We start from the raw sequence: 576,716 nt of genomic DNA on the forward strand, positions 1-576,716 counted from the left end.
GCTTTTCAGTATCACATGGATAGAATCCCATTCCACTGTACTATAATTTCAAATCAAAGAAAATCCTGAAGTGTTTACTGAATGTTCTACTTGAAAAAGGAACAGGACTTGATGTTGACAAGTGAACACTGATTCTGTTGTCCATCTGAGGCTGTGTGCTGATGTAGATCATGGATGTGTGAATGACATGCTCTGCCCACTGACATTTGAAGGGTAATGACTCAGAACGTTAATTTGACATCAGTAATGATTATTTGAATACAAGTTATTCTTGCTTAAATACACAGCTCCTTATGCTTCAATTAAAGCTGATCTGAATCTTAACTGGTTGTTAAAGTATTCTTGATATGCTGTGGAAGGATACGTGGCTTTGCCTTCTTAGTGTTGAAGCTGTCAGTAAGGCATCAGGGTTGCACAGACAGTGTTTTTTGTTTAGAAGAAAAACACTTAATGGAGTTGTGTCAGGGAATTTAGTGTAAACTGACTTTTCTGTACTGATGGGTGATGCTGTTTGAATGTTTCCCTTCTAAAACAAGGGCTCAGTCACCATTCCTTGCATGAACGTGGCTCTCACAGATCCCAAATTCTCAGTAGCTGTCTTTCCCAGCTGCTGACATGGGAGGGAGGAGGAGGAGGAAGGGGAAAGATGGTGAGAAAAGGTGGTACAGCCCAGTGTGCCTGGTGCAGTAGCAGCAGTGCCAAGGCAGATTGTCAAACACATTTAAGATCACAAGAGCTTTACACAGATAATGCAGCAGTACCCTGAGGGTTGTGACCATTCAGACACAAACTTGCTTTATCTGCTTGCTTAAAATAATGTGGCTTTAAAATTACAAAAGTAGAAACCACATAACCTCTTTGGTTCCTCAGAAAATAGGTGCATATTAGATAACCAAGAGAGAACACTGGAGGTGACTAAACAAAGGAGCAAATTGCATTAAGCATCTGAATTTGTAGACTTTTGCTTAATGTAGACCTCTTAGCTTGGCATTCTGTTGTGTGTCTATATTGACCTTTTTGTTTGTATAACTGAAGTAGTTTCAGATACGCAGAGCTGCTTGTTGAACGTCTTCCCATGCTTGACAGCTTCTGGAACAGAGATGGATGAGAGTTGAATAAGAACTGTAGGTCTACCACATGAAACACTGGATAATGCTCACATTTCCTGGATTGAAACTGACTTACTAGAGCCAACTCTGTAGAAGTATAAATATCACAGGGGATGATGAAAAGCTGCTGTCCTCCATTTGAGTAGCTAGTTCTTTGACCTTAATAAATGGGGAATTATTACTGGGCTGCTGTTCCATGAAAAATGCTCTTCATGGGTTTTTTGTTCCTTTCAATGGGGCAGATCTTTTTCACTCCACAAATTGTTTCCTTTAATGCTTCGTTGTCAAGTGTGGTGGGAAAGACCAATTGGTACAATTTATTGCTTGTTCCAAATCTTCCAACTCAGGTACTGACTGGGGGGAAAATCACCCTCTTAGTTTTTAAAAGGACTATTTAGTTTTGCAATAGACCTTTGTAGCACCATTTCTACTTGAGTTTTACTTGCACCTGAAAGCACAAGGAGTCTACACAAATACACCTTGGACTCATCTGCTTCGAGCTGCTGTTCCATCCTACAGCTGCTGTACCAGATCCCTGTTGTACAGTCAAAGGCTGGAAACGTTTATACCTTCCTCCTTACTTTAGTAAATTGCAAAGCTTGTGTTCTGTACAGAATAAATCTGTTCTGTATATTTGCAAATGTTCAGGGAAAGCTGAGGTGAAATATTTTCTGAACTCTTGCTATCTCAGTGTGAATTGGGGCTTCTGTCATTTACAGGTACATGCTGTGGTTTTGTAGGAGGAGTTTGTGACATCTAGAAACGTGGCTGATTTCAGACTTAAGAAAAATAAAATGTGAATGTTTCTAGGATACTATTCCTAGGTGAATCTTGCCTCCTACTTGGGTTTATGTACTCTATGGAACAAGGGTACGAAGGTCCAGAAACATCTCTCTAATCACTTATAATGGACATTTTCATAAGGGAACTAATGGATATAAACTTGCAGTATGCATATAACAAGACCTTGTTCCAGAAATGTAACAGCTGCTCATGTGTATTGCTGATACATTTTGAAATGGTCAATACCCGAGGTCAGAGGATGAACAGATACTGCTGAGTATATGCTGCATTTTGAAGACTTAAGGCCAATACACAAGGTGATGCTGTGTTCACGTTGACTTCCAAAACAGTTCCTTGCAGCACCTTTTTGTTCTGTGGGTTTTTATGGAAGAACACAGAAACTGTCCTACAAGATGTATGCATAGAAATTTGCCAAGGTATGTGACATAATGCTTTGAATTCATGTTCCAAGGTCACAGTATCTAGTGCCAAGTGTCTGATAAGCTGCATGACTGAGAAATTGATATTTCCTTGAAATGCTTCTACAGCAGTCTTACTGAAATGTATTTCTGGAGTCTCTCTTGTCTGTGACTTGTGAGTAGAGGAAGACAAATTGCAAGATACTTGTTAGAGGGATCCAGGTAAGTCTGAGTTTACTGAGGCTGTAGAAATGGGCATTCCTTCATAATTATTTTCACTGTAGGAAGTGCATATGGATGCTAGAATTGTGAGTTCTGATTCAGTTATTGTTAGGGCCGTGCATTGCTCGTTTTCCATACCCCGTTTTGCTGTGTTTCTCTCTTTAATTATGTTTCTAGTCAACGGAGCTGTACTTGGTTTTCATGCACCAGGAGACAAGTCTATTGTATTTGTATCTGGTTCTTAGCAGAAACACACTGACCTCAGGTATCATTTTTAATATTCCCCTGTATTGCAAAAATCTTTGATTTCTGTTGTCTATACCTGTTTTAGTATTTACAAGTGGGTGTTGAAAGCATGTGTTAAGTATCTTTTTTTTTTTTTTTTTTTTTTTACCTTCAGGTTCATACCAGACTGAGCATTGCACAAAAGCTGCGTTTTCTTTACTGCACCCCCCAGTCAGTCCAACCTATGTGTAGTCCAGAAGGGCTTAGAATGCTTGTAAGATTCTGTTGATGATTTCTTATTTCATTTCTAGCTGAATATATGAATATTTTACTCAGGATGTGTATTGCTGTGAAATTACTCATTGAAAACCATATTTCTTCACCTCAAGACTTAATTGATGGTACTGCTTTGTTTTCTGAAAGCTGGGTTTAAGTCCTGTAGGTTAAAAAAAATGACATTTGCCTTTGAAATTTAAAGGCAGTATAAAAAGAAAATACAATTCTTTATTCTTTATAGAACAAAGTTGAAGAAAAAAAGTAACACTGGTTTAGCAGTTAGGTTATTATCAAACTTAAAATGCACGTTTAACACTAATCTAAAGAAATGTTTTCTTCCCTGTCAGATGGAAAGAGCATAGAACTGTAAAAAAATCACAATCACACTTAAAATTTCAAGTTTTGAAATACTTGGTCTTGGGTTTTTTTTCTGGGTGCAATTTATGAAGAGATATAGGTGTAAGTAATGTGAGGTAGGAGCACTACTGGAGTTACTCAGCCTGTAATTCAGTTTCTGCATGTTTAAGTTTGCTGCCAGAGTTTTGCAGTCTGCATTTTGGCACACATAAAGCTGCTGGAGTTGGAGGTACTGAGGAATGTTCCACAAGATCAGGGATAAAAGTTGACCCTGTGAACCTCCTTATACTAGAAAGTATTACAAAGGAGTGAGTCAGAGCTTTCTGTGAGTTCAAAGTGAGGAGCGCTGCACAAATTCCCCTGATTTATTTAGGCAAGCCTGAAATAGAATATGGTTTTCTACAAGAATTCTCTTCAAGGCTGTTTTATGCTGTGTGTACCTTGCAGGAAGGTTGTGTTTAGATTTGCTCTGTTTGTATCTTATTAAAAGATTAAAACCTTGTTTTATTATCTGCTCTTTCACTCTGGTATCTGTGAATCTTCAGTAACTGCATTTAGCTAGGACTTACAAACCTTGGTTTGAAACTAAAATTGGCTTGTTGGTTTAAGGTTAATTTAACTCAAAAGTGATTCTTGGCTTTGAACTGTGAAAAACCACCCCAGATCTTAACAGCATCCAGTCCCGTTGCTTCCTGTGAAAGGACCAAGGTTAACCACACTGTGGTGTGTTCTAGCAGCCGGTCACTCATTGCTTTGTAGCTAAACTGAAAATACTGGTGCTAAAGCTTTTAGGCAAAAACCCCGTAAATCTGAGTCCCTGCAGGTTCATGATACTCTGTGTTGCAGCACTGGCTGATTTGGAAGGAAAAGCTTTGAAGCTGTGTTTGCCAGCCCACCATGAACATTGAGATGTTAAGAAGAACATTGATGAAGTTTGAAACCTGCTTTTTTTGAACCTGTGATAGTCTGAACAGTCTATGATTTTTGTTGAAAATGCCTCATTTTTCTGGCCAGAATTTAGTTTGCAGTGCAGTATCTAGTCTTATTTTCTGCTCTTAATAACCTTTTTAAGTCTAAAACCAGATTTTAAAGGGCTGGGATTTTTTGTAGAGAAACCAGAGTTTCTTACTTTGAAGACCTACTCTCCTCATTGTTAACATTTCTGATTTTAAGTTCTTAGACTCATGTAAATAAGTTCCACCTCTACTGAAATCAGTTGCGTTATGTTGGTGTAAATGAAATCAGGTTTAAATCATGAGTTGGAGTTCTCATAGTCTGTTGATTAATTTTCAGTCTTCCAACTGCAATTTGGCGTTGAGCTGTGCATTTTACGAATTTTCTGTGGTGTTATTCATAGCTCAGCATGTTCCAGAATAGATTTTTGCAATGGCAACAGCTAAGCACAACTCCTTCCATTTCTTTTCAAATCCAGTTATTTAAATTTAAGTAAAATTACTCTTCAGAATACAAGTCAAATTTTAAAATAGTATCTTTGTCTGAAATCACATTATCAAGCGTGTGTCTGCCTTTTTGGGTGTCTTGCACATTCTCTTTCCCCCTACACACTCTCACACCTGTTCCTGCCAGTGCGAAATTTGCTGAACTTTATCCAAATTGTCAAAGCTGCCCTCGTTTGGGATGGTGAGCAGTCCAGGGCTTGCTGCCATGCCGTGTGCTAACAAGTCATGGATGTGCAGAATGGAGCAGGAGATGGGAGGCTCACGAAAGATTTCATGGTCACTTTTAAGAGCACTTGACTATTTGAACATAGATTTCAGTTTTACGGTACCCAGTTCTTTTGGTGTGAGTGCAGTGACGTGGTAAGTACTCACAGTACATCATCCTCTCTATATTGCCAAGCCTGCAGCCAGAGGTTATGAAACACATGGGTTCATTTTTAAAGGAAATTTTACTGTGTGAAATTAAGGACAAGCTGGTAAAAAAGTGATGCAAGGTCTAAAAATCAATGTAAAAATGTCGAGATATGGCATATGGACACTGGCACAGTTTGAATTAAGTCGTAATTGCTATATATTTGCTATATATGGGTATTGCAGCTTATTTGTGGAAAAAGATGAAAAAAACACCAGCAAATGAACCATGCCTGAAAATCTCCACTGAATTCACCTGGAAGGAAGATTTTCTGAAGTTGTTTTGTCTGATGGAGCACTGGGTCTTGACCATGAGAGCAGAACACACAGAGCATCGTTGGGAACATGGCACTGACAGGGCAGGCACTGGTGTGTCCACCTGGGATTCTGCCTCTGCAGGAGTATTTTCAAGGAAAAGGGGCAGAAACAAATCTTGGAAACATTTGTATCAAGGGGGGTAACGGAACCGAAAATATCTTGGCTTCGAGAGGTCAATTTGTGGCAGATCTGTAGGTTGGGTTTCCTGTTACATGAATGTACAAGAAGCTGGGCTCCGGGGCATTTGTTGGAGATACCAGCGCAGGCACCATGAGTACAATCTGACCTCCAAACATTCTCACAGTTCTTATGTACTCCCTCATCCCCAAATCCTTGACATTAAGCCTTAAAACTAATCAGTAACCCATTGTCACTACCCTGTCTCGAAGATGATGTAGTTGTCCTAGGAGTATGAGTTCCTAAGACTTAAAATAGAAACTTTGGGCTTTGTGACCTGATTCTGAAAGAAAAATAAAATCTGGTGATGTCTGTACTGCTTCAGTGTTAATGTTCTGCCTGGAATACCTGGCAGTAGTGGATATGATTAAAAAAAGCTTTGGGAGTGCATGTCCAAGCTGTGTTCTCCCACCCTGCCCCTGCTCCTTTCACATGTGCTCTCCACGTGCTTTACCTCTCCCAGCTGTGCCACCTGGGCCCTGCTGCTGCCGGGGTGTTACCCCCTGCTCTTCTGATGCTTGCACGGCATTTCCAGTTGAGTTCCAAATGTTGTGCCTGTCTCACGCATCTGCCTGGAAATGTCACGTGCAGCTGCTGAGCAGTTCCCTCAGCAAAGCAGCAAACTTTTATATTTTTTAATCCACCCCAAAAGCCAAGAAATCTTTACCAGCTAACACAGCTTTTGGCCACAGTGCCGAAGGCAGAGGTCCAGGGGGTGCAGGCCAAATCCCTTCAGCTGGAAGGTATTGTGCTGTTGTTTATTTTGGAAGCACAGATGCGATTGATTCTTGTGTTCAGTCTTCTGGTGTCACCAGTTCCCAGGAATGAGATCTTGGCCTTGCGCGTGTAAGTGGAAAATATCCATAATTTTCAGTGAGATGGGGAGCCCATCCAAGTTCCTTCTGCGAATGGAGCTTCTCAGCAATGTGTTACTGTGCATTCAGGATGGGATTGGGCTGAGGTGGAAATAAAACAACTGTTGACTTGTCTGCTAGCAGTGGTTTCTGTGACTTTTTGTGTATTGGTGATATTTCCAGTGGGATTTAAGCGCTCCCATTGCCTCCCACTACCGTTTTGCTGAGGTAATTGTCCGATGGCTTGCAGCTTTGTCAGAGTTACACAAACTTCTCACATGCTGGGTTTTTGAACAAATATATTGGTAAAAACATTATTTCTGAAAGTGAAAGTACCTTTGTTGAAATTGTAATCATGCTTTTCTGATCAGAGATAATTGTCCTTCGAAATGTTGGAAGAGCAAAGGAGTCACCCCAACACAAAAAGCTTGGCGTGTCTGTTTTGTTAAGACAGGACGCAATCTCATGAAGGTGATCGTCTTGGGGAAGTGTTTTTGCTTCTTGCACCTGCTCAAAGGTGGCTAAAGCAAAGACAGGAGGGTGGCTGGTGGCTAATGCCGGGTGGGGATAGCTGCTGTCCCGTGTCCAAGAGCGCGATGACAGGAGCAGACTGAGGAGCAGGACGCTTGAGCTGGGAAGAGTCAGAAGAGGGATGGATGAGAAGGGTCTGGGCTCGCGGAGAGAACAGGGCTGTGAAAGCGGGGACGGCGTGGCTCAGGCTGAGGAAGGGAAGGGTGCGAGGGGGTGAAGCCCCGCCAGTGCCACGTTGCATGGGAGGTCCCTGCGCCCCAGGGTCGCGTGGGCTCTGCGCTCCCCGGGCGCGGCGGGGCCGGGCAGGTGCGGGGCTGGCGCTGCTCCCCCGGCGGGGCGGGGCGGGGCGGGGCAGCGCGGCCGCCCTCGGGCTCGGCAGCGGGGCCGAGCGGCGCCCGGGATGTTCAACCGGGCCGTGAGCCGGCTCAGCAGGAAGCGGCCGCCCTCAGGTAACGGGGACGGGGGCGGCGAGCCCCGGGCGAGCCCGCGGCTGCCCCCGCCGGGGAAGCGCCGGGCCGGGCTGCGCTGCGCTCCGGGCCGGGCTGCGCTGCGCTCCGGGCCGGGCTGCGCTGCGCTCCGGGCCGGGCTGCGCTGCGCTCCGGGCCGGGCTGCGCTGCCCGCGGCCCCGCCGGGGAAACCGCGGAGCTCACGGCGGTCCCTGGGCCCCGCCGGCGCTCGGGGCCGGGGCCGGGGCTGCTCGGGGCCCCTCCGGCCCGCAGCGAGTCCGCGGGGCCGCGGGGGATGCGGCTCTGGGAGCGCCGGGGAAGGAGCGCGGCGCTTCCCGCTGAGCGCGGAAGAGGGAACTGGGTCCTGCTCGGGCTTGTGCCTCGGCAGCCAAGTTTCAGTCGGAGCTGCTGCTGTTACCAGCGGCGAGGCAAAAGCCCAGGACATCAGAGCGTGGTTGTTCGAACTCCAAATTGACTTTGAGGAGTTTGCTTTTGGAGGGAGCCTTTTAAGCTGGAATGGGGGTTTCCAAGGAGTAATGATGTAGGACATCACGGTTCTCTCTGTAGACAGGCGGTGTGGCGTGGCTGTGTGTTTTCTATCCCCGATGCTGCCAGTCTGTCGGTTCCAACGGGGTGATGTCTGATATCTGTCACTGCTGAGACATTTGGTGCAACAGTTGCAATCTCCAAATCCTAGAAAATAACACTGTGTTTTATGATGTGCAGGGAGAAGTTGCAGTCTTTCTAAGAAAAGCCAGATGAGATCTTTGTCTAGAGTTGTTTGGGTTTTCTGGGGGTTTTTTTTGGGTTGGAGATTTTTGCGGGGGGGAAGGCGGGAAGGGGGTGTTTTAAAGGATATATGTCTGGTGAACGCTTCCAGAGATGCTACAAAAGAGGAACGTCCCTTCAGTTTCCTTCCTTATAGTTAAAAGTGGAATCCAGTAGCCATCTGTTGCTAGAGACGGTGGAAAGAGGATGTTGAACCTCATGCTCTGAACAACCAATGAGTGTGAAGGACAGCTCTGCTGTAGCAAAAAGGTCTAAAATTCAGCTGCAACTAGGAAAAAATTTGTGTGAGGATTCATCCGCTGATGCTTGGATACATGGAAAGTAAGGGAATTTTCCCTTTCCAGCTGCTTGCTTATGAAGTTTCCCACTGCTTCATACCTTGGATTTATTAATTCCAGACTGGTGATTGTTGCTGGGTAGGCATTCTGGTGACTGTAGGACAAGACAAGGTATTCAGAGTGCTTTTAAAGTAATAATAAAGGCTCATGGCTCGCAGCTTTATGATCTAGGTGGATAAGGGGAGGTGTGATCAGAAGTTCCTCAAAAAGAAATGGAAGCCGCTTTTCTTGTTGTACATTAATGCTTAGCTACAGAATAAGGAATATGCTGTTTGCATGGTGCTTTTGTCATTGTGAGTGTTTGTGGGGCAGTTGTTGTTTTACAAGGGCTGTGCAGAAGGTGTGTGTGGGAAGGGGACGGGCAGAACAGGCGTTTAGGAAGGGATGTGTTCAGCGGGATTCTGCAAAGGGCGTGAGTCTGTGCTGCTTGATATGGTGCCACAAAGGCCACGGTATCAACAGCTGGAGAGTGGCAGCAGCTTGGGAAGCCGTTGTAATGTGCAGTGCTTCTGGAAGGCAGAGTGAGCAGCATGTCTAACTCAATTAGCTGTGTCTGAATCACTCAGTTTGATGGGTTCCCACAGGTTTTTGTTCTTCGTGCTTGTCAAAAACAAGGGCAAGGACTGTGAGTTCTGACCTGCAAAGTTGTATATATTGATGGTATCGACACTTCCTGGGATTTCAGTCCACGTTCCTGTTTGGGGGATGCAAATATTTGGCATTTTTGATAGCACTCTTCAGCTGATAATTACAGCGTTATTAGTGCTGCACTTACCGTTCTGCCGCGCACAAAGAGCCTTTATCCGCAGCCTGCTGCTGCAGTGCTATTGTGTGGTGGGAAAGCAGCTTCTGCGAGGTTTACCTCTAAAATAATGCTCCAGATAATGCAACTGCCTGTTTGCTGGCTTAGCATGGAGTGCTCTGAAGAGTGGTGCAGTTAAAAGAAGCACTTAATCATTTGCTGCGTTGGTAGGAGCAGCTGGCTGCTCTCTGCACATTGTGCGAGCGGCTGCGTCTCTGAAGCAGATTTCCAACTCAGTGGAAAGTTTGCTTCAGCAGCAACTCTTACAACTGTGCTCTGCTGTGCGTGCCTTGCTGCCTTTCTCTGCCTCTCGGTTCCTAACCCGTGTAAAAGATGGCAAGCCCTGCTCTGAAATTTAATTAGTGTATTATAATGTAATAAATGTACTGTAGTGTAAGAAATGTAGTTAGCTCGTTTATCATCTGATGCATATTCTGGGTGTTAACTCTTACAGAAATACTAGTGGGAGAACTGCCATTTTGTAATGCCCTTTTTGATGCACAAAATTATCTCCCGTTTTTCAGTAACAGCAAATGTCTGCCTTCCTCATTTAAATGATCATACAAATGTATGTACATTTTGGTTGTTGTTAAACAATGGTATCAGGCTTGTTGTTTCCAAGGGTATATTACCTAACTTTGTCAGTAGATGATTTTAACAGGAAAAAGTTAGCTTTTTACAAATATCAGGGAGAAATAGGTGTCAGGAGGATCATTCATGTAACTACACTTACTTCTATATTGCCTCCTCAAATAAATTGTTTCAGACTCATTAATTTGCACTTCACTGAAAGTATCATTTTTAAGGTAATTTAGTAATAGAGATGGATTTGGGAATCAGCTTCTGGAGTCATTTCTGGGGAAAACCTCTTTCCTGTCTTTTAAACTCTTTTAAAAATTCTGGAAATCACATATCAAATCTGCTATGTGAAACCAGTATGTGGAGTGGGAAGTTATGATCCTGACTGGGGGGATATCGGGTCACTTTTGTGTTAGAATAAATGTTGGAGATGGCATTTTTAATGGAATATAATAAAAATGCCCAGCAGTTTTAATACCCTCATAACATTTCAGAGTGTTTCCTACTGTCACGTGCATCCTATTTATGTTTGTGCTGAGGGGGAATGTTGATGTTTCATGGTGGTTGCAGAGCAACACGGGACATGGGGATTAATGGTGCTCAGCCTGGTGTCCCCAGCCTTGGGGTGGGCAGTGCTGGGAGCTGTAGCCTGGGCTGAGCTGGGATTGCACCTTTGGAGCACCTGAGACATCCCACAGCCCCTGCCCTGGGGACATCCCGGCTTGAATAAGTGGGGCATGGGGTAAATGGAAGGACTGCAGTGGGCAGACAACCTTTGTCTCTGTACCACAGTATTTTTGGGGTTGTGGGGAGCTGGTTAAGTGAGGAAACAAACCGTGTAACTCTGTCCTGTACGAGGCTCAACAGAATGGACGCTAGGAAGAAGTTGCGTAGGTCCTCCCTTCAAAACCAAATTTTGTTTGAAAAGGGGAGCAGGGTCGTAGGAGAGAGCAGGGTTTGGAGGCTGGCAGGGAGGAGTGGAGTGAGAACATAAATGGAGGGGTAGATTTGGGCTGTGCTGGGTAGGCTAGAAGGGAGAGGAAGCCAGGGGAAACGATGATCAGGGAGGATAGAGAATGGCCAGCAGTAAAATGGGAGATCAGTCAAAGCAGCAGAAGAGAAGCAGATTGAGGTATCCTGGGTTTGTGGAAGGAGTTATTCCGGCCTTTGCTCACGGGAATTTTTTTTTAGGTTCTCAAGGGCCTGGGTCTGCATTGGCTCATTGAAACACATGCTTTTCAAAGTAATCAGTAATGTCCACTTCAGATTTGGCTGGAAAAGAAACACTGGAAATCAAATGTTCCCCCCTTGTGTTGTGTGCTAAATCCTGTATTCAGTGAGGGAATGGCCTGGTTCTGCAGGCCACGAGCAGCTGCACCCACAGAGCTGCCATTCCCCTCCAAGGCGAGCGGGATCGTGACAACGCATTCCAGCTCCTCAGGGGTTTTGGTGTTCTGCTGCAATATACTTGGCCATTCCCACTCAAATCTCATGGATTTTGCTGAGATTAGATGCCCAAATACTTTGAGTCAGGTTTCTAAAATAAATTTTTTCACGTGCCAATCAAGAACCACATCCTTTTGCACAAAGAGGGGCAAACTGAGGCGGTGTTAACTCGCTGTGCTCATGTCGCATGTGAAGGCTGCAGCTGTGGTTTGGAGACAATCCTTGGGGTCTGGCTGCTGAGCTTTAAGCTAGCAGAGTGTTTTTCATACAAAACCCCCTCTCCTATCAAGGCAGCAGAGATGTTCATTCATTTAGAACAGTTGGTAAAACAAACAGACTCCACAGGTCCCTACCAACCAAAGCTCAGGAGGCTTTGCTGTCATGCCAATATTCTGTAGGGCTTTAACCTTTGCATTATTTCCAGTTACCACCTGGAAAGAACATCTGGTAGTGTGTATTTGTATGTATAATATATATAGTATTTCTGCATAGGTTGTTTTTTGAGATACTTAAGTGAGGATTAGTTTCATGGTGAAAGAAGAGTTTTTGAAAGCAGAGCTTAAGCAGAAGTTAGTCAGATCCAGATTTCCAGTAAGATGGTAGGGAGAAATTGAGGAGTTATAAATAGAAGCTCTGCTGGTTACAGTAAGAGTTCTGTGCATCTCTCCAGTGCGTAGTGACCTGAAGTGCAGCTCTTATCCTTCTGACTTCACTCCTCTCTTCCCAGGGCATTTTGTGTGAGGAGGCTGAGCACTTTACGTCTGTGTTAGAGTTTTTCAGATGAGCAATAGCATTCCTGGAATTTTTCCAAGTAATAGGTTTTCTGAAGGGTAGCCAGCAAACAGGGCTTTTTTTGCCATCACCAGCCTCAAATGAAATGCACTTGTCCCTGGGATAGAGAAAATAGAAATTGTATTCCATCTTTCCTATCTGTGAGAAGGCCGGCTGGGAGGTCAGATGTGGGCACAGTCCAGTACACCTTATAAAAGGAGAATTTCAGTGGACTTGGAAACAAACATCACCCTCTTGCCCAAAACCAGGTTGACTGAGCTGGAGTGAGGCTCTTCTGCTGGGTGTCTTTCCTCCCATTAGACTGGGTTAACATCTTGGGCTGGTTCTCCTGCTGAACAAACCATTATTTTTCTTTCTCTCTCTGCTTTTACCCAACCTCCAGCCTCCAGTGATGATTCTTTTCTTAAAAATAAATTTCACATGTGTGACTGACCAGGAAGGAGTTGCTTTAGAGCACCCAGTGTTGTTGACGATGCCAGAACAAAATATGGACTGTGGTCGTTGTGTTCCCCAGGCAGAAGGTGCTTGAACTGCTATAAAACAGTGTCAGTGCCTCCTTACATGCTCCTGAATTGTATGGCTGTAAGGAATTTTTCCCTCCTTCCAGGCAAAGCAGGTTTCAAGTGTCTGTATGTGTGTGTCTTTATTTTCAGTTTTATGGTGTTTCCTTTAAAGAGAGCAGCTGAAATCAAGGGTGCAGGGGGAAATGGGGGAGACATCCGTGTGAGTGATATTTGTAATTTCTAAAGAAGATGCTGGTGTTTTCAACTTTTTTTTTCCCCCCAGAGATAAATGACATCGAGGGCCACCCAAGCAGCAGCCACCAAACCTTGAAAGGCACCTCGAAATGGGCCACGTCCCTGGAGAGCCTCCTCGAAGACCCGGAAGGAGTGAAACGGTTTAGGGTCGCTATATCAAATATGGATATTTCCGTAAAACAAAGTCAGGTTTTGAAGCAGAATGAGCCTCAGCACGAAGGGTGCAGCTGTGCCAGTGCTGTGAACAGAGGCACACATCCCTCTAGATGTGTGCCCTGAGCAGAGCTGGAGCTGTGCCGCTGGCTGAGCTGCTGAGGCAGCACCTTCTGCCCCCTGCCACTGCAGCCTGTGCTCCAAAGGCACGTGCAAGACTTTTGGCTGCATCTTTCTAACGGGATCTATCTGCTCTTGCAAGGATTAACAAGTTCCTGTTGGATAAACTGCAGTCCCTGAGCCACTGATCCCTCCTGCCAAGCATTATTTATCACTGAGATCCTGGGCTCTCGATTCTCACACGTTGTCCTTAAGCAATGAGTTACCAGGAGCAATCTGATGACTCTGTGGCTCTTGCTCTGTGTTTAGCAGCTCTACTGAAAATATTCCCTTTCAGTTTACTACAAAGTGTGGGCTGGTGCAGCTCAAAATGGCTTGAAGTTTAATTAGGTGAGGGTGGTGAGTTGGTGTTTGAAGGCCTTCTTGCCATTTAGGATGTAAGAATGGGAACTGCCTACTTGAAAGTGCTTTTGCCATACCATACTGATAAAATGCACTGGGATAAAATGGTTTCCTACCAGACTGGTTTGGGAAATGAGGTAAACAAGAATTACAAAACACTGATTTTGAATTCTTAAAAAAAAAAAAAGGAAAAGTAATCTTGGTGCTATTTAACTCCTGGCATTACTTAGTCTCTGTTTTCTAACACTTGAAAGAGAAAACTGATGATCTCAGAGCTATAAAAGTTTCAGTCATTATATTTCATAAATAAATTTAATGTACATTTTTCCCCTTTTAAAGCATGCCTCACTTTTGGAGGAATGTGCTGTGTTTAAACAGCACAGAGAACACAGCTACATCTTCTGCTTCAGTCTGCTGAAGTGGATTTATTGCCACTGATGATCACATTTAGAAACACTTTCATTTGTAGAGATTTTACTCATTACAAAAGTCAGAAAGGTACTACATGAGAATCCCAAGTGATCTGTGACTCTCATTAAAATAGTTCATTTTACTCACCTGGTAATGAATTAATATATTTTTTGGATTTCCCTTTGAGCAGTGGCTGTAAAAGTGCTCGAGCTATTTAAGGGAGACTGAGGAGATCATTCCTGTGAGTTACTGCTATGGTCTGAGATGAGATGTAGCTCATCATCCTCCTGGAATGTGCTTTCAAAGTGCAGAATATCAGAGTGTTCACTATCAGCTGTGCAGATGCACAGATGCAGTGGTTCTGTTGCACTGGGCTGGGTAAACTCACGGTTAAGTTAATTGTAGGCAGCTCCTAGTTCTAATAGCTGTAGTAGGAAGAGGGAAAACCAACTGAGAAATTGCATCCTAACATTTGTGTGTTTGTTTTTTGCTTTCCTAGGAATTTTTAAAGAAAGAATTTAGTGAAGAAAATGTTTTGTTCTGGTTAGCATGTGAAGAATTTAAGAAAACACAGGGAAAAAAGCAGGTATGTTTCCTAAATAAATTCTGCTTGTCAACAAAGTTTACTTAGCAGAGCTGGAGCTAAAACATCTCTGTTGCATAATGTGCTTTGTGTGAATGCAGATAAATATATTTGAAGAAATTGCACTAAAATCATCCTGGTGGAATTGTTTGGAAACAAAGCCAGTTCTACTTCAAATCAAAACAAACTGCTGAAATTGTCAAGTTTCCCATGTTTTGAAAACTGAACTTTTTGCAGTTTCTAGGGAGTAGCAAAACTTTTGTTAATTCAGTGATGTTGCATCATCTTGTTTGCAAATATAAAGATATTTCATTCAGAGCTTTTTTTAGAGCATAGCAGCTAATACATGGAAATTTACACCACTGTGATGTCTCAGTGGAACATAAAAATAACAAATGGCACAAACAAAAATATTTTACAGCACCAAAAGAAAATATTTTGCCTTATGAAATTACAAGTTACAAAACAGAAGGGGTCTGTTTAAACTTTTTTGCTTAAATATTTATCCAAATTGATGTATACCTGCAGAGCCTTTTCATTTTGATGACAGCTCTCTCTTTCTAGTAGGAAATATTCTACTGGAAAATTTTTCAACCATCCACCTCCTGTAAGGTTTTTTTGTTTGTTTGTTTTTTCCACTACTTAGATCTTGTTTTACATTTAGATCCACCAGGAACAAAGGATCTACTTTCACATTTAGACTTTGAAGCCCACAGAGCCAGGCCTAAACTACTTGTTTCTGAAAAAGGTTTTGTGTGGGTTTTTTTTTGTTTGTTTCATTGTTTTCTTGAGAAAATTTAAATTTATCTGCTCTTTAAGAGAAAGATTCTGTGAGCATGAAATTAAGTAGTTTCAAAACTCCAAGTGAGCATCGCTGTCCTTGAGAGTCAGACTCCTAAAGCTTTTTTTTTTTTAAATCCCCCTTTTATGTTTTTTACCTTAGTGCACCTCTTGTTGCCATGGCACATTTTAGCATCATGAAGAGGTGAGAGTGGGAAAATGCCCCTTAAACCTCTTCCAAGTGGGATTATATGTGCTTGGAGGAACATCAGAAATGCCAAGGAATAGGAATCGGGTGGGAGAGCTGGGCTAGGAGAGGTGTTATGAAGTGCAGGTGTAAGAGGGCTGTGTCCACACTGCAGGATTCCTCTCAGTCAAATATTGTCAGCTGAAACAGTTTCCCAGCACATTTTCAACAACAGCAATTTCCCTGCTTTTCCAAACTATGTATTTTGGGGAGGGGAGTCTACTTTTTGTAAATATCCTGTGTTTTGCACTGAAAAAAACATTCCCCTCAAAACAGTGTGCTGGATTTAGTTGTATTTTTTTGGTATTGATAAATCCATAAAAATACAACAATACTATTTTTTGCAAGAAGAGGGAAATGTTCAATTTGACTGTGAACTCTGTAGCATTTAGTAGTTTCAGCTTTGTGTATTCAGCTGCTTCCCTCCCTCATTAAGGTCCACGAATGCAGAAAGTCTTGAGGAAAGCACAACCAGTCAGTCGACTTTTCTGTGAAGTCCCACGCCTTCAGTGGGATAATAATCATATTTTCCCTTGCTAAATGATTTCCATATTTTTAGCTGATTTAGGATTGCTAATTTAGGATGCCAGTACAGAAAGTGGTGATGTGCAGGGATAGGAGCTTAGTGAATCCTTCAATGAATTGCCAAATGAATGGACAGAGGCTTAACTAGGTTCTATTTAGGTTAATTATTCAGTACCAGTCATTCCACAGCTTGGTCATCTTGGAGTCTGGTGCTGCCCAAATTATTATAACTTGCTGAATAAATGTGCTTTAGAATGACACAGACTTACAGTAAGTTTTTGTAGCTACTGCTTATGGGTGGCTTTGTTTAGATAATTTACAAAGCTAGGAAAAGCACTAAAAATAGAAATCTTTCCAGTGTTTATGGTAACGTGAAGCGTGGATTTTTCTTCTGAAAGTGACTCTTGCAGAAATCCCTTTGCATCTCTCTCTATTGTGAGCACAGTATTCTAAAAACAGTCTTTTACTTGTTTTGTAGTTTGCTTCTCCTTAAAACTGGTTTCCCACACAGATTAACTCATAGACCCAGAGACTCTTGGTCAGATGAAGCTGGTATCAATTTAACCCAGATTGGAGCGAGTCCAGAGATGCTGCAAGGGCTGAAGCAGCTCTGCTCTGGAGCCAGGCTGGGAGAGCTGGGGGTGTTCAGCCTGGGGAAGAGAAAGCTCCAGAGAGACCTTCCAGGGCCTAAAGGGGCTCCAAGAGAGCTGGAGAGGGACTTTGGACATGAGATGGAGGGACAGGACAAGGGGGAATGGCTTCAAACTGACATTGGGCAAGTTTAGATTAGGTATAAAGAAGAAATTCTTTACTGTGAGGATGGTGACACACTGGAACAGGTTTCCCAGAGAGGTGGGAACCAAGGTTCCATCCTTGGAAACATTCAAAGCTAGGCTGGATGGGACTCTGAGCAATCTGATCTAGTCAAAGTTGTCCCCTGTCCCTGCAGGGGGTTGGAAGTAGCTGACATTTAAAGTAATTTCAAACCCAAACCATTCCATGATTCTATGAATGGGATTCTTTTCCCCCGATTTTTAAAGGATGAGATAAACTTTTGATTACTTGATGTGAGAGTGCTGGCATGGGGCTCTGCTTGGTCAGTTTAAACTTGCCCAAAGGTCAGCACATGAGCAGTGGGTTAAGTACCCATTGTGCCAGGGATATTTATTGTTATCCTTCCTGTGTCAGCCTGGGGCAGTGTTTGGTTTTGCACAGGCTGCTGTTCCATTAGGGTGGGGATGATTCATGTGAGCAGGGGAGATTTTTGGCAGCTGCAGAGCGAGGCAGCAGGCAGACTGCATTGCTGGTCTGGCCAGGTTTTAGATGAACTGGGTTCAGCTCATCTTCTTGCAGCAGGAAGGCACAGACTTTTCCCCTCAGCTCAAGACACATCTCTGTAGTTTAGAAACAACAACAACAAAAAGGATAATCCTTTAAAATTGAATTTAAAATAGAAATTTAACATTTAGTGAAGATTGAGAAAGCAATTAGGTCAAGCCCACTCGTAGCAGTGAGCTCTGCTGCCACCCATGTGGCCCTTGTGTTAGGGCACATATTTAATTATTGAAATGGGAGTGGTGGGGATAAGGGAATAAAATTTAACTTTAAATATTTTGTTGGGGTTTGTCATGTGTTGTTGCATTTGTGACTGTTAATGAAATAAACAACATGTTCCCAGGGTTTAAATGTTTTTCCTCTTGAAGCTGAGCTTCAAAAATAAATTACAGATTGTAATAAATGCTTACGGGAAATATTTTCAGCTACTGCTAAAACCCACCAGAATATCCATGTTGGGAGTTTTGTAGTGAATGATTCCAGGACAAAGTCCTGTGCATTCAGGAGTTTCTTCTGTTGCTGCCCATGTGGAATGTAGCAAGGGTTTAGCAGGGCTGGGTAATGCTGCACAGCTGCTGGCTGCTGGGAGCCTGGTCTGGTGAGCATCTGGGGCTCCCATTCACCTCATTTGGGAACCACACATGCTTGGGAGCTGAGTTTGACCTTAGGAAAGGAAGTGGGAAAGAATCTTGTATCCACTTGAAACAGCGAGGGGGGTTGCTGCAGACAGAACTTCGTGCTCCTAATGGGAATCTGGCACGGATACTGGGGCGAGCACACAGATGGAGCTGAGGACTGCCAGAAATCCTTTAATAACCACCTGCAAACAAGATCCCAGTTTAGGAGCTCTTTTAGTTCCAGAGCAGAGTCCCCTGTGCTGAGGCTTTAGTTTCAGGCAGATGCAGAGCAGAGAATGCCACTGACTGAACAGGGACAATCTCTGCCTCCTCCACCTGAACCTGGCTCTGCCTGAGTGACACTTGGGGGGTGTATGAGCACACTGGCAGCTTTGACTGTTCTTTCTTTTTAAAGCAAATTATAAGCTGTAGTTAATCAGCTGCTGTACCACTGAAGCACAGACATGGCAGAGCAGTTCTATTTGCAGCAGAATCTGTAACGTTCAGCTGTGCATTTCCATATTTCCCCACTGCTATAAAGCCAGGTCCCCTGTGTCTCTCCAATGGCCTCCTCTCCCTAGCACAGCTCTTTCACTTCCTTTCTTTGTTATTCTTCCTCACAAAATCCAAAGAGCCTCCCTCTTTCACCAGCCTCCCACACAGTCCTGTTGTTCCCCTCCATGCTCTTTAAAGTTCCTCACAGTTACTTCCAGTTTTATGTTTCCTCTCAAGCCTCCCTCTGCTCTTTTTCTGCAGTGCCCAGCTTGCTCCTGTGGCCTTGGACAAGCAGCACCTTGTGCTGGGGCTGGTGAGGAGCTACTCCTGCCTTGACTAGCCAGCAGCAAAGGACACCCTGGCAGTTCAAGTAGAGCAGAAAACTTTTGAGCATATACTGCGGCTTTTCCCTTGGTGCATGTGCTGCTTTTCCTCTCCCTTTCTTTTCTCCTGCTGATTTTCCATTGACTCAGCAGGAGGGTAATTTTTTTTCTCAGTCCTTTGCCCCTCTCTCAAGTATGGTTGAAACCATACAGGAGGTTCTAAAGTTGTTTAGGTGGGACTAGCAATACAATTGCTCATGCAATAATAGCTGAAGGCCCCTTCCCTGTGCCTGCCTTAGGACATTAACTTTGCCACTTGTAGCAGTCTGATCTCTTGGATTAATTGCTCATTTAGAACAGAAGGGGCTGACCCAGTCCTCCCTGAGTTGTGAAACAAGTTGGAAATTGTTAAAAACAGTTCATTGTGGCCTAATGCACCTGACACATAATGTTCTACCCCCCGGATGAATGAGTTTTAAATAGGAATACTAGAGAATAGGTATCCCCTTCAGCAGTGAGTCAACTCTTTAGGCCCCCTGAATGCTCAAACACATGCAGCTTTTCTTCTAATTATCCCGAAGTGTAAATGTACCTCAGCTGTAAAACATAGAAGTAATTCTGAGACTCCTTCATGGGCTGGGTTTAAATGCTTCCTCCTTCAAGCCCCATCAAAGGCGCAGCCCTTTAGCTGATGCTGGTCTGGAGCTGTGATTGCTCATTAGAGGTACCCAGGGCTCAGGATGAGCCAGAGTAGCTGCTGCTGGGTTGCTTTCAGATTGCAGAATTCAGATTGCAGCAGCGGGGCTTGGATCTTGCCTGGCTTGTGTCTCTTCCTCCTCTCTGGCTTCCTCTTATCCAACTGTCTGGTTAAGGGGGTCTTTCACTGAATTTCAGGGGATTGTGGCCCCTCACTGCTTTGAAGCTTAAGGATGCTGGTGGGGTCAAGATGTTATCACTGTTACTGGTTTGACAAGGGAAGAGCTCTGAAATCAGGGCAAATACCAACGAACAGCTTTATGCAGGTCACACCCTTATTTATCAGTTCTCAGAGGCTATTGAGAGTCTTATCTTTACCAGTTAGCCAAGTAGCTGGTGTTTTCTTTAATCGTGTAGTTGGTGTTGTAGGTGAGCTGCTCTGAGGTCATGGTTAAGACAAAGTGTGTGGTGTGACAAGGTTGCCTGACAGTGGTGTGAGTTAGACACTAACTTCACTTCGTTTTCCCTTGTAGTAAGCTCCCAGGTTTTTTTCCTCTGTGTTTCTTGCCCATACTGATGATCTGTTAAGAAAAAGAGTCTTCTCAGAAGTGAACACAAGGTCTAGCTGATGATGCTGAGCAGTCTCACACTGGCTACTGAGATTCAGACATCACAACCTGCTGAACACTGGCAGCTTTTGCTAATATTGGTGTAGGCTTTGGCCTGTAGAAGTGTTTCTCTTCCAGTACAAATGAATATACACAGGTAGGCTAATCTATGTGTATTTGTTACTTTTTTTGAAATTCAGAATATATTTTGGGTTTAGGACGTGAACCTCAAGAAGTGACCTACAGAAGTCTCCAACAAAACGTTACCCAATCAGAGACTACTTCCACAGGAAATAATTCTTTTAATAAATTCCATTTTAAATAATTCTTTTAAATAAATGTCCTTTTGCAGATGCAGGAAAAAGCTAAAGAAATTTACATGACTTTCCTGTCCAGTAAAGCTTCCTCCCAAGTCAATGTTGAAGGGCAGTCCCGTTTGAGTGAGACCATCCTGGAGACACCTCACCCTCTCATGTTTCAGAAGCTCCAGGACCAGGTAAAGTTATTTACTTCAATAACACAGTTTTGTCTGGTTATAATGAGCTTTGCTTTCTAGCCACGGCATGGATTGAACAGGTAAGCACAGAACTGGGTTGATTCCATGTTGGGATATTAATGCAGCTGCTCTGAGGTATTCCAGGTTCTTGGCCCCATCTCACTACGACCAATTAATTAAGAGATTCATTACAATCATCCTAATTCCAACTCAGGGCTTTCCTGGAAAACTGGATGGAGTTTTCTCCTGGGTTCCTGTGTGGGTGGCTTGAGAATCGCCCTGACTAACTCGGTGCCTTCATTTTCCTGTGTATTCACTTGTTCTGAGTCATTGCTGATGTTTGTTTTGTAGTTGCCACTGGTTTCCTTGAGAGCTTAAGATTCTTTATTTTACTTTGCTTTGGTATTTATATTGATATGAATATAACACAATTTTTTGAAAACCCTCCTCTTCTGTAACATGCAAGACTTAGAGGAGTTGGTCTCTGCTTTGCCTTTTCCTGAGGAACTTGGGAGGTCTGGTAGAAATTAGAAATTTTGCAGGCATGTCTTTGGGTGGTAAATTTTCTTGATATTCAGCTGATTTCAAAGCATAAGTTATGAAGTGAGTCATTCTTATCTGCAGCTTTCCAGCACTTGCAGTACTATTTTTAATTCCTGTACCATCCTCAGGACTACCTGTATTTTCCATTTGGCTCTTTCCTTTTGTGGAGAAACAGCACAGCAATTTAAACAGTGTTTTCAGCCCGTTTCAATCAGGTATTTGAATACATTGGTTGGGCACTGGCTGGGTCAGTTGGAGGGGTCTGAGGGGCAAAGGCTCTGCTGTTTTTCAGGCAGATTCCAAGACATTAGCAGTGGAAATACCTGAAATCAAATTTCCATGTGAAGAAACAGAGTTTTTCATGGGAAAACTTCTGACTTGGGGGAAGGGAGAGAAATGTTCTGGTAGAGCTCAGCACTGCAGTTCAGGGTGAGTAACTGTAAGAGTGAAGCTGGAGAGAATACTGGAGTTAAAATATTTGCTATTTCACAAATGACATGCACGTGGAGAGCCAAGGATTAGTAATACCTGAACTGGAAACATACTGGACTAGTGGTAGAGGAATCCCACTAGTGTGGGAAGAAATTCTGTGAGCTTTTAAAAACAAATGCAGAGCATTTGTGGGTCATTGCAAGATTCCAGTGCTTGAAGCTACTGTTTATTGCTGTTAGATAATGGCTCAGAAGAGTTATGGTCTTCTCTGGTTTTCAATCCTTATAAAGTTATGAAGAGTGGCGTAATTTGCTCTCTGAAGAGCAGTGTTAACCACTGCTGGCACGGTGGGTCTGGAGTAGAAAAAGGCAGAGCTGGAAAGACACACTGCTCTACAGCAGTGCTGGTAACAACAGCTTCAGGTCTCCAGAGAGCTGCTGATTTAACTGGGGATCTGGTGGGGTGTGGGCTGGGGCCATGGGGTGGCCTTAACTGCCCCCAAGCCATTTGTTTGTGCTGAATGGAGTGGTGTTAGAGTAGTTCATACTTCGTGTGCTTCAAAATACTTGTGGGGTAAATGTTCCTGCTCCACAAAGGCAGTGAGAGGAGGCAGGGAGGGAGGGGGAAAGAGGGTTCTGCTTTGGCACGTGGTGACTCTGCTCTCTCTATATTTGGCTGACCAGACTGCAGAAGATCTTGGTCTTCAATGCTCTTTCTCTCTGGGAGATGCTTTAAGTGATACCAGGAGCAAGAGGGGTCTAAGTTCTTCACAAAGATGTGACGTTTTAACAGGGAACATCTTCCTTACAATTTTTTTCCCCTGAGTTGGTTGGATGAATTTAATTATGTTATAGTTAGCCAGTGCTGGGAGGTAAAATTTGACTTTTCTTAACTCAGGAAGAGTTAAGATCCTGAAGATCAGAGTCTATACAGAGTGGGTATTTGGGGATTTTTTTTTTTTCATATTCCAAAATGTATCTTAAAAAATAATATTTCCACAGTTTTGGACATGAATTTAAATATTTAAATATGTAAAGAAATAGTGATTAGTAAAATCCACCATGTAATTTACTTGTAAGGGAGCTACTTTAGCAAATGCACAGACAAGAACAGTCAAGTTTTGGGTGTTTGCCTGTATTTTTCCCGGTTCCTCGAGGATGTGAAATGAAAAAGCAGTTTGAGATTGGTTTGTTTTTTTTTTTTTTTTTTTTTTCCTCCTGCCAAACAGGTAATGGTTGTAGTATCAGTTAGAAGTGAGGCCTGTAAAGGTAAAGATGAGTTATCCACACATGGAGTAGCCACATCTGCAGGTCAGAATCCAGAAATTTGTCTTGGAAATTCAGTTACTCTGAGTATCATAAAAAATGATAAGTCCTGAAACATGACTCAGAAAGGCTCCACCAGTGAAATAATAGGCTGAGGGTGATGCTGGCTTTGGTTTTGCCTCAATTATAGTTTTGAAGTTTACTTTTTTTCCTGTCCCCTCTGTTTCAAGACCAAGCAAAATATAGTCCTGACCTTGACACCTGAACAGATTCCAGGCTCCTCTCCCAGCCCCTTTGTTTTCAGAAAACTCCAAAAAGAGTTGTAGCTTTTTTTTTTTGTCCACAGTGGGTATAAATAGAAGAGCAGCAGTTATGCTGAGGGATGAGCCTGAACTCAAGCCCTGGGAGAGAAAAGCTGTGCTTGGGGCTGACTTCATGTTTCCATGCTGGCTGTGAGAAGCTCTTGGCCTAGTGAAAAGTGTATTTACACAAATTTAATCCACCAGCAATTTAAACCCACGTTTTAACTGGCAAAATACATCTGTACCAGGTTAGCTCTTTGTGGCAGGTTCCTGCAATTTGCCTGAGACCAGTCTTGCCATTTGGTCCAAAAAGAATGGGAAGATTGGCATAGCTTTAAGAAACATTGGCTAAACCAGATGTTTCAGTATTTGTGTAAATTATTTAGAGGCTTTCCTTAGTTATCCAGTGCTCTGCTTGAGTTACTCTGCAATGTTCAGGAGTCACTGCAGTCAGAAAGGTGCATAAAAGGTGCCTCTGTTTCTTCAAAGCTCTGCTTTGTCCCTCTGAATGCCTTCCAGACATTCAGAGAGATGTTCAGAGGGACAAACACGGGAGGATCTGATCATCCCACTCAGTGACCCTGGCCTGGGACCTTTCACCTTCAGTATTAGGTGTGCAAAGCTGGCTACTGTGAAAACTATAATCTGATTTTTAAACTAATGTGGACGTTACTGCCAGGCAGTGACCATGGGACCTACAGCATTGTTTGCTACATGCAGCCCCTGTGGAGAGCTGGAAGTGTATTTTTTCCTTAATGCCCTGCTCTGTAGTAATGCTCTAGTACAAACAGAAGGAAAGTGCATTAGAATTAATGTGTCCTTCTCATTTAAAATCTCATTTTACTTAGGTAGTTTGCTTTGTGTTCTTTTCCCCCCTCTTCCCAGATATTCAATCTCATGAAGTATGACAGCTACAGCCGCTTCCTGAAGTCAGACATATTCCTAAACCATAAGAAGAGCGAGGAGCAAGAGGAGAACTCACCTGAGGCTCAGACTGCAGCTAAAAGAGCATCAAGAATTTACAACACATGAGACACAATGGGTCTCTTCAGGAGAGGCAATACAATAAGGAAATTACACTCAGGAACAGTCTAGGTTTATAGCAGTTGCATTTAGGGCTTGGAAAGCTCAAAACCTTTTTAGGAGATACTTACCTTCTTAATTGCTTGAATGATTAATTGTTTTTGCATGATAACTATTAACCAAGCACCCATGGAAGGACTGTTTCCCAGCTAAGAGGCTGAGGTATTCCTCCATAGCATGAGTTGCCTTTCATATTTCATGAGTTAAAATGCTTTCAATTCTTGTATTTTCTTTTGTGAGGCATCTTGGTGATGCAAAATGGGAGACTGCGTGGTTGGGTTTTTATTTTTGCCTTGTAATTTTTATTTGGGACTAGCTTTTACATCCTGATCTGCTGGGAGAAGCTGTTGAGGAGTACATTTCACATTAGTTTGTGGGTGAGTCATTCATAGCAAATTTAATCATAAAGGGACAGCATCTTTCAGGGTTAAGCTCTTTAGAATCCAATCCCTTCCTGTGTGACTTTGTTCTTTCAGGGTGATATCTGTTTTGCTTTGCCTTTATTGCTGAATCAAAACACTTCCCTAGTCATGATTTTCATTTTTGTATCTCCTAAATTTCCCCCCAATTTTTTTTTTTTTTTTTTTTTTTTTTTGCAGTAGACAATCGCCTTCTTCAGAGGATGGGATAACCTCTGTTCCCTTGGGAACAAAAGCTCTAAAAGAGACAGGATCTCTGAAGAACTCCTAACTGCCATTAGGAAATGTGATAGTAAATATCCCTCTCAGGGCACACTGATTCCAGCAAAGCTTGGCTGGGGCATGTCCCTCATATCAGTGTGACATCAGATGCTGCTATCAGAAAGCATCTGGTCTCTCCCAGGTCTTCTGAACAATCCCTCTCTGTTCAGCAGCAGTGCTTTGGCAAAGGACCAGCAAACCAAATCTGGTTTTGTTTTACTCCATTTTTTCTGCTCAAATCACCCTGCCGAGTTTTGTTTGCCCCACAGAAGTATTTCAGGGTTTCCTAATTGTGATTTTGGAGAGCTGCAGTGGAACAGGGAGTTGGCTTTGGGGTTCAGCCACTCTCACATCAAGCTTGAGAGCAAGGGGAGTTTATTTCTGCCCTGCGCAATCCAAGGTTGGTAGAGGAAGATGCTCCCAATGAGCATTCCATGTTGTCCTGGGAATGTGTCAGCACTGCAAAGCACATTTTAGCATACAGTTTTTCATGTGTTCATTATACTTTTTGATTAATTCACTGCAGTGTTACTAAATTGCAGTTTAAGCTGGGAAAGTGTATTAGCTACTTGCTCTATTTACAAGCTTTGCAGCTGTAGTCTGGCTGTTTCCCACTCTCTCATTATTTACTCTTTCATATTTTGCACTGCTTGTCTTGAACTTTTGTTTATGTGCTGGCTAATCTAAATGCACAGTTAGCTTTTGAACATTTTGTACTTATTTTTTTTTGTCAGAAAGGCCAGATATGTTTCATACATTGCTGTCACTATCAATGTTTAAAATCTAAGTCTAGTTTGTCATTTTTGAGAATGCAAACTCACTTGGTAGACTTGATCATTTCTTTTAACTCTGAGCCACTCTTGCAGGTATTGTGTGAAGAAAATTGTTTCCATGGGCTTTTCCCTAGTTAGATGTAAAAGTGGGGATGGAAGTTCTGATTCTTCCCCTAGAGCTACATGCCCTGCTCATTTTTAGGAAATCAAAGAAGAGGTCAGTGCCTCCATATGCATGATGTAAGGTGTAGTTCTTATGCACTGAGTTAATGTTCTTTTTATGCTCTCGAAAGATTTAATGGTGAAGTCATATTACTTCAGGCACTTTCAGTGGTATTTGACCTCCTGCTTAAGCTGTATTTCAATGTTTTACTGAATGAGAGTGAACTAAACATGTGCATGAATTTTTTTTTTCTTTTTCTGATGGGGCCTAGGAAATGGGACCATCCAGTTCTGGACTTGCCAACTCTTTGTAATCTCAGGATTACCTCTTTTGAAAATCCACTGTAATAACAAACTCTTCATGCCTGCCACAGCAGAGGGCAGAACTTCTGATAGCATTGAAGCCCTTGAGAGTGGGCAGCTTAACCAGTTTAGGACTTGGGATTTGTTTTTTTCCCAGTGTTTGCTGCATTAGTCTTAGTGATATTAAAAAATTCAGCATGGGGACATTCATGGGAAAAATGCAGAATGAGCTCTTACCACATTCATCACATGGATGCGCAGTAGATTCATTTTTAATCATATTGATTTTAAAAATGCATTAGCAAGGGAGAAAAGAGTCTTTGACTATCATGTTTTAAAATGGTAATAATAGAAGATAAAACCAGGAGCTGTATGAACAAAGGTAGGGTGTTGAAGAGAGAAAATAAGTTTGTAGCTGCTTATGAACACTTTCCTTGGCAATATGTTCCCTATCAGGTACTGCCTTTGCTTGCTAAGAGCAAACACCCTACATGAGTAGACACAAAGGTGCTTTACACGACCACAAGGCAAAAGTTACTCAAAAGGAAATGTATTTTTTAGCAGCATCTCTGTGCCTATGATGTTTATTTCAATACCTGTTATGTTTCTAATCTAATGTAACTTGATCCACAAAATCCTTAATCTTTGAGTTGCTCTTTTACCTCAGAGGTAAAAAGTTGATTGGACCATTGTCTTTGTGCTGTCTGGGTTGGTTTGAGGGGTTTTTTTTTAGAACACCAACAAGTAGACTTCAATGTGCAGAAAGCAAAGATGTTTTTCCTATTCATCAGATTATTGGTATTTTTCAGTAAAAGGGCAATCAGATTAAAACCATGCAAGTAGATGCCTGTAATTGCAATTTGTGTATATGTAGGGAAAGTTGGTGTTATTACAAACTTCTGGAAGTAGGTGACACTTGCTCCACGTGGCACAGAACAAATCACACAGACAGATAAAGAACTGTTTCCCTAGAAATAAATCCTGCATTCCAGGAACAACTGTAAACATTGCATCCAACCTCAGGCTGTAAGTGGGTGCTCAAAGTTGCTTTATGTAGAGATTAAAGATAGGATCTACTCCTCTTCATAGAACTTACACAGAAGTGATGAGCACACAAAACAAGCAAGAGAAGTTTCATGCCTGTTTGCATGCCTTAAACTCTACCCTATTTTGTGTTTCTCAGCTAAAAAATAAAAATATTCTACAAATACACCAAATCTGTGTGCTGACAGCTCTTTTATGAACACAGTTTGGGTTGAGATTGTTTCATGTCCCATAGTTAACCCATTTCTGCTCTCAGTCCTTGCTAACACAGTTCACAGTCTGTCCTAGGATGTTGGGTTTTGCCTTGGAAGAAGGGATGGCACAGTGGGGCTCACTTCTGACCGGGCTGTGGTCTGAACGAATTGCAGAAATTCACTTGAACAGGGGAAGATGCCTCTTGTACCTGCTCCATCTCCCATTTCTTTTGTTCCTGTTGCATTTCTTTCACTGCACTTGCCAGGCCATTGGTGTGGAGAAGGAGGGTTTGAAAAATCAGTGGGAGGGAGAGAAAAAGATTTTAATGTTTGTGTTTGGATAACAGTTTGTAATGTGCTGGTTTTTTTACTGAAGATTCAGACATTTTAAGTGGGTAGCACCTGCATCTGGGCTAAAAACTAATTAGGTCTGTGGTGCAGAGAGGTCCCATACCATTCTGTGACTAGTTCAAAGCTGAAAAGTGGTATATTCTCCCTTTTATAAATTGCTTATAACTCTTTTCATCCTAAAACAGGGCAGCAAGCCTTACACAGTCACCCAGTTTTGCCAAATGTCTGCCCCTGACAAACCAGAAGCACTGTTTACATGACAGTGATCCTTTCCTTGTGCCAGAGGCAGTTCCTCTTGTTTTGTATCCAACACGGCTCATGTCCCAGGGCTTTTGGCAAAGCCACAGTTCAAAGCGAGCTGTGGGGCATCCTTTATCCCGAGGATCTGTGTGACTTTGCTGTGCTGCCATACAAGTGCTCAGCAGCTGCAGCCGGAATTCTGATCGCTCCAGTTCGGCAGCTTGGCTGTAATTAAGTGAAAGATGCTTCTCATCATCAGGGCTATTATATCCTGACTGATCAGTGTGCAAATCCATCGCAGCCAGGGGTTAAAAAGCGCCCCATTCCAAGGGGTTTGGGATGGCAGGGGAAGAAAGAGTGGCATGTGGCTCCTCGCGGGAGGAATGGGATGATCGCCAAATTTAGCAGCACCCTCTCCTGGCTCTCGGCTGAATAACGCGTAGGGATTTGGGGCTTGGAGTAAGAGTCCAAGCAGCGAAAGGTCGCAGCTGCTGGTTCCTCAGATGCAACGCACTTGGCGACCTTTCTGTCAGCAAGAAATGCTGAAATGCTGAGGCGGCTCTGTTTGTCAGTAAAGGCAGCTGATGTCGCTCTGATCAAAACTTGGGGGGATCCCCGGGCAGAAGAAAGCTGAAGTGGCTTTGAAGCTGGCATTACAGAGCAGATAACGCTCTGAGCTCCTGCTGCAGGAAAGGGCCAGCAGCTGTCCCTTCCCCCGCTGCTGTTCCTGCCTTGTGCCCATCTGAATCACCCGAAGACAGGACATTTCCCAAGTGCCCAGCATGCTGAATGCTGCAGCCTGGGGACTGGGTGCTCTTACCCGTGTTCCTGCCACGCTGTCCTATTGCTCCAGCCTTTCCAGAGGTCGTGTGCCCAAAATTCAGCCCAGTGCCTGCCTGCGCCCCCGTGTTACTCTTGGGCTCTTGTTTCACTTTGCACAGAACTCTGCAAGCCAGCAGGAAAGGCTGGCTGAGAAAAGCAGGGCTGTAGGTCAGGACTGGGAAGGGGGGTTATCCACTGCTCCGTGCCTTGGGCGAGCACCAAATCTGCTGTCAGTGGGATGTCCTGACACGGGGGCTTTTTCTTTTGTTTGCCATATAAATTTCAAGCAGAATCTGTCGGTTTGTGCCCTTACTGGAGCATGGCAGCCCCTCAGTGCACATTTTCCCCAAGGAATCCCAGGGGGGATCGTGGTGGTCAGTGGGTCTTGGACAGGGTGATGTGCCAGGCTGCACTTCAGCTGGCAGGAGCTGAGCTCGAGCTGTATCAGCGTTAACAAATGTGGTTTTCATCAGGTCTATCTCAGCTGGTGAACCACTTGATTAGATAGATTTCAAGTGTTTTCCCATGTCGTGACTAAGACAAGGTAGGAACTTGAAATATTTGAACAAGTGATGCTAACTCTCACTGAAACTCTCCCAGAGTTACCAAAAAATACATTGACTTGGAGGTAAATTGAAACCTTTCAGGTTCTTTTTCAAGCTGCAGTCCAGAGGAACAGCTGAACATATTTTTTTCTTAGTTCCTCTTCTGTGTTTTCTGCATTTATGATTTCATAATTTTTCCACGGTTTGAATACTAGGTTTAGACATTTTTTATGCATCTGCACTACACCCAACCTAAACCTGTCCTTTTTGCATTCCTGAAGTGCCACAGAGATGGATCTGACAGCAGAGAGCATAGAGGAGAAGCTCATGCCCCTCTTAGTCTGCAAAGAGATACCAAACAATATGAAACTCCAAAACATGAAGGACAAAAGGCAACCCTGCTACAGATTTCACTGAGACTGAGAACCCTGGTACACGGTGAGACCTCAGGGGCAGAGTTTTGGTGCAAGTCATTCCCTGAATGAATGGGAAACCCATCTCTCTTGCTTTTCTTGCAGTGTTCAATCAGCCACTGTTAAAAGCTGTTCTCAACATCCTGACCAGGCTGCTTGGAAAATCCCCAGGCCTGGGGAAGACCGGTGGGATTAAAATTACAATCTACCACATAATGAAGATGATTTGGCTCATAGAACTCTGCCTCTGACTGCTGCTCACTCCACATCTTGGACACCATTTCTCGTTAAGGAAGTATGAAATTACCAGGGGTTTTTTAGAGCAAATCTTTTATCCTGAAGCCAGGAGGGCATGAGCTGTGTGTTTCATCCTTTCATTCCTTTTCCCCACCCACTTCCTTTTCTACTGTAGAGAAATAAGTGAGCTCTTTGTGATCTCTGCTTTCAGGAGGTTTCATCACCCAAGCTGCTCCATGGATTATCAGTGACTTCCCAGCTAACAGATGGCTGGAAGTGACAGCAGTGCTGCAAGGAATTAAGGAAATTATTTCCATCTCGGGATTGGTCTCATTCACTCTGTTATGCAGCTTTTAAGCATTTTCCATCCACTCAGACCAATATTTGTGTATCATTTACAGAATGCGAACAAAATCTCTCTCTGAAGCAAAATTTCCAACCTCAAGGCGACTTGTTGTTTTTGGAGTCATCATCAGGCCTTGGGCAAAGGCTTGAGGGAAATCCTATCCTCTGTAGTTGGGCCAATAGCACTGTAAACTTCAAGATGATCTGTCTTTTTCTGAGCTCAAGATTAGGCAACGAACCAGCCTCTCACTGAGCCAGTAGCAGCAGTCAGAAAAACTACTGAGTATGGCAATTTTTTGGGGGTAATTGTTTGTGTTTGTTATTTTGACTCTTTGCTCTGGTTGGCTAAAAATTCCCTTTCATGTGCAAGTGTGGAATATTCTTCTGTGAGAGGAGAGCTGCCAAAACCTGAATCAGTCTTTTTTTCTTCTTCTTTCATTTTTGCCCCATGCTTCAGAGGAGAGGCTACAAGTTAGGAAAAGAGAACTGAGAGGTGCTGAGCCTTTTCAGGGCTCAGCATTTTCAAACAGGGATGCCCAAGGATGTGACTGACCCTCAGAGGGGTGGGAGTAGATGGAAAGGGAAAGCTGCAGGGCTGGAAGCTGCCAAAGGTAGACTCTGATCAAGATTACAGGGCTAAGGGTCAGCTGTCCTTGTGTACATAACTGATGTCCCAACAGAGCTCTGATACTGCATAGAAAAAGAAGGGGGAAAATCAGTTCGTATACCAAAAGGTCTTCATGGTGTGCTAAATAAAATTGTGAAAGACATTGTAGTGACCATAATGACATAGACAAAGAAAAAGTCTGCATTCAGCCGAGTTCTAGTTTTGGTCCTGTGTGAAATGACTGACAGGACCGAGACTGGGAGAGCAAGGGAGCTGTAGCTATACCCTGAAAACCATTATTTACCTCACTGTTGTTCCTGAATTTGCCTCTGAGTGAGTTCAGCTGGGAACTAAGATCTCCAGAATCATGATATGGGTATGTCCTGACAACTTTAATTTTATTTATGTGGCAGCAATCTTCTATCAAGCAGCATTTTGCCTCAAGACACATCTTGCCTCACAAGGACGGGAGATTTATGAGCATCTGGACTACAGCAGAACGAAGCACCCACTTCCCAGAGGATGTGCAGACATCACACCCACCCTCTCTTTGCTCTTTGTGGTCTCCACCCTGCTCTTTCACCCTTCTATTTTGCACAGGCCTAACCCACAACAGGATTATTGCTTTCCCCCCCTCCCCCCTTCATATTCTCCTTTAAAGCTTATAAATACAGTGGGCAGGGGTGTTTGTACCTCTGGACCACAAACCCTCCTAAACACCTTATAAAAACCACCAATTTTCAACAGGGGAAAAAAGACAGTGACAGGAAAGAGAAGTAATTGTTGCTGAGCTGAAGGAAGGAAAATCACAGCCCACAGCACGGTGAGCATCACTGTTTTCCATGTGACCTGTTCCATGATTTTTTTTTTTTCCCCTAACACTGGGATGTATTACACAGTTCTGGTGCACCTCTGTGTTAAAAATAAAAAGAAGGGTTTTCTTGGGGGTATTTTTTGGTTTTATTTTTTGCCAGCGAGCTAAGGTTTCTCTTTGCTGCTGTTGCAGCTGTGCTGATATAGATGGAGCTGTGGCAGAAGCACATCTGGCTGTACCTTGCACTGAATCCTTTCTGGGAGCCTGGAGATGCCACAGGTTGGCACTGCCCCGGCTCATTTGGCTAGGGAGGATTTGCAAACACGTGTTCCACCAAGGCTGCAACCCCATTTTTTATTTCTACAGATAACAGCACTAATTTGAATGTGATTTAATCAGGTGACAGCTTTTGCATTTGCTGCAGGTTCATTGAATTAACACCATTAATAGATTTGCTTTTTGGGGACCTGTCTCAGGTGCCTGTTTGAACTGACAGAAGCCAGAGATACAACCTCTACCATTACATTAATGCTGGCATTTTCAGAGGCACAAACAGCACCTAAAATTGCAGCTGGAGCCAGAGGTAGCATTTTGTTAAATGTCCTCCTCACCCTGCTGCAGGATGGAGCTCTGGTGTCCTCTGCACAGGGTGGACACGGACCTGGTGGTGTGGGGCCAGAGGAGGCTGAGAAGATGGTCAGGGGCTGGATCATCTCTGCTGTGAGGAAAGGCTGGGAGAATTGGGGGTGTTAGTCCAGAAGAGGGGACTCCAGGGGGACCTTAGAGCCTCTTTCAGCACCTAAAGGGGCTCCAGGAGAGCTGGAGAGGGATGGAGGGACAGGACACGGGCAAATGGCTTCCCACTGCCAGAGGGCAGGGACAGATGGAATATTGGGATGGAATTCTTCCCTGCGAGGGTGGGGAGGCTCCGCTGCCGGTGAGCTCCGTGCGAGGGGGACACGGCAGAGCCGGGACCCCCAAATCCCCCTGGCAACCTCAGAACCCCCAAATCCCCCTGGCAGCCCCGGGACCCCAAAATCCCCCTGGCAACCCCAGAACCCCCAAAACCCCCTGGCAGCCCTGGGACCCCCAAATCCCCATGGCAACCCCAGAACTCCCAAATCCCCCTGGCAGCCCCGGGACCCCCAAATCCCCATGGCAACCCCAGAACTCCCAAATTCCCCTGGCAGCCCCGGGACCCCCAAATCCCCATGGCAACCCCAGAACTCCCAAATTCCCCTGGCAGCCCCGGGACCCCCAAATCCCCATGGCAACCCCAGAACTCCCAAATTCCCCTGGCAGCCCCGGGACCCCCGGCCCGTACGGCCCCGAAGCACCGGCAGAGGGCGCGCTGGGGCCGCGCGGAGTGGCGGCCGTTTTTGGGGCGTTATTTGAGGTTTGGGGGTGTCTGTGCGTTATTTGGGGATTAGGGGTGTCTGTGTTTTATTTAGGGTTTGGGGGTGTCTGTGCGTTATTTTGGGATTAGGGGTGTCTGTGTTTTATTTAGGGTTTAGGGGCGTCTGTGTGTTATTTGGGGATTAGGGATGTCTGTGTATTATTTGGGATTTAGGGACCCTATGTTTTATTTGGAGTTTAGGGACATCTTCCACTATCCCAGGTTGCTCCAAACACCGTGCAGCCTGGCCTTGGACACTTCCAGGGATGAGGCAGCCACAGCTTCCCTGGGCAACCTGTGCCAAGAGCCTCATGACTCTCAGGGAAAGGAGACAAAACCCATTCCTTGCTTCCCCAGCAGGAAGCAGTTGTGGTGGCACAGACCCAGACCGCCAAGGGGGCAGTCCCTGGGAAAATTACCTGGAGTTTCTAATCGTGCTCATGTCCCTCATTTTTTGGTAGCACTGAGACATTTTTTGGTAGCACTGAGAAGAGCTGATCTCATGGATGGGCCATGGGATGAAGGTAGATGAGGCACTTTTGGCTTCTGGACTAACCACATTGGCTTCATGCGTCTGAAACACCAGGCAATGTCAGCGCTGCGATTAAATGTTTCCCTTTAGTTTCCAGAATTAAGAGGGATGAGGCTGCTTTTTTACCTTACAGAGCCCTTTTCTTGGAGATGTGCAATGTTGTAATAGTGCCACAAAACTGCCACGGGGCTCAACAGGTCCAGCTGGATTTGTTCCTGACACAGCCCAGCTGCAAGCAGAGGCGAGGACACCCCATGCTCAGCACTGCTCTCCCAGAGGGAGCAGCGCGTTCCCTGCGCTTTCAGCCACCCCGCCAGGAAGCTCAAAAACCTGCACTCAAAAACAGGAAAAGAAAGCAAGAAACAAAAGCCCCGAGAGCCGTGCTCTCGGCAAACTTCACAACTTAACAGCTGCTTTGTTCTGTGACACGAAGGGTCACACCTGCCCCATCCGCTGCTCAGGGGGGAAGTTTGCATGGAAGGACAGCGAAGTGTAAATCAGAGTGTTCATCACAAACACGCACAGCATTGCTCCCAAGTCAGCTTCACACGTACTGAGAAATGTGGGTCCCCTCCTTCTGTAGCTCTGCCCTTTCCCTCCCAGGAGTGCAGCAGTTGCATTTTTTAATTCTTTTTCTATCTCTTCTTGAGCATCCACTTCCAATATTTTTCTTCCTGCACTCCGAGCATTTAATCCCTTTCCTGTACTCCAATCTACAAATGATTTAAAAGAGAATCAGAAGCAGTGAGTGACCCTAGTCAGTGAGTGTTTGCTTCACGTTTCAAGCTGGTGATTACAACTAAAATCTCACTATCTGGGCCACGAGCCTCTGGTGAAAATCCAATAGTAAACATGCCACGTGAGGCAAGCATTTGACATCTGCAAACGGGTGCCATCTGTTTCCTCCTTTAAGAGTATTACCCGTCTAAGAAAGGAAGAGACGCATGAAACTTGGTCTGAGGTCAAAAGAGTGTGAGTGAGATCAGGGGGTTTTGATTGCAAAGTAAAGTGGGGGATAGATTCACCCCTACCCACACACACACAGCTCTTCTTGGCAAGTGGAGGTGAGATAATTCCAAGTGATACGAAGTCACACCTTAAAGTTTGGGGGAACTCGGGATGCAGAGGCAATGCTATAGCCCAGACTTCTTCTTAGGGCCACACCAAGGCCTCCTCTAAATGAGGAACCGAGTAACATCAGAAGACAAAATTTTGACTCAGCTTTTTGCAATTCTACTTCTGCTCCCACCCCCAACTCCTGGAACAGGGACCAGGGCCCTGTTCTGTGCCAGGAACAGCTCATTGCTTCTCTTTTCATGACACACTTTGCTCCCGTGGTCAGCAGCAATGGAGTTGGTGCCTTCACTCTCATCTTTTCCACTTCTGGGCATTGTTTCAGACACCTGGGTTGTCAGAGGAACTTCAGCTCTCCTTGGCTCCCCTGCAACCCTGCGTGACTCTGGCTTATCAGGGATTTGGGACTGACTTCTCTGTCTCTGTTCTTAGGTGTTACAAGCCAGCACTTATCCCAGTTTCACAGAAACTCCTCATGGTTTAAAAGATTTATGTCACATTTGGTCCAGGATGGCTGGCTGGAGGAAAGCACCTACCTGCTTTGTAGGCACTAAGGCAGGTCAGAGAGGATTTCCTGAGCTCTGGGTGTTGTAGCAGGACTGTTGCTGGTCCCCTGGCAGACTCTGGACTGTTTCTAGTTCAGGACAGCGTGCTGGAGCAGTGGCATCCCTTCAACAGCACTGAGGAAGAGATTTACTGTGCGTTTCACTTTGCTCTTGTTTCCTTATGCTCTCAGTCTTACAGGCGAGCATCCTTCTGGGTTTTGATGCAGGTTGGGCACATCCTGAGCTCCTGATCTGACACGAGGAGTGTGACTGTCCCCTAAAATATCAAAAAAATTCTTTAAAAAATAATCTAAATGTTGGTAGATAAGGTGGATAGCTACTGAAGCCTACACACTTCTGAAAGTCATGTTTCTTTTCGCGGGAGGATCAAAGGATAATGCAAAGCTGTGTATTAAACAGGATGGAGAGTTTTGCTGAAGAGGGAACTGCCTTGGCCCCAGTGTACGCAGTAATGACACGGCACAAGAAGGAACAGGAGGTCATAAAAGAGCAAACTCCATGAACTCCAGTTTCAGACGGCGGGAGTAGAATCAGAACCTGCCATTAAAGCAGGAACGTGGGACTGTTTTTTCCCAGCTCCATGGAAGTCACCCATTGTGTGCAGCGCTCGCACATTCATTAAGCACAACGCGCAATTACAAGCGAAAAGCTGCTGGTGTCTCACTTGAACCAGGGAAATGCTTTCAGGGGAGAACAGGGTTTTGATAATGACAGGTTTTAGGCTGCAGGTTTAAATGGAAAGAGGGAACTCTTTACGTGTGGCCAGCCGTGGCAGCGGCAGCTATGTCACACAGCTCTCATCTGTCTGAGCCGGGCGACAAGTGTGGGCAGCACCACGAGTACCTTGGTCTGTGAAACAATACAGCTCTCTCTCGCCAGTGAAATGAGTTGGGCTCCTGCTGTTGCTGTTTTCTCTCCCCCTTGGCAGGGTAAGGCACTTCTGCAATGCAGATTGCTCTGTCTCTACACGCCCGAAGGCATTTAGACCTGGAGGCAGTGACCTGGTCTGAAGACCCACAGACAAAACCCACCTCCTGCTTGTCCACAGGGATTTCCCGATCCGGGTTTGCTGGAACATATCTCCAAAACAACTGTGGCTCAGGGAGTGTCTGAAAAATCTTTGAAGGATGAGTAATAAAAAAAATTAATACTTTTTTTTTTCTGCCAAATGGGACAAGGAAAGCCTTTTAGGGGAAAATTCTTTGCCAGGAAATCTTTTTAGTGCTTTTTGAAATTTTTTTCTCAGGTACTCCTAGCAAGGCCACATTGTGTTTCTATATGAAGGCACCATTATGTATACAACAGCACTGCAAACAATCAGGGCTGCAGCAGGGATGACTCACAGCTCCATTACTTTGTGAGCATCGTGACATCTCTACATGCAAATTGTTACTGTCAGCCCCGTATCTGAATTTGTGTGTGGCTCATACAGAGCTGTGGGCACAGACCCTGACCCCTGAGGGCTGGTGGGGGTGTAGCTGCAGTAGCCACTCACACCGAGTTTTGTTCTCTGCCTGAGAATTGTTTTAACCCTCAAATGAAAAAATACCAGAGCTGATAAGGAAAGGAGTGTTGCACCTTTGCAGCTGGATAGAGAAGGGCTGGGTGGAAGTGTTTCTCTGGGCTCCCATCTCGCTCCTCTCTCACTCCTGACCTGCTGGTCCAGCAGCCAGGGGGGTGTTGCTGCTGAGGGTCCTGCCCTGAGCCATCTGCCAGGCAGCCTAGAGCCCTGACCTGCATCCAGCTGATGGTCTCATGGATCACAACCAAAGCTCTTTAGTGCACAGTCAGGGCTCTGAATACGTGCATGCAAATGTTTATGGTTGCCCTGGATTGAGAGGGATCTGTAGTTCATCCAGGACACCCGCAAACATTTGCATGAATGTATTCAGAGTGGGCAAACATTTATGAATACCTCGAGTAAGCTAGAAGCCCTGGAGGGCGAGGGGATTGCAAATCCCCTCTGTATTCCTTCCACAAGTACAGTGAGCACAGTGATGGCTCCACAGCGTGCGATGGAGAAGAGTCAATTCATCCCTCAGGGCCAAAGCTCTGCATGCAAACTGGCCCCAGTGGGGCAGGGAACAGAGGTGCTGCCCTCCCAGTGACAGGAGGTGTCCCCTGTCCCTGGGTACAGTAAGGAGCCCTGTGCTGCCATGATATGCTCATGATATGCCAACTGTTGCAACTACACACGTTCATCTGTTTCCAGCAGATGATACCACCAATGTATCTCCAAACCAAAACTCTGAAGCTGCTTCCCTGGCTGCCCTTTCTCTGAGCTACGTGGGTTGTAAGCTGTTCAGGGCAGCTATGGCTTTTGCTGGGAACATTTGCTCATCTTTGGCTGAAAGAAGTCCTGCTGTTTTCATGGTCTCTTGCCAAACTTGCACTGGTGCTGGGCTGCTCGAAGGCAGAGCATCCCTCTCCTGACACAAACAATGAAGCAGTTTGGACCTCCTCAGATCTCCAGGGCTGTAGCCCATCTCCAACCACACCGAGGAAGACAAGTGGCATAGGACTTCTTGGGAGGAATTTTTTATTGCAGCTTCCTACACTGTCTTTCCTGAACTGTTGGTTCACTGTGTTGACTTAATTCACCTTTCGCCCCGCTGAGCTAAAGCCCTGAGTGTTTTGGTGTCAGGGATCCCTGGTCAGTCACAAGGGCAGTGATCTGCCTGCTCCAAATAGGCTGAGTGACGACTCCTGCGTGTGGTTGTTGATCTTCTCTAATTGCTGCCACGTCAGCAGCCACATCAGGCTGTCTGAGATGACGGTGGGAGACTCTGTAATCCCTGCAAATTCCCCCCTCACCTGAGCCCTTTGCGTTCTTGGTTCAGATTTGCTGGCCTTCTGCGAGGAGCTCTCAGAGGATAAAAGCAGCATTAATGGTTTGAGGGTTTCAGACCTCAGCAAAGGCATCCCCTGCCTGTGATACTGCTGGGAGCTGTTTGTGCTGTGTCTGCTGGCACCGGGCACTGCAGGTTGTCGAGGGATTCCCTGGTACCAGATTATGCATTAGAGGAAAACTGGGAGAGAGAGTTATTCTGGAATACACACTGCTTCCGAACTCCTCTGGATCCTGCTGACATGGAGAGGCCTGCCTCAATGCTGTGCCTGAGAACTTGCTACATAAAACACTTCAAGCCACTTGGTGTTGCTGAAAATCCACCTGAGCTGGGGCAATCCCCTCTCTCCAGGAGCGGCCTTTGCTGTTCTAGGACGGTGAAACGAGAGTGGTCAAACACTGTCAGCAAGTGTGCCTTGCCCATCATCCCAGAATATCCAGGCTTCCAGGATGTAAAGGTTTGTGTGCCAGAACTCTCTTTGCAATATATGGTGACTGCTACCTATTCTTCTGCAGGATGAATAATTCCCTTATGCTCTGGAAAGCTGATGTTTGATATGATAATAAAGTCTGAGCTGTGATTGGGTATAGAAAAACTTATCTTGAAAGACTTTTATTCTGCTACATTTTAAAGCTGATTATTATTTTTAGGTTGATTTTGTTTTTTAAACCATTTTTAAAAGTTTGAGTTAGGAAGAGTGCTTCAGTCAGGTTTTAGTGTTCTTCAATTACCTAACTTATTCCAAAAGTACAACCACTGTAGGCAAGGACATCAGATTTGCTGGGTCCCTTCCAGAATGAAGTGTGATGGAATAGTGGGAGATCAAAAACTTGATTGCTTTTCAGTTTACATGGCATGTCCAACCCACTACTACTCATTTGAGCTCAATGTTTTTCATTCATTACGAGCAGGCAGCGTGCCAGGGGCTGATGATGGAGTGCCCTACTGAGACACTGCCAGGCTCTCAAACCAGATTTGTGGCTGGACCCTGAGCAAGTATCTAGACTTAATTAGAGATTGTCAAAAACTGCATGAGTGATGGCTTTTTTTTTTATACCAAAGGCATTGTCAGGCATAATAAACGATTGCAAAATGTTCCACGACCCCGCTGTGGCTGTCATCTACAAACAGTATAGTCTTTCTTTTTATTGATTAGAAACAGTAATATAATATAAACCAGTTCTTCTCTCAAGCCAAACTGCTAAGGTTTTCAGAGAAAAAGCCATGGTCTGCCTTAACTTGCTGTACAGAAACCAGCCATTGCTCCTGGTAGCTGAGACAGGCCAGGGTGTCTTGGAATACCTGTGAGAAAGGTGCAAATGGCAGAGCAGGGACTTTGAAAATCCAGGGGACATTAAACTCCGGAAAGGCAACCTTTTACATGGTGAGTTTCTACCAAAATTTTATCTCCCAGTCAATAAAAGGACTCACAGCATGGATGTTCCCCCAAAATCAACCTAAAGACACCCAAGTGTATCAATGGGGGCTGGACCGGGTCTTCCTTTACTATTTAAATAACTTGAGTATTAATTTGGCTGGCTAGAAAGGAGAGAGGCATCCTGTAATGGGAAAGGAGGAGAAAAAATTATGTATAACAATAATAATAATAATAATAATCTTCATCGTTTTAAGATGTAGAAATATATTGTATGTGAAAATTGCAATTCTTGTAAAAATACACTACAGTTCAGCAGTTACCTGGGATTAAAGAAAGAGGGGAAAAAAGAATCTCTTAGAAGTGGGATCAAGTTTTGCCTTGGGAAATAGCAGCTACAAGCTAATGGAATTTGAAAAGGATAAACCTAAAGTTCTATTAAGACAGACAAGTGAGAAATTATTTCAAAAAGTTAAGATTTTCACAGAGGCAACACAAAATTGTGGCAGTACGTCACAGTCAGCTGGAGGTAAAAGTGCTCAGCATTAACCTCAACCCAATGGACTTCTGTTCCAGAGAGGGATTGTTTGGTCTTCAGGGAATTTGGATTAAGAATCTCAAACACTGTCTAACAGCTGTTTACTGTATGGAACCTTAATCCTTAGATCCTTTTTCTATTTAAGCCAGCATACTTTAATTCAGATTTCCTTCTTCCTTCTGCCCCCAATCCTGCCTCTCCCTCCCCCTCTATTTAAAACAGTTACCAAGAAATTATTTGGGAAATCCAGCCTCCAACCAAATTTTCCAGGATCTGGAAAGAGGGAAGAGCTCATCACCACAACTCAATAATCTCCCAAGGAGAGCCTCGTTAGTCCATTGCCTGGGGAGCTCCTCAGGAGGCTGCTTGAAAGGCCACCAGACCACCAGCCCTGGCTTCCAGGACAAACCTTTGCAGGAATACTTCAACGAGAGGCTGATGGAGCTGGGGAACTACGAAAGCAAGAGGTCCAAAAGGAAAACAAAGGCAGATAAGAACCAGCCCCTGCTCCTGGCCCAGAGAGGGTTTCAGCGCAGGAGCAGCTGCAGCGCTCTGCTGGTGCTGGGCCATGGCACGGAGGGTGAGGAGTCCTGCAGCTCAGCAAACCAGCACAGCAAGGGAGTGATGGAGTGTCAGGATCAAAAGGAAACCCAGAACGTCCTAAAGCTCAACATGGGTGACTTCTTGGATCTTCTGACAATGCACATCACTGCTCCTCTAGAAGCATTTGTACAAAAGAAGTGATACTGGAGCTGGTTACAGATTTTTGTGCAGTCCTAGAACCCAGGAAGGGTTGTTCCTGTTCAGCACCATTCTGATTCTAGCTCATGTGTATCAGTCCCCTCTGATGCAGAAAGGTGCTTGTTATGGGATTGTTCTTGATTAACATTGCATATATTTGTTTTCAATTATCTCCTGCAAAGAATCAGCACTATTGAGCCATAGGTGCAGCTTATAGCAGTGTTCTAAATATGTGCATGTATTACTAGAATGCTTAAGTTGCCTTCAAAAAACGTGGTTAGTGTCAGAGGAGCAGCTTGTTTCCTGCTGTGCAGTTTGTGTTAGTTAATCTGAAGAAAGAATGTTGTATTCTGCCTCGTTATTTCGCTTGTTTTAAACCTCTTGCTTTTATCATGTCACTGTGGCCCAACTCGTTGATGTTCTTACTGTGACTTGTTGCTGACACAGAAATAGTTGATGAGAAATTACTGATTTTCACTCATTGCCACACGTAATCACCAGGTGGATCACTGCAAGGGTTTGATGCATGAAGAAGCAAACACAGACATAAGATCTACTTTTAAATATGATCAGCTATTATGGTTTCATTTGCAGACTCAAAAACCTTTGACTCAAAAACCACTGCAAGAGCAAAGAGGAAAAAATGCAAGATTTAAGTTAGAATGATGGAATTAAGTATGAAAGAAGGCTCCTTCCCTCTTTCCTACCGTAAATCCAAGAACCACATAGTGAATTCCTAATGTAATCTGAACTTCAAATTGTTTATTGTATTTTAATGTTTATCGTGGTCATGTAAGTATAAAATGTCAGCTGCAGCTGGATCTTTTTACTATGGGAAATGTCAGTGTTTAATTCCACAGTGAATATCAGACCCAAAATGAGGCAATGATTTTAAGCTTCCAGAAAGATCTATTACTGCCTGTGGTATCATCAGCAATAAATTCCTCATTACAGTTGTGGTTTGAATTGATGTTTCTCTCTTTGCTTTCAGACTTATTTTAATGTGAGTTAACAAGTAAGCCATGCCCCTGGCTACACATAATCCCTTCCAGTGCTGACTGGAATCCCTTCCATCACTTTTCCCTCCTTGTTCCTCTCATCTCTTCAGCCCTAGTGAAACCTGCCTCAACGTGTGCCTTGTCCCTTCTGCAGGTCATATTTTCCTTCTTCCCAACACCTATTTACACAAATATTTCTTCTGCTTTGCCTCCTCAGCTCTTGGGCCTCATATTTGTGTCTTTCAGACTCTGAAGATATGTGGAAATGGGAGGGCAGATTAAGGAACTTCTCACATCCCTCTGCCAGCTCCCTCAGGAAACAACCAGGAGTTTCCCCCCCCAAAAAAAGGGAAGGGAAACATATAAGACTCATTCCACAACCTTTTCCCCATCCTGGAATCAAGATAATCTAAGGGAACTGAGACGGGATACTGAGAGCTCTCAGTCCTTTGTGTGTGGGAGAAAGCACTAAATACTTAGGCCAAATGAATTTTTCAGAATTCCCAGTTGCCTTCCTGCTGCAAATGGAGGGAGCAGCCAATTAGGTGAGATTTTCCCTGCAGGAAAAATAAAAAAGATAGAGATATATATATATATATATATTTTTTTTTTTTTTTTTTTTTTAAGATTTAAAAGAAAGTCTGAAACCCATAATACATTAGCAGATGCCATTGAAGGGATGCATCTGGTTTTCATTTTGAGTTTGCCAGAGGTTAGTTTCTCCTCTAGGAGTGAATGCATAATAGTAACATGGTATTATGTGAGGGCATAATAATAACAGTGCATGAGGGGAAAGGAACAGTATTAATGGGACACAGGCAACCTTAATTCTTTCATTTCTTAAAACATGTGGCTTTGCACACTTGAATGTGTCCTTTTGAAGTTTGGCTTTGCAAGTCATTTCCGATCTACAAGCTTTTCAGAAAAGGCAAACTGCCTGCCTTTTTGCTCCTGATATTTTAATGTCTGTCACACTGCAACAACTGCAGATTAGCAGGTCTGGAGCATCCTGAGCCTCTCTGCAGACCTCTGCCATTTAACAGAGGTATTTGGAGACGTGCACTATTAGGGTGTGGCTGACATTTGCTGACAGCGAAGGACAACAAAGTTTCCTTAAGAAAAGAATTAGCAGCAATAAATTAAAGATAAACGCAGAAAACCAGGTATTTTCTTCACTGAAAGAGTGGTCAGGCATTGGAACAGGTTGCCTAGGGAGGGTGGTGGAATCATCATCCTTGGAAGTGTTCCAGGAATGACTTAATGCTATGGTTTAGTGGACAAGGTGGTGTTTGGTCAAAGGCTGGACCTGATGATCTTGGAAGTCTTTTCCAGCCTTCTATGGTTCTGTGATTTACTCAAGCATCTGTAAATGGGCTATTCAAGCTGTTCAGCCTCTGGGCAGTTCCTCTTCTCCACTCAAGACAATTCAGAGCACCAGTTTTTAACAGGCCGCATTTTATTTTTTACTTTTACTAAATACCAAATGTGAAACAGAATTTCAAAACCCCAAAAACTAGAGTCTGACTTGGCAGAAACTTGTAGTGTTTCCTCCCCCAGAAGAACCCCATCGACCTGAAATTGCACAGTCAGGCCCATTTATGGTATTTTTCATCTGTAAAGCACCCTGAGGAATTAAAAAAAGTTGACATGCTTTTTAAATTGGATTTCCTTCAAAACAGTGTCACGACTTTCCTCTGAGAAGCTGCACATCCCATGTCAGAGATAGTGGAAAAGTCTAAGAAGATTAGATCTCCCAAGGGGCAACATTATCTAGATGTTGCTGCATAGAAAAGACATGAAGTTACAGAGAGAAAAAAAAAAACCCACCAAGAGCTGTTAAGAGAAGAAATAAAATTTCATCTCACAGCCTCTCAGATTGTTAAAACCTTGTGAAAAAATGGCTTGGGTTTGTTTGGAAAGTGTTAATATGCATGACCTGAATTTATATAGTCTATTACTTTAGGTTTTACTGAGTTTAGCTGTTGGATGTAGCTGCTGCTTTCATGCAGATAATCTGTTTTCTCAGTGTTCTTTCATGAAACTTGATGCAGACACTGCTTGCCATTAGGAGTCTCATAAAAATATTCTTTATGCCTCTTTGAAAAATTCTTCTTTCTCCTCTTAAAGAAAAAGCAGTGCATCATCACTCTCCTGCTGGTGATTTTGCAGCCACTCTTTATCTCTGTGTTAGATCTTTCGGTATGGAACACTGAACAGCACCCTTGGTTAGCTGTTGTTTTCGTTCTGTAAATATATTCTCTCTGTCTGACTGGAGCTTAGGCAAAGTCCTCTGTAGGGCCTCATAAATCAGGCAGTGCTCACTTCACTTAAAAGCACAGTCCAAGCCTTCTGAAGCCCGTGTCCCTGCTGTGATTTTGTCACCCTCTCCCTGACCTTACCTCTGAGGCTGCAAAAATTGTGTTGGCTGATGGTGCAGAGGGAGGCTGGGGAGGTGAGGGCGGGAGGCAGGGGAGGGCGGTCTCAGGGGAAACACAACCTGCTTTCAGATGAGAACCTGAACCTGCACAAAGTGAGGTACAACCTCAGGCTGGTTTTTGGTTCCCTCAGCCTCTGTGAAGATGTGGTGGGACAGAAAATACAAAACACATGAAGCCACAAAAGCATCCAGGAAGAGATGGGCTGCACCCCACTCTCACTGTAACCCTCTTCAGTATCCCAAGGACCTGAGGAATCTCTAATTTCGTGCCTCATTAAAACAAAACATATAGTTTTCATTTATTTAAATTAAGGAATTTATTAAAAAAAAAAAAAAGCCAAAAAACCCAATCAAAACAGTGGTTTGATCTAAATACAGCAGCACTGTGACATTACTAGGACATTATGTACGAAGAATCCAAGCAGCCATAGAACACAGAAGCCTTTATCTTCAGTAACAATCTCAAAATGAAACTAGCTTCATCGAACAATGTTAAAGATCTCCCTGGAAAGAGAAACAAAACCAAAAAGACCCTCCCCACCCCTAACCCTTTGGATATTAGAATGATTTTTTTTTTGTACAATACCAACAGCCACTAGCTCTTCTAATTGAGAACACTTGCTTTAATTTATTACAAAAATGATCTGTTGACTTAGTTATGAAAGACAACTTTTAACATTGCTTTAGAAGTGTCTGTTCCTCTTATAGACTACAGTATTAGAAGTGCTTAAAAACATTTACTCCTGGATATGCTCTTGAAATTCAATCAGAAGGATATTCTGTGTGTGTTTATATACCAAATATGATTTTTAGTTTTTAAAGCAGGTGAAAAGACTAACCCTAATATGAAATTGCAATTTTACAATTTAATTATTAGTCAGATATGGGCAACCACATGATAGTTCATGAAATCTTTAGGTCTATCTACATTGCTCAGAAACACAAAATAAAGTTTTTACAGCTTTCAGCTTCAAAAGGCTAAAATGTTCAGTCTTTTAGAAGAGTGTCCAGTGTTTAAAAGAAATGCAATTAAGGGAGACCGCATTCAATACACATGAAACAACTCGTTTGAGCTTGCTAATTAACATATCTAACAGCTGCATGTGGGGTGATGAGAAAGGAAAACACATTTGCCATCCAGCCACTATCTGAGATGTTTCTTCTCCCGGAGTGAATCTTCTCCACAGGACCACTCCAGAAAACCTGGAGTTCCCCTTCAGAGCCCACTGACCCCAGGCATGTTGTCTCTTTTGTTTCCAGACCCAGTCTGCCACAGATCCATCTCTGAGACTTCACACAGCACCTCACTCAGTTGGTACCTAGGGAATCCTTTGCAGGCTTGGCCAAAAATTTTGAACCAATGAATGTTATTTTGTTCCCTTCCTCATAATTATTTATCTGCAATCTAAAAACAGAGGAAGTGTTTTCATGTGAATGCCACAATTACTGGCCAGCTCTTCAGCAAGAAATGAATACTTAAACATTTGCACTGTCACCTCTTTGTCTGCTGGAGATGTCTTACAGAAGTGCAGCACGTTCTGTTTCAGCATCTCCAAGGAACTAAGACAAAGCAATAACAAAACCGGTCCTAATTTAGGAGAGTCATCTCACTAGTCATGTAAATAAGAGCAGCTATACTAAGCCTATTTCATTTAAATAATAATACAAAGAGTTGATATTGATCTGGTTTATGCACAGACTCCAAAGTGCTTCCCATTGACAGACAGAGAGCATCCCTCCATGTTTGAGAATGGGAAAACAAAATTGCACAGAGGTTTGCCCAGGGCAGTGAAGAAAAACAGTCAGAATAGGAATACAAACCATCACTCCTGGCTCCAGTAACACAAACCAAGGAGAATACCTATGTGCCAGCAGTAATATTCATGAATAGGCAGCAATCTGTTTATAATTGTTTCTTTCATAAAGCCCATTTGTCAGTACACCAGCTTAGCTGATCCAACTGCAGCAGATTGTATTTGCATTATCACAGAGACATTTGGGGGAGGTCAGCATATCATACTGTAGCATATTGTTGGCTTTCACCTTCTTTGATGAAATTTTTTACTTTCCCTAAAAGAAATAATTTACAAATTCTTGGAACCAATTTCTTTATCTTTTCAGTTTTTGCATTTAAGGAGAGACCATTACTACCAGCCAGCACTCTGGTATTATTTAGCATAAAACAAAGTGTGTCCTGCCCAGCACACAAAAGAGAAGAGTTGTTTTAAACTGATGCAGACTTTCTCTTAACTTTATCATGAAGGTGTTAGTAATTATTCTCTGTACTCTAAATCATTAGTAGTATTTTAAGTTAAATAGACAACTCTGGAATCTCCTGTTTTCCATGGAGCCACTGAACAGACTGATTCTTCCAAAATTCACTGCCAAATGTACCTCCCTGCAGCCTGAGACAGACTGGGACCATCCTTGGGCAGGAGAGCCTTTAAGTATGGACTTCTACAGCTCCTGCAGGCTTCCACGTGACGGAGGACAGTCCACATGCCAAGAGACAGAAAGGATGTTCTTCCAAAGAAAAATCCAATCTTTCCAAAGATTGTATGGGAAATGCCTGACGAATGATCTCCTCTGCACTGAGTGACTTGAGTGAGTATTACAGATATGAACTGAACAAAATAATGATCACAACTAATTGTGGAGCAGAGGTGAAAACTCCCATATCTTTTCCACAATGGAGCCAGTTCCTGTTCCATGGATGTTGGTGAGCAGCAGCAGCTGTGCTGTAGGGATGTGCATTTATTGCTCTTTCAAAAAAGCCTCGGCAGGGAGCTCCTGACTAAGGCTGGGACACACAGACCTGGGTGATGCTGTCCAGGCAGGCTGGGGGGATTCCTAATTGCTTCATCCAACTGTTCCCTCTGACCCTCAGAGCGACAATGTTGTGTTTGAGCCATGTGTCACACCCTCTGTGCAACATGGCTTTGTGTGTGCAGTTCTCAGGTCACTGAAGACACTCTGACCAACACACGATGACCCAAGGAAGAGCGTGCAGCAGTGTGGTACCAGCTGCCACTGCCCCCTTGCTGAAGATTTAGCCAAGTGGGACTTACACACAGTCCTCCAGAGCTCACAGCTTGGGTGTCTTCCCCATCCTGCCCAGGGTTTTACCACTATTGCAGGTCAGTTTCCTGTTGGTTTTTTTAAGTTTGAGGCATCGCCACTGAAAAAGATCCAATGGATTTGAAACGTGAGCAAAGAACTCAGGCTGGATTCCAAGGTCTGGGTGAATGACCTAAAGAATCAGTGTCTTTACTGGGTCAGCCAAGTTTGATTCCTACTGCTGATGGCACTCTCAGCCATAGTTTCTGGGGTGACTGCAAATTGAGGTGGTATCAAGCTGTTTTTATGGAGAGCTGTTATGTCCCTGAACTGGCAGGAACGAGGAGTCCCTAATCAGCAGGGCCAGGTGAACGCTGCGATATTGAATCCTGCAGCTCCCTAACACTCAGTTTGATCTCCAGTACCTGTTTAGTTTGATTATCTTCACACCTTTCCGAGCTTCACAAGCAGGTTTTTGTTCAGAAACAACATCTGAGTCACGGCCATTCTTGTGAAAAATCTCTTTTTAGATAATCCAGGTCAAGAGTGCACACCTAAGAGTTTGTTATTTTTTTCCTTCATTGTTCCTTTGTTTAAAAAAAGCCTCTCACTCAACAGTGGGAAAAGTGAACTTTGAGACACTGTAGAAAATGAATAGCAAACACCTGACTCATGAAAGTCTGCAACTAATTAGTGTTCATCAGATTACACAACAAAGATTTAAAAATAAAAGACACGCTTGCATAATTCAGGATCAGATTGCAAAAGATTTCTGATTCTTAAAAAGAGCTAAGTTTGCTCACCTGTCTATTGAAAACAAGCAACCAGATCTGAGCATATACATTTTTTTGGAAAGAATTTGGATGGTAACTGAAAGGGAGATAGAGAAAATAAATCAGTCTGGAAAGCTATTACAGAACTACTCCTTTCTACTCCTTTGTTATGTGCAAATCCATCTCAAAATTCACCTGGAATCAAAATACTAAAAATCTCATTGCACATGCTCTCCAAGGTTGTATGATGAAGCTGTAAGTTTTTTTCAGAGTTCCCAGTGGTTTTTGACTCCACAAAGCCAATGGCCAAATGCCTGTGGAAGCCTGGCTGTGCAGGGCACTGCCTTAACAAGGCTTCAGACCCAAATTCTGGGCGCAAGTTGCACCTGGTCACACAATGGAAATGTGAGGACTGTGCTCCTACTCCAGCTTTGAGTGCAAAGTAAGCTGAAAAAATTAAAAAAAAAAAATCCCAACACAAATAAGAAGCAATAAAAAAGAAATCTTTCAGGTTTTGTTGTTGTAGGCAAAATGTGACGAGAAGATCCCTAGGAATGTTCATTAGCACTTCTGATGGATTTTAAATCTTCCAGGGCTGGGTGCTGAAAGGTTCTGCTGCCCTGGCATGGTAACACTGTTTGCAGTTTGTCAGACAGGACAGAGACGCTCAAGGGATGTGGCACGAGATCTCCCTCAACTGGTGTTGTTTTCTGTCTCTCCCTGTCCTCTCTCACTGCTCCAAGGAGGTGGGATACAGAGGACTCCATCCCAGACTTGATGCTTTCAGGTGCATCCTTCTTCCAGGCCATCTCGAGGATTCAGGATATCCAAGCCTAGCATAATGTCCTCCAGGCATCCAGAGGGAATGAATGCTCCCATCCTTCCAGGGCTTTGCACTGTCCCTAAGTGCCCAGTGCCAGAGTCCTAGAGCTGCTGAGCGAGGACTGGCCTGGCTGAAAGGAGAGCAGGACTACAAACTCATTCACTGCTGTTGCTAAAACCTCATCCACCATTAGCTAAGGCTGGTGGCATCTGAAAGGTGCAAGGCCAGCTGCAATCAGTATTTGCAATTTGTTCACCACCTTTCAGTAAGGGGTTTGCTGTTATTTCTCAATACTGGGAGATGGTGAAGAATGAAAATTTTAGTCTTCACATGCCAAATTAGCAACATCTCTAAAATCTTGCATCTTCTATACAATCTGCAATGCCACCATCTAACATGGGAGACTGGCTGAAGCCTCATGTCCTTTCCCTGACTTTTCTCTGTAAGCTGCTCTATGCAAGTCCATGTTCTGTCTCTCTCTCATGACTTCAAGCTGCTTTACTGTGTCACTCCTGCGTGTTTCTCACTCAGGGATTTGCCACTACTAACCTCCATCTTTTTACCCCCCAGCACTGGCCACACAGAACACACACCCGGCAGTCCAATGAATTTGGGCTATTAAGACTCCCACTGGAACGTCGCTTCCTTGGACCCTGGGATAGCTGCACTACTGTTTAACAGGATTTTTGATGCACCAGGGTGGCCTTCAGACGTTCCTGATGACCCAAAGGTGTAAAATCATCAGTACAGTCCAACCAACATTGTAAAGAGCACAGGGATCCAACACGCTTTACAGAACACTTTGGGCTCTACAGATCCTGCCTGCAGTTGGGGGCACAAAGGCTTTCCAATTCCTGTGGGAGGGAAGTAACCATATTTTTGATCTGGTGTTCTGAACAATAATAGTGAAATACTTGAGAAGAGCACGATTTTGATGCCTGAGGTACTGCTACTGATCCTGCCTGATCCTGTTTATCCTAGTGCAGACAGAGTTTTTGTCAATGGCTAAAGGATCCTGGACAAAGAATGATGGAGCTGGAAGTGGGAGTTATTATTTCATACTGGCATTTTATTCAGTTGAGGATCTAATTGAGGGCATGTGTCAGGGGGCATTTGCATGACACATGGAAGTATTTTAAGTGCAGCCACAGCCTGTAGGTTCTGCTACTGCCCAAAAGCAGCTCAGATCCCACTCTAAACCTCCACAGCTCAGCTCTACAAAGCTGTCACAAATCTCATGGTTGGCACAAACCAGACTGCTGAACTTCTCTCCTGCTACCTCTCTGATATGGGCAGCTGTGGAAAGGCCTTGGGCTTTTGACTGCAGCATGGAGAACACTGAGTTTTGCTCTCATTTCAGCAGGTGCAGGTTTGAAGTCCTAGAAAAATAAATGGACATTTGCTTTCCTGGCCACCTCTCCCTCAGCTTTGTTCTATGTGTCGTTAGAAACAGCATAAAAACCAGTGAAGGAAAAGAGCTTAAAACAGGGCTCCCTTTCTAACTAAAAAGCCTTTGATGGAATAACAACATAAGTAAGTGCAAATCTCAGCTGTGCTGGTCCCAAGTCATCACAAACCTTCAGCATAGCAAGTAGCATTCTTGAATGCATCAAAATGTTGTCTTTTAGCATTTAATGCGAGACATTACAAACTAATGCAGAGGAGAAATGTATGCAGTGTTGCTGTAAACCAAATATACAGATGTAAAATAATTAAGAATAAACTGTTCCATAAAAATGCATGTCAATAAACCCCCATCTGATAAAGTGATTTATGAAGAATTTTCTAGAATTACTAAAAAGAATGATTTCTCATTTGAGGCTCTGGAAGTCTTGAGTCACATTTTGTTTCTTTTAAAAAAATGTCTTAAAACACATGGCTTTACAGCTGCTGCTTGGAAAATATACACCTCCAAAGTCTGACTTTCATTTAAATACAAATGTACAAAATGTAAACTGAGACAATAGAGAAATTTACAAAACTTTTCTTTAAAAATAATAAAGACAAAATTCAGTTCTAGTATGATGCTATTTAAATACGTGCAAGTAGTCATGTTCATTGAATTTCTATTGCAATGTTCTAAAGAGACAAATTTGATTCACACAGTCTTGAGTGCCACCTCCAAAAACAGACCTGAGTGGAAATTTCTTCTTAAAATGTGAGGCTCCACTGGAAGGAATGGATAGAAAATCTCCATTTTGGGAGATCCATATTTTCATTTTTCACTCAACGGTGGAGGTTCTCTCATCCACAGAAGCTCCAGAGATTATAGTGGAAGGATGCAACGTTGTTTCATAGGACTGAGTTGGAACTAGCTGCTTCCAGTGGAGTTTGAACTTACGTGATTTGAATTTATGTGGTGATTTAAACTGGCCTTTGAATTTGGAGAACTCTTTGAATTGTTCTGATGCTGTAGGAAGAGGAAGACAATGACAATTAGATTTCCAAAATACACCATGGTTTTTTTTTTTAATCCAACATTGTTCATTTTATGGTACTGACTGGACTGCAAGATTTTTTTTTAAGATCTTCAGATGCAAAATATTCTTCATTTTCTTACCTGAAGTCTCTCTAGGTCAGCAGAACCATGGCAGTTCTTGAGGAATGAAGCAAAGAAGACTCACTCAAGCTCCAGGAGCCAAATCAATTCATTGCAAAATGTCAGTATCTGCTAAATCTGACTAATACAGAGGATACCTGCCAATGCTCAGGCACACTTTTAGCCCTACAGAAATAGACCAGTCTAAGAATGTTATTGACATTTGCAAGTGGTGCCACGGTGCCTTGTGAAAGCTGCACATCCCATTTTATCTGGGCTGCTCTCTTCTCTAATGGCTTGGTTTCCTGCCATGACTTTCTCCTTCAAAATGTGCATTTTCTTTTTTTTTTAAACACATAAATCTAGGATTTCCACAACGAACTTCTCAAAACCATAGAACAGTTTCAAAAGGCATTTCAGCATACCACTGAAAAATAGGTCGGGCAAGAAGTTTTCAACTGCTGGAAATAAAAACTCATGAGCAACACTGGAACTGCTGGTGGCAAAAAAAAACATCACACAAGGTAGATGAAAAACCTGGGATATGCAGGTAACTGTGAGAGCCAGCCCTCTCTAAGATGCACTGCCTTTCTTCTAACAAAAATACCACCAGAATAGGGCTGTGAAACCAGGCATCTACAGGAGTTTCTTGGTCTTAGTCATAAAAGATCTCACCTGTCGCTTAAATATTCTCTGTAGCAATCCTTTCTTGGGTGGCTCTGGGGGGTAGCTTTTGTTTAGGTCTGGTGAAATAGTACCATTTGGTCCAAATACATTCAGCTCCTTGAAGCACTCTGTTTCTATCATCTAGTGGAACACAGTGAGAGAGGAAAAAAGGAATTATTCATCTGCACTAAATAAATTCCTGTAGTGCTAGGTTGTTCAAAGTCAGCAGTGTGTGAGGAGAGTTAACAGTTGGATTCCTGCTGGTCTCTGTAGAGGGCAAACAGAGTGTATGAAAAACAGAGGCTGAGTCTGCTCTGCGTGTTTGCACATCAGACTTGTCAGAAGCTGCCCCACAAAACTTTCTGTTCTTTACCATTGTGGAGAATATCAGGCAAAGACAGGCACACCTACAAAATCCCAGTTATTAGCACCCCTCTGCCCAAGCAGATCTGCTGTTTGATGCAGAGTTGGATTCTGAAATCCACTGTTGGCTGTGTTTTGATATCAAACAGAAATAAAGACCCAGATATGGAAATGCTGGAGGAGTTCAGGGTCCAGAGTTAACTGCTGCAGCTGGGACTCACTGCAGACAGTGGGTGAGAGCAGGGTCACCAGTGGAGAATCCTTCTGTTGGGATTTCCAACTGTACCACAGCAGGTCCTGAGAGCTGTCGAAACACCTCTGCAGAAACCCAGGAGGAGGAAGTACAGTAGGATCCTTGCCAACTTACACAAATACACAGAGCCAACAGATACAGTCACCTGAACCTGACATCTGTGGTACATTACAGATCTTGAAAGAGGCCATTTGTAACTCATGAAAGCATTAGAGTCTGGCAAGTTATCCAGTAGCTATATATTACTGGAAACATAGAGCTCCTCTTAAACCATCTGTGTTATGGGGTTTATTGCAGTAATTTTGCTATGATACATCCTTACCTCATTTTGCCATGGAATAGACACTGATCCTGTGGAAAACTTGGAATAGAAATCGTCATCTGTTTGGTCCAGGTTAACTCCTTTCACGGTGGAGAACTGCTCGATGTCTAACACATCCTTGCAGTACACTGCTCTGGGCTATGTTAGTAGAAAAAAAAGGAGAAATGACAAGAGGAAAAATATTTCTGAGTCGGACCATGTGCTTTCATTCACAGACTCAGTCAAGTGAGAATGTCTAACAAGTGTGTGTCTGCATCCTCCTTCTCCAAACTTGCTCTGCCTGCATGTTTATCATCAAAGGCTGACTTCACTTTAAGCACATTAAGCTTCCTATTCTGAAGTCCTTAAAACATCAGTCAAAGTGGGTTTTAGTCATCCCTGGACCATCTGGTTAAGAGGTGAGAGGAAAAGGACAGAAAGAGCCAGAAAAGAAAAATGGAACCCTTCAGTAGTCTTTTCATTTAGAGAGGGGACAACAGAAAACCAGAATGTCGACAAGTGGCACACTGGAGAGAGCTCTGGAAAGAGGCCTCAGATAGAAGTGCCCTCCTGCCCAGATAGCTGTGGAGTTTGCTGCTTAAAAGTTTAGAGGAATGTATCCTAATTTCTAAAGAAAACAGAGGAGGCTTGGCATTTTTCCCGTTGTTTTTATTAATAGCTCAGCTGCTGGAAGCTGCCCAGAATTACCTCTATTAACTCTTTTAACTTGGCTGCATTTCTTCAAAGAAACAGTCAAATGGCTTTCCCTTTTGGAACTACTTAATTTTCTGAGATGACAGAGACAAAACTCTTTGCAGTGACACAACTTTCAGCTCATATTCCGGCAGTCAGCCCCAGGGAAGCAGAAAGAGCCATCACTGGCTCCCTGTCACAGGCAGTGTGTGTGCCCAGAGACTTCCCATCAATGGCACAACCACCTTTTGATGTGCAGAGATAATTGAGGGGTGGCTTGTGGGACCAGCCTGACCTGCTGAACCCCAGCACATGTCGAATCCTACTGTCTCTACATGGTACCAGGACTGCACAGCCCAGGGTCCAACTGTGCAGTATTTTGTCTAGTTCTGAGCACTGTGACCAAACAAATCGAGCTGACTCCTGACAGAAATCCTGCTTGCTGAAGGCTGTATCCCTCTCCATTCCTGACAGCTGCAATCCACAACATTTTTATGGAGATGCAGTAACGTAGAAGAGGATGGAGGGACATGGTTTGGGTAACAACCTCTGCCATTGTCTATATAGCTTTGGGTGATTCAGCTGACTTCAGTAAAGACTGGGAAATCTATGGATGAAGTGCCAAATAAATTAAATTAGGGGAGCTCTTGAGTTCCCAATAAATAGCCATAAAAATTTATGTGCCTTTGCTTTTGAAAATTCGTCTCTAAGAGGTGCCTTCTAGGCCTTACGTGCCACAGTTTTTACACACTCTGGCAGATCCCAAATTTGAGCCCAGAATTTTATAATTTTCTACACCAGAAAGAAATAGTAGCTTGTCTCTTATTTCTTCCCACTAAAGCAGGTCGTAACACCACGGGCTAATTGGCAGGAATAACTAGGCCACACAGTAAAATGTAAAGCAAAACCAGAGCAACTAAAGTAAACTTTTGTAGCATTCAAACCACTTTGGTTTGGTGGAGCTTGCAGCAATGGGAATGGGAGCTGCCAAGATGTTACTTTCCTTAATATGTTAAAATGGCAGTGTTTACTTAGAACCATATGGGGACTTTAAGGATAGAAGCTCCAGCCAGAAGGAGAGCCCTGCAGGAGGGAAATAATCAGATAGCTCTGCACACTGGGCTAGAAACTGAGACCACAAAAGGGTGGAAAAAGTTTTGTTGTTGCCAATGCAACAAAGACTTTCAGTATGTGTGAGCCCAGTGTGTAAATCTGAGTATGGACTCAGTGTTGGGTTCCGTGCCCCATGAACACAAAAAAGCTCCAAATGCTCTCTCAGGTCCAAGTCACCTTCTCTGCTTAAGGTGACACTTGATAGCTGAGCCTGGCTCAGACTCTCTGTAACAAACTACTGCTCCCATGATGATCCATAGAGCTCTGGACTTTGTAACTCTGGTTTCACCTCTGTAAGCCTGTATGCACACATATGGCCTTCACTGCTGATTGTTCCAAGCACTACCTGGTCCTGAGAACACTGATTTTCACAGTAGTACCGTGGATAAGGGAATACAAAGGTTCCCAGTGCCTCCAGAGTCATACAGGCAGACTGTGGTAAAAGGAGTAGGAATCAATCAAGCCCCAGATTACCAGCCTGGATGGAGTTCCACCCACCCTGCATCCACATGCCCACAGAGCCCTCTCTCCTCTTCCTCCTAGCCTCCCCACTCCAGCCCTGCCAGTTATCACACCTTCCTAGGGTAGCTACCCATGCAGGGAGCAATGACAGCCCTGAGAGAGAGGAGCTATTTTAGAAACAAACCTCTTGAAAGAGGCCACTGGGGGCTCTTGCTGTCGTACTTACATCAGGCACAAAGGGAGGATCCAGCATTCCTGCTTCTAACCGCTTGAAATTCATGCTCTTGAAAAAGGGGTGTCTCTTCACTTCTGCTGCACCTTCCCCTTGACATCCCAGCCGCTGCTTCACGTCTTTGGTGAGGAGCTGAAATGTGCCGAGAGGAATGGTGAGAGTGTCGGAAAAGCAAGAGCTCCACAAGGATATTTTTATCTCCACTTGTTTTTGCATGTGCCCAGAGGGAAGTACAGAGGGGAGCTGCAACTGCTGTTACTTAAAAGCTGAAGTTAAATGGATTAGGACTGCACTGTTTTACATGCTGGTGAAATCCTCTGAAAATCACCTGCTGTAAAGTATTTACAGTCATAATAGAGACCATTTCTTTTGCCTACTTTCAGTGAACACTTTCAACAGGAGGTCTGACATAACCTAGTATAAAGATATACTATACCTTTAATATATATAAAGATGCACATTCATAAGTTCCATGTGCTTTGTCTCAGTTCTTTTGTTTTTGTTTGTTACACTGGTGAGAATAGTTCTCCCTCAGAAGAACAGGTGCTTAGGAAAAACCAAAAATACAAAAAATGTATTTCCTTCACCCACTGCACTACATTCTAGGGCATCGCACGACACATTGAATCTCGTGGGCTTATCTCTGCTGAGCTCAAGGGGTGTTCCATCCACAGAGCCAGTGCCCAGTAACTATCCTCAGTTCTGCCTTGCTTGCTTTCAGAGAAGGGCATTGCACAACCTCTACCTGCTGCAGCAAGTCCTGCCTGTTTCCTGGGTACCAATGGACACCAACTGAACTCAGCATCTTTGGTCTATCAGATAAGCAACTCAATGAACAGAAACACCGTGATATTTATAGGGGAGACTCTATGGCACCTTCCGGTGCAAGAGAGCTGGAGAGGGGCCTTGGATAAGGGCATGCCACAACGTGGACAAGGGGGAATGGCTTTAAACCGGAGGAGGGCAGGTTTAGATCGGATATTAGGAAGAAATTCTTCCCTGTGAGGGTGATGAGGTCCTGGCACAGGTTGCCCAGAGAAGCTGTGGCTGCCCCATCCCTGGAGGTGCCCATCTCCAGCCTTGGACAGGGCTTGGAGCAACCCGGTCCGGTGGACCAGGCCCATGGCAGAGGGTTAGACTGGATGGTGCTTAAGATCCCTTCAACACAAACCTTCCTGCGGTTCCATCAGCGCTCCTGAGCCGCTCGGGCGGTGCCGCCGGGAGGCAGCAGAGGAAAGGGCAGCGCGGCGGGGCCGGGCGGCGATCGCTGCTCTGGGAAGGGGCCGGGAGCGGCCCCGGGGGCTTTTCCCGGGGCACAGGGGACGGGAAAGCTCCCGTCGCTCCTCCGCCTCTGTCCCCGGCTTTGCTGCCCCGCACTCGGGCCGAGAAGCAGCCACTGCCGGGCTGTGCACGGGAATGGCACCGAAAGCATCAGCGAAGCCCCCGGGGGGCTCGGCACCAGGCGGGGCAGGGGCTGGGCTGGGTTCTCTGAGCCCGGGCAGGCACCGAGCCCGCGGGAGCACCCCCGGGACCATCCCAGCTGCGGATGACAGGATGCAAACACCTTTGGGAAGGCTGGGGAGGAGTCCTGCGCTCCCGGGCGCAGCCCTGCAGGAGCAGGACCGGGAGCCAGGCACGCTCCCCGCTGGGGCAAGGCTGCCTGGAGATGCCGCTTGTGGGCTCAGCTCAGGGCTTGTGTGCCCAGCTCAGGGCTTGTGTGCCCCAGCAGCTTCTGCCTGGGCTGCTGCCTCAGCCACATCGTCTCACCGAGGGGGAACTCGAGAATAATTGTTTGTTGCTAATGTCACGTTGTGATCTTTCCTCTGGTGCCTGGCTAGAGCTGAGGTTTCTCGTCCTTATCAGGGGTTTACAGTGTCACAGATCTTCAGGCTTCTCTGAATGCTCTGCTGCCACTGGGCATTGCTACCAAGGGGGCATTTGTGATTTTCTTATCTGACTTCCAACAGCCACCTCAGTTCTGCTTCTGTGTTGCTGGGGGCCTCATTTCCAGCCTGAGAATGGCAAATGGCTTTGGCAATCCGTGTGCCCCACGTGTGCAGAGACCACTCTCCAACCGGTCCTGAGCAAGCTGCAGTGGCAGCAGCCAAGCCAGAAATGGTGGTGAAGGGTTTTGTGGACAGAAGAGTTTTCTGCTCAGGTCTTTCTGCCTCAGCAGCAGCAGCAGCAGCAATAGCAGGAGACTGAACAGTCAGACGAACGACTTTAAAGCCACTGGTGCTGGCTACAATAGCAACTTTCAGCTTCCAAATAGCAACATCCCTTTCTTCCCCACAGTTTCCTCTGCCTCTGATGCTGTCTAGGTGGTGACATCTGGGCTGACAGATCACCACAAGTGGCTGATCCATAAATGTAAAAACACTTGAGGAAACATCCCTATGCCTTGCCATTCTCCGAGCACACAGATTCACATGATACTGTACCACATCCATCTGGCTCACTGCAAAAGATCTTTCTCAGAGCACTTTTCTCAACTTTGCTTTCCCTGGCTAGAAGAAAGAGGGATACTTTGCTTTCAAATAATTGCATTAGACTTTGAGTTCTCATGGTCCTCAGACTAGGATTTTTGTTGTGAGGGGTTTTTGGGTTTTATTAGTCCCAACATTTATATGCTCTAGCCTGTGTGAAGAAGGTCACTTTGGAATTCCCAGGCAGAATTGGGCTTGCTCTAGTCTGGTTGGGCAAGGAAATCAAAAGTTCTTTTAATATTTTATTCTCATGTCAATAGGACTTTTCTGACAGTTGGAAAGAAGAATCTGAAGGCAGAAAGGCCATTTTTAGTACCCATGGCTCTGATATGCTTTTGGAAATGATACCTTGGACTTTTCAGGAACAGCTGAGGAGCAAGTGGTGGTAGGAAGGGACAGATTTGGACTTGCCTAGAGAAGATACAGGAGACCTCTGCAGCCTCTGCTCTCAAGTCAGCTCTGAAGGGACGAAAAAGGGGGTTACTTCCCATCTCTGCAATGTGGATTCTGGACTAGCTGGGGAGACCAAGCTGATCTGTGAATTTACCCTTGTCAGGCTGTCAGATGTTTGGAGTGGTCAGAGAAGAGGGTAAAAGGCTGCCTGGGGATTCCTGGGCTCCTCCATGACAAACAAAGGAGTATTCAGTAACTTCAGATGCAAGAAGGAAGTTTCTGGAGCATGAATGCAGTTGGTTGTGGGTGGCTGGCCACTGCTGGCTGAAAGACACAAAAGGGAATGGGCCACTGGGAATAGGCTGGGACTGAAAGACCATAGAAAGGAGAGGATTCTCCTGCAAAACCCCGCTGCAGGGGAGCAGCTGCCAGTCTCTTGAGAGTCCCAGGAGAGTCACAATGGAGAAAAATGTAATAAATGAATGGAATTTGAAAAGCTGTAGATGCAGCCAGCTCTAGAGACGGCAACAGGTGAAACCAGACATTCTTCCTGGCTTCTGTTGTGGGTATCAAGACATAGCATGGACTAGAATATTTTCCAGAAGAGAAAATCCTTCCTTTCTCCTAGGAATAATGAGTCTTTTACCCTTTCCTGCAGCCCCAGAAGCTTTCTGCAATAGTAAACCCGTGCAAGAGCCTGAAATATGCATCCCATTTGGGAATCTGACATGGAAAAGAAAATGGAGGTAACAACAGTATGTTTTGAGTCATCTCTACCCTTTTGTTTAATTCAGCTTCAAAGGGTTTATTTAATATGAATAGAGAGCAGAACATCAGGCTGATGACAAGCCCTCCTGGGACAGCAGTGCAAGGGACCCCATGGAACATAATTTAAATGTAATTCTACAGTAGAGCCTGCAGATAAGTCACAGAGTTTCAAATCTGGAGATGGCCTGGGCCACCCAATCATGCATGAAGTTGATGCCAAACAGCAGAGCTTTGTGTTCTGGTAACGATGGCTCCAGATGACACCGGCCAGTTAGGGTTTAGTCTACAGAGTTCATGGGCAGAGCACGACTAGAACAGGACTTTCAAAGAGAGTCTTGGTTAGCAGCAGTGAAGTTACATCAAGAACTTGATATAAAGAGCTCTCTGATACTTTCATGTCACTCATTTGATCCCCCCTAGGGATTCAAACTGTGCAGTGTCTGAGACTTTTTTCCATTACTTTGTTTTGCTTCCTTTACTAAAAGAAACAACTGTTGTGAGGATTGCTAAAAAAAGCCCAAAGTCCCCAAAGTGCTACTTTATCTTCGTGTGATCCCAGTTCATATCCAGATCATACCATGTAATAAATAATTCCAAGTCCTAAGATGTTAGTCCTAAAATTATAGGAGTAAGGGAAACAAAAACTTGTTGGTCATGAAAGGAGACAAGGGGAATGCTAAAACCATTTCCATTGACCCAGCTGATCAAGCAGTTTAAGGAATCACCTAGATAAAGTTCAGCCCTGACACTGAAGTAAACATATTATTTGAAGCAATTTTTAGAGAGTAGAAAAGCAATACTATGGTCAATTACTAAATGAGAGAAGAGATGAAAGAGCAGTTATCCTTGGGCACTGATAAACTGATAAACTCATAATGTTGATTTCCACAGGATGAAAGCAGAAAGGAGGGATGGCAGCAGCAGGAGTAGCTGTATGATGACAGAATTCCTGATGGTGAGTGAGGAACAGGAAGAAACTGCTTTTAAGGAAAACAGAACCCATTATCTTTTAGTTGGTTGGGGATGCACTTTGAAAAGGGAATGGAGATGAGAAACATGGAACAGCTGAAGCTGGAAACCACATTTAGACATTGTCTAGTCCAATCCCCCTGCTCAAAGCAGCAGATTGTTCCAGACCTTGTCCAGCTGGGCTTCGTGTATCTCGAAGTGTGGAGACTATACAGCCTTTCTAGGTAACCTGTTTCACTATTTGGCTACCTTCACCACGGAAAAAATGTTTCCCAGTGTTCAGAGGGAACTGAACACTCCTGTGTCTCAGTTTGTTTCCGTTGCTTCCTGTCCTGTTACAGGACACCAAACCAAGAGTTTGGCTCTGTCTTCTTTTCACCCTCTCATCAGAGATCCCTTGGGTAGAGTAAAATGGGAGCTTCAGGGATGAAAGGCATCAGGGAAGACAAATTTGTGGGAAATTCAGACAAGCAGGGCACTGACAGAGTGACAGAGCAGCACAGCAGTGTGGGCCCATCTAACACTGCTGACTTGAATGCACTTCAAGTCACATCTTTGGATGCATGACTGCACTTGTCAGGGCAAACACACATGTACATCAATGAAGGACAGGGCACAGCAACAACAAACACAGAGCATTTCCTAGAAAGACTGGATATTTTTCAGAGAAAAAACACACCAGGAGCAGCTATGTTATATGGGAACTATGGGTTGGGGAGCTTCCCAGAAAGCCAGCTGCCCCTGTTCCTAATTATTTGTTATTCATCTCCATTTCAGTCCAAAAGGAGGTCTGATTTATGGGAAATTACTTACAAAATGAAACATGGAAATATGGGATGGCTGATGATTAATGGGAGCTATGATATGCGCCTGCAAAAATGCAAAAGGGCACAAACATCCAGGAGGGGAAGGCTGACGTGGGGTGACACTAGAGGGTTTGCATATGAGTAAATGAATAAAGACAATGTCTTTCCTGGTGGTGATGCTATTAGCTCATGGAGTAAGCTCTGAAGAGAAGAAGTTTGGGCAACATGGTGGGGAACATTTCCTCACTCCTGCTCTGAAGAGTCCACTATGGGAAAGCCTTTTGTGTTGGATCTTGGTGAAGGCTCAGGTTTCATTTATGTATTGCAACGTTTTGCTTCATTTTGCAGAGATGATGGGTACTTTATTACTCTTTTGGTTCCTTGTTAAGATGCTGATGGCAAGCAACAAAAGTTATGGCTTTCAATATAAAAAGCAAAAAGAATTGAAGAAAATATGTTTGAATAATGGATTTTTTATAAAACATCACTTGATAAAATAAACTACTTTTGGATGGGAAACCACAAATGTCATCCCACTCAGCATCAGGACTAAGACTCTTCCTGTCTTAAGATATTAATGCTCAGAAAGGAAAAGGTTATCTTTGGATCCATTAATAGTTTGCACAAACCACCTCAATAAACATGCCACGTGGTTGGATAGGGGAAGCAGCAGTGATCAAGTTTTCAGGAATAATTTATATATAGTCCATGCTTCCCTGAGGCAAGAGAATTAACTAGATGATCTGCTGAGGTCCCGACTCCCTGAAACCATAGTCTCCACGGCTGGAAGATGAAAATGACCACTACAGTGTGATGACTGTCTGCTCCCCTGGGAGTGTGGTAGGTCAACTACAGTGCTATCCCATCAATGCTGCATTCAGCTCTTCTCAGCTTTAAGCTCTCATGGTTATTTTCAAGGTATATATTCTTTCTGTTATGCAAGGGACATAAAGAGTAACAAGAAGGGCTTCTACAGGTATGTCAGCCAGAAAAGGGGGCTCGGACTAGGTGATCTTTAAAGGTCCTTTTCAACCCAAACTATTCTGATTCTGTGCCTCAAGCAGCAAGATATAATTTTTGCCTCACATCTCCATTTCAGATTAACAGCAGGACCCACACAAATTCTCTGCCACTCCAGCAGATGCTGCTCCCCACCTGGTGGGAGCTGAGATGCTACCTGAGGAGAGAAGGCAGCCTGTTGGGGCACATGGGACAGTCTGTGAGAGCCCCAACAGGCTGCCCCAGATCCTCCCATGTTGGCTTCACTGGGGGCTCTGCATCACCAATTAAGGGCAGCAAATGGTTGGGAGCATCTATCAACAGTGATGTCAGTTAATTACCACCCCGAGGATTCGGGAATGACTTGGTCCACTGTGAGTTAATGACTTCCAGGCATGATACTTGGCAGTGCTACCATTAATATTTTGCAAGGAGACTTCAGTGTCTCTTCACGCAGCCAGCCAACAAGAGTGCTGTGGATCTGCTCTTTGCTTGCCTGTTGCACAAGACATTGGTGAAACTCTCTCTACCTATTTGTTGACTTTTCCTCCCCTTCGTTCTCCCTCTACCAGCAAACACAGATATGTCATTGTGTCTGAAGGAGACTTCACCCGTTAGCAAACAACATCCAGAAAAAGGCCACATCCTTTTCCAAATTACAATTCAGCCTTCTAAAGATGGATGTCAACAAGACATTGATGAATTCAGACACAGCTTTGAGATTTCTCAGAGGGATTGAGGATTTCCATTGTCAGACATGGCTATTGTCCTATGAAAATGACTACCAGCTGAAAGAGTGAGAAAACATTTTAAAGAACGGCTCAACAGTATTAAGAAAAGCTGGATACCCTGGCACCCCAGGGGAAAAGCTGCTAAGAAAGTTAGTGAGATGGGCTGGGACAACATTTGAGTGTCACAATAATTTCATTGCATAATCTTTGTCCTGCTTACCCCCAGCTCTCACCAAAGACAATGGAAGCGTGGGGTTTGCAGTTCCTTGCAGGAGACAATCAGATTCTTGCATCATCAAGTCCTTTTTATTTTTTTCTACAAGGTTATAAAAGACAGAAATGCATTCTTGACTGCAAACTAACATTCAAAGTCTCATGAGAATAGATACCGCTCCCTTGGCCATAAAACCTTGGAAAGGGCTCAGGATGACCATGATGAATCTCATGGAGAAGCAAGCCCAAATAAACACAGTTTGAATGAATAGAGAATGCAGTCATCCCATCCACAGATGAGCTTGGTTAGTCCTTGTTTCTGCAGCCCCTCTATGGTACCCTGTTACTGCTCAGACTGTGTCAGTCACAGCTCCCACACTGGGCCTTCCAGCCCCTTACCATTTTACAGATGGACTTGGCCTCCTCGGAGAACTTATGGGAGTACACCTCTTCTGTCTCCAGCACTCTTCTGTCCACTTCTTCCCTCTTCACTTTCTCTTTCCTTCCACGGAATGGTGATTGCCCAGCAATCATTTCATAAATGAGACAGCCTAGCCCCCAGTAGTCAGGGCTCAGTGTGTATCTCTGGTTGTTCAACACCTCTGGAGCTGTGGAGGAGAGTGAGATGCCTTGTGGAAATGCTTGGTGTCTACACAGGCAAAACACTTAAATGCCCAGAAGTTTCATTTTGGTGACTGAATACACATGCACAGAGAATGGTGGGTAAGATACAAAAATACCTCCTGATTTCAGTTGATGGCATTACAGGAAATGCAGCATGCTACATGCCATGGTGTTCTCTCTACATGCTACATGCCTTGTGCATGCTCTCTTCTGACTTCTCTACCAACTCAGTCCAATTAAAAAAAAAAAAAAGCACAGAAAGAAGTTGGATCTAAATATTAAGCAGAGACCTAATCTTAAGAGTTCCTCCAGATTTCTCCATTTAGGGAAGAAATTAAATGCAACACATCCTGTAAACAGCCGTGACATTTCTTCAAAAGCAAATTCTGTCTCTTTGGTCACTTTATAGCTTTTCTTTTTCCCCTTTAAAGAAACCCCAATCCATTAATTTTGTGTTGCAACCCCACACAATGCTTTTGGGAAGATAGTCACTGTCTTGCAGGCACCCTCACCTCCATGCATGGGTACAAACACACATCCGCACGTGCTCACAAGCACAGAGCCTTAGTGTGCACGCAAACTTACACTGAGATAACAAAATTTAGACATGACAACTGATTTGCTTGCTTTCATTAAAGTCTCCATATGGTGTAACAGTGGCTCACATCAGCTAGTTTCTATTCAGTCAAATAAGCATAAGCAATTTTTACTCCAAGAAATATGCCCACCCAGAGAATGCATGAAAATAATTACATTGAATTTTGAAAACAGATCTAGCTAAATAAGGGAGTGATTTTTTTTTTTAAACCCATGTACAAATCTCTACTTGTCTTTTGTGCAGCCTCCCCTGCACAGAGAGGAAAACTCAAGATGACCCTAGTCAAGATGACCAAAGGTGCAGATTTACCCATTTTATCATAACCATACAAATACATTCTAACTCTTACACAAAGCAGCAACTAGAAAGAAACCTTTATTTTGGCACATAACCCTCCTAAGATAAATCTACACTAAAATCACTAGAATCCCAGTTGTCTCCCCTTTCAACTTTCTTTGCTGATTTAAGGTTAGATAGACCAGCCTCACTGAGAGCTGTAGAGGTCCATCCTTTCACCCTCTTCTGATTTCCACTATCAGGATTTCTGTGGGAGTTGCTGCATGGAACTGGCCACAGCTGAGTGTGAATGTTTTTTATTCTTTTTCTTAAGCTTACTTGGCAGAAATATCTCTAAAACTCAAGTAATCTCACCAAATTTTTTAAAAGATGAGCTGTGGAAGACTTACCCATATACCCTACTGTTCCTACTCTTCCACGGATTGATTCACCCTCGGGGATTTTAACAGCTAGACCCAAATCAGATATTCTAATATGGCCTGGAAGGTAAAAAGAAACAAAACAACACAAAGCAGATATAAAACCTGACCCAAATTAGTCCAAAACCCACAACTGTGGTCATTGCTAAAATACTCCTGCAATTTACTGCTCGGGCATTTTAAGAAAAGAGTGTTCTGAATGACTGAATTGGAGCCGTTTCATTGATATGGAAAAGAGGAATCATTAAGGGCACTACAACGCAGTGAAATAAATGTTAACAGTGAGGCTGTGGACTGGAGTGGATTGTATTAGGTATTTTAAAACCAATGAAAAAAGGCAGAGAGAAGCATGCTGTGGGGAAGTATCTTGAACTGATCACAGAGGATGGATGGGCTGACACAATTCCGTAACTCTGTGATGGCTGAAGAGGCTACATCTGGTCTGCAAGGCAGCACGAGATTTGATTATTGCTGCCTTCAGCAATGAATGGGTACCTGGGTTTGCATAAAACCCGACTTGGCTCAGCAGAGGATGAAAGTACTTTCAAAACCAGAGAGGGAAGCACAGATTTAGAAATCAGAACTCCTTTTGTGTTGCATCAGCCGTGCAACAAGGATGGAAAAACAACAACGAAAGGCAGAGAGCCCCAGCAACGCCGAGCTCTCGAGAACAGCCCCTGCTGAGGGCACGGCTGCTTCCTTCCATCTGTGCAGCGAGCTCCAGCAGCTCTCTCACCCCAAGACAGGAATATTAGTGTATGCTGAGCCTCTTAATCACTTCAGAGCATTATTTGTCTTTGTGCAATATATATTCTAAAACTAACTTAATCTACTTTCCTGTGAAAGCATCTCTGTAAACCTCCGAGACTTACCATAATCATCCAGCAGGATATTTTCTGGCTTCAGATCTCTGAAAATGAAAGATAGCAGTTATGGGTATGAAGCTGGTTTTGATAACACAACCCTACAACTGTGTGAGTGCATTTATTACTCGTAATAAACCAGTTGAGTGTCAACTCAAACAGCAAGGAACTCCTGAAACCAATACAACCTTTTACAACTCACTTCACAGATAGACTGAAGCCATATGTCTTTTTCTAAACTGGAGTTACAATTTTTCACTAAGCCAAGCTTTTAGTTCCTAATCTACCCTATAATGGACTCATCCATCTAGTCCTGTAAGCCCTGTAAACGAACCCCTATAGTCCTGTATGTTGCTAGATCTCTGTAGCATTTTTTGTTATAAAATCTTACCTAAAAAAAAAAGACTTTAGGTTTTAAAATACTTTATTTACATGTGAAAATGGAAATAATGACCTGTTGGGCTCAAATTTTCTATGTCTGGCATCTGACTCAGACCAAGTATGTGAATGTGTGCCCATGCACTCGCATACATGTGCAATAATTTTGTTAAGTTTGGGAAATGTGGGGGAGAGGGGGGAATGTTGGGCCCAGATTAAGATTCTTCTTGCAAACGTTTGTGAAACTCTAGTGCTTGTGTGGTTTGGAGCAATGCCATGAAAATCGGCAAGGTGGTCAATCTGATGTCAAGGATGTGCCTTTTACTGTTCCTGAAAAAAAAAAAAAGAAGAAAAAGTCCCAAATCTGAGAGAGGTATAAACTTCTGAAGCAAATAATCTCAATTTTCATATATTTAGCAGAGCCTTGGCAGATCCTTCTTCTGAAAGGTTTGTCTGCACAAAACCTGCTCCACCAGCTGCTGCTTTGAGGTGCTGCCCAGGCCAGCCACTCTGTCCCCTCCTTGACCAAGGCTGTTTTCCAAACCTTTCCAAAGCCCAGCAGCACAACTTTGCAGCTGCTGCTATTCTTGGGCTGCTGTTGAGGTGGGAGCCTGAAGGGCTCCTTCCCATCCTGCTCGTGCAGAGTGGGAATGAAGCCAGCTTGGGAGACAGGAACAGAGGTGTCAGAGGGGATATAGGGACGTGCTGGGCAGGGAGTGTCCCAGAAGGGCCATGCCCCAGGACTGGGCTGTGCTGGCTCAGGAGCCTGAATGAGGCACCAGTGGCTGGGTGAGGCAGGGAAAACAGGATTGCTTCAGCTCACCACATGATGCCCTGGCTTTTATCTTAAGACAGTGTTCAGCCTGGTGCAAATCCAAGCAGTGCTTGGCCTCTTCTTTTTGTAAGGCCTCCTTGCATCTGTGAACCAGCTTGGTGATGTTGACTTCCCAGCAAGAGGAACTGCTGTGCACAGAGCAAAGAGAGGGCGTGGACAACAGAAACTCTTTCACCAGGGAACAGGGCAGAGCACAGAGCCTGGGCAGGAGCCCACGCCACCTCTCAAGCTGTACCATTCCAGCATCATGAATTTTCCTGTGAATGGAGAGGGGTATTTTATAGTTTTAACAATGCCAAGATTGGAACTTTGAAACTTGCCCTGTTTATATTTATTATTTCAAGCAAGAACACAGAGCACTGTGAGTAATCGCCTCTTCTTGCTTGCTTCAGACCTTCCTGACCTCCGAGACAAACCTCACTCAGTGCCCAGTGGTACCAAGCCTACTTTTCAAATAAACAATGCTGAAATACGTGAAGGGCAGCTGAATGCTGAGGAGAAGCTGTGATTTTGTTTAACATACCACTGTGGGCTTTCCCTGCCTATCAGCAGAAGGTTTCCAATGCTGGACCAGCATGGTCACAGGCATCTCCTATTTATTTTTATAAATAAATTTTAAAAATAAAAATATATTCCAAATCCTGTAAGAACTATTTCCTTGAAGAACTCCTTGAAGCCTTCATCAGTTACTTCATCATCAGTAACTCAGCAGTTATTAGTCCCACCTAAAACTGTAACTGGGGGCCAATAACAAGAATCTTGTGTGCAATTTGGGAAATGTTGTCTTTGAATGAGGAAAAGTTCATGAGGACTCTGAGAACACCAGTTCAGTCCTTACAGTCTTCTGCAATTTAGGGCAATTAGAGGAAGCCTTCCTCCCCTCCTAGACATAAGCTGTCGTTCCTGTTTTCAGATTTCTGGTTCCTCAGGATCAAGGCTGGCTTCCTGTGCAAGGCCAGCACTTCCAAGGGTTCATGACTGAAATGTCCAGGAGGAATAAAACTGCCTGGTGGACATAAGGCTACTTCCCAAAGGCCCAGCTTCCTATTTGTAAAGCAGCCTTGCCCAAACATACTGAAACATAAACTGCTGGCACTGTGCCCATGCTCAAAAGGCAATTGTTTGGCTGTGCAGGACAGCCTAAACAACTCAATTAATCACTGTGGACAAGGCTTTACCATGTATTTGCGCAATGCCTGGGACAATGTGGACTTGATGCTGACTGGAGCTTCCAGGCATGGCTATAGAATAAATTTAAAAACATTACATATATAAAAAATATACAAATAACCAAATATAAACAAAAAAATGTTACATTATATACGTTTTTATATATATATATATATACACACATTTATATGTATTTCATATCTATAAAATAGGAAACAAACATATAAATACATATTATAAATAATAGAATAGAAATATATATATATATACACATATAAATAATTTGAGGAGAACCAGCAGCTTTTTACACTTGCTTTCCATGAACAACCAACCCGTTGACCTTTACTAACATGATGCCGTTGAGAAATGTAACAGGAGTGCCATGTTTGACAAGGGAATTCTGAATGAGATAAATCTGACTCTGAGCCTGGTTGTTCTCCCGGGTCACGTCTGCAGCGTGCGTCAGCAGCGGCCCAGGAGATGGGGATGCATTTTCCAACGCTGTGATTTACTCAGGAGCATTTTGTTTATAGAAAATGAAATTAAGTCTGAGGAATAAGTGTTTTGTGATGAATTATTCGCCTTGAGAAAGCGGTAGCATTTAGCTGCTATATTTTATTGACCTATATAGCACTTCTCACGGGTCCCACAACACGCTGTGCTATTACAAATGAGGGGTCTCTGCAGATGCTCCTGAAATACTGCTAGAAAATGTCACCTACAAGGATCTAGTATCATTCATCACCAAAATGAATGTGCCATCTGAGGTGTAAAGTAGCAGTTCTTTTAAGAGTAGCATGAAAACTACTGCTTAAGGAAGTAGGTGCCATTTCTCTCAGAGCCACACACTAGTTTAGGTGGCCAGATCTGATTTGTTCTGTTAGAAAATGGCATTAGCATGGCATTTTACCAGCCATGTTACGAATGTACCAGTCTTTTATTTTCTTTCAATAAAATGTGATTGTGAAACACTGTATTACCTCCTAAAACGTTTTTAAATGTGGTAGGCAGTTTTTTAAAGGAAAAGGAAGCCAGACACTTCACTCATGATTTGATTTTTCAATTGACATTAAACACTTAGTACCATTTTGCTCCTTGGGGAAAGAAAAAACCTCTTCCTTGGGCGAGCACCAGCTAAATCAGCATGTTATCTGTCTGCCCTCTGTGTGCCAGCTAGCAAGATCTAAGGCAACCAAGTGGCAGTTTGTTAGAGATCTCCTCCAAGGAACAACAATATTGCAATTTCTATGCATACAAGCATACGCATCATACATATTACACACAGGCACACCAAATGATTTAAAGCATGGCTTGGCTTTTAAAAATAGCATCTTATTGTCTATTAATCATTGTCCTTGGAAGTTCTTTCATCAATTCACAGGCCCTCTTCGGCTGTGAATGCCAGCAACGATGATTTCACAAGCTGGGATGATGAAGACAAACATTAACTGTTGTTTACAACTACAGTGGCTGTTGATTAAAGAAAAAAAATCCTCGAGGAGTCACAAGAACTCTGTCTGCAATCTGCCTGCTTATCCAGCCTGCCCTGGAAAAGTGCTTGTATAGAGCTGTAAGCCAAACTGGAATCTGAGAACTTGGGATCTGCCCTCCTGGAAGCGGCAGCGGCGGCGCTGGGCAGTGCTGTGCCCGCTGGCTGCACCCATGGATGGTGGGATGCTGCCAGCAGGATGCCTCTGTTGTGAGGCTGGGAATGGGCCCCCTTCCATGGCTGGCATGCCAGGATCACCATGATCCCATCTAGCTAATCACACTAGTATAAATCCATGCCCTGTGTCTCAGACACCCTCTTGGGATTGCACTCCCTCTGCAACAGAAGTTGTGCTGCATCTGATGTGCTACAGCCCCTCATGCAATATAATCTAACTAATTAAAATAGAGGCTTGGATGGAATGATGTCCATTTCATCCCAACTAGGAACTAGATTCCTTAATGAAATCCCTTTAAAGGAACTTCCATCACTTTCTTATGTTGCCCAGTGCATGCTGAGGAAGGGTTTGGGGAGCTTTGCACTTGTTCTGTACCATTTAGACAGGATGTATTTAAGGAAGCAACTGCTTCCTTCCATGATTACTGTATCATGCTGTATTTATACAGGGCTCTGCGAAATTTCAGCCAAAGCACTCAGGCATCTCAGATGTACAGCACCACAGTGAGAAGAGAGGATGGAGACAATTCTTTCCTACCCAGAAAAGACATCCTAAGACTCCAGAGAGTGCTTACCTGTACACAGTATTTTCTCTGTGTAGGTCTTCCAAGCCACAAAGAATCTCTGCTGCATAAAACAAAGCTCTTTCCTCCTCGAAGCCTGGGTTTCCCATGTTGTAGATATGAAACTTCAGGTCACCTCCGTTCATTATGGTCAGAACTAAACACAGTGCGTCCTTTGTTTCATAGGCATAGGCTAAATTGACCTAGAAGAACATTTGTAGCACAGTCGTGACATTTCAGATGGCTGCTAAGAAGGAAGTGCTAGCTTTGCATTAAAGATTTTCTCTAGAAAATGAAAAAATTACATTGACTGAATTTGGTCAATGGGCTTCCTTACAATGGCAAACATGCATTAAAAAAGTACAGAAAAATCAGATGTTAGGATTTTACAGATTGATTTGTGGAATCCAGCCTATTTATCACCAGAAGCCCTCAAGGCTCAGATGGCTTCAGAGACTGGACAAACATACTAATACCAGGCATATTTTCCCATATATGAGAAATCTTAGTAATCAAGGGAATCTACACCTCCTGCTGCACCATTTTGCATCTCAGTGAGTTCCCTGGAAGGCTCAGATATCCCAGCCTGGGCTGATCAAATGGACCACCACAGAGACATGAAGGTCATCATCATCCCTGAGAGGCTCTGGTGGGTGCCCAACGAAAAATCAGGCTGGCCAGAATCTACTCATCACTTTTAAATATGTTCTATCCTCTTGGCTTCTGCCAGAGGTAAGTAAACATCTTGCATCTGTTGTATACACAGAAATAAGTATAAAGAATATGACACATGCTGAGATAACACCTCTCTCTTTTTATTATTTTTTTTAATCTAAGGCAAGTTTTAAAGGAGGCACAAGAGCTGGTGTGACTCAGGAGAGCCCTGCATCAGGGAGACCAGCTCCACTTCACTGCTTAGATGCTTCTACAAGCCAGTCTCATCTGATCTATTTGGGTTGAATCTCCTTCAGTCTCCTCCAAGCACCTCTCTCCCAGACCCTGGGAATTCAGGTAATCACGCTGGATAAGAATAGCTCAGCCTGGTGCAGCTGTGATGCAAGCCAAGGCTGCAAAACACATCGTGTTCCCATGGCAGGCACAGGCCCCTTGACTGCTGCATTTCTCATGGACCAGAGACTAAAATGAAACTCGGCAATGGTACATGGAGCAGGGCTAAGGTGCACAGCAAAGGCATTCAGCTTCCAGCACCTTTCCAGGAGCAGGAGATGGAGGAGACACTGGATTCAAACCAGAACAGCGCTCAGCAGGCGAGCAGGGAGCCGAGTGCCACGGAGCTCAATACTCACTACAAACTGACTATTGACTTTTTCTAAAATCTGCTTCTCATTGAGTGCCATGGATTCGCCTTTCCTCTTCTTTATCCTCTTCTTCTCTAATCTCTTGCAGGCGTACATCTTCCCCGTGGCTCGCACTTGGCAGGCGCAGACCTGCGAATTGAGCAGAACAATTGCCGGGTAATTCGAAGCAAACGCTGTGTCTGGGCTGCACTTTACTCCTCACCATCTCCTCTGATTTAGTCCTTTTAAGGCGAGAGACGGCGGCTTAGCGAGCCAGGCCTAGGGGGGGGCAGCTGGGGGACTGACTACTGTTTCCAAACCTGCTGTGGAATATTGGTTTAATTATTTCACTTTCCTCCGCCTGCTTCCTCTCCCACCTCCCTTTGTCTGGGCAGATTGTAATCTCTCAGTCTGCACCTCCTCTGCCTCTGCTGCCACCTCCAGACACCAGGAAAATACACATAAGGGTGTGACCCTAATTCCACTGTGAATGCAACAGATGAACACAAAGTAACTCTCAAAAGTGTCCTTTTGAGATTACAGCGTCATGAGGGGTTAAGTAGAACTGTCAGCAATTAATGAAACATCACAGGCTCCTGTACCTGCAGCGCCTAACAAGTAAGAAACACTCTGAACAGAAAGTTTCAGAATTACTCACCTCCCCAAAGCCGCCTTTCCCCAGTACCCTGTACTGCCGAAATGTGTTTTTCGTTACTGGTTGCCTGGAGGAAAATAAAATAAATAAATAACCCCCCCCACCACCACACTATGTTTAATTCACTCTCTGTGATTTATTTATTTCAGAGCATACTTTTGAAAAGCAAAATAGATAAATATTACATAATCCCATTATTTCAAGGTAATCGTATTATATAATATAATATATAATGATGTAATTACATTACTTCAATACTATGTATGGCTTGAACTTTTCAATTCCAACATATTAAGCTGTAATAAAATACAACACATTAGTGAGTCATCAGTATAATTTCTACTAGCATGTTACGACCAAGGAGGGTTCTGAATCTCCATTATACAGCCTTGGCCTCTGTTAAGCAAAGAGGAAGCTTGAGATCTTCCAGTAAGATATTAATACCCATGACATATATAGGATGGGCTAACACATTGCTTTGCTTGGCCTGCAAGATGAGAAAAAGTGATCCGAAATTCAATCCACCAGAAAATACTTCTGGCGTCTTAAACAAAACATGGAACTTATAGGAGTCAAAGGCAGAAACAATGCTGGGAGCAGGAGAGGTGGATTTATGTGTCATTTGCAGGCTGGGAGAGCGGGAAGACAAGGTCCAAGCCAGTCCATTCCCTCTGGGCTACTTGCTTCCTGGGGGAACATCACGGGCAAGAAGGCCGTGATGGCAAGAGCCAAATTAAGGTTAAATAAGTCTGTCCCTGAGGACAGAGTGCTCCACAAAAATCACTTGACATGATCCCTATACAATCTCCCAGGCTTCCCACAAAATCTGCTCTTCCAGAATGGCTCCAACTCTAGAGCCAGCTTTTACTTTGCTACTGTAAAAGTTTTATAACATGACAGAAGAAGAATTCTAGGTTCAGCGAGATCCCATTTTGTATCCACCACTCCATCACCAAGGTTTTACAAGGATCCTAGCAGTGGATACGAATATTCCTGTCATCCTTGTTCCCCTCTGGCAGGCAGCCAGCCAGCAGAGGGAGCACAGTAACGTGGCTGTTCCCACCACAGGGATGATGAGGTTGATGACAATGAGGAATAAATGCCAAAATGAATCCTTTCATTAATGCCCATTATTGAAGAATAGTATGCAGAAAGTCAAAACTAGAAGAGGAGAAGATGTTATTTTCAGTTTTCCATGAGGCTGCTGCAAATGCTTTTGGGGTTAAAAGCAACAATTAGTCGTGATAACTACATGTTCAGCAATGTCCCTGGAATAAATGGACTGTGTCACCGCTCGTCTGGAGCCAGCAGGCTGTCAGGAGGTGTTGATCACTCCATGCTACTAACATCCCTTTGCTAATCCTAAAAACAATTCTCCCAGCTTCTTAAACCAGGCATATCCAATAGCTTGTCACACATGTTGGGGGAATGGAAAAAAAAAATCCTCAAAGCGTTTCAGAAAATTCCTTATCCCGAATGTGAAAATAGATAGGAAATAGCCTGGCTAGGGATGAATCACCCAATGTTTTTTTAATTGAAATGGAAGAGTAAATGCTGGGCTCAAGAAAGATGGCATGTGGAGCATGTCTTGGCAAGAAATGGCTCTTCCCTCTGCCCACCCCTCTTGAGCAGCAGCTTTGTAGCTTTCCAGGGAGAGGAACTGGCAGCTCCTTTGATCTGGAGGCGTCCTGCTGACACTCACCGCTCATGGATCCGGCCCTAACTCATCCGCCGTAATTAATTCCATTTGTGGAAAATGGGGCTTCTCTCAGCTCAAGGTCACTGTCACCCAGCAGTGACCGTCTGCTACAGCACTCCCTGACAAGGGAAATGCACAAGCCCCTTTCCTTGCAAATTAATACACACTAAGGCTGCCTGCTTATTGAATGTGCTCAGGAATGTCCAGCCAATAAATACAGTGAGAGGACCTATCCGCCACATTTTTCTCTGTTTAGAGTGATTTAATAACAGTGACAACTGGTCCAGACAAAATGTCACCACGTTCAGAGGGTAGCTAAACAGAAAGACAGATGAAGTTGCTGAATGCACATTAATCATACCTAATATGTTTAATGTACCTAAGACCATTAAATGGTCGAACACTGGAGCTGTAGAAGCAAACATTATCTCAACTGTCAGAATTCGAGCATATTCTACAGACTTTTTCATGGAAAGTAAAAATAAACCTTTTTATTTATTTTTATTTAAAAAAAAATCTTGTGACACTTACCTTTCCAACCACTTCCACTGGAGAAACCTGTCGAAGTACATGCTGTTTAGGTACTCTTGGAATGGCTCCCCACTGAGGTGGTCAAGGACAGATCTATCTCAGATGAAAAGGATATATAAGCATTTTATAATCCTGAACTTGGAGCAAAAGAGAAACAAAACAAGAGGAGAAAAATCCAGACATCTTGTATGGTAGGATTATGTTACTTTTACTTTATTTTGTACTTTATTTTACTCACTGTTTCAATCTAGAAACGAAGTGATGTGCTTGATGCATTTCATAACAGGAGGCCTCATACAAGCTGAATACTGGTGATGCTTGCTGAAAATTCATAGGGCAACTCCCACTGGCTTTAATGGACTTTTACAGAGGCTGTTAGCCACCAGACACCGAATGTCTTTGCTTCTATGTGTAAACTGAAACAACACCCTCAGGAACTGAGCTCCCAAACTTTGAGGGACATTTACATCTGGATAGAAAATTTCTGGCTGAAGCCCATTTCTGTCAAAGAGGGACGATCAGAGGCATCATTTTGAGTAAAAAGATCCATTTCAATTCCTGCTGTAGAGAAGCATTAGTACTTGTGACTAAAGTCAACGGGGATCTCCTAACAGCTATGTGCTTCATAGGAAAAAACAGAGGAAAGAAAAGTCTGAACAGGAATGTGGATTTGCTTCTGGATTGAGAAAAGAATTTTGGGGCTCATGCAGTGGATGTACTGTTTTGCATAATGGAAGGAATAAAGGAATAAAAAGGTCAGTCTGCAAATGTGAGAACAAAGTCTGTTGCTCGTGACAGGCAGCAAAGAGTCAGAGAGCATCAGGCACCCCGTCAGAAAGGCCAGAGGTTTGGAACTAAGAAAACATGGGCTGAGCTGGGTGTTGCCTAAAATGAAGGTGGTTGTGTTGTTTAACAACTGCTGGTGTTGGTTCCTGCCTTGCTTACTGGGGCTCCTGCATCCACCTCTACTGGCAGCCCTGGCAGGACAGAAGCTGGGTTTGGATGAAAAATGCTCAAAGAAATGAGCATCTCTGTCTGGGTGTATACAGATACATCTGTGTCAGTGTCTAAGGGCACACAGACACATTTCCAGATCTTGCTGGAAGGAGGAAATCCTCTCTGAACAACTACTCTTGTTTGGGAATGGATAGTCTATGCCTTACCCTGGGGCAGTTCTCTGAGCAAACAAGTCACCATGAGTAATGTGTCTCCTCAGTTTAGTTCCTCCCTGTTCATGAGCTAGTATTTTCGGAATTTCTCAGCTGTTGCAATATTTTATTTTTTTTTTAATTCTTGCACCATCAATTTGGAGAAGGCAGGTGCACATGTTCAGTATGCACAAGTCAAATTGTTGCTGTCTTCATTAGCTTTGACTGGACATAGATCATAACAGTTTCCCCTCATGGATTAAAGATTACAAAATAAAATAAAAAGTAAGTCTTAATCTGCCTTAACAAATGTCCAAATTCAGGTGAACTTGGAGGAGGGCAGGAGCAGACAGTCAAAATACTAAGCGTAGAAGCAGAAGTTGTTATACACACTCTTTTTTTGCAGACTGATTTTTATCTGTGAAGATGTGAATGAAACTCATCCCATCCCTGCTCCTACAGGACAGCAGGGCTCATATTTGTATGTATGCCTCCCTTTTCTGGTCTGACTGTGAGACCTTCCAAAATTAACATCATTCACTACCAGTAAATACCAACAGCAAGTTTTTAAAACTTCCTTTTGACCTCATTTTAGTCCGTGTGAAATGATCAGCATATTTATTAACAAGGTCCCAAACCTGGCTCATTCCTGTGCTTCAGCTGGGATGAAGGAAGGAGCCTGCATTAAGTGGTGTCCAATGCTCGCCCCTTTCCATTCAGTTAATTAAAAGCTGCACGTATTTTAAAAGAACAATAGCTGCCTTTCAGCAGTTGTTTGCTTTTTAGCTCCCCTCTTTGGCAACAACAAAGTGCATTTTAGAGGGAACTGTCAGCTTTCAAACCGATTGGAGAACTGGAAACAGGCACCGGGGGCTTTGTGTTGAGCACAGCTCTGCCTTTGTCGCTGGGACTGGCACCCACAAGTGGTGCGAGCTACAGAGCATCTCTACAGGACACCAGGCCAATGCAAGGAGACTGCCTGTGCTATAAGGGAAGGCCAGAAATAACCCACAGCTCCTACCAACGCAGAGAATAACTGAAACCAGAAAAGGTCAATGAAATGAGTCAAAACAATGAATGACAGCGGAGCAAATTTTACAAGTCCCCATTACATCACCCAGGGAAAACAAACCGCGCTCAGCCAGAAACCACATGGGCCCGCGTGCGATGATCCCTCCTTTTCATATTTTTATTGGTTTATGATCTACTGGCGTGGACGCGCTCGGGGCAGGGTTTGCAAATGCAGATTGCATACCTGGAGCTTTAGCACATAATGGCACAAATCGCTGCAGAAACTGATAAGCCTTTTCCCAGACAAAGGGTGAAATAATGCACGTTCATTTGAACGCCACAGACAGACAGAAAGCATTAAAAAAGCCCCGTTCTCCTGGTGAAGATTTTCTGGAAAAGCCATGCGGAGCAAGTTTGCACATTCCTCTGTCTAAATGGACTGTATAGCCACTTAATTTTTATTCACTTTGAAACAGAGATGTTTTCTTTGGATACATTATCTTTGTAGCTCTTTTCACACAGCATGAAAGCCACGGCTGGTTTACTTGGCTAGAACACTCTGTCAAATACCTGAAACAGTAAGTGCCTGTGTGTAGTGTATATAATGGCATGGAAATATTTATTATATTTTGTTCAGATGAAATGACTTCACCGCTTGTCAGCTCTGCCTCTAGGATTGCGAGCAGGAGCCAAAGATACCTGCCTCAGGTTCAGACTGAAATGTCTCTGTCTGACACATTCCTTACAAGCTGCTGGCTGCAACCCTGTGATGTTCGGGTGTCGTGTTATACTTACTTTGTACAGGGAGAGAACAGCTCTTTGCAGGGGCTGTTTTCGAGCTTCTCCTCTGTCTGTCGGATAAGTTCTCGACTGACTTCGGGCACATAGGCTGGAGACTGGGGAGAAAAGAGAGGGGCACATTAACTCTGTGACGAGGTGCAGATTCTCCCCTCTTAACATGTGAGAGGCACATTCATTATTTATGCCCCGAGCTGCTGCCATTCAATTCCAGCGGTTGTGTAAAAGCAAAGGAGCTTTACGTCAAAGAGCAGTAAAATAGGATACCGTGGCAACTCGCTCCACATTCCACTCTATCCTCACATTGCTTTTCTGCCTTCTCCTGTACCTTCACCTCCTTGCCCAGCCTCATGAATATGCAGGACCCACTCCTTGCCAATTCTTTGAACTGCTCCCTTGCATCCCATGAAAAATGTGCTGGCCTGGACTGTGTACAGGCCATTCTATTAAACAAAAGAGAATTTGCCCAGTGTTTTCACTTCATGGGTGATTCATTGTGCAGTCTGAAAAATCCATCTTTCTTTTTTTTTTTTTTTTGTTAACCAGCAAAGCAAAACAAGAGCAGAGCATTGGTACTTACTGATACAGATCTACATCTAACATAATACAAAACATAAAAAGATGTTCACAAAAGTATCTGGACACCTTAGTTCATCCTTAGAATGACAAAAATAATTCAGCAGCTTCAAAATAATAATTTCAAAAAGGAACTTTGCCAAGCAAGCATATAAACTCTTTTCATCCTCTCCTCCCTTTGGAGAGAATGTATATTCAGCCCTTCAAAAAGCCCTTACCAAAGAGAGGTCTCTTGCAATATGCCTTGATGGTTAACCAGTTTAGGACTTTTGGGACTAATTACCTAAAAAGACAGTTTTTTAGGCAGTCACATTTTTACACATCGCCTGTATACTGTAATTATATTACAAAGTGTATATTTGTGTGTGTGTGCACCTATTTATAGGCATTTCTCCCAAGTACATGAAAGTCCCTTTATATAACCAATTGGATTTGGGTATTTTCAATAAACCCAGCCATAGATGATAAAATCCTCTTTCCTTGCAGAAGCTTTAATGCTCAGTAACGTCCCCCATCCATGCCCACAACCACCAGATGTGCTGAGTGGGTGGGTCACAGAGCATCATCCCTCATTCCTGGCCAGATGTTCTCATTAACTCACCCCTAGTTAGAGATGTCTTGGCAAGCACTGAAATGCATTGCAGGCAGAGTTCAAAAACACTGGGAATGAGGACAGAGGAAGGGGCAGAGGTGGAGCCAGAGAAAATCTCCAGCATGTTGAAAGCTGAATTAAGTCTTTTATCTTTTCCTTCCCACTGCTGAAATGTGAATATGATCCTGGTTGTGACATGAAAAAGTAAGTTTGTTCCACTTGAATGTTTTTAAATAGGAACATGGTTTACAGAACTGTCTGTGCATGCTGTGTTATGCACTCTCACTGCTCAGCCTTGACAGACAATCTGCAAAAGGTGCTACGGATACCTCTGACCTTGCTGAAATGTTTCCTCATTTCCTCAATATATTCCCCTATTTCCTCGTCAAAATATATCTAGGGGACACCCACTTTTAATCACAGGCAGAGTAGATTACTAATAATTAAGAATTCTTGTCTCATGGTTTCTTGAGAGGTAGGTAAGCCCCTCATGTTATCATCTAAAAGATAGAGAGACTGAGACAAAGCCAGATTTTCTCAGCCTGCTTGACCACTGAGGTAAATATACATGCCCACAATGAAATTAAGTCCCCGTTTTAGTTCAAGAAAGTAAATAGAGGCAAGAGGGAAGCAATGAAAGAACTAGGAAAAAACCCCAAAAGTCCTATTTTCCAGTCCTACAGCACTGAAACTACTGGGGGAAAAGACAGGGAAACAGATTAAAACAAAGGCTTTAAAGGAATATTCAGATAGGAACAAAAGCCTAATGATTAGCAGTATTTCAGTTGATTTTGGCTAGAAACCAGATGAATGAATACCTGTACAATTTAGGTACTCAGTGGATACACATTTGCACACAAATGCTCACTGGTAGCCCAGAGCTGGTACGTGGCTGTATGAATCCACTGGTCTGAGCCCCAGTCCAAGATGATCATCTCTCTGACTTACATGGTACAGAAACACCCATGAACTCCACAGTCTTGGTACTGCTGTGGACCAGGAGTGTCTTCTGATGTGAATGGAGCAGCACTTCTGCAAAATCCATACCGGGGCCTCTAACTGAAGTTACTATTGATTACATCTGGAACTTGTACATTTAGAGGTCAAAACTAGAATCCAAAAGCTAAGTACTAAACTGCATAATTAGTCATTTAGACTAGTGACCTGATTCTTACTCATGCCAGGCAACTCCCATTTCCCACTGGAAATTAATTTCCCAGTGGAAGGTAAGCTGCCTTGAGGTTAGTGTTGAGGATCATGCCTATGACACACTACTAGAGTGCTAGTTCCATCAAACTTTGTCTGAGATCAAAGGACATTTAAAAAAAAAATTATAAGCATCAGCTAACTCTTATTCACAAAGAGGAAATTAAATTCTTGTAGTGAAAGGGGGGTAGAATGAGCAAAATAAATGGTAAGACAATGCGGGAAGTATTTAAAAATGACACGGACTGTGATTCCTCTTTCCAAGTTTGTGGGAGAGACAGTCACCACTTGGGTTTTCAAAACCACTCATTGCTGACCTCTGAGTCTTTAGTTCCTCTGAACAAACTGGGAGCAAGGTAACAATATCAAGGTAGGCAAAGACATGAACATACTGAAATCCTGTGCATGGACTGAAGCCTTACAAAGCAGTGCAAACACTTCCCTAGACCACTCCATTTTCCATTACAAGAGCTGTTTTTTTTTTCCACAGGCTGGTAATTTCCAAAGCTTCTGTAGGCCCAGCAAAGCATTTCGCGTAGTTCTACAGCCCCTCACAGAGTTCAGGGCACCATGTGCCTGGGAGAAACAAACCCAACCCTTTCCAACTCTGCCTACAGTTCTAGGGAGCCTTTGTATGATCCTTCCTGAGATTTTCCTTGAGACTTCACAGTTCCCACTGCTCCCATTAAATAGCCACGGCTGCCATTTTCCGTGTGTGAATACAAGGCATACCCACAGCCTTCAGAAGTTCAAACAAAGCCAGAAACAATTACAAACCAAAACCCAACCCACCAATCTACTTTTGCTCCCCTGGAGAACAATTAGGTAGCACAGGTTATGCGTGCAGGGAAGCATTTGGATCCCAAGAGTGAAAGCTTCCAAAGGTAACACTTTGGCCATTTACAGATGAAAAAGTTGCTTCTTCCCTGGAGGGGTGCAGAAGATTTCTGCAGCCACAATGAAATGGTTATTAACACCATTCTCCTGCTGCATTATGGGCAATGCCTGTAAAAGCAAATTTGGCTTTTACAAGGGAACAGAGACACCTTTTCCAACATATTAAATGTCCTGTGGCAGCTAGGAGAGCCATACACCATGATTAAGACCATTACATCTGAGCTTGTGACAAAGAATATTCTGCTAACTCTTCAGAAACACCTGCAGAAACCAGTTACACCTTCTTGCATTCAAAACAAAACTCTGAGGAGTTATAACAAGTATAGTCCCATATTTCCCCTAATGGCTATTCTGTTTCCTGAAGGCAAAGAAAGTCATTGTTGATCTCGTGTACGATAATGTAAATCAGAAATTATGCCAGGCAAATCAACTGATTAACACTAGGGTAAAGCTGATGGAACTGAAACCAGATTCATGGCAACACAAGATGTGCTTAAATTGATCCTACAACAAAATTTTCTCTCATCACATTATCCTTTTTGACCAGACATTTTAATAATAGTCCAAAAGTCCACACTACTTTTACCAGGTTTTAACCAAAATCTCCTACCTCCCATACCTTCTCCTTTATGGCCAGAAACTGAAAACCTTTGTACAAATATTTTGCTGGCAAAGAAATATCTCAGTTTTATGATACTCTCCCATTTAATTTTTAAGAAAAGAATGCCACTAGGAATAGTGTTAGTGGTTATTTGAGAAACAAGAAATGGATATTCAGTTACTTCTGAGTGCCATTAGCCCGCCCTGAGAAAGATCTCCACTTCTAAATTTTATTTTTTCTGTATTTATAAGACAAAAGAGTTCCTCTCAGCTGCTCTTCCCTTTCTGTAAATGGCATGAGAACAGCTGATATGTCTCACACATGCTCAGGGTTAGTTGTGTTCATGCCTACAAAAAGTCTGGATGCCAGCAGAGTCCTGTCCAGCAGCAGTGCCTGGTGCTGCCCATGTCCTGGCACCCCAGTGAAGTACTGAAAAGTAGAAAAAAAAAAAAAATCTGATTCAGATCAGACGAAAGCTTCCAGGCTGTGTGACTCCCCATTATCTGTTACTTTGAATGTCATGCTCCATAGCTACACTTCAAAACGTGGCCTCTCCTTTTCTGACAGCTCTCTAACTTTTGCTACAGGCTATTTCACTCAGACCTCCAAGACCCAGCCCTTGCTGAGTTCACTGAACAGGACAGCCAGCAAATAAACCTTCTCCTAAAGTCACCTCTGTGTGTTTGCCATGGGACTCACAACATCTCTCAGACAGTGTTTCCCCTGTGACTGTGTGGGGGACATCCGACCTTCTGTTGATCTATCAGCAAATCAAATTCTTTATCAAACAAGCTGAAGTGCTGGCAGTACCAGGGGAGGCATTCAGAAGACCTTCTCTTTTACTTTTTAATGAAAATCTGTTATTTGTTCTACCTTTTCTCATGAGAGAACTTCCAAATGTTTACAGTGCATGACCTCGGTCAAGGTGTGGTGCACTACAGGTGTTGCCTCCAAGCCTGTGGAGGTGAAAGCAGGCAGCCAGCAAGCAGAGATTGGCACTTTCAAGGAGCAGAAGCATTTTTCTGGCAGCCCAGAAGCTGGGGTTCACAATTCTGGAATGGGGGTGAGGTGAGAAGCAGGTGTCCCCAGGTATTCCTCAGAACTGCACAGAGCCCAGAGCAGATGCACACACAACACGAACCTGCACGGGCCGAGCTGGTTCATTGTGTTTAACGCTGCTGTTTCCACAGGAAAAGTGCCCAAGTGACCAAGTGGACTGAGAGGGATGTGTTGAGACTCCAGCTAAAGACATATCCAGCTGGGGTCACGACCATTTGAGAAACCTATAGAGCACCAAGTGCCTGGAGAGTTAAGAAACATGCCTAGGAAAAAGAGCCCAGAGGAAAGCACCGAGGAACTAGATCCGTTTAGTCTGGAAAAGCAAGGGTGAAACTTGATAAAGGTCTTATAATATAGAAATGTTTTTAATAAAGAGGGCAGGGATCAATTATTCTGCTCTGCACTGGGGGAATGATGTGAAGAAATCTACTTAATTGGATATGAAGGCTTCTTATTCTAATTTTTCACACAGGGAAGCAGAAGAACAGGCCTATGAATATTGTGGAATCTGTTCTCAGAGGTCTGAAAGACCTCCAAGGGCACTCAGACATCTGTTGATCATCTAAGTGTATTTGATCTCTGTTCAATGCAAGAGGCTCTTGAGCCCTTTCCCAGTCCTTTGTACCAATGATTTTGCAAAACACTGGGCTTCATAAAACACAGGCACATGGCATGGCCCTGAGAACAGATGAGGAAGGGAGTTTGTACACTGAGTGCTCACCAAAGGAAACCTGTAGCTCTGAGTAAAGGAATAAGAATCCTCTTTGCAAATGAACAGTCCCGCTTCAAAGACTTGTCTCAATCATCACTGTGTCCCAAAAAAATAAATGACATGGATTGCAGAACCCTGAACTTCAGACCAGAAAAAGGGAGAGCATTGAGTTTGGCCAGACTGACTTTGCAAGAAACAGAGCAGGTCCATAGTTCAGAGGTAATTCTTCATCCTTACACAGTGACTTCCACCTAAGGACCTCAAAATATTAAAGCTTCATTGCAGGATTAAATCTTTACGAGCTAGGTGGCAATCTCACAGTATTTTACAGAACAGTGAGCAGAAGGTTAAGAGATGTGTTTTGCAGAAGATCTGATCATCACCTGTGACTGAAATCAAAGAAGTCTCACTGAGCTAAACAAAAGCAAGATATGCTCAGATTCCTCAAATCAGTCTAATTGTAGCTTGCAATTAGTGAATAAAGAATAGAAACCTAGAAGTACAGGCTTTCATTTCATACCAGCTCCTGCCAGTGAATGTGAGTCATCAGGGTGCCTTAAAGCATGTTCATCACTACAGAAACTATATGAACCAGAAAGATGCCACACTCTTTAGATTGAATAGACCTCATGCAAACTTCTGTCACAAACACAATTGCTTTCCTGGCAAGTTTCAGGCATGCAGCTGATACTGAAACATAATGAGTTATTTTAAAAGTCACTTGCGTAAAATAAATAACGTGCAGCATATGTTATGTTTCAGGTTATGAAAACATTCCACAACAAACTAGCTTAAAACAATTAAAAACGTTTCAGTCAATGGACAAAAGTTCAAGCTGTAACTTTTCTTGAGCTGTCTCTGCTTCCAAGCATTTGTCTTCATGATATGTGTATTTTCAGATGTTGACAGCAATGTTCCACATATAATCTGTTTGAAAATCTCCACACAGATTTGCTACTAGTAGAGACCTCAAAACGATGACAGAAACAGGCTAAAATGAACTTTTTGTGTGAGATGATGCATGATGGGACGAGAAGAGTTCATACACAAAAACCTGGAAATTCTGGCTTTATCCAGCAGTCCAAGCTACAGCTGGGGAAGTTCCAACCATGCAGCCAGGGACTGACTGACGGAAAGTGTGAAGGCACTGACAGGGAGAATCCAAAATCCTTGAGGTTGGGAAAGACCTTTAAGATCACTGAGTCCTATCATGAAATTCAGAGGAGAGCAGCGGATGAGGAGATGGAATGTCTGGGCTGTATTTTGATTTTGGGAAATCAAAGTTGGGCATTCCCTTGGTGAGGGAAAGGATCCCAGCACCGTCACAGCACACGCAGTCTCCTAACGCCCTTTGGTGCTACGCACAAAAATGTTGGAACATTCTTTTGCCTTTCCCTATGTCTGATCTTATCTGTTCAGTTTTAGCTGTAAGTGTAGTAAACAGCCAATTCTACATCAGGAGCAGCTTTAACTAATCAACTTCTGCATTTTCTTTTTTACTATTTATTTTCCCTGCCACAGTCATTTGGGTCTGTATGAGGCGAACCAGTGAAGCAAAAGGCTTCATAATTCCAGGATATTTGCTTTGAGATGACAGATGTAGGAATTGGCAGTGAGGTGGATGGGGAGTATGGAAGGCCCCGTGTTATTAGTAGCAATTTATCTAATGCAACAGTGTGCAGACATGACACCTAAGGATGGGGGCCCGTAGTGCCAGGCCCTACAGACACGTCATGAGAGCCAGAGCTTCCAAAGCAAACCAATCTCATCAGCCCTGGAGTGGGAGCAGGGGCCAAAGATATGAAATACCTCATCCAAGATTACAGAGAGGGTCAACGGCAGAGAAAATATTGAGCCTGATCCTCTTCCCTGACCAAATGGCATTTTCACTACTGAGGGCAGGATCACTCGCTGCTATCTGAGGGAAGCAAATCAGCAGCGCCTGTCAGCTGTGGGGTTTGTTTCGTAGCTGCAAGCTGAGCTGGAGTCATGACAAATCTGTTTTCCTTCATACGCTACTAAGCTATCAAAACACATGTTGACACACAGAAAAATACAATGACTGGAGACAACAGAGCCCTCAGCAAGCAGCTGGGCATGCTCTTGCCTGGAGGGGTTGTACCAATGCTAAACAAAGGGCCATGCTACCACCTCAGTTCTTGCAGTAGATCTAATGTAGCTTCAGGCTCTCTCACTTGCCCTGGACTCCTTGCCTCAGCAAGCCCAGCAGCAGAAAAAGGACAAGTTTCCTCCCTGGGTTTCCAGCATTCTTCCTCTTTGGTGCTGGGATACAACCTGTAGTCCAGAACTATGCCCTTCCTTGGAAAAACACCAGCCTCTGAGGTTTCCTTTCTGACAAGTGCATAGGAAGTATATGAATTATTTTTTGGCTCTCCTGTTAGTCACCAACAGGGCCTGCTATCTGGCTATACCTTGTTTTTCCTCTTGTCAGTAGACATTTTTGTAGCTACTCCTTTCTAGAAACTCCATTTCGGCTCCCAATTGTGGCAAACAAGCAACTGCCATGCGCATGGTGTGAGTCAACGTCTTTCCTACATAAAGCTCTTCAGTCCAAAGTGTGGTTTCCTTGGAATGTTGACTTACTTGATTCAGAGAAATTTGGGGGCATAACCACAACATGAGTTTTGGAGCAACAAAGGAAGAGAAAAGGCTGCCTAGGCTCAAGAAGGAGAAAATTCTTCCTGGCTCCTATAGGTGACCAGAGCTTAAACAGCCAAAGCCTCATAGAAAGTAATTTTGAAATAACAAATTGTCCCATGAGACAAAATTTAGTTGCTTCATCATCTTCTTTTGCAAGTCCAGTGAATCAGCTGCAGACTTTATACTCTTCAATTAAACAGAAACACTCGCCGCAATTCCAACCAGCTATGGGGTTTTTGGTACAGCTTATTTTAAGGATCTAAACTGGTCAAAAGATATGCTTTTGACTTCAATTAGTGAGAAATTTGGCCTCACAAGAAGTGGTTGGCAGGGTATTTTTCTGGATCTTCAAACCCTAGTCCTTTCCTACCCATACTTTTTAAATAATTCTTTAGAAGCATGCTCATAGAGGTTTCTTCACCAAAGAAACACATTTTTCCTCCTTTCTGCAGACAATAGGTTTATTGGTGGAGGGGTGCTCATAAACCAGCCAGCTGAAATTGTTTTAAATAAACTCGCTTTAAAGCAGGGGAAGGGAAAGTTTTGGTTTACTTGTTGTTGCTCTTTTTCTGCCTTAAAAGAATTTTGCACCCATGTTAAAGGATGAAAAGAGATTAAACAACCTGTACCTGTCAGCAGGATGAGGGGGGCAGCTTAAGGAACAGAGTAGAAGAGAAGGTGGATATCAAGCAGGATATTCTATCCACCCCACAGTGAGGCTGCTCAAAATCCTTTGGAGTGTCACAGAACCACTTTTGTAAGCAACCCAAGGGATCCATGGCTACAGAGCATTGCTACAAGCAGCCAGATGTTTGATAAAGCTTTTTGGGAAAAGAATGGTATTTCCACTATTACTAGCAGCAAACATGACAGGACAATTCTGAAAGCTTCTCTTCTCAAGAAGTTTTTTTCTCTTGTCACATGTGCTTAATAGGTTTGGATAACATCCAGTGTCCAGCCTTTTATCAGGACCTTCCTACCTTTCAACATTCTCCTGCAGTGATGGATGGCCTAAACATTAGCAAGCAACCTTATGTTGCAATAGTCATAGCTTGGCTTCCTCTGGTAAACCAAATGTCATTTGTTCCATAAAAAAAAAATAAAAATTCCTAAACATATAAACATTCATTTACAACCTCAACGTTACTGAATGGCTTTCTTGCAGGAAAACAAACAGATCCCTGCTTGAATTCACTCCTGAGACACAAGGCTGTAAACAGGAGTAACCCTTCCCTTGCAAGCTGAAGCCTGATCCCCACTGAGCTCCACTCCATGGCTGCTTTGCCATCATTTTCCAGGGGGATTCTATGGAATTTGCCTTCATCTTTTTCCATTAGCAGGTCAAAATCCTGAGGAAACACTTGAATGAAGAAATGAAAATCCAAAAGAGAGTCCAGGAAGGTCTTGGAAAGAATTAGGAAACGAATTAAACAACCATCAGGCAGAAACCAGTGGCCCACTCACAAAAAGACTGGAAACACCCAGGAAGGCAAACAAAATCACTGCTAGCACTGCTGGAAACAGGGCATTCCCATATCACCTGGATCACACGATCCATTAGCAGTCATATGGGAGCAGCCATCTGCAAAGAACAGGAAGGGAAGACATTTATTGTAGGGAATGACACACTGTTTGCAGTGGCATATTCCGCTCTTCCTCACTTTGGCTAGTTGGACAAACATCAGTGCAAGATAATAAACTTCCTGTATGCTTGATTTTGGACTCAGGTCAGAGTCTGACTTGGTTAAAAAATAATAAATTAGCATACTAGCTGAGGCTTGGCAAGCAGGTTAAGTGACTTTTTAAAGTGTTGTTGCATTATTGGGAAAAAATATTAAACACGAATAGCTTGAAGTGTCACATATCCATAACTTAAATATGCTGTTTATTTCTAAATCAATTTGTAAAAAAAAGACTTTTAAAATAAATCTCACTTTTTACACTTACCTAGCAATATTTCAAGGAAATGAAATATATTTTTTTTTCTGTGAAATTTAAAACCTTCCTTACGGTAATCCTGTGATTCCTGGTTCCAAGTTAAAATAGCACAATCTAACTTTATCAGTTTACTGATTCTTCTAGTTGCATCATCCCAGCCAAAGGTGTCAGCCTCAGGCATCTCATCTGAATTTGCCCTGGCCCACTCTTGTGAGGCTACTCAGATGCTGAAGTCTCCAGATGTTTTTCCAGAATCCTAATTTCCTATTACAAGGCAATCAGGTGAGAAATAAGGTATGATTAATTTCCATTATCACCATGTGCCTCTTCATTCTCTTCTTTGTTGGGATTAAGCATAGGTTTGCCTGTTACTGCTTCTGAGTTTAGCACAAGGAATCCTGAGCTCAGGGAGACATTAGCTGACCCATTATGCTTTTAGCTTCAGAAATCCAAAACTGAACCAATCAGCAGAGTTGCAGCAAGTGGGGGGATGGAAGGGCTGTGGAGGTCAGGTCTTGAAAGGACTCCTGAACTATTGAGAAATTGTGCAGAGAAGCCTGTGTGGATATGCCATGCAAGGTAATTTAATGTATTCTGCATTACACCTAGCAAGGAATTCACCTCATCAATCTTTAAACATCTAAAAGCTGAGACACTCAGAGTCTCCCCGGGCTCCCCGTAGCCAGTGGGAAGAAAGAGTCGTCTCATCTCTCCAATCCAGATGCCTCCAAGGCTGAGTGCTGGGAATGCAAGAGGCTGGACTCACCGGAGGTCTATTTTAATGTCATTCTGTGCAAACACACAAAAGCCATCTCCTGCAGATTTCTGGAAGTTTTGCAAGTCAGTGTTCCAGACAGCTGGAAAAGGCTGATTCCTTTTTTCCCATGTGGGCAAAATTTTCAGGCAGAAGAAGCTGTTTCTGGGAAAGCTGAATGGACCTGAAAGCTTTTTAGAATTAACTTCCCTGGCCACTGGATAATCCATACAAACCGAATGTAAGTCATGAGGGGCATGCAGAGAGGATAGGGAAAAGATGACCCTTGAAACAGAGAGGAGGACACTATAATTAGCATATTCATTAGCCAAGGGCAGGCAAGTACAGCCCTCCCGTTGCCAGATAACCCAGAGCAGATCTGCTCTTTGTTTGCAGAGTCCTCTCGAATGGCCTGGCTGTTCTCCGGGAGGAGCTGGAGCAGGCTGGGGGGCCTGCCCTGCCTCACAGACAGATGTAAGCCAGGTTTACATGTGTGGCTGACATCCATTAGTGGAAACAAGTTTCCATTTTCTAAAGGGTCAAGTCAGAGTAATTCCAGCAAACACAGGGAAGCCAGAAGGCTTTTGCCCAATGACCACGGCATCCCAATGCTTTTCCTGACCACAAATGACAAACAGTTACGAGGCATGTACACTGGGGAGTGTAACCTCTCCAGAGCAGGGAAGGACAAGCAGAGCTTCAAGAGCACTGATTAGCACAAAACCAGTGGATGACTCCAGCCCAGACCTTCTACCAGTGTGAGCAAATGCATTGCAAATGCAGCCCTCCCTAAGTCTAAAGGACAGGACACAGGACCACCCAAGGACCTAATGTGGGACAGCAGCATCAGGACAGGGCAGGCTCCATGTTGTTTCCATAGACTCTCCTGCAGTCTGGCATCACTGCAAGAGACAGAAGCCCTCAGTAAGTGTTTAGTTAACTAACATTTGCACTATAAACAGTGGGTAAAGCATGAGGAAATAGGACTCGAGCAAACCGTGAGAAAAAAGCCTTTTTGCCTGAGACCACAGCAAAGGGACTCCTAATCAAGGCAACACTGTGATTTTTCAGCTTCCCTACCACACTACATTACGGCCCGGCCCCAGTGACAGACAAATGCTTATCAAAATAAATTCTGACTAGAAAGCATTAATTTGAGTAACACGGTTGCCGTTCTGCCTCTCAGATATTTTCCCAGAACTGAACTTTGGAAAGATGAGCTTTTTCAGAACGCCCACTGAGAAGGTACTTTCCTGGACTCAGACAGTGATCAGCAGAGATATTGATTGTGCTGTCTCTGCAACAACAACAGGAGTTATACATTGATTTCTCTGGAGACTGGATTATGTATCGATTAAGCGAGCTGCAAAGCAGAGCCCTAAGTAATGCTATCATGTCTGGCTAAAATGGTACTCGTAGAGTAGTGAAGTCAATAGAAAGGGGAGATGAGAAATCCATTGAGGCAAAGGGCAAAGTCCCAGGGTAATTAATTAAATAGCAAAATTCTCCTGGCTCAAGTGATGCCAGGATTTCTACTTAAGCATTTAGCATCCTGAAAAGTCTCCTAATAGGAACCCAAAGGACGCAGTGAATAAGGCTTTGAGCAAGTAAATAATTCTAGCCCATCCCGAGTCCATGTAATACCCTGTGGACAGACAAGCACCTCATTCATTGCTTACTTCAATTGGGTCATTAATGAAATGGTTTAGAAAAATCTGAAAATTAGCTGTAGAGATAAGTCTTGTACCAAGTCTTAAGGGGCCATCCACTGCAGCCAGCGAAAACTGGCTGATACTGTGTTGGCCTTTTATCAGCAAGATAATAAGCTTACAGTGGGACAGTGATGACTTGCTGGATATAAGTGATACAAGCTGAATTTGTAGGAGAAAGATAACAATGTAGAAAACAGTCCCTGAAGGCTCACCTTTCAAAACACAGAGCCTCTGTCTCGCATTAAACTCTGCAGATTGCTTTACAGAAGCTTAATGTTTCTATCTTCTACTGCTTCCATAGAGCGGCATTCAGCTTTTGTTTTGGCCATCCCAAAAACTAATTATAACATGTTCCCCAGGAGGCATGTAGTAAAACTAAACACTTAGAGAAAGAGGTCTCAGGACTTGAATCCAATTCTTGGTGTGGTGTGACCTGCAGGATTCAGCCAGAATCATCAAGAAGTGATAGATGAAACTTCCCTTCTGGGAGATGGAAGGGCTTCACTGATCAGCAAAGATGACTCACTCAGAAGCACAAGTGCTGAAGTTTGCATTTATTTTGGTGGTGAAAATAGGAAGGAGGGAAGAAGTCTCAAGGAGAAAGGCCAAGATCCTTGTTTTCAGGATCAAAGCAATGGCCAAAAGGAAACTACTTTGATGGTGCACAGAGCTGGAAGAGGTGTCCGTGAGCAGGAGCCTGACTCAGCTGCATGGCCTGCCCCAGCAGAAGGGCTCATGTGTCATTTTAATTCCATCTAACCCATCTTACTTCTGTTTTCTTCTCCATAAACAACTGATTTGAGAGAAGGGCACATTTTAGCCAGTAGACAAGTGGAAGGTCAGGCATTGCTGATCAGCCAGAGCCCCTTTCAAGGGATTTTTCCCTCCCTTCCTTATCCTATAATTGTTCATAAAAACAAAGACATCGTTTTGTTTACCAAAATCCCCACTGCTAGCCTTAGACTGGAGTAAGGAGTTTACTGCTGTGCCCAGCTAACCTCTTGCAGCAAAGAGAGTGCAAACATGGCCTTTATTCTGTGCATTTCCTGGAGGAAAGGAGACTGGACAGGAATTCAGATAAGAAAATTAATGCTGTTGCCGTTCTTCATACTCTGTGAAGTATTTTAATGGGGATAACAATACACATTAGACATCCTGTTCAGTAACATTTTTAGTACCCAGCTGAGTCCAAATATAAACTATAATGGCATATGGAGACTGTCTTAAGAGCCATTTCAAATCAATTTAGTTTTATATAGCGTCTCTCAAGGTGATTTACAGTGAAAAAGCAAATAGTGGGATAGTGATTTAGTAGAGTAAGGCATGGCAGCTGTCAGGCAGGAAGGCAAAAATGCTGCATGGAGACGTAAAACTCCAATTGAAAAGCAGTACAAAGGTAAATATATCTCTTTCCTCTTCCAGTACAAGAAGCAGTCAGGTAATGAAGCCAGGTTGGGTTCCATTTAACTCAACAGTTCAAGGGAGCCATTTACAGACTGAACTGGACCTAAAACTGAACCTTTTCCACTCGACTGCTGAGATTAGGAAAAAAACAGGGAAGAAATATTTGTGACCAATTCATTTTAGCAGTTTTTACCATCATATTTCACAACCTCAGAAATTTCAGACTTCCTGTGGGTTGGACTTCTGCCCTAGGGGCTTATGAAGTCAAGCAGGCAGCTTTAACTGCCTTTTTCATGGAAATTGTTAAAGCCTTTTTTAAAGAAGCAAGATTCTAGTTAAGAAACCTGGACCTGGCTGGTGTGACAACCATTGTGCTACTCCTGTGCAGGGAGAAGGAATAATTCTTCAGAGAATGTTTCCCTCAGCTACAGGACACCTCTCCTGTGGGTTTTTGCCCTCCTGCTCACCCCTCAAGTGAAGCTGCTACAGAAGCCATGAAAACACTCGTATTTTGGCATTCTTAGTGTGAAGATCACATGTGCTCCTTACATTTCCTTCCCACCAAACAGTTCAGAATGGGCTGCTGGATGTGGCTGTTTCAGTGAACTTGAGGCAAGAGAGAGGGAATACTAATGTCTTCCTAGGACCTGAGTACACAGAAACCTGGAACAGCTCAGTGTGGAAGGGACCTTTGAAGACCATCTGGTCCGGCCTTTCATGGGAAAGGGAGCCTAGATGAGATGATCTAGGGCCCAACAGCATCTTGAAAACCTCCAGTGATGAGGATTCCATCACATCCTTAGGGAGGCTGTTCCTAGGTATCCCTTCTTTGAGAGGCCTTAACCACTCATGTTCCCCTCCAGGTGCCGGTGTTTGTCTGTATTTGTCACTGCTGTTGCCTGTAGGTCAGGGAGACGGTGGAAGCCTGAGCTGCTTGTCCACCAGGCCAAAGGTTTCAATTCCCCAACAAGCACATAGGGGCAGTTCAGGATGGCAAAGCTGTGGAGAGCCTGAATTGTGATCACTTGCAAAAGCACCTCCCTGCTCTACCATCCTGTCGAGTGCTGGGTTTGTTTAGTGGCCTCGGGGCGGATGCTGAGCGCTCTCACAGGAGCTCTCCCAGCGGGAATTCGCTGCTCCCACACGTGGAGCCCGGCACCTGCACGGTGGCACCGTCTCACAGGCAGTGGCTGCGTGAGTCACACGGGGCTGGGAGTCCTGCTGTGAGGTCTGTTCATCTGGGAAAGTGCCTTCTCTTCCTTTCTGCTGTGCAAGAAGTGTATGTTTTATTGAATAAAGTGCATGTTCCCTATGCAAATGAACGCCCTTTGGAATGGTGATATACCGACACGCTGTATGTTAAATATGTATGCCCTTTAAAAACCTAAGCAAGAACTAAAAATCATTTATAAATATTAAAGAGCACAAAGTCTACTTTTTGTTTTCACTGTGCTTCTGATCCTGCACTCTGGGAAAAATACTCCTCACATTATAAGACTGAATTATCTGTCCAAGAACTAAACCTATAATTTTATTCTATCAGTCAAGCTGTATGTCACACTATTTTTGTATCAAGACAATCAGGTTCTTTGAATCACAGACACACACCTACTTAAAAGAAGCTTTCAGCTGAAAGCAGAAGACTCCAGAATCAGCAGCAATTTGTACCTTTCAAGGGACTGATAATTAAATGGAGAAATGCAGATTCCAATGAAAAGAAAGTTTCTTTGCAGGCCAGGATGGTGTTCCATTAGGACATTTGGGTCCAGATTCATCCGTTTGGACTGCAGACATCTAACCTGGCTTTGAATCATTGACTTCTGATGGCTTTTATTGTGTCCTTTGGAGATACTTATTTCTCTTTCTTGACAAGAAAGGACAGTAGGGCCATCTGCTCTCCTAATCTGACTAGTTTGGTTAGGTATCTGAAATGAAATCGAATCAATCCAGGCCTTGCTCTATTTTTTTAAGTATTTGTTGTATGGGACACCTATTAGAAAATCCAGTATTTGACCCATTGTTACAGCACAGTCAGCCTCACCTCTAGGAAGTATTTTCTGCTACACAGGGTTTCCACATCCCTCTGGGAAGAAGCAGAAGCTCCTCATTAAGGAAAAAAAGTGCAGCAAGACCAATGCAGACATTAAACCACCAGCACCAGGGAGTCAGGTTTAGATTACAAGTGAAGGAGAGCATCTCTGTGTTTCACAGGATCACAAAACGGGTGATCTTGGAAGGGACCACTGGAGGTCATCCAGTTTCCTTCTGCTCAGAGTTGTTAAGTTAACTTGCAAATACCAGAAAAGTCTCAGGACAGACTGTAAATATGCTGTGCCAGTTTTACATTCTGAGAAACCAGGTACACAGGTCAAATAAGAAGCATGAGGCACAGCAGAGAATGGAAACTCCAGCTCTGGAGTCCCAGTATTTTTCCTTCCTGTAACACCACCATTCTTTGTTGATGAAGAAGCAGTGGTTTTCAGCTTGGTCTTCACTGCACATTCACTAAATTATTCCATGTGCTTCTGGCTGCACTATGGATGGCAGGAGAGCCAATGGACAGCAGTGAAGGGCTTTTGGAAACCTGCAGCAAAACTGGTTGAAGTGAAGCAATGCTATCCTTCCCTCACTTTACTAGCTCTGCTATCAGCAAAATGCCTTTTTGCATTTCCAGATGGGAACTGGAGCAGTGGGAAATATTCTCCCTCAGTGTTGGTCGCTTGTTCTTCTGTTGACAGGAATTTTAAGACAAAAGGTCATTTTGGTGGATTTAAAAAGCAATGGAACTTCATGCCCCTAATGAATGGGCAGCAGGAACTCATACTGGCAGTGCTCAATGGCTGCACATGAAACAAGCCAGGCTCAGTAAATGAAACCAGATCCCAAAATGCAGCCTGAGATAACTGAAAGTATGCATCAAAGTTTATTGTAGGAAAATGACTGACTGGAAAAAGAGTGGTCTGCTCTGCCCCTGCACCTCCAAAACATATTGTACCATTTAAACCCTCCAGAAAGACATCTGCCAAAAATGTGATTAATTCTCCTGAAGGTCAAATGTATTTCTCTTGTAAAACAGTTGAAGCAGCAATTGTACGTCTTTGATTACTCTTAGGAAAGCAACCTAGGAAAAATCCTAGGATTGCTCTTGTGTTTGAAGTTGGATGTTTACTGCTTACTGGCAGTGACTTCGGTAGCAAAGGTGAAATGTGGTCAGGAAATGATTGGAACCCCCCCAAAAGGGTTAGTCCCAGAGCAGCCTGTCCCAAATTCCAGGAGCACATCCATGTCTCTGTTTGGAGTGCCACCCTGTGGACACGGAGGCTCCCATGAGCTCCTCTCCTTCCCACAGCCCCGAGAGGCAACTCTCAGGACCCACCGTGGTGGACACAAGCACGGGTGACAGCACCTCTGAGCTCCAAACCCCACTGTCCCCTCAGTCCTGAGCGTCCCTGCTCACCCTGGGGAAAACGGTGCTGGTGGAGGAGTGGGGATTTGTGTACCAAAATGCAGTGTCTGTTATGAAAGGCCATTCTTGCCTGTGCTTTCTGCACAACAGAATATGAAATGGCACCACCACTTCTGAGCTGCATAGGAAATAATTGGGGCATCTGTTGGTAACAGCTGAGGTCTCTTGCATTACACCCCCAATACATAGCTTTGCACACTGAGAAGAGACCAGAGAAGCCCTCTCCTCACTCACAGATGAATTAAGCCTCTGGTAAGTCAAGTTCATCCTTAGAAGTCAATTTCTGGATTGCATTATAATTTTTTTTCTGTCTGTGTAAGACTTGCAGGTTTATTCACTGGAGAGTGCCACCATAAATTTTAGGAGTCTGGCTTACAAAGCCTGTAACAACCTTGTTTAGCAAAGGTGTGCCTTGCAGAATTCCTTCAGTAATGCCACTTTGGCTGCTCCTTACCTCTGGGGTGAGGTATTTCATCACGATTTCCTTTCCTTTCTCTCCCAGCTTTTCATCTGGAGCAATTTCATATTCTGCCTGGAACAGACATATAAACAATAAAAGTCAATATTTGCATTCATATTTCACCATTATAACTTCATTTTGGATGTGGCCTTAACAGAACACTCTGTATGAAAAATCCAAAGGACAAATATCATTTTCTGGTGGAAGTAAAACCTGTACACACAATCTCATTAAAAACCATCCACTATATTTTGACCAGACCCTAGTGATGCATCTTCTGGGGCTTTGTCTCTTAATTAACACCAATACAATTTAATTAAATTATATTTTACAACCTTGCCAAGCCAGCTTTCAGAAAGCATTCAGTGACAAGAGACGTCAGCTTCATTTGGTTTTGCTCAAAAGGAAGGTGGACACAGAAGGTAAAATCATTTCTCTGAATAGTAGAGAAAGTGAATGTTTGTTAACTCCTGCCACAGTGGTATTTCAAGTACCAGGTGAAAATATGTATATATTCTTCAATATGTTGTCTTTTTTTGTTTAATGTGTCTTTTCTATGTATTTATGCCTTGACCTTGGTCTAACAATACCTGTGCAAAGCAGAGAGACCTGCCCATCACTTTTAGTGATCCTTGGCTCAGTCCCTCCAGAAGGCTGATTTCTCAGGCAGATTTCTTAGGCCCAAGAAGAGACAAGACAGACTATTTAAAGGAACAGACACTATAAGCAAAATTCTCTTTGGCTTCCCTAGTGCATTAAAAAAGGGAGCACCCCATCCTCACACACAAAGTCTACCTACATTTTAAAATTCTGACTGTGCTAGGTATTGAAGCATTACTGACTTTTGATGAGCTTCAGGAAAATGTTTATATTAGAAACAAAAGCAGCATTACATGTGTACCACGAAGATATTAATCACTTCAGTTCAAGTTTTGGATCCATGGCAGGCATTCGAGGGAAACACATGCTGCAGGGGACCCCAGTGGCTAAATGACAACAAGTTCCTAGACACATTACTGCTTGGCACTGCCTGGGATATGAAGCTTTAGCCTTCGGATCAAAATATTTTCCAGAAAAAAAAAAAAAAAGAAGACAGCCTAACAGCTTTCATGACTGTATTAAAGAAAAGATCCCAGAAAATCCTGCCAAACCAATTAAATAACCCGGTCCAATACAAGCTGTCTGTGATGATAAATGAGGAGGAAGCTAAAAAAAAAAGAAGAGAAGGTAAATCAGACTGAACTGGCAAACACTTGGAAGAACAAATTTCAGAACTACTGCCCACTGGAAGATGTATGTACTGCTCCAGGCTGGATGCAATAAATCTGCAGGCTGGCTGTAATGGATACCCCTGCTAAGCAAGCCTAGGAATGACATGGAAACCACAATGTAGTAATAATGCTATTCCCCTTCTATCTGGCCAGTGCTCATTTAGCTATTGCAGCTCAAGTCTGAAGCTGCATATTTACACACAGGCATAGCAGGTTGCTCGAACAATCTGGAGTTATGATCTGATTTGGTTTGGGAAATGATAATGGCACAAATAAAAGTGATGGAAAAAAACACCAAAAACTAAAATCCACAAGTGCAGTACTTCTTTTTGAGTGAACATTTCGGGGATGAAACTGATTATGTTCTCATAAAACTTAATACAAGGGTTTAGAAAAATCTTTTATCCAATTTCCCGTCCTTTGAGATGGTATCTGAGTATGGGTCATTTCAGCTCTTAAAGTACAGGAACTCTGAAATGCTTACAGCATCTTAGCAGCCTTTTTCTCCATGATTTCTCTCTCCTTCATTTGCTTTCAAACTCTGATAATACATTGGCTCCCTAGCAAATAAAACCTGATTACAAGCCATCATCTGCTATTTGAAGTGCACCAGGGAACTGTCAAAAAATTTGATGTCCTTTTTGCCACAAATAACCTATAACATTTACATCTCATTGGAACTGTACAACAGGACAGACCACAAGACAAAAATTCAGCAAGAACTGGATGTCTTGAAACCCAATTCCTGATGGGATCCAACATATGCAGAGCTAAGTGCACACCTATACAGATACAGAGTATCTCATTCTGTCTCAAGATAGACAGCAAAGAATAAAAGGAAAGTTTAATTATACTTGCATTTGACATTCCCAGGAAATGTGACATGGTGGTGGCGAAGGTGGGAAGTGACAGACAAGTGAGGATGTGAGAAGGAACCATAAGCTCCAACTGTGCACAGTGTTGCTTTCACTGTGGATCTGCACTAGAAGCCTGTTCCATTTTGTTCCTAAGTTCATTATTATTTCTCCCTTCAGTGCCATTTTTGAGCTATTCAGCAACAGACCCTGGTACATTTTCAGCTGTGACCTGTTATTACAGGAGATAGACAGGGATGTCCCCATGCTCCCTCTGCCACCTGCCTGGGAAGCCATCAAGGTCCTCAACTCCTGGTCTTGTGCTTAAATCACAAGGTATCTCCCCTTCTTTCTCAATACTCAAAAGCATGGCTACATTAGGGACGCAAATCCCTAATTTCTAGAAATAACATCGCTACTTAAAATCCATGTGGAACAAAATATTTTCCATTATTCCTTTGATGAATCCAGGCATGTGTTTCAAGGCTCCTGCTCCGAAGTCTAATAGCTTCTCCATGCCCTAGTTAGGTCAGACAGGGCCCTATTCATAGCCCATAAATGAGGGGAGGATTTACGATCACCCTGACTCCATGGGACAAGCTGCAGGGAAGGCTCTTTCTGTGGGCAGGCACAGATCTTTCAGTCCAAATGGCAAGAGGATGTGGGCTGGCCACTGCTTGCTGCTAACTTTTCTTCTGGCTGCTGTTTTGGAGGTAGTATTACTTTGGTGGCTCCTTCTTCCACAGAAGGACTCCTGGCTGGATGGAGGAATGGGGGTGCCAAGCATCCTTCCCTTTGGAGCAGCTGCCCTCAGGATGGGCTGAGAGAGATCAGATGGAAAAAATGCTCTTCAGCTGGGAAAGGGAGCAACACCTAGCCTGTGACTGGCTGTGGGATGGGGCCACAGGCTCAGGGACAGCTCAGGTTTGGGGGCTGGAGGCTGCCTGTGATGGATGGAGAACTACCAGGGCAATGACACAGAGACCCCACAGCGGGCTCACATTAATTCTGACACACCAATTTATCTAGTATTTGATTTACATCTTAAATATTATTTGAGCTCCTGAAACTGCATGTCTTAAAAATATGTGCAAATGGAAAAACACATCCAAAGAGATCTCTCTGCAGATCTGGGAGGATGCTCTCCCACAGCAGGTAGCTGATGGTTGCCTGTGGCAGCGCGGCATGGCCACAGGAATCATCATCCCTTGTACCCACCAGGAGATGGAGATGGGAACAGACACTCCCACCAGAGCAGTTTGGGCTTCTTGGTAAAAGTCAGGAACAGTGGAATCACCTTTTGAGCATCTGCAGGAGGTTATTGGCATTTCAGTCCCAATTTTACACCTCCACTTTCTCAGCTCCATCCTCTGTTATCCCCAGAATCTCTCTCTGCTCACTCCTTTCTCAGACTCCAGGCTCTGCCCTGTTATTGCTCTGTCCTCAGTGGCTGTCCTTGCACTTGCCTCTGCTGGAGATTTAAAATCTGTGACTGAAAATTGGAAGGCAAACCCCAAACAGCTGGGATTCATAATAACTCGCATTTCTAAATGAAAAGTGAACTTGAAACCACATTTTTCATACTTACAGGCAGGGCAAAAAGAGTCCTTTTGACTGTTTAAAAACACATTTTGAGTTAATGAGTTTGTTGATATCAACAAACTGGCATTTCTGATGGAAAAAGCCTGAACAGCTTTAAGACACACATACACAGATGGTTTATATACCACGAAAGGGACTTAACCAAACGAAATCTCCCTAACAGCAAGACAGGGTTTTCACAAATGGCATTAAATGGATGCTCACTCATCCTTTCACCCCAGATAAGTGCAATGTCTAGTGAGGCGTTCAGCTGAAAAGTCCACCCGAGGAGATTGTGCCTCTCACCCTGGCCCCTGAGCCCAGATATCACAAGCAGAAAGAGGCAAAAGAGGCAACAAGGCTATTTTCCACCAGAGGGTGTATTTTTGTGGGACTTCAGTGCAAAAAAAACCTAATATTGTTCACATTAGAGAGAAAATAATGACCAAAATTGTCCACATTCTCCTCCAGTCAACCTAAATCTGGGTCTGAAGTCTTCATTATAATGGCAAATAAAATCACAGGAGAGGAGAAGGAAATGTCAGGAGCTGGCACCCTGGGAATGTGCTGTTGAGAAGGGGAGAGGAGCAAGAGGTCCCTGCTGAACTGAATTGCCACCTTCTTGTGCTGGAGGCACTGGCTGTGGAGAAGGAAACACCTCTTGCTAGCACCTTCCCTGCTCACTGATCTGCCTTTCAGCACAGGAAACACAGCTCGTCACACTTCATTTTAATGGCTGTCTTTCAACAGCTCCGAAGTTGAACGATGTCGCTAAAATATTTGTAAGCAGAGCAAAGTGTGCTTCAGGGCTGTGCATGATTCCTTGGGTAAGGGCTTCTAGAGGAGCTGATTTAATCATAAACCATCTCCATCTAACCATAATAGTTTATGTTCACATAGTTCCTCCATCTCAATGGCTACATCAGGGTTTGGTGAGCTGTTCAAGGGAGATCTCTGTGGTTCCATGCACCCAGATAAGCACGCGATGCCTTCAGAGCCACATGGGTGCTGGGTGGGTATTTTATCTCGGCAATCAGCACCTCTGTCATGAGTTTGTCTGCACAATATCCGCAGCAAGAGATGGCTGTCTGTCCTTACAGCCCTTTGTGCCAGCTGGGAGAAGGGGTTGCTGTTGCTCCATTTCCCAGACAGACAGACAGACACACTGACAAGCACTCACTGGTCCCACAGCAGCAGTGGGAACCAAACAGCCACAGCTCCAGCAGTGCTGTGATGCAAAGCTCTGCATCTCTTTGTTCCCATTGCTGTTATCATATAATGTTGGGGCCTACTGCTTACAAACCACATGCCATGTTAGTCTGGCCTACAACTGATTGTGACTAATTACCCAAAGACTGCTCTCAGAAAACATGTAAAGACTTTATGCCTCTGAGCAATTTCATCTCAACTACTGGTTGAAATTGGCCAAGGTATTCACAGGTTTCAGAGGGAGCTGACAGCTACACACCTACATGCATGCAGAATTTAGTGATACAAATCCTTTTCCTTCAGAAAGCAGCTTAACAACTGTTTAACAGACAAAAATCCCCAAATCCTGCCATAATCAGATTTGCAGAAGACTACATCAGACCAGGTTAGTTATTTCACACAACAGCTGACATAAATGTCCAGTCAAGAGGGGATTTTTTAGTCTCTTTACATATTCTGGTCTGCAAGGTCTGGATGATTCTACCAGCCTTTGGAAGCAAAGGTGTGAGAGAGCTTAGTCTCTCACAAGGATGTTGGTAGGTCGTTTAATGTCTGACTCAGCTTCTGGTTTTCACCCAGAAGCCCCCATTGCTTCTTTCCTTGCAGACAGTGGAGTGTGTGAGTTAAAAAACTGTATAAAAAATTGGGAGGCATCAAAGACTGGCTCCTGCCAGTGACTTTGTGACCTGGTAAAGGCACTTAGATGGGCTCTGAAAAAGAGAGGTGGTCCTCCCTTTCATTGTGCAAAAAGCTCTGTGAGTCTCTCATGAACTAAATATTATCCCCTTTTATCTTTTCCCTTTATTTGACATTACACAAAAGCTAATTTTTGCATCTCATGTTAGAAAAATAACTAAGACAAAAGAAAATGAAGGCTCTTGGCTTTTCCTGCTTGTTACAGCAGGTGGTCTCGAAAAGGTTTCACATTCCTGGTGGTCTCAGACTGGGGCTGTAAAATCAGACTCCTGGTCTCATTATAGGGCTTTTTTTGCCTAACATAGGGCTTGGCTTGAATCCCACTACTCACTAAACAGAGTGTGACCCCGCTGGGCAAATTTCAGTAGCAATCATCCAATTTAATGGCTATAGGCTGTGTTGCTTGACCTTAATATTGCCTAAACCAGGGATTTTCAAGGGCTGGGAGCAAGTTTATACAGAATTTGAAATCAATAAACAAAGGAGACTGCTGTTAATTAGCGTTAAAAAGAAGAGAGAAAGATAAGGATTCAAACCTCCACCCAGCCAGGCATTTTGTTTATCAAATCCTCATAGTGCCAGTCTGAGCCTAACTGGGAACAGACCACTGGCCCAGTAAAGGTACACAGGGCAGCTCCAGTCTGCAAAAGCAACTTGGGGTGGGTGCAAAGCACACCTTTGCAAAAGGATTTGGGAATATCAGTTCGGGACTGCTCGGAGACAGACCTTTAAAACAAACCCAGTGCCAACACAAGCTTTTGCAGGAGGAGTGCAGCCTGTGTTGCATGGATGAGAGGAGGACACCGAGTCCCAGTGCTTGTCACGGCTGCACAGGGCTTGGGAGGATGAAATGACACAGTGCCCTCAATTCCCAGAGCCGGAGGCGGGCCGGGCAGCCGGCGTGACGGAGAGGCTCTGGCAGCACTGCAGCCAAGGCTGTCACACAGTGCCCTGGGGCCAGTGGCACTGGGGGAAACAGATGTTTTCCTTGTGCCCAGATGTTGTTCCCACTGTCAGTGGCATGCCCTGAGTGCATGCAGGGCTTGCACAGTGGGGGCTTCTCCTCCACAGCCCCTGGGCACTGCTGGAACCAGCCTGCAGCTGCGGGGCAGCAAGAGAATGGAACAGAGCCCCGCTAATCCCCTCCAAACTGAGCATGGCTCTGCCACTTCTGTCTGAATTTAAAACCACTTCCAAGCAGTCTTTTGTGGCTGTATTCCAAAGGATTTCTGCAGGTGCCATTGCCCATCTTGGGGCTGCAGGTGGCACAGCTGATGTGGCATTTCTGCGGGGATGCCTCCCCCCAGATGGGTGTGTGGTGTTTCATCAGTGGCATCTGCAAAGGTGTGAGAGAGCTTAGTCTCTCACAAGGATGTTGGTAGGTTGTTACTAGATTGTCTCACTAGACAATACTGGTTCAGTGCAGGACAAACACATTCAGGGTACACAATGTGTCCTGCTGCCTGCTGGCCTTGAGCACAGCTGCACAGAGTGTTTGCCACGTGTTTTGTGTTCCTTGATGGCTACACATTTCACCAGAGAAAATCCCAAGCCGTGCTGGGAGCAACAGGTGGAAGTCATGACCAGATTCATGATTCAAATAGGACTTTGTCCAACACTTTCTGTGATGCTGTAGATTTGCTGTAGTTACTGCAGGAGTAACACAAACCTTAAGAGACCACATGTCCTCTCCAGACTGTTACTTTTACAGCTTCAGTGCAATCCTCACATTTCCCTGTACTTCAGAATAGCTTCACCATGGTGCAAACAAAGCAATTTTATTCCTGTTGGTATGCATTGTTTTGCTTCTGACTGTCAGTGTTAGCCAGGGAGCGGGACCCCACGGGCACTCACAAGGGACAAGTTCACCTTCCTCTCTGGTACCATTTCACCTTTTGGCTGATCAATACCCTCCACTTCCAAAGGTTCCCAGCACAAAAAGTCACTGAGAGACTTTTCCACTGTGAACAGCTGGCAGTACACATGGCCAAGTGCTGCCAGACTGGGAAATGGTGTCAGGTCCCCCAGGGCTTGGGGGTGATGCTCAGTGGCTGGGTTAAATGATGGCTCACTGGGGTGGAAAATGGAGCAGATTTGTTTCTCAGTGACCTCAATCAAGTTATTTCTGTACCTTGTGCCTCTGTTCTCCTATTTGAAAAAATAGGGTGATTATCAGGATATCCTTTGTAAATCATCCTGAGCTATAGGGATGAAAAGGCTTGGTAAGAGATCCTGGGGTTATTACACTCCCCATCCTCTCTTGTCAGTCCGTTCTCAACTTTCCCCTTCCTCCCAGCGCCTCCCAGCACTGCAGGCTTACACCCCCATCAGAAGACATTATTCACAGTAGCTCAAGTGCTTGGGTGTCGACATGAAGGGAGGCCACAGCAGCACTGTGGGGGGTGACTGTCCTACCCCTCTCTGGTGGCTCACATCCCCCAAGGCTGGCACCAGCCCCGTGTGTCCCTGTACCGCCAGCAGTGCCGGGCTGCTGCTGGGGCCAGCCCTCTCCACTGCCTGCTCCAGCACTTTAGACACAAAATCCCATGAAATAGTGATTTCTTGGGGTCAGAGGAGTCTCCTCTGTCAGGGGAACACTGCAAAGCACCCCAAAATACCACAAGAATTGACTTACCACCGAGTCGAGGAACCTAATGCAGCACTCGAGCTCGGGCCGAGTTTCACAGAACTGCCGAAAGAGAAGCCTTCCGATGGGCTGCTTTTCACATATGCTGCAGTAATCTCTCTCTGGAGACAATAAAGAGAAGAAGAGAAGCATGAAAATGAGAAGAGGTCTGCCTTCTGGGTTGCTCATGAGTTTAAAGCATTGCAAGTGAGTGCAGGACTACTACCCCAGAACAAAACAAACTCCTTCTCCCTGCCACCACGTTTCAGGTATCCAAATACAAATATAATTAATGGCTTTAAGACTCAATTAAGAGAGGCTGAATTTTGTAGGGCTGATGTTGGTAAAGGTCAAGCAAAAGCCACTCAGCTATTATGAAAAAATAATTTCATTTTTTTCTGTGGTGGAAATGTATGCAAAGGTACAGCTCGGGCTGGTGGCATTGGTGGGAATGTGGGGAGCAAATTACAAGTCCTTGAAATATGAGTCATGCATTAAAGGGTAGAAAAAGCTGGAATTTGTGGAGACTTTCCTGGATGCTTCCTAGATATGCACTGAAGTGCCCCATATCTCTGGAAGTGCTTAGCCCGCTTTCTATTAAACAATTATAATAAACTATGCATTTTCAAAGGTTTCAAAATTTCTGCTATTTAATTGCTGAGCATTAAGGAATGGATGGAGCAGATGGCATCTGGCTCATTTCAGTTTCACACAGCACTCCTTACAGAACTGTATTTCTCCTCAAAAGCCATGTTTAAATGCCATTCCCCTGTGCTGGTGCATCCAGAACCATCACTCACAGCAAAGCAAAAGGTTCTTTGCCCACCACAAGGACTATCAGCAGGAGAATATGGATGAAGGGCAGGTGTCATTAACTGGCATTGCACCAGCACAAATGCCAAGGGCTTTGGATATTTTTCTGGTGAGAGCAGAAAATCCCCCAGCCTGCTTGGAGCAGCAATACTTGCTTGAGACACGTTATTCCTCTACAAGTACACACATGTCAAACAACATACTGTGTTTCCTTAGGCATTCTTCTCACCACCCTCCTCGCTGCCATATGGCACTTGCTGTTATTATGGAAACAACCAGCTTCTAAACACATAACACAGCACTGCAAACAGACATACGAAACCCACACAAGTTGCTAGTGCCTTGGTTACTTCTCTCTTGGGCCTGGAGTTGCTCCTGCAATGTCTTTGAGTCCCCCTTTGCTCTGGCCCCGTCACGTCCTTCAGCTCCTCCTACTCCATGGATGCAGGCACACATCTGTGATGGAGCTCACCTTTGCCATGAAGGCACCCAGCTCATCTCAGCTTGTGCCCTGGGGACCATGTTCTGCAAAACCTGGACTTCACAGAATCATCATAGAATCACAGGATGGTTTGGGTTGGAAGGGATCCTAAAGATCACCTAGTCACACACCCCCTGCCATGGGCAGAGGCACTGTCCACTATCCCAGGGTGCTCCAAGCCTCATCCAACCTGGTCTTGAACACTTTCAGGGATGAGGAATACACAGCTTCTCTGGGAAACCTGTGCCAGGGCCTCACCAACCTGTGGGTACATTTGTCCTGAAAAGAAAATGCTCTATGAGGTGTTGGACTGCTGCCCTGTAGCTGGGTGACATGGGTGACAGTGGGCAGGAGCACCCAAGGCTGCCTTTTATAAGGGGAAGGAGGGAGCCTGCCCAGTGCTGCACCTGGCTCTACTGCAGGAACTGATTCCTGAAGCACTTCCAGGGTGGTCACTGGAGACACAGGTTGGAGATAGCTGAAATGTGCTTTTAATTCAGTGTGGTCCTGTGTTGGGGTCCCTCCCCCGCCGTGTAGCCCTGGGAGAGGGGCCCTGAGGGCACAGACACGGGGTTTCCCTGCCCCTGCTCAGCCTCGTTCCCATTGGTTGGTTTGTGTTCCCTGCGCGGGCAGAAGGACCCTTGGGCCCGTGACTGGAACAGTTCCTCAGCAGAGCTCCGGCCATGCGGCTGGAGAAATAAACATCTCTGAAACAGCTATCAAGAATCTGTCTGTCCATATATATTTCCTTTCCACGGGACTCCTGGTTTGATATATGCGTGTTGCAGTATCCCCACTGCAACATAATGGTGGGGAATTGTGAGCGGAACGATCCCCGATCCCTAAGCGACTGATTTGTGTGAGTAAACCCTGGAAACTTTGGATTCCTCTTCTTGGTTTTGCTTTGCTATTCCATATCTAAACTATGGAGGAACCGTGGGAAGACTCTTGGCTCTCAGAGCCGCATATGGACATTTATCTTAAACTTAAAATGATTCTTGAACAACCATTTGTAAATTTTAGCTTGATTCAAGCTCAAAAAGAACTGAAACACTTCCTGGCATGGTTGTTTAAGAACTTTTTCTATGTTTCTTGGGATTTAATTCTTACCAAGGGCTTTTGGAAAACCGTTTGGACACAGTTAATACTGGAGTCAAAATATATGCCGATGGAAGAATATTTTCGTGAATATTATTTAGTTACCGAGACTGTTGAGCAATGTCAGCTGTGTCCTGGTGAAGGGAATCCTGGCGCAGGGACCGTGCGGCCCAGGCCACGTGCGCCGAGCGCTCTGCGAGCAGCAGCGAGGCAGTTCCCGCGCGCGGGCGGAGCCACGCGAGCCGCAGTGTCGGTGGCGGAGCGAGGCGCGGCGGGACCCGGCGGTGCCCGAATGGCCCCGTGCAGCACGTGGTGGAGCGAGCCCCGGGAACGCCCGGCCGAGAGGGGCGGCGCGCGGGCGGCGGCAGGCGGCGGTGGCGGTGGAACGGAGCCGCGCCCAGCCGACACGCGCGCTGGAGCAGGGCGCGGGGGGGTCATCGCTCGGGGGCCCGGCCGAGACGTGGGTGCAGCGCCCGACAGCGGCAGCGAAGCTGCGACCAGAGGAGGCGACACACGGAGAACTGAGCGGCACGGCCCGGCCCGGCCCGCACAGCCCCGAACGCGACCCCGGGAAGAGCGCGCAGGCACCAGCAGCCCCGACAATTCCAACACGGGAGCGACCGAAAGAGACAGCAAAGACGCAGCGAGACAGAAAACAGCAGCCACTCGGAAAAAGGAAAAGATCATAGCAACTAAGACCTTAGGGATAGTAAAATGGTATAATGTTAAGCAAAATTATGGTTTTATAACAAGGTGTGACAACCAGCAAGACATATTCGTGCATAGAACTGCTATTAAAAAGAATAACCCTGAAAAATGGATCCCAAGCTTGGGAGATGGAGAGGTGGTGGAATTTAATATTGTACTAGGGAGAAAAGGGTTACAAGCATCGCAGGTCACTGGGCCTGATGGTGTTCCTGTAAAAGGCAGTATATATGCAAAAAATCGTAGTCATGTTAGACAGTATCTCCATTGTAAGTCCCCCCTACAGTTTCCCTTTCCTAATCCCACCTTTCCCTTTTACCCTATGTCCTATTACCCCCAGTGTATTCCCAATCCGTTTTTTCATCCATGGTTTTCCTCACAAAACCATGCTTTTGCCAATTGTTTCCCCAAAAATCCCTTTCCAATGCCAAGTGGGGGATGAAAAGGGGGAGGGAAGAAGTTAAACCCTCTCCTGCCTCAGTTTCCCCACAAAGCATGCTCAGAGTTCTGTCTCCCTTCTGTCAGCCCTAAGATGTTCCAGAGAATCTGTTTGGACATTTAAAGACTCAGGAGGGTGGCTTGTTTTGTTTTGAAACTGTTCTTGTTATGTTTATCCAGTTGTTTTCATTCTCCTTTTATTAAAATAAAACGGGTGAGGTGTTGGGGTCCCTCCCCTGCCGTGTAGCCCTGGGAGAGGGGCCCTGAGGGCACAGACACGGGGCTTCCCTGCCCCTGCTCAGCCTCGTTCCCATTGGTTGGTTTGTGTTCCCTGCGCGGGCAGAAGGACCCTTGGTCCCGTGACTGGAACAGTTCCTGGGCAGAGCTCCGGCCATGCGGCTGGAGAAATAAACATCTCTGAAACATCTAGCAAGAATCTGTCTGTCCATATATATTTTCTTTCCACGGGACTCCTGGTTTGATATATGCGTGTTGCAGTATCCCCACTGCAACAAATGTCCTGCTTGGGTCTGGTCTTCTGAAGCAGTTGGGAACCATGTACCAGCATCATTTTTTGCTGGCATTGCCATTCCATTGTGGATCAGGGTATCACTCAATCTATCGAGAAGACTGCAATGTTTTGATACTCTCTCACAAGTAAAACTGGATCAAAATCACTGTGTAAATCCTAACTTGACCTCCAGTCTAATTATCAGCAGCCTTCCCCCGGCACTGGTTTGTTTGCCTGAGCTGAAGCCTTCAGCACGGAACATCACGGCACTGATACATGTGGTGGGAAAACCAGCAGGATCACTGGGACACGGAGCAGCCTTGGGGTGTCCCTGTGGGGGGTACCAGCTTGTGCTGCTTGACCAAGTGGCATTTTTAGGGAGTAATTGCTGAAGGGATGTGCAGACACGTACAGCGCTAAGGGAAGTGAAGGAGTCAGGAGAGTGGATCAAAACAGCCACTCACAACATCTCAGAGGCTGGCATGAAGCCAGAGGCTCAGCAGCTCAGGTGAGCTCTCCTGGGAAGTGTGAAGGTTTAACTACATCTACCTGATGCTGTTTTCTGCTGCCTTGACTAACTCACTCTTGTGAGGGTATGCATAAAATGTACACCCCAAATACCAGCAGCACACAGCCTGCCTGGTGGCAGGACTCAATCCCCAAAGAAGCCCAGACCCACAGCAAGCTTCCCCATACCAAACCAGCACTGCAAAAAATGAGACTGTCTGCATTCATAACAGAGTAAAACAGAACGGAACAAACACAATAATCAGCTGGTTTGGCCCATATTTTCTCTTGTACAGCACTATTTGATGCACAGTGACAATGCTGGCTGTACAAAATGCAGTTTGTTTAACTTTACCATAAAGTTGTTATGATGTGGTGACACCCAAGGTAGCAGAGGATGATCTTCTACTCAAAGGGCCAGTGATACCAGCTAAATTCGTGTGCAAATTGCACATCCATACCTGTACTTCATAGCACAGCAGGGAAAGAAAACAAGCAGCTAAACACCATGACATATGTGGATAAGCACAACATAAAAAAGAGATAAGCACAGGCTTCCTCCTGCTCTACAGAACTTGGCCAACACGTGAGAAGGGTGACCCATTCGTAAGGAGGAAAAAGGAAATACCACAAATGAAATACCACTCTGAAAACACAACAGGCAGAGCAGTGCCCTGGAGCCACCCACTGCTCTGTCATGTGCATTTAACTGCTGGATGTACCAACATGGACAATAAGTACATGATGAAAATGCTTTCGTTCTTTGTAGGTGACACAAACTATTTTCTTAGGCCCTGATCTCGCCGTTGGCCTCACTAAGTCAGCTAAAGGAGTCTGCACTCAACCAATTCCTGGGATGCATGGGCCCGGAATGGACTAAGAAAGAAAAACACGTCTCTCAGCTAAAGCTGAAAAAGGAGTGGATGGTTTTATTACAGCAAGGAAGGCAGAAGTGTTTTAACAGAGTGCTGCACCCCAGAGACGCGGCTGGAGCACCCCGAGCCGTGCTGAGGAGCTGCTGCAGGAGGGAAGGGACGGCGAGGCAGGCGGGGACTGCAGCCAGGGGCTCTCCTGGGCTGGGGCTGAGCCTTGTGTCGCTCTCGCTCTGCCTGCCAGTAAAAATATCCATCCAGTTTCAAAAGTTTAAAAAATAGAAGGAATGATTTCCTGAGGAAATGGAAATGTTAAACACTTGGAAGTGAAACCATATGCTTATGATGATGAAGTGTAACTAAAACAGCTCTAAGAGTGATATCTTTGGTAGTCAAACCCTCCTGCCTCAGCGCCATCCTGTTTAACACCTGCAAAGTCACCCAAAATGGGGGTGAAAAGCTGGGTGGGTCAAAGTCCTGGGAAAGCAGACACCTCTCACTGACGCCAAACTCTTTATTTAGAAAATATCTCTGGCAAACAATGCAAGTGAATTCTCCGTCTTCCTAACAGAGCAACAACACAGATTAATATAGAAAAGGTATTATAGAAAATGCCATAATTAACATTCATAAGATAAATAAAGATAAATTATGTTTATTCATAATTTGACTGACTCATTTTTCCCTTTACTTCATAGCTTATGTATTGAAATACTAATTTCAAGAGCACCCAGCACAAGGAACAAACCAAAATAGTTGCACCTGCACATGTAATGCTGTCACCATTCAAAGTCTATGGACAAATTTGTTCCCTAACAGATATTCTGGTAAGGTTCTGAAAAATATCTGAGCCCATGCCTAAGAAAAAGAGTCCTATTAACAAAATTTCATACCAGTCAAAACATACCATCGATGAAGTGAAAAACTGAGCACAAGGTAATAGAGTTGCTGATGTTGAAATCCCCAACTTTCAATTAAAAGGGGGGAAAATCTAATATTTTAATTAGATAAAAACCTCCCTGTACCTTGTGAAGATTTTTGTCTTAATTTCTCACTTAAATACCTTGCATTTTTTTGGCTGGCTAAAATATCACCTTAGCCATGTTGGAGAGAAAATGCAGAGACCAGATCCCCCCTCCTCTGTCACATTTGCAATATACCTGTGGGTTTTGATGGGTTAGTGCTGAAATACAAAACTGGGTGATAACCCTTGATATTCAGTGTAACATGCAGGTGTCTCAGTGAGACTGCTATAAAAGTTGCACTTCTGCAACTTGTTCTGAAGAGCTGCAAATCCAACCCCTGCTATCAGCTGATGAGGCTTCTTCCTGTAGATGTCTGTGGGGAGGGATAAGCTCAGTTTAAATCTCACTTTTCAAGTCTACAAAAGCCAGGAACATCCTTTCAGCTTTTTGGCCATTTATTGGTGTGGCCAAGGATTGTATTTATGTACTATCTATTAAGTACATAATACAGTGTTTTATTTTCCAGCATACGGAATCCCAAGAGCAGATTTTCCAAAGAAATGCATGGAGAATTGCCAAGAAGACATGCACCACGCTGCTGCATGGGAACATTTGGACTTGACCTCTGGATCCCTGCTATCCTTGGCATTAAATCAGATGAAAACTGAGTAAGATCCAAATGCAAAGTAATTATGCTGCCATAAAAAGCCCACACGAAACAACAATAACAACAGAACCCCACAAACAAACAAACAAACCAACACCTGGAACCCCCGAAGAGGATGCAGGAAGACTTAATTGTTCATTTCCTGCTCATGCTCAATGATCCAAGATTAGAATTCATCTTCCCTTCCTTATTTTTTTTCTCTAAGGTGACCCAAAAGCATTCAGATGTTCCAAGTCTATCACTTGTCTGCTGCTCTCTTCCTCTCACGTGCTTTGTTCCAGAACAACAAAAAGCACCCCAAATTAAAGGAAGAAAGCATTTGAATGCCTCAGTCTCTACACTCCAGCTGGGCAATAGGAGCAGCATTGGAGCCCACGGGAGTAGCAGTCAGCTCCTAAGACTGTTGGCACACCAAAAGTAAAACTTTGTTTTTCCAAAGGGCTGGGGCCTGTCAAAGTGATGCCCAACATCCCTGAGATCAATGGAAATTTCAGCTAGAGAGGTCCCAAAATTGCACACCTCCCTCCTCAATCAAACTTAGAGAGATGTTGCTAAAAGAAATCCTACTCAGCGCAGCCCAAATCTAAAACAACTTCTGTTTTTTTCACCCGTCTTTGCTTTCTTCATTTAAGTTTCCTTACAGAGACACACAATGAAAAGGAGGACAAAGGCAGGAACTAAGAGCAAGATTAAAAAATATGCAGCACAACTGAACTAAAGAGACTTTCACAGCCCATCATACACTGTGCACTTGCAGCAATTTCCTCCTTTTTGTCAAAAAAAAGACCAAAGCCTTTAAGGTCTACAGAATTATTTGTGTCCATTCAGAGTACTAATGGAAAACAAATTGCATCTTTAAGCACTGAATAACCCCATTTAGAGCTATATTAATATAAATACATTTTTCATTTAAAACCAGCAAGTCTAACACTGGTGCTTATAAAGATGTCTTATAATTTACTGCTGCTCTTCTCCAGCCAAAAGTGGAATTACCACTGTCTATGTATAAACTTAATAAACAGCACACACTAAACTGCCTAGTCTTTCAGGCTGATGAAAGTTGCTTCTTATCAAAGGACCCTTTGTGGATGCTTTAAAAGGATTTAAATTGCTTTGATTGCATTATTAACAGTGTCTGTGTTGCTCTTGTATTTCAGAATAATCTGGAAAGCTGGAACATCAGCTCTCACATTCTACAAATGATGGTTTTCCATCTCTAATAAAAATGCTTCAATACAAAAGATAATCCTTCTGTTCAAAAGCAAAACCCCAAGATGGGCCATGTTAACACATCTGAAGACCCTCTTATCACCTTCTTATTCTTACTCTTATTTTTCAATGGTCTTTAGTCCTGGAGATGTCATGGCCAGTCAGGACTTTGTGAACTTTGCTGGGAACCCAGGTACTTGCAGTGCAAAACATATCAGGTTGTTCTCTTTGAGAAGCTGAAAATAGGGGACCATTTCAGATGAAGAAACAGGGATATTGCTGTTTAAATTGCAGAGCCTGACCAAAAAACTACAGTAATGTAGACAGGGATCTCCATGGTGCCTGCTCGGGAATGTTGCAGGAATGGGAGGAAGCAAGAGCAGAGAAGTTCCTTGTCCTTCTTGTCTGTTATTTTCTGGGGTTTGGGGTTTGTTTGGTTGGGGGGTTTTTTGGTTGTTTGGGGGGTGAGGGGGGCTGTTTTACAATGGAAACCTGTGATTAAGATGCTGAGGACTCTCCATTCACCCTGTCTCCAGCAATGCATTTAAAAAGTGAGGCAAGCCAGATGGTTAGAGAGCACAAGACAGGAATAAAAATGTCACATTTCAGTTCATTCAAAAATTCCTATAAACTGTGGCAGTAAGTTATGTTATAAAAGCCTAATACAAGCATCCAGGCTCCTGTGGGAATTCAGTTACCAGCACAACTAATATTCTGTGCCCTGCAGACCTCAGTGGCATGCTGTATTTATAAAACAGGGCTACTGGCACTGCCTCCCTCCGAGCAGCGTGGCCAGAAGAAGTCCATTAAAGTGTGGGAGCCCCAGTGCTGCTGATGGCCCTGTGGCTCCTGGCTGTTTTTTGGCTTGCAACGCAAACTCCCGGAGCGGAAATTTAGTCCAGGAGAGCACAGCAGAGTCTTTTTATACATTAACCACTATACTGCTCCAGAACTTCACCTGGCACTTCACAGAGATTAAAAACGACGACGCAGCCTCTGTCTTGGAGAGTGTTTATCTTGGCAGGTCTGGAGCTGTGCAGGTGCTGGACAGGAATTCTGAAGCCAAGGGCTGTGATGAAGTTCTCTTGCTGGTGGCAAAAGCACACTCTCTCTAACCATAAATATTTCATCTGCTTTCTTTATTTTTTAATAAAATATGGAAATATGTACGACTTATGACGAGATAATGGCTTGATAGATTCCTTATTCTAAACAGCAGCTCATCCCAGTCTGCAGTTCAAACCAGTCCTTCATTGCTGAGGAAAGCTCTAGACCTAACATATGAAGTACTGGGGGAGAACACATTTTTTGGCCTTGGTTTATTTTTTTTTCCATTTGAATTTAGGATTTTCTACAAAAGACTTGGAGACCCTCATCTATGCTGTTACAGCAAGCGTTGTTCTGGCACTGACTATCTAAGTTTAATTAATTAAAAATAGGAATGCAATCAAGCTTACTTGAGACAATGGAATTACCCCAAACTGCTTTTAAGTCCTGCCAACTTAATTTTCTTTGCTTTTCAGCTGTCTTTTTTAAAATAAACAAAATTTAATCTCCTTATCATCGAACATCTAATGTAAGTATTCAGATGCAGACAGTGTTTGCTTTGTATATCTTCCCTTATTTCCACTCTTTTCATGGTATTAGGCTACAGGGATAAACTCCACACATCACAGCAGCATTACACTGGAGATGGAAACAGTCCAGTTGGACTGATATGGAAAATATGCTTGGAGAATACTGGAACAAACTCACAGTTAAATACCCTTCAGTGATACATATGGATCTTCTCATTTGTTTTTTGAAGGCAGCTGTATTGAAGCTTTTGCTCATGGAATTCTATTTGAAAGTCAAATCCTACAAGCAGTTGCATAAACATGTTTGCATGAGTACTTGAACCAGAACGCGTTTGTGGCTTTGTTGATTTTGGACAAAGATTTTGACAGGAGGGATAACAACCCACCCACCCTTTTTGTAGCAGCAGCAGGAGGAGGATCAAACAAGATCCTGTGAGCTCAATATAATCACTGCACAGGAAAACATGAGTGGGGTCCAGAACCTGGGGAGGGACCCTCAGCTCTCACAGGGGAGACATTTGGTCATCCAGCTTTGTGCCAGGACCACAGTCAGATGGCAAAGAGAAAATGCTCTGCCCTGAGACCAGGCTGTTTGCCAGTGGAAGACAAAATCTCATCCTGACAAAATCTGAGCTACTCTGCTGAGTTATTCCAGCCCTCCCCCAACACTTCTGGTATCTTCTAAAAGTTACTTGCTCAGGCAACTGCATCCCTTCCGTATCGGTCACTGACCAAGCCCCATGTCCAAAAGCAGAAACTGCGGGGTCAAGGTTCAGCTGAAGATGGAGCTTGCCATTAAGAGGCTTGAGCCTCTCAGTCAGAGAAGCAAAAATACTGTTGTATGAAATATGGGGTGTGGGGAAAGACAACAAATAATTGCTGCCAGTAATGAAGACATTCATTAAACCTGCTGAAATCACAGTATCACAGAATATTCTGAGTTGGAAGGAACCCAACCATTGAGTTCAGCTCTCAAGTGAATGGACCATATGGGGATTGAACCCCCAGCCTTGGTGTTATCAGCACCATGCGCTGACCAACTCAGACAGAAAGATTCCCATCAATTCCAGTGGCTCTTTGATCAAGCCCACCTTAGTTTTCCCACCTCTGTCAAGCACAGTTTACACAAATAAACCACTCACTCTGTCTCTCAGTTCCACAGTCAACACCAGCATGACAGCGGAAGTGCGTGCACCAGGATTAATCGCCAGGAAATCTGGATTGCGAATGTGCAGGGGGAATATTTTAAAGTTTTTTTTTTTAAACTTAAATTATTAGGTACCATGTTCTTAAACACATCCTTTCTTTTACATTTGGCTGCCAGTTAAAATAACAGTGCATAGAAAGGGAACAAAAAGCAAAAAAGAGCAGGGAGACAGACGGACTGGCTGACTGACAGATGGGCAGGTGTGCTACACTTCTAGTCAAAAAACTACCATTACTAGTAGTAAGCTGCTTTCCATTCCCATAAATTACACTTGAAAAGCACATGGCCCTGGATCAATGCCTTTGGTGAGGTTTCCCAAGCACAGTGTTTGAACAGTTGCCTCTGTGGCCAGTCACAAAGGTATTCAGGGCATGGTGGGCTTCCAAACTACTTCACACTGATCACAAAAGATGCCCCACCACCATTTCCCACACTTTCATGTGGTACTTGTGCAGCCCCAGGGGAAGGGCTGCCCACACCATAACCCTGACCACCACCCTGGCTAGAAAAGGAGTTTGCCTTTATCTTCTTAAATGACTTTCAACAATGTCTCTGTGGCCAGGCCAGAGGACTGGAAAAAAAATCCCTCAAAGAAATATGAAAACTCACCTCAGAAACGCCCTGGGAAATTTGGGGAACAAACATTTAGTTGTTCTCATTTTGTTCTGCCTCAGATGGGAATGACAGAACTGGATGATTTGTTCTCAAAGACCGTAGCTACTGAGATTTTTTTTTATTTGGGACTTTTACGTCCAGTCTGAAAGTTTTTAACTGAAATACCAAACTTATTTTATGTCTAGCGCTGTTATTTAGACTCCTGCCTGGTGACATTCTGGGTAACACATGCTGAAAGAAAATTTCAGTAGAAGTTGCAATTTGAATGTTTAATGTTATGAAATCTACAGAACTGTTGCTGTTGTACATAGCACAAAATAAACATCTCGATTCCAGGAAACTAATGGAGACATCTTGTGAATCACTTTCTTAAGACGAAAAGACTTCTGCAAAACTACTCTTTGATTTCTAAACCAGCCCAGGTAGACAGAAAAGCAGCTTTCCTTTTTCAAGACTAAACTTCCACCAGGTCAGTAAGCAGCAGAGTGCACAGAGCCACCAGCACAGTCACTCTGTGAGCGCATATTTAGGCAGCACACGTTACTGACAGGCACATAATAAAGCCATTCACAGGGATTACTTACTCTGCATGCTGTTCAATAGTCACTGCAAGTCCTAAGCATCCCAGCCATTTTATTAGTGAATCCTTTAACAGAATAGCAGATGCTATTACTTGTTATTACTTCATTGCTAAATTTTCTTAGGTATTTTTCTTTCTCCTGATGTTTTGAAACCCCAAGCTTCAAGTACAACAAAACTCCACACTGGTGAAACTCCACTTATTTTAGATGTGTTTGTCAATCCCAGCCTTTAACAAAAATTGCACAATAAGCTCTACCACCAACATAAGCAATCAGAGACAATAATATACTGAAAAACATAATCAATCCTCAACAACTTTAAGGGGTACCACTGACCTGTGACAACACTGCTAAATTACCGCTTAATTGGATCTTTTGCTCAACTACAAGTGGCTTATTTGTAATAATACAGACACATGGTATTATATTGACAGGCTGATTTGACTGCCTGCTGAGTGACAGCCCCCTCTGAGTGGGCGTGAAGGAGCTGATCTGCTGAGTAAAATTGATATGTGGAGTGGCAAAGAGATTTTAAAGTCATTTAGAAACTCCAAATGCACTGAAAGTAACTTGTGCAAGAGGGGGATTGTCAGTAGCAAGTATTTTTTTCTCCTTTTTGACAGAAGTCTGCAGTACCAAGGATCCCTTCATACAAAATTACTGGGATGGATGCAGAGGGTGTGGCAGCTTGTGTCCAGACACAAAAAATCATGAACAGTCTTACTTAGGTCTACAAAAACAACAACAACAAAAGGGCAATTTTAGAGAGAACTTCCACTTCATTCCTATGAAAACTGGGTTGTCATAGGGAAAATATGTGAAAACTTTTGCAGTTTTAGAAGTTATTCTAGTATTTGAATTTTTTCAGTTTATCTCTTTTCTTTTCCTGCTCATTTCTTGGTTTATTTTCACACTGTGATACGAAAAACATCTTACCCTTATGAAGTGTTTTTCCCCTATTTTGTTTCCTAAATTTCAACATACAGCCACAAATATCCAGCAACACAAAATAATGGTGTTCAGATCTGCAGAACAAGAAGCCCAGACTATCAGCTCCAAAGTTGCTGAAATAATTTCAGTGAACAGAAGGCAAAATTAACAGGAACTTGAAGTAGGGTTGCCTGTCTCATAAGCAGTGATAGGGCATTTAGATACTGAAAACATATTTAGACAGTTCTCACTTGGAAGAGGATTCTTCTACATGTTGGATCTGAAGAAATAAATGAGTAACTGAGATCCTAATGCTTGCCTGAAGCCCTCTCCAGCACCCTTCCAGCCAGGTGCTGACCCACTAAGACATTTCTTTGCTCAAATATATCACCTGGATACACTGAAATCTAATCTGGTTATCGCATAAACTTTAATACCAGACTGCCACACGGCAACGAGTAACTCTGGTGTGGTAAAGCAGCCTCACAATTACATGAGAAACCATTCCCTAGTTATTCTGTCAAGAACATACGAGGAGGTGAGGTGGATGAGGCCAGAAATAAGAACAGTGCAACAGCTCACGCTGCCTTTTCTCGGTTGGGTGACACCACCTTCCCTCTGTGTGAAGCACCCGCTCTGAGGCCATAAATGTGAAGGGATGCTCAGACATGGGGAGAAGGATCACTTATGGGGCAGCCACTTAGATTTGGGTTGCCCCTTCAATTCTACCAAGCAGAGTAGCCTCTTGTGCTTGTACTTTCATGCTGAGCTCCAGAATGGGTAGGGCAGATGCTGTATATGGCTTTTTGGGGCACAGATATTTGGAGCAAGCTGTGGCTTCACCAGCAATATTCTGTGTCCATGTGCATGGATAGACAGCTCCTGTCACCTCATCAGTCAGTGCAACAGTTGCTGGGAGTTCTCAAAATACAGAATTCAAGATTGCTGTGTGTAATTATCACTTTAGAGATGGGTAGCTTCTCCTGTGAGAGTGAGATATGGGAACACTAAGCACAGTGCGCAAGGCTGGAAGAGAACCATCAGCTAAGGGTTAACAGCTCCATTCCCAGGACTGAGGCGCACTGTCTTCTGGGTCCTCAGCCCAGGAACTCTACAGAAGACAGGGATTTCCTCTTCAGCAGACACATAAAATGTACTTCTCTGAAAGGAAAAGGGGGAAAGGGATGGAAACGAAGAGCCACATGGCTGATCTGAAAGGAAAGCATGCTTGCAACGACACTCAAACATTAGAGACATTGTTTGAGTGCCGTTCATCCTTGCAAAAATATTATCCTCGTCTCGATGCCAAGGTCGGTGAAAGTATGGGCTACTTGCCATGGAAGTGCTGGGTATTTAGGCTGGACCTGTCATGGGGCTTATTTACTCTCTGCACCCAACGTTTCAGACACACTCAAGTGTAGTGTTCATGTCTTGGCAGGAACTTCTCATTCATGCATTTTCTCCTGGTCCCCTTTGAGGAGTCTTCCTCCTCCGACATTGCAGTGGTTGAAATTTCATTGCTTGCTGAGAAAACCAACACTGATTAATTTCATCCTACTTGCATGGAAGAGGTAAAGTATGCAGGTCTCCAGCCAGGGACAAGGAAATCCCTGCTGCTTACATGCCACATTGAATAAGCAGCCCATGGTTGAGGCCATTGGACTTCCAACAGTCTTCATTCCACCCGCAGGAAAGAAGCAATTATCCGTAGCAGCATGGGGAGCAAACAGGAAGTAATGCAACACATTCACTTTTGATTACTGAATATTTTTTTTTTTAAGACATAATATTCCACAAGGAAGAATTCAGCTGCAGTGTTACGTCGACGCACCCCAAATTATTAAAGGAACGTGATTGAGGTTGCAAAGCTAAGCCTCAAAACCTAGGAAAAACCTAAATTAAAGTTGTTGGTGCAGCCTGAATGCCACTGCTCACTGTGTGTGCATTCTGGTACAGTCTTTAATTACATCACTGCAAACTGCTTTTCCCACAGGGCCTTTGCCTCATTCAGCGCACAGGACGGACAGTGCTTAATAATGAGCAGCTATTCAGTGTTTGGTCCTCTCCTTTGGTTCAGTGTGTGGCCCTGGACTGTATTTACTGCACACCAGTCAGGCCTGCTCTGAAGACACAGTGATTCATTTCCCCATGGACCTTTCTGTGACATTCTCCAATGCAGCCTTTGAATACCTCAAGTGTATTCATGGATCCATTTGCACCCCACCTCTGGGGGACAGAGAGCCAGTTTTGCAGATGGGGAACTAAAACATATGAAGATTAAGGTAAAAAGTACCCACTGACTGGTGCTACTTGATTTTCTGTGTATTTAACTTTATATGCTGTTCTCTGTGTCCAAAGCCAATCTTCCATTTGCTTCAGTTGGACATGTTGGTAATCGAGACTCAAAAATCTTAAGGCAACTACTCAGAAAATGGAAAAAGCACAATTAGAGGCCAACTGTGAAAAACTAATTTTAAGTGACTTGCCTGTCATCACAGAAGATCTATCCCTGTTCAGTTCCTTAGTATGCTATTCAATTGCTTTGGCTCCGAGACCATTTCCTTTGATGCTGCAAATCCCCATTTAAATTTATCACATACCTTTTTACCTCATGCAATAAATGAGTCAGCCATTCTAGGCTCCTTTATTAGAAAACCCAGTTCCACCCCCAGACTAACTCAGGCTATTGAACCGACTGCATTAGGGCTCCTGGGGAAGACAATTAATTATTTGACATATACTGAAAGATGAATTTAAGCTGCATAGGCAGCCTTAATTCAAAATCTATTTTAGGTGCTCATTGTTTTAACACATATTTTTGCATGCTTAATTTCCTAAGCTTTTAAGGAACTGAAAAACTGAAGAAAAAAAACAAACTCCTGTGGACCAATGGAGAAAGTCTTCTTTGGAAGAGCTTACACAAAAGGCTGGGGACTTTCGACTTGGCAACTTGAAGAATGTTCTTTCAACACAGCTTTTCTTGAGCTCTTTCCTACGCTTTCTTTGAAACAGAAACTCCATCACGCTGCCACTCATAGTGATACCCATACCAGCAGCGCTGACACAGGGGTGTCAGTGTTATCTGCTGGTGCTGTAGGGAGCTGGGAAAGAAGCTGTAAATTGTGTTAGCTGATCATCCTCGGTTCTACGGACTCTGCGGACTGTGATTCCCCTATTTTTTCTTTCACCTTCTCTTCCCAATTTTTGCCATCTTCTCCAGCAGTACTGCTCCTCCACTCTACTTCCTCTAAGATGAGCAAATTTCCTCCACTTCTACAGTCAATTTCAATCTCTCTAGACTGTGGGTCCCAAATCCATCTAATCCCAGCACTTGTGTCCCATGCTTACAGTGTGCAGCAGTAGAAGTGGGATATGGATTTATTGCACACTGGCAACTCTGCAACAGCTCTCCAAGTGGACACCCTTTGGGAGACACCTGCAAGACTCTGAGTCTCAGTTTGAAGTGGCTGCTTTCTTCCACTGGACAGAAAAGCATGGAGAGATCCTCAAGATGGGGTCCTTCCCTGAAATGTACCCTAAATGGCCTCTTCCATTTTTGACTGAGAGGATGAACAGGCAGATGAGTTGCAGCAAAATACTGTTAAACTTTCTCAACTCCCTCAGCAATGTGCAATGAAACTAACATCCTCTGAAACTGCAACAGATTTCAAACTTAGCCTGGATATTTAAGGAATAGCTACTTCTTTGTCTTTCTGATCAATCTTGGCTTCCACCTTCAGACTGTTAGTGTTAATAAAAAAAAATTAAAAAGAAAAAAAAAGAAGAAAAATTGTAGCACAGAAAACATCCATCATGGAAAATTTCAGTCTACGTAACTCTGGCAAGATCTTAATCTTATAATGTGCAATATTGGACAAATTCAATAATGGATGGTGCTACCCAGCCCACCAGTAACAGCATCCTTTACTCAGAAGGTTTGGCTCTGGGAGAAGTGTTGTTATTATTTATCATGTGTTACAGGGCCAGTTCTGTCCTGCCTGCTGGTGTTTGGGGACCTTGACTCGGGAGCCTCACTGGATGCTGACTGGAAAACTCTCAGAGGATGCTATCTTTGAGGGTCATATGGGAACCAAAACACAAGCAGCTTCTTTTTCCAGAGTTTCGGCCTAAATAGATAAACATAAAACAGCAGAAGATGAGGAAAAATAAGAGTGACTGCATAAGACTCATGCAATGTTTTGTACAATTTTATGATTTGTAATAACTAATTAAGCATCTCTATCAGCTTATCAAGGATTAATATTACCTTACTTTCCTTGAATTCCAGTCAGTTCTTACATTATACATATTCCACATGAGTGCTCTCTTCTTCCAATACTTCTGGCACAAATCTGAGCCTCCCTGGTAAGGACTCATAAGGTTATGAATGTCTGGACAGCCTGAGTAATGAAAGGCCATTTGGGGCCGAACCATTGACCACAGCTTTAACTTGCCAGGAAGCATAAGACATAAAATGTAAATTAGGTACTAATAACCCATTTTTCTTCTAAATCCTTGGTACAGATGCGCAGCATGAAGTACAGATTATGTTTTGAGAGAGATTTTGGAATAATTTGCAGTTAAAAATATTGCATGGGACCTTGTGTTGTGGCCTCAGAAGAGACTGAATTGTGAGTTGTTACTGCTGCCCTCGAACCCACTTCAGTCAATGGAAAGTTTCATTGGCACCTGGATTTGTTGCTTTGGGTAGCTGCCTAGCTACCAGCAAAACCCATCACATAATACTGTCATCAGGGAAAGAGGAATGTGCAGTCCAGTAAGCAAGACATGCATGGAAAAGTACATTTCTCCCAGCATGTTTTGCAATCTCCATGCTATTCCCTCCCCATCTTCCTTTCCACTGATCTCATCTGTGGAGATGAAGTCAAGAAGAAAACCTAGGAAGTAGCACTTGCAGGGCAAGATCATTTTACTGTCTGGGCATGACCAGCATCATCCCTAACACAGCTTTGACCCTCTGGATGGGGCCAACCCCATGTGAAAAAACAGATGTACAGCTGCAGTGTTCCTCAGTCAAGGGATCTGAAGGCAGCTTGAGGTTGGTTGGGCATGTTTAGTTCCCATGTGAATTTGCCATTAGAGCTGTGGTCTTGGATTCTGCCAGCAACGGTGTGCATGAAACTGTCGGGAAATGGCGCTACATGTTATGCAAGTCACAGCACAACATTTCTGTCGGGCTGCTTTCAGAACATTTACAAAGACATGTTCTTCATGTGTGAATTCCAGCCTCCAGCTGCTTCATGGAAGAAGGCTGGAGCCACCATCCCCCCCTCAGAAACTATTGTTCTTGCCCTGTTCATTGCAACCCAGGTATGAGGAAATGACCAGCTTTTCTCTTTTTTATCTCAGCTCAGGAGTATCTAAAAATATAACCTGTGGAACTCGCTTCTTGAATTAATTATGCTTCAGGTAAAAAGAAAATAAATGTACTTGGCCTTAATGAGATCTACAACTGATTCTCCATCTCATGGCACAAATCCTTTTTAGGCAAAACCTGGATTCTTGCTATGTTTCAACGGGTCAGTACACCTGACATGGCTGAGTCAAACCACTGCTCTGCAGCTCAACAATTTCTACCATTCTTTGCACCTAGAAAAGAAGATAATGAAATCAATACTTTAAAAAAATAAATAAATACCTGGGTTTTGGCATGCAAAGAGGGGAAACCTGTGGCTATGCCTCTGATACAAGACTTAAAGAGGAGTAGATCTCTATTGTATCTCTGCAGAACTGCCTTGCTGGAATAGATACCTTCTCCCAAAGAAGCAATGCATGGGAAAGCAAAGTCATATCTCCTCATTCACTCTTAATAATTTGTAGCATTATTACTAATAAAGATTATTTTACTGTGCTAATGGGTAATCATGGCACAGGACCAAGAATATATGGAGTGGAGCATGGTGCTAGGCACTGAATAAACACAGAAAAACAGGGCAGTCCTACCCTGATGAGTGGAAAGGTTTAGAGAATGTGAATAAATACTCATTGCTTTTGGATGCCTGTCAAAGACACCTTCCAAGTCTTCTCAGGTTCGACCACTACTATTGATGTAGCAAAAGAGAACCATGACTTAAACAGGGAAAGCAAGAGACTCCTAAAAACACATGTTCTGGCAAAACAGAAACAGACTAAACAAGCCTCTTGAAAAAATATGCATTTGAGAAACTACCCTGATTTAAAAGATCTGGCTTTTTATCCTTCCCCCACTGAGTGGACCTGTGGTACAGCAGCACACTGGAGATATATCATGTGATAACTCAGGGACACTAACGCTGTAGGAAAAGCAATGATAGTGCAAGAGCAAGAAAATAAACCTTGAGATTACAAAGTAAAAAACAAGAAAAAGAATCCACAAGGTCTGGTCTAGTGCACACTATCATTATTGATGTGAATCATGACTTTGTGATTCTCAGAGGAGGGTTGATGGGCCTCTCCATAAATCAGGTCTTAAGGGTATATACATTACTAGCAAAGGACAAGCACCACAGTTTGCTTTCACTTAATGATCCAGCAATGGCATTTAATTGAGCAGAATATAAACACCCAGGCTGGAATTTGGCCAGGACACTACATTTAACATCCTACTCTAAATAAGAAACGCCATATAGGCTGCTGTTTCCAAGCAGAGCAGAGACAAGCTAAAGTAAAAGATCTCTTCTGATAATCCCTCTCACAACAAACTTCACAGACCAGAATTTACAGTCCTGGGCAACATCAAGAGTTGAGTCGACCCTGGCTGCAAGTGCCAAATGTGGTGGAGCACTTCGAGAACATTTGCTGTGGATGAGATCAAGTGCCTTTTGTCTTGGAGTGTCCCAGCTAAGTCCCCTGGGGGAAAAACCAACCAACCATCTGCATGAGGTCTCTCTTCCACCCTGTGCTGTTGGCCAGGTTCCCTTGAGTGATCATCATGCTCTCAAATGAACTCACTCATAAATGTGACGACAGTCTCCCCATTTTTTGGATGTTGGGCTTTAAGTGAAAGGAAATCAGGGTGTTTGGAAAGTATTCACCTTATCTTCAGCCAAGGACCAGGAGAATTTTCTTTCTTCATTTTTTAGGAGTGGCCAAACCACTTTTGAATCACACAGTCAACATGGTGAGCATGGCTGACTTGCCTTACTTTCCCCAGAATCAATCCACACTGTTCAATGACAACAGCTTGTGCAAATACTGGCAGGAAGTCAGCAAAAATGTGACAGAAAGAAGATGCAAAATTTCTAGCACAATTAAGAAAACTGGTTTTGGTTACTCTCATCAGTTGAGACTGATTAGATCAGTAAGAGTGGCCAGACCTGGCTCTAGTGTGGAATAATTTGCTTGAGTCTCTCACAAATGATATTTCCACTGAACAGACCCAAGACAATGCTCCCTTTGCCTTAGGTGTCTGTGTTGATCAGTCTGATTTCATCCATCCTGTCACCTGGTGCTGCCCTTGGCACAGCCTCACTGAAAAGTACTGTAGTACATTACTCAGATAATTCCCCTCTTCATCCATCATTGTGAAAAGTTTTACAAATGTTGCAAAATACTCCAGGAATTCACACGAAGTCCCTGGATTTCAGTGGGAACTGTTGTACTGTGGAGTTCTCCAAATCAGATAATTCATATAATTGAAATGGTCTGCTTCTTTTTTTTTCCCAATTCAGCATTCTTGTGAGACAACATTTTAATTTATCTTCCTAAGTTTTTTATCAGATTTTCCTGTATTCTTCACTCCAACCTTCCCATAATTCTCTGATTAAATAACTGAAAACACCTGGAACAGACCATGTCTTTCAGCATGTACTCAGAGGAGCCCAATGACTTTGAAAAGCTCAGTAAGCAAGGCTAGAGCTTTAAAATTTCCATGTAGGTATTCACATTTCAGCTGGAATATATTTGGGTTCGTAAAAAAAATATAAAAAAATACGGAAGGTAAGAAATCACTGATTAACAAACTGTTACTGCCCACAGTTAGGGCAGAGACCACCTTTTACTTGTGTCTGGGATCAGATCATATCTCACAGCTCTACATCAGTCCAGCTATACGGCATTGACTTCATTTCTGGATCCCACAAGTCTCACTGTCCATGAGTAGCTGGCAGCTGAGTCCTGGGTAAGAGCAGAGGTTTCAAAGAGCTACAGTAGGTCATTAATAATAAGAATAAATGCTTGAGACAATGCCTTAAAACAACCTTTCTCTAAAATTAATAGGGGCATAAATTTCGCTTGCCGCAAATTAGAGACTAGGAGGTCCGAGCACGATCCATTTTCTAAGCATTCTATTTTAAAGTAGCATAGATCAACACCATGAAATGACAGTGCATGCACACTTCGAAATAACAAATGCCTGCCAGGCTACGCCAGCTGCAACCGGCACCAGCATGAAACACCCTGGCACGTTCCTCTGCAGGTTGGGGGAAGCCTTCCAGAAACATCAGCTGCTCCTGCTACTTCTTCACAAGGCCATGCTGCCACTCTTTTCAGGCTGCTCCCATGCCCACTGCATTAACCACATGCAACGACACTTGGACATCACAGGCTGCTGGGCAAGGGCCCTGGGCAAAGAGCTTTTGGGAACTCAGTCAAGAGATCATGAGAACTTCCACCAGTCCAAAACCAGAACGTCTGTTGTGGTGCTGGTTTTGCATTTGATCTTGCCTTTTGATGATGGGTTTTTATGGTGGTGTTAATGTTCTCCTACTCATTTCATGCTGCCTGGGAGATTAATTTTTATATTCACTTTCCCTTGCCCTGAATTAGAGCAGATCTTTTACCATGGCCATGTTCTCAGACTCTTTAACCCCGATCTGTTTGATTCCAGGGCTGAATACAACCCAGAGTCCACATTCCTTGTGCTGACTGATAACTTCTTCCAGGCCACAGATAACTATTTGCCCACAGCAGTTCTCTCAGATAGGTCAGCTATATTTATTACAGGACACTGACCACATGGCCGTCCCCTTCTTCAGCAACAGAAGCTGCAGAGCAATGCCAAGCTCCGATTCTCTGACCCCAAGGACTTATTTCCATGGGAGATCCGCACCATTCCTAGCTTTATTTCACATGCAGAGCTCTGACAGGACATCACATCTGGATAGCACTGGATACAGTCTAGGGCACCTGAGTGACAGGCCAATCCAACAGCATTCAGAGAGATAACTGGAGCTTTTAAGCCTGAGGTGGGGAATAAAACTGATTTACTTAAACACCCTGAAAAAGTCAGCATTTATGAGAAGCCAGATTGAAGGAGGCTGTTCTGTCACTCAGGTTCAGGGCTGGGTTGGATTTGCCAAGTGCTTTTCTCCTTATGGCTGATGAGAAAACTGTGGGCTTGACATTTGACTACGGGCCTCTCTGCAGTGACTCCTGCCTCTGCCAGCCTCCGGCGTGCCGTCTCCCCTTTCAGATGCGTGAGAGCAGCAGGATGCTTTGCAATGGATTTTTCCTGCCAGGTGCCCTGCTCGGCTGTGCACTGCACAGGGTTCCCATGGCTGTCATTAGCTGGGAGCTGAGCTCCAGCTCAAGTGGAAAACACCACACCATAACAGCCTAAATATCAGACATCTGCTGTCCCCGTGCCCCGGGCCATGCCACTGCAGTCGCTTGGAGAGCTCGGGATCAGCTTGGCAGTGTGGGCTGGAGCTCTGCAAACACTCCTGGTGCAAGGGCTGCCTCCTCTGGAATGCACTGCCCCACTTCAGCTCTAACAGCCTGGACTTCATAACCCTCCCCCAGGTCATCCTGTAGGGTCCATCTGCTTTCCCAGGCTCTGAAGGGGGAGGAGAAATTTGGGGAATTGTAAGGCTGCTGTAGAAAAGGCTTAGTTGTAATGCAGCAGGAAGAGCTTGTGCCTAGACACATTGGCTCAGTGGGTAGAAATTGCAGTGATATTGAGTAAATCTGCCCAGAAAGCAGAATGGGGAACTGTTACTGAGCTGAAGAAGCAAACACTTATTGACTTACCGGGACAGAAAATAAAGGATTTTTACAACCTGGTAAGTAAAACTGTTCTGATTAAGGCTTAAAGTCTATAAATGGAAGAAAACTAGCAGGAAACATAAAACTTACGGTGCTAAGAGGAGGGAGGGATGGGGAAGTCTGTTACGGGATTGTTCCAAGAGCCTACTTAAAATATTCAATGCTGATCCCTCTGCCTTCTAGCTCCTTAAAAGAAATCACCTCTTACATCATGCCATTCAAAATGAATTATGCTTTCAATTTTCCTTGTTTCCTGCTATATTCATATTAAACCATTACATTGTACGCATGAGAGAATCCAGCAAAAGCAACTCATCTTGCTGCATGCTAGGAATGGTTTTCTTCAGATGGCTTTAATGCTGAAGACAAAGGTCAGCAATTTACCCCAAACAAAGCACTGGAATTTAATCTTTCCTCTGCTTGGGAGCAGCATGATTCCACAGCCTTCACGGTGTTCTTCAAATACATTCCTACTGGAAAGCAGGGCTTTAAAAAACCTTTTATAAAGCTGGGTTTTTTTTTCCCTGAGAGACTTGAAGCCATGAATACTGTATTAGGGAGCTGCCAAATTATCTGCAGAGGACCTCTACCACTTTACCTCTTCCAGAGATTCTTGTTTAATTAACGCATTCCACAAGCTGCAGGACTCCTCACAGCTGAAGATTTCTTCTGATCCATGCTGGAGGATGAGGGCATGGACAGTTCACATCAAATCCTGCAGCCCCCTGACCAGCTTTGCCTTGCATGCCAACTGCACAGCCTGGAAAGGCATCCCAGAGCAATGCATGAAACCAGCAAACTGCACTCTGGAATTGGGAAGGAAGGGGAAGACAGCTGGAAATGTGCATTATTTAAAATGCTGTAGGATGAGAAACAGATGCTGGCATGGCATTTGTGGAGTTGAAAGTCACCCAGCTCATGCTGCCAGTTGGCAAGCCAGCCTGGTATCAAACCCACAGCTATGCAGAACCCACCACCACAACTGGCACCCAGGCTGGCAGAGCCGGCCAAGGGCGAGCAATCCTGGTCACTGGAATATTCCCTCTCTTGCCATTGTACCCTCACCCTGCACCAGAGCACAGAGAGGGAAGTCAGACTGCACCTGCCTGGGAGGTACACACGACATCTCCCTCTCAAGGGCTATCTATGCATTACCTGTCACCAGGACTTAAATTTGCTTCAATGAAGGGTAAAAAAGGCAGGAAGAAAAGCAAAGGGGTGTGTTTGCTGTCTAATTTGTCTTGATGACCCACATCTCACAGGCAGAGCCTCCAGCTGAACTTCCAGTGCCTTCTCTCTCTGAGGCAGTCAAAGGAAAGGCTTTCTGATCCCTTCCCAATGCATGCTGTAAGTGGGTGAGTTGGCAGCAAGATGAGATTCCCTTCCTTATTGCTGCCTACCAAAAAGGGAAACCCTGGAAAACTGCCAGATCTGAGGACTTGTTAGGGAAATACGAGTTTGTTGATGGGAGGCAAAAAACAGATGAGGCAGAATTCCACATAATTCTGCCAGCTAAAGCATTGTTTTGACTTGCCTCAGTAGAAGGAAGCTATCAGCTAATTTACACGAAGCATAAAGGCTTTTGGGGAGATGTGATTTAGCATCATCAGCCTCCAGCAATGAGTGAGACAGAAGGCTAAAATCATAGAATCATAGAATAGTTTGGGTTGGAAGGGATCTTTAAAGGTCATCTAGTCCAACCCCCTGCAGTGAACACTGGGGTTTAGGAAAAAACTATAATCTGTCCTTGGGGATGCAGAAGGACAAGTTTTCTCATAGGATACGAACAAAGAGAAAATAAAGGAATATCCCACCTATGCTGTGAGTCACAGTGAGCACTAATAGAGCACTCCATAGATTTCAGAGTCTATAGGTGCTTTACCAGGAATTGGTTGTGGGTGATGGTTACTTTCCACGTACTTCAAGGGTGCTATTGAGAGAAAATCCTACCCCTTTTTTTGAACAGGGATGGCAGGTCTCCATCAGAGCTCCTTTAGGATTTGGAACAGAGGCCAGTGAGTGCCAGAAAACTTGCGAAAACCACATGGCTACAGGGTGGATCCATGTCTTCCCTGTCTCTGTGCTGGCCCTGTTGTAATCCCAGTCTGTGCTAGTGCACAGAGCCCTTTGCAGAGCACAGTGGGAGTAACCACAACCTTGTGTGACCTTTGCGTTGGCAGCTCCTCTGCCAAGTTTGAAACTTTGCATTGCCTCCTTTCACTCCTTAAGATCTCACCTAAACAAGCTGATTTTTAACTCACAAGAAAGGCCCCCGGCCCCTGAGGAGACTTTGAAATAGATTCTAAAAAAGCCGTGAGTCCCAGTCATAGGACTTGGGGCTGACCATGGCAAAGAACAGGGAGAAAAGGCTGTAATTCTCCCTCGCAGCTCTGACCACTGATTCATAGTCACACTGGCATAGACAATACTGACATAGACAGTATTTTTAGAAGTTGGTTGGGCTTTTTTTTTCCACAAAAGATAATGAGGTTATGGCGCCCCATGGACACCCACAGTCTCCTCGGCAGGGATGAAAGCAGCCTTAGAAGGAAAGAGTTTCTACCTTAGAGGAAGAAAGTCTCCATGGAGCTAAGGACAATCATGAGGTCCACTCCCAGCACTGGGGCTGCTTAACAGCTGCTCTTTTCATACTGGCTCTTCTCCTCCCACAAGCAGAACAAGCCTTGGGAATACTCCCACTAATGATACAAAGAGGATGTATCTTTCTTTACCTACATCTTTTCCCCCCAGCTCACCCACTCGCCTGTCCTCCATTCCCCATCCTCCTCAGGCACAGACTTGGGCACACAGAGGCCTCCAGGAGCTAACAGTGCTGTTGTTCCCACCCCAAGGACAGGTTTGTTCCCTCCCATGAGGGGCCCAGCCTGTCACCAGCACAGAGGTCTTTCCCAAAGACTTCCCACCTAGTTACTCATGGTCAGGCTTAGCAGGTTCAGCTGAAGAGATCTGAAAAGGAAATCTGAAAAGGATCTTGCTTGAAGCGGCACGGCTGCCAGTTGGCTTTGGCTGCTGGAGAGCCGATCAGCATAAACATGTCATACTTTGCTACATTAAATCAAATATTCCCTGGTATTCAGTAAGCTCCCCACCACACTTTTTTCTCCTTTGCATTATAGAGTCAGTATTGGACCTTTGAGGGGGTCCCTACTTCCCTTTTGGACCTCTCCTGAAGCTCAGTGTGCTGAAGTCACTGCTCATGAAACAAACTATACCCACTACAAATGGTCAAATGTGACGAACCTGGTGGTGCTCAAGTGCTGAACGCTGTTTGTTTGGACTGATCAGAATAGTTCTGAAGTGACTTACACCAAATTCTTCCTGTGCTTCATGTTTCTCCATAAGCCATGTTTACAAATGCCAAAAATATTTTGAACCAGGAGTTATGAAAGCCTGAAAGCACTTACTTATAGAGAGCTGTTTCAACATTGCAAATACTTGTATGTAGTTGAGCCAGGTCCTGTTGCTCATGAGAACAGCCTTCACCAATCTGTCAACACTGACCTAACTCGTCCAAGAGAGAGCTCAGAAAATCAGTGTGACGTGGAGAGACCTTCAAAGTGCCACTGTACAAACAGAAAGCTGGTGCAGGGCTGGAGGATGGTGAAATCTGGCAGGTACAAAGAAGTTTGTAACCATCTGCACAGATTACATTTTTGTGTGTCATTTAATACCACAGAGACTTCCCATCTTTTGAAATTAATCAATAATTGTTCTGGAAAGGTAAAACCCTTCACACTTTTCTTAATATAATAAATTGAATTGTAAGTTAAATGTCTTGGTCCATAACATATTTTTTAAGGATTATAGGAGTTCAGACTATTTGTTGAACCATTTTTGCACTGGCTTTACCCATGCCAGGACAACAGGGAGTTCTTAAACAAAATCAAGTATCAGTCTACCATCCTGCCCAAACTTGGGAGATATTTTCAAAGTTTGCATTATACTATCGTGCTCTATGATTTTGTTTCCCTTCCCCACATTGGACTTTCACTCATCCTTTCCATTAGTCCAGCTAAGAGACAGTAGTAGGGCAGAGAATATTTTATTTTACTTGTCTTAGAATTCCCTGGCATTAGTTTAGCATGGTAAAAATGTGATTAAGAAGTAAATAACACTGCTGGCACAACGAGGAGCTCTGTTCACAAATGGCCTCATAGCTCCTGCTTTGATCCTGCCGAGTGTGGCTTCTATTTTAATAGCAATATTTAGGAGAATTCATGGCCATGTCCTGATTTCTGACCTACAGAGTACAGAGAAATATTTCAAATTATCACCTCCAAGTGTTTTCAAAGCAGCACAGAGTGATCACCTGAAAAATAAATGGAATCTCTCAGCAACTTCAGGGATTTAGCCAAACCACTGAAAAATGAGGCTTGTAACATTCCACATGTGAATTCCCTCATGCTGTCTTGAAATCAGAATTAAAAGATAGGTGTGGGATTATCTTAAAAACACTCAACCTCTCTTTTCCTTGAAAGCCAGAAACCATGAGCACAAGGACAACAACGGGCCATATTTCCACTAGGGCACTTTCCCTGGAGCATGACTGTTCCCAGAAAAACCTAAAACAAAGCCCAGCCACAATCCCAGAGGCCTTTGTAGCAACCAGCAGAAGCCAAGTCAAAATAACACCTCCTCTACCAGCTACTCCAAACGAGTTCCTTTCCTCAAGAAGCATTAACTTTGTGTAATCCCATCCCTCCCTAAAAGTCTGAGGGTGTCCCCAAAGGTGAGGATTTCAGGCTGTTCACAGCATCCCTATAAAGTAGGTCTGGTAGATCTTTTCTCCCCCCTTCTCCCCGCTGCAGTTCCCCCCTTCCACTTTAAGAGGGCTCCTGTACAGTTTAATTTAAGGGAAACTTTCTCACTGACTCCAGCACAGCAGAGCAGAGCCAACCAAGCTTTGTCCTGCCACCACCTTCCCATCACTACCAGGAGCAAAGCTACAAGAGAGTCTGGCAGGGAGAAGAGCAAGGTTTTACCATAAATGTAGCCCTAGCTCTTATTCCCCATACCCAGCAAATGCTGAATTGGTTTTAAAATAAATTTCCTTAACAAGTAAGTACTACTATTTAACAGGACCCGTGAGCACTTCTATAGCATTTTACAAATCACTGCTTAAGTATTAATTAGACTTAATGACTCATATTACCTAATGAGATAATGAAAAACCCTGCAGCTCACAATACCTACTTCTATTTTCAGCAAAAGATGAAATGGATCTTGTAAAAGGATATATTCTCTTCTAATTCCCTTCCTGCATATCCCTGTAAAAACGTTGGAAAGTAATTCAAAGTGTGCAAGTCGTGGCAATTTTTTCCTTCTCAATTTGCAAAGGCTAATGCAGTCTTTGCCACAAAACACAAATACAGACATGTAGTGATAATATTTGTTCCTTAGGAGGCTTTCTATTGAAGGATGACTGGTGTGGGCTCACTTTTTGTTAAGGAAACGTGGATTTGCTGTCCGATCTTTATGGAGAATAGCAACGTCTTTCTTGCCTTCTTTCTGGGTTGCCCCTGCCAAGGTAATACTTAATGGATTAAGTCTTGTGAAATAAATTCTGTAAATAGAACGTGGACTGAGATCATTTCAACTCATTTCCCCTGCGTCCCCTTCCCGTCCTGGAAGCTGTCAAGCACAAGCAGCCTGGAAGCAGCCTGTTCTCCCAGTGTTAGTCTTGAGTCTCACTAGATGCATAAAACAGCTTGTTTTTCACATACTTTCTGTGATGGCATTAAAAGAAAATTGCAAGGAAAAGAAAAAAAAAAAACCAACCCTTCTCAATTCCACCCATAGCTATAAACTGGATACAGCTAATCTTGCAAGGGCACCAAACATTGCTCTGTTTGTCCACATTTGAGCACTAGAAACCTATGTTTATGATGGAATTACAGTTGAATTTGAAGGATTTTAAAGAAAGGAACTGAACCAACTGCGGGTTTGTAAACAAACAATACGGTTTTGACGTCAGCCATATCATTTCATGTGCTGGAACTGTTTCTATCATGTGGCCAGTTCCTGCCCCTGAAGAGTATCTAATTTAATTTAGATGTATTCACGATACAGGACAGGACGTCAAGTCCAAAAAACTACAGGGTAACTCTGCAGGAAGGTCTGTGCTGGAAAGATTGCATAAGCTGTACTTCGAAGGAGCAACAGAGACCTTTTGGCTTGAGGAAGAGAGGGGAAAGTTGTGTCCACTGCAGAAGAAGGAAAAAAGAAAGTGAGGGGAAGTGAAGTGCATAGTGTCAAGGGGAAGGACTTTCTTTCTCCTTTAGAAATGAATCAGTTTGAGGTATTTTTCTGCATTAATGCAATCCAAAAAAATCTGCATAACTTTTTCCAGAGCAATAAATCCTATCCACAGCTTTCAGCAGTCCTTCCAACTTTGTTTTCAGTTCTTCTTGGGTTCCTCTCTCTGCTCTTTCTGTACTGGCCTTGCAGACAACCACCATAGAAGATAATTCATCCCAGGAGATTTTCTGTTAGGTACCACTCCAGCATCCATGGCATCACCCACAACAAGCCCTCAGGTCCCGGTGACCCCGGGGGTGATGCAGAGCTCCTGCAGCAGCCCCACTCCCTCCCCTGAGCACCTGGGCTGCAAACAAACACCCAGGTGAGGGGCTGGCACTTGGGTGATGGGAGACAACAGCAAGGCATGCCTTCTCTGCTGCTGATAGTGACTGAAATGTGTCTTATGTTGCAGGTATCTAAGGGCACCAACGTGGGATAACTGCTTTTCATACAGGGCATGATTCTGACTGCTAAAAAAAAAAACCCCAACCTGGCATCAATTGATTTTAAAGGGACGCCCTGTGTGGTTAAAAAATCGTTTTGGAACCTACATGTTTACCAGCTTGGGCCTTAAATGATACGAATTTCTCTAGAAATATATCCCAATTAATAGTATAACAATGATACAGTACATTGTCATATTTATTTATTTAAATATTTTTACTAGACAGCATTTTCTACTCTACCAATTCCAGTTCCCCAGGTTTCCAGAAAACCCAGTTCCTTCCAGAAGTGGTGTAGAGCTCTCTGCTGGGTACTCAGCTCTGGCTGTACACACACACTCCCAACCAGCATCTTCCCAACACGGCTACCCTGATCCCTACACATCTGGAAGGAAAAGAGGAGTTAGTTCCCCTTGCGGTTGTTTCATGCCATGGAATCCCGACTGCTTGTTGAAAAACTATTTCCAATGAAAATGTAAGGGCTTTTTCCAAGGAAAGCGAATGCTTTCTACCAAAAAAATATTTCTCAAAAACTTAAGCTCTGGTTTTAGCCAAAAACATGAGACCAGCCTTAGGTGTAGGATTCAGACCAATACTACAAGACAATCACAGAAGTTATAACCAGCTGAGCTTGGTTATTTACAGTGGAAGGCAAGCTGCAATTCCTTCCTTTGATCTATTTGTTGGCTTCAGGATTACATTTCCCAACCATGCTTTTTAATCACTGTAAACACCAGAGGTGAAGAATTTGGTGGAGAGAAAATTGTCTGCTTCTTTGTGTTTTTGATCAGGCCAGGCTTTGATGCCTTCTCTTTCCCAGTTCCAGTGCCTGAGCTTCATATACGACACCACCACATGATCTCAGGCTCTGGGATCTGCACATGGAGTGTATTTCCTTGCCTCCGTCTCCATCCCCTGAGGGGATACAGCCCCAGGGGTGATGCCATTCCCAGTGAAGAGGGGCACGGTGCCGCACAGTTATCCCACAATGGACACTGACAGGCCATGTTGTCAGTCTCTCAGGGACAGCATCCCTCCTGAGCAAGCCTGGAAACTCACACTTCGCTTTTGCAAGACCCCTCACCCATGAGTTTCTCTCTGCAGTGCTGGAAAACCTCTGGAGTCAAGAAACCCGAGAAACAATCACTGGTGGGAATTCATGAAAGATGTGCCAGCACTGTGCAGCAGGGCAGGGATGTCCAAGCTACCTCTGAATGAGATAGCAGGGGTACAGCAGGAGGCTCTCTGCCACAGGATGGAGCTCAGTGCAGGCTGCAAAGCATTTCTAGGAAGATCCACAAATACTCAAGTGTCTGAATCCCATTGCACAGCCTGCACCACCAGTTGTGCCTCCAGGCAGATAAACTGCAAAGTGACTGAAAAAAAATCATGTAGGTGAAGGCCTTGATCATGTCTGAAAAAGTGCAATACCCAAGTGACTGAGTGGAGGAGAAAAGAGCCAGCTTTTGTAAAAAGTGAGCATGTGAACTCTGTGGCTTCAATTTTGTCCCACTTACTCTGTTCACCAACTCCACAAAGTGTTTCTCACACAGAAGCGTAATTTTAACAACACTGAAAAGAATGTGCCAGGATTGGAAGCTCAAGCTGCTTTTACCCTGGGTAAATGGGATGCAAATGCCATGTAAGAGGTTAAATGGCACAGGAAGGATTATTTTTATTTCTAAACCAAGAATGGCCAAATTGGTACTAACAGTGTTGATCTTTCTGACTGTGAAATCTCACAGAATAAAAATATTAAGAAGAGAAATCCTCGGAGTTCTCTTCTACCTGAGCATCATGCACAACCAGAAACTGCTTTACCACAGGAGTTAAAAGTTTTCTGCAATAATGCAACAAATCACTCTATGCAACAAACACAGACACATTCTGTGGCAGCTTCCCCACAAGGTTCAATCTATGGGGGGAAAAAAAAATCTTGATTTATTATATAGCATTTGGACAGTTGCAAATGAAAATTTGCCAAAGATCAGAATAATCAACTCTTTCACCCAGGCAGTTTTTTTATGCAAGAAAAAAGCACAGAATGGGTCTGAGCAAAATAAATAAAAATTCCACACTTTTAACCAACAGAACCTTTTGCGTCATTCAGAAATATTTGCAGACATCCAGAATCTTTTATCATCACAGACACTCTGGCCTTTAAAATTACAACTTTTTCTTTACTGATTTTTGTTTACTGATGGCCTTTAAACTGGTGGATATCTCTAACTTGTGGCATCTCTTCATGTCGAGTCAAATGCAGGAACTTTCAAAGCTGCTCCTTGCTATTTTTTTCTCTTCCCTTGAAACATCTCTCTTTTGCTAAGCTGTCATCTGTTTTAAAGATAGCAGAACCCCATCTACAGCAGCATCCATCACATGAGTCATGGTAACTATGCCTCAAACATCAGTTTTTATCGATTGACTGGGCCTCTGGTGCCAATATGGAAATCTTCCAACCTGGAAAGGGCCGGCTGTTTTAATACAATTAAATACAGCCAGGAAGAGGGCTGCAAATGGAAACATGCATTAGCCATTCATAGCATACAAGCCTCTCTCAGAGCCCAGCAAAGTGCAGCATCCCTGCTTCCCTTGCTTATTTAATTAGCACACAATGAAGGCCACTGAATTTCCCTGCAAAAGGTGTTGCGTACTTTGGACAAAAAAGAAAGGAGAAAAGAAGTTGCTTTTAAGTCCAGTCCAACAAAATAGCTCCTTGGCTAAATGGCACTTTTAATAAAGATGTTTCCAGAGTTTGTTTATTTATCAAAAAGCAGTGTTTCTCTCGGGTGTTTTGAATTTTATTTCTGTGCACAAGAAGGAGGGGAAAAAAGGGCTTTACTAAGCAAGTCTTTCAGTGAGACACCAGATGATGGATAGTCAAACACAGAGTCTCCTGTAAACACAGAGGTAACCAAAAGGTATGAACTGACTCATAATTGTGTCAACACAGGTCGCAGCCCCTTGGTTTATTTCAGCCTTCCTGTTTTTCACAGATTTCTTTTCACACTACACTATTTTTTTTAAGACACAGACTCTTTTCAGTACATCTTAGCGGGGTGCAAAAGCACACACGTTTTTACACCAAAATGTGGGCATCTATACACACATGTAGGCTGTGCTGCCACAATTACAACAGCAGCATTTTCCATCCATAGCTTATGGCTGCATTAAACTAAGCTGTGCAGTCCAGGACTGCTCTAAATCAAAAAGTCCATCCCATTCCTGCCTCCAGCCTTTCCCCAGAGGCTGTTGAGAAGCATCCAGAAAAGAGGAATACAACAAAACCTCAACAGCCTAGTGCTCCAGTTCATCCAACCCTCTAAGACTCGCAGCGATTTTTTTTTTAACCAAAGTGGCAAGACTCTGTCTGATGGAAAATGCTGGGAGGAGGACAGGCAGCAGAGAGGTCTGTGATGAGCAGAACCTGCCTGTAGTTGTCTTGCTCTCTAAACAAATTGAATTATGCTGTAGCCTTTTCCTTGTATAAAGTTTAGAACCATGGTTTGGGTTGGAAGGTTGGAAAGGCCATCCAGTTCCAATCCCCCTGCCATGGGCAGGGACCTTCCACTAAAAGCCCCATCCAACCTGGCCTTGGAGGAAAAAGCCTTCCTGGGCTCTCTATTTCATTACTAGCACTGACTAGAAGGTTAAGAAATTGTTAGGGGAGGGATTGATGTGCAGACACTGCAAGACATTGAATCACCTGCAAGTCCCAGAGCAGCTGAAGGGCCAAGAAAGATGTTTCAGTACATTCCCTGTACCTGTGGAGACACTTGTTCTCTGAAATCCTGAGATCCTTTTAAAGGACTTGCAGAAAATAACAAATGAAGAAGGGTTAAAGCCAGGGAAGTTGTTGTGCCTCAGCAGAGGCAGTAAAAGAAGCAATTTAAGGCCAGACTGCAGTGATCAGTACTTGTTCCTGGGTGTCCATGGAGCACAGAGCCCAGTGCAAGGGATCTGCAGTGGATCTATCCTGAGCACCTTGGATCAACCATACACACGAAAACAACTTAATGCTACAGACCCACCCATCCAAGATGTGTCAGACACCCTGTATGAGCAAGGAGACGTTTGGACAACTGTTTGTCTGGGATGTTTCAACTTCAGGTATTTACTGAAAATGGTAGAGCCAGCAAGGACAGGAGACCTTACTCAGGCTGAGCAGTGCCTCATTCCTTGTGTAATCACTTCCAGCTCAGTGGGAAAGCGACAAAAATCAGAGTCACAGAACCAGAATTTGGACCTTACTTCCCACTGTGGAAAAGGCAGTTGCTAAAATTCCCAGTTAACAGGTAATCACTGTACTGACTGAAACCAAATCCACCCAGAGATCCCACAATGGCCCTTGCCTGGTTACATCACCAAATCATTCACCAAAAAAAAAGAGAAACAAATTACATTAGGATGAAGCTCACACACACACACACACACACACACACACACAAAAGCCAGAAATAGCATTTCAGAAGCAGAAATAATTGGCAGAAAATTTTTTAAGACTACTCATTTTAGGATAGCACACCTTTGTAAAGAGAGAGCATTTAATCTGGAGCCATTTTCCCCTTAAGAAACCAAGGCTGACAGAACAATGGGGAGAATTCCCTTCAGAAATTACAATATATTAAGTCAGATTTGCTTCCAGCAGGTTCTGTACCTTCAGAAATTGGTCAGGCTTTGTATGTTTGTCAACTGGGAAAAACCTATGCTCTGTTCTCCTGCCTTCCCTCTTTTCTTTACCACCTTTTAGCTCTACAACAGAAGGTGAGAGAAGAAAATTTTACTGAAGGAGACCATGAAAAGAGTTTCAAAACATTCCACATATTTTCTCTGCATAAACATGCTGTGGATTTCTAATGTAAATAGTGCCAGGGCACTGTCACTCAGACCTCAGGAGTTCACCCCAGTTAGACAAATTATGCTGCCTGTTATCTCAGTTGTTACAGATTCTTGCCTTTCATTCATTCCTTGCCAGTGGCTGGATTTTATGTGTAGAAGAGAAGAGGAGCCTCAAATGCTGAAGTTAACCTCTTGTGGTGAAACCAGTAATCCTGGGCTTTCCAGTGAAGAATGCAGAAGGAGATAGCTGCTAGCCCTGTCTGCCAAGGCAGCAGTCAAAAGAATGCTGAAATTTGGCACATATGAGCAGGAGAAATGCAGTGCTACAGAAATTTTACATGTCCTGTAAAAAACCTGTGTTAAAGCAGTGTTGTGGCTGTGAAAAGAGGATGTTGCTGCTGAGCAAACCTGCCTGGCAGAAGCAGTGGCTGCTGCTTCACACATCATCTCCAGACTATAATTAATGCTAACCTTCAACTACAGTCAGCAAGTCTCATTTCCTCCCAGATAAGGTGATACTTATTAGAAGGGAATACAGGATGTGATGAGGGGATTCATTTCTGAACATGTTTTTACAGCCAGGACCAGTGTGGCTGGTGAGACTGAGTGAAAGCCCCTGTCCTACATGCCAGGTATTGCCCAGATGTGAAACCCCTTTGGGTCCTGGAGCCTGTGTATGGAAAACAAAGGGCCTGGATGCTGCCAGCCCCAAGCCCTGCCTTGCAAGTGCATCATTCCAGTCTCTCCTTCCTGGTCCACAGCCCCTTTTAGGAACAGAAAACGCTGAGTTTCCCTGGCAGCACCATGGGAGGAATGTGCATTGCATGCCCACCTGTAAACTGATTCCCTGTAATGATGAGTGCCTTTAAGGCCATTCTAATGAGCCAGTTCTGATGGAATGTTTTATTTGTGCAATACTTCCAAAGAAGGGAAAAGCTCTTACCTATTGTTCTTCGGAGATCTTCACACTGGCTAATGTGAGGGAATTTCAGGATTTCCTTCCACTTTTTGCTTTTGCCTTTGCGTTTCCCTCCACCCCCTGCAGAGAGAGAAATACCAGGATTAGATTGCTTTGGGGGCATAGTACCACAGTTCCACCTAGAGTTTACCTGCCCAGTCACAGTTCTTATGGATACCATTAATAATTAAAGCTGATATATTGTGGGTGATGCACAGGTAGATCCGTGGAAGTGCTCAATGAAAGCCTGGATGGGGCCCTGAGAAACCTGGTCTAGCAAAAGATATCCCTGCCCATGGCAGGGGGGCTGCAACTAGATGACCTTTAAGGTCCCTTCCAAGCCAAACCATTTTATGACTACATGATACCGATCAAATCTGAGCTTGTTTGGGCTTAGAACAGACCAAGGAGGTGGCATCTGGCAGAAGATCAGCTCACTAAAAGTCGGGAGTCCAGGCTTGTGGTCCACCAGGTCCAGTTTAGATGACAGCATCGCCTCTGCCCCAACCAAGAGTCATTTCACACAAACCAAACAATCTCGTAAAATTAGAGCTCACACCTTTTCAACACAGATATCCACCCCCATTCTGGTTTTGGGACAAGCCCTGATTCTATCCTAAAGGAAGTGCTGAAAACTAAAGATCAAAATCCAGTTCCTGCCATTCCCTCCCACCCCTCGCATTAGGGATCCTGCCGACGCGGCACTACTGCTGCTGTTACACACTCTGGTCACTGCTGCTTCCACAGGAGAACTGTGGGAGAAAAAGAACAGCTTCATGAGGAAAAAATCTCTTATTGGTTCTTTCTTCTGTTCTGCTTGGAGAGGCTGCGCAGTCAGCGGAGGAGGAGTATCCCCCTGGACATGACAACCCACATGCAGACCGGGATTCTCCGAGTCGCTGTATTTATTGCAATTCAGTCTCTGCACACAAAATCTGATTCACTTGAGTCTATTTTACATGCACTGGCACGCTGAGTGACTAATTCAGAGCTGAGTTAATTCTGTAGAGGGGTTGGTAGAGTCACAGTTGCAGACTGAGAGTGTGTTGGGTCCTTCACGACAGCGCAGGCTAAATTAGGAGAGCACTGACTCAAAAGGTAGCAGACCACCAGAGAGAAAACAGGAGCCTCAGAAAAAAATTACAAGTATTACTCTCTGTGGGGCATTTCTGATCACACGGTGTCACCTTTGGCACAGGAGTGCTTCTTTAGCATCTCATCTTTTATTCCTTTGCTTTTGGTGGCCAATGGTTTTTCCATCACAGAGTCTTGAATTATTTTAAACTTCTTATTGACAGGAACTGATTGTATTTTTACAGTATGCAATGTAGAGCAGAGATATCTGCACTGGCCATACATGTTTGGACTATCAGGAGTACAGCCCTGCTATCCTTTCCAGGAATTAGACTGCAGGAAAGCATGGAGAGCTGTGACTGCCTCCCCACCACACAGTATTTTGCAACACAGACGTACCCCTTATGTCTGTAATGAGTTCTGCTTCAACCTCTTGTCTTCAGTGCATCCCAACCACTGCTGCTGAAGTCATTTCCTTTCCCATCCCTCTGCCCATAGCATCAGAGAGCCTGTCTTGCTCTCTTGGTCTTGCATGCTGAGGGCCTTAAGTAGGCTGCAAGGTGCTGGGAAGCATTTTGTGGGCTGGTGAGAGCACTGTGATCATCTGTTCACCAACTCCTGAGCACATCTGTTCACAGATGGCTCTGCTCTGGCTGCTAGTGGCCACAGAAGTTGGGTTCAGCAGCCCTAAGGGTCTTCACTGGCTTTTATGTCCCCAAAAGCCCAGTCCTGCAATCCTGCACAGTGGCTCCTGCATGCCAGGCTGCCACCTCCACTTGGTCCTCTTTTCCTTCTCTTCCAGGGGCATTTTCCTTCAATGCTCCTGCCCTTATGCCTCATCACACTGTACTACACTTCTCTCCCTGCACCCTCCCTTCGCATACTCCTCTGGGAAAGTGATCCTTCCAACCAGGAATTCCTGCTTCCTTCTCTCTTCCAATCATTCTCTACAGCTGCATTTTCTTCTCTGAACCATTTCTTCCCTGAACTTTTCTTCTCTGTGTGTTTTCCCTCACACTCATTTATCTTAGAATCACAGAATCCTACAATATGCTGAGCTGGAAAGGACCCATCAAGATCATCCAGGAGTCCAGCTCCTGGCCCTGCACAGGACACCCCAAGAAACACACCTGTGCTGGAGAGTGCTGTCCAAATGCTTTTTGAACTCAGACACATTTGGTGCTGTGACCCCTTCCCTTGGGAGGCTGTTCCAGTGCTCAACCACCCTCTGGGTGAAAAACCTTTTCCTGATACCCAACATAAACCTCCATGTGCCCCTCATTTCTGGCTGCTGCCACTGCAGAGACCCACTCTGTGCTTACCAAGGGTCAGACAGAGGTACTGCTTAGGGCAGGCAGGAGCTCTCTGCTCAAGGGATGTGCAGCTGCCTGGGCAGCAGTGCCTGCTCCAACAGTATTTCCAAACACTTCTGAACAGAGGCTGCAGCAGGGATAAGCCAGATGAAACCATCCTTTAGGATGCATCTGCTCAACACTGGTACATCTTCACCCACTGAAGGTCTACCCTCTAGGCACAAGCACTAGTGATTCCAGAGCACACCTGCTTCTCCAGCCATCTTTACAGAAGTCCTGCCAAAAAGGCTGCATCTTCAGCAGCGTCAAGCAGTGCAGAATGTTGCAAAATAGCCCTTTGCGGTAAGTGACAGCTCTGAGATTTGTGCAGAGGTGATATGATTCTGCTAAGCTAGGCCAGAACATTTTTAAAATCCATTCAGTGTAAAATATATATTGATGTATTTACATTGGATGATGTATTTCTGACATTAAATTTCCATCAAAACTGGGGAAGGGCTCTGCGGCCCCCCGTTAAAGCCGTGATCAATACAGCCAGCATGTTCTCTCCTCTTTTGTGGCTATCCTCCAAAAATAAGCAGCCTTGTCTGATGAATCATTTGCTCTTAGCTGAGCGTGAAGTAGCGTTACTGCTTTGCTTGTGACGTCTTTATGTTAAAGATTCTGATCAAGTGCTTTAATCGACCTGACCTTTCCACTCTCAGCTTTTCTTGTGGAGCCAGCAGTGTTTGCTGGCTCCAAACGTTAATTCTGGGGGGGTTTGAAGGACATAATGCAGTGAGACAGCTGAGGCAGAGTAAATTGTCTAGCGGAGCTAAAAGCTAAAAGGGGAGGTTTCTCTGAATAGGTCATGGTGCAGGTTGCACAGGGAAGCTTTTCACACGTTGCTGTGATTGCTGCCTTTGCACCGTCTACTCCGTGCAGGAGGATTTGCATTCTTCAAGGCAGCTTCTCAGGGCAGGACTTGACAGGTGTGCCAGGTTTTAAATGTAAATTCCATCCTGTGGTGTCGGAGGGTCTGACTGCTTTAAAATTTTGCTTTGCTGCTGACGACAAAAGGTGAGCTGCCAGAACAGCATGAAGCTCAGCCCCGCTTCCTTGTGTGCACTCAGCAACTCAGCATTTGCAAACTGAGGGTTGGAGCTAATTCTCTAACACGTCAACCAGTCCTGCAGGAAACAAAAGGCATTTGCTCTACATCTTACCTACTGAAAAATACATGGCATTTATCACATCATCTTGTGATGCCACATGGCAAATCTAGCTCTGATCTCTGCCTGCAAGGAGAGAGACATAACCAGAGGTGCACATGTAAAACATCTGCCAGCAGGAGCTACCCTTAGCCTAAAGTGCCCACCTTTTTTTCCCTTCCATTATTCAGCATATAGTTACTCTCCTAACATCAAGAGGAGACAAGAAAATATTACTAAGCCAGTGAGATATTAAGTGGCTTGTCCAAAATTACATGAGAAATCAGAGGACAGAGCTGAAGATGAAGCTGAAGAAGCCAAGGCTTTGAGCCTGTTAATTCTGCTAAAGACAGCATCAAGCCATGCTCCTGCTCAGATGAGTGAAGATTATTCACAACACAGAGTAAAACATATTGCTGGATGAATTTATTCCAGCACCATGCCTGTAGCATATTCCATTTGTGCCTCATGCCACTGTGCAAGGTGGATTTTAAGGATGGATAAGCTGGCTTCCTACTGCTGCTCTGTTCTTGCCCAAGTCGATAAGCCAGCAGTACACCCCATGCTGCCAGGCCTGGCTAATCCAAGACAGCCAAATATTCCATTCAGCTGTATTAACTGCAATCTGGTTAATCCACAGATCACTGGAGGATGATTACAGCTTCTATCTTCCATTTCACAACAGTACCTGGGTTATCACCCAAGGCCTTCCCAACAACAGCACAGAGCTCTGTACCCTCAGAATGCAAGGCCTTGATTATACAGTGAAAGCAGTGAAACAAACTCCAAAAATATTAGAAGTCAAAAAAAACATGGTTAGTGTCCTATTTCCACTCAAAAGATGTTTACGTTTCTTCTCCTCTTCCTCTTGCCACCCCTTCTTTACTCTGCCCCATGGAGGTGTTTGAAGCTCTGTGTTATATATGGAATTGCCATATTAGAGTAAGGTCTGGCCAGTACGGGATGGACTGCAGACAGCTTCAGAGGAAGATCTTGGAAAGCTGTTTCTGAAGTATTTGGAAAACATTAAATTTGTTCCAAATTCTGTTAATTGGATATGGCTACCAAAACATGGAGGTGTATTGCTTCCAAGCAATTTCTTTTTCTTTTTTAGCATCTATGCAACTTAGATGCAGGCTGTTCTTATGATCCTGGCAAACGCCCTGAACTGTTGAATGCCCTCATGTCTCATGTGGGTGTGAATACCAACGGTTAACTGTGTATTTGTGAAGGAAAAGAATACTAATTTTAATCTTGTTCTCCTAGAGTGCCTCATCCTAATGAGACAGCATGAACAAAACTTACCAGCCCATCATTTTCCCCTAGGATTTTTCATGTCTAATACATCCAGCCTCTAAGGCAAACAGTTTCACCCTTATTAGACCTGATTCATGTAAAAGTTCTCCCAGGTTCACTATTCTTCTTTCATATTAGTCCCACCTACACTCAGCTGCACTAGCAAATAAAACTGGCTTGTTTTCAGAGAATGAAAGATGCTGCTTGCTCTCCACCCTTCATCCTGCCCTTCTTCTCTGGGAAAGCAGAAAAAAACCCCCAGTTTCATTCCTTAAAGATCTTAGATGATACTCCTGATTAATCTGTGCTTAAAACAAGCACTTACAAGACCATTAGGAACCTCTATGAATCCCTTCTGTCAGCCCAATGAAAATGCAAAGAGCATGAGGGCTGGATTCCCAAAAGCCGGTGGGTGTCCACCATCGACTGGGGTGCAGTGCTTCTGCAGACCGGTCTCCAGAGGCTCTCTTTTATCAGATACAATAAAAAGTCCACTGCAAGCCCTCAGAAGAGAATCACGTTACACAGCTCCTCTTATCGACGCTAATCTGTCCTTATCTCCCGCAGCCTTTTCTGATGAGCGCGGCTCCGAAGAGTCACAGACCATGGTAAGGGTTTTGTGCCCATCTCCCCTGCTGTCACAGAACGTTTGCTCATAATGGTGCTACAAATACCTAAGCCTGACAATCACTGTGCAAAACACCTCACTGCCTTTTGGAAATGAAGAGCAGATGTATTTCATGTTTAAGCCTCCAGAACCACACTGATGGGAATTTCACAAGCACAAGCTTCTCCCCAGCAGAGCCAGGTTGGCTTTGCAATCTGGTTACCAGAGGGCAAAATATTTTGTATGCAACTGGCATCTGAAGTCCTATTAATGGTGGCTTACAGAAGTCAGTGTTGATAAACACTTACTGCAGGAATATCTACCTATGATTCAAAGAAGAGGTCAGGTAGTACTGTAAATACTGATGAGAGGCTGAAACATGACTTTAACAACACGTTTTTTATGTTAATAATAATGTTAATAATATGCTTTAGTAACATCCACTGCCCTGAAGGGATAGACAAAGCTAAGGGATTAGTCTTTGAAGAGTGATCCTCAGGGCTTAACTATCATATGTCAAGGCCACTTTGTTACTACCCTAGGAATATCAAGGCATCTTTACACAAGCTACCTTTATGCCTGGTCAGAGCACATTGAAAGGACTTAACTAAACTTAGAAAACAGGCCTTTAATTTCCTCTGTTAGTCTCAAGCAGGCATCCCAATTTGTGGCATTGTCCATACAACTCTGCCTACATCCTCCACTGGATATTTTTAATGCATATTTGAGATTATTTGAACAAGTTTTCTTTGGGTTATGTGGGTCAGTTCACATATACTGCTTTTACATTTCACTGCTATGCTAACCGGTCACAAATTTCCCTGGATGCAGTTTAATTTCCCCCTATATAAACACCTATACTTTGTCTATTATGATGTCTCCCTCTTTTATACCTTGTATTTAACTGCATTGTGTTTATCTGCAGCTGATAAATGAGCAAAAAGAGATTGTTGGCTTTCATGCCACAAACAAAAATAATCCAAAAGATACGAAGTCTACTGCAGATTTACAATCTATTAAAAAACAAACAAACAGTAAATCTTACAAAAATAAAGCCAGCTATAATCTAAAACAGTAAAATTAAGAAGAGCCTGAAATTTTAATTTCCTATTCTTGACCTCAAAGTAAACAAGGCTACTGGCACAAACCCAGGCAGTTTTGCTGGGTTTAGAATGCACTGCCATGTACTGGGTGGTTCAACATGTCTGGGGGGCTGTCTGGGGGGTTTTGAGGTATTTTCTCCATCAATAGTGTGGATAACAGAAAAAAAATTGTAACACTTCAGTATCAATGATCACTATGGGAGACCAAGCTTTTGAAAAGAGCTGTTCAGACTCAAGGTTATCACCCTGCTGAAAATATTAAATCTCTCAGTGAACCTTTTTTCCTCCAAACTGGAGTTGAGACCATATTTCGAAGTTCTACAAAATTCTGATTTAAAGACATTAAACCATCTCACTGTGATAACAGTTGAGTCATCTCAGTTCTCTAATGTCAAAACATTATCATAGAACATATCAAATAGAGTACTAAGATATTATATCACTGGAACAAAATGGGTATGGCAAATTGACATTCTTTACTTCATTAAAATGATGTTTCTATATTGTCAATAAGAAGGTAGAAAAAGCAAATCATCTTTTCTTTTGAACAGACACTTTCCTGCAAACCTTTAATTTTTGACAAAACGTCATTCTCCGAAAGGAAGATTCTTTTGTCAGAAATGTTCTTAACTGTCACATGCTTTGAAGAATTAAACAAGGAACGTGGTCTCCCCATAGCTGGATGTTTGAGTGACTCTGAATTCCCGCATTTCTTACCAACTCCTTTGAGTTAACTTGCACTGCTGTGAGTTACACTGACTGTAAGAGTGCTTCCCATTCTTCCAAAGGAAGAATGCAAATCCCTGCTCCAGAAATCCTGCTTGAATAGGGCTTGATAACATCTTTCCAGGAAGGAACTCCTCTTTAAGCAATGGCTTTTAAACTTATGACCTGTTCTATATATTTATTACCCTGTTTAGCAACAAGCATGCAAGCTACCAACCAATGCCTCCAAACCCAAACCTGCAAATGCAACTTGGGGTGGTCCTGTGCATGGTTAGGATGATGATCTTTGTGGGTTCCTTCTAATTCAGGATATTCTATGAGTCTATGAACCCATCACCCACACACAGACCATGTACTGCCCACACAGACTGCCCAGAAGGATGTGTAGTGCTCCTGGATAGAGCTGTGTGCCTCAAACAGCCCAAATGTTCTTAGGGCTGGCCCCTAAACCCAAAATACCTTACAGGGACTCCAGGGTCCTAGTTAAGACACTGAGATAAATGACTAGAAATCTAAAAAGCTCTGCTGATTTGCTGATCCATAAGGTGCAGTTCTGATGTTTAGCAACACGAGACAGGCAGAAGGACTGCAGGGAAACCTGGCCCTGGTACAGACAACTACATGGGGCTCAGCTCTCCTGAAAAATACGATGCCAGTTCCAGAGGGAGAACATGCAAAAACCCAGCCCTGAGCAGGAAACGATGTGGGTTCTGTCTGTCCCTGTCAAAGAGCTGTGTGGGCTTTTTCTCCTGTAAATAGTTCTGCAGTATCTAAAAAAATAACTTAGCCTCTGTGTTCCTGACATTTGAGTCTTACAAGGAGTATTTCTGAACTGTGGGGAGGAGATCCAGCTGGAGGGGAGGTGAGAATTCAAGTGTTCCTATCAGCAGTCTGTAGCCAAGCTCTGAGAATTATGTTCTATTCTGGTTTTTTACCCTCACCTAAATAAACTCACCAACAAGACTAAAGAAAAGATTTTTGGTAAACGTCATGAAAAATTAATGGCTTGAGACAGGCTCTTTTATTAGGCCTGGCTGACTTATTAGTTCCACCAAATTGGTAGAATTGGTAAAGCTTTGAGATGTTCTGACAAGAACCCAGAAATCCATGTTAAAAATGGTGAAGATTAGGCTGGGAACCTCCTTAGTATATGTGTATGGGCTATACTGCCAGAGCTGTTTTAGGGGAACTTCCCTTTTGTGACACTTCAGTCCTTTTGCTTCCAGAGTCAGCCAGGAAAAACAGGACAGCATCATGACATCTCAGACTGGGTCACTTTCTGTTTGGGATGAGGACCAGACACATCTTTCTTCCCCATAAAAGCAGGTAAGTACCATCTTCCTTGCTCTCTGTGGTCAAATAACACACCAGTTTCTCAGACACATGCATAAAGCATAAATTAAACCCTAGATAGATGAGGAGCCTTCAAACGTGCCATAGGGACAATGTGGAGAGGGGGTGAAACCCCCCTGAGATGCCTGGCTACAATAAGCACTTGCCAGTTGCAGTGACCACCTGGCAGAGGGGAAAAGGTGTGGGCACAGACATTGATTTGGAGGAAGGAGATTCTTTGTGGATACCAGGGAAAAGGCGTAAGGGGGTGCACAGGACTGATGCAAAAGGAAATGGCCGGCTTTAGGGGAGACTTCCCCCTTACTTAGCTACAAAGCCTGTCTTCGGCCCCATCTTCTCCAGCAACAAGGTACCTACAGCTGCTCTCTGTGGATCTTGCTGGCACAGCCTGCTAGATCATCCCTGAAACCACAGAAAACATCCTCTTTAAAAATCATTGACAGCCCAAGACGTGATGGTAACAGTAGTGCATGCGTCAGCTTTTGGGATCATTATTGTAAAAGGTTACAGAAGGGATTTGGGTTAATGGAGGTAATCTGTGATTATCTGATGCAACAGATTGCTCTGCCAGTGACTCATTCGTTCTGCCACAATATACTGTGGGCTGCAGCTGCAAATAGCGAGCAGGATGGAGCTGGCTCCCAAGCTAAGACTGTCCCTGCTGTTTGGAGAAACCCCTGAAAGAGGGGGTGCCAAGCCATTGCAGGTGTGTGACAGCCTGGCACAGCTTTCCTGAGGGGAGTGGGCTGTAGAAGTGTACTACAGTCACTCATTCATGGGTGTTACTATAGCTACCAGTTGAAGGACTCAACACAAAAAGCAGAACTAAAAAAAAAAAAATAAAAAATTAGAAGGTAGAAGACAAAAAACAAGGAAACTTGTAGAGCAAAGGCAGAGGGTTCCTCTGATTAGCTAATGAAGTGCTTCAAAAGCACTGACTGAAAAATGAGGCTTGAAGGTTGCATGGTGTAAGCGTCAGATGATGCAAGCAGCTGGCCCAGCTCGGCTGCCTCTCCCACCCACCCACCCACCCGGCCGTCTTAATAAACACAAAACAGAGCTCTGTGCCAGGGATGGATTAACTATTTCCTCATCCTTCACACAGTCCTGCACTTCCACTGGCTCTCACTGCAGCCCTGGGGCCAGAATTAAAACATGGTATTGATTTGGGCCATCAGCCCCCCGAGAGCAGTGTGGCAGCAATGATCCTACCACCAGGGACTCCAGAAGGGAGCAAAAGCTACGCACTGTCATAGCCTGGAAGATGAAGGAAGAAGAATAAACAGCACCAAGCAGCAATCCCACACCACCCATACCTCCAGTGGAAAGCCCCTGCCTCTGGTCTGGATGTCCAAGGTAGCCCAAAGCACCAAAAGCAGCTGCAGCCAGGGATGGGCACTTCTAATATGTACATAAATCTAAATAAATGTATGATTCCCACTCACATGCCTTCCTGACAGCCAGCTGTTCCCTTTGCTTGCTGTTATCGTCACTCAGAGATTAATGCCACTGCCTGGGACAGCTTATTAGCAATTTTTATTACAAAGCATATACATTTGGCTGGTGGTGGGCAAGAGCTAAGCCTTTGAGTAAATAAAATACTAGGACAGCTCGCAGGGAATGACAGAGAACAGATATCTGCGGGGTCTTTACCCTGGCTCTGAAAGCCAATAATGGCAGGAGGTCAGAGATCAGTGGCTTAATTGTCCAGTGAATTAATGGTGACGAACGTCTGTTTCCCCTCTTGTTAAAACTGACACCAGATATTTCAGAGAAAGCAGAAGGACACTCGGCTACAAAGGAATGTTTTGATGGCTGAGGCTGAGATTGTTGCCAGCCCCAGCCTGTCAGAGCAGTGCAGGTCAAACGAAGTTACTGTAGGAAACTGCTGCTAACTCCAGCACAAACCAGAACCTTCTGGGCTCAGTGGAGCAGACACAGATTACCCTGCTCACTTTGGAAAGAAAGATCGTTTGCTTGCATTTAATAAAAAAATTCAGATCTAGATCTTTGAATATACAAGCATTAAAAAAAAAAAAAAATTGGAGGAGTGTGAATTGCACCATAAAAATCAGCCTGTGCTTGTTTCCTCTCATTTTGAAGAAAAATAGACAGCAACAGGAAAAAAAAAATACACCAGAATGTATTACAAAAAGCAAAAAATTCTCTACATTTTCCCCCTCCAAAAATGTCCCTCTTTCATTGTCCTGCACAACCCTGGTTAAACAATGCATCTCTTAGTGGAAATTGTCATCATGGGAGGAGTAAGGAAACTGGGAAGTACAAGGGGACCACTTTCACCCAGTTAGTGACATTTTCTGAAGCTGGCTAATACTCCTCTATTGAAACAACTTCCACAGGGAAGAATGAGGTCTACTTATTTATTTTCTCCCCGTTGCTCAATCTCATTTCAATTCAGGTTTTCATGTGTAGCTGTAGGAACAAGGATGAAAGCCTCCCTTTGTTTTAAGGTGGTTATGTTAGTTTTGAGCTGTTGTGATAGAGACTGTAGGGCACATCTTTCCCCTTCATCTCAATATCCGTGAACCCCTCTGGTGTTTAATTTAAGCTTCATAAACAAGGAACAAGCACTTTCTGAATATTAAAAAACACAGTGTCAACCTACCAGTCAGTTTTTGAGAACTGTAACGTGACTTCTTAGGGTAAATCAGTCCCCTAATTATGGGACATGCTGATACCTTTAATTAACAGTGGTAACATGTAGCACTGTTAACAATGATGTGTAACACTGAATTAGGCGACTGAAGTCTAAGTATTCTTTCAGCAGTGTTTTCTGCAGAGGTCATGACGACCACGGAACAGCCACGCTGGTTTTCAAGTCAATCTCTGTGCTCAGTCTCTGGCTGAGCTAATTATAATGGTGCCTTTAGCATCGCTGTCTTTAAGTGTCTGCCAGCATGTCCCTAACAAACCACCAGGTCCACGTTTTTCTAGCCCAGACAGAAGTCTCTGATTATCAGGTTAGAGTTAATTCATCTCCAATGCCAGGCTTCCATCCCGCATGATTCCAGCTTGCTGAACTTCAATTGCCAATGGAGAAGTTCATGACAAGACATCACTGAACAGTATATTTGTCTGCTCCTTGCTTCTGCCCCGAATCAGTACCCAGGGCAGGAAGGCTGCTGGGTCCTCAAAGGCTAAAAAGACTTAACATGGTCCTCAAGGGCTAAGGGAGGCATGTGGCTCAGCACTTCCAGTGTGAGGATGGTCTGACCATCACGGGGGGACTGGACAGACAACTGTCCCTGCAGGGCCCATGGCCCATGTCCTACCCACTGAGCAAAACTAATAGAAGGGCTTTTGAAGCAAAGGCCTGTGAGCTGCAGCTTTGGGAAGGGCAGTGGTCAGGGTGCAGCCCACACAATCTGTAGCAGTGCTGGAGGTACAGGGCAAAGCACTGCAATGCCAGGGGCATCACTGGGTATAAAGTCAGTGGCATGGAGTGTGATTCTGATAAACGAGGTCTGCGTACTGCTTGTGTGGCACTTGGAGTCACTCTAGAGCTGAACAGATCTACAAGGAAATCACAATCTCTGCAGCAAGAAACATTTTCTGTTCAGGTGTTTTATGAAATCCATTTTTCAGGCTTGCTATTATCATTCCTTGTCAGGTGTCAGGACAGAAAAAAGAAATTCAGCTATTGCTTTAGATAGTATTCTGATTTTCATACTCATGAGAGGAAAAACCCCAAGCAACTACTCAGAAAATCCAAGCCTCCTTATCTCATCCGACTGCCCCAGTGATGCAACACGCTCCGCACTGTGCTGAGCAACACGGCAGCAAACACTGATCTTCGTGTCTGAGCATCTAAGCCCAAGTGGCACATATGCTATTTTAGCACCTCCTGGGACCATTCTGGGAGATAATGTAATTAATATTATCTTGGTGACGGCTATTTACCACATCCCACTGGGAAACTGCAATCTGTGCTCATGGAATTTGAATCCAATTAATACCCACTTCCTACCAGTTTCAGGTGTCTCCTAATTTAAAGATACATTTACAGACAAAACAGGTCAGTAACTCTTCCCAGTGAGCGAAACAGCATCTTAATTACTCGTGTTTAATAGGAAACAAATGACTGAGCACTGATAAAGTTCACCATTATGCTTTTGAGGAAAAGAAAAGTGCCTACAGAACAATCTGATAACAGGAGAATTTGCTTCCTGTGTAACTCGATATTAATAAACCCTCTCAGTAAGGGGGCAAAAAGGAAATAATTTCAGCTGGCTGAAGTTAACGTTCCAAAATAACATTAAAATGATAACACAAACAGGACCCCAGCTGAAAACAGTGCTTATGGGAAAGACATGCATAAACAAGAGGAGGCAGGGAGGCCGGGGCTCCGGCAGCTCCTTGGCACAGGCTCTCTGTGTGCCTGTGGATATTCCTGCACCTCACACAGCACAGACCCACCCTCGGCCTCTCAACAGGGGACACAGGGTGTCAGGGTAGCAGGTGGAAGCAGGATTGTCCTGGCTGCGCTTTCCACCTTTGATGGAATGACTGGATTTAACAACCTCCCTCTGTCTCCAGCAAACATTCAAGTGCCTCCATAGGCATGAAGACACAGGATTTTTTTCCAAGGTAAAGGCTAGACTTTCAGTCTTACTAGGATCTCCAGTTATTTTCTATGCTTTTCTATAGTTAATCCTCTTGAAATGCAGGAGTGATTTCCCTAAAGCCTGGCTAGTGTCTCAAGAGCAGAACCAGCTCTCAACCACAACAGCCTCAAGTCCAGCACCTACAACTCCAGCTGATTTTATCCGGAACTGCAAATGCCAGCAAGTCCCTTCAACAAGTCCCTTGAGAGTGGGAGAGGTAAGGACCCTAACTGAGGAGTCCCCTCTGCGCCAAATTATAAGTGCAGAGTATTTCTGGAGTAAGTGCTGTTTTCCAAGGCTTGCTGGTATGGAAGTTTTTCATGGGAGTATAATGTGGGAGATGTGGAAGAGTGCTTACAGTGATAGTAAAAATAAAAATAAATAATTAGTAGTTTATACCTAAAAAGGAAATGTTCTAAATTATTAAAAAAGAAATGTTTGTCTCCCAGAAACAGAGAAACAAAGATTGGGGGGGGGGGGGGGGGGGGGGGGTGGATGGGACCAGAAGGTGCATCTATTCTGTTTCACATTTTCCACGTTAGTAGATGACAAAGCTGTTTGTGATTTGCTGCCTTGGCTTCAGAAATCAAGTAAAATATTTCTGAGTTGCTTTTAAAACATATTAATAAAAATAATAAAACCAACACAACCCTTGGCTTTTCAGCAGTGCCCTCTACTTAAAGACATAAAAGCATTTTGCAAACAAAAATAGCAAAAGCTTTTCCAGCTTAAAGATTAATTTTGTCCTCACATAAATTAGCATGACTTTTACAGTGCTGTTGAGACACTCCACATGTGCAACTGGGAAAAGAAATTATCACAGGCAGTTTAAATGCCCAGTTTTAATTAGGAAAAAAAGCCAAACCAAAACCAGACCCATTCTTCTTGAGAAGTTTTCCAGTTGATATTGTCAGAGGACGTAAGAAAACTAGGGCTGCTAGATGCTAGCAGGAAAAGCATTCTTAAATTTGTTTTAAGCTGCTCAGCTCTCAAGAGAGAACACACACAAGTGTGGATCCCCTCCACCAACTCCAAATGGCTGGTCACTTGTCCAGGGGGTTGCACATCATCTTCCTACTGCTGAGAGAACAAGCAGCTGGAGAGAGCAGCAACATCTGCTGAGAAAAGCCTGACACTTGTCCTTTACTAGACACCTGAGGATCCAATGGCACCAATGTTTAATTACTTCCACTGCTTGCAGGACAACTTAACATTTGCTTTTCTGCAGTGCCTGGAGGCCAAGAAATTCAGGACCTCTTTGTACAAGGCAACACATGAACACAGATCCCATCCCCAAAGAGTTTCCAGCTCAGTACAGCAGCCAAAAGCACTCCTCGTGACATCCTGAACCCATTGCCGGGGTTGCTGCCTTTGCCTTCAGCAAGGGTTAGGATTTCATCCCCTGTGGCTTCAGGGGGTCACAGTTTTCCCACTCATCAACACAACTGCTATCTGAGGAAGGCCCATGTTTCAAAATGGGGTGGTATTACTGAAAAAACATTAAAAGTTGCCAGGAACAATCAAGGACTGTAAATGCACTGTTGTCCAGAGCTGACTGCATTTCAAACAGACTCAATAAAAACATGGCGAGGGAAAGAACAATGAAAAATTAAGAGCAAGTCAGACCAGGTCTTTTCCCTCACTTTCACCCTGACATCTCTTGTCTTTCTGTCTTCTGCCCATCTCTAGCATTTCCAGCATTAACTACTTATTTTATTCTCCAGTTTTGTCCTCTTTTCACCTCTTGTTGACTACCAGCCTCTGACAACACCTTCTGTCTCTGACCTGTTGCACACTGAACTGCCACGCCTCCACATCCTTCCTACTCCTGAAAGCAACCCTAGGAATAGGGGCTTGGAGACTCTTGTTCTTCTCTTCCCTCCTTTCAGGGAAATGCCTCTAGGAATGGACTGCAACAGGCATGCATAAAACACAAGGGATTTTCCATTTGAAATCACTGGCCACAGGCCTGTTCATCTGCTTCAAGAGCTGACACATAAAGACAACTGAATAGAAGGAATTTATGGCAATTTGCTCACACACACCAAAAAAAAAGCCAAGAATAGGACTTTGGTCTTGCCCTGAAATACAAGAAAGATACAACAGCAGATGTCTTTCATCTATATGACCTTTTCCACTAAGACAAAAGAAAAACAGGATATTAAATCACAGTTTAAGATTTTTATGACTCTTGGCAAGCATTTATTTATTATGGGTTTGTTTGTTTTGGGACTTTGTTTTTAGGCAAAGTGTTATTTTTTGTAGTTTTTGTGGAACTCCAACTGAAATACCATAAAAACGTCTGAGACAAATTTCTTTTGGGTGATTTGCACATTTTCAAAGTCACAGGCTGCCTCCCCTTCCAACTCACATTGCTCAAACCAGTGTGTTTAAACCAGAACAACCATATGACACAAAGACTGCAATTATTTTTTTCATGAAGTCATGGGAAACCTTGATGGTATGTGCCATCATCATGTGAGGGGGACAGCAAATCCTTTAACCAGCAGATCTAGTTCAGGAAACATGCTCAAAAGCTGTACCATGTCCAACGAAAATCCCTCAGTGACTACAGAGGAGAACACATGGTGACAGCAGGACACAGCACAAGGAATGTGGGAGAAAGCACAGATTAATTGCAGTTGTCTTCTTAATTTGCTTACACCCTTGGCTGGAGAGGAGCTCTCCCTACCATGCTCAGCTTACCTTACAGATGACTAAGCAGATGGGAGGATAGGGACGGTACCAGGAAAGACAATCCAGGGGAAAGGACATTAACCTCAGACCCAGGAAGGATTAGTTTTAAGTCCTTCTTCTAGCACAGATTTCTCACATTATTTTAGGCAAAGAGTTAGGCTGTGTAAACACCTTGTGAAAGGAAGGGCTCTGTGATCACAGATGGACTCAGAGATGGCAGATACAGCTCTGCTCACCCAGTCCCTCTGCCAGGGACTATTACCCTAGGAGAACAGCAGGTTTAATGGGCTGTGCTCCTAATTCACAGCTGCTGAAATTCCCATTATCCCAACGGGCTCTGATCCATGCCTGCAGGTTCATCCCACCTAAAGCTCCACAGCACCTCAACTCTGAGCCCTTCATCTTGCCCTCAATCAGTTTCCAGCACATAACATGAACCAAGAGCATTTCCTAAGCCTCCCTTTGATATTAATGGGTGTAAATACATTAAAGCCTGAGAAACCCTAAAGCCAGATAGAAATTTTCAGTGAAACATTTTTCCCTCAGAAAACACCGATCAGCCAAAAGTAAATGTTTCACAGATGTGTCGCTTCTGATAACACTTTATTTTTAAATTAAGGAAATTTAAAAGGTCTCTAGTAAGATTAAAATAGTGTTTCAACTTCTGATTCCAAACTATTTTTACCCCTTTTAAAATACTACATTATATCATAAGGAATAAAATAAAGTTGTTGTTACCATTCATTCCCAAATAAAACATATAGGCTGAGTTCAAACTTTTTTTTTTCCTCAGATTTATCTTTCACAGCACATTAGAAATGTTTGTATTCCCTTTGTCTTAGAATAGAAATGTTTTCTTGAAATTTGGGAAGGAAAACAAACAAACAAGCAAAAGCCCAAAACAGGACAACAGCAAAACCTTTGGCCCTCAAAACCTCCCCAAGGCCCTCAGCTCTTGCAGTCGTGAGGGCAGGTAAGGACAGGCTGGAACTCTGTGTGTTCTTTCTGAGTGACTAAAACACAACATGGGCCAAATGCAACCACATGATACTTCCAAAACGAGAACACATATGGCTGAGCATTTCTGAAAAGTCAAAATCTGCTCACACCGAAATCAATGGGCGTTTTACTCTTGACTTCTTGGAAGCAGGGTTAAGTCAACACCGGGTAAGACGGGAAAATCCCAATCAGAGATCAAGCACAGCGTTCCCCCTAAAGATTATTCATAAAGTGTGTGCAGACGTCACGAGAAAACAGAAGGTGCTACAGTGCTGTTATTTTTAAGCTGAGGGTGAGAAAATAGGCAGTGAAGCGTAGATCAGAACTTCGTACGTTGCTTTGTCACCAGTCTTGTTAAGGAGCTTGGGGAATTTATTTTAAGGAGAAAAAATTCATAGTTATTTCTGCTTCTTCCATTCAGAATCGACTTAATTTTACATGAAGTTTTACGGGTTTTTTGAATACTTCTGTATTTTCTGAAGGTATTTCTTTTTGAATGCTGTTTTTCTGTGACCCACCCCATTTTTAGAACCACTAAAAATGTCCAAGAATATTTCTTTAAACTACCTAGAAGACATCAGAAGTTATATTCAGAATTTAAATCAGGCCCTAGCTGCCTGCAAAGCTTTTGCAGAATTGTGTCTTCCTTCTTTTGCAAAGAGCAATCAATCTGGAGAAGCCAAGGCAGACACTGAAGTGGATCATAGGGAGCATCTGTGCATAAAAGAGGGAGACCAGTTCTAATCATCAGCATTGCAGGACTGTAATGCTTGAACCCAGCCATGAGCAATTATCAGTGTGAGAGCATAATTTATTCCTTGTAGTCAGACACAAGATGGATATCCCATTGGGCACCAGTTAGATTGTTATACTCATTTTAGGAAGCTTAGCAATACCACTTATCATGTATGAAACAGCACTAATGGCAGGCAGCCTGAGCCATCAGAGGAGTTTAATAAAGGGCTTCACTAAGTTAGTACTGCTCTCATCATGCAGGGGGGCAAAAGGGGCATGTAAAAGCAAGTAGAGCAGCTTCTTGGACTTCCATACTGAAATTTTCCTATGCTTGAAATCTCTCAACCAACATACACACCCTCATGCAGGCAAACCTTTAGAATATGCTATTTAATTCACCACAAGAAAGGAAATATAAGAGAAGTATAGGATTGCAACACCAGGACCTTAGATTCCTATCTAATGTAACTGACGGCACACAGGAGTAGCCGTGTCTCCAGTATGATTAATAACACTCACAAACCACCTGTGTGATAATTAACAAGGAAAAAACCCAGAAACTTCTCTCTGTATCTCACACTGAAGGATTACAGCCCCCATTTCAATAAATGCACTGGCACTTCACAGTCTGTAAGCAACAGAGCCTGATCCAACAGCTGGGACCTTCCCTTGCCATCCACTCGGGATGACGTTCCCCAGGAGCCATCCCTTCCTTCCCCGTAGCTGCTTTTCCCATCCCAGCACTGCCCAGCCTCAGCCACCCGGTTTATGAAGCTGGACAAAAGCAGCCACTCAGTGTGGCTTGGCCGAGGTGTAAAATATATCAGACAGGAATTTGGGTTTGCTCAGCTCGGCAGTCCCAGGCGCAACTGCGACACCCGCAATTAGGGCTTGCGGAGAACACACATCGTTACAGCTGCACCCTTGGGCATTCACCAAAAGAGAGATTTGCTTTTCTAATTGGCTCAATATTTTGAGAAGGTAAATGGTGAATAATAACAGCCTCGGCAGGAACACGAGACGGGATGAAAGCAACACAAACTCCCCGTTTACGCTCCCAGATTCATGGCCTGAGCCACATGTTGATTGACTTCGAGCCTTGGGAGGAAACTGACCTGCAGAAGACATCCCTCCTCCCTCCCAGGATCACGGGGAGCGCCCAGAGACACCTCTCCTGGCTTTGGTCACCTCAGCTGGCTTTTGGCCTCGGCGAACTATGCTGTATTTCTGTGCAGCTACAAACCTCATTTGCAGAGTGATAAGCTCCCCGCAGAGTTAGGAACTCACTTCCCTTATTGCAGAGAAGAAATAAACAGTTCTTTGAGGGGAATGGCAGTGTTTAATTTGCATGGGCTGGATACTATTCCAAAGTTTAAGCTAGGTAAAATGTTAATTTCTGCAAAGCACTTCCTCAACAAAAGCAGCTTTATAAATGGAATTTGATAATAACAATAAATCTAATATTTTGTCCAGAGATTCTTAAATCCACATGCTCAGTCCTCTCAAATACAAGGAAAAAAATCAAAATAGCAACATCCATCACGAGGTTAACTACAACTGGTCACACTTAACCTCTGATGATTTAACCATGAGGAGTACCTTTTGCTCATAAAAGCTGCAGCAAATGTTATGCAATCTATAAATATCACTGAGGCCACCAGTGGCTGAGCTGTGGAGTTTAACCTCTGGGTTGCTGATTTAAATGTGCTGGGCTATGAGCACAGCGTGCTGCAGCCACTGACTGCTGCCCAGGCTGACAGATGTCCCTTCCCAGAGCTGGAGAGAGGGATGAATAAATGAAAATCCTCCACACCATTCATGGCTGCCAAACTGCACATTTTTAAACGCAGCCGAGAGTCGCATCCTTCCACCACCTGCTGATACAGCTCCAAATGCTTCTCCTGCATTCTGTCTACCTTCTTATTTTTCTATGCATGCCATTGTTTCAAGCCTTTTTTGCTTTTGTGCAAAAGCCTAGAGCCTTCTCGCCTCAATGCCAGGGACATAATTCTCCTGTTTGCAGGGCGGAGCGTGACCTCAGTCTTCTGCTCTCCCCGAAAGAGCGAATCTTCCATTGACGTCAAGGGCTCTGCACACAGAGGGAGGGAGATAAGCATAGTGGAGGCAGGATCTGCTTCGTGAATGAGAATTTTGCTGTAGGAATTTACAAGCCTCTCGCAGTCTCTTCTCTTGATTAAAGCCGGCGGGATTATTTCACAAATTCAGCTGCTGAGCCCTGGCTATCAGAAATCTGCCTCACACAGGGCTCTCTGCTGTTAACCCATCCCAGCTGCTGGGGCACGCCAAAAGCCATGATCTGAAAAAAGTACGTCGGACACAGAAAGGGTCGTGTCAGAGGGGAGCTGCTGACGCCTCTCTGTATGGCATCTCACACCTGTGAGCTCTGAGGAGCTCTTAGAAAACCTGCGTCCTGCTTGTGGTGCAGATTTTAAGCAACATGGACTTGTGAGTTAAATTAGGGGGGGGTTATAGCCAGCCTTATGCATTTCTTTCCTGAGGGAAAAGATGGGGCTGTCCATGCTCTCTGTGAGTCAGTAGCCAGGGCAGGTGGGGCAGCATGGGCAGAGCAGGCACACTGGGAAGGCTCCCTGGGAGCAGGGCTGCACCAGCTGAGAGCCCCTGCCAGTCAGCCTGGCCACAACGCCACCCCAGCGTGGCACTGCTGTTCACATGTCTGCAGCAAACCTGGACTCTAGGGTCAGGGACTTTTGGATCATGCTCTGCTCCATGTGGAGATGTGCCCGGGGTCAGCAACGGACCGACAGCCTCGTCTGCCACCACCTCCCCCTCTGCAGTGGAGCTTCCCAGCTTCACATGGCTCCCGGGTCCTCTGGGACACCAGAACTGGGAAGCAACCTTGAGTTGGCCCATTTAGACACATCCCAGCACCCTCAGAAACACCCCCAGAGAGGACAGCACTCTGCACGAACACCAGGCTTTTGAGCAAAGCTGCTTATTGCAAAAACCATTACAACAACACAAACCAACAGCACAATCTGATTACACCACGGTGTACATTTAACCAGGATTATCTGATCCTACATTTGTGTGCAAGCTTTCCCCTGCTCTCACGAACAAGGCTGTTTCACATGTAACTTTATGCTGGTTTTCAGTGTATTGGTTGGTTATGCTTTACCTTCCTTTACCATGTGCCACCTTTGCAACACCTTTGCAGGTGTTGCAGCCGTAAAGTGGTAATGGCTGCGCATCAAGAGCAAGTTTTGGTCAACAGCAAGAGAAAACAGAGGTTTGAAAAGATGCATCCATAATAGCTAAATGCCAGCTTTCTGCAGCAAAATCTGAAGGGAAAGGAATGCTGTTAGTATGTCAGCAATACAGCCAGTGATCTTCATGGCTGCACTGGTGGAACATTGTAATAGGGACTTCTGTACACGAGCTCTGGGTAGGACACCTGAAGAAAGTGATGCCCCTCTGCACAGATGGCGTATCACATTACAGAATTTAAGAAATATTATTGATGGTACACTTAAAGCCTGAGTGAATCCTCTGTGTGACCTCTCAGGCTTTCTGATCTTACACCCCAGCACAGCTCACCCTGCCCATGCTGTCAAAGGCTGGAAGGACTGGGGAGGGGAGCTGGTTATGGGCTTATGGGTGAATAATATTCCACAAGGCAAAAAAAAAAACCAACAAAAACTCCTTGTTTAAACAAAAGGTAAACAATGTGAATGAAACATGAATGGACAGAAAATTATGAATTTCCTTACCGGCTCAGCCTACTTCAGGGTCAAAGCTCATTCACAAATGTTTTGGCATCACAAAGGAAGAACAAGATACCAAATTACAGCAAAGACCCTCCTCCTTTCCTGTTTTCCTGCAGCCTCAACAGAGCAGTGCAGGTATGTTAGAACAAAATAGGAAATGATCAGCTTTGATATACATAAGACAATGCCGATGTGGTTTGCAGATAACTCACACACGCAGCTGCAAGTTACTGGTTAAGGTTTCCCAGCCTCAATCACAGCATTCGGTCATTGTTTCTGCTTGATACTTCACACAGCAATGTTTGAAAATGCCTACTGAAGTGTTTAATATGAAGCTGGGGAAGAGACAAAGGATAGATCATACCCTGACGTACAAGATCTCATTTTCTTTTTCTTACTCTTCCTACGCAAAACCACAAACTTTATAACCGTGTGATAGCACCAGGGTTTTTCAAAGGCTTCCTACAAGAAATGGGACTCCGCCAAAAAGCTGCAGCAGTGAGTTCCCCTCATGCCCATTTTTTCCCCATTATGCCCCTGACTGCCCTAACGCCCAATTTTTTTTTTTCAGTCACTAGGTATCATTCCAGCATACTAGAATATAATTAGAAGTCCCAAAACAACAATGAAAAAATATGCTAAAGCTTCAGTATGATTTTCCACAGTATTTTTTCTATTCTCTAGTTATCTCTTTTTCTAAAAAAGAGGGCACATGTGAACTTTCAAAATATTCCGATCAATTAAATTAAGGCATTTCCTCCAGTTCTCCTTCTTTTTGCTCTCCCCTTAGGATTTCAAATAAATTGCTGGTTGTTTAAATGCCAGGGGAAATCAAGAATTAAAATACAGAGCCATTCAAAACATCCTCAAGACCGTAGTCTGACACTGTGGTTTCTGCCAGCGACCACACTTTCATCTTATTGAGATGCCCTTGAAAAAAACTCCTGCTGTCGGAAGCAAAACCTGTGCCCAATTCATGGAATACATGAATGCAGTATAAACCCTCACAGGCCAAGAAATTCCAGAGACACCACACGGATTAGCTGTGATAACATCTTTTCCCATAATATTGAACGGCAACAGAAATAAAAGACAAATGTTTTTAACATTTAAAAACCTGCGGCCAGCCCCTGAAGCAGGGCAGTGTGTGTGTGCCACTGCACGGGAAGAAGCTGCCCAAAAGCTGGCTTGTCTCAGAGTGGAAAAACCTACCTGATGTATGGAGATCTCAGGAGGGCACAGAGCCTTCACAGCAGCACAGCATCGTGGCTTTGACACTTGCCCTTCCTGCACCCCAGCCACCAGACCTGTGCTTCAGGCACACCTTGGCACAGCAGCCCTTGGGACGCTTAGTTCCTCAGGAAGGGATCAGCACAAAGCAGATCCAGGAAGGCGAGGCTTTGAATCCATGTTGTAATCACCTCCACATTTTCTTTCTGCTTTAAAAACCCCTCAGTCACAGGTGAGACCCTGTTTCCCAAGAACACGGCAGAGGCAGATGGTGACAGCTGGAGGGTCAGGATGTCAAAGGGGTTCCTCGTTGATTTAAAGAAATCTCTTAAGTCACTTGATTGGTTACACTTTTTGTATTCCAACTGCAACTCTTGGCAGGGTTTCCCTCAGCTTCTCTGCTGACATGTTGGCCATGAGATGTGCCCGCTGAAGGAGGAGTGAAGGCCATGTCTGAACAGCCACTACGCAAAAGATAAAGCTTCAGAGGGAAGAGCTGCCCCCCAGCCCTGGTCAGGGACTAGCAGGTACTGATCATGAAAACCCTCTCTGTGAATCACATGAGTTTCTCAAGCCTCCAAGAGCCAGATGTTGAAATTCAGACTCATTCTCTCCTGTTGCCATAAACCAAAGCACTGTGCAACCAAGAAATAAGTGCCTCAGGAAACAGGACTTAAAGCACTTCAGGATGGGCCTGTGTACAGAATCAAGTATGCCTTTATTGGGTACTTCCAAGGATTCTCTTAACACACCTTGAGTAGGACACCCCGAGAAGCACAACCCTTCAAATGCTACCAAGAAGCTGGGATGCAGACACTGAGATGGCCTCCAAAGCAGCAGCATGTCTGGGAGTGTGATGGTCAGAAGGAGAAAATAATATATTTGAGGTGGTGACTTGTCTAGCAAGCACAGCTCAAAGCTGATGGTCAATCACTTGCCCCTTGCCCAAGAGCTTGTGTTCCAGATGGCACTGCCCCTTCCACATCCTTCCTGGGCTTGCTCCAGTGGCAATTCCTGAGGGACCAGTGCAGAGGTGTACATCCAAAAACCCTCAGCTGAGATACCCTAGTCACACCAGAATGCTGCTCGTAGAATCTCTATGTGAAACCCAGCAGGGCAACATAACTGCACTCCTGTGACTGTCCTGTTCATCCTTTATTAGCCAGTATCTTGTGTCCTGTAGAGAGTTCTTGGTATCCTGCAGGCAGGATGTAGGTCAGCGAAGTGAGGGAGCTTCCAGGCCCTCATAACCTGTCCCTGGCTGACATTCTCCTGGATGCCCTGACACAAACCCAAGGAGGGCTATTTTGAGAACTTTTGTGGTCTTATTTGTTATTGAACGTGGAGATGACACTATGCACCATATCCATCTCTGGTGCTGCTCCTGCCTCGGCCAAGTGATGGTCAGAGTGGATTCATCCCCAGCCTGTCCTCTGAGACCTGGCACCACACACAGACAAGAGAGAAGCTGGAAGCTCTGTGGGGCTCCAGCCACACATTATGTTAAGCAGTGGTGTACCATCCCCTCCCAGAAGCTCTCAGTAGTTTTCCACACTCTGTTGATCTCCATACCACACTCACTGCAGCCAGATACAAGGGAGACTTCCCACAGCAAGCTCAAAGAGCCCAGTGAAGAACTTAAGACAGTTTTGCCCTGCAGCCCAGATAAAACAGGAGGGAGAAGAAGCGACTGGCACAGGCACTGCTGGACAGCAGCGAGTTCAGACAGACATGTGATGGGCCCCAGCCATGAAAGACTGGGAAGGAGAGCTGTGTTTCTAGCCCCAGGTGTGAGCTCCTTCCCCAGAAAACAGATTTCACAGTCCTCAGTGGTTTTTTGGCAGCCTGTGCTGAGGCCTGCTCTCAAGAACGGCAAGGTGCCTTCTCAGGAGCTGGCTCCAGGCCTTTTCCTGGCCAGGCATGCCAAGACTGCTCCTCTCAGACAGCTCCTCATCCACAGCACAGCATGGCAATGGCCCTTCCTCCACACACGTGCAACAAACACGTGTCACCCCAAGGTAGGAGATGCGTCTTCAGACCTCCCAGGCAATACGTGGTTTTCAAATATGGAACCTAAAAAAACAACTCCTCAACAGCCCTCTTGGGCAAGGAACATCACTTCTGCCAGTCTGGTAAGCCTAAGGAACAGAGCAGTGCTCCCACATGTAAAGTTCAAGTGTGACAAGCTGCTCCTGGTGCCCCAGCTCCCTCCAGTTCTATTTCCATCCCTGGGACTGAGGGGAAAACAAGAGCCAGCTCAACCTCTGCTGATGGATTCAGCACTCCAAGGAGATAGCTTCTCCTCATTTTGCTGTATGGCATCAGGAACAGGACCCAGACAAAGGCTGGGTGCCTCCAACACCTGCCGAGATCCCAGCATCACATTCCTGCACAGAAGGCACATGTTTTAGGAGAGCCCTCACACCACAACAAACACAAAGTCATGGGAAAGGGCAACGAGCACTCCTCACACCTCACATGTGGAATAGTCACTGTGTGTGGTGGCTCTGGCACTTTGAAGTTCAAACCTCGGTGACAAGGAGGGGATGTGGGATCCCTGCCTACAGAGGCACTTTGAAAATGTTGCCCAAAGCCTCAAAGTTTATTCTCAAGAGGACTGGATGAATCAGGGCCATCAGTGCTGACACACAACATCTTCACCAGTATAAAGCCAGCTCAGAATGGCAAACCACCATTTTATCACTGAGTCTCCTGCTATTGCCTAAAGTGTAATTTAGAAAACCCTGGTGCCAACTTCAGCATTCATAACAGTCTCATTTGATGGCCAAAGATGTTATTTTGAAATAAACAGAAGACATCTTGAAGAATTCTACACAAAAAGCACCTTAAACAGGCTTTAAGAATAGGATCACGTATTGGAAGGGGTTAGATGGTACTTGTGCTCCTGCTCTGTCACTCTTGGTCCTGCCCTGGTCCCACCAGGAGCCCACTCATGAAGTAGAATGGTGGGGGTGAGGTTTTACCATTAAGCACCTAGTGAAGATTTACAAAGAATGCCTGAAATAAAGAGAAAATTCACACTCACCAACTGATAAAGCACTAAAAAGCAATAAAAGCATCACCACTGTGATGCAGCAGTGGTAGGAATTAAGGGTGGCTGAAGAAAAAGAAAACATCTAAAAGGCAGGGAACAGTGCTAGGGGAAGGAGACAGATCCTCTACAAAGACAGTGGCAGGCAAATCAGAGAAAGAACACAGAGGCGGATGTTAGAAAAATATAATGTTCCTGTGGGTGTATCACTTATCAGCCATTCTTGCACATAAAACACATTTTTTTAACATTTAGAAAAGAAAAAGAATGACTGATCTGTAATTAGCAGAAATAAAGGCCTGGCCCAGATCCTAGGATAGAGTAACATTATTGCAAAAGTGAATTTTGCTGAAATATTGGTATTAGACAGGGCAGGGCTGCTGCATGAAGAGGGCAAATCCAGAATAATTGGAACAGTCTGCCCACTAAGAGCCACCCAGCTGGGGACCCCATTTAATAAGCTATTTAAATCCTATTTAACAATCCATTTAACAACAATATGACCCCACTGAAGGGAAATCCCGGGGGAACAATTTTGCATATTTGATACAGGCACCTCTTGCACATCCTGCTGCCAAAGTTTCCCTCTACCTCCTCCTTGCTGGGGCTCACTAAGGAAAGAAATCCCATGGCACAGCTGCATGGTTTGGAGTTTAAATGCAAACTGCCTTGACAATCTCTCGTGTCCTCCTCTCTCAGCAGCACAAACCCACACTTCCATAGGCAGAAGATGTCTAATTTTATAGTTCCTCTGCCTCTCTCAGCAGCCTGCAGCCTCACAGGCTTGTTCGTTTTGATGGTCACCAGCTTATGTCAAGCCATGAAAGTGTCTTCCCTACCACCAATCCTGCCCAAATCCCCCCTAACACTCACAGCTCTGGAAAACAGCATCACTGGAGCAGCACCCTGTCCACAGCATGTCTTTAGTAACTAAGGTGAAGTTCCAACTTCACCTCTGCTACATGGCCTGCAACCTCCTCCTCCTGTCTCAGTCACCTGTTTTCCTCCCCAACCTGTGCCAGCTGATGGAAAGCCAGGAATGAGGGCAAAGCTACCACCCCCTTGAGTGGGTTGATTCTTCAAAGCAGCTAGAACAACAAAGGGCAGCAATTTGTCAGGAAAATATCAGCTGTCAAGAAAAGCAAATGCAAATAATTTCTCTGCTGACTGTTCTTTTCACGACTGCCACACAATTGTCTTGTTGATTCCCACAGCTGGATGCTGTAGCTTTCTCCTTGGCATATGTAATTGAAAGTGATGCTAGAACAACTTGAGTAAATTGAAATTGATTTCATCAACTGTGTATGTGCGTGTCAATGACATACGTCTTTTTTCCTCCCCTCCCATTGTCCACTAGCATGTTCTCCAGCCCAGCAGCTGTTGACATTTTGTTTAATGGCACATTTTCCCACTGGGAAATGATGCTTCCATTAAACTCAAGTGTTCCATGAGAAGATACACAATTTGTCAACATTTTCACTAAAAATGGTAATTCAGACTTGACTGGTCTGGAATACTACCATTTGATAAGGTCAAAATGCATCATCTTAGCTTCAGGATTTAGATTTCTACATTATTATAGAATGATATAACTCAACACCAGCTGATACAAGTGGAAAGCGAAATATTTCGGTCTCAGTGAAGTATTTCACTGAAATACTAATACGTGAGAGAGGAGAAACCTTTTCTAAAAGGAAATTGCACATGGGAGATTTCACAGCTTTCTGTACTTGTCCTAACTGGAATCTCATTTGCTTCAACACTGCCCATGGAGTAAGATTTCCATGTTCCAGGCAGCCGACAGCAGCCTGCAGACCTGAGTGTGGGATTACCAGCCAGGGACGTTTGCAGAATGGACTGATGAAGAAAATTTCTCTCTTGTTGCCCTCACAAACAAACATAAATCTTCATTGCCTCAAGGCTAAAGAAGAACTGACAGACTCTTATCAGTGGTTCTGGGCTTTGCTGCAGCCAACTCTCCTGGTGTCTGCTCTCATCCTTCTTTTGCCTCCTAATCCATCTCCTCCTCCATCCCTCCCTAGAAGCATCTCTGTAGCTGTGGGGTTCTCAAATGGCAGTGTCCAGAGTCTAATTACCTGGGAAGTCCTCCCAGAAATTTGTCAGGTATGAAGATTTTCCTTACAACTGACGTTTTACAGGTAATAGCTGTATTTAAAACAGCAAGTAAACAAAACACCAATTTCTTTGGTGCATCTGAGCAAACAATTGAAGTGTAACCTAGATCAAAATTTTTTAATTACGGTATTAAAAAAAGGCATTATCAACTAAATACAGCAACTGGAGAAATTACGCATGAATATACAAATTACCTGACAAAACCTTTCTGTGAAGGCTTCAGTAATTTTCAGAGATAAACCTTGAACCAGCCGCCTCTTTTATCTGCAGTTTTATTTGTCGATAAATATCCAATGCTCTCTGCCTTATTTTGAGGAATATTTTTAATGCAGTCATCATTTAAAAGCACTTCTGGTAGATGAAATGCATTAAATGTACCTGAGGTTCTCTTCCTGCATTACAGGACATTTTAAAGCCTTAAGTACAAGAATTTTTATTTCCTTTTAACATTCAACATAGTAAGTGAACAAAATTCACTGTGGACCTCAATGTCTGGCAGTGCATAATGTAGCAAAAGTCCAAAAACCAAACATAAAATCAAACATCAACATTTTATGGCCATCTAGGACAAGACTTGAGCCAAGCAAAGACCTCAGGGAATTTTAAGAAGCTGCACTGATGTTGTTCCATAGATGACAGCAGGAGTTTCACTCTTCTGCTCAGCTGGAAGCATGGGAGAAGTGGAGGACAGGGAATATCCACTGTCCAAGGTTTGTTTGAGCACTTTGCTCTGGCACTTCAGATTGCCCTGGAGGGGAGCATCAGGCTGCCTGCCCTCAGTGAGGAGGCCTGCTCTGAATTGTGTACTGAGGCCAAAGGGAACCCTTCACTTGCTCTGGAAGGAGACTGGCTCCTACCTGACCTGTGCTCTCAGAGAATCCCAGTGCTGTGGCCAGTGCCATCTGCCCTATCCTGCTACCTAAGGGGATGCAGATAGTCTTCCCAAGCTCCGATGTAGGAGATGCCATCTCCACCTCTCACCCACGACTGTAATCATCTCCACTACCAACACAAGGCTCATTAGAGAATTACGAAGGTGACCAATTCATTCGTGTTCCAAAACGAGCTGGCTCTGCAGTCACTCTCTGTGCCTGAAGAAGGCCCTGAGCAGATCCCCACCTGCCAGCAGCATGGAAACCCAGCACCGATGGAGGAGAACCACTTCTTGCCTCTTAGCCTGTGCCACTTTCTGCTTAGCTGTGGGAGATTTGGTGGGAAAGCGAGAACAGCCAGAGTCTGACACAGGCAGCAGCCACAGGCAGCAAGGACGGATGGATCCCCATTCCCAGTACATGTTTTGCATGGCTCTGCGTGTTCCCACAGCACTGGCCGAGCTCCCTCTCCTCCTGTGCTGCCTGCCCTTGTGAAAACTAGCCCTTAGGGTGGGGAATATTTAACCCATCTGGTATGAAAGCACAAGCAGATTGCCTAGCTCACACCCACCAGCAGAACAAACCGGGGTTTATTCTGATCACTCTAAGCAGAGAAACTAACACATCATCCAGATCTCACTTGGGGAAAAGGAGCCTCAGGAGACTTGGTTTGCCTTAGCACAGAGACTTCCCTAGCGTGGTCCCAGGGCCTCCTTGGAAGCCACTCAAGGCTCTTTTGTTTTCACACTCCCCCCCCTGCACCCGAGCAGCCGTCACACACGTAATTATCCCAGCCTGAGACCCAACATGTGCATTCACGTCCAAGGGTCCTGAGGGCAGCCAAGGCCAGCCTGAAGGGCATGTGAATAATTTAGGTGGGATGTGTGTGACACTAAACTGTGGACCTTTATCATCTCTAAACCGTAATCCAACAGCCCAAGCCTTCTTTTGAAAGGTGATGCACATGATTAATTATTTTGTTACATTTAAAATCTTGTTTTATCAGTAAAGAGGAAGCACACTATAGATATAAATGTATGTGGATATATTCATATGTATACAAAAGACCAAGTATTTATTGCTAGAATAAGTGAAGTCTTAAGACCCTAATCAGTATTAGTCAAGATTTGTTTTTTCAATTTTATTTTACTCACAGAAAAAGAATGAATTAATATTCCTGCTCAGCATAGTGTGAACTGCTATATACAGATTTCATTTCTTTGCTGGTGCTATCCTCTCCCTTTCCCTGTCTCTGGATCCCAAGGCCACAGGTTTTATTCTGACATTTGGGGGTGTTTCAGTGAATTCCCATCACCCACATCCCTCTCCCAGCAGGAATATAGTGTTCATGTTGATTTTTTCTTCTTCCTTGCATTCAGATCCCCTTGAGGTCATTTTTATATGTTTGTTGACATGCTTTTACACCTTTGCTCTTTCTTCACTGGCCTGCAGCTCCACATTACATCTGCGTTTGCCATGTATTATGGCTTTTATATGTGCTAGATACCATTTCTTTGTTTCCCATAAAAGCAGTTCTGAACATTCCCAGCTCTACCTTTAAACTTACCACAGGGGACCTGTTTTCATGGGGTTGGGCTGCTGTGGACTTGAAATACATAGGAAAGGATCCCAGGTCAATCACCCTGATTTTTGGAAACCTGTGTCTTCCTTAGGCGTGTTTCTATACGCAACTATTGCACATATCAGAAACTTCAAACATGTTTGTTCAAGCTGGTCTTTTACAGCTTGACCACAGCCTCGCTCTTTACAAGAGGAAGCGAAGCTTTAGGAGGTGGCAATTAGCTCTGCAGCCCCCAGACACACGTGGGTTTGTTAATTTTGTGGGAGCAATCCAGGATCTGCAAGTGCCTGTAGCCTGTTTCGGGGGGATGCAATTCAATCCCCTGTTTGGGGGGTAGGGAGTAAGAAATTCTGGTCTAAAACAAGAATGGTAAGGAGTGCTTTGGGACTTGAAGAGAGGACAGTGCCACACCTTGCTCTGCCATGGTTTCAAGCCTAAAAAAAATTAGGTAAAAAAAGATACTTACAATGCCTCTGTTCCTCCTCTGTGCAAACAAAGCATGTCCATATGCACATAAAGCACATATGGATCCCATCCCTCTCTTCTACCTGTTCTTTTTTTGTTGTCTCAGACTTCAAACTATTTGCCCATAAACAGTTTATTCCTGTGTTGCCACAGCAGAAGGATGGCAAGGTTCCAGTCTTGTTTGGGTCTTGGAGCAACAACTCTGATGAAGACATTACACAAAAAAAACCCAAAAAAACCCTCCGTAATTTACTACCACAGCATTTATGTAAACACACATGAGAGATCTGGAGGAGACTTGGGCAGAGCCTGTGGTACTCCTGTCACTGGAAACCAGGAATACCCCGACTATGGGTTGTTTCTCCAGAAAAGAACATGTGTGTGATTGTCATGCTGCCCTGTAGAGTTATTTGCTCCTTTTCCATCTCTGCAGTAGGATGTGCATTTCCCACCATACAGAGACGGAAAAAAACCTCAGTGACTTTCTTTTCCTGCTCTGACTGCCAGGCGACTGTCAAATCAAGGGATTAAGATACATCTTCCTCAAAATCCAGTCAATCTCATCTGGCTTTGCACACAGTTATTTGTAATTACTTTTCTTTTCCCCTAAAGCCAACATAATTTTCCCCTGGACTTAAGAGTCAGTTGTACTTTTTAATGTAGAAAGTAAATGCTTTTTAACATACAGTTCATTCTGCTCTTAAAAGTAATTAATTTTTATCATTGAAGAGAGGAAATTACTTCATATCAGAGCAATACCATAACAAAAAGGACTACAGCACTGAGGCAAAGATCCTGAGCAACAACTAAAACAGGAGTTGATTTTTTTCAGTCAATTTTAATATTTAGCATCTTGAGGCAGCAGTGGGTATGCACATTTTAAGAGGTGTGTTAAACTGAACGGGACTTAAATATCTGGCTGTAAGTGGCACGTGCATGAAGCAGAATATCCTGAGCACTCTCTGTCTCCCAGGGAAGAGAAATGACTTTTTAGCCATCTTTCCAGTAAAGCCATCCCAGCCTGGCCCACACACGTGACTTTCTATCAGTGCAGTGAGTATGTGACAGCTGAAATGCAGAGATATTGATGGGTAATTTCGTGAGTGCTCCTGCCAACAGATGCCTCTGCGATGTACCTGAGGGAGTGCTGAGCAATGCTGTGACACCCCCTCCATTTACTGGGATGAAAAAGCACTCAGGACCTCTCAGGACCTGTGCTCACTGACAAAGAGTGAAACGTCCTTTCCAGTGTGCTGGGAGGAGGAATAATAAAAGGCCAAAGCCACACCTGAAACAGAGTGAGGTTCAGAGAACAGCTGTAAGACTGTGCAGTTAAAAGTCATCATTAGCAGACAAGTCCTTGGCATTCACCAGCTCTGACTCCCTCTGACTGGAGACAGTGTTGTCACTTACTCGTGACTCATTACCTAATGGGGAAAAATAAATAACATCGGAATCCCCAAACACCTATTTTCAGCCCTCTGATTAAACTGAGCATGTGGAAGAAGAAATATCTCCTCTCTTGAAATATAACAACAAAGGAATGAAATGCTCAAATATCTAATACAGATTTTTAAAAAAAAAAGGGAAAGCTGAACATTAAAGAGGTCCAGCTGGCCCTGTCCCAAGCATGGGACATATCCAAGCATATCCAGACTAGCATGAAGATCTGTATCTGCAAGCAGAGGATTATTTTTTCTACAGCTTTCCTAAAAAAACCAAAAACACTCCTGGATGGAAAGGAAACTGTAAGTGCTACTGATGTTATTGTGCCTGTGGGGATGGAGGGGGAAAATATCAACAGAGAGCAAAACTGAGGGTCTGAACACACCAGTTTGTAGAAGGGGTGTCCACCCCAGTGACTGCACTGTAGTTCTGCCACAAAGGAACAGACAACACCTCACAAGGCAGCTAATGCTGATGTGGGAAATGGCAGATCTCTTCCTACACAAACACCCCAGTTTTGGGGGACACAAGGAGGAGAGGTGTTGGGAAGATGTAGGGTAAGTTTCTTCATAGACTTGGCAAATGGAGATTATTCAAGCAACATTTGGATTCTGATTCTGAGCACTGCATCTCAGCACTAACCTAAATGAAAGGCACCCAAGCCTTTAAATTCACCTATTGCTGGACACAACATTGCCTCCAGGTCTTTTAAGAAAGGTACTACCACAAAGCAGGGAAATGGAAAACACTTAAAAAAAAAAAAAAGTAATAATAAAAAGTCTGCAGATGTTCTAAATTACTCATTCCCAACACCCACAACCCTCCCCACTCAATCTGTGGGCACCATAATTTTCATCCTACTGCTCCCCTCGGGTTATGCAACGTTCCGCGTATTTACTTTCGCTGAAGTCTGGTGGCAATAGAATTAACCCTGGCCCAGACAACCTTTACATAACGTGGGGCTGGTGGTGGCCAAGCCACTCACACCCAGCAGCTAAACCACAGCAGAGCCACAGCAGAGCCACGCCGTGCCCGTCCCTCGAGCCGCCGCTGCACAGAGGCGGTGCCGCTACAAAACGCTGTGCTCCTCCACCCTCACATTCTCATTTTCCAGTGCTAACGCACAAGAAAGCACAAATAAGCATTTAAAAACTGTCAGTGCAGCCTCGCTGCAAAACTTGAGTATTTTACTCCCACTCCTTTTTTTTTTTAATAATATTGAAATGTCCCTACCAGCCACAGCTGGAAGGGTGAGTTCATGAAGCACCAAACCCTCATCCAGTGCAGCAACAGAAACCAGGCAAGCGGCTCAAAAAACAGGAGTTGGGAATTTTGCTTCCAGTCTGAAGAAAGAATAGGAGCCTGGATTGCCAGGCAGCTTTGTGTAAGGGAGCTCTGGATACCGAGTCCTGGGCAGAGACGCAGGGACATGGAAAAGCAGTGATGAACCTCGGTTCTTAAAATGTACAGATGCATAAAGCACTTCTGTAGGTACAGCCTGGATCCCACTGGCAATGCTGGCCACAGAATAAACATGACAACGAGGACGTGACATTACACACAAGCAGACATTTCTACTGTCATAAAGCAGTATCAGAGAGCAGCATGCTGGGCTCAATCAGGACATACCACAAAGTACATACACACACCATGCACTCCCTGGGTACAGTACAGCCTGCACCTCAAACAGGCAGCATTCAGCTGAAAGGAGGGTTTCGAGGGGCTGCAGGTAATGAGAGAGGAGTTTAAGGGGACAGATGCTAATCTGGGTCCCTGAATAGCTGTAAGTGACGAGATACCCCCTTGGATGCCAGTGGGGATCAGCTGGAGAACACAGGGATGGGAACACAGCCTCATGTGAAGGATCAGGATAGGTCCCTGGAAAAGCATCCCATGACCATCGACAGAGTGAGTGGAGCAGCAGAGGAGCTGGTGGCTGGGAAGGTGAGATGGCAGGAAGGGGACTCCTGCAAGCAAGGTGAGTCAACAGCTTTAAAATGCCAAGCCCTCCATTACAGGAGTAGCAAGCAGGGAGGATTTACTGCAGCTGGCATTTTCTAGAGGAAAATAATTTACCTTAGCCTTTTAATGTATGATAAATGCATACAGATCTTGCTAGGAAAAAAAACCACCCCAAAATGACATGAAATATCACGGTATTATCTTTAGGAGAAGATTAGTTGAGTAAGCCTTCGCTGTTTTGCTCAGGCTGCAAGGTCTGGATGATGCATTAGGAAGCACACTTTTACAATAATTTTCTCCTCAGGCATGACATATAAATGTATGTCTAGAATGTATACCTATGGATGTCTACCACGCTCACATTATCAACACAATGTACCAAACTCCATGTTCAGCTTATTTTTCCTTTTTTTCTTTTTTATTTCAGTGCTGATAATGTCAAGAAGTTGGAGCACTTGGATTCAGCATTACAAGAAGCACTAACCACGCTCTTCTTGAGCTGATCCGGCTTCCTCCTGACAGCCCTCTGAAGTTAATACAAATACAAACCTCACAAACACTGAAATAAAGAATATGGAGAGGCTCCTAAGCCCCAGATTGAGCTATGGAACCCCTCCACACTCAGGAATGTTTTGTGCTCCTTCCAGTTACCCAGGCCAGGTCTTCAGCTGCTGCAAATAAGCAGCAGTGGGGCTGCTGTGCCCGAGCTCCCGTTCCCCATCCTCTCCAAGGAACAGGCACAGAGCCAGGCCCCGCTGCGGGTCAGCTCCAACCCACAGGCCGCCAGCTGCAGCCCCGCGGTCTCTGCCAGCCACGAAGCATCCACAAGACTCTCTGCTCAGCAGAGGGAAGAGGAACCACGAGCAGACCCAGCAGGAGAAAGGAGAATCAACTCTCCATTCATTTCTTTGCTGTGCCAGCCTCGCACGTCCCTGAGGTGTGCAAGCACAGACCACCTCCCCATCGGGCAGATCCAGTCGCTGAGCTCCTCAGATTTAAACACCAGCTTCCAAGGGAGGTCCCCTTAATCTTTGTTTATAAAGGGAGTAAACAGAAAGGTTAAGAGAAATGCCTGTGATCTGACTTTTCGGGAAGGCAGAAGTGAGTTGCTGAGAGGAGCGCTGAAAATGCTCGTGCTCTTCCCGAAAATAGTCAGGAAAATCAGACTGTCATCTGTCAAGTAACAAACCAGTGTCAAAACAAAAAATTTCAGCCCAGGATCCTCAAGTCCTTCTCTAGAGATCTGGTAGCATTCAAAGCTTTCCCTAAGCATTGCACATAATCCAAGGATTTCTCTGTAACATTCGAAGTTTGGCACGCAGTGGAGTTTGTGTATCAAAGATTCAATAGCACACAAGTCTCCAAAGGGAAGGCATTAGATGGACACAGGGAAAGCATCAGATAAACAATTAAGATGTTTAGCTTCAGATGTCAGACCAATTTCAAATTAAAACCATATCACCAGTATATTTTCCAAGCATGGCATATAAAAGTGCACATCTATCTGCGCAGCATCAAAAAAAGGCTTGAAGCCTATAAACATCAAGGCTACCATTGTGTTAATTCTTCCTCTCACTACAGAGACGAAAACATAGGCAAAAATCAAGGAGAAAATAATATTAGAAGTCTATGAAAATAATCCACAAATATGAAAGGATTTGGGGGGGAAAAAAACTGTAGAGAAACCTGACTTGCATTTGCAAAGTCTTAAGAAACACTTCAAACAACAGAGATCAAACTCTTTCAAAAGAAAGTAAGGCTTCTGACTCTAAAAGAGTTTTAATCCTAGGCATGTCTGGTTTCATTTCATTCAGAGTTTGTGCCAAGCCACAAAATTTGGGTCTGACCATGTCCCGAAGTTTAGAGCATTTAGAATCCAAAGATTTTGGTTTGGACCCACCACTAAAGCCATTACTGTATGGGTCAAATATCTTATTATAATGATAGTAAACAGCAAGGGAAAGCTCTCAGGCCAGCCAGGGCTCCCTCTGCCAGCTAATCACTGAAAATGTTCGCAACACTGGAATGAGGGATGATGTTGTGGATACCAGAACTGGCCACAAATACTGCAGCACTCATACAGCAGATCAGGGGAGTAGTCTCTCCACCCTAGGTTATGCAAATTCAAAGGCTGGAGCAAAAATGCCTATTAACTATTGTTATTGAGGTGTCACAAAGAACCTTCAAGCTATCTTTGTGCTTAAACCTGCTCCTGACCCTGTCACTTTCGGCCACCTGCTTTCAGAAGTTTCCATTCATAATCTATGCAGATGAAGGCATCTTCCATTCATCTCCCGCTGCCTTACCAATACGGAGTGGAAGGGAGCAAAGATCATGCACAATTGAACTGAATTTGAATTAAACTGCTCCTGGGTGAAGGGAATAACTATCAAATGTGGAATGGCCTGTTTCCTGCAAGGACATAAAGAGGAGAAACAGCTACGAGCAGGGATTGCTAGAAAAAGCATAAGAGAGATAGACAAAGCGGAAGAATGTATCACAGCAACAACCACATAGAGAAGTAAATACATTTTATTCCTCTGTAGAATAAAGCAAGCCTATGAAGATCTTAAAGTACTTCTTAAATGACTGATGATGCATTCACCCTGGTGAGAAACTGGGTTCACTGTCATTTATCAACAGAAACAGTGGCCAAGGTGACAAGAGGCTTTGCTACAGGCTCAGCAGGACACTGATGGAGTTTGGGAAAGAAACAGAAGCAAGCCTGTCCCCAGCCCCTTCCCTACACACCAATATTACTGCCCTAGATGAGACCTCACCATAACAAAAGTAAACCCAGAACTGCCTCTTGTCTGAAAACTTCTCATTAATAAGCACAAACTGTGACTTGTACAGCCTAATCACTCGGCATTAAATTTCATTTCTGTGCATTAGCAGGAGTGCAGTTTTTAAACTTTGCTTTAACTTGGGAAGCTCCCCCTGCAATAAGCTGATTCAGTGGAGGGTCTCTGCCCTCATGCAAGCAAAGAGCTTGACCTGGCAAGTACAAACGAGTACCAGGCTTTGTGTGCAGGAACAAGTTGTTATGGTTCATTTTAAAACCCTGAAGGAGGCACAGGATGTCTAAGGAAAACATACTGTAGGGCTGAATGAATGGGACATCAATTTCCTTGACAGAGATGTCCTGCCTGGCTGCTTTGCTCTTCTTGTATTTTTGATACACAGTTTGGTGCCTTCATTCTCTGATAGTGGGACCTCTGCCAGGTGTTGCTACAGGCATTCATAGTGAATGGCTTCAAGTGTGAAATCAACCCAGTTTTCTCTCTGTAAAGAGTAGGGAACTCTCTTTGTGATCCAAATAAACCTTGAAGAAGGCTTCAAGCCAACTTCGTCACTGTTTGCTCTTACGTAACTGGACTAGGAACACTCAGTACCCAGAGGTAACAACAATTCTCCTATACACCTAAAAAACTACATTTACTTTGAACTTATCAGCAGCAAAAGCCTGTCATCTTTGGACATCATCCACTAGAACTGCCCAAGACAACTTATCTGTTATTTTTGGGTGCCAACAACAATGGACTTGGCATTGTCTGCATTTATCAAAACGGATTTGTAACCCAAGATGCAGATAATAAAAAACAATTCCTTGCCTCATGGGTCCAAATATTTTTCTTCTGAACTGACGTTTTATATTATATTCACACATGAAATTCATGGCTTTAGGAATTCAATGCCATTTGTTCTTCAGGGCACAGATGAGCACAGCTGAAACCTGTCCACAGGGATCAGCTTCCACCTCTGCTTATGGTTAGAGCAAAGAATGCAGAAGGCACAGTCCCTCTTGTCTCCACACTGATGTTCTCTCAGAGGGCACCAAAAGCTAAATAGCTGTTTCACCCTCGGCACCAGAATCCCAACCAGGTGGCAGCAGGAGCACCTGAAGATTTCCAGCTCAAGCACTGAGGGACTTAGGTCCTGCAGGAGCAGATCCTGCCAGGGTCAGCCCCAGCCCAGATAGTGCTGAGGGACTCCCAGAGCCAAAACCTCGCCAGTGCCCACCACAGTCATCCTGACCACTACAGCCTTAGCCTAAGTCCTGCCTGGCATTCACTGCTAAAAAATACAGGAGATCACTGCTAAAAAACACAGGAGAAAAAGGATTCCCAGCCATGTTGCGGAGCTATCACTGAAGAGTTCTTTCCCCAGAGAAGCAGAGGAGCAGAGGAGGCTCTGACACCCAGACAGAGGAAAGTGGGCAGAAATGGGCTCAGGCACCTCAGGCTTCCTGATTTAAGCATCTGACTTTGGGGTCTTTGGAAACACACATAGCAAACAAGATTTCCCATCAGGGAGTTCTGGTCCAGGACCAGCAGTGTGGGGTGGGTGCCTGCAGACCATGCTCCAAAGCACCTCACAGGATGCCTGGCAGAGCCTGTGGCAGACTGAACGCCCTGCAGAGAAGCAGCCCTGATTTCAGACAACAGCGAGCAGTTGTGTTTGCCAGGTACTGCGATTGCTCTTAAATTGCTGGTTTGTTTCTCATCCTTAGTGGCTTACAACGATCTGATGGGCATCCACAAGCAGCTGCCAGCCTGAGCCAGCACAGGCACTGCAGGGAGACCCCCAAGCCCAGGCTGCTTCTGGGCAAGCTGTGCAGCCAGGCTCTGCTGCTGGAGCTGCTAACAAACTCCTAACTGCTCCAAGCAGGCACAGAGGGAGGACTGTAACACGTACTCACCGCCGGGTTACGCACACCCAGCCCAAACTGCTGGGTGACAGTCAAGCACAAGTCCCAGAATGTTTAACCTGCATAAAGGGCTTTAAGTTTAAAATGAAATGAAATAAAAACAGCATTTAACTGCGCGTACAGCTTGCTACCACCTCTGGTGGCCAAGCCAAAAGTATTAGGTAGAGTTAACTTTGGCTGACACCGCAGCATTTACTGTTTAATTTCCTGATACTTAAAAAATAATTTTTTAAAAATATCTGTATCTTGAATATATCTGTGTTGGTGGGAACAGCTTCTCATTTTCTTTAACAACAGCTGTGTTTTTGAGTTCACATTTCACAGATTTTTCTCCTCCTAAACTCAACTCCATTCAGCAGCACCCACAGCATCTTGGCACAGGCCTCCCTCCCTTGGACAAATATGTCACCAGACATTTCTGGCAGACTGTCCTCTTACAGATAACCAGCATGCCAAGCTAAGAATAGGATTAGCTGCTTCTCTAGCTACTTTGTCCAGGTGCCTGCAGAAGATCACTTGGTGTGGCTGTTCAGCTTCTCAGAGGGGTAATGCAGGACTGGGCTGTATCTCCAGCAAATTATTAGGAAGCCTGTGGAAGCATGTGTGGGTGTTTGGGTCAAACACATCAAAAATCAGTGCTAAGCATCAGATTTCAGCTGTCCAGTGATCCCTGGCGAGCAACAAAAAAAGCCTTTCCCAAATATTTTATTATGGGACAGTCAAAGCATTACACCTTCCCCAGTCATCTGGCTCTAGTTACTGTCACTAGAAAAAAATCCAGATTTCAGAGACCAGTAGTACAGTCCAAGATGTGACTCTGGTTTAGGCAAAATTGCCTACAATTCTTAAGTGCCTAATATAATATACAAACAGTCCAAATTATGTATGTTATTAAAAAGTAAAAGAACTCAAGCAAACAAGTCTAGCCTTTACTGGAGAGCCAGATGTAGTGCAGGTGTGCTCAAAGGATTGCTGAGCAGTATTTACCATAAAATAGTTACAAGAGGTCCTAAAGCTTTCTGGCCTTTTGTAGCATTCTGCAAGACATCACTTCTTTTTTTTTAAATTGTGAATGTATCAAGTGGCAGAAGATAAAAGATAATAAACCCTGAAGAGACTCCTGTGGAGAAATAAAGAAAGAGGGGTTTTGTATGGGAATTGAGTGTTATAAATGGCACAAAACAAGGCAAATGGTTATGTTCATGTCAGACTGTACCATGAGGCAAACATGGGGTGATGGCACTGGCAGAAGAGCTTGTGGACCTCAAGATAAAGATGTAAGAACCAGAGTTTATCACCGCAAGGCCAGCTGAGAGTCCCAAGAAATGCCGCAGCAAAGGGAGAGGAATCACAGCCAGGAAGAAACTGTTGGCATCTCCTGCACAAATTCTGAGCGGTTTCAGCCATTAGTGCAAAGGACTAATTCTCTGCAACTGTCACTCAGCTGACTGCATGTTCCTGTGTCTGTACGTAACAACAACATGTGTCATACAAAGACAGGATGGAAATGCAGCTATTCAGTGATTACCCATTTTGATCCTTTTCTGTAACTTCACTTCCTCTGGCTGCTCAGCCTCTTTGCCACTGCGCAGTGGCGAAACTGGAGAAAATAACTCCAGTTAAAACATCCACTTTGTCAAGTGGAGGCTTCCTCCCTCTGTGTGCGTGCGAGGACGTAGTTCCCCTCCCATTGTGTCCCGGGGACACCGATTGTCCCCCCGAACAGTGCCTGGCCACTCTCTGATTAGGCTCAGCCACCTTATCAGCCTGCCAAGCACGCACAATTCAGATCTCATCACCAGCCTACGTCCTCTTCTTATCCCCGCTCCAGCATTTCCCTGATGTTTTTTCTTACGTGACCGCCCGCTGCACTTGAGGGCCGCAGTTTTGGTGGGGACAGGAGCCCTGTGAGGAGGGAAAACAAAGTGAGAGCTCCGTGCAGCCTGGCCCAGGTCCTGGCCAGATAAGGCTCCCCGAGCCATGGGGGGATCAACGCACCCACGACTGCCCCTGCGGTGCCACAATCTGCTGTGGCCAGTGAGGCTCCCCTGGCTGCTGCTGGGCTGCTCATGGACTCACGATAAAGATGTGGCAACAGCTGTTTCCACACACACAAAGGAGCCAAGGGCCGTGATAAGAGACTGAAACTCTCCTCACCAAAAGGGAGGTGCAGGCAGAAAAGCTTGAGGGGGCACCACTTCAGATGGCCAAACACACACAGTTAAATAACTCTTTTCAGCAGGTAGGAGCAAGGGATAGAAAAGTGACCTTTCCCATTAAGAGTTACATATTTGTTTTGTTTCCCTACAAGCCGATTTTTCTGGCATCGTGACATGTAAAACATTTTGAACTTTCTAAGGAAACTGTTATTAAAGTACTGAACATTACTGCGAGGGTGCGTTTGAAAAACAGAACAATTAGGCATTTCAAAGTTTATCTAACTTAGTCACTGGTACCTTTCAAATCTGTCACCACGAAACACAAACAGTTGGGGGGGGGAGTTAAATTATTCCTGTATATGCCACCTCTGCCTATGGGAAGAAGAAACCCCTCGAAAATTTATCTTTGTCTATAAGCTATCCTCCACCTTCCTGCTGCACTTTACTAGTGCACATACTGCTAAAGGAAGGTTTTCTGAGACAAAGGTGGGAGGGTTTAAGCCTCAAGAGCCCTTAGGGACTGACTGAGAGCAGCTCTGTGGAGCTGAGGGTCCAACAGCCCCAGCTTTGCACACAGAGCCACAGGGCTGGCAAAGTGAGAGCAGAACCTGAGTCTCCTGGGGAATTATGTGATGTTATGGTCTTTACTTTCGTTTTGAGTCACCATTCCAGCTCAGCTTCTACCAAGCTCCCCAGAAAAATTTTGCAGAGCCACTGCCAGTGTTTAAGGCTCTCCAAAAATTCAGGCAGACAGAAGAGAAAATTCCATGCAACGTGCAGAAAGTCTGAATGAGGGGTTTCTGCTAGATAACAGGAAAGTTGGGGCTGAACTTGGGCTAGCACCTCCCTAACCAATTGCATGAACTTTTCAGAGGCATTCAAAGAGAAGGTTTAAGGTGTTCAGAGGAGGTTTTCTATTGATGTCAAGGGACTGCCTGAACAGAAAAGTAATTGTTAAAAAAGCACAGATTTTGAAAGGAAATGTGTTTCACTAAAGAAGAAAACTATCTACTTCTGAGGTGCTCTATGAGAACAGTAACAGGGAATTCATTAGCTTGTTTCTACTGGGAGGGTTGTCTATGTAAGTGAATCCAACCTGTCTTATCTGAAGCCAGATCACCTTTTCCCCTTTTAAAATAAAATGCAGAAGATCTCTTTGAATTTTATTCAAAGTCCTGAAGAGCACAGAGTACCACAGTGCAGACCCTGCTATTCCTGGAACATGAGGCATCTCTGACCAGAAATGTTAGGGAGGCCTAGAAATAAATGCCATGACTTCATTACATTGCTGCTGAGCTTCTCAAAACAATAATCTTGAGAGGAGCTGTAGGTGAAGAAAGGACAGAGGACATGATGGCATTTTGCTCAGAGAAGCAGGAGAGGACAGACCAGACGTGACAGCCAGTGGCTGAGACCTGGTGTACAGCCAGGTCTGCAAGTGGGGCTATTTTAGCTTGAGAAAGAACAAGGTGCAGGGGCAACAGCATGGTGTGAACAGCACTGCTCAGAGCTGCCAAGCCTCTTGCTCAACACTGCTTTTAGGAACTGAGGCAGAAAGTTAAAATGGGGGCAGATAACAGCAAAAGAAGCTGGGACCTGGCTGTTGTTCTAGGGGTGAATGTCATTAAACACGGCTGGAGGCTCCATGGCTGTCGGGAGGAGGAGGAGCTTTGATTCTGGAAGAAGGGGTCATTGCTGGAAGCAGCAAATAATGTGGCTACAGAAATCCAGAAAAAGGATCCCATCTCCCAACAGGTCTAAGCAAACACATAAAGCAAAAAAAAGAAACCCCAAGAAACCCAGGAAGACTTCGTACCATGTATGGAACCACAGAGGGCTTTAGAGCCTAACACTCAAAGTGGGAACCCAAATAACTAGGATTTCCAAAGAATCCCATTGCTTTCATTCCCTTTCAATGCTAAGTCTTTTCCATACAGGAAAAGGATCTATTTATGTTTCATTAGTGCCAGTTTTGTGTACACCAATAGACTGTGTGTATATAGGAGAGAGGGGAGTGCGCTATGCAGCTGTGAGCTTTCTTGGCTAATTACTTGTTTTCTCTTTCCCAGCAAAATAAATACAACAACACAATTCAACAAGGCATACCAGCACATCTATTAAGGCTGTGCATTTTCCATCAGATTCCACTGCTATTTGTCTTAGGCTGAGGAACCCAGTCTATGGTACCATTCATAAACAGGGGCTGCACAAACACATTTCCTAAACCAAATAAAGTAATACCCTGACGTGACATGGAGCAATGTAAGGCAGTGATGCCAAAATTCCAGTTACACTGATTTGAAGTATTTGAGAAAGAATTGCCTCTGCAGCATCAGCAGCATCAAAACATCTTGCCCTAAGCCTGGGAGCCTGTTACTTACATATACATGCCATCCCCCAAGTTGAAAGGTTTTATAGGACACCACAGACTGAGCTGGGTTACTCACTTTTTGAAAAAAAAATACTTTATTTCAGCATCAGTTTTGGTAATGAGAAATGTTCCATGTTCTGAGAATGCTTTTGGAATTCGAAACTCCTAAAATGCATTAAAACTGTGATTTTAAAACAGAAACATTGCAACACTTAATACCCTCAAGCTTAACAATACCCTGGGCAGCAGCTGAATTACGAAGTTTTACAAGATGAAACAAAAGAAAGTTTTCATAAATGATTTGCAAACACCAGCCTTCTAAATCACAGTCTGTAGCATGGTGTACTTGCACTAAGTAATAACAGATATTTCAGGTCCCAGGCTGCCAACTGGCAAAACCTACAGGTGTTCATATACTTTGGAAACAGGTCCCAGACTAGACCTTGAAGCAGAATGACTTGGGGATGATTGCCTAATGATACAAAGATTTAAGAAGAATTTTTGAAATTCTTACAGGTTTTGCTTCTAAGTCACCTTTCAGAGGTAGACCCTGAAGCCAGATGTGTTCTACTTTGAAGCAAGTGAACTATTCACATGTATACATTTCCCCACACACAAGGGTTTAGGGAATAAAGTCATATTCCAAGGTGAAAATCAAGTATCTTTAATAACCTGTCCATACACCAGTTATTTTTCTTTGCAGGAAAGAACATTGTCTCAAAGTGTTTAAGTTATAAATCAGAAAACAGAAATGAAAATATTTTCCATATGCTTAATTTTACAGTGTAATTATTCATTAACAAAGTCTACAGCTACATGTTGTTACACTTAGGGGAGTTCAAACTACTCTTACTATTTAAAATATGTTATTCAGTTTGCTGCTAACTGCAGACATTTATTAGCTCCATATTTCACTGGCAGCAATTATTGCTGGGAGCTATTCACTCACAGCCTCTGCAGATCACAGGGAGGCACCTGTGTGAATGTAAAGCTTAGCCAAGCCCTAACTCTGCTGAACTGCCTGAAAACCTTCACTCCTACTGAAAAGAGCAGGTTGCAAATAAAACTTGCTATCACCATTATTTTTTTGATGCATGCTGGTATTTGACACCGCCTCAGGGAAGCAGTGAGACACAAGTGGCACCAAGCTGCAGATGATTTAGCCAGAGGGAGCCCCACTCACTGCTCGGAGCACTGGCGCAATCCACCTGACACTGCTGAACCTTCCCGACAGGGAACACGTGGAGTCTTGAGTTTTATCATTTGGGAACAAAGGCCCCAGGATTTTCTCTTCCTTCTTTCTACTCCTTCCCCTGAGAAGCTGTGGGTTCCCACATAACAGTTATTTCTTCAGTGCTTTCCAGAGCAGTTCTTCAGTTTTTGTTGTCAACAACCGTGTTGACGCAAACCAAGATTTGAATCCCACTGCTGTCAGATGGGGTGGGCAGCACGTTCTGTCTCAATTCCCTTGTGAGTTCAATAGCTAGCCACAGTATAGCAGAGCTCTTGTTTTCCACTGTATTTTATTGCACTTGTACTTTGGAAAACCTCAGATCTTAATCTGCTTGGTTAAGTTGTTTGGAGGAAACCAGCAGCCCTACAACTGACACACTTTTGCTCCTCACGGCAGCTATGGCAAAATGCTTTCCCAGCCACAGAACTATTTGCAATTTCAAATTCTTAGTTTCAAGAATTTGAAGCTGCATGAGAGGACACCTTTCTCCACTGGTTATAGCCAAGAGGTAAAATAACATGAATTAACCTCACGGGCTGCAAATGGCTGCTACAGTGGGGAAGCTGAGATTTGTGAGTGCCTTGATCAACAGTCTCCAGGGTCCTCCTCCTTCTGCCTTCTCTGTGCTCTGTAGGACCACAGGCAAGGGCCTGCTCCTCACCCTGCACTTTGCCCATCTGGGCCCATGGATTAGTTAAGCTTTATGCTGCTCAGAGAAGAGGCTGCCTCATCTTTCCTTGTGCTTGCCAGTACTGAGCAGCACTGAAGGATTCTGCATCTGCAGTGCTACTATCATCAGAGGTAAACACTGAATATTTTTAAAGTTCATAAGGAGGACAGGAAACACTAATGGTCACTTCTGTGAAATTACTGAGCCGTCGACATAGCCTCTAGCAGCCAACTCTGTGAGGAAAGGTTAAGTGCCAACATAAGGCTTTCCATACCTCTAAGCTTTTAACTGTTGCTGAATTCAATATATGAGAGCTTATTGTAAGCTTATAAGGTATGTGCATACTCCCTTTCACGTGTCAGCACAGAGCTGCCCAAAACTGAGAAAGCAAACCAGGATTTTCTAAGGCTTTCAGAAAACTTCCAAGAATTTCATTAAGCCATTCCTATAAAGAAAAATTACAAATTTTGGTGGTCCAATATGGATACTTAAGAAAATGTGAGTTATGCTTGGTTTCAGTGTCTCAAAAAGAACATGATATGCAGTCATCTACAAAAAATGTCATAAAGAACCAGAAAGAATTCACCTGGTTTAACTAATTTTGAGAAGAACAACCAACCTGGGCAAAGTCCTGAGGTTTTCAACCAGCCAAAGTCTACAGTGACTTCAAAGGGAAAGTTCCCTAGGTGTCAGCTGTAGGAATGTTCCTTGATCTGCCTGGACGTCAGTGTGGCATTAATCATGACTCCTCTATAAGATAATTAATGATGACATGCATTTTTTAAAATTTGCTTACATGGCACAGCTAATTGAGGAACCAGGCTGAAAAATTAGTCCTAACAATTAAACAGGGGATCATTTCTGAACAATTAGTGTAAGTTCCTGTAGAATACACTGATCCATGTATTACAAATTACTACAAAACAAATAAAATATGCTGATTTATACACAGAAAATAAAAACCACATGCTGCTCCACAGCAGAAGGGAATGTCATTGCATACTCTGTTTTCCATGTAACAGAGACACCTGCATTAATATTCCTTTATTAGATCCTTACGTTCAGCTGCTTTACAGAACACAGGTCAGTTGCAGAAGAGATTTTGACCACGAAAGATGAAACAACGTTGACTCAGATGCACAACGTTAACTGGGGGTAGAGACCATGCTCCTGATCTCCAGCCTCATCTATCACAACTTAAAAGGCAGAAAAAAACCCATCTTCTATGCCAGTGCTGGGATACACAACTGTGAATGGTGCTTGGTGGCCTGCTCCACTCCAGTTTCAGTCTCCTGAGTCCTTTCCTCTTTCCAGCTGCAGGATTTACTCACATTTAGAAAAATTGCTCACTTTCTAACTGGTCCCAGACCCCTCTTAAGCAGCTGTGAGTCCCTGATATGTCTCCTAGGCCTGGAAGTTTCTTGCTCCCAGGTGCTGGATGAAGAGGCCATACCCTGAGCCCTCTCACTTGGCCCCATCCCAGGCTGGCAAGGAGGGGTCATGAGCCCCATGGCACTGCACAGCTGGGATGCAGCAGAGGGAAAGTAATTCCCACCACTCAAAAGGCCAGCTACAGCATCCTCTAAGGGGGCTTTATTCAAGAAGTACTATGATGTCTTCATGAAAAACGTGTACAGCAAGACCACAGGCAGACACAAACAGCCACAGACAGGAACATTTATAAATGACAGCCTGGTCACATCTCATCACTTCTCACTACATTGTAGTGGTTGGTATGTGAGTTACCCTGGCCAGAAAAGGAGCTGCTTGTCAAATAACACTCCTTCACTGCTAAAAACAAGGTGGAGTCAGAGCACAAATTACCCTGAGGTCTGTGCCAGTTGTTACAGATCAACATGAAAGCCCAAGCATTTGATTATGTTTTAAATATCCAGATACCAGTCTCGCCATCTGGACTGATTCTTCATATAGGCAGGTTACTGCATGGAGATGAATTAATGGATTGTGGTTTTTAGTCTGAAAATAGAGGTTTAGGACTCTGCAAGAATGGTAAAAACAGTAAATTGCAAAGGCGAGGAGAAAATCTTAAAAAACCCTATGAAATTCACAGAGTTCAGTAAATTGTATTTGTGATCTCTGTGCTCACCCCACTGACATAAAGTGATTACTGATATTCCTGCATAAGCAGTAAGCTGAGCCTTTGGCTTACTTCTCAAAAGTTAAAGGAACTGGCACCCAAATATGCTTTCTTGTGCTTTTTAGCTTAGAAGAAAAAAAAAAAAGGCACTCATGGCCAGTGGGGTCAATGGAAAATGATGGTGACTTTGCCATGTTCCATTAAATAAAAAATTAATACCATTGATCTTGAATTGTGCCTTTCACTCCTGCCCGAATTTTGAGGCTCCCTTCTTTTGAAAGAAAACAAATATACACTTCATGTAGAAGATCAAGACGGTGGCATAAGACAGGAGCTGTTGGAAAGATCAACACAAAGCTGTGTCAAGCTAAAGAAAGCTTCTCTCTCATACTGAAAAGAATGAATAAAAATTTAAAGACCTGAGGTTGTGGAAGAAAAGGGGGAAGAGATTCCTCTTCCCTCAAATCAAACGTGAACTACAGCATCAAACTAAGCATTAAGCAGAATCAAAAATGGGGGGGCGAGGGGGGTGGAACTTAGTGCCTCACACCAAGGAGTACTTTTTAGATTGCTAAATCCTGAAGTAAGTAGGTAGAAAAGTAGGGGCATGTCAGTTGTGGCTCCTTCTGTATTGTTCTTAGTGTCTGCAGCAAGTGTATCAAGCAGGATTTGTGGTGTAGGTGATGGCTTAAGAGGGAAGAGATTAATATTTTATACAGTAGAAGTATCATGAAGCTGTTCCAAAGTGTGGACAAAGCATGCAAACAAAAATGCAACTGTGGCTACTTTCAAAATCTACTTAAAAATCTATTTAAGAGCTGAATTTGTACCCACTGAGTAGTGTCAGGAAATGCAGTGGCATTATTCTCAGACTAAGACAAAGAGTATAAGATTCTAGTTGTAAAATTAATAGCTGTGTTTACAAGGTCTTTAAGATGCTGCCTATTTTTACCCAGTGAATTATTGCCCTTCTTTACAAAGTATATTTCATTAAACTTAGCAATGCACTCAAATCTCAGTGGAGTTGCTCTGCTTACATACCAAATCTGACGTTCTAAGTCTAAACTATTTGTCACAGTACTCAACTTCAATAAAATCTGTATTTATTGGAAGATACCGTTTCCTCACATTCTCTTAAAGCAAAACAACTGATTCCTGTCAAGCTATTTCTCTCCCTCTTCCCCCTCCCTAGAGGAAAACAGTAAGATTTATAAAAAGCAAAATTCACTCCTGTGCAAAACTTTGCAATCCTAAAACTTAGCTTTATCCTCCAGCTGAACATCATCTACTAAGATCAAATGAAACTTCATCTGCAGTGAGATATTAGAGGAGTTAATACATCACTTGTTTGTGTTTTTTTAAACACAGTCATGGATTTGCAATCAGTCCAGATGAAAAGGTAACAGTAGTAATAGTGCATATCTATGTTAGCAAAGCATCTGCAAATCTCATCACCTTTTTAATGAAACAAGCAAAACCTCCTTAAAAAACAGTCTTCCCACAATTATCCGCTGGAATTAGGCATCAGGCCCTCTAACTAACTTATACAAAATGGGGTTTTTTTTTTACACAAGAAGGCAAGAGCGAGGAATGTGAAGCATTTACTTTCACTGATGAGCAACTGCTCAAATTGCCTCTGTCAACAAATTGTTCACCTTTTGGGACAATTCACGTCTGAAACTTATTACCTGCTTCAGTGTTTATCCAATGGCATCTTCAGCTGGCACCTGCACTGGCAGATTCACACAGGCAACATTTCTACATTCCCCCTTTCAAGATGTGATGCTGCAACCCAAGATCCGAGCGATAACCAGAGCACAGAGATGAACAAAGGGCAGAGATCAAAGCTTTGCTGTCTGCCCTCCTTGGTATCTGGCCCTAGAAACATGCCAGACTTCCAGCATTTACCTCTTCCCTGCACAGAATGCACATTTTAACAGAGTTTAATACCCAGTATTTAATTCCCTGTTTTAATTTCTTCTCAGCTCATTGTATCTAAAACCTGAAATATATTTTCTTTGAAAATCACTAAGTATTTTTTAAAATTTAGGCCAGGGACTCTGAACAAAAGCCTGCTCTGTCCTCACCTTGTAAAATATTTCTGGGCTTTTAAACAAGCTTCATGCTTTCACACAGCTGGTAAACGTTTGCTTAAAAATATATTCCAACAATCCCTTTGAAAAAGATTTGTATCATATAGACCTGAGCTTCATCTTGGAAGCATCATTTACACAGCACACCCCTGAGTTTTAAAAAGCTGCCTTCTACTTACTTCACTCTTTGCAATTACCAGTTTGTTTATATCAACCACCACACGAAGGTCTCGGAGAGGTCACTCAATAAATAATAAATTTCCCTATCTGCTTTCCCAACTATGCTCACGGAGCCAGAGTTTACTTCCTTCACTTGCCTCCATGAACAATCCCAGTGTCGTGGTATTATTGAAGCCATAAGCTGCTACTAAGCAAGGATAAATTATTAGCAACCTGAAATGCTGCCAAGGTTAAACATTAACTTGTTGTGCAGTCAGATTACAGCACTACTTTTAGGCAAGCTCTGTGCAGTGCAGGCTCCTACCTGTGCCACATCCACAGCCCTTCGCGGCCTCTGGTATTTATGATACACAGAAAGAGAGATGTGTTCCCCATGAGAGCTGAAGGCAAACAGCATCCCAAAAAAGGAAAACAATATGCTGAATCCATCAAAGATTGTTACTTCATAGACTTTTCACAGCCAAATAAACATTCTGCAGCTGGAGGTCTGCATGAGCCAGAATAACAAATGTCCCGAGACCTGCTACAGATTTTGGATTAGGCTGTCTGATGAAAGAGGTTGATCCTGTGCATGCATGCATGGACAGAGGCAAGTATTTAGTGTACAGGTCCTGAAGAATAATTACCTGAAAGCAACTTTCTTTTCTTTCTTTCTTTTTTCTTTTGTTTTTTTTGGTTCCCAGGATTGGCAGGGTTTGGGGACGGGGGAAGATTTGGGTTGGGTTTATTTCTCAGTGTGTTGTGGCCAGTGGCCCACTGGCAGGTATCACATTCCTCTGGGGCATTTGGAGTGACCACCGACCTTACAACAGGCTCAGAAATTTGATGGGTACATTTTACAGTGCCCACTTTAAGAGTGTTCACCTGGGACCTTGCTCCTCAGCCCTTGGTGCAACCCTGAATTCTTTGCCAATCTTCAGTTGTCTCAGGAATGGCTCCTTCGAACACTGCCATCAGCTGGCAAATTCCTACATTTCTCGTTCCCTTTTCCTCCCTACCTCTGGAAGAAGTTGGCTGTACTCACAGCTGCCTGGGCAGGTGGATTTTGACACTTTTGAACAGTGATTTTCTTGACAGTCACCTTCCCCAACTATTCTTAAGAAACTAAACTGTCTCTGGAGAGGGGGCCCTGCTGTGAGTCAGTAGCAGTTGACAAGATGGAAAATCAGGGATTAGAATTTGACAGTAGAGCAGGGCTGCTCACAGGGTGCCACAGAGACCTGCAACAGGACTTGGGCTATTCAGTGTATCTATAAATGGTCTGGAAAAGAGATAAAAAACAAGCTGGCATCTGCTGCCAAGATTAATTTCTTCAGGACAGTTGTAACAAAAACAGTCTGCAAAGAGTTGCAGGAGTATTTTGCAGTTCTAAATCACTTAAAAATTAGGAAGAAAAAAAAAAAGCTATATTCTGTGTCAGACAGCACAGTATTGCACATGAAGGAAAACAACTCTTGCTATATCCACCAAAAAATGGGCTCCAAATTAAACATTGCAGCTCGGGAGACAAATGTCTGAGGTCACCAGCAATAGGCCTAGTAATGAATACTTGTGGCAGTGGGGAAAAAACACAAAAATCCATCAAGTTAAAATGGTGACAAGAAGAAAGTATGATGTGGTCAGCATTACTGTGTCACTGCCCACAGTGCACACCAGTGTCAGGTAGTTTTGGTCACCCAATTCAAAAAGGACACAGAATTAGAAGATGCAAAGGGACAGAGATGACAGACTTGGACCTTCTGTCTGGAGATATAGTATTTATTAGAGGACATGATAAAAGGTTATAAAATCTAATAGGAATTGCAAAAGAAATGAAATCAACACGTTAAAAAAACAAAAAAACAAACCAACACAGCAAAAACCCAGAAATACTTGATTGATTTGTGAATAATTCCCTTTTTTCCCCCTCCAAGGCACTTCCACGTCTTCACAATGACTGCTTTCTGAGGCTGCCAAAACATAAGTCATACATTGACCAAGTCCCTCATGAAGGACACATGTGGGGAAGCTTGCATGCTTTTGTTACAGGATGGAACCCATTGCCACAGAAAGCTGCTCAGGCCAAAAGCAGAAATGTGATCCAAAAACTGGATTAAATACATTTACAAAGGATAGATCCCTCTATTAAGTTCCACAGGGTAAAGCCACCTTCTGCTCAGGACGTCCCTCGAGGTGGGAGGCTGAAAAGATCAGCCTGAGGAAGGATTGTGCTATCCATGCCTTTCCACAGGCACCTGCTGCTCTTCAGTGCCCATCAATGACATGTGACAAGGAGATTTACTTCAAATGTTTTTCTCTTCTATCACCAGCTCTCCAAACCAGACCGCTAAAGTTTTGTGGTTTTCTTTTCATTCCTGAGCCATTCCTGTCTCTCATCCAGCAAAAAGTGAAAGAAGAGGTGCACTAAACACACAAGGCTTCCAGGACAGGTGTATGGTAACCCTGAGAGAACCTTGCATCATATGTAAATCATCTGGATAGTTCTTCCTGAAACTCTGCTGCTGCTGAAATAAACAAAGCACAAACTTTCCCAGATGTGTGCTTCATGAGGAATTCCCAGTCAACGTATGATTTATAATTTGGCATCCTCAGAAAACACAAAACCATGATTCAAAGATGGAATGTAGATGTGGAATTGCTAAGGAGGGAGATAGAAAGGGTTTATTCATAGATTAGTCCAAACTCCTGTATTTGTAAGCTTTTTCACAGCTTCCAAATGCTGCACTGGCAACTATCCTTCCTCTCATAGGAAGACTAAGAATGAGTGTCCAGATTCCCTTAATTTTCCATAACTGATAGCCAAGTAAAATTTCCTCTGCAAAACTTGGAGGGTGAGCAGCTGCATTTTTGTGCAACAAAAGAAGAAAAGTAGGTTGTTCCACTGATTTCTGCTGAAGAAAGGTTTGCCCTGCAAGTACTAAGATCATCCCTACAAAAAGCAACCCTATTGATTTCCACAGTGCTTGTCACTAGAACCTCTTCTCCTTCATAGAGAGCCAGAACACTGGGAAAATAAAGAAACCAAGTCTGTAAAAACCAAAGCTGAAGAAGATGGAAGAGAGAACACTGGCTGAAAAAGATTACCAATATAAACTTCATTCCCAGGAAGAAACAAAATCTAACCTAAGAGGGAAGAGGAAGATGCAATCAGCAGAAAGCTAAGGACAAGCACTAAACAACACCAGTATGAATGAATCTGTATCTATATATATTCATCTTCCACAGATATTTTGGCAACCTTGGGTAAATGATGATTTAGCCTGGCATCCATTCTTTCCAACTCATCTGCTTGTTAAAGGTGTCAGTTCCCTTGCACTGCCTACAGGAATATTTTGACAGAAGTGTCACAGAGGACTCACTGGTGCTGTTTTCACTTGGCATCATTGACATCTTCCCTTTGTTTCTGAATCTCCTCTTCTTCCACCTGCATTTCTCTCCTTTTTTAACCTTTTCTTTTTTTCCCCACAAGATGAGATCCTCCATCAGTGCCTTCTGCAGATGCAGCCAAGTGAACACCGTTGTAACGTTACAGAATTTCTCCATTCTCCTGGCAGGTAGGCCCTTTCCTGAGACACACAAGATAAAATTGAGGGAGCACTCTGAAGCAGGCAGAGTCTAAAGCTTTCACTGTAAATAAAGACTTCCTATAGAGCCATGAAGGTCTCCCATAACAGATGCATGGAGAGGAAAAAAAGAACAGTTTCAGTAATTTTAGACAGGAGCCTTGTCACACAGACTAAACACTGACCAAAGAGCAACCAAGGATAATAGGACAGTGTAAATACATAAAGCCTTACATGTGGCCAGGAAACTGACATTTAATCCAAACTAATTAAATGTGTTTTAAACAGTACATCAAAGACTTCTCGAATTCAAAGGTGGTGTCAGAAACAGAAGACAGGGAAAATAAACTAGACAGAGAAGTGGGAAGAACAAAATATGGGAATTTCGGTCTAGAAAAGTTTAGACTAGTCCAACAGGGAGAGGAAATAAAATCATCCAAATTTATTCACTGGGAGAATGATGCTAGGAAAAAGGGATGGGTTCAGGAGCAGTGGGAACTAGCAAACAGCATCCAAGAACTCGTCGTTCTCCACATCCACACAAGGTAAAGATTGGCTCATTAAGTAGTGAAGCAAGAGAGGAATTGTATGAAAAATATGGTAACTTCTAGAACTTGCAACATAACCTCAGCCTAGCAGGAAAAGCCAAGCTCACAGTGAAATCATGCATTCAATGGGACCCAAGAGAATACTCAACCAAGGCAAAAATAGCTGCTCCAGCTTATTAACTGCCTCGCCAGCATCCTGGGGACAACAGGGAGCTCCACCAGCAACCTCAGAAGGCAAAACTGCTCAGAAATACCCTGATGAAATACCCACTGTGGTCCTGCCCCTTCCCCAGGGTCCATCCCCACCACAGCAGCTGCTTTGGCTGGTTTTGAGGTGGGGTAGGGTGAGGAGCAGGTTCAGCCTCCCTGCATGGCCAATCTGTCCCTCGGCACAAGGAACCCACGGCTGGGAGGGAACTCCAACTGAGGACTGAATGCACAGAATTCTGAGCTGGGCCATCCATCCAAGCTGACAGGCTGGAAGGAGGAAAGAACAAAACCTGTTAAACTTGGCAAGACCTTAACTGGTGAGGAACAGAAAGTACCTGGAAAAATGGAAACTGTACAAACGGGATTACATGAGTAAAGGAGATGGGAGTAAGGGAAATTCAACCAGAAAAAAAAAACCAAAAAAACAAACCAACAAGATTTCTTGGGCTAATTAAAAAAAAATCTAGAGAGACAGACCCATAAAAGGAGTCATTTTTATACCAAAATGTTCCATACCTTAAAAAGTACATGGCAGATCAGGGACAAGATGTTGTAGCAGGCCTACTCCAATGGCTTCCAGTAGTTTCCCTTTAGCTCTATCCATGTGGTTTTACTGCCTGGAACAGCTCTGCTGCAGTGAGAACTGGCTGATCCCTGAGCACAAACAAGCTGCATTTCCAACCAGCAAGCAGTGCCCCTGTGAAGTCCATGGGACTACTCATGCATAGCAAACACATCCCTAGGTGTTGGAAATGATGGATATAGAAATTTTTCAGCCTTGGCTGCACCACCAAAAAGTTAGCTGTGAATAACTATTCTCATCCTGGAGCACAGACAACAGGCCTTCCTTCACTGTTTGCATTATTTGCTTCCAGGTCTGGATTGAAGCTTGAGTACCTGTAATTCTGCTCCTTTCAGCCTGCCCTTCTTCCCTGAATAACTGCTTCTGACAGTTTCTTACCTATATCTGAAAGGACATTATATGAGCTAGAAGCAGCTGAGCCAGCAGAACAGCCTCATCCATCTTCCTCCTCACCTGTGTTTTGTTCCATCCTTTCATTTTGAACAGGCAACTCTGTGCATTTTTTTTAATTAAGTAATATACCATCATCTTTGCAATATTTTCCTTAGATTGTTTACTTTAATTTTGGTTTCCCTGCTTAATCTTTTTCACAAAGCCGTATGCATTTTTAAATCTTCCAAGGAAAATAATTACAAAGATAATCCAGCTGAGTGTAATCAAACTGCAGGGTTCTTTATTTTCCTGGCCTTTTAATTTAATTTCACATCCTGTGGTCTTAAAGAAATATTAGGATTATATCATCTTGTTATTGTTTAGATTACATGCCAGTAAAAATAAGGGGCAACCGATTCTCTTCTTCCCCACTGCCACACAGAAAACTCATACAGCACACAGAATATTTTCAAAATAAAGATCCAGGGCAAGATCTCAGATGAGCATGAGTTAGATCCCTAACTCCCATTTTTCTGTCCAGAACCTGTGTTTATTTGGTTGGATTTGACTAATATTACACAAGCACAGTAACTGCTTTGATCAAACAATCTGCTTTTAAACTTTTTCAGTGCAACAATATGGATCCAGATGTGATACTGTAGCTTTCCCTGGATCAATACAAACCAGAAGTCATTCACAGAGTAACACTGGCAGAAAACCAGTGTGGGAGAAGAATCAGTCAACCAAACAACAAAACCACAACTTCTGTCTCTACCCATGCAGGTACCATGAGGTTTGTGGGGATCAGAACACATCTGCAGTAAGTCTGACAACAAAACTGGGGCTTCAGACCCTTCACTGCAAGCATCAAAGTCCTCAGCACACAGGTCTTCATCCTCTGAGCTGGGAAGAGATCATTAGCAGCTCTCAGCTAGCACAACAGTACCTGGATAGGGAGCTCATTTTCCAAGAAGTCAGACAGGATGCAAGTGTGGGGTCTTTGTTGTGTTTTTTTTTTCCAGGAGTGACACATTGTGCTGTCCACAGGTATACAAGACAAAGGAAGCAATATGAGCCACCAAACAGGTGCAACATACCCCCGGGCCCTAAAACCAGCGAAGTCAGAGCTGCTGAATTCCTCTTAAGCTGTTTCTCCTTCAAAATGGGACAGCACAGGCCCATCCAAAACTCACTGGGGACAAAGGCATGGACAGCTAGGGCTCATCTTGGGGCACAATTGTGTTTGAGACTTTAATTCTGGAGCTGTTTATCACAAAGACACGTGGCTTAGTCTGGTCCACGTGCTGCTGCTCTGGCAACACTCAGCAGAGCATCACTAAAACCACCTCTTTCCAGTAATTTTGACTAAGTTCTCAGAGTATTCTTAACTAACAAAAAAAAAAAAAAGTCATAAAGTTATGTCAATGTCTTGTATAAGTACTGAAATTTCCTTTCCGAGTGGATAATTTCAGCAACACTAAGTTAAAGCCTTCTCAGAACAAGAACATACTGATAACAGAGACAGGCAGTCTCTTCCTAGATTTATTATTTTGCACTTGAGGAAAGCAATCCCATGAGATTAATGGAGCAGATGTAAGTAGTTCTACTTAAACTTCCACAGTTAACATTTGTACTAAAAGTTTTACTACATAATAGGTTCTCTGTGTTAATAACTTGGCTCAGTACTAAATATTTTTTAGATGCCTACAAACCCAACAAGGCAGATACCAATCAGGCCATAACAGCTCCACACAACAACACAGGAAGGAGCATGGCCCTGTCTCCAGTGAAAAAGATTGGATGGAAGAGCTCTTGATTTCTCCAGCATTGCCACATCCCAAGCTCTGCTGCCCATGACTGCAGACTGAGGTGACTGGCCACAGGGAGAACCCCAGAGTGCCCACCAAGGGCACAGCTACAGCTCTACCTTGCTCTCCATCAGCCCTGCTATGCAAAAATATAAAAAAAGGACACAGGAAAGGTATTTCGAGCCAGTTCTACACACACACATTTGCCCTAAGCCAGGTGTGGCTACAGAGCTAGTTCCTGTCTCTAAAAAGAAATTGTGAAGTGATTCAGACTTATACATTCTTTTCACAAAGGCCTGAAAAAATCCTGTTTCTGAATTACCTTAGTTAAAATATAATGAAATAGTCTTGACTCTTCTGGATAATTTTTTTCCCCAGAAAGAAATAGTCCCAGGCTTCAAAAGGAATCTAATTTTTTTAAACTACTGCTTAAAAGCACCCTGTTGCATCTGAAGCGATGCCTGATTCCATTCTTGAAATACTTTTTTTGAAAGCTATTACAATGGTGAGCTTCTCTTGAACTCTAGAAAGAAAAGTAAACTGAGACACCACATGGAAGCTTCCTCTGCTTACAGAGCCAGCATTTTCCATACAAAGTATTTTGGGTTTATGTCAAGGGATGGAGGACAGGGTCTTAGATTCTGCATTCAATGCACTGGTTAATGAAGTTGCAATAACCATATTCTCCATGGAGTTTTGGCTGCCACTATAGCCACCTTCTTTCCTTCAAAATATGCTTTTCATTGTTCTACTGCCCTTTTTCCAACTGCTCTGCAGCCAAGTTCTTGGAAAGCAGTCACGCTTCATGTTTAGGATTTATTGCTAGTCTTTTGCCAATAAGGACACACACAAATCTCTCCTGTGATCATCCTGCAAAAAGCAAGCTAAAAATACAGCAATTTATGAACAGGCACATTTTGCATGTTATATGGCATCAGTGTGCACTCATCAAAAAATTCTGAGAGTATATAAAAGGTCACCCTTTTGTCTAGGCCAAAAGAAGGCTCTGCTTGGGTGCCATAAATAAGCTTATTTTAGAATTCCAGTCTACCTAAAAAGGGAAAAAAGCATTTGCATTGTGTTTCAGTGGTTTGCATTGCGTTTGCAGTGTGTTTCAGTGGTTTCAGTTGAAGGTTTAGGTTTTTTTTCCTTTTATATGGTAAACTTTGCACTTTAGAGACTCTGGGTTTGACAAAAAAACATAGTTCATCTTACAAAGTGGTTGCTTTAAAACTAATTACTAAATTATACATCACAGTTGTCATTAAAACTTCAAAGTGGTGAGAATTGTCTGTATGTTTGTACAAATTTGTAGAGGATTTTGCAATTTCAGAGTCAAGTTGTATTTGTGTTTTGAAATGTGTTTCAGGTTGTCTGAGGAAGCTCATGCCCACAGAAGCAGCAGGAAACATCATGGAAGGTTGATCTTACAGCTAGGAAGGAATGGCTCATGAGAAAGAGTACTCAGGTAATCACCATGCCTTGGTCATGCTTTCCTAACCATACTGTTTACTGTTCATACAAACACTGCAGTTTAATCATCAATCTCTTTGAAAAACTTGTCTTTTATCAGCTTATTGTTTTTGACAGGCAAGAGCAGATTCAAGACTGTGGATATGATTAAAGCTTCCGTGGATTAGGGCTGATAAAGTTCCTCTGAGACTCAGTTCTTGGTCTCTCCTGGCTCCTTGCTTCTGATGATGCCCTGTGGTCAAACAGCCACAAATTGGGAAAGTGAACTGGGACTCACTGCCCAACTTGGACTTGCTGCTGACAGCGTGGTGGATCTCCAGTACTCATGGCTGGGTGATTCTGTGGCTCAGACACCATTGCTGAGGCTCAGGAACAAGAAGGCTGATGAAAAGAAAGGTCAATGAAATGGCTTTAAACTGGCAGAGGGTTAGATTAGATATCAGGAAGGAATTCTTCCCTGTGAGGGTGGTGAGGTCCTGGCACAGCTTGTCCAGAGAAGCTGTGGCTGCCCCATCCCTGGAAGAGCTCAAGGCCAGGTTGGATGGGGTTTGGAGCAACCTGGGATAATGGAAGGTGTCCCTGCCCCATGGCAGGGGGTACAATGGGATGGGCTTTAAGGTCCTCTCCAACCCAAACCATTCTGTGATTCCATGAAGATCCAGATAAATGTTTTACCACCATTCAATGTGGGGTTCTTACTCAACCCAAAATGACTGCAATTGTTACTGTTTTGATTTTCTTTTTATGACTCTCATCTTTCTTGTCTTCCCTTCTGATCTTATTCTTCTCCCCAGGCAATACTAGATAGTTCCCAAATACCTATTTGGTTTCTATAATTAAACCAGATGTATTTTCTATTCAGTCTGAAAAGGGATTAGTGATTTGTGAAATGGGACTTTGCACTCAAGAAATGAGAAATTATAGTTGAGGAAACAGAATAAATTTGCTCCTAATAAATAATGAATGGACTTTCAAATGCAGTAAATCTCCATTCTTACATGTTCAGACTGGCAGACTTCTGAGTATAACAAGTACCTTATGTGTAATTTTGTGTCAAAACCTTCATATTCTGCAAAAATATTAAAATTTCCTGAAATTTATTCTCTGCTTGAAATTATTCACTGAAATGCATTTTTGTATGTGAACCACATTTACTCTTTTTGTTGCTCTAATAAGATTACTCATGTATCACATGGCATCAGTTAATTCTGGGTGTGCTTCTCATTGTGATCATAAGGATTTAAGTGCAAGTATTTGTGTAGCAGTTATAAAACTTGCCCCCTGGTATTTCAGCTCAAAAGCTCACTTTACATCAGGGGTGAAGGAACTTAGACAAGGGACCACAGGAAAAAAAAAATCTACCAAGGCCAGAGCAAAAGAGTTGCAAAATTTAAATCAATATTTGCTATAAAACATTTGTGGTGGCCACTCAGCCCTACTTCTGACTCCCTCGAATGTCCTCACTGCTGGATTTCACACTGCAGCTCTACCTAAACCTCTCTTTGAAATTCTCTTTGCTACTGAGAGTAGGTTTGTGTTCCCCTTGCAAATCTGACAAAACTTCTGCCTTTACTAACATTTGCAGAGTGGATCCCATCATTTTTCTTCTCCTAACATTAAGAACCCCATTGCAGGCACCAAGCAGCATGTGACTGAGCTAATACAGCTTTAATTTTGACTTCACAAGTGGAAACACACAGGCACGTACTTGGCTTAGGCTACGTGTCCACCCAGCTAAATCTATTGATGGAGTCTGCAGGACCTGGAACAAACTTAATTTTAGATACCAGAATCCTCAATATATTAACTTGCTTTTACTCTTGGTCTTCCATAGGCTGTCTGTCTTCTTCATCTGCAACGAAAGCCACCTACATTACTCACTGCAAATTTTAAAACAACTTTACTCACAGCAGCTTGCAATGATAACTAAAGTGTGGCAACCTATCTAATACAACAATAATACTTGTGGCTCTGATGTCAGGTACATCATTTGCCCTTGGTTCTTCATTTAAAAAAAATTCACATCCTCTCAAAAAAAAAAAAAAAAAAAAAAAAAAAAAAAAAAAAGGCTTTAAAAATAAATTAGCACCAGGCCTCCAAAAAATGTTGTTGGAGGTTCATACATGGTTTAAAGAATAGTTGGTATGGAGTTTGAAGGAAACCTTGATAAATTTCTGCCATTTGGATTATAGCTGACAGCTTCTTTAATATAACTCTAACACAATAAAGCAACATGACTGTAACCATCTTCCTGAGAATGGTAGAAAAGGACCAGAAAACTGAGCGGCAGATTTGAAATTATTTGCAAAGTATCAGCTCTCTGTAAACAACACACAATAACTGTAATTAATACCAGTCCTTTAAAGTACTCTTAAAGTCTACTGAAATCTAAACCGGCATTGTATAACTGGTAGCAACAACTGCATCCTAAACAACATTAACAATGACAACTGAAAATAAAAGATCTCCATCAGAAGTCAAAACGTTATAATTCACTGATCTGCTGAATGGGATAACACCTTTGCCCTTGTTATTTGTAGAGCTTTTTTGAGAGGATCTCAGGACTTTACTCTTTAGCTAAGCCTCAAAAGTTCAACAGCCTGTGAGTTATATAAACACTATTTTACAATTTGAGTTATTTTCCCAGCGAAAGGATCGCTCCACGGAAGGACTATTTGAATGATCTCCCTTACAAAATGAACGCTGCTTTACTCGTACTTCCACAGCTTCAGAGTGACCGAAGCTGAAGCCCACCCAAGCGGTGATCAGCCTCGCTCGCAGGCAGCTCCAGCGCTTCGGAAGACAGCGGAAAACAGGCTGCAGGTTGTACCGCACCTAAAACCGCCTGGTCCAGCAAGTGTTTTCAGGGAAGAAACTCTGAGCAAGGGCTTGGAAAAATGCCTTATTTTAAGCAGTAAGCAAGTAAATAAACAAAAACATAAAAATGAGTTGGGGCAGACAGAAGGCGATCGCGTCTTGGCAGCGATGCCGCAACCGTAAGACGTGTTGCTTATGCGTGGCGCTCCCGCTCCAGCCGGAGGGATGCTCCCGGGCGGACGGGGCTCGGCGGGGAGCCCCGAGCCCCCGGCCCCGCCGTGCCCAGCGCCCGGCCCCGCGCTCCGCAACCGCGGGAGGATTTCCGCCCGCGCGGAGAGAGGAAACCGCGTCCGCTCCCGACGGGGGGAAAGAAAGCCCCGGGAGCCCGATCCGCCGGTGGTTGTTCGGCTCTGCCAGTGCGCGGGGTCGGGACGGGGATGTTGCCGGGAGCCCCCCGCCGCAGCCGGCAGCCGAGCGTGTTTGCAGGCGCCCCGCGCCGAGCAGCGGCGGCTCCGCGCCGGCGGCTCCGGCATCGTCCGGAGCATCCCCGCTGCCCGAGCGCGGCGGCGGCCGCGGGGGACAGCCCCCGCTCGGAGACCCCCGCGCCACTGGGCTGAACCCCCAGCCCCTCTGTCCGGCTCCGGCTGGGGACAAACACGCTCTCAACAATGGGCATGTTTGCAGCAACATGATCTCACCTAATAACGCCGAATAAGGCAATGACTGTACGGGGAAGCGATACGATCCTGCCGGTCTCACCACACGGCGCGGAAAGCTATTTGCAGATTTGCTAAGCCCTTTTGAATGAATGCATCTGCAGCTGACCTTTAACAATAGACGCTGAAATAGCACAATCTGTGGGACCAGATTTGAGGGGGGGAGGCGGGAAGAGGGAAGGAAGAGATGGGTGAATATTGTAATCTCTGCAATCTCATTTACTTCCTTTCCCAAACCCCCGCGCACAGGGAAAAACAGAGGTATTTTCCTTTTCACCGGGGCTGTGTCTCAAACAAGCCGTTTCCAACGCCGGCACAGCCACATGGCACCCCGACAGCCGCCGCCGGCGGGACCGGCGCGCATCCCCACCGGTGCCCGCCCGCATCCCGCGGGCATCGCTCCGCGGAGGGGCGACTGCGACAAGGATGCTCCAGCCCCCTCTCCCCTCCCGCCGCTCTCTCACCTTCCCTGGCTTTCAGCAAAACGGTGTTGGCAACGATGTTTTCCAGCTCCATTGACGAGCTCGGGCAGCGCAGGCAGCGGCACTGCAGCAGGACGTCACTCCGAGGTGCGGAGTCTCCGGGCGACCACCCGCCTCCTGCCCCTAGCGCGTTGTCCCCCCGCGCATCATCCCCGCTCCCCCGCGCTCCCCGGGCGGAGGCGGCGCTCCCCGCACTGCCTGCCCCGCCGCGCCCCGCTACTCCATCCTCCGCCCCGCCGGCTCCCCCGGTGGTTTGAGGGCTCGGGCGCTCCTGCCTCCCTCCCCCGGGGGTGTGGCACCGCGGAGCGGCCCCGCAGCCCCGCGCAGGCGCCGGCCCCGCCGGGCTGGGCACGCCGGGACGTGTAGTCCTGGAGTGGCCTCCCCGCACCTGGCGCCGGCTCCACAGCCGCGCAGGGTCCCCAGGGAGGGGCGGTCACTGCCCGCCTCGGGGAGGGGGAGAACACGGGCAGGGGCACGGGCAGGGGCCGGCCAGAGCGTCCCGGGCGGCGGGGGTGGGTGTTCGGTGCCGGCGATGCGCGGGGCTCCCGCGGTCCCGGCCCCGGCACAGCCCTGGTGCCGCGCTCCACCCCGCGGCGGCGGCCCGGGGCTCGCCTTGTCCTGCCCGCCGTGCCCAGGGCTCCCCCGCCCCGCTCTTCGTGCTCGTCACCGCCCCGCAGGTGCCCACACCCGTGGGAAGGGGTCGCCGGTAACCGGCAGACTTCTTCCTCCCCCTCTCAGCCCTTCTCCTCGGGCCGGAGCTTCTCGCCTTTCTCGGGATCTCAAAAGCCCCCTACGGAAGAAGCTGAGGGAATCCCATCTCTTCTGCCACACTATTGTTTTCACCCTTGTAAGGAGCTGTGTGAGGCATCGGCCACTTGCGGAAAGTTTGTGAATTTTAAGCGCTAGATTACAACATAAACTCTCTCCTGTCTACATAGGACAGATGCTCATGTCAGCATGATTCTGATTTTCCTAGCAACGGGGTAGATCGATTCAGCAGGTCAAGCAATGAAAGAGGAATAAAAACGACCCATTACTCCCACTGACACTCTTCCCCCATCTGTATTTGCATTGATTAAATCCACACGAAGCAAATCAAATTAACATGCACCTTCTTGTAAGTGGAGCATAGACACTACTTTTTTCTTCTTTTTTTTATTGTACCAATTTATTTCTTTGCACAGCCACACAGAAATGACTTGCAATAGCAGAGCTTGCAGACTGCCTAGAACACATTTTCTGAGCATAGGAAATAGATGAGAAATGCATTTAATGAATAATACCTTGGGGGTAAAATTGCTACAATAAATGCCTTTTGTACCTGATTAAGTGTCGAAGGTTTGACCTTTGAAAGTTATTGTGCATAGCAGGTGGCACTGCTATGTACAATCTTCCACAGCCTCTCTCCTGTAGCTTCAGAAAGACATTCAGAGCCGTTCCATGTTGTGGTTACTTTCTTTGTAATACAAGTTCTATACAGCAGCAGTTGTGTCTGTAAGTACCGGAAGATTTTTCTCTGATTAAATAATTCTTGAGGGAGAAATTGCTTCCTGGAAACCAGAGCCTTAGCACAGAGACGAGGCTCCTAAGGAGCATCTGCCCTGCTTGTTGTTTGAACTCTTCTGTGCAAGCACTGATGTAAACAGAGCAGATTATGCTCAGTTCTAAGTGCATTTCACATCCCTGCCCAGCCTCCCACTAATGATCATCATAAGGACAATGCAAACATCACAACATGGCTGATGGTGGAAGACAGAACTTTTATTATACGGAATGTTTTTAATGCTACAAGCAACTCCTCTCTCCAAAGAACAAATGAAGGCATGGGTCTAAGTGTCCATTTTGTAAAGCACCACTCACTGCAGCAGCAGTGGGATTACTGCTGTCTGCTGCACCTCAGGATGAGGCTGTCCAGTGGAGAGGGATTTACCTTCATGGGAGACTCCACAGGGAGCACTGACTGTGTTTGGTGAGTTATTTTTATGGAGGTGCCTGAATGAAGAGGGCAAATCTTGAAGAGCTCAAGTATCAGTTGCACTGGAAATCAGCATGTGCACCAAACAGCTCTTCTGCTCCTCTTTTATCTAATATCTATATGTACCTCTAGATATGTGGAGGTATCCACAGTGTTGCCCTGTGGGACAAAAGTATGACTCCAGCATGCTGATGTTGTCCTGTATACTTTCAAATATTTAATTCTTGAAAGGGCAAACATATTTATCAAAAGAGTTACGACAGATCTGTCTGGAGTTTGGAAATCCCATGGAGCTACCTAGTGTTCATGTGCGGCGCAGCTCCGGCGTGCTCCACGATCCTGGCAACCAGAGGCACACTTACCCAGCTCCCACAGGAGCAGGGACAGCCAAGCAGCAGCGTGTGCTGCTGCCACAGGGGTTATTCCAGCTCAGCTGCACGGCTTTGCATTGAAGTGGACCAGAGGCAGCCACGTAACTTAAATGTGGCTGAGCGCAGGGAGTGGAGCTCTGCTACCAGGCTGCTGAGGGTCTGCAATAATATGTGTGTCTTAGTTACACATCTACATGGAGAGCAGCAATTTTGACTCCAGGGTTATTGGGAAGAGCAATGGAGAGGGTTTTTTTCATTATTCTTACGTTAACTAACAAAACCCCCTTTGTTTCTAATAAATCTAACTCACTGTGGTGCACTAGGACACGGAAGGAGATGTGTTCACTAGCACTCACCAGTGCTACTTGGAAAAACAAAATCAAATTGATTAGTCCTCACTGCATCTCTCTTTCCTACAGCATTTTTAAGCCTGATTATACCCTTGATGTATGACACAGGCCTGAGATGGATGGTCCCTTTCATGGATGGGGCTTCCCATGTGTAGCCAGAGCAAGTACCACTGCACAGGAAGTCCATCACTTGGCTGTTGCAAAACCCACTGCAGCATTTGGACTCTTACCTCATGACTGCCTCACAGCTGTCAGTATCTTAATTCTCCTGTCACCTGGAACAACTGGTTCACAAAACCAACAACAAAAAAAAAATTAGGAAGAGGTAGATTTATTTATATCCATTTTCTCTTGTGGTGACACAGTCCTTTAATTTCAAGCTATGTCCACACCTGATTTTATGGAACAGTCAGGTTCTCTGTGAATGAGGGAGAAGGAATCAGGAGACCTGTAAATCTGTTCCACTGCTTATCTGACTCTATTCACTCTTGTAAAATGGTGCTGAAATACGTGGACTCAAAGACAGGGTGGTAGGGAAGGAATGCAGGGAAGGAACACAGGCCTCTTTTGCTGGCCTAAAGATCCTGATTCAACCCTTGCTTTGAGAAAAAGGAAAATTTAGTCTGAATCATATGCAGAAGCAGCCAATATTGGAAGGAAAAACAAAAGGACAGGCTACCAGCAAAACATTCATATTCTGAAAAATGTGCTTTCAAAGGTGCTTAATGTGTTAATCGTTCTGCTTTAAGATTTCCATCTGAAGTCATTCAAGAGAGACTCCTAAAAACCTAAAAGTGCTGAACATCAGGGTAAAGCAGGGCTGGCAGCCATCTTTCCTTTATAGGAAAAGTGAGGTTTGTAAATGAAACGCCAACACCAAGCGAGACCCAAATGCATCAGTGTAATAGGAACAGGGAAGCAGCAAGGCACAGTGTGATATTCTGAGCCACTCAAGGATGAGTCATCAGCAGGGTGGGCTCGCACAGCTCCAGCCAGAAACACAGCGGCAACACACCCAGTTTTATCCTGCCACCAGAGAAAAACCGCTTGGCCTCAGCACGGCCGCCTCGAAATGGCAGGGTAAGACCCCTGGCGAACCAGATGTCAGAAAGGCTTTTGCCTATACTTATCAATTGGAAACACACCCCAAGAGCAGCTATCTCCTAAATCCATGTTATAACACTCAATTAACGCAGTAAAGCCCGTTCATGATTAGCTCTAAGCTGGTTGTGCTTGGAATTGCTTCTGAAACTTATTACTACAAATGGGCAAATTCTTTCTCCTCCTGCTGAGCTTGGGTATCAGCAGGTGGGAGCACACAGGCCTGTGAGAGCATTTGCAGGCAGCTGGAATATTTTCCAGCGGCCCTGTGTGCAAGGACAGAGGCTGCCATCTACCAACAGTCACGGGGTGATGCATCGTGTTGCCTAAGCCAAACTTTTTGCTTTGGTTTAAATAAAAATGTTTATGCCTCTGTTGTTTTTTTTCCACTTCCCAGCCTCTTTTTCACTTACCTGTTTCCTCAAGGTAGAGGACAAATGATTGTTACAGTATTTGAGCACATGGAATAAAGTAACCTTGTAGAAGATGAGCAGATTTTCTTTTTAAGCAAGCAGCCATAGGTATCCCATACTCTGCACAGAATTTGCCACTCAGTGATCCACAGCAGCAGTTCTGATGTGCAATTTCCTTATCCCTTTCGTCAAGTTTAGAGAGAAACAGCTACTTTTCCCCTAAAATTTTGTTGTGTGAATGACGATCTTTCAAAGAGCTCTCTAAAATCTAACACTTACAAAACAATAATGGAAATGTCACACAAGCATTATCTAGTATTTTTTATCAACCAATGTTGTAGTTTTTCACCAGAATGACATAGTTAATTATTCCCAGACAGGAAAAGAGAGGCACAAAATGGGAGCAGTCAGATAAGTATCCTAACCAAAAAGAACATTCACATCTCCCATTATCTATTCAAGTGCCTTATGGACTACTCTGCACCTTGTATACCAACTTCTGCTTAAAGCCTGCAGAAACCCCTGGAGAGTCTTTCACCAACTTCACATCTCAATTTGAATCAGGCTTAAAGAGAGCAAAGGAGACAACAAAAAACTTTGGAAAAAGATGTGCATGTGGTATCACTCGATAGATTGATTTTGATCACTCAGTAGATTGAGCTTTGGGTGTCAATAAGAACCAGGTTTAGCAGCTGCTCTAACCTGTGCAAGAGCCAGAGCTGAGGAAAAAGGAACTTTTATCAAGTGCTCTTTGGTAGTGACAAGGTCCATCTTCAGATTGCAGGGATGCTCAGTAAAAAGCAAAATGGAAAATACCCCCTGCTAAATGGCAGTAGTTCAAGCATTTGCACAGAGGTCTGAGCTGAATTACGCTGCCTCCTAACAAAGCATGAGCAATATTTCCCCACCTGCAAGCCAAGAGTTTAAACAAAGAGTTTTAAACAAATACAACTTTCCGGGGAGGGGGGAAGGACATCGGTTTAGAATACATCAACTTAGAAGTTGTGAATAATCATCTGTGGATGAGACAGCCATCCTCAGGAAATCCGAGCAACAGCCCTTTTCTGGCTGCCACAATGCAGCTCCCACAGCTGAGGGAAAGGAGCTCGGCCTCCCCTGGGCACAGAGTTTGCTGCCCAGTCCCAGGGCACTCGTCTGGGCGAGCTCGTCTCTGTGTCCAAGGGCATGTGCCAGGTTTCAGACACGAATGCACTCATGCCATCCTGCACTGCTCTGAAAGGAATCAGCCCAGGTAATGGGTGATGGTTTGCTGCTCTCCACCTACAGCCACTGCTCCACAGGTGTCCCAGGCTCACCCTCACTGCACACTGCTCCGCTGGCAGCAGGCACAAAGACCTTCTACACCTCTACCCTGGTCACAATCTCCACAATCACTCCTTCCCTCTCCAAATCCAAGGCTGCAGACTAGGGCACAGCTCACCCACACTCTACCTGACATACTTTCTAATGTACAAATAGTTTACTGGCTTCCGCTTTCATATTTTGAGGGATTTTTAAGCAAAAGTGCCCCAAAATTCTAGGCAACATGCAAATAATCTGAGTAGCTCTGCCAGACAACACCTGTCGCTCAGCCAGTGACTTTCCCAGCAGAGTCCCCCTCCAGCTGGCACTTTCCAGCAGCCCTGATTTATCAGCAAGACTCAAAACTGAACTTCTCTCTCACACACCTTCAGGTGTTCCTTAATGAAGCGCTAATGAGAAGCAAGGGGTTGGTAAAGTTCCGTAACTCAGCTCCTGGTAGTTCCCTGACCCCATGCTGTGCTTGTGCACTCAGAGCTTGTTAGCAGATGTTGAGCCTGAAGGGAACAGCCTCTAAATCCAAAGCACCAGTGATGCCTATTTGAATTAAAGGAAATCAGTGCATGCAGGAAGCAGTTACACTACTATGCAGGTGCACCCCATACTGGGGTATCTGTGTCTTGTACTGTCCACATTTTCTTCCCCCTCACCTCACCCTGACTGTAAGAACATCTCATCTCTCATACCCTTTTGCAGAACACCTCCATCTTCATCATCCCCTTTTGAGCACCTCCATCTTCATCACAAGCCCACGCAGTTATCTCTGTGCATGTATGAGTAGATAACATTATTCTGGCTGCTCTACTGGGAGCTACTTTTTTTTTTTGAGAAGATTATCAGAGCCACATTTCCAGCTGTCATTGTCTACACCTGGATTAATAAATTCAGGAGTGTCCCAGAAAGGTGCCAGTGACTGAAACTGGCCATGATGTTAAATGCCCGGGAAGGTCTCAGCACACTTTTGGACAACATCAACTAAAGCTGCCCCAAACAGTTCCTGGGCATACTAGAGAGTTAATACGAGCTACTTATCAACCCTGACAGGCAGGTTGAACACAGCCCTCCCTCTTTTGAAGGCTCAGAGGGTTCACTGTTACCGAGGTGATTGGACCATGCAGACGGATCAGTAGCAGAAATAAGTTCAGAAGTACGGATTTAGCATTTATTAAGTTCATCCTAGGGGTAGCTGACATTGCTCTGGCTGCCTTTGGCTTTGGCCCCAGATGCTGATGGCTGAGCTTATCCTGCTAGCAGAGCCAGACTTTTCTCTAGTTCACAAGGTCCACCCTTTCTAAAATGTTGTGGATATTAATAAATATACGAAACCAGAAATTACTAAAACCCAGAAGAGAAACTGGGTTCAACTTGGTTTAACTGTTTAGATGAAGGAACAGAAAGAAAGAAGCTAGGAGCTCTGAAGATAGTGAAGGGCCTTGAGGGGAAGCCGTATGAAGAGTGGCTGAGGGCACTTGGTCTGTTCAGCCTGGAAGAGACTGAGAGGAGACCTCATCACAGTTTACAACTTCCTCATGAGGAGAAGAGGAGGAGCGGACACTGATCTCTGCCCTGTGGTGACCGGTTACAGGACCCAGGGGAATGGCCTGAAGTTGAGTCAGGGGAGGTTTAGGTTGGATATTAGAAAAACCACCAGGTTTTAAAAAAACCAGAGGGTGGTTGGGTGCTGGAATGGGTTTCCCAGGGAAGTGGGCACAGCACCAAGCCTGACAGAGTTCAAGAAGTGTTTGGACAGCTCTCTCAGGCACACGCTGTTACTCTTGGGGTGTCCTGTGCAGGGCCAGGAGCTGGACTTTGATGACCCTTGTGGATCCCTTCCAACTTAGAATATTCTGTGATTGTGTAACTATAATCCGAGTGAGTTCAATAAAGTCAGAGCCAATTGCAGGCGTGTATCTGGAAGGTTTCTGAGCACAAGCTGGGCTGTATCAGCACACAGCAAAGGCCACCCAGCCCTGCGCGGCCGGGGCCGGCGGGCTCAGCCCGGGCACAGCGCCGGGGACATGGCACTGGTGAGGCCACACCTTGAGTGCTGTGTCCAGTTCTGGGCCCCTCAGTTCTGGAAGGACACTGAGGTGCTGGAGCAGGTCCAGAGAAGGGCAATAGAACTGAGGAAGGGTCTGGAGCACAAGTCCTATTAGGGACGGCTGAGGGAGCTGGGGTGTTTATCCTGGAGGAGGCTCAGGGAGGACCTTATCACTCTCCACAACTCCCTGACAGAACGGGTGGGATCGGGCTCTGCTCCCAGGTAAGAAATGACAAGACAAAAGGACATGGCCTCAAGCTGCGCCAGGGGAGGCTTAGGCTGGACATTAGGAAGAACTGCTTCACGGGAAAAGGTGATTAGACATTGGAAACGGCTGCCAGGGAGGTGCTGGAGTCACCGTCCCTGGAGGTGCTCAAGGAAAGACTCGATGCCCATGGTCTGGTTGACCCGGTGGTGGTCGGCCACAGGTTGGAGTCGATGGTCCCAGAAGCCTTTCCCAACCCCATCGATTCCGTGATTTCGTGCCTGTGCGTCCCTCACCGCCCCTCCCCGGTTCCCGCCCCCGGCGCTCCGCCCGCTCCGCCCGCCGCTCGACATGGCCGCCGCTCTGGGGAGGCTGCTGCGCGCCGCGGTGAGTGAGGGCCCGCCCGCGGCCCTGCCCGGCCCGGCCCCGCGCCGCCCTGACCCTCCCTGTCCCCGCAGGTGCCCGTGGCTGCCGCCGCCGGGAGGAGAGGGACGGCACGGCCCCCGTTCTGCGCCCGCCGTCCCTTCAGCCTCGGTAAGTGCGGGAGGGCGGGCGGGGGACGCGCCCCGGGAGCGTCCCCGGGCCCGGCCCGCAGCTCTGCTTTTTCCCCTCCGCAGGCGCCTCGCGGTTCGCCGCGGCGGTGACCCAGCACGCCCCGTCCTTCAAGGGAACGGCCGTGGTTAACGGAGAGTTCAAGGAGCTGAGCCTGGATGATTTCAAGGGGAAATACCTGGTTCTTTTCTTCTACCCACTGGACTTGTGAGTGCGGGTTTCTCCCCTTCCCGACGGGCCTCCTGCCTTGCTGAAGGTCATCACAAGCGCTGCAGGTCGTTCCTGGTTTTGCCCGATTTGGGCCGGTCTTGCAAGGCAGATGTGCCTGTTTCTAGAGCGTGAGTGATAAGATTGGGGGCACGTGGCCATTGTGTGTTAAAGCAGTGGATGTCTGGAGAGCATCTTCTAACTGCAGGGGCTGCATCAGGAGCTGGCTGTTGTTCCTGTTACAGTCAGATCCCAGGGGTGAGGGCATTGCCTTGCAGTTAGGGGCTGCCTTGGAGACTGTCCTTGAAGCAGCAGGGCCAGCAGAACTGCAGCTACACAGCTTCAAGGAAAAACATGACAAGATGGGGGTCAGTCTGTCCAGAAGACTTGAATTGCCAAGAGCATCCTGGTGCATTTGGGCACATGGAGACGGGCTTAACCTGCAGTCCTTTCTACTATAGTTTCCAAAAACTCTGTCCCTAGCAGGAACAGTTTCTCCATGCTTGTAAAGAATCTGCCTAGAACTGACAGATGGTAACTGGTGTGCCATCTGAGTGGCTATGACTGTTTGTTTGAGACTAAAACTAATCATGAGCAGGAAATGGCTAAAATTATCAGTCTAAAGAAAATGCTCTTCTGCATTAGTGCCTAGAAACAGACATGAGAGTCTTCTCAAGAGAAGATGGCAGAATTGTTACAGCCTGATCTCTCTTCCCACCAGCACCTTTGTCTGCCCCACGGAAATTGTGGCTTTCAGTAACAAAGCAAATGAATTCCGTGACGTGAACTGTGAGGTGGTGGCAGTTTCAGTGGACTCTCATTTTAGTCATCTGGCCTGGATAAATACACCACGAAAGGTATGAATCAAGTATTTGTTGGGGGGCTTTCTCTGTTGGTTTGGTTTCTTTTCACAAGAGCTCCAGAGAAGAGGAGTTGAATAAACAATTGTGCCAATGCTGATTTTTAAAAGATTTCCTAAAGTGGTATGTGATCAACTTCTACATTTGATGACATAATTCTGACCTCTGTCTTTTGTTTCCTTTCTCTTTTTCTTAATTATTTGGTTTGGGTTTTTAACTTGTTTTGCTGTGATGATAGTCTTGTTGATTACATTGTATCCTTGAGCATTTATCTCAAAAGACAAATGCTCAGTTTACATGTCACTCTCCCAAAGTGCCTGTGACAGCTGATAATGAACAAAAACTATCACAGAAAAGGAGCAGCAGCTGTGTGGTCGTTGCTGTTAACAAATAGCCAACAGTGGTGGCTTCAGGATGGAAGCAAAAGAACCACCAGTTTATTGGAGCACTTGTATCATTAACTCTTACTTGCTGAAGGGGTTCCGCTCTTGCAGTACAAATGCAGGTTTTTGGCTTTCTTTAGGGGAAGAAAGAGATAAAGACAGCCTTTTACTGGAGAGGAGCTTCTTTCAGATGTGTATAAAAATACATGCTTTAGATGATATAAAACATCTGTCTAGTTTAGGTAGTTTCAGAGACCCACAAGTGTCCCAGGAAGGGGCAGAAGCACCTGTGCCGTCAGTCCCGGCCTGTGTGGACAGCAGTTTGCAGTAGTCCTGCAGGCTGGATGCCTTCTGGCACCACTGGAACATGCAGGAGAGGGAGGAGAGTCTGCTGGATTTAATACACCTTGGCCGAGCCTGTCAAGAGTATTTCTTTTCTGCATGCTTTGTTCAAAGCTCAGCAGCGTGACGGTGGCCTGACTTCACAGGTGTTCAGGGTATGTCAGTCATGCACATAATATTTTACAGATGCACAGACTATTCTGAGTTGGAAGGGACCCACAAGGATCATCGAGTCCAACTCAAAACACCCTGCAAAGGGTGCAAAGAATTCCATGGTGGCACAGGCAGGAAACTGACACCCAGAGAAGCTGAAACCTTGGTTCCTCTGACATCTGTGCTCAAAGCTCTGTAGGGAACTCTGTTGCAGACAAGTGTTTGCAGGATCAGGGTCTGAGTGGCTGAGATTATACAGTAATTCACTGATGATGCCAGGAATAGCAAAGCTAACAAACTCCAGCCTTGTTTCAAGGTTAGAGAGCTTATCTCTCTTGCAGTCTCAGTATGTGGCAAAACTGAAAAAAATCTTGTTTGACTCTTCAAATAATGTTTAAATTGATTTCTGGGAGGCAAAACCAAAAAAAGTGCACTGAATAGAGCAGCAGAACTTTGACATAGTGAGTGTGCTGGTAGGAGCATTGCTTTTGAGATTGTAGAATTTTTAAGGTTGGAAAAGACCTCTAAGACCATGAAGTCCAACTCACCACCACCACCATGTTCACCACTGTGTCCTCAAGTGCCACATCCACGTGTTTTTTCCCATGCCCTGGGAAGCCTGTTCCAATGCCTGACAATCCTTTCTGTGAAGATTTTCTCCTGCCATCTGATGTAAACCTCCCCATGTGCAATTTGAGGCCATTTCCTCTTGTCGTGTCCCTTGTTACCTGGGAGAAAAGGTTCACCCCCACCTGGATACACCCACTTTTAGGCAGTTACAGAGAGTGATAAGGTCACCCCTGAGCCTCCTTTTCTCCAGGCCTAATGCCCTCAGCTCCCTCAGTTGTTCCTCATTAGACATGTGCTCCAAAGTTTCTTTGTTCACAGGTTTGTTTCCCTTCCCTCCCCCTTCCCTCCCCCTCATGTTCATCCTAAAATATGCAGTACTGCATCATGTTCATCACTTAAATATGCAGTAGAAATTTTTCTATTCAAAGCTCCTCAATAGGGTACAAAGGAAGTTTTTCTGGAAATTTATGGCTGTTGCCATTGGTAGCCTTTTACCACCAAAATAAGCAATTTTAAAATGCTCAGTGCAAAAGAAGTTTTCACTTTCCAAAGAAACAAAATGTCCCTGACTACTTTAAAACAAACAAAGAAAGCAAACCCAAGCAACACCACACACACTTGGTTCCTTTCATGGAGCAGAATGGCATGAATGGTTGTGTTTTGTTGTTACTGTACCCCCAAGAGCATGGAATCCAGCAGCCCAGGAAGGAGGATCCTATGAAGCATTTTGTAACCAAGTGGAACCTTACTCTGTTCTCTAGAGCGGCGGTTTGGGCAAAATGAATATTCCAGTTCTGTCAGACCTCACAAAACAGATCTCCCGTGATTATGGGGTGCTGCTGGAAGGACCTGGCATAGCACTGAGGTAAGGCTCGGCTGCTGGTAGCTCTGGTGTGATGTGACCCAACCCAGTCTAACCAACATAAGCCACACTGTCCCCTCCTGCAGGGAACTGGCATCGAGTGAGGACTCTGAGATGTCACTTCTGCTGCAGGATGGCTGGATCCCACCCTAGGAAAAGGACACCTGGCCATTATGGCTGGGAATGGCTCCAGGCCTCTCTGACAAAGTGTGCAGGGAAAAGCCAGCCCTTCTGCTCTGAGAGAGGGGGAGAGCTCCATGTCACTAAGGAAAAAGAGCAGCATAGAAGGGCAATTTCTGATATTTTTTTCCATAGTAGTCCCTGAGAAACAGTGGATTGGAGAGGAGTCTCCTGGAGACCTTCAGTTCCTGATCTCTTTGCATCAGGAACTTTTGTCTTGTTTACTGACAGATTAAGTTAATTAGTATGGTAAGATTGTGACTTTGGTTTTCACAAATATTTGTAGGCAACAGGATTTAATTTAGTAGCATAATGCACGAGCAGCTCTTCACTCAGTACCTACAGGATTGATCAAAAAGACATGGGCAGGATGCCAGCTTTCAATTTTGAAGTACAGGTGGACCTTTGAGTTCTCCCTTTGCTCTGCCTCCATTGAAGTGTCTCCATGTGTACTTCGTAATTTCACAGTACTATAGCAGTTGATCACTTTGCTAGCAAACAAGATACCAAATGCTGTAGTTCTGCTCCTAACTGATAAATGCCTAGGACTAACTACCTTGCTGAAATTGTGCATCCAGTTTCTTTGGCCTTGAAATGTGATTTGCCTTCCCTAAACTCCTGCTCCATTCCAGAGGTCTGTTCATCATTGATCCAAACGGGATCATCAAGCACCTGAGCGTCAATGACCTGCCCGTGGGGCGCAGCGTGGAGGAGACGCTGCGCCTGGTGAAGGCTTTCCAGTTCGTGGAGACACACGGAGAGGTGTGCCCGGCTAACTGGACTCCAGACTCCCCAACGGTGAGTGCCTGCTGAATGCTAAATAGAATCCTCCGAAATAGAATCCTAACCCTGTTTGTGCGTGTCTGAAGGGCTGGGATCCACTCGAATGTGAGCGGCTTGACTGAATCCCTGCCGGTTGTCTAAACACGAAGCTTTTATTGGCTGGACCAATTTGGTCTGTCTGATACTTAATGTTGGATTTCTGTGAAGAAAGTTCACTGGTTTCCTGTTAGGATATGCAAATTGTGTTTAGAACTCCAAATTTGACATGTAGTCTCCATTATCTGATTTCAGGTTTTTTTACTTATTTAATACATTGTAATTTAACAGGAAAAATGTGTTATATACTTGAAATTTTCAAGTAGGAGTTGTACATGATCTAGACTTTTGTCTTTCAACCAAGTGCAGAAACAGAAATAGATTACTGTTTTCATAAAGTATGCATGGATTTTCTTGGATAAAGTGTCAAATCTGTCATTTTTTTATCTTACCTGTACCAAGTAATAACTAAACTTTCTTTTCTTGACAGATCAAACCAAGCCCAGAAGGTTCCAAAGAATATTTTGAAAAAGTGCATAAATAAACACTCAGATATGTGGACAGAACCCTTAGTTACCATACACTGAAGACATTAGGAAAACAGCTGTGATTGTAAAAATTTATAATAAAAATAAAAGCTCTCGTCTTCTCATGTTTGAGGAGAAATTAAATGCTAAAATATTTACTGACTCCCTTGTCTTGCTTTAAAAAGGGTAAAACTAAGGCTTTCCCCCTATCTTCTGCAGCTTCAGTTTCATGGATTTCTGTGACCATTAATCATCTTCCTGAATGTGATGAGTACACAAGTTACAGTTGCCTTCCACTGGCTTTTCCCTCTTTCCTTAACTAGTTTAGGACCAGAAAATGTCCTGCGTTTCCTTTTCTCACACAACATTAAAATCTGTTAAAAGTTTGAAACAATACAAGGATAGAATTTTGATACATGGTTTGTTTTTAATGAACTTTGCAGAAGAAGAGATGAATGTAACAAGTAAAAATAATTTAAAAATCATTGGTTTTGTGTGTAAATGCACTAAAACATGAAATGAATGTAAATATGTGCCATTAAAAAAAAACAGGTGCAGCTACTCAGGAGCACTGACAAGCATGAACTTTAATTCTGTCTGGGAGATGGTAAAACGTGAACCCCTGTAGTGCACTTACTGGAGCTTTAGGGCGAGTTTACTGTCACTTGAATTTGCTTGATTCTTGTGCTGCTTGAAACTGATGTAGCATCTCGATAGCTATAATAAAATAATCTTAACATGGACTAGCAGCTGGTGTGGTGCTTTGCTTTTGTTTCACTTTCCCCCGAGTCCTGTTTCTCCGTTTTGAGGAAGTTGGATGTGTTGCGTTGCCTCGGGAGCTCCGTCCTGCGCCTTTGTTCACAGCAGTTCACAGCTGCCACGGCCCGTGGTGAGCAGCCCATGGACACCAACCCATACTGGAGGGCTGCACAGATCAATACAACACTCGGGGGTTCTGTTTTTCATCTTCTGTCCCTTTGAGCAGAGAAGCACAAGGGAACCGCCTTGGCAACGTGGTTGGTGTGTCCTAGGTTAGCTCTAGAACGGGGAGCAATGCTCCCAGGTAACAAATGATAAAAAAATGAGACTGATGTGCCGCCGTGCCTGCTGATGCTCCAGGTTCCAGTACTTGCAAGTCTTTTCAGTCCCACTGTTTGGCTGTTTTGTGAAATGTAACCATAGAATTTTTCCAATAAACCTGAACTTTGCCACACCTCGGGTGGCCGGTTTGTGCCTGCGGGGCCCCGACCCCCTGACCTTCACCTGGCCTGGTCTTCTCCTCCCTCCCCCATCCCGCGGAGGACCCGGGGGTTTCTCCGCAGCCTCCTCGCTCTGCCTTCCCGGGGGAAGCCGCTGGAAAGGGAAAAGGCCATGGGGCCTCTCCCCACCGCGATGCGCTGCCGGCAGCGCGGGCCGTGGCGCGGCGGCTCCGCGCCCGGGCGGAGCGTGCGGCAGCCGGACCGGGCCCGCCGGCGCCTTCCGGTGCCGCGGCTCCATGGACGCCAACCTGCGCTTCTGGAGGGCGGAGGGGCAGGTCGGGAGTGGGGATGGACGGGAGGGGATGTGGGGACGGAGCGTGGTTAGGGCAGGTCCGCAATAACGCCTCGTCTCTATTAAATGTGTCTTCCTCAGTCTTTCTTCCAGAGGTTTCTCCTCTGGGCGGACGCGTTGGATCCGCTGCTGCTCCTGAAGTCTTCCGTGAGTAGCGCGCAGGGAGGGTCGAGATGAGCGAGAGACCTCAGGGATTGTGGCTTTGCCGGGCTGTGAAATGGGGAAAATGAAATATATGAGAAATGTAGCAGTGAATGTAATGTTCTGGTGCCTAAAGGGGCTGCAAGAGAGCTGGACAAGGGCACGGAGTGATAGGACAAGGGGGAACGGCTTTAAACTGACGGAGGACAGTATTAGATTGGATATTAGGATGAAATTCTTCCCTGGGAGGGTGGGCAGGCCCTGGCACAGGGTGCCCAGAGCAGCTGGGGCTGCCCCTGGATCCCTGGCAGTGCCCAAGGCCAGGCTGGACACTGGGGCTTGGAGCAGCCTGGGACAGTGGAAGGTGTCCCTGCCCATGGCAGGGGATGGCACTGGATGAGCTTTAAGGTCCCTTCCAACCCGAGCTTAGCATTCCACAGTTCTACGATAAACAGAAATACACGTGTATGCACTTCTGTATGGGATCACATCAACCAAGGGACATTTCTAGGCACAACCATCTCAGGAGTCCTGCTCAGCCCATGGCTGCTGTGCCAGCAGTTGAATTATCCCAATAATTTAAAAGTTTCTATGATTGTCAGTTGTGTCTAGGTGTGTTCTTGCTTTCACTGGTCAGGTGAGGAACAGGTGCATCACTAGTTTCTAGGTTTGTATTTAGAGTGTTTTATAACTTACATATTGCACTCAGAATATTGAAATCTGAGGGTTTTTTGTTTGTTTTTTTTTCTCAAATGCAGAATGAAATAAAAAGCACCAGGTTATTAATACAAACCAATGAGAAGACCCTAAGTGAGCCCATACAGAATAATCAGGTATTTTTGACTGCAGTTAAAATCTTAACATAAGTGTTTAGCCATACTTAATTGTTGTTTTATGTTTTAAAATACCTACTAGTTTTAACTTTTTTAGATTAACCTTCTGTTCTGCCCTAGTGTGTGCTTTGGTGCTGTTACACAGCCCATGGGATGTGAGTGCTTTATATTCAACAGGGAGTATATGGAGAGAAATTTTATGGGAAAATATAATTTAAGGGATATATAAATATATATACTTTGTATAAAGGGAAGTTATTAGAAAAAGACATAAAATAAATTTAAAAGGAGTATTTTTCCCAGTCTCTTCTGAAATTTAATTACTGACCTAATTTTCCAACTGTTGTAGACCAAACAAGCCTTCGTGCTAAGTCTGGTAAGTTTACAAAATATTTAGAATTTTTTTTCCTTATTCAAGTATGGCAAAGATGTTCTAATTTGCTTTTTTTTTTCTTCTTTTTATTTAAGTCCAGTGTACATCCTGATACAGACAAGATAATTCCTGTTTTGTTCAGACCTCCAGGTAGGTTCCTGTAAATGAAATTCTGTGTGTGTGACTGAAGCATCAAGGGGGAATAGCTCATGGGAAATAGCTGCTGTGATAGCACAGTGACACTCTTCTCCATGTAGAAAAGCAGGTAGACTGTTCTGTTAGTTGCATTGTTATATGTGTTGAAGATTTATTTATTTATTCCTATGGTCCTGTTGAGGGATTTTTCCTAAGGATAATCTGCTCATCTAGATGGAAACACTGATCAGTTTCTGTTTCTTGTCACTGCAGAATAAGTTCCCAAATTCCTCCACATTTAATTGTCTACTATAATTTAAGTTTTTCCCTTGATGGCTGTGGCTGCTGGATGAATTTACTTTCTGGTGACAGACAGAGCATGCATGGGGTGTTGTTTAGGGAGCCAAGGCAGCACAGGTTGTTCATCAGACATAACCATACTGAGCCTATTTACTGATTATCTCCTGTGACCACTCACAACTGTGGCAGCTTCTGTTACTGCCTCACTTTTCGAATAGAGAGCTGGACTTGTGTTCAGTTATTTGGTTTCCAAGCAGCCCTGGTGAGTGGAGTTCAGGAGGGCTCTTTTTGGCTGTGAACTGTGAGCAGGGATTGTGGCTTCTTGAGTGAGGAGTGAGAGACAAAGCTTAGGGTTGAAGTTAATGGTGATGCTGGGGTTTGTGGGCAGTGTTTTTTACTTGGAGATGGAACCAGAGGGGGAAGTTAGGGGAATTTTCTAATTCATCCATCTACACTCACAGACGTTATTTTTACTGAAATAAAGTTTTCTTTCTTTATAGCTTTCATGCCCATAACTCTTCCCTTGGTGAGTAATCATAACAGATGCCAGTGTGCAGCCAGCAAGGCTTACATTTTCCATGGCCAGGGGATGGAGGGAGGGAATAGAAGTTTTGGGGCTTTATTGTAGCTTCAGTACAAGCTGTTTGAAAGATATCTGTTTCATGGGAAGTGCTGAGTAACCTGGAAATTGAGCCCTTAAAGAACCTCCCTGGAAGTCCAAAGCTGTTAGCTACCCTTCTCCAGCAGCATTCCAAGAGATTGTTCATGTGTGAAGGACAGCTTTCTGATGCAAGGTGAACTTGCTCAGCAGTTCTGAGAGCAAGGCCTCAAAAATCAACCTCAAAAATCTGGAACTGCAGTGGGAAGGAGTTGGAGCCTTGTGTTCTGTTTCAGACCCAGAATATCAGTTTTTTCTTATGTAGATAATTGGTGCATTGGCAAGTAGGAAATGGTGTTGTCAATAAATTACCAAAGATATAAAAATAAACTCTCGTTACTGTGCTCAAAAATTGCACCATTTCATTTCATGAAATTTGTAACTAATTATGTGCACGTTTATTCATTTAGATTCTTTGGGTTTGGCCTATGAGTGTACATCCTGAGATATGTCATTCCATACAGACATTACAGAATGAACTTACATGGCACTGCTAGAAACTATAATGAAAGCCTTGATGGCTGTTAAATTCATTAAGAGCACTAATAGAATTAATAGAAATACTTCTTCTTTATATTTACACTTTAATGTGCTCTCATAGATGTGGTTAGAGTCAGTGCTGGCATTAATAATAAAGATGGTTGATCAATGAAAATTAAATCAATTACTGATCCTTCTGTGAAGCTTTGGAGATTCTTAGCCTTCGTCTTATTTGATATTTTGTATTCTTATCTTGATTGACTCCGTTTTTTGAAAGTGTTACACACCTTGAGCTTGGGAGGTCAGGCCTCAAGAAAAGCTGTGGTTTATTAAAGCTGAAGTTCTTATTCACTGTCTGAATTTGAGAAGGAGCTGGGAATTAACTCCTAAAATCCTCGATCTTAGATCAGTTAGATCTAGTTTTCCTATCCCCAGCAAAACCAATCTCACCCTTTCTCAATCATTTCTTTAATTAGCCTTTTGCTACCTTAGTTATTTTATTTGCATCTATTTAAGCTTCATGGCACAAATGCATTTTTCTTTTGGGTAAGAAAGCATCTTGCTGCAATATTCTTGCACAGGTTTTGCCACCATGTGTCTGTGTGCTTTCTATTGAATAGAAAAATGAGCATGTCAGCTCTGTAACAAGAGAATGTGCTAGCCTAGAACCAAGGCTGGTGGCTTTGGGCACTGACTGGAGCCTTTGACACTGCTGCCAGTGGAACCTCAGCAGTTCTCCTGGTGCTCCTGCACCAAAAACTTCTACACTCTTCAAACCTCATTTCCTTGTGCATTTTTCCTCTTAGGTCATCATTTCATCTGTTCAGCGTGAGGCAAAGCCTTCGTTTTTTTGGCAGGTAATTGCTTCTTTCTTTCTGCTTTCACAGGTCTTCTAGTCTCCATCCTGAATTCATGTTTTCTTACAATCTCTTGTTTCTGCAGTTCGTGTTTCACACATACACCACAGCATTCACCCTGATAAATGGAAATGGCACCCCAAAGGCTGAAGTATGTGTTGATTTTTATTTCTGTAATCATCTGAATTGTACAATACCATTTTGAACTTCATTTACAGGTGTTTTATGATGTACTTATGCAGTGTGGTTTTTCTGTCCTCCTTAGGAATACTCACTTCAACGAAAGCAGCTCTTTCTTGGCTTGGGAGCTGTTTCCTATTCAGCCTGTGTTGGTGTAAGTATTTGCTCAATGATTGCCTTCCTGACAAGCTCTCCTGAGAAGGAGTAGGAACTGAGGTAACCACAGTGCCAGATACCCTTCAGGACTCTGCTCTGGTGCTCCACTCTGATGTCTTGCCACAGAACTGTTCAGAATAAGAATTCTTTCTGATCCTTTGTCAGCCATTATCTTGCTTGGCTTCCTCTGATGCTGCCTTTTGTGTCATTTTCTTTATTATTTTGCAAGCTTAGAAAACAGGTAGTGAGAGGAACTGGCCAGTGTTTACAAACACAGAGTGAGCCACTGGGGTGTTGTAGTTGATTTTTGATGTGGTGCCGTGGAGGAGATCTAACTCCAAACAAGTGGTGAAATCTGCAGGCATCAGTGCTGGACAGTGTTTGCCCAAATCCCAGGAACAGCATAGCCATGAAAATACTGCACTGGATGCAGGGAAATTAGCCTTCCAGGAGGGAGCTGACACTGTGTCCTCTGCTGGAATAGGAATTTGTGATTTCTGGAGTTTGCTACATCAGGATGAGCTCAGGTATCCTCATGACACTCATCACAAGTGTAAATGGCTCTGTAATGCCTCTCCTCACTCTCCACATGAAGCAGTGATTTTCATAAGCTGCTGGCAGAAAAATGTGATTGTCCCTGCTTCTGTTAGAGGGACTTTCACCTCTACCCATTGAGCAAAACAGCTGGCCAGGATTGCTCAGGGCTTACAGAGGTCTGGGGAGGCAGCCATGCCCATGGGTCACTGTGGGAGTGCTTCCCTTTGCCCTCCAAGGGAGACTCTAAGGGCCAGGTGGTGTCCTGGCCATTTATTCCTAAATGAAACATCCTGCAAGTGTTATTATGGGAATGTAGAATTGGGCTAAAACTGCAAGGAATCAGGAAAAATACAGAAGTAAACCAGACATCCTGTTTGGGGGAGAGAGTAGTGTGTGACACAGTGCAGTTGGATGAATGTCCAAGGACTATTAGAGGTAATTCTTTTCTTTTTTCTGTCTTTGTATTCACACTGCTGCTGTCCTCTACGTAATAATGTTGAATGCTTTTTTTATCATAATGTTTTCTCTTCTTATCTAAAAGAATGATTACAGCACCTTCATTAACTAGACAAGGTGTATATTTTGTTGGAATGTTAAACCAAGGCATTTGTTTGTTTTCATAGATGGTAACCATGTACTAAGTCACAGATTTATTTTCCTAACCTGTTACACTGAAATGCTGCACATTTTTTCAATGAAAGGTGCCTGTTTCCTCTCCATGCCTTAGGCTTTCCCTCTTATCTCCGTGAATCGTTACATGTTGAAGAGCCCATTAATGCAATTTGTTGTCAGAAAACTGCTACCTGCTCCTCTGTTTGGTGAGTAGAAACAAACTGTGCATCATGCAGCTGGTCTGAGGGCCATTTGCCTGCCTGACTGTAGAGTTTTCTTGCTCTTGCACAGGTGTGGTCTCACTGTTTCTTCTCTGGCTGCCTTTGCTGGCCCTCTCCTTTCTGTGGGAGACATCTCTCACTGTGCAGTGACCGCAACCTCATTGGATTCTTGCTGGTTTTAGTCTCAGAGCTGCAGAGCACTCTTGTGACCTTTGTACACATACCTGAAAGCACCAGGACACATGAGGAGGGCAGTAGCAGTGGCACTGACATGACCTGGTGTGGCACATCCGTGACACCAGAGTGCGACATCGCTCTGGGAGTGCAGGAAGTGAGCCGTGTTCCAGCAGGATATTATTAATCTTGCAAGGAAAGTGGGACTCAGTTCATTACCACAACAGCTCTACTGCCGTGGTGAAGTTGCACCAGGACATGTTTAAGTATTTAATGTCATTAATTGTGTTTCTGTTGCCATTATAGAAATTTAGGCCTTTCTTAAGGGAAAATTGATAAAATTAAAACACGTCATCTCCTTTGTTTCAAGTTATGTGAGATGCCTACTCAGATCTTTCTGAGGACGTACATTAGAGGTTTCTGACTTGTTTCCTTTGAAGCAGGTGTTAAATGTGCTTCCATTTTCTTAAGTGTAGAGAGAAGCCTGAGGATAATTGACTAATGCTAGTCCAGCATTTGCAAAGTGTCCTTTGGTACACGGATGTCTTTATTGAACAGCCCTACCAAAAACTAATAAAAAGAGAAATCTATTTTTTCAGGCAAGGTCAGTTTGCCAGTCTATGCCCTTCCTTTCAATGCAGGGATGCAGTCTTTACTGAAACCCTATTCCCTTCAGGGTCTTGTCTTCTGTGCTGAGCAGGGCAAAACCTAACCACAACAAAAATCCCTCTACTTTCTCTTAAGAACAAAGTTCTCATGGTTTGAGCTGGATGGAAATGATTTTATAGCTCTGAAACTGTAATGACAAAGCACCTTTTAGGACTGAAGCCTTACAGTCTCAATCCAGCTTCTGAAATAAAGATTCACATCCCAAGCAGATTTTTATGGGGCAGTCTCTTTTGAAGCTGTCACGTTATTCAGTTGTGAACTGTTGAACTGGAAATGTAAAATGCACATCATGATGAATGTTACTATTGAGACAGTCTTTTTGGATTTAATAAGCAAAATCCCCTTTAACCCTGCAGGTTTGACGAGTGCATTTACTGTGGCAATGGTGAGAAGCCCAGAATTTGATAATGGGATAGAAGTGATGGACAGGAATGGCAAGGTTGTAGGAGTGTCTAAGAAGGCTGGTGAGAAGGTAGGTGAGGGGGTGGAGAACTCTTTGATGTGACTTTCATTCCCTGCTAAGAGCAGAATGTGATGCTGAGGGTAGATAGGGTTAGATACATGGAATAAGGAATCCCACATCAGGTGCTGAATCTTTGGGCAGGCTTGGATTAGGTTTCTGGAACCAAGTTCCACAACCCTTGTGTCTTCAAGGGGTGGCTGCCTCCCCAGACCAATGTAGTGAGTACCAGAGACACTTGCACAGGCATTTCTGCTTTCCCATGTCACCTCCAGAAGGAGGTAAGACTCTTGGGTCTTCTGATGAGACACCTCAGAGAAAAGCCCTGTATTGTGGAAACAAGTGGATGAGCATAAGGATTTGGGGACAGCTGGAGAGAGAACTTCTGATTTAACACAGGCTAGTTAGGATGCCCAGAAGGTATAACCAATTGTATGAAGTTCAGCACAACTTCAAAAAAGCAAGTCTCAGCATTATTATCATGGCAGGAAAACCCATCAGTGGTTTCACCTCCCTTTTAAGGAATTTCTCACTAATAAACAGAGTATTTGTCTCTTAGTTTCCATTTAAGAAAGAATTTCTCTAATAGATGTTTTTATCCCTCATTAACCTGTTGCTTTAAACTCCAGAGTGCTCGACAGAAAAGCACTCAGGGAAGCAGGCAGTGTTTGAAGCTGCCCAGAGCACTGCTTTGACACCACTTGTTTGCTCTCTCCCTGAAGGCTGTTATGGAAACGGCATTGTCCAGAGCAGTCTTGTTTGGGACAACGTTCCTCCTGCCAGAAGTGCTCATGTACTGTGTGCAGAGGTGAGAGGCACTGCAAAGGGCTGGGGCTGCCTGGTCAGTGGTGCTCTGGTTTTCAGTCTGGCTGTTACCATTTGCCATTTGTTGGTTTGCAGTATTGCTTGCCTTGGTAGCAGGGATGATGTGGGAAGTTGCTGTTCTGCTGCTGTGATTCTTTTAGATCATTAAGTGGATCTGGTTATGTCTGAACCCATGCTTCGAGGGTCTGCAGGAGTGAGGTTTTCCTCTCTGCTCCCATGCAGGAACCATGTTTGTTCTCTCCTGACAAGCTGTTTTCCAGCACCTACCTACCTCTGGTTCCCTAACCTTGAGTTCCAATGTCTGTATCAAGGTTGTTCACAGCACTTAGCTTAGGTTTGTATTTTTAAAAGAGGTAATGTGGCACTTGAATTTGCAACTGAAGCTAGATCTCAACTTCCAAATTTTCCATGTATTGTAAACCATGTTCTTGCTTTTGCAACATTTTAAACCCCTGTATCATAGGAAGAATACATTGTATGCTTTATGAGAGGATTCTTAGCCCGCCCTGAGCTTTTGATCATGATCTTTGTCATGTAAATAGTACAGGTAGGGATCATCTCTGTCAGTTAATTTGGTATTGCCTAAATTGATTCCCTATCAGCTTAATGGACTCCTGTTACCAGAAGACAAATGCAGATGTAAAATAAAATTTTAAATATATATGTCAAGTAATAAATTTTTGCACAAGGCAAAGCAGGACTGTCCACAGGAACTAAATGTGTAAGGAAAGAGGGTAATGCAAGAAAAATCTTCATCAAAGAACTGAGACACTTTAAAGCACTAATGTACTTTCTCTCCTTTTGTCACTTGGATCTTGCTGGTTGTTTTCTTAATCTTGGCTGTCTGGGCTTGGAAAATGCTGCAGGCAAGCACAAAATAAAGGGAAAGCACGGGGAGTTAAGAGTAAGAACATAAGAAATGGAGTAAGGAAACATCTTTAGGAACCATAAACCTAGATTATGACTAATTTCAGTGTAATTTCAACCAGTAAAATAATAGCTAATGCTCTTTGTGTCACTGTCAGGTTATTTTTCAATATACTGACACACTTTTTTCAATGTCTTGGACAGAGCAAGATTTGTTAAAAATCCTCGTGCTTTGGGTCCAGTGAGAATGTTTGTGGTTACGTCAGTCCTAGCAGGGATGCTGCCAGTCTCATTTAGTATGTTCCCGCAGTGTGGGGAGGTAAGTCCTTTCACAGGAATTGATTTAGGATTATTGTGACATTAAATCAGCCTTTCAGAACTATGGCCAGCAGTCTGAAGGCCATGTATAAAAAAATCAACAGGATTAACGTGGTGCATCTAAAATGGGGCAGCAGCAGAGAGGCTGCTTGTGAAGGCCCATGTACCAGGCAGAGGCTCACAGGACTGAGTTGCATTGTGTGTTATTTATATTTACACTTTTCAATGTAGATTTATCAGACATTCACAACAGAAGCAAGCAAGGTCAGAACTAATCTTTAAGTGCTCTTTCAGCACTGTGGTCAGTCCTGCAGGAGAAAGGCAAGATGTAGATGAGAATTTTTTCTTTCACACAAAGTCAGCATGGGCTCACTGGAGAGATAAACCTGCTCACATGGGACATCTCTTCACTGTGCCTTGCTGAACTGGGAAGTGTCATCTGTTTCCTGGGAAAGAAGGCTTTCCTGGCAGGTTTTAAATGGAGGATGTAGCCCCTGAACCTTGGGCTTTGGAGAAGGCCAGATGAGAGGAGCCTTTCTGCATTTGTTTCCTCTCCCTTATCAGCACTCTGTGAATATTCTTAGCAAATCACAGACTGGGCTCTTGCAATTTTCAGTGGTTTCTTTTATTTGCCTAAACTTTCTGACATTTTAATTTTGGGGTTTTTTTTGATTTCTTGATCTCTTACGACAACAAATCAAACTGAACATAAATGAGGGGACTTTTGAGGAATTATGTACTGAGAGTAGGGCTGGTTTGTTCCCTTTCCTTCTCAATGGCTCACTCAGCCCACAGCAGAAGTTCTCCTGGGTGTCACCCAAATATATTTACAGCTGGATTTGGTGATCTTAAAGGTCTTTTCACACTTAAATGATTCTGTCATTCTATAGTGAATGGAGATAATGTCACTATTCTTAAATAATAAATATTGCTTCCCATATGTGTGCACATGTAGAAAATGTTGGAGGAGCAAAAAAACAAAGCCCCAAAACAACAAAAAATCCCTCAAATCCCCAAATAAACAAAGAGCTCTAAGTCCCAAATACTGAATGCAGTACTTGAATTTGTGCAAAGTGCAGTGCAGTAACAAGGACTTAACATTCACTTACCAGGCTGTGGTGGTGCTGATTCCCTTTTTTCCTACGTTGCAGATAAAGCGAGCAGATCTTGAACCGGAAATTTTGTCATCTACAGAAGAAACAGAGTTCTTCTACAACAGGGGAATTTAGAGCCTGGAATTTATATATAAACATGTGATCCAAGTGAACTCTGAATGCACCACTGGCATTTGTGACTGAATTGTGATTCCGTGGTGGCAAACATGCCAGATCTGGTGTACGATGGTGTGGCCTGTCAAGAGGCAGAACTTGGCAACGTGGCTTTGCCAGCCCCAGCCTGGAGCAGATAAACACACCCCACCTGATGCTGAAAAGTACAGAAAAGCACTGTAACACAGCCTTTGCCACAACCTGTGTTCTCTGCTTCCTCGGGTGATTGATTTCTTAATTAAACGACTGTTGAGTACGTAAGTTTTGTTCTGCTGCTGCAACTTCTGACACACTGCTTTCTAGGAACCCAGCTGGTGAAGGCTTTGACATCAGTACTCCTATGGGTAAAGTCCAGCTGGTTCTTCTCAGAACACTTTGTGTATTTCAGTGATCTGAAAACGCCCATTTTGAGGATGAGATGTGAGTGAGGCAGCCCCTGAAGCAATATTAGACAAAGCACCCCTGATGGCAATAGAATATTGGTTTAATTTAGTTTTTTAAAAAGTGTTCAGGAAATTAGTGTCAAACTTAACTACCAGTTGATTCCTGGCTTTCTGAAAATCCTTGAAGGAGTTGTGAGGCCTGATGCCCCTTGAGCTTTAGAACCTGTTTTTTACACTGAAGCCATGAGGAGATCCCGTGTCTTTCTGACCTTGTGATGGACAATGAGGAATTCCCACTTTTGCAGGTTGGCAGTATTTATCCATGGTAAGAAAGCTCTTTTGATATGTGGCATCATTTTGGTATGTTCGTCAGTGAGGTGATACATTTTGCTGACCCTATGAAATTATTCAGGGACCCTCAGCTGTCAGTGAAGAGCTGCAGAAAGAGCTTAGAGGAGACCCTGTGATTATGACAACATCTTCAGTGATTTTTTGGAGCCATCTCACCTACAGCCCCTGCCTATAGTTTCGTGAAGTGCTGCTAAGGCTGTGTGACAAGGACAGAAATGCATTAAATAACGTAAAATTATTTATGTGAAAGTGATTATCCTAAATGCAGCCTCCAAAGCCTGCCATAATTTAACTTCCTTGGGGCACAATACACAGGTCACTGCTCTCCTATTGCTGAAGGATTAGCTTTCGTTTTGCAGTGTGAGGAAACCAATGGTTTCCCAATCCATCATACAGGAAGAGAGCAGCATAGAGCAAAGTAAGGAAAATAGCAGGCCTGGGCTCTTGCAGGAAGAGATTCCTGCTGTGCTTTTGGCACTGAACAAAAGCAGGAAGTTTGGGGGTTGAGTTTAATTTCTTGCTTGAGTTCTGCCTTTTTTGAGCTTTCCTCTAACAACTTACTGGAGGGAAAGGTCAGATGAGGGAAGAGGAGAGAGGAGCAGCAGCACATATTAAGGACCTAGAACTAGAGGGGAACATGCTGTAAGGCTGTTCCAGGATTACCATATGGATACTGTCTGTAAGCTGGCAGAGTTTGCACTGCTCCACTGGAGGACTATAGTGAATGTTTAAAGGTAAAGGATTGTTTACACCTACCGAACTCTGCAGGCCCACTGAGCCTCTGTGGGTGATGGTCTTCAGTACATGGTAAAATCTCATCAGGGTCAACAAGATAATTGTATTGTGTCAGACCAAAAGGTCTGCTGAGCCAAACATCATCTGCTCATGGCAAGAGGTTAGAACTAGATGGTCTTTAGGGTCACTTCCAACCCAAGCCATTCCATGATTCTACCACAGGGTCAGGTGGAATAGGCTTAAGCCTCAGCCTGCCTCTCTGAGTCAAGTGTTTGTCTCCTTCCAAACCTTTAATAGCAGAGGCACAGATAACATCCTACAGTTAAATCATCTAAACCCATGTTTCTCTATTAATCCTATTTCAGTCACATACCAAAGGCAAATGCAGAAGGGGTCTGATTCCACTCTCAGTAAACATGAACTGGCACTACAGTGAAGACCTGCACTCCCCACTCCTTTTTAAAACATAATTTAAGAATGGCTAAAGTAAATGCTAGTTACATGAACCACAGTGGGAACAAGGAAAAAAACCCAAAACCTAAGAGTAGACCAAGGCCAACAAATAGAAGAGAATATATTGGTGAACTTTGGATCATCATGGTAACTAGACAAGCTATAAATTCACTGGCACCACACTTGGATGTTTTAAGCAAACTGATGTCATTACAACTCCATGAGTAAGGCTTCTGGAATAGGTCTGGTAATAGTATCTGTTATTACAGCTGCCCCTTCTCAAACTCCACCAGCTTCTTACTGAATACGTGAGTTGAAATTTGCCATATTAAAGTCAGCTCCCTCAGGATTATTAAATACCCCTTTCCCCCATTCTCATAAATGCTTCTATTGCCCTAACCAGAATTTTCCAGAAGAGGAAGGCAGGCACCTGCCATTTAAATTGTCAGCCTAGCTGACTCAGCTGCTTCCCAAATCGGGGCAGGGAAAATGCGTTGCTGAAAAGGCTCTGGCATCCTCAGCCTTGAACTAGTCCCTGAGATGAGAACTGCCAGGACCAGACACCTGACAGGCCAGAGGTACAAGTCAGGGAACAAGACTGGCACAAGCAGCAAAGCATCATGGTTGAGGGATCTGGGAAGAGTCAGCAACTACAGGAAATCTTCCCCTTTCTAATGTGGAATACATTAACAACATACCAGCCCAAGGCAGGTCTGTCTCCTGCCTTAGCTAGCCCTTGTGTTAAGAGACTGCATTAGTGGTGGAACCAGTTTAAGTTGTGGTGAATGACAACAGATGGAAGCTTTCAGCTTCAAGGAAAACAGAAGTCTTAGTACAGCACAAGATGCTGTGCCTCACCCACTCAGCTTGTCATCTTGACATGTAGGAAAATCCAGTGAGGCTTTCAGGCCCCTTTAATGTAGCTTAAAAAAAAAAATCAGCCACTCCCATGTTAAGAAATACTGAGATCAAAGCCTTTCTCAGCTGGAGCTGTGTCCCTGCTTTACCCCCAGGCCTGTAACACATCCATGCTGCTTTTCCCTTTTCCCCACATGCCGGGGGTGGAGGAAGGAAGGATGGAGGCACTGCACTGCACTGCAGCTCCTTCCCACTCAGACAGCAAACACCATGTGCTGCACTGTCACTCAGGAATGAGCTGTTGCCCAGTCTTTGGAGTCTCCTCCTGAGTCCCACATCACGCAGCAGCTCCAAGGAATGACTTCACCTGACCAGAGATGCTCTGACTCAGACTTCAGCCAGACAGCTGCCTAGGGAAGGGTGTAAAGCACTATGAGGCAGCTGGGAACTCCCTACACTGAGCTTTACAGCTTGTTTTTAATCTAGAAATCGAGCTGCTTCAATTAGCAAACCCCCAGTAGCCATTTCAGGAGCAGTCAGAGGCTAAAAGCAGAAGCAGCCAGGACGTTTAAGATGGACTCTGTCAGATGTCCTGTGTCAAGTTTTTCCAGGTTACAAATCATTACACTGCTCTCCATTGAACATTATCCCCCTCACATATTTGCCTGCAGGGGAAACAAGGCAGCTCATACCAGGAACTAAAACCACAAGGATGAAAGCAGTAAAGCAAGTAACCCAATTTAGTCAGCAAAATCTCAACTGCAGGGACTGAGTGTTGATCCTGCTCCCCTTTACAGGCCTCTGCCCTGCTCACTCTTTACCTTCCAATTTCTGCAAATGTAGTGGAGATGTTATGGCACTGGAACCATTCACCATTTTGTATTTCTCCAAGAACAGAAAGGCAGTAAGATGAAAGGTATCAATAAAAATTCCCTTTTAAACAGTCTTTGCTTCTAGGAGGAACAAAGGATGTCATCTGACTGCAAAAGAGCAACTGCACCCACAGTCTGCTTGTGTGCATCCTGGGGAAAGGGAAGCAAGAAATAAGTAGAGAAATCTTTTCCTGTTCTGACCTTGCAGATTTTTCTGGTTTATTTTAAACCTTTTTGAGAAGAAACAGTGTCAAAAGTCATTAGGAAAATGCAAGAACATTAAGACAATCCTTTGAATGCACTGAAGCTGAGGGAGGCCAATAAATCTTGTACAGTGCTGATGATAAAATCAGCAATGACAGAAGTGTCTGAACATTTCCAACCTAAATACCAAACCATAGCTCAATCCAAGTATTGCAAAACTAAGAGCTAAGGCCTGTGACTCTATGGTCACAACTATTCAAGAATAAATTTACATAAATTAAAGGCTAGACTGTTCAGGAATTTTTTAATAGGCAAAACCATGCTATGAGTCCAGCTCCTTAAGTGCAAAATTGTATTTCATCTGTGTTGCACAAACATCAGGAGATCTAATACAACACTGAGATCTTCAACTGGAACATTTCCAAAACAGAAATCAAAACAGGCATTCAAGGTTTAGTTTGCACTTGAGCTTCTCTGCTTTGTGTGGTTGTCTCTAGATACGCCTTAAGGCAGTTTGTTAGTAAGAAACGATGGGAATTTCTTCTCAGTTGCACTGTGGTGCTAAGACAGCTCGCTGAAGCAGATTCAGGTTTCCCTTGGTGAAAGAATTCCATTTCAGTGGACTTTAAAGTAGGTCCTGAATAGAATTTTCAGCATAGTTTTGCAGTTCTTCTATTGTGACTGTTTTATAGGTCCCAAAACAGAAGCAGCAATATTAAAGAACCATTAACAAAAACCATTAATGGGCAAAAGGGGAAAAAAAGCTGTAGAGCACTTACAGGTAAACAAAGGCAGTTGCAATATTTTTCTCAGAAGTTTAAATAAAATTACATGCTACTGTGCTCAGAATTTAAACTTCAGACTAAGTGTTTAAAGTAGAATTTTACACCCCTGAAAATAGGAGATTGTTCTGAAGCACTTTCATTTCCTGACTGTAATAACCACCCATTTTATACAACAGATGCCACATTCCTTAATCACATTCTAAAACAGATTTCCTTAAGGTATCATACATAGCAAAAGGACAACTCTTTTTCCAATATTGCCTGCACATAGTTATTGATGAGCTCTACCAGTTTTAGAATAGCAAACATCCAATTATTTAACCATATAAATATTGGTTACTAAAGTTTTAATCATAAGTATAAAATCTCTATGTAAAACCACATGCTACAGCCTGTCTGTACAAAGGCCAGGAAAAAGGTTATTTTTTTCTTATAACAAAGTGCTACTGCAGAATTGACTGATTTGTTGTAGACATTTCTGAACAAATACAGATTGTTTGGCTCAGAGCATTTCCCTATAAAGACTCTAAATTTTTCTCAGAAGATTGTAAAGCAGTTAGTTTCAGGCTGTTCAGTAAAAAAGGAAACAAAAAAGAAAAAAAATCTCTTGACTTATGGCTGTGCAACCAAACAAGTAGGCAAATCTTAATTTTCTCTAAACTCTTTCCCAGTTTTCACTATGACTTCAAAAGTTTCCATCTAGATTTCGTTTACACAGAGCACCATCAGACAGTACCTGTGTTACAGCCCCAGTCATTCAAGAAGCTGATGCTCTACCTGTGCTACCTGGCCATTCGAGCATTCCTCAAAAGCCCATAAGGCTTTGACTCATCTTTCTCTCCTGTGGATCAGGAATGAAGGGCCAGGTCTCTTCTCAGCTGAGAACCCCAACAACTTCCTAAATGACTCCAGCAGTATGGCAGCACTTGTCCATGACCCCCCTAGGAAGCCCCACTTCAAGCACAGTAATTGTGTATCTTATCTCTCCATCAAAGGCATGGGACGGAGTGAAAGGGGGAAAACCTCTAAGGCAGGAGTCCAAAAGAGGTGCTCACCTCACACCTGAGCTTCAAAATATCCCTTCCTTTTCATACTAAGGCTACCACATCAGATATTCCCAGACATCCTTTATTCACACCTACACTTTCAAGTAGAAAGAGAGAACTTGTCCATTTATCTGGGATTTCCAGGTTATCAGGCAGTCCAGAGCAAGAGTAGCATCTGACAGGCTGATATCCCTGGAAGCCCAGAAGGAGCACTCAGACCAGCTGCATGTTCAGGGTACCCCTGTGCAGAGATCAGCACATCCCAGCTGTGCTGGTTTCACAGCACATGTGCTGCAGCCCTGTTCCAGGCCCCAGGCAGGCAAGTCAGAGCTGCCCAGCTTCTGGAATGTACACGACAAACAACCCTGATGTCTGCCACAGCCTGGACACACTGGCCTGTGCTGCTTGGATATCCACTCTGTGGTGTGAAATACAGGAGCCACAGATATATAGTTAGAGTTGGGGAGAGATAATGACACCAGGAATGTTCCCAAATATGTCTCCGTATGTTCCCAGTCAAGCTCCAATATTCTGCATTTTATCATGGTAACTATGACATTCACTCATACCTTTAGTTTTTCAGATAAAATACCAGGTATACCTATCTGGATGGCAGAGACAGCTTTTCTGAATTGATCCATAACACTGTAGTGCATCACAATCAGATTTTGAGCATTTGCTCAGCAGCTGCTAAATGAAAAAGGAAGTTTTCTGTGGCTGGTGGAAATCGCTTTTGTTTCAGGGCCTCGGCGTTAAGGGTTGGCTTTTCATTGCCATCAGAAACTTCAGTAAGTGAGGCTAAAGTAGCCAAGATTTCTTTTGTCTTCAGAGAAATGTCCTTAAGGAGCAGAAAAACAAGCAACCATGAATATAGTATTAGATATTATAATGTTTTCACATACATTGATAAGAAACAATCAATACAGAACAAAACAGGAAATAATGATTAAAAAATAGCTCATTAAAATAAAGACCAAATCTGCTTTAAGGCAAACTTGCAACAGTTCTTCAGCCTGCTCTTGTGCCATACTAGATAAAGGGACCACAGCCACTCCTCTCCTAGCCTTACTGAGCTCTGTGACTAATTCACTCACTTGTGAAATGTCCAATATTAGATAGGGGAAGAAGTGAAAAAATGCCATCATCATAAAAATCAGGTTTTATAGCTAAGAAGCCATATTTAGCAGGACCTTTTCAAGGTATTGCCAATACTATTGGCACAGCATTGAGCAAAATCCATGCCTTGTGGAATAAAGCTGAGAAACCAGTCTTTATAATCAATAGAATTTCCGAACTTCCTTCAGCAATGTAGTTACCCAAGAGATAATGTAAACTAAGTAAGTTATCCGTAAAAACCTGCATGATGAATAAAATGCTCATTTGTAATAAGGCAGAGAGTAGAAGAGACTGGCTGATTCTCAGGACACTCTTCCTCCTACTCGCTCCTTCTGCCAAGATTTAGCAATAGAAGATAATTAGATTTAAAAATAAAATATTAACCTTAATGACTTGGCTGTCTGATTTATCTGGATCTTCTGCCGACTGAACAATTAGTTGTCCAATTTCTTTGTGAAGTTTTCCCATTGTCATTGCCTCTGTGTAAGAAAAAGAACCAAATACCACACATAAAATCACCTTTTTTGTGATACCTAGAAATGCATACGAATAACACACCAAACTGAGGAATCTCTTCATGACTGCCATTTGAAATCTGTTGGTAAAAGCAATAACCTTGTATCAACAGCCAGTACCTCTGAAGTGGCCCTAAGCAGATGATAAGGAACATAGAAGCTTTTCTTTCAAGTAGTCCCCAGTCTTCAAGTATTTAGTGCCCTGTTTTTCCAAAGACTCATCTCTCCATTCAGCTGAAAGTCTCTTCCACGTCTAACATGGATGTTACAAAAATCTCCACTGTGCATTCATTGGAAGACAAAGCACATCTTTCCAAATTCCAACTTTACCCAGTCTTCCAGGGTGGCAATAAAATTAAGACAGGAGATTACATACTGACTTTTCAAAACCTGGATGGAAGAAGGATCAAGATTGTTTGACCTACAACAAGGCTGAGCAATTACTGTCAACTCTGGAATAAACTGCCTCTAAATCCAAAATATAAACAGTGACCAACCTTTTACTACAGGGGAAACAGTAATCTCACTGTCTGCCAAATTCACGTACACATCATAGAGGTCTGATCTACTGCTCACTTCAGAGTCTGTAAATCCAGCGATGTAACCTAGAGCACAGAATTCAGCAAGATTAGGATCTTCATAAATAAAACAAAAAACCACAGTCCTACAGTCTGTTCTAAGAGTATTTGACACAATACTCATTGGACCCAGGAGGTTGCTCTCTTGATATTATCATTCAAAAAGTGTTCAGGAGATGCTTCATTTCCAAGGAGCTGAAATAATCAACTTCTAAAATTGCCTTCCACATGGATGAACTGCTAACACTACATCAAAATCACCAAGTTATCAATCTGAAATTTTAAACTCTTCCTACCTTCCTACTAAAATTACTCATTTGCAGCTTTCTCATTACAAAAATCTCTACCCTGGAGCCTCTTGTCACGAAGTCAGTATTAGACTGGAACAGAGGAATAAACCCAACAGATTTTCTTATTTATAGCATGTCAGATGAGCAAACTTGGAGCAGTTTTTCTCCATTGAAGATGCTTAGTGAGCTGTAGAAATGTTGAAGATGAGTAGTCTCCGTGCTCATGTTCTATATAAAGAAGCCTCTTAATGGCCACATGATGTGTCATAGTAACCTCTGCATAAAGCAAGGGCCTCTTCCTGGATCATGCATTAAGCACTATGCACACACAGCAGTGTGTCACACAGACCAAACTCCTACAGGTAAAGTCTACCTGTGCTTAGGAGCCACAGACTTCACTGACATCAAATAGAAGTCTGGGACTTCAGAGTTAGGAACTCAAAAAAAAAGATTGTTACTATTGATGTGCAGAAGTTGGGAAACAATGGACCTTATCAAAGTGAGCTGGTTCTGTACAACAGGAAGACTTTCAATCCCTCCAATCAAAGCATCAAAAAAGTCTCAAGGCTGCTTTGCATCTGTGATTAGGGACAGACTGATGTGGATCCACCCAAAGCCACCAGATGAACTAATTATCTTCCCACAAAGTTGTTCAGTTGATTTGCCCTTTCCAAAGCAAATTATGTTTAACTTTGATCAACAGCATTAATAGCAAAATAACCTTTTTTTCCCTCCAAAGTGCAAGACCTTGCAGCAACAGAAACTGAAATTAAATTTTAATTTTTTATTAATAAATTATCACTACCTGTGCAGGCTTTTAAGGCTTCCAGTTCCTCCTCATTTAGATGCACATATGAATGAAGAATTGACCAGTCTTGTCGATGCCACACTAAAGCAGGCAAAGTCCTAAGGGAGATTAGAGTGCAACTTGAGACATGGTAGAACTTTACTTACACTAACTAAAGCTTCACAGTAAAAATTGCATGCCATGAAAAAGAACAATTATGACTAGGTCTCATTTCGGGTATATATATGTATGTGTGAACTACAGAGATTTCAATTTATCAGTGCAAGCAGAATTTATCATTCATTCTACCATTAAATTTCTCTGAGTTGAGCAACATACAGCTAAAGAATTAAGAGGGATTTAGCAGAATTTCAATAAATAGGTTTAAGATAGATTTCTTTTTTTCCCTAAAATACGGGCTTTTCTCTCAATGAAGGTTCAAAATTTGTTGGGCTTCTGGGGGTGGGTGGGTGGGAAGGAAGAAATTGATGAAGTACCTGGTAAATTCCTGGATAGCTTCTATTCTAGGATGGTACACTACAATTCTCTTCTTTAACATCAGTGCTGTATATAAAATAACTGTTTCCATTTCAAACTGAGACACTATATCTAGAAAAGACGGGAAATAGTTTTATAGAAGATATATAGGCTAATATTACGATGTTTTTGAAGAAGCTTAATAATAATAGCACAGGTAAGAGTGTTAGCAGTGTTTACTTGAAGCATACATGAAAACAAGATTGTATTTTATGCTGTAAGAAAGGAATCAGAACAGAGACTCTGGCAGTGATTAACCTTTGATGGAGCCAGCAAGGTAAGCCTTCCGAGCATCGAAGTCCTTGCTGAGGAAGGATCCATTTTCTTCACTTTGGCAGATGCCCTTTGTAAGGACTGCAATGTAACTCTCCATCATTTTAACTGGACTTCCATGCTTCAAGTAGATTCTGTGTGAAAAGGGGAGAGTCTGGTATTTTAACTGCAATCGGTGCACCAATGTATATATGAAAAATAAAAAATTAAAAATCTTGCCAATAATATTGCTATCATAAATAGCAATATTATTGGCAAGAATTTTTATTTTGGACACCTGATTGAGGTTTTAAATACTAAACTAGAAGTCTTCCAATGCACACAAACACGTCTGTCTTTTAGAATATAAAATAACCCTGTATTCCTCTTTCAGCTTTCTATTTTATGAACGAACCAACATGGACTAAGATAGAAACACACCCCAAAGGTGTAGGCAGGTGTCCAGACAAAGGATTCTTTGCAGACTTGGAAGGTGTCTGCTTTATGAAAAAGCAACTACCACAGTAACTCCTGTTATTACATGCAGACTATGACTAGGTAGTTTTTAATTATTCATCCAAGTATCATTTGCCATTCTTCTGTACTCTGTTAAATGATGAAAGAAAGATATGTCCTTGACACTTATTACGAACCCAAAATGACACAGAAGAACCACACACCAAGAGAACTCATGCACTGTCAGCTGTCTTCCAGGAAGCAGAGAGACACTGTAACCTATTTTACAGGTTAGGATATTTCAGGAATAGCACTGAAGCTGTCAACTACACATTTTCCATGTTAGCTATAGCACAAAGCTACATCACATTTGAAACTCAATTATTATCATGCTTGGAAGAATCCACCCAGGATTTGAAATGAAGTATTAGTTGGTAAGTCAGCAACAACATGATCTACAGTGAATCTGAGTATTTCATGTATCACCAAAAAAGAACAAATCTCAGTTTTTCAGTACCCTGCAGAACTGGCAAGCCTCAAGGCATTCCCAAGTCTACATTATATATAGTAAGTCCCAAGAGCACAACAACCTCACAATTGCATCCAATTAACTGCAAAATCTCAAGGAATACTCTTGGTATCAAGAACTGGGACCAAACTAATTTGGAAACTGAAGGAAAAGCAAAATAACAAGCAGAGAGAGCATTAGAATGAGAACATGAAGGGAAGTGAGTAAACAGGACAAGGAAATTAGAAGAGGTCTTTTGGTTGGAAGAGGGCTCTCACTTCCCTAGAGGAAAAGCAAAAAGATCCCTGGGTGCTGTGCTTAGCTCAAAGGAGCTGCAAGCAGCATCTAGAAAGATCTTGTGGAGGGATGCAAGTCATTCACCATACACATGGTGACCTTTAAGTCCAGCACTGACATCTTCCCAAACATTTACACTTTTTAAACATGTATTCTCAGAGAAAATGAGTGTGAGGGTGGTGGTGTGTGTCTGGAGAAGACACACATTAAAACCCAACACACATCTGACATTCACCCAACACTTACTGCATGAACTCATGACAAGCTCAAATCAAGGATTTTTATCATCTGATTCTGTTTGGAGGACTGAGTTTCCAGCAGGTTGTTTGAACAAACACAGCACAATGAATTTAACCTTTTGCTTTGGCAAGATCTAAGCAAGCATGCACACGGCAGTACCTCAGGCCAGCTGTTATACAGACCTACAGAGGATCCTGGTGAAGGCTGCGTATTTCTCTGGGTTGAAGTCTTTGGCTGTCAGGACAATGGAGAAGTGGGTCACCTGCACATGACACAGGCACAGAAACACACAGAGCTCAGTTAATGACCCCACATGAACAGTCTTGGTCACTTTACTGTCAAGGCTCCAAGTTCCTAAGTGCAGCAATGGCCTGGATAGCAGATTTCTGATGTAACTCAGCTCCCGTACAGGCTATCTTTTGCTTAACCTACACTACAAGAGTTGCTTTCCTCTAATCTCATGAGGTTATTAAAAAACAGAAAGGTATTTTTCTTCCCTGTAGCAGGGAGGAAACTTCCAGAATTTGTTGCCAAAGAAGCTGTGGAGGCAGACAGCATCAACACATTTAGAAGGAGACTGGAAAAAAATACACAGATAGCAGGCCCACAAACAGAACTACTCTAACTTCCTCAATCAAATGATTGTGGGCTGGGAGAGTACAAGACTGAAGGTCTGCAGACAATGACCAGGCTCACGTGTCCTCCTGAAATAGCATCTCCCACTGTAACTGTTGGAGGCAGACACTTTAATTTTATTTTACTTTATTTCATAGGAAATGTAAACTTGGAGTGAGGAAAGGCAAGCAACATTCTGCTGTGGGCGTGCAAAATTTCCACATTATCTTTCTACTTAACAACATTGCATAAAACACGAAAATTGAACAGACTTAACGAACAGTTTAATAATTTTCATAACAAGGAAAAGATAGAAGATACAACTATATTTGCTGTCTTTCAGTAATCAACGCAGTGGAAAAGAAAGTACCTACATAACTCGATCCTTTGGGAAAAAAAGGCATCAAGTTCTATTGGAACAAGATTCTGGACACTATGAAACAAACTTTGTAGAGAGAAAAAAATGCTGAACTTGAAATGCAAATTAACTAGAAATAGCAGCATGAAATAGCATTTGTATATTAACATGAGGAATCTAAATTGGGTAATGAATATCTCAATCATTCTGCAATTCCATGTCTTGGTGCCAAATGAAAAGTAGACTGGTTGGACACCTGGACAGAGCTGCATCTGTGAGCACACAAGACCCTGAATCCCTTCTCTTCCTCACATTTCCCTCCACGGGAAAACACTGCTTAACCCACAGAGGAAGCTTTACAAAAGTCCTCCCTGCATTTTCCTGAAAAACTCCACCAAGTCCTACCTTTTTCAAGGCTGGAGAATCTTGAACTTCTACTGTTGTGATGTAGAACCAAGACCTTTTATACTGGCCAAATACAAACGTATGAAGCAGTTTGTTTTCATCTGTAAGGCAGCACTTTCTCAGCAACAGAGTCCTCAGGTCAGCTGTTACGGATGGATAACACCAAACCCACAAAGCATCTCCGTTGGTGTCTTTTTCTATGGTGGAAAGATGTTCACTGTGAGAATGCCAAACAGCAGCAAGGAAGTAAATTGATGGGTTAATCAGGTTTGTTTCCTGGAATCAGATTAAAATTCCACCTTACCCTGACCCTAGACATCCAGTTCTGCCACTACGGTTTAAGCCTTAAGGCACGAATTCTGATACGGTTTTTATTTTTTAAATATTAATAAATCTCCATTCTTGACCTGCTTCACGAGGTGAAAGAAGCACCAAGTTTGAATGCACATTCAACATGAGCACGGTATGGAGGAAAAAGCACCCAGACTAGCTTATTTATGATTTTCCCTATTTCTGATTTCGCAACACAAACCTCGGAAGCCGCGAATTTCAGACACTTCGGCCGAGTTGTGCACGGCTCAGCTCTGCAGCAGGCAAAGCCGGCACCCCCAGCACCGCCCGGGCCCGCGGCCTCAGCGCAGCGGGCCCCGGTACCGCCCCGGGCCGCGGCACCGCCCCCGCCCCGGCCCGGCTCCCCGGGCCCTCACCGATCAGCCCCACGGCCCGCAGCAGCTGCGCCTCCGGCTCTGCCATCTTCGCTCCGCCGCCTTCCGCCCGCCCGGGCCCGCTCCACCCTCACGGCCCCGCTCCGCCCGCCCGCCCGGGCCCGCCTCCCCGCCATTTACTGAGCGCTTCTCGCTCGCCCGCCCGCTCCCGGCGGCTTCCTGCTCTGGGACCCGCCCGCCTGCTTTCTGGCGGTAATGGGGGAAAAAAGGGTCTGGGAAAAATAGAAGTCTTTTTTGTTGTCTGCGTCACAGAATCCAAGGATGGTTCAAGTTGGAAGGGGCCACGGAGCTGAGCCGGTGCCACCGCCCTGCCCAAGCGGGTCCCCAGAGCCCTGCACTCAGCAGTGTGTCCACACGGCTTTTGGACATCTCCAGTGGGCGACACTCCACACTCTCCGTGGGCGGTCTGTCCCAATGCGTGGTCACTGCACAATACAAGTTCTTCCTTGTATTCAGGTGGAATTCCCCGTGTTCCAGTTCCTCCCCATTGCCTCTTGTATTGCTGGGCACCACCGAGCAGAGCCTGGTCCATCCTCTGACACCTCCCTTCAGGCACTGACGGACATGGATGAGACCCCTGCTTAGTTGTCTCTTCTCCAGGCTGAACAGGCCCAGCTCCCTCAGCCTTTCCCCAAGTGAGGAGCTCCAGTGCCGTCATCATCTCCGCAGCCCTCTGCTACCTCGCTTTGTAAGTCACGGGGCACGGTTCATGTGAAATGTTACACAAAAGGAGGTGGCCCTGCTGGCAACCACCTCCTGGAGTCACGGCCAGGAGTTGTACCCCTGAGCAACCCAAAACACAGACATCCCTGTGCTTCTACACAGGCTGGCTTGTGCCCAAGTGGGGACTGAGTGTGAGGAACACTCACGGAAGCAGAACAACTATTCCTGAGTAACTCCATGCATCAGGAAGCTTATTAAGAATGTAAAGAGCTTATTTGCAAGTCTGAATGATCAGTGGTACCTGAACATTGGACTCCATGATCTTAAGGGTCTTTTCCAACCTAAATGATTCTAGGAATACCATGACACTGATTAGAAGAAACTTCCAAAATAACTGGGATAACCAGAGAAGCATCAGAAACTGCTGAAGAAAACGTGCAGTTCTGGGAGAGGCCAGGCCTGTCCCTGCCTGGCTAGGGAACACACCAAAGGGCAGCCTGCCATGTGATTTTCAGGAAGTCATGAAACACACACATTTAATATATTCAACTGCCACCTAAGTAGAGACATGATGAGACAGACTATAAAAGCTGCTCCTGACACAAAATCGTCTTGATCCCAGCCTGGAGGGCTTTCAGGAACTTCAGAGAGATCCAAAAACACGGAGTGGGCTGCCCAATAGCAAATCCTGCTCTAACCCAGCAATAAATACCGGGCAGCACACCTGCAGTGCCCATCAGAGCACAGCTGTCCCCCTGAGAAGGCTGCAAGGACTTAGGACAGGCACTGGCCCCAACCACTTGGGGACAGCTGCCACCCAGACCTCAGGTAGCTGACTTTTAAATTAATTCTATGAACACAAGAAAAGGACTTGTTCGGCACTATAAATACTTTAGTGATGACTCTGCTTCATGCAGACCATACTAAAATACAGGTCTGTCATGGTTTAGGAATGGAATTCCCCAGTTTAGTGTCCCCAGTGAAACACCCCAGACCACACACCGCTCGCTCACGTCCCCCCCATCTCCTCCTGAGATAGGATGGAGAGTTGGAGATACAAAAAGGTAAAGATCACGCGTTGGGCTAAGAACAATTTACTAGAAGCAGCAATGGAGTAAGAAAACGAACAGTAAGAACAGTGCTAATAACAAGAGTGGGCGAGACAGGCGAATGATTCACTCGGGGCCCGGCGCCACCCGACCGCCCCCCGGCAAACCCCCCTGTACCCCGGTATGGTCTAAGGCTCACTCAGACAAAGGGCTTTGTGGAGCTCGCCCCGCGATCGCCTCCCGATCCCGATCCCCCTCACGGCCCCGATCTCCCCACGACCTTAGCTCAGGATCCCTTCAGGGTCCCGATCCCACTCCCGCTCCCGCTTCTTCCACGATTCCCCCACGGTCCCCTCCCGGTCCCGGTCCCGATCCCGATCCCGATCCCGATCCCGATCCCGATCCCCTCCCGGTCCCGCCTGGCGGCTCGCGCGCGCCCCGGGCGGAGCTTCCGCTTCCGCCGCCGCCGTCACGGCGCGCGCGGGCCCCTTTCCCTCCCCTTCCCTTCCCGCTCCCTCCCTTTCCGGCCGCGCGCGCCGCCTGGCTGGAGCTCGGAGCCGCCGCCGCCCCGTGAGGAGCCGCCGCCGCCGCCATCATGCCGGTGTACTTCCAGCGGCCCGAGAACGCCCTGAAGCGGGCGAACGGTCAGTGCGGGCCGCGCCCACACACACACACAGCGCTGGGTCGCCTCCCGCGCCGCTCCCCGGCTCCCGGCCGCGCCCGCCCCGGGACCCCTCGGCCGGGCCGGCCCGGGAGAGCCCACCCGGAATTCCGCGGCGGTGAACGGAGGCCGCCCGGGAGCGCCCGCCCGGGAGGGAGCGGGCGGCGCGGCGCCGGCGCGGGGAAAGGGCCGGGCCGGGCCGGCGTGGCCGCGCCGCATGGCGGAGGCGAGGGAGGCCCGGCGGGCGTGAGGAGCGGGCCCGGCCCCGCCTCCCGCTCCCCTGGGCCCCACGGCCGCCTCCGGGCGAAGGGGGAGCCGCCGTGGCCGGCTCTGGCACGGCCTCATCCCGCGCGTCTGAGCCCGCTGGCGGGCAGGGGCGACCGGGGCTGGGCGTGAGCGGGTCGGGCCGCGCTGCCCTGTCGGGGTGATCTCAAACCCGGGCTGATCCCGCGCCCTTGTGTCCCCTGTGGGCTTTGTATGTTGTATGCCGTCCTTCCCGTGACTCTGGTAAGAACGCAAATGGTAAAACTTCGCTGCTGCACAGGCTGATAACACTGGTTTGCTTCTGGTAGACCAACCAAGGGAGACAATCCAGCGCTGTAGCCGTCGCTTGCTGACTGCCACATAAAAGCTGGCCTGGTTATATTTATCAGCTGGCTCGTTTCGGGCCAAACATATGGCTTTGACGCTTCTGTTTTTTATAGTATCCTATTTTAAGCCCTTAGCAAGACCATTTAGACCCTTCATTGTCACAGGGTTGATCTCAAGATGACACTTACAGACATCCACAACTTACATATGATGTATGGGTCTTCAAATGACAGCAGAAGAGGCTGTGTGGTCTGGGGACTGTGCATTATTCAAGTACTTAGTATATTAATAAGAAAATGTGAAAGTACTGCACGTCCTTAAGACTTTTAATCAAAAATTCATTGTAAAAGTCTTTCCCACAAAGATAAAAAGATGAAAGATGAAATCAGCTTCAGTCAGCATTCAGGGGTGAAGATGTGTTGCATCAGTCCTTTCACTGGAGAAGATGCACATACCATAATATATAAACTTTAATTATACTTAAGAATTCTTGGGTAGAGTAAGTGGTACCTGGTGTGCAAGTTGCACTTCTGGAATATTGACCTTAAACTGCTCATTATTATTATTGATGCTTTCCTGGTATTTAAATTCACGTTTCTTATACTGCTGCAAGTCTACTAAATTATGTGAAGTGAAGGAGTCGAGTTGAACTGAAGGAGGTGTTCTCCAGACAGATGCTGGAAATCCTGAATTTCAGTGGACTGAATGGAAAACAGGACAAGCAGTGTCAAGTCTTACAAACTGCAGGGGCTCAGTCTTACCACAGCCAAGCATAATAAAGGGTGGAAAGTTGTACCTAAGGCAGATTGTGTGTTGCAGGAAGCAGTTTAATGTTAAACTGACATTTCAAATGGGACCACTCAGTGCAGTTTCCAGAGTTTCAGTGTGTGTGTTTTATATTTAAGGCTCAAGTGAGCATTAGAAGCACTATATGCTTCATATTCTCAGTGACTTCAACATACAGAGGTGATGTTTGGAAATAGGAAGAGCTTGAAGGATTTTAAGTATATACAGATATATAAGAAAAGCTGTTTTTTCTTTGTAACTGATAAATGTAGGTCAAGGCCAACCCTCAGCTGTTGTTAATATTTGGCATTGCTTTGTACTGGGGATGTAATGCAACTTTAAGGAGTGTTTTATTGTTGCAGATACTGAACTTGCTCAGTATTAGAGATACTATAAAGCACATGGCATCTTCGTCACCTCTTGTAATGACATGTTTTCTCAGATTGAAAACTGAGCTTAATTCAGGATTTTGGGCTAGCAGTAGGTGAGCTGTTGATGTGTTCATCTGTTCTTGGCCACTCAGCTTCAGTTGCTACTCTGGATACCTGTTAGCATTTTAAGTAGTATGAAAGAAAAAAGACCAATAGAAGGTAACTCTTACAGCTATTTATGGGCTCAGCTTTACAGTTTGTATGTTACAGGTCTGAGTTTCCATAACTTAAAGAGTTCCTGCTGCAAAGCATGGTGTTGTGTGCTGTATTTCATTATTCAGGTTCATTTTGTGCTTTTACTGAAGTGTCTCTTAAATGAGCCTTAATTATTTGAATTACTTGTAAGAACCTGCTTGGCCAGAGTTAATTAAAAGTTTCAAAACAATATGAATTAATTTTGTGCTTTGTCCAGTTGGTTATCGACCACTGAGAGCTGTGGTTGGAATGCCCTGGCATTGTTGCAGGATTAAACTTGCCTTTCAAGTTAATTTTCATAAATAAAATGTAAAGCTAAGCAGTAATTGTCTCAAAAGCAGCTCTGAGATAGAACAGGAGTGTAAATTATGGGATGGAGGGTGGCTTTCTTAAAATTCCCTTGGTGAATAAGAAAGTGCTGCTGGATACTGTCACACTGTAACCTTGATTATCTTCAGTTGTATCAGGGTGCTTTCTCTAGAAAGGAGCTAACTCATCTTCTGCCAGCTCATTATTTACATAAACTGAGTCCTGATTATGAGCTGTTGTGGTCCTTAAATTAAAACCACTCTGCTGCTTTCAGTCTACATCTTTTGCCATGTTTAACTTCAAGATTCCAAAACTTGGAAGCTCTGTCTGATGTCTGATCCCCTTGAGCAGGCCCCTACTCTAGTAGTTTTTGCCATTATTTCTTTAGGAATGGACTGCTTTCCAAAGTACTTGATGGGAAGTACTAGCTACCCCTCAGCCTTTAAGAATAGGCATGTTTCCCACTAGCTGTACTTGACCTATCTTATCTATTAAACCTGTTTGCTTCCCATTCTGTGTGTTCATTTTTCCTGCTGTTCTGCAGTGCAGAGTACATTCAGAGCAGGGTCTGTGTGTATGTGGGTCGCTGCTTCAGTGGTTGCTCATGGGTGGTTTGCTGTGTTTTGTGTGAAGCAGAATGTGCGGGGTATCAGAGGTGGGAGTTTCTGTGATCCTGAGAGCTCCTGTTAATAACAGCAGCTGCTTAGGGATGAATAAATGGGGCACTGGTTTCAGCAGCAAGGCTGATTTAAAAAGTGCCCAACCCTTCAGCTGAACTGCAGCAGCTTTTGATATAACTTCTGTAAACTGAAGTGCTAAACTACTCAGAAGTTAAAAAAACCAACAAAGGAACAACTTTGCTGAGTGAAGTTTTTTTCCTTCCTCCCTGTCTCACCTGAGAGCAGGACTTTCTCTTTCAGTGACATTCATTGTATTTTTTGCACCTTATTAAATGCCCTTGGTAGGTGCTGTACCCACCAGCCTCCTGGTAGGTATTCCTTGTCCTTGATGGAACCAGCTTTAAAACTGGATGTGTCCATTTTATTCACATGTATGAAGTGCTCAGTCACGCCTGGATGGATGGAGGGACATCTCTGCTATCCTGAAATTCCCATGTAAATTTGCTGGTCAGCATTTGTTTACCAGTTACGTCACTGAATGACTGGCACTGAGTTGCCAACGTTTTTGATACGGCCAGCTAAATCAAACCATCAGTGCACTTTGGGTAGAGTTGATTAAATTCTGGATATTTCCTGTATTAAGCATAACACATGCATCTTCTGGTGTGCAAGTCTTTTGCTAACTGGGATTTTACTTTCAGAATTTCTTGAGGTTGGGAAAAAGCAGCCTGCCCTTGATGTTCTCTATGATGTTATGAAAAGTAAGAAACACCGAACATGGCAGAAAATCCACGAGCCAATTATGCTGAAGTACCTGGAACTCTGCGTGGATCTCCGCAAGAGTCACCTGGCAAAAGAAGGATTGTACCAGTACAAGAATATTTGCCAGCAGGTATGGCTTTGGATTTTTTATTGTATTTATTTATAGCAAGCATGGTATCTGTCAGCTGATATAATCTAAAAGTAACTGATTTGTCGTGAATTAGGATTAATTTGCCTTCTAGATGTTCTTGGGTTTATAGCATTTACATTTTGAATGTTTATTGCCTATTGTGGGTGGAAACATCTTCACCTTTTTTTGCCTTTGCTGTAGGTTAACATCAAATCTTTGGAGGATGTTGTTCGAGCCTATTTAAAATTAGCTGAAGAAAAAACAGAAGCAGCTAAGGAAGAATCCCAGCAGATGGTACTGGACATAGAAGACTTGGATAACATTCAGACTCCAGAAAGGTGTGCAGCCTGTCTTTAAAATGTAGCAATTTACAGAAAGTATCCTTAATTTTATTCACAGTGTTGAGATATAAATGTGGTAGACTTAAAATGTAATACTAGTGGTGTTCTAGAGGTTTTAAAGGAAGGGAAAAAAGCAGGAATTTTACTTTGAACAAAATCTCAAGTCTGAGTAAAGAAAAGTAAAGAAAGCAAGCAGTAAAGAATACAAAATGTATGTGCAGTGGGGGTGGTTCTGGGAGTTGGGTCACCGCTTTCCAGTGTCTGCTTGGATTTGCATCTGTAGTGGTATTGGAGAGTTTATTGTGGTAAGCTCCTCATTAATGGTTCATGTAGAAATGCTGTTAATTATATTAGGCCAATGTAATTCCTGTATGGGATAACCTCCATTTCTTCTGACCACACTGTGCATATACAAAGAAAAGGAAATGTTACTTTATACTTGCTTGGTTAACTGATGAGATAATAGAAGAAAGGGCATGAAAAGTACGTTCAAGAGAGAATTAATAGGATGGGTAATGAGAACGTAGAATGATGATAGAAATGATAGAAAATGGAAGAAATTACTGAAGTAGAGGATATTTGTGTTGTGTAGGAATAGAGCTGTAGTAGTCAAATAATACTTAAAAGGATGTGGAATAGAAGGCTCTGTATTTACATGTTAACAGCAAAACTCTCTAGTAGAAGTTGGTTGCAAAAAAGAAAAGGTGACAGATGTGTCTTCAATAGGGGGACACTGCTATTCATGCTATTTCCAGTGCCAGAAATTGTTACAGAGGAATCCACTAATAGTTAAACAGTGAAGATGACTGACCTCTCTTTTCCTTTTTCTCCTTTCTATAACAGAGGACTAGAGAATGGATCTTTTCAGTCACACTTCTCATCTAAACAAGCAGAGTTCTTTAATGTTTTTTAGGTCCTGTTTTCTAGACTCCTCATACTTTTTTGCTGGATTCACTTCGTGATGTGTTGGAGAAGGCACTGGTGACATGTTGTGTTTAATAGTGTATGTAGTACCCAAGGAAGCAAATCAGAACTGGAAATGGTGTAGAAGAAAAGAGTTACAAGAGTTGAGACTTTAGATTAGAAACAGTTCAGAAATAGTTTTAAAAGTTAAGGCTTAGGGAAGATGGTTCTCTGTGAGTTTAACACATTGAGTGGATTGTTCAGCAGAAAGGGATCTTGTGGGACACAGCACTGAATTGGTCTCAGTATCTTGGGAATGCTTCCCCCAGTCTTATATTTCTGTGATGAGGGAATGAAGTTCTAAATGAAAGATTATCTTATCTTACCTCTGACATGTTTAAGCATCTTTTTCATGTCAGAATTTGTAAAGGATTTGAAATGTTAATGTGAGTAGTCTGGTTTCTGATGTGTGCAGATCGTAACACAGCGCTTGTGTCATATGTCGGCACAAAGTGAACTCTGGCAGCAGTGCTGGTGACTAAAAGGGAAGTGTCAGCAAGTACTAAAGTGTCTGCATTGGCAGTGATACTTGACTAGCAGAGGTACAGGACACAGCTCCCTGCTAGGAAACGGAAGGTGAAAATCCTGGAGTTAGTTTCCTTTGGCTTACTTGTGAAGGATACAAGTTTCTGATGTCTTACATCTGGAGCTTGAACATGTCAGTCGTATGTGCAGTGGCCAAAGTTTGAAACTTAAAAGTTTGAAATAATTATCTACATCCTTTAAGGGAAAAGGGAGCTGAGGGACTGCTTTGAACATAAGCAATAGACTACTCAGCAGCAAGTAGCTGTTCAGATTTGTCCAGTCTCATCTTAGAACCTGGTAAGAAAAATGGATGAGAATTGTAGGGAATAAACCACTTCTCTTTTTTCTTTTTCCTTACCCCTCTGCCCTGACTAAAGTGTTCTTTTGAGTGCTGTAAGTGGAGAAGACACTCAGGATCGTACTGACCGCCTGCTTTTGACACCCTGGGTTAAATTTCTATGGGAATCCTATAGACAGTGTTTGGATCTTCTCCGAAATAATTCTCGAGTAGAACGCCTGTACCATGACATTGCACAGCAAGGTAGGTCCAAAAGATGGAAACTTGAACTATAAAGATGTGGTGTGTGTCCCCCGTTAAGGGGAAGGGAATATCCAAGATCTGTAGATGCTTGTGGTCGAAAGGAACAACAAGAATCAGAGGGTTCTCAAAAGTTTACAAAGTTTTAGTAGTAAATGACGCATTTGGCATGGAAATTGGTATGTTAGTCCCTGACCTCCCAGCCTAAGCACATGGCAGTGGGTTTTGGATAAAGGAATAGGGTGGAAGAGGAGAGGGTTGAATTAAAGAGAGGGTTAGAGAGAAAGAATGGGAGGGAAAAGGAGAGAAATCACCAGTCCTCACTCCAGTGTTGATCCAGCTGATGGGGTGTCCAGAGTCCTGGGGTGCACATGCATCTGGGCTTCGTGGGGGGACCTTTTTATAGATAAGTTTCTCACTTGTTATGCAAATCAGTTCTCATGCTCAGTCTGTTCTTGACCTTTCTGGAAGTGGGTTGGAGGGCTTCAAAGGTTTTGGGTGGTCTTGATCCCCCCTCTACAGTCCGTCCCCTCTTCTCGACCTGTTTCCTGCACTTGTGCTGTGTTGTGCATATCTCCAGAAGCCAGAACAAGGATTGGTTTTTGAGAGGAACTGTGGGATTAGTGATGGGGTTCTTGTCTGTGTCATTTCCAGTCATTTGAAGGCTTCATTTGACTTTACCATATTTAAATGAAGTGAGAATTTTTTTCCCACATTTTACAAAGCCAAAACCTGAATTCATGCCATTCATAGGATTTTGTTTGCTCTTAGTTCAAATTAAAAGCTGGAATCACTGCATAAATTAGAACATTTTTAAAGAGACTTAAAGTATTCCCTTTGCTCTTTAAGCTTAATTATGTAGAAACATCTTCATCTTTTGGGGTCAAGATGAAAATGCTCTGCATTGTCACTTATTATGTGTGACAGATTGTATCATGTTTGAGATGTCTTTTGACTGCAAATGAAGCTTCTTTAAGTGTACTGATTTACATATTTGAATCCCATTTAGAACTACCATGAAGTCACCATTAGTGAACACTTTGAATTTACATTATTCATTTTTGCAGCTTTCAAGTTCTGCCTGCAGTACACGCGGAAAGCGGAGTTCCGCAAGCTCTGCGATAACCTGCGGATGCACCTGGGGCAGATCCAGCGGCACCACAACCAAAGCACAGCCATCAACCTCAACAATCCTGACAGCCAGTCCATGCACCTGGAGACCAGGCTGGTGCAGCTGGACAGTGCTATCAGCATGGAGCTGTGGCAGGTATGCAGCAGGGCTCCCCATCACACTTGGTCTGCAGCCTTTCTGCTCCATGCAGTTCATGTTTCATGGTACATGCACCAAGATGAGGAAAGGATAAGAGCTAAAGAATAAAGTTTTAATATCTAGAATATTGAATGCTTAGTCTGGTGTTTCTGCACAGCATTTCAAACCAAGCTTTGCTGGTAGAACTTTCGTTATTTTTTTGTTTGTTTTTTCTTTTTTCTCCTCTTGGTTTGTAGCTTGAAAATCCAGATGAAACAAGTTTTTCAGAAATACCAGATTCTAAGCAGATAGTTAATGGAGTATGTCCAAATAATTTATTAGGAAAGAAGTATTTATTTTCATGTAGCTGACAAAACTGAGGATCACAGCTTTCATAGGTATTAAATACTTTATAGTCTTATAACCTTTAATGAATTCATATTTTTCCTTTTTTAGGGTGTTGCAAAAAACTTCCTAACAGTAGTGTATTTGGTTGTTTTGGTTTTTTTTAGGAAGCTTTCAAAGCAGTGGAAGATATTCATGGACTGTTTGCACTGTCTAAGAAACCACCCAAACCACAGCTGATGGCAAATTACTATCACAAAGTTTCAACTGTCTTCTGGAAATCAGGAAATGCTCTTTTTCATGCATCCACCCTTCACCGTCTTTATCACTTATCAAGAGAAATGCGAAAGAATCTCACACAAGAGGAGATGCAGAGGTGGGGAAAGATACTTGCTGTGATCTTAGAATCTATTTTTAACCCCCTAGGTTCAAAAATAAACTAAATTGTACCCCAAAAGAAGCAGATGACTTGTATGGCTATGAGCAGCTCTTCCTAAATTGGCCGGTAATAATTGCTTCAAAAGAAATCTAGAGCAAGGAGGATGTTTTACAAAGCTACAGTGTAAGTATTGTGAACACTAGCATCACCTTAGTTTAAGCTTCCTTCTCTTTACTGACTGAGAAGATGAGCAAGTCAGTAAATATCTGGGGTTTTGTTTCCTTTTTCTCTTCTGAGTGGTGGTATTTTCTTCACAAGACTTCACAGTTTCCTCTCATGGTGCAGTTGGTGTCTCCTCTGTTATTTCTGGTGTTTTTACACAGCTTTGCATCATGGATGCTCCTTGTTCCTCTTTTGAATTGGCACATTTATGAACAGGAATTAGTAAGTGTTCTCTAGCAGTTCATCTCTTGTGCTTCTGCTCTGTCACCAGGATGTCCACTCGAGTCCTTTTGGCCACCCTGTCCATTCCCATAACTCCAGAGAGAACTGACATTGCTCGTCTCCTGGATATGGATGGAATCATCGTGGAGAAACAGCGGCGCCTGGCCACGCTGCTGGGGCTGCAGGCCCCCCCTACCCGGGCCAGCCTCATCAATGACATGGTAGGTACTGGGGCTCAGGTGAGCAGCTTCCTAACACTCAGTCCTGTTCTAGAGCACTGTGTTTAGCTGTGGGACAGCAATTTTAAAGCTAAAGCGGCTGTATGGTTAATTGGGACTTAATTGCAGATTCACAAGGACTGTTTGGAAATGGCAGTGGCAGTGGATGCTCGTGTGCACTAAAGAGCCAAATTCAATATTGTCTTTATGTCACCCAAGCAACAAATACTGATTCGAAACCCTGAGGTGTCTGAAACATGTGATCTAGAACTTTGGGGTTTTTTGGGGGTAATTAACTGAACCAAGTGCTTATTTTTCTGTTTTAAATGTGTTTTGGATAAGGACAGGTCAGATGTCAAATGTTGGAAAATATCGATCTAAGTGATCATGAAAACTTCATGTGTTAAATTTGAAGGGATATTAGATTTATCTATCCTCAGACCTCCCATGATGCTCATAAACAAATTAGATATTAAGTAATGGGTAGTTTCAGAGAATGTTTGAATTTCTTGGAGTCATTTGCACTCATATCTGAAACTTAGGTTCAAAGCTCATTTAACAATTTGAATTAATTCTTCTTGCAGCACCTCTCCAGTTTGCCTCCAACCCACAATTTAAGGCTTCAGAAATTTAATCATGAACAGAGAGATGTGTGGTTTTAGATTGGATGTGGGCCTACATTTGTATAGTAAGCCTTGTGTCTTAGAAATGGCTGAGGATGGTACTCTAGTCTGTTTACCTTGTTTATGTTGTCTACTTTTCCAATTTTAAGTACATTTAATTGGTGTAGTGTAGAGTTACTGTCACTGCAGTTAAGAATGTAATGAAAAATATGTAGTCTCCTGTATTAAAAAGCACATCTGTTGCCTGTTTAACTTGTTGAATATGAAATTCTTAAAGCATAACTATTGATTAATATTGTATTTATGTTGAGATCTTTGGGTTTTTTGTTGACTGTAGGTCAGGTTCAACGTAGTGCAATATGTTGTCCCAGAAGTGAAAGAACTTTACAATTGGCTTGAAGTAGACTTTCACCCGCTCAAGTTGAGTGCCCGTGTCAGCAAGGTAAGTTTTTTCTGGCTCTGTGTGTATTGGTCTTGACTAATAGTCTGTTATTTGAATATTGATTTGTGGTAAATATCAACTAGCTTTTTCTATTGCCAGATTTTTCAGTAGTAGCCTTGATTTGGTGAAGTTCCATTACCATGACATGTACATGACATCTGATATAGTAAGCCAGGTTATTGAAATAGAAGGAAAATTCACTCGGGTCTTTTGGGTGCTATTCAGAGGGCTCCATAAAGGTGCAGAGTTTTGGGAATGTATCAGAAGGTTTTGTTGGTGGAGATGATACTGAGTTAATTTGTGTAAAGGTGCAAAATGAGAAGACTTTGTGCACACGTGGGCATATGCTGGCAAGTGGGTTGTGTGCTAAGTGGAAAGATAAACCAATGACTGGTTTTACTATTAAAAGGTAGAGTGTTTGGAGGTAGAATAATGTGAGAGCTGTTGATTAGGTAGTGTAAATTCTGCAGCTGCTGAAGCACATCATGTTCTTTTTCTTTGATAGTGGGAACAAAGATATTTGAGGTGCTAAAAAGAACTTGAAGGTAAATTAGCAGTGTGGTAAATGTTGCCAGTACTGTCAGTCGCCTTCATACAAAAACTGTCAGCTCTGCTTTGTAACTGTAAGTGTTCTGATCAAAGGATGCACTTCAGTAAAACAGGGCAGTATCTGGACAGCAGTGCTCTTGTTTCAAGAGCTATAAACAGAAATGTTACTTTAATGGTGAAGTTTGTACAGGTCAATGCAGATAGAGTAACTTTTCAGACTTTTGATAGGTTCTGAACTGGGTGAAGGACCAAGCTGAAAAGGAACCTGAATTGCAGCTGTACATTCCTCACCTGCAAAACAACACCATCCTTCGCCTTCTGCAGCAGGTATGAGTAAAGAAAATGTATGTTCCTAAGTATACATAAGTTTGAGTATGCTTTGGAGGAAGATTAAGTTGGAAACTTTAGTGCTGAAAGAGTTTTTCTTTCCATCAAATAGAAGACTGTTTTTGAAATACGTTTTTCTAGTATATAACCCATATCTTCAGTTTTGTGCATCATTTAAGTACAGCTGTAGTATCTATACTTGATAGTGGGGTACAGTAGTTAGTCTCTTCTCTAGATTTTCTTCATTACTTACCAAGTTTCTTAAAACTTCTCTTTGGAGTAAGGTCTTGGGTATTTTGCTTTGGGTTTTGGTTTTAATGTAATTTTATTATAAAATGCACATTTCATTGACCTGCTTTCGTTACCAATGATGAGCAGTGTTATTTCTGGTGTGCTAAAGAAATAGTTGAAGGCTAATTAGCAGCATAGCTGGATGTAGTTACTGCTGCCAGTCTCCTTCATACAAAGCAGCTATTCAGGAACAGGGTTTAATCTAAATACAGTACAGAAATAAAATCCTGCAAGAGTATTTACAATTACATTAATATGTATACATTCATTTGTTGACAATTTAGCAAGTTAACTTTAAGGCTTGTACAACAACTTCTATTGCTGATTTCTTTTCATCGAGGAAGAGTACCTAATGTTCCTGTTCCCATTCAGGTGGCCCAGATTTATCAAAGCATTGAGTTTGCTCGTCTGTGTACCTTGGTTCCTTTTGTGGATGCTTTCCAGCTGGAGCGCTGTATTGTGGATGCAGCCAGGCATTGTGACTTACAAGTGAGTGCTGTAGGAAGACTTGTGTGAAATGATGTCTGGGTTCACATGTATTGCAGATGGAAAGGAACTGGTTGCCAATGTGGAGGAAGAGGCAAGAGTGATCTGTCTTTCAGTGCTCATTTCATTGAATCTTTGAAAGTTCAGCCTCTTCCCTTGATTTTGTTGTTGTTTGGGTTTGGTTTTTTCCTAAACCATAGAAATAAACCTTCATTCAAAGTGTTGTTTTTCTCCTACTGATTTGGCATTTCTCATAGAATGGGAGCATGGCAAAATTTTTTTCAAGTAATTTCTGCTTGGAGCTTCTGTTGACTCATGGTGGTCATAGGCAGAGCAACAGAGAAATTGTTCAATAAACAGTACAGTCCTTTTTCTTCTTTTTTTTCTATTTTTGCAAAGGTTCGCCTTGATCACACGACCCGGACACTGAGTTTTGGTTCAGATTTGAATTACTGTACTAGAGAGGATGCTCCACTGGGCCCTCAGCTGCAGAGCATGCCTTCTGAGCAGATCAGAAACCAGCTGACTGCCATGTCCTCAGCTCTGGCTAAGGCTCTTGCAGTCATTAAGCCTCCTCACTTAATGGTAAGTCATTTAAAGTTTTATGAAAATGTTGACAAGGCTTATATTTTAATGAATGTGTTTTCTCAGATTAGATGTACATTTTACTTTCTTTTTTTTTCAGCTTAGTGGTAGTCAGGTTTTTGTGCTTGTAAAGAAGTCATTCTTAAAAGCACTCAGCTAGTTAGTGTATGGTCATAACTAAAATCATGGCAAAATATACACAAGAGGCCTGAATTTAAAGTTTCCGGTCTTGAAAATATCAGGCTTAGGATATAGCAAATAATAACTCTATACATGAGCCTACAGAACTAGGATTTGTTTAAAATTTTGCGTGTGTCTTTAAAAATCCAAGAGCCTGCTTCATTTATTCTTCCTGGAGAAACTGCTGTTGTGAAAAACCTGGAATGTAGCTTTATAGAACAAAACATCCCACAGCTCAAAAACTGACCTGTCTTTGTCACTTCCTTTCCTCCTCCCTGGGGCTTTTGGCTTCAAGGTCAGACTCACATTTCAGGTTTTCCAGAGTTCTGTAGCAGCAAGGTATAAATCAGTCTCAGATTTCCAGCATGCTTTGGTTGTGGCAAGTTAAACCTTCACTTCTTACTAGAGCAGTGGTAAATTTTCATTTCTTTTATGTTTATGAAAGATTTCGTAGCAAACATATCACATATTTTTTCCATATGGGAAAAAAGGCTGATGGCAAGATGTCCATGTTAGATTCTTTTTACATGTTGAAATACTAAGTAATATTCTTCAGATAGAAAAGCAAAAAATAGAACTCTATCATGACACCTAATGCTCACTTCCTTGTGTTGAACACGTATTGGTTGTTTTATAGTGTTTAAGATAAAAATATTTCTATGTAGATTTTCCCTTCAAAAAAAATTTGATTAGTGAATTGTATTAGATTGTCATTTTGAAAGAAAAAATATGCTTTAACTGTACATTCATGGATAGAAATGGCAATTAGTCTTGCACTTGACATGTTAGTACAGTTAGTAGCTGAACAAGACATAAATCCTTCTCATCTAACTCAGTAGTGGTCATTGCACTTGTAAAATTGGAGAACAGTATCAAGGTTAATATTAATCTGTGTGGTTAGAAAAGCTACAGAACAAGCTGATACCCTTTTTTCCTTCACTATTCAGGTGAAAACTTTCCGCTTTTGTCAGGTGTTTAAAAGCTTTTAATTTGTCACATTCGTTATAATTCACAAAATCATTAAATTTGTCTAAAGCTTTTTACTTTCGTGTTTCCGGTACCTCTATTTATCTTTAAATGTGTGCATATCTGCAGCAAAGTGTGGATGTTTCAGTGTTTTTATTGAATGCCCTAGAAGTGAGAGGTTACTAAAAATATCCCTGAGGGTGCTCACATTTCAGGAGCAGCATGGCTGGGGGAGTGTGGGGAGTTGATTGGGCTGCAGTGTTCGGCTGGACTCATGGAAATGGGCAGCTCCCTGAGCTGGCACAGTGACACCTCCTCAAGTGTACAGCATGAATGTCCATAAAGAACTGTGGGGGTGCTCTGGGGGGTGGGAAGGCTGCTTAAAGAACAGTCTGTGTTCTGATGTGTAGAAGCCTAGTGCTTTTTATAAGGTAATGAAAATGGTTTTAAAGACAATGTTTGAATTGTTGACTTACTTTTTTTATCATCTCACACACAGATAGTGCTTTGTGTCAATTAGGGTACTTTTCACTTTTATTAGTGTATTTGGAAAATAACAAAGCTTTAAAAGAACAAAACAGCTTTGGTGAAATACAGTACATGTGGTGATGCGCTTGCAAACAAATACAGAGAAAAACAACCCACACACCCATTGCAGTTAAAGATTTCAATATCAGTAACATCTGGGTGAGCAGTATTTTTGGACAGAAAAATGTCAAACTGTCGTACCCAAGCCATGTTGCAGAATGCTGTCTTTTACAGTCAACTTTCTCCATGTGCACGTGATTCTAGGCAGTTGGTGCTACCTCGGGTGCCACTTGGATGAGCGATTAGATTTGCCATCACAGTTGTAATTCCGCTCAGTTGGCAAGTTTGCAGAATAGAATTAACTTTGCGTTTTCCTTGAAAAGCGTTTGCTTTGCTTTCTTCCTTTTTAAAGAGGGGCTGTTTACATCGTCTTATTCTTAATTTAAATCCAGCAAGAGAAGGAAGAACAACATCAGCTGGCAGTCACTGCCTTCCTGAAAAATTCCAGGAAGGAGCATCAGCGTATCCTTGCACGCCGTCAAACCATAGAGGAGAGAAAGGAGCGCCTGGAAAGTCTGAACATCCAGCGTGAAAAGGAAGAGCTGGAGCAACGGGAAGCAGAACTGCAAAAAGTCCGGAAAGCTGAGGAAGAGAGGCTGCGCCAGGAGGCAAAGGAGAGGGAGAAGGAGCGCATCCTGCAGGAGCATGAGCAGATCAAAAAGAAAACTGTTCGGGAGCGCTTGGAGCAGATTAAGAAGACTGAACTGGGAGCCAAAGCATTTAAAGATATTGATATTGAGGTAGGTGATTTATTGTTGCAGTGGGAAGTTATTTTGTTATGCTTTCAGTGTTACATTGCTGGGCTACCTGAATTTCGTGGGTTTGTCCTGCAATTGGTCTTACAAACAGTCTCTTAGAAATGAGACTGTGTAAGTAAACTTCAGTTCTGGGTTTGGATGGGACCTTTTTGGTCTGGGGGAGTAAAGACTACCTTTTGTGGGACTTTCTTCTCCCTTTTGTATTGATAACTTTACTTGGTTGTAGGATCTTGAGGAATTGGATCCTGACTTTATTATGGCTAAACAAGTGGAACAGCTGGAAAAAGAAAAGAAGGAACTGCAGGAACGACTGAAGAATCAGGAGAAAAAGGTACAAAGCAGGAAGGGTACAAATGTCAATACAGTTTTTTAGTGAATGTGATCTCCTGTGTTGATATGTATATGTGCATACACACACATATATATATATAATGTTGGAAGTGTTATTGTTTGATACTAAGGAAAGGTAAATGTGTTATATACCAGTTGGGTCTCCGGTTTCGGTGCAAAAATCGTTCTAAATAATGGAGTTGATTTGAAAAAGGACCCTTAAGCTGGATGTGAACTGAGTCGTAGTTGGGAAGACTTGTAATTAAAAAATTTTCAGAATAGGTTAAATGTTTAGATGTGAGACCATTACAGAGATGCTAAATTAATTGTGTTAGTCCTCACTGAAACAGAGGAAGCTCCACTGCTAGAGCCCTCCTAGATGGCAGAAAAGGATCTGTCTGAAACATGGGTAGCTATAAAAGTGTGAGAAATGTGACATAAATAGAAACACATGACCTGGGCAAGGTGAAACTCACCCAGGACTTCCTGCCGTATTCAGGAATGAAACAGGGGTTTTATGGTACAGTTGGTGACTTGGGTCACTTAAAACTCATTTGAAGAAAAATGGCAAGTAGAAAGTCGCAAGTTAGTTAAAAGGATTCCAGTGAGAATCTTTGACACTGCGGGCCTGTAAAGCTGTTGCTTATACTGGACAGAGGAGCAGAAAATACATTAAACAATAGAATTAGTAGTCACCTGAGTGAATATGATCTACCTGGAAAAGTCAGTGCAGCTTCTATAAAAGGAATGTTAGCAAGGGCTTCCTCTTGGAGTTCTCTGAAGCTGTCAAAGCAACCATATTTGTAAGGCTGATCTGATGGATGTAACTAAGTTGGAATTCCAAAAAAGCTTTTTACAAAGTTCTTCACAAAAAACCCCAACTTAGTAGCGTGACAAAAGAAGGCCTTTGAATTATGTTCTGGTTAGATAGATTTAAAAACTTTATATAGGGAAGGCAGGGAAAAGAATCTCCCAGTCTTTGGCTTTGCATATTAAATGATGGGCTCCAAACTTAACATTCTTTGCCAGCAGTGAGAACTTGGTTCTTCTGCATTTTGAGCGCTGTCTGCAGCTCTGGTTTTTTATGTCTAAAAGGATGCAGCTGAGCTGGAAGTTTGACAGGAGGCCAACAAGAATTGTCAGTGATGCGGATTGGCTTCTGTGGGAGAAATGTCTTTGTAAAATTGTACCCCTCTGTCTGACAGATTTCTAGAGAGAGGATGTGGTACCAGTCTGTAAGAGTGTACCTGTTGTAAGAGCTGATGGTGGGAGCAGTTGTTCTTGCACTGCCTGCAACGGGTAGTGGAGTGAGAAGCATCAAATGAAGCCAGCAGGAGCTGTGTTCAGAACTGTTCGTAGGTAGAAGTTGGATCTTCATGCTGTGAGCCACAGACATGCAGGAGTTCTTCCCAAAGTACATTGTTGTATATGAAAAGCTTTGAGTTCAGAAGGACAAGAGAGAAAATCCACTGATGTTTAAAATATAAAAATACTTCCAACACAGAAAATGCTGGGAGCTGAAAATGGGTGATGCTGAAGAGTATTGTGATGTGCCTGTCTCTATTCCTGCATCTGTGCCTGGGAGTGCACTTAGTTGCCAGTGGTAGAGGCAGGTTCTTGGTTGGGTTGACCTTTGATGGTCCAGTGTGGTTGTTATATATATTGCAGGATTCTCCAGAAAGCAGGGGTTTATGTGCATTATGTCATTCTAAAAGATGTGTTATCTTTACTCAGATTGACTATTTTGAAAGAGCAAAACGCTTGGAAGAAATTCCTCTGATAAAGACTGCCTATGAGGAGCAAAGAGTGCATGATATGGAGCTATGGGAGCAACAGGAAGAAGAAAGGGTAAGAATTTTTTGTTCAGTTGATAAAGTGCATTAGCAATGCATGAAAAATAGTGTGTTTTGCACTGTTTGGTTTTTTTTCCCCATCTCTTTTCAAAAAAAAAAGGAAGATTGAAATGTTAGCTTTGTGATTTCATTGTTCTAGTGGACAGCAATTTCTTCTGTCTTTGCTCTGAAAGAGGAAGAGAGAATTCCTCTTTCTAGTGGCTGGGGTAGATTGAATCCAAAGGTATAGTGAAGTTATACTTTTATATTTTCTGTTTTCAGATCACCACCCTGCAGCTGGAGCGTGAGAAAGCCCTTGAGCACAAGAGCAGACTCTCCAGGATGTTGGAGGATAGAGATTTATTTGAAGCCAGGCTCAAAGCATCACGGCGAACAGTTTATGAGGTACATGAGACAAGGCATTGTTAACAAGTACAGCCCTAAAGTGAGGAACTAAAACTGAGACCCAGGGATTCTTCATTAAACTGGAAACAAACTAGTATTTAAAATGGTTCAGAAGTGTGGAATTGCTTATTTTCTGCTTTGAGTTTTAAATTAAATTTCTTGCACCCATTCCTAGTGTATTATCACTTTAAATTTTTGACAATTTCTGGACTAGCTTATATGAAAAATAAAGGAGGGGTAAATTGTTGATTTCAATACTCTTGGTACGGGATCACTGGGTGTCATAGGCAGGCAGCTGTGTCTGCAGAAGTACTTGAACTTACTGTGGTGATGGAGTAAATACTGACAATCATACTGAGGCTGAAAAATAGGTGGAAATACTTGTCTCTTTTTTATTATCATTATGTTTGAATCTGGGAATTATTTTGACAGTTCAAGTATTTGTTTGTTCGAGCTGTGTTTTGTGTTTCCAAAATTTAAAAATGAATCAGACCACAAGGTCAGGGAAAGAACTGTGCCTTTGTTTCTTGCTGTACATTTTAAAATTTTTCATTTCCTGAGACTGTTTATAGCTTTGACTGTTTGGCTATGTTGCAGTAAAAACTGGCTTTACCAAAAAAAAAAGGCAGAAGAGGTGTTATGTTAATATAAATTAGTAACTGCATATGATTCTTTGCAATAATAGGGATAATTTTGGGTAATGTATTTTAAGTACAGATAAATTATTAGTTAAGCAATCCCTTTTCCAAAAAAGCAGATACAAGGCTAATATTGTGCATGATGATTTAATTGTCTTTCTTCTGAATTGGAGGGTATTGTCTAACACAAAATTAATTGCAGAAGAGATGGAAATGGTGAACAGGTCGTTTTTCAGTGGAGCAAAATTAATATGTTGCACTTGTTTCGAGTTTCTGTATAGCTTTAACAATTTGTGTAACTGCTCAGCTCATAGACATTACAGCTGTGGTGTTCTGAGCTGTCTTGTTGGTATTTCAGGATAAACTCAAGCAGTTCCAGGAGCGGTTGGCAGAGGAGAGGCGGAACCGTCTGGAGGAGCGCAAGAAGCAGCGCAAAGAGGAGAGACGCATCACTTACTACAGGGAGAAGGAGGAAGAGGAGCAAAGGCTACGGGAGGAGCAGCTGCTCAAAGGTGAGATTGAGAATGTGACTCTTTTATCCTTTGCATCCTCGAGCCATTCCATTTGTGTAACACAGCTAATGTCTGGTTTCCCTGCTTCATGAGTTTGGAGGAAGTCTTTTCAACTTCCAGTTGTCGCACCTTCCTTGCTTACCTGTGCAGCATAGACAGGAAGGTAAGGCTTTGTAGCGCCTAGACATGGGTGAAGAAGGAGATGAAGTAAGGGAGGCTAATGAAAAATTGAGTCTTAGATTTTAGCCTTTAGTTTTGAGTTCTGGCCACTTGTTTGTGCGCATCTTAAAGAGAAGAGAAAGGGAACGGTGGTGTCAGATCAAGAACTCCGGAATTGTAAACGACTCACACACCTTTCTTTGTGAATTACTTTGTGTGGTAGCCCATATAGCCCGTTTCAGGGCTTTAGAAGAGAAGAGGTGGTTGGCATCCTGTAGGAGGAATTTCTGCCCTATTTGTCAATTGGAGGATGAAGATTTTATGTATGAGAGTTCATAATAATGCAGTATTTAAAAAACAAACAAAAACTGAAGCAGTCATGAATATCGAAATTTCTGACACTGTTAGCTGATTTTTTTGTTTGGCCTTTCCTAAGGAAGGGACCCTCTACCATGTTTGAGGTAGTTATGGTGTGTACATTGAATTAACATACAGGTATTGGACCTTTTTCTTTCTTGCTAACTGTTCAAGATGTCTCATTAATGGATGTATCAGGGTTCCTTTTCTTACTGCTTTTGATTTAGGAGACTTCCAGAAAACAGGATCTGTGGTTAGCTAAACACATCATATGAAATGCTTGTATTTTTTTGTGTTTATTTTTTATAGAGTCAAAGGGGAGAGATTGTATTGTGTAACCCTTCTGTGGATACAGCAAAGCAATGGAATTTGTGTTGGTAATAAGTTCTCTGTGTGTTTCCAACTGTGCAGAGCGTGAGGAGAAAGAGCGCATCGAGCGCGAGAAACGCGAGCAGGAGCAGCGAGAGTACCAGGAGCGAGTCAAGAAACTGGAGGAGCTGGAGAAGAAAAAACGTCAAAGAGAAATGGAGATAGAGGAAAGAGAGCGCCGTCGAGAAGAAGAAAGGAGAGGTCTGGATGACCCATTTTCAAGGAAGGTGGGTAATACCTGCAGGTTTGTTTCTTTCTGACTGCTCTTTCTTCTGTAGATTTGAAAGAAGGTGTTAGCACTGCAAAATCATAGGTTTATTTATTTTTTGTGAAGTCGTAGTGTGAGTGGCTAATTTAATAGTTAAATTACTGTCACTTAGTTTCAGCTCACTCTCAGGATCTGGAATCTCTAGTTTAGCAATAGAGTAAAGTAAAGAAACTACTAAGATCTCCAAGCTGTTTAAAAACTAAATTAATAAAGACTGAAATGAATATTGGACAAAATTTTCTTTAACATAGAAAGAAAACTATTGGAAGCAAGTGCAGTGACTCATGCAAAAGTCAGGAATTCAAGTAGATATTCAAGGAAAATCCCCCCCAGATTAAACATAAAAGTGCAGTTTTATATTTTATAAGAAATACGCAATAACATAAAACCAAGAGGTGTGTGCAACTTTCTGTTAACAAATATAACTTGGATTGAGAGAATTCGTTATTTCAGTCCAATAGGAAACAAAACAAAAGTTACTTGGAAATGTTTAATTGTTTAAAAGAATGTAAGTACCATAACTCCCACTTTTTCAGAACTGCCATTCAAGAGAACTACTTTTAAATTTCATCCCCTCCAGCTTTTCTCTTTGTTTAATACATATTTCATTGAGTAACGCCATGAAGATAAGTTACCAGCTTGTATAAATTGTTTTGATAGTCTGTCAGGTAAGGTAATCATGATGGGTATTTTTCACATAAGAGGTCTCCTATCTGTGGGCACTTGATTATGTGGAAAAGCTGGCTCGGGTTCTGAGAGAGATACCTGCACCACCCCAGAAATTCCATTTGCAGTTTTGGGGTTCTTTTCTCACCGTTGTTATTTGGGGTCATTTCAAAAGCATTTAAGGAGACAGAGCAGTGGATGTGCAAGATCTTGGTTAACCCATATCGGCAAATAAAAACACTTTTCAAAGAGGGGTTTAAAACTGGAATACCCTTCTTATGAAGAGGTTGTGCGATTATGTGAATCAGGTGTTTTAGATGGTTTAGCTAACTAGTTTCTTGTGGTGGAATTAAGGCATAAAAATTTGCTTAAATGGTTTGTCTGTCAATGGAGAGAGACATTTTAACTTCATTTTAAAAGAATGCAGATTGATTATTGCTTTGCCCTGCAACCGTTGTGAATCACTAATACCTCACCTCTTCTGGGTATTGAGAACAAAACTGTCCTTGCCACAGAGAGCTTTCAGTGTATTCAGTTACATTTCCTGAGGAGATCAGAAAGCACAAAAGCAAGTAATTCCTTAAGTTCGTTCCTGTTCTCATAAAATCCCAGGAAAAGTGAAACTGTTAGAACATCTCCGTTGTGTCAACAGGTAGTGGCTATGGCTGACTGTAGCTGTTGTTCAATTGTTCATACACTTGTTCATAATCTTTTTAGTGTATTTGCATATATCCTGCCCTACTGGTAAAGTATGTGGCACAGGGGGAACCGTATTATTGTTTCAACTCTTCCAGAAACAATAAAGTCAGTTAAAACCACGCTTTAGTTACTCAAACTCCTGATAGTTTAGTGTTCTACAGTGGGACAAGTGAGTTTTTAATGGCATAACATGCTCAAAAGTAAATTATATGTTGAATATCTTCATTTTAAAGTATTCAGAGAGAATGTTCCTAATTTCTTTTGACACGCAGGAATCTCGTTGGGGTGACAGGGAGTCTGAAAGCTCCTGGAGAAGAGGTGGTGAGCCGGAATCTGAGTGGCGTCGAGCACCAGTGGAGAGGTAATCAGGGGTTACTTAGCCCCAGTTATATTGGGATCAAAGTATGGAGACTCCCATTTTGTTGCTGCTGCTAAAGCTGCCCTGAGTAATTATCTTGTGCCTTTACATCTCTGAAAATTACCTTCTATTAAAAAGTTGCTTTGTAAGAATCTCGGAATGAGAGAGAGGTTTTATCTTGGAACCATGCTCAGATAACATTCCTGTTTTATTTGGCTTAGATATGTGAAGGCAAGCAGACACCTTCTGTGTGTGATAAACAACTTGCTTACTTGGATTCCTTTTTAAATTAACAATTTCTCTCCCACTCAAACATTGGTGTCAGTGCTATAAATACAGAATGGGGAAGGATGACAAGCAAATGCAGGTTTCCTGGATGATGAAATTCTGAGATTTTCCATCTAGAAAACTGACAGTAACTATGCAAGTCCCAGAGTGAATCACAGAGCAGAAAACATGCCATATATTAAACTAAGTTCTGAAGAACTGTGTTGAACAGGGAGGAATAGATTTCTGAAGGAAGAATATTCTGAAGCTACTTTGGATTTAAAAATAAAAATAAATTCACACTTGTTTACATCTATTTTGGATATGTTTATTAATAATGAACAGTGTTTATACAATTGTAGAAAACAAGATTTTTAACATTTGTCCATTTTTTTGCTCCACATCAGGATGAGCTGTAGCTAAAAATATTTCGGGTGGTGCACATCTAGTTGTTCTTAAAAGCCTGTGCTGATGGAGATAACACTGCTGGTTCCAATTGGCAGTATGTTTTATTGCTTAATTAGCCTTGCAGGTATATAGATTTTTATAAGTGTCTAAGCCTAATTTCCAGTAAGCAATTTAAATCCATTACTGCTCACTCTGACTCCAGTGGAAGCAAATTAATTGACTCTTTCTCTCTGTAGTAATTTCTTACAATGTTTTAGAAGGGTGTGATCTCTTGATAAACAAAATGGAATTCCATCTTTCCTTAAAAGCTGTGTTGCCATTCCTGGTAGTGATCCACTTTTCTCGTGAACTGCAGAATCTAACAAGTGGATGAAACTCCTGGGTGAAGCCTTTCACTACTCACATATTGCCTAAGTTGTGGCTGCCCCATCCCTGGAAGTGTTCCAGGCCAGGTTGGATGGGTCTTGGAGCAACCTGGGATAATGGATGTGTCCCTGCCTGTGGCAGGGGGTGGAATGAGATGATCTTCAAGGTCTCTTCCAACCCAAACCATTCTGTGATTTTGTGAAGTGTTTAATGCACTTATTTGTATGCATCAATGGATTTTTTTTTTCCACACAGAGTGATACAGCTTGTCTTACTCATTTCTCATTCAGCTTTTCTAGAAATGGATTAGAGTAGTGGTAGTTTAAAAGTAATAGTTTAAATAGATTTAAAAATCCTAAGACCCTGAAATGGTATCTGAATGAATTAAATACTTGTTCATCTGATAAACATTATAACCAATCTTCCACATGTCTTTTATGGCAAAATAATCAGATTTTTCAAAGGGGAAGATTATCCAATTTGACTCTAAATGGAAATTAACAATCTCCATGGCTTGGTTTTTACCTCACAGATCAATGATAATTGCATTCTCCCTTATTCTTCCAAACCCAGGAAATGCACTGCTCACAATTCCTCAAAATTCTTGAGACTCTGAGTTGTCACAAACTGTTATCTCTTTGTTCTCACCTCTTCAAGTCCTACATCTGTTGTTTTGTAGCAAGTCATTGCTGGGTTTTGTTTACATTTTAGTAGCATAGTGGATCTCTAAACCTTGGGGTGTTCTTTTTGTTATGTTTTGGGGTTTTTTTTAATCCATGAGACTCAACCCCAGTGCAGCTTCTCTTCTTGTGCCAGGAAGCAGGTACCAATACATTTCTGTGATGTTCTATTCCTTGTTTCTTTTTTATTATTGCTGAGGAAGGTTAATTTCCTGAAATAAAGAAATTAATCTGATGACAAAAACAGGGTTTATGGTCTAAATGTATGTGTAAAATCCTGTAGACAGTAGACTAAATGGTGTGTAAGGGTGGCATGTGCTTGGAGAAGGGGCATACTTAACTGATGGTTGTGGCATTATTTAATACTGATTCTTTCAGACTTCACTGAAGTTTGTCACCTGGTGTAGAAGCCAACCCTCTTCTCTGTTGTGTTGCAGCAGATAACCAACAGGGGACTGTCCAAACTGTAATTTTGAAGGAGATGATGAACTGCTTAGTCTTTACTGAAGCTGTAGGGACAGTGACCTACTGCTTTCCCATAGCAATGAAGGGCATTAGAAGGTGTGTTTTGAAACTGCATACTGTGTTTGGAACCACTCGCCAAGTGGGCGCAGTCAGAAATGGCTTTGAGGGGTTTGATACTGTTGATGTAAAGCTTTCCTGGATGTCACCTTCCACTTCTCACTCGTTCCCTGTGGTTTTATAGAGACTGGCGTCGAGGAGATCCCAGAGATGATGAAAGACCTTTCCGACGAGGGGACGATCTGCCTCGGCGAGGGGATGATCTGCCCCGGCGTGGTCCTGCAGATGAAAAGGAGCGTCCTCTGGAATCAGCAGAGGACAGGCCACCTCGACGGGAAGGGGATGAGGACAGGCCTCCAAGGCGAGAAGGGGAAGAGGACAGGCCCCCCAGACGTGGATTGGATGAGGACAGGCCGCCCCGGCGTGGTTTGGATGATGACAGAGGGAGCTGGCGAGCTGCAGATGACGACAGGCCTCCCAGACGTGCCCTGGATGACGACAGGCCCCCCAGACGTGCCCTGGATGACGACAGGCCTCCCAGACGTGCCCTGGATGACGACAGGCCCCCCAGACGTGCCCTGGATGACGACAGGCCTCCCAGACGTGCCCTGGATGACGACAGGCCTCCCAGACGTGCCCTGGATGACGACAGACCACCCAGACGTGCCCTGGATGATGACAGGCCCCCCCGGCGCGGCTTGGACGATGACAGAGGCAGCTGGCGCGCGGCAGATGACGACAGAGGGCCCCGGCGTGGGCTGGATGATGACCGGCCACCCCGCCGGGTTCTGGATGAGGACAGGCCCCCCAGGCGTGGGCTGGATGACGACAGGGGCAGCTGGCGGGCTGCAGATGACGACAGGGGGCCTCGGCGCGGGCTGGATGATGACAGAGGGCCTCGGCGTGGGCTGGATGACGACAGGATGGCCCGGCGGGATGACGACAGGGGACCCTGGCGGAATGCGGACGATGACAGGCTCTCCAGAAGAGATGATGACAGAGGCCCGTGGCGTGGGGGTGAAGACTCAAGGCCAGGTCCTTGGAGACCCTTTGGTAAACCAGGTAAAATACAGTAATATAATAACCTTCCCTCCAAAGTGTGTTAACCTCGTAGATAATGGATGTAATGTACTTGATGCCAGAGATGGGAGAATGAGCTCTGAAAACATCTAGATTAATTTGGCTAATGTGGACACTCCTCTACTTAGTATAATTAAACCTTTTAATTTGGTTAAATTACAAAACAATTGCTTGTCTGGAAGATACCTAAAGGTCACACACTAACACCGGTCACTTCCCTGTGTGCCAAACCAAAATATACGAGTTGAATGCTCTGCTGCGAGAGAAACATTCTCGCTAGATTAGCACACCTTGGACTCTTTCCCTACCTCTTCTATGTGTCTGAAGTTAATCTCTTTCTAAAGGAGGATTTTGATACCTCATTCAAGTGGGTCTGGTTTTGATAAGCCCTTTCTATGTGTACAGAGATAATGTTATTAACATTCCGTTTTTGTTTTTAACTCTTCCTGAAAGTCCAGCTTAGAGCAGAGTTTGGATTAGATGACCTGAGGTCTCTTAAAAACTGAATTATACTATTCTTGTATTCTTTATTTCTATTCTTAAGTGTCATTGATGGTGTCTAGAGCTGTTTCTGATTCTTTTCAGAACTGTTGATGACGTTTAAATGTTAGATATGATTTTGATTTCCTGGCTCTTTACACTTACGTATTGGCAGGCACCACACCAACTTTCATAGACACTAATTCTGTAATCCAAACCTTTAGAAAACTTACCATAAATATCAAAACTTGCACTCCAGTTTTCCTATTTAAAGCCAAAGCAGGCTGCATAAGAAAGAACTCCCATTCATAAATAACTGAGCAGTATTTCAGGGTGCACTGTGTTAAGGGGATGGTAACAACACTCATATGTTAAAGTAGTGCTTTAAAAAGCAGTAACTTCTTTAAAAATCTGCTTGCTTAAAATCTCCTCACTTGTAGATTTTCACAAAGGAATCTGCTGTGTAAGCTACACCCTTTGCTTCTTCTTGCACTTGTTTTGCACCAGACCCTTGTGGCTTCTGGCTGAAAACTGCTGGGTGCAACCAGCTCTGCTGGACTGTTCCTGGCAGCCCTGACAGGAGCTGTGCATTGCTGGCTTTACGTTTAGCAGCTTGCACAGTGTCTTCTCTGTGGTTCCCACTCAATGTGCAAACTTCTTACAGACATCTTGAGCTGGATCCTCGGGTCAAAACTTGAAGAACCAGTTTCTGTGACAGAAGCAAAGGGTTCTTTGTCCACAAGAGGGATAAGAGGTCAGTCACAAATTCCTTTGACTCCTCGTTTCTTTCTTCCAGGGGGGTGGAGAGAACGAGAGAAGGCTCGTGAGGACAGCTGGGGCCCTCCCCGAGACTCCAGACCTTCAGGAGACCGTGAATGGGATCGAGACAAAGATCGGGATGAAAATGAGAAGGAGCGGGAATTTGACAGGGAGAGAGATTTTGATCGAGATGATCGTTTCAGGCGTCCCAGGTCTGACTTCTCTGTTTAAGTACTTCCAGAATGTTTCTGCAAAAAAAAAAAAAAAAAAGGGCCCTGCTGATACAGAAATAATGTGGAATTGCTGAGTGAAAGGAGCAAGGGTTGGTTCGTGTGAAACTAAGCACTTTAGGGCAGCAAATGGATTAAGGGCATTTTTGGGCCTTTTTGGTTTGTTATTTTTAGGATGATGTTATCTGTTTCTCTGTATAGGAGGAATTTCAAAATGCTTAAAATGCTTTTAAATTTTTATTTTTATCCTGTTATCAAGAGAATTCCATATTAGGCACCAGAAAAACAAAACCAGTTTTGGAAGTATGTTAAATAGACACCCACTGGGTCTGTAAATATCTGTGTTGTGATATATTACTGCTCCTTTCCATAGCAAAGGTAAAAACCTTAACATTTAGTTTTATGTTTTGCATGGCCAAAGGGATGACGGCGGTTGGAGGAGAGGGCCAGCTGAGGAAACTTCCAGCTGGAGGGATTCAAGTCGTCGTGAGGAGTGGGACAGAGGTGGTCGTGACATGAGAGACCGACGTGGCGATGACAGGGAGCCGCCCCTCAGGAGAGGGCCACCCCTCCGATCCGAGCGGGAAGAGCGTAGGTTCATTTCAGTGTCCCTAAAGTCCTCCATCCAGCATAGAGCCTCCCTCTTCCTGACAGTGCTGGGAGGGGGTCACATGGGAATAGGTTATATTTTCAGCTATTTAAACTGCCTTTCCATAAACAAAATAATAAAAAGCACCTTTGGCGTAATTGAGAATTCTTTAGCGAGTCTTAACTATTCGTAGTTGTGTTCTTTTCCATCTTAGTAGCATTTCACATCTACAGCAGGAGGATAACATTTCAAGTATGCACTTCTCATAGGATTATGTTCTGGGTGTATGAAGTCTTTGTGTTTAGATTATCAGGACAGACATCCCAGAAAAGTAATTTCTGGCCTTTCCTTAAAACCATTAAAATGTGAGGGAAATACTTCTGAATGAGGCCTTATGGGTTTCACACTATTAATGGTATTAATTTTGACGAATAACCTGTTTTGATTACAGACCTGTGTTAATTTTGTATATTTATTAATCCTTTGCTATGTTCTAAAAATACAGTAACAGGAAATCCATTTAGGCTGGAGGGACCACCACATCTTCCAATTCTGGTTTCTTACGTTCAGAATCTCATTTTATCTCTTCCCCAAATGTGGGTGTTCCTGCACTTGGGAGCAGCCTGGAACAGAACATGGGATCATATGAGGGACTGCTGCTGACAGAAAAGCAGAATGTTCTCAGTGTGGAGATTTTTTTTTAATATATCAAGATGTTTTGGTATTTGACTTCTTGGCATCTGCCACAGCTTTGTTCACACAGAGGTGGGATGGAACTCTTAACATTCTTTTTGGTGGAATTGAACTGTTTTTCCTACAGTAAAGGGTGGTAGATGCTGTTACCAGTGGAGTCATGTAATTCAGTACCATTTTACCTCTGATTCCAGTAGAGTGAAGAGCAATTTCCTAACAGCAAACACCTAAACATTTTCCACAAGTGTTCCTAAGTAAGGATTTTTCTGTTTTCAGAGTTCAGTCATTTCTAAGGGGACACTTTTGTGTTTTAATTCTGCTAATAATGGTATATATTTTTGACAATGACAGCATCCTAAAACTGTGTACATCAGTAGAACATTCTTACTGCAGTTAATGCATTTTAAAGATGACACTGGGCTTGCTCACCACAATCCCAAATCTGAGAAGAGGTTTGAGTAGTTTTGCTGTTCTTCCCTATAAAATCAAAACGTGTGTTTGGCTGTTGTCATCGTATTCCCTGTTGGCAGGGCTGAGGATCAGTAACTCCCACTGCCAGGGTTGGGGCTGTTTGTTTGAACTCTTGCAGGCTGCTGGTGGAGCACGACTGAGTTGTTTTTATTTCTTCCTGTGCCGTAGCGAGCTCGTGGCGACGCGCTGACGACAGGAGGGAAGAGCGCGGGGAGGAACGGGAACCGGTGCGGCGGTCAGCCCCTGCTCCTGCTGCTCCTCCAGCTTCTGCTCCCCCAGCAGCATCCAAAGAGCGGGAAAGGGATGGGGAGAAGGAGAAAGGATCCTGGAAAACAGAGAAGGAGCGTGAGCCCGTACGCCGCACTAAAAACGAGACAGATGAGGAAGGGTGGACCACTGTACGACGTTAAGTGGGAATCGCAGAGTTTAACCAATGTTTTAGCTTTGATTTGATCGAATCCACAGATTATATTTGTGCTTATAAACATTCTGAATTGGAATTCTTTAACCAATGTTTTGAGGTAACATGAAAGCATGAATTACTTACTCATATAGATTGATCATGCACAAAACTCACAGCAGAAGGTTGGAAATTGAATGCCAGTTTCTGAAATTTCAAATGATGCTTATTTCATGGGTCATTTGTTGCTAAAATAAAAAGAAGCAAGCGCAACAGCTGTCTTCAGTACAGCTTCTCTCTTGCACCAAAACAGGCTGCCCTTTTTATTTTTAGTCTTTCTTAGTTTGGAATGGGGTATTATTGTCACAGGACATGAATTTGAAAACGCCTCTGTTCACACAGTGGAATTATTGAAAAAGCAGAGCTAAAAGAATTTGCATAATTAGCCAAAAAAATAGAAAAGCCCTCTTTTACATAGGTATCTTGGAGGGCAAGTGGTTTCTGAGATACTTTATCACTATCTAAATTCAGTAAGTTATTTAAATTTGAATTGAATACAATAAACATTGTGAATTAGCTACACTGGGATATTTTCTGTAGATTTACTTGAATCCATAATGCCTCTGAGGCCACTTTGCAGTCATTGTTCCAGTAATGTACACACTGCTGCAGTGTTCAAATCAAACTTGCAGCTTTTACAATTTCAGTGTTTTGGTAAGCATATGGCTATGTACTTTCTGTTGCCAATATCATAACTGCTTTTTCCATTACTGGATAATTCATGCCTTTCAAGGATTTATAAATATTGTCATATTTAAAATGTGTGGTTTTGGAGAAATTGTTCTATTTCCCCCTCCAATTCTTTGTCTTCAGGGTCAATTCTTTCCCTTTCCAAAAAAGTGATCTGTAGTAATGGCTGTGTTGACTTCAAAGCTGGGGTGCAGTAACAACGAGGAATAATCTGGTCACACTGAAGCCAACACAGAACTTGCTGCTGTGTGTTTCTTCAATGATAAATAAACAACTTAAGGAATTAGCTGCTGCAGTGTCTTGACTTTTTAGTGAGTCCTGCACCATGTGTTCATGAAGAACAGCTGTTGAACAACCCTTTTCTGTTCTCAGACCTATTCTGTACCAGCTGAAGGAGAAAGTGAGAACACCTGGGATAGTTTCTCCCTGAGAAACCTGGTGTGTGAACAGAAGTAATACTCCTCTTGTCCTTTTCCTGCCCTCTTCTGGGTTATCCAGGGCTAGTAGTTTTCTTGGGAAAAACTTGTTCTCAGAGCCATCTTCTGAGGGCTTGATTTTTGTGTCTTTGGATCCTTTCATTTCATTGCTGGTTGAGTCACAGGACTCCTTCAGAGCAATAGTATTTTCCAAGCATTAAAAAAAAATACTGTGTTTTTTGTTGTTTATACAGTCCCATAAAGTCTGGAACTAGAGAACATCCAGTAACAGTGCTGACTGGATCTGGAGTAGTGGGTGCTGCTGTTCTTCAGCCACCTCCTGCTGTCTTTGCATTCTGTGGCTCAGATCAGTGCTGTCAAAAGGGACCCAGGAGCTCGCTTCACTGCTGGCTGTGAAATTCCTGTGTCACTTAGAACCATGTTTCTCCGGTGTGATTTTGAAGACCTCCAAGACTGTGGACTGCACAACTATTCTGGGAAGCCTCTTCCAGTGTTTGACTGGCTCCAGATTGGAAAACAGTCACAGAATGGTTTGGGTTGAAGGGGACCTCAAAGGTCATCCAGTCCAAACATCAAGTGCAATGAGCAGGGACATCTTCAACTCGATCACGTTGCTCAGAGCTTGAATGTTTCCAGGCCTGGGGCATCCACTCTTTCCGTGGACAACCTCTGCCAGTGTTTTCTACCCTCACTGTTAGAAAACCTCTTAAATCTAAATCAACCATCCTTCAGTTTAAAACCAACATCTGACTGGTTTTAAAAAAAACAAAATTGCCAGAAAATCTGTTCCCATGCTTTTTACAGGCCCCGTTCCAAGGATTGCAAGGCGACAATTAGGGCTCTGTGACACCTTCTGTTCTCCAGGCTGAATAACCCCAGGTTCTCAGCCTTTCCTTAATGGGAGGTGCTTTAGCTCTCTGGTCATTTTTGTGGTTCTCAGAAAGTTTAAGCCTCTCTTGGCTTCTACCCTGTGTCTCTCTGCTCTCTCTGCACTACTGTGGAAAGCTGGAATTTTCCAGGTAGCTTCCTAGTAGAAAATGGCTGGCTGCTGTGAGGTCTCCCCCAAACCCCTTCCTCCTTTCAGGCTGAACAAGCCCTGTCCCCCTCAGCCTTTTTTCCCAGGCATGTGCTCCAGCCCCTGAATACTGTGTTGGCCCTCTGCTGAACTCAATCAGCTTTGGCAATGTCCTTGTATGGGGGGAATGGAACCCCAAACAGCATACAAGAAAGATGAGATGAGCTGAAGGGGATACTCTTCCCTTCTACAGGCTGGGGATTCAGGCCCAAACAGTTCAGTGTCCAGCTCAAACAGCCTGGGATCTGCTGGCTCGTGCTCACCTTTTCCCCTGCCAGGGCCCAGAGGCATTTGAGCCCCCAGTGTGTCACTGCAAGGGCTCCTTCTTTGGCTGGGCAGCCCCTGCCCTGCTCCCTGTTGAATTCACCAGGCTCCTGTCCATCCCTCTGGCCAGCAGCCCTGTCCCAGGGGTGTGGGCTGGAACTCCCACTTCAGTGTCAGCCCGTGGCTGCCTCCAAGGCCTGGAGGATGGCTCCAGCCCAGCCCATTGACCAAGGTGCTGAGCCTGGACATCCAGCCAGTTTTTCTGCCCCCTTTGTTATGTGGGCTGTAGCATCCTGAGCTGGGTGCAAGAATATTGTGTGAGACAGTGTTGAAAGCCTTGTTAAAGTTAAGGGGAAGAACATCCAGTGCTCCTTCCCTTGTCCACAAAGATACTTTATTATAGAAGGCAGGTGAGCCAGGCATGGTTTACCCTCAGTAATTCCATTCTGGCTGTTCCCAGTTGTCTTCTGTATGTCCCCAAAAACGCATTCTGAAAGGACTTCCTCTGATTTTCCCAGGGACTGGGATAATCACGTGGCCTGTGCTTCCTCAGATGGTCCTTCCAGCCTTCCTCAAAGATGGGCACAACATTTGTCCTTCTCCAGCCTTTGCAATATGTAAATAGTGATTATACCTTCAGTTCCATAGTTTTAATTGTATCCATACAAAGACACTTTCACACAGGGATGAATGTTAGTGATCCCTGCACCGGCTACAGCTCTGCTTCCCAATCTGGGTTATTAATTTCCTTTATTTGAGATCACGATAATGTTGTCATTCTAAGGACTGGGCAGCTTGAGAAGAGGCTGGGGAGATGTGAGCTTTGCAGACATGCCAGTGTGTTTATTTCATTGCTTGATCAGTTTAGACACAATACTGACAGTGATCAAAAACCTCTACTGACCAAATCAAACAGCTCAAACCTCCGCCTCCTGCCATCATTAAACATGAGCACAAAATTTGGTTGCCTGAAAATGTTGATGAAGCCAAATGAGTTCTGTGTCAATCTTTGCCTTGTTTGAGTCATGTTCAGTTAAACAGCTAAAATTTTCAGTGAACCTTAGAAGAATACAAGCTGTCACAGGCTGTATTTAGAAGGCAGACCGAAAGGCTGCTGCTGTTTGAATGGATGCAGATGTTGCTGGATTAAAACAAATCTCCAGCAAGGCAGTGTCAGGTATGAAAAGTGCTGCTCCTTCCAGGAGCAGCCCAGGGACTGACCCAGCCCATGGGCAGGAGTGACGACCATCAGGGTTCTCAGCAGAAGGAGGGCATAATTGGCATTTTAAACTTTATAAGTGCTTTACTTATAAAAACTGATATAATTTTTTTTACAAAATCATTATTTATAAGAACTGTCAGGGTGCAGTGGTGTCACTCCTGACTGGGCACAGCCACAACTGCAGCCCAGGACATGTCATAATCTTGGTGGCCTCAATGAGGCCATGAGGAGGGCCAGGAGGATGTTAGGGTGGGCTGGTAGGCAGCCAGGAGATATCTCAGACAGCAAGGGTATGGAAGGCTTGTCTTGCTGTAAATGAAATGTATCTTTGTTGTTTCACTGTCCTTGGGCTGCCGTCATTGGCAGGAACTGCTGCATGTAAGCAAGTTTTCCTCCTGTACCTAAAGGGCACGGCTGGATGGTGTCAGCCTACAAAGGGCAGGCATTAGGTCAGTGAAATGCAAGATCCAAAATTTACCTGTTCTTCGGGCACTAGAGCCCATCCTGGGGTTTACTGCAGCATTGCAAGAAGCAGGCACACAAGTGGCATAACAAAACCACCCAATTCTTCCTTTCTTGCCATGGCAGGACCAGCTTGAACTGAAATGCTCTACACTTTGCCTGGTCCTCCTCTTAAATAAAAGTAATGCATTTAACTACAAACTATTCCACTGCATTTTGCTTATCAAAACCTCCCTTGCTGCACTTTAAGCTCTGTTAGCCCTTTCTCTCTTGGGCAGGAGGACAATCTACCGGCTTTGCTAAACCTTGTTCCATTTTTAGTATATCATTTGTTTTGTCCAGGCAACAGGCATTTTAGAATTACCTTCCTCCCCATGCAACTCTTAGCAACTCATCTCCAGCAAAAATTAATCTATATATCTGGTGGGTCAAACTGGCACTGTAAAAGAAAAAAAAAGACATTTTATAGCCATTGTGGTTTGGTCCTAGGCAGCTACCTGAGGCACTGGTCAGCAGACTGAGAGCAACCTGCCCAAATAAAATTTCCACTAAAGATGGGGACAGACTTACCTGACTTCAGCTGAACCAAGTTATCTATACATTTGAAAGTAGTTTCTAATTAGAAGTAGCTTGCTTTTTACCAAGACTAGTACCAGCAGAGGATGATTATCCAGTATTGTGTTCACTCCTCTTGCCAGAATATCACTATAGAAAAGATTCTATCACTTACATGCACAGGAATATTTCCCTGTAATGAAGCAGTTCTCTGAAGATACAGTATTTGGTTTAAACAGGTGACCATAATATTTTGATTTGCCAATACCCGTAGAAGAGTGAAAATAGTACCTCACTTTTCATAGACCTCTTCTGTGGAGCATAATGCAGCTCTAACCTGGGCTGCTTTCAGATTAAGCTTTTTGCTGTTCCTAGAATTTAAATTACCAATGCAAATGGTTCCCAGTATTTAAAGAGTCAAAGTAGCAATACAAACACTATCTATTGCAATAACCTTTTCAGAGTGACCAAGAACAAGCATGTTTCTGCTCACTCAGTGCCACAAGGAGCGTGCTGGTGTGCCAGAAATCACAGAAGCTTACTTTAAAAACCCAATCAAAATATCCTTAAAGGTTTGGTCTTTGTTAACAGACTCACACTTGTAAGTCTTTAAAGGGCAAATTGTCCTGTTGAATGATTACATAAAGTAACTGAAGAGCCTTGCTGTCAGGCTGTCTTTTGCTGAATCTCGTCATCCTTCTGCAATAGTCTGAGGTCTGTTGGTTTTTTTTTTTTTGCCTCCCCCACCCCCAATTGGTCTCGAAGCTGTTACTCTTCCACTTTACCTGTTAAGCCTTTGATGAGATGCCTAATGCTGGGGAGCAGCGACGACAGGCAGCTCTTGGCCTTTCCAGAGCAAGGCTGCAAGTAGAGAGAACAGAACCAGGAGCAACAGGCAGCAGCACAGGCCGTGGATACAAGTTTTCCTCTGACACAGGCTCTGCAGAAGGCCAGTGCCGTCCAAGACACAGGATCTGCTGTTATCCTGAGTGATTTCCAGGCATTGCAATAGGGCTGGTACTGCACAGCAACTTAATGTAAAGACCGGAGAGGTGGGGCAGGGACATGGCAAACACTTCCAATCCAGCCCGGCCAGTTAACCCTCAGAAAACACCCGAGACAGATTTTCTTTGATCTTTCTTGCTTTTGTGTCCAGTAACAGTCAACTGCATTAAAATGTATATAAGGATCTTCAAACTTCCCACAAGGAGGTAACAAAAGTACAGAAGAAAACTCTTCCCACAGCATCACACTTGAGCTTGATTCTAATGTGTGGTGGACACAGATTTAACCTATGTGGACCAGGAATCACAAAACCAAACACATCTAACTTCTAACAGCTTAGAAGAGCCCGTGGTGCACTCCCCACAGAGCAAGAGACAAAATGTAATGTATTTAGCACAAGGAGAGGGAGGCTGGCACAAGGGTAGCTGCAGCCACTGTGTTATTTAATGCAAGCCCCACTGCATTTGGTAATTAGACCTGACACCATCTTTGAAGCCATCTGATGGAGATTTAAGGGAACACTTCCACACAAAATCAGTTTCTCCCTCCTAATTGCTGTGGCTGCGAGTCAATAGCAGCAATGAATAATGAACCCTGGATCCTCATCCCCAGCCCATCCCAGACATGTTTTGACTCCATTCTTGACTGTCCTGCTCTCCTGACCCCATCTCCCACCCTGCTGAGCAGCTGTTCAAAAGGAAACCACACAAGTGTGGATTACACACAGCAGCATGACCCTCTGCACCGAAAACTCCAGCACCCATCTTTCTGCTCCAGAGGGCTCTTAAACCACAAACTGCTGCTGCTCCTTGTCCTACCTCTGGGTCACACACACACACACAAAAAGGCAATTTATCTTCTCTTGGGGATTAGAAGTGATATAGCCCTGGCTGATACTCAGTACCCAGGAACTGCCATCACCCAGTGTGGTCCAGGACTCCAGCCTAATCCTTATGCTTTGTACAGTCAGTGTAGTGTTAAGAATATTTGTTAACCACATCGATAGATCTCTTTTACTTGCAAAGAGTTAAAGCCACATTCTCTGAACTCTTGAAAATACACAACCTCCCTTTCTTCCATTCTCCTATGGTCACAGCTTTCTGCTTTGTTCAGGTCTCTTTCTTTTCATGTCCAGGTCTCACTCTCCACCACAAACACAGCTGCACTAAAGCTTGCTCTCTTGTCATTCTTACTGCCTTTTTGTCAGCAGAAAGGGCTCCGTTTGCACCCTGGCCCAGAATCATCACGTTTTCATACACACACTTGGGTGTTTTCTCCTCTCAGACCTTCCCTAAAGCTGAGTATTCGACACGGGGACCTGCGAGACCAGCGCCATCGGTACCCACGAGAGGAACGGTGACGGCGGGGCACCGCACCAGCTCGGATGCTGCGATTTCGGGAAGCAGGTGTTAATTTCCGAAGGCAAGTTTGATCGCGATTTGCTTACCGGTTTTAAAACCGGCAAAGGAAATCGCTCGGATGTTTGCTTTAAGAGCTGAAAGGCGGAGGGTTGTACTCTAATTAAATACCCTGCTATTAACTGGCAATTAAGAACAGCTCTCGCGCCCGATGTCCCGCCGGCACGGAGCGCTCGGGACGGGCAGAGCCGGGGCTGGCGGGCGGCAGAGGGCGGCGCTGCCCCGCCGCGGGCACCCGGGGACCCCCGCCACCTCCCCGGCCGTGGGTTTAACCCTCGGACTCCCCCCCTCCGCGGACATCCACCCAGTCAGATCTCGCCGTCTCCGTAAAAATCACATATAGATATATTTTTTTCTTACAATAAACAAACACAGCGCATCTCCGCCGCGCAGTCCCCGGGCCCGGCGCCGGGCTCCGCGCGGTCCAGCGCGCAGCGGCCGCCCCGGGGCCGGGGCAGTGTCAGCGGGGCAGGGAGCGGGGCCGCCCCAGGGCACGGGGCGAGACCCGGGGGTCCCGGCCGCTAGCGGCCCTTCCTGCCCAGGGCGGTCCGGGCGTGCCGGAGCTGCCGGGCCGCCGGCACTTTGGAGAGGGGGCAGTACTTGATGGTGTGGGCATTGTCGCCGCTGGCGCCGCAGAGAGGGCAGGTGTAGCGCCGCAGCACCGGGCACAGGACGCGGCCGTCGGGTCCCTTGAGGATGTGCGTGGTGTAGAGGGCCACCGCCTCCTTGTTGTTCCGGCAGAAGACGCAGACCTGCAGCTCGGGCTTGAGCAGGCGGGAGGCGGCCCGCGGGTGCGCCGGCAGCCGCCCCGCCACCACCACGCCGCCCCAGGCGTGGGCAGAACCCTCCCGGCCCGAGTGCTCCCCCGAGCAGTCGAACACCACGGCGGCGGGGCCGCCGCGCCCGGGGAAGGGGCTGAAGTCGGCGAAGCGCTCCTCCAGCAGCCCCTCGCCGTGGTGATGGTGATGCCCGCACAGGTCCAGGTCGTGCAAGTCCAGCGCGCCCTCGAAGTACGGCCCCGCCGCCTCTTCCTCCTCCTCCTCTTCTTCCTCCTCCTCCTCGGCCGGCGGCACGGCGGCCGCTACCACCACCGAGGGAGGCTCGGCGCCGAAGCCCTTGCCGGGCCGCACGGCCTTGGTGATGAGCGTGGCCAGCCCCAAGTAGTCGTTCCAGGAGTTGAAGACGTTCCCGCAGGCGCTGTGGCTCCGGCCGCCGTAGCGGGCGCCCGGCAGGCACTCCACGGGCGGGAGGTGCCGGTGCTGCTCCAGCTTGGTGCCCGGGAATGCCTCCATGGGAGCGGCCCCTCCCTCGAGCGCGGTGCGGGGCAGCGCCGGGCGCACCGTCCGCTCCCGGAGCCGCTCCCGCCGCCCGCTCCCGCCGCCGCCTGTGAGAGCGCGCGGCCGCGCGGAGCCCCTCAAATAGGGGGCGGGGGCGCGGCTGCCGCGCTCCCATTGGCTGATGGCCAGAGCCTCCTCGCGCTCATTGGCTGAGCAGCGCAGGGGGGCGTGGCTCGGCCGCGGTCGGGGCGCGCTCCTGTCCGGCAGGTGCGGCGGCCTGGGGTCGGGATCGGGATCGGGAGCGGAATTGGAATTGGGAGCGGGAGCGGAATTGGAATTGGAATTGGGAGCGGGATCGGGACCAGGATCAGGATCAGGACCGGGATCAACGTCGGGATCGGAGCCGCAGGACGACCCGGAGCGGCCCGTGTGAGCCGGACCCGACAAGGCACGGGCCCGCCGGGGAGGAGCGGTGCCGCTCCGAGCGTGCCGGCACTGGCAGGGAGGGGTCTCCGCCTGCAGCAGAGCGATGCGGGGACAGAACAAGTTCAGTGCTGTACGAGTGGGAAGAGGTTGGAGCCTTGTAAACTCGTGGAGGGCAGCAGGTGCCTTCCCTTTGGTGCTAGTAAGTTGTGTGGGGCAGAGGTGATTTCTTCTTTGGACCCCTCTTAGTAAGTGGGGTTTAATTAGTTAAATTAGAGGTGGTTTTTCTGGGGTCTCAGGTGAGGTACGTGCCCTCACTGGAGTGGAGGTACATGCGCTCACCGGAGTGCTGCTCAGGTATGGGGGACCAGTCTGGAATATTCAACCCTAAAAAGGGATGGGCCTGAGTGTGCTGTGCCTGTGAGTGCTCTGTCTGCAGCGGGTGGATGCAGAGGCACCCTGGGCAGCAGGACAGGCAGCAGTGTCCCGCAGCACCCACCTGTTGAGCCTGGTGAACCCAGGTTTTGGTGGCCCAGCTCTCACCCCTCTGGCCAGTCCTCGCAGAGCAGCTGCTGTGCTGCAGGACAAGGGACTGTGGTGGGGAGATGCAAGTCCCCTTTGCTGCCCCTAATGGTTCCCATTCCATCAGGCCACCCAGAAACCATATCCTCCTTTGGGAAACATCACGTGTGCTTTTCCGTTTGAGCAAGAGGAGTTGACAATGCAAAGATCCTATTAATTTCCAGCCCCTGGTGAGAGCTGCTGGGCTGAGCAGGGTGGGTGGAGTTTTGTCAGAAGTAAATCTGTCTCCCCTGTGCACGGCCCTGATTTGTCAGTCTAACAGATGTTCCTCTGGCGGGTAAAGCAGCTTTCCAATGTGTTTTGTTTGCATCTGAAATCGGCAGGTTTCATAAGCTCAGCTATCAGGAATACTTCCCAAGGGGCTGCCTTCCGGCGCTGCGAGGCTGGATACGCCTCCCCAGCCGCATGAAGTGCCTGGGAAGTGGTTGTATCAAGGACCAAGCAACAATCAGGATGGCTGCAGGGAGCAGAGCTGGCTGGAAGCAGTGTTTCAGAGCATGAATTCTCTGGTTGGAAAATGGGACTCATTTCAGTACTGAAAACATTTGCAGAGGAAGCCCTGTTCCAGAGCGTGCTCATGTGGGACACGGTTCTGCACCGGGTGACCACAGGGACATTTCACAGTTACGGGGTGTCAGGCTCAGCCCAGAGCTCATCTCCGAGCTACAGTTATGTGACAGACCTTTGCTCTCCTCAGTGGTGTTTCAGGGCCTGATTTGCACTGCAGCCAGCAGCGAATGGCAGAGGTAACAGATGGGTGACAGGGCACAGGGTGATCAGTCAGAGTGGCTGAGCATCACTTCCTGGAGCAATTGTTGTATCTCATCTTCTGTAGACGTTTTAAGAGGCAGAGTGAATAATTTCATATCACATGTAGCAGTGTAAGTAGCTACAGGCAGAGAGGAAAAGGGTCCCGTTCCCCTCACTGCCAATGCAGGGAGTGATGAAGAACATGGAGCAGCATAAAAAATATCCTCACTAGGAAAATATTGTGAAGGATAGACCCCTGTCACCAGCACCACGGTAACAGCACCCTCTATTTGACCAACAGCTCAGCAGAGCTCATGTGCCTCATGTTTGAGGTATGTTGCAGAAGTTATTTCATTGCTTTCTTTGTCCAGACTTTTGCCATGAACCCTCATGTTCCAGGTGTTGAGCACTCAACAGCTCCACTCAGGCATTAGGTCCCTGCAGAGCTGTCAGGCGTTGTCAGACTTGCACCAACCTCGTGCCAGCTGATTGGGGTCACCCAGTCACAGTGCTGGTGCAAGAGCAGGGAATCCCACTGTTGATAATTGGAACAAATGAATGTCTTGGGGAAACTCTTCATCAGTTTCAAGCAGTAAACAAAATATGTGGTCAAGAAGAGCTAATGAACAAGTAGCTGCTTCTAGGAAGGATTGGTGTTTTGATGTGCTTTGAAATGTTCTTCATTTGAAACACTGAGAACTGCATGAAAAACTACTGCTTTGTCCTCAGCTGGAAGTTGGGATTATTTCTGACTATGCCAAACTCCCCTTTAGGCAGTCCTTGTCAGGACTTGGGCAGTGTGAGACCACAGCTGTCTTGGTGGTGTCTCATGTGAGCTCTTGTGGCAAGGCTCCACAGCAACCCTGGCAAACTATCATCTGGAGCAGAAGTGACAAATAGCTGTTGGCACTGTGAATTCAACACCACGGGCCAAACTCTGCCCAGCCAAGGGGAAAGTTTTCTGCTCCCTTGGAGCAGCGAGAAACCATGTCAGAAATTCAAGCTGATCTGAGCACAGGAAGCCATCAGATCTGCTAGGGTCTGAGAAATCTGCTTGGGGGGACTGGTGTGGGAGTTCCCACTGGCCACAGGAATTTGTAAAGCCCGAGATTGCTCCTGGGAATACACACAGACACATACATATATCTATATGTGTATGAAATCTATGGACACGCCAACTGCAGGTGAGTGAGGCCTTTGTTTGGGTTTGGAGGAAAGATTGTCTTTCTTCATATTACAGCAAAAATGATCTAACAAGCGACTTAACAAGAATGATAGAAGGATTAAGCACAGAGGGGTTTGAGTGCATGCAGGACAGCTGTCAAGTTTAGAGAGGAGATTAGCAGTTCATTTGAGAGATACATTAGGAAGGGGCTTACTCTGGGGGGCTGTGAGCTCCCCTGAGGCTGGGGAGGATTTACTGTCTGTAAGTGTTGATGTATTGTGCACGTTATGAAGCTTGCCATCCCAGCAGCTTTGATATGTTCCAGCTTTTCTTTAAAACCCCTGTGGATTTTAAAGTGGCTTTCATTTAACGTGGGAGATGTTGACAAGCTCCCCCAGGAGGCTGGCAAGTTCTCGGAAGGGTCTTTTAAAATATTAGCTTCACCACCACTTCTAGAAGATTTTTTCCCCCCCTCTGGAATATCAAGGAGTGGTTTGTTTCTGACAGCACTAAAAATACATTAGGTGTCTGCTGACACAGGGAAGATATGCCCTGTGCTGCTTGGACTCCTGGGCTAGCATTCAGGAATCCTATCTAAAGCTTTTGGCTTAACAGATGATGCTCGTGTTTGGAAAGCTGAAGTTTATAGCACAGAGCAATCCTGCCTGGAAGATTGGAAGCAGCTGGTGGGACTGGCAGGGGTGAGTTAGGTTTCAGTGGAGGATACAAACACAAGCCATGGAAGCAGCTTGGGGTCTGCTCAGAGGCTCCAGCACTGATGTTCAATGTGCCTGTGGGAGAAGTGTTTTCTCTGGTGTTTCCCTTCTCAAAAGGGACGGGTGCATGAGGGCTTGTGCTGGTGGGGGGTTCTGGGGAGGAAGCCTCTGCTCTGTGTCAGTGGTGTGAGGAAGGTGGGGGATCCCAGGCATGGTGTCTCCCAGACTCCAGGAAAAGGAGGGCCTGAGCTGGCGTGGCAGTGTTGGTAAGAAGGATAAAGAAATTATCCTAGCCCCTTTTTATGGCAGAAAACTCCCTGGGAGGAAGTTTAGGGATGTAAAAGCCGGCTGTGAAACATGTCTTTGGTTTTGGGAATCTTTCTTTGGAGGTGTGCTTTTGCTTTTGTTGTGTGGAAGCAGCTGATCCTTCAAGGAGGTAGAAATGTGACTGCAAAGGAGGCAGTGGTGATTTCACCTTCTCCTGATCTGTGCTGAGCCAAGTGGGCTATTCCAGCATTAACCAAACACATCAGGTGTTTCTTTTACAGGATATCAAGCTTCTCCAGGGTGTAGAGCACAACTTTCACCGCGCTGGGGGCAGGAGTGACTGTCCAGATCAGTCATTTTAGAGTTACATGACAGTCGTCAGGCAACTGCAGCAAATGTTTACCCAGGCAAGCAGAGCTGGTGGGGGACATGGTGCATTTTTAGCTGTCTCTCAACTTGATTCAGCCTTTGAAAATGCATACAGCTGTAGCCAGCTCTGTAAGAGCTGCTGCTCCGCCTGGTTGCATGTAGACAACCGGAAAGAGCTGAGAGCAGGAAATAAAAGGTGCTTCCAAGAGTACATCATTGTCATCAAGTAAGTAATGTGCACATCACAGCAGAAAGTTATATGGGCAACCTAAACGTGGCTCTGCTTGACTGTTGGGTGCTTGAATTTCCAGGAAAATGCCATCATTTTCCCTGTTTTATCTCTAGCAATGGCACCTTGAACCAAGAGCAATTGAAGCTGAGCATTCAGCAGAGCCTGGACTGCCATGTGACAGCATCAGCCTGGCTGTGGCTGGAGCAGTAGCGGGGTGTGTGGGGGCTGGAGGGGACAGCTGAGCCCTCTCTGGGGCTGACAGCAAAGAGGAGGAGAAGAAACTCCATGCTGTGGGGGCTGACAGTGCAGAGAGAAGAGAAACTGAGCCTCCTCTCCCCCCAAAAAAGTTTGCCAGCTGAAGGAGACAAAGTGCTTCCTGGACACTGACTTTTTTAAATCTTCAGAGCACTGCTGAATGTGATGGAAATAGTAGCTGAAAAAAAAGAAAAAATCCATTACAAGACTATTTTTGCAATCAAAAATGTATCTAATCTAATTATCGTGGCTGATAAGCAGTAGACACTATCGCCTCTTCCATCATCTCTTGCAAATGCATGGAATTTAAAGGAGAATGCAAAGGTCATAGACAACCAGCCAGGGTTTTGACTTGCCCATCCAAACTACTGCAGGACACAAAAAAAGCCGAGAGCCAAATGTTTATCAGCAGAACCATATTTTTCCTGAGGATATACTAGCTCATGGAGAGAGATGTCAAAGTGGCACAGAAATTCATATATACTGTTTATGAGACAATCACACAATTTTATGAAAACTGAAAGCTAGGTTTGGTTCTTTTTTTGTTGAAGAACAGTTTGTGTTTATGAATTTTATTAATATGTCAGGGAAATGTAATAAGTGCTATAAGCGCTTCAGTTCCTAAATGTCAGATAAGATTTCCCTCAGCAAATCAGACTCAATTTGAAACAGAGAACCAGGTTCTTCTGAAAAGATCCTGTGAGCCTCAAATGGCACAGGAAGTGTGTTAATTTTACAATTTTGTAGTGAATTGAATTAAATCTATATTACTGAACTTTATTATTATTGAATATCTCTGGATATCCCTGGAAGTGTCCAAGGTCAGGCTGCATGAGGCTCTCACCAACACGGTCTAGTGCAAGGTGTCCCTGCCTGTGGCAGGAGGGTTGGAGTGAGATTTTAAGTCCCTTCCAACCCAAACCGTTCTGTGATCTCAAGTATTTGGGGAGCAGGAGCTCTCTGGTCTGGGCTGAGCTGCTCAGCTGCAGCCAATGGTCTGTACCTGCTGACACTACCCTGTCACCTGGCCTGTGCACTTGGAAATGCTGAGGTTAAAATCCCAGGCTGCTGGACTCCTCTGCAGCCAGGGGTTCATATTTGGAGCTCATCGTGGCTGGCAGGTTGTTATCATGTGCCTCGGTCAGAGTCTGCCCCAGCAGCTGTGTCAGGTTTGTGCCTCTTGGGGGTATTTTGGATTCACACATCGAATTTTGGAATGTCAGTTGGCTTTGCCTGCAGGTAATGCTGTTTCACACTTTCCTTTAACTCCAGGGTAATAATAAATGAAACCCCAGTTCAGCAAACACTAAGTATGTGCTTACCATTGCAGGACTTGCCACAGTACCTGCAGTTTTTCTCAAAGCTGGCAGTTTTTGTTAGATTTCAGGAGATCCCAGAGCTCTTAAAGCACAGGAAGTTGTCCTGGTGTTTCGCAGTGCAGATTTAAGTCCTGTTTAATATCAGTGATGCAACTCCTCCTTACTTAAAGGGGGCGGCCAAGAGTTTGCACTGATTACATCTGCTGCCCCTGCTTTCTTGTCTCCTGTGCAGGGTCATGGAAGTGGAAGGGCAAATCAATGTGTTTGGCAAAAATCAGAGGTTTTCTGGTTTGGACAAGTCTCTGGATTCATTGAAAAGAGTATTTCAAATAAAATTTTGGCTAGACAGTCTACATTCCTTTATGTATTCCTCCTCTCCAAAAATCACTGCTCCAGGATATCTTTGAGAGCTCAGTGCTTGCATGAAGATTTATTGCTTTTAGTTTCTGAATCAGTTCTGAACTGAATTAGCAAATGCTAGTGCATATTTCTAATAGCAACAAGAATTCCAGCAGAATTTCTGAGGTCTGTCTGGCTGATTAAATCCAGCAAAGTCTCCTGCTAAGCTCCTTGGCAGAGCCAGCCATATCAAGGACTTTTAGACAATCACAAATTCAGTTCTGAAGATTTTTTTGTTGTGTGAAATTTTACCAAGCAGAAGATATATATATATATTAGTTGCAATGATCCATATAAATGCACATGCAAGACAGTAGATAAGTTCCTGATATATTAATTTCACATGGTGAGGATAATAGTATTTCTCCTGACAACTTGAATAAATTTGTAAAGATTTCCTAGTGAGAAGCAGTAATTGCATTTTTTGTCAATCTCATAAGTACAATTTAGCTGAAAGAGAAAAGCATTCCAAAAATCAGGCTTGCACTTAGAAATTGCTTGTGAAAATTTACACTCATTTTCTGTTTTGTTATTTGGTAAAAAGAGTAACCAGAGGGTTCTTCATTGTTCTGCCTTCTTGGTGGTGCTGACTTTCTTAATCTGAAATGAAGTTGTCTGTGTTGGGAAGAGCAGTGATGGCCAAGGAAATAAAAAACTGAAGAATAATGAAGTCAAACACCAGGAACTAATTTTGTATCAGTTGAAGTGTTTTGCATTTCTGATACATTCTGGGATCTGTTGTCTTCTCAGAAGTCACAGCCTGGCTGCCCATGGGCATGACTGAGATTGGGTGCTCCTGGTGTGTGTCAGTGCATTGCAACTTTGGCGTTTCACATCCTCAAGGATTCTGTGTTAAGTTTCTAAGTTCTTGCACTCCTGTTTTCTCACAGATCCTATTCAGAGTCTGACCCTGAGAGCACAACTTCATTTGTGTTTTCAGTAAGAACTATTTTTTCCTCAAACCTTTGGGTGCTTTTGAATTACTTTTTTTTTTTTCTTGGAGGGATAAAGCACTAATTATACATGAAAATTGTACCTCAAAGATCCATCTTAATAATATAATTGTAGTAGCAAAGCAACTGGTCTGATTATGTGCATCATTGCACTTTTCAGCCATTAACCAGCTTTTCCTGGTTAATGAAGTTAGTAAAACCTAGAATGTGCTTTGCTGGAATATATCCAGTGCAATCTCATTATCACCTACAAGCCTCTATAATTGGGGTGATAATGTGCAAAACATTATATGGCTGACAAATGCAATGGGATTAAAAGAGGGCCAAGTTCTGCTCTCAGGCGCACATGACAGAGCTTGGGGTTTTGGTGTGTGTTTGTGGAAGGCCTGCAGCCCCATGTGGAGTTTGAGGGGGTGGCGTTTCGAGCAGGAAGAGGTGCACTTGGAAGGAGTCCAGTGGCAAAAACTAATGAGACCTGCAGCCTCTCAGGAAAGGGAGAAAGAATTGGTGCTGTCCAGTCAGGAGGAGACTTTAGTGATGAATGAAAATGGTCTTAAAGGCCTTCAAAAAAGGGAACAATCTGTTCTCCGTGATCCTGTTGGACAGGACACAGAGGAGTGGGTTTACAGCACGGTGAGGGCAGCAGACATTGGGAATTGGGGAAATGCAGGATGGATAACTAAGGACAGGTTAGAGTTGCTTGGACCAGGGCGTGTCAAAGGATTGTCTGCTGTTGGTGGGCTCCAGGAGGAGGGCAGTGAGGAGGTGGATGGTGTGCTGGCTCCTGGCTTCAGGCAGAGAGGAGGGAGCACCAGTGTGACTACGGTGGTATTTTATGGTTCAGGGCACATGCAGGTGAGAGGGTCCTGGCAGAGAGATGAGAGATCTACTTGGTGATCTACAAACACAGAGCAGATAGATCTGCCAGGAGGATCTGTGATCAGAATTATGCTCTCAGCTGTTACACACTTGGAATTACTTTCAGGACTGCTGGTGGAAGGGAGAGAATGCTATGAATGTGAAAAAAGGGAAGCATTACTGTTTGCTCCCTTGGATAATACAGGTCACGAGGCTGGTTCTGTTTGTGCTTGTTTGAATTTCAACATGTCTTTTCAGGAAAAAAACATTCAAATGTTATTAAAAAAATCCCTGTAATGAAGAGTCATCCTGTCTGCTTCAGCTCTGGCTTTGGTAATAAATTCATTATTTACACTGGTAAACATGTGCCTCATATTTCCAGTCAGAACTTGCCTGTTTTCAGTGTCAAGGTTTTCCTGTGCTAATTGAGGACCCTGATCTTAACATTTAATTCTCCCTGTGAACACTGGTATTCTTTAACCAAGTTATGCCTTAAACTCCTCTCTTCGTAAGCTAAACAGTTCAAGCTCCTGCAGCTGTAAATGTTATTTTTCCATCCTTCATATTTCTTTCTGAACTCTCTGCAACTTGTCTGCTTCCTTTATGAATTGTGGGCTCTAAATTTAACATGGTCCTCCAGTGGGAATTGCGCCAGTAATACCAGGAGCACAGAAGATTTGCATCCTTTGCTACAGTACTACCCTCAGACATTGTGTACAACTGAAGAGGAGCATAAAAATAGGTTCAGACCAAGGTTCATGTAGCTCAGTGTTTTGTTTCTGACACTAGGCTCTAGTGGGTGGCTTCTGAAGGGTGGTATTTCCCTGCACAGCCTCCCCTTATCTTTTAAAAATAAAGATACAATCTGAAATTCCATGCAAAGCCTTTGGAATTCTTATGTCTTTGGTGTCCAAATGGCCTGTTAAGCCTGTAGCTCCCCAGCATTTGTGTCATGAGCTGCCCTAGGAGTTAAACTGCAAACCAGAAGATTTGTGACTTTGCTATGAGTCTGGGAAAGGATATTTTTAAATCACAGCAGGGCCCTGGGAAGGACAGTGCGTCCCTGCTCCATGGGGACCGCGCTCGGCAGCAGACTGGCTCACCCGCGGCCTGTGCCAGGGCTGGCACCCCAAAAAGGATCAGGAGCAAACACTGGGCTCTGCCAGGCACTGCCAAAGCTCTGCCAGCAGATCCAGGGAAGGAGCTAATGCAATGTCCTCGCACTGGGGAGCCCTGCCTCCCTGTCTGTAAGCTCAGCTGAGGAACCACCATGGTCCCCCCACCTGTTTGAGCATCTCTGACTCCCAGAACAAAGCCCTGCCTCCTGCACGTTCCCCATGGAGCTGGGGAATTTGATCCTACCCTACTGAGGTGCCTGGGACTCCCTTGCCTCCCCTCAGCCAACTCCTTGGCAGCGAAAAATCCTCTCCCTCAATTGCTCCTCTGCCATGCTGTGTCATTTGCAGCTTTATTAGAAGATGATTTCATGTTTTCTTCCAGGAAGGATGTTACATAGCTGAGAGTAGATCACCATGGAGCTTCTTGGAAACTCACGGGTGATGATTCCTTGTTTACAGCCACGCTTGGAGCTTTGTCAGCCAGTTTCCAGGTTATGCCCTGTGCACCAGGTTGGTTCTGTGCTGTTGTTGTGGCTCCTCAGTCAGTGCAGTCTGTAAGGGTGGGTGTCGTGCAGCACTTTGTGGCATCAGTGTCAGGACATGTAAACACACTTCACCATCTGTCAGTGAACAGACACCAAGCCAGCTCACACAATGTGCTCGCTGTGGACACAGGCACAGAATGGTTTGGGTGGGAAGGGACCTTAAGGCTCATTCCCCATTCCACCCCCCTGCCATGGGCAGGGACACCTTCCACTACCCCAGGTTGCTCCAAGCCCCGTCCAACCTGGCCTTCGACACTTCAAGTTTAGGCACTGTCGTCTTACTACAGCCCTTGGGCTGCTGGAGAAATTTAAAAGTGAGTATTTTGATCCATTCTAGTAGCAGACTAACTAAAGTAAGGTATAATTCAGTGTCATGGAATTTTGTTTATGAAACTTTCACAGAAAAAGCAAGGTTTCCAAAGACAGAGCCAGCTCTAGGGGGAGAAATGGATATGTTTGCATTTCAAACCATTGCTGGCATGCAGCCAGCCACTTGCTAGTGGTGGACAAGACTGGTGATGAGGAAATTTTACTGCTGGGGAAGGAGATCAGAAAAGGCATTGCTTTAAGGATCTGAAAGTAAAAGCAGAGGTGAAGACATTGAGAATGTAGAGATGAGACACTGAGAAAAACTAATTTTGAAATATTTAAATCCCATTTTCTAAACAGGCAGAACAATTGATGTTGTAGGCTACTTAGAAGATGTAAAGGTACATGCACAAATGTAAATGCAGATTTCCAGTATGACCCTGGATCCTGATTCCTTAAAAAGACAAGTTCATTATATCCTGAGTCCACTGAAATTAATGAGAAGACTCCTGCTAGTTTTATCCTTATTTATTCATTTTTTATAATGATTTTTTGGAGATAATTGAGACACAAAGACCGATAGTGACAACACATTCCACTTTTGTTACTTGGGCAAAAAGAGCAGCTGACAAAAGCAAAAATACCTGTTCATAAGTATGTTCAATTGTGAGAAGGTTCCTCTACCATCAAATTTCTGGAGGGTTCATCTTTGCTTTTCTCAGCAGTTTTGTCCTGGTACTGAGTTATTCTAGCTTTCTGGATGAATATGAGTGCTCTTCCCTTTTGAAATAAGTAGAATACAAATAAACACCATTGTGTCCTAAACTAATGGACAACTTTTTTCTAAGTTTAATGCCCAGATGTTGTAAAAATTGAAAGTGCATGGTACAGAAGAGCAACTGATTTTGGAACTGATTTTATATCAGGTTAAAAAATAGCAATGATAATAAACAATGAAGAGTGCTGTGATTTGGTTGGATTTTTCTCTAAATTTATGATGCTTCTGAGAGCCTAGATATGAATTAACTTGTGTATTGGAGGCAAAATGTACCCTTTGAAAAGTGTACTCGTAAGCTTTTACTGAAATGGAAGTGTTTCAAATACATGAAATTCATCAGTATTTGAACAAGGTTTTAAAACCTTATGGTTAGTTCAAAATGCTTCTTAGTGCTGTTTCAGCAACTGTAGCCATCAGAGCTATAAAACTTGAGTGTCTTGGCCTTGTTGTAATAAAACATCTAAATCCTCTCATTTTACCATTTCTGCTTTCTTTTTCCCAGAAATCGTGTGAAATTTTAAAAATGTCACTATTTTATTTTGACATGTGCCAGGCTTCACCCATCTCTAGATACGTTTTGCTGCTGCTCGTGAAAACCTCACAACATAAATTCACCCCTGCAGAATCCAGATGGTTTCATTTAAAACTGTTATTTTGGTCGTGGCCATGGCTGTGGTGTGGAGAAATGCTGCTGCAATGACAGTGCCTGCAAAAGTGGGAACAGGAACGAGAGAGGGCTTCATTCATCTGCAAATGGAGGGAGAGGTGAAATCATTCCCATAACAGGGTTACTTCTTATTAATGGAGTTTTTAAAATTGCCAGAATTCCTTCTCTTTAAGGCAGCAGACAGAGCTGCTGTATTGTTGTTCATCACATCACAAAACATCACAATGCTGGAATCCCAAGATGTTCAATGTCCTTTGAAACAGAGTGGTGTATGAGGGTCAAAGTTACTATGAGTAGAAACAAATAGAAATAAAGTTAATTGTTAAATTTTGGGATTTACACAAATGCGATCATGGCATCTTTGACTTACCATGGATCAATTTTGGCAGTGACACCATGCTAATACTTTAAAATGTAAATCCATAACTGTATAATCCATGCAGGACTGTCTAGGTGGTGGTGCTGGTTGTCCTTGTGTTTCTTACTGGCTCACTCCATCCCCCTTTTCTCCCCATTTCCTCTCAGATTTGCATCAGGCAAAACACAACCACACTTTCTGCATTTCAAGGTTTTTTAAACAGGACAGAGATGTTTAAATCTAAATGTTTGGATCTGCTCCTGGAAACACTGTATGGTATGGCAAACAGCCCTCAGATCTTTGGGGCTTTATTAAATGCTGCCTGAAATGCTGTCTAAGGGCAGGCTTTATACCTCTTTCTTGCTGGATGCAGGCAGCTGCATCTACTTGAAGGAGTTTGTTTTCTGAAATATTCCTCATAATGAGAAGAAAGATCGTGGGTTGGATTTTTAAGATGCTTCAATACAGCATTTTTCTGTAGCACTGATTTTTATGTCTTTGCAAAACAGCTGACATGTTTTCTCATGGAGGCTTCTGTTGTTTTCCTCCAGTGTTTGCTAGCATGTGAGGAAGAGATCAGACACATTTTTATCCCTTTGTAAAGAGGAGACTTCCATGGAAACCATGCTGGATACTCCAGGGAAGCCCATCAACTAGTTTAAGGTCAGACATCAGCCTGTGTTTAGGGAAAAGGAGCAGTGAGCCTGGGAGCAGGGTTGGGAGGTCTGGCTGCCCCTCCAGCCACGCTGCTCCCATCAGCCCAGGGCAGGTGCCCCTCTCCCCTGTCCAGTGATGACCATCCCATAGCATCCTGTTGTTATTCAAGCCATTTTTCTGCTACCATGACTTGGTTGTTAAGTTCCTGTAGACACAGAGAGCAAACACAGAGGCTGCCCGCATTGGCAGTGAGTTGAGCATGGTTTGAAGCACGTTGGCAGCTCTGGCTGTGATTGTGGCAGTGGCCAAGCTCTTCCCATGGCTCTTAGTGATGGAAAGCCCTGGGTTTTTTATGTAACCATAATATTTTTGTTCTGCGGCTGCAAAAAAAAAAAAAAGCTGGGCTAATCCCAGGACAGTGGGAGTCCTGAAGTGATTTAGAAAAAAAAGGAAAAAAAGAGGGTCTGTGAAATATGAAAATCTGGGCTGGCTTTTACTTGCTCTGTGGAAAACCAGGAGATAATGTGTATAAACAGCGAGGAAAGAGTTGTAGCAATAAGCCAGAAAAACCCACCAGTGTGAAGCAATTTAAAGCAGATAGGACTATATTTCTGAATCAGAATGATGGGAGAACAGCAAAAACTTTTGCACAGAAATTACTCGTGGTACTCTCTGACATCAGCTGTGGAACTGTGTGAACTGGACAGAGCTGACTTTACCTTGGTTTCACTGAAAAGCACAGTCTGCACACGGGCTGGGGCTGCAGCTCCTCAGGCCAGCTCCAGTGTTATTATTTTCTAGTTAGTCACTCACTTTCTCTTCCTGTTTCTTCGTGACTTTCTCCTGAAACAGCAAATAGAAAATGTTATTTCGCTGCTTCTTTCAGAAGCAAATTAGGGAAAGGTGATGCAGCCTGTTGGGAGTGTCCAGGAGACTGAGTGGTGCCTGACACTCCTCATTACTGGGGCTGAAGGGGTTTGGCACTGCCTCCACCTGCCAGGCTCCAAGGAAATCCCTGTTGCTGCAGGGATGACCTTCAGCCCTTGGGCAATGCAGCACCTTTAGGTCTAGCTGCAATAGCTGTTGGCATAAGTATGCAAATACTGAATTAAAAATGGGAAAAAGACACTTTTCCTGCCGTGTTGGTTCCCGAGTACCTCACTCTCTTTGATTTATTTCCTCCTTAATGTTAGAGGTGGGGGAAGAGGTGGCTCAGGAACAAGATGCCCTCTGCCCTTCTGCAGGAGAAGCCACAGCCCAGCCAGCAGTGTGGTACCTGGAGGTGGGAGTGAGGGCAAACCTGTCCCTTGGTGCCCTGCATGGGCACGAAATGCTTATTGACACCCAGCCATGTAACAGCTGCTCTGCTTGCTGGCTTCTCCTTCCTGATGTTTTCCAAGCAGGCTGCTGTTGTGGGTAGGATGGCAGGGAGGAGGGAAGCAGTGAAGCCGCGTTTGCTGCAGGTGCTGCTCAGAGATCCAAAAGACCACTGTGATCCAGCCATTCCACGCAGGCTTTCAAAGCCAACACTGCAGGGCTTGCTCCAATTTTAGTCTTTACATTTTACAAGCATTGCTCTGACATTCATCCTGCTAATACCTGAACCTGCCGCATCCTCCTGTGAGACAGGGCATTTTTATCTCGTTATTATGGTGGGGTACTCCTAAGGTAGAACATGGTTATAGAATTTGTTCGTAATCACCTGCTAGGGCTGTGAAAGAGCCAAGAATAGGTTTGTTTCCCCATAGTGGGCCTTAATCACAGAAAAAAAAATCCTTCCTCTCCAGTGAAGCAGGTCACGTCGGGGAGCTGCTTTTGCGCCCATGTGCATTAGTCCTGCAGTTCATAGACCTCCCTCATTAAAGAGTCACATGCTGCAGCCTGAATGCCAGGCCAATCTTCCAGCCGTGTGTTTTCAGGCTGGAAAGGCGAATGCTGGCATGGAAAAACTCAGCTCTCATTAGGCACTGTCTGAAGTCAGCTAATCTCGTTTGAGCGCACATAGGAGCAGCGATCCTGTAAACACAGGGGCTTGGTGCCGGGGTTTGCCGAGGGATACGGCCACATCAGAGGCTGTCCTGGCTCTGCTGGATCCAGCAGCATCCTCCCACTGGCTGGGAAACTATTTCAGCAAAGCCAAGAGAGAGCTGAAACTGCCGGGCACAGATACTGACAGCAAGTAAATAACAATGCCCTTTGGAAACAGCGAATGAATAAAATGCATGTGACCTTTGGTGTCCTCAGGGAGCTTTGGGGTTCCCAGGTGGCAGGAGTTCAAGTGTCACTGCCAGAGCTGGGGGGGCCTGTGGTAAGTGATGAGCTGGTCTTGAAATATTTGTTCTCATGTTACAAACACCTTTCGTTAGCAAGTGAACAATGTCTGCTTTCCCTCTCCCGTCACCTTTGCTGGCGCATCTTCCCGGTGTGCCTCGCTTTCTTCTGACTCCCTTTTCAAGGCCAGCTGTGGGGACCTGCTTTGTCTCTGCTTTGGGAATTGTGCCCACATTTGTGTCTGTTTCTGTGTGTGCACTTCTTCAGGTCTTTCCTCTGGGTTTGTCAGCAGCACTGAGCAGAGCAGACCCTCTCCCTGCTCTGGAGCGAGCGGTGATGGCACCTGTGCCTCTGGAGAGCAGCTGCAAGGAGCTGTGAACTGTCCCCATCAGCCCAGGAGGTCTTTGCAGCCCTGGGGCTCACCTGTGGATACAGGATACATTGTGGAGGGCCAGAATCATCTCAGGTCTCATCTCTTCCCTCCACGACATGGCAGCAATAGCTGTGATGGTGCCAGTGTAAACAGGGGTTCCTCTACAGCCCGACTCAGGCCTCGCTGAGTGAGGGATGTTTTCTAACTGTTTCTAGTGATCATTCATTGCTTCCCAGCACGTGTGAGCTGCTGTTGGTCACTCTCTGATTGTTTTGTAGCACAACATCAACAGATGCAGCTGGAGGGTCCTGCCTGGAGCGTGTACAGGGTGTGGTAGGACTGGCATGTCACTGGGTCTGATTACATTTGGGGTGTAGAGGGAAATAACTCAAATGTGAAAGGGACTTGTCTTAAAATGAGCATTTTGCTAAATGGATTTTCTCCTCTGATTCATTGCTCCAGTACAGGCTTTCAGCCTCCCCAGAGCAGCTTCTCGTTCACTCATTTTTGCTCTATTAATAAACACACACAAGCACTTAAATGGAATAATGTACCTCGTAGAAAGGGGAAAAAAAGCAAGAACAACTTGCTGTTCCCATGGGAGAAAAAAAAACCTACACAGGGAAAAACAGTGCCATTCCAGTGGATTTTTGTTTACTGAAATGTATTTGATTCTTAGGCTTAGCTCTTGAGGCTGTGTGGAGCAAGGGCAGTTTATACACTCCTCTTTTTTAAGGTACACAACATCATTTCCCCCCAGATCGTTCCTTTTCTCTCTCTTTATACGTTGTTGGGTTCCATATCTGAGTCTAAGCTAGTAGTAATTTTGTGAGGCTTTGTTTGAGCTGAGGTTAAATCAGTATTAAACAGAGAAGCTTGCTCAGGATTGGAGTCCCACAATAGTCACTGTGAACAGTGTGAGACAAAACAATGTTGGGAGCAGGTCATAGTCTGGAGTGAAAGAACAGGCTATGTGACATTACTAAAAACCTCATTTCTGAAAACTTTGTTCTTTTAGCTGAGGTTCCCTCTCCTTGACTGACTCAAATGTGTGTAGTCAAATCACATTTAGATGTGTCTGGGAGTCAGGTCCCCTTTTCTCTCCTCCCCGGGTTTCTCCTTGCACACTGTAAACCTGAGATTCTTCTTCCACACTGGAATAAATCTCACAGCACCTCTGAAATTCCCTTACCCTGGGGAGTCCTGTCAGGAGGTTTTCACCTGGGCAGACAACAGGTCTCAAGAGACCAATCTCCTGAGCTCATGAGTAGAGGTTGTATTTTACACTAATATTGAATTATGGTAATGATGCCACTTTTGAGAAGTTTTCCTGTTGTTCTTTATTTCCAGGTGTGTTTCTGTGTGTGTAGGACAGAGGGACAGCTCCTTCCAGGAGTGGCACTGAAGTCTCTGCTGCCTTGCCAGGCTGCTCTGAAGCGTGGAGAGTACCTGTGGTTTATCTTCTCCCCCCTTGGAGAGTCCAAGCTGTGCTTCACCCTCATTGTTGGGGAGTTTCTTGTGCCAGCAAAGAGCACATCCCTTCTCTTCCTCCCCTGCAACACCAGGGCAGCCTGCAGCTTCTCCACCTTGCCCTGTCCTCTCCTGCTGCCTTCCCAGAAGGCGTGCAGGAGGCTTTGTCAGGGTAAGGGGGCACCTTTGGCACTGCTGGGAGAAGCAGTCTGGCTGCCTCCAGGCTCCCTTTGCAAGGGGGAAAGCAGAGGATCTTGAAATGAGTCCGGTGTATTAATAAGCCAGGCTGTCCTACATAGCGGGAGTGAAAGTGGGACAGTCAGCACACTGCTAATTTTACACAGGCCCAAGGGGATTTCTTTTCCAGGGAGCGTGTTATCATTATTTTGTGTCCTAAAAGGCCTAAAATTAGGGCTTGTAAGAAGCAAGCCATGGCTAGAGGCTTCATCCCAGGCAGCCCAGGCCTGGGGAGAGCTGGGTCTCCTCATTCACGTGCCCTGTTGCAGGTACTCCTCAGCCTGACAAAAAAGAGAATTGGAAACAGAGGTGCAGAGAGCTCTGGCTACAAGTGCCTTTCTGCAGCCCCCACCCCTGACCTGTGCCTCTCCCAGTCTGGCAGCGAGGGAGGTCCACTCTGCTCCAGCCTGCAGGGCATCCGTGCTGCAGCAGGGCTCGGCTGCTTCTCTGCTGCAGAGTGGGAGCTGTGGCCAGTGTTAAATGAGGGATGTGCTTTTGAGCATGAACACTTCCAGTCAGTCAATTACAGAGAACGTTTGCAGCTTCCCTTTAAATCCCAGCACTGCCTCTGTGCACCCTCTTCCACGGACAGACTTGGATGCCATCTGGGATGGGAGAGGGGAACATGCTGGTGGATCCTCAGCCCTGCCAGGGCTCCTGGCTCACCCATCACGCTGCTGGGCAGCAGCCAGGGGAGCCCTGGGGTGTCTAACACCCTGAACACGTGGCCTTGGACAGGTTTGGGATTTGAGTTGTGTTTCCCACCCTCAGTTATGTCCCCCTAACACCTGGGCTGAAGGGCCCCATCCTGCAAGGGGCTGAGCCAACCCAAGCAATGCAGTGTTCAGTCAATGGGTTTGTTCACATGCTTAAAGTTAAACACTTCGTTAAGTGCTTTTGCTTAATTAGGCCAGACCGTGCCGTTCCTTGTGGGATTGAGTGTGAAATGAGGCACACTAGATTAGAACCAATATTTTCAAGCATAAAGCTAAAAATGAAGACTTAGCCCCCAGTTCTGCAAATAATTAAGCACATGGGTAATTACTGATTTCATTCCATTCATCAGTTGTGTTGATTTCAGAAGGGCCATGAGATGCTCGTGGTTACTCAAGTGTGTGAGTGAATGCAAGGTTGGGCCCCCAGGTTAAAAGATCTCAGGGACTGGGGAAATGGATGTTTGTAGAGCATCTGGCACATGGGGTCTGCGATGCCTGCACGTGTCCCTGGGTAGTACCATAAGAATAATAATGCCACATTTAAGTACTAATGATTTTTAAAGATGCTGAGCACTGGCCTTACCCATGGAAATGTGGCTTGAGCTTTCTGTGGCAAGTAAACGTCATCATTAATGGGGCAAATGAAACAGCATTTGATAACTGCACAAGGAAATCTGTAGCCTTGTGTCCACCTGGGCTATTATTTCGCCCAGGGAGGCTTTGGACTCCCCATCCGTGGAGGTGTTGAAGACCAGGCTCTCAGTAACCTGATCTAGCAGAAGGTTCCCTACCCATGGAAGTGGGATTGAAACTACATGGTCTTTAAGATCCCTTCCAGCCCGTACCATTCTGTGATTCTCAGATGATTTTCCAAAATATGAATGCTAAAATAACTTTTCCTTAGTGCAGCCCCTAACCCAGAAGGAAAAAAGTGAAATCCAGGGTGAAGTAGAGCTTGACTCAAGAAGTCAGCAAGAAAGACTTCAGCTGATATTCTTTTGTCTCTTTGCTTTTCCCCAGGCATGATTTGTTTTGTTTTAATTCTTTTTAAAACCAGGCACAGCTCTTATCTGTGTGGAAACACTAAATTCTTGGTATCTTTTTGTTCCCCTGCAGATGATTTGACAGCGATGTTTACAGAACTCACGATTTAGGGAAAAAAAAACCAAAAACGAGAAGGGAGGAAAGAATAGAAGCGAACTGAACTGAGCTGACCCAAGAGAGGCTCCTGCCACTCCACGAAGCAGCTGTTAATGATGCCTTTGATAAGGTGCCATGCTGAGGGGGCCCTTACATGATTTTTTCTCTGCATCCAGACTGCCGAGGCTCTGAGCTGATTGTGGGTGCCCTCGGGGGGGTGACGGTGCCGTGCTCTCAAACAGAGCCACCACGAAGCACCTTGTGTCACAAACAAGGCTCATTAGCATAGCTCAGCAATTAAAGCCCTGCTCAGTCTGCTGTCCTGAGATAAAGAACTCCCAATTTATGGCCCGGTTGACTTTCTCTGGAGATGAATTGGCTGACAGCTTGGAGCGGTGACGTTTTGTCTCCTGAGTACAGCTGTTCGCAAGGGTGATCTTTCAGAATGTGACTTTTCCACAGCCCAGCCAAGGGTATTAGCACGAACTAATTACAGGGAGAAGCCAGGGGCGATGGTTTTCTAGGAGAGGGAACATCACAGGTCTCAAACAGCTGGGTAGTGCCAGTGCTTTTCTCTCCTGGAAAACAAGGGCCTTGCTGGAGGAGAGCTCCCCATCTGGCAAGCTCTTCTAATTCGTATAATAAATGCAAATGATATTTATCTTATTTATTTTTTACTAGACTTTAATGAAATTTAGAGAGGACTGGGCACATGTGGCGGGACGCAGGGCTTCTCCTCGGAGTGGGCACGTGGTAATATTTGATCAGCGATACTGCGTTACAGGAGCTGTCTCCAGGTTAGTTTGTTTTCAATTTTATGAACATTACTTTTAGGAAAGAAGTTTTCTTCTGCTTAGGTCTCAGTCCAGTGGGTTTTTTGCTGTTTGATTTTGGTTCTTACGGGTTGAGCTTATTTAAAACAGCAGCATAGCAGGAGGTCACCCCATACAGAGCTGGTCAGCAATGCATGGGGACAGACAGTGCAGGGATGCGATCTGTGCAGGAGAGGGGCCAACAAGGTGTCTCTGACTTCTGCCACTTTGGAGAATGAGCTCTTTGTGCAGTGAGTGTCTGTGTAAACCTTCTTTTTTTCTTATTAAAAAAACTTTTCAGTGAGTACGTGGATCCCCGCAGAGCTAATTTAAGTCCATTAACAACAGACTCACTTTTCTTAATTACCCTTTGTAGAATCATCTCAGGATTCCCCCGGGCTCTTGGTCTGCAGGTTGAAAAGTGTCTGTACATTGAAGGATAAGATGTCTGATGATGGTGGTGGGGAATACAGAGCACAATTTCTGAATTAAAGATGACCTACTGGTGTTTGTTTTGTCGTGATCCCTCTGATTTACCCCAGCTTGTAACTCTAGGGAACACTGTTCTGAGTGAGAGCCAGTGGTGCACCACGGCCCAGGTGGCCACAAGTTCTGTGTTTGCTGCAGACAACGCTGGTTTTGAGTCTGGGCCGAGCAAGGAGCCAGCCCAGGCACTGACTGGTGAGGGATGAGAACGTAAGGCTCGGATCTCTGCTTGCGGCCACATAAACAGCAGCAGGAGGCCTGGTGTGTCTGGGGCTGGAAGATCAGCTTGTGTTGACTCTTTTGGAGCCAACAAAAGTGCTGGTTAATCTGCATGTGGCTACTTTGAAATGTCACTGCTTTTCTGACAGTGGTGACTCAAGGATTTCTTTGGATGAATGGTGGTGGGGAGGGAATAAGCTGTGTACATTGATGGTTAACTACATGGTGTATTTCTTCACAAACATGTGGGGTGTTTTGGCTTTTTTCACAGCTTGTGGCTTCCTGCCACAGATGCTGGTAAGTGTCTGAGGAGCTCTCAGCTCCATATTCATGCACATGTTCAGGTGTATCCGTATGGAGCAGAGACATGGCCAGTGTGAACTCCAAGGATCAGAACTGCCATCTCTCTCTGCTGCTGTGTGGAAACAGACCTTGGATTCTGTGATTCCAGGACTGCTGCTTCCTGCTGCAGAGGAGGTATTGCCTGGCAGGAGTGTTTCAGGAATTAACAAAAAGCAAAATTGAGACCAGCAGAGCAAGCAGTCTCGGCAAACTGTCGAAGGTACATTTTTCTTCATTATTTTCTCACTGAACCATGATGATATCTGATGGAGCATTATGGATGGCGAGAAGGAAAGAAGTGTAAGCAAAGCTTTAAAACTAACCACTGCTCTGGCTAATGAGGCAAAAAGGAAATTCTGGCTGTAGCAGCAGCTAAATCCAACAAGAGAGAATTGGACCTAAGCTGGAGTGAGGGAATGGAGCTTGAATAAAGACCCTTACCGGATCAAACAAAAAACTTTCACTTTACAGCTTCTCCTTGTCTTCTTATCTAGAAAACGAAAATTCACATGGGCATACAACTCACACTCAATCGCTGCATGGGTGGCTTGCACATTCAGCTGTGGTGATGGTGGCTGCTATAATTTGTTGTAGTTTTGATCCTAGGACCTTTCTAATCTTTGGAAGATGAGGAAGACGAGGAATTGGTGTCTTACTGCACATCTGGTAAGAGCTGGAGACAGGCTAGTGATCCCTGACACCAGATAGAAATACACAACTTTTCACTCAAACCAGTTTGGTGAAGGGATGTTTTGACCTTTTTAGTGTGATTGTGAAACCACAAAATGGTAAATGAAAGCTAAGGTGCTCTGCCCCTGGGGCCACAGTTTCTTGATTGCATTTTGGACAGATATGGTCACATTTTCTTATAACTGTCCCAGACTTCTCTGTTGGAGAGGATTGCATTTAGTGCTCTGCTGCAGAGTGCAGAATATCAGGGATCCTGTGGTGTGAGCTGGGTGCACTCAGCACCATTTGCAGGAGTGCCTGGAGATGTGTACAACTTGAAAATTCTCCAAGTTCTTCTCCAGTGTCTTAGAAATCACATGGATTCCCAGGGTGTTGAGTCTCTAGTTGAAAGCAAGGGGCTGGAGATGCTCCGGTGCTTGGTGGGCGGTGAGGTTGCAGTGCTTGGTTGGGGACTGGTTATAAGTGCAGTAAAATGCAATATATTATGCTCTATCATGGTTTCTCTTACCAGAAAACAAAGAGAGACTCCTATGTGACTGTTATCACACACTGATGAGCATTTAATGCTGGTCATCAGTGGATAAGAAGAAAAGGAGCACTCACACCACCATTGATCATATCAGGTGAAACTCAGGAGTGAATCAAGAGTTTGGATCGTGCACTGCTGAGTTTCTGGGTCTCCCTGTTGGCTGCTGCTGTGGCACTGCAGGGAGGGGGCTGTGCTGCCAGCCTGGAATTCTTCCAGGTAACCAAATCCATTGCTAAATAGGGCAGAGTGGTTTGCACAGGCTCAGGCATAAGCTGGACAAAGTCCTGTAGGAGTTGACACTGTGCAAGCGACCCAAGGCCCCTCACGGCAGCTCCATGCTCCCTGACTTGGGAATTCCACACCGGAATGTGGCTGCAGAGGTAAACACCAGCTGGGTGTCATGTGAGAGGGAGGGAGATTAGTGGAACTTGACAGCTCCTGGATGCAACCAGCAGTCTTGAATTTCATATTCCTTTAGAATTGGGAGATCAAAGAACTGTGATTTGGGAACAGCCGGCAGCCTGTCACGGTGCATTAGGAGGGAACAGCAACCCTGTGTCCAGGTGAAAATCGCTTTTGTGTGATTTGGTATGTGGCTTTAGGATGGGAATCCCAAAATGCCCAAGGATTAGGTGCACAAGACAGAAGTCCTTTGTGAGTTTGGCTAAGTGCTCTGCTGCCTGGTGGAATTTGCCACCCTGGGTTGCATTCTCCAAAACAGAGAATGACAAGAGAGGCCCTCATGGGGCCAGATGGGGATGGCTAAGGGGCTGCTGAGCTGGAGTTGGCACCTCTGGCTCAGGGGCAGGTGCTCAGCTTGGGATCACCTCTGCTTTGAGCTGACAGCTGTGAGCTGTCTGGTGGAGCTGGGGAGGACAGGGCTGGCCTGACACCACTGCTGGGAAGAGGAGGAAGTGGCACACAGCCACCAGTGAGCCTCTGGGCACACAGCAGCTGTGTCAGTGCTGTCCTCACCTCACATTGCTCCACGTATGGAACAGGCTTCAGGGCAGGATGAATACACAACTCTTGTACACATCTATGCCAGGATTTCTTTCCGAAAGTACCTGCAGGCTTCTTTTCCATGCATTTATGCAGGGTCCTTTTGAATCTGTATCCATTCTTGGTGTTCACATCCGTACGATTATAAGTGGTGACAGTGTGTTGAAATCTTTCAGAGGGACCAGCCCTGAATGCCAGACTTTCTGTGGGATTTCTGTGCTTAAGTTAGCTCTTACAGGATGCTCAAAAGTGCTTAGTATAAAGCCTGAGCTCTTCTTTTATTAGAGCTGCAGGTGCTGAAATGGCCATTTAACAGGAGTAAAAATAACTTAAGTGAAAGATGCCCTTTTATTAAGCCATCACTGTATCTTAGGAAAAGTGTTCTTATTCTATAAATAGGTGTCACTTTGCCCTAGGAACAGCCTGGTATTTTATTAACATTGTCTCTTCACTAGAACTTACCACCTATTCTGTAGAGCTAAAATGGGAAAAGCTCTTAACTTTTATAGCCTATCTCAGTTCCTTGCTTCCAAGTGCCTGTAAAACCATTGCATTTGGTTTAAGATCCAGTTATGAATTTATTTTTTTTTAATGGACACCTTTTGGTTTTGTTTTGACTTTTTCCCTCCTATTGATTTGCAGTGCTACAGAAAATAACAGCTGAATTACATTTGGCTTCTCCTGCTTCCTTTCTCTTTGAGATGAGGTTACAACGACCTCATCTACCTAAATCAATAATGGGACCCAAATCTAATAAAGATTTAGCAGGGCCTGTAAAATAGCATGTAGCCCAGATGGAAAGGGAGGCCCTAATGTCCAAGCCACTCATTAGCTATTTATCAACCATTAATGATGAGAATAGGAGTGGTGTGTGGGGAGAAGGACACAAAAGCAAGACAGCAGAGAACCTTCCTGAATATGAGGAGGAGACAAAGACTATAAAACACATGTGCAGGCTGCAGCCTGACACTGGCTGGGGACAGGGAAGTACCTAAAATATGGAATTTCAGTGGGAGTTTTCTTGCAGAATCCCAGATTTTTTATACAAAAAACCCTGGAGTTGCTGTACAAGAGAACATAACAAAGAGCTGGAATACATTTGGCTTCCCCTGAGCTGACCCTGCATCCCTTTGCAGATGTGAAAGCACAAAAAGCTGGATTCCCTGGAACTGAATATTATAACCTTTTTGCTTTTTTTTCAGTAAAAGAAAAATCATCTGTGTGATAGTGGGCCAATCTCTTAATCAGTGGCAGTGTTAGGAAAAATCCACAATTTCCCTGTTTTTTGCTTTAATTCCAAGACTTTTCTTTCAGCTGAAGGGAATGAACATGTTTTGAAATGAAATGAATTCATGAAATGAGTGGCCATCAAAGTTTTTTTTCACCAAATTGTCTGAGTGCAGAGAAAGGCAGGCAGTGAGTGCAAATAGAGAAATATAATTTTTCATCACTGTTTTTTTTTGTGGTGAAACATTTTTATATGGGTTTGAAGCTTTCACACTTTTCTTGGGGGAGAGGTGTTGATATTTGTTGGAGATGGGAAATATTTTTTCAAGAGCTGGAGCAGTAGCACAAAAAGGAATTTGGCATCTCTGGAGTTTGTGGTATGCACAAATACAATCATGTTCCATGAAACAATATTTCAGATTCCAGCAATGCAGACCATAGTAGCAATTTCAAAGAAAACAGGAAATAGAAGTAATTAGTCAGGCAGGAGGAAGAATCCCAAACATGGCTAGGATACCAAGTGCTTTATAAAGCAGTAGCCAAAGCCCTGTGTTTTAATCTTCTCTGGATATTCCTTCAAGCTTGCTCTGCAGGTGGAAAGCCAAAATCAGTTACAGTAAATTTGAATTCTTTTTGGTGAAAGCTGACTTCAAATTTATCTGTTAAATAGCTGCAATGAATCTTTTCCTCTTCTGTAGAAGTAACTGTTCCTTGCTGCACATATCTCACCTGGCCATGGTGCACAGCCAGGTGCTCTGTCACAGGGTGGGTGTGGGAAGTCAAGTCCTTCCCCCCTTCCAACCACATCTCCCATGGCTCCAGCTCTGCTGTGAGCAGGAGAAGGATCTCAGCAGTGCTCCTTGCAGGCCTGGTCCTTGCTGGGAATGGAGGCAGCTGTGCAGCATTTTTCAGGATGGACTGAGGAATCCACTGCATCCTTTGCCAGCTTGCTCTTACTGTTTAAAATCTGTGCTGTATTTTCTATTTGAAGTTGTCTGGCTTTAGCTTCCAGCCCTGGGCTCTTGTTAAGCCTTTCCCTGCTAGATTAAAGAGCTGTTTATGACTGGTATTTTCTCTCCGTGGAGGTACTTAATACCCTGTAATCAAGTCACCCTTGGTCTTCTCTTTGATAAGCTCAATAAATCCTGCCCATCAAATTTCTCACTGGAAGCAGTTCCTCCTCCCCAGCCTTTAAATCGTTTTGCTGGCAGTTTTCTTCTTCTTCTAAATTTTGCAGTTTCTTGTGAGACAGTAGAGATCCAAGGGCTGCCTTTGGTGTTTCTGCCTGAATCCCACCATGGTTAATGGAGAAACACAGCTGCAGCCCCCAGCAGTGCCAGGGGAACACAAATGCTGGGCTGTGTGACTGCAGCTGCAGAGGTGCTTCCAGAGGCACTTTGTTCCCATGTAGACTTGCAGGGCTGTTGGCATCTCTGCATTCATTGTCCCTTGCTCTATAAATGGAATAAATAAATTTTTATTAATGAGCTCAGTTTACCAGACAAGTCATTAAACTGTATGATTTCCTCCTGGGAAAGCCATGGATTGTCCATAGCTGCGAGGACCACTTTTGCAGAGCTGTGGAAATAGCATTTTCTGAGGAGAGACTTAGGACTGTGGCTGGCTCTGGTTTGGCAAAGAAAGGTTTTGCACATGGAAGGAAAAGCTTGGCAGACATCCCATGACACATCAGCCTTTCCTCTGTGTTGGTTAAACTGTCCTGAGGTTTTACAGCCAGAGGTTCTCCAGGAGATGCTGGATGAGGAAGGACCCCACAGGGTGTTCTGCAAGTTCTGTTGTTTTATCATTGTGAAACACATCCTGTTTTTTGACTCAGTGCAACTGCTGGTTCTGCTGGTGGCTGCTCTGCACCTCTCAGGGTTTGCATGCCTCACAAACAGGTTTTGGATAGAGTGTATTCATTTCCTTCTGCAAATATGCTCATGAATGCATGGTAAGTTTTCTTTGTCTGTCTTTCTCCATCAGGACTGCAAAGGTTTGGGTTTGTTGGTTTGTTTCCCCCCCTGGAGCAGTAAATCAACAGGCTGTAATTAAAGATGTTAAGAAGCTCCCTCATTTTCCAGTCCAAAGTTTAATTTACTGAAGCACCTCTAACTATCTGGCAGCCAAATCACACAGTTTGTATTTTTCTTCTCCTTTGCAGAACAGGACAGAAGACCAGAGATGCCACATTCAGAGACTCTCAGTGCTGCTGAGTGTATCTATCAGCCAAAGACACCTGTGGCTGTTCACCTTCCCTCTTTCAGAGGAAGGTCTTTTTCACAGCACTGCTCTAGACCTGTATTTTTCCATTCACTGGTTGCTACCGTTGTTCTCCTTTTGTTTCCAAAAAGAAAAAAAGAAAAAAACCAGATGGCTTTAGTGCTGTTTACCCCAGGAAACATTTTGAGCATTCAGTAATAAAACTGGGAGGAAATCCTTCACTTCCTTTATGCCTCCTAGCAAGTAACCACATCAATATGAAGTGAGGATGTTTTTGGGTACTAACCCAATGTCACCGATCAAAACACAGCCATAAATGCTTTCAAGATGCAGTCTTGAATCAGGATGGTGGATGAGGAAAAGCCACTTCTGTTTTGGAAAGGAATTCTTTCCTTCTGCAACCACTTTCTAAATTGCACTGACATTTAGCAATTAACATACAAAAGCTTTTGCATCCGCAGGATCATTTTTCATGTCAATAAACACATTCCTTCGCTTTTTGGTGCAATGTTTAATAATTCTCATTTCCTATAGGGGAAGAGAGCCCTTGTATTTTATTTGTATTACACAAATTACATGGAAGAAACAAAGCCATATCTGATCATAATTATTAAATTAAGAACATCTGCATAAATCCCTTTTTTCCCCCCCCAATCTAGTTTGCTGTTGGTAAACAGTATGTTATCTAGGTTTAGCAAAGCATTTGGTTTCTAGCCAGATTTTTGCTTTCCCCTTGTCCTTTTTGAAGTTCTCTTGGCAGGCAGGATCTGCTTCTCCTAAGCTATCTGTCATCACACAAAGTGGATTCCAGCTTCAGACAACAAACGAGTTGCTATTCTGGATTCATGGGCTGAACTGTCATTAAGTCACTGCCTCTCTGCTCTGGGGTTTTAGGATTTGTCTCTGTTCCAGCCCGAAGCTCTGCTCTAAGAGCTACTTTGGGGGCTCTGTGGTGCTCCCTGTCTGGTGGGTCCCTGGGCTGGGTGCTGAGGAGACAGCTTGGTGTGTGGGACTGATAAAATAGGAAAAGGACTGTCTGGTCTCCATGGGAGCCCCTCAGATTTCCAAGTTGGAGTGACACGATGGCAGTTAGGATTGATGAGAGAAGAATAAATGAAGAATAAATTTATTTCCCCCCTGCCCCTGCCTGGAAGTGGGGGTGTGTGTTGACAGAAATGATCTAACACCTCCTACAGAACAGGAGATATTAGAAACACCTGAAATATCCATGAAATATTTGTGCCTGGGTCCTTGGCTTGCTCTTGAAGAGCTGTGGGGCTTGTGCTCTGTCCCTATAAGCACGAGCAGCCTGTGGTGGCACAGTGCAAGTCAAGCAGTGAATGTTGGTGTCTGCTGAACTGCTTAGCTGGAACCTGCAGAGGTACAGAGAGCATGGATGGGAGCCTCCAGTTACCTTTATTTCCTGTCAGGTGGCTTTCTTGGGATGGGGTTGTGGGTTTGGGTGGATGAATATAAAGGCTGGGGCCATGTCAGGCTGCTGTTAGTTAGAGTTTCTGGGTGGTTGCTTGTAAGAGCTTTGGTGGGTGTGTGGGAGAGGCTATGGACTGCTTTCCCATTCCCAGTGCCACCTATTTTGGGACAACCTGATTTCACTCCCCTGCAACCACCTTCTGCTGCTCCTCTAATTTCTTGGGGAAGTCCTTCCCCTCCCCAGCTCTGCTGTTGGTTATTCATTTTCAGTATTATTTCTTCCTTTACAAGGGAGAGAATTCAACAGCAATTCCAATCCTGAGCAACCGAGGTTTTTGTAAGGAATGAAAAGGACACTTGGTGCTTTTGAAAGTAGCATTGATGACCATCTCATAAATAGTAGCACTTTTCTCTTCTGCTCCAGGAAACCCTGTCAGATCCCAGCCTGAAAATCTTTTCCTCTAAAAGCTTGTTATTTAGTTGCTGGCATACTTTTCCTAACTGGAGATGCAGCAGGCTCCAAAAAAGATGGTGGCAGCCTGGAGAAGTTACCCTGCTGAGATGTGCACATCCCAGTGAGATGTGCTCTCACTGCTCTGCCCTGGAGCCGGCTGCCCGGTCTGTGTGTCCTCAGTGCTGCAGCAGCAGCAGTTCCTGGCTCTGCCTGCTCTGCAGCGCCTGCTGTTGGGATGATGGGCTGGGCTGCCTTGTGGCCCCTGGCTCAGCCGGGGCTGGGGTCTGTCACTTGTCCCTTCCCTGCCCCATGACATGGAACTCTGCCTTGGTGCATGGGGGAGATGAAGCAACTTAGACATGAGTGAAACTGGGCAGATGATGGAGCTGAATCTCTCTGGGGCACACCACCTCCAGCCTTGCAGGTGTTGCTGCAGGTGTCAGGTTGCGTCTCCATGGTGTCTGGATTTGGGGCTGGCCCAGCTGGGCACCACCAGCACAACCAGCTGGTGGACAGTACAGTTCCCCAGGGTGCAGTCTGCTCAGAGACCAGCCTTGCAGGCTGCCCCAGCACGTCCTGACTGCCTGGTGACTGTGACACACGGAGGCATTGGCACCGTGAGGTACCTGACAAATCCTGCAGAGGAAGGATTTAAGAAGTGTGAGTGAAAGGAGAGGTCCTGCATTTGTGGTGTCTGGTCCAGCTGCCTTTAGAGACAGAAGGCTCACATTGATTTAAATGGAATCTGGATTGACCTCTAGTAAATGAGATTTTCATTTGCAAAATTGAAGCCTTTGTTTACTTGCTGGATTGGAGCCTGACTGTTGGTGGGGTCCCAGAGACAGAGAGCCAGGCACTTAACTTGAAAATGACTTTACTGCAATAATGTCATTATGTTTTATTGACCAAGCATTTCCACAAGTGGTGAAAGGGGATTATTGGGAGATTGGGATGAATGTGCATTATGTCACTTTTGAATCATACCCTGTTTGCAGGGAAGATGTGAGCCCTGACTGAGTGACCCACCGGGCAGAGGGGGTTTGTGTGTAGGAGCCGTGCATGGGAGCTGGGGGCTGCCTGGATGAAAGGTGCTGGTGGAAAACTACAAAGCCATATCAGAGGAAATGCCTTCAATGTCTCTAAATCAAGATGTATGGGTTTTTATTTTTGTATGTGTTATGTATCTCTGAGCTCTTTTTGGTCAACTGATAGTCATTAGACAGAGCTGCATTGCTTCACAATTTACTCATTGCAGGGCTGTGACTTAACTGCTAACAGATTAATATTTTTCCTCATATGTAACTTATAATTTTTTGGATGTGCACCCAGCTCCTGCCATGGATTAAAGTTCCAGAGAGGTGTGCCACCGTTCTCCAGGCACTGACTGCCTTCAAATGGCTGTTGAGCACAGCCAGATGCAAAGTGTTAGCACAGTTGCTTGCAAAGGCCTTTTCTCTTGCACCCACACTCAGCTAGGAAATGAAATACAAGATCACCAGGACATCAATAAAACATTCTGTCAGCGAGACGTTTAAGTTACCTGGAAGCTGAATTCCATTTACAGGAATGGCAGCAGAGTACACTGCATTTTTCCCCCTTAAGAATCAGTTTCTCTGATTGATTGCATTTGTGTTTCATTGTGTGTTTCCATCACAATTCTGTGATTCTGTGTTAGTGAATCTTGTTTCCATTTGTGGTATTTTTAAAAGGCTTATGAAAGTGAATGGGACTAAACTGGGAGCTTTAGGAGAATGGTTTTCAAGCAGAAACAGTAAGACTGGAAAAGATTTCCTGTGTTTGTTAATACTCATCTGAGCTTGGGTCTTTAGATCCTCATACTCTGCATTGGAAGCTATTCTAAAATTTATTGCTCATAAGGGAATCTTCTGGCATATATGTCTAAATATTCCGAAGTATTTCTCATCAAAACCACCTCAGTGACTTTTCCCACATTTTTATGGCTTTGATTGTGCTGAATATGCCCAGCTTCAGTGATTCTTATACACAGGAATTCTTGGTAGGATCATCATGAGATATATGCCCCAATCCTCCAAGACTAGTGACATGACCACTGTGAGGATCTAAGGGTGAGCTCAGGGCCAGTCCAGACAGCTATAGAGGAATAGCCTTGTAGTAAGTAATGCTGGGCTTTCCATTTCAACAAAATTTCTCATTCAGTGCCAGAAGTGGTTCTCTTGGATGTTGCATTGTCATCTAAATTTGTAGTTGGTGAAGCAGAGGAACAGACCTCACACTAATTCTCCTGGGGAGAAGAATATGACAGAAAATCAAGTTTCTTTTATTCAGGTATTTAGAATATAGATTAAATGTCATGCTTTAAATAATGCAAGTAGAGCTGAGGGTTAGTAAGATGACTGTTTTTCTCCTCTCAGGTCATGATTAATAAATAGCATTGTGTTCCTGTTTCTTCTGCACTAAATCTCCTCCTCAGGACTGTAGTGATGCTCTCCCTGTGGTCACAGGAGCTGTTCCCAGGCAGACAGGCAGTGGAGGGCCCTGTGCCTGCTCAGCCCGTGTTTCCTGCCCGGGTCTTGTCCATCTTTTGGTCTGTTGTGGCCACAGGGCTTGGAAAAAGGCACAGTTTTTGTTTGGGTCACAAGGGCACCCATGGCTAAACAGTTTGTGCAGCCTAATCCATGTTTGTGGCATGAAGTCACACATCTCCCCAAGTGATATTTTATCTAATCCATTTCTGGCTTTAAGCAGATTATAAATTTCTTTCACTGAGCTTCTGTTTTCACAGAAATAAAGGAAGAGTTGTAGATGAGTTTGCTGCTAAGATTTGTGTGTGTGTGTATGTACTGAGGATTTATTTATTAGATTTCCAACCATAAACAGTTTAATGTTTTTGAATTACTGCTCAGTCTCATTTAGTCTGGTTGTGACCTTGAGCCATACATTTCCAGGGCTCTTGCTAATGGACCTTTTAAATGATGACGATGACATACACCAGGCTCTTTGATAGGGGAACCACTGCTATACTGCATATTATTTTAATGTTATTCTACAAAATAACCATTATAATATCATTATTATTTTTTAACTCCAGTTTTATTTTGTCACACCAACATTACAACAATCTACATCTGAAATATTTCCTCATTTGTGCAAAGCACATTTCTCTGCCAGGGGTAATGAAATGACCAAGCAGTGACCCTCATTTTTATGTTTCTCCTACTGTGAAGAGGAATTGAAGATGAAATGTAGAAGCTAATAGCTGTGCAGCCCCAGTGAATCTAGCAAATCTAAAGAGCCCAGCCACGGGATACATTTAAATATTAAAGCGGTTTTTATGTGCTCTAAACCATATTTGATGCTGCTCTCAGTATGCTTTAATCTGGCTAAATGGTTGTTGTGTTATGTGTCCTAGCTGTAAAACTGTCGAGCTCTTTTGTGGTCAGGATACTTCTCCCCACTGCATTTTAGATTTGACATCGATAAACATAAAGGAACATTCTCCAAATGCATCCTGAACAAGTTAATCCTGCATGGAGCAGGGTGCTTAGAAACCATTCACATTTATTTAATGCTTCCTTCCTGATGTGCACTGCAACAATTGCTTGTAGGGAAGGGAAGGTGCTGGTTTTTCAAGGCTGAAAAAAAAGGAACTTGACACAGTTCAGTCCTACAGGGAGAGTGACACCTGGCAAGGTTCAGGTCTGAGACAGGAAAACCTTGACTAGTGACTTTTTCTTGACTGCTGACTTGTATAGAAACAATGACAATTATCTTAATTTTCTCTGTCTTAATTGCCTCTGTCCACTCTGGCTGGTCCTTCTTTGGAAAGGAAAATGCTTGCTGGAAGTTGGCTGCTCCAGCTGATGGAGCATCTCCAGGTAGAAGTGTTGGGCTAGAAGAAGTTTTTTGCATGTGTCAAGGCTGTGACTGAATTTTCTGCTGTTCTGTGTCTCTTGTGGGGATTAGTCAAGTCTTACAAAGGTGCTGAGGAATTTTTCCTGGTTTTGCAGTCTTCCTAACTGAGCTCAGGTTGTATTCTTATCCCGAGGGGCAGTAAAAATTTCTTGCCTGCTTTTTACCTGAATCATATCCATGAGATGCGTACGTATCCTTTTGCCATTGTTTTGTCTCCCAAATGTGATTGAAATAAGGTAGTGACCTCAAAAGTGGAAAGGATCCATATAAAACCTTATTATTCCATATTTCCTTAGAAAATGAGGTTAAGCATGGAGAATTCTGGGCTTTTTCCTTCTAATTATTCCAAAGAGAAACCACCACCATTTCACCTCCTCTTCCTTCTACCCCTGAAGAAAAGAAATCCAACCCTCAGTGCAGAGTGGCTGAAGTAGTAACAAGAAGAGCATCTAGTAACCCCTGGGAACAGAGTTTCTGAATTATCCTGGAATCTCGAAATTACTTTAGCAATCTCCTTTAAATCCCAAGTGGGCAGTGATCCATATTGTAAACCCTTCACATGTAAGTTGACAAAATTAGCAAATTCTGCTTCTGAGACCATCTTGTGACTTGTGCTGGAAGTGTTTCCTACAGGGGAGCTGTGGTCTGTCCGGGTCTGGGTGGAGGTGAATGAATCAGGCCTGGGGGAAAGCTGATACTGTCCAGCTTACCCTGGGCCAGCACGATGTTGATTAAAGAAAGTCTAGTTTATCCGCGGTCAAAGGAAATGTTTCCCTGTTTATGTTCCAGAAATAAAGCAGACCATTGCACAGAATCCCAGTGCAGGTCTTTTCTGGACTCTGAGTTGCTTCTGGTCAAACCTATTTTCCTTAAATAAAGTGATTTTCCGATGCCTGTAACTGACCTTCCTATCGCCAAGTCGAGTGATCTTTGTCAGTCTGACTCTTTTATGATCTTGCTAATGAACTTTCCATTTTATGCTTCTTGACTGATTAGCAATGCCAGAGATTTAACCAAGCAGAGATAATTCATTAGTCTGAGCCACAGCTCTGAGGGCATGGTGTCAGACCCTCCCTTCCTGTTCCCTGCACTCCAGTACTTTGCTCTGAGATCTCCTCCATTTGTTTTTGAGGGAAAAGGCAGAAGCCTTCTCCTGCTACTCATTCCTTAAGTATTGGTCATTCTTGACTCATTCACAGTGAAATTCACAGGATTGTTTTGGAAACTCTTAAGCTGCCATTTATTTTTAAAATCCGTGCTAAGGTTCATGCAGATCAGTGAAAACAGAAAAAACCATGCATAGATTCCAACTTGTAGTGTATAAAAATAAGTGATTATTTGCAGTTTGTGGGTGCAGCTGTTTATTTACGCTCTGATCCCTTTTCCTTTGATGTTGTTTTAAATTGCTGCCCTTGAAATTCAGAAATGAAATTTTTAATCTGTTTCTGAGTAAGTGTTGAAGTCAGTGTACTGTAAAGCAGGATAGAGATTTCTGTGAGAATGACTATGAATGACTCAAGCATGTTGGTTTGATCTTGAACTTCTTGTCTGCTGGTTGCAGGGGGTTCCTAGAGCTGATTTCTGGGATTGGGAAGTAGATACTCAGTGGATCAATCCCTGTGCATGGTGCTGCCATACCTGCACTGTGTTAGTGGGCTGTCCAGGCCGACCATCTCTTGGCCACATTCTTCAGCAGGTTGTATCAATTCCATGTCAGAAACCTGGTTCTGCCAAATAGGGAGGCTGGTGAGCAGGGAGCAGCTGGAATGGTGGGGATTCACCTGACAGAAGGATAAGACTCCCTCCCTTCAGTGGCAGAGTGGGTTCCTAGGGAAACCTAAGAAAATCTTGTTTCTTCCTGGAACCAGAAGCAGACTTGTACCAACTCTACCAGAAAGGCTGGAATCAGAGCCAGTGAAACCTTGCAGGGAGTAAGGATAGATATGGGCATGGGAGTCCTCCGTGTCAGAATCTGCAACAACAGCCAGGTGAGATTATTTGGCTGAAAAGTCTCTAAGATTTGGCTGCTCTAGCACATTTCTTTAGACTTTTTTCATTAGCTTTTGCCCAATTTCATAATCACTGCAAATGGGGTAGATTCACCAGATTCACTCAAGCTGTAGCAGATTGTGCCAGTGATGTTTTTAAAGTTATTTCCTCATAAGCAGTGGGTGCAAACCTGCACTCCTGTGTACCCACAACTACCAGAAAAAACAGTAATCATTAATCTGTCAGTGACATGATCATTGCAGTGAAAGAAAAGACTTGGCAGGTTCTGCACAGGATGCCATTTATTTATTGGCTCCATGAAAATCATATGTTTTGCAGTGTGGAGACTACAACCATTGTCTCTTGATGCTGGGTTTGGTTCCTGTGTAAATCATGCAGGTGCCAGCAGGACATGCCAGACAGAGCACGTTGGGATCTCTCTGTGATTATCTCCCCACTGCCTAACATGTGCCCTTCTCACTTCTACTGCTGTTGCTACAGAGGGTAGGCAGGGTCTAATTAAAGACAAGGAGGGATGGATCTGCATATGTTGTTTGTGTTTGGGGACTGTCTGGCTCGGAGGTGTAATAATTGGCTACAGGGCCTTTCACCTCTATGGCACAGCTTTGAATGTAGATCAGCTTAGTGACTTTTAATGCCATTACCATGTGACAGCTGTCTTACGTGTGAAATTAGCTGGTTGTTCGAGTGCTCTTCCTACAGGAAGCCAATATCAATAATTACCACATCAAATGGTGCTATCAGCACTCCTTAAAAATATAGATAATTTTAAGTTTTATGAACTTGCTTCAAGTTTACATGCTGGTGTGTGTTGTAACAGCACTGAAAAAATGATAAATCCACTTAACTCTGTAGTTAAATCTACATATAAGAGAAATACATGCTGTAGGTAAGATATAGCAGTAGCATCTAACTGGAGGATTCCAAGATCTCTCTGCATTTGTGGTGCCATTATAATATAGGGCATGTAAGTTTGTAATGCATTTAAAATTAGACTGTGTGACTCTCCTCTAAATGGGGACTCACAGTGAAAAAGCAGCATCAAACAGAAAAGGTCAAGGTAGCTTAAAGAAAAGTCCTTCTTGATAAATGACTCCCATTTCCATGGTGGGAGCTGTAAGGAGAGATATGTCTTTTTAGGCTAGTTGATACAGCTGAATGAAACAGATAAGCTTTGGACACATGGCATCCTGTTTTTAATGTGCCAGCCTTAGACTAAGGCAGCAGCTCGGCTCTTGTTAAAAACTTTTGCACTTTGCCAGCTGCAACTGGTTTGCCTGAAGAGGAATGGTCCACGTCCTCCTGACTGATTCCAGCCCTGCTGGTGGCTGTGGGCTGAGCTGTAGGTGCTTACAGGAGAAAGTTTAGCCACTTGAAGAAAAAGTGACCTCATGAGAACCATTCCACACCAGGGAAGCATGCTGAGGTTGAAGGTTGACCTCAAGTTTTTGTCCTCTGCTGCCTTTTGGAGTTCTGTTTTCCATGGCAACCCTACCAGCAGCAATAATGCAGCTGTGAACCCTTGCCTCATTCCCCCTCCTTCCCACCTGAGCGGGAAGCTAATGATGCAGCTGGGAATGTTGACTAAATGCATTTGTGCTGGAGAGCAATGGCTCATGAAAATTAAAACCTTCTGTGGAAAAAGTGTTTTTTAATTTTAAAAAGAGCTTTTTATTGCATAATCCTCCTGGAGCACAAAGAAAAACAGCTCCAACAGAAGAACCCAAGGTTTTGCAGGTCTCTGGTGGGGTGGAAAACCTGAGCCTGTGTTACTGCTGTTCTTTGCTTGATATGATACCAGATTTGTGCAAAGAACAACAGATCCAACAGAAAAGGTTTGCTGAGAAAGACAGGGTCTCGCCCTGCTTTGAGGAGTGAAAAGGAACACCTGACATCTTGACAATTTTCCTAAAATGGAATTCTTTTCTCTGAGCAGGTCCTTTTCTAGGTGATGAAGAGAAATTTCTCAGCATGACTGTTCCTTGCTTATGATCTCTAGATTTTCTGCTTGGTTGATTCTGTAGGTTTGCATGCAATCCCTTCCTCCTCAGAATCATGTAATACCTATATGCTTATACATTATTATGGTAACTTGTTCTCCTTGGAGAGAAAATTACTAAACTCTCCATAGTTCTGCAGTCCCCCATAATAAATGTAGCTCCTCCTATTAGGTAATGAAGCCATTATTCACTAGCAAATTAAACATGCAAGTCTGTGAAGGCCTTTTGTAAACTGATAAGGCGTTATCTGTTAGGGAAGAGAGCCTCCAGGTTATCACAAAACAGGATAATTTACGTGCCGTGAAGGATGTTCCTGAGATCCTGCAAAGACAGAGTAATAGAGGATACCTTGCTTTACAGTGACATGAAGGATGGCTGCTCAGGCCCAGCTTCTTGGGGGTCTTTGGAGAGTGTTTTTGGAATAGGTTAGAGACACATCTGTCACAAGCGCCAGAGTTCATGTCCCTTTCTGGATGACTTCCTAAAGCCCTCTCCAGACTGCTCTTCTGTGATAGATTCATACCCAGGCAAGCACAGGAATGGATTTCTACCAAAGGAAGTGGAAATGTTGCCTAACACAGGATTACACAGCGATACAACAGGTTGGGACTACTTGGTGAGCCCTTTGTACCTCCTGCTGCTGCCATCCCTGTCCTGGGGTGCACCTGAGCCTTTTATCCTTTGAAAAACTGTTGACAGAGCCCCAAAGGAGAGACATGCAGGATGTGTAGTAGGCTGAGAAATGCTGAGCTGTAGTATTGACTTCAAAAAGTCCAGTTTTACAGGTGAAGTACTTGATGGGAGGAGTCAGAACTAGAGGGGTGTTGGTCATTTAGCAACAAGGAGCGGGAGCAGCGTTTTGTGCATGGGAAAATTAAGTGACAGGAATGGGAAGAAGAAACCCAGGGACATGTGTCACTGACACAGACACACGGTGTCTCAGTGGGGTGGAGATCTCTTTCATTACTGTATCACACAAACAGCAGCCTGTCCTGCTCCAGATGTGTTTTATACCTTCCTCACAGACCTCTTTCTGTGTGAAAAGCAATTCCCCCACAAATGGCCCTTCATTAGCTGTGGGGTCATGTCAGAAACAATCATCAGTGTATTGCTGATGTGGCCAACGCATCCTGTGAACTCCCTGACCCCAGCAGTCAGCAGGATTTCTTTATGTGAGCACTAATATGAAAAGCATTAGCATTAATAAGAGAGCTCTCGACCTAGTTGGTGTAAGGGGTCAGCAGAAGTTTACAGACACCTTTGCCTAACATTCCTATCATGCCTGGCAGTTTGACTCTCATCTTGTTTTTCTGCAGGCTCTGAATAATGATATAATTCTCAAATCCTTCTACAATCCATCAATATAGCAGGAATCCAGCACAACTGGGAGCTACCCTAGCTGCACGGCATCACCCAGTTGAGGATTGGTCTGCCTGCTCACATTCATTCATTTATGGTGTTGTGTCAACTCATTACCCTGCTGGAAAACAAGAAAGAGGGTGCAGCGGTTAAAGATTTGAAGAATTTTATTTTTTTTGAGAAACTTTACCCTCACGCTTCTCTTGACCTGGCTAAGAATCTCCTCCACAGATGGGACAGCAGTTCCCCAGCACCCCTTGATCCAACACACTCATCTCAGAGGATGCCGTGATAGATGCTGGAGGTCTTGAACAGTCTGTACCCATTACAAGAGTATTTGAAAAAAGTGCCACCAGTGGTGGAAGCAGAAGCTGTTGTGAAGGGTAGAAGCCTTTCTTATGATTATCTTTTTCTTTAAAATTAGAAGTCTCTTTTAAAAAATACAACTATATATATCAACCTGATTTTTACTTAAAAAAAATCTTGTTTGCACTTGGATCAAAGAACATAGAGGTAGAGAGTACAGCATTCTGATTGGTCTGTAGAGCAATAGCATACATTAACTACAGAACTTGAATTGCATGATGTTTTATTTTGGAGCCCCAGAAACATTTGGGTGCCATCTGAGAGCCATCACTATTCCCTGTGCTCACAAATGGGGGTCTTAGATACCCATGGCTGGGAGCTAAAGGTTAGGTGGCTCTTCAGGTATCTCTCAGCTTCCTGTGCTGGTGAGAGGACTGGAAATCTTTCTAAGTGAATGGCAAACCCGTGTCAGCTGCAGAATGAGCTACCTGTGTCTATATAATGATGTGGGTAAATGTAGTCTGGAGTCTTGCATCTGTTTGGGTCTCCTGATTATGGTCTTTACAGCAGCAACTGAGCATATTATGCTTCATTTCTGCTGCTTGCCTTATTCCAGCTCCAGCTTCGATTTGCAGCCTTGTGAAGCAGCTGTGAGTGGAAGAGCTCTCTGTAACTGTTTTGTCAGCCTTACAGAAGTGGTGGGATGAGTATAGGTAGGAACAATGGCTGTGGCAGTCCCAAGACAATAGTATCTTTTTGTTTCCAGCCTGGAGTGCTCTCCTAGCTGTCTGGCATCTTGCAGAGCTGGCTATGCTTCAGAGGAAAAAAAAAAAAGTGGATGCTTGGCTGAGCTATGGGGCTAAAAGTTCATTGCAAAACAAACGGTATTTCAGCTGTCTGACTTTTTGTAGGAGATGTTTACCTACTGCAGGAAGGTGATTGTAGCAGCCAGCACGAATTTTCTGTGTTCTTAACAGCATGCTTTACGTTGATGGCAAAATTTAATTAGGCTTGTTGGTTATTTTTTGTCTTGCCCAATTGAACTGTTTATTCACTTTGCTAGGGCAGCCTTATCCCAGCTTTGTTGAAGACATGGGACAATAGAGAGGGATGGTGATTCCTGATCACACATCAGCCCCGTGGTGGGGTTGACAGTGTCTGTGTCTGCTGTCCAGACTCTTCTGTATGATGAGTATGGGACTGACAAATTCACCTTCATCATCTCCGATTCTGCACCTGCATCCAGCCTGCAGCAGCTGCAGCCCTTCCAGGATCACAGAATAGGCTGGAAAGGCTCAGCAACAGAGGATCCAAGGTGGGAATGCAGAAACAGACATGACTTTGGCTCTTTGGTCCTTATTGCCCACAGCGCCATCAGATCCCACCTTAGAGAGACAGAAGAGGCTGTCTGGAGGGAGGTGTGGGATATTTCATGCTCCATTTTGGGTAAACACTAGCTTCTGTGGGAGTTGCTTTATTTCTGGATTTGTTATGCTTGGTTTGTCTTGCTGGTTTTAAATATTTGTGCAAGCGACTAGAGCTATGCAAACTGTGCCTGAAGGAACTGTGAAACAGAGAAGAATTAACTGGAGGTACCAAAACTGGTCAGTATCCTAACTAAAAATATTACTAGAGAAATTGAAGAAATATGCCAGAACAAGGAAGTATTTCCTTTCTTTTGACCCGTGGAAGCAAATGTCCAGGGAACATACTTGTCTGACAGAGAGGCTAATGATGAGAGCTTTACAATGCCTTTAAAAGTAGTAATTTATTTGTGTTTAGACATAGCAGTAGGTAGGGAGGCTGCCTGTAAAGTTACTGTTCAGACATGTTGGCTCCTGCTGCCAATTTTTTTGAATATTTACCTTGATTTTTATTTTTTTTAATATTTATGGTAACCTTTGAATGGCTGTGCAGAGATGGTCAATATGGCCTCTGTCCCATAACCTGCAAGGTGAGCAGCACCACAAATGCTCTTTGCCATCACTTGAGACAGTGAAGTTTAAATTTCACTGGACAAGTTTGGGCAGTGTTGAAGGGTTTAAAAATCCCTAAGCATGGGACACATCACCTTCCCAAACACACAGTTTGCTATCTGGTGTATCAAATGACGGGATTACATTTACAAGTGCAATAATTCCGTGTGGAAGCAAGTGGATGCCTTTCAAATTAATTGATTCCTTCCTGTCAGCTGCTGTAGTGGAAGACAATGCTTGTTAAGAAAAATGTAAAGCTGCCAAAGGGAAAACACTGAAAACCAGAGATATCTTGATATGCAGAGAATAGCAGTGATGGTGAATGGCTGCGCAGACCACAAGTACACTGGGGGCTGCCTGGACTAAAAAAAAAGTCCTTTATTATTGCTGCTGCCTTAACTGCTGCTTAAAAACAACTCAGCTGACAGGATTAATAGCATAAATCCATTAGAGTGAGAGAGAAATGAGGGAATAGGTTTCCTCTAATGGCATTGCTCTGTAGACAAGCACCTGAAAATCATTTTTAGCTTGTTTGCTGAATAGGGAGGATGAAGAGACCACCTTGATGTGATGCTAATAAGATCTAGTTGCTTAATATCATCCTCTGGAAGAAAAAGGGGTGGTAGCTGAGTGCCTGTGACTCTTCAGTGTTCGTGACCAGGCTTGAATAATCCAACACTTTCTACCACACAATGGAGAGCTACTTTCATAATTTTCCTCTGTATTTGTCACTCCCTAGAAAAATAGCAAATGCTACTTTTAATTCTTTTCTTTAAATGCAGAAAATAAAGCAATAATAACTTGGCATTACTTTTGGATACTGTAGAGATGCAAGTTTCTCTGCCTCATTCTCAATTCATTAACCTCTCAGTTCTACCATCTATAACTGTATTTTGATATTAATTAGGGTTTTGTTTGCTTGGCTGTCTCCAGGCTGTTCACTGATTATGCTGAATACGAGTGAGTTGAAATATCATTCAGCAAATAGAAATGTGTCCTATTGTTTCATGAAAGTTTAAAGGAAATAAGAGTATTCTGCAGAGGGAAGGAGAGATTTAACAGCCTGCTGTCCCCTTGCAGCAGCATGTGACTCTTTCAGCTCCAGTGAGAACCTCAATTCATGCACCAAACGCCCCAAAGAATTCACATTTTGTAAACTGCTGCAGACATTTCTGTGAGCAACAACAAATCGTAGCTGGCAAAATCAAAGCCTGCCAAAACTTGCTGAATATGAGGGCAAGATGTTTTCCATCTCTGCTCTTGCAGAGCAGAATGTCTCCTGCAGCTTCTGTCTCTATGGATGAGGTGGGATTTATTCACTAACATACATGTAAATTTCCCTTGTAGGAAAACATGCAGGTTTTGGAAGACAGCACCTGACAGAAAGGACTGTGTCTTTTGGCTCTCACTTCCAAACAAATTTGTAAGCATGAGAAAAAAATGCCTTAAGGAGGTTTAAAAATAGTCCTCATAGCTGGAATTTTTGTATCATATTTCTACATAAGCTTATCCACTTTTACTCCCCTGTTAAAAACTGCAATGGGAGAGAAATAGCAGAAGGAGCAAGTGTTATCTGATAACTATTTAATGTGATAGCATTACTAATCAACAGAATTTGAAAATGGTGCCTGGGAAAAATCCTGATTCTTAAAACTTCATGTTCTGGCAAACAGTTTGCTAGAGATTAGCACTGTAGTTATGATTAAAGTACGATCTGCGTTATTCCACAATTTTTCCTTTCACATAGCGCATTATGCTAATCACACTGTATCCCATTTTTCAATAAAAGGTCAACAGTGCACTGTTTGTGCAGAATGTGCAATTTAAACTTCATGTCTGTCATTAGAGATAATCTAGGTTTGCTGTATCAAGTGAGGTTGTCATAGAAACTAGACCTGAGATCTCTGTTTACAGCCTTTGGAGAATAAACACTTTGCATTTATTTCACTGAAAAATAGGCGAACAATTAAATAAGGTTTGAAAACAAAACTGTAATGGCCCAGAGAGAGATGTCATTCATCAAAAATCAATATATGTTATGCAGCTGGTAAACTCCAAGCATTGAAGCAGTTGACTGACAGCAATAGGGAAATATTTCCCAGGGGGTGGAGGGTAAGGGAGTAACTGATAGTGTATCCTAACGCCTGGAGCAGAATTAATTTAAATTTGCTAATAAATTTTGTTCCAGGAATTACAACATTAAAGAATATTTGTTTAAATTTTTGCCTTATGTCAGGTAAGGCTTTTTGTGTGGACTATTTGGACATTTTTAATAGCACTGGGAAATATTTATTTTTTATTTTTCTGTAACATTCTGTGTCTTCCTATTGTAGCTGAACTTTCTGTTGTGGATTATAACGAGGTTTGCGGGCACCCTAAAAATATCTCTGGTGTCTGCAGCTTCATTAGTGAGCAAAAGGGTTACAGCTTCCAGCTGAACACAGAGGTTTTAGCTCGCTCTTTCTGTGACGTGTTATTAACTTGGAGAGCTCACCTTTGTCAGGCAAGGGTATTTAGTAATGTTTCAGGAAAGGATTCGAGAACTCCGTTGACAAAGACGGCTTCTGTGGTTATTGCACAGTAAAATCACCAGGACTATCAATCTTTTTTTCCTCAGGGCATAATCATATTACCAGCTGGGTGTTTATGTAGGGCTTTCGTCAATGGCATTGCATTACTCTGCTGACGCGGTGAATTATGTGGATTGTGTGTCTTGTGAAGCATCTGAATGCTGCCTGATGTCACAGGACAGGGTCTCTTACTGGTATGAATGCACTGTTTGTCCACCACACCCTCACACAAAAAGGTGCACCCGAAAACAGGTGGGCTGTTGCCAGCTCTTGAGGAGAAAGTGAAACACCAAATTTAACCAGATCTTGAAATGAAACAGAAACAAGCAGAACTCACAGCTAAGGCGAGCTGAATGAAAAGCTTTTGATATTTTGCTTCTGTGTCAAAGTAAGGATTTTTCTCCCAGCAGACAGGGCAACTGAGTTTTTCCAAGTGGGAGTTATCCATGCTCTGCTTTCCAGGGTGTAAAACAAGATGGCAAAGCCCGATGTTTTCTGCTGGTGGAAGCTGTGCACAGCTCTGTTTGCTGTAATGCATTTCTCTTCATTTCTTCTAGCAATTAATGTGATCTGTTAGTCCCATGGGTTGTCCCTGATATCTCATTTTCTAAGGAAATGCTCTGCTAAGGGCTGCCTGCATTGTGTTATGCCACTGGTGAGTTCGGTCTTTCAGGTCTATACAGAGCCCCATGTTCAAACCCTAAAAGAGGAGCTGCAATACTACAGGCTGGTAATCTTGTATTTGTAAGCCTGCAGGTCCTTGGTTCTTCATCAGTGCTCAAACCAATACAAGGTAGTCCAGTAAATGCAGTTTCTGTACCTTTCTAGAGCAGAAAATCTTCCCATGCCTGATGTGTTTGCTCAGCACCTCACACTTCCCTTCTAATTATCTGCTCTATTTGTATTTCTTGACCTCACGTGCATCAGTAACGCGGTAGGTCTGTGAATCAAGTCCTGGCTTGTTGAACTGCCATTCAGACAATTCTTAGGCTACAATATAAAGCGATACAGTATCAGCAGGAAGACAGACCTTGAAAAGGTCTTTCTGTTATGCCTGTGGTAATGCTGAGACTCACTGCCCTGCCTTTGGGTGACTGGCACTGCATTGGTTGAAACACTGAGAAAATCATTACCCATAATAAGTTGTTTATCCTGGTCTTAAGCTTCCCTCAGAGCTATTCGTGCCCCAGTGCTGCATTAGCACTGGGCCCCAAGTCTACAGACATCTTCAAACAGAGAAGCTAAAGCAACGCTGGGGCTCACAGGCAACATCTACACTTGACTGAACAGCCTCAAAGGCCTGGGAAAGCCCTGGGGCCATCTGCCAGTGTGTCTGCAGGCCTGGAGCTCAGGCCATGGCAGGGATCAGTGTGCCTGGATTTGGGAGGGATGGGGTCTGCCTGCCCTTCTGTGTGTGTCAGGTTTGCACAGGCTCTGCTTGTAGCTCTTTAATTTCGGCACATCACAAAACTTGGGTTGGTGGGTACCTCACATATCTGAGCTGGCAAACCTTTGTCTGAAAGGAATTGCGTTGCAGATCCGAAGGAATTACCCTTTGTTTCAGCCTGGCTTCATCCCACAGCTGATTTTCTCCCCTGTTCCCTCCAGGAAGAACACCCCATCTCTGGTTTTGGTCCTGGTTTAATTGGCCCCATTTCCCTGTGCCCGCGAGTGTAACCATGCTGGAAGGTAGGGAGGGAAATAGTGCTGGGATGTACCCTGTGGGACACTGGACTGTGAATGGTTGAGGACTCCATCACCCATTTGTGGGTGCTCTGCTGAGGCCGGGTTTGCACCTCTGAGGGGCAGGAGGTGAAGTTTTGGGTGTGTGGTGGTGATGCCCGTAAGACAGAGGGGGTGAGCACCCACCCCTGGTGGCTACAAGCTGGGCTTTGAGCTGGATAAGAAGCTTTTTATCATGCCAGTTGTCCTCCCCTACAGCTCCCTGGGGAAGGTCACATTCACACCTAGGCCTGGGGGTGTTCGTCCCTTCTGATGGGGCAGAACTGGATCAGCTGTGGTGTCATGTCTTGGAAGGGCTCATAAACTATCAAAGACCCTCGAAGCACCCCCAGATTAATTTCTGGGGCTTTCCACCAGAGGACTGAAAGCTCCCACTTCCCGCAGTGGAAGTACCTGGGTGTTTCCACCTGAATCTGTTCATGATGTGACATTATCCTTCTGGCTGGAGAGACAACTGACAAGTGAGAAGGAGCATTCTCATATTACTAGATTTCTCTTTTAATCTGTATGGCAAAAATATGTTTAATTTAAAAATGCTTGGTTTGGCAGGTAATTGAAAGTTGTTCTGTCCAAAGCCTTACTAAGTAGGACTCACTTTTTGATCTATGCTATTCTAGGTTTTCTGACTAGGAAGGAATCTCTGCCTTTTGTAAGAGATGGAGTGAATAATGGAGTGTACCATGAACAATCTTCTATTTAGAGAGGGAATTATTTCCCTGCAAGTGTCTTTTCATTTGTTTTTTTGGTTTTTTGTGCATATCTAGTCAGGTTCTCCAAGTAAATTATTTGCCTTGTAATTCTCTGCATTGATGAGTTCCTTCACACTCAGCATGGATTTTTCCATTTCCAGTTTCATGCGACTTCTCACTTTGATCCTTGAATTGCTCCTCTCTAGTCCCTTGTATTTATAGGCTATGGCCACCTCTTTCATTCTCCAGTTTGCAAGCTCCACACATCCCATTCTCCATGATCCTTTCATGGGAAATAGCTGCCATGGTTCTATGGGAGGGAAGAGAGTGGAAAGAGCAGTGATGCTCAGGTTATACTGGTTTTATTACGTGATGAAGCCAGTGTCTCCTTTTAGGAGGCAGTTTTCCCCGTGCTTGGCTTGTGCTGGGCTGAAGTGTGCAAAGTGAATCGTAGACGTAGACATACATTTTGTTGATGTGGCAGTTAAGAGGTCGGAGGCAGTTTGGGCAGTTATCAGTGCTTTTATTTTTAAATTTCAAGAAAGCTTCTTCTCTCAGAATAGATGAAAGACTGTATTCTAATTCCTTCCTTTGCACATTTCCTGAGGCTTTTGGAATGAGCTCTGCTTGAGGCACTTTATGGCCTTACCCATTAGGTGGGAACATTTTGGTGTGGAGGCTGATGTCCCAAACCTTGCACAGGGACCCCAAAGGGCAGCCTGAACCTCAGCCCTGTGTGAGCAGTGCCAGATGTCAAGATTAGCCCTGCTGCTGCTGCTTCAGATCATGGACAGACAGGGAAAGATTGGTGGGGAAATTGGATCAACATTTCTTGAAAGCTCTTGTTGAAAACATAGTGCAACTTTTGTGATGGACAGAGTCCATCCCCAGGCTCCTGGGCTGTGAGAATCAAGGCTGTCGCTGTGGTGGCCAGATAACAAAGCTTAATTACCCTCAGTGCTCAAACCTTTCCAGAAGGCTGTGATGCCTACAAAGATGGGATGATTATAATGGATCTTCTGCGAGGTTAATCTATAGAGATCATGTGTTTGCACGTGGTGATGAGTGATTTGTCACATTCACTGTGCCTGTTTCACCGTGACCTTCTCTCCCTTTGTTCGGCCTTGACCCTTACAGTGTGTGCTGGGGAGGGACAGCTTCCTCCAAGCCACCTGGTACCTGCTCCTGCCTCCACCCTAGGTGCTACAGGAATAATTAAAAAAACCCCCTCAGTGCCTACTGACTGAGTATTATATAAATTCCCTCTGTTCTGGGCTTTTAATTCAATTGCTCCTAAGTATTTAAAAAAAAAAAGTTTGCATCCTGTTTTACAATATTTTTGTGAAGGAACCCGCTGCACATGGCACATGCTGAAGATGATTTTGAAGTGATCTGAAACAGAAAGTAAAAGGGCAGTTGCAGATTATGACTAGAATTTACTGGGAAAATTTAGTTCAGATTTTTTTTTTTTAAGAGGATGTCTCTACAAATTCAGTTTTGGAAGGGCTGGGATATAATGTTACAGTTTACTGCTGCCTGCCTCACACTCAACGGTTTTAGTTTTAATTCATGATTGTCTCTGTATCTTTATTTTCAGCTTTAAATAAATAAAGAAATAATCCATGGGGAGAGTTTCAATCTGTCAATAGTGTTATTTTCCAAGATGAAATAATTCAGAAAGACAGTCAGTGCTTGGCAAAACTGGCATCTATGAACTAGGCAGACAAGAGAGAGCTCATATGTGACTCCAGAGCTCAGCAGTTAAATGGTTTTGTCTCCAGCTTTGGCCAGCAGATTTTGTGCAGCCACTGCAGGGAGAAAGCAGTGGGGGAGGAGAGGGCAGAGGCTGGTGCTAATGTTTTTAATTTCTCATTTACTATCAGGCAGCACCATATGGAGCAGAACGGAGCATATAGAGGAAAGAGGGGTAGATGCCATTTTTATTACTTGAGCTCCTTGTCAGAAGACAAGGAAAGTGAATTCTCTGCAGGTGGCTTGAGCCTTGCCAGAAAAGTGGTTTTTTATGATTGCTGATGCTGGTGAGGACATTTTATTTAAGCAGTTGAGTGGGCTTTGGGTCTTTTTTTTTTTTCTTCATCAGATGAGTAGGATTGACTTATGCCTCCCTAATATTTTCATAATGTCGGTGCATTATTTTCTTGCTGCATTCAGAAGCATGTTAGGCACTTGTCACAATCAAATATTATTTATTTGGAGACTCGGTAGGATGCCCAGGCATCTGAATGCCTCTAAAAGAAACACCGCTGCTTTGAGTGATTGTGCAGTGGCACTTCTCCTCCCAGCTGTGCCTCGCAATCTCCGGCTGCCAGCAGACCTGTGGTGAGCAGAGACTTTTCCCTGCTCTACTGCTTCTCCTCTGACATCTCTTCCTCCCTCAGGTTGCATCATTTTTTTTCCACAGAACGCTCAAAGCCAAAAGCTTTGCCCTTGGTCGAAAGCTTTGAAATGGCATGGGGGAGAGGGAGAAGAACTGGCCAGAAAAGCCCTCGATGATCTTGTGTTGTAACTTGTGTGCAGAGAGTCCTTGAGAACTTGTGGGGGCTCTGAGCTCCCCTGTAGCACTGAGAAGGCACTAAAGATGTGGGTAGGAGTAAAGGCTTGGGAAAAACTTTTTAATACAGCATCCCTTTGGAGCTGTGCCATCCTGAACATAAAGCTGTGCCTGGTCTGTGAGAACCAGGCTGCTCCTCAGCAGGGAGGCCCCAGGCAGAAAGCCCCTCTAGTCCCTGAGCACTGAGACCAAAAACTGTGTGTGTTTGTGTGCTTGTTTAGACACGCAGTGCTCATCCAGCTCTCCAGTGTCTCTGCTAGCAGGGTGCCTCTTGAGCCCCAGGGAGCAGAGAAATCCATTGGCACGGCTACACCAGCTCTCCTCCAGCCTCACGCACCCTTGGCTCAGAGTGCAGCAGATTTAAATGATTTAAAAAGCATTATTTGCCAGCTTCGCCCTTTAACAGGGATTAGTGTATCTTCTATCTCTTCCTTGTGCTGAGGTCATTGCTTCATAGCTGCAAGGCTACAACCTCATGACTCCATCTCCTAATTGTGTTTTAGGACTGCTTTCCTTATCCATAATGGATTTGCAGTGCAGCCAGAAATCAAAAGCGATGCTTATAAAAGTATTGGGTTGAGGGTAGCACAAAGACCCTCTCAATCCTCTCTCATGAGTCTCACTCACAGCTCCACTGAAAAAAGATATGCATGCACATGTCAAAAATGTCCTCAATGTGATTTTGTACTGAGAAAGGATGTCCAACTACTGATCTTCCTTTAGAAGTTTTTCCTTCTGTAATTCACTCTCAAAAGCCTCACTGTGTTTTCCCAAAGGCAAAGAGACATTTAAAGCAGGTCATTGTGTGCTGGGGTCTTGGCTATCCTGTGTGTTCAGGTTCTTCAAGCAGCAGCAGCAATTTGAAAAAGCCTTTTAGTGAGGAGGGTGGGTAAGTGCTGTGATCAGTCTCAAGCTTCTGCTCCTGCCATGCAGCCTCTGTAAACCTAAAAAAAAATGCTGATAATCCTCAGTGAGACATAGTGGAGGAGTGTTTGGTGCTTCTCACAGGTATGGGCTGGGGGAAATTAGTACCAAAAACATCTAAGAAAAGCCTGGTGTGGGTACAAAGCCCATCCTGGCTGGTCTTGCAAGACTTTGGACAAGACACAGTCCTCCTCCTGCATTGTGTGATTGGGACTCTCTCCAGCAGAGCCTGGCACCAGCCTTGGTCATGGCATCTGGGACTTTCCTGACTCCTTGCACTGCATTATTAACTGCTGGTTCAGGGAGGACACACAAGGGCCCATGTTTTGCAGCCCTGGTCACTGTCCCAAAGTGGACAAGGGTTTTTATGCAGTAACACACAGAAAACTGCTGTCAATCTACATAAGTGCATATTTCTTACCTCTCCCTGGTGGCTGTCTCTTCCTGTTTATGCATTACATCCTGGAGCAGGTATTAAAAAACTTGTTTTCCTTGGTGGAGACAAGCACCTACAGGGAAAGTCATCTCCTGATCAAAGCCAGAGAATCATATTCAGGGTTTCTGACTTGGCCTTCCCTTTGAGTTGACTATTCAGTACCTTATTTTTTTTAATGCTCCTGCTGCAGAACAGTCTCATTGCCTGAGTTAGAGCAGTGCAGCAACTCTTGGTGCTTCACAAGGACACGCTCAGGTAACACACACCAGGGTACCTGATCTGCCTGTTTGTGAGGGTGAGGAGTCCTGGGCTGAATCACTGAACTTTTGCCAATGCAAATTTGTTAAATCTTCTGGGAAGTGTTTAGCATGCATGCTCCAACTCTCAAACTTCCAAATTTGTGCAGAAGAAAGGCTTGCTTGGACTCATTGCTAATCTGCAAGAGGTGCTTGCTTGCCTTGTCCAGCTGGCAGCCTTCCCGGGTGCTGCATCCAAGTCCCCAGGCAGCAGTCTCACATCACATCACCCCAGGGGAAGGACCTGTGCTGTGCACAGTGCTCACAAGAGCAAGAGAGGAGATTGGAAAGAAGCATTCAAGGAACCCAAGAGAAAGGAGGTAGGTGACCTTGAATTGAAAGGGTCTTTAACCTATTTCTTTTCTGAACCTTGCTGGATCAAGACTAGCTGAAAATGATTTTCTTCTGCTGGTTGCTCAATGGCCTGCGTGAAGTGTCATTGACAGATTTGGCTGTGATGTTGCCAAGCCTTCAGACTCCCTGTGAGTAACACAATCCTGGCCCCTGCTGTGTAGAGCCTCCCTTACTGTAACGTGAGGCATTGCTTACTTTCCATGATATTTTGGGGGAGGAAGGCAGTTTTCTACCCCACACAATGACTCACAGCTGAGAGAAACACAAAGCCACAAGCCCACGCACTAAGTTTAGTCTGTTGTTTAGCTTGCTGTGTGCGTCTCATGAGACCACTTTCATGCAAGTTGTGTTCACATCCGTCCTTCATTAAGAGAGCAGTGGGGGTTTGCGTAGTGGAGGGTTATTTCAGACGGTATTAGGAGTGGGCTGCAGGAGCTAGAATCATCATACCTAGCTATAGGTGCTCAGAAGAGGTGGGTCTCAGCTTCTTGTCCTCAGAGGAAAGAGGCATTTGTGCTTTGAATTCCTGGAATTGTTCAAGGCCAGGTTGGATGAGTCTCTGAGCAACACCGTGGGGTGGAAGCTGTCCCTGTCCATGGTAGGGGTTTGGGAATAGATCTTTGAGGTCCCTTCCAACCCAAATCATTCTAACTTCTGTGATACAGTGATTTCAGAGAGTGACTCTATTGGTACTTCCAAGTGGGTTTGGGCAAAGTGTTGTCTCCCCTGCTCTTGCTGGCCCAATATTTGGGGATTGGCTCTTCAGGCCCAGCTGGAATCTCTCAGCCTTTTGCATTCTTGAGACCCAAGCTCAGTTCCTGCAGGTGATTCATATGAGCTTGTTGCTACATCTCACTAGTGCTTCGATCCCAGTCTGCTCCAGTAATTGGGAGCAGGGGGTTGTTTGGGGTGACTTCTGTAGTTGACCAGCTCACTTAGGAAACACTTCTCCAGAACTGATCCTAGCATAGAAAGTTGGATAATTCTGTGCTTCAGGCTTTCAATTTGCTGGTGAGTTTTCAATGTATTTTACAAAGAGAGTATAAAGGACTGTGGCAGCACTGGATGGGGTGCACACAGAGCATCCCATCATGGCAGCAGGGAATGGGAAGCCCTGAGTCAGCCCCTGGATCCAATCAGGACCGATCCACAGGGAAGCTGGGTTATTGAGAAAGGAATCTGGATATTGTGCCAGTGCTGTTTTAGTGCAGTGCTTTCCATATTTAATGTGGCTAAATGAGGGTGACTCTTTAGGAGTGTCTCTGCAGGAAAGATGCTTCCTGTGTGCCTAGAAATTGCCTTGCTCTGCTTGGGTAAGGTCTGAACAGGTAATTTAAAAAAAAAATGTATTTTTTGAGGCAGCAGGTGCTTTCTACAAGGTATGAAGATTTCACTTGGAAATGGGGCACATCTTGGACATTGCCAAGGAGCTCTGTAGTATTCAAGGCTGTCTCTCCAGTCTGAGCCTTGACTGGTTCAGTTATGTCTAGAAATTCCCGTTCAGTGGGTGTTTAATATAAAGTGAATTTGCATCTCATTTCCAATTCTTTTCCTGGTGCTACTGTCTGTCATATTCTCCTGAGACATTTACCTGACCTCTAAATTCATCCGGAGCCTTTTTTCAGAGGTGAGACCTTGCTGTATTTCACTAGGCATCAAGCAGGGCAGCACTCTTCCAGAATTTATTGCAGCTGTGATTTCATCAAAGGTTTTATTCCATGATGTGAAAATCCTGCTTTTGTGCTCCTGTCCCAGGAGCACAGTTTGGGCTTTGCTTTTTCTCTGCACTTGGGGTTTCAAACTATCAGTGGAGGTAAAACCTGTGCAGGTGGCAAAACCCACCAAAGCAGCAGAGAGAGGAACAGGTAATGAGGGGGGGAAAGAACGTTTGCTTTGTCAAGTCTTGAAAAATCTTGAGTGCCAGAAGATGTGGCTGAGGTTTTGAAAAGTCCTGAAGAACAGGCAGTGAAGCCCAGCCCTGCTGAGCATCTCAGTGAAGCCCTTCGTTACCACCTCCTCACTGTCATCTTCCTCCTCGTCCTCTGCCCGAGGCAGCTGACATGAAGAAAGTTGAAGGGGCAGCGTTTTTCCACAGATGCTGCTGCTCTGACTGCTTAATTTAGCAGCCACTTCGGCAATTTCTCAGTGCCCAAAGCTGTTGAAAGGATCCTCAGTGTGGTGAGGGGAAAAAACAAACAAGTCAAAGGCTTCATTAGGGAACGAGTCCATCAGCCACGGCTGGGGGTGGGAGATGAAGCCCTTTGCTTTGCTGGGGCTCTGTTGCAACTTCTCCTGTCTTGTATCCTTTGCATTGGCCTCACCTTGGAGTTGCTGCTGGTGACCCTGGTGTAGCTGCCACACAAGCATAAATTGGATGAGAGCTAATTAACTGTCAAAACCCAGGGCAAAAGACAATAAACCCCTGCTTCACCTCCTGGTGGGTTTCAGTCTTTTCTCTTTGATGTGACAGCTTGTCCTCCATTCCCTTTGCAAACAACTCACCATTGCAGGGGAAATGCAATACAGCAAGGCAATCACTTATCACCAGTGACAGCAAATAAACATGAAAAATGGTCTTTGAAATACTAAAGGACAATGATCAGAAAGGTTTCTTCTTTCATCCTAAATCATGATGTTTAGCACTCAGCTGTAGTATTATAAGTTATTTATAAATGTCTTGGCTTGTTAGGAAATATGTGTTTATATATAAAGATAAATAATGTTTTTAATCAGATGATAGATGTGCATGTTGTGCATGGGGAGGGGGGAGTGTGGAGAAACCAAGGCAGAATTGGTGTAATATCCTCATCCTAATGGGGAGGCACCTAACCAAGCAAAATACTGCAAAGTGACATTTTCTCCTAGGCATGAGTAACACAGACATGTTTGTATTGAAGGAAAGCTTATTAAAATTCCTGATGGAACAATTTTCTGTCAGAAAATGAAATTTCATCAAAATCAGAATGTTTTACTGAGAGGTGTCAATCGCGCAGATATTTGCAGCCGAGGAATGTTTTTGTTTTGCTTTGGAAAGGTAAAATCCTTGTTTCTGTGTTTGTTTGGATTCTTCACACAAAATGTTGATATACTTTAGCAGGATTTAATTTGTTACATTGCTTTGATGTTCTCAAAACAAAATTTTAAAATGTATCAATATGGATGCGTTCAAAATTGGATTTTTTTTGGATTCATGAGAAATTTTAATTTTTTTTTTTTGGTTCTGATTCAATGGAAAAACATGCCAGAATGTCAGTTTCTCATATGACACAAGTTCTGTTTTTCACTCGATTCCAATTATAGCATTTGGATTTTAAAATTCAAAGAAGCAGAGAAAAACAGGAGGCAGGAACAAGATGTGTCAAACTCACCTTTTGTTCCCCTCCTCCCTCAGACACATGAATCAGCTTTGGCAAACTCAGCGTTTTCCAATGTTGTTATTGGAATTGGATTATTGGTGTATTATTATTTCCATGCTATTGTAGGCACATTCCTAGCTGGGCCTTGTGGGGATGAACTTTTTTCTGGGAAAGCTCAGTCCCTACACCTGAACGTGGGATGCAACCTCCTCTTCCCACTGAAGGGGAGGTTTTGCATGTTTTTTTTGCATGTTTATTTGTGGATTCTCATTTCTGCTGCTTGTGAGGGATTTTTGTCACTTTGCTGATTGAGTGTTTGGAAGGAATGGAAGCTGCTGTTCTCTGCAGGCTCTGGGGCATCCTGCTGCCTTGGGGGCCTGAGCTATGGAGTTTCAGGGTCTTCTGTACAGTGAGAGCTGCTAACAACAGCTCGAGAGCTGTGGAGGCAGCAGGAGGCAGCTGTACCCAAAATGAACAATCCCACCCCTCAACAGCAGCTGCTGTGCTAGAAGCTTTTATTTAGAAACAACTCCCAAGTCTTCCCCGGACTGTTTCACAGTGTGAGCATGATTCTGTGTGATTTGTTTTCTTTGCAAAGGAGTTGTAACACACTTTGGAGAAGCCTGTGAACAGTTATAGGTGCATCTATTCAATGGTTTGTTTATCTTGCTCTGAGGCGTAATACCTTTGGAAGAGTAGTTACCTTTTGTAAACACACAGGGAAAACAGGAATGCAGAAAGAGCCAGGTTGGAAAAAAAGATTGCAGTATTGCCTCAGCACCCCCTTACTGCTGCACACACTTTTGGATTATTTCAGGTGTTTCGAGGTTAATGCAGCCTAGCTCAGGAAGTCTTCCAAGGAGGAGAGGAAGCCATGCTGGAAATGAGACTTCTGGAAAACAAGAACATGGATTTACTTTATATAGGATGTTTTTGGTGTTGAAAATAAATTCTGTGTGGCAAAGGCATTCTCTGCTTAATTACATGATTTTGACAGGTTTTATTCCAAGAAGAAAATGTCACCATTTGTCACAAGCCAGCCTGAATAGGACCTTGTTTATACATTCCCTTTCCACACTACTTTGAATCACACCATAGTAAATTTGGAGCAGCTCTATTGAGGTCACTGGAAAGTCACTTTGGTTTTATATAGGTGGAATTAAAAAGAGTTTTGGCCTGTTGCACTTGAAGTTGTGGCTAATCTAAGACTTATTATAGAAAGTCTTTGGCCATCTTGCCATCATTCAACTCATTGCAGTGTCCTTCCCCACGTCATAAAAGGTTCTGATTTGCTTTTAATTCCAGGGTTTGTTTTGCTTTTGAGGGAAGGAAGACTGTGGTGAAAGAAGAAGGTGGAAACTGTGACCTTCACATGTGATTTTGTTTGGCTTCTGTGTGGTTTTCAGATGGATGGGGAAAATGAACTTGGATTGCAAATGGTTCTCAGTGTGATAAACTGGCTTTCTGGGAACCCCTTCTGAAATGAGCCCTCCAACCTGGAATAGCTTCTTGTGGAAGTTGGGGAAACCATCCTGCACAGCAAAAAGCTCTGCAAATTTTGCACTCTTGTGAGGAACAGGCTCCTTGTGGTGCTGTGAGAAGCTTGGGAAGTGATGGACGGAGGTGTGAGGGTTGATGGGTTGTGCAGCTGCCTGATAAGCCTTGCAGGCTGAAATCCTGCTTTAGGGGGCTGCAGTTGTTAGAAATCAGCCTTGTCCAGGTTTTATTGGCTCTGTTGGCTCCTTCAGGGTGACTTTTGGTAGCACACAGCTATTAAATGCAGAGTGGCTCTGACTCCCAAAAAGAGAAGGCACGGTAACAGTCTGTGAGGGCAAAGTCATGCCTTGGCAAAAGATTCCTTTAGCTGAATTGGAGTTAAGTTCTTCCCTGAGGGCAAATACTTGATTTTATTTATGACTCCTGAGTTAGAAGAAAGCTTTCATTTTAGAAAGGTTTCAGAATTATTTCCCTTCTCTCTCCCACTTGTTATTTTTAACTAGCTGTGGCACTGACTATCGTTTCACATGATAAAAACACTCTGCTATAGAAATCAGAAAAGAAATGAACCTTTTAACAAACTAAACTTGTCTTCCTATTTCTTGGTTTCCAAATCAGGTTGCTGTGTAAATGCTTATACCTTGGGCCCTTTAAAATTCCCATCACTCCAGTATTTCCCTCCACTCAGACTCTATGTTAAGACTCAAGCCTTTTAAAACACATTTGTTTTCCGAAGATAACCACAGACATTTTTGTGCCCAAAACCTTTATGTTCCAACACTGCTTACAACTTCAATAATGGGATAACCCTTCAAAGTGGGGTGACCCATTTAACCTTTTCTAGCCCTGCTGAAATGCAGAAATTTGAAATCTGCCCCTTCCTTCCCCTGGCAGCTCCCATTTCCCCACTGACCCTGCTGTTGTTTCCTACTGAGTGCAAATAAGTGGGATATCCATGTCCTTGGTTGGTATCTATCCCACATTGTGCAGTGAGAGCCATGTCTGTACTTAGAAATGTGAGGAGAAAGCTTAAAAGGGGCATAACATAGATTAGGGCAGCTAGAGAAATCTTGTTTTACATTCTTCCCTCCCCCCTCACCAGCATCAGAAATCTGAGAAGCCCAAGGGAGTGAGCAGCCAGGCGGGTTTTGCATCCTCAGGACGCTGGTTTGTGCTCAGCTTTGCCAGATTCCTTCAAATGGCTGCACCAGCCTCAGCCTGCTTTGTCCATCTGCCATGGGTGGCCAGAATCCAGGAGCACTGGGTCCTTGTGTTTGATAAAGTTCAGCCTGCTCGGCCTCCCTTGGGACTCCTCCTGTTTCCAGAGCTGATGGGATCGAGGCAGGGCTGGGCTGGAGGGGGCTGATGGTCCAGCACGTGGTGTGCAGAGGTCACTGAGCTGATGGATACAGCAGGGGCCAGAGGTTTGGGGTCTGCTCTGCACACTGACACACCTGTAATAGAGCAACAGACCCCTCTGATGGTCCCAAGGCTTCCCCAAGGACCTCTGTGTAAGACTCTTCTCATGCCTTGGGACATGGCTCTTTTTGTCTCTATTCAAGCTCATCTCTGAACCAGCCTTTGTGGCTCTCTAAGGTTTAGCTTTCTGCACCGTTTATTTGTTGTCTGTTCCCACTTAAATTGCCAGTCTTGATGCCATATGGCTCACTTAATAGATAAATAAGCCAGTATATGCGGTGTAAATATTTTTTTACAAGTTAGATTGCAAATAAGGAAGTTATTTCATGAGAATAAATTCAGTTTTCAAAGTGAGATTAACAACAAAACCAAAAAAGGCTATTTCAGTACTGCTCCAGAGGACTTCACCCTGAAGATTTTGAATGCCTGATGCATCCTTCCTTTTTTTTTTTTTTTTTTTAAATAACCTGACTAGATTTTTAATTACTCTTTAACCTGCCCTTTGGTAAAACTCACTAAGATCTATTGGCATGTTATAAATAGCAACAAAAGACCCGTGCCTTTTTTTTTTTTTTTTTCTAAGAAGTGCATGTAGTATAAGAATAAGAAATGTCAGGTGTAAGATTATGTGACATAAATGGTGTAATGGAAAATATTAGGCAACTCTCAGTGCATTTACTGCTGTTCAACCCAATACCCTGAGTTTAAAGCTTAGCAAAGCTGCAAAGGCTAAAACAACAACAACCCCTCTCTCCCATGAACGTGCTCTGGGAGCATCTTACAGCTTATTAAATTATTGCAGATACTATAAAAGGCTGTATCTCAGAGCTCATCTCTCAGATGTGCTCTCCTGTTGTGTACATTGAGCCGCGTATGGGAGGGAGAGGAGAGTCCTGATATTTACTGCCCTTAGAACACTTTGAGGATAACACAGCCCCATCCATTTCTTGAACTCTGCCTTTTTTCACAGACTGCTTTAACCTGATCCTGTAAACAGGGGTGAGAACAGAGGTGTTTAGAACAGAGATGCCGAGAAGTCAGTGGGGAATGAAAAATCTAAGGAGGGGGTTGATGGGTTACAAACTCATCCTCTTTGCAGAAATCTGGAGTAAGTTTGCTTGTTCAGAATGCAAGTCAGGTGTATGAACATATTTGAATGTTGTTTTAAAAACAAGGGTTTAATGCTATGCCATCTTCCAGAGCTCAGTGTTACATGTGTCTTTCGGGATTTTTTTGGTTTGTTTTGTTTAAGCAAATAATTCCAGCTATTCATGGCTAAGCAGGACTCCAAGCTGATCTCAGTATCACTGGGTGGGCAGAGATGGTGAGTAGTGGGGACTGTGGCAGTGCCTCCCAGCAAACTGAGATCCCAGGGCTTCCCCCTGCAAAACAGCACTGCCTTTCAGAGAGGGAAGATGTGGCAAGTGATACCTGGACCAACCAAAGAGGAGATCAAAGCTGAAACATGATGTAGCCTTAGGTGACTTGTTATCATCTCACAGCATGTAGGTTGTGCTTGGAAAAGTTCTAGCCCTTATCTAATGGAATAAATTGTTCCTGGCACTAAGTATTAATGGCCTTGGGAGTGAGAGGACTACTGAAGCCCAGAGATATGAGGAGCATCAGCTGAGAGTCTGACTCTTGTGCATTTTGGAATTTAGGCTTCTAGTTCAACTATTGTCCTCTGAAGATAAACCGTCAGGCTGAGTCAGGCAGGGAATATTTCAAGGGGGAAGCGGCTGAAACAGAAGAGCTGCCAGTGATTTTATCTAATCTTCCTTTGAGAAGCCAGATTATGGCTGCCAGGTCTGCTACAAAAACCCGGTTGGAGTTTGCTCTTGGAAGAAACAGTAAGTCTGAGGGAGATGCAGCCATGTGCTGCTGTGATGGACTACTGAGGCATAGGTCTGTTTTGTTTGAACGGGATATCCAGCTGTTTCAGGCTTCTTGGGATTTAGCCACGCAGGATTTTGCCACGGAGTGTGAGCAGAGCAGGCTGTGAAGTGAGGATTTTGGCAGGTGGCCGGGGCTGTGTTTGCAGCTGAGTTTCTGACCTGGTACTGCCTTTGCCCTGTCTGGTGTAGGGGAGGCTGAAATTAGTGTGGGTTGTATCATCTTTTGTTCCTTCTCCTGGGCACACACAGGCTCCAAGCACTGCTGATACAAGGGTTTTGAAAGCAAATGTCCCAGAGGCTGTGGGAGCTGGCAGGGAGCCGGCTGCCCTGTGGGCTGGAGAGTTGGGACTACCCAGCACAGCTCTGTCCCTGCACCAGCTGGGAATGTGCACTCCTGACACTGAATTCCTGGCCTCGGTTCAGTCACAGAATCAGGGTGTGGTGGTGGGGAGGAAGAGTCCACTTCTCCTTGAGCTGTTGGTCTCCAGGGAGAGTGGTGTTCCCAGGAGGATCCCTGTCACCTGGCAGCAAGGAGAGCCAGGATGTGTCCTGACAGAAATCCCAACATTGTGCTTCTTCCATGCTGGCTGCCTCTTCTCTTCCTGTAGCCTGGAGTGTCACTGGAGCTCCCACTGTGGTGTTTGCAACTCAAAGTGTCTCAGGGTTGGATAAAAAGTGTAAAGAAATGAACACTTTTGTGCCCTGTGTCATATGTGCTCGGAATGATCTGCTGGCAGAAATTTAATTTGGTTTCCAGTAATTTGAGGTTATGGATAGGATTACATCTCCCAGTCAGAGAGACACATTAATCAAGAAATAGGCCTCTTAATCCTCCTTTCAATTTTAATGAAACACTATAAAAATGCCTTTCACCAGGGGATGTCAAGTATCAGTTGTGCTTTGATTAACATGCTTTTGTGACAGGTTTACTGTTGTACCATGTACCAAGTTATTCAGCAACCTAATTTAAGCTGTCTGTCAAGAGAAAACAAGTACAAAGAGAGCATTATTTTCTCATTGGACTTGCAATAACAGACTTCTGTATCTACAAACTTTTTTTTGAAATGCTGGTTATTCCACACCCGTTGTGACATTTTTAACCTTCAGAATAAATGGGTAAAGGCTGGACGTGACACACATCACACTGTCCCCTGAATGGCAATTAGGAAGGAGATAAGAAATCGGAAATGTTTTTGCAGCTGATGTAAGTTAAGCACTTGCCTTTCTCATAGCAAAGAGGAGTTTGGATCAACTCTTCTGGAGTATAATGGGTGTAAGTCTGGAGCAACTGAGAGGAGCTCTGGGCCCTGAATCTCTAATCCTCTCTTCTTCTTTCCTGTCCCGCTTCTGAAGTCAAAACACATTTTCAATGGAGGCTTTGTGGTTTGAGTTGCATTTGGCTTCTTATCTGCTCAGTTTTTTCTAATGTGGCTTGGTTATATTAGATATGAACTTCCTTGTGGCTGGAAGCCAACACCTGGAATAGACAGACTATTCTCTCTCTCCCAGTTGCAGAAACCTGACATGGGGACGCCAAGCCTTTTCACAGGAGTTGGTTTATTTTTAGAGAGGGATGTTTTTGTTCTTGCCTCTTTAAAAATTGACCTCTTGAAACAGAATGTCTCCAGACCATCTGAACATAGAATGTAGCTGGAGACTGGAGTCTTCCATGCAAATGCAGCCTCTTCCAGCTAATATGGCACACAAGTCCACAAGCTGCACTCACCAAGCTGACACCTACCAAATTTTAACATCTCAGTTAACAGAGAGAAGTTTTCTGTGTGAGTGAGTGCAGTTGCACTCTTAAGCCATAGAACACGGACTAAAGGCTTCACTGTCCCCTCTCTTGTGTGTCAGCTGCTCTGTGGACAGAAGAAATTAATTACAAGATGGTCTTTCAATTTGAAACATTATAAATGAACTCTCAGTCTAATTCTGATGACTAATTGCTGCCAGGAGGCTGTGGCACCACATGCCTTGCTTGGCTTCCTGGAGGGAAGGGCTGGTGGAGTTGCAGCATCTGGAAGTGAGGGAGTCAGCGGGCTGGCAGGTGTGGCAGAGGTGGCAGTCCTTTCTGAACTGGCCTGGTTTTCACTGCTGACCAGCCAGCAAGGGTTTTGAAGGAAGAAAGGCTGTGGCGTGTTCTTGCCTTGTCAGGTTCCTCATGGCACCAAGACCTGACCCAACCGCTAACTCCTTCTGCTACTCTGCCAGGGTGCTCTATACATGTGGTGACCTGGGAGTGTGCTCAGGAGCCATTTGTAACATCTTAATGACCATATTAACACCTCTAATTGTAAATGACAGGGCAATTAGTCTCAGCATAGCAGTTTGAACAATTATGTTTGGCCTACTAAAGTGACAGAATATTCATTAATGCAATAAGAAAAAAAAAAGCTCTTCTCAGGATTTGCTCCTCTCTGAGGAGAGTAGCCTGGATGTTTGTCTGCTTTAAGCCTCTTTAAAAAATGCAAGTTTGTTTGCAATTCTTGCCAAAAATTCTCAGCTGTCAAACCTGTTTATTCCATGAAACACACTGAGGACAAGTGTGTGTCTATTCTGCCTCTGACTTGATTCACAAGGAAGAAGTTTAAGAGAGAGAAAAGTGCCTCAATCTCTATTTTCCACAAGGGCAAAGAGTCTTGGGGCCTTTTAGCTGAATCCCAAGCGATGGTGATGGAATCTGCTGAGAGAACCAGGGTGCACGTGTTTAGGGTCAGAAACTGTGATGGAGGTTGTGCCAGGTCTGAAAGCTTCTCAGTGTTTATGCTGCTTTGCACTTGAGGTCTCATCTAAAAACAGAGCTGTTTGTCTGGAGGAGACTGCATTTCAGCAGAGCCAGTCCTGGGTTTGAAGGCCTTGCTGCCTTCAACAAGACAGCCAAAACCTGAGGCAGCAGAGAATATGAGGGGACTTGGACTGATGATGTGCTACATTTCTGATTCTCTCCATTAGATTTCACTGCTATTAGGCAAGTAAAAGCGCATGTGGTTTGATTTTGGCCATGAGACTGTTTTTCCCTGCAATGAACCTGCAAAATAGTGGATCAGTCACTTCAGTCACTTGCAAGAATTCTGTTTAAAACCCTGAAAATGGTTACTTTAGCACACTGGTTTGGTTACCTGCTCGCTTTCTGTCTCTTTCCTGGCTGACCTGGAACAAGCAGTAATTTTCAAGGAGTGTTTCACCTGATATTACCATCACAGATCTGAGGGATCCTTGGACTGGGGCTTTGTTCAAGACATTGCTGTGGGATTTTGGGTGAAGGGCAGCCCTAAAGGCAGACTAATTTTCCCAACAACCTTTGTGAGGTATTGCTCTCAAAGAACATGCATGATGAAGCTGGGAATTCTTTAAACAAACTTTGTTTAATGTCTTAACCGATGAGCATCTTGGTCCCTTGCATAAGGTGGCACTGGTTTGGGTTTTTTTATTGGTTTTTCTTTTTGATAGATCCATCTGAAATCTGACTGGTGAGGTTGTCATTGTTTCAAAAATAGCTTTACTCCTAAGTGAAAGCTGTCGTTGCAGATGTGTTTTAGTTCAGTGGAAACATCAGGGCTGTGTTTGGGACTGCAGGATCATGACATCTTTTTAAGCACAGTAGGAGACAGATGGGTGAGCTGCCAGCTTGATGCAAGAACAATAAGAACAAATGAGCTTTTTAAAAATAGAACAATTGCATTTGGAAAGAGGATTGGAGGGGGGTGAAGCTGAGAGGGAAATAATTCTCTCATGATTCTATCCTGGTTTTTATATTAAACAAAACATGTTGCAACATTGTCTTCGTTAGCAATGAAGTGACAAACTGGAGCACTTCCAAATTGGCTGGCTCCAAACTACTTTCATATTGACCTGAAATGTCAGCTGCTATTATGTTCTGCTGACCACTGATTGCTTCCAGAGTAGCGTTTTCTCCTGTGAAATGAAAGAAGTTCCATCTCAGTGATCTCAGTGTCTCCTGGTGTTTGTGAAGTACGATAGTCATGGGAAATGATAGTGCCTTTATTTCAAACCACTTCTCAGTTTGAATGAAATGAATTGTTAATATTGAAGTTATTTACACAGTGAGAGCGAGTTTTGTGCAAGAATGTCTTGCTCATCTAAAAGATCCTTCATTTCACCTTCTTGGAGTCAGAAAACCAAGGTGATAAGTGCCTGTAATTTGTTTCCCTCCCTTCACACACAGGTACACAGAGTTGGGCTTGTACATAGCAATGCTGATATCCTGCTCTGCAGGTAAACCTTTAAATTTTCCTGTGGAACTATGTAAAAAAACACAAATATGGAGAAATGGTACTTTTGGTAGCAGTAGTTGAAGTTCTGTGATCAGGTATCACATGATACAATGGAAACTGTGCTTTGTTTTATTTTTTTCATCCCATTTACAAGACAGGAGAGCGTTCAGATAATTTTTATTTCACATAATGCTGGCTTAAAATTATATTGAAACATCATAAAGACCTCTTGGTCTTTAATTCCCAGGGAAATGAACTATGTGATCTGCAAGGTCTTTTCAATATTTCTCTTTAAAAACCTGTGTAATATCACTTATTCACATTCCTACACTCTACTTTTCGGTAGTTACCACTTGAAAAAGTGATATCTTCCAAGTAGAAGTGCAGGAAACAGATGGGTTTTTGGGGTTTTTTTTTTCGGAAAAGATGAACAGGTCTGTTATCTGCTAAAGTCCAGAATGAAATACACTGGACATATAACCCTACTGGATCTATTCTTGTAAAGCAACAGCAAGTAAAAAACCTGTAAAATGCAAGAAAACTACATGCATCCATGTCAACCTTTGGGCTTTCCCAATATCTCAGTGGTAGGGTGGATAGAGTCCTCAGAGATGGCCTTTGGCCATGTCCAGTATCTATTCCTGTATCATTTTCCTTCTTCTTGTTAAGGTCCTACTCTATACTTGTATTTACCTCGTTTGTGAAAGAACTAGAAACAACCAATTTTCTAAGAGGAAGAAGAGGAGCATAAAGGAGAATGGACATGACTTCATAAGAGGTTTGTGTGTCAAGAATATGTGATTTTGGCTACTATTTTGCACAGTGAAATCTCTGACAGTTTTGTCCATTTAGACCCATTCTCTCTTTCTCTATCAGATTAAAATTAAGCTAAAATTAAGCTCAACTTGGGGAAGAACCAAGAGCTTTTATGAGGATATTGTTTTCTGTTTTTATTTTTCAGAGAGCTGTCTCCATTCTCTCTGATCAGTTACTAAGAAGAAAATAAAATCTGCAACATTTCTATCCATTCCTAGTGGAATGCTGAAGTATCCCAAATAAAGTAAATACAACTTCTTGCTGAAGCAGTAGATGTAGAGTTGAGTGTTGGCAGGACCAGAAAAAAGTGTTTCATAGTGCTGTGCTTGATATTTCTGAACACTGAGTGGAGTTCAGGTAATTAAAAGAGGAAATCCATAATGTGAAACACAAAAGCAAACAATTACCTGTGTGGAGAACAAAAACAATTACTCCACCACAAGGAGGTTTCATCAGAAGCACAGACATTGACAGGATCTTGTGACAGGGACACCCAAACAACAGCTCAGGACGTTTTACTTGCATACAACGAGTTATGGGACTTGATTAATGGCAGGTTCAGATTGCCCTCTTCAGGGCTGGGGATCAATCTGTACAACATCCCATGAGGAAGTTCTTCCTAATGAAAACAAACTGTCCCTAGTACAAGCCAGGCAACCTCCCTGGTCTTGTGGGGAGTCTGGGAGCTTGCTCTGTGCTTGCAAAGTGAAAGGTTTGGGTTGGGAATTGTTTGCAACGTTACCTTGGGGGCCTGCTGTGATACCAGCCACAGCCCTCATCTTCAAGCTGTTTGGGATAGTCAGGGAAAAGGGAGATTTTTTTCTTCATTTTTTCACTTAATTTTTCCGTGACAGTGGGATGAAGGTGCACCTTTGTTTGTGCTCATACTGGTCTGGGATTAGAAACAGTGTTTGAGAGGTTTTATGTTTTTGTTGTTTTTTTAATTTCAAATTGCTTTAAATGAACAAAATGGGTGCAGAGCTTCTTGTCACTTGCCAAGCTAAGATGGCAGAGAAGGCTTGGATATTTTTCACCCCTCTGCTGAGAAGAAATCTGGTTCAGGGAGCTGCTGCTTTTATTATTGCAAAAATGCATGGAGAGAGCAAACAGAAAGGCACTGGGGACTGGGTCTGGGAGATGCTGTGCTCCTGCAGGGGAAGGGATCGCGGAGGAGTAGCTGCAGCACAGCTGAGAACAATGGTGAGGTGAGTTGCTTCCTGAGATGAAGGGGCTTCTGATGAATGAAGCCATGACTAACTGCTGGTCTTTGGAGAAGGAGATTGGAGCTTCCAAAGCATCCCAGAATAGCTTTGTTTAGAAAACTTGCAAATAATTGAAATATTAGCAGCGCGATTGAGTCATAGGGAGATGAAACAGTTTTACAGCTGCTGCGATGATTCCTGTGAATCTGCAGGGGTTGTCCATTGGGAATTTCATCCCTAACAGTAGAAATAGCAGCTCTTATTATGAGTCAGGGCTCATGCTTAGCAGAAGGCAATTAGGGCATTGCTAGGTTCAGTAAATGTGAGTCAGTGCAGCAGCAGGAGTAGACCACAGGAGTAGACCTCCTTTGCTGGAGCCCACCCCGTTTTTCTCCAGTCTGGTCCCTTACAAGCTCTTTCCTTTTCAAGCAGACTGAAGTCCTCCAGAGAACTCCAAAACAAATGGCTGTCCTGAAGCTCCTTTCAGTGGGTAGCTGCCCAGCTGCCTTTACTGACGCTCTCTGAAATGTCTGCCCAGCAAACCAGGCGTGAAGGGCACCGGAGGAGCGATCCTTATCTTCTGGGAACAACGGAGCTCTGCACAGCAAGGCAAGGCTTTGGAGATGGATTTCTGCTCCCTCCTTGGTTCAGGATACTGGCCCCTGGGAATACAGGTGAACAGATTCCCCAGGGCGGGTCTGTCCCATCCTGGGTTTTACCACAATTTACAGAGCTAGAAGGAATTTTGTTGGATCCCCTTGTTAAAACATTAGCTGCGCTTCACTGAAAAGTCTAATGCTTTAAATTCTGCTGCAATGGCCTCCCAACCCCTGCAACTGTAGGGTGGAAAATTCTGGCCACATAAAGGATCTGTGAAAAGAAACATCTCTTTTTGTATGATACCCTGTTAGCCTTAATAACAGTTTTCTCCCTGTAAGTGCAGTAAAGTATGGAAATATTGCTGTGCTACATGGTACAATTTTCTGACTGTGATTTTCTCTGATAAAAGCCTTCAGAGAGTGCATTTTTCTTCCCACTTATCTGCCATCAAAAGGCAGCAAATACATGAAAAATTCAGCTGTCACTCTAAACAAAATATACAATTACTCTGGGTTGATGTTTTAGGCAGAAATAATTTCCATAGAAAAAACCCCTGCAGCTATTTTCTAAATGCTGTGGTGTTTGTTTCTGGCTCTTTGCATTACTCATGTATCACCTGTTTTGGACATTTGAATGCAAAGATGAGATATCACAAGTTAAAACTTAGAACTTGCCAAATTAAATATTTGCTGGGCTGAGCCCTCAGTTCATTACTTGACTGCTGTTTTGCACCAGAGAATGAAAAATCTTTTCTAACATGCCAAAGGTGGTTATTTTTAGGAAGCTGACGAAGAGGGCAGATGTTATTCAAGTGGTTGGATAAGAAAAGGAGATAGTACATGTTAAGCCTTCTGGAACAACCAGGTAGATGAAAGAAAGTGGAAATGTTCCTGAAATATGCTGATTTGTTTGAACAAATCTAAGCAGAAAATAAGAGATGGAAATTTGACACTTCATCTTTCACAACTTGAAATGTTAAATTAAGGCTGCTTATGTCTCATATTGCTCGGAATAAATTACTTTTTAGGGCATCTCTGAGCTTTGAAAGCACCCAAAACCCAAAACAATGTTCCTGTGGTTCAGTTTCACTTGCTTAGTTTTTTTTGGCACACAGCTTATACTAGAGATCAAGAACCTTCTTGTAACAGTATTTAAAAGCTGAGATGGAAATTTTTCTTATCTTGTTTCTAGGGCTGAACCTAAAAATAATAGTAAAAATCAACTTATCTTGGCAAAACAAACAAAACTTTTTCTTTTTGACTCAAACTGAAAGATCATTGGAACAGGCTATCCAGGGAAGCGGTGGAATCACCATCCCAGCAAGTGTTCAAAAAATATGTGGATGTGGCCCTTTGAGGATATGGTTTAGAGGTGAACATGGTGGTTCTGGGTAAACTGGACTCAATGATTTTAGAGGTCATTTCCAACCTTAATGATTCTATGATCTCTTTTCTTTTGGAAGTCACTTAGCCTTTATTCCTCTGTCACCCCAGCTTAAAAAAATTATACTTCATCTGTGTCATTCTGAAATGCCAACTCAAAACAGCTTAAAACTTCTGAAAATATTTTAGCACTTCTAAACTAGAAGCATTGAGTTTGGAAGAGAAATCTCCCCTCCTGCTTAAGGCAGAAATACCCAAACCCTTTGAAAACATGAAGAAAAAACTATTCTGATACTTTTAGTATCACAGAATCATTTAGGTTGGAAGGGACCTCTGGAGATGACCCATTCCATCCTCCGTGCTCAAGCAGGGTCAGCTGAAGCAGGCTGCCCACGTCCAGTTGGGTTTTGATGTTTCCACAAATCGAGATGTCTTCTCGTTTTCTCCTGAAACTTGAATGTTAATGCATTAATAGTTTTTGTCTCTTCCCAAATTCCATCTCTGCAAGTTTAGAACTATTCAAATAGAATACAAAACCCCCCTCCCATCTCACCTTTTTTTTTCTGGGAGACATTTCCCAGAAAATACTGCCATTTGCTCCAGTCTGGGTTTTGTTATTGTTGGTTACACATGTGTCGTTCTCTGGAGAGCACTGCAGCATCTTCCAGGTTCATACAAGGAAGTCTGGTTCACTCTCCTTGTGGAAATTTTCATATTATAGTCAAACTTGGCTTTTGTTCAGAGGGTCTCTGCAGTGGGTACTCAAATGTGCTGGTGAGGTCATGTCACCAGCTAAAGGCCCTGCAATGAAAAATAGTCCAGAATGCAGATACATGGCCCTCAGTTAAATTATGTTAATGCAGTTTGGGAAAATAAGTATTTAGCATTTCATGCTGTGTGAAGATATCATTCCGTAGTGGCAGAAAAAGTCATTGACCTTCTCATGCAAGCAGCTTTGCTGGTTATTGTGACCTGAGCCAGCCCTTCTCCCCAAGTTGCCATGGGTCTGTTGTGCCAGACTCTCCCTGCTGGAAGGTTCATGGGTTTTAGTTCGTGTCACACTCAGGTCTAAGCTGGAGAACCTCATCAGTGTTTCCTGGTCGAGTCACCAATGTCTATTCCTAGGGACAGACCATTTGCCTACCTCTCCCCTCAGGATGTTGGAGCTAATTCCAGGCTTAAAGAAGTGCAGTGCATAGCAGGACTCAGCCCACAGAAGCAGGATTTTAAGCAGAAAAATAGGACAAGCCTCTTGGTGAGGCTTAGTTAAGTCAGCTACTCTGCTGTTCATATTTATCTAGCAGTGGTGCTCAGCTCTACAATTAAAATAATCTAACACACTTGCATAAAGGTCAGGCAGCAGATGCTGCCACTAGACCTGACAGATTCACTGATAAGCTTCACTGCAAGGCAAAGCACTTCAGAAGAAAATGAAGTATCAACTTTTAGTATTTCCAACCACACATGTACATTCACAAATATGTGTCTTAGGAGAGAGCTTATTCTTAATTTTCAAGTAGGAATATGCACTACTAAGGGTCAAACTTTTGAAAACCATGCCACACTCAATAAATAAAATGGATATTTCAAATAAGATATGTGACATATCTGATGAACAATTCTTTAACTACAGTCAAGTGTTTGTGTAGTTAATGGCAAATGTGTTCTGAAGAATGAATGGATGTTTCATTAATATACAGAACATCTTTGCATAGTAATAATGGAAGAAAAATCAAATTATTCCAGAGTCTGACTAGGCATTGAGTGGAGTTATATGAGAATGTAAATTGGGAAGACAAAGGGCCATGTCGCTGTATTCTCCCAATCTTTAATAGGTAATGAATTGTTTAGAAAATTTAGCTAAGGGAAAGCTTTTGAGTAGGAGCCTGACAGTCCGTCAGGGTATTCTTAGAGGTTATCTCTGCAAGGCAGGTGGATGAGGAAAGAGACAAGCTTAACCCTGGAAAAATAATTATGATATATTATTAGCAACTAATGGCAGTCTAATGGAGTCTTTTCAGCAAAGACACCACTGGCTCAAATTTCTCTTTGTCATCTGCATAAAAAAGCAAGTCTTAATGAAACCTGTATTCTGGTAATTTCTCAAACTCGGTGAAATTAGCAGAAATTAGCAGTGAAATCAGCAGGAAACTTTCTGCACTGGAAACTTCTCATGGCTCAGCAAACTTCCACACTACTGTTAATGGGAACACCCCACCAGGGCAGCAAGGTTCAACACTGAAATCAGCATTAGAAATCTGTTCAGACCACATGATCTGTTAGATCGAGAGTGTACCTGGGCTTTTGCCTTTCTTACCTAAATTTTTCCTTTCTGACTTTTTTTTTTACATTAAACAAACTGGCATGACCTTATGGTGGTTTACATATCAGAACCTGTGGATCATTTTTATGCCTTCAAAAGGCATAAAAAGTGCCAGTAATAATTGTGTCTCTACAGGTTTTGTGAAAATGGACAGCTGGATTGAGGCTAGAGACCCTACACATAGCCCCATAAAAGCAACAGGGGGAAGCAAAAAAATTAAAATCACTGTAAAAATGGAATTTGAGAGACTGAGAGACTTTAATCAGCAAACAAAACACTGGATGCATGAAGTCTCACTCCACAGTCCATTGCCTAAAAAGACTTGGGTAATGTTTGGAGAAGGGAAAAAGGAGAAGGAGAAGAGGACAAGGATGACATTAGCAAAAAGCAGGGCACATTACATAGTCAATAAGTAATTGCTGCAATTGGAGCTCATCATCTGCTTAGCACTTAATGTCTTGGCCTTTTCAGAGTGAATTTTATTAATACTAATGTCTGAAGAAAACAGTGCAGTCATTATCTCTGTTGATTCTTGTGATGCTCAAAAGTGAAGCTCATCTCCCCTTGCTTTTGATTACTTGACTCTACCAAATTCTTCATGCTGCCAAGGGCTCTCAGACACTTAAAACGTGCCCCCAGGGTCTCTGAGGAGAAGGAGTGTGAGCACTGCTCCCCTACAAACACGTACCAACTCCTCCCAGTCACATTCTTTTCCCTCAGATGTTTGGAAATGGAACAAAAAAAGCCAGAAGTCATCACTTTCCCAGGGGTCGAGGTGGGACCAACCAGCCTGTAGCTTTCTCCAGCAGACCTCTCAGAGGTGATGCTGAAATGCCTCATTGGAGAAGGATGGTTTTTGTTCATACCCTGTTCTTTAGAAACCAGAGCGTGAATTTCTTGTATGAATTCTGTCGATCTCTTGCTTTTATTTCTCTTCTGTTTCCTTCCATCAGTTTCCCCAGTTAAGAGTAACTATCTGAGGTGCTCAAGGCCCTTGCAGCAAGAGCAGAAATGTTTGCAGTCCTTCAGAAAGATGTTTTCTGTGGATTTTCTCTGAAATTGCTGGTCAAAAATAATTTGTGTGCTCTAAAAGTGAGGGTAAAGCACAGGCCTTGGAATGAAAGTGTTGCAAGGACCTTATTCTGTGTCTTTCTCAAGCACTGATTTCTTGAGGAAGGGAGATCATCAACAAGAGAACAAAACAAACTTTCACATGCTGGGGTGGGCCCATTAGAGGAATGCAGGCTCATTAGTCCTGCTAAACATGATACTGCGTGTGAAGTCAAAAAAGCAGAGTGAGGTCTGGAAAACTTGGCAGGAAATCAGCCAAGATCCATTATATTCTCTTTCACATGGCTGAGTAGTGGTGGCACTAATTGATGGCTGGGCCCTCATTCTGCTGACTAACATGGGGCCATTTTAATTTCACCTGATTATGTTGCCCTGCTGTAAGAAGTCTGACAAAAACAAGGTTTGTGGAGACTCCTACCAATGAATCTTTGGCTGCCCAAAATCTCTCTTGGCAGCTAGAAGGTTTCTTTTAATAAGTGTACTGACCCATTTTTCATTTCTAAACATCCCAGATAAATTTGCTACAGTACTGCTGCATTTCAGTTAAAGCTGACCAGGTTTCTGTAGCTTATCAATCTGTATTTACTATGTTTGTGAAATTTAATATTAAAATCTTAAAATCTTAAAATGGAAGCATTAAAAAGGTTGCAATTCCTACCGACCCCCACAAAAAAATGACTTGAGCAAGACTGGCCACCTGAAGGTTGCCAAAGAGTGGGAGTAGATGAAATAAGTGCTGCTGTAGGAAAAGACCATACAATAGTGGAATTGTTTTGGGATAACTTTTTGTCACACACTGGGATAAGAACTGTGATTCTTTGCTGCTTTTATCAACATTATTTGTAATTTCCTCTTATATTTCCCCTGCTCTTTCTTTGCAGTTCCCTGAGCAGACCCACTCAGCTGTATAATAAGGAGATGAGCTTTACCTCCTTTTATCACTGCAAATCTAAAGTGACTCTGCAGAAGTCAAACTGATGTTGGCTAGGGGAGAAATGGTCCCAGTAAAAAGCTTTCTAAAGAGAAAAATTCCCTCTCCATTTGTGGAACAAATTAACTACTAGAGGCATCCAGTTGGATGCTCCTTTCTGGGGCCAATGACCAGAGAGATTTAAAAGTCCATTACGCTAATGCCTAATTCCTTCTTTGCACAGAGGAAACGTCCTTGCAGGCTGGGCTGTGGCAAGGTCCTGAGTTTTCATCAGGGGAGGGATTTACATCAGTGAGGAAACATTTGGTGATTACGACTACCAACTGTGTTAATCATCGGCTTGAATTAAGAATCACTGAGGAGCTGCTTTGGGAGCTGTGTGGCTGTGAGAGGGAAAAAAGCCAGAACTGAGCAAACTCAGTGCGCCAGTGAGGGATCATCCTTTCCCTCTGTTGACTGCTGACACATTGCACAGAAATGGGGCTCTGTCAGAACAGGACGGGCCCTTTTACGAGGCAAAATCTGCCCTTTTGCTTCTTTTAGGGCACCACAGAGTGGAGGCTGCTTTGTTGGAGGAGGGGTGTCAGTGTGTGGTGCCACAGGGATCTTGCTGCTGGATGGCTGCTCCAAACAGGGCAAAGCTGAGTCCTGCATTGTGTTTCCCAAATGGCTTCTCCATGGCCAAAAGAAGCTGGGTGTGGAGGCCCATCCTTCTGGGGACCAGCACCCAGTGCCCTGCCTAGGGATTCCTGGGAAGCCGGAGCAGCCTTCTAGTCCCTTGAGCCATCTAGTGGCGCCTTCCTTGCCGATTGAGCAGAACATCTCACTGAAAAAACAAAACCAGCATCTCATTAATGTGAAAACAGTGATTAGTTCCAGAAGCAGGCCAACCACAATGAAAGCGTCAGTGCTTTTAGTGGGTTACCAAAGCAACAGAAGTTCTGGCCTGGAAATGGCAGACAAGATAAAGAGGTGAGTGCCAACATAGGATGCTCAAGGCTAAGAAGATTGGTCTGGTGTGATCTGTTCTGTGCTTTTGTCTTGATGTTTGCAGCCCTTTATGGATCCTCACCGAACGAGGCTGGGATTTAAAAAGCAAAGCTGAACTTTCCGACCTGAAACCTCAAATCCTTTTCTGATGGTTTTTGTAACTAGAAAGCGGAAATAGAGTCTTCAGTAATTCAAAAGAGATTTAATGATCAAAGCTGCAATTAAAGGCGTGGTGAGTCATCTTACAGTCGTCCATGTGCTAAAACGCACAGGCTGTGCAAGAGATCATGTTGTCATGGCTGGTTTTACTCAAAACGAGGATATAGGAGCTGCTATTACTTCCAGCTTCAGAAACAATCTGAGTTCTGCTGACCTGTGTTTATAGAGCAGAAGAAAAGGCAACAGTCTTGACTCCCCCATTTGTGTATTTATTTAGTAGTTCTGTCTGCAGCATCTGAATTCATTATGGTGCATTACTACTTTTCACCTTCTTTCAGAGTGTCTGCTCTCAGTAGGAACTTTGATTTTTTTTTTCATTTACACTAACAAATTACCCACCAAAACAAATACAGAAGAGCTGATCTTCAGAGTACTATGGGGCTTTTTTTCTTTCTGCAGCATGCATTAACAATGAAATATTTAACTGAACTTTTCACAGCATGTGCATTTTTTCAAATTAAAATTGCAAAAGACAAGGAAATGAAGATAAAAATATCCAACCAAGCTGTTTCTCAGAAACCCTCACAAGTAATCTAGTATTTCCCTTTAAATCCTGTTGTTTTATTCTGCTCAATACAAAACATAGTGCTAAAGACAATTTGGTTTTAGTAAAGGAGAAACTTCTTCCTAAAAACATTTAGCCAGTCACACGAAAGCAACTAAAGGGAAGTGGGAGAATTGGTAACTCTCTACTGGAAAAATGTAATAAAAATTTTGACAATCTGCTACAAGTCTTGCTTTCCCTGTTCCTCAGTTCCCTTCCTAGTGGTATTTCATGTTTTATTTTCAATTTCTCATAATGGTTGCAGTATTCAAACTCTAACCCACTAGAATGTGATTGCTTACTTTACAAAAATCATTGCTGGAGCTCTGCTCCTACAGGTTTATTTGTGAAACAAGCTTTTTTATCTTGCCATTTTTGACATCAAGTGCCTCCAGTCAGTGACAGATAGATATAAATAAATGCCGGCTTTTACAAGAATCCCAAAAGGAACATCTAATGTAAAATATAATGCAATCAAATAAATTGGTGCTTTCTTTCCCAGCTTTATCTGAAAAGAGACCTGCTCTGTAAGCTGCAAGACAAATCAGGTTATCAGATCTAACAAATCTTGCAAACAAGCAAATTCAAATATCTTATCATGGATCAAATCCATTGTGGTCACTTCATTCAGTTGACATAACACACCGATAGAAAATTCTCTTAAACCCTTACATTACTTTAAAAATGCAATTGTTTAGCAAATGAGAAGTAGAATTGCTATCTCTGTTTTCAGTGCATGAGAATGGCCTTTATCTACTGCAGTCAATTGTTGCCACTGTTTAGTGGGGAAATAGAAGAAAGCTCTGTTAAGAAAACATGGATCTTGAACTAAAGGATTTTATGGACTTTTTCTAAAGGTGGCTCAGGGTAGGACAAACATTTGATGTCTAAATTTGGAGGGAGAAGCAATCCATCTGAGAATTGGGCAGTGGTTTTATCATAGCTCAGCCTTGCCTTGCAACGGGGGAACATTAGCAGAACTGGTGAGAACTTCTCCAGAACTTGGATATGGATTTCCAGAGAGTTTTGACAAAATCTGTGAAAATCCTGATGCAGTCTGAGATGGTTTGTACCTGCCCATGGGTTCAAAGAGCTGCAATTGCTCTGCTGTGTTAGAACAATGTGTTGGTCTTGATATTAAGAGCCCGGGCAAAACCCTCTTGAGGGAAGAGCTAGACTGTGCAATTATGAAACTCCTACAGGAATTCCCACCAGTCAGTCACTGGTTGGCTGATGGTCTGTGCTAACACTGCTTTTATATCTTATAGATCCTTTGTCCTCATCAGTGACATGGTGAAATTCTTATTATCCAGGCCAACAGGGAATCTTGTGAGGAGGAATGACAGGGAACCTCCGTATCTTGTAGCAATGAATCCCACAAGCTCATAATGTAATTGGTAAATGAAAAAAAAAAAATTGTTGCATGAATTTGAAACTTTCCTCTTTTGCCCTTTCTAATTTCATTGTGCACCCCCTACTTTTCTCCAACAGAAGAGAAAGTTATAACAATTGCCTGATGTTAAAGGAGTTGATGAGGGAATATGAGAATCCACCCTGTGTGCCTTTATTTTTTCATGAATCTCTGTTCTGTTCCACCATTCTGGTCCCTTCTCTAAATTTAGCCACCTCAGACATTCCAAAATCTTGTCATATATTTACTGTGGTAACTGTCTTGGCCACTCATCCATGCAAGTGGGGATGGCTTTGCTACCAGATGTAATCATGAGTGGATAACTTTAATCTTGATGAGAAATAAAAGCTTGACATTGAGGAGGAGGATTTTTCAAGGCTCAGGCACTGAAAGCAGTGACAAAATTTGGCTCCATTGTACTTACTTTTTATGTGTGTTCAAAAGAGGAAAAATACTTGCATTTTAATATCAATCCAGCAATCTAAGCTGAGAAGGAAGTAATTATACATGAAAGAAATACAGTCTTTTGTAATAATACTTTTAAAGTATCAGTTTCATTCTATCATAATATTTTTATGATTAGATTTACCTTCTAATATTTTAATAACTTTGGTATGAAGTAAGGAAGTCCTTTGTATCTTATCTCAAAAGCCTGTCTAGGATGTCGCACTTAATGAGGTTTATTATTCAATATGTCCACATCTGCATCTTTAATAATGCCTAACATTTAATCTTCATTGCACCACTTGAATCAAAAGATCTAAAATTAAACCTACTGCAGCTTAATCTAATAATAAACACGCATGACATTTTGTGCAAAATGTGTGCCTGATCAGCACGGTGCACTCTTACAATTGTATCAGATGGAGAAAAACAGTTTAATCAGCCAAAGGTAGATGGTGACATTTAACTCCCGCCGATCCATCTACTTTGGGAAGCTTGAAGATCCTGCCTCTGGAAGAAAGGGCTGGTTGCAAGATCACTACCAAATTTAGGTCAAAATTCCACTAGTTAGAACAGCATTTTCACATACCCTTAACTAGTGCTGTGATCTTCAGACCCTCTAACTCCAGACAGGTAATTTTGGTACCTTCATGTGACTCTGTATGGAGTCAGTGGTAAGGTGCTCCTATTTTCCCTCATAATTAACTGGAGGGTGTAAGATCCAGAGGCACCTGGATGTTGTCTGGCTTGTCACTCCTGCAGTGCAAGTGCAATTCTCAAATGGGAAGGGGAATCTCTCTGGATCACAGGAATAGACTTTCAGCCACAGCCATGACATTTGGTGGAGTTTGGTAGCCACAGCAGTAGGGTTGTGCTCTTCCACTAAAGAATGAGGGACTGCATATTGAGATGTAGATGTTTTTTTGTGCCCAGAAGGAGCTTTGGATGAGATCTCCTTGAATTAATGGGGCTTTGCCTAAGCAGCCAGCGCAAAGAGGCCAATTGCTGCAGAGCTTTTTGTGGGCTCAGGGCTTTGCATGGGACCTGTGGGTTGCTGTTGTTTCTTCTCAAGTAAATACTGCTCTGTAATCAGGTGCTGTGCTTTGGGGGCTACCACAGTTCTGCCTTGTGACACAGACATTTATCTCTGCTGAAAGTGAGACACCCAGGCAGGAAAGACAACATAAATGGTAGAGACATCATGTTGGAGAACAGGCAGTGTTAGAATTGTCTAGAACCTGTTCAGGTGAAATGATAAATTTATGAAAGCTGAGCCCAGGTATTTAATGAGAAGCTAAAATTTCTCATTTATCCTCTCATTTATTCTTAGGTCAGCTACACTCATAATCACCATTTTAATTTGTTACAGGTGCAAAAATTAGCAGTGTCAGTAAAAGACTGGACCTTATATTAGACCTTGATTCCAGATGTGTCCCTGTATGTAAGGGGCTCTGGCTGCGGAACTGTAGAGCAGACAAAGTCTTTTTTAAAAAACGTATTTTGGAGCTAGGATGGTGAGCAACTGTTCCTTCCCCTGAGACACCTGTGTGATAATCACAGGAAGCCCCCATGATAAATTAAAAGGCAGTTCTTCACCAGGCTCTGATCAGGATAATCTGAAATCAGCTGGGTCAGGATAAGACACTTTGGAGGAAACTGCTGGGCCATCGACTCCCCTGCTGAAGCTGAACGCTCACAACTCAACTGGGCTCCATCTGAATGTAATTAAACAAGGGATGATCAAAGTCTACAAATCTCCCTGATCTCTATCAGCATGGCAAACTAAAGGTAAAAATTCTCGGTATCGTTCTGTTCCTTTGAAGTCAATAGTGAGCTCTGTGCAGTGTGTGAGGACACAAGTGCCATCTGGGCAGCTGCAGGTTTACGATAATTTTGACGTAATGTTTTTGCAGGGGGAGGGAGAAAAGCTGCATCTTGAAATTATAACTTTGCAGCTGTGGGTCCTCTCGCCTCCCCCAGACTGGCTTTATCTTTGGGATTTGCTTTGTCTTATGGTGATGCTCGAGGCACAATTACATCTAGTGAATCCATTGTCTTAGTCTTTCTTCAGCTATAAATCACAAACTATTCCATTTTTGTACAACCATTTCCCCTCCTGCCTTCCTTGCATACTAGTGAGGGGAGCTGGAGACTCACTTGATAAAAACATCCTGAACTAAACCAGCTGGAAATAGAGAGTATAATAAGCCAGCCTGCTGTCAGCCCTCATCTGTTTTTGTTTGATTGGTATCTGATGGTGATTGAAAGGCTGACTCTCAGAGTTAACCACCTTGAGGCCAACCTTGAAATCATGTCACATTTGGCTACTTGATAGCATCTTAAGCATAATGTTAGATCTAGAGCACACACAGTGAAAAAAATAGTAAATAAATAGAAAGCTGGCATCTTGCTACACTGCACAGCAAAGGAAAACAATGTGGAAAGAGTGGAAAGAATCTGACAGACGTGCAAGGAGATGGAAATGCCGCAAGGCAGAAGAGGAGCTGGTCCATGTGCATTAGCAGCTCTGGGCAGGACGAAGCAGTGACTCCCCAGGGTCCAACTGGCTTCATGTCTAACTGCTGTTGCAAAATAGTGTCCCTCCTCAGCAGGCAGGATCTGTGTGAGGGCAGCTTTGCCTGTGTACAGCTCAGGAGGGCTGAAATCAAAGCAGTTCCTGGAGGTAACAGACTCTTATTTGCAGGGGATTGGATTAGGGTTATGGAGGGCATGGAGAGCGTGTTGGTTAGTCAGTGCTAGGGCTGTGTGGGATGCTTATATAGGACACATGGGTAGGGAAAACAAAATATATTTCGGTTATGTCGAATAAAGTCAGGAAAAAGTGACAGTGACAGGTCTGCTACAGAGGAGAGCATTGGTTGTTTTCATTTCAGTTCCTGTTTTCTGACTGACAGCCACAAATAATAGCTGTGAGGCCAAAAGATACAGATCTTCAAATCATACCTCCCTGAAAAGAAAGGAGAGGTGCTTTCAGGGGTTGTGTAACTGAGGCTAACAGCAACAAGCCATCTCCAGAAGGGAGAGTTAGCAAAGCCAATGCACCTGCTGAAAAGGGTGATGGTTTAGCACAGAGGCCAGGAATAGCAAGGGAAGAGTTGTGTGTGAACAGCTCTCACTTTATCTGCACTGGAAATGCAAATAGGAGCTCCCTTGTATTGTCACAGGTGTAAGAGATGTCATGGGGATGACATAATACATGGCTTGACTCTGGGTCAATGTGCTGTGTTTGATGCAGGCTTGCATTTGAGATGCTCTCAAAATAGCATGATAAAAAAAAAATAGTGCTGCTATCACAATAAGATATATTAAAGAGGTCTAAGCATGGCACCTGCTAGGAAATAAAGGACTTTGTAAAACAGAAGTTGCAGGTGATGTGGAAATTGTTTGCTCTTTCGAAACATTTAAACATCATTCCTGTATTGGCCTCTCTAGTGGGTTTCTCGTGAGATGCTGAGACTGGTCTCCTCTGGTATGTAATCCATAACATACCAGTGGTGCTTTCTAATGCCCTTGTGAAAGCGAAGGATTTTTTCCTTAAATAGAAAATCTATAGAAATCCATTGTGATTGATGATGAATACTTTCTATATGGGCAGCCTTTCTCTCTTGGTGTCTGAGGCTTTCTTTTATTTTCTTAGGAAGCAAAGCTCCTTTCAGCTTCCTGGCTGAAAGAGTGGTTGTGTTTTCACCTGCACAGTTCATCCAACAAAGCTCCCTTTGGAAGGAGGGATGAGAGGCTACACACAGCTGGGCAGGGCTTTCTGCCTGACCGTGCACACGGGGTGAGCTGTGCCCCAGGAGATCAATATTCACCACTGGTCACGCTGGTGTAGCCACACTGCTGCTGGGGAGCAGGTGGGGCTGGAGGGAGGGGAGCTTTAATGAGCAATTGGACAAGGATAGGTTTTAGAGGGCAAGGAGGACTTGCCCTTCATCCTGTTTGTCCCTGGAGTTCAACACGAGGCTGAAACAGGCTGAGCCTCAAACATGACCTTCAATGCCTTGGTGCCACGGGGCAGCCAGGGGAGCGATGGGAAAGGCGACTCTGGGAATTCAGCTACATTTTTACTATTGCAGTAAAATGTTAATGTCAATACAAAGCCCTGACAATTTCAGGGCTGTCAGAAGCACTTGGTGCCTGTGTTGCTGTAGTGGCAGAACTGGATGGCTCCCCAAGCCCCACCTCTATCCCAGGTGAGTGTGACAAGCCAGCACATTTGCACGTAGCAAACCTCCCACCCCACAACTCGCTGGCTGCTCATCCCCACCAACGCTGTTGGGGCTTTTAGCTAATCGGTGCAAGAAAAGGAACGAGGAACGAAAGGTTCCCAATGGCTGTCAGTAAATTTATTTTGCAGTTAACAGCCTTTGTAATGCACAGCCTAACTTTATCTCATTTCACTGTGGGTGTGCTGGAATAATTGCTCAAGTACTTTGTTAAAAAGAAAAGCTCTCCACATTTCCATTAACTCCCGCCATGGCGTCTGTCTCACTTGGCTGCCCTAGGTACCATTTACAGTTCAATTTCACAGTCATGATGGACTGAAACATATAAACCTGCTTTCTCTCCACTTCACTACTCACATGCCTTAATAAACAGAGAGATTCATAAGGTCTGTTACTTTTATTTTTCCTTGGCAAGTCTATTTTTATGAATTAAATCATGAGCTTTTTTCCCCCTGTGAAAACCAAACTGCCAGAGGAATAAATACAGTGTTATCTTATTCAGTAGGGTGTAATAAGCTACTATTTTAAGGTAGCAAGCCAGGCATACTGAAGTTGTTGCAAACTAAAAAGAAGGAGAAAAAAAAATCCAGCAACAAAGAATAGCATTCTATGATGTCAATCTACAGTATGCATGTGTTTATATAATCACATTGGAATTTACTTTGAACTTTAGCCTGGAAAATTTACTTAGTGGGGGGAAGGGGAAAGGATTTGAGTATCTAAGCACCAAAATAGCTAAGACAAAGTAGTAAAACTGTGTGGTTGGTTGGTTGTAGAGCAGAACCACGTGAAAATGCAAAGAATCCCTTTTGTAACGGGTAGAGACAAGTAAGCCACTTGATCGTTATGGTATGAGATAAGTATACAAGCCACGGGAAATGCTGTGTTATTCACATTCCTCTCTTATTGTTTTTCCAAGGGTGGTTAATTTTTGCCTTTTTAAGGAACTTTTTTGTACGTGACTTGTTCTTGCTCTGGTTTCGTAATCTGAGTTCTCTATTGAAAAAGAAAGGACAGTCATAACGACCATTACACGAGAGAAAACAGGGGTGAGAGATCGGAACACTGCACTGTCCTTTCTCCTGTGGCTTTTTTTGGTGAAGCAAGAAGATAAAAACAAACCCAGACCCATATTTGACCTACCACAACTTCAATTAACCCTCATTCACACTGATTCAGGGGCATTTGACAAGTCTCAGGTTCAGTGCAGCTACCCACAAAAATCTTTCTCTCTGTGGGGTCTGTCCCACCTGGCACTTTGTAAATCTGGATGTAGTGGCCTTTCTCTGTCAAGGGCTTGTGAGAGAAGCATTCTGATGTCTTAACCACGTTTTTAAAAGTGTTCAATACTCAGCCACTTTTTTTGGGTTACTTTGGCCAGAATAACAAAAAATCTTAGCACGCTGGCTGCTAAGTCATTTAGAAGATTTTCTTGCTTTTGCTGATGACATGGAAACAGAGCCTGCTTCAGAACCTCCCCCAGAAATGTTTGATAAAATGAAATGCACAATCTTGCATGTTGCTTTGGTTTTTTACTGTGTTATGGCATATCCTGTGACAGTGGTATGGCCACATCTTGCATGGTACATGGCCCATTCTTCACTTGTGTTTCAGGGAAATCTTACTGTGAACAACACTAATTCAGCCTGCAAAAGGTATTGGTTATGGGCTGCTGGGTTTTTCATCTCTTTCTGTAAAGCAATACAGGCTTAAATTCTTCGGATTTAATTACTAGTATCAGAACAGCTTTGCAGCCTGTCTCTCCCCTTTAAAAGTTGCCTTTTCAATGTATTTTTTTGTGAATGGGCAATATTTCGGACGGCATTTTCTACTTAGACATTGAAAAGCATGTTTGTTTTTTCTTCTCTTAGTAAATGCCACCTGTCCTAAAACACAATTGGATGACTTCCGTGATAAACCACCTGTGCTCTGTAATGGCAACATGATTCATCTGCAGACCTAGCTGCTGTAATAACAAAGCTTTTTCCAGTCAGTAGTTAAGATAATTTAATCACTTTATTTGAGCTGGAAGACATAAGCATGTAGAAACTTCCTCTAAGTGACTCACACAGTGTTTGGAAATTCACCATGGCAGCCAGCATTTGCTTTTAAGTTTACTCTCCCCCATGTTTTATTTGGCTTTAGCAAGAGCTGTTAGGATGTGTGGGCCCAGGGCAACCCTTTGCATCTTTTTGAGACGGGGATCTAGGAGAGAGACAAAGCAAGGTGACATTAAGTCCTGTGTCCCAAATCACACAGCCTGCAAATGCGTGATGGGGTGAAGAGGATGAGAAAACCATGCAGCCCTTGCCTGCTGATTGCTTCCCCTGAGCCTTTTGAATGCTCTTCTGTGAAGCAAACACATGAAGAAGAGGAGGTTGATCCTAGAAAAAGTAGATCCACACTTCCATCAGTCACAGAGGTCTATACTCAACACCTCAGTCTTCTGCTGTTGTAGGAACACACTGAAATCGTCCTGACCCGCTGCATGAGGTGATCAAATACAAGATGGGAAACGATGAAAGACTGTGCAAATGCACAGTGGCTGTGTTTGTGGGCAATGGCCTGAATCCATGAATGACTAAAGTGGCACTCAGTTATCTTGGAACAGCAGATTCCCTGTGCTCCTCCTGGGGCTGGGGTTTGCAGACACCTGCAGGAGTGGCTGTGCGTTTCTGGCCCCAGTGGGCTTTGGCTCAAATCCATGTTTCTATGACACTGCATTTCATTTGATACATGGGAAAGCTCAACAAAAATGTGGCTTGGCTGGTTGCTTACCTCTGTGCTCCACAAACTTGGAAGAGAAGCATGTCTGTTAACGCAGTGCAACAACAGAAATTAAATAAGATGTCACTCTGTGTCATTGGACCTTGTTATTCCATGTAATTCACGATTCTATGATCCTACCACTCTGTGTCATTAGACCTTGTTATTCCATATATTTCATTACCATTTACCTGAAGCAATTTCTGCAGCTAATGCTTTTTCTTCATTTGCTTCCCTCCAGGCTGCTGACTTGCTTCAGTTATGAATTTTGTAAAAAAACCCAAAAAAACAAAACCACAGCTTTAATTTCATTGATCTTGTAATATTCTTGATTCATTTGTAAGCAGTAGCAACTTAATCCTTCTCTTTCCAGCATCTTTGTGATTCTTGTTCTCTACCTGGAGCCCTCAGAGCCTTCAGGATTTTGAGATACCTGAACCTAGAGCCATAATTTTTGTTGTCCTCTAATAATCCTTAGGCTGAGTTTTATGGCCTTTCATCCACTTTTGCTCAGGTTTTATGAAATTAATTTATCAGGTTCAGTTGGGTCTTGCAGACTTTTCCAAGATCTTTGTTAAAATATTATGTTGGTGTGTTTTTTCTGAGTCCTGCCTAAACACAGCCTGTTTATCTGCAGGCTGTGTTTTTTTCACCTTCCCCTTGATTCCTCTTCTTTCTCTTCATTGTTTACTTTGTTTTTATTTACATTCTTGAGGAATTGGTTTAGCTGTGTATTTCCTACTTGCTTGTAGCATGTGTTTCCAATGCCATTTTTTAATCCTTTTTCTCTTTTGAACTTTTTTTTCAAGACCTTGAGACTTTTGACTCCTTAGTCTAAAAAAAAACCAACCAAAACCCCCAACCAAAAAGCACAAAGAAAGATAATAAAAAACCCTGCACCTGCTCTCTTCTATTTGAACCAGGAAACTTTTCTAGGATTCTTTCATCTGCTGTGCTCTGGATTCTTCAAAACAATCTTTCTATTCTTATATTTCCATTTCTATTTCTTTTTTTCTTTTTGCAACCAGCCTCTTCATCTCAACCTCCCCACCCTTCTCCCACTCATGTGCATAAATTGATGTTCATAGATGCTCAAATGCTGACCTAGTGACTGCTCAAAAACCCTGTCAGAACAAATAAAAAAGTTGATACAAGAAAGGATTAGTAATGGACACAAAGTAAAGTTTTACTGTGCCCCTCTGCTAAGAGTGCCTCTGAAGGTATCCTAGGAAAATGATTTTTTTTTTCTCTCTGTCTTTTTTATCAGACTGCCTGGGTTTTGCTGGCTTCTGCCTTTATGCTGACAAAGATGACAGGAAACAATAGGACCTGTGTGTAACAGCCTGTGTTTCTGGTCTAGATTCCATGCCAAAATAGCTACACTTAGCACTTGCGCAGCTCTTTTCATCTTCAAAGCCTTTCACAGATCCGATGTAAACAGCCGGAGTTCCACTGATTTTGGTGGCAAAGAGCTTAGCAGCCTTCAGAAAAGGATTATGCATTTGCATGGAAAGTAGGAATATCATCTGCTGCTCTGCTAGCTAAAATTCTATAACAGTATCAAGCTTCAAGCTAGAAAGCATTATTAGCTGAATGAGGTTTAGTAACTTTCCTTGTGATCAACATGCATATTCCCGGCTGTGGTTTCATTGGATGAATCCAGGATTGATTATGGAATCAATCCTTAAATGTGTTTACAAGAAATGCAATTGCTGAGACCAACAGTATTTTTGAGTGCAATTGATTTTGATGTTTTATCAAGCCATGCTACCTGTATGTCCTAATGCTTATGCCACCCATGTATGCAGGTATTTTCTTGGCAGGTTTTTCAGTGTATCAACAGCTTTGAGACTTATTTTGTGATGTTTCACAGTATTTAACAAATAAGACACCTTATTTCACTGGTACATCCTATCCTATAAATAGCATATCCAAAATATATATTTATATGCATAAGTATATAAACATTTATTATATATAAAAATATATATATATTAAATACATTGCTATACTCAACTTGGAGTGCACTTAAGAGGTCAAGCCCTGCTCCTTCCCCCTGCTCCTTTGCAGAACCAGGTCTATCTAGCCTAGGAAGATGTTTATCTACTATTTTTGTCAATTATATTCTGCTTTTACTTGTTTAGAGACTGATACCCAGTTTGCATTATAGTTAAGTGACTCTGCTTCTGTAGTGAAAATCAAACCAATTGTTTCCAGCTTTCCTTGTAGATTGTGTTTGTCTAAACTTATGATTCTTGTTGATCTTCTCTGAACCATCTCTAAATTTTCTACATTTTTCTTAGTGGGATGCTCTAATCCAGTTGCAGTATTCCAGCTGAGATCTCTCAGCTATGTGTAGAGCAGAATGTCCATCTCCCACATCTTGCACACAACACATCTGCCAGTGCATCCCAGAGCAGGATCATCCTTGTGTGTACAGTGTGATGGTGGCCATTCAGAAAGTTTGTAGTAACCTCCATTTCTGCAGTGACTCTGCTGAATCAGTAACCCTTGACTCAGGTTTTTGTGTTTGATTTCTATTTGTGTCTTTACTGAATTTCATTGTGTTGATGTCAGACCATTACTTATGAACTGATGCCCATTTGCAATCTGAATTTATTAGCAGGAGGAACAAGCTCTCCCTGTTGTGGAAATAAGAGTTTCTCCTCAAAACCTGCTTGAGAAGGGATGGATGAGGTGGGGTGAAACTGTTTCAATGGTTGGGCTTTTCTCACTGCCCTGTTGGAACTGCTCTTCCAGCTTTGTCAGGTACTACAAAAGCAAAAGCTTGGACTTCATCAGAAAGGTTTTTATGGCATTGACATATTGAGATGAAAAATACTCACACTGACTCTAAAAAGAGGGCTACTGCTACATCCATCCTTTACTTGGCTTTCTGTCAGTCTGGACATCAGATTCTTGAAGCCAGCCCTCCTGTGGATGTCCAGTCTTCTCCCAGGTCCCTGAAATGTAAATGTAGATGTGTGTTTTATTTTTGCATGTGGAATATGAGGCATGGGTTAAGCTGAATTATGTTCACTGCTCTGGGAACACCATGCAGCAAAGCCAGGATTTTAAGCCGCTGTTCCAGAGTTACGAGCTGATTCTTCAGCACAAGTCTGTTCCTCTCATCTGAAATTACCTCTATAACCTCTGGAATATGAAAGACTTGAATTGAATCAACCACTCGTCTTCTCTAGTGACTCATCTGCTTTTTAGTGTCCGTGGATGGACAATGTCATCCTTTCTCTTTGAAGAAGCAGTTTAGAGTAATTCCCTTTTGTCGCCAGTGCGTTCTATAGGTCTCTAACCAAAGTCTTCAGTGGCCAGTTCAACAAACCTGACCTGGCTTCATTGTCCCCAGAGCAAGTCCTTCTCCTGGGGGAGCACTGTCATTGCTACAGCTATGCTTTATCTGCATCAGACCAGGGAGAAAGAGCAATAAAATTGTCTTTAGCTGTCTGCATAGGCATCATTCCTGTTGCTTGGAAGAGAAGGTAACAAGCCTGCATCAAAGAGACATGTCCTGAAAAACATCACTGTAAGCACAAGCCTGTTAGTGTCTTTTTTGTGAACATATTGTTTGCAGTCAAGTATTTCACTGCTACCTTAAAAATGCAGAGTGCAGAGGGATTCAGAATTAATCACCTCCTCTCTTCTGTAATGAATATTCACTTGTTTTCAGCTGTACATCTCTATTCTGAAGTAATGTCTGAGGACTTTATTACTATTGCGTCCTTCAGGGCTTCAGTCTGTCATTCTCTGCTCTTAAATATCTGACACTGACTTTCTCCTGACTGGTTCTTGTATCCCTCATAAAATCCTTCATAAAGTCAGACTCCTGTCTCCCAATCCTTTTTGATTATTTCCTGCTGCCCATCCAGTGCTTTCTCTTCTCATAATTTCTTTACTGCTTTCAGCTATCCATTCTCTACACAGGCCAGTAGCACTTACCTGAATCCTTGGATAACTTTGGATATTATTTTTCCTCCCTTTCACTTTCATTTAAATGTACTGTGTTCCCAAATAGCTCCAAACAGCCACAACAATTATTTCCTAGTGAGACTGAAGGAGGTAGTTGCAAATACTTTCAAACTGCTACATTCCTCATTCCTAACATCCCATATTCCCTCCCTTCTGGTTATTGTGGGCAGCCGACGAGACAAACACGGGCTGTGAATAACCTTCCCTCCTGCCCTGGACACCTCTCTGAAATAAAATCCTGTCTCCACTCAGCTTTGATTTCCCCATGGTGCATCTCCTGCCACACTTCTCTCCAGGATGCTGCCAAAGGAAGTTCTAACTCTGTTTTAGGAAGCTGTTGTTTGGGGGTGTTGTTTTCCTGTTTCTGCCAACACAGGTGTCACTGCTGTCCTTGGGCTGCCTCCAGCAGCATCCCACCAGCTGGAGCCCTCCTGCTCTCCCTGCCCAGTGCCACGCTGTGTCCTGTGGGGCAGCAGGTTCTGGGTGGCTCTCCCAGGCTGTGCCACCAAGCCCAGCATGTCCATGCTCATCCTCTGCGGTTGCTTTTGAAAACCTTACTGGTGAATCTGTCCTGGCACCAGGGAAAGCTGCGACTGTGAAAAGGCTAATCAGGGAGACAAGGATGAAAATATGTTAATGATATTTAAACCTGCAGCACTTCCAGCTAAGAACAGCCCAGCTTTGCTGGTTCTGCAAAGCTTTGCCTTTGTACAGTGGGGAACCATTGGTGTGAACCAATCCTGTGACGTGCACTTAATGCTTATCTGTAAAATACAACCCTGATAAAAATAGCAGCCCCTCAGACTCTGATGGGTGTATAAAGAAATGCACTGTGGTGTATTTGGGATTAAACTCTTTAATAGCAGTAATTCCATTACAGCACAAAGCATTTTACTTTATATTGGAATATGTCCAGAAAGACTGTTTAGTGGAATAGATTAACAACTTGAATACTAGTTTAAATATTTAGATTATCATCCAGTATCGCAGATCCAGGCTCATAAGGGAACAAAGATCCTCTTTCCAAATCCAGAGGACTAGGATATTGATTGCAGGACTCCAGCTGCATGGAAATAATGCACTATACCACAAATATATCAGATGTTGTATCAGCTGGGTAATTTTTTATTGCTTTTGTGAAAATGCATCTGTTTTGATGCAGATGTTGCTGTGCAATGCAAGACCAAAATGAGTAATATCTTCACGCCTCCTGGTAGTAATATCTAAATACTGTAGATTAATTTTTTCTTCCTCTTTTGAGCATATTATCTTTCATTCTGTCTGGAGCAGTATTATTTTGTGCATCTGTCACTGATAGTGGTGTGCTGGGAGGAAGGGTGAGCATAATCATTTAGTTATGAGACACCGAATAAAACAAATGATCTTTTCATAGATTCATAGTATTTAAGTCCAGAAGGGAATGTTGCATTTAGCCTGACCTTCTCTATATCACATCTTTATAAAGCCAGAGCTGTCTAATAATTTTTTGAGGCCCATGTTGCAATACAATTACGAGTCTCCTGGATAAATACCAGCTGTTGGGATGCTTCCAGCTATGCCTTTTTCTGAAAAGCCTTCTGTATAATAAGAGGGGACTGATGATGCTCTTTTTGAAAGAAAATTGTGCTACAGGAGCCAGGAATGTAAGAACAAGCTTCAGGTCCGGGAGGAATGAGGGTTTCTGGCACAACTGTGAAAGTAGTAAGAATGGGTGTTGAAATGAAAGGATTCCCCAGCCTGGCAGCCAGCTTCTTGCGTTTCAGAGTGGAAGAATTGTGGGAAGATCAGACAGCAGTACCCCAGAATTAGAGACTTTTCCCTCAGTTTGCAGCAGCCGTTGACAGTGTCCAAGAGGAAGGATGCTGTGTGTAAAGGAGCAGGAACATTTGTCCCTATGACAGTACATGGGGCCCACTTTTTTCCTTTTTCTTTTTTTGCTCTTGTGCATGTTGTTTCAATAACGAGCAGCTTGCCCACAGCCACAGCAATCAGCAACCGTGTGATGGGTTTCTAATGGGTTTTCTAATCACAAAGGGTTATAAACATCCTGCAGTGAGACTGGATTTGTAAGATTTCTACCTCTGTGCCAATGATTGTTAGTTCTGTCAGTGCACATGCTGCAGTGTCTGCTGACTGTTGTGAGGAACTGTATTTTGGTTATATTGTTTTACTCAGAGCCTTGTGAGCTCGACAGACAGATACTGGAGGTCTCCAAATGTTCATGTCAGTGCTTTTCTGACACCTGCCTGTGCAGATACAATTACAGTAGCACAGCCCTATCAGGCCATTAGACACCATCAATCAATACTGGTTACGCCTGCAGTTCCAAAAGAGGGATGGCAACGGGATGCCTGCAAATGACCCTTCCTTTTCACTCTGTATAGAGCATGAACTGTGTCAGCAACTGCACTGTGGCATCTCTCATTTCTGAATGCTGTTTCCCCAGAAAAACGAGCACAAAATCACCTTTATCCTGTGGTTTTTTGTATGTGCCTTGTTCCTGCAAGGCTGTAACAAGCTTTCTTGAGAAGACTGCCTCTCTCCCTTTCTTTTGTGCGTGACTCAACACATACCAGATGGGATCCACTAGGTGTGGAGCCTGAGTGTGGCTGCCCAGACTTCTGTGGGACAGCAGTTGAGAATTCTGATGGTTTCTCTCCTTCAGTCTGTTTTTTATCTTTTTTTTTTTTTTTTTTTTTTTAATTAATTCTTTATTTGGTTGGGTTTCTTGTCACTTCTGAGTGAAATGTTTCCAACTTGATCTTGAATCTCTCTCTGGGAAAAAGGTACTCAGGAGAAAAATAACTCCCTCCTCATTTTGACACAGCCTTCTATACAGCCTGAATGTCAGGAAAGCCATTTATAGAGCATGTACAGTAATTGCATGCTTAATATTTCATCAGCTGCATTAAGAGTAATGTCACTAAAACCAGGTATAGATTTAAAAGGATCTCTTTTGATTAAAAGTGACTTTAGAGCTTTTTGTGTATAATAATAGCAGCAGGATATATCATCATAGATGTTGCTATGGGGTTCTGAATTTAATAATTCAGCACACATAGACACACAGAGAGATTTGCATTGAGATTTTTGGACAAAGCATATGCTCCTATTTGGCAGTGATCCTCTAATTACACCAAGATTAGACTGGTGTGAAGTAGATTGCTGCAGCTTGAGCCACATTCCTCTTTCACAGCCAAGAGATTGCAATATTTTCAGGTGGTGCAAACCCCACGCTTTCATTGTTGACAGCTGTAGGAAATAGAGATTAGAATCCAGAGCGGTTTTCTACCAGACTTCCTTTAGCCTCTCGTGGTAGGATGTCATGCAGTGTTTGGACTTGAGGCAGAAGAGTTTCCTTTGAAACAGTGCTTCAATTCACTTGAATTCTACTGCACCGCCTCAGCTACTGAGAACAAAGATCTGCTGCCAGCTGTCAGTGGGGCTGAAGCCCTTCAAACATGGAAAATAAAAGAAGGAATTTATTGGGTGTGTCTTAATAACAAATCTCTTGAGCTTTACTCTTTTCTTAGAAATGAGAAATAACCTTTGCAAGAAGATCTTGTGTTAAGTGGTAAAGAGGGATTCCTCAATAACAAGTGTTAGTGGTCTTCCTCAGAAACACCCTTGTTGTTTGTCATTTCTTTTTATTATTAAGCTAATAATTTTGCTGAACATTAGTAATGGTTCCACTGGGGTTTTTGGCCAACTATGAGGAAAAAATATATTTTTAATGCCTGTACTTCACTGATGATAAATTTCACCTTTTTTCCAAGTTATCATCAGAGGAGGTTTCACAGGTGTCCTCTTCCAGCTTGAGCATGTGTGCATTTTGAGTCATAGAGCTGAACTTACACCAGCAGACAGAACTCATTTCTGCAGGCACAGCTTGGGCTGGGCCAAAATGCTGGAATTTGTACATTGCAGGGACTGCTGTACTAAAAGACATCTTAAGAAATTTGGGAGGTGATACTAAACTGTGAAGAACACCTGTCAGAGGAGCACTTTATTTTGCACCATTGGAACTTAAGTCTATCTGTCCTCTAAATTAAATATATATATATATATACACATACATACATATATATATATATATATATATACAAAAAATATATGGTTCTTTCAAGGTTAGGAATGGAGAAATTATTGCATGGAGGATATCCTGCCTTCAAAATGTGCACACCAAGCGTGGCAAACCATTGCTCATTTTCTATCTAGATCAACCACGTTGAATGGTAATGTCAGGCATGCGCAGCCACTGTATAGCTGCTCTAACTTTTATAGGTGGGGAAGATTTATGCATTTAACTAAAAAGAAACTCAGCTTTAGTGCTTCCTTATGATTTGGACTGTAATTAGCTGTCTTATAAATATATATATTTTTAATTAATACCTGCTTTCATAATATTTCAATATAATGGATATAAATGGAGATATACCTGCACAATGAAATAGAGTTGGGTCTTAGAGTGTTTGCTTTGTTAGTGTTGGGGGTTTCTCATCTGCAGCTGGCAGAAGACTTTCATTGAAAGTCCAGTTAAAAAGAGACCAACAGTCATGGCTAGTTCCATCCTTGAGGAATATTTATTTAATGAAGCTCTTACAGGAATTCTAGTTTTTGGTTCAATACAAGGCATACTTACATGGAAGCCAAATCATCATAATGATATTAACTGATGTAGTCACTTAACTCGACCTAATGTTGCCTTTACATTGTAAAACATCAGTGTTAGCTCTTGGTTCTACAAGAGAGTTTTAATGAACACAAATCAATTGCTCTTATTGCTGATCTGGAGATTGCAATTAAACAACTGGTCACTAAAAGGTCAGAAATGCTTACTGCTGGAGAAAGCAATCTCCATCTTGTCATCTGCCTTTTAGCACTGATTTTAGTGCCCGTATTTAAAAGAGAAATAAATCATAAGAACTCTCAATAATTAATGGCTTTGCCTTTTTTCTGTATGGCATTAGTATGGTAGCTCCATCCTAGCCTTTCCTGGAATTTCAGCAAATGCTCCATTTAATGAGGGGATGAGTTTCTGTTTAAATGCTCCAAAGGATTTGGTTTCCAGCTCTGAGAGTTTTCCAAGCTGTAAACTGTTGATCACTCTTTCAGGCTCTGCTCGAGGTATTGGCTCCTCAAATCTAATTACATCTCTTTGTGATAGAACTGCCTGATGTGCTAATTTAAATAGTTTGCATCTGCTCTGTAGGACTAATGTATTTCTCTATGCCTAATTTGGTAAAGAAATCCTGAAAAGTGGATTTAGTGGATCTAGGATCGCTATGGTGTCTTCTTTCCTTCGAATAAATAACTTTCTGATAACCTTTGTAAACAGTGTGTCAGTACTTCCTGTTTCAGAAAGGATTGTTTCAACTAATTTTCTTGGTGCTGCTGTTTCTCCTTCAGTAGTATATTCACTTCTCCTCTAATATTCCCTAAATTCTCCCTACCTTCCTGAATTCATGAGAGGATCCTGTCCTTGCACTACAGAGAAGAGATCTGGTTTTTTTCTCTTTTCCTTTTCTTTTTTACTTCTTTTTCTCTCTAGCCATACCATGCAACTTTGCAACTTTCCTTACCAGCTACATCTGCCACTCCCCATGGGTTGGCTCTACTTGCACTTTCTGCCTTGTTTTGCTTCTACTTTCAATCACCCCTTTGATTTTTAATTTTTTTTTTCCTGCGAGTGTCCTGAAGCCCAGTAAACTGGCTCAGTAAAACTCAGCAAATGTGACTTTGGATGCTATCTAGATGCTCCCACTGTGTGGAATTCTGTGTGCTTTGCCAGGCAGGATTAGGCTCAGACACATCTGCAGTGCTGATATGAATGTGGTAAAAGGGATGTTTTGGGGATTCCCATGAGGGTACTCAATGTATAAAGAAAAAGAATACTTTAAGTCCAGCCCACACAACTCCAGACTCAGAACTGGCACTGGGAAGTTAGGAAAGAGCCATTGCTGATGGCTCCTAGAAATCATGAGATCCATGTGCAGCGGCAGCCACAGGGTCCAGGGTGTCCTTGGGAAGGACGCTGAGAGCAAAGCATTGGGATTTGTTTTACTGCTGAGAAAGATATAATCAAAATTAGTAAGGTCATGTCATGAATTAGGTGGACTTGGAAGTGTTTCTCACCAAATTCTGCACTGCTTCTGGGTGGAGGAACTCTTTGAAACTGGTAGGAAATGAGTGTCAGACAGGTGAAATTGCTGTTTCTCACAGCAGGCAGTGAAATTCGGGGGTGTGTTGCCCCATGAGATTCAAAATGGAACTAAACACATTTAATTTCATCCAGCAGGTCTGAAGTGGATCTAAACTGTGCAGGAGTAGTAGAGCACGGAGTAGAAAACACGTAGAGCAGTGTTTTCTGTGTCCCTGCTGCAGTTGTTACAGATCCTGGAGGAGCAGCGGTACAACAGGCTGCAGAGAGTGGCCAGGCTCAGATATTGTCTCTAAACAGAGGGCCCTGGCCCAAGGCAGTGGGATTTCTGGGCTAGACAGACCATAGCTGCAGTCTCTGGGGGTATTTCTTGCACATCCAAGCTACACTGCTCCCACTGTTCAAGCACTAGCCTGGCTTCTTGTGCCAAAAAATCTTACATCACTCAACTGCTGCTTGTTCGTTGAAATTAAACCTCTGAGAAGCAGGGATCCCTCCTTTCCCCTTGCATATTTTTCCCCATGCCTTGTAGAATACAGCCCATATTTTGGCTTGGGTGCTTAGGTGCCACTGTGATTTATACTGCTAAAAAGGTGTATGTGCCATACAAATAAATTTATGTGCATAATGCACATTAGTTCATTGCTGTCATTGAAATATCTGGACATAGGTGACAAATTTGAGGCAAGCAATGAAATTCATGTGATTCAGTCATTAAAATGAGAAAAAGATCCAAGCCAGCACTGTAAATGTCTTTTTGCTTACTTATGTCAGCTCACTTCCCTTTTGGCATTTCCCTGTCATGGCGTCATTAATATTTCCACCCCCCCTGCATCCTTAATGATTTACTTGGTTGACCTGCATCATTTAAAATATTTTTTCATTATAATGATTTTCTCATTTAGGTCCCTGGGACATCTCGATATGTAATCAGTTTTCTCTAACAAATGACCTCCTCTAACTTCATTAGTTCAGAATTAATTTACTATCATCCAAGACACTGAATGACTCTGATTAGTAAAATACAGCAAAAAAAAAAAAATTAAAGTTCTCTTTCATTTATGGTGAAGGCAAACATTAATTAAACCCTATATTTCTTTGCTGATTTTGTTCACAATTGAATTTAATACAGAGGGGACGTTTGATGGGCTGTCACCAGACATCAGATGAGTGTGGGGTTACAGGATTTCTCTGTGTGTAGCACTTGGGGAGGGCTGGGGAGGACGTGCCTTTGGCCGGGCAGCGCTGCTCAGCCGGGCACCCCTGCTGCTGCTGCGTGTCAGCCTCAGCTCCCGGCTCATCCTGCTTATCTCAGCCTTATCTCGGCATCTCCTTCCGAGGCGTGCGAGTTATTTACAGGCTCAGCCCGGTGCCAGCCCCTCACGCTTTAAGGCTTTGCAGGTTTCCATTCTGCAGATCTGCTGCAGCAGGAGCTGGCCTGGGGATGGCATTTTCCTTTCTGTCCCTTGACAGGATGGCTGATGAGGCTGTGTGGCATCTCTGCAATGAATGGCAGCAAGGCTTTGCTCGGGGAATGGTCCTTATTCCTGGAAAAATCCAACCATCTGGGGAGGGTACCCACTTTGGGATGATTTGCCCCACTCCTCATCCTGCTGGTGTACTGGAGCTAGAGGGGCTTTGGATGGGGCCAATGGCCTTGTAAATTATTCTCCCCTATTCATAAGAAGAAAGTTTGTAGAGGGATTCAGGCAATCAATTTACATCTCTTGAAGGAAAAGAAATTGAAAACACTAAAGCAATTTATTGCCTTTTATATTTGGGGATGAGGGGCGCTAAAGTAGTGCTAAAATTTAACTACCTGCAAAAGCAAATAAAAAAACCTGCAATGTTTCACAAAGTCATGATCCACTATACTTGTATACAAGTGCATTTTCAGTTGCACTGTGGAAAATGTAAGTTGCTACTGCTTTCTGCTGAAGAACTTGCCCATAAAACAACATGCAATTGGTGGATTCTGTAGTGTTTCTGGTATTGTTTTTTTCCTTCTTACATTCTTACAATTTGCATAAAACACTTAGACAGGATTTTTTCCCCCAGACTTCATATTGCAGTATTCCAAGTTTTCAGCACAATAAGTGTTTTGCCTGCAAGGCCTATATCTAATATTGGCTCATTTTGAATGTCTTTTCCCATTTAAATGTTAGTCCAGGAAACCACAGTAATTGTAATCAAATGAGTATGCTCAATATACAGCTTATATGACTACGGGGTGGCTTTCTTGGTCTAATTCAAATGGTCTTAGAAAACAGGAGAGATGATTCAGGAGCTCTTCTAAGAAGGGTCTTGCTCCTGGCAATATTTACTCTTAGGTAGATTAGAAAAATAAGAGCTGGCATCTGAGAAAACAACAAAAACCAAAATAGGTTAATATCTGCTGATTACATGAGGGCAAAGCCACTACCACTAATGCAGCAGAAAGCTACATTTGCCCCCTCTGCCTAGCAGAGCATTGCAGAAGAGCCCTGGAGAAGTTCATTGTGTAAAGAGAGTATAGGAAATACAACTTGAGCTTCATCCAGGCTACAAATCCTTCCTGATTATTTTTCCCATCCAGGAAAATCACTCTCTGCCCAAAGCTTGCATTGTCAAGCGCTGGAAGAGGTTGCCCAGGGCAGTGATGGAGTCTCCATCCCTGGAGGGATTTATAAGATGTGCAGATGTGGCACTTGGGACATGGTTTAGTTGGGATGTGGTTTAGTGGTGGACTCTACAATCTTGGAGATCTTTTTCAATGTAAGCAATTCTGTGATTCAGCGATTCAGGATGATTGAGGATGAATTGATGGCTTGTTTGTGAAGGCTGACTGATTGCCTGAGCTATTCTGGGACAGCTACTGCTCTACAGGTATTCTGCTGTATTTTTTATGTCCAGATGAATCCAACTTCTGAGATAAAGCAAACTTCTTCCTGGCACCATTACTTAGAGAATGGCTCTTTTTGTATGTTAGAGCAGGTTCCCTGAAGCAGCTCTTGGGGATAGCAACCTCCTTGCCTGGAGAGTTGAGAGCTTGGCCATGTGAAAAATCTCTACCAGCTACATCGAGGCCAGCCAACAATCCCCTGTGTGGCTCTGTGAGCCATAGGATTCCCAAACCAAAAGCAAAATATTTGTACCCTTTCCTGAGAACCTACATTGGCTTTCCACCCTCCCAGGCTGCCCTAGGTGGGATCTCAATGCCTCTGCTTATCCTCACCCTTGTGTGGGAACACAAGGGGCTGAATCTGGCCGTGTCTTAATCACAGATAAGTGAGAAAACTTTGTAACAGCTCACATTTGCTTAACCATAATCATGTCTTTTTGTTCCTGCTTCACACACAAGTTTCTCCATTTTATTAGCTATTTATAAATACCTGATTAATGTGTGCAGATGAGATTGGTTATTATGGCTCTTGAGGCACTGCTGGTGCTCTAGAAGATTTATGCTGGGCCCATTGAATCTTAGCAGAGAGGGGAATCAGATGTATTTTTCCTTTTAGGAATGCTCCAGCTGCTCTCTGTAGTTGTCAATCCAAATTTGAGCAGAGGTATTGCACTGACCCAATCACATCTGCAGAGATCTTGAACGCATGTTCACAATGCAGTTCTGTGCTTCACGGGGCTTTAGCTCCAGGGCTGGATAATTTAGAGAGGATGGAGTTTTCCCCCGAATAAATTCACTTGTATTCATTTCAAAGGCTGAAGGGAGCTTCCAGCCAAGGTGTGCTCCATGCAGAGTGTGTTCACAGGGGTGAGTTTTACCCACCGTGACAGTGTGTACAGAGCCCTGCTCAGATGATAACAGAAAATGGCTGGGCAGAGGACTGCCTTTCTCCAGAGATGTACTAAATGCCTGCTGCTCCAAGGACATGTGAATCCTTTTAGCCCACTGCAGGATAAAACCTTCAATATTTAAGACCCACTATGGGGCTGCAAACTGTTAAGTGGAATGAGCTGTGCTGCTGCAAATGATGCAGATCCACTGACACCAACCCTTCCCCTGGGGCTGGAGCCCAGGGCTCCAGAGGATTGGAACAGGGCTGTGCTGATTTACGTGAGAATCCGGCTGTATGAGCTCACAAACCAGCCCTATGTGATCTCTTATAAACATGCCTAGTTAGGGTACAGCTCAACCTGAAATCAAACTGATGCTGAGAAATACTGGGACCACAGCTCTTGCTCATCAGCCCTGTAGTTAGGATTTCTGCTGCTTTTCTTTGCTGCAAGGCCTTTGGAGCATTATGGCTGACATAAAAAAACAGATTTACTGTTATTAGCTATTAACATTGGAGCACAACAGAAAAAAAACCCCAAAACATTAATCCGTGCTGTAGCATAAAACAGCACACAAGTCATGGCAATTAGCAATAATTTGTCATTCTGTGCTATATTTAATTTTAAGTGGCCAAACTATTGGACATAATACTACCAGTGCATGTACTGTGGATTTTTTCTGCAATAGCTGTCTTCTGCTCTAAGCAGCAGCAGCTCCTCCTCTCTCAGACCAGCCTAAGATGCTTGGCATGGACAGACCTCATGTCTATACACAAATTTGGGGAAGGAGAGGTCTACCTGAAATAAAATCTTGTACTGGTGGAAAATTTTTGCTGTAGATCTGGCCTGATGATTTAGCCAGCTCCTTCCCCCCACAGGGGGCCTTCTGAAGATCTCAGCAGCATCTCTATTTCATGTAGGAGCTAGGGCTGGAATTGAAGTGAGCATTGTCCTCTTTCTGGGCTGGCAGTTATTCCCTGGAACTGAGGTGGAAGAAATCAGGGCTGGTACTGTTGTCTTGAGATACATCACTTGAGCTGAAGCTTGCTGATAAATCACTTTAAACGATATCTGTTCGCAAATTTTGTCTTTCCAGCCATGAAATATCTTTTTGTTTTAGTACTACATCTTAATCTTATTGAAACACTTTTCTTTTCAAAAACCTACCCTACGCACTCCTTTTTCTTTCCTAACCTGAAATATCAGTGCTTTGTAAAATGTTGTTTAAAAACATGAACATTTTGAAAAGAACCCTTTTTAAAGCCTATTTGTTTACTGCAAGCTTACTCAGAATGAACTTCAATTGTTTCCTAGCTATGATGAGCTGCAGGAGTGTAGTGATACATCACATGGTGTGGTTATGTGCTGTCTGAAGCTTGATTGAAGATGCGATTCCTGGATTGCAGACCTTGTTGCAGCTTTGAAAGAGGGTCCAGCCTGAGCAGTGGTTTCCTCTGGCTTTTGAGAGCAGCATTAGCTGGGACTGGAGTCAGCATGGATTTCTGGCACTGATGAGGGGCTGTGCAGTTTGAAAGATTTCCTGTAAACTAGAAGACTGTCTAGCCTGTGGGCTTGGCTTGGATGCAGCCTTACCCCAATACCTATTTATTGGATATAATATTTAGATCAGCTGAGGAAGGTCTCCTCTGGTTCAGAAATACTGTTTTAGCCCAGGCAAAAGGTAGAATAATTCAGAAGGAATGAAGGGGGAAATTTTCTTTTTTTCTTTTTTTTTCTTTTCTATGTGAGAGTTGTATTAACATCAAATAACCTGTGAATTTTTATTAAACTATCCTGATTTCTATGGATCTGAGAATCCCATCAAGCTTATTTTCCCTGCATTTTTTCAATGCCCAATGTGTCTTCTGCCTCTGTGCAATATTATTTTTGTCTGCAGCAGTGCTGTGTGCTTTTGTTCCAGGCTCTCTCACAAGGAATGAAGTGGGGTCTGATGTCCAGCCAGCTGTTTTCCCTCATTATATGAGTCTGGCACTTGGGAACTCTCAGTCATCTTCTGAGCCTGGCCTAAAACCCCAAAACTGGCATATTGAGAATATTGCCTGAGTAGGTTTGAGGGAGGCTTTAAAACTACAGGGGCCTCTCTTGGAGAAGTGACTGGCACAGGGACAAACCAGGACTTCTGGTGAGATCAGACGAGGACAGACAGCATCCTCTGAGCTGGAAGGGTTAACAGGAGATTGCTGCTTCTCGTCCTTTGCCTTTACTGGGATCATGATTTATATATTTGAAAGTAGGGGTGATTAATAATCCACAAGCCCTCAGCCTGCCAGGAGAGCTCAGGCACTTAGCATACCAGAGCGAGCCACGGTGCAAACAGTGAGAAATGATTAGCAAGACTAACATTTACCCTCCTCCCCAAATAACTCAAGAGCAGCATCAATGGTCCCTTGCACTTCCTGGCTCCCAGCAGGGGGTTGAGGGTCACCAAAAGCCTTCTGTAGCAAAAGGTTGTAGCTAAAAGTCAGTGCACTGCAGGTACCATGGTGATGAGTCTGGCACAATCACCTGGAAAGATAAATATAGTTATTATGCCACTCCTGGAGCTGGATATGAATGTGTCCATTCCATATGGGCTGTTACCCTGGAGATAAGGAAAACCTGGCCTATGGAGTTCTCATTGACCTCAGAAGTCATTTAAAGTACAGAAAGAATTCATTTGCAGTTTATCAGCTTGGACCTCAGTGCTGTCCCTCCTCAGCACTAGGATAAGCACAGAGAGAGGACAATGTGGCCAAAGAAGAGAGGAACAAAACCAGGAAGGTAAATTGGAGGGAATTTGTCTCTGGGGTAATGGCACACTGAATGCTGAGTTGCACTGGTTCCTGGTATCTCTTGACTTCATACAGACCGATCACTACCAGCTTTGTTCTGTGCTTCCTGGTGAAAAAGAAAGGGTTTACTTAATTCAGAAAATCCTTTGGAGGTCAAAAGTGTTTTTCTTTCCTCTGTGTTTATCAATGCTGGCAGGGGGGCAGATTTAGTTTCTTAAATACAAAGAGGCAACCTAACAAGGTCCTGTGTCTGTGCTGATACAAAAGGGATGAAGGGAAGTCCTAGTAACCTGGCAAAAAATATACAGAAGGAGACTCAAATGGAGATGTGGGGAGCTCAGCTGTCCTTTTCCTGTGATGGAATCAAACATGAGAAGGTAATTTGCATCCTCACGTGAGAAAAGAGTAATGTTACTTTTTTAGTGCTGATCCGCATCAGCAGCAAAGTGAGTAGACTGGAACACTGGTGAGGGTTGTCTGTGACCTACTTATTTCATAATGGTACAAACAACCCTTCTAAGCAAGATACAGTGGGAAAGCAGGACCTCAGAGGGGATTCTGAATCCCCTTCCTTCTCACCAGGGTCAATAGGAACTGCAAGCCTTCAGTCTCTTGCCAGCTTTCACTGCAGCATTCATGGAGAGAGGATGGTCAACCCACCTGCGTGTTCCTTGCACTGGAGGGCAGAGGACAGCAGAGTGTGTGTGCAGAGATGCAGTTCCTGCAGCAGCACCCATGTGCAGAGATGAGGTTACTGCACAGAAAGTGTGAGCGGGGCCCAAAGCAATATTGTCTCGTATTTTAGTCAAATGTGCATCATCCCCCAGTACAGGCAGGTTTTGTTTTGGCATATTCTTTCATGATCCTTAAGTGGAAGTGTTTTAAGCTAAGATTTTGTCAACAAAAAAAGAAATTCCCATCTGTGTTATTTCAGTAGACGCCTCAGTCTGCAGAGCTGCTTCAGTTTCTTGGCAGCAGCTCCTCCCCAGACCCCCCCCACCGCTGCACTCCCCCAAAGTGCCCTCCAGCACACTCTGCTGTGAGCCTTAAGAAACCTGTTAGATTTGCCTAAAAACATCCTCTGACACTGCTTTTAACAACAAACTGGACTTCCTGTTAAGTTAAACTTTTTGAGAAAATCCCTACTTTGTCCTTTACTTGCCTCCCTTAAGTCAGATAACAGGAAACAACATTTTATTTAGAAATATTGAAAGGATGTCAGGGGAGTTTTATTTCCCAGATGGACTGGCTGTTCCCTCCTGCACCACTAACAGCTGTCTCTTCGCCCTGGAGAATATTTTGTAGTGTGTGATGGGGATAGAAGATGACAGGGTACATGGCTTCCAGAGAAACTTGGAGCACAGGAACGTTACTCAGAGGAGGTTCCATGGAACTACTTCAGTAGTGATATTTAACTTTTTACTTTTTCTTTCCCACAATAAGTTTCAAGTTTGATTCTGGATTTTTTTTTTTTCCACTGTAAAGCAGCTTAGATCTGGTGTCAAATGTGCTGCACACATTTGTTCTGGCGTGCCAGCAAAGCTGAGCAGGGAAGGCGATTATCTACTGTACAGCCATTGAGCTACTCCACAGTTTTGGGAGAAGAAACTACAGGGTAGGTGGAGCCAGATGGGTTATAAACAGGGGACGTGTGCATCACTCCCATTTTGTTCCCTAGGATGGTTTCACTGAGCCCCTGCCTCTGAACAAGGTCCTTCCTACAGCTCTTTTAGCTGCGTTTTTGCTCTTTTATTTTTGGAAACACCCTTTTTGTGTGGTTATTTTGGTTGTACTGCAAACACTGTTGCTGATACTAATCCTGGAGGCTGTCAGGATGGTTTCTTTGGCTCCACAGTTACATTTCACTGAGTACCATATTGTGGTCTGGTCCTTCCAGCAAGCTGTTAATGAAAAGGCTGAACCAAGCCATGGCCAACACTGGCATAAATGTCCCTTAGGTTGACAACTGGCAGAGGACAGAATGATCTGCTATCTCTTAACACCCTCCTCCTCCTCCTCAAAAGCAGAGGGAGTTGAAAGTCTTGTCAAGATAATCAGCACAATGTAAAGAGCTGAAAATGTTCTGCTGGAGAGTAACAGTGTTCAAGGACAGGGCCAGGTCCTCCAAAGAGTGGCTGGGGGATTGTAGGACATGGATCTGTGTTTTCTGCAAAACGAAGGACAAGGCAACGCTGCTGACCCTCTGCAGGACAGAGGGAACAGCACAAACAAAAAGTAGCAGCATGTCAGGACACTGGACAGCTTCATCTTCTGAGAGATCTCATGGACACACAGGCCCTGCCTGGGAAACTGCATCCAGCTCTGGGCTGCAGGCTCTGATGCACGATAGAGAAGAGCACAGGTCTGGGGTGGCTCAGGTCACCAGGGTAAATCTCATCTAACCCCAGTGTTCTGTGGCTCAAAAGAGACCAGCATGTGGCCAGTAATACCACAGAAAGGAAATATTTCAATCAATCAGTTCTGTTCACTTATTCCTCTTCACAGTTTCACTTCTACTTTTCCTGTCCCTCTTTATTCTCTGCCACCTCCTCGCAGACTTGACTGCTTTCATTACAAGGTTGAAGGGCAGTGCCAAGTGAGTACATTAATCTCATACATTTTCATGACTATCAATTACAAGCTGGATGCCAGAAGATTTTTCTTATTTTCAGCAGAGTCGAGACCCAATTCTATGTACAAACCCCATCTCAGGTAAAATATGGGGGTGTTTCTTCCAAAGTCAAGCCTGCCATTTCTTTTTCCCACTCCCTCCCATCTTGCTGATAGCTCTTTGCTTTATTTCTGTGGTATCTATACACACAATGGTTATCAGGAAAAGCCATTCCCCTTTCTGCCCTTGAAAGGCAATATCCACACAGGCTCTCGGGCAGAATTTGGAGTGCAGAATCTCTGCTGTTCAATTACCATGGAGCTTATCTCTTTCATGTGTGACTAGATATCGTATTTTTTTTCTCCAGCAAGACTGAAATTTAAAAGGACAGAAGAATTTCTTGTGCTCAAGATGGAGGAAAATGTCTGGTATTGAAACGAAGGGAGTTTAAGGACTACTGAGAAATAGAACAATTTCTGAGGGAATAATTGTGTCTCTTGTTTTGCAGTTGCACCGTTGGTTACCTGATTCAGATCATCATGACAACAAAAGGTTGTCATGCTTTTGAGCATAAAGCAAACTTTACAGCTGTTCTTTGCTACACATGAAACCATCTTTTTCTTTCACAGAGTCCATCTTACCCACGGTACAGTGAGCTCTGTCTGCATGGCAGCAAAGTAAGGCCAGAGAGAGCTGGCTGCAAGTCCAATGTGTTCTTTATTTGAATTACAAAACGCCAATGAACTTTACTTATGGGTTAGCATTCCACTTTGCTGGATGCACTGCAGAAATCAAGCAAAAAAGCAAATCCCCCTAAAGGGATTTGGGTTGAAGGCAGTGGGTCCCACAGTGGTTTGTCAGGTGCAGGACCCTGATTACCAAAGGCAGCAGCTCTCCCTGCCACGCCAGCACTGCAGCTGCTCCCTGTGGAAGAGACCAAGGAGTCAAGGCTCCCCTGGTGAGCAGACAGCAAACCAGCAGGGCTGGCACGTTCTCTCCCAGGAGCTCTGCCTGCTCCTGGCTGGTGAACGCTGCACAAGTGATTGATCCCACTGATGGTGAGAACTGTGTCCCCAGAGACTGCGATCTCACCCTCTCACAGCATCTTTCAGATCCACTCCTAAAATGGCTGAGAGCTGGAGAGTGTCTGTGACATGCACACGGGCCAGGCAGCTGGAGAAAGGGGGAAATGTATGATCTAAAATACATCTATTAATTTTGGGTCAAGATATGGCAACCTACCATGAAGTTTTATAGCTATAGATAGTAACAGGAGCAGTGACCTTTAATTAGAGTGAGATAATGGGCAGTGCTCTAACACAGAAACGGCTAAAAATAAAAGCCAGTATAAAAATATAAAGTATCTCAGAATATGATCACATTTTCCACTAATGGAAAACATAGCTCAGCTGGCTGTATCACTGAAAAATGTTTTCTTTTACAGACACTAAGGTTACATTTAGATCCTGAGTTGGTGTGGCTTAATTCAAAATATCATATTAGACTGGTAAATTTAGAGTAACCAGAAAACTGAGTGGATATTCCCACTTTGGTTTAAGCTGGAGTTATTAGATTTTGGTTGAGTTTGATTTTATTTAGTTAGAATTTAAAGTAAATGAAAACCCCTGATGTAAAGTTAAATTTACTACCTGTAAATTAAAACAAGAGAGATTTTTCAATGCTTTTGCTTTAGCAAGCTATCCAGTGCTGGAAAGGTGGAGGGCGATATGGTGCTGAGCCCTGATATCCAAACTGTGTGTGTTTCTGGGGGATGTTTCAGATTATTTGGTCCTGAGGACTGAGTGCCTGTTAAGGAGTGGGGCATTGCTGCAGGTGGCTTGGTTCCATCTAAGAGGAATCCAGAGCATGTGCTCCCAGACCCCGTTGTGGACATCAAAAGATGGGAATGGTCAGGATGGCTGGTTTGAAAGTACATTTATGACCTGTACTAAGATGTAGGTGTGGTGGTCTCCTGGCTCTCTAAATAGCTTTGGATGACTTGGTGCATGTTTGTGTGTCAGAAGAGAGCTCCTAACCCCTCACTGGGACCCCAGTCTGAAATGGCTGGTGCTGGGACTCCACATGAGCAGGTGTTGAAATACCTGTGAGCTCACAGAGCAGCCCACTAAACTTCTTTTCTCTAGAGAACTTTTCACAGTTTCTGATATTTCTTCTGTGAATTGAAAATACTTTGATTTGCTTTTCACATTTGCCAATATGTAGCTAAAACTGACACACAGAATGCGGCTTCATTTTTCTCTCAAAGTTAAACTGGCCCATTGGAATTAAACCAGTGACTCAAGATAGGAAAGGACTGTTTACAACCCAAACTGCCTCAAAATAATACAGCCTGTGGCTCTCAGCTTAGAAATGTGCTTTTCACTATTATAAGAATTTGGGCATCTATCTTTTTATGTGTCAGAGGCATGGAAAATTTCCCACTTCCCAGGTTTTGCTGACAAACTTCCTGCACCTATTCAGATAAAGTGATTTGTGAACTGTCTCGAAATGCCCCAACAATTGCAAGCTGTGAATAGCAGCTCTATTAATATGCAAGTCAGAACTGCCATTATGGCACAAATTATAGAGTGAGCTGAAAAACATTTCAAGAGTTGACTTGTGAGCATTGAGAAGCAATCACAGCCCACCCCTGCCCCAGCACATATCCTTCCACAATAGGATCTTCCCTGTATCTGTTGACAAACTTTGGCTAATGTTTCTGCTCGCTGAAAGGTTTTCTGCCAATACAGCAACATATTGCGGATAAAACCTAATGAGCTGAGTTTAACAAAAAAATGCCATGTGGCTTCCTTACAGTGATGCCCATCTGTCGACTTAGTGAAGCAGCAGTGTGCTGCAGCTGCACTCCTTTGCTTTTTATCAAATCAAAATAAAGCTGTGCACCCCAGAGTCAGGTATGATAAACAGGCCAGCAAATTGCCTTACATGGGTATCATACAGCTCCTTATCTGTCTCACTTTTCAGAGCAGCAGAACCAGATGGCTCCTAACGGTGGGTGAAATTTTCTCCGTTATGTTTTTGGCATTGAGCTGGAGGGATGTAGTCCAGAAGTCCACCACCAAAACAACAGATATTTAAATTGGACTGGGACTGAGATTACAGCCTGCAAACAGAACTTTTGAAATTGAAGCAGATTTCATTAATGGCAAACAAAATGCCTATTTAGAGCGGGTCTGGTGGAACAAAACGGACACAAAACAGTAAAAAAAAAGAGTCTTTGTGAGCAGCCTCACAGAACAATGAGGAGGTTGGCCTTCCTCCAACCTCCCTCCCTGCTGGTGCAAAGCCTGGTGCAAGGCAACTGCCCTCTCCACACCCCCCTATCTGTCACAGGGGCAATGGGAATAGGGAAGAGTTCCCTGGCTGGTGGCTGGAGGCCTTGTCTCCCACCAGTCCTCTCTGTGGCCAAGGGTGCAGGGAACATCATTTCTGCTGCAGTTAGAACTTGAGTCATTAAGATGGCTTGGGGATATGGAGCATCTGTCTGTGATAGAAATCCCTGCTGAGAGCCGGATGTCACGGGCTAAAGGCTTCAGTTTCTCCTGTCTCATCTTTTTCCTTTTCCCTGGCATTTGTCAGACCAATCTGAAGTTTGAAAGGAGTTTGCTCTTCCTTTAACTGGCTGCTAAACAAATATTGGTGCTTTTGTCTCATGTGTGGTTTTGGCATCAGTTCCAGGTTTGGGGAACAATCAAAAAGGGTCTAGATTCAGGGCAGAGGCAGTTCTTTCTTGGCAAATTTGGAATGGAAAGTCTTTCATGTGGGTCATGCTTTTGTAGGTGAGTTTTAGCTCCAGCTTCTTCTGTTGTGGGGACCCTGCAGCAGATTTGCATGAGGTTTTGCTGTCACCAAAAGAAATGTACTAAACAGAGCAGATTGAAATTGTTTAAAAATGTGACTGCTGACGAACTTCTCCAGCACATTAGACTTTTGTGAATGCAGACTTCTCTGAACACTTGTGTTGTGTGTGTGTGTGCCTGTGTCTGCTCTGTGAGCTGTCACCCTGCAGCTGTACCAACATTTCAAAGCCTAAACCTGGAGCTCTCTGTTGTCCACACTCCAGTGAAACAGAAAATAAAAATGTCATATGTAGAAAACCAACTGAATAGAAACAGAACTGGCACCTTTTTCCCCTGGGTCATTAAAAATTATCTGAATCTACCATACTTCTGAAGATGAGATTGTTTATATTCATGGGTATTTGCATGTAGGTAGGTGGTTCATTTTAGGCACAGATATCTGGAAAATCTCTCCTCTTTTCCCCCAAGGCGCTCTCCATGTATGTCAGGAAAAGATGCCTCTGCTGAACATGAATGAAGCAGCGTCAAATAAACTGTAGAGATGTTGAAGATTGGTACTGAGACAAACACCAAAAATATTTAATTTTTGTGCATAAGACATTTCAGGACTGTGATTGCTGTGAATTGTGGTCATTCCTTGTTGTGTGCATGAGATGGTGAAGGGTGTATCCACATCAAATAGCTGAGGTAGGATGAGCCTATGATCCATGTCAGATCCAGGCAGCTCTAATTCACATTCTTCCTCTTCATTGTGTCATGTCTGCATCCAGCAGATATAACAAAATGAGAGGGTGCTTGTCTTGGCAAGGGTGTCAGAACTAGCATGGAAAAGGATGAGCTATGCACACTGCTGTGGCATCTAAGCATAGACAAATGGAATTTTCTTGTTTTGGAAGTGGTGCCAGATGCCATGATGAACTAGTTTTGCTTGGACAGGGCTGTACAGAGGTAGGCAAAGTTTGCTGGGAAGTATTCTGGGAAATCCACACTGTGGAAGTAAAATCTATACATGGGCCATTGCATCTGCTGTCACTTGACTTGTAGAAGCAAGCCCTCAGCTTAGGGCAAGAGGCTGAGGCAGCTCCCTGTGACCGGAGTAATTTTACTGCTATCTCACCACTGTTTCAAATTCTGTCCCATTTCTTAAATTCCTAACTCTCACATTCCGCTTCCAAGCAGTAAGCTGTATGCACATCCTTCCTAAACAGAGTGGGGAATGTTGCAGGTGCTGGAATTTGCCTGATAGTGTGTTGTACAATTTGACTTTCTTCCTGGTATTTTATTCATGGCTGCAATTTCTTCCTTTTAGCCAAGCTGTAGATGAGAGGAAGAATGAACAAGATGGTTGAGTTAAATATAGCACCGGGGCTGAAACATAACAGACTGTCCAGAGCTCCACTCATAAAAGAAGAAAGAAATTACTTCAGAGAGGATTAAGCACTCTCTTGCTGTAGAAGTTGTACGTGATGTCAAAGAGTGGAGAGTACTGAACAGCATGCTAGGAAAAGGAAAATCCTGGGATGCTGACCCAGAAAATTAACATGCTGCTCCGTGGTTAGCTCAAAATGGAAGAGGAGTTTCACGACTCTTTTCCCTGAGCTGGTGACAGCTGTGACAAAGCCATACCATGGAGTTACAACTCCAGCTTCATCCTCAGTGTGTGTGTGCGTGTGCCTGTGGGTAAGAAAAAGTCATGTTTTTGTACAGCTGCAGAGGTGTCCTAGAGTGAGTAAGCTACAGGCTGAACACATGGTGGACTGCACTGATGCAAGAAATTTGGCCAGGTCCCCTCCCACCCTGTGAATCCCTGCTCACTCTTCCAGGATTAATTTTCTCATGCCAGCTCTGTACCTCCTAATATTAGGAGGTATGAGAAAATTATTCCTGGAAGTATACATGTAACCCTGAAATGGAGAGAATGTGTCTGGATGCTGTCCCTGAGCCTTTGTGGAGGTAGGGGTCTGCAGATTGGCTATGGACAATCTGTGTGGGCACTCTGTGTGGCCACCTCAGGTTCTGCAGCTCCAAGACCTGGCTCACCACTCCCTAGCGATGCTGGCAATACTGAACTTTCCAAATACAAAAATAAGAGCTGGACTGCACCAAAGCTTCTTCCAGGGCAAAAGGAGAGGCAGGCAAAGGAGGCAGAGCTGGGTTTAGAGCTGGCAGTCTGAGGTGCAGTGGCTGTGTCTTGTGGGTGCCACACCTCTGTCCCCTGAGCATCCCCTCACTTGCCACAGCAGCAGGCAGGCTACCTTCAGGACAGTGGCACAGGATGTGGGACCACTGCAGCTCTGCAAAAGTGCAGGTGCTTTGTCTCCTGAAATTGTGAGTAGAAAAAGATACAAAATAGTGGCTGCACTGCTTGTGCTGGGAGCTGTGCAGCCGTGAGGGACATGATGTGATGGGGGCAGGACGTGCTCAGGATTGCTGGGTTAGTGATGGAAGAGATCTTCCTCGGTGGCCAGCTGTGAGAAAACAGTGGAAATAGTTTCCAAACCCTTGCAAATGAAACAACCCTGGGTTTTGGAGAGGTGACAGGAACTCAGTCACCTTGTTTGGTCGAACAAAGGGTGTGGGCTGAAGCAGGAGAGGAGCGAGTTCTCTTTTCCTACGCTGTGAAAAGCTTTGCTTTGTTTTTAGTATCACTGTTAAATTGTGCTGTGATGAATGCAAGAGGGTTCCTGCGGTGAAAATCCAACCGTCCCCTCCCCACCATGGTGATAGGTGCTGTGTAAAGGCTTAGAATTTTTTATTGCAGAGACATACTGGGAATTGGGTAGCTACAAAGAAGAAAATGTTAGATCAGCAAGGAATCTGCTCACTCTGCTGCCTACCCCTCTCTCTACATGAATATAAGGGCCCCTTCTGTGAAGAGAGGATTTAAAGAAAATTGGACATTGAGAGCAGAACCATTCATCTGCTATCATTTTTTTATTAAACAACCTCATAATACTGATGATTAGGAAAATATTTCATTGAAATACATCCAACACCTTTCTCTGTAAAGAAATTGCTATGGTAAAATGCTATTTATGCTGAACAAATACCAAAATCATCAGAAGACCTATTGAACAATTTAACCCCACACATCCACTAACTTCCAGAAAACAATTCCCCTTCAATATTTGCCTTTTATAGGGAGAAAGAAATGCTGGACACTGGTTTAATTTCAGTTTGTATATCTCCAGATCTACACAAAAGGCATTAGCTCACTAAGTTTTGTGCCTTTTATTAGGAATGACTTACTGAAAAAGAATGTGTTTCACTTTTAGTGACCCTGAGCGCTAGGAACGGACGAAGAATTGATTTTTTGGTTTGCTGAGGGAACTAGGAATGTGTGAGGAAAATGCTTGTGGGTTGATCCCCTCAACTTTTTTCATCTTCCCACAGAAGTGTAAAATAAAAAAGCCAAAAAGGATTGCGTTGGCCCAAGCATTTCTTTGACATAGAACACAATATGTTGTTCAGAAAATGTGAAAATGAAAGGCTTGGAATGCTTTCACCAGAAAAAAACCATGTCAGCTCCTACTGCTGGGAATGAGTAAGGTCAGATCCCCTGTTCACCTCCTCCTGAACCTCTTGTGTTGGAGCAAACCAGCAGTACCTTCAAACAAAACAAGAAACTACCGTATAGTGCAATAAAGAGAATTTCTTGTGCTTGTCTCTAGTGATTCACCTGAATTTTACAAAGGAGCAATAGTGCCAGCAACAACAAAACCCCTTTGCCAGAATTTCCAGTGGCAAAAGCTTTGACAAAAGAATGGAAATTGCACCCATAATACCATTTTTTCCAGATTGCTTCAGTTTTTATTTGAGAAAAAATATGGGAAAAGTGTTTTGCAGCTACTAAACCCTAAGCTTTTGTGTCTTAAATTAAAAAAAAAAAATCAATCTTTGAGTTTTTCAGTGCAACTTCAAAAATGCTCAAACATTTTTAAACAGAGAAAGGAAAAAGGTTTGACTCATTCTCAAGTACTTCTCTAAACCAAGTCACATCTCTGCAGATTTTTAAATGCACTGTGGTCACAGACCCCAGCTTCTTGTGGGTTTGTACTCACAGAATTCATCACAGGCTCTTATTTGCTTTCAGCTTAGAAAGGGTGATACAACTGCACATGAAGCTTTTGTACTGGCTCTCAGATGAGCTGGAACATTTTCTGGTCTATTTTCCAGCCCTGTGACAAATAAATAAACTCTTTGATGTTACCAGCTGAAAGCCTAATTGTTCCTATAATGATTCTTTGTTAAGTTACCTCTTTGCTCCTTGCCTGTGAAGATGTTTTCCATTGCCTGGGTTCAAGATGTTCTCTGAAAGGCCATTAAGTGTTACAATTATGTGACACATTTGAGGACATTTTTCATAAAAGTCTTTGGAAACTTTGAATCTTGGTTATTAAAAGGTGTTGCAAACAAGTGTCTTGAAAGCCAAGCAAGATAAACTCGAGAGTTTCACTGGAATGAAGCTGCTCTATTTTAAGAGCTCTGTTTAACTGTTCTTGTGTACTGTCCATTCTGGTAATTTTGAGGAGGGAGTGCTATTAATTGGAGAGGCATGACTAGAGAATGGCTTTCTTTGCAAGAGCAAACCACTCAAAAGGGGAAGCCTTGTTTGCTGCAGGGACATGATCTCTTACATTGTCCAGCATGTTCTGGCTGGGTCCAACCTGGGCCCTCCCCAGCTCCTGAACCTTGGTCCTTCTCCCATGGAATCAGACGACCCTAAAAGCTCTTGCTTGCTTAGGGGCAAGACGTGACCTCTTCATTTTCCCTCTTCAGAGCACAGGAAGCATAACTTCCCACCTCTCATTTACAGGGATTGCTTGCTGAGTTCTACCATGTTATTCCAACAACAGTAAATTTGCCTACTTGGCTCTTTCCAACAGTTGAATTTCTTTTTCTCAAGTCTCCCTTCTTCCCCAAAGCTAATTCCCCATCTGTGTTTGTTTAGCCCTATTAATACAGCTCTGACACAGAAGTGGCCATTGTATGATATTATTTATGCTGTTCCATTTGCAGGAAGAATATCTTGTTTCAGTTCAAACTCATAGGTCAAATTTTCTAGTCCCTCTTTATTTATTTATTATATGGAAAACTGCAATGTTCAGCTCTGGGCCATTCTCTACCTTTTGCCTCACCCCTTCATAACTGTTTAAAGCTGTATGATTCTTCCTATTGCTCCTTGATGTGTTCTCCTATGTTTGCACTTCCTTTTGTTAGTGTTGGGGCATGAAAGAACACAATGAAACACTAAATAATATGAGGTCACGGAGTCAGCCAATGGAATTGTTTAAAAGTAAACAGAGAAAATGAGTGTAAACCATCTGCAGAAGGACCAGAGGCTGGGAACTGACAGAGCTTTTAGGCATTAGGGAAGGGTGGCCTTCCAACAGATGCAACAGACTTAACTCGTTGAAGGAGAGAGTTTGATCAATTTATGTGCCATTTTACATGGAAGAGCTATTTGTGATGGCAGGAGTGAGTCTTAGCAAGCTAGAAGGTCTCTCCCAGCCCTAACAGCTTTTCCTTAGGGAGGAAACATCCAGTTCCCTGTCTGACCCACTCCTGCTTGCTTCCCTTGCCTCAGCGGATTGGAAAGCTCTATTTCCATGCTGTGGGAGAAGTTGGTCAGCAGCATAGGTGGCCATGTACCTCTTTGTGGAGGTATGTTTGGGCCAGGGGGAGGTGACTGCTTGGCAGGATGGTCAGTGGAGTTGCTTGAGGTACCAAGACATTCCAATTCTCGTGGCACCTGCCAGAAAAGGCTGGCTATTTTGGAGAAAAGCCTTTGAAATAGGAGTCTGAATGGGCAGGTTGAATTACATCCTCAGGTTTAGGATCTGTGTTGAACAATAGACCAGGCTGCTCATGAAAATAAGCCATTCCCTCCAGGTTAGGCTTTGCAAGCAAACATCCAGCTTGATTTGTTAACAGCACAAAGTGCCTAAGGGAGTGCAGAGCAGCTTATTTCTCTGAAGGCAAGGAAGAGCATGATTGAGTACAGGACATTTATCATCTGGCCTAGATGTAGAGCATCAAGAGTGAAAAGGGAATACATGCCAAGGGGTTAGTAAATTCTGGGTAGACAATCTCCAGGCTGTTCAGCTGCCTGAGGTGCATCAAATAAAGGTCTGATAGCACTTGCTCCTTCTGAACACAACAGCTCCTCTGGCTGTTGGGAGAGCTGAGCCCATTCCATTGTGCTGCCAGAGGGGTTGTGCCTCTTCCCCTCTTCTGGCATCCTTGCTCATGTTCTTGTCCCTTGGCCTCATCCTGGCTGTGGCACTGGAAGCTTCTCTTGGTTTTGTCCCCCAGATTTGATATCTGCCTGCTTAGGGTGTGGAATCAGCTGGAAGGAGGCTGGGGGTTAATATAAGGGCCAGCCCTGAGAAAAAAGGGGCAGGAATGTACAGACCTAAACTGGGGAGGAGAGGTGGAATGAGGAGCAGGGCTGCCTGGATTAGCAGGCAGCCAATTGCTGGATCAGCTCAGCTGACTGGGCCCTCAGCCCATGAACAGTAACTGCACCTCAGGTTTGTGGGGATCATGCTGGGGAGGGAGCTGAGCTGGCACAGGGTGCCAGATATCCCTGGCACTGCCCAGCTGTGCCTTTTGTTAGGAGTGTTAAAAGCATTTCAGCTGAAGAAGAAAGTGGTGAGGCAAGACAAAGGTGGAATCCATTCCGAAGGAGAGATCCTGCCATCTCATAGAAAACCCCTGGCATCACATGCCCTGGTGGAGACTTCAGGTTGGCCTAATTTAATGAAATATTCATGTTGTGGTTTTCCCAACTCCTACTGTGAGAGAAGCTGACATCGATCACCAAAAGCCTTCGACAGAGAAAATTGCCCTTGTTGAGCTTTGATTTATTTCAACATCCCCCTTGGCAGCATCTTTTCACACCTTCATAGATCTGTACATTTACTCCCATTATTTGGTTCCAGGAGCTGCTGAAGTTCAGGTGTCTCTCAAGAAGCCTGTGCAGGCACGTGTTGATTTGGACACAGAGCACATCCTCACAGAGCCAGCGTGCAGCATCCTTTGACAATTTTGATATGACATGCATTAACATGTCATGGCATCTTTTGCACAGCTGACAAGTGTGGCACTTTTTACGAGCTAAAAAAGGCAGTCATGAAATCCTGCATCATATTGCTGGCTCTCTGCTATCTTGTCAGCATTGTCCTCCCTTGCTATGCAGAATCAAATTGTGTGCCTGCAGAATTTGATAAACTCTAGCACTTCACACATCTGCAACTGGCTAACTTGATTACAATAGTTTAATTCTTCTTGATATCAATGAACTCCATGCACAGTAAGATTAATTATTGCTGTCACTTTGTCAGCTTCGTAATAGGAAAACATAGATTCTGAATGACAGATGCAAATTTGTTGGGAGGAGTGAGTTCACCTCACCTGCTCCCCAGGCAGGGAGAAAACCTGCAAAAGGTAAACTGACCTGGGGAGGGATGTGCAGGCTGGAGCTGGGATTATCACTTGCTCTTAGATGTGCTATAGGTGTGCTTGTTAGTATCTAAACCAATGCCTGTCACCCCACCAGAGCATCTCACAATTACATTTGCCCAGGCAGCCTAATTTTATTTGCAGGTATGTGATGGTGAGGATGGAAACTAGGTGCTGCCAAATGTTTGTCTTCAGGAGACTGTGCTATGTATTTGCCTCTCTTTATCTCTTTATAGTGATCGTCTCTGGTCAGAGTGGGTATGAAATGCCACCGGATCAGAGCAGCAATGATTTCCACTTGCTCTGTGCTGCTATAAATGACTACCCAGGAAAGCTGGACTGAAAAGCTGCCTCCTGCTGCTGCAGAGGTGACAGACATAGCTGTTATTTTTGCTTTGTTATTGTGCACTGGCATTCTCCTGCAAAAGTTGAGTTACGGATTGGTATTTAATACTCCACATTCATACTGGTATGAGGGACTTCAGTTATCTTACTGAATGGGTAATGCTGGATGCTGGAGCATCCAAAAGCTGCTCTAACCAGTCCAGGGTGTGGAAGGCTCTGAATCAGGGAGTAGTGGCCACCTCTTTACCCTCCCAACTTCATCCTTGGAATAGGGAATGGAGCAGAGCTTGGAGCAGGGAAGAAATGTGCTTGTTTTGGGGGCTGAGTTTGGTAAAGTGAACCTTCTGGGACTACAGCTGGAAAAGGCACAGGCTGGTATTTCATGACATGAAGTGTGGTTTTCTGAATGGATCTGGTCTTTCTGGGTGTGTTTCTCCTCATTTGCTGGGCCTGCTGCACCTGCACAAAGTTGGACCAGATGATCACTGTAGGTCCCTTCCAACTGAAATGTTCTGTTCCACATCAGTGAAGCACTAAGGATCCTGTTTTATCTTGAAGCAACAGGGTGCTGCAGTCTTCCCTGCCCAATGACACCAGCAGGAGAAATGATGCACTGTGCATAATTCCTGTTTCATTTCCTTTATACACAGTGCATATATCACTGTGGTGGCAGCTGGGCCATTAAGGACTACCCAAGAGCTGCCTCCAATATATCACACACATGAAAGGATGATATTATGAGGGCTTTAATGTCATATGATGATCCCCTGAAATTGTTTGTCAGCCTCCTGTTTTGGACTGGTCTGAGGTTAAAGCCTGCTGCTGATGGCTGTACCTGCCACACAGTGTAATTCACACAGTCCTTCTCTTCAGAGTTTACTACCTGAAGTCATCTACTTAGGGAAAGTGAATGATGACAAACTACAGGAATATATTTAACCTTAACTGTTATTAAATGATAGCTCTTCTCACTGCTTCAGCTGTCAGTGATCAAATAGATACTTGCTAATGACTTCTGCTTTTAAATTATGTGTTGAAACTCCTGAAATTCATCAGAGGCAGTCATGCTAACATTTTTATAGCAGTGAAAAAGGACAGCTAGGGTTGGAGGAGGGGAGTAATCACTTGCAAATCATTTAGCACAACAGCTCACTAAAAACCCCACATTCCTGCCCAAGAACTGTGCTATGGGCTGTGAATCCTAGAGCTCAAGGAGGGGGTTTTAGTGAGTTGTGGCTTTAGAATGAGCAGAAAGGACTGTCCTGTCATCAGTGCCAGCCAGGGTAACCTGATGTCAGCACAAACAGTTCCTTAGATTTACAAGGGTTTTTTTCTCTTCCTGTACCTATGCAGTCTTCGAGCAGTGCACTCAGGGCATGGGGATTGGGTCAGCCACGTCTCTTCTGCCTCCCCTTTGAAGACAAATTGTCTCGCATGGGGGACAGGCAAGACTTGAACTGGCAGCATTGCTCTGCTCGAGGTACCAGAGCACTAGGTGTGCTGAAGGGCAGGGGTTAAAGCTTTCTTGGTATTCCTCGAAGTTTCATTTTATTTTGGCATTAATGACTCTCTTACAATCCTGTCTGCAAGCCCCAAAGCAAGATGTCCTTCCCTGGAGGAAGCTGGTATAGGAAAGCAGGAGATGGCACTTCCAGTGGTAGCTGACAATCCTGTGCAGTTGAGACCCTCACCACGGGGTTTTTTGAAGGCTCACAGCCCTCAGACATTGCCTGACCTTTGGCCTCACTCTTATCCATTCACAAACCAGGAGTTAGCAAACACCATCTGCACATTTTTTTCTGTGCTTTTATGGCTAGGTGGCAAAAATGTCCTTCTGGTAGTGCTGTTTATTCAAAAAAATAGCATAATATTTTTATTTCAAATAATTTGAATTACTCAAACCTACAACCTTGCCCCATCCTTTGCTAAAATTGACACCAGATAATTTTGCAATGGGGCTGTCTATCAAATGTAAACCCAGTAGAGAGACCCCTCGTCTCATTTCTCCAAAGCTACAGAAGACTCATTTTCACTTTTGATTCAGGCTGGCCTTGAATAGGTGACCTATCTGAATGGGAAGGACTTTTCCAGTTGCTTCAATTGCTCACTTTACAGTAATTTTGATCTTGATTCCTTTGATGTATTTCTACTGCTAACCTTTTTAAAATGACACATAATTCAGTGTTTTTCTCAAATGCCTTGCCTATACTGAGAAGCACCTTGATACAAATCAGCCATTGTTGTATTAGGGAGAGGTTCAAAGCAATGCTTGATACTGCAGGGCAAGCTAATGGCTCAAAACCAGAATCACTACAAAGTGTAGATGTCTTTTTTTTTTTAATCTTTTTTTTTTCCCTCTCTGCTCAAAAAAAATCACATAAAGTATATTCTCAGTAGTCAAGCATACAGGAGGGGGAGGAGGTATTTATCACAGCAGCTTGAGTGCTGGAAAGGGACCATTTCAAAAGGACAGAGGATAAAAAGCCATGAATCAATATTGCTATGCGCCTTCTGCTGCTGTTTATTTGAATCCATTTGTTTTGCTGACATATTTCCCATGTGGCTGGAAATGCTATTTCCTTTGATAGCATCAGCAATTGATGTGTTGCGTTTGCTGTACAGCGAGGTGCATCACAGGCAAAAGGATGTTACTCTGCTCTAACTCTGCTTTCAGAATAAACGGCATGTTTCACCTTTATCTCCCAGCCCTGCAGCCCTGTGTGTGATGGGCACTGGGTTCTAGCAGGGAATGAGCTGACAGACAGAACAAATTGCTGTTGACCAAGGGCACAACGTTATTTTTGTTGCATGAGAGCTCCGGGATTCTGTGTGATACAAGTTCTCCTGGAGTGAAGGCCACCGAGGTCTGGCAGCTCTGCTGCTGACACTGGGCACCAGGCAGTGGTGGGGGGATGATCACTGGAGAGAACTTCTAGAAGGTTTTGAAGCTGGAAGAGACCACTTCATCAGAAGCCAGAGTGTTCATTGGGGGGTGATGCTGGTTACAGAGTCCACTGCTTCCTTCACTGGCCACATCTCCTGGTTATTTCCCTTCACTGTTGAAAACATACCCCTAACTCTAATAAACCTAATACAGTTTGCCATTTGCTGATTGCAGCGGTGTAACAAATGGTGTGTGTTTATTCAAAAGTTGTCTAAATCCACAAACTTAGAATGCAAAGAACTATAAAAGATAAAATATTTCACTGGGAACTGACTTGGTCACACTTCGAATTACGGAGAATTAATTTTTTTAATACCAGCTTTAGGCTGGTATTTTAACAAACCCACAGCTCCTATGAGAACATGCAGACATGTTTTGTTAAGCTGTAAACTAGTGTGATGTGTTGTGCAAAAGTAAGAGGAGAAAACTTCTATTTATCTGACTTCCTTTCAGTGCATGTTCTGAGAAGATGACACTTCTGCTGAAAACTTCCCACTCAGGCAGTAGTAATTTTAATGAATGGCATACCATTTTATGTCAAAAAGGCATCTTGGTCCCTGTCATCATTACTGGTGTATGGAAAAAGCAATTATATTCTCTTTCAAATTCAACAAGGGAAGAGCAGCTTTGCAATGAATCACAGAACTATTTATGTTTGCGGGGAGCACAGGGGAGAGTGGAGTGGCAATAGAAAACACTTTCTGTGTTTTGCCTGCTTTCAGTGACCTAGAAAAAAGGTTTTTTTTAGCCTCTCCTTAGTTACCAGAATATCCATTTTTCTTTTTTTGTTTTGTTTTGTTCTCAAAGCCTGGCACCTGCAGGAGGTGATTTCTGAGCTCTTTGAGCATTGCATCAGTAAATGGGGAAGAGCACATTCTCTCTTTGTAAAAATGTGCAGTCTCCTATAGTTTTTCCTATTCAGGAGCTGCTCAAAGGGACATACCTTTCAAACATAATTCTTGCTATTCAGAAGGTGGTGCTGAACAAAGCTGAGGTTGGATACTGACCTCTTAAAGGGAATTCTTCCCTTTTCAACACAAAGCTGGTTGCATTCCAGCTCAGACAGGCTGCTGCTTCTGCTTTTTGAAAGATGAAGAAGCAGATAACAGCATAAAGAGACTTGAACTGCTGTGTGCCATTTGCCATTTACCTGAGTCTTACTGTGCACGTTCATACAGGAATTGTGAATCTCTGGCTTCAGAGCAGTGAGGGTGTGGAACCTGGCACGGCGAGGTTCAGCTTCAGGAGACTTCTCCCCTTGTCTGGATTGTTCCTTTTATCCTGTCCAACATCTGCTCAGTAAATTGTGCAGGGCAGAGATTTGCTGCCAGATTACTCTCTCCTCTGGTGCTTGGTACAGCAGAGCCCTGGGACTGGGCATGTGTTTCCAATAGACTCCTGCAACAGATGAGAAATGGCCTGAGTGCTGTAGTCCCTTCCACCAGTGTTGTTCCTACTGGATCAGGCTAAATTCCTTTAGGGCAATGTGGAAAGCTAGAGACACTTCCTGGCAAGGTGCAGAGAAGGAAGAGCTTGTGCATAGCAGCATGGGTTCCCTGAGATCTTGTAATCAGCTTTCCTAAAAGGAAGGATGGTACATCAGTGCTAAATGGCAAACACAAGCCGTGGTACATCCTTCTCCTGACTGCCCAGAACTGCCACCTGCCCAAAGTGCCTTTGCTTTCAACCTGTGCAGCCAAGTTTTCTTCTGGTAAAAGCAGAGAATCAGGGGCAAGATGGAGAGGGAAAAGGGCTTGTTAGGCCTGAGCCTTATCTTCACAGAGCCAGCACGTGTAGGGGTTTCACACCCAGAGCTGTGAACTAAGAAAAGTTCCAGGAACTCCTTACTTATCTGAAGTAAGTGTCCCAGACTGCTTGCAATGCAGGGTGTTTGGGAAAAGAATATGGAAGCTTTCACATTTATTTAGGTGGAGATTTTGAGTGTTTGGTTCCAAGGCAACTTCTAATTTTATGAATTTAAAAATCAGCAGCCAACTTGTCTCTGGCATCCAACCCATAAATCAGCAGCTTCAGTTCGTTGCAATGAGCTGAAGTTCCTTAAGCTTTTCAAGAGAGTTCACAAACACACTGAATTCTAAGCTCCAAGTCTTGAGGATGTAGCATTTTTTAGCAGTATCTGAAGTGTGTTCTCCTAAACCATATCTGACAGGTGAATGCAAGAGAGAAAATGTGGTTCCAGTGTGTATATTGAAAGCAGATGCAGCAAAATGAGTTCAGTGGCTCAGAAGGGGGCAGCTGTTGCAAAGCTTGACATAGAAGATAAATTACGAGGTGCTATTTCTGGCCTCTGGCAAAAAGAAAGGTGGGTGATGGAAGATTGACTTGAAAACAATCACTTTAAATGATTTAGGAATTGTATGAGCTGGAGATATGCTGCATTTCACTGATGGATGTGTTCAGAAGCTGACCTAATTCCCCTTATTATTGTCACATGGGCTTTTCTTTACCTGTTTCACATACAGAAGAAACATTTAAAGAGAACTTAAAGTAATTGCTGTCTGTGAAAGTAATGCATATGACAGGCTACTTGCGACCTCTGTTATTTAAGTCAGTTATTTAAGATTACTAAGTATTTAATTTGCTTTGTCTAATTCTGTTAGTTCCTCCACAGTGATTTATTTATTTGGGGTTTTTGTTGTTTGTGTTTTCTTTTCTTTGTTTGTTTTTTTCACACACAAAAGTTAGCTTCTTCCATAAAGCAGCAGATAAAAGCTCACCAGTAATAATTCTTACTGTGCCTCATCAGAGAATGCATGAAAGAAAACTCTATGAAGGGTGGTTAGATTCAGCTGAGACTTTTTGCTGTAACAGTGGAGCAGCCTCTTTTCTGCTTTTCTTAATTATGCATTACAGCACTGAGTTTTGCAGTGAAATTTCCACATGCCTTAAGCCACACTAATGAATATGCATAAAGAGAAGTGATTTGTTTATTATTGTTCCCCGTCCCTTTTATTTACTGTAAATAAAGCTTATTCTGTTTCTATTTCCTCCTGCATTGTTTTCCATTCACTGTGTTGTTTTTTAGCACCTCCATGATGATTTTGATCCTGCGTGACATTTTCAGCTGATATTTATCAAAGAAATTGCAGCACTGAATTAAGCCTTTAAAAGCTTAATCCCTCTGTTCTAGACCTAGGCATGCGTCAAGCTGGTGGTGTTTGGAATTAGGAATGCTATACTGGCTCTGCTGCCGCCATAATTCTGCCAGCAAAAGTTGTCCTGGTAAAGATTTATGGCTTAGAAATTGTTGTCTAACAGCAAAACAGAATGGTTTTGAGCACATGAATATAAAAGAGTGTTTTCTTTGAATTCTGCTTTCACTTCAAGAGAGACATCTATGAAGCCAAGTGTATAGGTCTCTGATTTAGGAATAGAATCTGTCCTGGTGAATCAGTCTTGAAGCAGGGAAGGAGCAGCTTGCAAGAGGGTGTGGCAGAGAAACTGATCGACCTGAAGCGCAATCTGTTAATGCTACTTATTGCCATGGAAAAACCAAAGAACAGGATGGGATTTAATACTTTTTCTAACATCAGAAGATGGCATTTAAAAGGTGCTTTAGTCACAGACTCTTTGAAAAGCCTCATTCTTGTATTCTTATTTCCTGATAAGTTCTACCAGTTCTACAAATAGTTGACAGAACCAAAGGTGTGAATTTAAAATGTGGTACATATAAAAAACCTCCTAGGAATGCTTTTGCCTTTTCTTATCACTTTTCTGCTGATATGCTGCCAGGAATTCCATATTTATTTTTTCCTTCATTCTGGCATGAAGTCAGAATTAGTCTTCAATAATGCTCGTCAATGTTCTTGCTAGCTCATTGCTTCCTCTTATTACACAGTGTTATATGTGTCATTTGCATCTAAATTCCTGCAGTCTGTGGCAAATTTGGGACAAATCTGCTATTAGAAATAAAAATTTTGAAGCATAATTTTGATGGGAAATTTGAAGCATAATTTTGTGGATTGATTCACTTCCCTACTGTTGTGATACAGCAGCTGGTCAGGGATCAAGACCCACTGTGGTGGGGGCTGTGGAAGAGAAAGGCGACGTCTGTCCTTCACATACCTCGCTATCAGACAGAGCTAATGAATGGATATGGACAGGGAGGGAGGCACCAGGACATATGAGCCACTCTGAGTCAGAGAGTTGCAGCAAACCCACAGCCTGACACTTAAGGATTTTATTGACGTAACGTCACAGGAGAATTATAAGGATAATGAGGATAGTTTCACAGATACTTATAGCTGCCTGGGAAAAAGCACAAAGGTGCCTAAGTGAGTGTTTTAACAAGTGGGAGATAAGGGCTTTTATCCTGAATGGATTAGAGGACAGAGTTGGTTTCCTGACACTTAATGAAAGACAAGAACTGGATCATAAAGAACCTTGAAAGTGCAGCTTCTGTTTGATGCAATGGAGAAGAGGGTCCAGAAACCCAAGAGGAGTCTGAGATGATTTAGTAACCTGGTTGGTTTGCTGGATAAAGGGGGGAAATAGCCACGTCTGTTGAGGGGAAGAGAAAAAACCAGGCCACTGTAACAAAGGAAAGAACCTGCTCAGGAGACCTGCACCTTTGGGGGAGTAAGAGAGTGTTAGAATCCTGACTTCAGAGAAATTCAGTCTTTCAGTGCTGACAGGCAATGATCTTCAAAAACACACTGCATTTGACCTGAGGCCTTGGGAAAGGCTTCCCAAATTATGTGGTAGCACTGAGATTGTTACTGTGTAATTAAAAAGAGATTTGTTATGTCACTGGGTGGAATATGTAGAGATGTAGAAAATTAGGTTTATGGGATTTAGTAAGAAGATGGAGGATTTTGGATGTGGGTTTGTTCTTCTTCTTTCCTCCTTCCTCTTCACAAATCCGGGTGTTCTTTTATTGGTTCAAAAAACCCGCAGTGCAGAACATGAATAATTAGTTATTGGATTATAAGTAAAAATAAATTAGTTGGCATTCCATAATTGGATAGATTGGACTTTAAATGGCCTTGGAAGTTAGAACTTGGGACCATTTTCCACCTTGTTAACCTAAGAGGCATATTCCATACAGCTGTGCTATAGATAAGAAATAATAAACTTCAATTAGAAGAAGAACCCTGGCGTCTCCTGCATTTAAATCTGAACTCTGAGTAGTACAAGAACTCGTGAATCAGAGGCAAAACGACAAATGGAGAACTTAACAAGAGAGGGTGGATGCCAAAATGCTACCTGAAACAGTTTTCAAGAAGGGCAGGATGTGGGACACGAAGGCCCAGGCCAGGGCAGCAGCCAGGTGGAGTGGTGGGACTGTGCCCAGGGAAGAGAAGGGAAGGAGATAAGGTTGTGAGTCCAGAGGGAGAGTTAAAGACATCTTTGAGGTTTTTGATATGCTGAGGTTGTATTGCTGCCAGAAAGGAAGGGAGGAGAGAAAGTGAAGCCAGGGACACAAACACAACATGGGCGGGGGAGGAGAGGCTGAAGGGAAGAAATAACTGAAGAAGTAGGAACAAAATTAGAGAGTACTGAGCAAAGAAGCCAGACGAGACAAGATTGTGGGTGGTGAATGATGCCACAGCTCTGGGCAGACTGAAGAGGATGAGGCTGAAGCGCTGATAGAGAAGTTTGATTAAGATAAGGCCACTTGCTGTGCTGGGAAGAGCAATAATCGTGAGGGCTAGAGGCGGCACTGTGTGCCTTTGATCCTTGAATAACAACACATAAAACCCCCTTGCATTTGTTATTTCTGTGTTTAACTGTCTCTAAAACCTCTTTTATTCGTGTAATTCCTTTCACCCCAAAGTATTTTACAGAGGACACTAATTTTGGCCTGCAGAGATTTGGGAGTGAACCAGAGCAGGTGTCAATTCTGGACGATGCAAAATGGAAAGTGGGAAGCAGCAGCAGGTCCCACAGAATACATGGGTGTACCTTCCTTTGAGAGTATTAAGTTGAAAGCAGATGAAAAAACCTCTTTTAAAAAATTAAAAATGAAAAATAATTCTCTTTACAACCTTCCCCACTTTGACAGCTTATGGGGAAAAAAAGTTTTAATGGACCAGTATCTCCTCCCTTATAACCATGGAAATAAAACAGTCTGGTTTAAAACTGAAGGCATGATGAATTCATGCATTATCTTCCAGCAGGAGGAACTGTGGATGCTATTTTTCCATTTTCTGAGAAAATACAAATAATGAGGAAGTCGATATCCAGTATCTGATACAAAACAAAGACTGGGCGCGCACTCTTTTGTTGCTGCACGATGGTAGCTCATGCCAGCCCAGATAAGTGCTGTGCAAATTATTTTCCAGAATGCCTTAGATGTGAAACCCAGTGAAAGATGTGATGAAGAAAGCTTTCCTGTCTGATTAAACAGCCCTAGAAAGGCCTATTTTTGAAATAGCAAGAGAACTGCTGCTTAACCCCTAAAAACATTGTGAAAGACAGTAATCAGCAGCAGGGCTCTGCACGGTAGGGCAGCAAAACATTGCTCTGTAAGGAAGGTGCTACTTGTTCTCCTTTATGTATGGTTTTCATTTGTGCAGTGATTCTTCCTCCCCACCCCAGGCTCCCTTCCCACATTTCCCCCTGAGAAATTCACTTGTGGCTACCAGAACTATATTCTAGGCCTTCCAGTAATCTGCTGCTCACTCCTGGTGAGGATGTATCGCACCCACAGAGCCGTTATTCAAGCAAATCCCTGACTTACATTATCACTATTTATCAGTTTTCCTGTGTTATTGCTCAGAAAACCTTTTCTCCTCTGTGTTCAGCCCTGCAGATGACTGGCTCCACCTCTAGGCCAATTACAGTTGGCTCTACAGGGTGAGAGCTGCTTATGCTCAGGTTTTTATTTTCATTTTGGAGAAATCAAACCAGAATGTTTTGTTGCATCGATGGATCTCAGTCACAGGCACATTTCTATTGTTACACTTACCTGATTAAAGTCTAGGAGGAAGGAAAGTTTTCACTCTATTCACTCTTATCATGAAAAACTCCCAAATATTTCCTAAACTTCTTACGTAAATATGTTGATAATGTCCCTTTAAAAAAACGATCCTCACTACTGAGAGAATACTGTTGGCATCAGGTAATATCAAAATACTTTTCCCTTTTCACTTTTTTTTTTTTTTCAAATGACAAAAGTTCTCATGCTTTTATACCCAACACATTTTTATATTTGCATTCTCTGCTAAAAAGCTGGAAAGGGAAACATGGGTTTAAGACTAAAGCTCGAAAGCTTTGGGAGATTCTCTGAAAATGTCACTTAGTGCATACTTTTATGTACTTTATTTTACTGGAACCAAAGTTTCCATGGACTCTCACATACACTCTGAATACATTCTGAGAAAGAAATTAAATACTTAATGACAAAATAAACAAAATCTGCTCTGGGAAGTCTATAGAGTTTGCTTTTTGCTTTTAGTCAAGAAGCACTTATTTGATAAATGGGGTGCTTTTAGAGATCTTAAAAGAGATTGCACACCCCAGTGGAGGCGGAGGCTCAGCACAAGATTACTGGGAGATAATGGAGCAAGTCAAATGGGAAAACATGATGAAACAGCAGAAAATTTACATGCTGTTTTGCTTCTTCCTTTTGCATTAATAAAACTGGGGCTTTTGTGTTTATTTCCAAACGTTGCCTGTTGCTGGATGTGCCCACGTGCTGGATGACCTTCCCAATCCCGTGGTCCCAGCTGTGGACAGCTAATGCCAGGCTGGGAAACAGCACTGAGGAAACAGCCTGGGCAGCTCCAGCTGCCTGGTTCTGTAAGGGACTGAACACATTTTCAGAGAGTCTTTTCTGTCGCTTGCCCTGGCCCAATGTCACCCAAATAAATGAGACTGGCTGACCAAAGGCCCAAAAACCAGCCAAAACGAGGTTACTAATGAATAGCAGCCAATATATTTTATTATTTAACAGGAACTCCCCTTGATATTGGCTTATGGGACAGAATAGTCTGGTCATGCCTGTAGTTAGAAGGATTAACCCATATCGCATGCCACAGAAATGCTTGTAGTGCAAGCAATTTTTGCTTTATGCTAAAAGAATTGGGCTTTGTCTTGGTGCTGTAAAACCAAACCCAGATGAGCAAAATACATGTCCTGTTTTACAGGGTACACATGCCACCCACCCTGCAGCCCTCAGGGCTGGGCTTAGGACACTTTTATGTGCCTGAGTGATGTGACAGAGCATCCAGAGTGTGCTCAGCTGTGGCTCTGGCCCAGGCAACACGGCTGTGCAGGGCTGGCTTGTCTCCTGTTCCCATGGGCCAAATACTGAGCTATTCTCATATGCAGGAACTCAGTGACAGAGACCTTGAGATAATCCTGTTAAATAATTTATGAGGGAGGAACATGTCAGGACGTGGCAGAGAAAGGTGACAGGACATACACAACACAGGGCAGGTATGGAGCAAACCTTAAGCTCTGACCTTAAACAGAGCTTGTGGATAAAAGGGCACTACTTTTATGGGAAGCTAGGTGAGGCTGGTCTTGTTAATTATAGCAAATTAGTGTACTCAGGACCCTCACACCAGGCACAGATGATGCAGGGAATTGGACCAATAGTGGGGGAAACTGGAAAAATTTCAGTGCATATACTCCTGTAATCACTGTGCCCTTAATATCTTGGTGGTGAGAGCATTCAGACAGAGAAAGGGGAGCTGGTTTGAAAATGCATTTGTGTTTTAAACATTTTCACACAGTTCTGGGTTCTGTCCTCTTTGTAAGGCTGAGAAGTAGAATACAGCCTTGCTGAAGGACAGAAGCAGAGACACGCTTGAGCCTTGTGTAAAACTATCCCATGTACCCTAAATGCAAATTATCAAGCTGGCTTTTTGCGTATGCACCCAGGGGTACCAGGAGCAGACCATGGTGCGACTCCTTTGCTCATTTCAGGAGAATGTGAGCTGATTTGACTCTGTATTTTTGCTGTGCCCTGCAAAGCAGCTGTATGGGACAGCACACGGAAAGAACAGACATCCCTGGAGTGCCCATGTTCGGCTTTGATCAGCAGCTCACATCTACCCTGCTGTTCTCTGCCTGTTCCTTGCCTGCTCCCTAGCTGTGCACTTCTCTTCCCCACCAAAGGCACTCTGCTGGCACCTGGCAAGAGCACGCTCCTGCTGTCTTGGTGGGAATTAGCTGGAATTTCCTTTGTTCACAATAGACCTTCTGCCTGTGGAGGATGGCAAGGATTGTTCCTCTTGAGGCAGGTGATTTCTGCTTGTGCTGTGACACCTTCCACCGAACTCAGAAACTGATGCTTCAGGTAAAACGTGTGAACAGCCTTTATTTCCCAAGGACTAACCACATAAACTGTGTTTTTTTGGTTTTTTCCCCCCTAGGCAGAGACCAACTGAGACATTATGATACAATGCAAGAGACTGTATATAGTTAGTGTGCATAGATTATATATAGTCATGAAACACTAAGGGTGGTCTCTCCATCCTTTAACTGGCACGTTTTCAAGAAGACTTTACACTGATCATCTTGCCCAAAGTGGGAGTTGCTACTGAAAGGGGTATGCCACAAATTGCCAGACTGCAGAGGGCCTATCAGTTCCCTGTGCCTGAGCAAATCATCAATTGTCAAAATATGTCTCAAAAATAACGAGCACCTAAACCTCCTTTTAGGTTTATCTGCTCTCTGCCAGCACTCAGCAAGGGGCTGTCTTATTAAGCATTGAAAGAGCTGTGTTGCATGCTCCTCCTGACACACTGCTATTTAAGGCTCTGCTTAGCATTAATTTTTCTTTCTTGTCGGAATTATTTTCTCTTTTTATTTGGTTTTTAGAACCAGAGCAATAAATCTGAAAAGCATTTTACATGCTGTGTTAGGGCTTGATTGAAACCCCCTTGAAATCAATGAATGCTTTCCTACTGACTGCAGTGGAACTGGTGCTTGGGAAATAACGAAGAAGTGTCTATTAAAATAAGGATTGTATCCATGTCATAATGTTTATTACCAATACTGGGAAATAAACCAAAACATGCATGTTTTTTCCCAACATGCCTCATATATCATTTAACTGCTACCTATATACACCCAGCTGGGACACAGAGTGCAGAAACAGCTCTCCTGGGGTACTTAACAATTCTGCTTTATAAACACAAATAGATGAGAAAAACAAAATCCCCTTATCTGATTGATAGAAATGTTCATATAAAATTGAAATTTTGCAAGAGGAAACATCCAGCATTATGCAAGAGGAAACATGCAGTCTGCTTCTGAGAACCTGGAAGGAAAAGCTTCCTTGTAGTCTCATTTCTGTGAAGATCTGTGTAGAAAATATCTCTTTAATGCCTCACACTTTCCATGGATGGGTAGTCTTAGGAAATCTCGATCTTCCTTTTTAATTTGTAGCAAAGCTTGTGGCTGCGACCTGGTTAACAAAAGTTGTGAGCCAAAAAAAAAAAAAAAGAAGCGAAAAAAATATGATGAAGATGTAACAAAGGCTTGTAATACTTGTCTGGGTAATTACATACAGATCCAGGAGGCTGAAATGAAAGTGTGACATCTGCATGTTACTTTGTCATCAAAATTGCTGCAGTCTACTGATGAGCTAGTTACAATAGAGACAAGTCTCAAGTCTCCGAGGATGTTACAGAGATGTGAGGATCCTCACGTCTTGACAGAACTGCATTTTTATGTGGTATTCTCAGCTATTAGCGAAAATAATTATAGTTGTGGTATTTCAAAATGTAACTTTGCCGAGAAAGTATTTAAAGCCTGAGTCGAATTTTCGCACGCTGATGAGGAAAAAAGGAAACGGCACAGAGAAGTCTGCGTGCAAAAACAAGGGCTGCTGCAGTGATGAACAATTTGATAGTGCCTTTATCAGCGTGCAGGCGTATTTTGAATAGCATGAGCCCTGGATGACTGTTGCAGCTTGTCATTTGCCTTATGGGAGGCAAGAAAGGGCTTCTTGTTTGATTGGTAAGATGAGCTGCCTTGTTGCACAAGACAATGGAGGAGAGTAGGCAGAGAAATGCTTGGTGAAGTATTTCTTAAGCTTTCTTGGATTCCTGCCACAAGGAAGTGCAGTGAGTGTACTCAAAGTGAATGGAGCGTTGTGAAAAGGAATTAGAAGGGCAAGGTACCTTTAAAGATTGTGGTAAAAACCCCCAAACAAGCACCAAACCAAACCAAACCCACAGCTGGTCAATAAATTACAGAGATGGTAACAGAAATAGGTGTGGGCAACAAGAGAGTAGGAAAGAGAAAAGAAGGCATTTTAGAATTGAAAATGAAAAGAGGAAATTCTAGAACTGAAAAATGCTGGGTTTGTCTTACTTTTCCACTGCTCTTAGATGTTAACATAAGCAGTTTTGAAATCAGTAAAACAAAGATAAAACTCTGCTGATAAGAGTAAGTTTCTGATTCCTCCTCAGGTCACGATGTTTTTAAATACTGGCAAACAATCTGAGACCCACTCCTGAGATCAGCAAGAGCAGATGAGTGGGAGGCTACAGTGGAGTTGCTCTGAGGGCTGAGAACACAAACATGTCTTCCTTGAAGCAGTGAAGATATGCAAACTCCATTTACTTTTCTTCGTGGTTATCAGAGAATCACAACACTTACCTAAGCTGAAAATGGTTTGCTGCTTTAGCTTTCCAAGTTTAACATCCATTATAAATGACTCTACTGGTGCTTGCATTACATTGCACATTCAACTCATTAAACACAAATTGTAGCAGAATGAACAAAAATGTCCTGTCTGTTCTCTTTCCAGATGTGGTCAAGGTGTAGATAGAAACAAATCAACAGCCAAAGCAGGCCTGTGAATATGCTGAACCTGTTATCTGAGATCTGTGCATGATGTGCCAAATCAGCTTTTGGGCTCTGAGACCAAATTGTGACTTGCTGGTGCTTACCAAGGTGGAAATTGGAGAGAAATGTCAGTTGGTTTGAGCAGAGCATTGATGTTCAACGTGTGATCTTTACATCTAAGGGAAACATTGTTAGTTCAAAAATCTTTAGTTAGTTCAAAGTCCCCCCAAGCAACAGGGACAAACTGTTTTCATCACCTGCCGTTATCAAAGTGACTTGAGATGGTTCCACAGTGCTGTGAAATCAGTGGCATCTTCTGCTTTTATAAAACAGAACGATTTTGTTTCATGCTAAAATAGAGCCTGGTGCTTCTATTTGAAAAACAAATGACATGTTTTTCACTTTTTATGAGACATTTTGGAAAGAAGGCAAGGCACCTCTGATTTTAACTACGTTCTTCACTTTTTTTTTTGTTTGCCAAGCAAGATCAAAAACCGACACAGTGGAAATCTATTTTCAGTAAAAACCCACTACCTATTTCCGTACTTCCATCACAGTACCCAGGTGAAAATGAAAATAGAACTTAAAGTAAGTGTACTTGAAGGCAACTAGGCAATATTATCAGAGAATCATGGAACATGAAGGGGTTGGAAGGGACCTTAAGAACCATCTAGTCCCATCTGCACTGCCATGGACACGGACACCTTCCACTAGGCCAGGTTGCTCAAGGCTCATCCAAATTGTCCCTGAACACTGCCAGGGATGGGGTATTCATGACTTCCGTGGGGAACCTGTTCCAGTGTCTCACCACACTCACGGAAAGAATTTCTTCCTAATACCTGACCTAAATTTCCCCTCTTTCAATTTGTATCCATTAATCCTTGTCCTATAACTTCAGTTCTCGGCGAGGAGAATATTAAAAAGTACTTTTTAACTGTTACATCGTTTATTGCAAGACAAACGGTTTTATACACTATTTGTGCAGGCTATTCCGCCTATTAACAGGAGAAGGGAAACGCTGTAAGGGAGCAGCGTTGTGCAGGGACTTCACAGGTCCCAGAACAGGCTGGGCTGGAAGGGACCTTAAGGACCGTTTGGCTCCAAGCCCCGCCATGGGGCGGGACACCTCGCACTAGCTCGGGCAGGTGCCAAAGAGCGGGGAGGGGGCTGACATCCCGATCCACGGGCGGTCTCTTTTCCAGAGGGTGGTCCCTTCCCGGCCGCCGCGGGCCCGCCAGGGGGCGCTGTCGGCACGGGGCGCGCTCTCCGCTCGGGCGCTGCCGGAGCCTCCCCGCTCCAGGGAAAACCTCCGTGGCATCGGAGAACCGGGAAGCGCGAACCCCAGGCGCGGGCGGGGAGGGAACCCGCGCCGACCGCGCCTCCTTCCGCGCTGCGCCAGTCGCTCCGCCCCATAGGACTACATCCCCCAGCATGCCCCACGCCGGTGCCGCCCGGCGTGGCCGCCGTGTTCCGCCCGGCGCGAAGTGTCGCGCGGCGCGGCCGGAGCTGGGCTGGGGCCCGGGCCGAGCCCGCCGAGCCCCGCCGGGCCTGAGGCGGCGGCGATGGGCGGCGGGCGCTGATCCCGCCCCGCTCCCGCAGCCAGGCGCCCGCCATGGAGGAGGAGAGCATGGAGGAGGAGGGCGGCGAGGCCATGATGGACGACCAGAACCACAACAACTGGGGCGCGGGCGGCTACGGGCGGCACCTGCTCGGGGAGCGGCTGCTGCCGCCGGCCGGGCCGCCGCGCCCCGCGGGGCCCGAGCACAACGGCGCGGGGCTGCGGGGCTGCGAGCCGGGGACAGCCGCCGGCAGGGCGGGGGCGGCCGGGGCCATCGCCGCCATCAACATCAGCGCCTCGACCTCCAAGTTCCGTGAGTGACCCGGGCCCGGGCGCGGGGGGGCCTCGCCTGCTCCGCTGAACCCGCTGCCCCCGCTCCCTTCTGGGGCCGGGCTCAGCGCTGTCCTACCCCGACGCGGGTCTCGCCCCGAGAGGCTTCTCGAAGCGAAGTCAAACGGGTTAAGGCGCTTTGGAAGGCGAAAATAACCTTTCCTCGCACAGCGCCCCAACTTCTGCTTTCCTGTCACGGTAGATCTGGCTGTAGACCTGGGAGAGTGAGCGTCGGCAGGGTTTTCGGCTGCTGCTTTTTCTGAAGCCTTTTAGCTTAGATCGTACTTTCCTATAGACTTTGTCTCTCTGCCTGAAAAACCTAGAGATGAATTGGAAGCCAGTTAGGGATTGCTGGTGGCAGATGTGGGCAGAGCCCCTGGAAGGGGCATGCTATCCCAGAAGGGACAGGTATCTGCAAAGGCCTGATAAGAACGACCGAGGATTAACTTACCCAAGTTAGCCCCAAAAATAGAATCATAACATTACAGAATGGTTTGGGTTGGAAGAGACTTTAAAGACCATCTTGTTCCAACCCCCTTTCTGTGAGCAGGGACACCTTCCTCTAGACCAGGTTCTCTCCTGGCCTTGGAGGGGTTCCAAAATGGCTTTCACGTGTAGCTTTTAACAAAAATGGCATTTTCCCCCTATTTTTTTCTGAGCTGGGATCGAGGGAAGGGAAGATCTTTTGCTATACATTTCAGTTCTACTTCTGTTTCCAAAAGTCACTTCTCTGGGCAAAATAGACCTTTTTTTCCCGTAGAATGTCGGAAAACTTGGATTTGGATAGTTAAAAGCACTCCTGGAAGTGTAACTGTGTAATTACCACGATAACATTTTGATGGGAAATGCACTTTATTTGGTGTGCCCTCCCTGCGCTCCCCAGTGCTCTCTCACCTGTCCATGTCCAGAGATGATCAAAGGCTCAAAGTTCAGGCTTCTGGATTTCTGCTTCTCGGGTAGCCTAGGTTTTGTGGCACATGGCCAAGGCTGGCTGCTTTGAAGTTGGGACTGCTAGGCTCTGTGAGCTCCCTGGTACTTTGCCTGCCTTGCTTGTCAGGGCTCTGGGTACCTGGGGGTGGCTTCTAAACAGTCGAGACAGTTGAAATGAGATGTCGTTCAACCTTGCTAAACTAGGCTCTTGAATTCCTAGTCCAGACATTCAGAATCTTAGTTTCTGTGTCAGAATGAAAATGGTTTTGAAGCTGGACCTCCAGCAAGTGGGAAGGTGACTTTCCAGCTAATCCACAATTTATGTCTGAGGGGGAGAAGCAGCAGGAGAGCATGATTTTGCTTAGGATGTGGTTTTGGAGTTCTTGTTTTCACTTCTCCAGCACTGGTATCCCAACGTAATATCTTACTGGTATTTTTTTTTTTAATTATTTTCCTTCAAAATAGAGAATTCTCTAAGTGAAATTCATTAGAACTTTTCCACTCCTTTGTGTTGAGGATAGTTGTGATGGTACATGGAAATGAATAGAACAAGTCCAGTGAAGTAGTGTTGACTGAGAAGCTAAAGGAGCTGAGTTGGGATCCTGCCTGATCTGATCCTGGCTCTGACAGAGGATCCCCTTAATCACCTTTGTTTAGTTTTCACACACAGAAAAAAGGGAGAGAGGTCGCTTTGGATGTAAATGTTCCCGAAGAGGGAAACATCGAGTGCTGGATCCCTGCTGCCTGCTCTGTCCCAGTAATGGCAGAACACGTGTGGAGAAGCTGTTTGCCAGTCCTGAGCTTGATAGGAAAGTTGTCCTCCGCTGCATGAGGCAGTTCTGGAGTTGAATGAGCAACAAGTCCCACCTTGCTTCATGAGGCAGAGGCTGTCCTGGACAGAGTATCCTTCCTGTCTTTCAGAGGGGCTAAATCCAGTTCTCCTTCCTTGAGATTTTGGTAAGACTGAGAACTAAAATTGGAATAATGCACAGTTCATTTAATAGCTTTTCTTAAATAGCTTTTCTTCTACTTGAAGCAGCTTAAGAAAAACTTCTGTGTTATGGTAAACTTTAAATACTTACAGTTGATCAGCTTCAGTCATGGTTGTGGATTTATAAGGCAATAGTGTTGTGAAAAGTATTTTGCAAAGCACATGAGGGAGAAAAGAAGACTAAGAACTTTTAGTACTTTAAGGAAAACTCTTCTGTAACAGTAATTGCAGCATAACTCGATTGTGGTGAACAATGAAGAGTTTCCTTCTTGTTTCTTTTACCCTTTTCAAGCAGGGATGGTTATAAATGTGGTTGATGCCAGTGCCATTTGGGACAGGCACATGTGGTGGCTGTGTGCACTGGCATATCCATTAAATCTGTTGCCTTCCCTGTTGCATAACATTGTTCAGTGCAGTGTGTGTGCACTGCTGCGTAGGCAAATGGTCTGATGAAGAAAAAGTTGCTTTTACTAACCAGCCTTAATGCAGGCTGAGAAACAGGTTATAAAAATAGAATAGAATTGGAAGCAACCACAGGGCAAACTCATAAGCTTTGCTAATGTATGCTGGGATGTGTCAGGCAGGGGGGCAGAGCAAAATCTATTGTGAAAACATGCACATGGGGGCTGAGAAAAAGGAAAGCACAGGGCCACAGTCTAGATGAGTCTTGGACAGCTGCCTGAAGAGTTTGTACACTTTAGCAAAATACAGAGGATTGTAGGTTGCACTGCTAATTGAGCAGTGAAGTTTTGTGTATGTCACTTGGTGAGATGAAATACAGCTTCTGAAAGATGCTTAGTTGCTTTCTTTCATTTTTATTGCCAGAATAAATGACAGATAATTGTCAGACTGATGTCTACATAGTTGGCAGTAGGTTGGATCAGCCATCCTGCTCTGTCTCTTGTTTTTTAGCTACAGATTTGAAAAAATGAATGTGTGTAAGGTTTTATTACCAGTTTCGTGGGAGATCTATATCTACTCTTGGTGGTTTGTTTTTTGTTGTTGTTGTATTTTTTTTTTTTAAAATCTTAGTGGGTTTTGCCATTCTTTTTATTGAAGTTGATATCAAAGAATTTGGTAGCTTGAAGCAGCCAGTGTTTCCATTTTGACTATAATACTGATATATCTAGGTTATGATAGCTCATGCATATTCTTTTTTACTTAAATGGTTTCACTGCTGCATTTCACTTAAAGTTTTCCTTTTGAACTTTTTTGTGTATGGAAAAGCAGCTGTTGTTGCTCAAGCTTTACTTATGAAGTCTTTAATAATTCTCTGGAAAATCTGAATTCTCTGGAAAATACTGACTTCTTTCGATTCTATCAGAATGATTTCTCTCCCAGCCCCACCCCCCCAAACTTGCTGAAGTTGGGTAATATCCTGCATTCTAGCATGCTTGCTTACAAAATACCAGTGTCACTTCCCAGAAACCAACTAAATTTCGGTTTGGGAGCAGAAGCTGTTGGGCAAATCCTTTTAAATCTTGAATACCTAATGTAGGGATAAGCATTTAAGCATGACATCCTAAAAAGATAGAAAAGTAAAAACTTAAAGGACAGTCTGTCTTTCCTTGCTAAGGATCCGTGTGATTCCTTCCTTCCTGGTCTCGACCTTGTTCTTGCAGACTTTGTAGTTGGAAGGTCTTACTTTACGCCACCCTTCACTTTTGTGTGTGTAAGCACTGCCAGGAGAAAAAGGACATTGCTAACTTGTGGTAGTTATTAAAATTTTAAAGTACTTTGTTTTCTAGATTAAAAGAATAAAAATAGTGATTATTCGGTTTATAGTCTTGGACTTCTAGCTATGTAAATATTGTGGTAGGCTTAGTTTCAGAACTGAAGCGTGGAAATCAAATTACATAGTACTTGTAAGAGACTTTTGAATGAGAATGAAGCTTTTCTAGAATGTTACTGTGAATTTATCAGTACGTTTTCTATGCAAGTCTCATGGGGCTGTTCATAAAAGCATTTTGTCCTTTACCTGTGCAGCATGTCTAATGGGCAGACCTTCCTGTCTGCTGCTGGTTTTTTTTTCCATATTGTTAAAAAAAAAAAAAAAAATTAACATCTCAACAGCCTGGTAAAACTATTTTGCAGTATTCTCAATTCTTACTTGACTATTTTTAAAAAATTAATAGGGCTCATTTAATATGTTAAACCAGATGTGGGCGTGACTATAAATTGAAATCTTAAAGCAGGACTTGGTCTAATGTTTATGCTGACTTCAGTGTAATATTTTCTGTGGAACAGAGTGGTTCTGTGGAGGCCCATCTTTTTTGGGGTAACAAAGTAAAAAACAAAAGCTCAAGTCTTACTGCTGAGTGTAAGCAGGAATAGTAAAAGTACTGTGTGGAGCTGCTCCTGAGAACATGTGCCTGGAGCATGGGCTCTGTAAGGGATGAGAACTCAAACAAGGCATTGCAAGGCAAGGAATAAAGGCTGAGTTTACTGCCAGGGAGGTGCTCTGCTGTTGCTGACTGCGTGGATGCTTTTAGTGGGGGAGCCGACTTGTTGGACTTGTTAACTGAAATGCTGGTGGCTGTGTACCCAGCCCTGTGACCACCATTCGCCTGTTAGCAAACAGGGATGTCCTTTTGGATTGCACGCTGGGCTCTTGGGGCAATGTCCTGCAGCACGTGGTAGTGGGGACCTGGCCACTGCTCAGACACCTTGAGGTTAGCTAGATGTGATTCTGTAACAGCTATGGAGCAAGGGTGGACCCATGGCTATAGCTGGATGTAGAGGAGCCGGGAGTGCTGCACTAACATCCTTCTCTAACCAAAGTTTCTGGCTGAAATACCCTAACAAGACACACAAAGAAATCTGTAGTACTTGCTTGTACAGAGAGAGTTCCAACACTTCCTTGTCTCACACCTCTCTCTATTCCAGGTTCTCTTTATAATCTTTTTTTTCCCCGCACGGTACTCATAACTGTTTTGCCAATTTCCTTAGAATTGTTCCTCACAATGCTGCCAAAAGTGACTCACTCAGCTCCTTTCAACCCCTTGTGAAAATACCTTTCAAAAATACTGCTTCTCAAACCCAGCAGTGAATCTACATTTAAATGTGTATTTAAAATTCATCCCTAACCAAAAGATTTCTCTCCAGTGTTGTGTCTAAACTGGTCTGTGTGGGGTGAGAAGTATCTTTATTCTCTGTTCCATATAGCCCAGACTTATACGCGCAGTTCAGATGAAGAAATTATTTTAGATTTCCTGTGCTGGATAGTTTTGATCCTTTTTTATTTTGGTAGATTTGATTTGATTTCATAGCTTGAATTCAAATCATAGGTTTGGTTAAGGTGCTGTTGGTTGCTGAGGGCTTTTTTGAGTGGGTGCTGTGAAGCCGTGGTGGTGTGACAAGGCAGGGAGGTAGTGCTGAGAGTACGGCCCTGAAGGGAGGGTGTGAACCTGTTGGAACTGAGCCACGAGTGGTTGGTTCAGAAATCCTCCCTGAAAAGAGAGATCCAAATCCTTCTGTGGCTTTGAAGGCACCCTGAGTCACTGGTGCAAGAGGGTGCAGTTGGGAAGCTCAGGAGGAAGATCAGGGAGCAGTGGGGAACGCTAATTTAAACACCTCCTATTCTTCCCTGCGGTGATCCTTATCTGGAAAAGGAGTGTAATTGTCCCTGCTAGAGGGGAACTGCAATACAGATACAAAAAAGTTGCCTGGAAGCCTAACTGAAGTTGAAGGCAGAGGGAATTGCATCAGCTTTTAGACCGAGGAAGGTGCTGGTCCCACCTGAGACTTGTGAAATTAATACATCTGCTGGGAAGGATTATTCAGAAATAATAGTAAGTCTTGGCCAGAGCTTGTTCTCCTGAATGTGAAGATGCCATGTTAATAATTGATTCTGAACTGCCACAAAGTTACATAATTCATTAATCTGAACTAATCTTTTTATAAATTTTTGTCATTATATTTTCATCTTAGAACTCCCAGGGGTTTGCTTTTCCTTGTTACTTGGGCCCCAGAGAAATACCCAAGCATTGATTTGGCAGGTTTCCTGATTTCATTTTTTGTAATTACAAAGATACAAATTCAAGTCTGGACTTTAGTTTTAGATGAGGTTGTCTTGGTGGAAGTGAGCTGTTCCCAGGTTTTTTGGCCTGCTTATTGGTGTGGTGTGAAATCACAGAGCATTCACTTGCTTCTAGTCTTTTAGGTGAAGTTACTAAATCTATTCTTGTCTTTTTCTTGCAGTAATGAATGTTATAACAATTGAAGACTATAAGAGCACATATTGGCCAAAGTTGGACAGTGCCATAGATCAGCTTTTAACTCAGAGTCCTGGTGACTACATCCCTATCTCCTATGAACAAATATACAGGTAAGGAAATACTTTAAACACTACACAACTTATTTTTTCTTTAAAATGAAATGTTTATTTGATCTTGCTGCCTATGCATATGGGAACATATAGACAAATGGGAAAGTTATGTGAAATACAATACTGTTTAAATAGTTAGAATGAGTAATAGATAACATATCTTGACATACTGTGTTAACAGGAATAAACGTTAAAGAATTAAAATGCTGAAAACACTAACATTAAAATAAACTCCATCACAGTTGCTTAGTGTAATGTACTAGGAAATGTATTAAAGTCTCAACATCCTTTTCTCCAAAGAGATTGGCATGGTAGGCAGTTGACTTAATGTGTCAGAAGGCTTCTTTGTCATATCTAATTTGGTGTGGTTGATGTGCAGAAGGAAGTAGAAGCACCTGGTGCCAAGGTCCTTTGATGTAAATTGTCATTTGTGTGTTATGCCTGAGGTGGCTTTGGTGTGTTCTCCTCTTGCCCAGCCATATGCAGTTCCAGGCTGTTGAAGGACGCTCCTTTGCATCTCCATTCTTGTCTGGAGAAGGCTTGGGCTGTACCTGTCTTGGAGCTGCAGTTTGTTTTAAAAGGGATCTAATCACACACCAGAACTGCCCTTCAGGCTAAGCTAATGCTCAGTACTGGTGATGGTGGGGGATTTGCTTGCCCATCGTACTGCTGCTCCAAAATGCTAAATGCTTTAGAGACCTGGCAATTTCTTAAGAGATTAACTAAAATGGAGATTGTTGTTCTGTAGGTGGCAGGTATTCAGGGTGTTGGTGAAATGGGTGGGAAGTGGGGGACTGCTGCTGGATTTACTGGCCAAGATAACTGTTAAAACCCTTGGCCCTTGCCAGCATCATAACTGTAGCACTGCTGTCTTGGATTTCTTCACCAGTGTTGCCCTCTGCAGAGTAATGCTGCCAGCTCTGTCACTGAGGGCTCTTTTTAGAAACTTGCAGCTCTGTTGCCTCTTGCTCTTAGCCACTTTATCTCTGCCGTTTGAAACTTTGGATTAGGGAAGCAGATTAAAAAAAGGCAGGTGTTTAGTTTTGCCCCTTAGTTCCTGTTGAAAACTTCAATAAACTTCCTCTTTCCTCTCCAAACTTTTGGAACTACTTTTATCAGGACTCAGATATCATGTGTATAAATAATTGAGATGGTCATTTGAATTAAGAGAGACGGTTTTAGTGTAAGTAATCAAAAACCTTCCCAGCTCAAAATCCCCAATGTGCAAACAATCTGCAGTAGGACATATCTCAGAAGTCATCTCTGATAAAAGTAGGTGTGCAAAGTTAATGGTTTAATTATACCTAGTTATGGTTTGCAGATAACTGGAGTTTATCCATGTCACCTTTCTACTTCTCAAAAGTTTTATTTACTGAAGGACTGGTGGGTTTTCAGTTTCGCATGGATAACCCCTGTACATCTGGGGCACTTGGTGCAGGACTCTAATGATGCATGGATAACTGTTACATGTGTTTTACTATTACCAAAGCTAAAGATTTTCCATAGTTTAGTGTTACTGGTAAAGCTGGTGTGTGTCAGTTTTGTTCTAAAAATTTATGTCTGTGGTTGTAATTATTCTGCCACAGCCTCTTCCAACCAGGAGATAGATTTTCGTTTTTTCGTTAATATTTTTAGACTGTTCCTTTGATTGACAGTCTGGACAAGATAGATTGACAAGGGAAGAATAATTGATTTTTTTTTTTTAATTGAATTTAATAAGAATGTTTGCTTGGAGTATTGTTGAGAGTCTGTAGCAGACTTGGAGTTTAGATCTTCTCTGCTTCTAGAACTGGAAGAACAGCCTAAAGAACTAGGCCAGTTCTTTAGTCTGAAAGATAGAATGTTTCTTGAAGTGGTTCAAACAGCTACATTTTTTTTTTCTTCACAGTGAAACTGAGGTGAAAATACTACTGTATTTTTGGTCATCTTTGTGCTAACTAAAGGAATCGAGGCTTCCATAATGCAAACTCAAAATACATTATTAGAAACCCAAACTGCTATATTTGACATGGTCAGTGATAGCTGTAGCTGCCTACTCCCCAGCTGTGAGAGCTGGAAGATAACTTCCAAGGTGTGTATGCAGATAATTACCATGGACCAGTTGATCTGTAAGGTATCAAAGTGTCATTAGTGTCTGTTTTCAACTGCGAGCCCAAAGCCTGCCTGTGGATAATCACTTTCTGTTACAAAAGGGTTGGATAAATTGGCAGAGAGGTGTGAAGGAAGGTTTGAGAGGAGGAAAATGTGCTCAGCTAAGTTGCACTTCTGGCAGCCTGCACTGCCTCCCAGGTGCAGTGCAGTTTTCTGTTCCTCAGGACAACTTAGAGAGCTTGAGCGTTCATCCCTGTCAACCACTGCTTACCCTCCAATGCCCTTTTTGGGACTTCCTTTTCCTAAGGTGTTTGGTTATGTTAAAGAACTAACAGGCTTGTGACTTATTTTGGGTAATATCAGGGTAAGGATGATTCACAGAATTAGCCCACAATCAGGAACTGAAAACAGGATCTCAAAATGGGGAAGGAATCTCTAAATAGAAGTGTTCAAATAAAACGTAAACATACCCTGTGTGTACATGGGAAGACTGGTGTGTGACTACAGAACATGTTGCAGAAAAGAGGCAGCAATAGTCTGTGTAACACTAAGGAGAAGTGTGCTTTAAAATTCAGTTTAGTTGCATGCAAATAAAGCGGTCAGCTTGTGAAAGTGGCTGTGTACTAGTTAGCTATGGAACAAACAAATGTATGGCCATTTGCTGTGGTTACCCAGCTGGCCGATTTTGTAAGAGATACAAATATCAGTCTCACTTTTCTTATCAGTGTTTCTCTCTTTGATCCAAACTAAGCTGATATTTTTGCTCTTAGAAAATGGTATTGTACCAAAATAGCTTTTGCAGTTGCTTGTCTCAATGTAGGATCTGCTGTTGGTAGACTTGATGTGAAAGAAAAAGGATGACCTTGACTGATAATATTTAAATAATATCAAACTACAGATACTTAGTTATTTTTAAAATACAATAATACCAGAGGTGTGGGGGTGTCTTTTGGTTTTTAAGAAATAACATGGTTCACCAAATAAGCAGACTTTTGCCATCTTTATAGTTTGCCTGTCTTAGCACCACCTTCTCAGCAGAGAATTGGAAAGTCTTAGTTCCTGTACGCAGTGTTGCTGCCCCGTAGCTTTGGGCTTTTGGGGCCCTTGAAAGCCTGCAGAATTCAAGGCTGGGGTCTGGACTTCCCTGGAAGTCAGTTGTTTGCACATGTCCTAAGAGCAGTCTCTGGCCTAAATTGCTCACTGTTACAGTTCTTGGTACAGAGGAGGGGAGAGGGGAGCAGAACAGAGGAGATGTGACTTGCTCAAGATACCAGGTGAAGTCTCCCTGGGCCTCTTGGGTTTGGCAGCTAAATTTCAGAATGCTGACTGAGGAGTAAAAGCTGCTTGGTACAGATGAATACTGGTGCTAGTCCTGACAGCGATGACTACTCTAATAATATCTTGCTGAAAGTAATACATGTATTTGTTTTACAACTGCTGTAAATATGTCTTCAATGAATAGCTTTATTTTGCAGATGTTATATTGCAATATGAGAGCAATAAAGTGTTAAGAAGCAAAGGTAACACTGAAGACCAGAGTTAACACAGCAAAGCCATGGAATGCAGAATTAAAGTTTTGTTGCTCTTTTTCTGCATCTATCTTTATTGTGAAAGTGTAGAATTTTCTTCAAATATAAGTAACAAAGAATGAAGTAACATGCTTGGGTCTGTAATTTTAGAACTTTTCCCATTTCTTTTTAAAGATACCATGGTTTTGATGCAACTTCTATAATACTTGTCAGTGTTACCTTCTTTTAGTAAGGGTTTTGCCCTAGAATATTCATAAAATTGTTAAACCTGTTTATTGTAATGGAGACTTCATTCACATAGGAGAGACAAAGCCAGAAGTAGGAATGTGCTGTTGACAGAATTGTCCTGGCTGTTTTGAAGTGCACTGTTAAGAGAACTCAAGTTAAAATGAGGTTGGGGAGGGGGAATGGGATGGACACCCTGGAGCCTCCAGGGGAGTGGTAAGAGCCTGCTGGAACTCATTCCAAGCTTTGGACTGTATTTAAAAGTTCAACAATCATTCAATTAACTCTATTATCCTCTAAACTGAAACTTGAACAAAATGTTTTGAAGTCTGTTACCCTTCACTGCAAACTGTTGTAAGTTCATTGTTTGTTCCTATATTTGTTTCTGCAGTTGTGTGTATAAGTGTGTATGCCAGCAGCATTCGGAACAGATGTATAGTGACCTAATAAAAAAGATAACTAACCACTTAGAGAGAGTCTCAAAGGAGCTGCAGGTAAGAAGCTGCACAATCTAATTCTCTCTTTCCTGGGATCTGTGATTATATCAGAGCAGCATGTAGGTGGCCCATGGAGGGGATTGCTATTAAGACTGATTTACATTAACTTACAAAATTGTCTACTACTTCATTCACTAATGGGCTGCCAGACAGAAAACCAACTACTAGGTTGGCACTGCCAGACCTTGGAGGTCTCAACCATGTGGAGAGCAGTGGCTAAACCTGAATATATGATACAGAATGAAAGAATGGAGAATGGGAAATCTAAAGTATAATCTGGGATGTAAATACCTCAGTCAAACATGATCTGAGCACATGAGATAAATGTCTGCCATTCCTGTGTAAATGTGTATAAACTGTTTATGGTTCTTGTGCACCACAAGCAGCACAAAACGGAAAATCTAAAGGAAAAAATTTAGGTGAATTAAATATAGATTGTGAAGTATAATTTAAGAATTACTGCATATGGAATTCTGTTACAGCTTATTCTGCATTTTTCTTGCCCATCTCTAGATGTCAGTGGTTTACAGCAGTCATAATATATACAGTTTGTATTTCCCTATCCTTCTCTGCATCTTACTTGTGCATCCATGGCTGTTTTCATGTCTATTCCTTGTTGAACATTCCTTTTAGACTAGAATCTCCAGATATGTACTTGAAATTGTCACTGCTGTAGCAGCAACACTGCTTGATTTTTCCCTGCAGCTTTTTTCACTTCCGTAACTGATGTCTGAGTTCTATACTCAACTGCAGTGCATGAAGTAGAGATGCCAAATATAAAGAAGCTCTAAACTACAGCAGCTTCTTCAGTGCTTCTAACACATTGATAACTAATTTCTGTCAGCCCAAAACACTCTTAATGCTTTAACTGCATCAGATATTTCTGGCTAAACGTGCATTCCCACGAAAATATATAGCACTGTGATCTCTCTGATGTCCTTTTTGTTGCACTGTTTTCCTCTTGTGGCTTTCCTTATAAAGAAAAATGACTATCCAGCATTTAATAGGCATGGTATCTGCTAGGTTCTTTCTTCTTTTCTCTTTTATGTTCTCTTTATTCCTCATGGAGTGACAGCCTCAGTGTTCTGTAAAAATTGCTTGGAGTTGGTGAACATAGTATTTAAAATAAAGCCTTCCCTTGGTTCTGCTGAGCTGGTGCAGCCTGTACATTTTTTCTCCTGTTTGTGAGAACTATGATTCATTTCAGCTATACAGGTTTGACCAGTTCTTCTGATATATCCCATGGTAATACACTGCTTTAGTTTGATTTCAGTTTGGGAATGCCCCAAATTCTTTACTCCGTGCTAGTCCTTGACTCCTTTCTCTTAAGTCCCAGAACTGAGGCAGCTGATTTTAAAGTTTGCTTTAGCACATATGAGCCTAAATAATTCTGCCTAAAACCAAGGCTGCCTTCTGAACATCAGCTTGCTGAAAGAATAGTTGACAACTGTTTAATGCAATCTTAGCCTTGCAAAAGCTTCCTTATGTAGGTTAGACACACCTGTAATATAACAGGATACCATCTTTGTGTGCATTATGTGAGTTTTGTCTGACGTGTGAACATGACTTGGCTTTTGGATGACAAATGGATCTTTTTGAGCTGCTGGAGGTAAAACTCACATGCCTCAAAAATTGTTCTATAAAGAAACTGTTTTAGCTGTGGGTTGTGAAATTTACTCTTAAGAAATTACTCTACTACAATGTATTTTATTATCCTGATACTTCTTTGATCTTAATACATTTTGGTGACATTCAGTCACTCGGGGTTTATGTTGAAAATGCAGTTCTAGATCTTTATCCTAGCAACAACAGCAAATTACTTTGTAAATGTTAGTTGCTTGGAAGTTTCTGGTTCAGACAGGCAAACAATAAAAAAACCTATATATGTGAATCCTTTTAATGCACAGTTTGTGGTGTTTCGCTTTCTGACATAATCTCATTCACCTGCCAGCAACATTTGAGAGTTCTGTTTGTTTGGCAAGCTATGACTTGATGCAGGTTGTTAGTTTTAATGTTCAGAGATGCAAAAGTATCCCAGTATAAGCAGGAATGTTGGTGTGTGTCAGAAAACAGATGGTTATGGAAACTGAAATGTCAGGCAAGTGCAATGTCTTGCTCTGGACAGGCCAGCACCTTCTTTGCATAGCAGTATAACAGCTAAATGGCAAGTGGGCTGCAGAATGTCTGCCTGTAACCAACATGCCAGAGCAAGCTGTCTCCTACAGGAACCACTCATCAACAGCCAAACCAGTAAAACCCAGATACCAAACAGTAAAAGTGGAAGCACCTCAGGGGACTGGTCAGACTTGCTCTTGCATGGATTTAGTCTTAATGGAGTTTGGTTTCTCTCTTCAGGGCATTCACTGCAGAAACTCCCCATATATATTTATTTCCCCCCTCCCTGTGTGTGTTGTCTGAGCAGCTGGCCACAGCTGGAGTCAGCAGAGTGATGGACACATGGACACGTGGGTGTCCTGAGCTGGAGTCAGCAGAGTGATGGACACATGGACACGTGGGTGTCCTGAGCTGGGTGTCCCAGGCACTGTGCTGGCACAGTCAAACAGTCCCTGGTCATCCTGTGTGACTTCTGCTTTTCCAGACTGCAGGACAGCTTGTGTGGTGTTGGTGTTGCCCTGTGCATTTCTGAGGGATTGTTTCACAGCTTTTCAGCTCGAGAGAGTTACTTTCAGTGGTGGCAGAGGCCATAGGAAAATGTGGCTGGGCTGGTGTATTTTTGCATGTTGGACATTGGGTGCTCACTGCAGTGAGCAGAGGTTTTTTGAGTGAGTAATGATACATTTAGATGAGGTGAATTGCTTGTCATCAGGCTGATATGGGGCCTCCTGTATGCCAAGCCATTTCCAGCTCCCTCATTACTGGATCTGTAAGTTGGTGATCCTTTCTTGAGGCTGCTATGGAGAGACTCCGAGCTAGGATTGCTTTCCTTTCCTACAGCTGATGTCTGACCAGCTTCTCTGCACTAGTTAAGACTGAGTTTTGCCATGTGGAACTTTCAGTAATTGAGTATTCAATCTCCCTAATTCCTGAGTTGATTGGAATTTTGGATTTTGTCAGCTTAAAAAAAATAACATGTTGCTGCAGAAAACACAAATTAACTTGTTTCCTGTTGTCTTGAGGTCTGTGAAGCCTGTAGCATACAGATGATTTTTCTAGGATGCTGTATTTGGAAACATTTCACTGGTAATGGACGTGGTTCATTATGCTGTGGTTTGAAATAATGTCAGCTGTTTTTGTGGGTAATTGCTGAGTCATTCAGATGTATGAGGTAGGGTGGATACACAAACATATGCTTTCAGATTAAATACGTCTCTCTTTAAAATGAGTAAAACTGTATTTGCATTAGGCAGTAGTGTTTCTGGCTTAATTTATTGTTATGCACTCTGATAAAGTAATTTAAAATCAAGCACTCTTCCCATTACATATCTCTTCAGCAAAAGATGGTGGAAAGTACTCAAAGCATTGACAATCAGAATGTGCTGTGGCTTTGAGCTGGCTTGTTACAAACATAGCTTTTTTGTGCAGGTGCAGTGGAATATTTTCCTTTTAGTTAGAACAAACTCAGTGCTTCCTTTGTGAAATGACTGAGAGCTGAAAGCCATTTATTTGTCATGTTGCACCTTTTTTTATCTAGAGGAGAGAGAAAAAGGGATCTGTTGTTTTCTGTTTGTGGTGGGGTTTTTTTTTATGATAATGTATTATATTTTTTTTGTAATGAACATGACTGCACTGAGGAGTCACTGGTGTTGGTAGATAATTTGCATGTCTGCTGTTTGGCCCCCAGGACCTGCAGGTTTATAGTCTTCGTTGTGCAATGCCAGAAAGGTTTCCTGCCTGATATTAATCTTTACAACTTCTCAGCCTCTTGGCTTGTCGGCTCTCAAACCAGTCAGTGCAGTGCATGAAAGTATTGTCCCACTTGCTGTTTCCTTGGGAGAATGTGCATGGGAATCAGGTGTCCTCAATGAGGATTTTAGGGTGCTCAAAGAACCCCTGGTAAAGGTATCAGGAAAAGCAGCTTTAATATTAAAGTGAAAGCATGACAGAGTTCATTGTCAAGGCTCACACTATTACTACTACATGGTTAAAGCATGCAGAGAAAAATCAGACTAAAATCAAGCGGTCTAAAAGTAAAATCACCCAGAAATGATCTGTGTGGTGGCAGGGAATAGGAAAAGGGTAAGGATAGGAGGGAATGATGGAGACCCTCAGAATAAGTCACAAGGTTCAGAGTGGATCCCTTTGCCAAAGTCAGCCTCCAACTTGACCAGCGGTTTAGGCCTAATGGTTTTAACAGCATTTAAACTTAACAGTGATTAATCAATAGCCTAATTTAAACAATTTAATAAAAGATTCTATAGAATTTACAATAAGCAAAACAATAACTCACAGGCCTGTCTTGCCTGTGAATCTAATGTACTTAAGAATCTAAGAGAGCAGCATTCCCAGTGTATTTGCTGTGGCACATTCACACCTAAACACACACAGAGTTAGAGGAGGCACTGCTGTCATCTGTTTTCAGGTATAGCTTAGCAATATCTTGTTGTGGACAATCTGTTCTTTCCTTGCCTTTTCCTGTCTTATTTGCTGTCTTGTGTTTACCTTCCCCTTGTCCCCTGTGATTATATGGAGTTTCCAGCCAGTGGTGAGGAGCCGGTCATCTCCTGCACCTACTCTTTCTGAAACACTAATCTGATTAATACAAATGCCTTATTCCAAACTTCAGATGAGGTTCTGAACTTCCTACTTTATTTGTGTTTTAGAAACTGTTGTCTATTGAAGCTGAAGTGGCTCGTCATGTTTACCCTGTGGGTTTTGCATGTGGTCAGGGTGCCGTAAAAATGCATCCAGGTAGTGCTTTGAGGGTCTGGTAAAACTGAATTTCTAACAGTGGGCAGAGTTACATACAGGGGACCATCTCATAGCAATTCTTGATATTTACACTTTAAGGTAGTTTTACTCCAGATTGTTTTGCAGAGATGTATTTTGCTTTCCCTCCAAGGTACACTGGTGATTACATTACCTTTATAAAGTGCTGTATTGTAATGGAGCAGTTATGCCAGTCTGTGAAATACAGCTTTTGGCAGCATCATCTGTGGCTGCTTTTTGTGTACACTTAGTAAATCAGGTTGCTAATGCAGGCATGATTAGACTTTAGTAATGTACTTCTGCGAGGCCATTTGCTCCACCCGTGTGAAGAAGCCAATTCTTACTACACTGTTTGTATGGGCATTGTCTGACTTGGTAGCTAGCTAAAGGAAATACAGGGAACCTACTTCAAAAGTCATGCTTATTTCTTGTAGCATAGAAGTAACACTTAAATTACCTCTGGTAATTTGAAATCAGTTGATTCCCTGAAATAATATCTGTAGATCTAGCAGTTTCTCAAAGACTTAAATAGAAAACAAATCTGCCTCCTCTATGCTCTGCTTTTAGAAAAGATCAGAAATAGAGGTGGAGAATGGAAATTGAGAACTTTTTTTTTCTAACTCTTTCTTAATAATTATGTTAAATCAATGGTGTTTCTTGGAGTCCATTTGGGCCATCTGTTAATATCAACAGTTCATTTTTTCAAGAGGAGATGCAGACTGGGCATTTATCTGGTCCATAGTATTTAAAATGGGAAAAAACCAAACCCAAATATTCAGAGCTGTAGGTATTTATCTATCAGTTTTTCTGGGAGAACATTGCTTAATTGTGTGTGTCTGTGAAACAAACATTTACTGCTGTGAATCCCACTGAACTGAATCAGATCAAATGGATGATTTGAACTCAGATGGTGGAAACCAGAAGCACTATAAATGTTTGTATCTTTATGTGTGGACATCAAAAAGATGGCTTTTAACTTAAGTAGTAGGGGTGACCATATTGCCAGAATTGCCATTAAAAATGCCATTACCATCAGCAAGTTAAGCTGAGAGAAGCATTCTTGCCTGCAGCTTTTTGGAAAGGCTTGTAGTCCTGCAGCTCTGTTTAGTGCCTTGTCACACTACACTGGGGCTGCAGACCCTGATGCAATTACAGAAAGATATAAGTAAATACAGCACTAATTAATATATATTTAATAGGTAGAAAAGCTTCTGAAGATTTCTTACTGCTAAACGATTTTGATGGTCTTTAGATACAGTGTCTTTTTGTTTTACAAGCATGTAGAGTGGGAATGGAACATGGCCCACACCTGCTAACCTGCTGTAAGACAGTTACGTGAGAAAATGTCATGAGGCTGTACAGCTTTGAACAGGTTTGAGTGCAGGCTTGACTAGGAAGACACAGCCTTTGAATCAGTTGTGCTTTGGTTTGATGTCTGTTTTTTGTAAAAAGTTTTAATAATACCCATGTCTAGTGAGGTAGACCTGGGCATCACATACATTGCAAGGCAAGGTAAACAAATTATATTTTCTTGAGAAAGAACAAAGAGTGGTTTAGAAGATTCAGACCACTTACATGAGTAACAGGTTAATTTGTGTAGTCATAGCCATTCTCCCTTTTCACTTGGCAGGCGTGGGAGAGATGCTGCAGCATATGTGCTGGCATTTTGGCAGTGAGCATATTCCCAGGAAAATGGAACTGCCCATTCACCACAGGAGTGTAAACTCTACTAAACATACCGCTGATTGTGCCAGGTGACTCTTCATAAATAGATTAGCTTTGTGTTCCTCAAGCAGAGAGCTGTTGTCTCTGTTTCTTTCTTGTGAGCCATTTCCAAGTCGTCTTGAGCCAGAAGCTGCCTTCTGATTTCATATGTTCAGTTTAAGAGTGATATCGAGACTGGTTTTCAAGCTGAAAAAACCCAGATCTTTTTCACATACATAGTTTCTTGCCCACAAGTGCATTGAAATGCCTACATATTAGATTTCAAATAAGGGAAAGGTAATCCACTATGCAGGATCTCCAGTTGCTTATTTTGACTATCTCTTGTATGTCATCCTTTCTCAAATGTGTTTTCTTGTTACTTCTCATTTCTGTTGGTGCTGAGATGTCCTCTGTGGTGTATAAGGAGATGAAACTGTGTCTCTAGCATCAGCTTTTAAACAGCAACCATAATATTTTATTCTAAGAAGCAGTTGACTCACAACCAAGCTGAAGATGTTAAACAAATGCAACTGCATCAGAGTTTGAGAAATCCAACCAAACATTGAATGCTCCTGTGGACAGACACACAATACAGTTTTTGCTGGAAAACTGTTCTTGACCTTATGAGTGGTAGATAAGAGCAAATGTAGGAGAGGATTTTTACTGCCTGTCTGTATGGAGTGTTTTAAAAAAATCTCAAACAATCCAAAAAACCAATAAACTTACAAAAAAACACCCCCAAACCCCTGAATTGACAGTTTCATAAGATTCAGGATGAGGAGTGAAGGAATGAGGGATCCTCATCTTTCCTGGAAGACCTTAGGCTAGGAGTGTGTATTTTGTATCTTTGAATAAGCTTCTGTAATACATCCTTCAGGTAAGATAGGAGTGGATGTAAAGACTTAATAGTTGCTGTGGAGTTGTAAGAAGTAAATGTCATGCTTAATTCTGCCCCTCCCCTTGTAATTTAAACAGCTGAATGTATGTGTTCTCTTTTTCTGGACTAGGACCAGGAGTAAAAAGTGTCACCCAAAGCAGTTTTTTGGGTTTTTTTCTTGTAATAGCTATATGTGAGTAAGTATAGATTTTAAATGGAAATTATGCTCTAATGATGGCCACTTAAAATAAAAATATTAGCAACTTCTGTTTACTCATGAATTTGTTGCTATGTGCTGCTTTTTAGTTCACAAAATTCAAGTAGTTTGTATAAAACTAATCCAGCTTCAGTTGCTGTCCTATAAATGTGGATGTAGAGATGTGGAGAAAGATCCTGTGCTCAAGCAAATAATTGATTTCAGTTTGGAGCAGCCGTACTATAACTGTGATGAACAGAAAACAGATTGTTCTGTTTTCCCCACACAGATTACAGTACTTCATAGGTGAGCTGTGAAAATACTATTGATTTCTATTTGGCTTGGGTATTTTGGTATTTACAAGTCAAGCTTTAGTTGAGCAGAGTTTGATTGTCAAGCTTGCTTTTTTGTTGTTGTCCATCGCTGTTAATGTCTTGGCTGTTGAGGCTTGACATGAAACACTGCCAGAATAAAACTGAAAAGTGACATTTCATGCTGATAAAGCAGACAACACCATGATTTATGCATTGCAGAGGTTAAAACTAAGGCCTGATATCTGCCTGACACTAGTGGCTGCTTCCTCTGAAGCTGTCAGGACCTCTTTTAGCTTTTTCTGGTTTTATCCAGAGCAGTTGTTTTCCACTGATTGCAAGGTGTGGTGGTGGTTGACAGCTCCCAGGTATCCTTCCATCAAAACACTCCTGAGGTCATTCTCAGGAGACAGCTGGGTGTGCAGACGTTGTTCCCTCATAAACAGCCTCCCTTACTGTGACATGGGCTTTGGGAGCAGAGCTAGCAGATTTCTCCTCTGCAGTGGAGAAAAAGGGTATCAGTGCTTATGTCCCCTGTCGAAAGTGTGGCAGACTGGCTGTGTGCACTGCTGAGATTAAATCTGCACTGCCCAGCTTCTGTGTTTTTTTCTTGTTGGCTTTATTGTTGTTTTGGGTTTTTTTTAATGAAAATGGCAATCTAGCAGCAAGAGAAGAGTGGTGCCCTGTGTCAGGCTATGGCCTCCGTTTGTCAGACGTGTTCTTTCAAGTAGAATTTTCCTTTTTCTTTGATCTTAGAAGCTGTATACCAATCAGAGGATATAACCATATTTAAAGTTGAGGTTGTAAAGGAGTGAAGCACGAATACATACTGCTTAGAAACACAGATTTCATTGCATGTTGTTTGCAACAAATTGTATACGTAATGTGTATATGAAAGGGAGTCCTTGGAGCTCATAGCCACTTCTATACGTTGTTGGCATTTTGAACTAAAATTTGTTTGGCCACCCCTGAAAACTGCATTTGCAATAAGATTAAAACCTTATGATCAAAATGAGGAATAACCATGTATAGCCTTTGGCAACTGCATATGGAATAACACTCTTTCTTCCTTTGCCAGTTTTGCTTTCCTTTCTGAACTGTCTGCTCTGTATTGGTGTTTGCTGTGAAAATTACCCATGTGTTCATTAAGCATATTAAGAAGGGAGGCAAAAGAAGCTATTTTAAAGGAAAAAATCCCCTTTCATAAATTTAGAACACTTACTAGAGCAAAATATCCACATAAATTTTAACTGTTCTCTTAGGGCCCCTGGTGAGTGTCCGTACAAAGGCTGAAAATGTTTGTGGAGATAGCTTTAAGTTCTGATAAGGTGGTCAAGGTGCAGCTAAGCCCTGAGTCTTTCTCATGCCACAGATGCTTTGGCTTTTAGGAAAATCTTTGTTTTCTTGCAAGGTCCTAGTTACTGCTGTATTCTCCATCTTCTTTTGGCTTGGTGCTGTCAGAGGGGAAAACAGTGCAGGGGAAGAGAAGTTTTGCTTCTCATTAACAAGCAACACCTTGCCCTTGCATTTGTATAGGTGTATCTCTATGTGAACAGTAGGAACTCAGGCAGCCACCCAGCCCCTCTGGAAAGACAAAAGCAGGGGTTGAGCCAGAGGCAGAGCAGTGTATGGGGAAGGATTGGGGTGGAGAAGTGGATAGTGGAGGAACAGGTTACTGTAGCTCCACTTCCATCTGTGGGCATCTAAGTGCACTTCTGAATGCTCCAGTGCAGCTCCCCTGCACACCTCCAAATGCATATTGTAACAGAAACAGTGGTTAGTGCTTCCCATTTTTCTGGTTCTCTTCTCAGTTTAACTTCACTTGCTGCTGAACAGATCTTTTAAGCTTCCTTATTCCCTAATTTGAGAAATAGGGTATTGTACCCAGAAAATAGCACATTCAGATTTTGTGTAGCCAAGTTTAGGCTGGGGGTCCAGGAGGAAGCAGTGTGCTGGAGCAGGTCAGGGGATTTCCCCAGGCCTGACCTGGAGCACAGGACCCGCATGCAGAACTCTCTCTGAAAATGTTGCTTTCTTTGTGGTCCTTCCAGCTGAACCCCCTGAACACTTGCCTTGCCTTAGGTGATCCAGGAGTAGCTTAGAAGGGTTTTCTGTGGAGGACAGTGTTCCCTGGAGCTGGAAGATGTGCCACTCGCCAGCTCAGCTGCAAAGCAGCAGCTTAATGCCACCCTGCTCTTGTGGGTGGGAAAAGCTCAGGGGGGTGGGAACACACACTGCAGCACTTGTGCAGATTTGGGTATGGATTCTAGGCATGACAGCTGGTGCTTTCAAAACAAAGCCCTGGTCTTTAATAAGTGTTTTTATTTGCATATGCTAAATGTCAGTTTGTTACAGGCTCACTGTATTTCTTACTGAATGGACCTTGTGCTGGGCACTGATGTATAGTCCTAGGCAAAACCTAGTTACTGAAGGGAGATTGGTTTTGCTGGAGGGAGTTAGAGCAGAAACTCTGGAATGATGTGTGGCTTGCTTTGTGTGGACCTACTGTATCAAATCCTTTGTAGCTGTTTGAGTTTGCTATGAAAGCATAGCCCATGCTGTTCCAGATCTTTCTCTTGTTCAAATTACAACCTGACTTTTACGGTTTCTTGCAGGCCAGCCCTCCAGATCTCTATATTGAAAGATTTAACGTAGCTCTTGGACAGTATATGGGAGCATTGCAGAGCATTGTGCCTCTTTTCATATATATGGTAAGTTTTAGAAAATTCTTTTCAAATGAATATGTCCATACACAAGATGCTGACTGAAAGTGAAAAGAATAAAATGCAGCTAATAATGATTTTTGACATGTAAAACTTATGCTTCATGCCTAGTTTTGGTGCCTGCCTAACAGTACTGATCAAGTTATATGGGGAAAGGAAGGGGAAGCTGTGCTTTTTAAATGCAGAGTTTTGCAGTTGGTTTCTGCCCTAATACTTCTTTCTGGGAGTGGGGAGAATGGTTCTGATTTTGATGGGAAAAAGCCATCTCAAATAGTTCATTACTTATATCTTTTTGAACAGAGATAATTTATTGACTTGTTAAGTTTTGGCTTCTTAGTTTGGGCAGGTTGTGGAGATGATTGTTTTTTACTTTCAGATAGAACAGATTCAGAAAAGATGGGAAGAAATGTGTCTTGGAAATGTCTTTTGGTACTTGATAAAGCTGTTTAGAGTGTTGGATAGATGAAGACAAAATAATGTTTATAGCACTGTCAGGCATACTTGGAGTGGTTCAGAAACCAATAATTTACATCCTTTTTGTCAAAGTACCAAAACTTTTATTGCCTTTTTTTTGGTGGTAGTGAATAACTTAAGCTTGAAACTTGTCCTTTTCCCAGAAACTTTCCTCGTGTTGGCATCGCTTAGAAGTGAAAAAAAGAAAAAAAGGGATTAAATAAGCCTCAAACTCTTCAAAGTTTTTCTGATTGGTAGTTTCACAGAGTTTGGGGAGCAGTATCCTTTAGAAGGATCTCCTGTGTTTCAGTGAATTTTGGTAACTTGCTACAGTATTTTGGCATAGTGTTACCATACAGATTTGTTGCATTAAAAGAGGAATTTGCCTTTCTGGAACTTGGTGTTTTCTAATCTGCCCTTTTATTTGGTTCTGTTACCTGTTGGTTCTTGTTGCTGCCAAAAGCAATGCTGACTTGGCTCAGCTGTATAGCTGGTTTATAAGGCTAATGGCAAATCAGCTGTCAAACTTTTTCACTGAAATAATTTATTAATCCGTGTTGTGCATGATGTGGGAAATATCTCTAGAGAAGTCAGGATGAAAAATGTTTGTGTTTCTTAGTTTTTTCTGTATGTATTTGGAAGTACTTTTATGTGCAGGTACTCTTGCATCTTACGTTGTAGTGTCCAATCAAGTTTTCTCATATAGCAACAACAGTTTCCTCTGTTTGGTCCAAAGATACAACTGAAAAACAACTGCAAGAGGTGAAAGCCTAATTACTCTACAGTCTAAATTACAGCTTTGCAGTTGCTTTAATAGATACTTTTCAAAAAGTTTTGAAGTGGACTAAGTTGTTAAACTCTGCCTTTATGTCAGAGGTGACGAGGCTTTCCTTCTCTGTGATTGCTTTAATCAGGAGTTTCCAAGGCTGTTGAGTTGCTTGAGGACTTTGTTCTGAAAGGATAATTATATTGCTGCTTAGGAGAACTTTTAATGTGCATTTAAATATTTTTTAAATCTATGAAGCTGAGGAAAAACTAAAGCTTTTATGTAGAACTGGAATATGGCATAGTATTTTGTCTTAGGCTTAGTCCTGTGTGTCTTAATAGCAGCAGCAGCACTTTTCTTTCCTGATACGTACCAAAGCAGGAAAGGTGATTTCTTACCCTGTGTGTGTATGGTGACCAAGGGGTGTTTCCAAGCTTATCAGGAGGGCTGGGTGAGAGGGCTGACCTTGCAACCGATGGGAGTTTTTCCTTCTTTTGCTGGGAGCACTTTGTTTTTTTCATTGGTGATGGATTTTTTCAGTCTTACGCTGCTGCAGCAGGTTTGTCAGAAAAGCACGGAGGCCAAAAGACCCTCTGAGATTCTGTGGCTTTACGCTCCTTCAGAAGTTCAGGGATGTAACTGAAGGTAAAATTAAACTGGAAGTTAGGGTAATACACAGTGCTTTATTCCTAGCAGAAAACTGGTTTATAAATTTAAGTGAGATTATTCTGGGTGCTTACAGGTTGTACATATCACAGTATGCTATACACATGAATGAAAAAATATTTCCGCTTGAATAAAAAAATAGAATTTAGATGGTATATTTTTCTTACAGAATTTCAGTTTTTCATTTTACTTTGAGATATAGCTGAAAATCTGTTATTTTATCACATTATGTGAGCCTAACATTTGTGAGCACTGTGGTTTTGGGATAGTTAAAATTTATTTCATTGCCTGCAGCATATTGTTATCCCTACTGGTATTGCACTTTGTTGCTTATCAGCCAGAGGGCATTTTGTGTGTGTCTGTATACACAGGTATATGCAAGTATGAGGTGGTAAGCACTCCTATATACTGTTTTTTCTTCTTTCAAGTACTTACTGATCTCCTCTTAATATTAACTGAGTTTTATCTTTTAAGATTTGCCAGATTGCTTTATCGTAAGGTATTTAGTAGAATTAATGTTTGTATCATACCTGACTTTCTCAGTTACTCACATCTGCTTACCTTTTAGCTGTCAGTTAGACCTTTATGTGACTTGAGACATTTTTCTAGAAATACTGGCACAGCCTAGGTAGTGACGTGTTATACAGAAAATCTTCCTGATTTACCCCTAACAAGGATGGGGAAGGTGACAGCTCTTCTGCTCTCTCCTTTCAGCACTGTGGATTGGAAATGAAGCACTTGAGTTAGATGCTCTTTCTTTGTCTATTTAAGCTCACACAAGTGGAACTTATTTTTGGAAAGGTGTTTCCAAGTGAGCAAATGTACAGAATATTTTACATTTGTTCTTTGTTTGTACTGTCTTGTAACTGCTGGGTTGTGGGGGTTTTTTTTGGTTGCTTTCCTAGTGAAATTACTAGAATTAAAAGTTTAAGCTTTCCAGCTCCTGAGCAAAATGAGGCACCATAATTTGGCCATCTTGTGCAAAATGGTTTAGGAAAATGGTCTGGTGAAAGGCTGTAGTGTGGTGTGTAATTTAACACTTTGTCAAAGTGTATCTTTAGTTGCTGTGGGTTTCTGTTGCAATGGCAATTCACCATTGATCAAAACCATTACAAATAAGTTATTCTAATTAGGTTATTCTCTCTGCAGAGCCTTTCCCTCAATCTTTGTTCACAGGTCCAGGTGAGGGGAAACAACTGAGTTGTAGTCCTTGATAAAACCTCTACAGGCAGGATACCTTCAGGAGGGAACCACCAGCAGCAAGTTTACTAAATTTTAAAAAACCACCTTTTTAAGGCTGTTGTCTATCACTGCAACAAACTTAAACTACAATAGGGGCATGTATTCAGCCCTCAGACTGCCTTTGTTCTACCAGGTTCAGTCTTTATTAAAGGTGACTAACTGCTGGTGAAAGTTTGCCTCAAAAGTTTAAGGGGTTTCTGCCTGGACAGGTTGTTACGGTGTGTTTGTAGTTTTGGTAATGGCCAAGAGAATGGGTTTCACACAAAAACATGAAGATTGCTCTCTGTTCTGAGAGTTTGTTCCAGTTGTGTTAAATGCTTTAGTGAACAGGAGAAAAACTTAATTTAAAGTGTGGAAAAACCTTTCTCCCTTAAGATATCCCTGTTCTAGTAAATGCCTCAGATAAGTGGGTTATTTTTGAGTTGATTTTCTGGTAGGTTATCTGTTTAACTCTTTTACACCATTTGTCCAAATTACTTAATTCAGCTATTCCACTTTCAAGCTAGCTTTTTAATGATAGGAGATTTATCTTGAAGCAATTTTTTTCCCTCAGCATTTAAAACACGTCTATGAATAAAACACAGACAAGAAATCTTGCTATTAATTGCAGGCTGGAAATGGAGCATTGATACCAAATTAGGTATTGGGGCCCTCGAGGAACTCCTGAATAGAATTATCTCTGGATTTCCCTCAAAGAGATGAATTAATTGTTAATGCTGAATGGGTCAAAGTAATGGAATCCTAAAAATTTTAATGTAGTTCACTTTTGTATAGATTTATATATATCACTTATTTCCACAGCTGATTAATTCTGAGTAGCTGTCCTCTGAGATTGTCAGTGAACCACAGAAGTGGATAGTTGTGCTGAGGATTTATTATTGCAACCTATCTATTTTAATGGTTTAATTGCTTTTAGTCATTGGAAAAAATATTTTCTTCCATTACAAACATAATGTCCAGCTGTATTTTGGCATTAAGAGAATTTATAAAATTTTTAGAAGTTCTAAAATGAAGTGTTTTGTGTACAAGCTCTCCATTCTGGATCAATATGGAGATTTAGTTGTAGATACAGAAAACAAAATAAATATGTATGGCTGTATGTAAATAGGTTTGTCACCAATGTTTTTTTGTTGTACAGGAATGTTCTGTTTAGTTTAAATGCAGTCACCAAGGAAACACTTTGCAGGTGAAATACTCTACGGCTTTAATATTCTGAACTGTTTTTATTCAGGGAGAAAAAAAAAGTTTACTTTATTTGCTATTATGAGAAACAAACTTGAAAACTTCTGTCTTATTTTCCAGAATAAATTTTACATAGAAACCAAGCTTAACAGAGACTTAAAAGATGACCTTATAAAGCTGTTTACGGAACATGTTGCAGAAAAGCACATTTACAACCTAATGCGTAAGTAAAGCTGTTGACTTTTCTTATAATGGAAGCCTGGAGAGCCACAGTGCTTTCAGACACTATGAAAATCCACAGCAAATAGGGATAAAATGCCAAATATTAGTGAACTTCAATGCAAATTCCTTTAAGGCATGAGAAAATGTGGCACTGTTCAACTTTCTTTTTTTTCAGAAATCTGACTTTGCATGAAGTAATGGTTTGCTTGAGATCTGGGGGAACCAGTATTTGTTTTCCCCTATGACTTGTGATTATGGCATAATGAATGTTTTATTGTTCTGTTGTTTATGCTGTTGCTTTTTAACTTCCTTACCAAAATATTGACAGGTGTCATTAAGAACGTGGTGTGGTCAAAAAACTGTGATACCTCTGGGGTTATTGCCATGATGTACTCAAGTACTGCTGTAGTTGGTGAGCTGCAGAATGATGACAGCAGTTTCTCTCTAAGGTTAATGGGTTAATGCAAATATAATGTGCTTCAAGTGATACCCACAGGAGCACTTAACGGGAAGTGTGACTCCTGTGGTGAACCACAATGTTTGTCTGAAACCTGCCACCTCTGAGAGTGTCTGTGTGAGCACAGGGAGCTTGCTGCTGGCCTGCTTTGCCCCTCAGAAGGGCAGCTAGCAAAGCATTAGAGCAATTGGAGTGGAGTTTATTGCTCTTTTTTTCTTTGCTCGGGTAGCAATGCCCTGCTCCCTCCAGCTGAGGGAAAGGAGCTGTGCTGTTGTTTCAGGCTCACTGAGAGGTGACATCCTGGGCAAGGGGTGGGTGAACAGGGTGTCTACAAGGTCAGGGAGCCTGGCATTCTGCAGTGATGGGAGATCATCAGCTCTGATGAGGTCTTCTTCTTGCCATCTGGAAAAGTCACTAAAGAGCAGATCACATCACCTTGGAAATAGCAGAACAATGAGGAGTGCCCAGCCATGGGCCTGATGTTTTCTTTTGTGCCAAAGAGAACTACTGGTATCATGAAACCTGGTAAGATGATTGCTGCAACAAGATCGTGGAAAATTTGGCTGATATTGCCTTAAAATGTTCACATTTTTCAGGCAATTTTTTTTTTCCAGTGGCAAAGCAAAGGTGTAACACTGAATAAACCTGACATAAGTGATGTCAGATGTGTGTTGCTAAGTAATTAACTTTCTGCAGTGATAATAGCAGAATCAAATAGAAATTGCAGATGAATTGTTGAAAGGAAAAGACCTGTGGTGTTGTGTGTGTGTAATCAGAAATGCTTTTTCCCAGCTCTGTTAATTGCAGAAGTAAAATGAAAAGAAAAAAATGAAAAAAAAAAAGTAAGCTGTCTGTGTTGCTGTGTATGAAGTGTCTTGTTTAATGAGCAGCTTCCTTGGGTTCATTTCAGTCTGACCATCAGTTTGTTAAAGCTATGTTATTTGGATTTTATGTCCCTTCTAAGTAAGATGATAAATACTGACAGGCATGAACTCCTAACTGTGATCTGATTTAATTAAGTCTTGGATGAGAGGATCTATAAATTGAGTTAAAGTATGCCTAAATAAAATTTTAAACTTGCTAACAGGTTCTTGGGAAATAATTGAAGATACACAGCACATGATGTAGTACTGCAAATGTGCTGAAAAACTTCTAGTATTGTATTTTTTTCTGCCTTTCTTAGCTCTTTTTTTCTAGCTTCCTGAAATTCAAACCTTCCTTTTTGGAAATGTCAGGGCTCTATGAAAATAGAATGCAAGTTGGTGTTTGTTATTTGCTTTGCTTCCCAATGTCAGCGTTTGGTGCTCTTTGCTGATATTTGATACAGATTTGGTTCAGCAAAAAGATGTTTCTGTATTGTGAGGGGAAAAAAGTGCAGATATGAATGGGGATACTTTGGAAATGAAAGTCAAGGAAGTTGTGATCTGCATGGAGAAATGAAATCCTGGGGCTGTTTTTTTAAGAGATGTTGCAACTGCCACTTCAGTGAGAAGAAGGATGCCTTCCTTCTGTTTGAAAAAAAACCAAATTACAAAATTGGTTTAATCCATTTGTGATCTAGACTTGGAGGCTCAGAGTAACATCTGCTCTCACTCCTGAAATTTGTTGCTCTGTTTTTTTGTACGAAGTGGGTTTTGTTTATAGTACCTTGTCATTCTCTCAGAGCCTGGAAGCTGGCATTTCTATTTGAAGCTGTGTTCAGGAAGGACTGTAAGTACATTTCAGGTTCATTTGATTTTTGAAAAAGTTCCTGCTCCACTCCAAAAAGATGGGGGGGAAGAAGCCAGAAGAGCAGTGCAGCCCTGATCAGCTCAGACTCCCCCAGGCTGGGTTCCCTTGTCCCTGTGCTGGCTGGTGGGAGGCTGGAAGGTGCAAGATCAACAGCTGCAACAATGGTCTCTGTGATGGGAGCACTTCTCTGAGCACTTGGTTGCAAAAATTAGAGCGATCAAGGTGTCAATTCATTATTTACAGAGGAAATATTGCCTAAGTGAACATTACTTTGACAAATTTTTCCTGTACCAATGCCAATTTGGTTCCATTTAGGGTTTGATAGATGAAATTTTTTTTTTTAAAAAAAGCACTTCACTATCTGGAGCACTTCAGTTAAAGTAAATGCATAATAAAAACCCACAATACACAGATCCATGAACACAGTTGTGTTTGTGAAACACTTTTACACCCACACATTTATCAAGTCAATGCTCTTCATATTAAAGTGGGTACATTTGAACTAAGTGAATATAACCTGATTATTTTCCTTACAAAGCCAAAGCTGGCTCTTGCTGGTAAGACTGCTGCATTCAGTGGCAAAGGAGAAGTTGCCATGTGTAGAAGTGCTTAACTGAATGTAACAAGCAAAGATACAGCATCTTATTTACAGGAAGCTTCAGAAATGAGGGTGGGAGGGGGAGAAGATGCAGATAATATCCTCATGTCACTAGGGAAGGGGTGGTGGAGAATGTCATCTTTGTTCCTGCTACAGTCCTGCATGAGGTGACTTGTAAGCAGAAAAGCTCAGAAATAGGTTTATTTTCTCCTTATGCAGCCACTGTCTCTTCTGATAGTCCTGCACTGCAATTTCCGTGCCCTGGAAACATCCTGCCTGTTTATTCTCATCTAGAAAAATGGCAATCACTGCATGAAAGTGCATAACAGCTTCTGAAACTCTCTACTTCTAGTACTTGCAGTGGGTAAAATTCAATGGCAGAGTATTTGCAAGTAACTGCCACTCTTCTCCTTTTGGACATCGGCAGCTTAGTGCCCAAACCAAGCTCACTTTTGAATCTAACAAAAGAAGAAAAGCCATTAAGGGCATGGTGTTGTGTCTCCTTGGTGGAGAGATCACTTGGGTTTAAATTACAAGAGTTTGCAATTATTTCTGTTCTCTTCCTGAAAACTAAAGAAAGGAGGGTGAATGCTAGGCTGGAATCCTGCTCTGGGAGGTTGATGAGGTTCCCAGCATCTCCATATTGAGCAAAAAGCAACAGAAACTCCAAGCTGGTCATAGAGGTGAAAGCTGGTTTAGAGGGCAGTCTGAGTCGAATATATATAGAATTCTTTGCTTACAGCACTGTTTGTGGGGGTAGTAGGATGTATCAGATTGATTAGGGCACTTCAAATAAGCCTTATCATATCTCTGTAGTACTTCAGCCATTTATATCTGTGTGTGTAGGGGCTGTTTCTTGCCTTAGACATTATTGTTGTGAGTTCAAGAAGTTTTTTATTCTTCAAAGAGCAATGTGCTGGTACAGATCGTTCAGTACAAGTTGGTTCTTCCCAAAAAAACATCTGTCTGCACTTTTGTACAGTAGTTACTCAACTGGGAAGTCAGGTGAACTTTATGAGAGGGAAAATAGCTTTGTGCTGCACTTCTGATTTTGTTCCTGTTGCCTGGGGTAATTACAGAATCAGCCGCTGAAGCCTGAGCACACAGAGTGGTTACTGTGTGTGGATTCTAAAGGCACGCAGGCAGTTGCAGAGTGTAGTTCTCCATGTCAGTGCCTGTGTGGGTTCAGAGCTAAAACCCAGTGTAAAAATACATCACATAATTTGCTGAAGTAGAAGTTTTTCTCATGGTTTTCCAAGGAAAACTTCTTTGAAAAAAGTCAGGAGGAGGGAGACCACTCACAGTCTACTTCATTATGTTTTCAGCCTCTAGCTAATTACAGAGGAAGCCTTTTCTCTGAAGATTTTTACATATGACAGCTTTGTTTCTTCCCAGTTAGGTCACTTGGATTCAGATGAGGGGAAGAGATCTTGTTGTTCCATTTTATTTTTTTGTTGGAGGTGTATTAAAGTTCAATAGAAGAGCGGTTTATGTTGGAAAAGGTTTTCCTTTATAAAAACAGGAAAGATATTTCCACTGCATTGGTGTTTTCTAAAAAGTACCAGAAAAGTTACTCGAGCATTGGAAAGGGTTGCTAACAGCTCTTTAACAATGAAGTTGTCCAGATTTTTGATGCAGCAGTAGAAATGTAATGCAAAATTACAGAGAATGAATCTATTTATAGCTGTTAGAGGTTGATGAATGTAGCTGGCAGGATGTTGCCTGCGCAGGGATTCTCCTGTTGTTGTGCAGTGGCTCAGTAGGAGTGTTTGTTGCTCTGTGGGCACCCAGCCCTACGTATTTAGCAGCTGTGTTTTGCTGTGCTGACCTCCCAAAGCCTGTTGATGTCAGTGAAGCAAGGGACCCTCCTCATCTCTTTGGCTGTGTGCTGCTTTGACAAAATGCCTTTCACTAATAAATGCCGTATCCAGCTTTTGTTTGTGAATACAGAGCTCTCTGTTTGAGAGGAGCAGTGCAAAAGGCTGAGAGAAGGACTGATTGATGCCAAGTTCATGGCCTGACTCTACAGCTACAACAGAGACCGCAGGGTTTGTTTTGAAGTGTGCTGGGGTTTTTTTATTCACTCCCCATGCCTCACCCTTTGGCAGAGATACACAAGAAAAAGATGGATTGAATTGACATTCACGCTGTTTCAGGTGACATTTCTTTCCCCTCCCTCCATTTTGACATCTGTCTCAAACAATCTGCATATGAGAAGCAGCCTGTTACTGCCTTGACGCACAAACTGTGGAGAAAATGCCCTGACAAAGGGAGAAAACACTCTCATGGTGTTTCAGCTTCTTGCAGAGAGCATTGCCCCCAGCCTTTCTGTGTGCTGCTGACAGTGAAGGAGTTGTTCATTGTGCTTCTCATTTCCGTGTCACATCTAATGACTGTGTTTCATAAGGAAAATGATCTTGTTCTTGAATGTCTGTCCTGAGTTGGTTTTGACAGAAATGCCTAGAGCATCATTATAGGTTTGGTGCAGCAGAACCATGGGCTTTTATCTGAAAAGTTTGGGCCCTGTAGGCAAAGCTGGGGGTTTCATTGCATGGTTTAGGCTACGTCTGCATTAATCAGTGGGGTGGTGTAAAGGGAGCAGAGTATAAAACACCTCTGTGTTGATGTTGAGGACCCAGTGCTGACCTTTCCCTGCTTTTTGGAGAGTTTTATTTCCCACTTGCTAATGTCTGCTCCTTTGGACAGAGTGCCAAGGAGTAGCAGTTCGAGCACATCTGGTTTAATCTTGCCCAAAAGGAATTGAAGTAATATGCTCCAAGGCAGCTCTGTCATACCAACCAAGGAGCAGCAAAGTGGGGATGATCAGTGAATTTGCTTCAAAATCACATTTCTAATCTGAACTAAAGCTTTAATATAGAAACTGCCCTCAGGCTTTCGAAATCATTATTCTTTTTGGTTTGGGACACAGAGTGATGACAGAAGCAATGTGTTTTAAAAATGTCTTTTTGGATTACTGAGGCCCTTTCCTTCTGTAATACATTGGATGATATTCGGCCTCTAGACACTGCTTTGTTTTCTCCTAAAACTCTGAAAAGTTAGTATGAGAAGAAAATCTGCACAACTCCACTCTGCCACGTTCATAAACTATATCTCTTGCTTTTTAAGTTTAGGAATGAGACAAAAACAAAGGGAGATATCGTTAAAAAATAAATATTAAAAAAGGCAGAATTACTGGCCTGTGGAGTGTCTCTGTCCTTAGAATTAGCATATGTGTCAGGATAGGTAAAATAAAATATTTCTTCCTCAGGGCCTTAAAAATGAAGAAAGGTAGTGGAGCACTAGGAGGAAATAACAATTAATTCCAGTGTGTTTGTGCTAGACTAAAACAGGGTGATTTCTGTTAGAATTCCTCTGAAACAAAAAGCTAATGTAGCCTTTTCTCCAGCTATAAAGCTGTTGAGGTTCCAGCTTCTGACAGTAAATGATTTGGGGGGCAAGAGGGTTCTCTAGCAGAAAAGGTCCTTTTTTTAAGATGTAGGGAAAGGATGCATTTATTCTGAAGTTCCATATTAAAAATAATTTTAAAAGAAATTTATGCATCTACCGGATTGTAAATTTCAGTATTTAATTTCTAGCTTATTTCGTCTTGGCAAATAGTTTAATCACTTCAAATTTCCAATTCTAACCTTATAAACAATGTTCTCCTTCCTCTCCTTCCTTCTTTCCTTCCAAATATTGGTAGACACGGATAACTGAGATCTGTAAATCTGGAAATCAACTGCAGTATTGTTCCACTTCTTTTCTGGCCTGTGGGGAGGGTACTGGGGTGCTGCTATTGCAGAAAAGTTGACCATTCCTTCAAAACTCTTGTCACATTAATGTCACCCCTTTCTCAGACTTCAACAGTTAACCCTGCACTCTCCAGGGCTAAATAAAGTAGCTTTTGTAGCTGTTAATCTTTTACACCCCCTGTGCTCTGCAAATCTGATGGAATAATCAATATTTACACACTGAGCAGTTTAAGGGTGCCATTGCTAATACTGAAGTCGCAGCTGTAATTTGACAGCTAAGGACTAAGTAATTGTGTTGTAACAATACTGGAAGCAGTCTGGGTTGTTACCAAGTACTGTAGAACACATTCAAATTCTTTAAACAGCAATCTACATGCAAATTTTGCCTCTGAACTAAACCTTTCATCAAAGAATTTAGGACATTTTAAAAAGTTGCAGCTACGTTTCTTATTTTCCTTGTTTCATGTTGATTAAGTTGCAGCACCTCAAATTAAGTTGGAAAATACAGTCTCAAGTAATGACCACCATGGTTAATCTGGCTCCTTGTCAAAGACATAGGAGTAATATTCCAATTTCAATAAGGCCTCATAAAAATATAAATGTGAAAATACCACCTTATTTTCCAATTATACAAGTCCCAAAGCATATATCTCTACATTTATAGCTGTGTTTTTCATATTTATTCTTTTTACAACACTGAATATTTTCCGTGTGATTAAGGCTCGGAATTTTTATTTTGTAGCATTTTTATTAGGTACTTAATAAAGCTTTTGGTCTATGTAATGAGTATTTTTAAAGTAAACTGTGGCTTTATTAAATGCCTAGTGGCAAATGTTTAGTAATAAAACCAAATTTTTATCTCTTTTCTTTTCTGATCTACATTTTAATTCATTACAAACTTATAAAGAATTTAAGTTGGTAAAAATTTGGTTTTAGTTCTGTTTAAAGGAAGATAAAATACCAGGATCATGAGGAGTTTGATGTAACTGCAAGTGTGAGGGTTAAGCCAAAGAGAAAGTCAATTTTCATTCAAAAGGCTTTTGAAGTTCTAGGTCAGTAATTAACATGGAGGAACTGTACCTAGATTAAAGGAGTGAAAAGGTAATAAATGATCAAGCTTCATCAGACAATTTAATAATAAAATAGGCAGCAGGTAAAAAAACCCCAACAAACCCAAAATGCCAAATAACAGCAATAACAAACAAGCACAAAAACCTGACCAACCTTACAGAAAAAACCCACAACCCAAAATGACAACAACAAAAACTTTCAGCTGCATCTTGGGCGCCAGCAGTGGCAATTCCCTCCCTGTTTAATTGCTGTTGGCATCTGGGTTCGATCCAGTGCTTTGCATGGACTGGGATAAAGGAACCATCTTCAAGGTGAATGGGATTTTATGACAGTGAAGTGGAAAGGTTTGTGTGGCCAGATGGACCCTGGATAATTTAGCTGAGAGAAAGGCAATTTATCCTAGTACAGATTTGACACTGTGGGATCTGCAGGTCCTCCCAAGGGGCAGAAATGATTTAGGTATGATTTGTTAAAATAGCCTACTTTGTAGTTCTGTCAAAATTACTACAAAGGGAGGAAAAAACCCCTGGTACTAACATGCAAAAGTTTCACTTTTCTGCCAAAAAAGTTACATCTTTGCTAAGTAAAGAAATCTGTTTTCAAAGGAATGTTGAAGAATAGAAAAAGCTTTTTAGAACAGCTAAATCCTAGTTTTTGAAGTCAATCTTGAGTTATAAACAAGTGAATTTGAGCTTGTTAAGATATCATCTGCTACTCCTGGAATTACTGGGCTCCTGGATCTTGCCCCAAGTGCCCCACTGTAATTAGGAAGTAGCTTAGTGTTCATCAAGGGTTCTCCAATGCTGCTGTGCAGTAACAAGGTACCTTGATTACTGCAGAGTATCTGAAGTGTTGCAGGTTCATACCTGACTTATTCCAGTGTTGTTCATTCATTGTTCCTCAAAAATCCTTGAGTCATTTTGGGTATTGTGTCTTACCTCAGTTCAAGAATATTTCAAATCATCTTGTACCTTTCTGCAATTAATGCATTTCATCATGGGAACCCACACTTCTCTTCTTTGATTCTGCCAGGAGTTATTTTCAAGACTATTTACAGGTTAATTAACCTGTTTGCATGTTAGTTAGTCTGTAGAATGTGATATTAATTCATGAACACTCTGGAGGTGGTCAGATGGTATGGTGTCATTACCACTCTCATTCAGCTGAGGTTCAGTTTTATTCTGCCTCTCCCTCCTCTATCTTTGTAAATGCTGCAGGTGCAGTTCTGGGAGTAGGTAGAAGGAGTCTGTGCAACTTCTGTGTTGCAGACTCTCACTAATGATTCTAATAAAGCAAGAGTCAAAGCCTTAGTATTTGTTAGTCTTTTATAAGATTGTAAAATAACAACAGAGATAATTTCAGCATGTCTGGCAGAGCTGTTTCTATTCCTTGAGTGAGCCTCTCAAGAAGTCATACAGGACTGAATGAATGTCGAAGTTTGTTTCATTGCAAAACTGAAAATGAATTTGTGTGCAAAGAAGTTTTACATCTTAATTTACAGCTTTGTCTTTAAATTTACATTGAGATCTTTTGGTTCTATCCAGAGGGGAGTCTTGCTTGTTCTTACGGAAATTGTTCTGAAAACACAAATCCTACAGCAGTGCTATTCATTTTTCGAGGCTTGATGTCCAGCTTTTGGACAAGCTGGGTTAGTTTAAACTGTATGGCTTATTGAACAGGATATTCTTTAATTTTCTTTATTGAGAATCAGGTAATACATGCCATTGCATTGTTATATTGTTGAATATGATACTGTCATGCTTTTATTTATTGACTGTAAGTCAGGCGTGAGTGATTTAAATCTGCAATGTAGTAGGTGATGTGTGCATTTGCAGAAAGCAAGATAGGAAATATTAATTTCTGAAGCTGCAATAAAGTGATGAAGATTTTTTGTTTTAAATAATTTGTTTTGCATATTTTAGGAATGTAATTTAATGTGCACATATTAAGAACAAATTCACAGTTCTTTGGGTACTTTGCAGTTCTATTGGTGATGCTTAGGCTGAAGTGGCCACAGTCTAATTAAATATATAAATATTTGTGTATGCACACACATTGTTTGGATTGTGCATTACTGTCACATTATAAAGCACTATGCCCATTTTAATTCAATGATTTCCAACTTTCTTGGCTGCCAAGAGGCTGTTTGACAAATCTTTAGGAAAAGGGCTGTAAATATGTCATTACAGAACAAATCACAGGCTCTCACACCCTCAAGGCTTCAGCTGAAATGAGCAAGCACTTTTAAGATGGCTCTTTGTAAAATAAATGCATCTATAACAGTTAAATATAACAACTGTGATTACTTGAAGGTTACAAAAGAGTACTTTGTTTTAATTTCCCTATGACATGAACACTTAAACAGTTTCAGAAAGATAAGAAAAAACGTGCTACTGAAGATTTTTCTTTCTATTTAAGTATTCTAGTGGCAGATGCTGAAGCCAGAATTGGAGATGCTCTGAAAGTTAAAAAGCAGAGCTTCTCCAGTGTAAGCCAAAGAGATATGTCCCTTAGGTAGAACTGTAAGAGTCAGTTCTCCTCCATATGGTGGGCGCAGAAAGGTGCTCAACTGCTTGGTAGAGAAATGAAAATCAAGAGGTAGCAGTTTGTTTACACCTTCTTAATTTCTTTTTGTGTGTGTATTTCTGTAATTCAGATGTATGTACAAAGCTCATATAAATATAAATAAGGATAAAAACTTGTATATCATAACATAAACAGTAAATGTGCTATTGCAAGGTTTTTCCTCAAGAGGAAGGTGCAGTTATTAACTTGTGTTTAAAGGAACAACTTTTCTTCTTCAACATTTACAATTTTAGCACTACATGTGCATAGACTTTGAATCCATCCTTAGTTTTGTGTGCAAAATTCTAAATGCTGTGAAGTATGGATTTGTGGATCTTCAGGTGTTTAACACACTTGGTATAAGAGTGCTTTCAAAAATAGATTGTTTGCTTCAGTTCTGTGTCTGAATACTTAAAGCTAAAACTAATGCTTCGTTTTACCCAACCCCTGCTACCTCCAATAAATGAAAAGTAAGTTATTCCACATTTTCACTATACATAATTTGAGCAGGATACTTCTATCTAAAGGTGATGTTTCATTACTCTTGAGAAGAAGTTGAAATAGGACACATGGCTGTTTTCTTTGTGAGGACATCAGGTACCAAAAAAAGCACAATTACTGTATTATTTTGATTAAAAAGAAATCTATGTGTAAGAGCCTGTATTTCTAGGTTGGAAAAGTTGCTGATTGTGTTAATTTTGTTGCAGCTTTACTTTTGGAAGCTCAGTCAACACCGTTTCAAATAACTCCTTCAACCATGGCAAATATTGTGAAAGGCCTGTATACACTACGACCAGGTAAAAAGGAAAAATGTTTGTATTGATCTCATCTTGTGATTGTCATTTGTTTGCCAAAATGTGTCTACTCTCTAATGGATGCGCTGTTAATAGTCAAAGTGTGTTGTGTTTTGTGCATCCTAATGCTCAGTTCTACCCTGGTTCTTGTTGCCCATCTTGTTGGTGACCTGGGCAAGGTACCATGTAAATACCAAATACATTTTAAAAAAAAAGCCAGCCCTCTCTTCTGGAGACAAAGGGAAGATCCATTCCTTCTCTATAGAAATAAAGAAAGAAGGATATTAATGGGTCAGTCAGGGCAGAAATTTAGAAGTATGGAAATGGTGAAAGTTGTGTTAAGAGTCACTCTTCAAACAGCCAGGTCTTCAGCATGAGTTGCATGCCGAAGTTTCTTCTATGAAGCCATTTTTTTTGGTATTATCTCTAATTTAACTCATGAACACATCGTGACATCTTATGCAAACAACAGTTATATTGAAAGGAAAATGGTATTGCAGATTTTAATCAATTTTGGATGAGACTCTTTGGAGATTCCCTAAGTTTTGGAGAACTGAGGAGAGCCTTACTCTGTATTTGAGAAGTTTTTAGAAACAGGAAGTGTTCAAAATATCCATAAATAAGTGGTCCCTGTTTCCCTTGCTTTTACAGTACTGACAGTTTCTTACTTTGGCATGACTGAGAGAAGGATTGTGCCTGAGCTTCAGTCTATTTTTGCTTTGCAGTCCCCATTTATGGCAATAGAAATGAGGATGGGAATCCTTTACAAAAAGCTTTGGTGCAATATTTAGCATGTGTACAAACCAGGACTCTCTATTCACAAAATACACTTTCTGTAAGCAAAGATTATTTTTACATCAGCAAAATTAACATACTTCCATCAATTTTAAGACAATTCTAATTTCAGTTTTAGAAAGTGTTCAGGACCAAAGATAGAAGGGTGCATACATAAGTATAAAAGTGTTACTCTTTTGAAAGCAATTCAGGGTGGTTGTTCTTTGACCACACTTCATATTGTAGGTGACGGACTTGTGATTTCGCAGTTTTCCATTTCAGATGATCCCTGTCCTGCTGTTCACAGCACAGCAGACACTGGTATGGATTGGTATCATGGGCCTAACCAGATTCTGAGTAGTTGAAGAGCCCAGGATAGACTTCTTGGTGTAAAAGGCTGTTCTTTGGTGATCCTAGTTCTTGAGGATGAATTCTGAAACAGTCAGAGCAAGGGTTCCTCTGAGGCAGTGCTGCTCTCTTTCTCTGTGGGATTGCTCCATTGGATGTATCATGGGACTGGTGAGCAGATAACTGGGAGGTAAAGCAGAAAGTGGGGCCAGTGGAAGGTTTAGAGCAGCCTGTGAAGTGTCTGCAGTGCAAAGAGCAAAAGGAGAAGCGAAGCAGACGTGGCTGGCAGCCAGGGGCTTCCCCTTCTCTTTCTGTTCCTTTGTCTTCTCTTCAGGTTGAAGGTATCCAACAGCTGTCAGACTTCAAATGTTTCCAGAGAAGAATCTCTTTTAGTTCTAGCTCGGTACTGGGGCCAGTCCTTTTTAAAACCTCTATCAGTGATCTGGATGAGAGGTTTGAGTGTTGGTTTACAGGACAGTGGGAATTGTATAAAAATTTGTGATGTTCCTCAGTGAATTTTAAAGCATCCCTTTTTTCTAAGCAAAGATCAAATTTAAGGTAACTCCTACAGCCTGTGGAAGGTCTGGCTGCAGAAATAGTTGAGGGCTATTTATTTTTCTCAGAACTTGCTATACAGTTGCTGTAAACCCAGTTTTCCTCGTGTGCTTAAAGCCTTGAAGCCTTAAATTGTCTTGCTCCTGTAAAACAATGTAGAGAATGAAATCAGTGTAGAGAAATGAAATCACATTTCTGTCCTGAAGCTGAACTAGTACAGGTTAGAATTACATTATAAACATTAAAAAAGTGCTTGTCTGAGCTTTGGAAGATCAGTGAGAGAAATGCATGAATTCCTTTGAAATGGGGATGGAGCAGTAGGGTTGTATAGTGATACTACTGTGCTTTTTAGAAGAAAGGCCGAGGGAAGAGAAGGGTACATTTTGGGGATAAATTTCTTGGAGTAAGGTCTTAAAATCATTATCTAATTATCCAAGTGGGTTTGCTGATCATCAGTTGTCTGTCCTTTAGAGTGTCCAAAGGTCCTGTGAGATGCAGCAGGAACTGAATTTCAATTTGATGATGAGGTTTAGAAAAATAGTAGTTCTTTTATCTGCATGTAAACATTTGATTTCAACAGTCCCATTATTTGTTCTGCTTTAAGGCATGGTTTCTGTGGATTTTGGAGTTTTTCTTTTTTTCTTTTTTATTTTAATTCAAGATCCTAATATGTATTCAAAATAAAGTTACATTTGTCAAACAGTAAAATTTTCACAAAATATCTCTTCCGTGTATTTTGTTATTGCTTTCTCTGTTCTTACAGAATGGGTACAGATGGCACCAGCTTTATTTTCTAAATTCATCCCAAATATTCTACCCCCTGCTGTGGAATCTGAGCTTCAGGAATATGCTGCTCAAGACCAGAAACTTCAAAGAGAGCTTATTCAGAATGGATTTACTAGGTAATAATTATTAATTTTCAGGAGTGATTATGCAGGACAGTGCTGAAATGGTAAAAATGGATACACCTAAAAATATTGAAGTAATAATTTAAGAGTTAATAAAGAAAACCTTCACAATTCAGTATCTGAAATATGGCCTTATTTTCAATGTCTTTTGAGCACTAACAACCCTGCAGATGGTACCAAAAAAGTAGATGATTGGGAGGCTTGAAATTTTTTTATCAGATTGCTTGCCATTCATGCATTCCTGTGTTTTGGTTGTGTTTCTATTGCATGATCATGCTCCTGTTCAACCTTTACTTTGGCTGTTTATTTTCTATAAGCTCTCTTTTATTCGTAGTGCTTCTGAAAATGTCGGTGTTCTCCTTACTTCACTTTCAGCGTTATTTATACAGTCAAGGTGTTTATTTTAAACAGGCATTTCCCATCTGAGTATTGAATTGGGGAGGGGGAAAAGGGAGAAGAACAAACAGTAAAAGACACAGCAGAAACTGTTCATACTGTAAATTGTTCCCTCTGGGAAGTGCCTGTTGCTCTGTGCTGTTCTATTTTTCTGCCCAGACAAAGGCACAGCACTTTCCACCATTTCTGCAGTAGTTTGACAATCTACTAAGATCAGGCTGGGAAGCCTCGTGCTCTACTCCCAGGAGGTTCATTTCTTCCTAAAGAGAAAACATCTTCATCTTTCAAGTTACCTGTGCAATGCTGAGAGTCTGGCCCTGTAGTTTGAACACCCAGTAGATGTGGGTATGTTTAGTGGTGGGTATATGCCTGCATTTCATACCCCATGCCTTTCCTCAAAGGTCACGTCTCTCTTCAAAGCTTGTTAAATTATTGAGCTTCAGAGCTCTACTATTGACCCAAATGCAAATGACGTGGTGCAGACTCTTTCCTTGTAAGGCTGTCTGTTGAGGAAAATAATTTTTTGAGAGATAAGCATAAAAATAAAACCATAATACCCTGGGCTGAGAAAAGCAGTGCATTTGGCCCAAGAAATAGGAGTGTGAGACTTTGTAACCAAGTAGGCATTTAATGCTGACAAAAGACTGTAATGTACAGAACAAAACAAAAAAGGGAACAATTTGGTGTTGTCAAACTTTCAGTCTTACTGATTCTGTAGGTGGCTGATAATAGTTCTGCTTACAAGTGCATTCCATCAGTTTCACACTGCTTAGAGAACTAAACGTGGCATTTCAAGTAGTAAGTCTATATCCACAAAACCAAACTGGTTTTTCAAACCAAACTGGTTTGAAAAATGTTTTTCTTTAGTTACCTGAAAATGAGAGAGACTTGGCTCTTGAAGTTCTTTGGGTGGTTTATAAAACTGTGTGAAAAAACTCTTAATCTGTCAGTCTGAAAAGATGCTCCTGAATCTTACAGACTCTCAGCAAGTCTGAGGTGACAACACTTGCTCTTTAAGCAGATTTTAGCACTTAATGGTGTTGATAAGCTGCTGTTGTTCAGCTAGAAGCTGATGTGCCATTACTGCTGCTGAATACTCCTCACTGTGCTGTGTTCCTCATGGTTATTGCTCTCAATCTTACTAATTCCGTAGGTGGCTGATAATAGCTCTGCTTACAAGTGCATTTCACCAGTTGCACACTCCTTAGAGAACTAAACGTGACATTTCAAATAATAACAGTCTATATCCACAAAACCAAACTGGTTTTGAAAAATTTTCTTTAGTTACCTGAAAATGAGAGAGACTTGGCTGTGAAGTTCTTTTGGTTGGGGTTGATAGGGACCTTTAAAGGTCCAACCTCCGTGTGAAGAGCAGGGACATCTTTAACAGAGGTTTTCATGAAAATACCTTTCTTTGCCTTCTCTCCCAGAGGTGACCAGTCACGCAAGAGAGCTGGAGAAGAGTTAACTTACAGTAAGTATGGATCCAACCCTGCCCTCCAGTGTGCTCCAGCCCCTCACAGCTTGGGCATACAGGTTGTGGTGGGCTTCTGGGTTCTCAGGGTCGTGGGGTGTCAGAGGTTGCATCTCTGCATGTAACAGCTGTCTGCAATGTAACCTTTACCATGCCAAGAAATGGTACAAACTGCTTGGATGTAGAGCCATTGGGGAATGGTATCTGTTCTGGTACTGCTGTTAATTTCTGCTCATTTTATGGCCCTCTTTCCACCAAGTTTCCTCTTGTGCTTTCAGCTGACTATGTTCACTTTATTCCCCACCGTAAAATGTCATACAGTTTTAAGATGAACTCTTACTATAGGCTGAAATGAGTGAATGGGCATTTTTGTGGTGTATCAGCTTCTGTTTACACTGTTAATGTTTCACAGACACTGCTGTGTTTTGGGGGAAGGGTGGCGAGGGACATAATGTGGAATTTTAATATGAGAGAATTTCTTTACTTTTTATATCATTTCAGATGGCTCATCAGCTTGTGCAAGCTCCAGGGGATACAGATAGTGAATATACTCGATCAGCTTCTATTCCTAGCCAGAACAGACACTGGAGGAGCACAGGTGGTATCTGGAGCCTCCTTTGGCAACTGCTGATACTCAAGCTCTGACACGAACTATGCCTCGAAGAGTTTTGGACTTTCTTCTTTATATATTAAAATGTCAGTTGCTGCTACAGTTGGGATGACTTTGAAAGACACAATTCCTTGGTCTGGCCTATCAACAAGCTCTTGTTCTGCAGCCTTTGTGAGGAATGCACCTTGAAAAACAATCCTTTCGAAGTGGAAATGGGCAGCCGAAATCAGCAGCTTCCAGAAGCATTAGAATGGAAGAATCCTTTTTGCACTCTTTTCTTAATGTTAAGGACATTCTTAAAACTAGTTAACACGTCAGTGTATTAGATTTTAAACTTCAAGTTATTTTCTGGAGCTTCTACTTAAATAATAAGAATAAAGTTTCATTATTTTGCAGTATTTGTTTGTTAGTTTAAAACCTGTCACCTTTTAAGAGTTGGTCCCATATAAATGTATCTTCTGTCAGGGAGTTTTGAATTCCAGATTTTTCTTTTAGCTCTTTTTTTTGTTACTTGGTATTTTGAAATCTGTTTTCCTATGTGTTTGTACTCTGTGCCTTCAGCTTGTGCACTTTGCGACTTTACAGACCATATTTTGTTACTGCAAAATGTGTTCTTGAGGAAAAACTTGATGTGAACAAACATGCTGCAAAGTTGCACTTTTCTCTTGCATTAGTGGGAAGTGAATATAAGGAGGAAGGAAGAAAAGTTGAACCTGTCACCATCACTAATAGTGACTTGGAAGTTGTCCCCATTTATTTTTCACATGTATTAGTGTTTAATGCAGGGACCAACTCTTGTAGAATCCCCCTTGCTGACTTTTCATTGGCCTCAGGAGTTTGACTGGATCATCCTTGTCCCTTCCAACTCAGACTGTTCTGTGATTCTATGATTCCATAATTGCAGTAGACGGAGATGAAAATTCCAGACTGAACAAAATACCAAGATGTGATTTATGTTGTGCTCTGTAGAAACATTGTGGGCAGAACTCTCCAGTCTGGTAGGTCACCAAAGTGCATCTCCATCAGGACAAGATTTGCACTGGGCTGAACAATGGTACCTGTCCAACATCACCTTGTGGCTCCTGTGCCATTTCTCCTGGTGGGGGGGATGTGATGGGGCTGTGACAGTGGATGTAGTCAGAATCAGGGATCTGAGGAGTGGTGTAGCGTGTTCATGTGCCCATCTGCCTCCTGCCTCCAGTCTTGTGTACTGGAGATCCAGCTGAGCCCAGTTCCAGGGGATCTGGGCCTAGGGGCTAAGTCTGCTCATTGTGATGTGGATTTTAATCAGCAGTATGGCTAATGCAGCTCTTTCATGAGGGGAGAAACATACTTGAAAAAGCAGTTTGATTACAGGGTTTGGGTTTTTTTCATTCCTATGGATTTTTTTTTATCACCTTTAGTTACGAAGAGAAATAGGTTGGTAATATAAAAAGTCTTTCTGAAGTGAAATAAAAGTTTGTTCAGTTTTTTCTGGCACAACGCTTATGCCTGTTTCAAAAAACAACACAAAATACCAACACAACTCCTTTCATGCTTGTATGGGTTCATTACACAATGCAAGAAAAAAAGAAAAAAAATAGATGCGGCAGGGACAAAGTTTCTTTTTGTTTTGTATCCAGGCTTTATGTCAGTGAATTGAATTCCGTCAGTGTCTCATCAGCCACTTTGGCAATGTGGTTTGGTTGGAGGGTGGAGGAGGAAGAATGAGTTTGACACTGCTGGGATTGACAGATTCAAATATGATTTCCCTGTGTGTTTCTTGGCATATTTGCAAAGCCTGTTTAATTTTGAGGAAGTGTTTCTTTTAAAATGAAAACCTAATGCTTCAGTGTTTTGTGTTCAATGTGGAACAATGCCAGCAGTCTGAACTCATCCCCAGTAGTGTAAACCAAGCCACTCTGAGTAGGGGTTTTCAGGTGTTGGTAGTATCTGCTTCGACCTTGCTACCAGGTACTTAAAATGGAGCAGAATTAGATAAAATCAGGGGGTTTGAAAATTTTGTTGAAGTGTGCTGTGGAGAAGTTAATGAAGGCTAATAAGGAACAAAAACAATTTGCCAGCTTCCAGGTTTTTAAAGTTTTGGCTTTAAACAAAGATAAAACCTCTGATAGTGTCCTTAGCTTTAAAAATCACTGTCTGCTGAAATGGCAATATTCTTGAGTTAAGAATAGATGCATTAACCTAATTTGGTTAAAGTTTGTTTACAACTTTTATTACCATCCTAGTTCACACAGTACAGTAACCAAGCTCTGTCATCTTTGTCAAGGGATCAGTTTTTCTCTGTTCTTAAAGTAGTTTTACTGGTTCAGGTTTGTAAGTAACATGTAGTGCTTTTGCTTCATGTCTGAGGCAAGGGTTTAACATTCATTTTCCATTGCATTATGTTTGGGACACAAACTTCTAGAGTGACAATTCCATCAAAGGTAAAGCATTCCTGTCAGTGTGGTCCACTGTGTATGCACTGAGTAGGGCTTGGATGCTTCTAGTCCTGTGTAGCACTGTCACCACTGGCCCCATGCCTGAGAAATCTGTTTGTTAAGCACTGTATTATGTTGTAAATTTGGCATTACAATTCCTGTATGTTTTGGCATTATTTACATAATGCTGAAATGTTGTTTATCTGTTGAAGACATTATCATTGTGACTTAGCATGGAACAGAATACAGGATACTATACTAAATTATTTTGTTTCTCTGTAAACTTGCATTTTACTTACAGTCAAACTAACACAGCCGACTTGAGCATTGGTACTGTAAAGCCACAATTACCAACAGCATGATCCTAACTTCAGTATTTAATTTAACCAAATAACTTGTGGTGAATCTGTTGCATCTGTAGCTTACTCTGTTAAGCAGTAAAGTTGGTTATACAATGGGTGTCCTCTTTATGTTGCACTGGTTCTATAGCCAAGCTTGCTACATTAAAATATTTTTAGATTAATTTCATTTCTTTATTTGAGAAGTTGAACTATTTAAATTCCACATGCTGACTAATGGTCAGCAGTTGTTGATGCATGGTTCAGATGGTCTTTGGCACAAATGGTGGGGTGGGGGGCCTAACCAGATAAGTACCCAACTCTTCTTCAGCTGCATCTCCTTCCTGCAGTTGTTGGGGAAATGTTTACAGTTTAATGCATTGAAGAAGAAGTTTTTGACTCCTGCAATTTGATAGAAATACCATCAGCCAGACTCATCCCTTTTAATTTGTCCCTGACATGATTATTTACTTTCTAAAAACTAAGAAAACCAAACAAACCCCCAAGAACTACAAAGGCATGTTTTAAGTGACTGAAAAATGTTTTTCATGTACACTGTGACAACCCCAGTGAAAGGAGTATTCTGTAGAACTATGGAATAAAAAAAACAACCACTTGAATTTGACTCCTGTCATCAAGCCAGCTCCAGCAGAGAGAAAACAAAGAGTTTTGTTTTGTTTTGGTTTTGATTTTTTGTGTGCTGCATTGACATGCACAAGGTATCCAGAGGGCACTTAGTTCAGCTCCCAGTGTGGGTCTTTAGGATCAGTTGACTGCAACCATCCTGGATTCCATCTGGCATAAACAATTATCTTTTTGGTAGCTTACAAACTTCAGGTATTGGTAGCCATGGCAGGGGTGAAGCAGGGGTGGGTGTACTCTGGCAGGTGTCATTCCAGTAATTACAGGTTATGGGAATTTGTCCCAGGGGATTTAGCACAAATTAGTGTGATACTGGCCCAACAAGGTATTTTTATGCCTGTTAACAGAACAAGGCTGAAGAATCTAAGTTCCATCTTTGTAGCACTGAAACAGACTGGCTTTGAATGGGGACCAGAGTCACCTGTGAGGGGAAGTTGTCCCCTGTCTCTGTCAGGAGGGACAGAAAATCAGCATTACTTCATGAGCAAAACAAGACAAATTCGCTGATTTGGCCTCACTTGAAAACTTGACAAAGTGCTTTGTACTTGGCTAGAGAGAGTGAAGGAAGGGATTAAACCAATGTGTCTTGATCTAACTGGAGTGACTTGTTTAAGGGGATTCCAAAATTTCATAGGCAGTGAGTACTCAGAAATCCCTTCTGGCTGTCTCTCTGTCTCTGGAATGCTCCAGATACACTTGGTTAATGTTCTTCTTTCTGGGCTTCTGCTACTTGACCTAATTAGCACAGAACAGGAATGTTGACTAGCCTAATGATGACAACAGAACGGATTTAGTAATAGCACTTATTGCCTCATTAGTGTTGTTTTTCAATTAGTTGTTACTTAGGAAAAACTGTTCCAGTTCCTATGATGACCTGGGTCAGCACTGGATTCTATTAGAGAGCAGCAGGTAATTTGTTTGCTATTACTCGTGGTTTGCACCAGTTGCCATCTATCAGCAGCCTGTATGGGTTTGGACAGAGAACGGTTCATAAATTAATGTCTTAGGATGGTCGGTAGGTGCTGCCCTGTGGATGAGCTGCATTGCCAGGATGGGAGCCTCTACACAGTCACCATGGGAGAGCTGATGGAATGTAAACTCACCTCTCACCTCCACAGTCGCCTGTTCCTGTGGCAGGAGTGGCTGAGCGGTGACATACAACACGTTTGAAACAGGTCAGGGCTTGAAATCTAAGGATTATCTATTCCTGACTTAAATTCCCTGTATGGTCAATGTGAAACAGAAGATTTCTCCAGCAGGTACCACACCGCAGTAAATGGATGTACTCCCAGATTTCTGATTTGGGATCTCAGTTACTGGCCATGGGCTTCTGGTACTTGAACCCACCTCGTGGAAGGAGCTGGAAGCAGAACTTGGCAGGCAGGGCCAGTCCTACCTGTGCAAGAGCAGAAGGAAAACAGGCCTGTTTGGTTCTGTTTCTTAATTACTTTTGTATTAAGTCTTTATTGAGCAGGTACCTGCTGTTCCCAGTTGCTTAGACAGCCTGACTTGTTTAAGGTACACAGTTTGGATGTCTGTTGGAATGGATCAGAATTCCATCCAAGCTACAGAATAATAATTTCCCTTAAAATACAGAGATGCGTCGTAGCTGGTGATTATCTACTTTTTTTGGAAATAATCTCGTTATCCTATTTGTTCCTTCAGTTACAACTTCTGAATGCATATTCAAGTGAAATGTGCTTTCCAGTTACGGCTCTGATCTTCTGCACAGAATGCCATAGTTACAGATATGCAGGGAAGGGGCACCCACAGAGTAAAGTGAAATCCTGCTTTCATATTTCTGTCTCGTGTTTCCATCTGGGAATGTGACATGGAATGAAAAGCTGTATGCACTATCCTTCAGTTCATTCATGTTCTGGCATAATAATGTTTTATTCTTTCTTTTTAAAAAATTCCCAGCATTGATTTTGCCTGTTCTTACTAACTGCTGTATACCAAGCTAACCCTTCTTAGAGCTGTCTGTTAGAGTGCTGAGATGTCGTTTGTGAGTAATAGCAGCTCCTCCTTGTGAAAACAGAATTAGGATCACGTTTTCCCAGTGCATCACTTTGTAAGTCACTAATCAGATGTGGTCTGGAGCTCTCACCCCCTTGCTGAGTGAAATGAAGTCCTGTAGCTCTTTGTAGTCAAAGTTCTGCACTTCCCTGGCTGATGGTGCAGGAACGTCACATTTCACTGTTCACCTTCTTGTCGCCTTATTATTAACACAGCAATGGGCAGGACCCCAGTGCTGTGGTACTGTGGTGGTGACCTCTCTCTGTTGGGAGCACTGTCAATTCCTGCTCTGTAGCTTCCCAGTGGCAATTTCTTCATGTGGAAAAGCTTCTCCATTATAGGAATTGCAGGGCAGACCTAAGGGTCTGAACTCTCACATCACAGGTGACAAAAGTGCAAGTGGAAATTCGTCATGTCATGCTCTGACCCTGCTGATGAATTGGGGATTTCCTTGGGTGAAAGGAAACAAGAAAAATGTTTAGCATAATATTTAATCTACTCTATTTAGCAAAGAGTTTCTGCAAATCTGCTGCAAACTCTCTGAACTCGGACTCACAAGCTTATAACTTGCCAGGCCCTCTTATCAGCTTGCCAGCACAGCTGCTCATCTTGTGAGAATCTCCTGGCATCTGAAGGTCCAAACTGAGTGAAGGAGACTGAGCAGAGCAGTCCAGCAGCCTCAGCTGTTCTGGCTGAGGTTTCACATCCACAGTTGCTGCAGAAGGGGCTGTTTCATCTACAAGGCACTTTAATTCCTCATCATCACATTTGCTTTTCTGATTGTTACTTTAAAATAAGCCACAGGCTGTGATCTGCAAATGTCAGGAATCACCTTTGAGGCACGTTTAGCAAAGCCACTGTGCCCCTCCTGAGCTATATCATCTCTGGGCTCTTGTAAGAAATCAAAATCATGGTTTCCTGTTTCCGGATCCTGGGTGGGATGGGCATGGAGGGTCTGTGTTCAGCTGGGTGCACAGAGGTCCCTGAAGCGTGGGCCATGTGTGCTGCAGGAAAGTTTTAATTACAGGTGTAATGACTGTCTGTATGGCCCAGGGCGAAGCTTCAGGGATGGGAGGTGGTTTGCCTAATAAACAGGGAAACAAAAGATTGTCCTTTGCTCTGTATTTATACAAGTGAGTAGAAAATGGCTTTAAGCTGTAAGAGAGCAGGTTTAGATTAGACATTAGAAAGAAATTCTTTACTCAGAGGGTGGTAAAGCACTGGCACGGGGTGCCCAGAGAAGCTGTGGCTGCCCCACCCCTGGCAGTGTCCAAGGCCAGGTTGGACGGGGCTCTGAGCAACCTGGGACAGTGGAAGGTGTCCCTGCCCATGGCAGGGGGTGGCACTGGATGAGCTTTCAGGTCCCTTCCAACCCAAACAAGTCTGTGATTCTATGAAAAGACCACTCTCCCATGGGCTTTTGGGAAGAAAGGAGCAGAAAGCTGAATCAAGCTGGGCAAGCTACCAAACCAGTGCCCTGCCAGAGCAGCAGTGACTGCTCCTGGCTGGTTGAGTGCACTTTTCCACGTGTTCCAAAGTTTAGAGCTATGTGTTGATAAAAGTGTGCTGAGGAGAGCAGGACTACTCAGCCTGGGTGGGGGAGGTATGTGCTGGGGTGGGCAGGATGTCATTGTTTGTACAACCAAATGGTACTTGTGCTTCCTTTTAGCTGTTCCCAGGGTAGGACAAGCCACCCTTAAACTGATTCAGCTGCTTTGCAGCCAGTTGTTGGTTGTATATAAAGTATTGCAAGAGCTCTATTGATTTTTAAAAGCATAATACATTGATTTTTAAAACATAATACATTTGGAGCTAGTTCCTAGGGGAGCTAATTCAACTTTCTGCTGGTCTGCATCCTCAGAGTGACAGGTCAGGATTGCTTTAGTCTGATGAATTCTTCTTCTGTTGAATACAAACAAATGCTTTGGCCATTATTATATTCTGTTTGTGGGCTACATTCGAACAGGAAAAAACCCAACATGTCTGGCTGCTTTTAATTGAACCATGTGACTTATTTGATTTTTAGATCAGTCAAATTAAGGCTAATAAACTGAATTTAAAGCAAAAGAAGGATATTCATACAGAAGAAATAATTCTTCTCTTGGCTAGATAAATTTCAAACATTTGAGGCTTGGCTCTCAGTATTAATCTCTGAGAATTTTCAGAATCATAAAGAGCTAATAATAAAACTTCAGGGTCACGTTGGACATGACAACTCATGAGCAGAACGGGGGGAGCACTTCACCACTTGGAAGTTCTTATCTTTCACCACATACTGGGGCTGTGAAAAACTTGTGTGTGCCCCAACAGGCACAATTTCAGTATTTTTTAGCTTCTGCAGTGTGTCGGCTGAATTGTGTCTGAAACTTGTAGTTTTTCATGTGGTTGTCAAACATTGTCTCTATTTCAGAAATCCAGTGCCTGGAATCCTGGGTGATGCTGGACACTTTCAAATCCTCATCTTCCCCCCTAGCCCAGGGCAGAGTCTGGACTACTCAGTGTGTCTCTAAAAGCAGGTGCTTTGAGGAGAAAGGCTGGGACAGGACAAGACTGCTTAGTTAAGGAAGAGCAGCAATGCACGTAGGCGGTCTCTGTCCCTTTCTGAGGAGAAACATCATGACCTGAATTCCTCTGGGTTTAGTAATCCTGATCTGTGCTTCTGGCTGTCCAAACGTGCTCTGGAGAGCCTTTACACCATCTTAGAGCTGTCTGCATCCTTTCCCCTGCGTGTCCTTGAGTGCTGCTCTGGAGTGGGCCGTTCATCTGCTGCAGCTGGGTGAGGCTGCAGCTGTCAAGGCAACTTTAATCTCTCTCCTGTGTGGATGATGTACTGGCAATCCTTGAGCAATGTTGCATTTTAATTCCCCTTAACGGCTATTTGCAAAATGGATGAAAATATTGACAGCTTGATATTTCAAAACAGATTGAAATCTTAGGTACTTCTAATGTCAACATAATTGCTTTCTCGGGAATGGGGGAATTAATTTAAATATATTTAAATTTTCTACCAGCAATTCTAGTCTCTTATTCTCTAGGTGTTGCTGTGCTGTCAGTCAGGTTCTCCTGATTTGTAGGTTCCTACATTGTATGATTTTCTTTTGCTGTCACTTTTCATAGCCTACTTCAATATGTATGAAGTTGCAGATGTGTTCTCTCTGGTTTTATTCTCAAGTCATACAAACCTGTCACTTTTTCTGGCTTTCACTCTGACTCAGAGCTGTCAGTAAGGCTTATTACCACTTGGTGGAAAATTCCTGGAAGTCGAAGAGATAAAAACACCCAGCTTTAGTAATCTGCCTGATTGCTGAAAGACACTAAGAGCCACTCTTTGGGAACATCTGTGTGCTGAAGTTGGATGTGTCTGGCCAGCCAGCAGTGCCGGCCATTGCCTCAGTGTGTCAGGGGTTTGCTTCACCACAGAGTAACTTCTTGTCCATATATTAATACGAAAATATACTTTGGGTTCCTCTAAATCACAGAACAAAACTGGCACCACAAAATGAAGAGACGGTTGTGAGGAAAACAGTGAAACAAGGTGACAAAAACCGGCGGTGAAGGGTGCCAGGGGTACAGACACAGACTGAGGCTCTGCCCCTGCTGAGCTCGGCAGGAACTGCCCTGCAAAATACCAAATGCTGCGGTTTTGAGCTGAGGTCTTTGTGCAGGAAAGTGCTCAGACATGTGGCTGCAGCCACTCTTGCACAAGGAAGGAAACAGCACTCAGCTGTTCCTTAAATTATGTACAAACCAAATAGGGATGTTGTGTTAAACTGGGACATGTGAAGGATCCATACAGAGTCTGGTTAGACAATAAATGACACAGTTTATTAGAGTCTGCTGAGGTCTTTGACCTCAGAGTTCATTGCAGATCATTTCCTTCACCAAGAAACGGTAAAAGAGATGATGTGGGCTCAGTTTGCCTGCAGTGTTTTCTGAGCCTTGGTGGTGGAGGGGTGGAAAGGCTTTCCCCAAGGAAATGGCTCTGCTCAGAGCTCCTAAGGGATGGCAGAACTGAACCAGCTAAAGAAAACACATCTGTGGCCATACAAGTGGTCAGCCTGCAATATCTGCCAAACACGGATTGCCCAGCGCTCTTTGGGCCATTCCCTGCCCCCCCACAGCCACCATGGTGCTGCTGAGGGGTACATGAGGTAAATGCCCAGTTGCTTTGGGCAGAGGAGGCAAAATTCATCCAATCTTGTCAAGCCTACAAGTATATGGATAGATAGATTTCTCCATCAGATAACAGAGCTGCCTGGCCTCTGGGTAAACACAGGGAAAGCTGTGGGTTCTAGTAGCAACATAACGTTATACAAAATGCCATTAGGAAGACCAGGACTTCCCTACTTAACTTGCTCCAGAAGGATTTGTGGAATTGTTGTGCAAGGGACTGTCAGACCAGTAATCTGTGTGAGGAAAAGCAGGTATAGGTGTTTGTGCTGTTTTCAAACTCATAATTATGTCCTAATTCTAAGTGCTGAATGCTTTTTTGAATTGTTCATAAATTGCATTACTCCAGCATTAACATTAATTTTGATGTTAGTGAGTAACTGTGCTTTGTGGAGGTCATTGAGTTACACCAAGAGAAATCTCATTTTAAGGGAGGGAAGGGAGACCTTGTGACTGGTACAAAAGGTCTCCTTATGATTATGCCATAAAGTTACTTATCAAAAGTCATTGGGGGTTTTCCCAATTCCCTCCTGTATAAGATTTTTTTACATGTCTCTGCCTTGGTAACCACTCACAGGCACTTTAAAATGTCTAGTTGGATGCTTACAAATCAAGCTCAGAAATGTTCTTTTTTTTGTTAGAGATTTGATTTTGATGAAGCCACTTTGATACTTATTTTTAATGAATTGATTCTTTTGAATTCATTTTACCAACTCTCTGCTCACATTGCTCCCTTGAGATGAAAAGGTGATGTAAAATGACTTGCTGCAAAACCCTGGCCTTGGTAAACTTACTTTTTTTGATTGGAAAAAAGGTGAGCAACAGAGCCTAAAGGCTTTTTGATTTGCATTCAGAAGTTCTTGATTGATTGGCTTCTAGGGGATTACCCAGCATGAGATGGCATCTACGATCCAGTGTTGCTCATGGAATAGTCTGTTTTTTTATCTAAATTCCTGAAATCAAAAGTATTTATAAAACACATTGCATTATTGATAAATGCACAACTTTATTTTAGACCTGTAGCTATGATCTTGCACAAACAGAGGCAGATGAGAGTCAGCAGTCAGAGATTTGTTTGATCAAAGACACTCTGAGCACTGCAGTGAAAACCCAACATGATTTCACCTGCTATTGAGCAGTGCCCAAGTGTGTACCTGAAGTGACAGCTTAAATAAACAGCGAGTAACCAAGGGCCACGAAGTTCTTTGAGATTTCAGAAACGTGTTGGTCTGCTTTAGAGATTTTACCCTGAGCAGTCATTAGTAATTTCCACACACTCTCTTTGGGGCAAGCATTTTTCCAGTTCGGTGTTCCTTACTTTGTAGTGCTGACTACAAATTCTTCCTTTTTATTTTGGGCATTTATTTAGTATTAACAAACTTCCTGGTCCCATGCCTCTCACTAAAGATGTTCTTTAAAAGAGTGACACAAATTACTGTTGGTTTCCCATTGGCCATGAATTCACTTTTCATTAGGAACTGCCTCAAAAGCAGCGCTTGCTTTAATCAGCTCTTGTCTGCTTGTTTGGAAAGGCTTGCAAGGTTGACTGCCTTTCTCAACTTGATCTGTGCTCACAGTAATGAGGCATCAGGCTAATGAGACCACTGCCATTACAATTACCAGCTTATTAAATCCTAATTAGGGACCCAATGCTGTCGGGTGCTGAGTGCTGGTTGTAGGCAGTTGGATATTTTCCTGTGCCCATTTTTGATCTCCAGTTGAAAGCAGCACTTGAAGAGCATTGAGGCTCCCTGTTCACGTATCAGGTCTGTTTCAGTGCTAATAGGGTAATTGACTCTAATGATGTTGGCTGGTGTGTAATGGTCAGAGCTGCCGTTCCCTCCTCCGAGCAGCCCAGCATCCATGTCATTGTTAAATGGGCTGTGATTCACATGGCAGAAGGCTGCAGGATGCTGAAGGACAATATTTCCTATATAATGTTCTGTGGCAGGTTGTTTTCTGCACATTCATGCACTGGTGAAAGGAGTTTGCAACTTTATTGTTCATCAGTGCCAATTAAATACAAACTCAATGTTAGCCAGACATGCTTCCTCCTGAATAAGCAACTCAATTCTGTCCTCCTGAGGTTGGAGAATTTTAAATGCACAGTATCTCTTTTGGAATCTAATTTCCACCTGACATTCCCGCTGCCTGCTCTCTGTTCTGTGGGTGTTATTGAGCTGAGCAGGTAATGTCAGGAGAGCAGCAGGGCACTTTCCAGAAGTGTGTTACAGAGCGTCTCTCTTGCCTGCCAAGGGCTAGTTGTTTTGCTGTTCTTTCTGCCAGGGCAAGACTGTATGAGCTCTTCTTGATTTTCATCTCGTGGAGATGAAGTTTTAGGCTCACCTCTGCCAGCCTGTGGAGTTCTGACGTTCCTGGCAAGTGTGGCTTTGCAGGATGCTCAGTCTGACAGCAGTGGCTGCTCCCAGGTTTGGAGAGGCCTGGACTGTGCTCCCTTCTCACCCATCAACCCCAAATCCTGAGCTTAGGGAGTACCTTAAAACTGAAACCTGAAGGTACAAATGCATCTTGCAACACGTTCTCTTACTGGAGGCCAGGTGGATTCCTCCAGGTCTGGTAAGACTCCAGACAGGTTCTGTGTGGAAACTGCCCAGGTGGCGCAGAACCCACGTTCTGCTTTTTACTGCTCCTTTTAGTGAGTCTTGGTCAACTTGTTGTCCATGGGAGTAAAATGCTCACTTGCATCTCAATCCCATTTCTCATTAGTAACCTTGCTAATGAAATCCCAATAATGATGTGGACTGCTAAAGTTGTGCCTCATCCAATCCAGCCTTGAATGTTTCAGGGATAGGGCATCCACCACCTCTCTGGTCTCCTGCTGGGCACTCGTGTGAAGGCAGCAGGGGAAAAAGTGGGCTTTAAGTGCTCAAGCTTAGTCCAAATGATCCTTTATGCTTGGCTAAGAGCTTTCCTTGTGTCTGCTTTGGGGCATCTCTTTTGTTCTTAAAATGGACTTGGGCTTTAAAAAGAGACTGATCCAGAAAGAATAAATTCTGATTCTGGGTGCCAGCTCCACATGTCAGCCTGCTCTCACCTTGTTCCATGAGGAAAATCACTGTCCCAAAGTAGGAGCCTTTGAGCCATGAGACACCAGATGATTAAGAGAGTATTTTCTGTTTTTTCAAGCAGGCAGATGATCTGCAGATTATGTGGTTTTTGTCTGTTTGCTCCTAAACACTCTTCTCAGAGCACCCCGTGTATGAAATGGGCTAAACACTAAATGAATGAGCTGATTCTGGCAGAGCTAGGACAGGAAACTTATCCAGCTCTGCTTGAGGATGTCGTGGCTGTCAGGTTTGCAGCTGATGTTACAGATGTGATTGATCTCCTGGGCAATGCTGGCTCTGCACCCCACCAGGAGCTCAGTACTTCAATTATGTGAAATTTGGCCATTCCTCATGTAACTCTTCTGCCACCACCCCCCAACACAGACCTTCCTTTCTGTGCTGTCTGCAAGGCTCATCAGCTTCTCACACTCTTATCTATCACGTCCAGCAATTTCTAGTGTCACATCTAGAAGCTTTCTTACATCTACCCCACTTTCCTTAATCCCAGGCAAGGGCCTCGTAGCAGTCACCCAAGAAACACAAAGATACAGGTGTGATGAAACGTTTTGCTGCCACAAGTGAACAAACCAAGCTCCTGTCTGCTGCAGAGAGAAGCAACACCCCTTCCCTAGGGCTTCTCATGGCATAGCCCTCTGTGGGTTACTGTGGGAATTTGAACTTCTGCAGGAGAAGTGAAACTCTTGACAAAAAAGCCACAAGAAAGATTAAAATGTTTGCATCTGGGGTGCTGTTGTTCATCCAGGAGTTTTAAAGAAAAGGGTGGAGTCTTCCAAATACACCCCGGGGTTCAGCAATTAGACCCAGAAGAAATGATCGGCTGGATTTTGAAGCCTTCAGCCTCGCAGAGACCTGTACTTGTTTGTGTTGCTCTGAATCCCAGAGAAAAACTGAGGAGTCATTGTTAGGCACTGCCCAAAGCTCCGGAAGATGTGAATCTGTGATATCAATCTCTTAATTACAGCGGTTGAATTTCCTGAAACCTTTATTCTCTGGCATAACTTCATTGAAAGATCCTGGTTGCAATTAACCTTTAAAGGACTGCTGAATCCCTTAATGCATTAAGAGCTTAGGGATGCCTTTTGATGGCAGGAATTCAGTTTCTGGGCTGTCTGGGAATGGGTAATTTCCACTGCCTCTCCTCTATTTAGATTTTGCGCGGTACACAGCTCCTTTGTTCTTATTCATCTCCCCGAGGTCTGCACTGTCACACCTTCATCCGTGCCCTCGGGCTTGGTGCTGCAGCCAAGGTAAAACCATCGAAAGTCATGCATAAGTGGCTGCTGCTCAGGACAGGCTGCAGGAAAATCTGTGGGCTCTGTTTCTATTGTTGGCAAGTGTTTCTCTGCAAAGACAGACCCACGGAATCCCTAATAGGGCGCTGAACCACAGACTCCTGAGGGTGCTGCATCCCTTCCCACTTGCCCTGTGAGCAGCAGATGCTGCAGATCTCACCTGTGCCATGGCTCAAAGTTCTTCAAAGACTCCATTTATTGCTTGAAGGAAGGCTATTTACGGCTTGGCGTCTTACACTGGCTTTTCAGGGTTACAGTTCACCAAAATAAATGCTCCTAGACTTCTCCAATTTTCCAGCAATTTGACTACAGCAGTTATTTGTGTAACACTGTTTCTGCCTGGCCAGGAGATGCTGTTCAAGCCATTAATTGAAAGCGGGAGTCCTTAGAGATACCTCTTGCTGTGTGAATGGCATGTTCTGGCTTTCACACCCTTTTGTGCATCTACTCAAGTGGAAAACAATCATTTTCACTATCTTGCACATAAGATATGAAGTTTAATTTATCACTGGAAGCACTCTGAGGTGATTGATTCTGGGACCAGGAAAAAATGTGATTTTGCTGCATGCTTGGTAAATTGATAGCTCTGATTTACAGATCCTTAACAGGCTCTCTGAATAAAAGAAAATTATCCATGGTGGTGGTGGAGATGCCTCTGGGATAACAGAGCAGAAAGAGAAAAGGGTAATGAGAACTTGTAGTGATTGATAACTGCAGGGAATTTTGATCAGATTAAGGTAATTACTGATGGGATGATGGTCATTAGTACTTTGTTTTTAATACAGAGATGAATTGCTAAAAAGCAGAGAAGTATGCTGAGATGAACAGGAATCATTCAGTGCTTATTTTTTTGCTGGTGTCATTTTTTTTTCTTGCTAATCATGATGCAAGATAAATGGCAAAACGGGCTGGCAAATGTGGGTGACTGAGCAGGGAAGCAGTGTGTGGAAGCAGGGGGAAGGTGTGGTGCCTGTGTATGCTGCTGGTGGGACCACCCCTGGGCAGGGTCACCATTCGTGGGCTTAAAATGAAGGAGGAAAAGTCGAGTATGGGCAGAAAAGAACCAAAGGCAAGAAAACAGCCTGGCAGCAAGAGTCAAGCAGACATGCCTGTTTATCTAATGGAAATGCTGACTTGATTAGAGCAGGCTAAAGCCTTGGAGATGATTCTTGGTATTAAAAGGGCTCTTTTATATAGCAACATAAGTAACAGAGAGAGGAACTGATCAGAAGTGAAGCTGGAGGAATTAGGAGCAATTTCTTTTTATGATACCAACTGCAGGAAGAGGCTGCTGGGATGGTGGCAGGTTCTCTGTATCCAGATGTCTCCATGTCTAGACTGGCTCATTGCTAAGAACTCCATCTTTTGCCAAATTTTTCCTCAGTCAGCTGCAGACTTTGCTGTTTCCAGCATAGGCAGGCTGCAGCTACATGTGAGGGTGTTTCAGGGACCTCTGTGTGTTCATCCCCCTGCTCCACCACCGGTTCTGCGTGACCCTCGTCTATGGGCTGGTCTGAGGGACAGATTTGCTGTGTGACAAGCCCAGTCCTTGGGCTTTAAAACATCTGCTTAGAAAAACATCCCCCATCCCAGTGGGCCAGAGGCAGGTAGGGGAGAAATCGCCTGCCACTGAGCTTGGTCCTGCCCACGAACCCTACTGAAGGTAAACATTTCCAAGAGGAGCTATAGATACTTTCGTTAAAAATTCCTGTGAGAGTCCTTTAGTGAGCTTTAGAGTCGGCAAGTTCCAGGTTTCTGAACAGGTTCACATGTGTAGTGAAACTCCTACAGCCATCATGTGAACCCTGATTAATGAGCTGCGTCACACAGGTGAGGCATCTAAGGCTGGTATGGAGCCAGATGGTGATCCTTTAAGGAGAACATCGTGTTACTGATGCTGATGCTGATAATTCTGTTTTTGAGGTAGAGGAGATGAGCTCAGCCTGTTGCAGCTGGCTGGGAATGCAGATGTATGCTGAGGGTGAGGATGAGCTGCTCTGACATTTACATTGGCAGTGCCCAGCGTGGATGTGGACAGAGTCAGGATGGTGGCACTGATGAAGCCAAACTCTGGTACCACTGGCTTCAAAATAAACAGCTTGAGGAATGAAGTCAGTTTTGGCATGTCCCCTGAGGAGAGGCAGAGGAGGCAGTGCTGGGAATGGGGTAGATGTGAAGAGTCCTGTGCCCTGGGCAAGGGTCTGTCTCCTGCCCTGAGGAGTTTCTCTGGGCTGTGGGACCTACAGACAGGTTTTTTCCTCCTTTCAGTAGGAAGCCCTCTGCACTTTGTGAAGTCTGCACAGCTTTCGTGAGCTGGAGATCCGGGGCTGCTGCCCCTTCCCTGGGTGCAGCAGTGGTGAGATGCTCGGCATCTGGGGGGATGCTGGAACCAGGGCAGGTGCTCGTGCAGATGCAATGGATTCAGCAAGGGAAGCACTGTCAGCAGCAAGTCTGTAACCAGTACATGCCTTGGCTCTGCTGAGAGGAGTGCATTCATTCACCTTCATTTTAGAGGGGATTCCTCAAGGGAAAGGGAAGACTCTCAAGGTGACCAAAGGGCAAACAGTGGACTTTGGGTGTGGAGGAGAAGGAAAGAGATCAGGTTTGGTATTTGTTTGCTTTGTGTTTGCCTTCCAGGCATCTGGTGTAAACTGCAAGGGGAAAACAAGTGGGCAATGACTCTGCATCTGCCTGTTCCTCTCCTTCCCATCCAGGTCTGGACTGTTCCAGTGAGCTCTTGGGCAACCGCAAAAAATGCATACAAGATGTGCTCTTTGCCGAGCTTGGGAATGCAACCAAGCTCAAAACCAAGCCCCAAGTTAGCCCCCAGGTTTCATGAGCTTGTGCTTTGTATTTGAGAAGATCCTCTGCTCACCCGTAAGGTGAAAACACCAGCTTGAGCCAAAGAGATGTAACATCTCAGAAATCAAAGACTGGCCTAATACTGATGTTGAGTTCTTCTCCCTGGCAAGGCAAGCCAAGAATAACTGGAGGACTCCCTGAGTGTGATATCCAGGCAGTGGATTTGACTGCTGCCCTTCATGAGTGAGGGGAAGCTTTTTCAAGCAGGGAGACATGAGATAGTGAGCTGCTCCCTGATTCTGAGGTGGTGGTCCAAGTTCACAAAATGTGGGGAACATATCTCACATTAAAATGTATGTCTGGATTTGTAAGCATTGAAAAAACCCCTGATCTTATTAAGAACAAACAAAAAAAAGCCACGGCCTTTGGCAGAATGAAATATCTCAGTCTGAACGCAAGACAAATTGGTATTTCTGTAAATCCCACAAGGAGAAGTTGTACAGATTTATTCTTTTGCTTTGCATCTCATTTTAGTCTCTCATTCCTTCTGCTTTTTTTGTGGACTGTTCCATTGCTTGGCTGTCCTGGGAGCTCTCTTGTCTTGCTTGTACACACCACCACGGGAATTTGCCTGCAAAGAGCCTTTTTCCCTAATTTGCCCCCATAGCCATGGTAAGTCTATGGAAATGAGGTGGTGCAGCTGTGCATAATCACCCAGGTTTGCCCTGTAATGTGCCACTGGCTGATCTGACACTGTCCCAGAACAAAGCTCCTTTGTGGGTGGCTCCTTCATGCCCCTGCTGGGAGCATCCCATGGTGGCACCAAGCTGTTCAAGGAGGAACAGTTCCTGCTTGGGGCCGTGGGGATGGGTGGGAGGTGGCAGGGGGTGAATGGGGCTCCTCACCCCTGCAGGGGCTCTGGCACAATCCCTCCCTGCTGGAGCGCTCCAAGGAACTGTGCCTGCACCGTGAGCATCCATCCTCTCCTCCTGCCCAGGAATAACCCAGCAGCTTGGGGGGAGGTTCTGCTCTCTTGGCTCTTCTTATCTCTTCAAAAGAGACACCTCCTCCACCTCCTCCTCCTCTGGACTTGCTGAGGTGGTAGCATGGCATCACATTTTCAGGCTTGGCAAACTCCACCCACCTGCTGCTTTGGGTCTGAGCTGGGATTTTGTTCCTTGGCTTTTGTGGTGAAGTGGGTGAGCCCTTTTCTCTCGGCAGCAGGTGCAGAGGGCAGACCCTGTCTGGACCACGCTGCAGACTGGAGTTAGCTCCCAAAAAGGGGGTGAACAACAGAGAAGAGGGAGGGTTTTGTGCTGTTGGCTTGTGCCCATGGGTTTGTCCTTGTGGAAGCAGAAAGCAGCTCACCTTCGTGGTGACAACAGCTCCTCCTGCGCAGGGTGGGGCTGGTGCACGGTCCTTGCTCAAGCCTCAGGTGGATTCAGCATCCCTCCGTCCAAGGGAGAAGCGGGATGAATAACTCCAGGGTGATAAATGGCCCACAGCTTTTGCATACAGGCTGTGACTGGCTTCTGCTGGAGAGGCAGATAAGGCTGGAGATTTGGAAATCAGCAGGCACGTGGATGGTAGCAGGCAATGCTGATGAGCAACGCTGCTTTCCAGATATTGTTTTGCTTTTAATCCTGCGTGGTTTTTGGATGGCACTGCTGATGGGGATTCTTGTCTTAACTGGAATTTACATGGAATCTTGCTTCTTGGAACAGGCTGCAAATCCCCAACCCCCAAATTACGCAAACTCAGTGCAAGGTTTGCTTTCACTTTTACATAAAATCGTCACTATTTGTAAATGACCTTCCCTGACTTTGGGTTGTCACAAGGAGAAAATACATTTTCACCAGGCATGTGGATATGGAGTCAATTTCCACAACAGCAGGAAATTAGCCAGGGCTTGTTTAGCTGCTGGAAACTTGCTTCATCTGGGAACAGGAGAGTGAATGTTTCTGATTGTCAGGCCCAAACCAGTTCTTAGAATGCTGTACAGCTGCATTTGCTCTGAGATCTGTACTCTGTCTTGCTCTTGGCCGATGGGGTGATTTGGGATGATGAATTTTCCTGTGAGCTGCTGTCCAGTCTGAACTAAAAAAGTAATAAATTTAGGTACTAATCCATTTAGGCTGAAAATGTGATTCCAGAAGATTTTTGCTAAGTGCAGTCCCGTCCCATGAGGGCAGGTGCCCTGTTGGTTGTAAAACAGTTCTAAATATATTCATTTATTTTCATGAATGCTTGTCATTGCCTAAAGTATGGTCAACCAGGAGTGCACCCCTGTTAAATTACCTCTGTAACAATCCTACTGAGCAGCAGATGAATATTTTAATCATCTGTTTAATGGTTGCAGGAGACTCCACTGGCTTGACAGGTTTTAACCTGATCTGGTGAAGGGCTCAACAGAGGGAACTGACCCCAAAAAATGAATGTGTGCTGTGATTTTGGAGAAAGGTTAGTGACTTGTTTCAGTTGGGCAGAAAAAGAATCACTTTCTTATTTGGCAGCACTGATTTCTTTTTTTATTTGAAATGTTGACTTTTATTGAACAGTTTCCCTTATTTAAACTTTGATCCAACAGCAAATGTTAGTAAATGGGTTTTAATGACCTTTCAAGTCAAACAATTTTGTAGGCTGACTCCAAGCAGAATGTTCTTGTTTGCTTGTCTCAGTGATGACTTGAAAACAAAAATTTCTAGCTTTATTTATTTGGACAGGAACTGCTTTCCAAAGTTCACCTTAAACCCCTGAAAAAAATCATTATTTATGAAGTTTTGGTCACTAATTGAAAAACAACATCATTTACTTTGGCTAAAGCAAATTTATTGCAAGTGCAATTTAAAAATAGAAGTATTCATTTTACAATTAACCCTAGGTAGTTTTTACATTTCAAACTAATATATAGGGATACTTTGGTCATGACATACAGTTTCCTTTAAGGTTACCTTAGAGTGCTGAAACTGAACCTATGTAATTTTTTTTTTAGATTTTAATGTAGTTGATGAATTTGCCAACATCTTTCAATGACCTTTAGAACTTGGATCTTTCCAGAACTGACTTAATTAAGGATGAGATAGAACCAAAGTGAATTTTTTAAAAGTCTGTTTTATTGCTCCCTTTTAAAATTCTCCTTAATTATTCAGCTGTCAGAGATGGAATGGAATTTATCATTAAGTTTTTCACTTAGATAATTAAAGGAACCTGCAGCTTCAGTAGAAATGAAAGTAGAAAAAGGCAGCAGGGTGCTGCATGTGACAAGTTCACTTCCTGGCAGAATTCTTGGGATTATTTAATTGTCCACCCAGAGGTTGAGGAAGGTCCATTGAGTTCCTGCTTTTGATTTTTAAATCTATAATAGAGTATGCAAATGCAAGAACTCCTAACAGTGCCCAGCTCAGCTCTTCCCCGTGTGTTGAGCCTGAAGGTTATTACAAATACAGGTTACAAGATCCAGTCCTTGGTGCTTCTGTTTTTCCAAGTGCACCCTGAAACAATTTCCTGCCCATATCATCACATTGAAAATCAGTTGCAGGGAAATAAAAGGACATCTGTTAAGAAGAACAGTGTGTGATACAGGGTCTTACATGAGGGTGCCTGCCTTGCTGGGCACCACAGGCATTTTTGAACAGAATGCTTAATTTCTGTTGCTGTGGCTCGTGGTAACTGTGCTGGAAGAAGGCTTTCTCTAGGGTGGGTATGATCTGCTTCTGACCTTTAAGGGAGCCAAACTGGTTCAATGAAGCCATTTGCTAGTCATAATTATTTTCACAACACCTGCTGGATTAATTTAAAAATAAATATCCTGAAATGTGAGGAAAGCCTAACTATAGAAAAGAATGACTAATGGGAGAAGGAGAAGCTTGCAGTGCCCAGCCTGGACCTAGGGATGCTTTTTTGTCCATTAGTGATTTAGCAAATTCTGTAAGAAAGACAGTGGAGATAGTGAAAAATTGGGTGTTGAAGGGGATGTGATGGTGAAAGCATTTGTTAAAACCCCAAACCTCCAGCCCTCAGCATTTCCTGCAGTGACTCTTAAACCTCCACTGCTTTGGCTTTCCTAGGTGGCTGCAAATTAGATACCATGTCATAAATCCTGATCTGTTTATCACAGAGCAAATTCTGAACGATGCAATCTTCATTTTAATGAACAGCTCTCATGAAAACAGAAACTTATAAATTCAGTGCTTTCTTGAGGCTCCAGTGATTGAATGCAGTACTAATTTCAAACTTCAGTGGCTTTTCTATTGCACCTGCAACTCTTAGATATTGCTTTTCTTGCCTGACTGTGTTATTGTTCTGCCAGTGAGTGCTGGCTGTGCCAAGAGTGTATAAAAAGGATATATAATCCAAAAAAGGGTTATGCCACTGGCTGTCACAGCTGCCTGGAAGGAGTCTGTAGTGAGGTGCAGGTCAGTCACAAGTGACAGAAATGGACAAGAAATGGCCTCAAGTTGTGACAAGGGAGGTTTAGATTGAGCAGCAGAAAAAAATTCTTCACCAAAAGGGTTGTCAAGCACTGGAACAGGCTGCCCAGGGAATTAATGGAGTCACCATCCCTGGAGGGATTAAAAGGATGTCTAGATTTGGCTGGGACAACTCTGAAAGGTTTCATAGTCTTGCTGAAACATTTCCTAGCTATTCCTCCAGGTCTGTTTTTTCCAAGCCCAAAAATTAGTCTCTGGATTTCTCCAAAGATTTCTACTATCTCCTCCCACAAAAATGTCTTAGTTCTTAATGCTATCAAGGTAAAAATAGATATTCTCTTGCATGGTGTTTGCAGTCACAGACTTCATTTCTAGATGTCTCCATAACAGCTGGATCAAACAAGACTGATGTAATATCAGAAAGGAAAGTGTGCTTCTACCTCCTGTGCTCTCTCAAGAGAGAGAAAACCGTTTTTCAGGTGTTCAAACGAAATAATTTCTAGTGTCAGATTTTGTTAATATTCTCTTTATAAAGAGTGGACATCCCCTGGGGGAGAGGAGTGCATTCCTAAACAAGAGGCAGCAAAGATTTGTGGGACTTGTTGTGTTCTTCCATGAAGATCTGAGTGGAAGAAAAATGCAAAGATTGAAATACCTCATTCTTGAGGTGACTTCCACACACATGCTCCTCGGCTGTGAGCAAACCTGGGCTGTTGCTTCCTTGGCTCTTGGCCACCAGGACTGCTGCAGGCCCAGGAATGCATCACACATCCTCCTGAATGCCTCACGGAGCCCTCTGGCAGCCACCCCTCGAGACTTGCTCTGTGGAGGAAGGAGTTTTGCATTTCTGATAGCGATGGACTGGTGGATAGGGTTGTAAGAGAAAAATAAGTCTTTCATCTCATAAGCATACTTGGGTTTGCTTTTCAATTAGGCCTAATTTTTATTACAAGAAACGGAGTGTTTATTGAAAAAACATGTGATGGAGAAACTGATCTGCCCACTTTAAATGCCCCAGGGAGTTTGATCAAAGGCAGGCAGGAGATTTGCTTGCCTACGGGTGACAGCCTTCCTCAGAAATCCCAGCCTATATCTGAACTCATTTCATACCTACACATAGTGCTATATGATTTTTGAAGCTATCTTAATTAATTTTCCATAATTTTTTTTCCCTTTAAATATTTTATTCAAGGGTTTTACAGTGGGCTAAGGAAACCAACAGATTTGTGGGAAGAGGTTTGCTGTGGAATAACATCTGAAAGCAACATAGGAAAAAGTTTTAATAAATAACAACAGAGAAAATGAATTAATAAAGAGCATGAGTGTTTATGGAGAGCTCAGGGCACAAGGGAATTATGCTGATGGATCTTTTCTTACAGCTTGCTCTAGGAAAGAGAAATGTGTATCTTTATCTGGACCGCGATGTCATGGGCTGCCCTGGCTAAAGAGCGGTGTTTGTGTGGTTACTGCTCTAGTGTTCATTCTTTAACTCTTCTTCTTGGGAAAGGTGGTTTGTGTCTGTCCCTTTGTCTCCCACCTGCCCTCTATCCCTCATCTAAATGGACAAGGTGCAGCAGCTCACATCATGAGCTGAAGATGCAGTGAGTGCACATCTTTATTTCCCGAGTAGCTAAAATATTATAGGCTGTGAGTTGTCCTGTGTCCTCTGCAGATAGAGAAGTTTACCGTGAAATTATTATGACTATCACCCCTCTTAGCCAGAGTTGTTGTTGATCTCTGCTGTTGTCATCTGAGCAGTTCTCTGAATGTTGATTGCTTCCCTTGAGAAGGTTCTTGGCCCACTGGTGCCTGACAATGCCAGCGTGCTCTGCCTTCGACCTCTTAGGTTCACGTGAGCACCCGGGACACAATGGAACTGCTCAGCTGGATAAAAAGAGAGCATCTGAAAATACTCCAGTCCTGTCTGCAGGCACCAAAAAGGACGAGGGTAGCTAGTTAACATACAGCAGGAGATGAGTGTGCAGAGCTGGCTATGTGGTAGTTATTCAGATAAATATCTCTGCCCTTTGAAGGCAGAAAGGGCAGCATCAGCTGCCAGCAATCACTTTGGAAAATGATGTCTTTATTCACTGATAAGGTTTGTCCTCTCCTTGTATGCATGCCAGAGTGACTTTTATTTTTTTAAATAGGTGCAAACTGGATTTTGTGACTAGTGAGGGAGTTCCCCAGGTCTGACAAAGAGTGAATTACGTTGTAGAAGCTGTGATCCAGATAGTGGGAATGAGTGTGGTGGCAGTGTGATTTATCTGCTGTGCCTGGCAATCTGTGGGTTTGGACTTGCTTGAGAAATGTAAGGATATGAACTCAAGCTATCACATTCTGCACAATCATGTGGCTTAATGGAACAGGCTGGAAGCTGAATTTTCTCTTTAATGGGTAATCCACACTTTGGATAAAGTGTGACAGTTTCAAGCAGAATGAAATTCTGAAAACAAATTTCAAACTAGTGGAAACTTTCTTATAAAATTGGCAGGCTCAGCTGATTTTTAATGCTGGAAACCTTGGAAATTCCTGGATGAAAAATATTCTAGGGAGAAAAACTAAAGTTCTCTGATGGGTGAAAAAGGGTTCATAGTTGTTTTTTTTTCATGTTAACAAAGTGAATTTGCCATTAAATTCCATTTTTGAGGGTGAATTCTGGATGTTCACATGTGGAACAAAGGCCAGACCAATCCCTAAGCTGTGCCACCCATTTACCATTTTACAGAGGAAGGCATTCGTATTTTCCATGGGGTTGCAGTAGGATTCCAACTGTATGTATTTTTTTACTTGCTCCTGCCATGAAGAATAGAGCTTTTAATTAAAATGACAAAGTCAGACTAGTCAGACTCCTATTATCATATTTAAAGAGGGCTTTGGGGAGCTATAACCATGACAAGGCGATTGAACAGAAAAGTGCCTAACTTCCTAAGCTGTTCCTTGAGGTGTTCCAACATGCCTCTTGGGGTATTTAATATCTCTTTTGCTGCAGGACCAAAGGATGTGCTTTGTTCTGGTATTTGTACAGCCCTTTGTATCCCGATTAATTTTTCATTATCCTCTCTTAATTCTAGCCTCCCTCACCCTCCTTGTTTCAATTTATGCTCTTCTGTGCTCCCCAAACCTCAGCAAACCCTGATCTTCCTTGAGCTGAAACGTTTTTAGGGAGAAGTAGCAGCAAGACAAGTTTTTTAGAGTCCTGCAGTGAGGATTATGGTTGTTATGGTTACTAGATTAACTATATTGCTGCCACATCCGAATTCATCCAGAGTCTGATCCCCACTGGAGAATGTGGAGTCCCACCCTACAGGATAAACCTTGGCAAACCAGTCCAACCACTTGAAATTGAAAGGGCCCAGAATGATTTCTCTTGTTGTGGGTACTTCAGACTCTGTAGCTGCATCCATGGACTCCAAGTGTGTTGGATGGGACAGGTGATTGAGAAGCCTCAGAAATGACTCTTCTCAGAACATTTATTATTTCTTAATAAATCCAAAGTGCAGAATACAAAGGGTAAAGATATGAACTACAAACTCCACATAAGTATTCCCTTAGGAAAATACTTTTTGGTTATTTTATGAAGAAATTTAGTGCATTTCTGACCTGCACTCTTACCAGCACAGTCAAATGGGAGGTTTAGAGACAAACATGTTTGAGCAAGAATGATCCCCAGAGAAACATGCTTTTGGCAAAAGGATTCTTTTAAGTTTCATTTGGGAATAAAACAAGTTGGCTACACAAGAACAGCCTGTGGAAAAGCTGCGTGGAGAACAGGAGACCTTGAACTGTAAATCTCAAAATACTTGAAAACAGCGAGGAATTTAGACAGAGAAATGCAAACAGGACTTGTGTTGCTGTCTCTTTTCTCTGACTTGCCTAACTTATGAAAATCCTTCTACTTCTCTCTGTAAGGACTGATCTGGCAGAAGGATCAATGTCCTTTGATCTCTGGAAACCAAGCCTTGTTAATACAGCCATGATATGCAAGGCTGGATTGGATTTTTCTGCCTGCATTTATGTTTTCTTATCTGGAGTATTTTATCTGCAGGATATTGTTTTCCTTTCTGGTGATTGCTTTGTCTGCAGAGATTTAGCTCTGCCTCCTGACACGCAGAATTTCAGTGGTTTCACTGCTGCACAGGTATTGAACTCTCTGCAGTGACTCTACCACCTTGAATCCCTGGACATAAAAATTGACCTTGCTGGTTCTGTGAGCCTCTCTAGTACCTACCTGTAGGTGTTAAATGAAGCCTTTACTGATTCAGTATAAAATTATGGATGGTGCATCACTTGTGAAGAGCTGTCTCCTGATTTGTTTGGATCAGCTCCCGTTTGCATTGCTGGCTGTACCCACAGCCCTAAAAGCTGTTGCTAAAAGTTGTTGGTAGGAGTCACAGGCTTACAGCATTAGATGAGGGAGAACTGGGGCTGCAACATTTTATGAGGTGTAACAAGGGGCCTGAGGGATTAACTGCTTGTGTCAAAATAATCTGTTGCAGATCAGGTAGCAATCAAACTTCAACACCTGGTCCTCTGCTTGGGTTGGAAGGGACCTTAAGGACCATCTAGTTCCAAACCCCTGACCAGGTTGCTCCAAGCCCCATCCAGCCTGGCCTTGAACACCTCCAGGGATGGGACCTCCACAGCTTCTCAAGTGGATGATGAAGAGCCAACGTTTCAGCTCTTGGTTTAAAAAGCATCATCTTCAGAAGCACGGGCGCTCTCTGGACATGAAATCATTAGAAAACAATAGCTCATAACTGGAGAGGTGCTGCCCCTGCCAACAACAGGCTTCTTCCTGCTGCAGAAGTCATGTGGATGTATGGACTGGTAATTTGGGGTTTTTTTTGTGATTTCCTTTGGGCAGAGGGATTAGTATGATAAAGACCCATTCAGAGAAAGGGGGCATTGGAGATGGCAGAAACTCAGCTTTTTCAGCTTCCTATTATTTTCTCACTTCTTGCCCTTCAAACAAGTTGATGGCTCCAGTGCCAAATGGAATCTGAGGGAGGGAAACACAAGCAAGGAGACTAAAGAGTGAATGGTGCAAGGAATTAGGTGTCCCTGTGGACCACAGTGAGGCATGTGGGTGTTCAGCATCTTGCAAATCAGGCCCTAGAGTGTCCCAAACAAACATGCAGCCTCATAAAGCCCGTTTGTGTTCCAAGGGGGTATAAAGTGCAGAAATGACACTGCAGATATTAACCAAACAATCTGGTTACATCATTCTATTATAAATAATGTTCAGTGTCATTGGCATGCTGTTATAGAACCACTGTCATTACAGATGTTTATTTGTGATTATTACAGTGGATAAAACACCAAAGTTAGACATGTTTCAATGATTTTTAATGTTTCTGCAGTGTAAGGGATTCAAATTGTGTATAAAAGTTCATGTCTAAGACATCTTTTTATGTATGATTAACTTAAAGAATCTGCTAAAGCCCTAGTGTTTTCTCTTGTTGATTTAATTTCTGAACTCTTGACAGCCTGGATTTAATAACAGATCAGCATAGTGCCTTTAAATCATCTGTGTAAATCTCCTTGGCTGTACTCAGTGCTGTGAGAACTTGATTACCTGAGTTTCTGAGATTAACTTGAACAACAAAAAAGCTCCAGTTCCTGCATCAGACAGGTGAAGACTTGCAAGTGGGATTTAAAAACAGAAGTAGGTGAACTACTCTGCTACTTCAAATGAAATTAAAAAGTTTATTATTGAATATTGTCTGATTTTTAGAATAGCTCCATCCCCAAAGCTGTAATTTACACCACCAGCTAAGCTCTGTGAGTAGAGTAATTAATTACAAAATAAAAGCTGCTAAAAGCTGGTGTCATTGGGGATAGGACTTTATGCACCCCAAGGTGGGTCAGGGAGCCAGAGGAATACACAATACATAGTTTGACCTCAGCATGGAACCCCTAAGGCTGAAAAAAGCAGTAAGATGCACTTCCCATGAAAACATGTTAAGCATATGATTTGGAAACCCGTTGTACAATGACTGTAAGGTCAAACTCTTGATGCTGGTATTAGAAAAGATTTTTGCTGAGTAAATCCACTTCTTCCACCCAGAATCTGCAATGATGTGTTGGAAAGAGTTTCTTTCTATGTCAGGAGTTGCTATCTATATCTATCTATCTATATTTATATCTATATCTATCTATATCTGTATCTATATCTACATCTATCTATAGAATCTATCTATCTATATAGTTGTTTATCTATATCAATCTATTTCGACATCAGTATATTTCTATATATTTTTCTCTCACCCTGGCTGTTCTCTGATGCTCCTCTGCAATGTCTGTTCTTGTGCTGGCTTTGTTAATGACCCTCCCTACTTCTATTCCAAAGGCTGTAATAGCCTGGCTATGAAATATTCCACAAGCTGCTACAGGTGTCAATTTAGAAATGTGTTTCGCTATGCAGGGGAAGAATTCTGCCTGAGTTAGGAATGCCTGCATAAACTAAATTTTGTTTGGTTCGCAGGCCTCTGGGCTGTGACATGAGTTACTGCCTCGGGTGAACATCAATAGATTTGACTCAACCTCCACATGGCTGGCGCTGCACCAAGCTCATAATTTCCTGGGCCTGTGCTATCTTCTTCAATGCAAGGCAAACTCCTGGCATAGGGAAAGGCTAATCCCTTCCCTGCCCAACTGCAGGAGTAAATGTTGGGCTCAAATATGTAGATTATAAATGATTTTGGAAACAGTGATTTATGGTCTTGGTGTTCTGAGGCGACAGAGTGTGTAGTGAGCTGTTAGATGCTGTGAGAGGCTTCTCCCAGTTCAGGCAAACCCGAAGCTGATAAACTGTAACCTCAAGGAGTATTATTTCACAGATTGATGGCATTCCATTGGCAGCTTCAATCGTTCAGATTGACTGAGCCACCTGATCCACAAGGACAGTTTTCACATCTCAGGCAGCAGACCCAGAGATTAACAGTCGCATATCTGTTCCCAGGTGTGCTGCTGAGACAACTGCTAAAAACAAGTGTACATAATGTGAAATGGTAATTTTTTTTTTTTTTTCTGTTTGTTAAGGTCCTAACAAGGTGGTGACTTTTAATCAATCCAAGAGGCACAATCAATTGCAGTTCCTGCTCTCAAAATCACAGTCATGCCCAGTTCTATCACTGAGTTTTCTACCACTGTTCTATCACTCTGGTATATTTTGTCATAAAGCCACGAGTAAGATCAGTACTGAGGAAAGTTCTCATAAAGAATCTCCCTATAACACTTCAACTGTTGAATTTTCCCTGCTCAGCCATGGTCAGTCTATTATAGTTTTAAATAATTTCAGCAGCACCTCTTTGGCATCTCAATCTCCTTGCAGGTATCACTTCTCTCACCTCTTCAAGGAAACGGGATCTTGTGAATGGAACCAAGGAAATGGCCCAGTGATCCCTCACCCTCCAAACAAAGCCTCACCCTGCTCTTTGGAGAGACCTCTGCAATTTATGTACCTCAGAGCCTGGACCATGGACATTCAACACAGATTTGTGCCAGTAGAGGCAACAGACCCCTGAGCTTTTTGCAATATTCAAAATCCACCCATTCGCATCTTAATCAAAGCAATGACATGAATTTTTTCTTGCTTGTTCTGAAGGATTCTTGGCCACAAGGGCTCCAAGGAGTCAAAATTCACACATTAATTATTCATGTGACTTCTCCTGAGATTCCAGGAATCCTTTCTGCTGTTGGCTTCTTCTTCTGCTGTTGATAGAACAAAAAGAGCTCCTTTGTTCCCTGAATTCTGTTTTTCTCTGGAATCCCTACCAAGTGCCAGTGCTGCTGTACTTTTTTATCCCCAGCTATTTTCACTCTATCAAGGAGGGATGAGTTTACTTCCATAGAAGTAAAGTTACAAGAAGTTAGTGAAAACAAAATTTTCCAGGAATTGCCCAAAGTTGCTCTCCCGGGCAGGATTCACTGAGCTGCAACATTCCTTCATGCTCAGCTGGACACGGATTCACAGATTCAAGAGATGTGTGCAGGCTCCTGAGTCACACAGCAGCACAAGCTAATTGTAATATAGGGATCCTGCAGCTTGGATGAGTTTGCTCAGATGTCTGGATATCTGTTAATGTAATCCAAGTCCCATATTTAAAGTCAACACTTCAATTAAAAGTGAATTAGCATGTCTTTTATGCAAAGTTGCTTGTTAGAATTAGGGTTTGGTTTTTCTTTAAAGTGTTCAGCAGCTGTTTTCCAAACCAGGCTGTCTCACAGTACATCTAAAGTGAGACAGGAGAGAGAGCCCTGAGGGGGAGAGAGCCAAGAGGCAGCTCCTGGTGTGTTCTGCCAGGGCTCACAGCAGTCCAGCCTCCAGAGGCACAATTCCCCTGCAGTTTCCAGGACTGTTGGTTTCACTGTTTGAGCTCAAAAGCTATTTCTTTGGTTCCTTTTAATTTTGTTTGTTTGTTTGTTTGATTTTTTAAATGGGATTCCTTTACTCTCATAGGTTTTCCTGGTTCTCCAGATCTGCTTAAAGCACCAGGATCACATTCCTTTAGCTGCAAGTTTTTCCAGGTCTGGCTGCTGCTTTATCTAATAGGAGACTGGAAGTGTAAAGAAGCCAAGGTTCCATTCCCATAGAGCACCAAAGTAACATTTTTTTTTAAATTAAACTATTTCAGTTCTCTCCTGAAATTGTTGTTCAAAAGAAACTACCACTTGCAGAACATTTTGATGAGCCATTCTTTTACTTCAGTTGCAGGGAAAAGAGAACACATTTCCAGTTCTCCAGTTCCAGATGGCTTTGGACAGCAAAGCTAACAGAAAATCCTCAGACTGCTCAGAGGTCCAGAGATGATTTTTGCCTGTGTTTTCTCTCTTAGTAGCAGTAGTAGTAACTTCATTTATTTTTAACTGGATACTGTTACTTTAATGAATGCTGTACTCCAAAGCTCTCATTTGCATTCCTGTGTGAATAAGACTAGATTCTTGGTCCCTTTTCTTTCCCCCCAGCAGTCTTCCTGACACTATCAGATTTAAGATCACTTGAAGTCGATGGAGAGATTTTGATCCCTTTTAATGGACTTCGAGGCAGAGCCATAAAGACTAGCTGAAACAACTGCTAGCATTTCAGGAAAACCACAGCTGAATTTGGCAGCATGTAATTAATTACTGAAATCCAATATTGTGTTGCACAATACTTGGCTCTTCACAGAAGCAAGCAGGCACATTTTTAATATTTCTATACCCCAATGCAAGACACATTTTAAAAGTCATTGCCATGAAACAGAAGAATGTCTTTCATTATGTTTAGACTTTGTTTGGTTTCTATCCCCATCAGAGGATAATGAAAACAGCTGGAGCCTAATTACTATAATTCAGAAATATTCACTGTCATATTCCTCTCTCAATATGCTCTGTCTTGTGGGTATGAGTTGTGTGGAGTCGAGAAGATCAAGAGCAGTGGTATAGCAATCTCCTGACTTTTGAGATGGACAGTCCCTGCCCTTCTCTAGTTGAACAGATCGTCCAAACCAGCAGACAGTCCCCTATTCAATGTGGTATTTAGCCCATCAAGCCACAAGTATTTCCATAAAAGTTCACCTGTTCACTGTTAGCCCAAAACTCTGAGCAGCCAGTAGATTGACATATCTGTTTGATAATCTCTCCAACAAGCACGAAAAAGCTGCAATAACTTCAAGTCCCTGACAGATTGTTGTGTAGTGGATTTAGCAACAGGGTTGGCTGAAGGACAGCAGATGAGAAGAATGGCAAATCTGGCTTATGGTTTGCAAAATACAGAGCTGTAAAAGACTTTGGAGAGTGGCCTCCTTCTCTGCTGAATCTCAGTTTAGTGACTCAGCCAGCAATGTTTTGAAACTTATGTGGAATGTAACAATCTTCTCCCAAAAGTTTTCTTTGCTTCACTTTCGCATTTGTATTCTTACAGTTGTATGAATTTCATTAAAAAGATCATTTTACTGTTCACCGTCATGATGCTTGTCTGCTGAACACAGGATAATAAAACCATCTGTAATTTCTGTTCTAATGAGACAGAAAAGGAGGAAAGGGAGGAAAACTGCTGTGATTTTACATCTCCCTAGACATCTACTTTTATCTTTTAATTTTTTACTTTAGGGAGGACTCAGAATGATGCTTTTTATTTAATCTGTCATCAAGTATTGAATGAGTCATAGTTTCCCCTTATTGATCTGTTGTTTAATCTTATAAAATGAATAGTCGTCCTTCCTCCTCAGAGTGAGATATTAATTAGTATGAGAGAAAAAAGCAGGATATAGCCTGAAACCTTATTGCTAGAGCAGCTTGCTGCCAGTCCTGTGGCCCTGCATGTCCCAGTCCCGTCTCTTGAGATCCAGCTCTGACACCTCTATTTTCACCTTGGGGCTTGTTTATTTTGTGGCAAACCACAGTGAACCTGGGAGATGTGCTTTGTCAGGATCCAAAACAAATTAAAAAGCATGTTTTCTCCAAAAGGTAGGTGACCTCTGCCTGGGATCGGAGTTGGGCTGTGCCCTGTGTGGAGAAAGGCACTGTCAGTATCCTGAGTGCCTCCGTGCTGTTACATATTTATATTTCTGTGTCAGCTTTCCTCTGCATCTGGCCAACTTCCAATGTGCTAGAGGAAGTAAAGTGCTGTGTAGAGCATGGCTGCAGATGAGAAAAGTTTATTCTTAGCATGTGTCTGACACACCACAGTAAGCAAGGCATCTAATTAAAATCCTGCTTGAACTTTGATCTCCTGTTCTTGCTCTCTTACCAGCAATGAATGTTTGAAAGGATCTTTTTACCAGTACTTTGCAATGTAATTAATGTTTTCCTGACCTGCTTTTCATGTCTACCAGTGTCATATCTCACCCTCAGTCCAGCAGAGAATTACTGTCTGTCCTGAGAATGCAGAAATCTGGACTGGTTCATTGTTTTTCTGACAGAATCACAAAGAACACCTTTACATTCCTCCTTAATGCAATGCAATCTTTATTCAGTCTGACCTTTTCTTTATTATCTTACACATTCCTAACCTGTTTACCAACGTTTCAACCTCCTCATTAAATGTGAAGAATTGTGCAAGTGCTGAGAAAAGGCTATGAATATTGACAAACACTTGAAACAACAGATCTGTTTCAAAGAGGAACTGGAACTGGTTTGCAGGCTCTGAGAACAGTGTGGGCTGGCAGTGCACATCCTACTCTCACTTTAGGCTATCATGTCAAATTCCCTAGTGAAATCTCGTCACAAGGTGGTGGCTTGGAAAACATCAGACAAACTTTTCTTTCATCAAAGAGCAAGTGTTTTGTTTGCTGTATGTTCTTTCCCCCTGAGAACTATGAAGGAATGTACTGTTAGACTATACATGAACTGTGCATCTGTGAACCAGCTTTAAAGGAATCATGGAAGAAAAGAGAAAAAAAAAAAGGATTAAGAAAAGAACTGGGGAAATCAGAGGGAAGCAAGTAAAACAAACCCAGGATGTAAGTGCAAGGATCTCCCTTTCTACTCACATTCCTTGTAACAAACTTACTGGGCATTAACCAGGAATGGGGTAAAATAAACCTGGAGAAATACCACACACACAAAAAGAGCTACTGTGATGTCAGGGCATCAGAGCACGCTACAGCTCCTGCAGAAAGAAACACCACAACATGTGTGCCTGTTTGCTAATGAGTAGGCAAAATTAGCAAAGAACATGAGGGTTAATACAGGGTGGAGAAATATAAATAGGAAAGTAGCATGGAAGAGAGAGTAAGAGGCTTGGTTCCATGCTGGCTGTGAGTCAAGAGCTGCCCAAGGCATGCTGAACTGGAAGCTGAGGAGTCTGAACAGGATATACAAAGATTTAGGTCTGTTTAAAAATTAAATCAAGCATGACTAATGTAAGGTCTGTGAGGTAGATGTGTTCTGTGGTGCTGTTACAAGCCACTTCAGATTTCAAGGAAAAACTATCCCAGTGCATGTTAATGCATTGGAAAAAAAGCCAACAGAGAGCTCAGCAAAAGCGCCACTTGACAGGAGTGACATGGTGAACAGTTTAAAAGCCTCTGAGTGGTTCTTGGAACCAGGAGCCCTACACAACAAAGACACAGAGATTCCGTAAATATTTTATTCCAGAACATCGTGTTCTTCTCCTGACATTAATAAATATATGGAAAACACACTTATTAAAGGTTAGGTGGAAAACTATTCTGAGAAGGCGCTCTTTGCAAATGTCATCCAGCCTCATTGCGTTCCCAGTTTGGGTGGAAGGTTTTTACGTCGTTTCGGCAACAGCGTAAAAATACAGATGATGATTCATGTATAGAGAGTTATTTAAGAAAAATGTAGGTGGCATTTTAGACAGGAAAAGGTATTTTGATTATTTGCAATTCTGAGGAAAATTGAGTTGAAAAATCAGCATCCAAACAAAGGGATTGGAGCCTACATCTAAGTTTTGTGTCTTCGCTTGGAAAAAAAAGATTTTATCTGATGAAAATATGAAAAGCTCAGAGTTCCTAACAAAATTAAACTATGAAGCAGTCGATTCATAGCAGTTAATAAGAATCATTACAGTTTATTGCTTGACTTTTCTCTCCTTCCTTTTGTCTCTTGAATCATTTAAAGAAAACTTCTTTGAACATGGCACGTTAAGATCAATTGATTAAATCTGATTGTCCTTTTGCTCCATTGGTTGCCAGTGGAAACGAGCACATTCAAAAAGAGCCTCCTCTCACTCTTCGCAGTCTGTCTGACAAAGGCCAGCAGTGCTGATATATATATATATATTCAAAAGCAAAATTGGCCTGCTGTTGTCATTTTGCTGATGAACCGTTTCTCTATTACACTTCTTTCTGTCATAATCTTGGAAAACACCAGGTTATTCTAGCCAGATTTTAAATTGCCTGGGGGATTTATTTTGTAATTGTCCCACAAATTATAAACCCTGGGATAGACCCAGGTGCTTCTTTGCAAATGATTTATGGAACCGGATTGCAATTGGAAAAATGAACAACTTTCACAACATTTCCTCTGAAATCTTGTCATAGTAGCCAAATATTGACAAAAAAAAAAAAAATCTCAAATTCACTATATTCTTTACCTTGTTATAAAATTATTAGAATAATTCTTTGGAATCATGAACTATGTGCCATTGCAAATGGGGTTCTGCGTGAGACAGCCTTGATTTGAGTTGAGCTCCCATGTAAGCCTGTGTTCAGCTATCAGAGTAGAAATTAACAGGTTTGAGGACTGGAGAAGGAACAGGAGGACAACCAGGAGCCAGTCTGCTCTTGCCTACTGTGGTATTCCCCTAATGCCAATGTGGCTTCCCTTTTTAACTTGTGCAAGGCCCGGGCCCACGGAACCACCAAAGTACAGCAATTATTTCAGGTCCCATTGCTGAGCCTTCCCCCCTGCTGGAGGACAGGACCATGTTATCACTAAATTATCACCAGGCTTATTCAATTGCAAATTGCTGAGGCTCCTGTTGCAGTGGTTTGATTTCAACCAGAGCCTCTAGAAGAGGGACATAGACAGAAAACATACATGCTCTTAATATTTAGCTGAATCTATTTATTGAAAGGGGCTCTATTAATTAGCTGGAGGAAGTGCCTTAGATTTCCCTTCAAGTCCTAAATCCAAATTGCCAGGGAGTAACCTGGGAGAATATTTCAGATTTGTGTGGCTTTCATCTTTTATTCAGAATACAAATTTTTGTGGACTACAGATACTTTGTACTGCAATTTCTGTTTAGGTGAGAGCCCAGATTTTTGGCAAAAATTTCTCTGAAAAATGTCAACAAGCACTTTTTACTTCCCTAGCAGTCTAAAGCCCTCCCCAAGATCACTCCTTGCCATGTCAGTTGGACTTACTTGGAAGAGAATTTGGTTTAGTCTCTTTTATGAAATAAAACTATGAGTCAAAGATTAGAGGACAGCTGGGCTTTGCTACTTGTGTTTGCCGTTGGCATCGGGCACTGCAAGCCCCAAGGTAGCCCAGCTGCTGCTTTAGTCATGCAGTGTGGTCTCGGCAGCATTGCCACCTTCTGAGAAGAGCAGCAGTCTGGACAGGATGAATCCATTTAATTTCAGGATTTACTGTGCTCGTTGATTGAAAATACCACTGTTTTTGCAGATGGCTATATGGCATTTCTTCCTCTTCCATGGCATTGCTAGTGTGCTTTTCTTGTTCCTTTCAAAGGCTTGCAGTGACCTGTTTGAGCTGAGGGATGGCAGGAATCTGCTCACCAGTGAAACACTTGACAGCGGTCTGAGGATACAGCCCGTGAGCTGCAGGCATAGAACTGCAACTTAGCAAGCTTTTGTCAGGTTGCACCAGGCAGTGACAGGCCTGGAGTTTGGTTATCATGAGGACAGAGCAGCTGCTGCTCAGAGGAGCAGAGTCATTATCCAAATGGCGCCATGGGTCTGTAGGCATGACAACCCCAGGGAATATTACAGTTAATTGAGGAACACAAACTCAGAACTTAGATTCCATCTCCTGTATGAGCATGATTTACTCCTTGTGGCAATAGATCTATTTATATGGGTGGGCACAGAGAGTACCTGATGGCCATCATCCTGAGAGGAGGTTGCCAGGAGGGTGGGCAGGTGCAGCTGCAAGGGCAAAGAAGCCACTTCCCCCCATCATCCCTTTTCTGGTGTTACAGATGTCCTTTCTTTTGTAACACTGATAAAAATGTAGGGGGGATGGGAAAAGGAGAGGATGCTCTACCCTATTCCTTTGTTCTGTAAGACCATCTAACAAAACTGTTGGAAACCCCTGGCTGAGGGCTCAAATCCCATCAGAAGAACACTTGGGCTTTTATTTGGACTACTACATTGATGAGATCCTAGTCATCACAGAATCTTAAAGATCATCTTGTTCTACCCCTTGTCATGGGCAGGAACACCTTCCACTATCCCAGGTTGCTCCAAGCCCCGTCCAGCCTGGCCTGGAACACTTCCACGGATGAGGCAGCCACAATTTCCCCAGGCAACCTGTGCCAGTGCCTCACTACTCTCTGAGTAAAGAATTTCTTCCCAACATCTGGTCTAAATCTCTCCTCTTTTAGTAAAAAAATGCTTCCCCTTTTCCTATCATTACCTGACTATGGAAGAAGTCGTTCTCCTTCTTTTTTTGTAACTTCTTCCTGTTTATATTATTTCAGCTCTGAACAGTAGCAACTCCTATGCATTTTAAGTCTTTCAAGTCTGTTTTGTGAGTAGCAAATTCACAAGGCTGGAGGGTTTCTTCAGAGTGTGGGTAGGAGAGAAATTACTTGTGAATTTCAATTGAACTTAGGAAACAGATTCTGCCAGAGGTGAAGAGAAGGAGAAGGAATGTTAAAAACATGTCTTTTCTCAGCATTTTGAAAAAGCTTCACTCCAAAGTTGTCCCACATAGTTAATTTTCATGTTGCTGTGTTTTTTTCTCAAAGAGCAACCTCTGCTTTTCATACTGACATACTATATTTTTATGTTGGATGAAAAGCTGAAGTAACCCCAGATGGGCAAAGCACAGCCCAGAACGAATTTTTTGTAGATTCTTCCTTGTTTCACTCCTGTCAAACCCCTCTTTTTTTGTAAAATTCATCCTAAGCCAAGCTTGTAGAAGATTTTTTCAATTTTCTACCTCAAAACTGATTATTTATGGAGCAAGAAGGAGTAGGTATGTGATAGATGGAAAGTCAAAGAGTCTACTTTTGTAATACTAATAAAAACATTGCACATGTTTTATGTTACAGAGCTTTTTTTTTGGATGACTATGGATCCATCTGAGGCCTTCACACACTTCTAACTCCCCTCTGGGATGACATTCAAGAAATAAATTCAATGGGTAGGAAAAATCACGTGGTTTTTTTAACAGCTGGTGCCGAAACAAAACGAAAACCAAACTGGAGTGCTAAACCGAATTTGCATAATTTTCATTGCTATTTCACAAAAAATGGTGCTGAAGTATAGGTCAGATACACAGGGAACTGTCACCAGCAGGAACATTTCCACGATTATCCCTCGATGTGGGAGCAGGTCCCCTGCTTAGCTCATAAGGATATAAAATTCTTGCCTTCCCCCACCTTAATATAAAATCTCCGTAATTCCTCTGCTGTGTGGTGATTTCTCTTTATGCTGGGAAAAGTTACAGATGGAGCAGAAGCAGAGGCACACAGAGAAGAGACAGTCTGATGAGAGAAGAGTGTCTTAATTCTGTGTATTGCTGCCTGATTAAAATAGCATCAGGAGTGAGGCATGCTTTTACCCAGTACAATGAACACACTCAGTGTTCTTGAATTCCTTCTGTCTAGCTTTTAAACGTGTCAATATTTGTTCCAGCAGCAGTCTTTTGTTTAGGAAATGCTCAGCTGCTGTCCCTGTACTTTAAATTAATCTCACCGGTGAGCCCTTGTCGCCACAGATCCATTTATTCCAGGTTCAATCTGAAATTCGTGTTCTTGTAACCCAGGGATGTAGCATGTGGCTCACAAACACCTCTGCTGATGGTTTTAAATAGAAGGAAAAATTCTTAGCAAGATGCACAATCAAATTGCAGGCAGTGAAGAAGGGCATGTGCATCAGACAGTGATGAGTTTAACTCTTAATGCATGCATGAATTTATACTCCCCCCACCAACACAGGAGTGCATTTTCCTCAGGAAAGGGGAGCTTTGTCTGACTAATTGGATGCTGTGTATGGCACAAGCAGCCTCAATCATAACTTAAAGCCTGTAAACTCTTAGTGAGGAGCAGAATATCTTCTAGAAAGGCAACCAGCCCTTAAATCCTATAACCTCTAGAAAGACTTTGAGCAACAAAAAGCCCATATTCTCAGAAAATTGCTCCAATGCCCAATAAACTTCATAGCTGATGTTTTGTGCCTTACTTTTAGCTTTAATTTATCCAGCTCCAGCTTTGGCCTGCAGCTCTCATTATGCCTTTTGCTGATTAATAGTCCCTCCATTACCAGATGTTCTCAGCATTTCTGTATGAATTAGAACATCTTCACCTTTTAACCTCCTCCTGTGCACACTCATATTGAGGTCCATTGAGTCTTTCCTGACAACAGTGAGTTCTAGGAAGAGCAGCTGCAGAGTATTTGGTTTTCTGGCACTTTTTAGAGGGTATTGAGAAACAGAAAGAACAAATAGCCCTGCAAGCATCCAGCACCCAGCCACAGTACTATAAATGGCAGGAGTGGGGCAGGCGCAGCCAACAGCCTGGTGCAACAGGGTTTTCCTGGCTATTTGAGGGAGATGGGTACTCTGGGAAGGATAGGCTACCTTAGGAGATCACTATGCACCTCAAGAAAAGAGACGTTTAGGTCTGAGCTGTGGGGCCATGCAGAAGGTGAGGACAGGGCTGGGAAAACATTGGTGTCAGGGACTGCTGCTGATCCATCAACAAGACCCATGAGAGCTGTCACTGAACTGGGCTGTGGCTCTGCTACTGCTGAGGCTGGATCATTTCCCATCAAACATTCCTCTCCCTTGAGGTGATATTCCTCTGCTTTGATGCCAGAGGCTCATGTTAAACCTCTAGCAGCTGGAAGCCACCAGAGCCTTCTCTGGCTGCTCTGTGGTAGCTGTGCATGCATACAGCCTTACTTGGTGACTGTCATACAGCTCTCTCTCTTTCTCAGCTTCCTCCAAGGGCTACTTGTTCATACCATAAGCTTAAAGCTGGTCCACAAGACAGTTGTGCATTTGACAAATGTTAATTTGGGTTCTGTGGCCGTTTCTGCCCCCATACTCTTAGCCAAGGCTGTAGGAAGGCTGGAGTGTGTCTGCTTTTCTGTCTCTCGGAGATACGAGTCATTGCTTCATTCTCTGTTGGTACAAACCTATCCCTTGTGATTTCTGCACATTTTACAAAACAACTGAATAAACCTTTTCCTGGAGATGGTGTGATAACCTCTTACTCTCACAGGTACATATCATCTACATTTGAGCTCGCTTTCTACAATATATTGCTTTTGTGTATGTTCTGGTTTTTTTTTAATCCATGTGCCACTACATTAAATGCTTTACAAAAGCTTATATACATTAACACCCATTTCTTCATCAACCACATTTGTAACTCATGAAACACATCAAATGTATTTGTGTGTGAGTGCTCATAACTGTAAATATTTCTGTTCAAGACAAAGTACATGGGGTTGATTAGAAAAGCCAGGCTCAAAGGCTGCTGGACAAAGCAGATACAATGTGTTAGAAAGAGTTAACATGCTTTCTTAGAAAATTCTCCCTTGTGATTGCATCGGATCTACATTTGCATAACAATCACCTTGTCTAACCACTTTCCAATAATTTGTGTAGATGAAAGGGTAATTTTCATTTCAGTGTTCTCCATTTGATTTAATTTCTATGGACGTCAATAGGATTATACTTTCTAAGTGCAAATGATTTTCAGTGTATGTCACTCCCTCTTTTTATTTACTTCTCTATTTGTTTTTATTAATTTTACTCAAGGACACTTTAAATACTTAGTCATATTTTTGTGGAAATAAACATCCCTTTTGTATCTGATTGTACCCATTAAAACTAATTGTTATAGAGGGCATCCAGGGCTTAAAAGTGATGACAGGCTAATGTGTAAAGTATAAAAAAAATAAATCATCCAGTGTAATCGCTGAACTTCAGATCAAACTGTTCAAAGGATTTCTATTGATTGTCCAAGGTAGGATATTGGTAAATCTGATTCCCACCTTATGAGACAAGAATATTTGTTATCTGATGAAAGGGTCTGAAAAGACTTCTTAAAAGTTCCACTTATTTCTGGGTGCTGATGAGCTGGGAAGAGAGGGTGAGAAAGAAGAATTAGAAAGAATTAGAAATGCATGTGTGTCATGCACGCACAAAAACGGTTTTTCTGTTTCAGAAAAACAGGTAGGACTTTACTCCCTGCAGATGTAGTAGTTCTGTATTGCCTCTCTTTTGCAGACTGCTTCCTCTGGGAAGCTTATAAGAGCATATTTATTTACCTATACTGTGATTTAGTCATGTGGAACCAGATTTCAAGGTGGTCCATTTTGCTGTGGCCTCACTGAACCTCTGCTGAAAAACAGAGGTTGCATTGAGCCTGTGCTGAATTTTTAACACAGACCTCATTTTCTCCTCCATTCCCATGTGTGGAGAGGGAAACAAGCAGAGTGTCAATAAGCTCAGCCAAGAGCCAGAATCACTCTGCTCACAGCTGGGAATTGTGCATAAAAGGCTCTTTCTCCATCACCACTAATTGCCACATGTATGACTGAAGCAGCCACTTACCAGAGGGACTCAGCAGCAGAGCCAGTTGTCAGGAGATGGCTGGAATTTTGTACCCGTTGGAGCTTTGTAGAATAGGATAATTTCTGAGGATGAGTCATGTGGATCTGGCTGCCACTTACTGAAAAATATGTGTGCATGTGGGATGTTGCAAAAATTAGCTGGACCCATTGGGTAGCAGTAGAGTATGTAAAAGGAAAAGATAAAAAAATATGTGAATGCTCTGAAATGTGGGCAATAGGGGCAAATAATCTGCTAAATAAGCTCTTCCTGGGATCCAGTGAGCTGTTAGTAAGATCTTCTGAATTTCAGTCTGGAGACCTTTACCAGAACAGTGGGCACCCTGGGTTTTTTTTGGCTTTGCAAACACCCACATATTTTCTGCCACTATCAGAAAGGCACAAGGGATGGTGTCAGAGTCATGGCCTGTCCACCTTCAGCCCCTGGGACTCTGTAGTGAGTCAGAGGTGCAGTGGTTTGAGAACAACCAACCCTACTTATTAATAATTTTTATTTTTCACAGTGTTATTTTTAAATCACACCAGTTCCCCAGCCCAGCTCACTGACCAGCTGCCCAAACAGTTCCAGCAGCTGACCTGAGGGGCAGGAATATTGCTGTAATTGGGAGGTGCATCAGCTGGATCTGCAATTTGAAAGAAAACTGCATTTCCAAAGAAATGCAAAACTGGTTGGATGGTTAGCTCAGCACAGGCTTTTGGAAATTTGGACCTGGGCATGATCATAACATGAGAAGAAGAAAAGTCTCTCCTGCTTCTAACAGAGTGCAGGACCAGAGCTGGGAGGCTTTGAAGGATGGGAGTGTTTGACACCAAGTTGGATGGGGCCCTGACCAACCTGGTCTAGTGGAAGGTGTTCCTTGTTCCTGCCCATGGCAGAGGGTTGGAATGAGGTGATCTTTAGATCCTTTTGAACACAAACCATTATTCCACTCTTCTGTCAAGCTGTACACTTGTCATGCAGTCACCATGAGCTGGCAAGGGGAGTGAAACTAAAAAAGGAAAGTGATTTTCAAAGATGCAGAACTCAAGTGCTGGGTCAGTCAAATTCCTCTCCACTGACAGGTCTGGGAAGGTCAGAATATGTAACCTTTAGCAAAGCACACATTTTTGGAAGGTCACATGCTGTTTTGGTGGGTTCATGAGAGGATCTGGAGTGCTGGCTTCCCAGCAAAAGTGACTCCTGTACATCCTCAGAATATAGTACTAATAAATGCCTGTTCTTTTAGTACTTCAGAACAGAATATTCTGTGATTAATGGTTGCAGGGGTAAGTGCCTGAAGCACTCTGTATGTTTAAAAGACCTAAAAAGACCACTTTCTCTCTTGAGGTTCAAGCAAAGGCATAATAAGGACAATACAGGAATTTCTGTCTCCTAATGCTGCTCTCCTCAATTGGCCTCAATCGATATTTTAATAGACTGATATCACAAATAAATCCTCCCTAACATAGAATGTACCTCTGTCTGGGGTTGTGAATTTTACTAACACATATTATAAGACAGTTATATTCAGGCTTTTGCAGTGTGATTATTATTCTGGAAACAGTTTAAGTTGAGAAACTCATCGTTGCAATATTAACTTTCCAGTCATCCAGTAAATAAAATAATCCTAATGCTGTTACGAACAGTTTTAAATTACAAATTAGTTTAAATTCCAATAAATTGCCTAATTTGAAAGCAGTGGCTCTGCTGGGAAATGTGTGAATCTCATGTAGACAGCACTTGAACAAAAAGGTCAGTGATGCAGTTTATTACTTGGAGAAGGAAGAAATTCTTTTAAACTTATTTTGTGTTTCCCCGAGTAGCATTTATAGCTATTAGCACTAACCAGGCAAACTAAATCAATATTGTTTCCAGATCATATGCCTGGAGTTTTCAAAAATATTAAGTTTCTTTTCATCTGAGATTGAGCAGCTGATCTTTTTAAGATGAATAATAGATGCAAGATGCTCTTAATTATTAAATGATGACTTAATAAAGTTACTGGAGGACAAATGATAAGTGATCATTTTATGAAGAAATGAACACTGTCATTGATTTTGGATGAGGCTCATGGTGATTTATTGCAGTGTTAACACTGGTGAATAACTGTCCAGCTCACCATGGTGTCAGGGCTGCCTTCTACTGGTTTTTGCTGAGGGAGTGAAATTACAAGTCAAAAATGCTGAGGTTACTCACATCTTTGATATCCCAACGATTTGGAGAAGCTCTGACTCTCTGGTTAATGTGTTTATTCTGTGGCATTCAGCTGCTTTGGAGAACTCTCTACAGCAACATGGGATTGAAGGTGTTTATGAGAAATTCACCTGAAAGGACCCCAGCAGCAGAGTCTGAGACTCTCCTATGGGATTTTATAGCAAGAATTTTCAAAGCAAAAAAGGGCAAGATTTGTAGGTTAGAAAGAGTGAACAAATGATCAAAGCTTCTGAGGGTCTCTTGAGTTACTGGTTTTCTAGTTTTTTCTTAAGCATCACAAGCTTATTGCTTCAGGCAGAAAGAATTAACTAATGAAGACAGGACAAAATTGCTGAGGAAGGGATGGAGAACAAAAACTTGTTAAAATTTAACTACTAGATATCTGTATTTCATGTAACATCTGTTATGCTGATCAATTTTCAACATCCAAACCTTATTTTATTCTAATTCTGCAGAAATGCCTGGTATGTAGGTCTGTACCCTCCTGTTTCGAAGTTCAAGCTGCATCTTTAGCAGTACTCAAGAATAATTTTTTTTTTTTTTGCTTTTTCTGTAGATTAAAGAATGCAGGAATTCATCAGACAGGATGCCTGCCAAAAAAGTGCCACGTTTTAATCTCATGGCTTTGGTTTTTAAGCCTATTGCCTGGTGGATACCTTTATGGATTAAGTGTACCAAGCAAACTATGTGGTAGAACTTGAGGAAGCAGAAACTAGGAAGAAATCCATAAAGTTATCAATCAGGTGGTCAGCTTAAAGCCCAAAGTTGCAGAGTTAAAATGTGGCATGTTTTTGGCAGTTTGTTTTGGATATGGATGAATAAAACCCAGAGAAATCAGTGGAAGAAAAAGCCATGGAACAGATCTCTCTGGGTTAAACCATTGCCTTAGAGGAACCTGGAATGTTGATTGCTGCAAGGACTTCACAGGGAAGTCATCAACACATCCTGTTTCTCTTCCCCTTTTCCTTCTCCCAAAAGTCACTACCAGAGATAGGCTGCTGGAGAAGATACATTAACCTAGGGCTGCAATTCTTCTATGACACATTTTAAATTAATTTAATCACAAATTTAGCTTGTGACTCCAATAATCACAGCTACTATTAAAGGGGAAAGAACAGGAATATTTGGTCAGTGTTGGCTTGTCATTACCTTGCCACACCTCATTTGATAGTCACAATTTGCCTCTTCAACCTGCTGTTATGAGGCTATTTCTCTCCTCCCATATTAAAATCTTTGAAGTATCATTTATATACCTGAATCATATTCTTAATGAGGCATGAGCTCAAGTTATGGAAGTATTGAAAGCATGTGTGATTCATGCTTTATATATGGCATAGGAATAATAATTTATATATTCCATTAACTGCATTATTCTTCATGTTTCTTCTCATACTCTTTTTTTGACTCATGTGCCTCTTTGCCCCCCAAAATTATCTATATCACTTATTTTTTAGCTACTTGTATTTTTTCCTGTTTCAAAGTGTGTGGATATTATAACTCTGTATGTGTAGTAACTGTGTATACACAGATAACATCTGTACAAAATAATTAGGCATCATAATTTTAGGCAGAAATATCAAGCTTTCAACACCAAACTTTTATTGACTTGTAAAATTTAGCAGCTGTTTGTGTGTTGGAGTCCGAGGGCGTTCCTGTGACAGATTATGTTACTTTGGGGTTAGAAAACCTGGCAAACATCTGGTAAACAAATGAGTTCCACAGCAGAGTTCATTATTCAGTGTCTTTTCATCTCTATCATTAGTATTAACTTTACTATGAGACATTCCCAGTGCCAGTGAGTCCTCACCAGTTGGTGGTTTTAATGGGGAGCCAAGAACAATGTGGTGAGAAGGTCATAAAGGACATGAGTTTTGAGACAGCTGCTGTGGTGTGGGAAATCTGAGATATCTATCTACGTGCCCAGGATTTGGTAATTCTGTTTTTTATGGAACAACTTACTGGATGTCTGGGACAATGAGGACCCCAAGTTGTTTAAGTGACAGAAGATCACTGAAGAGGAAGACTCCAAACATCTCATCGTATGTAGGGCCAGTGCAGACCACATTGTGCCTGCCTGGTGTCAATGACACCTTACAAGCAGCTTGAGCCTCCCCTCACAAGTCTTGCAGCAGGATAACTCCTTCTCTGGCTGGAGTTAATGTCTTGTGTTTCCAGCTGAATAATTTTAGACTCCCCAGCTGGATAATTACCACACATTCAGACTCTGGGAGCCACTGAGCTGCAGCCCTTTGAGGCAGCTGGTTTAGGCTCTTTCCAGCTGTGCTCTCAGGGGTGAGGGTGGCTATAAACAGCAAGGCTGGGGTCCTGTTACATGACCTGGAAGACACTATCAGTTTGGTGTAGTGAAAACTAAGGGAGTCTACACGGCTTCTTCTGCCCCCTCCTTTGCACCAAACACACTCCTCTGCTGAGCCTTCTAGACCTCTCTCCTCTCTTTATGGACAAGGTGTTTAAAACTTGATAACCTGGTGCATACAAACTGCTCCAACAGCTTTGTTGTGCCTTTTCCCATGGCAAGGATGTGTAGCTATCCCAGCCTTTGCCTTTCAGGGTCTCAGAGCTTTGTTCCCCTTTCACCTTTAACAAATGAGCAAATGTTTGTGAATGTCTCCTCCAAGCCCATTGACATGAAGCAGGTTTTTCAGCTGGTCATAGCTCCTGTGATCTCTTTGCTAATCGTGATTCTTCCTCACTGCTTTTGCAGCATTTTGGTAGCCTTTGAGCTCTTTGTCATTTCAGTGACATAAAATAAGTCTGTGTACAGCAGCTAAACTGCCAGAGCGGATAGAGGCAACTCATGCTGAACGTGGCAGGGAAAGAAAAGAATAACTAAGCCCAAAAAGCATTTCAAGTGGGTTAAAAAGTGCTTTATTATGAATTATAGACTACTTTTGCTGTTCTGATAATGGGGCACTGTCTACTGTGATTCATGGTAGTCGAGCAGCGTTAACTTCAGAGAGAAATGGGACTGAGGGGAAACTGCTCCCTTGGTAAGGGGGTGTTTTGTGTGGGCAAGCATTGTGGCTATACTAAATTATTGTACTCTGCTCATTCAGATCTGACCTCGGCCCTTTTGAGGTTGAAGTTATATGCTGTACAGAAAAAAGTGAGTTAAAGAGTGTCTGAGTAATTGAATCAAGGGTGTTAATCAGAGAATATAATCCTGAGACATATTAACAGGTTTCAAAGAAATTAGGTTTAACAGAATAACAAAAACCCCAGAACTAACAAAACCCCATTTGATAAGGGACTGATACATTTGGGTTCCAAACCATTCAATAGATGAATTTAGCTGCTTTTTAGCTACCTTTTCTCAGTGTCACATTCAACAGACCCCAGGGAGATATATCTCACTGGAATAAATTCAGTCCTTGTGAACCTCTGCCACAGAATATCATACTGTATTTGAGATCTGGTTTTGCGGAAAACTCTCTCGTTGTGAATCATGAACACTGAGAGGCATTACAGATTATAATTTCTTTTTGGGTATGTGTGTGTGTTCAAATTCAATCAGGTTGATATGCCACAAAATACCATTTAATTTAAAGTTAATTAATCAATAGCCCTCTCATTTTAATATTGTCTTGGTAAAATCCTTGGCCTGTAGAAGTCAAGAACAAGACTCCTGGACAAGGGGACACCATGAGATCAGCTCTTTTACAAAATTAATGCAGCAAAATAAATCACTTCTTTCCTCACTTATCATCCTTCCTGTTTTGAACTGCTGCCATTTGGACTAACATCCTCTGTGTTCTGTTTCCATTTGTGGAGCAAAGTTATTGCAGAGATTTGTAATAGGGGGTTGACACCTCTCTCTGATTATTTCTGTACGAAATGGTAAGAGCTGACAGTGTTTTGCAATGCCCAGATCTGGAGTATTGTGGTTTTACTTGGAAATTTTATTTTGTGTCAAGAGAAAAGTTGCTATTTTCTTGATGTAGCTGGGAAATTCAAAGCTGTGGCCAACTCTCAAAGCTCTTTTTCCTCAGATGTGCATTTTTACTTTAAGTTAACTGGTCAGTTCTAGTGATGGATGATGAGGACAGACTTGGCCTCACAGAGGGCAATTCTAACCTTGCTGGAGCTGGAGTTTACTGTTTATTGGTAAATAAACAGACAGAACCTTGTGTAATGACCTGAACAAGTATATTAAGAGAACTGGATGGTGACAAAAGATCTTGGGAAAACTGAATTCAGCTTCACTTATCCATAGGACTTAATCTCAATCATGGAGAGGTTGGTATTGAATGATTTAGACATCCCATGGTCTTTTATCCATGAGGTCTCTAGGGTCTATTATATTATCTTATAATTTCCTTTCTGCCTCAGGTCAAGTGCAGATTTCTATAGCACTTGGAGAACTAATAGTGGGAAAGATTTGTCTCCTGATTAACCAGAGCTGGTCCCACACTAGAGATTGTTGTTTTATATATGTGAAACTAGGCCTGTAGGACTTTTTCATTTTCACTTTTCAGTGTGCTTTAGTTATTTATGACTTTGTGCCTGAAATTTTGCTATACCGTTGTAAATCATCAAAGAAATATTTGAACGGTTACTTTTCCCATTGAGTAAAAGCAGCCATAACTAAAAGGCTTATTTAGCTTATTTACATCTGGATATTTTTTATCAGCCTTTTGTACAGTTTTCATTTAATTCTGGCAGTGTGTGCTGCATAGTCTACAGATTCACAGGGTTATAGCTGGGCATTCTGTAAACAATATATTTCTTTTAATGGGAACATATTATTTTTTAAATATGCTTTTGTAGATAAAAGGAAAATTCTCTGAATGTAAACTTGGCTCTGCTGAATAGTCATTTAAAAAGAGTGACTGGAAAGTGACATGTGTACCCTTTTTAACTTGTATAACATTGAAAGCCTTAGCAATTTTACCATCATTCACGTTAACACATGAAAGTATTGCTGGTTGAACTCAAATCTCTCTGAAATGCTAATCCACAGACTTAACTGTAGTGAAATGAACATACAGATGGTTCTTCTAATTACTTGGAGAAAGAAAAGGGGATGATTTCCTTTAATGATTTCCCCTTCTTTCCTGACTGAAAGCAGTTTCAGCTCTTCCCTCCAGCTAATTTGACGATTAAAAGATGCCTTTGTCTTGCTTTCAGCTATTGAGGTTTCATCACAATTTGTTAAAACTTTCTGTCATGAAGCGAGGTGTGAACCCAGGGCTATGTAGGTTTGGTTCAGAGGTCATGTGAAGGGGAATGACAGCCTTGAGTATTTAAAGCCAGAATGCAGGGGGTTATTATTGCACTGATGGCAAAGATGAAGTTTTCAGATTAAAATAGGATCTTGAGTCTGAGACGCAGAAAGTTATTGATTGAGGAATACACCCCAGGTATTCATACTCCAGACTCATGGCAGCTCCATTTTCCCAAGGATACAAATGATGAGATTTGAAACACATTCCTAGAGCTGTTGACTTCACTGCAGCTTTGTGGTGTTATGTACTTCAGGGGAACTGGAGAAAAAACAGTCTAAAAATAATTTCAAAGCTCCTAATTTTCACTATAAATTAGAATAAAGGTTGAGATTTTATAAACTCTACCCTGGAAAATGAGAACTGCACACTAGTAACAGCTTCTGTGAGCACTGATCTGTTGGTTCACTACCTCTCTTTATTTCTTTTGCCCTGAGATCTGGCTGCAAGGAGTAGCCCTTTCACTCTCTTTTGAAGATTCTGACCCACAGCCTTGCAGAAGAACTCCATGTCAACGGCAGTGTCGTCCTGCAACTCCTCTGAGTGCTTCACTTCACTCAACATGGAATCAAACTGCTGCTGTTTCTTCAGGAATCAACAGAGTGAAAAAAGTTACCATTTGATGGCATGTTTTCCTAAATATTCTAGAAGCTCTCATGTATTTTTTCAATTAAAATACTCAATGGGAACAACAAAGAAAGAAAAGCTTAAATAAATACGGGTACTCCAGTCCTTCTGAGCTTTTTAATATATGTCTTACATAGTCACCCCTCCATCAACAATGTTTTCTTTACTCTTTTTGAGGTACACCACTTCTCTCCAAGCTTTCAAAAGAATGGGAATAATATTTCAGTGCTCAGAAAGAGCAGTTGAGAAGCAAGAATTCAGTGGGGCTTTTTTCCTACTTCATTTTCTATTAGACAGAATATTGTATAATATTTTTGCTGAGTAAAACTCTAACCAGGCTTAAAAGCTCTTTTTTCTACTAGATCAAAAATAGGAACCATTACTGATATAGAAAAGGGTTTTGGCCTTTTTGAAAGTACAATATTGTGGGCATCTTCAGAAGAGGCTTTGGAGTAGTTTGTTGCCTAGAGCTGTGTATTTTGATTTTGTCTGCTTAAATTGAGGCTTTAGAATGTTGGAAAAGAAACAGGAGAAAGGGAGAATGGTAAATAAGAAATTCTTGCCTTCTTGTTCCTCTTGAGTGATGACACCTCACACAGCAGTAGGGAAAGGTGGTTTGTCTACATAGGATATCAGCAGATCTGGATTCCCTTGTCAGTTCTACCAGGAATATCTGTCCTGCTCCAGGGTGAAAATTATCCAGTCTCAGTTTCAGCCTCCCTGGTGTGGAGATGACAGTGATCTTTGCTTGGTGTCAGAAAGACCTGTTCATTCTTGTGTTTAAAATGCTCTGGGCTTCTGGGCTTGTTGCAGTGATTAAATCGTCTTCTGTTTGGGCAGGTCTTGCCTTGTTCAACTGCAAGTCCCTCTGAACACCTGGAGAACTGCTAGAGCAATAGGGTTAAAATAATAAATGAGTCCTATGTAGCATACAGCATATACTTCTGTGGGGCTTTTTTAGATTACTCTAATTAGGATATGCTGGGAATGAAATATCTGGAACAACTCTTAAGTTTCTTAATAAGCAATATTTATTTTGCTGCAGTGAGGAAACAAAACATATGTAAAGTAAAGAATTGTAAATATCTGGGACATGCTGGACCTCACAAATTTCAGCCAAGCTCTGCTCCATTAGTTATTTTGACATCACAGTGCTTAATTGCAATTTTTTAGAAAAACAATTTCCGGGTTAAGACTCCCATATGCTTTGTTTGATGAGTATGATTTCACTATAATTCACCACCATCAGAGGGCGGTCACATCCAGCCCCAAAGTGAGTGACCACTGATAACAGACACCTAGAAATCTTGCAAAGTAAAACAAATTTTCTCTGTGGAATAAAAATGTCTGTGGAAAAATGGCTAAATTATGGGATAGATATTTATAGGAGAAACTGCAGTTGAATATTTCTAATTGATGGGAGTTCAATCAGTGCATTCAGTTGAAAACAAGAGTATTCATAAAATTAGAGCTAATCTGTAACTCTTAGTGCTGCTCGTGTACTTGACAGAGCCCATGGATAAGAACAATTCTCCCATCACAAATGCAGTCACAAAATAAACAAAACAATTTTTAAAGAGGAATGTTAGGGGAAAGCTACTATGAGATTGAACTCTTAGAGCAATCAGGTAATGGGAGAGTATCCATGGGGAATAACAGGGCTTATAAACATGAGCTGAGGAATTCTACAGATGGGGCTGGATTCCTTCTTGGTAAGACTCATTAAAGAGTGGAAGAGTATCCAAAGGAAGGGCTGAAAGAGGTGAGACAGAAGGACTCACAGCAAAGGAAATCTGATGGTCTTTGTGGTTTCAAACTCCTTGTATTAGATAAAAAGATAGGGGAAGCTGACAGAGCTGGAGAGAAACATTCTAAAGCAAATATGTTAAAGCAAAGGGCAGGGGAGAAACTGAACAACATTGAAATCTGCAGCAAAATTCACATTGATTTTCATAGGAAGAGATTCTTTAGTCAGTACTATTGCCATTTATAACCAGTGCTACACATATTAGAACAACATGAAAGAATAAACAACAGAAGTGCTGTGTGGGGGCAAGTCATGGAAGTAGGAGTCACCATGAAATGATCATTCACCTTCTAGGTTCCTCTAATTTCTTCCACATGTATCCTTTTTGACTTATTTTACTTATCCGACAGCAGATGCCTTTAATGGCTACTGTGAACAGAGAAAAATAAACAACCAAATTCTACTGTGGAAGAGAAATGGAGACAAAGAAAGAGAATAAATGCACGTGCTGAAGCGTGGTTAAAAGGGATCAGTGCACATACACACACACACATGCACAGTGAGAGAATAGTCCTGAGAGCAGATATAGATCTATACATTTTTAGAGGAGGTGATCATAAACCATCCTGGCTGTGAACATGAAATGAAAAGTTTCATTTTTTATTTTTTAAAGCGACACTTCCTGATTATTAATGTAACTGTGCTGAAAACATGCATAAGGCTTCATCAGAAGGTCTATTAAGTTTGGTTTTATTCTGATGATGTAGGTTATAGAAGTCCAGTCTCTCTTATCCTCTTTCTTTTTTTTTCTTCAAACATGAATTTCCATGAGAGAGCAGAACAACTCAGTTCCAAATAGTGCTCTTATCTCTACATAATGTTATTATGCAAACTATAATCAAACTAGATGACAGTCCTCCAGACAAACCTTTAGTATTAAGAGCTTTCAAAGCTCCTGGGCAGATTGTTGTTAGTGGGACAGTTAATTAAATGGAAGTTGGATTTTATTACTTTATATAGACAGCTAAGGGCATGATGGAAGGATGGAATGATGTTGGTCCTCTGGGTTTTTTTCCTTTCTGTTTGACAAATACTAATTGAACTCATTGTTCCATGAAAACAGAAGGTTTACTTATGGCAACACAGTTGCTACAGAACGTCAGGTAGCTGTTGATCTCGTCTGTTCTTTACCCATCACCAGGGTAGATGGGAACTTTGGGATAATGCAGTGTACTGGGTTTGGCTGGGGTAGAGTTGATTTTCTTCACAGTGCTGATACAGGGCTGTGTGCTGGATTTGAGCTGAAAACAGTGTTGATAACTTGGGATGTTTTTGTTACTGCTGAGCAGTGCACAGAGTCAAGGCCTTTTCTGCTCCTCGCCCCACCCCACGAGTCAGGGGGCTGGGGCCTCACAAGGAGTTGGGGGGGCACATCTGGAATATCTGACCCCAGTTGTTCACAGGGGTATTCCCTATTATATGGTGTCATGCTCAGCATATAAAGCTGGGGAAAAAAGGAAGGGGGGGATGTTTGAAGCGATGGCATTGGTCTTCCCAGGTGGCCACTGAACATGATGGACCCCAGCTTTCCTGGGGTCACCTGGACACCTGCCTGCCCATGGGAAGCAGTGCGTGAACTCCTTGTTCTGCTTTGCTTGTGCATGCAGTTTTGCTTTAGTTATTAAACTGTCTTTACGTCAACCCACGAGTTTTCTCACTTTTACTCTTCTGGTTCTCCCCTATCCCATCTGGTGGAAGTGAGCCAGTGGCTGAGTGTGGCTTGGTTGCTGTGATAAACCACGACATTCAGGAAGCAGGAAGTGCTTTTTCCCTTCTTTAGTTCTTCGGGAGAGATCCCCACTGGGTTCAGGGTTCAGTATCACTTCTGCCCTGACATTTTTTCATGGACTGCACATAGAGGATTTCGGTGGGAAATGTACACTTTGTAGTTGGTGGGAGAACCCCCAGGTACAGGGGTGGCTCTGAGAGCCCTGCCCTTGCCTTTCAGGGGCACTCTGGGCTATCCTGCCTTGTCACACGGAGGGGGACCCAAGCCCACCCTGGGTGAAGCTGCGGCTGCGGCTGCCTGGCGGGTGCTGTCCGTGGTGCTCAGGGCATCTCTGGCCGTGGTTTTGGAGGTGCCGCTGGCCGTGGTGCTGCAGATCCTCGCTGTCCCTGGTGCTGCAGGCGCCGGGAAACCTCTGGGAAGGTGCTCACACACCCCCTCCACTCATACCCGCTGCCAGCAAGGTGCTGCAGAAGGGCACTGCTTCTCTGCGGTGCTACAGAGAAGTGTAGCAACATTTTGTCCCATCAAGCCTCAGCTGCTGGGTTTTCTCGGCAGCCCTCTGGTGCCGCAGGCTAAACTGCCCGCAGGACCCTGAGGTGTGCAGTGACCCTGACTCCCGGCTGCTGAGGGCTGCAGGGAACAGTTGGAACACTGAGTTTCTTCAGGGCTCAGCACCCAATCTGCAGATGTTGGTGGCAGCCAATTCCCACAGTCTACTCTGGCTTGGGGCACATATTTGTATTGCACTCTGCATCCCTTCAGGACCTGGGAGCAGAGGAGAAAAGCCAGTTTTTCTGGAGTGGTAGGAACTGTTGGATCTGACGGGTATGCAAATCTGCCTGCATACTTTTTCATTTTTATCCTTCCTTGTAACAACCTTTAGATCAGAGACATTCAGATACCTTTTCCCAGGTGAGTTCTGACTGAGCTATAAAAACAAACAAGCACATTTTACCATGACATGTCAGCAGTATTGCCTAAAACTGCAGTAACAAATGAAGAAGAAAACTTCTAGCTCTGATATTCCTAAAGATTTTGCCCCAGAGGTTTGTCTGTCTGTTCATTTGTTTCCCTAGTCCTGTCGATGGGAATGCTGAAGACAGAAGCTGTCTCTTACTTTAACTTGATAAGGGTTCATTTCAGTGGTGGATTTACAGAAAAATCTGTATTAAAAATTTGAAATTCTATTGCTGTCTGTCCAGTCAACTCAGAGATGGTCAGACTTGTTAGCCAGACCCTATTTTTTTTGCCAAATTCTGCTTTAGCATGCTCAAGAAACATATTCAGCACAAATACCTCTTTAATCATCCTAATGTCCAACCTGTTTATCCTGTGCTTACTTAGAAATTAAAGAAATCCCACCACCCCTCCCCACAAAAAAAACCCAAAAAACCAACCCAGCATGCACACAGAGAAACAAAAAAGTCCCTCATAACTGCACATCAAAACCCAACATTAAAAAATAAAACAAACCAACTTTTTCTTGGTCATTAATTCCTGCGTGGGTTTGTCTGTGAAAGAAAATATTAAGGGGGTGGGCATGTGGGGGAATCAAGGCTGCTTGTATCAACTCTCTCAGCAGCAATTTTGCAGGAAAGCAGATCAGAGAGAAAAAAATCTGTGACTGTATTGACTGAAGTTCCTTGTGGCTGAAATGATTGTACAGAGTGATTGTGGTAACCCTGCCTTTCTCTGTACTTTGCAAACCAGCTGCTCTGAGCAGGTGCTGTGACCAGCAACAGGAAAAGTTCATCTGGCAAATATTCAAGTGCTGTTCCAGTAGATCTTCGCAGGCACTACTGCAACAATCTCCCCATTGAAAAATGACAAAGCATACTTGAAACATCCTAAGATTTAGTCTGAGCTGTGCCCATGTGTGTGGGTGTGCATGTATATAAATTTTAAACGTATCTTTCGAATTCTATCTTCCTATTATCAATGGGAATACTGTTGAAAAAGGTGATAGTGGAGTTGTTTTCAAGTTGGAGTGAGTATAGTCTGAAGTCTGTGTTGATGAAGGATGGAAAGGGACATCTTGAAACCCAAGCCCCATGCAAGAAGTCAGTCCTCAGGCATGTTTTTTATCCCCCATAATACACTTACTCAAAAGGCAAGCAACTCCACAGGGCAATTTGTTGCCCTCCAACCTAGAAGTGTTCTACTTTCCATCTTAAATTTGACCACAGTGAATTTGTTCTTTCATTAGTACTGTTTCTTTCTCTAAATATGTGTTTTCCTGCCCTGGAATTCACCATCCTCCCCAGTGCTTTTAAAGAATACTGTGCAATTCAGTTCTGGTGAATAGACACTTATAGCAAGAGAATTGTCCAGAGGTTATAAGAAAGTAGAGGCAAATTCAGCCTGAAAACTCTCCCAGAGTAGTAGATTTTCTTTTGTTTGCAATTTCAAATACACTGCCTGCTCCTTTCTTTAGACCTGCAACACAATTTACGTCATCCTAAGCCACAGTGGAAATTCTTATTATGGTGACCTTGATTCTATCTTTTATGACAAGTTTTCCTTCTATTCTGCCTCAGGGTTTCAAAGTTTCACTGCTTAATTGTGCAGTCATCCTCCATGTCATCTCTGGTTCCAAACTTGGTCTTTCTATCAAATTTATTTGGTGCAGTCCTGCTTTTTGTGCTAACATGGTCAAATGAAAAGAGCCACCAAGGCTGGTCAGTCCCAAGCAAGGTTCTTGAGGACCATGAATAGTTGCTGTCTTCTGGTCCAAGTTCTTCACAGATGCTGTTATTCTTTGCCTGCCTCTCAGTTCTCAGGATATTTCCTCTGGTAGAGATGATGGTTTCTCATACGTTAGGCAAACCCAAACTGAGAACTGCTACATATTCTATGTTGAGAAAATAATTTTAACAACATAGATGGAAAGTTAATTTCACAAAATCTTCCTTTGGTATCCTATTCCATCTACTCTCTCTCTTGTATGCTTCTGTCCTTAAATCTGGTCTAAAACCTACTATAAAACTGCTATCAGACTAAAGGGCCTCCACTTTACATGCTCTTTTTCAGTTATAGTGAATTATTTTAATCTGAATCCTGTGTTTATCAAAGTTCAATGCCTTGAATCAGAGAAAAGCAGCAGCAACAACCAAAAAACTCCTAGCCAACGAAAAACCCCCCAAAATAACAAATGAAAACGCCCTAGTTGTAAACATGGTTCTTAGAGTTAAGGGACTGTGATGTCTCAGTCCACAACAGGGATAGACAGGATGCATTTATATGATTAAATGGGGGAGGGACAGGCTGCCCTGACTTGAAATTGTTGTGTGAAATAAAATCATGTTCCTCAGCTGGCCAAAAGGAGAATTTGGTAAAGGAACCCCCAGCTCGACATTATTCAAAATATGCAGAGCACCTGTTTTTATTATAGTCTCTGCAAGAACTACCTGACCTGTTCTACACAGAGCATTCCTGGAAGAATGTGAAAGAATTTTTAAAGTAGCTCTGTGATGCAAAGAAAATTTGTGTTTTATGGAAAAAAAAAAAAAAAAGACAAATAAACAGGAACATGGAAAACTAACACCTGAAACTGTGAGACTTTAAAGAGATGAGAAAATGTTTCGGTCTGTAAAGCCTAAAAGCAGCTTACAATGTCTGCACTCAGAGTTTCTGTGTGGAGCTGGAAAGGTTGGCATAAGAGATTATGAAAGCTCAGCTGTGAAACATTTCTGTGAAGTGTTGGTCTGGAGATGTTCTCCATTGGCTGAAGGAAGACCAGGGTTTCAGCCAGACACTCATTGTCCTTACACACCTGGAATGTCAAAACAGTTCTAATATGATACTAATGCAGTTTCTGTGACCTTTTCTAATGAGAAAATTCTGCATGTGGAAAGGACGTACAGTCAGTTCAGGAAGGACTCTCTTGGACAGGCTCAGAAATTATAAACAAAATTAATATTTGCAGTTTTAGAAGGGGAAAAGATGATTTCCTTGGGGTAAACTGCTGGAATACTTTTTCTATTCAAGCCCCTATTAAATATTATCTTTCCAAATCTTGGCTGTGGCATACAGCTGAACTGAAGACATTTTCTGCCTGAAGCCAAAACAAACAGAAAATCACTAAGAGAAATAGGTGGCAGCCTTCAAACAAAAGGTGTACTGGTTACTGGTTTCAGAGGCAAAGAAAAAAAATTGAAACACGGGGGAAAATGCAGGAAGATTGCCTGGTACAACTTGAAATAAAAGAACATATAAGGTTAGTTCTGCGACCTGAGCGTTTAGGTGACCTTGAAGGCTTTTTGAGATGATAAATTGTGTTTGATTTTTCTCACGTAGTGAAGAATAAACCTTTTTCTCATAGCAATATAATGAGGATATTTATGGGATCTCTTCCGCAGCTCTTGGGAACGAAACAAAAAAATTACTTAGTTAAAAATGAAATTTTCAATTATTATGTTTGCAATGCTATTATTGTGAGGCTTCTTTCCTAGCAGGAGCCTTGCCATTCCAGTAGGATGCAGGCAGTATGAAGGCCTTTTACATATGCCCCCTTCATTTTCTGTGTGTTTTGGCTTCTAAGAGAGGCCATGTACAAAGCCAACTGCAATCCTACTTTAAACCAGTCCATACTTTTCTCCCACATTAAATGGAGTAGTTGAATTTATGGGTGTTAGGAATTCTGCAGCATGCTGCTTATCACAAAGCAGTGTGGTTGCACTGGGGGGTGACAGTGGAATCCCCTATTTCCTGGCCTCTTTGCAACCTCTACCCTCAGGTCCCTCTCCTATTCTGGATTTGGGTATGTAGAGATAAATAGGTACCGTGTTCCCCCGGGTCCCATCCAGCTCAGACAGGCAAAATTGGACTCTGAAGTGGGTTATAACATCCCATCTTTAGTCTGGGTCATGGGTAGGTTACTAAGGCCATAAAGTGAAGGGTGACACCCCTGCGCAATGGGGCTACATGCCCGTGCTCCCCTCAGGCTGGGATTATAGCCATGTTCCAGTCCATGGCATAATCTAACCCTGGAGGCAGCAGCACAGAGTCAGCACTTGCCATGTTTGAATTTCCCACCCTTCACAAGCAGAATGTCTCTGGTCAGAACAAGGGCAACACAAGATTAGCTTCTCTTTTAGGATTAGGGAAAGGAGTAGGACAAAAATGAAATCTATTTAAACTTCTAATTTATGCCAAATGGCATCAAATCAAAAGAAGGATACGGTTCTGCCCATAGCCTCATAGAGAATAATGGGTTCGTATTTCCTTAGTCTGACAGACTAGGACACAAACTGTAGTTTAAAATTGTGTCTAAATCCCCTGAGTGCCTTGCAGAACCGAAAAATAGTCTCTGCTCTGAAGCATTCAGAAGTTAGGCTGCTCCGTGGATTTTTTTTTAATTTCCCTAACTGGTACAGATGGATGCAGTGGATTTTCACTCTTTTTCACCATCTGAGGTCCTGGCCCCGGGTTAAAATGCAGAAGAGTTAAGGGAGAATTAGAACAATAGACAAGAGCTGCATGGGGATGTCTGATTAAATGTTCTGTAAGCACTTATCCTGATTTTTTTGCTTTCTAATGTCTGAACCAAGCAAAACAACTATAGGTTGTTTTACAGACCGGTTAACATTTGTTGTCTGGTATAGAAAAGGTTAACAAATCTAATACAGGAATGAAGAAACACCCCAAATATTTTTGGGTAGCTGCAATATTAGTAGCAGTTTGCTGTAGTTCTCTGCAGGTAAACCCTTACAGCTATCCTACTTGATGCTAATATTTCCTTTGAGATGCTCACACGTGTATGTTTACTTTTAAAGATGCATAAATCCTACTGAAAACAGATATAGTGGATGAGCAAACATTATAGCACCAGTGGAAAATAGAATTTAAATAAAATAAGATCCTTTGTGCTACAAGATAAATGCACATTTCTAATCCTGGCTTCATTCACAGGTATATAGCTGAGACCCTCTAGTGGCATAAACATTTATTTGCCTTCAGCATGTGATTAAAATTCTGTTTCACAGTCACATTATAGCAACTAAATTACAGGTAGTATTTTTGGGGCTCTGGCAAAGTGAATCTGGGATTAGATACAGTGCAGGCTCACGTTAATGAATGTAAATTGATTTTTAGCTGTGAGGGGCAATTATAGATGCACTGGAAGGAGAGGGGAGTTTTTGAAAGGATATTCTAGAACTAATTACTATCAGTAAAAAACACGCAAAGAGCAACGTAATACCCAGGACAGCCAATGGGGATAAAAGCTTAAACACAAATCTGTCATGACCTAGTAGTGAAGACTGTTTAAAAACAGTGATCTCCACTTAGCTTGTAAATGCGCATTGCCCTCTTTCTCACTCATCTATTCTCTCTCTCTCTCTCTCTCTCTGACACGCACACACACACACGCTCCTGGATTTGCAGAAGACAGACATCTAGGGCATTTCTTGGCATCCACAGGAAAATCATATGGGATTAAAAACTCACAGCAGTAAGTACTCACTGCATTAAATGTTTATTAAGTGGCATGCTGTCAAAAGCTAGATTTAACAGTAAATACAGGAGGACTTTAATGGAAATTGGTTGTATTTGATTTTTCTTAGGAATTGCTGAAAGCTGCTTCTCGAGGATTACAAGTTCACCTTTTGCATTTACGGCTGCCTGTTTACCATCCATGTGGTAACCTCTGGACAGTAATCCATTCATTATCCCCACTGATTGAGTGCGGCAGCAGCGCAGTGGTAACTACTTCACTCAGCTGACGGCAGACAACAAAAGGAGGAAAATTATGAATTCAGACAATTTAACCTCCCAAAGCTTCCTCTCTGCGATTCACAGCAACACCAGCAATTTGTTCTCAGGGCTCCAGTTTGTTCAGTCCTTCAAGCCACTCATCATCCCCTGCTACTCGCTGGTGGTTTTTATTGGTGTCATTGGGAATTACCTTCTCATTTATGTCATCTGCAAGACAAAAAAAATGCACAATGTCACTAACTTTCTGGTAGGCAACCTGGCTTTCTCAGACATGCTCATGTGTGCCACCTGTGTGCCCCTGACCCTGGCCTATGCCTTTGAGCCCCGGGGATGGGTGTACGGGCGCTTCATGTGCTACTTTGTTTTCCTGATGCAACCTGTCACTGTGTTTGTGTCTGTCTTCACCCTGACTGTCATAGCTGTGGACAGGTACTGTGCCATGGTGTACCCATTCCGCAGGAGGCTCACCATCCCTATCTGTGCTTACATCCTGGCTGCTATTTGGCTGCTGAGCTGCACTTTGGCTGCCCCAGCCTTGGTCCACACGTACCATGCAGAGTTCCCAGAGCTGGACTTCTCCATCTGCGAGGAGTTTTGGTTCCACATGAAAAGAGATCGCTTGGCTTATGCCTACAGCACCCTCATCATCACCTACGTTCTGCCTTTGGCTGTCATCTCTCTGTCCTACCTGAGGATCTCAGTCAAGCTGAAGAACCGTGTAGTGCCAGGCAATGTCACCCAGGGCCAAGCTGAGTGGGACCGTGCCAGGAGGAGGAAGACTTTTCGCTTGCTGGTCTTAGTGGTGGCAGCCTTTGGAGTCTGTTGGCTGCCCCTGCACATCTTCAACATGATAAAGGACATAGACATCAGCCTGATTGACAAGCAGTACTTCAACTTCATCCAGCTGCTGTGCCACTGGTTTGCAATGATGTCTGCTTGCACCAATGCCTTCCTCTATGCCTGGCTCCATGACAGCTTCAGGGGAGAGCTGAAAAAAATGTTTGCCTGGAGGAAGAAGAAAATTGGACCCGCTACAAACTGCATTATGGCCAGTGTGGTGCTGTAAATGAGAGCTGGTGGGAGTGCAACTCCTTTGTACATTTACATTGTAAGTCTTTTCCACTTTTAATTAGTCGTCATTCCTGACATTTGCCCTTAGGGCTCAATTATAACAACACAATTCCCATGTGCTTCTTTCCCAGCACCTCCACTTCTAATGACAGGCAGATGTCACGCCTCAAAAATATCTTTATTTCTTTGATCGGAGTTAGAAGGCAAGGAGATGTCAGCACAATAAGATACAGGGATCCTTCCTATCTGTTCTGGATATTACAGAGATAGGTTTTGCGGACAAAAAGAGGCAAGGATGAATATGAAACCTAAATATCTCAAAGAGGGAGTGTTCTGGATTGTGCGAAAAATTAAATTTGTGTATCTACCCAGAGTCCATTCCTTAGCACAGGCTCTAGGGTAGAGGACTCACAATATCCCTGTAGTCCTTCTTGGGTTAGGGCTGCTGTCTCATGGAGCCCCAATTCACTGACCCTACTGCAAGTCAGCTGCATTGTCCTCACAGCATTGTCAGTGCTGAGATGAATTCCACTCTTTCCTTGAGGAACTGATTTTGACATGTGGCACTCTTGCCATGAGATTTGATCTCCAGAGAGAGCCAGAGGGTTTGGCACTGCCCTTCTGGAGGTGTCTGTTAAGAGACAAAGGGCTGGAGGGGCTGTGGATGTTAAGCCAAGCATGAGCATTGCACGGGCAGCCGAAGAAGGAGCTGCCAAAGAGAGCAGAGGGGCAGGCACTCTCCTTTGGAGGAGTCTTTTGGGAAGAAACAATTTCCTTTGACATTCACCTTTCAAAGTGAGGTAGAAGCTATAATCAACCTAATAGTTTCTAGTTTCTTCCTCCCTGAAAATATCTGAGTTAACAGTTAAGTGTGCAGGATGGAGTTCTGACAGCACACATTGATTCTGAGAGGTTTCTTCCAACCCGCTCAGCTGGAATCTGGGTTAGCATGAGAAACTTCCTGGTACTGAACTGAGATCAGCCAGGGAAGCAGCACAGTCCAGGGGCAGTTTTGGCCATGGTCAGCAAGGGCATTTCTCTGACCACACCTGCACATGGCCAGAGAGGTCTGTGCTGGGGGCAATGAAAATGGACACAAGGGGAGAGGGAAGAAAGAGAGGATGGTTGCTTTAGTTTGTAAATGTACTCCCACAGTGAAACTGTGAATATCATTTTGCTCATTGTGTTCCAGTAAGATCAATCTGATTAAAAATCCCCCAGATCCACATGCACACACTGGGAAAAATGTTGGGAAAACTTTTGAAATCGCATTTCACGAGCTTGCTAGAATTTCAAGTTGTTCTACTGCTGGTAATGAGGACACTAAAAGCTGACTACAGAGGCACTCAATGAAGAAGGTCCATTTAAAGTGGGCATTACTTGCATTCACTCTGTGATTATGTGTGTCTGCCTTGCTTACCTCAATTTAAAGGTCTGAGTGACCTTCTAAAGAGTGTTTCGCTTTTGCTGAATTTCAGGAAATGTTTTGTCCTTGGAGGTCAATATAGCAAGTTACAGGAATAACTGGTCACTTTGAAAAGGCAAAAAGCCCACTTTCAAACTAACCAATCTAATTTTAAATGCTTTTCACCCTTATTTTCAGGACTCTTTTAAAGAGCACAGAGAGCAGGACACCAAGACAGCACTGAAACAGCAATGCAAAAAGCAGCTTCAAGTAACAAAAAATCCTGATTTTTAGAGATTGTTCTTCTGTGGAATTAAGTAAATTCAAACTGTCAATTTTTCAGTTTGCAAAGGTTAATTAACACTGAGGTGGCTTATAATCTCTACAACCTCCTGCACTAAATACAGGCAGTGCTGTCATCTAGTGATCCAAAGCCCAGTGGAGTTTTCCCAGACTTCCTTAACCACAGCAGTCCTGGGATCATTTCCTCCTTACCCATCATATTTTTTCCTATATTTGCCATCACTGCAGTTTGACTTATTCATGTTCTCTTGAATGATAATGACTGGAGATGGTAACTGCAGAGACCTGCATGAAGCAAACAAGGATTTCTCTCTCTATTTGATTTTCCTTGAGACAGAAATGAAGGGCTTTTCAGTGCACAGATTGTTCCCACAGTGATGGATACACTGGGAATATCTCGCTTCCAGCTGCCTCTGGAGCTGCTGTTAGAGCAGTGCCAAGGTCTGGCAGCTCCTGAAGATGCCCAGCACAGCTGGCACCCTCATCTAAGTGCTGGCTTAACCTGTACGTGCCTTGATTCTGTCAGGATGCAGATTTGCAGCAGAAATCTCAGAGCCTGTCCTTGCTTCAGGCCCTCCTCATAAGGTTTTCAGATGGTCCCTGAAATGGTCTGCATTTCCCAGCTGTGGGCTCCTGAAGCTCCTTCTCTCTCCTCCACACCCCCCTTGGCCCACCTCAGTGGTCTGTAATGCCATTTCCCCAGGCTTTCCCTGCACAAAGGAGGTCCAGCCCTGAACTTGAGGACTGGGGGTTCCATAGGGCAGGGAACAAAGCACAGCCACGTTCAGTGAGCCTCAGTTCTCCTAATTGAGACCCAAGAATCTCTGCCCAATTTAATTACTGGTTTTTCTGATATCCAGAGTAATAAACAATAATAAGATTTAGAGGCACATTGATGCACTTCTGTAATCCAGTTATGCAAATAAATATATTGAAAGCTGTCATGTGAAACGTGTTTGCTAATCTCCACCCGTCCCCAGGGAACTGCTGTGGTTCTTGGAAGGACCAGGGCTCATCACTGAGGTAATTTTGGTGGTATATTTTTAAATTGCAGTTTAAGAAATCAGGGCATGCTTTTATTTTGTAGACTGGCTTGGTTCAAAACTTGATAAAACTGTTAATTACTCTAGTGCTTGATCAAACATAAGCTACTCCCTGTGGTCAAAAGTGGGGCTGGCATTAAAAGGCAATGTACCCATGAAACACATAGGAAAGTGAATCAGTGTTTGATCAGAAAATAAACTAGAAAGTGACCAAAGGTCACTAGAGTTGAAATCAGGCAGCCAAAGGAAAACAATCAAACCTTAGTCAGGGTCAGGTAGAGTTGGTCTTTCCCCCACCTTAAGAATATCTTCTCAGAACAGTCACCAAAGACTAACTTCTCTGTGCAATGCATTGCTTTAAACAAGTTTTCCTTGTTCTTGGCTGAAGAAAACTCAGGGTAATATTTGTACTGTGTTTGGGGAATGACAGCTTGTCTGCATGGGCAAAAGCAGCTCCTGCCATGAGGTCATTACTCACAGGAGTGGGGTGAGTGTTTCACAGCTGATAGATGGGCTGGGAAAAGCTGGTGTTTCTCATACCTGCTGAACAACAGATGCTCTGTACAGCTTTAATTGAGCAAATTTTGCTTGTTGAGGTGTCAGTGGTGAGTTATAATTAGTTGTCTAAGGTGATAAAAGCTGAAAATGGTGCACCTGCAGCTGGGGAAAAAAAGTGCAAAACCGGAGAGAGCTGTACAATTCATCAATCAATCTGCCCACCAGACGAGAAAAAGGTAGGGACAAAAACAACCTGCTGGTGGTAAAACCACTGCCATCTTGGCCATTTCTGCATGAAGAAACGTAGTACAAACTTTTACCTTCAGCCCTCCCCTCTCACTGCCCACTATCTTTTCCTTTTCTCAGAAAAAAAATAGTCACATTCTTCCTCCTTACCCTGGAGAAAAGGTTGCTCAAGGGTCAAAGCAAACATTTCTGCCTCATGGAAAGCATACAGAAAGGGAGAGCTTCCTAAAGGGGAAAGGGCTTTCTAAAATGAAGAACATCCTTTTCTCTCTTCTTTCTGCAAGACACACAGGCTCTGAACTGAACCATTTGTTGTGTGGGTCTGCAGCTGGCCTGGTCTGACGCTTGGAGCTCTGGCTTTTGTGTTTACATCAAGTAAATACCTCTCCCCTTGCTCAGTCGCCTCATTTTGCGTCACAACCATCACTAGCTCTGATCCTTTGTACCTGATTTCCCTCCACAGCAACAAGATGCTTTACTGAAAGTCCCAGAGAGGAGCTGCAGATGCACCTGAGGTATCCATCCTGTATTAATGGCACTTTTCATTTGGAAATCATTATCACAATTCCTGTCTCAAGAGCAGGTTTAAAGTCTATTCTTACTATGCACTGAAATAACCAGATGACATAGGCTTTCCCAGGCTGATTTCAACCAAATTTTGTGTTATGTGTTTCTCTGCTCCCTGCTCTCCTAACTCTCCCCCAGAATTTTGAAACTATTGATCAACTACTCAGCAGAAGCAGGAGCCTCAAGGTTGTTGCCACCTGAAATTAGGAATATTGGCACTTTCTCAGTGCTCCCTGGAGAAGAAAAAGACATCTAAGTACTCTCTCTTTTAGGAACTCACACAGGATTACACAGGGATTGGATATCAGGAAAAATTTCTTCATCAAATGGCTGGTCAGGCATTGGCACAGGCTGCTCAGGGCAGTGGTGGAGTCACTGTTCTTGGAGGGACTTAAAAGATGTGTGAATGTGGCACTTGGGGACATGCTTTAGTGGTGGGTTTGGAAGTGCTGGGTTAACTGTTGGACTTGATGATCTTAGAGGTGTTTTCCAACCTAAATGATTCAGGACTAATTACTAGATGGTCAGGCTGCCTCCCTACAGGGCAAAAAGTGAGAGGTTAAGGGCATGAAGCTCAAATATATCTCAATGGGAGTTATGTCCCTTTGGGATCTATAAATTTACTCTCTTCACCAGATAGGATTGGCTTTCCCTTTCTATAGCTTGCTTTGTCAAATTAGGTTAATGAAACCAGTAATTTATATAAATAATAAAGCACACACTCAAGAACTCCCTGATTCATGTCTCCAGCCCATTGGAAATCAATTTGGGATCACTGCTATCTCTTTGCAGCTGGCTGGGCTCTCCATCCTTTGCATCTTGTTTATGTTAATTATCACATTGTAATTTCCCTGTGTTTTTTGGTTTTATTTTTTAATTTCTGCAGGGAACATCCAAAAGGAGATGATGGCTTAAATCCCTACATCTACATTTCCTACAATTCCTACATTTCCATGAGGTGCTGGAGACAAGCAGCAGCAAGGGGACGGCAAAGAGAAGCTTGCTGCTTTCCAGCGTGGAGATGGGATCTGCCTCTCCTGCTGAGCACAGTTCTGGGTTTCCAGATAACATGCTGGGAAGGCAGCTTGTGGCTCACAGCAGCAGGAGTGGCTTCAGTGCTGTGGTTTGTGAGAAGCTGGTGCTGGCTGTGGGGCTGAGGACCACTCAGTGCAGCTCAGGTTCTCCCAGAAGCATCAGCCAGAAGGCAGCTGTGCTCTGGGGAAGTTGATCAGCTCGAGGTGTTGTCTCTCTTTCTACGGCTTCTCAGCCACAGTGAGATGTGTTTGTTTACTCCATCACACCCACAAGACAGGTGAAAATGTGAGAGCAAATGACATGGGAGCTGTGGTGCACTGTCCCAGGCTGCCACCACCCACAGTTGAGTTTGTGACCTGCTGCGTTCAGGAGGGGGAAGGAGAAGCAACAGACTGTGCTGTAAACCAACCCCATCTTGGGCTCATGGTGGCATGGCAAGAAAGAAAGAAAGAAATAATATTTTTAGAATTCAAGCTAACAATAACCAGCCAAAGAGTAAATCTGAAATCACCCAGAGGCTGTTCCTGTATGAGTGTAGGAGCCACTCAGGCCTTCTTGTGAGTGTGGCCCCTCACTTGTGGCCTGTCAGCTCAGTGTGTTTGCTTTATGGTGTCTTTCTTCCTTGCCCTCAGCCCCTCAGTGCAACAGGGGCAAGCCAGGCAAAAGCAGGAACATTAGTGTGAGGTCCATGCACACAGAGGAGTTGAAGGCAGATGCACTTGTGAAAAGGTGTTTTTTAATAAAAATAATTGAAAGGTTGGGGATGGAGTTCCAAGGCAAGTGTTCAACACACCCACTCCTCAGCCACTGGAGGAAATAAAATGGAAATAGTTCAGATGTCATGTGCAAGAGTTAGATATGAACTAAATAGCCAGTATACACTACATACAAAGTATTTCAAATCATTAACAAGACAAAATTTTCACCAGTCAGCTTTGGAATGATTTCCTCTTGATTATTGGATCATTTTAAAATTCAACATCTGTTGTTAATATGCATAGATTAAAACAAGTAAAAATAAATTTGAAACCATCTGAAGCACTAGACAGCATATGGCAGACCTGTTAAATCTTAACAAGTCAATAATATTATCATTGTGAATCACTCCTTCATTAAAACATGTATTAATGTCTGCTGTATAAAATAATGTTTATTTGTAAAAGCCTTTTGTGCCACCCATGCAATTGTCACTTGTCACAGCTAATTCTAGATTGCTTTGATAATATCTCCTCTTGGAAAATTGTCACAGACTGAGGACAGAGGAAATACAAATCATCACTTGTCAAAGTTCTGACAACATCACAGACAAAGTGCAGGGAAGGTTTTGAAGACCTGTGTTTTGCTGTAGTGACAAAAATATAGGTTTCTTTGCTTTTAAAGCATTGTGGAAAGCACTGTTCCAAACAGTTCCGACCCCCCAAAAACCTCATATACAGTGTCTGACAAGATTTGCAATGTTTCATGGTTCTTAACATTCTTTGTTTATTGCTAAATGAAGAAACTATTCCCACGAATTAGTTTGGAATGGCACTGTTCACCTGTAAATGCTGCCTAAATGTCTGTAACGCCTGAAAATATTTAGGGATGGGGGGGAGGATATAAAACAAGTGGGAATTTAAACCCAGACTGCCTAGGCCTTGAAATCATTAAATGGGTGGATAAAGGTACCAGAACATTGAAAAGTGGTCTTTCAATTGTTGACTGGGAAGACTTACCTCCTCCCCACACATATTTTAAGGAAAGGCTCTTGAAATTCAGGCTGCTATTTTTCATGCAGAGACATCTCCCTTCATCTCAGTATGAGGCACACAAACTCAGAGATGCAGCATTTGAAGTGACATTTTCCCTTTGCACCCTCAGCAGTGGCTGTGAGGTAGTTCAGCCCAGACAGGAGCATATTCTGCCCTTCAGCATTACACATTTTGGGTGAAACCTCTCCTGGAGCATTGTACAAACAATTGCCTTGGGATGCTGTCTGTGCTGTCTGCATTCACTCACTCAGTTTAAGTCTGATTTGTGGGTTTAGTTCAGATCTGCTTTCCAGAAGTGGTACAGTAACCTGGAACCCCAGGCTAAAAATATTCTCTAGACATGTGAAATTTATTATCTAGCAAAAAACTAAGCAACCAACCCCAGACTCTCAAGATGTTAAAGGAATGGATCCACATAAAAAAATAAATAGTTCTTAAAATGCCTTGATTCCTGGGGTTTAGATCACTTTTGAGGGGGGTAGAAGGTGTTCTAATGTTTGTTCAACATTGAAGAAGGTATGGCCAAGTGGAATATTTGGTACTTTTCTAAACAATTATGGGTTTGCTGAATAAACAGAAAAGCACAAAAGGTTTGATGGCAAGAAGAAAATGCACAGGATTTTTAGTGCTAAAATGATTTAGCTGGACGAGCTGAATCTGCAACGTGATGTTCAACAAACCGCTTAATTTACACTGCTGAAAATAGGGATAATTAGGCAAGCGCTTTCTCATCCAGTTCTAACATGAGGTGTTTAAAAGCACGGGTGGAAGGTGGCTTTGGAGAAGGCTGGGTTGACACAAGAATAATTTTAAAATTTTTAACAGCTGTGAATGAAAATTAAACGAAGAGTGTCAGTACAGCTTTCTAAATCTGAAGCTATTTATGTTCAAATATTGAGACTCAATGAGGTGGATAAAAGGTAATGTGGAGCTACACTGAGTTTCAAAACTCACCTATTTTAAAATAGTTGCAGAAATGGCAAGCCCTACAGATTAATCTGCATTAGTAGAAGAAAAACAGAACACAAGGGAAGTTCCAACTTGTTTCCTGTTATATAATGTTATATAATGTTCCCAAGTTCCCTTTTTTTCTCCCCTATAAATCAGAAGCCCTCAGGATGCAGCAGCTCCTCCCTCCATACACTCTGTACAGTTTCCAGTAGGAGGAAGAATCCAAGATCTGAGATATCTCCTCCTAACAGCTCTGGAAGATTGGAGTCCATGTGGCACAAACCATGAGGCAGAGCACAAGTACATGTAATTATCATCCTAATGCAGAGCTAAAACTAAACCCTGAATTGGAGCTAGTAGGTTTATCAAGTACCATCTCTTCACAAGAAGTTAACATGAGTTTCCCTTCAACATTCAGCATTAATAGATTTGATAAAATTGCTGGGTCTTTATTCACCAAAGTATTCTTCTAAATTATCTCGTTTCCCTGGAACCTGCTAGTCAGCTCTTTTCTCACTAATTCTTTCTTCATTAGAGAAACAAGACCTGTTTTCCCTAGCCCCAGGAACCCTTACATCTCATTTCCCATCAGAAGTCACCCTCAGATGATGATGCTGATGAACATGGTGTCCTCCCACCACCATCAGTTGCCCCCCAGCCCAGCAGGCAGAGCCTTTAAGCACACACAGAGCCCCCCTGTCAAATACTGGCCGTGTTGCTGCAGGCAGGGAGTGTTTTAGAGAGAGTTCAGCTTATTAAACAAGTTTGCCAAGGTTGTGTCATCAGGAGAAGCAATTACATGAAGCCAGGTAGAGCCCACATATGCAAGACAGTGATTAGAGTAACTATCTGATACTGATAAAGTAGTCTATTAAAACAGAGTAAAAAAGCCTTTCCTCATCTCTTGGGAAAATAAATACAGAAAAGAATAATGAAAATTGACACAAACTGTTTGTGGGTGCATGAAGAATTTGACATTCCATTTAATCGTAGACCTCCCTTTTCTCCCAGAGTCCTGAAATGCTGTCCACAGTTTGTTATAATTTTTTAAGAAAGTTTCAGATTTCATCCCCATGGATTTATTATTCCCTTTCTTGTTCCAAGTGGGTCTCTTGCTCCTGTTGATATTATCTAATCTATTTCCTCTTGCACTGGCCACATAAAACAGGCATGTGAAGACCACCTCAGCTTCAGACCGTGTCATGTGTCCTCTGCAAACCTGAGATCTGCCTGAGCAAGGAGACAAATCTATACTAATTACTTTCCTCCCTTTTGAATGAGAAGGTATCAAAACTCATTCTGTGACTTTAGATGGTGTTTATTGTTTCCTCTCTATCTAGGCCTAGAGCCCATTCATAAGGAGAACTGAGTTTGCTCTGAGAGGATTTGCAGTTGAAAAATCCATTTTGACTTTCCTCATTGCCTCGTTTTCTTTCATTGCTCACAAAGATTTTGTGTTTTCCAAGACTTTCTGGCATTTGAAGGTAAGCTGACTGATAGACAAATCTCTGATTAATCTTTTCCTTCCATTCTTAGAAACTGAATATATTTGCTCCTGTCCAATTTTCTGATGCTTATTTACATCCCATGCCTTCCCTAAGATAACCCCAAGTGGTTCTGACATTAATTCTGTCATATTCTTCTGCAGCATCTTGGAATAAAATGCACCAGGCTCAGGTAGTGTGAAACTTTCCAGTTCTCTAATGCCTCCTTGTGCATTTCCATGGAGGCAGTTATCCCAACATGAAGGCCGTTAAAAAGGGGGCCACAGGCTCATTAACAAATATGAACTTACAACATGATGTTGGCACAATTCTGTTTAGTTTGCTTCACTGTAAGAATCCTGTATGTCTTTTAGTAGGTTGCAGTGGATTTGATATGCAGATGTTTTACTCATTTGCATAATTAAAATGATTAAAACTGCCTTAAGACCCAGTGCTTTGCAATTACGCTTTCAGAAGAGCTTTTCTCCTCCTGACTTTCAAGTGAACAAGTTTCCTTACACATTTCCAAGTTATTAACTATGGAGCCACAGATTCTGGCACTTGGGGCATCACAGATAGAAGACACCTCTTAAAATACCCTAAAGTGCAGCTGTTTGCTGTGCTCTGATGTACAGCAGTCCTTGATTCTGTCCTCGGTGACCCGTGAGCTCTCAGAGCTCCGTGTTTGTGGAGTGATGGATGCTCTTCCACTGCCACCTCCTGGGCATGACATGGCGGACTTGAGAGACGTGGTAATAAAAGCATTAAATGAACTTGAAAAGATCCTAAATCAAAGACAGGAATCTAACTTTGGCCATGAACTCTGACATTTTAAGTCTTTCCCTTGACCCTTTGAGTCTGACCCCAAAGCACAGCAGTGGGGGCTGCTGCAGACAGAGACACCCTCAGCACCACAAGATGATGGAACTCTTCTGAAGATTTGCCTATAAATCACAGATTTTAAACAGTGTTTAAAATATTCAGCTTGACACTTGAAAAAGGTTACTCATAACCCGCCAGAGTGGGGGGAAGGCTGGGGGTGGGGACTGCATAAACATGAACCACTCCATCCACCACAGCAGAGCCCAGTTAGGTCTCTGAAGACATGCACCTCTGACTTGGCCACCCTGGCTCTAATGACAACTCACTTTTAATTAAAACTGCTTTCGAAAGAAGATACTTGATTAATGGCCTGGGAGACCTTGAAAATGGAGTCATTCCTGCAAGAGGAAGGTAATTAACTTTTTTTAATCAGTGGAAACTGACCTCAAGGTCTAGTGAAGGGAGTCATCAGCAAACTCACTCCCACAGATACATAGAAGAGCCCTTCTACATTACTGGAGATCCCAGGGAAAGGACTGGGAACTGGCCTTGCTACACACCAGCCTGCAGAGCTGCTTCATCATCTCATCCCACTGCCTGGCTGGGAGCACTCTGGGGCAGAGACACCTTGTGCTTTTTCCTCCCTCACCTCTGACCTGAGCAAAGCTCTGGCTCTTCTCATCTCACCCTGTCTCAAAAAAGGAAAAAACCACCCAAATTCCAATCAGAGACAGCATCAGTCTCCAGAGAGAACTCCTTAGCAGCCCAGACTCCCCTCACTGTCTTACAGGGAAGACCCTGGCAAACAAACTCGAACATCAGAACTCAAGGCTTTCCCTTGGCAGATGCCAATGGTTCTGCAGCTCAAACCTCAACTTCTGCTTCTTGTTCCTCACCTGGCACAGGTGGGGATGCCTGGCAAGGACAGTTAATGGGGCCTTGTCTGAGATTACAGTGAACTCTTGCCCTTCATGGCCTGCATCCTAAACCTGCTTTCTAATTCCCTAAAGGAGACTGATTTACGCTTTCAGTTTTATCGCTGTTAGTTAATGATCCATAACTGTCAAAAGGACAGCTAGAAGTAAAATCCTTATGTTAAGTAAAAGCCAAAATCTGCAGAGGAGACTGTACCAGAGGGAGGGCACAGGGAACATGCAGAGGTGTTTGCAGGTCCTGAGTGCTGTGACACTTGTGACTGCATTGCTGCTTGGTGACAGCTCTACAGCAAGGCAGCTTGGGCTGCAATCAGGCAGCACAGAGCAACTCTGAGATCTGCAGCCCTCAGGGCAGTTCAGAGTCCCTCCCCAGCAGGGTCCACACCTGCAGAAGGAGGGCACGTTAGGCCTGGAAGGATAATGCAGGAGAGCTCCCAGTTCTAAGCCCCTCACTGCCTCACCCCTGAACACAGGCATGCCAGGAGTGCTGCTGGCCCCGGAAGGCCTGGGACAGAGAAGGTGGACTTTAATGCTGGTGTCTGACTTTCCAGCCATGCTGCAATTCTCTCCCTGCCAGCACTCCCTGCTGAAGTCTGCCTCACCCTTTGGATGCAATCACACATCTTCGAGGAACCCATTGCACACACCGTGAAAATCCCTGCCAGCAGTCAGAAATTGTACTGCTATTGCTTTAAACCATTTCATCTACTGAGCTTCCAGGAGATTGTAAGTTTTTACATTTTTTCCCACTCGCTCCTCCTGCACACCTAGGAGCACTCCTCCCCAAGGAAATCTGTGCTTTTCCAGCACAGCCCTGCCTGCTAGCAAGACACAAAATAGAGCTGTGAAAATCAGGACAGCACAAACCCATAAAGCTCACTTTTATCCTACATATTGAATGTGAAAACCCCAAAAACTGAAGGATCATTAAAATAAAAACAAGCAACAAACAAAAAACCAAATCAAAACTCATCCTACCAATGGACTGCATCCATAACAAAACAGGACTTCTGTATTCCACAATGTGTTTTGTGTTTGTGCAGGACCTTAGGGTGCAGCCTGCTCTACCCCAGCAAGCCTCACCACAGGGAAAACTACGGGAGCCCCACACTGGTCCCCACCAGCACATTCCAGCAAAAGGCAACGCTACCCTCTGGTGTTTCCCAGCAGAACATCCAGTCTGCCCACTGCCCTCCAAAGCTGTTTCCTTCCATTTCTTTTCATCTGCTTTCAGTGCAAATTCCCTTGTACATCTCCAAGCAAAAACAATTAATGTAATATTTACAGCAGTGGAGGAAGAAGGTAACTCTACCAACTCATTGTTTTGCGTCAGGAGGACACACAGAGACTTTGGGGCAATCTTTGTTGGCCCTTCACACTTGATGGATTCATATTTACTACACTTCATTTGGACTTTTTTGAAGATTTATTTGTAATATATTTCCAGAACTGTAACCCTCGTCTGCCAGCACAGACAGGAACTGCATTAATGCAGGCTGTGATTTGGTTCCTAGAGTTTATTTACTGTTTCTGTAGTAAATAACAGGTTACATTGTTTGTGATGCTTGATGTTTCTGCCAAGCCTGTGTTCCTATGTAACTAGATAAGAGAAAATGATGTTAAAATTCAGCAATGTTGGCTCATGAAGGTTGCCTCTCACAAGCTATGGCAGAAAGTTCTGGGTTTTTTATGCCCATGCTAAAAGGTTTGTGAAGGTGCTGAATCAATGTTGCACTGGCTTCATGCGCACCTCAGAGGGAAGGTTCAAGACTGGCCAATTATAGGAAATGGACTTTTAGAATGTGTCCAGCCCCTTAATTACTGATGGTCACTCAGTGATTTCAGCTTTTGGGAAGTGAGTCTGTGCCATTAGTGGAGGCAGACCCTTCCTTTGTCACAGTCCCTTCCAGCAGGGCTGGCTCTCGCAGAACATGAGCGATTTTGTTTAATTGCTCTGTGAGGGGACAGGGCATTAGGAAAGGGATCATCATGCTCTGGCTCAAAGGTATGTTTGAGTGTTGTGATGCATGAATGTCACTCCATTACAAGCACATGTCATGGCTTTTGTTCAGAAAAGAGTATCCTTCATTGCAAGAAAATTGCTCCATTTTCATTAGTCCAGCATGTTTATTCAGCCTTTCTGGCCTGTAGCCATGTCAGAGTCTGATGCAGAAACCACTTTTCTCCACTGTTGAAAAGGTATCAAAGCTCATTCTGTGGTTGTAGATGGTGTTTATTGTTGTCTCCCTATCCCTATCCCTTTCATAAGGAGAACTGAGTTTGCTCTGAGAGGACTTGCAGTTGAAAAATCCATTTTGACTTTCCTCATTGCCTCGTTTTCTTTCATTGCTCACAAAGATTTTGTGTTTTCCAAGACTTTCTGGCATTTGAAGGTAAGCTGACTGATAGACAAATCTCTGATTAATCTTTTCCTTCCATTCTTAGAAACTGAATATATTTGCTCCTGTCCAGTTTTTTGATGCTTATTTACATCCCATGCCTTCCCTAAGATAACCCCAAGTGGTTCTGACATTAATTCTGTCATATTCTTCTGCAGCATCTTGGAATAAAATGCACCAGGCTCAGGCAGGGTGAAACTTTCCAGTTCTCTGAGTGCGCTGATGCCTCCCTGTGCATTTCCATGGGGATTTCCTCCTGCTCTAGTGCTGCTGCTTGAAGTCTTTGCACTTGGTCTTTCCCCTTAGAAACACAAAACAAGACACAGACACCTTTGGGCTTCCTGGCCCTTTTTAAATTTGCTGATGACCCCTCCTTTTAATTTGCTAGTGAATCAATAGCTTATGTGGTCTCTTTCCCTTTGTTTCTCAATGTATATTGAGAATTGTTTCTTGCTGTTCCTGATATCACCTGTAAAATCCTTTTCTGTACCTTCGCTTTTTAAAATTTTGACTCTGCTTGCTTCTGCTGTTCTTTGATATTTGTGACAGAAGTGTCATTTAGCCACTGCATTCTGTAGGCACTTTCTCTGTTTTTAAATTGAAGAACTTGTGACTTTTCCTCATGTTTCCAAATCTTCTCCAGAACTTGTCCTTTTAATTGCAATGTGCTGAGAAGAGAAGGTGTTGGTGTCCCTGTGCTGCTCAATAAAAAGAGCTGGAGTCTGATTCAGTACTGCCATGCTTCATACTTCTCACTTGCCCATGAAATTTATTTTCCTTCTTTCTACATCTTTAATACAAATTTTAAAAAGCTAAATTGAATCAAGGGTTTTGTACGATTTTCACAATTCCCTTTTTCTTCGTTTTAAAGGGATTTTAAAGAAAGAAGCTTCCATTTAAGCACTACTGTATAGAAAATTAAGGGAAATGCAAATATCCCTCAAACACCTGAAATAGGAGGGTTTTTAGTGTTGTGTGTGACCTGATCCTGCTCTCTTCAGTAGAAGATTATACGCATTCTGTAGGGGACACATCAGAACCCCCCGGCTGCATTTCTCTCTCTGGTACTGCTTTTCCCCCGAGCCCGGCTGTGGGGACAATCCAGGCACGGTTTGTTCCATCATGTCACGACCTGGCAAATGTGTCCAAACACCCGCGGAGCTGCCCCAGCCCTGACTCCCGATCGGGAATGAACCGTGAGCCCCGAGCCCCGCGTTTGGGAGCGATGGATGCTCCTCCACTGCCACCTCCTGGATTCGACCAGGGAGGCTTGAGTGACGCGGTAATAAAAGCTTTACATGGACTTGGAAAGATGCTAAGGCAAAAATTCAACTGCCTGTTCATTCCCGACAGGCAAAAGCCACCCTCGCCTTAGATGTCCCCTGTTGGACAGCACTCTAAATGTAATAATTTTTGTAAAGACCTCTAATTTTTTAGTAGTCTGAGACTTTAGTTAAAATCTAATGCTATGAGCTAGATGCTGTGAGCTAACCCTGGAAAGGCATTTTCAGTTTCACTCAGTTCTTGGTGTTTACAAAAGCACAAACTGTGATGTCAATCTGGAAGTGAAGGCAAGGTTCAGGTCTATCAGATTGGCTCTGTTCCCTGGCTGGGCAGAGCAGGAACACTTTACACCAACATAAACAACCTACTGTAAAAATGGCCATACATTTTCTAGTTTTCAAAGTTCTAGGACTGTGCCTATATTTTAGTGTGGTGGGTTGTTTTTGTTTGTTTTTGGTTTTTTTTTTGTGTGGTTTTTTTTTTTTTTTTTGTTTGTTTTGTTTTGTTTTGTTTTGTTCTTACTGCAATTCCCTATATTGCCTCAGATGTTCATCAGGAGCCTGCTGAAAGTTCTAACATGAAAAGAGTTAGGAGGGACCTTAAAGTCCATCTAGTTCCAAACCCCTGCCATGGGCAGGGACACCTTCCACTGCACCAGGTTGCTCCAAGCCCTGTCCAATCTGGCCTGGAACACTTCCAGGGATGGGACACCCACACTTCTCCAGGCAACCTGTGCCAGGGCCTTACCACCCTCACAGGGAAGAAATTCTTCATTATCTATAATCTAAACCTGCTCTCTGTCAAAGACATTCCCCCTTCTCCCATCCCTCCAAGCCCTTGTACAAAGTCCCTCTCCAACTCTGTCCATTTAGGCACTAATATCTCCCTGGAGGGTTCTCCAGACTGAATATCCCCAGCTCTCCCAGCCTGTCTCCATAGCAGAGGTGCTGCAGCCTTTGTGACCTCTGGATTCACTCCAGCACCTCCATGTCCTTCTTGTGTGTGGTGCCCCAGATCTGGATGCAGCAGTGCCCAGCCCTCTCGCAGGCTGGAGACAGAATTTAAAATGATAGCGCCTGCCTCCAGCAGGTGTCAGTGGAAGCTGCAGAATGGAGAAACACCACCAAAGTCAGCCTTTATTCACCTTTCATTCCTGCTCTCTGGCCCGGGGACAGAGGGAATGCTCCGTTCTATGAAGAAATGTTACTGCCAGCCAGGTTACCTAATTATTTTTTTCCTTCTTTGAAGTACGGCTCAAAAATTTGCAAAGTGACTTCAGAAGGGGCCAGTGATGAAGTAGGTGTTAAATATTTATTGAAGGGACAGTAGACTTGTTTGAAACGTTTGAATTAGTGACCCAATTCATTCATATTGCTACAGGGAGTTGAGGATCTCTGGCTTTACTCGCTGGAGTAGTGCTTTACCCTGTACAGCACAAACACACAAAAGGGCAGAGATAAGGTTCTCTCATCAGCTTAAATCCTGACATTTCCCAACATTTGAGTGCTTTAGATGTGACTGATGGCCCTGCAGTAGGGATTTTGCTGGAAGTCCCCATGCTCATGGAGACAGGAATGTGACAGCTTGGGCAGACTGTGAAGAAGGGCATGCAGGAGAAACATTGTGAGGTTATGTGCAAGGTAATGGCAACTTTTTTCTGTTTCCCAGGGTATAACAACATTCTCATCTTAGTGCTCTGTCGTTAATGAGTTACATACACTGTCCTGGTGCCCTGTGATGTTCTCTGAGCCCTCAGTTGCCCCTGTGCATGCAAACACAGGCACACACCTAATTTTCAGTTGAGGTCCCAAAAAGAATTAGAGCCTCCAGTGACAGAAAGCAATGGTGGTGAATAATGACAGACCTGTAGCGATGAGCTGTAGAATGGTGCAGAGCTGGGGTTCAAGAGCTTTGGTATAGCTGAAGGCAACATACCTAAAAATCCATGGTTCAGCTTCTTGGCTTTACTGAAACATCCACCTCCTAGGCACCAGGTTAAATTTGCACTGAATTCCAGCAGAGGCTGAGCTTCTGAGTAGTCTTTGCAGGATTGCTGCCTGAATTCCATAATGCTGCAGGATGTATTCAGTGCAACACAGCTCTGCTACCCTGCTCACTGGAACCAACAAGTGCACGTTGCTACAAGACATTGACTGACTGAGAGTTGTGGGTTCATCACCCCTGTGGAAAAAATAGGTTCACTGAACGTTATTAGAGGAAGTGAGAGATGAAGAAATATCAGTCATCTGAAAAAGATGCTCCATACTGAGAATCCTCCACTATGTTTTTAAAGCATCTATTAAGACATACCTCACTTGTGAAGAGCTACTCTCACCTGGGGAGAAATGTTTCAAATGGCAGCAGCATTTCAGTGACACAATTCAAATAACATGTACTGTGGGACACAAACATGTGGTGACTTTAAAGCACTGATGTGGTGTGTTTCCCCAGAAGGTTTTGTTAAAAGAAGTTCCTACCCCATATCACTTGAAGATCATGATGCCTCAGTGCCACTTCACAGGAATATTTTAATTTTGCTGAATATTAACAAGGGGTGAACCTACCTATCTGTTGTGAATAAAATGTTTCATGTGATGTTTTATTAACAGGTTCATCAACACACATTTGCAAAGCTTTTCATGATCCTCTCTCAATTAATCCATTTACCTATTCAGAAATGCAAATTTTTTAAAACATGCATCCATCATTGAATAATGACTCTAAAAGTCTTTAAAGACACTTGGACTAATACACAACGTAAGTTTCTATTAACATCAAGTATTGCAAAATAAATTTTAAAAAAAGACTTAATCTCAATATCCATTAAGTTAATTTACAATTCTCTAGCAAGACAATCTCATGCTCATTTACTCTGAGATTTATAATTAAAAACTGTCATGAATTCCCAGCATCTTCATTTCTATTGTATTTTATTCAATATGTTGCATCAGAATTCAGAGGGAGAATTTATAGATGATTCTTGATGCATTATGTAAACTTCTTTTCTTGAAATAGATTCAATGAGGGTTACAGAATCTATCTTTAAGAAAGATTCAATAAAGTATATGAGGAAATAATTTGGAGTTGACTGTAAATAAGAACCATTCTTACTCTCACACAGGGAATTGCTGTCACCAGTTTCCATAAAACCAAGGAGCTGCTCTGCTGGTGTTTTGCATCTAACATTTCTCTCTACACCCAGTGCCAGCCTTTACTTTGAAAACAAGGTTTGTTTGCTAAAAATGGCAATGTGCCACTTCCAAAGTACTCAAGATTTCTCACAGGCTCCTTTCCAGGGACAAAAGGGATGGGGTTTGGGTGACAAAGGCAGGGAGAGCAGCTGTAGGTTTGGTGATCAAGTGTCAGCTGACAAAGGGCTGCTCCTTTCTTCAGGAGGGTCTTTCACAGAAGGTGCTACACCTGCAAACACTGGATTGTGTTGCCAGGGCTCCTGGGCCCAAACTAAAGTGTTTGGACACCTCCATGGTGCCAACATTTTGGGAATCCTTAGAAACTGAAGCCTGACAACATTTTTTATGTCAGAGCTTCACAGACACCCCCAAACAGGGAAGTTCTTTAACTGTGGTCATGTGAATCACTAAAGACAATACCATGAACTTGAGAAAAGCTTTCCCCAGCACCAAACTTACACATCTTCACATCTTCCTTAGGCTCAGTGAGATGGGGAAGAGTGTGACTCACCCAGGGAGGAATTTCAGGTGTGTTGTGCATCTAGCTAAGGACACCAAAACAGCCAACACTGAACGAGTGAGTTATACAAGATATCAGAGGTAACCATCCCTGTGGAGCTGCTTCCCAAAATTGCCACGGGGCCAATGGCCACAAAACACATGCTTCAGGGGGAGAAAGGTACAGGAAACTCTGTTGGACACCTTGCAGGTGAGCTGAGCCCTGAGCTGCCCAGGCTGCAGTGTGGGCTGGGTTAATGGGCAGCGGGGTCTGAGGTGTGACAGGATTCGCTCCAGCAGTTCCCACCCTGTGACCCCAGACAGGCAGGTGGGTTAGCTGGTAGCTGTGATGTTGGCCCTCTGACACAGCCCTGACCTGAGAAACTGCATCAGAACAGCTGCCAGCTAAGCACTGCTAGCTGGCATCCCAGCAGCAAAGGGGGAAAGAGACACGGGAAAAGTCCCAGCTACTGGAACAGTTTATGATGAGGTTGTACCACTTAGGTTGTGAATGTCACATCACAAAGTGATCTGCTGCCCTCATTTTCTAACACTCAGTTGTGCTTTCATCTACCCTGGTGAGGTAATCAAACCACGTTGTGAGAATAAAATCTAGCAAGGCACTGTGTGTATCCACATGTTTAGGGAAAACTATTTATTTTTTTAAAAATTTTTATTTTAAACATGTGACGCTGATTATCTGCAGATACTTGATGTGCTTATGATTTCAATCAGCATTTTGTTCATTCACTGCCTCTTGGTTTATTGATTTATAAGCCCTTTAGAACGGTATGATTAGTCCTAGCATTTTATTCTCAGTGGGGGTAAAACGGTATTTCATTATTAACGTGTTAGAAGCTATTTCAAACTGACAGTTTGTTTTGAATCTGGGCAAGAGGAGTGACATTTATATTTGGAAGTGGGAGATTGACACAGAAATTATTCTGAAACATAATTACAGTAAAGGCAAATGCAGAAGGAGATAGAAATTCCAGCTAGAGTTTCTGGGGGCTGCTCTGCTGTCGGTAACTAACTCCTGCTCTTTTCCCAGCTCAGCGTAATGAGACACAGCGGTGGTCCCTGTAGGCACTCACAGGAGATGCAAGATCAAGATTTTTATGCATTTAAGCAACTCAGCACAGGGCTGTGAGTGAGGACAGAAGGCAAATGCTGTTCCACAGCCTGTTCTGGCTATCCCAGAAAGCTGCAGTGCTGTGATGACACCCTGTGCTGGAAAAACAAGGAGAGGGTTAGTGGTAGTGAGCAGACAAAGAACTACTGGGGAGGGTCCAGAGGAGAATGTGGGGACTGGAGCATCTTTTACAAGGACAAGCTGAGGGAGCTGGGGCTGTTTAGACTGGATAAGACATGACCGAGTGGGCACAAACTGAAACAGGAAGTTTCACCTGAACATGAGGAAAACCTTCTTTACTGTGAGGGTGATTAAGCACGAGAACAGCTGCCCAGAGAGGCTGTGGAGTCTCCTTCCCTGGAGATATTCACAGTCCTGTGTCACCTGTGCTGTAGGTGAACCTGCTTTAGCAGGGGGGTTGGACCGGGTGATTTCCAGAGGTCCCTTCAAGCTCCAACCATTCTGTCCTTCTTTATGCACCTTTGCAGTCAGGCTGATTTAGTTCAGTGTTTTCCAGGGTACCTGGGTGCCTGTCCACTCCAGTGGGGTGGGGATTTGTACCTCAGCGCTGCCCAGCTGGTCCTGCGCCACCTGCACCTGTTCCAGGCTCTTTGTGAGTGCCCAGAGATCCGCTTGGGATTTTCCAGGAGTCAAGGTGACTTCGTGTGCACTCTAGGGTTGTTAATATAAGCTCTTCCCATTTTTTCCCAAGTTAAACACTTATCTTACATAACAAAGGTGCTTTTTCTTGCCAGTGTCCATTCTCACATACTATAAGAGAACTCAAGAAGATCTTGGACTTTAAAAATAGGTTATAGTAGGTTTTTTCTCCAAAGAATTTTGATTTTAGTGATGGACCCTCCTTTACTGAGGTCTAAAGGAACTTTTCAATTGATGTGAGCAGTAGCAGAGAGGCCAGGGCTGTGTTGGAGTGTTGGGAATTTCCATCTTGGCACTAGGGCTCATGCGATGGGGACACTGCAAGGTTCATGCAGAAGTTATGGACAACCTGTAAGCCATGGTGTAAAGAATACACAGATCCAGAGAGCAGCAATGAGTCAACATATTACACGAAACTAGGTGCCAAACATGACCTGATTTGTTTCTCTCTCCTCTGGAGCAGATTGAGTAAGAATACAAATTGGCCACTATTGCATTTTTTTGTGTGTTGGGTGATTTTTATGGTTATTTCTCAGAGGTAAAAAGAATCTATTACAACGTAGTTTTTAATATTTAATATGTTGTAAGCAGATTAAATAAATAAAGTGCAGGGGCTCAAAATTCTTTTACTTAAACGCATAGGCTTTTGTTTGTGTAGGACTGAAGCCTTACTCTACACCACTGAGCATGCATTTCTGCTTGAACTTACTTGGAACTGCAGCACTATTAAATTCTCAGGATGAAATCCTAGAATCCTTGCTGAAGTCAACCAGAGCACTGCCTCTCATTCCAGCAGGACTGAGCTTTCAGATTTCTGCCTGGTCCAGTCTTGCTTTACCCCTCCTGAGCTGCTGTGTTCTGGTGGCTGTTCTCATTACATTGCACAGTTTCAAATTCCTTTCTAATGAGTGAAGTCCAATGTGCATCCATTATCCATACAGACTCCCTTCATAACAAAGGAAGACAACAAACCCCAGACATTGCAAATAAATATCCAGCTTTGTCTGAATAACACAGAGAAGGTGACTCAATGACTATGGAAAACCAAATATATTTGAGACTAGTATTATTCAACTCCAGATGAAGAAGAGCTGAAGGAAGCAGAAAGCAATTAGACACAATTATGAAAGATATACTGGAAATTACAGCTCATCATAGGTATTTTTCCAACTAACATTTGCTTTTCACTGGAGGAAAACTTTTAACTGAAAATAACCACCAGAACTATGCCATGTCAAGCAAAATGCTGATTTCTTCTTTATGGGAGAGGGAAACAACAAAAAAACCCCAACAACCCACCCAAAAGTGTTTTTCAGGGATGAAAGCTTCAAAGGATGAAAACTGTTTCTTATTTCAATGAAAAAAATCAAAATTTCCATGAATAAGTTCCTGGATGAATTTGTAGAACACATCTTTATCCTAATGATGACATCTGTTTGCAATAACACTCCATGCCAGTAAACGATGTTATTTTAACTAATCTATTGGCGTGGCGATGAAAGTGACAGTAAAATGTTGATATGGAAGCTAATTTCTGTGTTTGGCCTTGAGATCTGTCTTCACAGACACAGGGTGAATGCAGAAACTATTTTTGGCAACATCATAGCCATCCAGATTTCATTCTGACACTTCTCTGCCATCCTGAAATCCAAGGAAGACATCTGGCTGCGTTTTTTGCGTATGTTTCTGAAGTGCCATTGAAATCATTTGCATCAGAAGTGAATTTGGAGACAGAAATGTCAAAAGAAGGTACATGTGAGGAGGAGGGGACCAAAACCCTGGGTGATGAAGAACAAAAAGAATGGCAGCTCTTCAATGTATAACGCGCTTACTGAAAGCTGGGAATAAGATGTCACTCTGAATGTGTTTCTGTGAACCTTCAACTTTGTTTAGTGCTCCTATGTTGCTCAGATCCATGATTTATATGGAATTATGCATATGCATGGCATGTGAGGAACAAGGGGATGGCTCTGCCTGATTCTTAGGGGAGCGCCTGCCAAAGGCATTTGCAATCCCTGCCATGGGTGTGCTTCCTGCAGGCCTTTGGAAGAGTAACAGAATGAAGTGTTTGGGAGTTATCAGTTAATTTGATACTATTTAGGCTGGTCACAGACTGCTCATCATACTTTTTAAGCTCTAAAAGTTTGTTTAGGCAGAAAATAGCCCTGTAGCCTTTGTGTTTGCAGCCATTCCGCATACCCCACCACTGTCCTATTGTCTTCTGCCGGGAGCCGAGCCTCTCAGTTACTGGCAGCGAGCTCAAGTTGCAGACTTCCTAAAAAAAGAACTAAAAACCCCCTAAGAGTGCTCCTGATGTGCTGGGTTGCCCGCGGGTTGTCCTCCCGTGCAGCAGCCGGGCCGTGCCGGGTGCCTGGCGGGTTGTGCAGGGGCAGCCCCTGCGTGCTCGGGCACAGCTGGAGCGGGAGCCTCCTGCTGGGAACGCTGGCCTGGGCTCCCTGTGGCCTCCCCACATGGCAGCCATGTGGGAGGAAGGCGGGTGAGCGGCAGAGCAAACTGGCTTGTGGCTGCTTCGCCTTGGAGACCTCTTTTTCCAAGCGTCCTAAACACGGGCCTTAATCATCAGCACTTCTGAAGCACTCATCGTTCTTGTATCCAGGCAAGGAGCCTTGTTATTACCCTTTGAGAGATACCACATTCCCTCATTTCCTAGGGAAGGGGCCTGCCAGCAGTATCAATACAGGCACAGCTTGGTTTGTTTCAGATTAAAAATGTCCCCAGAGAAGGTCTGAGTTCATCTTCAGCAGGGTCTCAACCAGGTCATGGGAATAAACCCCTGCCGATGGCTACTTCCAGGGAATGCATAGGTGGTCACCTTCACTGAATACACTGCTTTGAAAACATTCTGGGCCTGAATTGGGAAACCCTCCCTCTCAGGCTCCTTGTTGATGAAATGGTGTCACAAGAGGTTGCTGGCTGTCCTTCACTGACTGTTCCGAACCTTCCTGTGTGTGGGGGTGGCTTGTGGTGACTCCAGTCCTTGGGGTGGTCAAGTCCCCTGGGTTGGACAAGCCTGACTGGCTTAGCTCCAGCCTAATGCTGGAAGAAATTCTTGGAACAAAAGGAACCTCAAAATACAGTGTGCAAGGCCTTCAGTGCACGGCTGCCCACACCCCGACGTGCTCTGAGCTCCCAGCCATGGAGAGAGCAGGAGGAGCCGAAAGGAAAAGATGCATTTCCAGCAAAAAATTTAAATTTGCCTCCTGTATTTCAGAGAGTTATGAGAGGCATATACTGTAACTGCACACACTCCTTAAAGGGATCCATAAACACCACATGCCATGGGTGTCTGCACAAGGAAACCGTGGGATGCTGCAGTTCAGCTCGTGTATGAAAAGGCCAGTCATCGAGGGTGAAGAAAACCCTGTATAGATGTGATATCACAAGTTATATAATATCATGGCCAAATCTCCGCAGCTGGATATCATCAAATCAAAATTAGAAACTCATTGGAAGCAAAGGACAGTCTTTGCACAGATTGCCTATAAATCTGCAATAACTAGCTCTCCCTGGGCGTAACATCAAAAACATTTTTTAGTGTCTCATTAGTAAGAAAATTTATTGCTCAACTATTGAACTATGTCGATTTTTGAAAACATTGTGTGAATAATTCCAGAAAGCATGTGTTTGATTTGTATTCGTTTTGTGCCGCTGGATAGAAAAAGTGGCTTTTCCCCCATGATGAAATGACACTAATCATGAAATTATAAGGTGAAGCATGTCTACAGTTTCAGAACAAGGTAAATTTTTATAAATATGCTAATGCCCTCCCTTTCCCATAAGTCAAACTAAGATTAAGGAGTTCATACCCCAACTGAGCTTAAAAAAAAAAAAAAAAGAGAAGACCCAATTACAGTTCTGTAGATGGGAAAAGAGCTCCTCCCAGCCTTTATTATTTTTTCTTTGTGCTGCAGTGTGTTTCCCAGCTGTGTCTGTTGGCCAGTTTTGTGGCTCAAATAGCCTGGAAAAAAAAAAAGAAAGAAGATTGAGAAATGAGAGAAGTTTAAATCAAGCAGCATTGTCCATGTAGGATGGATGGAAGGAGTTCACAAATATCTGTTGGGTGGTGAGGATTTACTGAGGAGGTGGCTGGGTTGACACCCCTGTGTGCAGGCAGAGGTGCTGTCTTTTCTCACATTTTAGCAATAGGGGGGACAGAACAAATGGCTGCAGGGAGATTCACCAACAAGGGCCCATGTGTGCAAAATTCCTTAAAACATATGGGCACCGAGGCAGGTGGTTCTGCACCCAGGCATCTTCCTCAGCTCCAGCGGGACTGCACAGGTGAGTGTGGGTGAGAAAACGGCACAGAGACACCCTTACCCTTCACCAGCACTCTCTTGCTGGATTTTCCTCTGCCAACAAATGCTTGTCAGCAGCCTGTAAGATGGAGGAAAGCCTCTGAACACGAGGATTTGTGATGCTGCGCTGTCCCTGCAGGTCCCCAAGGTCCAGCTGTAGGGACAGCAGGGGCATGGCAGGGCTGCCATGAGGTTTGGAGCAGCTTTTGGGGCAAGGCCAGATCTGGACTATCCACAGGCTCAGCTGGCATTCAGGTTTAGGCTTAGCTGGTGAGCAAGGAGGACAGACAAACTGTGCAATTAAACCCCCGTGTCTTCAGCAACACATCCAGTTAATTGTTCATATCACACTGTGGGCAGGGTTTCCTCAGTGCCTTTGCTTTGGTCCTGCCCTCTCCCCCCTTGCATGACACACCCCACAAATGCAAACTAACAACCAGCTCTTATATCAAGGACTTTATACTGCGGGAAAATAAAAGGGAAGAGAAGAAACCAAATGAGAGGGGCCAAGTGGTCTGGTCAGGGTTAATCACACCTCAGTGGCAGAGTCAGAAATAAACTCAGGCTGGGGAATCACAAGCTGATGCCCTCCAGACTATGAAAAATACAAGTAAGCTCCCAGCTGCCTTTGTAAAGTGAGGTATTGGGAAATTTTTTCAGAATTGAAAAAGACAAGAAATAACTGAGTCTGTGTAGCATTTGTAGTATGTAATTCCTTTTCATGAAATATATTTGGCATCATCCAGTCAGGAAACTGTGGAAAGCACAAAATGATAGGCATTGCTATGATAAAGCCCCATTCAAATCTGTGAGCATCTCCTTCCTAGCCCTGCCCTGTTAATACCTGTACTGTTGTCATAGGTGCAGGTGAAGCAGATGACAATAAGGAAGGAGTGTGGGGGCAAGCTGAGATCTTCCCAGAAAGGTGTTGGAGACTGGCAGTGCAGCTGCCCTGGTTCCCGTGCCAGCACTTGGCATCCTGCCTGGCGGAGGGTCTGGGGTACAGGTGGGCTTCCCCCCACTTTCAGGCATTACCACCCTAAGCACAAGCAACCCCTGCACCACAGACATTTCTCAGCCAGGGCTCCCCACTCTGTGGTGAATGAGGGGTGCCCTCCCCATGACTGGGGCATGCAGGGAAGGGGGTCACTCCTGGAGGCGCTGAGCCTCTGGCCTCAGCAAACCTCACCCAAGCATCTCTCTGGTTTGCCTACAAACTCCTCCAAACTGGGCTCCAGAGGACACCAGCAGTGCTCTCCTGCTTTCTTCCAGCTGTGCTGGGAAATCTCTTTTCTGAACACTCATGGGAAATGAGACAATACAGGCACAGCCCTGGCCTTCACTGGAACTACAGTGAGCCCCTCTGTGACCCCATTCCCCCACGCCAGGCCCCTCCAGCCCAGTTTTATAGGTGAGAAGGATCAAAGGGCTCCAGCTGCTCCCATATGGTAAATGGCCCTACATGTTGTGTGTAATTACACACAAGCATCCCCACATCCATGCTCGGTCTCTATTGAAGATCCCTGGGCGGCAGCCAGCCCTGTTTTCCCAAGGCAGGAACATTCCAGACGTCATGGCAGTGGCGTCACACTCTCGCACGCACGTCCTGGAAGCCAGGACACACCTGCCCGAGGCACGGGATCCTCTCACTGCCCGTGTCCTGCCTCACAGCGCTGGGACAGGGCAATTCCAGGGCCACTGGAGCCTTTCCTCTGGACACCAGCTGGGAAAGGTGATTTCCAGCCACAGGGTGGCATCGGATGGAAGCGTTAGTGGTAAGTTAATGCTGCCTGGGTGAATTTGGACTGGCCTTTCTTGAAATTAAATTTGCTTCATGAGTATAACTTCCCAAAGGGGATGTTTGCTTTTTATTAAGACTGGGAAGAAATGGGAAGAAAATCAGACCGTCAGTCACTTCTTTTAGGCTGCTATGATCCTTTTTTAAAGCAGTGGATGCATGTGTGCATGTGGCAGCCCTCAGGGCAGGGCTCTCACCCCTCATGGGTGCTGGAACGGCACTGGTTGCAACAAAAACGTCATCTGCAGTTGGAGACTCTGGGAATAGGAGGGCCAGGCCATAGGAAACAAGTTTGTTCTGTTTTTAAAGGCTGAACTCCCTGAAATGCAATTCTGCCTTGTTAGCTGGGTAGAAGGAGGCAGTTCAGTTTTTGTGTGGCACCAAGATGGAGAGAAAGTGAGGGAGAAATGGATGAAAGAGATATGAAGGAGATCTAAGACTGAGACATAAGTTTTTTTATCTTGTGTTCAACCAGCATAAGCAGTTTGGAAGATCCAGAGGGAAATAGCCCTTGGTTCCATAAATGGTGTTTGACTTAGGAAAGGGGAATGAAAATCCCAGTTCCCATTTTCAACCTCATGGTGAAGCTTTGTGATGGCTCCCAGAGCTGTGTGGTGGTGTAGGGTCTGCATTCAGCCTGGTCACCCACCACCTCCAGATTGCTCCCTGCTCTTTCCTGGGCTAACACATACCTGACATAGGAAGAAAGCTTGTTTTAGCAGAGCCATCTTTCCTGGGTAGGTCTGACCTGGAGCAGAAGGACACTCTACTGTCATTGCAAACCACAAGTGCCAAGCTGCCATCCTTGGTCATCCTTCTGGGCTGGAAATGGAGAAGTTCCATCACCAGAGTGAGTGCTCAGGTCAGCCTGACTCAATTTCAGGCAGGCTCTGTCACATATGTGGGATGTGTTTCATGTCAGCATGCACCACTGCAAAACTGGCACTGGAGACTCCTGGGATGAACTGGTTTCTGAGATGAAGCTCAGAGGTTCACACAAAGATCCATGTGAACACCTGGGCTGATATGGCAGCCTGCTTTTCACAAACACAACCGTTATGGAACTTGGGTGGGGCTTGACTTTTGTTTTTAACTGAAGAAATTCCTCCCTCCTACCCTTTCCAGCTGTCCTTACCTTGGGTCACCTTCTGCAGGAGCTCGTAGCGGATCTTATTAGGGATTTTTCATCAGTGAAATGTTTTCAGACAGAAAATATACTGGCAAAGGAAAGCCTGTGTTTTGGGGTGGTCTGCCCATCTAAGAAGAAAAAGCAACCAGGCTTTTTTCATCAGGAAGATTCCCCTGGTTCTCAAAGGGGGACCCCAGGCCATAACTTCCTGAAGGGCTGAGTTGCTCCCCCATTTTTGTGAAGGGTTTTCTGAGGGTCACCCTGATTCTCTACAGAGCCAGCAGTAAAGAATATTTTCCTCCTTTGCTCCCGACTTTCCCCTGTTGTGTGTCTGCTGGCTGCTCTGGTTGGAGTGACAATGCTGAATGCAATGTTGATACCTGGTTTGAGTCCAAGCAGTGTTTTATTCAAGTAATTAGTTGGGGAAGTAAAAGCTTCCATTGCTGTGCTTTTTCAGGGACTGGTGTGTTAGGTTACCTGCTGAGTTAGAGAAGTTACCTATTTGGGTTTTTTTTCCCCCAATCCTAGACTTGTGATAGCCTGAGAAAAAAATTGCCTTTGTAGAGGAACCCTTTAAAAACAGCCACAGGCGCTCCCACCTTTCTCTGCTCATTAGCCCAAGGGCAGACTTAATTAAAAGTTCCTTCAAAATATACTCCTTACCACTCTCCTGTGTTTCAAAGGCTCTGGTGCTGTGCCAAAGTGGGACCAGGCATAAATTAAAGTGACAGGTACAAAAGAGGTTGTTATATTCCTTGTGCTTCCTCCTTCTCTGATCTCTCTGAGCTAAAGCCCCACAACCTAAATATTACTGAAAATAAAAAATAATAATCTCTCTTCTACCCTGCCCATATAACAAACAGATTATGGCTGAGTGGTTGACTTTTGCATGTAGCCTCCTTGGGCACAGGTTCCCACTCCCCTCGGGAATGTTTTCCTGGAAAGAGCAGCTTGGTCACACCGTGTGTCTGCTGGCAGCATGTCCCATGGAAGGCTGGCACGCTGCCTGTGCCAGGAGCATCAGGCCAGGGCACCTTAATATTTACCAGCTTCTTGTTAATAGCTGAGATAAAGCCATCTCTTTCCTGGGATACTTTGAATTTTCCAAGGGTATCCATACACATCAGCCTTTCTGAACAGCACATCCCAGGTGCTACTGACTGCCAGCAACACAAGCCAATATTGGGTTAAGAGGCAATGATTTCAGAGAAAAAGGTGGGATCATCACTTCTCCAGCCTATGATGGAAAGGTAATGACAGCCATCTCTAGGCGGAAGAGATAAACACCCTTCCCTGAAGACTGAAGAGAGAGAAGGAGCATGGATTTTAGCACATTACATTAATCTAGCAGCTTGGCATGGACTAGCTTCCCATTTTCACAGTAAATGGAAGCCTTATTCTGTCAGTGTGCTGAGGATTTTATTTCTAGAGATTTATAGCCACAGGTTCTGGAGTGCTCTGTAATTACATGAGTTTACACTTGCAGGGACAAAGGCTGAGTAAATATTTTATTAGGCAATTTTTTATCTTATTGAAACTAAATACACATGTGATAATTTGCCTGGTGAATGGGGAAGGATAGTGAAATAAATAAGATAGTTTACACAGAGCCTTTTTTGTGGGCTGCATGCAGAATCAGCACCCACACTGCCTTACCCCACACAGGCCCAGCAGTGACACTCACAGCCAGAATGGGAGCCTGGGCAGAGTCATGAGGATGGGGGTGAAATGTGACATCCCACAGGATGAAAGGGACACTGGAAGCCTGCTTATACAGACACATTATCCTGGGACAGGTGGATTTTTTGGCCTGGCGAGTACCTGCAACCACACCAACACAGGTTGAAAAGACCAGATGTCCTTCTGAAGGTCCCCGAGGGATGCTGGCACTGGAGCATCACACTCTGCTGTTGATTATGACAGAAATAATAAACAAATAAGAGAAACATCAGCTCTTACACAGGATCTCTTGTTGCTTCAAATTTTTCCAGGTTTCTCTGCTGTGGGACCATCCAGCTACTGGAGCTGATGTGAACTGGACTCATGTGGGAAATGCTGTACAACCACCTGGGGCTCTGAGCCACAAGTGCAGCAGATTTATTTCACTGCAGTGGAGCAATTGTGTCAAAAATTGAGGCTCATGTCCAACAACTCACCAGCAAGGCCGCTCTGAAGTTTACAGTTCTCACAAAAAAGAGGAAGATTTTACAAGAGGAACACTTAATTTTGTGGAAGTTGTTGAAATGAAATGGTTGTCCTTGTCTGGTAGGTAAGTGGCCCTGGAAGGCAGGAATGGATGCAGCCAGCTGGGCTCACTGCTCTTGTCCTGGGCTGCCCCATGCTGCTATCCAGTGGTGTTGAATCATTTTTGCTGTCATTTTTTGAACTCTGAGAGCAGGTCCCAACCTGTGGCTCCACTGGCAATGAAACCATCTTGCACTGACACCACAAAGCCAGGGAGATGCTGGCACTGGCTCCTTGGGGTGCTCCAGGGTCTGCATTGCTCCTCATCTCCAGTTTGTCAGCAGCTGTGGGGCAGAATTTTGTGCTGTTCATCGCTGGGATTCTCAGGAGGCAGCCAGCTGCTGTTTGCATTTACACTTTGCGTGGACAGAATTTGGCCTGCCTGGGAAGGAGCCCCTTGATTTTAAGACTACTTATAATGAAGGGTGAACTTCTAACAGCTTCCTGATGTGCAGACAATAAATGGTCAGATATGGCAGTTGTATGTGAAGTTCATATTTGAACTAAAGCTCTTAGTGAAGAAGCACTGGTATAATATTTTTTAGCAGCAAGACATTTATTAAGCATCTTCACAGGCCCACGCAGAGTTGACAAAAAGCAAAGATTCCTATGGAATTTCTGAGTTTTATATTATTATTCTATTCACAAACAACTGCAGCCTGTTATAAGTCCCACAGCACGAAATTTTCTAAGAATAGTCAAGGAACCTTAGAATTCATTTATAAAATTTGGTAATCATTCGCAACTTCATTAAATACTCAGATGCCTAATAATACATTATTCTTATCTTGATTTTAAATTTTAATTGCATGACGTTTGGTCCCTCAATAATTAACACATTGTATATCCCACCTAATTCATGAACTAATTGTAATTTCCTAGTTCTTAATATTACTCACTAATTCTGCCAATGATAAAGAATTTTATGTCAAAACTCCAGAGTAAGTGACATTCTACATGCACAATAATGACAAAACAAGTTAATTTACTGCAAAGTTGCTGAAAGACAGAGCTTTTTTAATTGCATATTTGTTACCTTCATTAAAAGGTAAGTGGCTCTTCAGTTATGTATTTGCCCATTTCTTACACATTAAAAAAAGTGCTAATGAACCTGATTAAATTAATTGAAAAGGTCCAAGATCTGCAAAGAGATCCTAACACCAACAGACTTCTAATTACTGCTGAAAGATGGACTTAAATGGGGTTTAGTGGAAGATAGAAAATCATTTTCTGGCCCTGTCGTAAGGGACGACACAGGGAATGCAAAAGCGGTGCAGAACCGAAACGCCTGGTTACGACAGAGAAAATGCAGCGTGTCTGGACCCTATTTCCTCTCCCTCCTCTCTGCTCATTGTTGCTCTTCCTGCCCTCCATCCCCTGGCTGGGCAGGCTGTGTGACAGCTGCACAGGGAAGAGCAGGCGCTTGCACGACAGGGCAGGGGTGGAACTCCAGCCTCAGCCTCAGCCTCAGCGTTCCCTCGGCACACAGCACTGGGAGGTGTCAGGGAGAGCTTGAATTTAGGCAGATTAAGGGAAATGCCCATGGAATGTGGCTATAGAAGTCAGAGGGGGAACCTGGAAATGAGATGCTGCAGAGAGAGGGGAGGAAAGACGCAGGAGAGGGATGGGTGCTCAGCTGGGGGCAAAGCTGGGAAATGGTACGAATGGGGAGTCCTGAACCCTGCAGAAAGTGGGCTGTGCTGGAAACCTTGTTTTATCCCACCCTGAGCTTTCCTGGAAGCTGTGGTAGTGCTCTCACTCACCCAGGATGCTGGGAGATAACACTCCCTGCCATATAGTCCTTGTTTACACTGCCAAGGTGAAAAGTGTAGTTGATTCATGGAGTCAAAGCCCTGTCCAGGCACCTTTCTGGCTTATTGGAAACATTTTGTGCTGCTCTTTGTGTGTTTTCAGCAGCCACAAACTCCACAGAGCCAGAAAAAGGAGCTCATTCTTTGTTATCAGCAGAAGTATTTCTGTCTAAGGTGGGGAGATGGTATTTTTATGTGTTTATAGCAAGAATAGAGAGTTGTCTTAGCCAACAGTCAGTCTCAAACTTAACAGACCACTTTATTACTTTAACTGCACCCTTTATAGCTGCCCCTTTTCTTCTGTGCTTCCCCACTATCCATTGCTATTATTCCAGGATACTCTAATCTTATAAGAACTATTTTCTTCCTCTCTGTTAATAGCATACTCCACTTATCTAGCTACCACTATAGAAATGTAAAAGAAGACAGAAACATATGAGCTATTTTAATTTTTTTTGTTTTGATTGAATTTAAATTGCTGAATGAAAAAATAGCTTCTTCTAGTAATTCTGCTGTAACTAACTCAGTTTGATATTGGTTCTATTAGCCTTCTAATAGCATGAAAGCTAAAAAATTAAATCGTTCCACTTGCACATTCATAATTACGTGCAATTAAAATCTTTACATACCCAAAAGTCTTATATGAAGCCCTGAACCCTTCAACTGTCACTCTTCATTATCTCCAAGCCTAACAATTTTACAGTGACACATTGTACACAATGAGATGTGCTAAAGAGGAAATATTATATTTTACTGATGTATGTGTTCTTTTAATTTCTCTGAATTAGCTTTTTGATATGGATGCTAATTGTTTTCTTTGAAAGGAGTCGCCACAGATATGTGATTTCTCTATGCCTGTTGCGCTTCAAAAAAAATACAGTTAATTGCAGGAAACAGGAATTTCTCTCTTTTTTATATATTAATAAAAATAATCAGTTGCATATCAAAGGAGTGAATCTTAATCCAACTTTCTGATTGTACATTAAAAAGAAACCTTCAGTGTTTGTGACCAGCACAGAGTATTTGGCGACTTTTGATGTTTCCCCTTTTCATTTATTCATGAGGCGAGATGAATAATTAAAACAGGACGTTTGGCAAAACCGGCGCACACACAAAAAAATATTTCCATATGAACTTCCAGTTCCAGCCCACGATAGTCTAGGAAACATGTTACTGCAGGATTGTCCATATGGCAAGTGTGCATGGAGCTCTGAAACCAGAGACCTGGCCCGGACCTGGGATGTGGCCATCAGTGGCTGACAGCTGTTACTGCCCTACAAATGCAAATGTTACGTGTGGGGGAGACAAGAGTGGCAGAAAGTTGGAATTTAGGCCCAGTCCTGGGTGTGGTGAAGCCACTGACAATGTGTGCTCACAGAGAGAGTGACAGGTCCACTCTGGATCTCCAGGGGAAGGGGATTGAGTCGCCACACTTGCACAGTTATGCAGGAGAAACCTGGGCTGCAGCACAGAAACATCCCTGATGGAAGAGCAAGTTGCTCCACATGCTCCAGAGGCAAGGTCCTTGTGATTGAGAGGGAGTGCTTGGTCTGTAGTTTCCCACAGGCTGCTCACCAGATAAATTTAACATTTAGTTTTAGCTGCAATGTTTCAGGAAATGACATTTTTCACCCTAAATCTCATAAAAGGCTAATTTGACTTAGCTCTAATTCATAATAAGCAAATAATATAGAGAAGTGACAATATACCATGTGTAGCAAAATGTCTCGATCAGTCTGAGCTGGGCTGCCCTGTCTCACAAATCTTCAAAGGAACTTGTGTGTTTTACTCATCACATCCTGCTCTTATTTCACATCTTCAAGAACCCTGCAGCTGAAAGACACTTTCTCTCCATATCTAGCTCAGAAATTGCCCACTGCTTCTAATATTCCTGTTTGCAACATGACTAAATTTATTCTTCAAAATTCTTAGCACAGCTCCTGACCTCCTGAGCAGTGAGCTCGTGCAGCAGTGTTGGAATCACAAGTGAAAAGGGCTCTGTGTAATATTCCATCACTGTATGTACCTGTCTCCTTAACATTTCCCACAAATTCTTCTCATCTGTGCAAATTACATATATTTAATTTTTTTAAATTTTATATCTGCAGTCAGGATTTAGCTTCTTACACAGACAAAAAGACAAAAAATTCCCAGAACATGGCTAGTTTGTGCTTGTCTGCTCACACTTTCAGGATACCTCTGGAAAACAATCTCTACTTTCCCTCCATCCCCTCTTGTAGCTTCACCTTTTCCTCTGCATTTTTTGGAGTCTGTGGTTTCTGAATTGTTTTACTATGATTTTGTCTTGTTTTTTCTCCAGAGCTGTGGTCTTTGCTTACATTCTCTGAATGGCAAAGCCCATTTGTTTCTTTTTATACTTCTGTCAGCTTAAACTTCCATCAGCACTCTTCTCTGCTTGGGGTCTCTGATCCCCACTCAGACCTTATCTCAAATTAGGGATTCCACAAGCTTCTGTAAAATGAGGATCAACTTAAATTCTCAGATTAAGTAAGATGAATAATTAAAATAAAAATTCTGTCTCTATTTTCCTGTTCCTCACCCAATGGGAGGATCATCTCCTATTTCTGATCTGAAAATATAATTTTTAAAAGCTAGTTTTTTTTTTCACTGACATTTTTGGTAGCTCCACCTGCACAGATTTCTTTCTTGAACTTTTTCCTGAGGCCCATGGGCATTAGGATGAGGGAAGCTGAGTACAGAGATTTGTTCCATATTCTGTCTATGGTCTCAGGGCACACTTAACAGTGTGGGAGAAAGACAGAGTTTCTCAGAGACAATCTTCCTAGAAATTAACAAAATGTTAATAAAATTTATAGAATTAATCAAAGTTGTTTTGTTTTTTCCCAGATCCCCTTTACTCATTCTCCCAGAAATTTACAGTCAATAGTTATGAGTAGATGAATCCTCACCAAGTGTGAATTCCCCACCCATGAGCTTTGTCTTACCAACATGTCCTGACTGCCCATTCTGGGCATGGAGGACACAGACCCACCATCCAGAAGAGAGATATTTAAAGGGGTGGCTGTAAAAGGAGTGATCTTGCTGTGTTTTCTTTTCCACAGAGACTTCCTGAGGGCTTCTGTGTGGAAGACGTACTCACTTCGCTTATATTATTATTATCTAATATAAATAAGTTGATTAAGTGGCTTGTTTAAATTGCATTATCACATTCTATCCTTGCTGAAAAACCCTCTTCAAAAATCTAAGTGGCTGGAGCATTTGCAGAGAAGTGTTATACTCACAAGAGTTAGGTGCAGCTGGGAATCAGGTATATGAGAGTCACTGAACACTAGGCAAAGACTGTTATTCCCTTTCCCCCCCTCTTTTCCTTCTAATGATTAAAAATAAATTAGGACAGATATTTGTACACCACCAACATTGTTACGTCTTACAGAGTTCTCTCAGGTTGTAGGTTCTTACTCATTTATTTTTCTGCTTCTTTAAATCACTGAGGAGTATTTGCTAACACCTCTTCATGCCATTCCTTTTCTGGGAAGCTGATTGTGTCTATGACTCTGTCCTTCACACAGGAACCTCAGGCTTTCCTCAGATGTCACCTACATTTTTTTCTAGATTTTGATCTACACATATATATTTTTCTTTCTACGTTGTGACAATGGTAGTGGCCTTAAGCAAGTGGAAAACAGCACAGCCTCCTTGTATGAAAATCCCAGGACAAGCTGGGTAAGGCATAGCTTCAGTGCCATTCCCCAGCTCTCCTGGTCTCAGATGGGTGGAGGCAGAAGGCACCAAGAGCATTGAGCACTCAGGCTCCTCTGGGCTGAAGGGACATCCTCTGTGCAGTTCTCCAGCTTGGAAGATAAATGAGAGCAGACTCTGGTAGTCTTCTGAAATGCTTTTGCCCAAAGAGGGGATGAAATTGTTTTTGGTGGCGCCAGAATCTGTGAAATAATGTAAACTAGAGTCATGATTCCTCTTGCAGATCCATTGATCCACATGTGTGGTGAGAAAGACTAAGGATGAGTTTCTTGTAAACACGTCACTGATGAGTTTTAACCACCTGGTGCAGGAATAGCTGTTCCATGAGTCATGTACAACACGCACAAATCCTCTCAGCAGCTACAGCCAGTGGGTTACACAAGACCCATTCAGCACCACCCCTTTTCATGTGGGTTCTTCCCTGCTTTTCGGCATATTCACTTTGAAAAGATTGACAGAAAGATGAAAATATAAGAAAGAAAAATGGCAACATAAAAATCTGCTTTATGCTTCTTTCTTGTTCCTGTTAGTCACTCTGATCATATCCTCAGCTAAGTGGAGTCTAACTGAACAATAGATCAGCTTGGATGGCAGCTCTGCTGCTGTACTACCAACCCAACAAACAGCAGTTTTCCTTCTAGCAAGGTGCTGTATCAGACTGGTAACAAGATGTCATACAGATATTAAAAGATTACCCACTAGTAAAAAATACCCCAGAAAAAGCAGTATATTTAGACAGCATTTCTACTTGAGCAGCAAAGAAACGCTGTTGCAGGCGTAAGAAATCAGCTCACAAGTTCCTAGGAATGTGTTGTTGGGTGTGTTTTTGGGTCTAAAATCTGTTGAGCACATTTGCTCACATGGTTGCATCACTGCCACACCATGGGTTGAAGCACGTAAGGCTTGGGGGGACAGTCAGGATCCTCTGCAATAAAGAACAGAACCATCACAGAGACCTGGTCCAGTCACCCAGTTTCTGACAACTGGCAGCAGGAACTAAAGTCCTGTGCAAAGCTGCAGCTCTGGGTCCTCAGCTGCCACAGGCTGAGCAAACAGAGGCAAAACCATCCCCTGATTACAGGGTACTTCCAGTTCTGTCCAGAAGTTTTGAATCTGTGCATCCCCAGATGTTTTCCCCAGTGTTTTACTCTGACCATCCCTCTCACATGGGAGATGGACTTGGAGAAAGCACCTGAATGGCCCCAAGAGACAATGAAATTGAGTCTTTCAGAAGCATCTGATGGAAGGGTCACAAGGAGGGGACAGTTATGGTGACTTGGCATCAAGAAGGGAGCTTCAGACTTGTCTCACCAGGTCTGCTTGGAAAAGTAGGGCTCTTAAAAATAACCTCTCACCCCAGTGCTGCAGGGCCTAGTGCTGCTGTGGATGGCCAGGATATTCCCTCCTGGAACAACCAAGAAGAAAAATCAAAATTCTGCATTTGGTCACTGAACTGAGACATTTCTGTTACACCCAAAAGAAAATATTCATTTCAATCCCTGGATTTAAAGCAATGAGTTTTATTTTTCCATTTTGAAATAAAAAGCTTTTTAACACCAATCTAAAATGACTTTTTATCAATTTAACAAAAATTAACTCCTTTTTTTTTTGTTCTTCTGAAATTTCACTGAATCTAATGCAAAGTCACCACTTTTTTGGTGCTTTCTCTGGATTTCCAGTTTACCTTCCATTGAAAAGGTACTGAAGGGCCCTGATAAAACTTGGAATGGACAGTTCCTGTTGTTTTCCTGTAAGAGAACCATGAGTAAGTCAGGTGGAAACCCCTGGCAGGAGGAATAGATGGTTCTTACCCTGGGAAGATATTGAGTCTGTTCTGAGAAGCTTCCAAACAGAGGTGAAGAAGGCAAGGAAATGAATCAAGAGTCTGCAAACAACAGATGCCATGTAGGAGACAGTGTGAGTCAGCAGGCAGGTGAGGCAGGACCTCAGACACACTTCAAGATCAATTTTATTCTTTCCTAGATATTAAAAGCCAGAGGAGAGCTCTGTGTAGCTGCAGGAAGGCTCCAGACCTTTAGATTTTGAAATGAAGTGTTTGGAGATTGCTGAAGATCCAAATTATGCCAAAATTATGTTATTAAAGTGTAATCATCGTGTTAGCTGCTTAGAACATTTTCTTCATTATCACTTCATTCATACTTATGATGATGAACAGATGGTACCAGTGTCACAACGCAGCATAAATCACTCCCAAATGTTGTTTGAAAACACAGTTGGAAGGTGGTAGGGACATCCTCCTGCTGATGAGCCTGGCTCACTCTGCTTGCTCTAGGAGGAATTACAGAAACCTGCTTTGCCACTTACCCTGCTGGCTGCTGGCACCAAAACACCACCAGTCCTGTGCCAACACAGGTTGTAGTCACACCGAGAACAAAGTATATTTATATTTTCAGTAAAACCTGGTGAATTTAAGTCCTGAGTAGCCAAGGAAATGGTGAAATTGAAAGTTGCCTGTGCAGTTTTAGCAGCAGTGGAGCTGGACCTGAGAGGGGAGCAGTGGGAGTGTGTCCCAGGTGCTCCCTGCACCCACAGCCCAGCTCACGCTTCAGAGGGCAAATCCAAAGTCAAGGTTTAATCCAGAGGTCAGCACCCTTTCAAAAAAGATCACTGATTCCTGAGGTACCCCACAGGCTGCCTGCACATTGTCCCTCTCTCCAGCCAGCAGCTGGAGAGCCACGGAGCTCAGTTGGTTGGTGACTTTTCCCTGGGATTGCTCCTTTCCCTGGTTTGGGTAGGTGCACCACAGCAGCCAGCAGGAGGAGTGGAAGTGCTCAGAGCAAACACTCTGTAATTTCACTCAGAATCAGAAAACACACTCCAGACCCCAATCCCCAAATCTAGGAGGCACAGACAGAATTCAAGCCCACAGCACCTAAGCAAACAAAGGTGCACAGACACAAAACCCTCATGGAAGCTGAACAACAGCTACCATAAGGCTACTGAACCCTTTTTTTAAAAAAATACCCCAACCAAACAAAGAACCAAAGGACCAAAAAACGACTCTTAACACTTTTCAAACTTATACAATATAGAATTTTTCCAACTCCTTCTTCACCCTAATTCTCTCTCCCACCCTCAAGCTGCACCAAGCATGGAGCAGAGCCTTTGTTTTCTAGGTGTAATCAACATTATTCAAGCCAAAAGAGCAATTTGATCTCTACCTGGAGCACAGGGGGAAGGTGACTTTTGTCACTGCATGAGGTAAGAACCCCCTACTTAGGTTGTTAAAAGTATTTACATCTCTAATTCCCCTTGATTTCCCTTTGCAAATTTGGTTTTAGCTCTCAAAAGAATTTCCTCCCATAAATCTTTTACCAGCCACTAGAGGGGAATGTACAACAAAGTGAGAAGGGAGACAGTGACATGGCATTAAAGTTGCAGCCAGTTTGCTCTCTCAGATGAAGCATTTAGTGTCATCCTGGATCTTTACAGTTTTTAGGTGCTAATTTCACGTTTATCAGGTGCCTTGTTATTTTACTCTTTTCTGTCACATTGATTTCTCTCATCTTCTGCCAGTTTAGGCTAGTTTATGTTAAAGTCATGGACTCTTCAGGTGAGAAAAAGATCCTTACAGACACTTAATTTGAGGCTTAATACCCCCATAAGCCTATAAATCATGCACTTGAGAATGTGATCTCCACTGAAACAGTGTCCTATCAAAATTGTTTACAGAGTATAGCAAGTACAGCATTTCTATCCCAGGAGAAATGTTGGTATTTCAGCCTTTCTCTCCATTTAAAACGGGAGTAGAAGTAAGATTCAGATTTTTTTTGTGTGTGTGGGATGGAAATTCCACATTAATTCTAGTTTGGAAATGACAAACAGATTCATTTGGGTGTTCCTCTAACAGAATGAAACTTTCAGCACTTTTGAAACTGATGGGTTTTTTTTACTCCAGTCGCTGATAAAACAACCCGAAATGTCCTGCGTCAGGAATGGGTTTCTCGGAAGTGTATGGGAGCCAGGCACTGCTGCACTGCAACTGGGATCTGCCCTTCCCTGCAGCCCAGACTTCCTGCAAAAATGATGAAGGGACTGGAGCATCTCTCTTGCAAGGAATGGCTGAGGGAGCTGGGGCTGTTGGGCCTGGAGAGGAGACAACTGAACAGGGATCTCATCAATACGTACAAATATCTTACGGGTGGGTGTCCAGAGGATGGGGCCAGATCCTCTCCAGTGGGACAGAACGAGGGGCAAGAGGCACAAACTGAGACACAGGGAGTTCCATCTGAACATGAGGAGAATCTTCTGTACTGTGAGTGGGGCTGGGCACTGGAACAGCTGCTCAAGAGAGGCTGTGGAGTCTCCTTCAGGACAAAATCCCACCTGGACATGACCCTATGCATCCTGTTGCAGGTGAGCCTGTGTTGGCAGTGGAGCTGGGCCAGATGATCTCCAGAGGTTCCTTCAAACTCCAACCAATCTGGGAATGTGTGATTTAGAATATGTTCCAAGTCAAATGAAACAATTACCTTTTTCTGTGGAAATTGCAAATATTCAGTGAAACAAAAACTTTCCAGTAGAAAATTCTGATCTGGCAGTAACTGCATTTTTATTGGGGAAAAAAATACTCTTAAAAAAGAAATTATTTATCATCCTGATAAGAGATTCCCAATCATCTCCAGTTATTTGCATCAGAGATTTACATTTCAAATATGTCTTGTTCATGAGCCAAATTTTTGGCAGATAGGAATTAGCAGATTCAAGTCAACAGAAATAGAGAGACTGACAAAAAAAAAAAAAAAAAAAGGCATATGCATCTCTACATTTTCAAATGCTCTCTCCTGACAGCATATAGATGGATGCTGAATTAAACTACCTGTTCTGCAAAGAGGCTTTCATCAGAGCACTAGAAGGTCACAGCAGCCTTTCAGTTGTCTCTCTCAAAACCCTGAAAATCCCCATGTGTGCTCTCTAGGAGATGTGGAGCTCCTATCCACTGCTGAAGTTGGCCTCTACCTACAACTCCCTGAGATATAACCTCTAGATTTACCCATGACAGACTCCTTATGGCCCAACAGAAACTGTGCCATGCAAATAAAGGCAAATGCTTGACTTTGGACCCTCAGCTTTTATAATCAGAGCACAGTTTGTGAGGAGATGAAGACAGAAGTTTCAGCTATTTCTCTTAAAAAGGGCAGGTAAAACTATCCATTGCAATTTGCCATATTTTAGGTGTATCTTCTGCTGGGAGCCCAGTGAGGCCATTCCTGTGTGTGAAGAGTGGCCTCAAAGTTAGACCAAAGCTCTTAATTCATATTCTGCTGATGCCAGGGAAGCACCATTAGGAGTTGATGGAACAGTGAACACACACACTTCTCTAAAATTATCACATTTAGTGTGATTCCCATAATAAAAGCATGAGCCAGCATGGGGAGCCTCTCTCAGTTTACACAGGGAGACTTGGGGTCTCCAGACAGTCAGAACAGAGCCAATGTTTCTGAGTAAACTTTGTTAGGAAAACAGATTAAAAACCCTAGAGGTTTAGCTAAATCTTATACAGGAAAACACCTTGTTACCCTCCTGATTAGGAATCATAATTTAGTGCCAGTGAATAATACATATTAAGTGGTGGCAAATATGCCTTTGTAACAAAGTTTACATGATGAATTTTTTTCTTTTACCTGAAACATGCAAAATTAGCTTTTCTCTTCTGATTGCTGTTATTTTACTGTGACTAGTTGTGCAATAGTTGCTACAACCAAGTTTTGATGGCTCATTAATGAGTTGTTTACTGAAAAAGTCAATTCTCCATATGTAAATTCTTCTGGTTGGACACATTAGCCTTGTCATATTGATGTGCCTCTGACTGGAATATTGTCACATCTAGAATTAAGGTTTCAAAACAGTAGAAATAAGCCACTCTGCATTTAAAGAAAACAGGAAGATACTTCCTTAAAATGCACTCTTTCTTTAAAATCTGCTCTAAACCCTAGTCATCCTGGTGATTTATATAAGATGAATGTAAAAGGAGGAAAAAAACCCCTCCAGTCTGGGATGGACTTGTAAGCTCACATTCCCATTCTTTTCTAGCATTACCCAAGTATTCACCTCCATTTTAATTTGCAAGTACTAGTGTTAACTGCTGCAGTGAGCCCTTTCACATTGATACCATGGGGTAGAGCCAGGGGCAGATGGACACACAGACAGACTGATGCTTTAAAGATTGTCCTGAGACTTGGTCACCTCTGGAGTTCAGGCCCATGGCTGCTCTTGCTTCATGGGTTCCTCGACCTGTGACCAGGATCAGCTGGATCAGGGAAAGATCGTGCTGGGTTACAGGACCAGGAGTTCAGGTTTTATACTCCCCTGGAAATGTGAGCATTGTAGGCAGCCTGAAACTCTTACCTAAATGTGATGTGCAGCTGTTATGGTGGAGATCAACTGCTCCTCTCTTCATTTTCTGTATTTGAAAGACATTTTTCTGATACACTGTCACTCATATCTTTTTATAAATGAAGATGGAATTAGGATTCTTATAAGCAACGTGCCCATGGCAGGGTGTTGTAAGTAGATGATCTTTAAGATCCTTCCAACCCAAACCATTCTGTGAGCCTTTACTTTCTTCTGAGTTTTCTGCCTTGTTGTACCTTCCCCTAAACTCTGTTGTCCCCTCCATCCCAGCACTCCCCCATTCTGTCCCAAAGAAAGGAGTGTGTGTTCATCCAGACATCCTGTACTGCCTCTTACCTGAACTGAATTACTGTGTGTGAATTCTGTGTGGGCTAAAAGTGAAAATCTAAGCCACATTCCCTTTCTCCTTGCTCTAGGAAAAAATAAAACCCCAAAACAAACCACCCAGATTCTAAAAAATTGCTCTGCAGGGATTATTTTACCTTTTTATAACTTAATTTGATTTTACCCCTGACACAATTGACTGTTTTTGACAGTTAAACTTTCCAGTCTGCTTGTTCTATATATTTCAATATCCTGTTACTTCTGGCAGGGAAGAGCTAAAATTTCGTGCTGGATACTGAAGGTGATGTGCCAAGAGACTTTTCTAAAAATTTGCTTAAGAAATAGAAATAATTACCTCTCTCTGCAGCAACACAACTTCCTAAGCAACTACTGGTAATAGTTAGCTAAGCAAGAAATTGGAAAATCAAAGTGAACAGCCCACTTCCAAACACTCCCTGCCTGTTGCCTACACAGAAAATGCAAATTACTTATGAGGAGATCCTTTCACCCCAAGGCAATGTGTCAGTACTGGGTGACAAAACCTGATTACTGTAGAGCCCTTGTCCCCCTGCTTGTCCCACGCAGTATTCCATGTTGTTGAGCTGTGAGTTGCCTCCAAGGTTCTCACCCTCCAAAAGGCAGGGCTAAATGCAGGTTTTGAGATGGTCCTATCAAGAGGGTTGGGGAAGGAATGTAGAGATTATGACAACCATGGCTCATTCTTTGGAAGAAATACGATCTGGGCAGGCTGAGGTCCTGATTGTACAGGCAGGTAGTGAGCAGTTTGCCATGCTTTTAAGTCGAATTCATAATGCTCAATATTTCATAAGCAGCAATAGAAAAAAAAATTCCCGTGATTTCACGAATAAGTTGTTGAAGTGTTTCACAGATGGTGCTAGAAAGGAGACATTGAAATCATTTGCCTAATGCAATTGCATTACCAGAAATTTTAAGAACATCCCATCTCAATTTACTCCTGCCTCTCAGATAGAACTCCTCACTTAGTTATTTGAAACTAGTTTATTCAAGTATGCAGTGACTCTGGGACATTTGCACAGCAATGTCAGATGCTATCTGGGAAATAAGTAGTACATTTGCAGGCTCTGAAAGTAATTTTTGATGACACCCTTAAATCAACTTCATGGTCAGTTTTCTCATTTTGAGCAAGAACTGGGATTCCATTGTGATAACTGAAAGCTGCATGTTACTTGATCTACAGTAATGTAGAATAATTACTAGTCCATTGCACTTCATTACACTACTGTAATAGGCAGCAGGTCAGTGTTTGAGCTACAGCTGCTCTGAAAATTGAGCTGACACTGATACTATGGTAGAAGTGATAGCAAAAGGCTCTCATGCAAATTGCTGAAATTAGCTTCCACTCAATGGGTTTTGAAATGCAATACATGGCTCTGATCCGGACACCTGGTTTTGACTAACATTTTTTATCTTGGATACAATGGGATGGTCATGAAATAAATTAATTGTTCCATGCAATCTGCCTTATAAAAGGTCACTGAAATGCCAGAGGATTCTTAATAGCACATGACTGCTGGACTCTGACTAATAACATTCCCTAACATGTCACTGAGGACTATCTGATGGTGGTTTTATTTAATTCAGATGATTCTCACAATCATTTGCAAGCATTCCTCTCCTATATTCACAGGACATTTCATTGCATAAGACACTGCTACTATTTATCAATGCACCTAATTTGTCAAACCTTCAGGAGAGGGCAGTAGGGAGAGGCTATGAATAATAAGGTGCTTTCCTTTCACAACCATCTGGAATCTATGGATTCAGAATCTATGGATTCAGAAAGATCCCCTGTGCAGTCTGTCTTTTAGCGAGGCATGGCACGATCCTCATTTTAAGTTGAATATTCCTGTGAGTTCTCCCAAGAGCACTCAGGCTAACACACCACTGAAACCCTTCTTACTGCTATTCAAAAATAGACGTGGATGTTTTTAAGGAAAATGAAGCATTTCTCCTCTGAAACACTAATTTAATAAACCCACCAATTTCAGTATGTTTAGTTCTACTGGAAACAAATGTCCCAGCAGACATGCCACGTCCTCACTCTGGGGAATGCTTATCAATACATGGAAAAAAAGAGAAATTTGACACGTGGAGAAAGAAATCTTGTCACAGCTCTAGAGTTTTTATAGAAAGACCATGTACATGTAAATGTTTTCTTTACTGCAGCCTGCCCAGCCACACACTGTGTGTGTCCAGCAGAAGGTGTTCAGGAGCTCCACCCCTGTGACACTGGACTGGTGTGTGTTCCACTCTGTCCCTGAAAAGCCTTGAATGAGCTCCGGGGATCCCCAGCTGGCACCTTCCTTTCTTCTGAGCTAAGACACTGCAGTAACTGTTCTGTTTCTGCCTCTGGCATTTGGTGTTCAGTGTGGTTAACACAGGCCTCTTTTTCCTCAAAAATACCTAAGTTTGGAGGAAATCTCTTGTCACCTGCCAGCACATCTCTAAAGAATAGCCATGCTGCTTTTTATGTTAGGTGGAATCATTTAAAATGCTGAAAATATTTTGCTGAAAATACTCCCTTAACATTTGTATTTACCAGCTTCAGTACGTAGACAAAGGGATATTGTGAACATACACACAGACATCTGAAATCTTACCCCATAAATGCACTGTGCAATGCCTATGGATTGTGCACTTGTCTGTATCTTTCCTAACCTCTTGGGGGATTATTCCTAGAATTGACTACCACTGTTTGTTTGAACTGTTTATAAATTAATAAAAAAATCAATACCTGGTTGTAAATGCCAGCTAATCACAAATAGCTTTGTACAAATTAGAGCAGGGATATAAGAAGAAAGTAAATGGACAACGCCTGTGAGGGTGAAAAAGTCAACACTCAAAGTTCATCTGCTACCTGAATGATTCCAGAGACATTCAGCCTACTCCTGTGGTTTTGTTATTCATGAGAAATGGAAGAGGAGAAGGAGAGCTAAGCAAACATAGCCCATGCTGTATGGGCAATGAATACAAAGAGCCACCAAGCCACGAGAGCAGCAAGTCTGGCAGAGAGAATTGGAACGCTGGAAAATTCATCATCTGGATTTCAAAATGGAAAAAAAAAAAGAATATTTTTTAACAAATAATTTCTGGATTGATATCTGGAAAGGAATTACCTGTCAGATTCAGACTCATTGCTTTTCTACCTCAGGAAACAATTCTCTGGTTTACCTATGATAACTATGATATAGCTGTGCTGGCCAACAGCATCCATGAGGTTGGATTCACTTACTGTACTGTAGAGTTATCAGAAGATTGATGTATTGCCCCCAAAAGTTACATCTGTGACACATGAAAACATTTCTTTTCCTCTGTATAAAGCAATTCTTCATTAAGGGAATTCCCTAGTGTCATAATGTACAAAGAACGGCAACCAAACAGAAAACGGAAAGGCATCGTGCCATCAGCTTAGCTTCACCTCACTCAAGGAGATCCCAGGGATCTGTCAGTGCATTTGCTGCCCAGTGTCAGTGCCTTGCAAGAAAGGTTAAGGCAGCCAAATCAACAGGGTGAGGACACAGCCTGGGACTTCTGCATAACCCAGTGGGATGGACTGGCCTCCTGGAATATCACATCCACTGGAAAATGGGGGTCTTCCTACACCTTTTGTGCTTAAGTCTGCTTGGTTAGTCTCCCTCAACCTGTTCTACTTTGCAATGATACCACCACCATTTGGTGCAATAAGAAGTAGTGGGGTCTAAAGGACCAATACAGTACAATTTCAATGCAGTAAAGCAAAGCAACTCTGTATAGACATCCTCTGTGTCTAAAAAACAATATTTCCTGCTTAGAGTTTTGTGAGGTTTCTGTTTGGCAAAAGCATTTATTTCCCCAGTATAATTCCCACCAGAAAATGTGCTATTTTTTTTCATTTCCCAGACAAGAGTTGTATTTTTATTAATTTGTCTGATTGATGCAGATGTATGCTCTAAAACCCCTTCAAAGAGCATTTTCTTTGTTTAGTTTGTTTTGTTTGGGTTTTGTTTTGTTTTGTTGTTTGGTTGGTTTTTGTGTGTGTGTGGTTTTTTTGTGGTGCTCCATAATGTTAAAAACCTGTCTGAACTGCTCTGGGAGGTGCTGAGCAAGACTTGTGGATGCCATGATGATTTTTTGCCTTTTCTTTTATCCCCCTTTTATATATATTTTTATAGCTTTTTGTATTCTTAGTGCTTTTTAGCCTACATTCTTAGACTTATTTTGTCAAGCTAGGAGACTAAACATCTTAGAAGCTTTGTAGTTAGGGATCAGTGTGCCCCAGACCCCAAGGTCCTCTCCAGAACACATTCTGTAAACTAAGATAGAACCATCCAGGGGAAGGTTCCTTGGGGAGGGAGGGACATTCAAGCCTCTCATTGGGGAATTTTGGATAGATATGCTAATTAGTAAGACCTATAATGTTATACCAGATCTATCGGGTGTGTGCATTGTGGTGTGTATTTCAGCACATTCCACCTGGACATGTGCATCTAAGGATCCTTAAAATAAATACCAAGGTAAAACCCCTTTTTCTCTTCTGTCCATGTTTGATTGTTGATTTTAAGACCAGGAAAAGGCATCACTTGCATGAAACTTTAGTTCACCTGCTTAAGCCTCTGAAAAGCAGTTGCAAAAGCAGATTCCAGGACCCACAGAAGTCCCTGTAAGCACATCCAGAAACTTGCTGTTTTGGATAAATTGCTGTTTTCATGTACTCCTTTTTCTCACAGCCACCATTCTTTCAGTGTGTTTGTTCTCATTTCAAATTACCAATTGAGCCTTTCATCTACAATACGAGGGACATTACCAAGGTATTAGTAGTTAAGCTGCTTTATTAATTACAGCCAGGCTCCTCTTCTTCCTGCCTGTCAGTTCAGCAGCAACAGTGGTGCCAAATGGGTCTCCACTTGTCTGCAGTTCGTGTTCACACACGAATCTTTGCTTCCTGAGATTTCCAGGTTTCCAGTTCAGGCAGAAGACCTGCCAAGGTCACCACTGTTTGGCCACACAGGTCACACACCAGAGCAGCCTCTCCAGGCTGAGCTCAAAATCCACTCAAATGGAAATCACTGAAAAGTTGTGACCATCTGTGTCACCATTCTCAGGCCTTCTCCAGGTCTGCACATCCTGTTGTGTACATCCTGAATCCACAAAGGGGCATGATTCTATTTCCTCTGTAGTTCTCTGTTCCTTTCCTTGTAATATCCAGTTAATTGTTTTGACTGGGGTCTGGCTTTAAGCAGATATTTCTGCGAAACTGCTCATTATAACCCTAACACTGCTCCTCATGCTTTCAGACAAACAAGAATTCATTTCAGTACATGCAAAATTAAGTATTTTTCCATTTTCATCACAACGCATTTACCTTACCTACATCAAATTTCAGCATTGGTTCTCTTGCCCTATATCTCAAGAAGTTGATAAGGCCCTTCTTCGGGTTTTCATAATTAACCTGCATGTTTACTATCCTGGATAATCTAAGTATCCTCAGAAGATTTCACCAAGAGATTGCTTCTTGGTGACTGGTGACTGCAGGGTCTGGAAGCTCTGGGAACCAAGGAGGCCCCTGAATTATGATCCAGCAGCCCTGAAGGCAGGCACTTGTCACTGCTCCATCCATCCTGAAGCCTGTTCAGATGAGAAATCCACCAAAGCTTAGGACAGCACATTCACCAGGGTATCCATGTTTAAGAGGATGGGAATTTTGCATCGTGCTGCCATGTCCAGTATTTAAGCAAAAATAGGGGAACACAATTGTAAATGATGATATTGCAATCACTGAGTGAATCTCTCTTGAAAGATCAGACATGGTCTGCAGACAGTTGCATTGTTTATGCTTTTAAAAAAAGCTCACATAAAGTAAAAAAAAAAAAAGAACAAACTCTAATCTTTCAGGGCCAAACGATAGCTAAGGAAAAAAACAAAGGCAATTTATTTTTCCCTTCTGTAATTCTGTTTGTGAATAGAATGTAAATCAAGTTAGCTGGATAATTTGCTAAAACCCATGGATGCAATAATTCTTATGTTGTTCTAACGGAGAAAGAAAGTAGAAAATGTTACAGGGAGAGACAATATGCAATTATGTATGAATACTAACACCCTAAGGGACAAATTACCAACAATGACAGTAAAATACTGCAGATTTCTTTTTGTGCTACAGTATAATTGACTTACACTTTGACAAGAAGGAACAGCTTAGCTTTGGAGAAAAATTTAAAAATACAAGCTAAGTATTTGCTGGGAAGTATATACTCATTTTGGTTTTTTACTTTGCTTTACCTGTGATATTGACTGCATTCTCTTATTTTTAACTTACATATGTAACTTTATTTCAGAAGACATAATTTTTCTTATCTGTTCAAGAAATCATTAATCTTTCTTAATGGTATTAATTATGCGATTTCAATTACTTAATCAAACTTAGTCAATACATTCAATGTAAACACTTTTCAAATCACATGTGGGAAGCCTCCTTTGTTGTTAAGTGAAGGAGAAATAAATCTTTCTCTAATGACTCACTTGAGCTGAGCCTCAAGGGGCTGTTCCCGTCCATCAACACTACACCTTGTAGAATCTGCTGCGTGGCATGGCAGAGCAGGAGTTGATGTAACCTGATAAGCAGCAATCTGCAAACACCAATCTTGGGGCAGAATAAAGATCTTAATTTGAATTTTATTGTTAACCTCTTGGAAGTTTAAAGAAACACAGTGATGATTGGCTGCTCAGCATCCAGGGTACTTTTTGAGTCATATTTTCAAGGTCAACATGATTGTTCTTCAGATTCCCCCCACCCTAATGCTCTGATTTTTCTACTTTTTGTGGGGTAGTTAAGGAGTTGAGTTGCTTGTTCACAAACAAGTTTATATTTTATGTTTAGACATGTTATGCTTTTATAGGCACAGGGTACCTGGATGTGACTGTGAGTAAGGCCTCCAAGGACTGCTTAAAATAGGCAACAGTGGCAAAGTAGTTTTGCTTGCAAATCAGCTTACAGAGTATCTTGGAATGTCTTGAGTTGGTAAAGAACCAAAAAACAGAGCAGCAGATTCACAGCAGGGTGGAGCCAGGTTTGCCTTTTATGTCTCTTTGATATTTTCAAGGACTCTCCCCATCTAAAAGATGGAAGAAGAAAGGCAAACATATTTTACACTGTTAAAGACAATTAAGTTCAAATTAACTAGAAAGGGTTTGAACTGCAAAGTTGGGAACTACATTATGTAATATCCAGAAGAAAATGGAAATTAGCAGGGCTTAGCCTAACCTAGGGAGGTACAAATTGTTGCACAGTGAAGCACACTCCCTTACACGAGTCCTTATATTAAATAATGGTCTTTCCTTCCTAAGCATCGTGGCACTCCTGCTCACCATTATGTGGAACAAAATGACAATTTGTACAAAACATCTCTCTGAATCATATTCTGTCAGCAAAATTTTCAGGAGAAAGTTATTGATTGCAACTCCTGCCCCATCTGGAGGGAAGTCATACTTATATACATGGCAAAGATATATTTTGCTCTAAAGAGACAGAGATGCTGCAGACAGAGTCCCTGTGGAGGAAATATTGTGGAAGGCACTGAACCTCAGAGCGCAACAATTGCAAAGTTCTGCGAAAAGCTCTGCAAGCTGGCCAGTGTAAAAAAGGAGACCAATGGTCTGTCAAAGCTACTCTTCTACGTCTGTGAACACTGGCCTTTAGACTTCAGGAGACTGTGAACTTTGTTTTGCTACATCTCACACAGGTAACAGTTCATTCTGAATGGTTCATATTCCCTTTCTTCTGTACAGTCACAATGAGTGGGTGGTACTTCCCACTCTAATGCAGCTGAGAAATATTTATAGACAGTGCAGTCTCAGATGGAGTTAAAAATAAAGTACATGAAAGCAGTGATCAAATATATGTGAGACCTGAATTGACATGGACTCTGTTCTACTTGACTTAAACCACCAATCACACCTGATCCTAGACCTCATAGTTTCTCTTTCATAGATCCTTAGGGGTTGCTTTACTGACTTCCACAGCCAGAGCAACTGGAAAAATATTTCAGATCTCAAGATGTCAGTTGTAGAGCATTGAATGCTGCAAATACTTGTGTTAGCACCCAAATACCTCTGTTAGAACCTTGCACAAACAGAAGGTACTTTGTCCTGCTTGCAGTTATGCCATTAGGTGCAATGTACACCCAGGGTGGCTGCAGAGTAACAAAGCTTTGAAATTATATCAGAAGTTTGGTTGCACATCTGTATCTACGAGTGGTCTGAACACTGAAACAGCTTACCTGCTCTCTGAGAAATATTAGGGTTGGTCAGCCAAATTAATTTAATTTCTTCTCTTTCATCCACCAGGGCTTTTAATGGGCTAAGGAGGCTGGAAGAGGTTTTACAGAGACAAGAAGTAAGCAAACTCATAGCTGGTGTTGTCTATGAGGGCACTAAGCACTTTCTGCCCTAGCTTTCCTACCCAGTTTAGTCAATATGCTCTCCTCAGGCATGGAGAAAGAGAGAGATCATAGCCCGATAGTAGCAGACACAGCATCTGAGAGCAGATTAGAGGCAAGAAGAAAGTGATAGAGGTGACTTCTTCGGAATGTAAGTAGTTCTCCTGTAACACTTAAGCCCTTATCAGGTTCAGGTGCCTTCTCTCTGCCTTTGACCTTAAGCCCCAATGAGATAAGGCATGATGACTGTCCCCACGGCTGAGCAGGATGTGTACCTGTTACATTACAGATGCACTGCATATACATCCTCTGGAGCTCAAAATGATTATACAAATGCTAATAATCAATTAAAGTCTCACAACTCCTGAGATTAGGAAGGGTTATTATCTTCATTTTACAGATAGGGAAAAAAAGGCTTCGAAAGGTTACGTAATTTTTTCCAGAGGTCACTTGTGTTGTGATATACAAAGGGCTCCTGAGTATCCAGCCTGCTCATAAGGACTCCCACACTTCAGTGTCAAGGCCTGGGACAAACTCTGATCAAGAGTAGAACTGATCTCTTAATATGCTGTGCACCTCGCTGTAAGTCAGAAGATTAATGCTGATTTAGTTCTATCCAACATGTTTAGTACCATTTCATAATCTAACAGTGATGATGAGTGTCTGAAACTTCTGTTTTTCCATCCCCTTACTTTTGTGAGACATTAAAATCTCCTTACCACCTGGTTAAACTGGCAAATATCAGCTTAAACACCTGTGTTCCTGATACATCTATTAATATCACAGCATGCAGCACATGCCAGGTGCATTACTTTGAGAGCCTTGGGATAGGGATTCAGTCTAAAATGATGCTGGTCTCATTAAGTACCATGTTTTCCTCTTTCTCACTGTGTTCCTCTAATCTTCTTACAAGGCAAACAAGCCAGGTGTTTTCTGAGTACTTGTGAAAATACTGTACTTTGAATTAACTTCAGATGTTCCTAGACTGACTTTTGTGCAATTATGTTATTGTTTGTGTAATGCACAGTTTGAGAGGGCCAGCTGAGAATTAAATACTGCTCTGTCCCTCTTTCACATAGCCTAAAGAGCAGTAATGATTTTTTGGAGGTTCATAAATCATTTCAAACACACAGAGCAGTAGGGCAGCCATTTAGTAACTCTCGGTTACATCTTAAGAAATGCTTTTCAATACATACAGGCTGTACTTTCATAAGAAGGACTATTTTGATTTTAAGGGAAATACGCAAAGAGTTCGAGGTGGGAAGGAGTTATGTAGCAAACAAAGCTTCTGTGAGTGACTTGTCACTCCAGAATGAAGTTAAAGGCTGCCCAAAAGTTGTGTGAATATGGCACTAAGTCTCTCATTTTAGAAACATTGTTGGATAACAGGAGCAGATTCCAGACTAATACAGCTGCACACCCCTCTATCACACAGCCTCCAATTCCTAGCAAATTCTGCAATATAGTGACAGTAATGGAAAGCAAAATGATCTCTAAATAATGGTTTAAGATGGTTACTTGATAAAGGGCACCACAATAATTATGATCAATGGAGCATGGATTCAATATATATTGCCCATTTAGATGCACCAGATTAGCTTAACAGCTTTCTTTAATGTTCTGAGTATTTTGTGTGTGTGTGTGTGTGAGTGTGTGGTTGTGCATGTGTATATGAGAGGGACAGCACTGCACATTCTGGTGTATTCCTCATTACTTAAAACTTATCAATGCAGCTGAGCACCTTGCTACATGGGAAAGTGAAATGTGAAAGTTAAACTACCAGTTGCAAAGACAAAGTAAAAAGAGTTGTGGGTTTGTTGGGTTTTTTGGTTTTTTTGGGGGGTTTTTTTTTTTTGGGTTTTTTTTGGGTTTTTTTTGTTGATACAATAATTTTGTGCTCTTACTGCCCATGATTGCAGAAATAGTAATTTAATCTTAAAAAAATTACATACACACACACAAATAAGACGATTGAAAAAAATGCACAGCTGGACTAAGCGCTTCTTGGTTCCTCCAGACATACTGAAACACAGTGGAGGTTTGAGAAGAAACAGAGACAGTGATGGGTTCTGACTCATAAAGAGAGGGCCTAAGGAGGCCCTGCAGATTCCAAAGTTTCTAGGAACTGCATTTCTTCACAAAATAGAAGTTTCTGAACTAAAACTCACTGCAGATTTTCAAGGGCCAGAAGGAGGGATTAAATCATCACCTCTAGGACAGTTTCACTGCCTGAATATTTTGCCCACTGAACTTCCATGGGTGGTCATCCATCGGCTCCAGCATTCCATGGAGCTGAGAGTGGAGCTGTATCAGGAGGCAGAATATGCTTTGGCTGAACATAATTTAGTGCATGAACCCTTTCTGCTCCTCGTTGGCCACATCAGTGCAGTATGAATGGCTCTCATGTTCTAAGAAGGTGCAGAAAATTTTACCCATAATTTTGTTTGAGAAACTGAGGCATAGGAGGGATGAAATTTTCCCAGAAGCGTGCAGGCACTGTTTTTGCTGGAAACAGATGGCTGAGTTCCCACTTTCAGTCTCATGCTAACCACTGGCATATGCTGCCTCTCATTATGCAATGAAATAAGTATCAGATGAGGTTGTGTTCCACACTGAACAAGGACATAATTTTTTGTGTCATAGCTTTGACACACTTAGGACTGTATTTTGACAGAGCACAGAAGTGCACTGGCAGATGTCATAGTCTCTATTAGACCTCAGCAACTAAAGAAACAAAGCTATTTTTGAACTGTAGACTGAAGGCAAAATCTAACTATGAACTCCTCTAAATGTATATATGAAATACAAGCCAAACAAAAAAATTATTTTTCATGTATCTTCATTCAAGGATCATGACAGAGGACCAGCTTAATGATTTAATTTCAGAGGTGCTACAGGAGAGAGTTTGGATAAAGCCTGATGCTGAATTTAGGGAATCTAGTTAGGCAGAAGCCTCTCATGGCATTCATTCCAGAATAAAGGGCAAAGCAAGTGAACATTAAATGCAACGCTTTAACTGTAGCACCACACGCTGGCTCTGTGGTGTGAAAAACCATGGCAATTGGTGAAATGATAGTAATGTGTGATATACAAATATTTTGGGTGAAATACATAATCAGTTAATTGGTTTATTAAATTACAAAACTTTTGTTTGCCTGAAAGAGCAATAAAACTAACTGACTAAATGAATATTCGCCCCTTTGAAGACTTCTTACATTAATTATGTTTATGCATCACTTGCAGCAGTAATGTTAGACAAAGGAAGCTTTATCTTTATATGCCATAGCTACATTGTATTGTGGTACAAATGATGGCACCGACTTTGTGTCTACATAATTACTGAAATCTTATCCCTTTTGTGTTTGCACATCATTTTCAGTTTTTTGGAATAGTTAAACTCCATTTTACTTTTTAATAACATTTTAGAAATCATTCTGATTCAGGTAAACAGAATTTGATTGCTTTGATGGATTGAAAATGGTTAGCTCAGCCAGAGCTTATTTGATTTGTTTCTTCAGGGATTACAAAGAATAGGATTTTATCTATGAACTGACAAAAGAGGCAGTCTCTGCATTTTTGCCTATGAAATAGCAGATCCACTAAGCCATTGCTCCTTCACATAGTGAATGTATTAGTCACGGGGTTGCTTTTTATTCATTTTCAAAGTTTTCATTCCACATTGTACGGGGTGTCAAGCTCTTTTGTTCTTAAAAAAAATTAATCTGGAAAAATAATACTGTCAAATGGAGTTTGGGGAGATTCAGTAGCCCATTAGATTTAAAGCAGATTTTAAAAACAAACAAACCCTTTGTCACCAGTGACGGACATCTTAGACAAATGCTCTTCAACTAAAGGCATGGATTTAAAAGCCTGAAGTACCTGAATGCTGATTACCTGGCAAAGTTCAGGCTGAGAGTTCTCCTGTGGGTTTCCCAGGAGCTCAGTCCCTGACCCAGTCAGATTATGTGGTTTTCCTGGTACTGCTCTTCATTTTGTCCTGTGTGACATGACATTTGCAAAGCAGACAGCAGCAAGAAAATGTCAATTTATGTTATAGAGATGATACAAGACAGCCTGAATAATGTGTTTGGAATTGTTCTTTCACTGGCTGGTGCATTCACTGCGTCTCTTCAGAGGTGCTGCTGATGCCTGGGGCCTTGTGCCTGCTGGGTTTGGTTCGTGGTGAAGTGATTGTAGCCCAATAGACAGAAAAAACACGGAACAATTTTTCAGGGAATTCAGGAATTTACAATCTCAGCGTTTGTCTCACACTGGGAAAAAAATGGAGCTGCAGTCAGGTGTTGGAGGATGCAAACTAAACACATTTCTATCCAATAGCCCTTGATTTTTTTTCAGTCTTTTTCCCTTTATTTCTGATTGGGCTAGCAAAGAGAGAGATTCTTCGTCATTCAATGTGTAAAATGCTTAAGTACAAATTCAATTTTCAATAAGAATTACTCACTTGCTTAAAACAGAAGTTTTTGCAGTCTGGGACCTTGTCTCCTGACTGTTTCCAGATTCCATCCTCACACTCTGACTATTGGAACACAGCAGGATTTCCCATGTGCACTTAAAAGCTCCGTTAAGTTCTGCATGCTGTACAGCCTACTCTCAAGAAAGTCCATTAACAGTAATAATGGGATGTTCTTTCTCAAAATTCCCATTCATGGCCAGACATGAAGGGAAATGTACAGAACATGACATCTGTATTATCCCTGTTAAGTATGAGGTTTTAGATTTGCTCTGTAAAATTTAACAGGCGGTTTTCAAGTAGCCCCGGTGGAAATCAGGTTTGACCCATCTTCTCCTTTGATTTTCACTGTCTGGAGATTTGGCCCAGAAGGGAGTTGTTGTTTCTCTTCCCTTTAACACACAAATTTAGGAGAAGCTACTGATGCTGGTAACTCAGGTTCTGGAAGAAAGCTTTGGGGAATACGCACACAACTGCTCTAGGAAAACTCAGCTGTACCAACATGCACCCACAGCTCTAACCTGGGTAACTCCTTGCATCCTAATACCCTCAGAGATGACACAGCATGGTGTATGGTTCAGAAACGAATGCAGGGACTCCCAGCATACCCAAGGCTCTTGTTCTGTTCTATTTCAGTTAATTAGGAATGCTCTCTTTCCAGGTTTAAATAACTTTTAAATTTTTTTTTTTAGACAAATACTCATTCTTGTGCTTACAGAAGAGAGAATTGTTTTATATACACCTCATTTTTATAATTAGGCGCCCTCTTTTATTGATTTATGACTTATTTTAGATTTAACTAGTCCATGTTTCTGACAGCAAAAAAGATAATCTATGCTCCCATGTGAGCTTCAAAGAAATGCTAATTATCTACTGGGGCTGATCCCGAGACCTGGCAGCAGAAAACCGGAGGAGGAAAACAATGTGCTGAGCAACATTATTGAAAACCTCCTCAGGTCACTGGGGCAGCACTCAGAGCCCTTAACAGCCTCTCTGACACTGAACTTCTCCCCAAACTGTTGGTGAGACTTTGTCTTTCCCATTTTTACCAGGATTCGGGGGAGGCCACTGCCTCGGTCTGAACCCTGTGCTGTTCAACAGCACCTCTCTCATTCTCCCATTTCTCCCTCACAGCTCCATTCACAGGCAGTGAGAGCTCACCACGAAAGAGTTAAAACCAGTTGCCCTTTCAAAGCAACAGGCACTTTCTGTGGTTTTACAAGGCCAGGTGAGCTCATTCATGAACATCAGACAGTTCATTGCCAGTGCTCTGAACTCCCTCTGCTTTAACCTGAGATTTGAGTTGCAAACGTCTTGGGCTTAATCCTGTATTTAATTAAGTGAAGGTCAGGAGGAGGGTCAACTAGACTACTGAACTTAATCCAAGACCCACAGGTTATACTATAGCTGCTTTGGGGAGGTATAATTGTAGATAGGATTTGAGACAAGAAAAGACAATATAATTGAACAAGTTATACGATAAAGGAGGAGGGGAAAAGCAGGATTAATTTTTTTTCAGACTGTGTGGCACTGGATGTATTTTTAAGAGTAGCCACTAGATAGCAGAACAGGCATGATGCTCTGAGAGTTTCCTGGGCCAAATGCAAGACAGCAGTGACTTGGTCCCAACAAATACAGCGCGTGTGGCTGTGTTCAGCTGGTCCCCCTGTTTCACAGGAGAGAAGGATTTTTAAGATGCTATTCCATTATGCTGCTTCCTGCTTCTCTGATCTTTGAGCATTTTTCTTCCAGCATGCTGAAAAGAGAGCTAATTTCCTGAACAAGCAATCAACCCTGACTTTTGTTCTAGGGAAGACTTTCTAAAACAGTGGGCTGATCATTTGCTAAGGTCAGGGAGCACCAGCACACTGGAACAAAAGGCCCACAAAAACGGCCTTCTTGTATTCAAACTTAGAGACAAAGCATCTTTGAACAGCTGGGTAAGGAGAATTGAAGTGGGCTCCCACCTAGCTGCATCTCTGATGAAGCAATAAAAAGCTGCAATGGCATTGCATGGGTACAGACATCTCCCAGTCTTGCTATGAAAGTTTCATTCATGATCTTGCTGAGTTTGAAGCTGTGCAACCACTCTCCTGGAAGACCTAAATTACAAAAGTTTCTTTTCTAGATCAAAACATTTTTGAGCATTGATTGATGGACTCATCCAGCCCCCCCCTCCCCCGCCCCCCCCAAACAAAGTGTTGAGGAAAGTGTTGGAGCACTTCTGTAAGTCAGAGGAATAAAAAAACCACCCAGAGCTTTTCCAGTGCTCCAGGTTTTGCACTGCACTGTAGCAGCCTCATGTATTGACTCAAACCCTCATCTCTAATTCCTATGCAGCCAGACCTGCTTGGGAAAGTCTAGAACTTAATTATGTTAAAACATTCCAAGATACCAATAGTAATTGATCCTCATTACAGATTCAATTTGTCTGCAATTGTTTTAACTAAATAACAGAGCTGTTTTTCAGTTACAGCAGATGAGGAAGAGGGGCATGGAGACTTAAACAAGGATACACTTTCTAACTCACTGCCTCAAGGGGAAAACGAGATTTTTCCAGAAAAAAAAATGTTTTGAAGTAATTAGCTCCTGAGCTATTTTCAGCCTGCTGTGAATTTTTATGACAGTGCTCTTAGACTGCTGAAAATATGGTTTCCTAGTTTATCCTCCAGAATTTTAACTATGATGTGCAATATTGAGGAGAAGGAACTAATTATGTATCTGTAGCTGTATACACACCTGCATATATGTCCCCAGATATTTTAACTTGTCTCTTGCAAGAACTGAACCTCTTGTGCTCAGTGAAAAAATGAGCTACACTGCACTGCTCAGTTCTTTAGTATTTTATCTGTTTAAAAATGAAAACAACAACAACAACAAAAAGATAATCTTGCTTTAAGTGGGCTGTTCAGTGAATAAGGGACCTGGTGGATCTCAGAGAATCAGCTTTCAGTGCCCTCCCACTGTCTGACTCTGGACTAGGTGTATTTGCTGTCTCAGCCTCAACCTCCTGGTTTGCAAATTGGGGATAATGATGCTGAACTCATTTGCAAAATGCTTGAAAGTGGAGCTGGAATAAGACCAAATGCTCTTAGTTGATACAAATCATGTAATTCTATCTTACAAGAAAAAAACATTGTGTTGGACCCTCTTGGATCCCTGGTCCTCTCAGTGCTGAGCTGCCGACGCTTTGCCAAGAAGCGCCTGTCACCAACATGACACCGTTCTGAGCCCCTGTGCCAAAAGCTCACCTTGGTATCTGCAGAGGTCACTGATAATGCTCAGACATCCTCAGTCCTCAGCCCTGTCCCTTTCCACAGTCTGAATCCCAAAGCTATCATTCTGCACACAGAGTGGGGATGAGACTCGAGGTCAGGAGCTGTGTCACACACGGTGACACCTGGCTGGAGCCGTGCTGGTGGCTGGGGGGCTGCATGGCCAAACACCTCCTCACTTTGCAGGTATTTCACATTAGGCTGGAAGCTTTAAAGGAACAGGAATGGTAAGTGCAAGAACAATATTTTTTTCAGTAAGCCAATAGTCCAACTAAATAAACAAACAAGTGGAGCAGTCATAGCAAAGCCTCTGTCCTCGGAGAACAGCTTTCCCCCGTCCATACTCACCCATTCGTAGGAAGTATCAGCCTGTAGGTGACACCAGGAATCTCCAGCCTAAATGAGAGAATAGTAAGGAAGAAATAATACTGTCCTGCCTGTGTAATTAGAGAAGCTGATGCGTGAATCATTGTTATAACGAGTTTAATTATAAATATGATTAAATAGGCAATTAATGTGTATTCTGTCCCAGATAAACAGAATTAAATTCCTGCAATATTAACATCTTCCACAAGGTTTGGTATTAGATTGCTGCAAGTCCTGTGTTACAAGAACATTTTTTTATTTGTTGTGAACCAACACCATTTTTTATTTCCACTTAACTGGATGTAAAGGACAAAATTTGCCACTCCTCTAAACTGCCAGGGTCTCTGGAAAAACACCATCCCGTGCATTTTAAAAAATGTATCACAAAATAAGCCACAGGCAGTGCAGGCTTTCCAAGCCTACCTAGTGACAACTCAACCACAGCTACGACTGGTGATGAGCAGAAATACCAGGACTGAGTCCCAGGCAGGAGGCTTTTTAGCGAGTATATTTTATTTCCTGGCACATGGATCTGTGTAGAAAGATACCTTCAATATATAGGCAATCTTTTATCTGAGTAGCTTCAGAAAATGATGTAAACATATAAACAGCCTTGTCTGCTTAGGGATTACTAATTTGAGAGTGTTGAGGAGACAGAGAAAATGCTGGATGTCCATCCATCTCTCTGAGAATCAGGTCCTGAAAGAAGCTTCCAGTTAGCAAAATCCTGAACTGGTTTTAGGATATCTTTTAGTTCTGGTTTTCAGAGTAACAAACAGGTTACAAGAAACTATTTGAAACTGATTACCAACTCCAAAGGATTTAAGCCTTTTTTTCTTTTTTTTCCAGAAGCACAGTCGCTGTCCATTTTTACTTTGGTTTTCCCTGAGGACTTAATTTATGTTTTTCCAAGTTTCTAAAAAGTTTAAAATTTCACACATTTTCCCATGCTTCCTGGCCAAATGGGATGGGATTTCTCACCAGTGACTGATTTAAAGATCAAAAATAAATGCGTAAGGGAGCTACACATATTGTTTATTGTCCTATTTGAAGCCCATATCCTCCTTAAGTGCAAAACTTTGGGGACAGTTGCCAAAAAAAGAGGAAGCTGCTGCAGTAACATTTAGCTGTAATATCACATCCAGTGTTATTATTCCTGACTGTTGAGATAACCTAGATTCTTTCTCTGCATCTCTTATAATTGCCCTGTGAATCCAGAAAGGATCCAAAATAAATTGATATAGCAGCCATATGCATAAATCTGTCTCAGCAGAAATTGATTCAGCAAATTCTCTGCAGTAGTGAAGCCACCCTCACCACCCCTGCACATTGTTCATTGTGTGCTCAGCTTTTGGAAAATAAGCAGCATTTATATGAGGCTGTTATGCTGTGCCGTTAACATCTTCAGCAGTGATGGAATAAGCAATGGGTTATGGAGTCGAGGGAAAATCTCAATTTGGATAAGAAATTGCCACAAGTAATTTTAGCTCTACACTGCCACAGCCCCTTCCTCTTTCATGAACGAGGCAATCTTCGTCTAAAATAGCATGGCATTCACATCTCACATGATACATAATGATGTTCATACCATAAGAAAATTTGTGTCTCTATTTACAGCTGTTAGTGATGCTGCAGCGTGTAAATCCTCAGGTGGATGACACAGGCAAATCCCAGCTTTCTCCCAAATAAAAGTGAGGGCCAGATTCAACTCTGCCAATCAATTGCCTCTGTCAGTCAAGTGCTGGGCTTGACTGGAGTGCCCATTCCAGCAGGGAGTTTTGTGCTGGGCACTTGAAGGGAAGGCAGGCATTATGCTGATTGATGCAACCTTTTGGAGTCTGGATGAGGAGAGTGCCCTGGCTTTAGACACAGAGGATTCTCCTCTCTGTGCCCCTCACAGTCCTGCATTGTGGGACTCCAGAGAGATGCTGGTATTAGCCCTGGGCCAAATCCTGACCTGCTGTACAGGAATGAGTTTCAGCATGGACCTGTGGTGAAAAGTGCCCTTGCTGGCCACTGCTGGAGTTCAGGCAAACAGCATTTACTGGTTGAATGGCCCTGCATTGGGCCTGTGAGCAGATTTATACCAGTAAAGGCTGCACAATCAGGCACATATTACCTTGTGAAAAGAACTAGGTGACATACTGAGATATTCCTTCCAGATGTAGCACACAGACAGCACAGCCCTGCCTCAGGAGAAAGCTGCCTCCTCCACATACCACTTGTGCTCAGCGAGCCCTTTATCACATTGTCAAAATCAGCACCAGCTTCAGATTTCTGATATCAATATAACATTAACTTGTCTTGGGTCAACATTGCCTATTAAAGAGCAGAGAGGAATTTCAGAATTCCCCAAGACATAAGCACACTGAAAAGCCAACTGAATCCCCAAATATGCTTTCCCTCAAAACCAACAGGTGTACTTTTCTTTCTCTTATTTCTAATTGAACTTCTTGGCATTCTAGTCAATGCTCCGTAGTGTATTTTGGAAAACAATAAATCCTGGTAACATGAGACCTTGCTGCACTATTTCACTGTTAAATCTTTGCTGAGATTTGGGAAGAGTGTACTGGGGTTTGTGTGCTGAATTATGGGGTGTGTGGATGAATGATTTTCCTCCCTTCACTTTTTCCATCACAGAATCAGCACACAGGGAAATCTCTGATGAGTCAGATTCCTACTGTGTCTGCATTTGAATGTGTATTTCAAATACATTTAAATCTTTCTTTGAAAGTAAATTATTCTTTCCAAGTAGAGAACACTGATGCTTTATTTCACAGGGCTAATCAATGTTTGATTTTGTTAAAATTCTAATTTTGACAATTGTGTGTTTTCTCCTTAAAGGAAATTTTGGTTTAATTCTTAAAGAACACCTGGAGTTTTTCTTGTTTAAAAGTTCTGTTTATAATTGTAAAATATTTTCTGAATTTCATACACAATTCTTGAAAAGGAAAAATATTCTTTGAAGCATTTTTTCATTGAAAAAAATCCCCTCCATTTCCCCTGAAAATGTTTGGAGAAAGAAATAATTTTGTAAATGTCATTAAAACCTTTGTGTTTCACATTACTTGATTATTGTGCACCCAAATACCTTTCTGTTTAACTACTGTATCATTGCTACTGTGACTTCCTGGAAAGAAATCAGGGTATTTCTGATATAGTCACGAATTTGGTATTCATGAACTTCCTGAAATTGTCTGAAATGGCAGGTCAATGAGAAACATTTGAAAAAAACAAACCAAAAAGCAAACTTGTGAAGCTTCAAAATCTTGTATATATTCTTAAAGACCTATTGAGGCATTTTAATATGATATTGGGTTAAACATCATTGAGGTCTTAATCTCACAAAGGCATAACGAGACAGCAAAGAGTTATCCAAGACTCTGCACTAACAATGATTAAAAACTGTGAAATTGTATTTAATAGTTTATAGTCTATATTTTAACTGCAATATCATGAAAAATAATTTTTTTGACTATTTTTTCCAATTTAGCACCACTATTCTTCAAGAATCAGAGAAGCATAGCTCTAATAATTTTCCTATTTCTGAGAAAATTGTTATGCTGCTTTAACACACTGTCCTAAATGAACTCAACTCTTTCTGTCACAGACTTCAAACGCTGTCCAAACTTTTTACCCCAAGCTGACCTGGAAGATCAACTCTAAGTTTTTATTCTTCTAAAAGTCTTTATATGTCAAGAGCAGAACTCAGTATGCTGGGTTTGTTTTACCTAAGCATTTTTGGCCATTTACAGGGTCCCTCAAGTTCAGTCATTAATCCTGGAGCTTGATCATAGCATGGCTATTAACACTGAAGATTACTGGGAGAATAGCATTCATTCTTGCCAAATCTCTACCCTGTAGTTTCACATATTTGCCGACACTTGATGTAAAAATTAGGATATATTTAAAAGCTTAATTTTGCCTTTATTCTTGAAAGTTATGGAAAAAGTACACAGTCCAGAAAACCAGTTGCCAGGTGTAATATAAAGAAGGATACTACAGAAACTGAGAACTGGTTATGGCAGACATCCTGTCAAAGGAATGACTTATAATCTGGAAATACAAGCAGCAAGAGAGGCCCACCAGCTAGACCTGTATCATCTGAGGCAATCAAATCCTGCAAATATAAAGCAATTTAGTATTACCATTTCCAAGTGCACCCCACAATAAGGACTCTTGTGTGCCAAAGTTTAATATTCAGAGCAGAAACCACAAGCTCCAGCAGCCGCTTCTGGTCAGGACAGCTAATAACAGTTCCCAGGAATGGCAGAGTTGTAATGGTATTGCACAAAGCAGCTGGGGATTTACTTGTATGTCACCTTCTACATCTGAGAACCAGAGAACCACGGTGGGTCAGACATCCATTTGCTTTATATATTGATATAATTTCATCAGAATTTATGATGTGGGAATTATTGCACTGGCAAGAAATGTAATCTAACCTTCATCTCGCACAATGTAGTGCCGATATTATGTTTTTGAAAGAAATATACTGACTTGTTGAATCAGATTACTCCAAGTACATTCCTAATGGATTTCAATATTCCCTTGGATAAACCAATGCTATTTGCTTGGTATTTATTACATTTTAAAAAAATATACAGAAGATAAAACCTCTTCTAACACCATATATTCTTTCATTTTGCAAACTACAAACATACATTTTTTCATTAATTTTAATGGCTAAACTTTTCCCTGGGTAACAGTCACGACATTTACTCAACTACCTATATTTCGACTGCACACTTCAAATGTATAAAGAATTTCAATTCTAAGTATTGACAACTGTATGTTTTTCTCCTTCCTCCCCTGGATCAGGCAGCTTGTCCTTGCCTATCTGTGAGGATCACACAGTATAATTATTAGTGCTGGGATATTCCCAAATGCCAGGGCATGCCACTGCTAATAAGTGATATATTTGGGATATTCTTTATTATGACACTTCTAATGTAACATAACTCCAGGGGATTTTACCAAGAGATAAAAAAGTTGGATCAATCCTGAGGCTGCTTTATATCATGAGTCAAGAATGGGAAAAATAATAGTAGCAACAAAGTTTTATATAAGAGAGAGCAGGATCTTGAGAGCAAATCCTTCAAACAGCTCTGAGAAGACCTTAAAAATCCCTATGAACTCCAATCCCTGAGCTGTAGTTAGATTATACCCAAGAAGAGTAATTATTTTCAAACCCCTCTGTATCATGAATGTGCTCACTGCTAAGTTATCTTGTCCAAGCTCTCATTTGCCAATAAAAAATACTGGCAAGTGTCCCCGAGGAGATTCCTCTCTGATGGTGGAAGATTCAGCTTGGTGAACATCATATGCTGAGAGCCCTGAAACAGCTCCTGGGCAGGAGGCACTCAGACCAAGTCAGGCCAGCTGGAAATGGATGTGCACCAAGCACAGTGTGCCTGTCAGCTCACCTCAGCAGCTCCCTCAGCCCTGGGTAAGTCCCAAAAAGGCAGGAAAGCTACTGGGTTGAAAAACTGGAAACAAAGCTTCAGAGAAGCAAAGCAAGAAATCCACCTCTTTTTGGGGATGCAGCTTTATCCTCCTCAGCTGTTAGTCCATAATTCCTGTGCAGACACTGTGGGACAGTGAACGAACTCTGAGGGTGAAGGGCAGAAAATGTTCTCCCAGACAGGATACCAGCTCATGGAATTACCTTTCACCTCCCTCACACTCCATCTCAATCAACAGCTACTGAGTGGAAATGGTTCCTCTCCCACCCCATTTAGAGAGCTCCTCAGTCTCCTGGCTATTCAGCTAGCAGATTGTTTTATATTCCTGCTTCATTTTATTGTCCTTTCCTCCTGCTGCGGTGATCAGACAAGACAGAATAAGTTTGTATATCAATAGAAATGCAAACTGCTGTGCATAGTGTGTAAATATTGATATTGGGAATGGGGAGACTGAATTAATACTTCCACACACTTTCAGTTCCAGGGTACTTGGTCATGTCCAGGCAGTTTTATAAACAAATACATAAAGAAGAAACAAGACATTCAGACAAAGATCTTATTCCTTACTGTTATTTATGCTTGAGCACAATTAGAATCAGAAGAAAAAGTAGACAATCCACCAACACCTGCTGGTGCACAGTGCTGGAAAGTGCATTTTAGTTGGAAATGCCCTTCTTTGTGAAGAGCTTCATATTTTTATGGCCCAGTCAAGCCAAAGTTGGTTCACCATTGACACTGGGTTAGGTTTTAAGCGCCAGATGATATGAGACATTGTAATGTGAGAACATCCATTAGAGCATGTGTAAAAAATTCACCTTTTGAGCTCAGAAAACTGCAGCCCATGCTGTTATTGTCCACTGCATTCACTGTGCTGATTTGGTGATTCAGGATCTCCACACATGAGCTGTAATGCTCCTCAGAGAGCAGAACTGAAAGAGTCAGATCACAGAGATCATTGCCTTGCTTGCAGATTTAACTGGGGAATAAAAACCAACCAACCAACCAACCAAACAACCTCCCCCAAAAAGAGCACATAGAGGGTTTGTGTGAGCCCCCCAGGCTGAGGGTTTCTATTGAGCAGGCATGCAGTGCTAATGGATTAAATGAACACATTGTTAGTGTTTTATCATTATTGGCAAAGCCATTATTACAGAGCCAGCAGCTGTGAATGAGATGGGAGATGCTTCCAGCATTCCCTGGGCATGGGTAGGAGTGCTTCAGAACACGTGGATGGTGTGTCCTGAGATGGTCACCACTGCTTCACTCACCTGTTCTTTGTTGTCCTTTGATGTTCATTGAAAAGAGTCATTATTTAATGATGCAGAAGCAACTGCAGCAGACAAAACTCTCCTGAGGTTTGGTTGGTAATCTCCTGCTTGCTTCACCACATATGGCCTCCTCCTCTTTGCACCTGAGTCACACACAGGTAGCAAATATAACCATCCAGTATGACAGAGTCTTGTGTTGATAAGATTTTCCTGGGAGGAAAATCTCTGTGTTATGAAGTCCACTTAACTAAATCATGGTTAGTGTTAAATATTGCACTAGGAAAAAAGGTTTCAGCCCTTAAAATTAAGGGGAAAAATATAATGGTAAAGTTTGAGCGTGCAGTCACATGAGTACATCTGCCTGTGCTTTACAGAGGCAAGGTTGAGGCATTACCTAAAAGCATTCATTTCAAAGCAGTGTAGTAAAGCCTGAAGGAGCACTATTTTAAAACAAATCAGTCAGCATTTTATTGGTGTCGGCCCAGCTTTGTACTAAACACTCAGATTAATGTTAAATCACAGCTCAGGAATTATTCATGAGATCTCACACAATGTAATTGCTGATTTTGGCATCAATAGTCTGTATCCCTTTATTTCCTAGATTAGCTTCCCTTCCTGAACTACTGTATGTCATGCCAGAGACAATGATTTTATATGACATATTTAGGAAAGAAGGAACCCACCTATTTTACATAAAAGAACATCTGAGAAATGTACCCTCATTGCTGAGATGCCAGTCTGTGCTGACATGTTCCTGTGAGAGGCAGAGCCTGCTGGGAGAGCAGAGAGCATACTGCTAAATGTCTCCTTTCAAACTGTTGACTGAATGGTTCGTTTTATTCCAAACCTTTATAAAAACTAATGAAATTACCCTTCACCTATCTTTAAGGATTAACATTAATGCTCAGAACAAACTGCATGACTACTAATCTCTTAATGTCCCTAAAGATATGTACAAAATGAAATTTATAAATAATAAATGAAACCCAACTTTTTCTCGAAATATTCAGTCACCCTGCTCTTTCCCTCTCTCTGAGAGTTGTGTGCTCGTGAATAAGATCAGGCTGGTACAGGGAGTTGGAGAAAGGTGCCTTTGAGCATGGAAGTCAATGAGCTCCATGCTTTGAGCCTCCACCATTTTTTTTCCTCCAAAAATACTGCTTTTTCTTTCTACAGCAGCATGTTTAGATCGAAGTATCTTCAGTCTCTCCCCCCTTTCATTCCTTCATGCTCCAAATACCTGTATCACATGGGTGAGCAACGAGAGCAGGAGTCCCTGAAGACATAGAGCATTTCATGCTCAGGTTGCTACATCCTGTACCTTCCAGAAGAGGAACACTGCCACTCATGCCGTTCCCTACATCTAATTTTTCATCCAAACAAAAACAAGACTTAAATTCTCAGAGTTGGTGAGAAGAAATTGCTAAAATTTATGAGAATTCATTGCATGTACTACAAGAAAAGAGTTTCCCAGGTGAGACACCCAGCTGTTGTTCTCTTAGTTGGAAGGCAAAGCCTGTATTTTTCTGAATGATGATACTGGAGGGATCAGTCAATCTGATCTTACAGTGCCTTCAGTCCACCCACTGCACTTTCACCCCTGCTTATGGACACTTACACTTGCACACTTGAGGATTTCCATATCTACTTCCAAAGACTTGCTTTTTAGGCCATAGAAAATGATAGATTTTGAATTTAATAGTTAAAGATTTCACAGGAAAGCTGTCTCTGACCTCCATCCCCAGGGTGTTTGTTTTTGCAACAAGTACACCTGAAGTGTTTTTATCACACTTGTACATATTTTAGAGCATACCAGACCAGAAAGATATTAGTAACTGTATCTGAAAGACTCAGTGGCAGAATCACTTTGAACTGATTGTAATGATAAATTTTTGACTGAAAGTTGTTCACATTTTCAAGCCCCCATCATTGTAGGCCAAACAGTTTGCCCAAGGGTTCTTCCCAGGTCATTATTTGATTTACATTTTCCCCATTTCTGAGAATCTTCACTCAAGGAAATATTTCAGGCCAAAGATTTTGTCCTCTTCAAGGAATAGCTCATGGAACACTGAGATTCAAGCCTCAATAGATCTTTGGTTACGCAGATTGTCTGAGACTCATGCACTTGCTTTTTAATCTCTGAGCCCTCGCAGCAAAATTTGGAGCTCTAAATGAGGCATTTAGGCTTCACATCCAAAGCA

At 43.2% G+C, this 576,716-nt stretch overlaps 10 protein-coding genes, 1 long non-coding RNA gene and 1 other non-coding gene across 23 annotated transcripts; 9 read left to right on the forward strand and 3 right to left on the reverse strand.

The window, feature by feature from the left end:
- Positions 1-7,493: 7,493 nt before the first annotated feature.
- RGS10 (regulator of G protein signaling 10) lies at positions 7,494-32,145 on the forward strand. Of its 5 annotated transcripts, XM_048311569.1 has the most exons (7): positions 7,494-7,591; positions 13,121-13,239; positions 14,678-14,764; positions 20,740-20,883; positions 29,904-30,060; positions 30,141-30,330; positions 30,484-32,145. In XM_048311569.1, exons 1-6 carry the CDS (start codon positions 7,543-7,545, stop codon positions 30,284-30,286), a joined length of 702 nt encoding a protein of 233 aa, XP_048167526.1. In that variant the 5' UTR covers positions 7,494-7,542; the 3' UTR covers positions 30,287-30,330; positions 30,484-32,145. The 5 variants fall into 5 exon arrangements, with proteins under 5 accessions (XP_048167526.1, XP_048167525.1, XP_048167529.1 ...); XM_048311568.1 differs by having other exon boundaries at positions 30,141-32,145; XM_048311570.1 differs by lacking the exon at positions 7,494-7,591 and adding an exon at positions 8,436-8,698 and having other exon boundaries at positions 30,141-32,145.
- A 5,692-nt stretch (positions 32,146-37,837) lies between these two features.
- Positions 37,838-42,075, forward strand: LOC125329459. Its single transcript, XM_048311525.1, has 2 exons — positions 37,838-38,912; positions 40,591-42,075. Exons 1-2 carry the CDS (start codon positions 38,697-38,699, stop codon positions 41,110-41,112), a joined length of 738 nt encoding a protein of 245 aa, XP_048167482.1. The 5' UTR covers positions 37,838-38,696; the 3' UTR covers positions 41,113-42,075.
- A 2,761-nt stretch (positions 42,076-44,836) lies between these two features.
- On the reverse strand, positions 44,837-202,231 carry GRK5 (G protein-coupled receptor kinase 5). Of its 2 annotated transcripts, XM_048310974.1 has the most exons (16): positions 202,013-202,231; positions 139,719-139,814; positions 104,022-104,134; positions 95,770-95,847; positions 77,735-77,835; positions 74,781-74,873; positions 72,554-72,617; positions 71,905-72,045; positions 70,610-70,800; positions 65,995-66,032; positions 65,093-65,182; positions 63,584-63,792; positions 55,814-55,951; positions 53,341-53,478; positions 52,412-52,543; positions 44,837-51,607 (listed from the first exon to the last, which is right to left on the reverse strand). In XM_048310974.1, the coding sequence occupies exons 1-16, from the start codon at positions 202,062-202,064 to the stop codon at positions 51,509-51,511; spliced, it is 1,773 nt and encodes a 590-aa protein (XP_048166931.1). In that variant the 5' UTR covers positions 202,065-202,231; the 3' UTR covers positions 44,837-51,508. The 2 variants fall into 2 exon arrangements, with proteins under 2 accessions (XP_048166931.1, XP_048166932.1); XM_048310975.1 differs by lacking the exons at positions 104,022-104,134; positions 139,719-139,814; positions 202,013-202,231 and having other exon boundaries at positions 74,781-74,877.
- A 7,867-nt stretch (positions 202,232-210,098) lies between these two features.
- Positions 210,099-216,004, forward strand: PRDX3 (peroxiredoxin 3). Its single transcript, XM_048311719.1, has 7 exons — positions 210,099-210,193; positions 210,265-210,340; positions 210,424-210,565; positions 211,287-211,422; positions 213,635-213,738; positions 214,548-214,713; positions 215,225-216,004. Exons 1-7 carry the CDS (start codon positions 210,158-210,160, stop codon positions 215,276-215,278), a joined length of 714 nt encoding a protein of 237 aa, XP_048167676.1. The 5' UTR covers positions 210,099-210,157; the 3' UTR covers positions 215,279-216,004.
- Positions 216,005-216,716: 712 nt separating this feature from the next.
- On the forward strand, positions 216,717-227,137 carry SFXN4 (sideroflexin 4). The gene is made up of 14 exons (XM_048310787.1): positions 216,717-216,795; positions 216,894-216,959; positions 217,712-217,786; positions 218,136-218,162; positions 218,255-218,309; positions 219,095-219,120; positions 220,539-220,589; positions 220,675-220,740; positions 220,855-220,923; positions 222,190-222,280; positions 223,495-223,610; positions 224,321-224,406; positions 225,495-225,609; positions 226,760-227,137. Exons 1-14 carry the CDS (start codon positions 216,757-216,759, stop codon positions 226,835-226,837), a joined length of 960 nt encoding a protein of 319 aa, XP_048166744.1. The 5' UTR covers positions 216,717-216,756; the 3' UTR covers positions 226,838-227,137.
- A 3,880-nt stretch (positions 227,138-231,017) lies between these two features.
- Positions 231,018-240,301, reverse strand: DENND10 (DENN domain containing 10). The gene is made up of 9 exons (XM_048310786.1): positions 240,225-240,301; positions 239,518-239,714; positions 238,322-238,401; positions 236,645-236,793; positions 236,347-236,458; positions 235,868-235,968; positions 234,692-234,799; positions 234,064-234,158; positions 231,018-233,401 (listed from the first exon to the last, which is right to left on the reverse strand). The coding sequence occupies exons 1-9, from the start codon at positions 240,268-240,270 to the stop codon at positions 233,225-233,227; spliced, it is 1,065 nt and encodes a 354-aa protein (XP_048166743.1). The 5' UTR covers positions 240,271-240,301; the 3' UTR covers positions 231,018-233,224.
- A 2,170-nt stretch (positions 240,302-242,471) lies between these two features.
- On the forward strand, positions 242,472-271,810 carry EIF3A (eukaryotic translation initiation factor 3 subunit A). Of its 4 annotated transcripts, none has more exons than XM_048310687.1 (23): positions 242,472-242,598; positions 246,249-246,439; positions 246,641-246,777; positions 248,646-248,809; positions 249,874-250,073; positions 250,568-250,776; positions 251,273-251,444; positions 252,402-252,506; positions 253,284-253,382; positions 254,046-254,162; positions 254,559-254,744; positions 256,871-257,218; positions 257,463-257,567; positions 259,301-259,414; positions 259,681-259,803; positions 260,800-260,953; positions 261,881-262,065; positions 263,744-263,832; positions 266,257-266,574; positions 266,605-267,134; positions 268,429-268,603; positions 269,043-269,212; positions 270,543-271,810. In XM_048310687.1, exons 1-23 carry the CDS (start codon positions 242,550-242,552, stop codon positions 270,782-270,784), a joined length of 4,182 nt encoding a protein of 1,393 aa, XP_048166644.1. In that variant the 5' UTR covers positions 242,472-242,549; the 3' UTR covers positions 270,785-271,810. The 4 variants fall into 4 exon arrangements, with proteins under 4 accessions (XP_048166644.1, XP_048166643.1, XP_048166645.1 ...); XM_048310686.1 differs by having other exon boundaries at positions 266,257-266,544; positions 266,575-267,134; XM_048310688.1 differs by having other exon boundaries at positions 266,257-266,544.
- LOC125329792 lies at positions 253,718-253,850 on the forward strand. The gene has a single exon (XR_007205279.1). It is a non-coding gene; the product is annotated as a small nucleolar RNA SNORA19 (small nucleolar RNA).
- A 6,475-nt stretch (positions 271,811-278,285) lies between the features above and the next one.
- Positions 278,286-279,340, reverse strand: NANOS1 (nanos C2HC-type zinc finger 1). Its single transcript, XM_048310689.1, has one exon. The coding sequence runs from the start codon at positions 279,252-279,254 to the stop codon at positions 278,484-278,486; it is 771 nt and encodes a 256-aa protein (XP_048166646.1). The 5' UTR covers positions 279,255-279,340; the 3' UTR covers positions 278,286-278,483.
- Positions 279,341-328,593: 49,253 nt separating this feature from the next.
- LOC125329273 lies at positions 328,594-351,313 on the forward strand. The gene is made up of 3 exons (XR_007205116.1): positions 328,594-328,676; positions 343,566-343,807; positions 350,495-351,313. It is a non-coding gene; the product is annotated as an uncharacterized LOC125329273 (long non-coding RNA).
- A 55,903-nt stretch (positions 351,314-407,216) lies between these two features.
- On the forward strand, positions 407,217-452,410 carry CACUL1 (CDK2 associated cullin domain 1). Of its 2 annotated transcripts, XM_048310977.1 has the most exons (9): positions 407,218-407,593; positions 413,732-413,858; positions 418,095-418,197; positions 428,791-428,886; positions 433,328-433,430; positions 444,311-444,400; positions 446,838-446,976; positions 448,809-448,852; positions 449,354-452,410. In XM_048310977.1, exons 1-9 carry the CDS (start codon positions 407,335-407,337, stop codon positions 449,392-449,394), a joined length of 1,002 nt encoding a protein of 333 aa, XP_048166934.1. In that variant the 5' UTR covers positions 407,218-407,334; the 3' UTR covers positions 449,395-452,410. The 2 variants fall into 2 exon arrangements, with proteins under 2 accessions (XP_048166935.1, XP_048166934.1); XM_048310978.1 differs by lacking the exon at positions 428,791-428,886 and having other exon boundaries at positions 407,217-407,593.
- Positions 452,411-507,768: 55,358 nt separating this feature from the next.
- Positions 507,769-523,431, forward strand: PRLHR (prolactin releasing hormone receptor). Of its 3 annotated transcripts, XR_007205238.1 has the most exons (4): positions 507,769-507,938; positions 508,051-509,309; positions 513,231-513,282; positions 514,221-523,431. XR_007205238.1 is itself a non-coding variant. In XM_048312032.1 (3 exons), the coding sequence occupies exon 2, from the start codon at positions 508,236-508,238 to the stop codon at positions 509,265-509,267; it is 1,032 nt and encodes a 343-aa protein (XP_048167989.1). In that variant the 5' UTR covers positions 507,769-507,938; positions 508,051-508,235; the 3' UTR covers positions 509,268-509,309; positions 514,221-523,431. The 3 variants fall into 3 exon arrangements, 2 of the variants coding, with proteins under 2 accessions (XP_048167989.1, XP_048167990.1); XM_048312032.1 differs by lacking the exon at positions 513,231-513,282; XM_048312033.1 differs by lacking the exons at positions 513,231-513,282; positions 514,221-523,431 and adding an exon at positions 510,876-513,215.
- Positions 523,432-576,716: the final 53,285 nt, after the last annotated feature.

This window comes from Corvus hawaiiensis, chromosome 8 (assembly GCF_020740725.1).
Source record: "Corvus hawaiiensis isolate bCorHaw1 chromosome 8, bCorHaw1.pri.cur, whole genome shotgun sequence".
NCBI lineage: Eukaryota > Metazoa > Chordata > Aves > Passeriformes > Corvidae > Corvus > Corvus hawaiiensis.

Bases quoted from the DNA above. Each gene is read 5' to 3' on its own strand.
- RGS10 (XM_048311568.1), top strand. From the start codon at position 7,543: ATGTTCAACCGGGCCGTGAGCCGGCTCAGCAGGAAGCGGCCGCCCTCA. The intron at 20,884-29,903 runs GTAAAGTTATTT...GCATTCCTGAAG, and splicing joins TTCAGAAGCTCCAGGACCAG to TGCCACAGAGATGGATCTGA. The intron at 30,061-30,140 runs GTGAGACCTCAG...CTTTTCTTGCAG, and splicing joins ACTGAGAACCCTGGTACACG to TGTTCAATCAGCCACTGTTA.
- LOC125329459 (XM_048311525.1), top strand. From the start codon at position 38,697: ATGGAGAGGCCTGCCTCAATGCTGTGCCTGAGAACTTGCTACATAAAA. The intron at 38,913-40,590 runs GTTTGTGTGCCA...TATTTAAAACAG, and splicing joins CAGGCTTCCAGGATGTAAAG to TTACCAAGAAATTATTTGGG.
- GRK5 (XM_048310974.1), bottom strand. From the start codon at position 202,064: ATGGAGCTGGAAAACATCGTTGCCAACACCGTTTTGCTGAAAGCCAGG. The intron at 72,618-74,780 runs GTAAGTGTCACA...ATTTTCCTCCAG, and splicing joins CAGTGGAAGTGGTTGGAAAG to GCAACCAGTAACGAAAAACA. The intron at 52,544-53,340 runs GTAAGGATGTAT...GTGTTCCACTAG, and splicing joins CTATTCCATGGCAAAATGAG to ATGATAGAAACAGAGTGCTT.
- PRDX3 (XM_048311719.1), top strand. From the start codon at position 210,158: ATGGCCGCCGCTCTGGGGAGGCTGCTGCGCGCCGCG. The intron at 211,423-213,634 runs GTATGAATCAAG...TCTGTTCTCTAG, and splicing joins GGATAAATACACCACGAAAG to AGCGGCGGTTTGGGCAAAAT. The intron at 213,739-214,547 runs GTAAGGCTCGGC...GCTCCATTCCAG, and splicing joins GGACCTGGCATAGCACTGAG to AGGTCTGTTCATCATTGATC.
- SFXN4 (XM_048310787.1), top strand. From the start codon at position 216,757: ATGGACGCCAACCTGCGCTTCTGGAGGGCGGAGGGGCAG. The intron at 216,960-217,711 runs GTGAGTAGCGCG...TCTCAAATGCAG, and splicing joins TGCTGCTCCTGAAGTCTTCC to AATGAAATAAAAAGCACCAG. The intron at 218,163-218,254 runs GTAAGTTTACAA...TTTTTATTTAAG, and splicing joins AAGCCTTCGTGCTAAGTCTG to TCCAGTGTACATCCTGATAC.
- DENND10 (XM_048310786.1), bottom strand. From the start codon at position 240,270: ATGGCAGAGCCGGAGGCGCAGCTGCTGCGGGCCGTGGGGCTGATCG. The intron at 238,402-239,517 runs GTAGGACTTGGT...TGTCATGTGCAG, and splicing joins ATTCTCCAGCCTTGAAAAAG to GTGACCCACTTCTCCATTGT. The intron at 235,969-236,346 runs GTACTTCATCAA...AATCTCCCTTAG, and splicing joins GCTATCCAGGAATTTACCAG to GACTTTGCCTGCTTTAGTGT.
- EIF3A (XM_048310685.1), top strand. From the start codon at position 242,550: ATGCCGGTGTACTTCCAGCGGCCCGAGAACGCCCTGAAGCGGGCGAAC. The intron at 252,507-253,283 runs GTAAGTTTTTTC...GACTTTTGATAG, and splicing joins TGAGTGCCCGTGTCAGCAAG to GTTCTGAACTGGGTGAAGGA. The intron at 267,135-268,428 runs GTAAAATACAGT...TCTTTCTTCCAG, and splicing joins GAGACCCTTTGGTAAACCAG to GGGGGTGGAGAGAACGAGAG.
- NANOS1 (XM_048310689.1), bottom strand. From the start codon at position 279,254: ATGGAGGCATTCCCGGGCACCAAGCTGGAGCAGCACCGGCACCTCCCG.
- CACUL1 (XM_048310977.1), top strand. From the start codon at position 407,335: ATGGAGGAGGAGAGCATGGAGGAGGAGGGCGGCGAGGCCATGATGGAC. The intron at 418,198-428,790 runs GTAAGAAGCTGC...GGTTTCTTGCAG, and splicing joins GAGTCTCAAAGGAGCTGCAG to GCCAGCCCTCCAGATCTCTA. The intron at 446,977-448,808 runs GTAATAATTATT...CTTCTCTCCCAG, and splicing joins ATTCAGAATGGATTTACTAG to AGGTGACCAGTCACGCAAGA.
- PRLHR (XM_048312032.1), top strand. From the start codon at position 508,236: ATGAATTCAGACAATTTAACCTCCCAAAGCTTCCTCTCTGCGATTCAC.